General features: G+C 33.2%; 1 pseudogene; it reads right to left on the bottom strand.

Moving 5' to 3' along the window:
* Positions 1–359542: 359542 nt before the first annotated feature.
* LOC149530615 (GDSL esterase/lipase At2g04570 pseudogene) lies at positions 359543–360214 on the bottom strand (annotated as a pseudogene).
* Between the last annotated feature and the right edge of the window lie 216502 nt (positions 360215–576716).

A 576716-nucleotide genomic window follows, 5' to 3' on the forward strand; every position in this document is an offset into this window, starting at 1 on the left:
TGTAGCTACGATTCTTCAAGTAGATAGTTTTTTTTCTCATCCTATTAGATTTTATTCCAATCCTAAGTGCCAACAAATTTATTGATGTATTCGGCTGCTTATGATTTATAAAGTCTGATTTTCTACAACATCTAATGCTACTTGTGATTCTATATAATTCTTGTTATTTTCAAGGTATGAATAAAATACCAATCATATTCACTCACTTTATATGTTTATTTTCATCTGTGCAATAATGATTTATAGATTTTGGGTTGCTTTTAATTCTATACATTAATCTAAAACACTAGGATCCTAAGAATACTTTGTTGGAAATATTTAGGACTAACAAGGTTACTGAGAGGGGAGGGGTGAATCAGTAAACTTTAAAAAAATTTAAACCAATTCAGCATAATAACAAATTCACCATTCATTCATCTACATTACTGTACACATGAAAAGATTAACACACTGATTTGGTGACCCAGAAACCTTTCAATTTGAAAGTAAAACTGGGGTGGGGATGATACCCTCAAAACTTCAATACTGCAGTATAAAGTTGGCCGATTAAGGCTTACAATGATCACTTCTGGTGATCTGCCCTGTTGGGAGCAAGTAGGATTGCTAGATCCACCTTGTTAGAGGATTTACAAACATACAATGAAGTATGCACTCTGTTAGGAGATTTAAAAAAGACTTTTAAGTCTACCCTGTTAAAGGATTTACAAACTGATTCACCTGTTAAGATGAAGCAGTGGATCTGCTTGCAACTGGTTTGCTGATTAGATCTTATGTACTGATCACTCGATGTGATGGATATATCTTTGCTGCTCCTTGATAACCTTACTGAATAATCTGCTACTGATTCTCTTTCAATTTGCTCAATTACATTCTTACTTAACTATATTGCAAATGGCACAATACATTACATATATACCATTCCAATATTTACAACAACAAGGTCGGCTGATCACAAGTGGACAAAACATTACTGAGTCGGCCAGATAGTAGAAAACTCAGGTTCCTCAAACTCACTCGGTGACCTTCTGACACTCGGCATCCACTATATTACAGGACATCGTCATGCACTCGATAGAGGTAGGGACTCAGTTCATACTAATCACTCGAAGTAGCTTGGAACTTGGTAACCACTGGTGACTCGGTAAACATTGTGTCACTTGGTAGAAACTAACTCCTTCGATTCACTTGGTAAGCACCGAAACCTTCATTTACCTTCCTGACCCGGTAAACACTAGATCCTTCATTTACCTTCCTGACTCGATAAACACTAAATCCTTCGTTTACCTTCCTGACTCGATAAACACTAAATCCTTTGTTTACCTTCCTAACTCGATAAACACTACTAAACATACTTGGTAACCAACGAATGCTCGGTATGAACTGTAAACTGAGTGATGAACTCGGTAAGCATTCAGAATCGAATAAGTGTTGTAACTAATGACAAATGTATCATTATTCCAACAATCTCCCCCTTTGGCATTAGTGACAAAAACACTTATGAGCCAAAATTTATATACAAGATCTGACAAAACTGACTTGATTCTACTGTGCTGAATATACATGGGCTACCTTACATATAACTCCCCCATACATTATACACAAGGTTTTTACATGAGTTATATGTCTTTATTCATATTATCACCACTATCATTATTTCTTTATTACTTTATTACCTTCTCCCCTTTTGTGTCTGATTCTCCTCTATATATTACTTTCTCCCCCTTTTTGACAATAATGCCAAAGAATAAAGAATGTATTTACATGGAGACACCAAAATGTGTGATAAACTCATAATGTACCTGAAGAATTAGTTGCAGAGTTTTATTCCAATTTTATTGTAGGATTTTACATGTGGAGAGAGCTACTTGAACTTCTACAAAAAGTTCAATCACATGGTCTGCAACAGAGAAGTTATTGTCATGGATCAATGTTTTTGAATATGCAATGTGTTTCTGCATTGTGTTCATGATGGGAAGGATCATGTTCTGGATTTCCAACAGTGTAGAACTTATCCTTCCTTCCTCTTTGAGTAGCTCTGCTTGCTTCTTTGCCAAAAATTTGATCTGAGGTGATGAGATGAGCTTGAGCTGGGGTCAAGCTTCAGCGATTGGGCACTTATCTTCAGATCCTTATCTATCTTATTTAACTTTTCTCTTATTTCCTTTGCATACTCGGTAACATCACAAAGTTTTCCAAAAAGTGAGTTTATGTTATTAAAAGAATTTTTAGTGTTAGAAAAAATTGAGGTTAATTCATCCTGTTTTATTGCTAAGTGCTGAGCAATGTGCTCAAGCACCTTATTTTCAAATTTCCTTTCTGCTTTCTCCATTAACTTTTCTTGTCCTGAGATATCCTCATTAAATTTATTCACCGCTTCTTCTAGCTACAACAAAATTTGTTGAGATGAATCCACATCAACACTTATAGCCTCGGTTATTATGTTTTTAGCACTCTCAATTATGTTGAATTCTCAGTCCCTTTCATTCCTTAGCTGCATTTGCTGTGCCTTTTGCTCCAGAAGCTGACTAACCAATCTTAGTTCATTAATTGTAGCAGTTTCTAGATTTATCTTTGGAATGAAAATTTCTTCATCCAAATCTATATCACCATCTAATACTTTTCCTGTAAGCAGTAGTTTCAATGGTGTCTTTGGTTTATCTGCAGTACTTACCTCTTTTCCTTTTGAAGTAGATACAATGGTTGATGATGCAGGACTAGCAGTCAAGACTGGAATGGGACCAGCTAAAGGTAAACTAAGAGAAGTGTTGGCTGTATCAAAACTTGATATACTTCCCAAAAATGATGTACTACTCAAAAATGATGTACATACTAGTATATTTTCAATTGGAGAACTGACTGGAGCAAAAATTGGGGCCAATGTGGCTGAGGAAGACAAAATTGATAAGAAACTTGGAAGACTTACTGTACAAGCTGTAGGTGGAAGAGATATACTTGGTGAAGTAACTGCTGCAGTGGATGACTCGGTGGTTGATGATGTGCTTTGAAGCTCAGTAACTAAAGAAGTGACTGCCAGCTCGGTAGATGAACTGCTTGGCACTTGCATTGCAGAGGCCTGGAGCTGAGAAGAGACTGGAGGAAATTGAGCAATGGATGTCTCTGTTGTACTCACAATCTTTCTTGAAGATCCTATCTCCATAGTATATTTTATAGTCTTTGGTGGAGAGTGAGGAAGGGAGGCAATGAAAGCTACTGCAATTTTGACTACATCATCCTCTTCCTTAACATTTTCTTCCTCCTTTTCTTCTTCTTCCTTCTTTTTCATTACCTATTCAAGGTCTTCATCAGTTACTTCCATGGAAATGGTGTTGCCACCATCCATATCCTCTTCATCATCACCATTGTCATCATCATCCTTGATCTCTATGGGTTCCTCAGTTGTCTTATGTAGGTTATATGAATCACTTCAGACATCAGTTGCATTTTTAACAACTGGCTCAATGTTTTTTAGCAATATGAGACATGTATTAAATCTCATATTCATTCTGCCTTCATGATCCTTCAATGCCCTTTTGATTTTTGCATCTGTTAGGCTGGGGACCAGTTCTCTGGGAGAATTTCCAGGTTCCCAACTTCTCCATTATCAGATCTTCAATTTCTTTTTGCTCAACAGGAGTTTTGGTTTCATATTTCAATGCCTTGAAATTGTTGATTCCTGCACCAATCCTTAGTTGTTTCATCCTTTCTTCAAATGTTAGAGGAGGTTTGCTGAACACAACTTCTTTCTTGCCTCTCCTGGTTCTCCTTGTGAACACCACCTGAGGTTTGGTAATGATTACCCTACCCTTTTTCTTTGTTGGCTCTGCTTCCTTTTCTAGCTCCTATTCTTCTTCTTCCTTTTCTTCATCCTCACCGTTGCCCTCGATAAGCATAAGAGATCCAGTATCAGCTTTCAGCTTTTCTATCTTTCTCTTGCCTTTAGAGATTGCTTGAGGAAGCTTTATTTCAAGCTCTATTCTAACCTTTGCCTCTTCATAGGTTCCAAATGCAAGCAACTTGGAATCCACCGGTTCATTTACCAGTGCCTCAATGATATCTCTGGCATCATCAATATTTAGCTCATAGGGCAATGGTTTTACCCATGCCACTTAGGGTTTGACTCCTTGGATGTAGACTCTATCACAGTCAACCATGAAACAGACATCATCATTATAATCTTCAACAAGTTTCAGAGGTATCCTGAACTTGTTGTTCATCCTTTCCTTGAAATCTTCGAAATAATTATCCATTACCTTGTCAAAATTGATACCAATTTCTGCTATGAACTCATTTATTTGATACAAAATTGGAGTATCTTTCCTCCATACAACTGCACCTTTAGATGGAAAGAATTTCTGTACATAGAAAAATAAACAAACTAGCAAAGAACCAAATTTATAGGGGTTTGTCTTTGCAGTCCTTATGCTATCCATGTTTTTATTCAATTTTCTTAATAGCACATCAGCTAGGTCAAACTCCATGTTTTTCTTCACAATCTTATATGCCAAATCTATAGCCTCATAGGGTACACTATTCAGCCTGCTAGAACTATACAGTTTGTATGCAATAACACAAATACCAAATTTCAATTCTATATCTGAAACATTGTTAAGCTTTAAACCTCTTCCATCCCATATAGCTTGGGTTAATTTCTGAAATTCATCTCGATCTAGGATTTTGGTGGTTTTGGCTTTGGTCAACATTGGTAAACCCGTGATCTTGTGGATCATCTTCTTCATTATGAGGATGGGTTTCTCTAACCACAATTGTCCATTATGCACACGACTTAAGATATACCTTACCCATTTCACTTGGAAACTCCTTGGCAGATGCGGGATATGGGTTAAACCTTTGGTTTCCAAATGTTTAAACTCGGGTTTTAGGGTTCCATCTACACATAACTCAGCTAGGGTACTATCCATATCTAGTGTCCCTATTTCTTGCACATCACACTTGAAATGAGTATGAATATCATTGATAAGATATACCTTTGGAGGGATCTGTGATTGACCTCCATGCGGGTCGAGTGATTCAGCGATGGTAGGAACGATTTTGAAATTGGGCGCCTTCCATTCGACTCCCTTCACAAGCATTTTAGAACCTTTCTTCGCCTTGCTGTCACTGGTGCTTGTGGATACCATTACTACTCGGTGAGAGAACAATTTCGTAACACAAATTCTTCACTAGAAAATTGCTTCAAATCACTTGAACTCGCTTGGATGCACTTGAAAATATATTTTCTCTGTGAACTCTGAATTCACGATGAAAAATGAGATCAAATTCTGCCTTTTTGATCAAAATCTTGTCATTAATGCTCAGGTACAAAGGTAGATGAGAATTAGGGTTTTACAAATAGTCACTGACTTACTCGGTAAACCTTGCAACTTGGTGAACACACAAAACCTTTCTTATTTTCTCGACCAAGCTCGGTAAAGTCTGAAAACCAACCTTACTCGGTAGATGCAACACTGTGAATTATGACTTGTATCTGCAATACTAATTTATCATTTCCACTCCTTCTTTCTGGAATTGCTTAGGATATGGCTTGAAGATGTAGTCCCTTATCCTTCTTGATAAGTCTAATTAGGAATGGTGGAGTCACCCACTTCTAGAGTGACATTTCCAGCATTTGAATTTTCTTGCTCGGTAGACTTAGGAATCCACTATTGTTTCATTTTCTTTCGAATATTATCAGCTCTAGTTTTCTTTTCATCTTCAACCTTTCCTGTATTCATGAAATTCTTGGCTATATGACCAAGTTCAGTACAAGTATAACATCTTATGGTTGTATCTCTCTTCCTTAGGTGATGCCTTCTACAGTTTGTTCCCATGTGTCCATATTCTCCACAATAGTCACATATGCACCAAGTATTGTAATCCCAACCAAATATTGCTTTGACAATTTTTTCTGCTGGATTGAATGATTTTGATCTACATTCAGATGCCTTGTGTCCTTGTTTCTTGCATTTGTGACATTCGCCTTCAAACTTTGGTTTCTTCTTGCATTCATTGGCTTTGTGACCATGCTGATTGCAACTGAAACATTTGCCATTGAATTTACCTTTACCATTACTCCAACATTTGTTAGATGTACAGCCTATCCTGCCACAATGATTACAAGTGGGTCTTTGATTCCTTTGGGTACCTTGTTCAGAAGATTCACCTTCTTCCTTGTATCCAAGACCAGCTTTACCTTTTTGCTTATAAAAATTCTACTCATTTTGCTGATTCAATTGATTCACGTCTTCTTGAGATTTCATCATCCTTTCATTGACTTTTTTTTCAACATTTAGATCATTTTCCAAGCTTTCATTGATTTTCCTTTCAGATCTTAGGTCTCTTCTTAGACTTTCATTGATTTGTCTTTCAATATTCAATTCATTTCTCATTCTTTCACTTTGTGCTTTGAGAATCCTGATTTCTTCATTTGGATTGGATAATTGATCTGCAAGATCTTCATATTCAAGGGATTGATTTTGAGTTTCATTGTCTCTTCTTTCTATTTCTTCTTGCATCATGTTTCTTTGCTCCATAATTTCACAAAATCTTATTGATTGAGTTTCTTCTTCCAATCTTAGCATCGTTACTTCTTCTTGCAAAGATCCATTCTTTTGTAGAAGTTCTTTGATTGCCTTATCTGCCTCATTAGCTTCATTTGAACTACTTGATGGGATGAGATCTTCAATTTTTGTTTCAGTATACTGATGATCATTCATTTCTTTTGCAATACCTTTCCTTCTTTTTAGGGATAGAGAAAGATGCTCTTTTGCTTTTTTGAGTTGTACCATGGCCATTTCCAAATCTAGCTTCTCATTCTCAATAGTTTTGTCAAGTCTGAATATCTCCATTGTCCTTGATCTTTGCTCAAATTGTTTAAACTTTATCCTGAGAACCACAATGCTCTGATACCAATTGTTAGAAATATTTAGGACTAACAAGGTTAGTAAGAGGGGAGGGGTGAATCAATAAACTTTAAAAAAAATTAAACCAATTCAGCATAATAACAAATTCACCATTCATTCATCTACATTACTGTACGCATGAAAAGATTAACATACTGATTTGGTGACCTAGAAACCTTTCAATTTGAAAGTAAAACTGGGATGGGGATGATGCCCACGAAACTTCAATACTGCAGTATAAATTTGGCCGGTTAAGGCTTACAATGATCACTTCTGGTGATCTGCCCTGTTGGGAGCAAGTAGGATTGCTAGATCCACCTTGATAGAGGATTTACAAACATACAATGAAGTATGCACTCTGTTAGGAGATTTACAAAAGACTTTTAAGTCTACCCTGTTAAAGGATTTACAAACTAATTCACCTGTTAAGATGAAGCAATGGATCTGCTTGCAACTAGTTTGCTGATTAGATCTTATGTACTGATCACTTGATGTGATGGATATATCTCTGCTACTCCTTGATAACCTTGCTGAATACTTTGCTTTTGATTCTCTTTCAATTCGCTCAATTACATTCTTACTTAATTATATTGCAAATGGCACAATACATTACATATATACCATTCCAATATTTCCAACAGCAAGGTCGGGTGATCACAAGTGGACAAAACATTACTGAGTCGGCCAGATAGTAGAAAACTCAGGTTCCTCAAACTCACTCAGTGACCTTCTGACACTCGACATCCACTATATTACACGGCATCTGTGAAAAATCAAACTATTGTAGTCACTGATTATTAATCTCCTATCACAAATGATTATTAAACTACTGAAAATAAATTCCCAGCTAATATCGAAGAATAACGCAACTGCAACTTCACTTATAAAATACGAAAAGAAATGTGCAACACAATGAACACAATATTTTCGGACAAATTGTCCCTGGAAAAACCCCTAAGGGAAAACCAGTTCTACAGATGAGAAATTATATTAAACTTCAGCAAATCAAGAGATACAAAATTCCTTGCCTCTCACTAGCAGAACTCCGACAACCTCCTAATTTCTCCCGTTGATATTCCCCACTGCTATCCCCACTCTAACACTGCACCCTTGCTAACACTGCAAGACTGTTTGCTAATACTGCAAACTGCTTCACAAAAGCTTCTTCCTGTGCCCTTGCTAACACTGCAAGAATGTTTGCTAACACTACAAACTGCTTCACCAAAGCTTCTCACTGTGCCCTTGCTAACACTGCAAGATTGTTTGCTAACACTGCAAACTACTTCACAAAAGCTTCTTCTTCGAATGACCCAATGACCCCTTTCTATACTACTCCTGTTGGTAAACCAACGACCAAGATTAAATCTAATCAACGGATGAGATTAAGACAACTCGACAGCCAATAATAGAATTGGTTGCAAAGTGTCCAAAAGGAATCACTAAAATTAGTAAATAATAACCATTTACTAATTTTTGGCAAGTGGACAAACAGCTGTCCAAACCACCCATAAATACAACCACTATTCATAGATAAGGACGAACAACTGTCCAAGCTACCCATAAATAGTGCTGTTATTTCTGGGTTAGAAATAATAGCTGTCCAACTAACAATAATTAACACTCCCTCTTAGCGAGGAAGCTGTTCTGCATGACACCCATCTTATCTCTAAAGAAGATAAATTTGGCCTTTCCCAAAGCCTTTGTCAGAATGTTTGCTACCTGCTCATCTGTAGGTATGTATTGTAGTCGAACAACTTTCTTCAATCTGCACACGTGGGTCTCTTTGTTGTGTGCTACAAAGCCTTCTGGTTGTTCTATGTATACCTCCTCCTTCAACTCACCATTAAGGAATGCTTTCCTGACATCCATTTGATGGATCTGCCATCCCATCTATGTTGCAAGTGAGATTACAGCTCGTATAGAAGTATACCTGGCAATTGGAGAAAATGTCTCCTCATTGTCTATTCCCTCCTTCTGAGAGAACCCCTTTGCCACAAACCTAGCCTTGTATTTTTCGATGCTACCATCTGCACCGTGCTTTATCTTTTAGATCCAGCGTGATCCAACTACAACCCTATCTGTTGGTCTAGGTACTACCTTCCACACATCATTCTGCATTATTGAAGAATATTCCTCAACCATAGCATCTCGCCATACCTGATGTTCTGCAGCTTCCTGATAGCTAGAAGGCTTACTATCTACCAACTGACTAACTAATGCCACATAGTCATTGAACTTGGCTGGTTGTCTTCATTGTCTAGTACTCTTCCTAGGAGCTCCCACAAACTCTTGAGTATCCCTTTGTGTATCTGAAACCGCATGGTTCCTGCTGCCAACCTATAGAGGATGAAATGTCAACCTCTAATTCTTCCAGATGCATTTCCTATTGTACCTATTGCTCCATACTCTGTGAATCTTCACTAACTGAGTCTACACTCGTACTGGTAACTATACTTGAGCTTTGATGCCCTTGACTTGGTCTTGGAGCTTCTATTGGCTGCTCACTCTAATCATCTACTAGAAAATCGCTGGATCTCTTGAATGCCTTGTCCTCCATGAACTTGACATCCCGTCTGACAATAACTCGTTTAGTCCCCGGAATGAAAATCCTGTATGCCTTTGAGGTCTCACTATACCCAACAAAGTACCCCCTCTCTGTAGTCTGATCTAACTTTGTACGTGTATCTCTAGGAATATGACAATATGCCAAACTCCCGAATATCCTGAAGTGACTAACATCTGGCTTCTTCCCTATGAAAGCCCCCTCTGGTGTCATCTTCCCTAGCACCTTGTGTGGAACTCTATTCTGAATGTAGACTGTTGTATTACACGCCTCTGCCCATAAGTAATGGGGCATGTCCTGGTCATGTCGCATAGCTCTTGCTACCTCCGATATAGAATGGTTCGTCCTCTCAGCAACTCCATTCTGGTGTGGATTGTAAGGAACAATCCATTCTCTCTTGATTCCTTCTCTGGGAAATCACTGACATAGTGGCCAAACTCGTGACATCCAAAGCACTTGACCTTAGAAAGCTCCTTCTTCTTCTTTTCACTTTGTGAATTTGATCCTTTTCTAGATACCTTCTTTGCTTTCCCTTTACCTGCTAGGGCAACGTTCTCTTGTTCCACCTCATTTTTTTGACTCTTGTTGGCCCCATTGACAAGACGTAGTCTAAACTCCTCCTGAGTGAAATCAGTCCATAGTCAATCCCAACTCGGTAAAGTATCTCGTCCACTGACAACTTGAACAAAGACACTCCATTGTTTAGTAAACCCATTCAGGGCTATTCTCACTAGCTCATCATCACTAGGCCTATCTCCAATAGCTTCTAACTCATCCTTGACAAGTCTGGGCCTGGTGAGGTAACTTGTGACGTCTTCTCCCTGATTCATCCGGGTATTCTTTAGCTTCTCTCTGAGAATCAACTTCCTGTTAGTGGTAGCATTCTGGTACAGATTTAGAATGGCATCCCACATCTTCTTTGCTGTATCTAGCTCTGAGATATGTGGAACAATATGATCCTTGAAACCATCAAGGATAATCCTCCTCGCTTTGGCATCATCCTTCCTATATGCTGCAAGCTATGTTGCATCCATTGGTACAGGTACACCACTGGTAGCATAATCCTTGATACCATTCTCTTCCAACAATAAAGAAATTCTGGCCTTCCAGACACCAAAATTTGAGGCACCATCCAATCTATCCTGATCTCTCAAACCAGCTGAAGCCATCTCAAGGGTTTAAAGCAATAATAAATCTAAAGAGATCAAAATTTCTTTCCTAGGGAAAAACTCTTCTACCCTTAACAATGCTCTGATACCATGTGAAAAATCAAACTATTGCAGTCACTGATTATTAATCTCCTATCACAAATGATTATTAAACTACTGAAAATAAATTCTCAGCTAATATCGAAGAATAACACAACTGCAACTTCACTTATAAAATATGGAAAGAAATGCGCAACACAATGAACACAATATTTTCGGACAAATTGTCCCTGGAAAAACCCCTAAGGGAAAACCAGTTCTACAGATGAGAAATTATATTAAACTTCAGCAAATCAAGAGATACAAAATTCCTTGCCTCTCACTGGCAGAACTCCGACAACCTCCTAATTTCTCCCGCTGATATTCCCCACTGCTATCCCCACACTAACACTGCACCCTTGCTAACACTGCAAGACTGTTTGCTAATACTGCAAACTGCTTCACAAAAGCTTCTTCCTGTGCCCTTGCTAACACTGCAAACTGCTTCACCAAAGGTTCTCACTGTGCCCTTGCTAACACTGCAAACTGCTTCACAAAAGCTTCTTCTTCGAATGACCCAATGACTCCTTTCTATACTACTCCTGTTGGTAAACCAATGACTGAGATTAAATCTAATCAACAGCTGAGATTAAGACAGCTCGACAGCCAATAACAGAATTGGTTGCAAAGTGTCCAAAAGGAATCACTAAAATTAGTAAATAATAACCATTTACTAATTTTTGGCAAGTGGACAAACAGCTGTCCAAACCATCCATAAATACAACCGCTATTCATAGATAAGGACGAACAGTTGTCCAAGATACCCATAAATAGTGCTGCTATTTCTGGGTTAGAAATAATAGCTGTCCAACTAACAATAATTAACAACATCGTCATGCACTTGGTAGAGGTAGGGACTCCGTTCATACTAATCACTTTGAGTAGCTTGGAACTTGGTAACCACTGGTGACTCGATAAACATTGTGTAACTTGGTAGAAACTAACTCCTTTGATTCACTTGGTAAGCACTGAAACCTTCATTTACCTTCCAGACCCGGTAAACACTAGATCCTTCGTTTACCTTCCTGACTCGGTAAACACTAAATCCTTCGTTTACCTTCCTGACTTGGTAAACACTAAATCCTTCGTTTACCTTCCTGACTTGGTAAACACTAAATCCTTCGTTTACCTTCCTGACTCGGTAAACACTATTGAACATACTTGGTAACCAACGAATGCTCGGTATGAACTGTAAACTGAGTGATGAACTCGATAAGCATTCAGAATCAAATAATTTTTGTAACTAATGACAAATGTATCATTATTCCAACATATTTCACTATTTTGTCCTTGATAATACTTAGTGTAGAAGAATTCAAAGAGAGATTCTGACCACATGTATTAACATATGGCCAAAACTATCCAACAACAATCATGTGGGTTGGTATTTGTATATAGTTTCATATCTTTTGTTAAGAGCATTAACATCTCTTCAAATAAGGGATGAACTAATACAAGGTGAATTCCAGACAATTGTACGGAAATATGGTAGATTATTGTGTCCATTTTGTTTGTTTGTGTGAATGTTTTCGCATCGGCATGTCAGGTCAAACTCTGTGACTGGGATGAAACAAAGCACAAAGAGCATGATCGATCATGTTTTTGGTTTCTCTAACTTTGCTGTGTTTTTATCTGTGATAGGGTTTTGCAAAGGCTTCCCTTTAAAACATGTTTATATTTCAATAAAAACAAAGTTAAATTCAAATTTAGACAGTATTATGAAAATTCATATTAGATGTGAAGAAAACGATAAGAATCATCTAGGAATCTCTTAAGGCTTTGATATAAGAAACACCGATTTGTGCGTAATTCACTCCAATAAGATATGTTAAACCAAAATATAGATAATATTAAGGAAAAATCTTATACATAATTATATCATTGTTTTGGAGAGAATTAGTTGGCTAGGTCATAGACTGGCTTGAAAAGGGAATATAGAAAGGTGGTATACATTAGACTCTAATAAAGTGCTGGTCAACTACAACCTTAAATGTCCTTGAGATAAAGTTTATGCCTAATATTTTGTATTATGAAAATAAACTCCCAAAAAACTGGTAGGTTACGCGAGACTTACCATGTCTCCCGTGGCATGGACTCCATGCTTGTGAATGGACTCCACACTTGTGACATGTTTGAATGAGCAACTCTAAATATATTTTCTTAAAAAAATTGTGTCATCCCAATATGGAAACGATTAGGAAGTAGCCTATTGGGGTGTTCTTCAAATGTCTTAACATAGCTGAAAATATGATCCCATCTACCATAGTTCAATCCAATGGACTATTCCCTAAGTTCATAGCAGACCCTTTTAGCCCATATCACCATGAGAATTGTAACATCTTTCCTCATTAGGAAGAAAATAGTTCAGCATTAGATTGAGATAAATCAGGATTTGTATGAGAGTGGATGTTGTTAAAAATCCCAAGCACTATACTATATTATGCATTTTTTGCCAAATTTTAATGAGAAAAGGGAGAGCAACCCCCTGATGATGTGAACAAACATTTGATTACAAGAATTGAGTTTTTAGATTGGTACTAACCACTTTCAGATTAAATTACTGATTAGATCAACAGATCTCATTGGAAAGCTCTATCATTTTATTTTAGTGCTTACCAAGTCATTTGAGAATGTTTCAAAAAATATTGCACTTGACTTGAAAGTTAGAATTTTAGAAGCCATAAAATTATAGATTGAATATTTGACTAAAAGAAACTGGAGAATCACAAGACTGCACACTCTTACAAGATGTGCATGCTGGAAATGAAAGCCATGAATATAGGTTGCAATTGCCATGAAGTCTCCTTTGCACCACCAAGTTTTGTTAGAATAACTGGTAATATTGAAATTCTTATGAAGATCTTAGTCAACATTCAACTAAGAGCATGCATTTAATCCTAACCATTTGATCACTTCCATAAACTATAGATCTTTGTAGTGGATAGACGGGTGGATGGAGAAAATTGAAGGGAAATGAGATCACTCTAAAAAATTATTTGATATCAGTATGCACATCTTATATACAATAGTTCCTTGAATAGTTTCTAATAAACAAATACAAGTGCATACTAAAGTGGAAATAGATATAGTTGATTCCCACAATTAAAACCTTAAAGGAAAGTGATTGCAATTTACCATCTAAAATGAATTTCAGCAGCATTACAACATTATTATTCTACAATTATGAAACTAGAAGAATGAGATAGAATAGAGAACTCAGATATATGTGGGAAAACACTTATGTGGGAAAACACTTCCAGATAAAAACCCCACCCTCCAAACCAAAACTGATGTATTTATTCAGTATAAGTTACAATACATTTTCAGCCTTCACATGAAGATTTACATCTTGCTCCATTCTAGAAAAAATCCGGCAGCATAACCTTGTGCAAATAACTTCTCATCTCTCTTAATTTTTTACAACAATGCTTTGTACTTATAGAGAGGAGGGAAACAATTTCTGAAGCATCTACATTAACACATCTGAATAAATCACCAAAAAAAACAAAGGCTTTCTATTTTTCTACTCGAAATTTTTTTTGTGGAAGAATCCAGCTTCATTTAAAAACTTTCCAAGAAAGTACAAATAAAACAATAAATTGTAGTAAGGCTGAGTCACCTTATCCCAACAAAAATAGTTACAAAAATAGTTATTAGTCTGTTCCAATAAATGAAAAATGGTTATTAGTCTGTTCCTACACACTGTCAACAACTTTAATTAAATATTGGAAAAGTACCTCAATTTAATATTTCCATATAAAATATAGATGTTTAGCCTGTGCAAATAGGGAAAAAATAAACTATCATCTGAAAATCTGCCAGTCTCTGTATTGCAAAGGAAAATGTTAAAGATCGATCATCTTCTGTTAAAAAACAGTCAAGGAAAATGTAGCAGTAGAGAAATTATTGAATATTATTGAAGGATAAGTAAATGTTTAATCACCATTTAACTAATAACCCTTGGATAAAGTTCTCTACCATGGAACAAACAGGTGCTGAAAAATAATAATGATTCTCCACATTTGCACCGGATTCCTCTATTTTAGGTACATTGTTTTAAAAATTGCATTTGAATGCATCTTTCTTTCACATTGAAAGCAACTAAAAGTCACCTTCCAAATATTTTGGTTCATATTTCTACGTCTTCCATCCATTTAGGTCTCTTTTCTCTCATTATTTTCCTTTAGCCAACGTATGAATAATTCGCAACATTTAGTGAGTAGAATTGCTTTCATTGGCTGAATAAGGTTTTCTATAATATATCGTTCTCCACGTTAGAGAATAAATTTTCCTTAGGGCTCACCTAAGCTTCTTTATACCATTTAAAGAAAAAAAACCCATCTTCCTATAAGTAGGTTCATCCAAATCCTCACCCATCCTTAAGAAAAAATTAAATAAAGGAAATTATAAAAGTTAAGAAAAGCGGACATTGCACATTTATTCAAATTAGTAAGATTTCTCCATAAACCAAGTTTAAGAAAATTCACTTAATGAAGAAAATATAAAATCATAGTTAATATTTGCTTTGTTTCTTACATAGTTACATTTGTAAATTTAAAGATTATTTACTTAGTTTATTCTGAAATTTTTATTTTATATTTTAAATAATTTTAATAATTTTATAATTAGATAAAAAGTATAATTTTCATAAAATGCAACAGTTATGGAATCCGGAGTAGAGGAAAATGGAACCAGGATTTGCAGCCGATAAGCAGAGGGAAATGGGGTCAGGATTTGCAGCCACCAATCAGAGGGAAATGGAATCAGAATCAGGAAAATAGTCGATTAAAGAAAGGGCAAATATGGAACAAGGAAAATACGTTCCCGGACAATTTTAAGGGCTTCCAACAACATGCATTCCTGAATAAATTTGAAGATTGATGCTGAGATCTTCACTTCAAACTCCAACTCGACCGCTCCATTTCCACCGTTCTATGAATAATCTCTAGAATACTTTAGTTTAGGAGCAGTTTAAACAAGAAGCATGCTATACATATGGCATGCATTAGATGATATTTTTGGATGCATTTTAGTTTAGTCTTAGTTACTTCTTCTCCCATCCTTAATCATAGGCATGGAATAATGCTAAAACTACTGTCAGAACTCTTGATCTATATTTTGATCTATGTGTTAGGAATTAGTTTTAACAATTTTTATTTGAATAAATGTATTGGCTGAACAACAATTTGTAGGTGGAATAATATATCAGTTTTTTTCTCTGCAGTAAAACAGAGCCTTCCTTGTTTTGAATATTATCATTTTTTTTTTCTTTTGTGTTGCTGCTGTTGTTTGAATCCTACATTTGGTATCAGAGCTGAAGGTGTTTGGAAGACAGCAGCATGGCAAACAATTTGCAAATCCCAGAGTTTGATGGAGTTGATTACCAATATTGGTCAATCAAGATGAAGACTTTTTTGATTGGGAAAGATTTTTGGGAGATCGTTGAATCCGGATATGAAGAGCCTGCCGATTGGAATACTCTCCAACCTAATGACAGTAGATTGAAGAAAGAAGCTGAGAAGAAGAATGCAATGGCATTGTTTCACATTCAGATGGCTCTTGATAAGAGCTTGTTTCCTCGAATTGCTGATGCACAAATAGCAAAAGAGGCCTGGAAGACTCTAAAAGATGCTTACCATGGCAATGATAAGATCAAGGTTATGAAGCTACAAACCTTGAAAAGAGAATATGAGAACTTGAAGATGAAGGAGATAGAGAGTGTGGGAGATTTCTATGTGAGAGTGAAAGATGCGACTCATAAAATGGCCACTTTGGGTGAATCTATTGCTCAAGAGCAAATAATACAAAAGGTATTGAGATCTCTAACCCCAAGATGAAATATTGTAGTAATTGCCATAGAAGAAAGCAAAAATTTAGCTACCATGGAGTATGATGAATTGGTTGGATCTCTTATATCACATGAGGATAGAATAAGGGACACATCTATTAGTGTTAATGAGAAGGCTTTTGCTTTCCAATTGCAAATTTCAAAGAACGATGGTGCTAACAGTAGTAGTAACAACAACAAAGGCTCAGGAAGGGGCCAAAATCAGAATTTTTCAAGAGGATCTAGAGGAAGAGGAGGTGCTCAAGGAGGCAGAGGTAGAGGCAGATTTGATAAAAGGAACATCCAATGCTATCATTGCAATAAGTATGGACATTTTGAGAGAGAGTGTAGACTGAAATTAGGTAACAATAGTGCAAATTATGCCCAACAAGATGAGGATCCTTCCTCGGGTAATTTATTTTTTTGTTATGGGAAAGGTGAAAGTACTGTGAATGATGTTTGGTATTTGGATTCTGGATGCTCTAACCATATGTCTGGCAACAGAGAAATATTTTCAAAGCTTGATGATAGTTACAGATCCAATATTAGCCTTGGTAATAACAATATTGTGGATGTTGCAGCCAAAGGAGCCATGGATGTTCAGAAAAAGGAAGGTATGAAAAGTGCTCAAGATATTTATTATACTCCCAAGTTAAAGCATACTTTATTGAGTGTTGGGCAGCTATGTGAGAAGAATTATAGAGTGGTATTTGAGAACATGCACTGTACTATCTATGATAAGAATCAAAAAAATAAAGTGATTACAGTTGTTCCTATGACAAAGAATAGGATGTTTCCTTTGAAGTTTGGTCAAAATGATAATCAACTTATCAATATGGCTTATGAGGATAAAAGTTGGTTGTGGCATCTCAGGTATGGTCATTTAAATTTCAATAGTTTGAAGAATCTAACATCAAATGCATTAGTTCTTGGATTGCCTAAGGTTGAAGAGCATAAACAAATTTGTGAAGGGTGTGCAAAAGGGAAACATTCAAGGGAATCATTTCCAAAAGGCAATGCATGGCGGGCCCAATACCCACTTCAACTTATTCGTTCAGATATTTGTGGTCCAATGCAAACACAAAGTTTGGGTAAGTCGTCATATTTCATTACTTTTATTGATGATTACTCACGCATGTGTTGGGTATATTTTTTGAAGACTAAAGATGAAGCCTTTGATACATTCAAGAAGTTTAAAGCTCGTGTAGAGAATGAGAAAGGGAACACAATAAGATGTTTTAGAACAGATCGAGGAGGAGAATTTTGCTCAAACAATTTTCAGAATTTTTGTGAGATGAATGGCATCAAAAGACAACTCACAACTGCATACACACCCCAACAGAATGGAGTGGCTGAAAGGAAGAATCGTATAGTGGTAGAAATGGCAAGGAGCATGTTACAAACCAAGAGTTTGAACAATTCTTATTGGGCTGATTCAGTTGCTATAGCCGTATATATTCTCAATAGGAGTCCTACAAGTGCCCTCCACAAGATGACTCCATATGAAGCATGGTATGAGAAAAAGCCTAATGTAAATCATTTTAAAGTTTTTGGTTGTTTGGCTTATGTTCACATCCCTGATCAGAATAGGCAAAAGCTAGATGCTAAAAGTGAATCATGTATTTTTGTGGGCTATAGTGAAGAAAGCAAAGCTTATAGATTATTTAGTCCTATTACTAATAAGATTGTTGTTTCAAGAGATGTGATTTTTGATGAAGGGGGAGTTTATGGTCATAAAAAACAACATGTTGGAAAGCCAAAATCAGTTTTGGATGATGATGATATTGCTGATAATGATAATGAGCAGCCAGCTAATGGTTCTATTTCAAGATCACCAAGCCCACCAAGAAACCCCTCACCAATACCAAGAGCAAGTCCATCCTCTAGTCCTCCAAGGAAGGTAAGAAGATTGAGTGATATTCACGAGAGGTGTCAAAATCAAGCACATGAAGAAGATCCAATAGGTGAGACAGTAAATTTTACATTACTTGCTAAAGCTGATTTTGAGCCATCATGTTTTGAAGATGCATGTGCTAATGAGGTCTGGATGCAAGCAATGAATGAAGAGATGGATTCCATTGATAGGAATGAAACATGGGAGCTTGTAGATCTTCCACATAAGAAGAAGAAGATTGGCACAAAATGGGTCTATAAGACCAAGTATAATAGTGATGGGAGTGTTGAATGACATAACGCAAGATTGGTTGCTAAAGGTTTCACTCAAAGGTATGGCATTGATTATGAAGAAACTTTTGCACCAGTAGCAAGACAAGAAACTATTAGGATGCTAATCTCTCTTGCAGCTCAAAAGGAATGGAGTATTCATCACATGGATGTGAAAAGTGCTTTCTTGAATGGGTACTTAGAAGAAGAGGTATATGTGGGACAGCCACAAGGTTTTGAGATTCAAGGCAAAGAAGATTATGTCTACAAGTTGAAGAAGGCTTTGTATGGCCTCAAGCAAGCACCACGTGCATGGTATGCAAGAATTGATGGATATTTTCAGCAGAATGGCTTTCAAAGAAGTAAGAGTGAACCTACCCTTTACTACAAACAAGAAGGTAATGATATTCTCATTGTGAGTTTGTATGTTGATGATTTGTTATATATGGGTAGTAGTTCAAAGATGAAAGATGAATTTAAAGTTGCTATGATGAATGAGTTTGAGATGAAAGATTTAGGTCTCATGAAGTACTTTCTTGGCATCGAGTATTATCAAGGTAAAGATGAAATTTTTATTTGTCAAGAAAAGTATGCAAAAGATATGTTGAAAAAATTTGATATGGCTGATTGTAAACTTCTTTCCACTCCAATTGCTCATGGAGTTACATTATGTAGAGATGATGGTGCTAAAATTGTTGATGAGACATTATACACTAGCATTGTGGGGAGTTTGATGTTTTTAACTCACACAAGGCCTGATATTGCTTATTCAATTTCATTGGTTTCAAGGTATATGAAAAATCCATCAGAGGAACATATGAAGGCAACCAAGAGAATTTTGAGGTATGTGAAAAGCATGGTAGATTTTGGCATTCACTATTCTTCTAATAAGTTTGAGCTTGTTGGCTTTAGTGATTCAGATTGAGGAGGTTGTTTGGATGACCGAAAATCTACATCTGGTAATTATTTTTCTTTGGGTTTTGGTTTAATTACATGGAGTTCAAAGAAGCAAAGTATGGTTGCTCTCTCTTCTACAGAAGCAGAATATGTTGTGGTCACTTCAGCTGGCACACAAGCTTTATGGCTTAGAAAGCTTCTTGAAGAAATTGGAGAGATATAGGTTCAGCCTACTGTGATTTTTTGTGACAACATAAGTGCCATTAAATTGGCCAAGAATCCGGTTCATCACAGCAGGACCAAACACTTTGATCTTAAACAACATTTTATCAGAGATTTGGTACAAAATAAAGCAGTTGAGTTGAAGTACATCAGCACAAAGGAGCAAATTGCAGACATCTTCACAAAGGCAGTTACAAAAGATCAATTTTTGGTACTCAGAGATCAGATTGTGAGTCCTCTCAGCATCAAGGGGGAGTATGAAGATTGATGCTGAGATCTTCACTTCAAACTCCAGCTCCACCGCTCCATTTCCACCGTTCTATGAATAATCTCTAGAATACTTCAGTTTAGGAGCAGTTTAAACAAGAAGCATGATGTACATATGGCATGCATTAGATGATATTTTTGGATGCATTTTAGTTTAGTTTTAGTTACTTCTTCTCCCATCCTTAATCATAGGCATGGAATAATGCTAAAACTACTGTCAAAACTCTTGATCTATATTTTGATCTATGTGTTAGGAATTAGTTTAAACAATTTTTATTTGAATAAATGTATTGGTTGAATAGCAATTTGTAGGTAGAATAATATATCAGTTTTTTTCTCTGCAGTAAAACAGAGCCTTCCTTGTTTTGAATATTATCATTTTTTTTTCTTTTGTGTTGCTGCTGTTGTTTGAATCCTAGAAAATCTTCATCAAGGACATTGAATAAACAAGACTTTGCAGGAGATGATGCCCTTAAAATCTTCTCGGGTAAAGTTGTTGTTCAACCTACCAAACCCTTTTTTGTTAATCCCAGACTTCGCTTTCAATCTAAGATCACTAAGCACCCTCTATAATTTGGAAGTGATCTGTCATGAGATGAGGGCATTTTAACATTTGAAGTGGGTGAGACATCGAATACTGGTGCCCGCAAGGGATTCACCAAACACGTTTTGAATGTTCAACATGGCAGGAAAATAATTTCAAAAAAACTAGTAAGGGCTTTCCCTCAAAAAAGTCCAAAAGCAACGAACAGTGTAAGCAGCAGCATTTCGACATATGCTACACTACTCCTCCAGGTTCACCTATTCAGTTACAGGGGAAAAACCCGCCTTTACAGCTTTCGAAGGTTCAATCCATTCATGTCCCCAATCCACCACTTGTTGGAGCTCCCCTCAATCCAAAGATTGCGACTAGACAAAAGCTTGAATGGATAAAGGTACAGAAGCCTGTCCTCCCTTCGATTTATGAAGAAACACAGCATTAGGCACCTCATCCAAAGGATCTGAAAGTTTTCTTTGCGGAACATTTCATTGCCAAGCATATTCAGGAATACAAAATTCTGCCCTAATTGGTAAGTTTTCAAACCATGATTTGATTTGTAATGATATGATTGGTTGGGTTCGGTTTTTCTAGGTAGGTTTAAGGCAAATTTTCCTCATGGATTCGAATTCCAAGTTTTTTATTGCCATTTTTTATTCCAAAGAAGAAAGAGATAAAGTTCACAAGGAGAAAGGATGGTTTTGTCAAGGGCTTTGTAGTTTTAATTGGTCCCCTAATTTTAAGGCTTCTTTCCTATGTAGATAGCATTCCCTTCTCTACCACTAGTGTACAAAGACCAGGAGATAGTTTAGATTATTGCTAATCGAATAGGGATATTTCTCAAGCATGATTTGATCCCCTATGAGCGGCCCAATATTGAAGTGAGAGTTTTTTTATTGGTCTCCCAAAACAAAACCCTTCTCAAAGATATTCTGCTCAAAATTAATTGGGGCTCTTGGAGACAATTGATTAAAGTGCATGACATGATGATCATTAACAAATTACAACACAAATTAGGGCATTTTGTATATCAATGTGACTCTTATAGAGGGATCATCAGTAGATCTATGGATGCCTGCGATGATAGGTGTATTGATCCTTCTAAATGTTCTATTCAAAGAGGCTCTGGCTCAATGACGGTGGAGAATAATGTAGAGTATGGGAGAATGATCAATGCCCATGTCTCACACAAAGTCCTAGATGACCAGTAGAATAATAATCATATAGTGGAAGAGATTTCAGATTGATCTCCACTAGAGATAGAACAGGATAGTGTTAAGAGGTTCATTTACAAGTTATTTTCATCCATATCTCGATGGTTTATAGAAGTGATTTCAAAAATCAGTCAACACCAGTTATTACTCACCTACCCAGATATGATGGAAAACAAGGATCAACAATCACCCCTTACATAGTCCCATGAGCTAGCCATGTTCAACAATTGGGAAGACACGCTTAATGTCCTTCTGCATAAAGCCAAATATTCCAAACCATCTGGGGTAGACCTCAAATTTGTTGCATACCATCTCTCAGTATCAATGGCTAGGAGAACTTCTGATGAAATCACTATTCAGGAAGAGGAAGATGAGTGTGAAGATCCAAGGGAAGCATATATTCAAAATATGGACAATATTTTACAAAATATAGTTAGTGATAGGGACCTCTTGGATATACTATCACATTCCTTCATCATTGATTTGACTACATCTCCTCAATTGGTGGAGATTCCAGAGGCTGTGCATGATTTTGATTTGAAAAATATAGCTGATCCAATTCTCCATGACAATTTAGCATTTACGATTGAACCAATTATTCCCTCTACAATTGGTTGGCCTTAATCGATTATTCATAATATTTTCTTAACTCCAGTCTGATTGGATGAGAACACAAATGTGATGAGTTTAGAGAACCCAACTATACTAGTGAATATGAAGAAAGATTCACAAATTATCCCCAATCAAGAAGGACAAACATTTCATAATGATGACTACAATAATGAATTTCTCAAAGTCTAATGGTAGAATTATATATAATGAAAACACTCAAGAAAAGAGGAAGAAAGCCTAAGTCTTCTAAGACAAGAGAAGAAATTGAGGCAAGTTTACAATCCACTCTTGATAATGGTTTTACCCCACACAAAAGAAGCTTTAGGAGAATAATGTGGTCTCCTTGAGTTCAATGAAGATTCTTACCAAGAATGTTAGAGGCATCAATGCCTCTGACAAATGACATTGAGTCAAACAACAATTGGACTCCTTATCTGCGGATATTTTTCTTTTACAAGAAACAAATTTATTAGTTGATAAATATAATAAGATAGTAAGCACTTGGTCATCTTGGAAGTCATCTCATTCTCTGGGTACAGGAGCGTTAGGGGGCTCACAACACTTTGAAACCCAAAAACAATATCTAGTCACCTTATTAAACATGAAAATAATTGGCAACTACTACACTTCAAGCATTTTGATCTATCCTTTCAAATTATTAATATTTATGGTCCCTCTTCAACACAAAAAAAAAGAGTGTTATGGAAACATGTGTCTCAGATCATACAAGAACATGCTGAAGAGAACTTCATATTAGTAGGTGATATTAATGCCATTGTAAGTCTTGAGGAAAAGATTATTAATATTTATGGTCCCTCTTCAACACAAGAAAAAAGAGTGTTATGGGAACATGTGTCTCAGATCATACAAGAACATGCTGAGGAGAACTTCATATTAGTAGGTGGTATTAATGCCATTGTCAATCTTGAGGAAAAGAAAGGAGGAATATGTGCACCACCTAGAGCTATAGAAGATTTTCAAAATTTCATATCAGATAACCAATTGATTGACATTATTCCTATACAAGGTAAATTTACATGCACAAACTGTAGACAAATCAATTCTGGAAATTATTACAATTTTTGGCCTTTGCTGAAGTACTTCCCTTTTTAGATTCTATTAATTATCCAGTGGTACTTAATATATCTATCCCTTCTTCAATTACACGACACAAATCTGAATTTACTTTTCAGCATATGTGGTATAGACATCCACACTTCCTCCCACTATTGAAACAATGGTGGGTATCTACTCCTTATGTGAAGGGTAACAAAATGATTCAATTTTATGAAAAACTTCAATTCTTGAAATATCATATTATATTATGGAACAAACATGTGTTCAAAAATTTTATTTTTTTTCAAAAGGGACAAGTAGTTAAGAATTTAGAGGATGTCCACTCTCACATTGTCCTTAATGGATTGACTTTGGATCTATATGTTAAACAAAAAGTATTATAGGATGAATGGGTGGAGCTTTGTGGAAAAGAAGAAGAATATTGGAGGCATAGATCATGTTAATCATGGCTTCAGGAGGGAGACAAAAATACTAAGTTTTTCCACATGTCAGTCAAATAGAGGAGAGCATCAAACACAATTTTTCAAATTGGGAGTTCAGATTCAAATGATATTTTGTCTAATGAAACAAGTATTCAGAATGAGGGTGTTAAATTTTTCAAAAATTTACTAGCCCCAACTCCAAATGATTAGCCATCTCATCTTCTCACTGAGGAGATGCTCTCGACAATTCCTTCCTTGATTACCTCACAAGATAATGATTTTCTAATTAGACCTTTTACTCTAATTGAGATTAAGGAAATCTTGTTTTCTATGTCTTTAGATAAAGCTCCTAGTCTAGATGTTTTTATAGCTTATTTTTATTTATAGAAATGTTCGAACTTTGTTGCTTTTTATCTTCTCCTCACAATGGAGGAGTCGAGAAAGCGAAGCTTCATGCCTAAGAATTTCAATTGTACCAATATAGCCCCGATTCCTAAATCTTTATCTCTAAGGAATTTTGCATACTTCAAACCAATTTCCTTATGTAACACTACATATAAGATATTCACCAAGGCTATATATCTAAGATTACAAAAGATTCTCAAAAATATTATCTCTCCTCAACAAGGTATTTTTGTTCCTAGGATTGAGACCATGGAAGGAGCTCTTGTTGCACATGAAATGTTGCATTCTATTAACTCTCATCAGCTTCCATCATTTGTTCTCAAGTTGGATATGGTTAAAGCTTCCATCATTTGTTATCAAGTTGGATATGGTTAAAGTGTATGACAACGTCAATTGAAATTTCTTGTTTAAGGTTCTTCTAAAGTTTGGTTTCTCTCGTAAGTGGTGTAAATAGGTTAAGGCTCATATTTTTGAAGTAGTTTTTTTAGTCATGATTAATGGGTTCCTTTAGGTTCTTTTTTGTATTCCCAAGGTGTAAGATAGGGTGATTCACTATCTCCCTCATTTCTTATTATTATGGAAAAGGCTTTTAGTAGATTGGTTACCTCAAGACACATAAATAGAAGTTGGAAAGGAATTTAGTTGCCTAAATCTACTATATCCATCACACACTCTTTATTTGTGGATGATACCCTATTATTTGGTTTTGCTTCTCTTCAAGAAGCCAGATCAATTAAGCAAGTCCTTGACTTTTATACTGCCATTTCAAGTCAGTAAATTAGTACTCCAAAAATGAAAAGTTTACATCTTCTTCACCAATGCAATCCTTTCAGACAAGATTGTTAACATTTTGGGCTTCCAACAGAATTATTACCATCAACATATTTGGGAATCCCCTTTTTTTATGGGAGCTAACAAGGCTATATACTAGAAATCAATCATTGATAGAATTAAAAGTAGTGTATCAGCATGGAAAGTTAAGATTGCTTTCCCTCTTGGGTAGAATTTCACTCGTTAGATCTATCCTCTCTGCTATACCAGGCTATTTCATCTCTGTGTTGCATGCTCCCTCTTCAATGATTAAACAAATTAGACAAATAATTAATAAATTCTTGTGGTGTTGAAATATGTCTAGAAATAGAAAAATCTCATTAATTTCATTGCGGGATATGATGCATGACAAAAATTGTAGTGGAGTGGGTCTCCATAACTTGGCACTTAGAAACAAAGCTTATGGTGGAAAGCTGATTTGGAAAATGATCCACAAACCAAATAGTTTACGGTGTCAAATTATGAAATCAAAATATCTTGACTCCTTAGATCCTCTTTGAATCTTAACTACATCAAACTTACCTCGAGGCTCTGAAATAGGGAAGTTTATGACTGCATCTAGGCATGTGATACTTGACTATGTTTCTTGGGAATTTAATAATGGATGCTGAGCATTTTTTTGGGAGGATTCATGGAATGACCTACCTCCTCGAGCTACTAGAAAAATGCTTTCAGATTTCATTCAGATATTTAAAGACAGTTGGGGAGTCACAGATGTGGATTATGTGTCTCAAGTGGATCCTCTCTCTTACAAGGTCGATTGGAAAGATCCTTCCAATTTGCCTATACTAAATCATATTGCTCTTCTATTCAATTAGGCTCTTAGTAATAGGGATTTATTCTTCCTTGAACAAGAAGATAGGATTTTTTGGGCCCCTACTAATAATGGATGCTATTCAATCAAAGATGGATATTTGGCTCTTAGTAGTTTGGAGAATAATTTGATAAAGAAAAGGGCTTATTTTTTCTATTGGAATGATTATACATTTCCTAAAGTAGGCTGCTTATCCTAGCTAGCTCTTCAAAAAATGCCATTAACAAGTGACAGGTTAAAAAGATTCAATATTGCCCAATAACATAAATTCCTTCTATGTGGGCACCTTTTCGAAGATGTTGATCATGTTTTTCTTCAGTATGCTTTTTCTCAGGATTGTTGATTGTTTCTTCTTGGAAAACTTAGTTTTTCAATGCCACTTCCAAACCCCTTGTGGGATTTTTTTGAAGCCCGGATGGTGTTACATGTAAAATCTCTCCTAGCATCCATCTAGAAATGTTCCCCATCCTTGGTTGTTTTGGAATTGTGGTGTGAAAGGAACAAGCATATCTTCAGGCAGGAGCAATCTATAGTTAGTGATGTCACTAACATAATTAAAAAATCAATTTCTGAATTGGTTATAACTAATATTAGGAAGAGGTCTTCACAAATTGGATTCTCCAATTGGGATAATTAAATTCTCAAAAGCTGGAAGCTTATATCTATTCCAAATATTTTAAGCCTCAAAAATACATTGAAGAAAGATACATTGAATGTGAAATGGGAACCTCTAGACCAAGGTGTTATTAAGTTGAACTTCAATGGTGCATCTCATGGAAATCCAAAGATGTTTGGTATAGGTGTGTGTTTACGAAATCACTTGGGCATACCTCTAATTATAAAATCTTCACCTATTCCATGGGACACCAAAAATAATGTAGAGTTTTCAACTTTGCTCCTCAGCCTTGTCACAACATCATCTATGAAGATACCTCAGCTCCAAGTGGAAGGGGACACTCTTATTATTATTCAAGCTTATATTAGTACACAAATTCAATGCAAAAGTCTACCATACAACCTAAAACAGGCTTGGCACCTAATTGATTCTTTTGAAAATTGCCTCCTCACTCATACTTATCGTGAACGTAACCAATTGGCTAACTACCTTTCAAACTTAGGATGTGATGGAAAGAAACTATATAGTTGGGATCCAACTACATTGGTAGAGTTATATCCAAGTTTATTGGATATCATTAATAATGAAACAAGGTTGTAATGATTTATCATTTGGCACTCTCGATGTTGTCATTCAATACCTTGCAGAAAATGATTAATTGAGATGGATGTGCTAGCACTTTTGTAAATGATTACCCTTCATATTTTTATCTACCGATATCTTCATTTTTTATCTACCAATATCTTCATTTTTTATCTAACTATATTTGAGTTACCTTGTCATGTACGTGTGGCATGTGTCTCAGGGCAATGTGGCTTAATAACCTTGTGCATCTTGCTTTCTTGGGCTACGAATTTTTCTCAATGGTTTTTTAAGGATCGAAGTTCCAATTAAGCTTACATGCTCCAACTCTGCTCGCCATGTGATTAGATAAATTTGTGTCTACTTTCGAAAATCATTATTACTAAGAGCAATCATTCTATAAATTTTCTCAAAACTTTGTATGGAATCTCTTGCCATCTTTATATTGGGTGACGATTTTGTGTTTTCTCTGTTCTTTCCCAAATGAAGCATTGGACCTATTTTTAATTTTTAATAATATATATATAGTGGCTTTGTCCATTTTTTAAAAGAAAAATTAATAATAATTTTCATAAAAAGATGAATTTTATTCTTTTGTTTGAATTCTAAGAATCACTTAACTAATTAAAATTAATTATGTTATTAGTAGTTAGGTGATTATATTATTTGTAGTTAGGTAATTTTATAATTGTATTCATAATATAAAGTATAATTTTATAGTTAGGTAATTTTGAAATGACCATTTTATACAACAAAAATTATTGATTTTAACATATAATATAATCTAGATTCTTATGCATAATTTGAGCTACCATGGGCATTACAATGTCTAATAGGTGTAGTAATTAAACATTTTGAAGGATACTTGTCATGTTACATTGAAGAGCCACTCAAATTTATGCAGAACAACATTGAGAGATTCAAAAACATTGCTTTATTATTAATCCATATCATTTCCATAAACTTGACTGTATGACTGATATATTTTTCTTTCTCTATGCAATGTGCATTGTTGATTTCATTATACCTCTTTGTGACCTTATTTTAAAAAGTGTAAATTGAAAACTATTAGTAGGATTTTATGCTTGAGAGTACTAAAACCTATTTGGTCTAATAGTTCTTCACCTTTTGTGAGTTTTACTAAAACCCCCCTTTGACTACAACTCTACTACAACCCCTCCTTGAATGCAAATTTGAAGATCTTTTATAATTAGAACTATTAGCTATAAATTTGAATGTCATTGTTTGGATTTCTTTGATGAGTGTTTAACATCTTTGAGTAGTTAAGTGTACTGAATGAAGCTCAAATTGTGCAAGTATCTTTTTATAATAGATTGAGTTTCATCATTTATAGTAGATTGAGTTTCATATGAGAAATGATGAATGACCTCGGAAGTCATTCATTACAGCCTCACTAACATGTTTAAATACAAGCTCATGTTATCATTCTGTTATTGCAAAATAGGATTTTGAATATGATAGTTTTTGTTTAAATATTTTGGGATATATTCTTGGTATATGTATGTATGTATGTATGTATATATATATATATATATATATACATCTATATGTATATGTATATGTATATATATACATATACATACATATACATATACATATACACATATGCATATACATGCATATGTATATGTGTATATATATCTATATATATATACACATATAGATATACATGTATATGTATATGTGTATATATCTATATATATATATACACAAATACATATACATCTACATGTATATTTATATGTGTATATATATATAGATATATATACACATATACATATACATCTACATGTATATGTATATGTGTATATATATATAGATATATATACACATATACATATAAATATACATATATATAGTACTTTTAGTATCATTTTTGTGAAATGAAACGTGAAGCATTCAGAGTAATATTTCTTATCATCATTATCATGAAAATATTGAAATAGTTATCAATAAAAAAATATGTTTTAGAGTAATTTTGATTAATTATAAAACTCCTTTTTGAGATCACTGGAACCTTTCAAGTAAGAAACTACTTTCAAAAAACCTAACCATATTACAAAACTAGGAGTATTGTCACATAGTACTAGTATATCAACAAAAAAACTATCAACTTTTGATGGTAGTGTTGTACATCCATATTACAAATGTCCATGAAGGGGTGATCTAAGAATAAAAAACTGTACTTAAAATCTCATCTCTTTGAACTTAAAAAATATTTCTCAGTGTGTGCACTAATAATTTTTATACAAAAAATAGCTAAAAAATTTCCACTTATGTCCCATTAAAGTCACATTTTCAAAGTCACAAATTCGATGATTTGTACCAATCATGTGCTCTTCACGATGATGGAATATGCAAGTTAAGATTTGTACACTGATCCTTGATAGTACATGGTGCATTTAGGGAAGTATTGCATCATGATCATCTAAATATTCAGATGAGTGGACAACAAGACCTACTCCAAGTATAAATGTATAATTTAATGAAATGATATATTGCAATTGTAAAAGGTGCCAAAATAGGAAATTAAAGAAGTGATGCCTTGTTTCTATCCATAGATTGAAATATGGACTTTATATAGAATAGGTGCACTATAAGATCAACATATTGGTATTCTTTTAATAAGTAATTTGCATACTATTTAATGTATTATTATTGATCATGTTGTTTGATCTTTTGATGAAAACCCACTTCTAGTTCCGAATATTGTTGAAGAACCAATGAATGCCATTGGTGAGAACTAGTCTCAAGATGAAGAAACACACATTAATGGATGAAACCACTTCACAATTAAATGCATCTTGTGTCAATTAATTTATCCAAGACTTCTACACATGTTTTGAAGAAGGTGTTGATTCACCCCTAGCTTAGCTGGCTAGGATGCCTCTTTTTCCAAATGTAGATACTTCTCTATTGGAAGTACCCATTTTGTTGATCAATTTGAAAGTTACAAATGGATTGAAAAACATATGTATTACTAATATATTAATGTAGGCTTTGATATTATTATTAATTGATTCTCTAGATACCTTATTTATTTAAAGTCGTGCATATACTTATAAGAATGATTCGTTGCATCATATAGGTTTTTGGAAAATAAAATACTTCCAAAGGATAATAAGTTGCCTCATTCTTATAAAGAAGTATCTTAACTAATAAAATACATTGGAGTGGAGTAAAATATATATTATGCATGTCCAAATGAACATATATTGTAGTATGGAAAGAATGAAAACTTGCAACAATGCCCAGTGTGTTGCATGTGTAGATATCTTCAACATCAAGTATCCAAGAAGGTTCCTTACAAAGTACTACCATATTCCAATAAAGCCAAGGTTTGAGAAGGTGTTCAAATGTAAGGAGTTGGAAAAATTTATAGATTATCATACACATGGGAGGAACGAATATGGTGTCATGCATATGTGTGTAGATAGAAAATGTTGGAAAGATATTGAGGAAAAATGGAATGAGCCAAGGAATGCAAGAATTTCTCTAGCAGTGGATGGAATCAATCCTTTTCTAGATTTTAGAGAAACATACTCTATTTGGATATTTTTAATTATTAATAAAAATCTTCCCCCTTGGATGGAAATGAAAAAGGAGCATGCAATGTTAACTCTTTTCATGTTAGGTATTAGAACATATTAATGCAAAGCCTTTTTGGAAATTATATTAAAAAAATTAATTTTGTTAAACCTTAACAAACTTTTTGGTTAGTTAGGGAAATATCAATTAAAGGATATGGATGTATCTATGAAGCCCCTTATTGGTGAGCTTCATGAATTATGGGATGGTGTCAATATGTATGATGTATCAAGACCCATCAATGATTGAAACTTTTGCTTTCATGCTATACTTATCTACTTATCTGGAATATCCATGATGCCCCTGGGCTCTCTATTTTTTGTGGTAATATATGATAAATTGTATTTTTAAATTATTGGGTTTATTGTGTCACTTACTAACATTAGTTTCCATTCTTATTTTAGGGCTACAAACAAAGGGGAAACATGGTTCATCATGTGGCCAAAACTCTTATATAGGCAGTCCAAAGATCTCTATAAAATTGTGTATGATGAATATAGATAATTATTACCTCAAAATCATTTCTATTGAGTGAATGAGAAAAATAAATTCAATAGAACATAAACGTAAATGAGCAATCCAAGAAGGATGGACCCTGTTAGGTGGAAAGTGATGTGTGATAAAATGGAAGGGACATGATTTCTACTAGAAATGAAAAGACTCAATTTTTTACAAACTAGAATATTATGAGAACTTACCAATAGATAACCTATTTGATATTATACACATTGGAAAATATGTGGCATACTACTTGTGGAAATATCTAAATGGAAACGATTTTGAAGCACAAATAAAATTATGAAAGGACTTACAAGTTGCTAATATCATGCCAACCATGTGGTTGCGTGGAAAAAGCTCATATGTTCATGCTCCGTGGACTCTTACATCAAAGGAGAAGGAAAATATTATTGATATTATACACATTGGAAAATATATGGCATACTACTTATGGAAATATCTAAATGGAAATTATTTTGAAGCACAAATAAAATTATGAAAGGACTTACAAGTTGCTAATATCATGCCAACCATGTGGTTGCATGGAAAATGCTCATATGTTCATGCTCCATGGACTCTTACATCAAAGGAGAAGGAAAATATTATTGATACAATGAAAAGAGTAAAATTTCCATCTAGTTTTGGTGCGACATTGAAAAATGCATTCAAAGGAGATGGATCTAAGTGTCTAACCTAAAAACATATGATTGACACAATTGGATAAAGGTAACTTTTTCATACATTATGAATGTTACAAATATAATTATAATTTTTTTATATTTGAATTATAATATTAGTTCATACATATTTTAACATGGATATTCATCAATGGTAATGCAATATGTGTTGCTTGCAACAATACCAAGCATTTTTTTTTTTATCATAATGTCACATCAGCTATTTATAAATTATCCAAATATTTGAGGTAATCTAAATAATTCATCTATACTTTTTTGTGAATATTCTTAATTTAAGTGCATCATTTCTAATGCATATCTTTAATATTTTTCATTTCAAATATATCATAAATCTTTATTATAATACATGTTAATACATGTAGGTGGGTCTCATCTAAAGAGATATATCATCATGACTTGAAGTATTGCAAGAGGAATATTTAACTTTTGATGTGCAATCTTCAAATGTTCTTCCTTCCAAGATTCTTTAATTCTCAAGAGCACTACCCTCTCCACCTAGTATAAGAAATTAATTTTTGTGGTCCTATTTGCATTCAAACAATGTCACTCATGGAGAGATATATGAAGGTTTTGAAGCAATTTGTTCAGCACAAAGATCGACTTGAAGGGTCCATGGTTGAGTAGTATATGGTTTTCCAAGTAATGGTACATTTGAGTGAGTACTTACCTAAATTATACCTTGAAGCCCCACGGTTATGGAATTATAACCAACTTTAGTCATTTAAAGGAGAAAAATTAGAGGCTAACATATATAATAAGCATTGTCAAAATACTACACAAGGATTATCTACAAGCCATAAAAGAAAATGGCCATGTAGATGGTCATGTAATTGGTTAAAGACCAATATAGAACATGAGACAAAAAAATGGAAGAATAGAAGTAGACACCACAATAGTTGAATTTCATTAAAGGATCTATAAATGGGGAGGTGATAAATATATATTAACATGCTAGATGTGTTTAAAATTTGTTTTATCTTTTATATCATTCAATCTAAATAGTTATTATTAATATGGATTTATGTAAACTATTACAATGGAATGTGGAATTTTGGTCATCATTTTCACATAAGAAGAGTTGATGAAAAGAGACAAACATATGATTGTGGAGCTTCATCATCATTTGAGGTAGATTGTCATTCACATGCAAATGATAGGCAACCAATCACAAGCAAACTTCAATATTACAGAGTTTTGGAGTATATTACAGAGCTTGATTTTACATGTTTCAAGAAAGTTGTCATCCATGTTGAATGGTATAAGCTTATCAAAGTGGGTGAAGAAAAACCCATCTTATTGCACAAAAATGGATTCTACATTATCAACACATCTAGGTTGAAGCCACTTCTAAACCTTGTGTATTTTCAAATCAATCTAAACAAATATTTCTTATTCCAAATTTAGAACAGCCTAGATGGTCATTTTTTATTGAATATAATCCAAGAGGATGAAGATCATGATTTAGAGGATCATGATTTAATTGAAGATGCAAAATTATCCCATGAAGATATAGATCATCAAAATGTAGATGATGAAGTTTTTATTGTTCAAGATGGAGATAACCAAGATGAAGATCATGATGAGTTTACTGAAGTGTTTGAAGGAAATGAGCAAGTTCCACATCGACATTAAGTCCACGAGGATGATGAATTTATTGATTTTGATATACCTATATTTGAATGTGATCAAGACCATGAAAATGAAAGTAGTAATTTAATTGTTGACTTATGTCAAATTAATGGTGGCACAGATATGCCATTAGACAATGAAATTTCATGTGAGAATGGCATTGTCTAATTACCATGTTCACTTCAAGATGGTTGTGATTATTATTAGTAACACCTCTAATGTGGATAATATCATATTACTTATATTGTTTTTGACCTTATAAAAATAGTTATTTAACAATGTTGCTGAATTTATTTCATTGTGAACTTATTTTATGCCTTCATGTTGTTATGAATGTATTTGAAGTATTGTAGTAGTATATTATCTACTATTTTGGTTTTTTACATTATAAAGTGTGGTTCATATTTCTAGATAGATATTAGTGTCCAATAATCCTATACTTTTTGACTATCCTCATTTTTTACTGCCATTCCCATTTTAGAAAAAAATTCATTTTTATAATATACTAACTTTTTTGGAATAGTTTGAAATACTATAATCAGATTTGATTGGTAAGGAAAGTTTTTAGAATACATGCTGACCATTTTGACAGCACCCAATTATGAGTTTAAACCTTACCAAAAAATGAAATAATGATCAATTTTTTTATTAAAATCTTTCTTATATCAAATTAAGTATTTTTTTTGACAAACCTTTAGTGATTATCTCATAAAGTATGCACAAGGTTGGTTTGGGTGTTCAACTACTTTCCTCTAGAATTGAATTCCTTAGTGTACTAAATGCATAAATTTTATAACGAAATATATGATGTAAGGAGGGCCATCTTTCATCAAGATTTTTTTAATTGCATCCTTTTTTCCCAAGAATAGTTCATCTCATTTTTTTTAGCTTACAATAATTATTTTTCTTTTATGTCTCAACAATTCCATTTAATGAGTTTAATTTTTTTATAATCTGGTTATCTTGTCAAGAATTAAAAAATTGAGAATGTGTGATATGAAATATTTGAACTTAGAGAATAGGAAAATTCCATCTCTTAAAGGTTAGTGCTAACCTACATTTGGAAATAGCTTTTTATTAAGACAAATCATCTGAAATGTGCTTTGTTATAAAGTCCACTAAATATTTGATTCAACTTGAATTGAACTCTTAGGAATATGGTTTTCATCAATATATGGCTATAAGAATGGATACATTGCATGTCAAAACCTGTAACACAGTTTGACACATTGGACTACATCATTTATTAATTAGAAACATAACACTTTTATAATATTACTATCCACTTTGTATTGTTTGTTGTTTCTAATACAACTTACATTTTTTCTCTTATCAATATTACATTATTTTATGTTATTATGTGTTTCTTTAAGAATGTGTATGTGGATGCACCCAATTCTACCTTGGGAGATCCAATGATCATAAATGCTCTAGTTGAAATGCTAAGGAATGGGAAAGGACAAAACATTACTATGATGGTTCATGAGGTATGTTTGAAAAATGATCTTTAATCTATTTAATTTTCTTATGTTTTATATTATTTCATGTTAAGTCATATTTTTGAAATGCAGATTATCTCTAAAGTTGTTCAACCCCTTATTATTCCCATTAGTCCTTCTAATACTATGCAAACACTAAGATCTCATCTATATTTTGTGCACTTAATTAACTTATTTTATCTTTTATATTTTATTATTATTTATGTTTATTTTACTAGGACACTTTTAGAGTAGCTTCACCAAGCACACATCTTATTGGCATGTACGCTCTGATTGTGACATCTGATACATCTAATATCATACAAAAGAAAAAATTGAAATGTATGATTGTGTGTGTTCAATAATATTATTTACCTTATTATATCACTTTATGATTTATATTTTTTCTTTACAAGATGTATCAAGATTTTCCATTTCCTCTACATCTAGACTAGGTACACCTATAACAAGAGTGACATCAAGAACAATACCTCATACCACACCATATATATCAAACATAGATTATCCTAGTATCCTTGTTAAAATGGAAATTCATGCACCTATTAGGAGTACACCATGATTATCAAATAATCCATCAAGTGTAGGTTCAGTCAACATTTTCCCACCAACACCTTAACAAGTTTTCTTGAGGAATGATATGGAATCAAAATCAAGGATGTTAAGAATCCTACCTGAAACTATTGAAAATCTTGAACAGATGAAAGAAATACTTAAATAAATTGATCTATGTGAGAGGATATTGTTGGGGATCAGAAGGATTACATTAGTTGAGTAGGTAAAGTTATCTCAAGTATTATCTTATTTCACTTTTGAAGCTCATAATTTTGTTTAACATTCAGCATTTTATTTTTCACAATGTAAGAATTTTTATTTTTTGTTACATATCACCTTATTTTATTTTTGAGTCATGCATGTAATTTATAGACCTTATACTACACCACTTGGCAATCTTTAACTATAAACTTGTGTCCAATGATTGAAAGTCATTTCTCTTTTACTCTTTTGCTATCTTTTTTCCATCGTAGCTATTAGTACACAACAACTTACCTTGTTATTTTCTTTAAAAAAATTATTCATGGTTATTTCCAATACATTTACTTTTATTGTTCTAATATCTTTACTTGAATGATATTGAATTGGATTAGTATAACTTAATATTGGTGTCTTACCTTTACCTTGTCGGTGTTTTGTAGATTGTATTTCTTTGATAGAAAATTTTGTTCACAACCTATAACCCATCATATGTTGTCCACTATTGATGTTCAATATTTCTTCCTCATAAAATCTGCTCTTTCCATTGGACTTTTAATCCTCTTAATAGAATGTGCTATTTGAAATTATATTGGTTTCCTTCATTTTCATATGTTGTCTATTCCTTAAGAAATTGTTCTTCATTAATATAAATCTGCACTATTTATTGAGAAATTCCTTTATTCTCAATGCAATAAGGTATTATTTTAAATTGAATTATAGTTGGATATTATGGTTGAGTTTCTAACAATTTTACAATCTTCTTTCTAAAGATAGGAAAGAGATGAAGAACTGACTGATGTAACTATAGAGGCATCGACCTCAATACTTAAGGCATCAACAATATCTTCTCGAATGGAGATTTTTTGAAAGATGAAAATTGTATGAAGTTCTTTCACTTTATCTATCATTATGCAAAGTATTTATTTGGAAATAAAATTCAAGTAACTTGGATAAAACAAGCCAATAATTAAAAAAATTATATTTTTAAATATGTAATAGTTGCATTTCTAAATCCTACTTTTAATCAAGAATTTATGTTGGATATTGCAAGAAAATACATTCATTCCAATAGAGATAATTTGACGTCCAAATTGGCAAAAGATTTAAGATATCCACATCCAACTTGGATAACAAACCAAGGTACATGGTATAAACTTATCAATGATGATAAATTTAATAGGAGGGTACATGATAATCAGAACTATCAAGTCCATCTACAAGAAGAGAATCTAAAAGATGTCTTCAAGATACAATCAGGGTAACCCAAGCTAGGGTGTCCAATATAATAGCATTTGTGGTGGTAGGGGCAGGGGCCCTAGCTTGGTTGGCTAAATCTTCCCTGTTGTAGGGGGTTGGTCACGGGTTCTAGTCTCCCCCATCCCCGTGGTACCAGTGGGCATGTTGCGCCAGTGCTACCGGTCACGTTAAAAAGTTTACCTAGTGGACTACATTTTATAGGGGGGGTCGTGCTACACCTGATTCTTGCAGTCTAATAAAAAATAAAAAAAAGCATTTGTGGCGGCTTGGTATACATGACTATTATCATCTTTAGTATTTTCTATTTCATAATAAACTCATGATAAAATAATGATTTTATTATATCTTATAAATCAAGATAACTTATAAGTTTGGTTGGAATTTTATATGACATTCATGATTTTGAAATGGAGACTGCAAAGGAGAACCTAAAGTACACCTTACTACAATGTTCTCAAGTACTTCAACAATACTTGCTAGAACAAGGGGATAAATTAGTCACTAGTCATGAATTTGAGTTAAGTTCAATATAATATTATATCGTATACAATAATTTAATCAAAGGTATTATGTTATCTTAATAAATTAAGTTGTGTTATGTATAGGAAGCACAATAGTCAACATCATCCAATAGTGAGTATGAAGAGGAGCTAAAGGAACATGCTAAATTATTTGTTTCTCATAACGATTCAACTATGATTCTAGAACCACAATAGGAAACTCTCCTTCAATTTCAACAAGTGGGAAACAATAGTAATGAGGGTGTTCGATGTGATGAATAGTTCATGCCCTCAGTTACAATAGTTCTTCATAGAAAGAGGACACTAAGGAAGAGTATGGATAAATGAAAGTGATGAACTTGAAAACTAGGTATGTTGTTAGAGTTTAGTAGACTATATTATACTTCGAAAATTGTATGACTATTGAAATTGAATTTTTTTTAAAAAAAAAATTTTCTGTTACAATATTCATGTCTTGATGTTTTCCTTAGAACTCTATTGAAGTCTACTTTATAAGAACTCCACTTTACTATTTTACTTGTCTATTATTCATAAATGGATTGTTTATCCTTTCAAACAGATATGAAAATTAATATCTTTAGTATTCTTGTAGTTCTCTTCTCAAATTTCATTATTTTTTGAATGTGAAAAATAAATCATCTCATCTTTCTTTTAGGATACTGGAGAAACATGAAGAATTTGAAATTGTTATTGTTTAGTTGAAAAATATTTCTAGGAAAATGCATCTAAAAGAAGTCATGTTCTAGAAATGACATGCTAAAAAACACTATATTGCAGCATGTTGAAAATGAAGTATTTTCTTGTAGTTGTCTTTGCAAAAATATGTACCTTAGTAACATTTTTTTTTCAATCCACAAGAGATGATGATTTTTGGCACATACAATTGGTAGTGCAATCTTATGTAAAAGATACTCTTCACATTGAGAATAAAGCATTTATTACACAATTTTGAGTTTCAATGTTCTAATGTAAAATTTTAACAAATCATTTACTATTATGTTCATTATTACTATTATGTTCATTATTGAGGTTTTGCTAAGTTTATTTATGTATACTCTTTCATTTAAAATCCTAATTTTTTCAATTGGTTATTATGGAATAGAGATCATATTTCTTTTCTAATGTTCCTTCAATTATCCAAACATGTGACTATAAAATATTACCTGATTGGGCACACCAGTTATAGGACCTTTATATCATGAAAAATTAATTCATTATAGTTTTTGGGAAAATGGTTATAGAAGAAGTCAAGTGCATTTTTTATTTGGTTGTGCACAATTATTTACTCATATATTTTCACTCCAATAGAATCTTTATTTATAGAATAATGTATTTCAATGGACACTTTCCAAGGCATCTATAATGTCCCACATGTTGTAATGTTGATGTTTGATATTTTTAGTATTTAAATATGGATCGTATTATACAAAATATCAATGTTTTATTTAGGTTTTAAGATCAATGGGAATTCAAAGGGTCTAACTAAGTTACAAAGGATAGAAATGGGATTTATATTGGGCATGCTTGTCATAGTTAGAACTTGTTTATTTCATTTTTATAGATTGAAATTATCCAACAGTAAAGGTCATGATATAAGCTTCCTCAATGTTTTCTAGAAAATTCCCTTGTATGTAGGCCACAAATTTTATAAATAGAAAATCACTTGAGGCACTAGGAAGCTTTGAAATTTCTCTTTGAATTATCTCTATGTCACTTGGAAATCATGTCAATTTTATTTCTAGAAATTTTTATACCAGACATTACAAAGAGGGATAACAATCCTAGTTGGATACCTTCAAAGCTTAACAATGAGATTGTGCATCTTTTCTACTATCTATTAGTAGTGCTCACTTAATTGAAATTATTGCCTATTTTTTATGTGCTACATGAGGATACAAATGTGCTACATTTGAAAAATAGTGTGAACAAAAAGAAGAGAAAGAGATCAATTGATCTATTTATGAAACTTTAAAGTAGTATCAATTTGTGTTAGTTTAGAGTCAAATATTTGACATGCTAAAAGTTGAGCTCCAATTGATTTGCTAAGGAAACGAAGTAAATCTTTAAATTATAATAATTTTTTTTACGAGTTTGAAAAAATGTTGATGTGTTTTTTCATTTTAGAATGTGTGATAATAATTTTTTTGTTGTGCTATTTTAGTTTGAAATTTCTTTTTCTTGTGAGCAATAATATCTAGGAAAGATGTTTTCCACTCTACCTAATTGGATATTGTTGTAATATAATCAATATTAATGTTTTAACTAGAAAAACTATTTTTCCTCTAGCTTATCTTGTTTTCCTACTACTACAAAGAGGGTGGTTAAAGACAAAATTTGAGATCATTTAAAAAGAAAGTTGTGTTTTGTCTAAAACATGTCCTTGATAGAATATCTTAATATACTATCTAAAAAAATTATCTTGATATGACAAAATACTTCTCTTCTAAAATTTCTTCTCAAGATAATTTCTTAAGACAATATATTAAAGACGCTCGGTTAAAGACATACTTGAGACAATACACAACTTTCTATTTGTTTCAGTGGAAGATAGTTTATTAAAAGGTCATTTTAAAATTTGTCTTTAACACCCCATCTTTGTAGTAGTGATAGGACTTGTCAAGACTTCATTTGAGTCACTACTCATGAAACATGGGTCAATGAGTTTGAATAAAAAAATTACTTAGTCAAATCTTGATAGCAATATCAAAGTTTTAAAACACATTATTCATTTCCACCATCTTGATGTTTGGAATTTAAATATCTAATATGTAATCATATCAAGATATTGAAACTTCAATATTTTGAGCTTTGGGGATGGATTTATTTTCATAGTTTGATGAATCAGATCATATGTAGTTCTTTTGAGGGTTGCATTTAGGGGTAACCTTTCTATAAGGTTAATGCCTTAGCATTATTTTATAGTTCTTCCTTATTTCTCATTTTTTCATATTTCAGAGAGAGACATATTGATTGTAGCTCATGTGACTAGTAACAAATATTCCTTGATATGATACAGATAGTTATTGGTTCCTTCTCCATTGTTTTTTGGTTCTTCATTCTTGATTATGAGTTCATTGATGTAAGTATTGTGTGTATATATTATATGCCTTTACTTAATTAGTTTTCCTTTCAAATCAAGAGATGAATATGATATCTTAGGTTGCAGATTATGTTTTTGTTTACTACTTTGATTAAATAATATGTTAAAAATAGATTACTTTCCTCTTTATTAATCAAGATAACAAGAACTTTCATAGAGTGATGTTTTCAATGATTTTCCAATTGATTGGTGAACCTTAGTTTTTTTTTTTTCTGTATTTTGTGAAGATTCCATTACTTCAAGTCACATACATTTTGGTGCATCACCTTATGTATAGGTATCATATTTTGCATATCTTTCTATCTCTTTTCTCTACCAAAGATAGTTTTAAGTGATTCAATAAACAAGTTGGTGTTGGGTGATGCGACGCGCTCCCCCGCCTATAGGTGGTTAATTATGTGGTGTTCCATGTTCACTAACAGTCATGGCTTTTGGTGCAATGGCAAATGGGCTCTACAATTGGTATCAGAGCCTAGTTTTGGCTTGGTCATGGGTTAGGCAGGTGGTTAGTTATGTGGTGTTCCATGTTCACTAACAGTCATGGCTTTTGGTGCAATGGCAAATGGGCCCTACAGTTGGCCCATAAATTGGTGATGTACTTTCAAGATAGGCATACCCATAGGCATGGAATTCATTGCATTTTTTTATGGGATTGTGTTACCTCTATTAGTAGTTCAAGTCTAATCCCTCATGACAACATCCATTTCAGACCATTCATATATTGTGCCATCTTCTCCATATCTTCTTCAACACGTCAAGTACTAATTTATATCTTGTAAAACTCCTTTGTGTAGTCTTTTATAGGCATATCTTCTTGCTCTAGTTTTTTTAGTCCTTTAAATGTTGGCTTGGTAATCCTTGGGAAGGAAATTTGACATCAACTTATAGCTAACATCATATCCCATGACTAAATCTTGTCCTTAGTTTTCCTTCTTTTTTTATTTTGGAAAAAGTCCCATGACATATTGGTGTCGACCTTCAATATAGTGCATACAAATTTTATTTTCCTTTCCTTAGTTACACCCTTATATTAAAAATATTTATCCAAATTGTTCAAATCTAGTCAATCAATTCTTCTCCATTCAAACTTCGTGGATAAGTTGCAGCTTCTACCTTGGGTTTGGCATCCATATTCATGAGTGTTCTAAACACTCTTTCCTTGAATCCTTCTTGTTCTTCTTTTTCACATTCATTATCTTCTCTTTTGTTGTTGTTGTTGTTCTTCACTAGCACACTTAATAAGGGTTCCTTCTTTGTGTGATTTCTATATATTCCATCCTTGTCATCAAGTGTTATATATTATCTTAGAAACTCTATCCTTATAGTCCATTTTGTTTTTTAGTGTGGAGCCTGATTAGTCCCCAAGTGGGCGATTGTTAGATTGTGGTGACTGATCAGGAAAGTATTGTACATAAAATTTTTGGGCAGTAGCCAACATGGTAGGCGACATATTATGGCCGACATGTTATAACCATAAAGCGGTTTAATACTTGTATAAAAGGGCTTAGGGTTGGGTATTTTTCATAATGTTGTGATACGAAATTGTAATTAGGTTGTAATCACTGGATTCTAATAAGATCGGACTTGATTTTTGGTGGACGTAGCCCAGGGATTGGGTGAACCACGTTAAATCTTGGTGTCTTGTGTTCATTTCTTTGTGTTCTATTATTTCCTGTTATTGGTTATATTTGCATGTAGTTTTTATTTTTGTCTGTGGTTTATCCTAACAAGTGGTATCAGAGCAAGGTTCTCTTTCAGTTATCCTCTGTAGGAAAGTCTCATGGTTAAGTGGGAGTCTCACAGTTGAGTGGGAGCGATGGAAGATGAGGGTTGACAGGTTTAATGGGCAGAACTTCCAGTTATGGAAAATGCAAATGGAAGACTATCTATATCAGAAGGATTTATGGAAGCCGTTGGAAGGCAAAGCCAAGAATTAGGGAACTATGTCAGAGGCTGAATGGGATCTTTTGGATAGAAAGGCACTTGGAATCATTCAGTTATGCTTGGCACCATCGGTGGCATTTAATATTACAAAAGCAAAGACGACAGAAGATTTGATGAAAACCCTAGCGACACTATATGAAAAGCCCTCCGCTTCAAATAGGGTATTTCTCATGAAGCATTTATTTAATATCAAAATGGCAGAAGGTGGATCTATTGCAGATCATTTAAATGAGTTTAATACTATTACTAGTCAATTATCTTCTGTGGGTATCAATTTTGATGAAGAAATTAGGGCTCTCTTGATTTTGTGTTCTTTGCCTAAAAGCTGGAATGGCTTGGTAATGACAGTGAGTAATTCTGTTCCTGGATCTAGTACCCTAAAATATGATGATGTGATCGGTGTTGTTTTGAGTGAGGAAACTCGTAGGAAATCCTCAAGTGGATCTACATCAGGAAGTTCTTTGAATGCACAAAGCAAGGGCAGAATGACTGAAAGAGGAAGTAACTCTAGAAATCATGAGAAATTAAGAGGAAAGTCAAAGGGGAGGAGGTGTCAATCAAGAGGACCAAATGATTTCTGGTACTATGGGAAACTAGGGCACAAAAAGAAAGATTGTTGAAATCGAAAGAAAAATGAAGGAGATAAATCACATGGAGACAAGGAGGAAAATGTGGTAAGTAACAAATCCGAAGAGGATGCTTTGCTTCTGTCTTTAGAGAGTGTTGATGATTCATGGGTTTTAGATTCTGATGATTCATGAGTTTTAGATTCTGGTGCTTCATTTCATGCTACACCTCATAGAGGTTATTTCATTGATTATGTCCAAGGGGATTTTGGGCTTGTTTATTTGGGGGATAATGAACCTTGTCAGATTGTTGGAAAAGGAAAAATTAAGATTAAGTTGCAGAATGGGAATCATTCGCTACTACATGAGGTAAGACATGTTCCAAAACTAAGTAGAAATTTAATTTTAGTAGGGCAACTCGGTGATGAGGGTTGTGTAGTTACTTTTAATGATAAAAATTGGAAGGTTTCAAAAGGTTCCCTTGTAGTAGCAAAAGGTGTGAAAGTAGGCACCTTATATCTTTGTACAGGTCATATTGTTCCTTCTACTTTGATTGTTTCAGAGAAAAATGAATATTTAGGAACAATTACTGAAGTTGAGTAGGGAGAACAAATAGCTGCTGTAGATTCTGATACAGCGCTGTGGCACAATAGACTTGGGCACATGAGTGAGAAAGGTATGAAAGTACTTCATTCAAGGAAAGTTTTACCAGGTCTAAAATGTGTGAATATGGATTTTTGTGAAAGTTATGTGTATGAAAAACAAAAGAGAGTGAGTTTTGTAAAGACAGGGAACGAAAACAAAAAGGAGAAATTAGAGCTTGTGCATACAGATGTATGGGGACCAGCCCAAGTATCTTCCCTTGGTGGCTCTCATTATTATGTTACATTTATTGATGATGCAACTAGAAAAGTATGGGTTTATTTCCTTAGACAGAAATCTGATGTATTTCAAACTTTTAAGAAATGGAAATGCTTGGTTGAAAATGAGACTGGTAAGAAATTAAAATGTCTCAGATCTGATAATGGTGGTGAGTATTGCAGTCATGAATTTGAAGATTATTGCTCCACTAATGGTATTCATAGACAAAAAACTATTCCAAGGGCTCCATAGGAAAATGGAGTGGTTGAACGCATGAACAGGACTATAATGGAGCGTGCAAGGAGCATGAGGTTGCATGTTGGGTTGCCCTTACACATATGGGTGGAGGCTATCAATACTGCAATATATTTTATTTAATGGAGGTCCCTCTACTCCTTTGGGCTGTGGTATTCTAGAGGAAGCATGGACTGGTAAGAAGGTGAGTTATTCTTTTCTCAAGACCTTCGGTTGTGAAGCTTTTTCTCATATAGACTCTGAAAATAGAACCCAGCTAGAAGCTAAATCAAAGAAATGTGTCTTTTTTGGATATGGTATTAATGAATTTGGTTATACGCTTTGGGATTTTGAAAATATTAAAATTATTAGAAGTCGGGATGTCATATTCAATCAGAAAGTGTTGTACAAAGATCTGTTGCAACAACATGAGGAGAAAGAAGATGATTATGTAGTGCTGGATGATACTCCAAAAGTTGATGTTCCAGCCATTCCTCATGATGTGCAACAACTGCAACAACAAATACCACACACACCAGTGAATGTTAGATGGTCAACAAGGCAAATTAGACCTCCACAAAGGTTTTCTCCCTCTTTGTATTCTATTTTACTTACTGATGCTGGTGAACCTGAAAGTTATGATGAAGCTGTACAGGTGGATACTAAGATTCAGTGGGAGTCTGCAATGAAAGATGAAATGGACTCTTTACTGAAAAATAAGACATGGGATTTGTGCAAGTTGCCTGCAGGTAAAAATGCTTTACAGAATAAATGGGTTTACAGGTTGAAAGAAGAGGAAGGAGGTAAGAAAAGATTTAAGGCCGGGTTAGTTGTAAAAGGATTTGCACAGAAAAAGGGAATTGATTTTGATGAGATATTTTCTCCTGTTGTTAAAATGACTTCTATTCGTACTATTTTAAGTCTTGTGGCTACTAAAGATTTGCATTTAGAGTAGATGGATGTTAAAATAGCCTTTCTTCATGGTGATTTGGATGAAGAAATATATATGGCTCAGCCACAGGGTTTTGATGTCAAAGGTAAGGAGAACTTAGTGTGCAAATTGAAGAAAAGTTTATATGGCTGAAAGTAAGCACCTGGGCAATGGTATCTAAAATTTGACAGTTTTATGCATAAGCATGGATACAATAGGTGTCATTCAGATTACTATGTTTATTTTAAGAGGTTGGATGATGATAGCTACATTATTTTATGTTTATATGTTGATGATATGCTTGTAGCTAGGTCTAACATGGATCATATTAAGGGGTTGAAACACCAGTTAGCACATGCATTTGCTATGAAGGATTTGGGGGCAGCAAAACAAATCCTTGGTATGAAGATTTGTAGAGATAGGAAGAACATAACATTGACGCTATCTCAAGCTAATTATGTTGAGAAGGTGTTGCAACATTTCTCTATGGAGAATGCTAAAGCTGTCAGCACACCTTTACCTGGTCATTTGAAATTGACTAAGGAGATGTGTCCCAAGACACAGGAAGAGGAGGATAAGATGTCCAAGGTACCCTATGCTTCAGTTTTAGGAAGTTCGATGTATGCTATGGTATGCACTAGGCCAGATATTGCACATGCAGTGGGATTCGTTAGCAGGTATATGAGTCATCCAGGATTTGAGCATTGGAATGTTGTCAAGTGGATTCTCAAATATTTGAGAGGAAAATCCAATAAGTGTTTACACTTTGGGGGCTCTACTACTGATTTACAGGGCTATGTTGACTCATATTTGGCTGGGGATATTGATACCAGGCGGAGTACTACAGGTTATGTCATTATTGTTAGTGGGGCAGCCGTGAGCTAGGTTTCTAGGTTACAGAAGATTAATGCTCTCTCCACTACAGAGGCAGAGTATGTTGCTGCTATAGAGGCAGCCAAAGAGATGATATGGCTTTAGTTCTTCTTGGAAGAATTGGGACATCCTCAGAAGGATAATTATTTGTTCACAGATAGTGAGAGTGCCATTCATCTTGCTAAGAATTCAGCTCTGCATTCTAAGACCAAACACATACAGTTGTGGTACCATTTCATTCGGTTAGTTTTTGAGGATGGACAGTTAAAGCTGGAGAAGATACATACCAATGACAATCCAGCAGATATGTTGACAAAGGTTGTAACAAGGGAGAAGCTGAACTCCTCTTCAGCTTCGGTTGGTCTTTTAGACTGAATATGAATAAAAGAACAGTAGAGTCTAGGATGGTTTGATCCAGTGGGAGCCCCATGTGGTAGTGGTATTGCTACAGGATCAGTCTCCAAGTGGGAGATTGTTGTTTAGTGTGGAGCCTGATCAGTCCCCAAGTGGGAGATTGTTAGATTGTGGTAACTGATATCGCTGACATATGGCTGACATGTGATAACCCTAAAGAGGTTTAATACTTGTATAAAAGGGCTTAGGGTTGGGTATTTTTCATAATGTTGTGGTTCTTGTGGCGGTATTGAGCTGTAAGGGATTATGGATTGTAATCAGGTTGTAATCACTAGATTGTAATAAGATCGAACTTGTTGTTTGGTGGACGTAGCCCCGAGATTAGGTGAACCACATTAAATCTTGGTGCCTTGTGTTCATTTCTGTGTGTTCTATTATTTTCTGTTATTGGTTATATTTGCATGTAGTTTTTATTTCTATTTGTGGTTTATCCTAACACATTTCACCTATAACTTGGGATCCTTCTCTTCCAATTATTCTAGGAGACATCTTATCTACATGGTAATTTTTAGTGACTTCTAGGCTCTAATGCCCTTTGATAAAAATCTTTCAAACACTATGATATGATATTTATAAAAAAATCATAATATAGAGAAATAAAAAATGGAAAATAATAATACAAATTTTAAAATAGATTAATCATATTATATCATTAAATTTCTATAAGGTCTAGGAATTAAGAAATACATTTCATTTATTAGGGTTTCTGCAACAATCATATGCACTAATATTTATATGTACAGTGGTCATAGAATATTTTAGGAAGCACCAATTGAAAAGAATACCAAACAAAGAGGAACAAAAAGCCTCCACACAACACCACACTCAACCCAAAAAGACTAAAATGTACTAAAATGATAAATATTTTATTAGGAAAAATGGAAACCAAAATTTAGAGAGGAGTGGGGCCCTAAATCACAATGAGATCTTGAACTACAATAAAGAAATAATAGTCACTTTTGGAACCTCAAAATAAGGAAGATATGCTCAAAATTCACTTTTCTTGCATGAGAGTTTTATAGAAATGGGAAAAATAAGATAGAATGTGTACAATGATAACACAAAATTTATATAATACTTGAAATAAAGATGGCACACAAAGAAATTGTTTATTGTATACTAGTAGAGCATGAAACACTATGTGCATTCTGTTTGGATATTAATATTTTTGGTTCATGGAGAAAATATTAATTTTAGAGGTGGTATTATGGAATCCAGTATTTTTAAAAGATTGTTCTATGAATAATTTCATACATATTACTCAAAGTCAAGGGTACAAAATAGTATTATATTTTTAAAACTAAAATGACTTATTAAAATATTTTATGTTTAGGATAATAATCACAACAAAGTTAATAAATTTAAAAATGTTTTACCTATGCTATTTTTGTCCTAAAGATAATTTGATGTTAAATTCCTAACTTGCACAATGAAATTATGACAAATCAAGTAAACCCTAGATTGTGCTATAATTAAAACATTGACATTAATTGTGATGGTTTGGGTAATAGTAAAAAGATGTGTCACCTTTTAGGTTGACTTATTAGAATGACTAAATTTGAGTATTTTTATCTAAAAATCAATTTTATTAAAAAATATGATCTAGATAAATTTATTCTAGCTAATATATGGTCTCACATTTTTCCAATTGGAAATGACTATTAAATGCATGTTTTATTCTAGTTTGTATCCAATTACTAAAGAAACAAAATTATTTTAGAAAAGTGACATTTCAATAACTCTTACTATTTTTTGTGATACCTTTTTAATAACATATAAACACCATTTTATAGAGCTCAGAGTCAAGAATATTCTTGTATAGAGTTTATGATGTTTCAATTAATATAGTATATTGTAATTAAAAAATTCTACAAGCACATATTTTAACACTTGAAAAGATGTTAGTTTTGAGATAGAAAAATAAATTAAATCATATAAAAAAATCAAAAAATTATATGACATTCTATAGGAGAGAGTCCTCTTCTAGAATGTATAATTTTGCTCTTGGTTAGAATAGATTTATTTTGCCAATAGTGGCATGTTGTGATGGTTAAGTTGTTGCGTTGTTATCCTTGCCATCCAGTTTCAAATCTCATGGGGATGAGGTCCTCCGTTTGTGGCCTCACTGGTTCATAGCTCTAGGTCAAAGTGTTGGTGGTACCGGTGGGCGTGTCGCGCCAGCGCTACCGGTCACGTTAAAAAGTTTACTAGGCACATTTAATTAAAAAAAAAAAAAGAATAGATTTATTTTGAAAAATGTGGGGGGAGATGAAATCTATCGATTTGAAGTGAGTTGTATTGCAATTAGATTGAAACAAATTATTGAGGCAGATTGCTGAAACTAGATTGAAGGAGGGAGATTGTTAAAGAAGACTATGTGTTTCAATCATTGTTTTATCAGTAATGTCAAACCTGTTATTTTCTAGTAAGACAAATACTTATAAGATTCAAGTGCTATCACTTATTTGACTCATCAAGAGGATTTGATCAAACGATGTAACAACAACACCTAGAGGAAAGGTTGAATTATGATTATATAATAAATTACAAGAATCAATTAAGATAGTGATGACATGATATATTGATAATCTTCCTAAGGATAAAAGGCTAGTAACACTAAGAAAGTTTAGAAGAACATGTTACACAAAGTTTTTCTGCATAGCTTGACTGAGTGGATAGTAGGTGCCAAGCAAGGACAGATCAAGCCAAGAAAAAAAATATATGGAGCCAAGTAAAAGTTCATTCTAGTGTATCTTGAGCATAACAATAGATGTTGAGTAAAGTTTAGTTGATGCGAGCACCGATAAACTTTCATTTGTGCCAAGTGATTTCATAGTAGATGTCGAGAAATATAGTATGTACCAAGCATTAGAAGCTTGATAATGTCAAGCTACTACATGATTTAAAAGATCATAAAATTGATGGATTTGAGATGAGAAGTTGTTTTTCTTGGATTATGTGAACTAGGTGGAAGATAAGGTTGATGAGATGGTGGCACAGAATTGAAGGTAAACCATTTTTTAGGTGAATTCAAAGTGGATTCTAGGTGATGTTTCTAGAAGAGATATGAGATATGGGGTAGATAAATTGCATCCTACCTAATCTATCCAAACCCTAAATTGGATGATGGAGAATGAGCAGTAAAAAGATCTTAATTTTCTATTTGTAGAAATGGCTAGTCATGAAATGAGGTTGTCATGTGCAAGAACCTAAGAGAGACAAGGAGTTAAGGGTTTTGCTTCATCAAGTGACCTATGAGAAGAGTCTGCAATGGCATCTTAAGTAAGAAGGCTTAAGGAGATAAATGCTTAAAGAGTGAACAAGCTATCAGAGCTGCAAAGTATGAAGGCCAAGAAGAATTGAGGACTAAATAGTGATCTATAATTTACAAATGAAGTTGTAAGTTGTATGAAATCAAAGCCTTATGATTGATCTCTAACAATTGTATTGGTCTAGGGTAAATCCTTTGGACTAAGGTTGATGTAATAGTCATTTGTAAATACTTTAACCTAGTGACATTCCAAGTGAATTGTCTAAATTTTTCTAACAAGGCTCACTCCTAATTGGGTGATTGAAATCATTTAATAGAGTCACATTTAACAATGTTTATTGTAACCTTTAATAGGGTTGGCCTTTCATAGGGCATCACTTCAAAAGAGTGAAAAGAGTAGCATGTTACTGGTGGCTTTATCAAATTGGGTTTCCACATAAATTATTATGTCAAGTGTGTTGATGAATTTGTTATGTTTCATGGTTACATTTCTACAAGTTGATTTGATAGTAACCTACAAGTTTTAAGTGAATGCATAATTTGATGGATGCATGCATGAGTATAAATGTTTTGTGGGTTCACTAAGCTATGGAAGGTTTTGGTTATACATTTGTAGCTTAGATAACTAATTCACCCCCTCTTAGTTATTCTAAAGTATTCCAATAATGGTATAGGATCCATTTGCTTAAGAGGACTAGTTTGAAGGTACAAGTGGCACAAAGGTCAAGATGTCAACAAGAGAAGTACCCAATCTCAATAGAGATAACTTTGTTGCACGACAAAGTTTGATGAAGCTACACCTTGGATGACTTTGAGATCATGCAAAATCTAACATTTTTGTGGAGCTATTGAAGATATTAAGAAGAAGAAAGAAGACAACTAGGCAACACTGGAGATTGGCTCTACCCTAAGTTCTATTGAATTTGATGATATCAAAGGCCTTGACAGTGTAAAAAAATGTGGGATGCCTTAACCACTATCTGATGCAGTGCAAGGTAGGAAAATCCCCAAAAGGGATGTCCTAGCCCCCTACTAGAAAACCATGTAGTGAAAACACAATAACAAGAAGCAATAACACAAGATTTGATACCAAATTATAATTCTTGATTCATAAATATAATTGATTACATGCAATGTGCCGAGTTGTAAGGCCTTCTCGATTATGGCCAGATACAAAGCAAGTAATAGTTCTACAAGATCCCTCAAGATCCAAACCCAAACCCAATCTAGTCTAGACTACACTCTAGTAGAAACCTCAAAGGAAGATCTAATCTTGTGCTCGCAAGCCCACCAAGCAATCTACTTATTTTCCTAGCTGTAGCTTTTAGCCCTTCTCAAAATTCACTCTAACAAGCTCCTTTTCTCCACAGTGAATCCTTAATGCCTAAAAACTTCCCCAAAACCCCTACTTATACCAATATAAGCCACAAGTCAGCCCAGCTAATTACAAACTAAATTAAATCCCTTACATTTAATATAGGTCAAGCCACAAGTTGGCTACAACACTAATTAAATAACCCATACAAATTTAAATGCCATAAGTCAGCTCACAGACAACTCGACACCAATAGAAACCAAGACCAAGCCGAGTGTTAGTAGAACAAAGTTGAGCACCAAAAAATTCCAAGCATTGTCGAACTCTAGATCATGCCATGCTGCATAGACCATGCCAAGTTGCATAGACCTTGTCGAGCTCCCTAGACCATAACGAGCTCCATAGACCATGTTGAACTCCCTAGACCATGCTGAGCTCCTCAAACCATGCCGAGCTCCCAAGACCATGTCGAGCTCCTCAGACCATGCTGAGCTCCCAAGACCATGCCGAGCTCCATAGACCATGTCGAGCTCCCAAGACCATGCTGAGCTCCATAACCTTTAACCAAAATCCCTCTCAAACATGCAAGATTGCAAGCAAACCCAAGATGCTCCTACATTAGACACCCTAGGTTCGAAAAGATGTTCTAGCAACTAGAAGAACATTTTTTGGGATTCAACACATAAATCCCAAACTGGTTCTTCACATACATGTCCTCTAAGTCTTCAAGTTGTACACTCTTTCCCTTATTTTTCTTCTTCACATCCACCATAGGTGTTCCATAGGTTTGATTTCCATGCTGATCTCCAACTTTCTCCAAATTTTCCAACTTAACTCGACTGCGAATACTCAAGTTCCTCCTACCAAGCTCTTTATTCTACAAAGGAATTAGGGAAAACTTCCTACCACCTTTCTCAATTGTAAACACATTCCTAACACAATCATGAATAGCCCTACAATCATACTACCAAGGTCTACCAAGCAACACATGACAACTTTTCATATCCATAATATCACACAACACTTGATCCTTATACAGCCCAATCTGGAAATCAACAAGGCATTGCTCCCTCACTTCCAAAGCATGTTCACCTTGTAACCAGCCAATCCTTTAAGGATAAGGATGTCTCATTCTCTTCAAACCAAGTTTTTGAACCATCTCTTCAGCAACAAGGTTATTAGTACTACCACCATCCATAATCACTTTGCAGACTTTACCAATAGACTTGTAATGAATTTTGAACAAACTAGTCCTTTGACAAGAATCCAATGTCCTCTCACCAACCAATACTCGTCGAGCCAACAAACTCTCTCCTTGCTCAAGTTGACTCTCCTGGACTTCAACCTCATTCAAAATAGTAGATGTCCTACCAATTGGACATTCAAAGGATCTATGCCCCTCTTGACCACACTTGAAAAAATTACCTCTGAACCCACCTCCACCTATCCTTCTCCTTGGTTCCACAAGTTTTGGTTCACCTTCTTCTTTTGGTTTATATTGTGTTGAATTAACCTACTTCTCCTTCCCTCGAGAACTACCTTGATTCTTCCTCTTTACTTTTTCCTCAGTTCTCAAAGCATACTTATAAGAATCCTCAACTGAAGAAATATTTAGCATACCAACTTCATCCTAAATATTGAATCTCAAGCCATTAATATATCGTGCTACCTTCTCTTTTGAAAATTCTCAATGCCCAGACCAAATAGTCAACTTGTAGAATTCTTCTATATAATCTTTCATAGTCATATCCTTCTACTTTAGATTTTGCAACCTCTTAAATAGCTCAATTTCGTAATCAAAAGGAATGAACTTAGCCTTTAACTTAGTCACCATCAATTTCCATCTAGTGATCTTCATTTCACCTTCCTCTTCTTTGTCTCTTTTTAGTTCCTTCCACCAAAGAGCAACATGTCCCTTCAACTTTGTTTGTGCAAACCTCACTCTGAATGGATCCTCAATATCCTCAAGCTCAAAGTAGTCTTTCAATTCATCAATCCAATCAATCAAGTTTTTAGGATTCAAAGTACCTGAGAAATTAGAAACCTCCATCTTATGCTTCAACTTCAACTAAGATCCAGGTCTAGCAAATTGACCAGCCCTAGTTCCAATAGGTCTCTCCACATGATCAATTTTGTCCTCCCCACTAGATCTAGCAACTTCAAAGTCTTCTTCAACTTCCTCATAACTGCCTTTAGTACCCACATGCCTAGGTACACCACCTAAAACACTCACAATTTCAGCAATCATATCACTCTTCATTGATGCTATTTGAGCTCTAAACTCTACCCTAACCTCCTCTATTTTAGATCTAAAATCTTCTTTAATCTTCTCTAAGATCCTCTCTTCCATAACATCATCAATCCCCTTAGGATCTGATCTTTTTGGTGCCATCGTCCAAATTTAGAAAACCCTAAGAAAAAAAATCCACCAACCAAAAGATTAGTTAGCCACAAGATCAACCCTCTTCATACCTATCCTGGTGCAAACTGCCTCAGCTTCAGCGATCTATCTACACACTCAGGAACAACCTTCGCTCTGACACCACCTAACGTAGCGCAAGGTAGGAGAATCCCCAAAGGGGATGTCCTAGCCCCCTACTATAAAACCACCTAGCAAAAACACAATAACAAGAAACAATAACACAATATCTGATACTAAATTATAATTCTTGATTCATAAATATAACTTATTACATGCAATGTGCCAGGCTATAAGGCCTTCCTAGTTACGACTAGATACAAAGCAAGTAATAGTTTTGCAAGATCCCTCAAGACCCAAACCCAAAGCTAAGCTAGTCCAGATTACAATCTGGTAGAAACCTCAAAGGAAGATTTGAACTTGTGTTCACAAGCCCACCAAGCAATCTCCTTATTTTCCCAGCTGTACCTACTAGCGCTTCTCAAAATTCACTCTCCCAAGCTCCTTCTTTTCTCCACAATGGATCATTAATGCCTAAAGACTTCCCCACAACCCCTACTTATACCAATCTAAGGCACAAGTCATCCCAACTAACTACAAACTAAATTAAATCCCTTACATTTAATATAGGTTAAGCCACAAGTTGACTACAACACTAATTAAATAACCCATACAAAATTAAATGCCTTAAGTCGACTCATAGAAAACTTGACACCAATAGAAACCAAGACCAAGCCAAGTGTTAGTAGAACAAAGCTGAGCACCAAAAAATTCCAAGCATTACTGAGCTCTAGACCATGCCAAGCTGCATAGACCTTGCCGAGCTCCCTAGACCATGCTGAGCTCCATAGACAACGTTGAGCTCCCTAGACCATGTTGAGCTCCTTAGACCATGTTGAGCTCCCAAGACCATGTCGAGCTCCACAGACCATGCCGAGCTCCCAAGACCATGCCGAGCTCCATAACCTTTAATCAAAATCCCTCTCAAACATGCATGATTGCATGCGAACCCAAGATGCTCCCGCATCACTATCTATAGAGAAGATGCAAGTGTTCTAAGAGCCAAAGCTGAACATTTGAGAGGTAAGTTTGATGATATGAGAAGGGAAGAAGGTGAGCATATTGTTCAATATGTTGAATGGATAAAAGAAGTTGTTAATGCAATAAGAGGAGCTACTAGTAATATAGATGATGATACTATACTAAGAAATTTTTTTAAGGCATTATTGCCTATATATGGTATTAGAGTTTTTGCAATTCAAAAACTGAGATGTATTTGAAGGAATAAACTATTGCTTGAAGGTTTGGTAGGCAGACTCACTTCTTTCGAGGTATCTAACTATAATAATTACAAAAGTACAAAGTTTGAATCTTCTTTCAAAGCTAAAGTATCATTAAAGGAACTTGATGAGAAGAAGAAGAACAACAAAAAGAAGAAGTATGTGTCTATTGATAGTGATACAGATAACAAGGATGTCAAACAACATGAAGCACTACTAGCAAGAAGATTCCACAAAGGTAAAGGAAAATTCAAAGGTAAGTTACCCATCATTTGTTTCAATTTCCATGAGGTTGGTCATATTGTTGCTAGATATCCAGAGAAGAAGAACTAAAGCGGTAGTTACAAGTATAAGAGTAGAAGAGATGAAGATAGGAAGGATTACAAAGACAAAGGAAAGAAGTCATGCTACATTGCTAAAGAGGGAAAAAAGAAGAATTTGATTAACATGATGATGAGGTGGTGTATGCTAAAATTAAGGACAAATCTGATGAAGATGAGGCAAATGCACTTGTGACTTGTTTGAACAAGAATGAAAGATGGATCATTAATAGTGGATGTTCACATCACATGACTGGAGACAAAAGTAAGTTCATTAACCTTATTATTATTAGGGAAATAATGTAAGATTTGGTAATTATGCACCATGTTTGAAAAAAGGAAAAAGGTTCTATCAAACTTAGAGATAAGATTTTTTGTGAAAATGCTTACTATGTTGAAGTAATTAACTATAATTTGTTGAGTGTGTTGCGACTAAACAATCTAGGATGTAAGGTTGAATTTGAAAACAAGATTGTTGGGATATATGACACAGATGGGAAACTAATTGCAAAGGATGATCAAACTAGAAGTATTCTATTCTATATTGATATAGAAGATGTTGCTTGTCTTGTTATAAAATTTGATGATGTATGGCAATGGCACAAGAGGTTATCTCATGCTAACTTTGATAACTTGGATAGTATCAATAACATGAGGAAAGTTAGAGATTTTCCTAAGTTGAAGAAGCTTGATAATTTAATGTGCAAACAATGTTAGTTAGGTGAAATGACAAAGTCAAGTTTTAAGAGTGAAACTTATACCTCTAAAGGAATACCAGAGATTGTTCATTTTGACTTGTGTAGACCAATTAATGTGCAAAGCTATGAAAGAGATAAGTACTTTATGTTATTTGTTGATGAATATTTTTGGATAACGATAGCTATGTTTCTAAAATAGAAATCTGATGCTTTCCAAAAGTTTAAATGGTACTTAGCAAGAGTTGAGAAGGAAATAGGTAAAAGCCTGAAGTGTTTGAGATGTGACAGAGGGGGACAATTCACATCAAATGAGTTTGAGATGTTTTGTAATGATAGAGGAATCAAAACATAGACATCTTCCCCTAGAACAACTCCAGAAAATGAAATAGCTAAAATGACAAATACATCTATAATAGATTGTGCTAGAATACTCATGATGGAGAAGAATTTTTCTTTGAAATACTGGAGAGAAGCTTTAAGTAAAATTGTCTATACCTTGAACCGTGTGCAAATCAAGAAAGGTACTTAGTCAACACCTTTTGAACTATGGTATGGATACTATGAAAATATAAAATATGTAAAGGTATTTGGAAGTAAGTGTTACATTCTTAAGGATGTTAGGAATGGTAAACTTGATGCAAAAAGTGATAAAGGTATATTTCTAGGATACTCCACAAGAAATAAATCTTATAAGTGTTTAAATACTAACACTAACAAAATTATGGAAAGTGTAAATGTGAACTTTGACAAATATACAAAGATATATGAGGCTGAGCCTATGAAAGAACCAGAAGAATACAAATTATTTGTATACTTTTATGAAGGTATGCCTACTGATGAAGATGTTTCAAATCAAGCTATAAATCAATAGCAAGTTTCAGTCACTGCTGAGTCACACCCTATGAATGTCAAGCTGCAGTTAGGAACTGAGCTACATACAAATGCCGAGTTATAAAATGAAGTGGATGCACATTCCTATTCTAATATTAGTGTACATGAAAGAGATACTGAGCTACCTAATAGAGATGTACACAATGACTCTAAATTTAAAAGACAAAATGAAGAAATCGGAGCTAAACCAAGATTGTCTAGGTATGTCAAAAGGCATCATCCTATTGCCCAAATCATTGGATATAAAGATACTATACCAATGAAAAGAAATATATTTAGAAGTGAGACATGCTTTTTGAGTATGAAGGAACCCAAATTAGTGAGACATGCATTAGAAGATGATGATTGGAGTAAAGCCATGGAAGAAGAGATTGAACAAATTGAAAAAAACAAAACATTGAGTCTAGTTCCTAGACCTAAAGACAAAAATATGATTGGTACCAAGTGGGTATTTAGAAAGAAGCTAAATGAAATTGGTGAAGTCATAAGGAACAAAGGAAGACTAGTTTGCAAGGCATATGTGCAAGAAGAAGGAATTGATTATGGAGAGACATTTTCTCCTGTTGTTAGATTGGAAGGTGTAAGAAATTTACTTTCTTATTTTGCATACAAAGGTTTCAAAGTTTATCAAAGGAATGTTAATTCTCCATTTCTAAATGGTATATTAGAGGGAGAAATTTACATAGAATGGCCAAAAATATTTTCTGATGTTAACAATAAGTACATGGTATGTGGAGTACACAAGGCTCTATATGGTTTGAAACAAGCATGAAGAGCATGGTAGGAGAGACTTCATAATTATCTTGTGAAGATTGGATTTGAAAGGACTGATGATAAAAACAATATATACATGAAAATAGAGAAAGGAAAAGGTATTTTGTTATTTGAAATTTTTGTTGATGATATCATATTTGGAGGTCAAGATGCTTTATGTAAGGATTTTGCAAATCAGATAAAGAAAGAATTTGAGATGTTTATGTTTGGAGAGATCAAATTATTTATGGGTTTGCAAGTATATCAGATGAAATATGTTATATACATCACTCAGTCAATGTATGTCAATGAAATATTGAAATTTTTTGGATTGGAGGATTCCAAACTAGTAAGTACACCTATGGTAATAAGACACAAGTTGTCAAAGAATGATGATTCAGATGAGGTGAACCAAACATTTTAAAGGTTTGTGATTGGCAGATTGCAATATGTAGTACATAGTAGACCTGATATTGCATTATCATTAGGATAGTTGCAAGATTCTCTACTAATCCCAAGGAGAATCATTTGATGGCTGTAAAAAGAATAATGAGATATCTAAAACGAATAGAAGAGTTTGGTCTATACTATAAGAAGAATGAAAAAAATTAATTGAGAGCCTACAATGATGTTGATTCGGTTGGAAACATTGATGATAGAAAGAGCACCAATAGAGGAGCATTTTTCATAGGAAAGAGACTAGAGTTACATGGACTATCAAGAAATGAAATTGTCCTTCACAATCCACTGCTCAAGCTAAATATGTTGTTGTTGTTGTAAATTGTACAAACATTGTATGGATCAAACAACTACATAAAGGTATGAAGGAAGAGATCACATAACTAGTGATAATTTAGTGTGATAATATAAGTACTATCAATATATCAAAGAACCCTATGATACACACAAAAACTAAGCACATTGCAGTCAAGTATCTTTACTTGAGAGAGTTAGTTCAAGATAAAGAGGTAAAGATAGAATATGTCAACACAAAGGAACAAATTGCTAATATCTTCACAAAAGCATTTCCTAAGGATGCTCATGAGTATCTAAGAGGTAAACTAGGGGTGATACCCCCACCTAAGGCTATCTATGTAATAAGAGGAGTGCCTTACATCAAATAAGTTGATGTTCATATGTTACAAGCAAGGTGATAGAGGGAGAAATTGAAGAAAATGAAAAAAATAATATCTATCATATTAAATATGACAAATATTTGAGATTTTTGTCAAAGAGGGAGATAATCTGCTGATCAAGAAATTTCTACTAATCAAGAGAGAGATTATGTCAAGAGATTGTTGTCAAAGAGGAAGAGTTTACTAATCCTAAGTGGGAGATAACTGCTCAAGGAGATAGTTGTTGATTAGGAGAGAAGAATGAAAAATCCTAAAATTTACCTAGTAAGAGGGAGATATAGCAAGAGGGAGTTATAAGAAAGATTTTTTTAACCTATTCAAAAGATGGGCATTGCTAATAGAGGGAGAGATTTCCATAAAAGTTTTCTTTTTGGTATTGTCTCATAGTTTTAACCTAGTCAATTTGGTTGAACAAGATGTTTACCATTTGGTTGATTTGGTTGATCAATTTGGTTTTCCATCAATTTCAAAGAGGGAGATTAGATTGAAAGAGATTGTTAAGAGAGACTATTGAAACTAGATTGAAAGAGGGAGATTGTTGAAGAAGACTGTGTGTTTCAATCATTGTTTTGTCACTAATATCAAACCTGCTATTTACTAGTAAAACAATTGCTTATAAGATTCAAGTACTATCACTTATTTGATTAATGAAGAAGATTTGATCAAAATATGTAACAACAACACCTAGAGGAAATGTTAAGTTATGATTATGTAATGAAGTACAAGAATCAATTAAGATAGTGATGACATGATATATTGATAATTTACTTAAGGATACAAAGTTTGGTTACACTAAGAAAGTCTTGAAGAACAAGTTACACAAAGTTTTTCTGCCAAGCTTGATCGAGTGGATTGTAGGTGCTGAGCAAAAACAGAGCAACTTGAGTAGAAAATTAGTTGGAGCCAAGTAAAAGTTCATTCTAGTGTGTTTCAAGCATAACAATGGATGCTAAGTAAAGTTTAGTTGATGCCAAGCACTAGCAAACTTTAGCTTGTGTTAAGTGATTTCATAGTGGATGCCAAGAAATATAGTATGTGTCGAGCATTAGAAGCTTTATAATCTCGAGTTGCCACATTATTTAAAACATTGTAAAATCAATGGATCTAAGTCAACAAGTTTATTTTGTTGGATTATGTGAACCAGGTGAAAGATAAGGTTGATGAGATGGTGGCACAAAATTCAAGGTAATAATTTTTAGTCAAATTCAAAGTGGATTCTAGGAGAAGTTTCTCGAAGTGATATAAGATATAAGGTAGATACATTGTATCCGACATAATCCATCCAAACCCTAAATTGGAAGATCGAGAATGAGTGGTGACAAGATCTTAATTTCCTATTTATATGAATGGCTAGTCATGAAGGAAGGTTTTCATGTATAAGAACCTAAGGGAGACAAGGAGTCAAGGGTTTTGCTTCATCAAGTGACCTAAAAGAAGAATTTGCAATGGCATATTAAGCAAGAATGCTTATGAAGATGAATGCTTGAAGGGGGAAAAATCTATCATAGTTGTAAAGTATGAATGCCAAGTAGAATTAAGGACTAAATAGTGATTTGTAATCTACAAATGAAGTTGTAAGTTGGATCAAATAAAAGCCTTATTGTTACTTTCTAACAGTTGTATTAGTCTCACACCTTCTCCTCTTAAATTGCCCTTTTGCACAAGATTGTTGGCATTTTGTCCTTGATAAGCTTAATTTCCATATGCCATTACCTGATTCTCTATGGAATTTGTTCCAAGCATGGCCAATCTTATACTCTAAATTAATGTTTTCATGTCTTTGGAAGTGCATCCCTCTATCTATAGTATGGGCAATTTGGTGGGAAAGAAACAAGACAACTTTTAGATAGACATCATTTCTAATACTTAAATTTTTGGGAAGATTACATAGATCAATTATTGAGCTTGGTAATGCTTCTATAAGTAAATATAAGGGTAAACATATTTTTTCTCCTTGGTTTGGCTATATTATTTAGTAATGGAAGGGTTTACTTTTATATCATCTTCTTGCACCATTGTGTCCATCCAAGATTCCTCTTATCTAAGCACAAACCAAGTGGATTCCTCTAAGTGAGGGTTATTTCAAACTCAATTTTGACGGGACCTCTAGAGAAAATCTAGACAACTCTAGCTAGGGCATAATGATTAGATTTTTTAAAGGTCATGTGATTGCGGCAAAATCATCTTCTCTCCCTTAGTGTACTAATAACAAAGTTGAGCCCTTGGCCTTGATTTTTTGGTTTGGAACTTGAAAAATCACTTTCTATATCTAAGCTACATGTTGAAGGGGATTCATCAATTATTATTAATGTGTGTATTAAACATCATGTATTTAATTGGTCCAAACAATATATATTACATCAAGTATGGTATCTTCTCGATTCAATCTCTAAATGTTACATCATGCATACTTATAGAGAAGGCAATATTTTAGTTGATTGTCTAGCTAATTTGGGTATTGATAGGGTTTATATTAACTCTTTACTTTTCCCACTTAACCTCCTTGATCTCCCCAACTTGGTTGATATTAAGACAAAATAATATGTTTAGAATAAGGCTGAGTCCTCCTCAATTTTTATTTGATAGTAAACCGTGAAATCTCTATGATTTCACATATTTTTTTCTTTTATGGATCTCAGTAGTTCTTTTGAGATATTATATGTAGGTTAGGGTCTTCAATTCACTTGCATCAGATGACTTTCTAATATCATGGTCCTAATTGAAGTTTTGGATGTAGCTTATGGATGGGAATCTCCGTGACATTTTTCACCGGGCTCTGGGTCTTGTCTCTTGTACCAATCAATGAATTGTATTCATATGCATTTTGGGCTCTTTTTAATTACTATATTCCTAATATAAGAATCTCTAGGACAAGATTGATTAGTGTTGATAGATACTCTCTCTTGATGCAACATTTCTTCTTCTACATTTTTTTGTATCAAGCAATGACCGAAGTTTTTATTTTTTGGTTCTTTTCTCTAGGAGCTATTTTGAACTACTTATTATTAATATAAATATAATGTTTCGCAAAAACATATTTAAAAATGTATTAGTCTAGGGAAAATCCTTTAGATTACAGTTGACATAACTGTCATTTGTAAATCCTTTAATTAGGTGACATTCCAAATGAGTGGTTTGAAGTCCTCTAACAAGGCCCACTCCGAATATGGTGATTGAAATCCTTTAACATGGTCAAATTTAAAAGTGTGTAGCATAACCTTTAACATGATTGGCCTTTCATAGTGCTATTGGTATTCACAAGTGGGAAGAATACTCTTGAGAGGTGGGGTGAATTAGAAGTACCAATATTTTAAGCTATAAAACCTTTTAACTGCAATTAATATATGCATCTAACATCTCTAATTAACATGAAAATAAAGACATGCATGAGAATAGATAACACAAGATTTGATCACCTAGAAACCCTACAAAATGAGAAGGTAAAATTGAGGTGGGGATGACACCCACAACTTATCATTGCAACAATATGTAACTTGTCAAGATTAAAAAGTTTGACCATCATTAGTGTTTTTCCCTATGAAAGGCCTACCCTATTAAAGGCTCTAACACATTGTTAAATGTGACCTATCCAAAGGATTTACAAATATTCACTTGGAATGTCACCCTGTTAAATGATTTACAACATGCTTGTTAAACCAAACTATCATCATAGGATTTTCATTATCTTAATACAATGGCTAGAAATTATTGTAGAATGTGTTGACCTGACAACTCACAATCTTAAATTGCTGATTTCATATCCTTGTTCTATCCAATTTGATTTGATCCATCTTGATCTAATATGACTCTGTTCGAAGTGTTGATACTCTTTTCTGATAACTTGATTTTGCAAGGGTTTTCCTCTTCTTCTAAGTCTTTGCACCCCCTTAAACTTCACTAGCATTCTCTCCTTGCATTGTCATACCGTTCATACTTTCTCTCCCTCTAACTCTTTCTTGAATTATGAGGTTTTGACCTCTTTATAAAGATTTTGACACTTAGGGTTAGGTATGAATCGATGATTGAGATTCATCCATCATTCCCACTCAAATATTTCCATTTTTTTGATTGGTTGCATGCTGATTTCACAGGGAAATAAAATTTTTTGATCTTATATTTCAGATCCTTTGAGATTTGTCTTTAGTTGGCTCAAGAATGGTTTACATCTAACTTTGTGTTAGCAAAAACTCTTATGCTAAATTCATGCTACTCGACACTTACTGATTGCTAATGCTCAACACATAGAAATTCTATCTTGCTCATCATCTATGGGAATTCTATCTTGCTTGCCTCCTATAGTAACTCTATCTTTCTCAACACATATATTGGCTAGGCATCAAGTTTCAATCAACATTTGAAACTTGCTTGGGACCTAAATAACTTGGCAACTATTGAATTTTTGGCTCAGCACATATTGTAGCTCAATATCTATATTCTACTCAGCATCAACTTAGAAATTTCTTAAGTGTGTTGACACTCAATTGTTAAACCCAATCTAAGACCAAAAATCTCCCCCTTTGACATGAGTGTCAAAAAAACTTAACTAAACATTATGAATCTAATCTCTATGAGTAGAATATACATCTTGTCTTGTTCAACTTATGTACAAAACTTCAAAACAGCTCAAAATTTTGTGAAGATACCTCAAAATTTGCATCTCAGCCTAAGTTGATGTGCCTTTTGTGTATCCACAAATTCTCATGCTGATCATGCTTTGACTTATCATTATTCCTTATTTGTCCTATTCTAACTATTCTACTCTTGCTCCCCCTTCCACACTTTTTTTATTGTTGCAGTTATTGTATCCTTTTGGATTCTCAAGTATCTCCTTATCTCCCCTTAAATATTATCTTCTCAAAACTTAAAATTTTATTATCTCCTTGGACTTATTATATCTTCCCCCTTTAACTATCCTAATTTATTATCTCCCCTTTTTTGACACTTATGTCTAAGGGCTCTATGCATTAATTGAATACTTAGCCAAAAAGGATTTGTTTACCATCCCAATTGTCTAATGCAATTTTCAGTGCTTTAAGTTGGATGGTTGTCTCTATTGCAAGGTGAACTAGACCTTCTAGTGTAGAAAGATTGGGGTCTTTCTTTAAAATATTCTTAGCATAGGCTAGTTCCTTATACAAAACTTCTATGTGAGGAGTGATAGCAGATTGTACATGTATCAATTTGGCCTTTATGTTTGCCTCATCTGATGTTAGCATAGCTAGTTCCTTATGAGTGTGAAGCATAGTAGATAAATGCTTCTCACTCTGAGTTGGATTCTTGGGTAGCTAAGTGCTTAGTATTTTCAAGTTCCTCTCCAAGATCATTATCTTTTGGCTAGTCTCTTGTGTGAAAATTAATGGATCACACAGTTTGGAATACAATAAGAATATGTTCTCAAGTACTGCTTTTACCTTTTCAACCTTCTTTTCCAGCTCCACCTAAGATAGTGTTATCTCACTCGATATTCATCCATTTACTTTCATTTGGAACTTCTTTTGCGACCATTCTAGCAATTTTTCATTTGTCTATGTCTTCATTTTGTACCTGGTCAACTATACAGGCTAATTTCTCCATTATGGGCTTGGTTTCATTAGCTACTTGCAAGATAAATGCATCTTAAAAGATGTTTATAATTTCAATCAAAGCTTGCCTTTGTTTATACTCATTTTTGAGTATCTCTTTCTTTTTCTTCCTCTCATGTTCCTCTTGTACTTCATTTATCTGATCTATGTACACATTTCCATAGTCATATTTTGGAATGACTATGTCCTCATCTAGGGCAGGGTCTCCATAATGAAGTACTCCTGCAACTCTTGTAGAGCTCAAGCCTGGTGCCGAAACTTGAAGTGGTACTACTTCAGGGCTAGGCTATTGTGTTATTTTTATAGGGCTCCCTATTGTAGGCAAGCTTATCAATGTTTGTATTTCCTCTTGTTCTTTCTCCTCAGGGGTCTCTTTGTCTTCTATTGTGCCTTGATCAATTATTATGATATGAGATGGTGCACTTTGTCCTTGTCCAGTAAAAATAAAGGTATCCTTATGTCCTATTTGATCTTTTACTTGCTCCTTAGTAGTAGTTATTACTGTAACTATGGAGACAACCTTAGCTAGTATGTCTTGTGCAATTTGCTTTTGGGGTTGTTCACTTGTAGTTGTTTGAATATGTGAAGGTGCTTCTTTTGGATTCACCTTCTCCTTTGTCATGTTAGCTACAACTTTATGCAATTCTTTCACACTCACCAAGATTGGATTTGTACATAACTATGATTGTAGTGTGGTTTGGTGAAGGATCTTTTTAAGGACCTCTGTAGTTGGTGGGTTTATGTTTTGACCAATAGTATCAGGAACATCCTTTACAATTACTATTTCTACAAGTGTGGGAGTTACATGTGGAGGACTTGGTGGTGGAAATTGTGTGTCCTGCACACTTTGTTCTTATTGCTAATCCTCAGTAGTTGCCATATCAACCTTTTGTGTGTCCTCCACTATAACATCTTCCTTTTCTTTTTCTCCTTCTTCTTCCTTATCATTCTCATCCTCTTGTTCTCCATTTTTTCTCCCTTCAAAGGGATCTTCTTGTCTTTTATTTATAGTTGTGAACCCACATATTACTTTCCACATTAGAGTGGACTTCTTCACAACACTCTCAATTTTATTTTGAAATATACTAAAGGCTCTATACTTGGGTGTAAATTTTCTCCAACACTTCTTAGTAGCCTTGCTTATTTGGAATTTTTTGAGTTTAGGCATTGCAAGAACCAATTTCAACTGTCTTATTTCCTTTTTCATTTTCAGGCAATAATGCCATTTATTTTCTACAATGGAATATAAATCCTTAGGCATAGTATTATCTAGTTTAAGTGGAGTATTCTTGAACTTTTCCATCATGGTGTATATTGATTATTGTACCATGTTTTACTCCTTTCTACTCAATTTATTGAAATCAATACCTTTAAGCCCTAACAAGTTTGCATTGTCCCTAATCTTGTCACATGTGTTTTCCAAATAAGATTTAGTGGTGTGACTTACCACTATGAATTGTCCATTGTCATCAGATTCTATCCTCTCCTCATCTAATTCAAGAGGTGCCACATAATTTCTTCTCCACTTCTTCTTTGCTGGTCCTCCCTACTATGTGGCCTTCTTATTTTCCTATTCCTTAGCCACCTTTATTGTAGCTCTTGTGTCTTCCCTTGTGGTGGGTTTTGCTAGGCTAGGTTTCGCTCTTTTCTTTCCTTTAGGCTGAGTTGTAGGCTATTTTTTTGCATTTCTCTTCTTTGCCTCTACCTAAGGTTCTTCCTTGGTTTGTTGCTCCTTGGCACCTTCTACTTCTTCAACATCTTCACCCATGCCTTGGATCAATGCAAGTGGCTATTGGCCCTATTTCTCTTTAGCTTCACCTTCCTCTTCATCATCATCTTCTTCCTCCTCTACATCTCCTTCACCAAATCTTGCCTTGAGATTCTTCACCAGTTTGTCCTTTTTCTTCAAGGTTGAAGCAATCTTCAATTCCATATTTTCCTTGGATCTCCAAACATCATAAGTCCCGAAGGGTTTGGCACTTTTATCTACTTCCTTTGCAAGCAAAGCAGTGATTGTTGTAGATGCTTCATTAATATTTATCTCCTATCCAAGTGGCCTTATCCATCTTACCCTTGGTACTACTTCTTGAATTTATGTGAAATCAATATCTACTAAAAAATAAAATGTCATTTATGTGTTGCTCAACAAGAGAGATAGGTATCCTTAGTCTTTGTTTCATTGATTTTCTAAAATCTTCAAAGTACCTGGTCATTATGGTCTCAAAATTTGCCCCCATTTGTTCTATGTATTCATTCACCTTAACTACTATAGACCTATTTTCTTCTAGCTTACCTTTCCGAAAGAAGGGAATTCATTCTATACATAGAAAAATGTGCATATCAAAATTGCCCCAAATATATATTGAGCTCCCTTTGTTTTTCTTATAGCTCCCAAATTCTCCATAATCTATTGTAGTTGTAGTTCAGCTAGATCATAAGTATGATCTTTTTTGACAAGTTTGTAACCAACATCCACTATAATACAGGGAACACTATTGAGTCAGCTTGATTGGTAAAATTTGTGAGATATATATCTAACTATAAATTCAACAAGAGGATGTCTAATTATCCATCTTTTGTTCCATTTTATACCAGTATTCTTCTCTATAGCTCCTTTTAAGTCACTCCTTATGGTTTTAGGCCATTCTAGGGTTGAATAACTTGTTACCCTATGAATAATCCCATTTGATATTTTAACTAGCCCATATTCTAACTAAAAACATCCATCATGTATTGTACAGTGTATAATTCTAATCTATTTAGGTTTAAAAATAGTAGGAAAATCTAGGGCATGGGTTAAACCCATCTTCTCAATGATTTGAAACTCCTCCTTCAAAACTCTATTCTCACATAAGTTATTATATGCCTTCCTAATTTCCACGTCTCCAATAGCACCAATATTATAGTTATAACATCTCCTAACATCTTGAACCATTATAACCTTAGGAGGATATACGGATAAAACTTCAACATGGTCATTCTTATATAGAACTTCAGGTATAGGTCTAAAATCAAGTTGCTTAACTTCATTACTCACTAATTCAACTTCAAATGGCTCTTTACCTTGAGGTTTTCTAGATATGAGGGCCATTTCTTCAAACTAGGGTTCCAACATAAAGAAATTATGTAACTACATAGCTCGTTACAAGAATAAATACCTTGAAATAGCTAAAATGGTGCTAAATCTATGTTGAGATCTGCTCAAATGCTTCAATCTTCGCTTGGAAACCTTTTATATTCTCTTCTTTCTTTTTCTCTTTTCTCATGATGGTGAAAAATGATTGAAAACTCAACCATATACCCTTCATTACATAGCATTTAATACTTAGTGCTTGTATAGCTGTCTAGTTGGCTTCTTAAGTAGTTTTTCTTTACTCCGCTTCCACTAATTTCTAATTACTTGACATGCACTAGAGTTTCCCTTACTCAGCCTCAATACAAATTCCCCTTCACTTGGCATCCACTGGTACCTTGGCTACAACTAATCACTCGGCTTCTACTGACTTTGGCAAACAACTCGACATGTACTAGGTCTTTACTCAGCATCTAAGGACAACTTTTCTTACTCAGCAACACTTGTCAAAATTTTAACTTTGCATCTCTATTCATTTTGATCTATCCTTTTCAGTACTTACTTGTCTTGGAACTAATGTATGATATAACATTTAAATATTAGTCCCATATAGGTTCTTTTTTTTAGTTGGTTGAAGAGTGACCACTTGATATTTTAAGTGAAGTGATCCTCCATTGGATGTGCTACCTCCATCTTTCTTCTTCCATGTTTTATTCATTTCTCCTCTGATGTGTTCAACATCTACCTTTCCTTTTCCTTTGTTGAACTTTGAGTAGGGTGCTTTTGACCTTGTTGGGTAGTTCTTGCTGATGTGTCTAGTCTTCAAACAACTGAAGCATACAGTTTTGCTCAACCATCTGTTGTAGTTTCCACTAAAATGTGTTCTTACGTCATTTTTAGGGATGTGTCCATACTCTTTATAGTAGTGATAGCTTTTCCTAGTGTTGTAGTCTCAATTGTAGTGATGTCCATGATTATTTCACTATGTTGGTTGGTTAGGTGTCCACATAGGCCTTGAGCTACAATCAAAAGCTCTATGTTCATACTTCTTGAAATTGTAGTAGTGACCTTCAAATCTTGGTGTTTTAATGGTTCTAATCATGTATTCATGTGCCCGATGAAATTTCTTATTACACTTGTTATAGTGACCCATATTCTTAGGTTTGTCATGTTTATTAGCATTCTTGCTCCTGCACACATTAGAAGTATGTCATTTTTTATCACAAAAATTACAAGTGGGTTTATTGTTATTACCTTTTCCACTTCTTTCTTCTACAATCTTAGATGACTCTCCTTTTCTAGTGCTGGTGTATCCTAGTCCTAAAGTGTCACAGTTTGATCTTAGTGATTTTAGAACCTATTCAAAATACTTGATAGCTTCATTAGGTTTGTTGAAGCTTTTTGCAATCTTGTTTTCTCTTCTCAATTCATTTTGCAGTTGTTCATTTTGCATCTTTAGTGTGGAAATCTCAATGTCTTTAACATTCAACTCATGATGGGCATTCATCATCTGGCTTAGAGTATCTAGCTACATGTTGAAAATTCTTACAAGCTCAATTGACTTTTCCTCTAGTCTATTGGCAACGTTTCTCTTGTCATCTTTTATCATAGCCTTATCTTCAATGGCTCCTTTCTTCTATTCAATCACTTCACAAAGCATCATGGCTTGTGATTCTTGTTCAATCTTGAGAGTTCTAATTTCTTCTACTTGAGCTCTATTCTTCTCCATCAGGTCTAAAATTGCTACATCAAACTCCTTGAAATATCCATTAGAAAATAGTTTTGAGGTTTCAATCTCCTTGTACTATGTATCATTCTCAGCTATGTCAATCTCTCTTCTTCTCTTTAAGAATTTCCACAATTCTTCTCTAGCTTCTTTCAAAGAATGTAGAACAAGTGTGAAGAATACTTTTGGGGGGGGGGTGCGGGGGGGCGCGCAGGTGGTGAATTAGAAGTACAAATATTTTAAGCTATAAAACCTTTTAACTAAAATTAATACATGCATATAACATCTCTAATTAACATGAAAGAAATGGCATGCATGAGAATAGATAACACAAGATTTGATCACCCACAAACCTTCCAAAATGAGAAGGTAAAACTGGGGTGGAGATAAGAAACACAACTTATCACTATAGAAATATGTAACTTGTCAAGGTTACAAAATTTGACCATCATCAATGGTTTGCCTTGTGATAGGCCTACCCTGTTAAAGGCTCTAACACATGATTAAATGTGACCTATCTAAAGGATTTACAAACATTCACTCGAAATGTCACCTTGTTAAAGGATTTACAACATGGCTATTAAATGAACCTATCATCATAGTATTTTCATTCTCCTAATACAATGGCTATAAAGTATAGTAGAATGTGTTGACTTGAAAACTTACAATCTTCAATTCTTGAATTTAGATCCTTGTTCTATCCAATCTGATCTAATCATTCTTGATCTGATATGATTCTATTTGAAGTGTTGATACTCTATTTTGATAACTTGATTATACAATGTTGTTCCTCTTGTTCTAAGTCTTTACACTCCCTTAAACTTTACTAGCATTCTCTCCTTGCATTCCTATACCATTCATAGTTCTCTCTCTTTGACTCTCTTGAATTATGGGGTTTCAACCTCCTTATAAAGGTTTTGAGACTTAGGGTTAGGTATGAATCTAGGATTGAGATTCATCCATCTTTCCCACTCAAATCTTTCCATTTTTCTGATTGGTTGCATGTTGAATTTATGGGGAATTAAAAAGATTTGATCTTATCTATTAGATCCTTCAAGATTCATCTTGAGTTACCTCAAAAATGATTTACATCTGAGTTTGTGTGAGCAAAAACTCTTATGCTAATTTTTTTTTACTCAACACTTATTGATTGTTGGTGCTTGGCACATATAGAAATTATTTCTTGCTCGACATCTATAGGAATATAGTAACTCTATCTTACTCAGCACATATACTAGCTTGACATCAATTGTCACTCGGCACTTGAAACTTGCTTGGCACCTACATAACTTGGCACTTGTTGAATTTTTGGCTTGGCACATATTGTAGCTCAACATCTATATTATACTTGGCATCAACGTAGAAATTTCTTAAGTGTGTTGACACTCAATTGTGAAAACCAATTTGAGACCAAAAAGGGCATCACTTTAGAAGAGTGAAAGGAGTAACATGTTACTGGTGCTTTTTATCAAATTGGGTTTCCACATGAATCATTCTGTCAAGTGTGTTGATGAATCTATTGTGTTTCATGTTTACATTTCTACAAGTTGATTTTAGAGGGTAAAAGTACAAAGCTAAGTCACCTTTCATGTTGACTTATCAAAAAGACTAAATTTGAGTTTTTCAATCTAAAATTCCATTTTGTTCAAATATATAATCTGGATAAATTCATTTTAGCTAAGTTATATATGGTATCACACTCTCCAATTGGAAATGTCAATTAAATGCATGTTTTATACTAGTTTGTATCCAATTAGTAAAAAAAATGATTATTTCAAAAAATTGACGTTTCAATAAATCTTACTATTTTCTATGATATATTTTTAATAAATTATAAACACCATTTTATAGAGTTCAAAGTAAAGAATATTCTCATATAGATTTTATAGTATTTTAATTAGATATAATATGTTATAATTAAAAAACTCTACAAGCACATATTTTAACACTCAAAAAGATGTCAATTTTGAGAAATAAAAAATAATAAATAATATAAAAAAATTTAAAACTTATATGACTTTCTAGAGGAGAGAGTCCTCTTCTAGAATGTATAATTTTTATTCTAGTTAGAATATATTTTCTTTGAAAAATGTGGCGGGAGATGAAAACTATCGATTTTAGGTGAGTTGGACTTTGAATGATTATAAAAGTGAAAATATAAGTCTATAGAAAATTTTTATTTTTAAATTTTCTAGATATATATTCTCTCTATAAGATATTCTAAGATAAAAGGAAAATAAGTTTATTTTTCATATAGTTTGGTAGTATGAACTAGACCCTTGATTTTCAGCATTTTTTAGCAACTAAAAAATGTGGTATAAAAATTATGAAAATATATCAATAATTATTTGAAATAATTTAAAAATAAATTAATCCTAAACATGATCAATTACTACACATTTCATTAGTTTACTTTTTTTTCAAATTCTAAATAATCATATCAGTTTTATAACATTGAAGGTGAACAATTACAATTTTGTTAGCCTTTTCCTTTATAAAAGGTTGACATAGGTTTGTGCTTTGACCCTTTGAGAGTAACCTACAAGTTTTAAGTGATTTCATAATTTTATGGATGCATGCATGAGTATAAATATTTTAAGGGTTCACTAATCTATGAAAAGTTTTCTTTATACATCTGGACCTTGGATAACTAATTCACTCTCCCGATCAGTTATTCTAAAGTATTCCAACAAGTTGAAATTTGAATCATTATAAAAGTGAAAATGTAGGTCCAAAGCTAAGTTTTATTTTTGATTGTTCTAGATATATATGCTATCTATTACATAATCTAATATTAGAAGGAAATTTGTTTCTCTATAGTTTTGTGGTGGGAACTAAACCCCCAATTTTCAATGTTTGTCAATACCTAAAGAATTGTCTATAAGGTTTAGGAAAATATATCAATTCTTATTTCAAATAATTATTAAAAATTATAAACCTAAAATTCATCCATTTCTACACATTTCATGAGTTTACTTCATTTTCAAATTCAATAAACTAATACCAATTTTATGTCATTGAAGGTGAACAATTATACTTTTGTTAGCCTTCTCCTTTACAAAAAAGGTGACACATGTTTGTGCTTTCACCCATATAGTTGTTATTTGTCTAACAAGTGGTTAATTTTAAATTGTGGCCTTAATAGTTATATTAAAGAAATGATAAAAATATATTTACTAAAATAAATTTTGAATAAAATATATATTTTTATAACTATAATTCATATTTATTGTTAAATAATTTCATGCAACTGAACTACCTCTTAGAAAACTAGTTTCAATGTTCAACAATCGATTAATTTTGTTTCCATTGTAAGTATTTCTTCCATGATCACATAAATCAAATTAATGATAGTATTAAGAAATAAGTCATGTGTTGTTCTTTCAAAAAAAATCTAATTACTCTTTTTCTTTGAGTCCAATTATATTTCTTTCTAATAGTTTATTTTAAAATAAAAGATAGCAATATGGACACACTTGGAGTTAAATTAAATACACAAAAAAATAAATTCTTCAAGAGTTTAAAAAATATATAATATTTTTAAATTTAGAAATGAAAAGTTGTAAAAAAAATTTGATATGCCATTTTGAAATTCAGTTTCTTATCATATGTTATTGACTAGTATACTAAATTTTAAATTGATGATAACATCCAAGAAATGTAGACATACCTATTGTCTTTCTTCGTATTATTTTATGTTTTTCTATTACCAAATGTATCTTTTGACGTTCATTCTTGAAATATATCTTTTGGACTGAGTTTATACTTTATTTTAATGAATTATATTAATTGCCTCCATGCTGTGATGTTGGGTACAACCTAGAGCACACAAATCTATTGCACTACATACTTTTGTGTCTAAAATTCTCCTTATCATTTCTTCCTTTTAAAATATTTAGCATTGTCTTTTAAATATCATATGAAGTAAATTTTTCTCAAGTAATGAGATTTCTTTAATTTGATACACTGCTAAGGTATTGTCGCATAGTATTATTATATAATTAAGAGTGTCACATTTTGGTAAAATTTGAGAAATAAAATTGACATTTTTCACTAAATCAAAAATTTTGGACATGTTCTCCAACCTTATGTACCAAGGGGTCAGCCACCATTCTTTTGGCTACTATCTAATACATCAAAAAAATTGAAAACTTGTAATATTTCAACAATTATGAGCTTGAAGATGATGCAAACAAATAATTTTGTAATTTTTTAAAACAAATTTTTGATATATAGATAGATAGATAATTAAATAAATAGATAAATAGATAAAACCCACAATCTTAATAGAATTAGGAGTTTTTTCATGAAATATATAGATAATACCTAACATAATGACCTAAAAACTCAAAATAGACTTATTATGTCTACACATAGGTTTATTACATATGCCTAGAGTTGTGCCTACACATCACCTTAATGCATATCTACCTCAAAACTACAGATCAACCTATTAGATAAGAACTTAGAGACTAAAATTTGGAAGGATAATATTGATTGTCATAGACATTATGAGAAAAAGAGAGTTTATTCTTGCATAAATTATAAATGATAATCTAATTTTTTCACTAAGCATTTCAAAATATGAATGTTTTACCTTCAAGCCCTAAACTAGAATATGTTAGGTACTGGAAGTGGCATCCCCAATCATCTTCCATAGGATTAAATGAGTTCTATGAAGACATAATAAATGTTGCATTACCTGAAATATCAAAGGAATTTTGTAGCAACTTTGATATGGAAAACTGGCTTTCATACCAAAGAGGCTAAACATATATAGTTTGAGCCTTGATACTAGGGCAAAAACTATCTAGCCAATAAATTCATGCCTGAATGCATCATGCCATCCTATGTCATCATACCTATAATTGTACTTTTTCTTAATACTAAGCTTCATGTATGATGTTTTTTTGTAAGCTTTTTTTTTTGATGAATAGTCCTTTTCTATTAATAAAAATATACTAAGATTACAATTCACAAAAAAGGTTCGAGGGATACAAGATCACCCCATGAATGAGTTCACATAGTCATAGCCAGACTAAAAACACAACCTAAACCAGAAATAAAAACTATTTATCAAAGAAAAAAACATATATAAGGCAACCTCAGGTGGCCAAAGTAGTGCTAGCTGAGGGTGGTAGATCATCTCTATCTTGAAAACCCCATTCATCTTTGGGATTGAGGGGTGTGTTGGGAATAGTCCATCCATCAGCAACAATAGTAGCAAGAGGATCAATGGCTGCCTCTACATCTTGGACCACTTGCTGCAGAGGAGAAATCACCAAGTCCAAGAAAGGCTACTTCCTAGAAGGCACCCAATGAGCACTAGGAGGAGGAGTTGGGGACCAACTAGAGCTACCATGGGGTGGAGAAGCTAAGCAGTGCCTCCATCCACCATCACCACCACTAGGAGGGTAGTGGTGGGAAGCCTAGGAGCCTAGGGTGTGCAAGTGGAGGCCTGAGGAATGGTGCCATGGATGGCGGTCACGAGGTGTCAAGGTATCTTCTGAGGCATCAGGAGGAACTTTAGCAATTGTGTAGGGAGCATTTCCCTAGTGGTTCAGTACTTCTGGCAGGTGAGCTACCTCAAGGGAAACTTTTTTAGCTTCTACCTAAATCTACATAATTACATTATTAAAAATGCATGCCTCAGTGTACATGGCAATATTAATATCCAAAAAACTGTGTGAAAAGAACAACATTCCTATCTTTTCATAGTGTAAACAAAATTTCCTTCCTGAAACTATGCCAAATTTGGGCGAACTTTTGAGGGATTCTAGGGGAATCACCCATTAGGATCATGTACCAAGAAAAGGGTTTAGGCCTAAATGGCTTGAAAAACTCATGAATCCAATGCCAATAATTTTGGGCATGACTACAAAACTAGAAAATATGCAAGAAATACTCTAGTTGTCCACAAAAAGGGCATCTAGGATCTAGAACCCCAATGTGCTTGAATTGGGGCCCCAGAGGAAGACCTTGGAAGGAAAGGCACCAAGAAAAATGGGCAATCTTGGGTTGAGTTATAGCACTCCAAATAGTATCAAGGTATTTTCTCCATTGAGAAAGAGAAGATTGCAAATGCCATCTCTGGTTGAGCATGTCCACCATCAAAAGATGGGGTGAAAGCCATCTATATCCTAGACTTGCTTATAATTGGAAAATGGAGTAGCAGGATACTACTTCCAATCATGCCACCAAGGTTGAATAGACTAAATACCGACTTTATGAATTAAGTCAATAGGAATGGAAGAGAGCAATAGGTCAAAAGTTTGTTGATCTAAACAGATAAGGTGGTACTAGACTTGTATATCTTCCCAAGACTTGAAACTCAGTGAAACCCTTGAGAAGAGGTCCTTAGGAGTTATGATGCCTTGTTTGAAAAAATGCAGAGCAAGGGCACCTTGAGTCTTGGCAAGGAAGTACCTTGAATGGAAAATAAGGTAGACCACCAAATGTTCTATTGATTCAAGGACAAGCCATTGCAGAACTCATCTACATCCTAAAAGGGCCAAGGCTTAATAGCTTCCTAGGCTTTCCATATACTCTTGATGACAAATGAGCCCTGTATGATCATTGGCTCATGCATGATGAGAAGGGTGTGGAAACAAATCCCCTTCCAAGAAGGTCTATTGATAGGAAAGGAAAAAGATATGCAATGCCAAACCAAAATCTTCAAGGCTTCATCTCCAAAAATAGCATGAATAATCTATTTTGCACAAAGAGCAAGACCTTGTTTCTAAGTGGAAAGTAGGGCAAGACTACCAAATTATTTTGAGAGACAACAAAAATCCCAAGCCACTCTATGAAAGCCATGATGATTAGAACCAAAAGCCTATATAAAATCCCTGAGAAATCTATCCAGATTCTCATATGAAGCTTTGAAGGGAGCCCAACAAGAAGAATAATAAACATGAGTAGCCACAAGAACCTTTGAGAAAATCTAGAATTTTCTAGCAAGGGGAGCGGTTTTTTGATCTAATAATCAAGCTTCTTGCTAATCTTGGCTAGCACAACATTCCAAAGTTCCATAGGTGAATCCTAGAAAGCAAGAGGAATTCCAGGAAAGTGGAAAATCTCCCCATGCATAACCCATTTCCATTCAAACTGGCTAAGCCAAGGTGGAGCTAGAAAGAATGATTGGCACTAGCAAAGCATTTTATGCCATTGAATGTTATATTCAAAGGCTTGCCAAAAGGTTTCCAGGCAACTTAAAGAATTATTGATGTTTTCTTTGTCCTCTAAAAAGAGTGAGAGAGGAATCATCCACAAAGTGACCATTGACTAATTGGGAGGATGATTCAGGCAAGGACATGCCATGAACCAATCCAAAAGACACAAAATGAGCTAGCAAATAGCCAAAACCTTTAGTAGCAAGGACATAAAGTGCTAGAGCCAAAGGGGAACTTTGCTTGATTGAATTAAAAAGGCCAAAAGCCTTTGATTGTCAATTATTGATGGTAATACAAGCATTAGCATCACCAAAGAGCATCTCCACAGACTATAAGAAATTGGGGCCAAAACCTAAAGCCTAAAGCATAGCCAAGATGAAGGGCCATTCAATGTGATCATAGGCTTTAGAAAAATCTATCTTTAACAAGATAGCCTTTTATTTAGACTTGCAAACCCATTCCATGCCTTCGTAAACAACAATAATGTTGTCAAGAATAAATCTAGACTTGATAAAGCTAGTTTTCTTAGGCCACACAATTAAATGCAACATGTGCCTAATTTTGAGAGATAGTGCCTTTGCAATAATATTATAAGACACGTTCAGAATGGTAATGGGCTTGCAATTGCAAATGTCCTTTGGATCATCAACTTTAGGTAAGAATTTGATGTTTCCTTTATTTATAATGGCTCCTATGCTTTTAGAATGATAGGCTTCAAGAAAATTTTTGTGCAGATTAGGAACTATATGCTCCTAGAGGTGTTTGTAAAATTCATAGGGAAACCCATCACACCTAGGGGATTTGTCATTAGCCACAAAGTAGAAAACCTCTTTAAGGTCTTGGAGGGAAAGAAGTTTCTCATAGAAAGCACGTTGCTCAACTGGTAGATGGTTTAGAGTAACAGAGATACACTTTCTAAGAGCTTCCTCTTGAGCAACTGAATTTCCCTGTAAAGCGAACATGTTCTCATAATGATGAACAAATTCTTGCAGGATGTTAGGGAGGCTAGAAAGAATATCAGTTCCATTTTTTATCTTTTTAATCCCAACATTCGTATGACAGGCTCGAAGAGCCTAAAAGAACTTCATCGAGGCTTTATCGCCAACCTCCAACTAGTGGAGACAGGCTTTGATTTGGGCTCTTTGAGTGACATAGTTATCAGAAAAATTGTTTGTCATGGAGAGCTTGGCAAGCTGAATTTTCAAATCCACATCAAAGAAATTTAGGGTGAGAGCCTCAAAGGCTTTTTTGAGAGCAAAATTGTTGGCTTCATTTGACCATTTTCTAAATATTGCCAATTGATGCACATAGATGTGTAGAAACTGAGCAGTTCTAGTAACGACATCATTCAACCATTGAATCCATCCCTTTTGAGAATGTGGACATGGCTCTAAATTAAAGAGATTTAGGATATGTGAGATGGTGGAAGCTTGCATCATATTAGACGTGTTGAGGAAGAACTGAGACTTGGCCACTTTTGGGATAGCTGTTTGCCAAGAAATGACAAAATAAATGTGATAGTGGTTAGATAGCATCACATCTGGCATGGGAATGATAGATAAATCTTGATCCTCAGAAAAGGAGAAAGAAGATTGTGCAGTAATCATAGCACAATCAAGATGATTTAATATGCGGTTAGAGCTAGCTTGAAAGTTGGACCAAGTGTGCCAAACCCTATTATCCTGGTGCTAGTTGATATTGGGATAAAAAAGGCTCAATTTATTGCACATGTAGTACCAAGATTCCCTTTCCCCAACTATCCAGCAAAAGGGTAGAATGTCATCTTTTTTAGAGGCCACTTTAACCATATTGAAGTGACCACACATGACCCAAGTAGTTGGAGGCAAATTGTCAGCCAGCCAGGCCCACATCTGGGATCTTTCCACAACATCATTGCAAGCATAAACATTAATGACTCCAAAATAATGATTGTTCATGAAAAGAAAAAGTCAAATAATTATATGCCTAGGGTCAAAACTATGCAAAATAATAGCAAAATGAAGACGACATGACAAGAGAGTAACTACACCACCTTGGATAGCTTTGTGCTGAGAGGAAAACATAATGCCATACTACCATATGATGTGCCATGCAAAAGAGAGCATGAAACCAGAAATCTTAACTTCTTGTAGATAGAGAAAATCTAAATTACAACGTCTATGATGTGCATCTTAGACATAGTACTTTTTGGAGAGGTCAGTAATATCTCAAATATTCCATGAAAGGAAATTCATGAAAATTCTTCCATATCATCCTCATCCTCAAGAGAGGAGTAGATATTCCATAAGAAGGTAGAAACTTAGTTGAAGTTAGAAGGAAAACCCTCTGAACTTACAACCTCTCATTTCACCTCTGGTATCTCCACATGTCTAGGAGGACTGTGATAATGTCACATTGCTCATGGTGCTATGGAAGAATCAGCAAGACGAGTACAAACCACATCCAAGGCAGAAGCCCTGGTAGCCACCTTAATCCTCTGCATACTAGTAGGGTTTGAAACCTGTGAAACACCTAGAATAGGTGTTGTGGAAGTCACTTGCATCCCTACATAGGCTGGAATTGGTGCTCCTATGGGGATAGGAGGAACTATAGTGACTATTGCATAGGACTGTTTGGGGGGCAAGGGATTCAAGGTAATTTTTCCCTTACGCCCAATAGTAACCCATTCTTCATTTTTCCCTTCAGCTAGTTTTTGTAGGTGCTTCTTTAGGTGTGGAGTTAACCCTAGGTGTAGCCAAAGGGCAATCCTTGATCTTGTGTTCCATAGACTGGCACCTATAATAGGTGTTGGGAAGGTTCAAATAAAGCACCTTCTAAGAGAAGGTTTGAGCCCCAATTTGGATTTCCACAAAATCCTTAAGATCCTTGGAAAGATCAACCTCGATGCAAATGCATCTCTATGGGCATGCATTAAAATATTTCCTAGGCTCCTTTGTGACAAATTTGTCAATGGTTTTGGCAATGGACTTAATGAAAGGTCAACATGGCAAGGGTAAACCTGGGAACTCGACCCACAAAGGAACCCTAAGCTTTTTATCATTAGAGACCAAGGTCCATTGTTAAAGACCATGTCTGCTTGGGACAGGTTAGTGATGTGAAAAAAAAAAAAAACATTTGATAAATTTTTGTAAAATGCCAAGGTAGACTCCATGAGGAATCTAGCTCTTGTTAACCCATTCTCAAAGCACAGCTTCAAGAGGAGTCCTAACCACAAAATAACCTATCAAGGTATGTTGTTCTAACCAGTCACATGGAGCATCAAATTATTACAAAGGAAGGATAATAATAAGATTACCTTGTAAAAAACTTTCAAAAAAAAACTAGCAAGGGCATTTGTTCTTTGGTGGTGCCATGGCAATTCAAAGCAGCAGCATGAACACCAAAAAAAATTGGTTCAACGCTGGCCAGAGCCATTATATCCTAGCCTAAAATTTCCCATAGTAAATGTGTTGTGACAAATGGAGACTACAGAAGGAAAGCTCAGACGAAGAGTCATATGCAAGAAAGATGAAAGTTTGCATCAAGCAAGAAACTGTAGTAGAGTGAAAAACTCCCCGTTCTAGTACCAACCATAAGATATTTTTCACTCAATAGGATGTTAAAGTTTTATGATTTGTACTTAATTTTTCTATAATGTCTACAATTATGCCACCTTTTTAATTTTACAAATAGAATACATTTCTTATAAAATAATTTGTAAAGTGAACATTAGTAATGTAAATAATTTATTTAATAAGTATTTTTCATAAATTAAACTTTAGAATAGTTATAAAAGTAAAATAAAATTTGAATTTATATATTAATTTGGTTAACTATTAGTATCATTTTAAAATTAAATTTGATTAATTTATAGTCTAATAAGTGTTTTCAATATTTAATTTCTTAAATATTTAAAATCTATGTATAATTAATTAATTAAACATATTATTCATTGAATAATTTTGAAAAAAATAATAAATATTTATTGAAAGTTCAAAAAAATGTATTATTGAACTTTTTTTTTTAATATTGTAAAAAGTATAATATCTTATTCAATAGATATTAATTTTTTTAAATTAAAATAAAATTCAATTTATACATTCAGTTAGTGAATTTTGAAGTTATAAATTTAGATAATAAAAATAATTATGGTAACTATAACAAAGATGATAAATTAAGTAAAATAATAAATAGAAATATAAAATCTATTGTTAAAATAAACTAATAATTGAGGTAGCAGTGTTTTAAATAAAGAAGATATAGTGTAAATATATTTGACTGAGATTATATGTTGATATAAAATTTTAAAAATCTATTTTAAAAGTGACTTTAATATCTAATTTAATATTATTAATTTAAATATAATTGATATGTATGAATTTATAAGAATCAAACTTATTATTACTTGATCAATATATTTATTATAAAGGTACTAGATAGAAATAATTTAATTTAAATATAAAAATAAAAATTGATATTATTTATTAAAAATTAAAATAAATTATATATTATTTTTATAAAAAATAAACAAATATTTACACTAAAAAAATTTAGTTCATCATATTCACTTAAATTATTTTTAGAAGAAAAGTATTTCATTGATAAAGCTAAAAATTAACCAAATTGTAGATGTAGAGAACACAATTTTTAACACCATAAATTATTTACATTACTAATGGTCACTTTTAAAATTATTTTATAAGAAATTTAATCCATTTTTTAAGTTAAAAATTTGACACACTTGAACAAGTTATAATTTTTTTATCAAAAAAATCATTAAACTTTAAAATATTTTCTGGCAAAAAGCATCGTACATGAGAATAACATACACAAAGCTCGATAGTTGTAGTGAGTAAAATTATAGGTATGATGATATGAGATGGCATGAGGCATCTAAGGCATGAATTTAGTGGCCAAATAGTCGCTACTTGATGCTAAACTTCACTGCAACTAAGAAGGGCTATTATGTAGGATCTGTTTGTCTTTTAGGATCATTGCAAATGTACTAAGAAGTCTCATAGATTTGGTCTATGTTTTCCAAATGCAACAATCACCTATATTTATAGTGAGTATAAACCATGAATAGACATGTCTCTTCATGGGACATGCCTATTCATTAATTAGATAATTAATATAACAATATATTTAATCATATATAATATTAATTTATCTCATATAGTTATATCTCAATCATATTTCATATGATTATATTATTTTATAGGAAAAAATGTAACAAACATCAAGACTCCCACTTAGCTAGGAAAAATAAACACATGTATTATCTCAAAGTGATATCAAGTTAGCAAGATTAAGGATATCTTTAATTAGAAGATATCCATGATTTTGTTATCACATTCGATATCAAGAATATTGGTCTCCCAAAATATTAACATATGATATTCACCAAATACGGAATAATGCTTGATATCACATTTGATATCATAAGTATTGGTCTCCCAAAATATCACTAATATTCACCAATTAGTCAAAATAAAGGTTTGATATTACATATAATATCAAGAGTATTGGTCTCCCAAAATATCAATGATTTTCACCAAATACTCAAAATAAGGTTAGATATCACATATGATATAAAGAGTATTGGCCTCCCATAATATCATTGATATTCACCAAATAATTTTTGAGTAATGAACTTCAAAAATGTTGATATATAAGACATTCACAACATACTCAATTTGTTTGATCTCATAATACAAGTTATTGTAAGATTTTCACCTTACAACAATATTTGCAAATATAAGTCACATCATTTGGAAGTAATCACTTCCTCATGATCTACATAGGGAAGTAGGGCCATTAAAATCACATAGTCACAAGGTGTATTAATGAATCACAATCCTCTTTCCTGCTAATATTTATTGATTACTAGAGATTCCATCTCAACATGGTTTACTCCCTCTAAATCAATATCATCAAGGTCACCAATGGTTGGTTGAATCATTTCCTCTATCTACTCCTTTAGATAGATGTGTTAGACTCCCTCTGACCATCAATCTTTTGAGCTCTTTTACCTTCGAAGAAGTATAAGACCCCCTCTTAATATAAATCATCTAAGCTCCCCATCCAAATTTGTTAGACTCCATCTCAATCTCACTTTTCTCATAATAACATCCTTGGAGGAAAAGATCAAGGCACATAGATCTATATAAAAATTAAAATAGAGACTAAAATGAATAGATCATTTTAATACTCAAAGGAAAGAAAAATACTTATTTATATACCAACATTGTTAATTGTCCTAGCCATCACTAGTGTGTACCTAATTATACATATACTATTAAATTTATTTAATCCTTATACGTATGATATTATTTTGATCTCAATGAATATCAATCATTTCTTAGGAAAACATTATTTATATAACAATATTTTATGAATTCTCAAATAAACATAAAACATGATAAAGTGTATTCATATAACCATCCTTTTTTGATGTAATATTTAATATATATTTAATCATATAATTTACCACAACTTATATATTTCATTTGTAATATTCCTTTATAGTGTCAAACATGGTAAGAAACTTAATAAACTAAATAAACATTAATAATAAAACCAAACTTTGAATATTACTCTTTAAACATATCTTTAAAAATACCTAACTTTATTCCCAAACCCTCTATCTTCCTCTATAAGTAGTTGGGAAATGCCTTCGAAAGTAATAATGTGTTCACATGCTAGGTAAAAATGGATCTCCCTCAATTTTCTTGTTGACCCGATGTGAATTTTTGAGATGAATGGGTATGTTCCCCTTTGAATAGGAGCATAAGATATTGTGGTTGATAATATGATGTTATTATCCCTATTCACATAAATTTATTATCATTGTGGGACACAATCTTCATATTCTAGGTTGTTGTGCAAATGCCTCTCAGCTTATTGAAGCCAGTGAGTACAACCACTAATTAAGAAATTTGCATTTTCCATGCACATGAAGGGTATGGAACTCACATTCACATTGAAAAATTAGTACAATACAATTATGCTTAGACTTTTGTCAATTTTCATGTCAATATATGAGTGGGTTAACTAGTGGTTAAGAGTAGGCCTAAACTCTCTTAACTTGTACCTTGAGACCAATGCATAATAATAGCCCTAGGCTATTGGCTAAGAATGGCTAGGTCAACTCCTAGCCACTATTAGTCAATGTTGAAAATACAAAAGGAGTAGCTAAGAGGGAAGGGGTGAATCAGTTACCACAAAAATAAATCACAGATCCCTTGGATGTCACTATAAATCAAACTATGCAAAAAATGAACTTTGTTGAAACTTGAAAAAAAAAAAAATTGATGTAACTCAATAAACACTAAAATAGCTCTACAAATTCTTAACATGAAAATATTAAGATATTATTTGTGGTTAATATTACTTTAACTTAGTTTCAAACACATAAGAGAAATAACATGAACACAATTAACACCAAGATTTAATGTCAAAACCCAATTTTGGAAAAACCCCCAATTGCAACTAGTTCCTAATTTTCACTCTTCTAAAGTGAACCCTATTAGGAGCCAACCCCATTAAAGGTTACAAAATACACTATTAGGTGTGGCCCTGTTAGAGGATTTAATCACCCTATTAGGAATGGCCTTGTTAGAGGTCTTTAGACAATTCAAAAGAAATGAGACCTTATTAGAGGTTTTGCAAATAACTATTAAGCTAACCTTTTTAAGAGACTTGGATCACTACTACAATGGTTAGAGAGTAACAATGAGATGATCTAATTTCTAATGTAACTAAATTACTTGATTATAGATCTTAATTATAGTTTGCATACTTGATCCTTCTCGATCAAATGTATCTTTGCATCTAAACAAGGATATCCTATTTATCCTTTTAATTCACTTCCTCTTAAGCATCATCAAATCTTCAATTATATTCCACTTATGCTTCTACATGTAATCTTCAAATTTACTTTATATTTATACCTTACTTACTATCAATTTGAATTAAATACAACTTAGAATAATTAATATTCATCATCTTAGTTGGCTAGAACCAATAGATAATTCAATTGAACTCAATATGCCAAAAAAAGAAAATCCTTCTTTAGCCAATGTTGCTTAGTAGATACTAACTCAAAGTTATTTTCTTGTGTTAACCAAGTGGAATTGGTTAACACTACACATTCACAAAGTTCCTTTATTAACCAAGTGAGCTTAGTTAACCCTAGTTTCATCTAATGTTTCCTTCATTAATCGAGTGAGATCGGTTAACACTCAACTTGGGCGAAATTTCCTTAATCACTTGAGTGAATGAGGTAGACATTTTCTTCTAAACTACAAAAACTTTGGAATACTTGGCAGACACAGAAACTATCTTTAATACCCAAGTTAGCTTGACATACACTGACTAGCAATGATATGACATTTTGTGTAAAATAAAAGATAATACAAAATTAATCAATTGTTTCCAACAATCTCCCTCTTTGGCATTGATGGCAACACAACATGTCATTATAAAATGCAATTTTAGAGCAAGAATACAACAAGGAACATATCCTTAGTTTCATTCTAATTGTCATCCATGAGAACTCCCTCTATTAATGTGAACTTCTTTTGCCTTCAGTTTCTCCCACTATAAGAAAACTTCTACCTTTGTTATCTTCTTCTAAGAAAAAAATTTATCTTTGATGTTATACCAAGTTCATTTTCTCTTTTTTTGACATATCTTGTAGTGATACAATTTCTTTGAGATATGATAGCAAACTTCTCCCTCTTCGACATCTCATACCAAAAATAATATTTAGGATATATCAATGTACCTCATGTACTAATTCATTTGCAATATGCTCTTGTCAATACTACATCAACTAATTGATCGTCAACATACTCTAGTTGATGCATCACTAAAATTCATTTAGTGAGCTTTAGATAGGGGAATGACCCCTACCTTACTTCTAAGATAATGAAATACATCTTTAGGTAATGGCTTGGCAAATATGTATGTAATTTTTTGTTTAGTATTCACATGTTCCAATATTAATTCTTTATCTTCTACCAATTCTCTTTAAAAATGATATTTTAAAGCAATGCGTTTTGTTTTGTTATGCATTATTAGATTCTCTGATATATTAATTTCACTAGTGTTATCACAGTATATAACCATTGGATCCTTAATCTCTATCTTCATACCTGCCAATAGTTGTTTGAACCAAATAATATTAGAACAATTAACTACTATTGCCACATGTTTTTCCTTTGTTGTAGACTAAGAAATAAAATTTTGTTTCTTGCTTGTCCATGACACTAGTCTCTTATCAAGAAATAATACTCCACCATTGGTACTCTTACTATCGTCAATTCTTCCTACCCAATCAACATCTATGAATATTTGTAAATCCAAATTGCCTCCTATTTTGTACCATAAATCATAGTCTTCAATATCTTTAAGATATCTCATGATGCTTTTGATTTCCATCATGTGTTTTTCTTTGGGACTTGCTTAGAATCTTTCCAGCATACAAACTACTAATGCAATATCAGGATTTGTATGCACTACATATTGCAATTTTCCAATCATTGATCTGTATGTGGTTTGATCCACCTCTTTAGAATCATCATTTTTGGAAAACTTATGTCTAGTAGACATAGGAGTTCCAACTACTCTTGAGCCTTCCATTCCATATTTCTTTAGTATATCCTTGATATATTTAGGTTGAGTAATGTTGATACCATATTTCTTCTATTAGATTTTCAGTCCAACAAATAATTTTATCTCTCCAAATGTGGACATTTCAAATTATTTACTCATTTCTTCCAAAAATTTCTTGCACAAGTCATCATTTACTATAAATAAAGTTTCATCTAGGAATATCTCTACCAACACAATCTTCTTTTCTAGTACTTCTTTGATATACAGACTATAGTTATCATTTGTTCTTTCAAAACCAATTTGTATCAAGTAGTTATGAAGTCTTTCATACCAAACTCTAGGACCTTTCTTGAGACCATTTAATTCTTTTTGTAATTTTCAGACCATATATCTTTTGCTAGGATCTACAAAACCTTTAGGTTGTTTTATGTAGACTTACTCAACAATAATTCCATTCAAGAATGCATATTTTACATCCATTTGATAAACTTTAAATCCTTTGTGAACTAAATATGCTACTAATGTTTTAATAGCTTCTAATATTGCAATAGGAGCAAATTTTTTACCATAATAAATACATTCTTCTTGAGAATAATCTTTACATACTAACCTTGCTTTGTTTTTAACTACTACTCCATCTTCATTTAGCTTATTTCTAAATACCTACTTTGTGCCAATTACATTTTTATCCTTGGTTCTAGGAACAAAAGTCCAATTTTTATTTTTCTCTATCTGTTCTATTTCTTCATTCATTTCTTCAATCTAAATTTCATTACCCAAAGCGCTTTGACATTACTATGTTCCAATTTAGTAAGTAAACATGCACCTTTAAATTTTTTTCTTGTCATTATTTCATCTGACTTGTCTCCAATGTTCAGGTCAGGTGCATGATGCCTTCTGACATATCTTGCTAGCACATGTACTTTGGATGTGGAGTTTGTTCTCTAATTTCTTCATGATCTTCTATATTAAGTGCGGGTCCCAGTGTCTATGACTTAGGTCCATCAAACTCATTTTTCTCTAGTAACATCTCAGTAACATTTGACTATAACTCGGGTCCTTTAGATTTTGACTTAGGTTGCACTGATTGTAACTCAATAGCTTTTGAACATTTTGGAGACTTAGGACATGAGGCCTCCTATCTTCTAGATAGATTTGGTAGAGTATTAGGTTCATAGTAAACAAATCTTTTGTAATCCTTAGGCTCTTTATTGCTTTCTTCTTCACTATTTTTGGCAAACTCATCAATTCTTACATGTGAACTATCTTTAATTCTATAATTAGATAAATTGAAATATTTTTATGCTTTGCTTTTATAGGAGTGTCCTAGAAATATTCCTTCATCACCTTTGACATCAAATTTACCTTTCCTTGATTCTTTTATTATATAACATTTGTTGCCAAATACTTTCAAGTAACTTACATTAGGATTGTAGCCATACCATAGTTCATAAGCAGTTTGATTTGAGTCTTTATTTAACTGTACTCTATTCATGGTATCATTGCAATACTAATTGCTTTCTTCCAGTACTTGATTGCAATATTCTTTTATATAATTAGTGTTCTTCCACAATCCATGATGGATCTATTCTTTCTTTTATCTATACCAATTAACTAAGGTGTACTAGGGGCTAATACCTATCTCTTAATTCCTTTTTTAATGCAAAATTTATTGAACTCATTGGAATTAAATTCAGCACATCTATCTAATCTCAAACATTTCAACTTCTTTCCAATTTTTTTTTCTACTCTTTTCAAATACCACTGAAATTTTTAAAAGGCTTCAAATTTTTCTTTTAGATACATTATAGTCATCATTCTAGAATAATCATCAAAAAACTAAATGAAAAAATTATCTCCATTGTAACACTCTATTCCAATAGGTCCACATAACTATGTATGTACAAAAGCTCTAAGAATTCTTTAGAATGATAGTTCTTTCTTTTGAAACTAGTTTTTCCCATCTTGCCAATTTGACAATTTTTGCATAGACTCATATCAAGTTTAATTAAGCTAGGAATACCTCATATATTTTGTACTTTCTTATCTTGAATAGGTTATTAAAGTTCATATGACATAATATTTTGTGCCATAACCAACTTTCTTCTACTTGAGCAATAAAACATGAACTTTCATTGAGATCTAGATAGAATAGATGACATTTTATTTGTTTTCCAGATCCAACTAGATTTTTTTTTCTATCCATTAGTTTAGCCTTCCCATTCATAAATTCTATCTTGAATCCAATCTTATTCAATTGTGCCACACTTAGTAGATTATGATTTAGTCCTTCAGCCCAATAAGCATTATCACATATAATTTCATTGGTTAATGAGATACACTCTTTGCCCTTTATGCAACAAGGTTAATTGTTTCCAAATCTCACACTACCACTATCATAATGTTTCATGTGCTCAAACTTTGTTTTTTCTCTAGTCATATGATGTGAGCATACACTATCAATAATCCATGTATCATTTTTGCTAACATGAAAGATAAGTGTCATTTTATCTCTTTCATCATCAAATTCATCTTTTACAATAATATATACCACTTCATCTTCACTATTATGAAAATCTTTAGGCATAAAACAAGATTTTTTACTTTTGACCTTATAGTCCTTGTAGTTTTTGAATTCCTTCTTGCCTTTGTACTTATTGCTTTTCTTTTCATCATTGTCTTCTCTATTTGGGCACCTTGCAACAATGTGACCAACTTCTTCACAAGAAAAATAAATTAGAGGAAACTTACCTTTGTACTTTCCTCTACCTTTGGAATATTTCCTTGCAAGTAGAGCTTGAACAAGTTCAAGATCAGTATCTAAACTTTCTTCTTCGTCTTCATTTCCTAATTAATCATCTTACTCCTTTTCTTGAGTGAAAGCTTGGCTTCAAATGTAGATTGAATACCTTTGATACTAGAGACATAGTTATCATAGTTATCCAGCTCAAAAGCTATCAATCTTTAAACTAGAGCATCCAAAGTTATTTTTCTATTTGGATCACATCTCATCTCTTGAATAGAAGAAACTCTAATAGCACAGATAAGAAGAATGGTTCTGAGTACTTTTCTTACAACTATTTTGTCATAAATACCTCATCGAGATGCTTTGATTATGTTCACACTTGCTTCAATTCTCTCAACATATTTTGCAATATTTACATCTTCTCTCATCTCCATCTAATCAAATTTTCCTCTGAGACTTTTGACATGAGCTACTCTTATATTATAATATCCTCCACAAATGGCATTCAGTTTGATCCAAATATCATAAGTTTTAGTACAACATTTGTCCTCAACATAATTAAGAGTAGAAGTAATGTTAATCATTATGATGTTATGATTTTTCTTTTCAACAGTTTCATCAACTGATAATGTTCCATTAGGAGTCTTGTATTCTTCATCAAGATATTTACAATTTGAACCAGTACTAGTTTCCAAATGTAACCCCATAAGGCCTTTTCATGGTCCCAAATTGTCTTGGTTCAACTTATGAATTTCTCTTCCATAAGACATCCTAATCTTTAACTTTTCTCCTTAAAACCTTCTCTACAAGCACAAAAATATTTGATACCAATTGTTGGAAATATAACAGAAGTAACCAAGATGGGAGGGGTAAATTAGTTACCACAAAAATAAATCCTATATCTCTTAGATGTCACTATTAATCAAACTATGCAAAAAATTGAACTCTACTGAAACTCGACAAATAGACAAAATTTTTGTACAACTTGATAAAAACTAAAATAGCTCAAAAAATGCTTATCATGAAAATCCTAATATATTATCTATGGTTAATATGACTTTAACTTAGTTACAAGCACATACGAGAAATGGCATGAACATAGTTCACACCAATATTTAATGCGAAAACCCAATTTGGGAAAAATCACCAATTACAACTAGCTACCAATTTTTACTCTTCTAAAGTGTGCCTTGTTAGGAGCCAACCATGTTAAAGGTTAGAAAGCACACTATTAAGTGTGACCCTATTAGAGGATTTAATCACCCTATTAGGAGTGGCCTTGTTAGAGGTTTTTAGAGAATTCAATAGAAATGCTACCTTGTTAGAGGATTTGCAAATAGTTTTTAAGCTAACTTTGTTAAGAGATTTAGATCTCTACTACAATGGTTAGAGAGTAACAATGAGATGACCAAATTTTTGATGCAACTAAATTTCTTGATTATTGATCTCAATTTTGGCTTATATACTTTATCCTTGATCGAATGTATCTTTTCATCTGAACAAGGATATCTTGCTTATCCTTCTAATTCACTTCCTCTTATAATCATCAAATATTTAATTATATTCCACTTATTCTTCTACTTATAATCCTCAACTTGACCTTACATTTATATCTTATAGATTGTCAAGTCATCTTGAATAAAATGTAGAATAATTAATAGTCATCTTCTTAGTTGGCTAGAACTAATAGATAATTCAATTAAATTAAATATGCCAAAACAAGAAAATCCTTTGTTAGCTTACCCTTCTCAGTAGATAATAAATCAAAGAAATTTTCTTGTGTTAATCAAGTGAGCACAGTAAACACTACATATTCACAAAGTTCCTTTGTTAAAAAAGGGAGCTCGGTTAACATTGCTTCCATCCAACATATCCTTAATTAACCAAGTGAACTCGATTAACACTCAACTTCGACAAACTTTCCTTTGTCACCCATGTGAAATTAGTAGACACTATCTTTTAAACTAGGTGAACTTTGGAATGCTTAGCATACATAGAAAACTATCTTTGATGCTCGAGTGAGCTCAACATAAACTAACTAGAAATTTTATGACATTTTGTGTAACATCAAAGGCACCAAGAAATTAATCAATTGTTTCCAACAATCAATGATTCCAATGTGTTGATTAAGCTTCACTGTCAATATATGAAAATCCATTGTAATCTCTCCACAAATTTGTATGTTCAATCTAATACTAATGAGGCATAATATATTATTTACAAAAATCTCTAGTGTTGTGAACTTTCTCTGATGCCATGTTGGTTTCTAGGGATCATTGCAAATGTACTAAGCATTGCCATGAATTTAGTATGTATTTTCCAATTGCAACAATCATTTACATTTATATTGGGTATAAATCATGAATGGACATGTCCCTTTATGGAATGTGTCTATTCATTATATATATATATATATATATATATATATATCCACTCTCATTTCAACTTTATATCTAATATTTAAAAGATAAATATGAAAAAATAATAATATATTTTCATGGGCACAATCCTAGTCTCAAACTTTTCACTTAGCAAGACTTGATTTGGATGTGCTATTTTGTAAGACATTAAACATAGCCTATAAATCAAATGTCTTTTGACAATTAATAATAATTTAATTTCTGAAATTTTAATTTTCCTAGAATTAGCTGATAGGATTTCCTTATGAGGTTTCTTGCAATAGAAAGTTGTCTCACACTAGTAAACAACCCTCTCAAAATGGTTTTCAAATCATTGTTTTGGGTCAATGATCTATATGTCAAATTAGATCTACACTTAAAATATTCTATGCAAAATTGTATCTAATTATGAAATCATTGATCCACGTGCTATTTATTTATAATGTTAGATTGAGCTTGAATAAACTATGCTACAAAGCTAGGTAGCATTATTGTGTTATTTAAAAAACTTCATTACTTTACAATACATCATTCAAAAAGAGTTTGAGTATGAATGAAGTTAGAGCTATCCCAAAAGTTGGAGTAGGTGGGGGTTATTTAAGGATAGAAGCATATTGTAGGGAGATAGTTACCATATTCAAAAGAAAAATGAAAGGAACTCTTGTTTTCCTTCTTCTAAATTTCATACAATCGGGTGCCCTATCGATCAAGGAACTAGCTCACTATATCTTGATGACCTTGTTGCACTTCAAATTGAATTGTGACCATTTCATACTTGTTCTTGTATAGATCCATATTTGGATTTATTCTCATTAACTACTCTATGCTCTCTTACTACCTAATATTAATGCAAAGTGTAATGAAACATTGTCTATAGTGTACAACTTTTCTACTAGAGTGGGCTGAAATCAAAGAGGTGATATGTAAGATCTATCAAATTAAACAAGGATCAAAATTTATGAGGATCTACATATGCACTTGAAGATCCAAAAGTAATTTCTTCAATTTTCCTCAAATGAATATGATTACATGGTATGCCTAATAAATATGAGATAGCTTTTCAATTTTCTTGATATTAATGAACATGGCACTACAACCACAACTACATTTTCTTGAAACTTTAAGCTCTTTTCAGTATCTATCTCATCATTACAATTTTTGAAAGCACATTACTTTGGTACAATCTTGAAAATGGTTCACATGTTTTTCTATGACTTTACACTTGTGTTTTTAAATTTGAAGTGTCACTATATTAAGAAAAAATTTGCAAATAAATTTTTGAAGAACATCACTTGAAAGGAAGTGTGCATACAATGGTAGATCATTTTTCTCTTATTGCACCTATACATGCATGCATGTTGATAATTCAGCGGGCAAAAATAGTTGATGATAGTAAGTAAATGAAGAGGGACCGACATATTGTGAGTAGGAGGCCACTAGCTTAATAACCACTTGGAACAAAAAATTGGCAAAACATACTTTGCTAATAAATCCATTTCTTCAATTACTTTGTAACATATTTATTAGGTATTTTGTTATCTCATAATTAATTATTATTTATGTGAAATGTCCCTTTTCTGATTTTACATGATATTTCCAACCTTTAATCAGATCTTTAAGATCAAACAACTAATATCACAAAGATCCTCCAAATTTCTCAAGAAACCCCAAATCGGGTATGCCAGAAATTGTGCCAAAAGCTTCACAGCTTCACCAATTATTAATAATTCTGAAAGTGGAAATTTTTACAGAAATTTCAGAAGCATAACAGCCTACAAAATGACATTTCTAGATCCGTATAACCTTTACACAACAGTTCTCAAATGTAGGACAAAAACTATGCTCATCGGGCTCCCGAAATTAACACAAAAATGCCCGAAAACACCACACAACACTAATAAAATATCTCAGAAGTTTAATCACATCCCAATACATATATTCAGCTCTATTTTAACAGCTTAAAGTCTTAAATACAGAAGCAACCAAAATAGATATGAAATGCTCAACTGAAAACACCAAACTCATGCAAAAGACACACCCAAAAACCCACAAATCTACACTATTCAGCACAAAGGCAAACTCTGTATGAGCATGCACATGGAATGGCTTCAAAATCCCATCCTTATCCTTCTTGGAAACCAGAAAACTCCTATTCTTGGGTCTCCTTCTCCGCAGGTTTGGCAGCCTCTGAAGAATAACAAAGAAATGAGCAAAATCAAGTTCTGGAATGAGCCCAAAATGCCTCTGAAACCCCTTAAAAGAGGGCATAACTGTAACTCACGTCCAAGAGAGGTTAATGAAACATATTTTAATAATAATTTTCATTTATTAGTCCAACGGTTTCCAAAGATTAACCCCCTTTTTTTGAAACTTCACTTTCTTGGGCCTGCCTGCCTTAGCAAAGATTATTATTTTTTAATTATTTGAAAAGGGGACATGACAAGTCCTCCCCTCCAAAACATTGCTTGTCCTCAAGCAATGGCTGAACAATAAACCAATCAATCCACCTGGATCCCAAATGTAGTCATGAACTATACTACTACCAATTAACACAGGCTCCTACAATATCCTCTGCAATATGACCAAGATGAATCCATAATCAAACTGACAATTATAGCTCAACCAAACTCCAAAATCACCACTACCACAGTCAAAAACCCATGAGACACAAACTCTTAGAACATTAGAACCAAAGTAAAGTGGACAAATCAAATTGCCAACACCATAAATACCATCAACACATCCCACTGGCCTATACGGAATGTACAATCCAACTCTGCAACAATGGTGAATGCTCTCAAATGAAACTATACCAAGTATGGAGAATCCACACCCTATACAACTCCTGCAGTCAACACAACTCTGTAGATCATCAGCCACTATCTCATAACCATAACTCCCATGCACCCCTGATGGTGAAAAGCCATCACAAGATAAACAACAAGAAATGGAACCCAAACCAAATTTTCTTGCCATTAACTCCTCAACACAAGGATCATTTGCTAACTGATGTACATGCCCTGCAATATAATGTTGATTAAAAAAACCAACCTCAGTCAATAGCTCACCATGAACAAGTGATACAACCCACTATGACTGATCACTAGCTAAGTCAGGAGATGTCATCACCAAAGGAGTAGAATCAATAACAACACCTGCTAAGGCATCACTCCAAAACTCCTGCTCTAAGTCATGTATTATCAAGCTATCAATTGCAAGACCTATCGCCATGTCGTGCCCATCACAACTCTCATCCTGAGGCATCAAACTCATAGTGTAATGCCGATAGAATGCGCCAATCTCAGTCAGTGGCTCAGACTGTAATCCAGATGAAACTAACTGCAATTGATCATTAACCATGTTGGAACTGACTACTAACTCTGAAGATATCACCAAGGGAGTAGTATTACTAGTAGGAACCATGCCAACTGTCGACTCACCAACATCACACATGATCTTTGATACATCTCTAGTCTCTGTGCCATCAGTACTAGATGCCACCACCATGTCAGGCATACAACAATCTACTACAACATCCAACTCAACTGAACCTGAATCTAGTGGGAATGAACCTGATATGCCAATGTTAGTATCAAGGATGGATGCATCCCCATCTCCACTGTCTCTGACAATCTCGGCCATGGACGTCCTCGAATCACCAAACACAATAGCTTGTGACTGTATAGAATCAAGTAAATACTGTAGTCACTCTAATTCCATGGTCACCTTAGCCAAATGAAACTGTGACTCCTTGAAAGCCAACTGTGTACTCTCAAGAATCTTAGAAGTCACCTCAAGCTGCTCAATAAGCTCACTCACCTCATCTTTCTTGGCCAACAATGCATCATATGCTGTACTACCCCACTCCATAAGATAATCTCTGTCAGCTACCAACTGCATATAATTCTGTCTCAAAATCTGAATAGCCTCCCATAAAGAGTGGATCTCTGTCAAGGAAAGATAACTTCCTTCCTGCTCATCACTAGTAGGAGAACCCCATCCATAAACTGCTAACAACTGACAAGTAGCATCAAAATGTTGGCAAGTGATAGCAATGTCTCAGTCACTAACTCTCAACTGATTAGACACATGATGGCACTGGCTTGACTGTCTCCTACAAACCTCCTCTAATGGACTGTCTAAAGGAGTATAATCAAAGTCACTAGTCTCTAGAGTATTACAATCCATATCCTGTGAATCAAATCTAAAGCTCATATCAACATACGAAGTATCAAAAACATTAGCATTATTGTCCAACTCCTCTATACCCAAGGAAACTAAGTGTTCAAAATTGCCCACTGCATCCTCCTGGATGTCATCAATGCCAATATGATCCTGGGACTCATCTATACACACTGCCAAATATGAAATATCATCAACACATTCTAGCAAGTATGGTCGATCGGATATATGAACAAAGCCCAACATCTATGTATAAAAACTAATACCAACATTGGACAAGCTGCTAGCACAAGAAAAGACAACACCGTGCAATCTGCTAATCAAATCCATGATAGCACCCAAACAAACACTGCTACCAAAAAGTGTTAAAGATCTCCTGTCAACTGAATCCCAAATTCCAATATAACAATCTTGAGTCCATATCTGTAAACTAGAATCAGCTGGTAACTCAAGCAAAATCCTCACTTGAGTAATATGACCAATACCAACTAACTCCACATACCTATCATGATGAGATAATGAAGTCAAAATACTATCTTCACTCACCTTCAGCTGGTTGGACAAATCATGTGAAGTACTACCAGCCTCAACCTCATGTGATGAAGCATCTAACTGTGCCTGGTACTCTTTCTCAGCAAAGTCATGAATGCTCAATGTCTGCTCATCTCTACCAAGTATCTCACCATCCTGCACAACAACATCCTCATAATAATCATCTGAACCCACTACATTATAGTCACTGCCTGTTGTAACTATACCATCCTGAATACCTGTGGCATCACCCTTTGACGACCTGTAAACAATTGTCTCAATTTGAGCATCAAGTTGACCATTACTATCAATCTATGTAATATCCTTTCCCACCACCTCCTGTCGCAAAGTAGAATCTGAGACCTCTACCTGGCTATTAGCTAGTTTCTCAAACTCTTGATGCAATTTCTTGGGAATTGTGTCATCTGTCCTGTGAGAAAATCTGCCAAATAGAAATCCAGACAACTTATCCACCATAGCTGGGTCAGATAACATGTCATTCATTATACGGTGGTGCTCAACCAACTATTTAGACATGTCATGGCTTATTTTCATAAGTTTATCTCGAATGTCTAAATAACCATCCTTTCTACTATTTTGACTCTGGCTATCAATTGTCCAAGATCGTTCCCTCTGAGGCTCTGTACTATACCTGTCCATTCTGGATAAAGTAGAGTGTAACCCCAATAGGATATAACTTCTTCAAACACCAAGAACTAACATGCAAATGATTAGAATTAGCATGCAACCATAGATTTGGACATGCAACTGCTTAGAAGCAACATGCAACCACCAAATTATGACATGCAAGATCTGGGTAGTTGTCAAAATTGACATGCAAACTTCTACAACCACAAAATTCACCAAGAACTAACATGAAATTGATTAGAAGTAGCATGAAACCATATATTTGGACATGCAACTGATTAGAAGCAACATGCAACCACCAAATTATGACATGCAAGATCTGGGTAGTTGTCAAAACTGACATGCAAGATCTGGGTACTTGTCAAAACTGAAATGCAAACTTCTACAAACCCTCAGGCTGGCAAGATCATGGCTCTGATACCACTAAAATTTCCCTTTTCTGATTTTACATGATATTTCCAACCTTTAATCAGATCTTTAAGATCAAACAACTAATATCACAAAGATCCTCCAAATTTCTCAAGAAACCCCAAATCAGGTATGCCAGAAATTGTGCCAAAAGCTTCACAGCTTCACCAATTATTAATAAATCTGAAAGTGGACATTTTTACAGAAATTTCAGCAGCATAACAGCCTACAAAATGAAATTTCCAGATCCGTATAACCTTTACACAATAGTTCTCAAATGTAGGACAAAAACTATGCTCATCGGGCTCCCGAAATTAACACAAAAATATCCGAAAACACCACACAACACTAATACACTATCTCAGAAGTTTAATCACGTCCCAATAACTATATTCAGCTCTATTTTAACAACTTAAAGTCTTAAATACATCAGCAACCAAAACTGATATGAAATGCTCAACTGAAAACACCAAACTCATGCAAAAGACACACCCAAAAACCCACAAATCTACACTGTTCAGCACAAAGGCAAACTTTGTATGAGCATGCACATGGAATGGCTTCAAAATTCCATCCTTAGCCTTCTTGGAAACCTAAAAACTCCTATTCTTGGGTCTCCCTGGAAACCTGCAAACTCCCGTTCTTGGGTCTCCTTCTCCACAGGTTTGGCAGCCTCTGAAGAATAACAAAGAAATGAGCAAAATCAAGTTCTGGAATGAGCCCAAAATGCCTCTGAAACCCCTTAAAAGAGGGCATAATTGTAACTCACGTCCAAGAGAGGTTAATGAAACATATTTTAATAATAATTTTCATTTATTAGTCCAACGGTTTCCAAAGATTAACCCCCTTTTTCCGAAACTTCACTTTCTTGGGCCTACCTGCCTTAGCAAAGATTATTATTTTTTAATTATTTGAAAAGGGGACATGACATTATGGATTTCTTCTTTCTTCCATCATCTTCTTTCTTTCTCTATGTATTCATCACCTATTTACTCTATTTTTGTTCTTTAAGATGACTATAGCAAGAATAAGCTAAAGAATATATCACTACAATGTTTTTTTGGCAGGAGAATTGAGATTTTTTGTTTGAAGGAGGTACTTAAATTTTTTTTGTTTGAACAAGTTGGGGTTTTGCTTATGTGCTATCAAATCTATTTCTTATATATTCTTTTCCAATGCTTCTTTAAGTTTTTTGTTACAATAATGGTAGATGGAATTCTAAACCCAAAAAACATGCAGTCTAATCTATTGACAATTGTCTATATATTTTAGTCCTTGAAGGATACCAAGTATAGCTTGAAGCCCTATTTTTTTAATAGCTAAGTTTTTCCTTCCTCAAATTATTTCTCATGGTCTCTATTAAAACATACTTTTTATATTTTCTTAATGCACTTTAGAACCCATGTTCTTCCTATTATTCTACTTTATCTTGAGACTATTACAAAATCATTTATTTTCCTATCAGTGAGAGTCAGCATTTGACATCAAATATTTCATGCAACTATATAATCATAAAGATGAAAAGGTTTGGTAGTCCTCACCATTAAAAAATATCACAAAGCCATTCTCAATACTAGGCGATATTAAGTGAGACATTTAAAGATTTGTAGGAGGTTAATGTACTATTAGAGTGTACACCAATAGCTTGCAGAGTATTAGCTAAAGTGTAAACCACATCTTGCAAAGTGGGGTATTCCATTTTAGGAGTTTGCAGTGCCCCTTTGATCACCCTTTCATGAATTGTTTATTTTCACCACTGCTATAAAATACAAAATATTTAATAAAGAATCCATAAAACATAAATTAAGTATCTTGTTGTGAAGCCCTAAAAAGACTAGCTTCATAGGTTGTGTTTCTATAAGGCCCTGTATTTATGTAATCCATAAGAAGCTAGTAACAATATATTCCTCTCTATTTTGTAAAAACCATGGATGATTCACAATGGTCAAAATGGGTATTTAATTAAATTTTGTTGCTTAAGTGATTTAGTTTTGGAAGTAGAAATTTATTTACAATCTTTTACCTTAGTACAATTGATTTTTATGGTGTCAGTTACAAATTGCATAGAGAAAATTTAAAATAAAAATAAAAATCTTCCAATTTTAAAAATACAAAATACAATAATTTTTAGCAAATTTCCTAGTGTTTTCTACTATTAGCCATTGAAATCAAGAATAAGTCATTTTGATTTTTTTGTCAAGTTTCACTATAATTTTAAGAAAAAGTCAAAGGTGTAATTTGTCCAAAGAATGTTTATTAGTTTATTTAATGGATCTTTTAGAGATATGTATGGATGGATCTAAGTAGTGATGATGACTTTAATATGTATGTCTAGATTACACACACACACACACACACACACACACACACATGTATATAAATATATATATGTAAATATACATACATATAAATACATACATACATACATACATACATACATTTATATATATATGTGTGTGTGTGTATGTGTGTGTGTGTGTACACATATATATATATATATATATGTGTGTGTGTGTGTGTGTGTGTGTGTGTGTGTGTGTGTGTACACACACACACACACACACACACACACACATATATATATATATATAAATGTATGTATGTATGTATGTATGTATGTATGTGTATATGTGTATATGCATGGATGTGTGTGTGTGTGTGTGTGTGTGTGTGTGTGTGTGTGGGCGCGCATACACACACACACATATGTATGTATGTTTCTAGTCTATGTATTTTCACTCCAATTTAGGTTTTTTTCCCCTTGTGATGTTTTTCTTAATTTTTATACTTATAGCCTAATAGTTCCAATGTTTTGACTGACATCATTCATCAACTATTTTTCATTATATCGAGTTATGCCTCTTGGATGGAACTAATGTGTATTGGAATCTTGGGAAGATTTATAAGAAATAGCTATACCATGGAGAGGGTCAAACCCAATAAGATATAGAGATGCAACTACATCAGATGTATAAAAAGATGATCTCCACCTTGCTTGGACCATTGCAATCATAGTGGAAGAAATCTTTACTACACTTGGCATATTTGATAGTGTACATGTTAGCCATGAGTATAAGGAACCTAACTCAGTGACTGGCTGGTTTGCCAATGAGATAGTCAAGAATGAGATGACAAGGATATGGTCCACTAGAGAGAATATTCTTTTAGCCACAAAAGGTCAAATTGATCAAGTGAGGATCTAGGGAAGCACGAGTGAAATCACATTGAAATCACTAGTTAATTATGGAAATTAATGAAAAAATGTGTGTAGGTCAATGTAATTATGCAAAGTACAAGGTGAACAAGTGGATGATGCATTTGGTGTCTAATCATCATGCTTTATGGGTTATGTATTTTCATTTCCATTTTTTTAGAATTGAAAGAAAAGACTATCTTCAATAGAGTAAATAGAGGATCAGAAAAGGAGCAAGAAGAACTATGTTTATGCGATAGGCAACAACCTAGCTGAACAAATTGTTGGTAGAATAGAGTAGAAGGGAACTAATTAGAGAGGTATAAAAATGGAAATAGAGAACCAAAGTCTGGGAGAAACTCAGTAAGGGAGGCATTGCTAAGTACATTTCCAAGCTTCACAAGTATGACTCAACAGTTAGTAATCTCATGGTTAATTATTGGATCGATGGTAGGGTTAAGATTGATGGGGTTTCATATCATGTTGATGTGGGAGTCATCACCCATGTTACTAAAATCATTGTTGAGTGTTTGGAGTTCTATAGAGACAAAAAGTTTATGTGAATGCAGTAAAGGATTTTGCCAGGAACGTGAAAGAGAAGTAGCTGGTGAAAATATAGGCTTATTATGAGAGGACTCAATCAAGAAGCTCTAGAGGTATGTGCTATGGGATATCACTGAGTTTATTTCTCTAGATACAAGGATTGATTGGATTAGAACTCGCCACTTTGTGCTACATAACCACTTCCATTGTGGTGCTAAAGTCTCTTTTCTTTTTTACCTTTATTCTTCTATGAACAAGAATATTTTAGGGTGTAAGAAGAAGACTAGTACTAACCCTACCTTACATGAGGGTTTACTTCTTCTTCTTTTTGAATATTTTAAAGCTCATTCCAAGAGTAATCCCTTGCATCATGCTATGGCTACTCCTAAGGAGACAAGGAGTTCTAATTTCTCCTCAGACATAGAGGCAAAACTTGAGCTTAAGTTCAAAGGAGGAGGAAGCATATCAATGTTTGGGGAAGAAGAGCAAGGGGAGAGTCAAGGGAGCTCCCATTCATAGAAATGCTCCTTGTAGGAAAATCCCTAGGGGCCATATGCCCAAAATTTTTGGTCAAGTGGATGATGAATACAACAAGGAAGGAGACAACATGGACATGGATGAGAAGAACAATAGTGTGGATGCTAAGACTAGAGCAGAGTTGGCTGCTACCCGCAAAAAGTAGTAGAGGAAGATTAGGGTGGAGGATATGCCATTGGAGGGGCAAAATGATATGGGGCCAGAGCTATCTATTCTTCCTCCCCTCCCAAGCCCCCACTGGAGCAAGAAAATGAGAAAATGGAGGATAACACAAGTGTTGTGGTGGAAATCAAATATAGGCATATCACCTAAAGAAATTCAACACCAACACTTCTAAAATGGGGATTGTCAGAGAAGTTAAGAAACCCTAAATCCTTGAAGAAAAAGAGGGGAAAGTCTAACTAGATGAACTCATTAATCTGACACTAGTAGCCATCACCAATAATACAAGGGAGGTGGATATGAACTTGCTTAAAAATGAAAAAAATAACATGGTTGAAAACTTCCAATCTATAAAATATCTCTTTCATGAGCTACAGGAAGTTAAAGAAAGGTTGGGGTAGATGGAAAGCTAGGTGAAGAAGAATGGACAAAGGAACTGGACCAACCTAGGGGTCAAATTAAGATGGTTAAAGACATGATGAAAAATATGGAGAACTTCAACCTCAACATAGCTAATTAGATGCTCAGTATTCTTAAATCTCACAATGAAAACATTGTCAGTCTTAGTGACAAGCTAAAAGCTAGGGGGCTTATTTTCAACAAGGATGGAAAGGAAAATGATGAAGAAAAGATGGAAGAGGACACCATAATGGACACAACTCAAAGCCACACAGATTAGAGATATGAGAAGGACCAAGAACTCTTGGTGGAGGAGTTTCAGAGAATCAAGGATGTGATAGAGACCATCTAGGACCTTGAGAGGAGGGTGGGGGAGCAAGCAACAAATATATAAGTATCACCTTTGACTATTTCTGTCTCTGTAGGTTATTTCTTGTTGGTGTTTTTCCTATCCTTTGTTCTTGCCTTTTTGTTGTCCATTGTATAGTTGTTGGCCATTTTTTGTTAGCTTGCTGTCCTTTTTTATGTAAGAACTATTGGGTTTGAGGATCCAACAATACCTATTTCTCTTAATAAAAAACTATAAAGAAGTTGCATCAATTGTTTTACAATGCCCTTTTAGATATTATTCACAAGAATAATTATTGATCTTATTAATTAATTTGTATAAACCAAATTTTTATTGATAAATAATACATATTTAATTCAATAAATCAATAATCAATGGTTGGGTTTTCATTTTTACTAAAAAATATTTTATGTCATCATATTTTTTAATTGTAAGGAACTAAAAAATCCATTAACACATGTCAAAACAAGCTTCATTCACATTATTTACCAACAATACATGAGTTGACATAACATAATTCAAAGTTGTATTTGCACTGAAATAATGATTATACATCTACAGAATGCATAATACATAATAAATTTAAATTTATTCATTTTTAGCAGTGGTTGTCACTATAGATACCCTTTTAAGAAAAGGTGAATGAAAATGAATTGAAGGGAGAATCTCTTGTTAGAGAATAGGAAGATAATGAAGAGAAAAACTAAAAACAAATAATTCATAATTATTTTCATAAAATGGGTCACGTTGACACTGAATCTTTAGGTAATTGTACTTAACTAAGGTTGTTTTTAAACTTTCATTGTATCTAAGAAAGTTAATATGTGCAAGTGAAATGGGACAAAAATAGGTCATGTCAAACAACAAAAGAAAACATAATAAATTTGAAATATAAATAGTTCAAAAATCTTCACAGATTTCATACATTTGAAGTACAAAGAATTCAAAAATGATTCAATATTGATCTTGAATATTTTTCAAATATTCATAGGTAAATTTTATAGATTGAGATTTCCAATTAGATATAATATTATTTGAGGTTAATTATATGCCCTCTTCTTTAGTACTACACTTAAAATTATTCAATTTCTTTAGTTCATGCTATTTATTTTTCTTATCAATTACACTACTTTCTCTTCTATGAGTTTATACCTTCTAATCAAGAATAGGAGACTAAGAATATTTTTAGTTATAAATAGAAGATTTTCAATGCTCAATTTTTATCTTCTATAAATTTATACTTGTTAATCAAGAATAAGAGACTAAGAATGTTTATAATTGCAAATACAAGCATTTCAATGCTAGGTTTTTTGGACCTACAAACACTATAATACAACACTATTTGACTTTAAATCATGTGCCTAAGTTAAAAAAAAATTATATGATTTATTTTCCTATATAAAGTCTCATTTATTTTTCTCAATAAAAAATCATACATGCATCCCCTACACCTCTTTTGGGTTTAAGTGCTAGAAATTAATAATAGCTAAGGAACTAGGCAGGGTGTGTAATGATCAGACAGTAGGATGAGAGCCAATGGCCATGGATGTAAGGAGTGGATGATTCACATAAGGGGAAATGTTGTTCTTTGGTTGAGAGATATTTCTTAAGGAATTTTCTAAAGCATGAATGATTTCGACTATAGAGTTAGCCTTGTCCTAGTAGTTAATATGGGTGAACAAGAGTAACCCAACAATTCAAAGATGAATGCTTTATAGTGATTGATTTTGTTCACAAAGTGAAGTATCATGGTGGATAAATCCAATGAGGCATACAAAAACATTAAGTGAGAAAGGAGTTTAGGAGTGTACAACAGAGTGAAGAGGGTAGTGTAGGGTTAGTGGAGAGGTCAATAGTGTAGATTGACTTGGAGTCTACATCAAGGGATGGGGTTTGGGTCTTATCCATGTAAGTTGATCAAGTCCAAACTAATCTAGGGTTTCCTTGTCAAGTTCCAATGACATAGAGTGTTTGGGATGTGGAGTCTACATGAAGAACAACAACCAAGGAGGTGAGGTGCATGATGAGTGTGTCAGTATTCAAAGAGTGGATGCATATCTAGGGGTGGGAACTTGTATAGAGTGCTTGAGAAGTACTCTAGTAGTGATCAATGATATAGTGAGATTAATGTAGAATAGTCTAAGGTCCATTTGTTGAAATCAATACAGCTTCCTATTTGTAATAAAATATTATGCTCAGAACTGTGTTGAAACATTCTACTATGCAAAGATATACATATTGTATTTATGTTGACTAAGATGTATGTAGGTGTTGATCTAGGAACTTTTGAAATAGGCATAGTCTAAGATCATCCCAACTTGGGGAGATCATCAGTGTCTCATGGGGTAAAAACCTAATCCCATGATAGTTGGTATCAGAGCATGGTTCTTGATACTCAAAGCTTGACACAATCAGTACATAGTAAAGATGTCTGAAGAAACATCATTTGAAAAGTAGTCTCCTAAGACTATGTCAGAACAGAGTTACAGGGCCAATATCAACATGGGGTCTAGGAACACACTAAGAATAAATGATAGAGTTAATGACTTGAATATTTGAATGGAGTCAATAGGGGATATAAGCGCTACACACATGATAGTTGCATTAGAGGCAGATGCCAATGATTTAGTGGATGACCCTAGATAGATGATGATAGAGTTTTAGTCATTTCATGCAAGAGAATAATTCACTCTGTAATGTTCATGCTCTTTTGAGAGAATCTCATAAGAAGTTGAGAGATGATCATCTAGCATTGTCAACAGATTATCATACCTCAATGGGGGGAATATAATACCATGATTGCAGATTGTTAACTTATAATAGTAGAGTTTTAGAGATTGATCAAGGATGTTGATTTCCTAAAGGCTATCATCACTGAAGGAGGATGCATGAAGACTAGTCATAAACAGAAGCCACCAAATCCCTATTGATTACAAGATCATACTCTAATACTACTATAATGTCTCGACTAGGTAGGACAAGAATAACTATAAAAGAAATGTTAGATTTTATGCATTAAATAATTATATATCATTACTCTACCATCTATCCTTACCTAACCTTAAAGATCTATACCTATCAAGATCAATAACCCTCTTAAGGATTCTTAGATCCATAGTTACGTCTCTCTCTCTCTCTCTCTCTCTCTCTCTCTCTCTCTCTCTCTTTTCATATTAATTTCCTCTTCGATTTATCCTTTATGAACTCTTATCTTCTCCTCTCTCTTTTCTCCCTCTCTAAAACTATCTCTCTTACCTTTTATATCTTAATATCTCTTGACTCTTTATTAGATTTAGTTAATTTATATTATTCTATGTTATATTATCTATTTAGTTATTTATGTTTCTTATTATTTATTATTAAATTCTATTTAGAAACTTAATATACTTTCTACAATATTGTCTCTTCTATTTAAGTTTATATCTATATTTATTCATTGTAATTTAATTATTTTAAATATCATACTCATTATCCTTTCATTGAAAATATAGAGTAAATAATTATTATTTACTATTTTTAATACTTTAGTATTAGTGTCATGCCTTGATTTAACAAGGAAAATCACATCTAATTTTTTGTTGTTGGTTACATTAAGGTAATATGAATAGATCTTTACTTGTTATGAAAGTCCTATCCAACTGTGAGGAGTTTGGATAAACAATTCGTGTCCCCTCGAGGATGATATAGGGTTACAAATTTGATCAGTGAGTTGGAAAGGAAAAAGTTAGTTGGTGGAAAGAAATTTGTTTTTATTTGAATTCATGTACAACAAGTTTTCAGTGGAGGCCGATCGTGAACTAAATAACTAGGTATAACATGCTAGCTAGGCAATGTTATTATATTAGAATTCTCCTCCTATCCTCTTCAAGTTGGTTTTTAGTCAGTGTTAGGGTCATATAGCTCAAGTTAATTTGATATCTAATGCTTCCACAACATCATTGTATTGACAAAATCAATATATCATGATAAGTTATGACCATAGTATATATTAGAGTTCATTTCTTTTGATGCAGAGGCTTGGAGATATTGATTCCTAGAAATAGGATTGGAGGGTTTTTGGCAAATTTTCTTTGGTGAAGGTTCTCAATTAAACTCTTGTTTGGATAAAGATTCACAAAGTGCCTTCGGTAACAAAGTCAATTACTCTAGTCAATTCACATACCATTTAGTTATCCATTTTATACTATGTATTATATCTATATCACACAAGCCATGCCCCTAGGTAACTACCTCTAACCACCTTGTTATTAAATATCACTTATCAAGTGTTAAACAACATCTAGTTCAGATTATGAAAATAAGATTGTAAATCCATAACTACTCCTATAATAATAATTTGACTATTGACCACGTATTGATAAATGTACTTATTATTATTTTCTCTAAGACCTAATTATTGATTGTCAACATTTTTGGGTTGATTAATAATTAGATTATATGAAGGTTGACATGCTAAGTTTATACCTAGACTTGGGATCATACCATTATCAATTAAAAGGTTGTATAATTTAAGAAAACAAAATACTCCAAGCAAAAATTATGCATCTCCTTTTGAATTTACTACTTTTTTCCTTCTTTACTATTCTACTTGATAGCATGATGGTTAATTAAAAATAAAAAAAATAAAAAATACCATAAAATAACTTAAACCCTACATTTAAATTAAGCTCCTCCTAACCACCCACTAATTCTTGATCACATGATCATGATTCAATAACTTAAATATGATTTAATACCTTGAACATAATTTAATACTTAAATGTGATCTAATTCCAATTTTCTTTTAATGTATGGGTTAATAATTTTAACTAAAGCCTACTTTATAATATCCTACCTAATGCAACATGACTACAAAAGGAAGACACCTCAATACTAATCCCTTAAATGTCTTTCTATCCACAAAAATAGAAGTGGCCATTAAATGAAAATAGTTAATTACCATACCAATACAAAAAATAAAATAATAATTACCACAAAATTACATAATACCTAAATTTAATCAAATCTCTATATTATTACCTACTAACTACTTACCCCCATCCCACCCCCCATCCCTTAATGCAAGATTAAATATATAAATTATTAGTTTAACTTAAAATACCACTAACACCCTCCCTCTCTAACACCCATACAAAGATATTCCAATACAAAAAGGAAATAAGTGCCTATTTCCACTTGGATGGTTTCCCTAAAACTACCCACCATGCATCCCACTATCCTTCTAATCACATACAATCACCCCCTACCCCCTTCCCTAGGCAACATAACCCAACCAATGGTGCTTTCACCAATGTGAGGTGTCTCCCCATGCTTCCAAGGCACCATAGGAGGGAATGGTCTCACATGTGTTAGTGCAAACAAAGAAACAAATCTCCCTCCCAAGTGCCAAAAGGGCCGTACTAATTTGAAGCGCCTAATGCATATTTTGCTTACCACATCAGCCTAAGATTTATTCTCCTCCAGAAGTGCTTAGGTATTGCCTAGGGAGATGGGACCCACTCAAACTTTAATGGCACCTCTTTTTTTTCCTCATTAAAAACAAGAGCTCTTTCAGAGCTAGAGTCCCTACCTCTAGGGAAACAAATTGGATTTAATATTTAAAATTATGATTTTGAAAAGAGAAGTTATAAATTTTAGCAAATTTAATTTAGATTTTTAATTAATATTTTAAATTTTAGTTTTATAGAATAATGTGGCGACAAGCCATTGTCATATACAACTTAATGTAATGTATTTTAAAATCACGATATTTGAATTAATAGATTTTTAACCAAGAAATTTAAAAAATTTAGAATTTAATTACATAAGTTAAATTTAGAAATTAATTGTTTTTAATTTTTTTAATTAATATATACTAAAGTCTATAAAGTAATACAACTCTTAATAGCAATAATATATTTTAATAAAAAATTAAATTTAATAACTATTGATTTATATAAGACTAATTTTTAAAATAATTTAAAATATATTAACATTTTTAAAAACTATTTTGAAAACTCAAAATTGTGATATTAATATAGATAATACATTATTTTTGTTGTGGAAGATAAAAAAATGACTTTTTCAAAAATCTAATGAACTTGTGACAAATATGTAAAAGATAGAGTTGTAATTAATGAATTCATTAATGCATGTTAGAAAATATTGTATTTTTTCAAGTGGGAAAATAAAATAAACCCCACCAAAAATGCAACAAACCAATTACAAAAAGGTAATAAATCAAATATAAATTAATTTAAAAATATAAAGTTTGTTGAACTTTAGAACTTTGTATTTTTTTTGGCTTGCACAAATTAGCAGGGGGGTAACCAAAAACATTAGTGCCCTACCTATATATAGGTAGAGACTACAAAAGAAGGGTGAGCATTAAAGGGAAAGGTACTATGTCAGAATACGTACCATGATCAAGCACTTGGAAAAGTGGTTGTAAAGTGCTAGTGCTATGTGCCTCAGTGGGGCCAGTACTTAATAACAAATTTGAAAACAAGACTTTCCTTCCTCCTACGATACACGCACCTAGGTCTGAGGACTTGTAGAGCATTGAGTTTTCTTCCATTATTATATATATATATATATATAATATAATATAATTTATTATTAATATATACATTTAATATAATTATTATTTAATTTCTTATTATTTTTTATGTCATTTGTTACTAATTTAATAAGAAGATTTTTTGATGGGACATGGAGTTGACCCATTTTGAGTTGCCACAACTCATAATAACCTAAAGCTATAGAGGGGAGCTATGGAATATCTTTGTTTATTGTTTGGGGGTATACTAGATGATTATTTTAATGTTTTTAAATTGGGGAGTGGATTACTTTTCACTCTCCATACATTTTCTAGAGAACATTTGATGCTCTTACAATAAGTTCTCTTTTATGAGTCTCTAACTATGTCATTTATGGTTTGTTTCTTACTTCAACAATGATTTTTTTTTTTTAAAAGCTTGCAAGTCTATATTATTAAAACATTGATCTCAACTAAGCTCTATTAGATTAGGACAATAAATAAACTAATTGCTTATTTGAAAAAATCTACATTGTCAACCATGATATGAGTATAGCTTAGCCTTCACATTCCATAAATCAACTAGGCATATTTTATCACATAACTGACATTGATTTTTGATGGACGTTAACTACTATTGAATAGTTGCCAAAAATTATTCCATGAACATTTCCAATATTATCCACATTAGAGTTTCAACTTGCAACCTCAATACATCCAAGTGCATACCAATGAAAATTAATGGAACAATTACATATGATGCCTTTGATATTCTATCATTACTACCATGCAATCATATATCAAAACAACCTGAACAATATGGAGAATCATCCATCACAAGTGTAAGGCACAATGAAAAGTTTTCTCTTTCAAGCAACAATCTAAAAGATGATCATTCTACACCTTCTTACATTGCTCCCTTGAACTCGAATCTGCAAATGCATCACAACAAAACAAAAAAGACCATGGGTGCTCTCCACCCAACAATAAGCCTCCAAAGAGACCACCCTTGTGCTAAGGGAACAAGGCTCAATCAGGATTTACATACAACTTGAAAAAAAAACATATACATTACATCTCAAAGCTTGAACAATCCCATCCCAAGGATAAACCACAGGGAGAAGGTGTGCTTCAAAAATGGAGATTTTCCATATCAAACAATATCTGCAACAAACAATTTTCATGCCCTTTCGGGGCTATCAAAAATCAGAGAATTTCATGCCCTTTTGGGGCTTTCTCAAATCATCCTCCAAAGCCACTACCATTAGTTGTAACCTCCTTGGAACACATACTCCATAAATTTTCTCTCTGCACCATACTTCCCTTATCATCCATAGAAAGATATGAATGATTATGGCATACAATGGAGCCCATACTCCAAGGTTCTCAAATACATTTTCAAGCCCAACTAAGCCCTTCACCCTGGACTTCTCTTCCCTTCTTGAAGGGTGAGTGAAGCCCTCACACTCATTACAACACTCATGCACAAATCATAAACTCAAGAAAAAAACAAGAGAACAATTAAAACCCAAACTCCATGCTCATCACAAGACAATACCACATGACAAAGCTACAAGATGATATCACATATTTCTTCTTACAATAGGATTCTCCTTACCTACATAATCATGAATGCAATACCAAGATTCAATTTCCAAATGGAATCAAACTAACTACATGGTAAGAACACCATCAAACATTCACATGAATACTACATCACGATACAATGCCATGAAATCTACTCACAATATGAACTCACACCCCTACATGCTCATGAATGCAATACCATTATGCAAGTTTTGAAGGAAAATAATACATGGTCAAGAAGAAACCAACCTTGAATCCTATTTCAAATTGTAATGAATAGTTGTAGAAGAGTTCCCTCCCTAAGCTTACAAACTCTAAGAGTCTCTAAAGTTAGTGAGTGGGTAGACAACCCACTAATTTTATCCCAAGCCCTCTAAAAGGCCTTCAACTTCTCACTCAACTAAAAATGGCCCAAACAAGAAGCCTCCCTTTTCTTACATCCTTGCCCCTTTCTAAAATTGTATCTTGACCAAGTAAAAAAAAACATGTGAATTCTTCAATTTCGAAATTCTAAGAAAGTGACATGTTTGGAGGATTCCCAAGGTCATCTAGGCTTACTAAAGGTTAAATTTAGACCCCTAACCCATAATACTATCAAAAGAGAAATTATTTTTCACCAAAATAACCCCTGGACCACTTCTTGATCCTTAAAAGTTAATAGGAAGTTGGAATTCGAATTTTTCTTTGATGGAGACTTCTCTTAACACACTACCATAATATGTTAACTTGGGTATTGCATTGGGTTAGGTGACTTTTGCCCAAAACTCTAAATGACAAGTCATCAACACATGGACAACACAAGTGTTTAGTGACATATAAAGATAACACATTACATTTATAGTGGCATGTCTCTAATAACATATATAATTTAAACTATTACACAGCCATACAATTTACATTTATGAAACAAAACACATTACAATGGGGTTTGAAACTTTTACACTGCTTCAACCATGGTTATGTCATATTCATATGGCTTGAGCCTTGATTCCCATGTTCCAATTCCTGCACACTAAACTCAAGTACCAGTAGTCCAAGAATATCATGCAAGCAATAAGTATATATTTGCAATAAATCACTATCTCATTCAATATTAGGCTTGCATACTTCATCATTTTCAAATTAACTTTCCCTTTTCTAATTATTTTCATGTAAAATATTTGAAACATTAAAATATCAATCCCTACATATCAATATTGATCTTTTCTTAACATGATCTAAATAACATTCTGAACAACCTTATAATCTATTTCTATCATACTGATGAAATATTGAATCCATGACTATTAAGTCACTAGGAAGGTGAATTAGGTCCTATATCATATCACAATCTATCCTTTAACACTAGCTTCTATCCCACCATTATAATTTGACATTTTGAGCATTTATACAATTCAATTGAAACAATTGAAATAATTTAGAACATGAAATGAGATGATTAAATATATCAATTAATTCCTAACATACAAACATAAGTGTAGACCATCAAAATGTAGATATTGAAATGACATAACTCTATAGTCTAAAAAGTGTATCAAAACATTGAATGAGGAGTATCATAATACAAATATGTCCTCTATGCTAGGGTAGATTGGGTGAGGCCTCACAATTAGTTTTAATATTATATTATTATTATTATTGATTTAATACCATTTTATTATTAAATTATTATTAAAATTCTATCTTAAAATAAGGATATGGCATGAATTATGATTTAAACTGAAACAACTGAATTTGTGGTGTTGAAAACCATTGTTCAGTTGTATGATTGTCTTTGATGATACATAAAATATCAGGCCTTATCAAGTAAGTTAGTGTTTGTTGAGCTCACTCTAGCATTAAAGATAGTTTCTATTTTATGTCGAGCATTCTAGTAATAACCAAGTTTAGAGTTAGTATTTTTCAAGCTCACTTGGACATCGAAGGAAATCTAGTGTTAACTGACTTCACTTGATTACTTAGGAAAAGTTGGCATGGAACTAGTGTTTACTGAGCTCACTCATTTACTAAATAAAAGTTCAAAAAATCTAGTGTTAACCAAGTTCACTTAGTTACCAAAGGAAAGTTTTCTTTGGGTTAGTGTTGACTGAGTTGGGTCACCTAATGAAGGATTATTCTATAACATCATATTGAGTTAGATGGATTAATTTCTTACTTATAGCTGACTTAAGGGTTCATTATTGATTATTTATAAGTGTGTTTAAGACAACTTGAGAAGTGATTCATATAAGTATAAGGTCAAGTTGAGCATTTCAAGTATGAAGAATGACATTGAAGAAGTTGAATAAAGGAATTGAAGTGGAAGGATAGTAAAGTATCCGAGTTAACTAAGCTACAAAGAATATTCTGGTCAAGGAGGATCAAGTAATCAAGCCAAAATAGTAATGTGAATCACCAAAGTTAGTTGCATTATCAATTAGGTCAAGTCATTGTTGCTCTCTAATAATTTTAACAGTGAATCAAATCTCCTAAAGGAGTTATTCTAACAACTATTTACCAAATCCTCTAACAAGATGGTATTTTCAATTGAAGTGTCTAAATATGTCTAACAAGGCCACTCCTAACAGGGTGATCTAAATCCTTTAATAGGTTCATACCTAATAGTGTGTTTTGTAACACTTAATAGGGTTGGCTCCTAACAAGGCTCACTTTAGAAGAGTGAAAAATAATAACTAGTTGTAATTGGTTGTTTTCTCAAATTGGGTTTCCATGTTAAATCTTGGTGTCTCATGTGCTCATATTATTTTCTTTATGTTTTTTCAATGAAGTTAATTAAGGTTAACCAACCATAATATCTTAAGGTATGCATGTTTAGTATTAATGGAGTATTTATCAAGTGATAGTTATTCTTAGTGGAAACCAAGCTATCTTTGTGCTAACTAAGTTACAATAGTATATTCAATTTTAGTAGAGTTTTTTTTTCATTATATTGACATATTAAAGGACTTGGATTTGTTTTTTTGGTAATTGATTCACCCCTTCCCTCTTAGTTACTCATTTACATTTCCAACAGTTGGTATCTGTGCATTTGGTGCTTGTAGATAAGGTTTTAAGGACCTAAGCTAAAGATCAATATGTCTTATGGAAGTGAAATTCCTAAGTTGAACAAAGATAACTTCAAATCATAGTAGGAACTCATGAAGTTTCATTTGGAAACCATTGAATACATAGGCATAAAGTCCCTAAAGACCAAGTATGCTACACATATTGGACCTTTGACTATGGAACAAATTGCAGAAAAGAATAATCCCAACATAATGATGATTGACAATGCCTCTACTCTCAACTATGATAAATTTAATGAAGTCAAAGATTGTTCTATTTCTCATGAGATGTGGATCAAACTAAAAGATATCAATGGAGGAGATGACAATATGAGGAGGGCCAAAGTAAAAAGCCTAAGAGGTCAATTTGATCAAATGAAGATGAGAGAATGTAATGTCCCCACTATTAAGATTAGAATGGGATACATAAAAACTATAAAAGATTGATATGATCACAATCTTGATATAATTAAGTAGTTTATATCCTTAAGAAGTAGTTAACATTTACAAAAAATGTTCTCCACTGGAATAATCCAAATCATGTACAACATTCTTCTAGAATGCCCTCCACCAAGATACTTGAATCATTCTCCACCAAGTTTTACTTGGATCATTCAATGATATTTGTAATGAATTCCCTCAACCAAGTTTACATTTGGACCATTATATAAAATTCACAAGGAATTCCCTCCACCAAGTTTACACTTGGATCATTCTATGACATTCACAAGGAATGCCCTCCACCAAGTTTTATACTTGGATCATGTTTATGAAATTCATAAAGAATGCCCTCCACCAAGTTTAAACTTAGATCATAAGAATTATATCCCTTTTATTATTTCATAAATAATATATTTAATTATTTAATCCATAAACCTATTATAGTCTAAACATATATTACTTATTCATACTACCAAAAGGCCTATTTCTTATGTACCTATATATATTATCTTATTATAAAATATACCCACACATTACCTTAGGGTCTTGAGGATCTAAGGTTAGTAACCTTTCAATCTCCCCGTGGATTTCACTAATTGTAGTATCTTGCTATGCTAGATTGTACATTTTCAGATTCATACTTACTAGTGAGGTCCAGTGTATCCTTATATTTGTTGTCACCTATATTTGTGTGTTGTTGTTATGAACCCAAATTGGGGGTCCATGGTTTATCTACGACTTCCCTTTTGATATAAATTCTTTGCCATAATTTTCTCCAAATGGCTTTGATAATTTCTATCTGATCCCCTTTTACCATTGATATTCTCATATAAATATAGTCAACACTCCATAGGGTTGCGTCTTTTCATTAATATTATTAATATATTTAATAAGGTAGTTATATTATATTATTATAATAGTTATATATTAATAATATATATCTATATATAATATATTATTATATTATATATGATTATATGTTATATTTGAATCATAATTAAATATTACTTTAATATATAACAAGCATGTAATATCATATATTATTGTCATATAGATATGTACTAATTATCTAGGGCATATAAATATCTAATATATAATAATATTCATAGATGTATATTTTTAAGCTTAGTTATAACAAGTAATATAATAAGATATATTATATTAATAGTTATATTACAATTAATATATCAACTATATTTATATTATATTGTATTAATATAGTATTACTATATTAAAATAGATCATAATGATAATATCATTATTTTTGTATTAGATTATTATTTAATTTGTATTTTCATATTACCATTATAATATGATATAATATGATATTATTACATGATTATAATATAATATTATTTGTAAAATATTATTATTTTAATATTAATATTAATATATAATACTTATCTATTATTTAAGTTATATGTTAAAGTGGGGACATTACAGTTGTCCCACTTATCTATGTTTACACCTTTCGTTTCTTTGGTGGTTTGAATGACTCTATCACTTCCTCGATGTGGTGGACACTTGTAGTAAGGTTGCTCCTTGATATTTGGCACTAACATGATTTCCTCTTCTCCCCATTCCTCTATGATGTGTCCTATTTTCCTTGTCATTGTCACATTTTTGTCAAGTGACTATATTACCTTAATTTTCATAGGTGATATGTGTAATGGTTGCAAAGATAAATCACTTGTTATTTCGCTTCTACTCCATAGTCTCAAGTGCCTTTTTACCTTTTTTATATTTCATCCTTTTGTCGTTCGAAGTCTCATATGTATCCACAATATCTATCCATGTGGATGTACCTTCTTAATCTCTACCCTTTCTATCCTTTCCCCTATAGTCGTCCCCCCACTTATTAACATTATTTCTTTCTATTTATAATTTCATTTTTTGGTCAAGTGTTGTGACACTTCGAATTTTGACTTATATTTTTGTATTATAAGAATGTTATCATTTATAAATCAGCATAGCATATGTTACATATGACAATTATTTATTATTAAATATTACTATATTATGATAAGCATATGCATACTATTATAAGTATGATTATTTAAAATATAATACATTAATTTTTCCAATATTATCATTTACTAATATTTCCTTTTTATCTATATTAATTCAATATAATATTTATATTATGGTAATACAAATCACTGGCATTATAATGATGGGAAATGATGAAATTAATGCTCATGTTTATATTTAAACATAATATTGATGGGGACAAGCCAAATAACAGAATGGACACAACGGGAAAGGGAAAATTTTATTAACTATGAAAATATGCTAGTACACTTAGTGTAGAGAAAATAAACTCCAAAACATGCCCTATGGGCTTACAATAGCATAAATTTGGAGATAATTTCTTCTCCCAGTACCTTCTCTCAAACTCCACTCTGAACTGCCTTTTACAATGCCATAAATGTTCTTAAATAGACCCCAAAAGGTTAAGGATTAGGAATAGATTCTAGAAAGTACCGGATGGCATCCACCACAAAAATAGAAGGCTCCAAAAGTCGCATTAGAAGTCGGCGCAAAATTAGAAGAATCCAAAAATGGTAACCGAACTTCTGAGAGGTATAACTTTTGAACCGTAGCTCCAATTGATGAACCGTTTACATTTTTGAAAAGCTCTCAAAGCGCTCTATAGCCCTATGTACCAGCCTTTTTTGTCCCCCATTTTTTTTCCCTATACAATGTCATTTAATGCCCCCGACCTGACTTTGAAGCATTCTTAAGAGGTCTCCAAAAACTAAAAAATTGCAACAACTTTCAAACCGTGCAGCCTTTTGACCTGATTCTTTTTTTGGAATGTTCTAAATTATAATTTTAATTATCCCTCCAATTTACACCTTCAAACTCACCATAATTATGACTCAATCACATAGTCCTATTTTTCTAGCATTTACACATATCCCAAGGTACTTAAAAACTCTAACCCAGAACACTAATAGTGGAACTGTGAGAGTTGGAACCTTTATTTGACGCAAATGGGTATCCAAAAATGAAAACACATGAAACATAAACTAAGTCTAAGTACATTTTTTTGGGTGATACGGGATTGCCCTTATACCTCTGGATGCTCCTGCATCAAATATTGATATTTTCATTATTTATATGTCATTATAGAGTTATGATAGTCTGCCCCTAACAAATTTTCTTATCCTTAAGCAATAAAATTTCAATGTTAGATTCATTGATTTTTTCTTAAAGTGAACCTCTAATTTGAAAAGGATTATCCTTATATTCTTGAGTAACAATTGCCAATGTTGCATGAACTTGATCATCACAGCTTTTTTTTTGTTGAGCCTTCCTTAGTTATATGTTATTTCATTTATTTTCCCTCTTATACATTGATGATTATGCTCCCAAGGTTCTTTACATTTGAAACATAATACTTTCTTTAATAGATCATCTCTCTTTAGGCATATATGACCAAAGTTACATGATTCATGGCATAAGTGACATTTCCTTTCTTGGTCTTCCTTCCTTGTCCCTTTATGTTTCATAGATGTCTTAGGATTCTTGGACAACTTATCTATCTTATTAGATTTAATCTTCTTTTCTTTTCAAATGGTTTCTTCTAAGATTTGGGGTTCAAGGGGTTTTACATAAGCTTTAATGGTATCTTTAAGTCCTTCTATAAATAAATGAGTGAGTTGACTTTGAGATAGGTTTAGAACCATTATAGAAAGATCTTGATATTGATTTGAATATTCTTCTACTAATCTTGATTGGTTTAGGAGAGTTAGTTTTTGGAAGTACCATTCATGATTCCTTAGATCAAACCTACTCATCAATCTTTGAGTGAATTCACTATAGGAGGTAACTTTTTGGAGCCCTATTGAAACTTGGCCATAGTGCCACTATTTGTGGGTTGATCCTCTTAAATGAAGTATGGAAAACTTGACAACACCTTCTTTAGTCATAGGACTATAGGATAGATATGTATCTAACTTTTGGACACATGATTAATTATTTTTTTCTCCTGACCCATTAAAAGACACTAATTTTATCTTATTTACCTTCTTCTAAAGGTCTTCATCTACATAATGTTTCTTTCTATTTTCCATAAGTTGATGGAGTACTGCTCTGCTACCATTGACAAAAGTATGATCTACTACCACTAACAAAAGTATGCTCTGATACCACTGATGACAGGCCACACCACCCGTACCAACTCACAACAAAAAATGCAACAATATGGAGATAGAGAGATGACAAAAATGCTTCATAAAGCATCCATTAATACTTGAAATCCATTAGAAGAGATTACATTTGAAGAGCTTACAATGCAAGAACTTCTATTTCTCGAACTTCCTTACAAGAGATTACATACAAAGAGCTTCTACTTGAAGAGCTTCACTTGAAGAGCTTCTATTTCTCCAACTTGATTACAAATGATAATAAGCCTTGCTTAAATAGGCACTTCTAACCCAAGACATTACAAACATAACCAATGTGGGATAAAAGGTAAATACAACTACCTTTAAATAAAGATTAAATTCCCACCCCAAATACAACTAAGCACCCAACAATTATTAAATGCATGATTTAAGGAACTTTCCACAAACTTCTAAATTTCCATCTACACACCTCGATTAATGGAATAACAACTATTTTTATTATTTTTCTATTTATGCCACCCATGCACCTCAAAAATAGAAATTCCTCTTTTCTCTTTTTTTCCTATTTTATTTTTTTATTATTTTTCCTTCTATTTTGGTCACTTTCTCTCTCCTCCACAATTTTTTTTCTCTCTCTCTCTCTTTTTTTTTTTTAAATTTAATTTTCCCATGCAAGATGCTCCTGCATCAGATTCCCTTGGTGGATAGAAAAGTGCATCCCACACTTTCATGCCAAAAGAAAGATATACAACCATCTTCATCTTCACCACAAGCTTCCACCTCAATAGGGACAAGAAAACCAACATGCAAATCTTTCACATTTTTTTGCTGGTGCATGATGCTCCTGCATCCGACTCCCATGGTAGGAAAAATTTTGTGAATATGGATTCACAAAATGAAGTAGCCATTGTTGATAGATTTTTTCCTCTTCCTCCAACACATAGCTGGAACAAGTATCCGATGCTGAAATTTCTCCATTGCAATGAACTCTATCCAAGTATAAATCTCATCCTCATCCAATCTTGTTGAATTAATCACACCTTTAATAAATCTAGCAACACCATACCAATCTTCCTTTGCATACCATACATCACGAACAAGATCCTCATGCAAACCATCATTAATATCTTTTAAACTCATATCAAAGACAACATCCCATTATTCATAAGAATTTACCTATTTGACATCTTCATCTTCGCTTGCCTCTTTTATGTCATCAACAATGCATGTAACTACTCCACTTGCTTGATCTCCAACTAAGGCATTATACTCTTCCTCCATTATTTTAGTCTTCCAATCACCTTCATCTACTTTTGGCATACAAATCTGGTTATCTTCATGCTCTTCCTCTTCTCTTTCATCTTCTTCACCTTCTGGTTCGCAAATAATTTTCTCTTCATCTGCTTGCTGTTCCACTAGATCATCTTCCTTTTCCACATCCAAGGAATTATCAACATCTCTTTTCTGGTGACATGCTCTTCATTTCCGCAACTTAGCTTCTAATTTATTCACTTCCTTCTGCAAATCAACTAGCAATGATTGTTGATTTCTTGCTCTAAATTTGTCAAGTCGAGGGATCCTTAGAATCCATCCAATCACAAAAGTCATCTTCTTCTTTCTCTTCTCCATAATCAAGTCTTCAGAAGACAAATCTCGTCCAAAATAAGAACCTCGTGCAAACTACCTCACAGTCGGCGTTCTGTCTACACAATCAAGAACTTCTTCACAAACTTCACCCAACTCAAGGTCCTGGTGCAAACTTCCTCACGTTTGGTGATCTGTCCGCATGCTCAGGAACTCCTACTCTACTAATCTTCACCCACCCAAGGTCCTGGTACAAACTGCCTCACACTTCGGCAATCTGCTTGTACACTCAAGAACAACTTGCTCCAATACCACTGATGGAGTACTTCTCTGCTACCACTGCCAAAAGTATGCTCTACTACCACTAACAAAGGTATGCTCTGATACCACTGATGGAGTACTACTCTGATACATCATAAGTTTAGGTTCATAGTACTCTTTAAAGGGAATAAGTTGTCAAAGATTGGGACCCAAGATGGCATACATTTGTGCAATTTCTTTCAAGCTATTAGTGGTCATTCCATTATCCACAATAGGTTCATCTCTCAGAATAAACAAAGGGAATGTTTCTTGTAGGATAAAACTTTGTGACAAGGGTTGATTTTACTCATGAGTGGAATGATGGTCCCTTTGTGAGTTAAGTATCTCATTTTTGGTTATTATTATTGCTTAATTTTTGTATATCTTCTAGTAGTACCTTATTGGAGTTTCCAGTTCTTTTAAATCTCTCGTTAGTTTGTTCTATAAAATTCCTTAATTCTTGGGCTAGCTCCCTTGCCATCGTTCTTGAAGGTGTAACAATGTGTGGACAAACGCATTCCACAAGATGACATGATTATGCTCTGATACCACTATAATGTCTACACTATTAGGATTAGAATGGGATACATAAAAACTATAAAAGATTGATATGATCAAAATAAATCTAATTAAGTACCTTATATCCTTAAGAAGTAATTAACATTTACAACAAATGTTCCCACCAAAATAAACTAAACCATGTATGACATTCCCCTAGAATGCCCTCCACCAAGACACTTGAATCAATCTCCACAAAGTTTTACTTGGATCATTTTATGACATTCTTCTCCACCAAGTTTACACTTGGATCATTCTATGACATTCACAAGGAATGCCCTCCACCAAGTTTACACTTGGATCATTCTATGACATTTGCATAGAATGCCCTCCACAAGGTTTTATACTTGGATCATGTTTATGACATTCATAAAGAATGCCCTCCACCAAGTTTGCACTTGTATCATAAGAATTATATCCCTTTTATTATTTCATAGATTGTATATTGAATAATTTATTCCATAAACCTATTATAGTCCAAACATATATTACTTATGCATACTACCAAAAGATATCTTTCATATGTACCTATATATATTATCTTATTATAAACTATAACAACACATTACCTTAGGGTCACGTGGATCTAAGGTTATCAACCTTTCAATCTCCTTGTAGATTCCAATGATGCCCGATCACTTGTTGTAGTACCTTTTATGCTGGATTGTATGTTTTCAGATTCATACTTGCTAGTGGAATCTAGTGTATCATTGTACTTATTGTCACCCATATCTACATGTTGTCCCACTTATCTATGTTGTTTCTTTTCCTTTATTTTTTGGTTTGAATGACTCCATCACTTCCACGATGTGGTGGATACTTGTACTAAGTTTTCTCCTTGATATTTGGCACTGACATCATTCCCTTCTCTCCCCCTTCATCCGTGTTGCATCCTATTTTCCTTGTCACTATCTTGTGTATGTCAAGTGAATATATTTACCTCAATTTCCATAGGTGGTATGTGTAATGGCCAACATAGATTAATCACTTGTTATCTTGCTCCTATTCCACAACCTCATGTGCCTTTTTACCTTTGTAATATTCATGTCTTTTGTCCTTCCAAGTCTCCTCTATATCCATAGTGTCTATCCACATGGATGTACCTTCTTAATCTCTACCCTATCTGTCCTTTATGTTTTCAGTCATCCCCCACTTATTAATATTATTTCCTTCTATTTATAAGTTCCTTCTATGGTCAGGGGTCATGACCCAGTGACTCTCGACTTATATTATTGTATTATAAGAATTTTATTATTTATAAATAAGCATACAATATGTTACATATGAAAATAATTTATTGTTAAATATTACTATATTATGATAAGCATATACATCCTATCATAAATATAATTCTTTAAAATATAATAAATTCATTTATCAACTAGTATCATTTACTAATATTTCCTATTTTATACGTTGATTCAATATAATAATTATATTATGTTAATACAAATGACTTGCATTATAATGATGGAAAATGATTAAATGAATACATATTTTTATGTTTAAAAATAATATTGAGCTATTTCCATTAATTGTATGTCATTATGGGGTTATGACAAAAAATATGAAAACATTGCAAAATATAGTGAAATAATCAAAGCAAGTGTAAGTGCAATCATAACATCACGAGGAAAAATTGATGATGTGGTAGTGGTAAGCAAGGTACTCAAAACCCTTCCTCCTATTTATGCAATTAGAGTTTCAGCTATTCAAGAAATGAGACGTGATCCCAAAAATGATATAACTTTGGATGTACTAGTGGGAAGGTTGACAACCTTTGAGCTAAACAATTATGATAACTATTTTCCTAACTCTAGTAGCATTGAGTCTTCATTTCAAGCTAAGATATCACTCAAAAAGAAAGGTGGAAAATCTAAAATAAAATATTCAAATTGTAAAGATGAAGAAGATTCTAATGATGACCTTAAAACCATTGAAGGCCTACTTGCAAGAAGATTTCCTAAAGGCAAAGGAAAGTACAAAGGAAAAATTCTTCTAATCTACTTTTCTTGTGAAGAAGTTGGTCAAATTGTTGCAAGGTGTCCAAGCAAAGAGGGACAAGAAGAAAATAAGTACAACAAGTACAAAGGAAAGAAAGATTTCATAATCTACAAAGATAACAAGGATAAAGGTAAGAAATCTTATTACATGGCTAGAGTTTCTAACTGTAGTGATAATGATGAAATGATTTGAATTTCTATTAAAGATGAATTAGATGATGAAAATGATATGATGGTCCTCATTTCTCATATTAGCAAGAATGACACATGGATCATAGATAGTGGTTGTTCTCACCACATGACTGGTGATAAATCTAAATTTGAGCACTTGGTACACTATGATGGAGGAATTGTCAAATTTGGAAATGATGAACCATGTTATGTAAAAGGAAAATGAGGCATTGTATTGAACAATGAACTTAGATGTGGCAATGCTTATTGGGTTGAAGGACTAAAACATAATCTACATAGTGTGGCATAGTTGAACAATATTGAATTCAAGGTAAAATCCATGAATGGAAAGGCCAAGATATTGGATGGGAAAGGAAATATAGTCAAGACTGGCAATCAAACAAAAGGTAATCTATCCTATCTAGATCTAACTAAAAGTTCATGTTTCCTAGCTCAAGTAGAGAAAAGCTGGTTATTGCATAAGAGATTGGGTCATGTGAATTTTGACAACCTGGTCAACATAAGAAAGAAGAAAAGGGTGAGAGGCATTTCAAGACAAAAGAAACTTGACATGGGTATGTGCAAGATTTTTCAAATTGGTAAGATGAAAAGAAAAGTTTTGAAAGAAGGAATTATCATTCTAAAGAAGTTCTTGAGTTGATTCATACAAACCTTTGTGCACCTATTGGCATAGAAAGCCACTGTGGAGATAATTACTTTATTTTATTTGTTGATGATTATTCTAGGATGATGAAAGTGGTGTAATTGAAAGGTAAATTTGAAGCTTTTCAAAAAATAAAATGGCATCTAGCTAGAGTGGAGAAAGAAAAAAAAATTTTTAAGATCAAAGAGAGGAGGACAATTCATCTTTAATGAATTTAATGAATTCTACAATGAAACGAGAATCATAAGACAAGTATCTAAATCTCGTACACCTCAATAGAATGCCATTCTAGAGAGAAGGAATAGATCCATCATGGATTGTATAAGGATACTAATGATATAGAAATTTTTTACAATCAAATATTAGAAGGAAGCAATTAGTACTGCAGCTCATACCTTGAACAAATTTCGGTTAAAGAAAGATTCAGAACAAACACCTTATAAATTATGTTATGGATATAAACCTAATGTCTATTATTTCAAAGTATTTGGAAGAAAATATTATATCTTGAAAGAGACAAGGAAAGAAAAATTTCATGTGAAAATTGATGAAGGCATGTGTTAGGGATACTCCAACAAAAGAAAAGCATATAAATGTATGAATCTTACTACTCACAAGGTTATCGAAAGTGCACATGTAAAAATTGATAAGTTTATAGAAAAGTGTGAAAGAAAAACAAGGAACCTAAAAATTATAGAAACTTTGTTTGGTATGAACCTAATACTTAATCCAAAGTTCAAGTTTAAATGTAGTTAGGAATCAGTAGTCTTTACCACCCAAGTCTCCTAAATCTCATGTACAACCTAAGTCATAGTCAGAAGGACCCAAGTCTCTTTTAGAAGGACCTAAGTTTTAGATAGTGGAAACCAAGTCATAGTATGAAGGACCTAAGTCACAGATAGTGGGACATAAAAATGATTTAGAAGATCATTTTGAGCATGGTGAACTGAATCATTCAAGTCTAAAATCCAAGGAGAAGATACATGTAATTACAAGATATGCTAGAAGGTATCATGCACCTAAGTAAATGATTGAAGATTAGTCAAAAGGCACAATGACAAGGAAAAATCTAAAAGGTGCATGTTTTGTTACTGAATTTGAACCTAGAACTGTTAAAGATGCTTTAGACAATAAAAGTTGGATTGAGGCCATGAATGATGTTATTGAAAGAATTGAAGGAAACAAGACTTGGTCTCTTGTTTCAAGGATAAAAATTTAATTTGCACAAAATGGTTATTCAAAAATAAGTTGAATGAAAATGGAGAAGTACCAAGAAAAAAATCTCAAGGTTAGTATGAAAATGTTATGCTCAAGAAGAAGGTATTGACTATGGAAAAACTTTTTCTCCTCTTTCTAGACTAGAAGGTGTTAGAACACTACTTTTTTATGTTTCACATAAAGGATGCAAAGTATATCAGATGGATGAATAGTTATCTTTCTTGAATGGAATCCTAGAAGAAGAAGTCTACATTAAGTAGCCTAAAGGTTTCATAGATCTTAGCAAAATGAATATGGTTTACAGATTACACAAAGCTTTATATGGTCTAAAACAAGCCCCCAGAGCCTGGTATGAAAGATTACATAGTTATTTGGTAAAGATTGGTTTTCAAAGAACAAATGACAATAGCAACCTATACATCAAGGAAGGACTAGAGAAGAAGATATTGCTAGCAAAAATCTTTCTAGATAATATATTATTCACTGGACATGATAACTTGTCCAAATCTTTTTCTGGGGAAATGAGTAAGGAATTCCAACTATCAATGTTTGTAGAATTCAAATTTTTTGTTGGCATAAAAATTCAACAAAAGAAGGATGGCATATGCATCACTTAATCAAAGTACATCAAGGAGATATTAAAGAAGCTTGGAAACAATGATTCTAGACTAGTTGGAACACCTATGTCTATTGGATATAAGCTTTCCAAAAATGATGATTCCAAAGAGGTAGATTAGATTACATATAGATCAATGATTGGAAAACTTTAGTATGTAGTACACACAAGACTTGATATTGCACTAGCAGCTAGTATAGTGGTAAGATTTTTTGCTAATCCAAAGGGAAATCATATGATGACAATAAAAAGAATCATGATGTATCTTGAAGGTACTAAACAATATGGATTATGGTATAAGAAGGGAGACAATCTTGAATTTAAATCCTTCACTAATGTTGATTATTCATGAAGTATTGTGATAGGAAAAGCACTAGTTGTGGAGCATTCTTTGTTGAATAGAGGCTAGTATATTGGACAAGAAAGAAGAATAATTGTATCTCTTAGTCTACAACAAAAGAAAAATATGTTGCGGCAATAGTCAATTATTCCAACTATGTTTGGTTCAAACAATTTTTTTCTCAGGCATGACAAAAGAAACCAAGGATCTAGTAGTTGTCTTTTGTGATAACACCACTACAATCAACATATAAAAGAATCCTATGATGCATACCAAGACGAAGCACATTACAACAAAATAACATTTTCTAAGAGAATTAGTACAAGACAAAGAGGTGAGATTGGAATATGTGAATACAAAAGAATGAATTGTAGACGTAATCACCAAGCCATTACCTAAGGATTCCTTTTTGTATCTAAGAGATAAGCTAGGGGTTATTCCCCTATCTAAAGTTCACTAAACAAAGTTTAGTGATGCATCAACCAATTAATTCAAGATTAGTTAGGGTAGATGTAGTATTGAAAGAGAAAATTTTATATAAATCAGTACATGAGGTATATGGAATTCTATTGAATGTTGTCTTCAGCATGAGATGCCAAAGAGGGAGAGTTTATGTTGTCATATCATAGTCATATCAGAGATTTTTTTTGAATAATTGAGATGTCAAAGAGGGAGAGCTTGTTGACATATCAGAGAAACTATAGTCAAAGAAACCACAAAATCATTCTAGACGGACAGATTGATGTCAGAGGGAGCTCACACTAATAGAGCAAGTTCTCATGATTGATAATTAGAATCAAACTAAGGGTATTATCCTTAGTTTTATTTTTCTCTAAAATTTCATTATGTTACGATATGTTGTGTTGTCACCAATTCCAAAGAGGGAGATTTTTTCAAAAAATTATTCAATTGTATGATTATCTTTGATGTTACACAAAATGTCAAGCCTTATTGAGAAATTTAGTGTTTATCGAGCTCACTTAGGCATTGGAGATAGTTTTTAGTGTATGTTGAGTATTCGAGTTATAAGTAAGTTACATTTAGTAAATGTTGATCTCACTTGGGTATCAAAGGAAATCTAGTGTTAACTGACTTCAGTTGGTTTCCAAAGGAAAGTTGGCATAGAACTAGGGTTAATTGAGCTTACTCGGTTGCCAAAGAAAAAATTAAAAAATCCATGTAAATCGAGTTCCCTCAGTTACCAAGGGAAAGTATTTTCTAAGTTAGTATTGATGGAGTTGGGTCAGCTAAGAAGGATTTTTCTATAATAGCATATTGAGTCTAATAGATAAATTTGTTAGTTCTAATCGACATAAGAATTGATTATTGATTATTTATAAGTGTGTTCAAGCCAACTTGACAATGTAATTCATCTAAGTATAAGGTCAAGTTGAGGATTGAAAGTCTAAAGAATAAAACTAAAGAAGATGAATAAAGGAAGCAAATTGGAAGGATAATAGAGTATCAAAGTTAATCAAGATAATAAGAATATTCTAATCAAGGAGGATCAAGAAATCAAGCCAAAAAAGAGATCAGAATCAGAAAAGTTAGTTGCATCAACAATCATTTCAAGTCATTGTTACTCTCTAATAATTGTAGTAGTGAATCAAATCTCCTAATAGAGTTAGCCTAACAACTATTTGCCAAATCCTCTAACAAGGTGACATTTCTAGATTGAAGTATTTAAAGACCTCTAACAAGGTCACTCCTAATAGAGTGATGTAAATCCTTTAACAAGATCTCACCTAAAAATTTATTTTTCACCTTGAATAGGGTTAGCTCCTAATAAGGCTCACTGCAAAAGAGTGAAAAAAGTGACTAGTTGTAAGCAGTGGTCTACTTACCAAATTGGGTTTCCACATTAAATTTTGTTGTCTCATGTGTTCATGATACTTTCTTTATATTTCTACAACTAAGTTACCTAATGTTATTCACACTTAATATCTTAAGATCTATATGTTTAGTATTAATTGAGTGTTTACTGAGTGATAGGTATTCTTAGTGTAAATCAATTTGTCTTGTGCTAACCATGTTACAATAGTATATTTAGTTTTAGCAGAGTCTTGTTTTGTATTGTATTGACATCTTAAAGAACTTGGATTTGGTTGTGTGGTAACTGATTCACCCTTCCCCTCTTAGTTACTCTTTTTCATTTCCAACATATGGATATGTCATACTATTTTGATTATGCAAGTTCACTATTTAACAATTTCTTAGATATATGAAAAGGCTTATTGAAATGAAATCAAGAATGTATAAAGTTTAATTTGATTATGAAAATTACATTTATATATATGTAATTTTCTTCAACTACTAATACTTGAATTGAGTGTGCAAGGAATCAACCATGATCCAAATCAAAGAACCAAGAGCTAAACCTAGGTGCAAAAATTGAAACCAAGGTTGAATCTCTTAATGAGATTCAAATTGTTTTGTTATATTTTTTATTTGTGCATGCAAATTGAATGTATGTATTAGGCTAATTCATTTTGTAATTAGAGACATGCCAATTATAATGTGTAATGCAATTTTAGAGTTTCACTTGACACTTGTAATGTATGTGTGTAAATTATGACATATCAATGAGGATTTTTTAATGAGACACTTAGCCTAAAATTAAATTTAATTAGATTCCCAAGATAATCACATTTTTTTAGAGCTAACATGTAAAATCCCACCAAATATTAATTTGAATTCAAATAGTTAGTTTACTTTTGAGAGCTAAAAAGTTATCCTAAGAGAATAAATTAGTACAGATTAAGTGCTCATATGGTAGGGGTATGTGTTAGGAGCCTAATTTTCAACACTAGAAGGACTATGCAACTTTAGAGACCCTTCAAACAACAAATTTTCAAAAAGTTGAGAAAATGAAGAATTTTATGTACTTTACACTTACCCACATACTTTCCCAAAATTGTGTTTATGATAGGAGACAAAAATAATGGATAAGGACTAAGATTCAACTCAAAATGTATTTTTAATGCATGAATAGGAATTTGGAGGCCTTTTTAGAGGGCTTTGGACAACTTAGTTGGTGTTAAACCACTCCCTAGTTTTAGAGACATTAGATTTTGGAGATTCGAGAAAAAAGGAAAGGGATCTTCTTAACTATCAATTTCCATCATATTTTGAGTATGGTTGGTGGTTATTGCCAATGATGTTCCTCATTTTAGTTTTAGATTACCATCTTGAACATCTCTATTTATGTATTTCTTTTATTTTATGCATTCTTTTTATTTTTCTTGTTAGGGGATATGATTGGTGTTTTCTTTTCTTGTTTCTTTCATTTTCTTTGAGGGTTTTGTTCATGGATGTGAGGCAATTATAGACCCTTGGGAGAGAAGAAGTGGTCTTTGGTGAATGAGTTAGTTGTAGTCTCATTTGTATTGTACAGTCTCTTGAAAAGGGAAAACAAGAAAGGTTTATGGGCCCTTTCTTGCCAATGATTTGATGTCATTTGGGGGTGATAAGGGGGAATTTTATATGCAAGAAACATTATTATTACAATTCTTGTGAAGGGATGCAATTGTATACATTGGAATTGACATCTCCTTCTTGGTTGACCCACCTTCACCCTTGTTCATGGGTTCTTAGGTGAAATCCATTATGAATCCTTGGATTGGGTGTTCTTATGTTGTTCTTAGAATTTTGATTGTGACGCATTTGGCCTCAGTTCTCCATGATTGGCTGCTGGTCTCTTTTAGGTGTAGGTGACGAGGTGAGCTCTCCATATAGTTATGTTCAAAATTATTTGCAAGTCTGTCTTTTCTGATTTCTTGGGAATCTTTGAACCTTCTATCAGAGTCTTGTGAAGAAAATATTTGTATTTGGATCAAAGTTATTATTAGATATCCCCATTTCTTATCTTTTTTTTTTCCATGTACTATTATGAGTTGAATAATTAGATTTATACTCCATTTTTAAATCTCCTTGCATTGTATGCATCATTACTTGTTGGAATAAAAATGCATTTTATTGATATTATTGGTTAGAATTTCTTGTGTGGGTCTCTCTCTTGTGTTGTAGTAGAAATTAAGGAATGGTTAAATGATTATATTATGAAAGTTAATGATAGTGTATTAAAATTTAATATTTCATTTCTATTGAGATCTATGGTGCATGAGATTTACAATGTTTCATGTAATTTGGTTGTAAAGTAGGATATACTAGGATAAAGAAAATTGATATTAAAATTTAGTTTCAACATTGTATGGAAAGTTAGGTTATGATGAAATGACCCTAATAAGGAGATCACAACACTAAGCCTCATTAAAATTTTAATCTTTTTATTTCAATAATATGTTTTATTAAGTTATAAAATTTAATAGTATTCATAAATTGAAGAAGTGAATATCATGTGTGGAGTTATATTTCTATAGATATAACCATTACATTAAACTAACTAAGTATATTGGTGCAGTTATGTATTAATCATTAGAAAAAAATTATGTTAGTAGCATAAAACCAAACTCCATAGACCACTAAGAAAAAAGGAAACAAAAGTCACTAGAAAGAAGCTACGTATATAGCCAATATGCACATACATTTTCTCAGAGAAAAAATTTTCTCTCTAGAAAATGTATAAAACATAAATTAATTCTCCAAAAAGAGCATGTAACATAGAGTATTCCATAGGTATATTCCCTTTTCTTAAATCTAGATATCTAAATTATATGCAAACAATATTATTTGATATCTAACTCAATAAAATAAAGTACTCTTACAAATCATACTAGAATCAAAGTTGGAGAAAGAATTTGGGGCACCTCCTTTATGGTTGGTGTGTCTCAAATTATTTCCCCCAACCTTTCAAAAATTCTACGCAACTTCCAAATGCCTACATCTCCCAATTCGATCATTGATTTTGCATTAATTAGCTCTAAATTTTTTGGAAAAGTACCCAAGGCATGCCATTACACTTGGGTACTTGGAAAAAGGGATAAGGAGGGGGGGGGCTTTGAAATTTAGGAAAGGGTAGGATGGGATGGGTTAGGTGCTAGGGAATTTTTGGTGTGGTGCCTAATCATTCTTCATGTGGGAGATTACTAAGATTTGGAGCTTTATCAGACTCATAGGTTAATTTCCCCCCTTTACTAAATATTTTTTACCCTCATATTCTTTTTATGGGGGTTTGGGAATAGTGCCCATATTCTTTATATGGGTCTTGGATTAGGACCTTGGGAGCCAAAATAAATTTACTATCATAAAAGGCATAAGCTTTTATTTTTCTATTGGACGAACTATTCTAGCCCTAATTTTTTAAGTTGAAAATTTGTAAGGCCCCTTCCCTAGTATCCTATTTTAAATCTTAATAACATGAATATGAATTGAGCTAGGAAGAGTAAGGAGATGAGATATCATTTTTCTATCTCTTATGTATAGAATGTGAATTGTAGACTATTACCTTACACCTTATGATAGAATGAGGGTAAGAAGGTTTGGGATCTAAGTGTGTTATGATTGTCATTTTCCTTATCAATAATGAACCTGAGATCTTATTGAGATTGATATATATTTTAGTTATTGTTGTGCTAAGTATCCTATTTGAAATTACATAAGGTTGATAAGTTAGGACCCTATGGAATAAAGGATTGATATGTCATAACTTAGAAACTATGATGATGGGTTCATGGCATTTTATGATCTATCAAAATAATTGATTTAGGTGGTCATTATGGAAAGATGAATCAACACCCACTCTTTTGAGTACTGGTAATAACTATAGATGGAAATTGTTATTAGTTTGGAAAGGGCCTACTTGGTGGAATTTGGTGTGATGTAAATATATTAAGCCAATTGTTGTGCAAGTAGTATTGGGTTAATATGTTATGGTCGATGATAATTAAGATATTGATACAATATATTGACTAACAAGATATAATAGATTTATCTAATGACTAATTTTGAGCCTATGTAGACATGATTATGCAAGCATCCTAATTTCCTAACATAACCGATTTTAAAGACATATGCCTTATGATATGTTATCTCATAATGACATTGAGGTACTGTTAGAAATCTCACCATGTTTAATTCAATAAAAGATACTAGTTGGATGTTTACATTTAGTTAGATTTAACTTATGGTATGTACTACACCCTAATTCATATGCCGGATGATTTAATAACTATGTATTCAATATGTTATCACCATGATAGAAAATGGAATATGATATGATTCTAAATATGAGTTTGATCATGTTAGGAAAATATTAATGTTGATATGAAGATTTTGATATCTTCATTTATTGAATGCTTTTTTATGAAAATGATTAGAAAAAGAAATTTAATTATGAAAATTTGAATATGTTCATTTGTATTAAAATTGTCATGCACCTATATACATGTATTTTTATATGATTTTCATTGACCTACTAATGCTCGAGTTTAGTGTGTATGGAATTGAACCATGGAAATTAATTAGGGAAATAAGGTCCAAACTTATGTGAACACAATATAGCCAAAGAAAATCTTTGCAAGATTCAAAGCCTCATTGTGATGTGTTTATTTCATAAAAGTGAGTTTGCATGTGTGTAATAAATATATATTCATGAATTAATTAGGGACATTTCATGGTGATGCGTAATATGTTTTAATGTGTCACTTGACAGTTGTAATTGTCCATGTATCGGTCACATTTCACCTATGGTTTTGGTCATTAGGTCACTTAATCTTACTCTATTTTCTATTAAATGCTTAAGTACACCCACTTCTGAGAGAGTGTTAGAATGGGTCACCATCATATTGAATTTCGAATTCAAACTTGTCAAGGATTTTAGGGGGCATAAATGTGGTCCATAAGTTCAATTTTTTTGAAATTAAGTCACCCATATGGTAGTATAACATGCCAAGGGCCTAAATTTAACCATTTTAGTGCTTAGCTAACTCAAGGGACCCCTTAAATAATGCACTCTTGAACCAATTCGTAATTTTGGGTTTTCCTATGAGTGTAGCCTCACACCCCCACTTGGTTAAAGTTTTTTTTTTAGAAGGGACAACAATGTAAGAAATAGTGGGCTTCATGTTTTTATCAAATATAGGATAGTAGAGAGTATTTCTTGAGAGTTTGTGACAAACTAGTTAGGTGTTCACCCACTTTCTAAATTTAGAGGCAATTACAATTTTGGGAGGAAGGACTAAGGAGAAGGAGCTCTTCAACAAACATTCATTTTCCTTTAGCTTGGACCAAGGTTGGTATTACACTTTCTCTACAATGTCATTCATGTTCATTTTGTGTTAAAATTGTTGATATGTGCCATTATTTGTGATGGATTTCTCTTGTAGATTTTTCCTTTTTTGTGTGTGTATGAATTTTAATGGGTGTAAAGTCTTCACTCGCCCTTGGGAGGTAAGAGAAGCCTTGGGTGAAGTAGTTATTTGGGATCAACAATGAAATTGAGAACTTCTTCTCTTGGAGAGGATTTAGTTGTTCATGGAGTATGGACGAGTCATTGAAGCCATATGCCTTGTTTTGTGATATGGGAGGTATAAGCGTTGAGGAGGATGAGTTTGATAGCCTTAAAAAGGAATGATACAAGTGAAAATATGTATACTTGAATGGATATGGCATTCTCCTCTTTGGAGAGCTCACCTTCACCCATGTCTCATGGTTCTAATGGAGAATCAATTGTGTTAAGCCTTGGGAGGTATTTTACATATGTTGTAATGTTATGTTCTATGCATTGTTGGTGTTTATCTATAATTTGTTTGAGATTTCTTTCCCCTAGCTTGGTGGGTGGCTTCTTATAAGCCTCGGATGAGACGTGAGCCTCCATGGTTCTTGTGTATATGTTTTGTAGGTTTTGTGCTTTTGAATCCATGAAAGAAATGGGGGATTTTTCCTTGCATTGGTGAAGAAAAAGACGTGACAAGATTCAACATATTTGGAAGAAGCATTTTTCCTTCAAGCGATTATGTATTGAGATGTGATAAAAATACCTTCATTATTTTTTTTTCATGTATTTTAAAGGATGATATTCATTTAAATGTATATTATTGTGAATATATTCTTGTGAAAGTGACAATTTGTTTTTGGATAAACGATAAGTATTTGTATTGTAATATTAAATGTTACCCACTTAGCTTCATTAAAATGGAAGGATAGAATTAACATAGAAGATTTAATGTTATGCATTTAGTTGCATTAAAATGGAAGGATTGACTTATTAGAGTGAACATAAATGAAATGTAAATTAGATTCATTGCAATAGCCATTATTTTGATACATAGGGAATGATCTAGTTTAGTTCATAGTTGATCTTGTTCAAAAGTATTACAAGGGTTGGATTTATTGTTGCAAGTGATTAGTACATAAAAAAATTTAATTTTCAAAGTTTAATTATAAATGATTACAATGGGCCTTAATAGAGTTTTCAATTGATGAATTCACTAAATGTTAGTATTAACATTGAGCTCCATAACATAAGCAAATTCAATGATGCAACACTTTAAGTAAGGAAAATAGACTAAGTAGAAGTTATTGCACAAGCATACATGAGAAAAAAAAATTTAGAAGTCAACATTTTTCTCTCTTGATTTTGTATGGGGATGATAAAAATACCCACTATCTTATATAGTCCATTAAGATACATTCAAGAGGAATATTCATCAGAATGTTTGAAATAATAAATTAATAAAATACTAAAAGCTCTTAAAGATGAAACCTAAACGATCACTTGATTCTATATATATATATATGTGTGTGTCTGTGTGTGTGTGTGTGTGTGTGTGTGTCTATATATATATATGTATGTATATATGTATATATGTATATATGTTTATATGTATATATGTATATATGTTTATATGTATATGTATATGTATATATGTATATGTATCTGTATATGTATATGTATATGTATATGTATATGTATATGTATATGTATATGTATATGTATATGTATATGTATATGTATATGTATATGTATATGTGTATATGTATGTATGTATGTATGTATGTATGTAAAGACTCATGAAATTCACATACCTAAGGAAGTGACTTAACACATCATGTTAACAAATAAATAAAATCATATGCTAGCACCTACACCATAAAGAGGTGTAAGGGGTACACTAATAGATTTTTTTCTCTAAAATCAAAATAAGAGAGATGTAAAATTTAATGAAGGATATACAATTGATAGCATAAAATTTAGTTGTTATATTTAATTGAGTCATAGAAATACTAATACCCTCTTTGGAGATTAATAAATTGTACAACTTTAATATTTTACTTAATGTATGACATCCCAATTCAAGAGTTAGTTTGAATTGTACAATTTTAAAAAAATATTCTTTTGTATATAAATAAAAACATAATTTGAGTCCTATTCATGGTAGGCAAGAAAAAACTTGCAAGTAAAAGGAAAATGATGTTAATTGATAAGAGGAAGTTCATATGAGTAAATAGTGTAAAATTGAGAACTAACTTGTTAATTTTAAAAACATCAAAAAGGTCACTTGAGATACCTGAATTTGTATAGTTTTTTTTTTTTGTGAACATATTTTTGAATTCAAAAAATGTCAATCTATAGAAAAGAGTAATGGATTACTTAGGAAGTGAAAAAATAAAGTAATAAATGAAATAGGAATAGTATTATAATGTCAAACATTACCTTTTTTTATAGAAGTAGCTTCATAGATGTGGTTGGTATGCAACATTAAGTACATATGTGCTTCTTCTTTCTTTCTAATAATATTGTATGAGTTTTTTTTTTTGCTTATTATAAAAGTGTCCAAAATAGAAGGAAGGTTTTATAAGAAGTCCTTAGATGGATTTGACTCTATAGATTGTTGTGAAAGTAAGGCCCTATCTTTCAATTCTACCTATATAAATTGTAGCTTTATCTAGGGTAAGGCCTTGTGATTTGTATATAGTGATAGCCTAGTCTATGGTGAGAGTTAATTGTGTATGATTTCCTCAAGATATGGGTTGGATTGGAATGGTTCTTCAATTTATAGGATCCCAACATGGAACATTATAGCTACTTAACTCTACTTTAACATATGAAGGGAATTTATTGTAGTACCAAGTGCAATTTTGACATTTAGTTCCTTTAACATTTTTTTGTTGTGGTAGTACTTTTACATTTCTAGCAAACAAATGTGTTCCTTGGTCAAAATCAATCTATTCATTTGGTGTGAGATTTTTGTTTATGTGATTCATTAACGATTCTCAATCATGTAGAATTGGTTCTATGTTGTGCATGTTTTGTAGTTCTTGGTAGAACTATATTTGAACTAGATTATCACCTTCCTGTCTAATTATTGCTTATAATGTTACAAATGTATTAAAATTGTGCCAACAATTTTTTGCATTGTGTGTGATGCATAGATAGGTTGACATTTTTTAGAAGATAAGGCTGATTTTCTCATTACAAGAGTAGGAATAGTTTCAAAAACCTCTATTGTTCAAGAGTTCTAAAAGAGGGTAGACTAATAAACAATAGTTGAGTGCCACATAATTGAAGCATGTTCTATTGATAATTTAGATAGTATTGAAATGTGCAACAAATTGTTGATGAATTTCCTTCTCTATAATACTTGTCAACATGGATCTCCCTTAGATAAGTGTAATAGCCAAAATAGTTGACATGAAATGCATCAAGTTTATCAAAAATTTCTTCCTCTCAAATGATCTCAAAATCTTTAACATCACATGTATAGAAACTTCCCACCTTCAAATTTCCAAAAAGTTTACAACTCAAAGAAGCACAATTTGTAAGATTTTGGATTTCAGTTTGAGGATATCCCTTCAAATTAATAGATGCATTAGACCTAGTAGATAGTTTTGGACTAATAACATATGATGTACTACTTGAGATATTTATTACCTGGATAAGTTGTTGGGGATTAGCCATGACTAAAAACACCAAAATAAATGTTAAATCTAAAGAAGACAACTAGTCAAAATTTATATTCTTAAATGGTAGTTTTTATTTATTTATTTATGGAATTGTAAATGATTTTCACTACTATTTTTCAATGCAAGTGAACCTACATAGATTGAATTGATTGACAAACATTGCAATGAAAATAAGTGTACATGTAATTGCTTGCTTTCATTTGAAAAAGTGCGTGTTTATAAACAAAAATATTGGTATATATTTTTAGCTTAACTTACTAATCAACCCTATTGGCTCCTGATTTAAGAAATTTAAAAATAACCAAGAGACCAAACCAATACATCTAAGGCTAGAAAATTCCTATAATGGATGCACTTGACTACTAATCTTGGGCCAACTATAAGGTTAATTCCTTCTTCTTCTTTAGGCTCTGCAAGACATAGGTGCATGGACCTTAGATTCTTATATGATACCACTGTAAATGCATATAACTAAATCTCAATAATAGATGAAACCCCTTAATCTTCTATGTTTACGCAAGAATTCATTGGTGAAATAGAGAATCACAGAGCACATGAGCCTAATAAACAAAGGGAAGGGAAAATTTTCAACTTTTAAACATAAAGGGAAAGATTATTCAATTGATAATTTGGATCTCAACATAATGCGAGTATGCTACAACAGTAGTGAACATGCAACCTCTAAGCTAACCAATCCCTTATCCATTGGTCATCAAGTAAACCTTAACATATAGATGAACATCCTAATATACTAGTATATCCACACATCTTATCTATCTGCCTGACTTACAAATAGACATCAATCTTCATAAAAACTCTCATACTTATGGTAATACCCTCCTCGTGTAACCTACAACCCGATCAATGTAAACAAGAATTTACATGGATCTTTGTTCCACTAACAAATTTATCTAGACATAGAATCTTAAACAATTGCAAATTAGTTTATGGCCTTCATTCTTAAACACAAAAGATTGTAAATAACATAAGAAACAAATGAGAATTTTAATGAAACTAAAGAAAATGAAGCTCTTGTATTAATTTCATTGAAACCAACATCTGTATGTCAAAACTTAGAAAATACACAAAAAGATGACTATGTAATATCAAATGCTTCAAAGGAAATACAATACTATTGTTCATAACAAAGGAACACTGAGAATGGTATCATAGTAGTCATGAAATTATCCAACTCTAGACATATTTGGTCTCCCAATCCTAAGAAAGTCTCAAAAAATTGGAAGCCTTACAATAAGAAATGAAGAAGAATATATAGAAGAGAAGATATTTCAGGATCTAGAAACTGAAATTCACATGTGTGCCACTGAAAATGTCTTCAATCTAAAGTTGTTAAAATTGAACTTCTTCATCTGTGTGTAAGCAAGAACCATAAATGATGCAAGAAAATATCTGATACATATCATTTAAACAATCAACAAAATATTCTCTTGAAGAAAATATTGGATACACATCAAATTTGTGATGGAGCCTTGAAATTTGATTTTGTCATGTCACTTCTACCTCTATCATGAAATTTAAATGTACTATTGCCAAAAACATCATTTTGTAGCCAACAACATTTAAAACCATCAAATCACCCATATAATTGCTAATGAAGTAAAAAATGATGAAAACATGGCTATGTCTAATTGCAATTTCATTTGCAACAACAAATCTACATTTTTCAATGAGGAGACCCTAAAAAATACAAATTTACCTATAGCCACTTTCGGCAAACACCTATGCAAAAACTAATTATAGAAATGGAAAGTTCATTTCATCCCAATTTTGATGGTATGCTCACTACACATTTCTGATAAAAATCATTCCCTTGAGACCAATTCAAAATTCTAACTCCTAGACTATGAACAGCATAAGATTGAAATTTTTTTAAAATCTATATAGTTGAACTATATAAAACTTTAAAATAATTCAAATCATTCATCAAATCATGTGTTGAAAACTTCTCAAAATTTTGATTTTGATTTTATTTACTCTCTCCAATTTGTCGATGCTACTTGCCAAATTCCTATTTGCGATCACCATTTGAAATACTTTTAATTAATTAATCATCTTGTAGCATCTTATTTTTTTAATTTCCTCCTCCAATTATATGATCAACACATTAATATATTAATCCCTCTTCAACCTTCCCATGTAGCATCTTAAGCTTTAAATTTTCCTCCTTCAACCTTATAACAAGCAACCTTTCATAGCATCGAAGACCTTAATATTACCATTTTCCTAATCTAATGGCTATTGCAATATCAAAACTCAATATCATTACCTTATATGATATCATAGTAAGGGGACTTCATCATAGCATCTTAGCCCCTAGGAATCTAGTTCCTGATCTCCTGAAAGTCTAACATATGGAACTCCTTTGACATGTGCCTTCCTTCAAAATACATTGACTTCTATGCCAACTGGCCACACACATAGGTCCCTCCATATATGCAAGCTTGAGCTCAAAAATAGATTTCCTTTAAGACACATTAATATTGAACTCCCACATCTTTTAAACATTTGAAACTCGCTAGTTTGGATGCATGTGGGATAATGAAATACCATTGCTTTGTTTTAATATTGCAAGTGTCTCCTTCAACATTGGGGCAAAATAGATATCATGTTTTATGTTGCTTCTACTCTTGATGCACTTTCACCCTCTATGTGGAAAGAAGATCCAACATGAGTACTCTTCCTTGATGCTGCGACTTCCATACCAAAATGTGGGTAACCTACATTCTTCACGAACTGCCACTAAGGATCTTTGTTCTATTTTCTGTCATTCACTAGGAGTTCTATCTTGATGCACATTTGAGCATTGTTTAATACATGGGTGGCATCATTCACATCTTCCAAATTTTCCCTTTCTTATACATGGGGATCATTTCTTACATGCAACTTCCTCTTGCTATGGGCAAGACCTTTGCTAGCAATGGATGGTCCAACTTTCTTTTGTCACTATGGGCAATTCCTTGTAATATTGTACCCTACTTGTTCTATTCAAATTTTCCTTCAACTGTTATGAATGCTTCCCCTTGCAATGTAGCTCTTGTCATCTTTGCATGGGAACTTCCCATATTCTGCTTCTCAAGTCATGGGCACACTATTTTTCATGGAAATTACCTCTATCTCCATCAATTTTATTGCTGATTTTTGTCAAGACAATGATAGCCTACAGATTGATTATTGAAAAACATCAGGAGGTGAGCTTATGGTATATGGTAGTCTTGAAACACAAACTATCACTCTCTTTTATATGTTCTAGTGCAACACTAATCTTTGAAGGAGTCTCATCTTTGCAAATTCCAATTGTGTGCACAAACTTCATAGTAGACTTGTTGAATAAGTAATAGGATGATGTTATAAAAAGATTAAATGGTCTCATTATATGACTTACTAACACATTTTATTTGACATAATCTTTACTGCCAAAACTAGCATATACGCTCTACAAATGCAAAGATTTTGGAATGTGCCAACTAAGGTAGTGTGATAATTAATATCACTATAATACCCTTTTTAAAACATCTCTATTTCCTTCATTGCCATTAGTTTGGTGAAGTTAGTTAGACCGAAAAGTGGGTTTGACTAAATTATTTTTCATTTTTGAAGAGTTGATATTGTAAAGAGATCCATCGACCTTTTCAATTTGTCTAAATTCAAAATCAAGCACTAAATCATCACTAAAAACTCATTTACCTTGTCCTTTACAAACTATGATTTTTTGATAATAGGTCCTATTGCCTGGCTTTCAAAACTAACATAAACAACTAGTTGGGCCTTGAAACTTTGCATATCCTGTCTTTTTGACATATGCAAAATGCCTGCCAAAAATTGTCACATGACAACATCAAGATCAAAATATATCAACCCCCAAAGTTACTTACTTATAATCACCTAGAAATAAATGTCATAAAAGTGGAAAATTGCATTTGAATTGACTTTGAAAACTAGGGAAATACTTAATTTTCATGAAGAGAATACAATTCTATGAATTGGGCACATGACGAATCATGAGACGCATTTACCAAGCATGCAAACTGGGCTTCTAAATTTGCATAACATGAAACATCAGTGGAAAAGTAGTTTTTGTAAATGGAATGACCTTGGGAAAGGGTGCAGATGGATTCGTCAAGGTTTACAAACTAGCACACTTGAATTATTTTCAAAGTAGAATGTAGGAGTATAATCCATTTGATCTAGGTAATAAAAAATTCATAGTTATAACATTTCAAATAGGGCTACCAATCAATCTGCATTTTGAAACCAATAAAACTTATAAAATGCATTCAGAATTGCATTTGAAAATTGATCAAATGGATTTATCATGAGCTCAAATCTGGAGTGTGGCAAGTCTCTAACCCCTAGAGTATTATGTAAAAGGAATTTTATTATTTGGATTAACTAGTCAAAATTTATAACTAGATAGATAGTGCCTTCTAGAATTTTGCACAATTTGTGAATGCATGAAAAGTGTAAATCACCAAATTTGAGGGGCTCGAAACCTAATCAAATGGATTCAAAATGAGCTTAAAATAGGGACATAGGTTCTTTGATATGCATATTAAACATCCCCAAAGTGGTGGGTCATAAAAATTTTTTGGGTAAAAGATATTTGAAGGAAAATTGGGCCTTTGATGACACTGGCAGAATTGTGAAATATGACACTAGCTCAAAATGGGACTTTGTAGGATGAATCATGATGTTATTTTATCATTATAGAACACATGGATAGTCTAAATGTAAGGTGTTAGAAACATAAAATACCTCTTAGACCTTAATACAACATTCGGGTACACAAGCAAGAAAATGTGTTTATAGGGCTCAAAATGACTCAAAATTTAGAATGGACACTCAAAATAGGAATGCAATTTTGAGTGCCATCAGTGGCTCTATCTATTGATGCATTCCCCTTGTGGGCATTTAAAAAAATTAGATCTCTAGAGGAAGTAGACCACTCTGATCAAAAATTTCTCGAACAACTTACTCAGAATAAGAAAACTATTTTAACTATACAACATGGTTACCCCAGGCCACCGAAAGTTCTCCAAATTTCTTACCTGTATCAAAAATGTGATTCTCACTTATCTAACTTTCATAGTGCATACTAGGGACATCATTAATGCTCACTATGAAAATAGAGGTTAGCATGCTGAAATATAGTAGTATCAAACTAATAACTATCTTCAATAGATGAATTATGCATGTTATCAAATTTTGGATAAGGATTAGACACACCTCTAAAATGTGTATCTCTATGTATAGTCTATTGACATTCAAATGAGTATTCAAATTTGTAGTCACCCATATATTATCCTTATCAATGACTAAAACTAATCCAAGGCTCTTTAGTGATTCTTCACAATTAGCAAATGAATCAGTCACATTAAAACATTTATCATAAAAATCCTTGCAAGGTGCAGGTAGATTTTCAATAACCATTTCATCTAACACCTTGCCATCCTCATCACAACTAAAATGTTGATTACTTTTTACCTCATAAGAATCATCATAAAACTTATTATGATATGTTGGCTAATTTTCAAAGATAACTCCATCAAGCACCTCATATTAAAGCTCACAAAATGCAACATCATTAGAAAATTCACTATCACATATGGAAGAATAATGTTCTCATTTGTTACAGTATTATGATAGTGTCTCACCATTAAACTTATCCTCTACTAAATCTAAAACCTCCACATCCTCTTCAAACAATGGACTGATAACTCCATGCAAGGATCCTCTTTAAACATTTTGAAAAACAATGAGTGGATCATCATCAAAATCTTCATCATATAAATATAAGGTCCCTCCTCATATCTGATTATCAAATATGAATTCTCTATTAAAACCGTTATAGGAGATTTAAATGGATATGAAGTAATGTTTTATTTTGTGAATTCCCTAATGAAAATTGAGATCATTCGATACATCAATATTTTAATACTCAGTAATTCGAGAGCTACTACATTATCTCTATTGTTTAAACTTAAAAATTCACTAATGATGATATGAGCTATTTTCACCCAATGATGATGATGTTGATTATGCTACCTCAATGATTAGGTTATATGCATTAAGATAGTTCAGTATTCCTTAATTGGTGATGTTTAGGTATGTGCATGCCTAATGATGATTATTATATTATTTTACTCGACATTAATGAATAAAGTTATGTTATATTGATTATGTAATTATTGATGTCTAAATGTGTGTGTCAAATTTAGAAAGGGTTATTTAAATAAAAGATATATGTTCTGATTTATGCCACTATCCAAATAAGTTTTAAATATATGCATGTGATTTTCTTGAGATACTAATGTGTGAAATGAGCGTCTAGGATTTATTAGCACAGAGACCTAATAGATAATTAGAACTGGGCCCTATGTACCATTTGTGGAAACTAGGGTTGAGTCTAATAAAGGATGTAAACCAAATTGCTTGTATTTTATTTGTATCATGAATTGAATGCATGTATCATTCTATAAGCATTAAGTGTCAATGTTTTCTAATAGTGATGTTATAGTGTCACTTGACACTCGTGACTCATATATGCATTTTAGCTTCATAGTTAGGAATAACCAAGTAACCTAAAGATCTAAGTTGGACTAGGTTAGTTACCTTTTTGCTAATTAGTTAGTAATCGAGATTAATTACCCTAATTAAGGTTAGTGATTAATTTACATTTTTGAGGGTTGTTAGAAAGTTCAAAAATTCCAGGCTTTTTGATAGGTCCCTAATTATTCCTAGAGGCCAAAAATTATGAAAACTAAGTACCTAAGAAGTATGGATATGGGTTGGGGGCATTTTGCACCCCTCTAGCCCCTTTTATTGACTTTTACGGTCACCAAAATATCTCATTTTTTCTTTGTTACGAAAATTGAATGTTTCTCCATGAGTTGGATGCGTTAAAATCCACCTTGAGGTTAGCCTTATGAAAGGTTGAGTTAGAAGACTCTAGAACCCTTAGGCAAGTGGGGGAGTTATTGCATTTTGGAGGTGGTTGAGTTAATATCATATTTAGAAGCAAATTCGAGAGAGGAAGGTTGTTCACCCAACCTCTAGTTTTAGAGAGCAATTCAGGATTAAAGAAGGAGAAGGAAGGGAAGCTCATCTCAAATTGTTTAGTTGCCATAACCTTATTGTGAAGGTAGGAATCCCTCAGCTCATGTTGTTCATGTTGTGTTTAATGCTTAAGGCATTTTGTTTGCATATGTATGTTCATGTGTTTGTTAAATATGTTTGGGAGGAATTGAAATGATTTTTCTTAAATGTTTTTTCATATTGTTTTGCTTTGATTTTTGAAGGGATTGTATGGGTTGTATTGGCATTACTCACCCTTGGATAGGGAAAAAGTAGCCACGTATGGGAGGAGGTCTTTAGTTGGACTCCAATAGTGTAGAGTCTCTCCTCAAGATGAGGAGATGGAGAGAGTAGGGTGTTATGGGACCCTACTCGTTAGCACAAACCATGTTTTAAATTTTTGAATTTAGAAAATAGAAGAATAGAAGTTCTTTTGACTATTGCCTTGAAAGGGCACCTGTTATGGTGTTGTGGCCAACATCTCCTATTGAAAAAATCCACGTTCTCCCTAGTTTGGTTCAATGATGAACCTATTGTGCAAACTTGGATGGAAGTGAATGTTTGAAATTGTTTTCATGTTAAGATTGGTTGTCTCCCAATCATTTTTGTTTTCTCCATGATCATCTTGATGTGTTGTATACTTTGTAATGATTTCCTTGTTTTGGAGCCAAGAAGGAAATTTTGAAATATTTTTGAAATTCAAATATGTTGGGGGATTTCTCCTTAGGATAGTAATCCTATGTAAAAAAAATATTGTTAAACTTATTGTGTAAATGGCTACAATGCCAGGGTTTCTCCCTGGTTCTTTCCTAGTAGAGCCTTTGAATCGAGTGGTTTAATAATTAAAAAAAAGTAGTATTCTTCCATATGATTTTCTTCTTGTAATTTAGTTTTATGTATGTGTGTATTAAAGAATGGATAAAATGGTGTTTCACCTTCCTATTGCATTCTTATGTTTCAAAATCATATTCATTTGATTGAGGTTAATTAGATAACATGGTGATATATATTAAGTTATGCAATTTAAGTTAAAAATATGTTAAGAAAATTTTCATTTGATTGGTACATAAATTTTGTAATTATACTTGAGTATGAGCAAGTTAAGTAATTCTATTTGAATACTTATGTATTACATTTAATCATATTATCATTTTTTAAAAAAAAATTTGTTGGTGTGTTTTTGGCCTATATTTTGGGCATGATATTTTTGTATCAGAGCTTGGTTTTGTAACACTTGGGCAATAATTGGTCCATGTTAAGTATGGACATTTAAATATTACAATATGAAGAAGCAATTTTCCCCTTGCAAAAATAAAATAAGAAAATGTATTCTTTCTAAAATGTGACACTGATAATTAGACCTAAGTAAAACCTTGAACTAGTATTAATGATTGAAAATGGTTAGCCATAGTAGATAAATTAGTCTTAAGGACTTGAAAACAACTGATTGGATGCTTGATTTTTACTTTATTGTATTTTTTTAATTATAGTAAATGTAAAAGTAATCCCTTATAATTTGTATAAATGATGAAGGAATAGAACGATTGATCTTAAGTACATTTTGTGTGAATCTCCAATACGAGAAAAAGTGCAAATTAAATCAAGAATATAGTTCATGGGTAATATTATCATCTTGCTTAGTATTTCAACTATGCCGCATTGAGATAAAATAAATCCACCTCTAAAAGCTATCTCAAAAATAATAATATACATTTCTTTTCAAAAGAAAAAAAATATAGTTTCAAAAAAATAAATATTTTCAAAATAAGCATCTATAGGATCCTGGTTAATACATGGGAGCTTGTTACATTCAAAAAGGTAATAGGAAATATTCCCTAGATACCTTCACCTTTTAAATGTCCTTGTTTATTTAATTAATATTATAAATTTAATCTAAATATATTGGGAAAGAGGAGCAAAGTATTCATGATGGACATAAAATTCACGATGCCAAAGAGGGTAGTTAAACAAATTATGCGCAAAGTCATTGTTCCCACCACATCCTTCTACACTCCTTCCAACTTTTCACCTCCTACCATTAAGAACTATCATCATTATCCAACATGCCAGGATGGAGATTGGAGAAAAAGAATTTCAAAAGTGCATGTATTAAGTGCTTAAACAATTTGGCCACCTCCTATATTTCCTACTTTAACTTCTAATTGGTGGAGGAAGTTTGTTTGAGATGAAAAGATCTTATGTGATGCATGCATCCTTTTTCAAACAACCATGGGAGGGCGGCCTAGTTAATGTAGATCAATCTTATTGTTTATGAAGGACAAGACTGCCTTGAGTCACGTGTAGATTGGGCAGCAAGAGAAGACCGTTGGGAAGCACCTTGCTTGGTCGAATGGGGTTAGAAGGTGGGTGGCTAGGAATAGGCTGAAAGCCTTTATGAAATCATCTTCCCATATTTCATGTAACAAATGCCTTGTCAGGCATACCACATTGGAGAAGACTATTTTGGGACAGTGTGTATGCAAGTTGGGAAGTGCATTATCTCATTGGTAGGCATCCAAAGAAAGTGGGAGTGTAGATTTCACAAAATAACATTTATTATTTGCATTGCAATTCAAACTTACCTTTTTAAAAACTACCCAACACCTTCCTTTCTTGGAATCTCCATCATACCCTTCTCCTTTTTGGGTTACAATGTTTTGGCCAGCGCTCAAACTCCATGAGCAGCATGCCAAGCATTTTTTATAAATGTGATGGGACAGCCCACTTGTCCCTTTTTCCAAGTCTAGGATAGTAGGGGTTAGTGGGATTTTATTTAGTAAGTAAGAAAGGATTAGAGAGTTAGTGGGTTTGGGGGTTAGATTAGTATTGTAATAAAGATGTTAGAAGTTAGGATATATTATTTAAGTTTTAATGTTAGTATTAGAATTAGTTTTAATTAGTAAGTTGAAGTAAGTTGTTAAACTTTAGTGTTAGATGTTAGATGTTTAGTTGGTCTATAATTTTTATTAAGTAATTTAATTAGTATGTGTTTGTTATACATGCTAGCAAGTATAGAGTTAAAAATTTAGTTTATTATAATGTTATTTTAATTATTTATTTAAATTATATTAAATATTTTGATATGTTTGTTTTTATTTTAGAAATGTAGTTAAGGTGTTACTATCATTTTTTAGTTATTCAATTTATTCCATTGAATTATAAAGGGTAACTTTATCTAAAGAAGCAATTGTTATCTTAGAAATTATGTTAATGGATAATAATAATTATTAGTTTTAAAATAATAATTAGTATATATTTTGGCATAGGATGTCAAAGTCATTTTAGGGATTAGAGTTATTATGATGGTGTTGGTTATGTTAGATAATGTTCTTAGTAGTTAAGTGAAATTAGGATTGGAAATGAATCAGTTAGAAATTCTATGTTATTAGTCTTCTGTTGGGATTTAAATTTATGTGATGATTATAGTATTGGAATAGTTTACTTTTGGACTTTAAACCTAGAAGGTGGTTAGCAAATCGAGAAGTATTAAAATCTTGAGTTGGCTAGGTAATTTGATATGATGAGTCGGGTTATGATGGAAGATGGGTTAGAAGTTGTAAGAAGTTTAATGATAAATGTTTTAATATTTTAATTAGTTCTAAATGAGTTTTGATAATATCTAGAATTAATTATTAGTATAGTATTAAAAAGATAGCATCATAGTCAACATGTGAACTTGGAAACCCTAAAATGTAATTTGAATTGGAAATCGCACCTTTGCAATTGAACATAAATGTTAATCGATCGACTCATTCAACCGGAACCAAGTACTCCTATATCATTAGGACTTTAGAGGTTCAAACCCATACATCATGTGGAAGATATCAACTATGCATCTTAATGATATGTATTTTAAACTCACTCTTAATCCTTCATCTACTTCTCGTAACCATTGGAGTGTAGTATGTATATATATCGTGGATTATTATTATTTTTAAAAAGAGAGAGAACTCAATTGAAGTCTACAAGTAACCTTTGGAAACCTCAAAAAATAGAATTACTAATGCAAGAAGATATTGAACAAGTGAGTTAGCTAGGAACACTCAAAGAATAAAGAATCTTAGTTCTAGTGTTAGTGGTGGAACGCTAATCGGGGACTAAATCTATCTAAAAATATGGTGGTAAGAATGGAAATTAAATGGTGGAAAAATGAAAACTTTTGGGATAGGGTTATGTGAGTTTAATTGTGTCAGCGAGCTTATTAAAACATGAGTAATGCTAAATTTTCAATGGTCAAGTGAAAACTCTTAGACTCTAGTCCTAAAATTATTAGATCAATTATAACCCCATAGTATAGAGAAATTAAAGTCATGATGAGGTCAACAACCTAATACAAACTAAAGGTTTAGGTATCAAAATTAAGTAATAAGGGCACTATATGCCACAAGGCATGATAAGACCAATGATGACCTATATCGACAACAAGGAGATAGTTCTAAGAATGACTAAATAAACATTGACAAATGGTTTTATACCTAACTATTTGCAACCCTGCAACCTAAGGATGAATTTTGTAAGTCATTTATGACTAGGAGACATGGGATATGCAATTATAGATAAGAACAATAACATTTAGTACATTATCAGATGATAATTAGAACTTGTGTAAATGTTGGAATAATACGAGCAATGATGTATATATGTATACAAGATCATGACAAATTTGGTGAGAATGATAACGTAACTTCAGTCAAAATATTGTGATGAATTTTGATGTAAGAAAGATTATGGATAGGAGCCCTAATATATAATTTTGGTGAATTAATGATAAGAGATTTGATATTGTAACTGCAACTCAGAGTACAACTCTATTGACATTGATGTCCCCACACGTTTAGATTCTTCAAAAGGAAACCAATGTAACAACAAGAGGATTGAAGGGGACTTATATTAGTATCCTTGCATTTGCATTTTTTGAGCGAGTTCTGATCATGCCAAACCCCTTGGTATAGTAAACCCTAATTGTAGGGCGATGTTGATTAAGTGAGCTATGTAGTTAGTATGTGAGATCAATCATAGGTTGAGTGACATGGTTAGTAGACCACCATCTAAAATAAATTCATATCCCTACAATGTTATTTGAAGACCTAAGATTTGCCATTTCCTTCATATACACTGGTACGACCACATTATGTTAGTAATGTAAATTTTGTAGGTGATTAGCTTTATTTCCTTATTTGACTGATTCTAGATTATGGTATTTTAATGTTCCTTTCTTTTTACCAGCAATGTGATGTGGGATTATTAAGGCAACTGTATTATTGATGATGCTATTTTTCCTCTAATTCATGTCTTTATTTCTTGATTTGAAATTTTCTATTGTGGCTACTCTTTATTTCTTTTGTTTCAAACTTTTGCATCAGATGTTTAATCCTTGATGTTGAATTTGAATTTTGAGGTACTTTCTTTTGAATTTTTTTTTGTAGAGTGACATATGATGGGCCTACCAAAGGGATTCCTAACAATTAAGTGGATGTATAATAGTAGGGTATGGGGTTAAGTAGTGAGAGTATTCATGTCCCACCCTCTCCCAAGACTTCAAGAATAGCACTAGTGATTCCTATCGACTATTATGAGCAATGGATTACACCCCAATATAAAACTTGATAAGGTTACGAATAACCTAATGGACTTCTAGACATAAGAAAGGTGTAGGTGTAACAATGGACTGTTTAGTATCCAATCAAGAAATTAGTATGTCATGTAAACTATAAAGGAAAAATGTTTAACCTCAAATAAAGATCCCAATTGCATTATAAGAAACCTCATTCAAGGGAGTCTTGTACAACTATTACCTCGATGAGTGGGTATGTGGAATTTAGAATATCTATGATAATATTATTATTAGAGACTCTATAAGTATGGTATACTAAATTACAAAGTTGTTTATATGTGACCTATATGTTTTAAGGGGTATTTGACCCTGGAAAATGTAACCATGTCATAGCTATGGATTGAACTTCACTTTTAGTAAGAATAATTAGATATATATGATATTACCCCTGAGTATGTATATGAATTATTGATCATTATTTTTACAAGAGTAAATTTTGGTATAAGTCTAGACAAGGTCTAGCATAAGACAAATATTTTAGTTGTGCGAGTTGCAAGAGGAAGTCAACAGCTAGTGGGGGAGGATGTAAAGTCCCTCCTCATATGTAATTATCAAATATAAATTCTCTATTAAAACCATTATAGCCAATTTAAATGGATATGAAGTAATGTGTTATGCTATGAATGACCTAATGAAAATTGAGATTAGTTGATACATCCATGTTTTAATACTCAGTGAGTCAAGAGCTACTACATTTTCTCAACTATTTAAATAGCTTTAAAATTTCACTAATGATGATACGATGTGTTTTCACCCAATTATGATGATCTTGATTAGGGTACCATGATGATTAGGTTATATGGATTTAGATAGTTCAATATTTCTTAATTGGTGATATTTATGATGTTCAAGTATATGCATGCCTAATGATGATTATTCTAGTATTTTAATCTGAATTAATGAATAAAGTTATGTTATAGTAATTATGTAATTATTGATGACTAAATGTGTGTGCTAAAATTAGAAAGGGTTATTTAAATGAAATATTTAAGTTTTGACTTATGTGACTGCCAAATTTTTTTTAAATATATGCATGTGATTTTTTTGAGCTACTAATGTGTGAAATGAGTGTGTAGGATTTATTAGCTAAAAGATCTAATGGAGAATTAGAACTAGACCCTATGTACCATTTTGAGGAAACTAGAGTTGAGTCTAATAAAGGATGCAGACCCCATTGTTTGTATTTTATTTGTATCATGAATTGAATGAATGTATCATTCTGTAAGCATTAAGTGTCAATGTTTTGTAACAGTGATTATATAGTATTGCTTGACACTTGTGACTCATATATGCAATTTAGCTTGATATTTAGGGTTAACCAAGTAACCTAAAGATCTAAGTTGGAATAGGTTAGTTACCTTTTTGCTAATTAGTTAGTAATTGAGATTAATTACCCTAATCAAGATTAGTGATCAATTTGTATTTTTGAGGATTGTTAGAAAGTCCAAAATTTTCAAGCTTTTTGATAGGTCCCTCATTAGTCCTAGAGGCTAAAAATCATGAAAACTAAGTACCTAAGGGATATGGGTATGGGTTGGAGACATTTTCCACCCCTCTAGCCCCTTTTGTTGACTTTTATGGTCACCAAAATATCTCATTTTGCTTTGTTGCGAAAATTGAATGTTTCTCCATGAGTTGGATGTGTTAAACTCCACCTTGAGGTTAGCCTTATGAAGATTTGAGTTAGAAGACTCTAAAACCTTTAGGCAAGTGTGGGAGTTATTACATTATAGAGGTGATTGAGTTAATATCCTATTTAGAAGCAAATTTGATAGAGGAAGGGTGTTCACCCAACCTCTAGTTTTAGAGAGCAGTTTAGGATTGAAGGAGAACTAGGAGAAGGAAGGGAAGCTCATTTCAAATTGTTTAGTTGCCATAACCTTATTATGAAGGTAGGAATCCCTTATCTCATGTTCTTCATGTTGTGTTTCATGCTTAATTCATTTTGTTTGCATATGTATGTTTGTGTGTTTGTTGAATATGTTTTGGAGGGACTAAAATAAGATTTCTTAAATTTTTTTTTTTAGTGTTTTGCTTTGATTTTTGAAGGGATTATATGGGTTCTATTGGCATTACTTACCCTTGGATAGGGTAGAAGTGGCCATGTATGGGAGGAGGTTTTTACTTGGACTCTAATAGTGTAGAGTCTCTCCTCAAGATGGGGAGAGAGAGAGAGTAGGGTGTTATGGGCCCCTACTCATCAACACAAACCATGTTTTGAGTTTTGGAGTTTATGAAATGGAAGAACGTAAGTTTTTTTATTTTAGCCCCAAAAGAGCACCTGTTATGGTGTTGTGGCCGATGTTTCCTATTGGAAAAATTCACCTTCTCCCTAGTCTGGTTCAATGACAAACCTATTGTGCAAACTTAGATGGGAGTGAATGTTTGAAATTGTCATCATGTTAAGATTGATTATCTCCTGGTTAGTTTTTGTTCTCTCTATGATCATCTTGATGTGTTGCAAAATTCATAATGATTTCCCTATCGTGGAGCCAAGAAGGAAATTTTGAAATGTTTTTGAAATTCAAATATGTTGGAAGATTTTTCCTAGGGATAGTAATCTTGTGTAAAAATGTTATTTTTAAAACTTATTGTAGAAATGGCTACAATGTCAGGTTTTCTTCTTGGTTCTTTCGCAACGGAGCCTTTGAATCAGGTGGTTTAATAATCTTTTTTAAAAAGTAGTATTCTTCCATATGATTTTCTTGTTGTAATTCAGTTTTATTTATGTGTGTATCAAAAAATAGATAAAATGGTGGTTCACCTTACTGTGGCATGCTTATGTTTCAAAATCATATTCATTTGATTGAGGTTAATTACATAACATGGTGATATATATTAAGTTTTGCAATTTAAGTTTAAAATATGTTAAGAAAATTCACATTTGATTGGTACTTAAATTTCATAATTATACTTGAGAAAGAGGAAGTTAATTAATTCTATTCGAATACTTATGTATTACATTTAATCCTATTATCACTTAAAAATAAAATAAAAATTGTTGGTGTGTTTTTGCCCTTTATTTTAGGCATGACAAAAAAGCATTAGAATAAACCTTAAATTCACTACCCATTTCATCTTCATGGAGACTCTTAGGATATGAAGAAAAATTAGAACTAGATGAAGACTCACTTTCTAGTTCTTCTACTGTTCATATATTATCCATAATTACATTCTCTTCATCATCTTATTTAGGATAATCATCACAGATAAGCCACGATTCATTCCTAAACCCTTCCCTACATGCTACAACTTTATTGTCTAATGTAAAAAAACTTGAAAACTCTTCCTTGAGATCTTCATATTCAAATTCATTATCATCAATTGGATTCACCATTTCTTTATCTTCATACCTTGAGGAAAAATTAGTCTCAAATTCTTCATCAACTAACTAATTTGTATAATGCAAAAATTGAGATGCATTTTCACTTTCAAATTTAGAAAAAGAAATCATACCTTTACTTTCATATGAATATTCACTTCCATTATTGCTTTCTTTTTCTTCTATTGCATGTGACTCATATGAAGACATCTCAACATCACTACCTTCATCATTTTCATTTATGTGATCACTTTCACACACATTCTGATTTGAGATTTCAATTTAATTATACATTACAATAGGGGTGTTGATATTCTGATTTGGGATTAAAGTGTCAACACTATGTTCATCTTTTCTTTCATAACCATTATATAAAAATTCATTCATAGAAAAATGACCTCTAGTCAATCCATACTTCAAATTTTTTTCAATGTCCATAGTGTTCATAAAAGCCTGATATAATGTCTTGGGCTCTTTATCCCTTAGTAGATTATTCATTTTCTTGTCAAATGCATCAAGATAAACTATTAGTCTCATGTGATCATCTAGTTTACATTTTTTCAAGTATCTCATTCGAGGTTCTTGCAAATCTAATATGAAATTGAGGAAAAAAATTAAGCATTATCAATATCCTTAAAAATTTACCATATGAAGTAGATATGCTTATCCTTTCTCCAAATTACTCCATGAAGGCTAAATGCAACTTACTCCAAGATAAAATAGAACATGCTAGTAAAAAGGAAAACTATTCTCTACCATCACCTTCTAAATTTTGAACAAATAATTTCATGTGCACATCCTCATGAGCAATCTCATAGTCATCCATCAAAATGCTGAAAACTTGAACATGATGAATAGCTGAAATAGTATGGTTCCCACTAGCTTTAGGGGAAAAAATTCTAATATCATTAGCAATGACATTTGGGAAACCATAGATATCATTGAAATATAATGGCATGTATCTCTTGGTAGAAAAAGGTCTATTTTTTTGGTCAATGGACTGAATACTAGGTAAAAAGAAATTTGCCTTGTCTTGCAAACTTACAACTTGCCAAAATAACTTTCAGAATTTATAATTCACAATAGTTCTGAAAACTCATCTACCAACTTAATCTCTAACATATTCCAAGATGTAAATACATTTTCTAAAACAATCTTTCATAAAATATGTTGAGATGCATTAAGAACTTCTCCTACTTAGTGTAGAAATACCACTTGATGATGAAAACTTTCATATAACTTAGTTTCCTAAAAAGAAATCTCAAGGAAGAGGAAACTACCTTAAATGCGGTGCTTGCAAACCTCTTCAATGTAGTGCACAATAATAGACTCAAATCTCATCTTGGTTTAGTAACTTTTACATAGCATCACACATTTTCTTTAGAGCTATTGCCAAGGGCCTGAGATGACTTCCTCAAATCTACATTCCAACTATTGCAACCTTCACAATACCCTCAATTTCACAATTGCACTAGTGCATAGATATCACTTTGAGTCACCACTTACTAATTGAGAAAATATTTTCCCAACTTGAACAAAACAACAAGCTAGTCTAGGATTTATAGTAGGTATTTGAAAACTCACACAAAACCTTGGAATTTCACACCCTCAACAAAGTGAAAGAAAACTTATTCTTGACCCTAATATTCATAGTAGTAATTTTGAGTTCACTTATCTATCATTGATTTTCAAAGATACTACTATCAAGAATAAGGCACTACTGGAAGACACAAATCTAGCAAGGAGATGAAAAACAACTTACAATTCCTTACTCTTGTAATAATTTCATTGTGTTATCCCCAACAGAGTTTCCATTTTTTTGGCTCCTAATTTAATAGATTTAAAAATAACCAAGAGACTAGACCAATACATCTAAGGCTATAAAATTCCTATAATGGATACACTTGACTATTGACCTTGGGCCAACTATAAGGTTAATTCCTTCTTCTTCTTTAGGCTCTACAAGACCTAGGTGAGTGGACCTTAAATTATTTATAGGGTACCAACGTAAAGGCATATAACTAAATCTCAATAAGAGCTAAAACCCCATAATCTTCTATGTTCATGCAAGCATTCATGGGTGAAATAGATAATAATAGAGCACATGAACCTGATAAACCAAGAGAGGGAAACTTTTTCAACTTTTAAACATAAAGGGAAACATTATTCAATTGATAATTTGGATCTCAGCATAACCCAAGTATACAACATACGAGAACATGCAACCTCTAAGCTAACTAGTCCCTTATCTATTGGGCATCAACTTAACCTTAACATAGAGATGAACATCCTAATATACTCATATATGTAGACATCTAATCCATCTATGTGACTTTCAAATAGACATAAATCTTCATAAAAACACTCATACTTATGATAATATCATCTTGGTGTAACCTACAACCCTATCAATGTAAACAAGCATTTACATGGGTCTTTGTTCCATTATAAAATTTATCCAAACATACAACCTTAAAGGATTGAAAATGAGTTTAAGCTCATCATTCTTAAACAAAGAAGATTGCAAATAATAGAAGTAGGTGATGAGAATCAAAACAAAACTAAAGAAAATGAAGCCCTTTTATTAATTTCATTGAAAACAATACATCATCTATATGTTAAAACATAGAAAATACACAAAAATATGACTATGTAATATGAAATTCTTCAAAAGAAATACAATATTGATGTTCATAATAGAGGAATACTTAGAATGGCATCACAGTAGTCAGGAAATTCTCCAACTTTGGAACCTATCTAATCTCACTATCTTGAGAAAATCTCAAAAAAAAGAAAGCCTTACAATGACTAAAGAAGAAGAATATATAGGAAAGAAGATATTTTAGAATCTAGAAATATAAATTGACATGTGTCCCATTGAAAATGTCTTCAATCTTAAGTTGTTGAAATTGAACTTCTTCATCTACCTATAACCAAAAACCATAAATGGTGCAACAAAATATCTAATATATCTCATTTAAACAATTAGCAAAATATCTTCTTGAAGAAAATATCAAATACACATCAAATCTATGATGGAGCCTTGAAATCTAAAATTTCCATGTCACTTCTACCTTTGCCATGAAATTTAAATGTATTGTTGCCAAAAACATCATTTTGCAACCAACTACATTTAAAACCATCAGATCACCCATATAGTTGCTGATGAAGTCAAAAATCATGAAAACATGGCTATGTCTATTTGCAATTTCATCTACAACAAAAAAATTACATTTTTCATTAAGGAGCCGAGTATGTGCAGGATCATGGTGTACCAAACTATGGCCTTAAGTGGCAGTGAAAACCCAAAAAATAGGGTTATGTCAACTTGACACATAATTTTAAAGTGGTTCTAGACTTTATATCAAAAATTTGTAAGAAAATAATTTGTAGTAAATTGAATCTAGTTTCTAAACTATAAGGACTTATCTAGAGAAAAAATTATTTGATTGGTCAAAAGTTTGGATTTTAATGCAGTACTACAAAAATTTTAGGTCGAAAATAAAAAGTAGGTGTATGTCTGACCACCTTAATCATAATCAAATGATAATATTTTTAAATATAATTTTAGATATAAAAAGTAGACTCATGCCTGGATGTGACACATATTTTTAAAAAATTTTATTCCAAATAAATAATTAATTATGAATTTTCTACTATATTATTTTCAGAATTAAAAAACTCCTGTGATTGACCAACTTAACTAGTTCAAAAAAAATCAAAATCAAGTTTTTCTTTTCTTTTTCTTATACTAGTCGAAGCATAGAATGTGACACATCTTTTGGATTTCACAAATCTTATACGGTTTGAAAGTTATAGCTATTTTTCAACTAGTATGTCAATCAACACTTTGTAGCTAACTCCATTAGAAAATAAGTAATAATTACTTACTAAACTTATAATTTGACAAACCTTACATTTATGAAAAGCTAATAACATTCTTAAGAAACCCTTTTCATTACATCAAATTTTTGTTAAAAAAAAGTCATCAGCTACATGCTTGATGTAAAAAACACATAAGAACATACCAAGAACACATTTTCAAGATGTTTTAAAGATGACCATATAAGGTTGGTATCAAAAGATATAGTAGGAATTATAAAGGTATTAATTGTTTTCATTTAGTATCAGGATGGGTGCAAAAAAAGTTGGAATAGATTTTGAAATTCTTTAAGGCATTTTAGAACTACATATTTTTTAGATCGCCACTTTTTGGCACACGATGATCCTACATATACCCAGCCCCTAGAAATACAAATCTTCCTATAGCTACTTCCAATTAACACCTATGCAAAAACTAATGGTAGAAATGGAAAGTTCATTTCTTCACAATTATGATAGTATGCTACATTGCATATTTTTGGTTAAAAAACATGTCCCTGAGACCAATTCAAAATTCTAGCTCCCAGACTATGAACAACATAAGATTGAAATTTTTTAAAAATCTATATAGTTGAACTATATAAAAATTTAAAATAATTCAAATAATTCATCAAATCATGCATTGGAAACTTCTCAAAATTTTAATTTTGATTTTATTTACTCTCTCTCCAATCTGCCAATGCCACTTGGAAAATTCCTATTTTCCATCACCATTTGAAATACTTTTAATTAATTAATTAATTAATCATCTCATAGCATCTTATTTCTTTTTTCTTTTTTTTTCCTCCTCTGATTCTAGATGATCAACACATTAATATATTAATCCCTCTTCAACCTTCTTGTGTAGCATTTTAAGCTTTAAATTTTCCTCCTTCGACCATACAACAAGCAACCATTTGTAGTATTGAAGACCTTAATATTACTATTCTTGAACGCACAACACACAAAGAAATTTGAAATTCACCTAATTTTTGTAGCATCAAAATGTTGTGAAACATATTTCTCGATCTCAATGGTATTGTAATATCATAACTCAATATCATTACCTTATACGATATCATGGTAAGGGGTCTTCATCACAGCATCTCAGCCCCTAGGAATCTGGTTCCCGATCTTTGAAAAAACAGACAGATAGAACTCCTTTGACCTATGTCTTCCTTCAAAATACATTGACTTCTATGCCAATTAGCCACACACACCGACCCCTCCATATATGCAAGCTCAGCCTAAAAAGTGGGTGTCCTTTAAGACATGTTAACATTGACCTCCCATATTTTTTAAACATTTAAAACTCATTAGTTTGGATGCATGTGGGATAATGAAATACCCTTGCTCTAATTTAATATTGAAAGTGTATCCTTCAACATTGGGGCAAAATAGATGTTGTATCTTCTATTTCTTCTACTCTTGAAGCACTTGCCCCGTCTCTGTGGAAAGTAGATCCAACATGAGTACTCTTCCCTGATGCCATGGCTTCCATACCAAATGTGGGTAACCTATATTCCTGAGTAGCTGTTGTTGAAGCTCTTTGTTCTTTTTTTTGTCATTCACTTGGAGTTCTACCTTCATGCATGTTTGAGCATTTCTGAATACATGGGTGGCATCATTCACATCTTCCATGTTTTCACTTTCTTATATGCGGGGATCCTTTCTTCCATGTGGCTTCCTCTTGCTATGGGCAGGTTCTTTGCTAGCAGTGGATGCTCCAACTCTCTTTTATCACTATCGACAATTCCTTGTAATGTTATGCCCTACTTGTTTCATTTAGATTTTCCTTCAACTACTGTGAACGCTTCCCCCTACAATAGAGCTTTTGTCATCTTTGCACAGGTACTTCCCATGTTCTCCTTCTCAATCCGTGGGCACACTATTTTGCATGGAAATAACCCTTGTCTCCAAAATTTTATTGCTGATTTTTTTCAATACAAATATATCCTATAGATTCATTAATGACAAACATCAGGAGGCAAGCTTATGGTATATGGTAGTCTTGAAACAAAAACTATCACTCTCTTTTATATGTTCCAGTATAGCAATGATCTTTGAAGGAGTCTCAACTTTACAAATCCCAATCATGCACACAAACTTCATAGTAGAATTATTGAATAAGTACTGAGATGATGTTATAAAAGGATTAAATGTTCTCATTATATGACTTAGTGACACATTTTATTTGACATAATATTTACTACCAAAACTAGCCTATACCCTCTACAAAAGAAAAGATTTTGGAATGTGCCAACTAAGGTAGTGTGATAAGTAATATCACTATAATCCATTTAAAACATCTCTATTTCCTTAATTGTCATCAATCTAGTGAGGTTAGTTAGACCCCAAAGCGAATCTAGCTAATTTTTTTTTTTTTTTCAACAATTGGTATTGCAAAGTGATCCATTAATCTTTTCAAAATGTCTGAATTCAAAATCAAGTACTGAATCATCACTAAAAACTCATTTACCTTGTTCTTTGCAAACTATGATTTTCTGATAATAGGGCATGTTGCCTGGCTTTAAAAATTGACATAAACACCAAGCTAGGCCTCGAAACTCTAGATATCATGTCTCTTTGACATATCCAACATGCCTGCCAAACCTTGTCACATGATGACATCAGGGTCAATAGATATCAACTGTCAAAGTTGTTTGCTTATAATCACTTGCAAATAAAAATATTAGAAAATTGGAAATTGTATTTGGATTTTACTTTGAAAACTAGGCAAATGGGCACTTGAAGGATTGAAAACTAGGGAAATAGTTAATTGACATGAAGATAATACAATTCTGTGATTTGGACTCATGAAAAATCACAGGATGCATTGGGCGAGCATGCAATGTGGGCTTCTCAGATTTCCAGGATAGGACATCAATGGAAAAGTATTTCCTTCAAATGAAATGACCTTGGGGAAGTGTGCAGATGGATTTTTCATGGTTTATAAACTAGCAAACTTGAAGTATTTTTTTAGTAGAATGAAAGGGTATAATCCATTTGATCTAGGCAATCATAGATTCATAGTTACAACATCTCAGTCAATGCTACCAATCAATCTACACTTTATGACACTAGTAAAACTTATAAAATGCATTCAGAATCACTTTTAAAAAATAATCAAATAGATTCATTGTAAGCTCAAATCTAGAGTGTAGCAAGTCACTCATCCCTAGAATGTGATGCAAAAGGAATTTTCTTATTCAATTCAACTAGCCAAAAGTTATAACTAGTCAAACAAGGCCTTCTAGAATTATGCACAATTTGTGAATGCATGAAAATACTAAATCACCAACTTTGAGAGGCTTGAAACCTAATCAAATAGATTCAAAATGAGCTGAAAATGGGAACATAGTTTCTTTGATACGCATATTAAAAATCCCCAAAGTGGTGAGTCATAAAAATTTTGTGGACAAAAGATATTTGAAGGCAAATGTGGCCTTTGACTACTATTTGACACTCTGGCAGAATAGTGAAATATGACACTAGCTCAAAACAAGACTTTCTAGAATGGATCCAGATGTTAGTTTATCATTATAGAACACTTGGAAATGACTCAAAATTTGGAATGAACTCTTAAAATGGGAATGCAGTTCTGAGTTCCATCAAACACAACATTAAATAAACTTGCTAACTTTGAATCACTATCGTATCATGTAAAAATTAAGTGTCACATTTAATTCAATTATGAAAGATTGAAAAATTATTAATCACTTAAAATAGTTCCTTCTTAAATTGTCCATTTAAAAATAGTGCAACAATGTCTCCTCAAATTTAAATTACATGATTGGAGGGTAAAATTTTCTATGTTTTAAATCTTAAAATAAATATTATTATGTACATTTGAAGATATTAACTATTAAACTAAACATATAATCACTTGTATGATTTTTCTTCCACCTCCATCCATATAGGAGAGAAAATTAGAAAGGAATAATTTTTTTGATGAATAGATCTTTTCCTTAATTAAAATTTAAAGATACATATTCACAAACAAGGGGCTGTGGGATACAAGATCACGCTGTGAGTTCAAACTACCCAAGGTTGGAGATCAACTATTCATAAAAACAACATATAAAAGTAGAAATAAAAGCTTTAGGCTACAAGAGTAGTGCTAGCCAAAGGAAGATCTTTTTCATTAGAACCATAGAAGTCCTTGGGGTTATTTTTTGGATCAAGGGGAGCCCAATCATCAATAGAAACATCACTTTTATCAGTACCCTTGTGTTTATCTTCCTCAGCGTTGGGAGGAGAGATGGCTAAATCCAATTGGGGGGAAGCCTACTTGGGGTCACAGTGAGTAGACATCCAAATTTCATTAGCAGTAGCAAAGGGAGCCATTGGGGGCCAACTTGAACCCATCCTTTAAGGAGACAAGGTTGAGTGATGACAACCATGAAAGCCAACACTGGGAGAGCAATGATGAGGCTATGACCTTGGGGTCTGCAAGCAGTAAGAAGAATTGCTCTAGCCCTAGTAACAACCATGAGGAGGTGTACAATCACTAGATAAAGCATCTAGAAGTACTCCACCAACCGTACTAGGGGAATTTCCCTAATGATCAAGTAGATCCTACAAGTGAGCCACTTCCAACATGACTTTGCTAGTTTGCACTTGAATTTACATCATGACATTATTACATATACGTTCTTTAAGGTACATTACAACATAAATATCAAGAAGATGTGAGAGAATAAAATAACATTACAATCTTTCTAGATTGTAAACAATATCTTCATTCTTAAAGCATGCCAAATCTAGGCATATCAAAGTCTAGGAGCATCACTTAGAACCACCATATGCCAAGTGAAGGCCTCTAAATGAAAAGGCTTGAACAAATAAAAAATCTAGAGCTAGTAATTCTAAGCTCTTCTACAAAACCATAAAATATGCAGAAAGCTTTTAGTCTGGCCACAAAAAGGACATCTAGGACTAGGAAATCCTAGAAGCTAGAGCCAAGGACTAAAAGGCAAGCCTTGGAAAAGGAGACACTAGGCAAACTGAGAAATCTTTGGCTCTGTGATGGTATGCCAAACAGTGCTAAATCTAAGACTCCATGTCTTATGCGAAGAATAAAAATGCCAATGCTAGTTGAGGGTATCAACCATTGGAAGATGGGTTATCAACCACTAGTACCCCAACTTGAGCTTGTAACTAGTCATTGGAGTGGTAGGGTACCACTTCTAATATTTCCACCATGGGCAGGATGAGTGAATTCCAAGATTGTGTAACAAAGTGGGATGAAACATAGAAACTAGAAGATCAATTGTTTATCAATATTAATGGATAAGCCTAAATTGCACTTACAAATCCTCCCATGAATGAAGGCTCATTGTAAACCTAGAGAATAAATCTTTGTGTGTTTTAACACCCCTTTGAAATAAATGCAAAGCACTATAATAATGACTTTCTTATGTTATGTATTTTAGTTTCTAAAACTAACTATAGGTAATATAAAGTGGACTTTCTTTATATTTTTACTATAAAAAATTCATACTATCCAAAAAATAGTATGTTTAATTATTTCATAAGACAACTTAAAAAGTTTCAATTTTAAAATTATTTTTGTTTCTTCAAGAAACAATAAAATAAAAGAAATCATTTCCCTATTTTCTTGTGAAGCAAAATCATATTGCAATTTTTAGATTATTTTATTATGACTATTAAACTATTTTATAATATCAATTGTCTTTTAATTTAAGAAATAAAATAGAACACTATAAGCTCTATAACTATGCTTCACTTATTATATTATAATATTTTGTGTTGCATTCCTTTTTTATAATTAGTTAATGTCACTCACAAAGAAATAGTAGCTTTGGCAACACAAAAAACTTTTTATAAAAAATCGTAATTAATTAACAGTAGTCACAAAGAAATAGCAAGTGTGCTCACAATTGTGGGAAAGTAAAAAAATTGTTAATAGCATAATAGATTGTAAGAGATAAGTTAAATAAGAAAAGTTTTTAAAAATGTCAATTTGACTACACTAAATAAGGTGCTCACAATATTATCATTTAATAGAAGAAAGGATTTAATCTCAATGTTTCAATTACTCAGCAATTAGAAGATTCTCATTTTATTTTCTTTTACAAAGTACAAAGTGCATCAGATTCAATCATTTTGATGCGTACAATTATATTTGAAGCATTTATGTTTATTAATTCTATGTGTAAAAGGTTGGCCTGTGTAAAATAGATAACTTAAATTTCATAATCTTATCACAAGATAAGATTATAGATCTAGAAAATCTCTAGAAGGAGTAGTCTATTATCATATTTATATTCTAGGGTAGTAGAAAATACCATTCCATATGCTAGTAAAATATTTAGACAAGATCTGGAAAAAAAAACTTTATCAAACACAACAATCCTATGCCAATGGACTTAGAAATCACTACTTTTAATTACATCACTAGACTTTCTCAATCTTAGAAAAGCACAATAGAAGGTCAAGTCAAGGCTCCTGATAACATATCTTCTCACCCTTCTAAGCCCTTACACACTCCTCATCTTTGCAAATTACCTGTCTCTTTTTATTAAAAGAAAAAGAAGAAAATGTGAACCCAAAAGTTGCAAATGTCTGTAAGAAGTGAAATATGAAGTAAATGTTGGAAATGATTGAAAATATCATGAATGAAGAATAATGGAACTGGTAAATAATTCTTTCAATCATTACTTTGTCATTGATGTCAAACTTTCCGACTACATGAATGCCAATTGCTTTAGTGATCCAAATACTGTCACTTAGTTGATTGACAAGGAGGAGGAAATCAATAAGATATAACTAGAGCACCTAGAGAAAGGTTGAAGTTATGATGTTTTAATGAAGTATAAGGATTAGCTAAGCCATTGATGAAATAGTGTATTGATGACATACTCTAAGACATAGGGAATGGACACATTCAGATACACTCAAAATGCAAGGTTTAACTAAGTCATTTGTAAAGCATAACTAAGTCCATTTGTGAGTGTTGAGCATGCTAGTTAGTGATGAGAAAATTCTTAGTTGAAGCCGAGCAAGTTCAATTTTAGTGTGTGCCGAGCAATCATTCAGGTGCCAAGTAACACAGGATTGTTCAGGTGTCAAGTAACTCATGAAAAGGCTTCAGATGTTGGGTAAAGCAGAAACATAGTGGATGTTGAGCAATCCAGAATTAGATGGTGTCAAGCATCAGTAAATGTAGTAGAAGCTGAGAAACACATAAGGTGTCAAGCATTAGTAAACCAATGATGTCGAGTTGCTGCATTATTTGTTATGTCAAAAGATTCGCCAGATCAGCAACGATAAGTTTGTTACATTGAATTTTGTGAATTAATTGGATGATAAGGATGATGAGTAGATGTCACAGAATTTTATGTAAACCATGCAAACCAATTCAAGAAGAATATTGATGAAGTTTTTGGAAGAAATAATTTGGAGGAAAAACAATATCATTTTCTTACATCAGTTCAAATTGATGAGCAGGAAGACTTGAGCGGGAAATGAAGAATAGAACTTCTTTATCAGGAGTCACAGGTCAAAGATCAGAGAAAGTGCAAGAGAGAGAGGTGGTCATAAGTGTGGTCATGTAAAGAAGCCAAGAGAAGGCTAGTGTGAAGTGTCAAGAAGATAACACAGTGAGGAGTAAGCACAAAGCATCAAGACTCTGAGTTGATCAAGTGACCATGGAGTGCATTGGCATAATGAGTGGAAGAACTCAAGGAGATAGATCTTGAAGGGTGAACAAGCTATCAGCACTGCAAGGAACATAAGCCAATCAAAGAGAAGAATTGAAGAGTGATATTAAATCTACAAGGTTAGAGTTACAATTTTTATCAGGTCAAAACCTTTCTAATAGTTTCTTACCACTATATTAGACACTGAAACCCTACATTGCTAGGTTAGCGTAACAGCCAGCTAGATAAGCCTTAGGAAAATGATAGAAGATCCCTACGAGAAGGATAAGATATCCTCAAGAGAAGGATAGGATATCCTTAGAGAGGGATAAAATATTCTTTTGATAAGGTGGCTGTAAATCCCACGGACTTGGGTGGGCCTAACAGCTCTATGTAAATCCTTTAATAGGGTGACATTCTAAGTTGAATGTTCTTAAGTCCTCTAATAGGGCACACTCCTAATAGGGTGTAGAAATCCTTGAATAGGGTCACATCTGATAGTGTGTAAAGCCTTTAACAGGGCAAACCATCAGAAGTGGTTGAAAATCAATTGTGCAGTTATTTTTGTGGGTGTCATCCCCACCCTAGTTTTACCTTCTTATTCCTAAAGGGTTTCTGGGTCACCAAAATCCTTTTTGTTATGTGGTGATGCATGTTTACTTTTGATGATTGTTTAATGTTTAATTGCATGCATAATAATTTTAGTTATATGCCATTAAGGATTTGACAAAAAATTGTATTGGACATTATTGGACCTTGGATAACTGATTCACCCCCCCTCTCAATTATTCTAAAAGAATTCTAACAGTAAAAGTTTGAAATAAATAGTACTTGATTATGAATACAAGGCATATGAACCAAATAGTTCACTATTTAAAAACCTTGTATACAACCCAAATATATTTTTCTTAGTGAAAACCATTTTTTTCAAATCATGGTTGGCCCATCCATTCACAAGATATGAACATTACAGGTGCCTATAGTATTAAATTTGATAAATATAAAGCCCCGCCAATTATTCTAAATTCTTAGATCAGATAACAAAATCCAAATTGTGAGATACCAAATAATATCCACATTAAATTTGAACATAAATGCATGCATTAAAATATATTTCCCAAATCTCTTTGGAGATCCATTGCATTGTTTAGTTTGAATTTTATTAGCTGCAATAAATACTAGAATTCGAATCTCCCCCAAAAGGCCAAGGATGAAAAAAATCTAAATCTAAATTCATTAGTTGTTGTCAAGTTGATCATGACCCATCAATTAATGACATTAATTTCTAAGGAGTAAAAGTAGAGAAGAAATAACACGAGAGAGTAAAATTAGATTGTCTAATTGAAGACTAGAGATATAATCTGATTGAAGACTAGATAGATCTAATAATTCCAGATTTCTTGATTGAAGATTGGAGATATAATTTTATTGAATATTGGCGAAATTTAATAATTGTAGATTATCTGATTGAATAGACTTCACCTTAATTGTGGCAAGCAAACTATGAGTGAAGAATAATAAGATTAATCAAAAAACAACATGATTGGAGATATAATTTGATTGAATATTGGAGACATTTAATAATTATAGGTTATCTAATTGAAGACTAGACTTCACCTTAATTGTGGCAGGCAAACTATGATCAAAGAATAAGATGGTTGATTAAAAAAAAATGGTGTGTAGGTGTACCATCATGTGGCTAGGTTTTGGGTGCATGATTCACTTCATAACATATTGAATCCAAAATTAAATCAAATCATTAATTAGTAGATGAAAACTATTTCCCCATACAAAACCATTTATCAACAGTCATTTATAGGCATGAGTTGAATTGTAGTTGCAAGAAACCTCAATGGGAAAGTATGCTGGCTAATTAGATATATCTAGGCAACATCACCTTCAAAAGTGGTTACGTACCCTTTTAAAAAAAATATATATAGTAATTAAATAAGGTTGACCTTGTGAGAGGAGCCCCTTTGGGTTGGCGACCCTCTCTCCATACACTTCACACCTCCCTTGGGTGGTACAAAGAGGTACATAGGGAGAGTACAAGGGGACCAAAACCCCACCACACCTCCATGTCACCTTAGTCATCACATAGTAAGGGGACCCCCAATATTATTGACACTCTCTCACCAACTCAACAACTTACACCATCCATTCACATGCTTGTAGTCCCACACAAGGTGCCACCATAGATGTCTTGGTCTGTAGGTAGGAAATGGCATTTATTTGAAGAGAAGAAGAGCACATATGTGAGTAGGAGTGGGAATCTATTTGGAGGAAATGATAGGAATCACATAATTGGGGTTAGATAAGAGATAACACTTGAGAAATGGGAGATAGGATATGGGAAATTTTGGGTGTCATGTGAGATAGAGGTTAGCTTAGTTTAGTAATGAGTAAATAGGATTTAATTTTTTCTAGGAATCAACTAGTTAGTGGATGGTTAGTAAGAGGTGTGTAGAGAGTTCAGGTAAAATATTTGCATAGGTAGATAGGTTAGTTAATATTGCATGTTAGTAATTTAATTATTTAGTAGAAAATATTAGTAGATAGTGTTAGTAATAAAGTAATTGTTAAGTGATATTATATATATGCACTCCCTCATCTCCCACACCACCACCCTTTCTGACATCCTAGGTTATCCACCTCTCCACCTTATCTCACCCCCTCAACACCATATCTTTACAACTTCCACCATCCATGAGGCTATCAAAACTATGAGATGTACTAGAGTTGTCGATGAGTATGGATTCTAGGTGGAACTACTCAAGCTTAGTAGATTGACTCCTATCTCACCACACTCTATAATAGTGTGGTTTGTACTAGCTTTCTAGAGGCTTGGTTGAGGCATGTGGTCCACCCAATTCATAAAACAATGTTGATTTCTAATACCAACAATTATAGGACCATCATGATCGGGCATATCTTTGCTAAACTTTATGCCACAACACTAAATACTATTCTTTTAGGGAAATTGGATAGGATAAATTATAGGGCTAGAGGTCAAGCTAATTTTAGAGAATATTATCATACTATGGATCATATATTGACCTTATGGAAAATCATTAAGGAGGATCATCATTTCTCTATAAAAGTCTACTATTGTTTTTTGGACTTTTGTAAGGTGTTTAATTCCATACCTAGAGTTTCCCTTTTCCAAAGGCTTGAAGACATTGAAATATCAAAGATTCTTTTGATGGCCATTTTGAGACTCTATGATTAGGTCAAGGAAAGATTCAAGACTCCAATGGGGCTCTCTGAACCTAGTCAAATCACTATTGGGGTGAAGTAGAGGTTCCCCCTCTCCCCCATTCTTTTTGGCATCTACATTAAAGAGCTTGAGGGATTTATCAGAGACTCGTCCCTTCTAGATGATGGTTGTTACTTACATCATGTTTTAGTCTCCATCCTTCTTTTTGCAGATGATGTGATTCTTCTTGCCTCTTCACCCAAGAGTCTTTAGAGAACTCTTGATAGCTTAGCCTCCTTTTGTGACTTGAGAAAACTTTTGGTTAACTTATGGAAGACTTAGGTCATGGTCTTCAATTTCTTGAAAACCTCACATTTACATTTCTACTTCCAAGATATGGAGATTGAGGTTGCCTCCTCATACACTTACCTTAGGGTCAATTTCTCTAGTCCTAATTTTAGTTTGAGACTCTCCATTCAGTCAAGGATCAACGAAGGGATGGGTTGCCTTACCAAGATTAAGAGACAATGCTTCAGACATCATTTCTAGGACACCTCATCCAAGCTATCCCTCATGGACCCTTTGGTTAGACCTACTATTATATATGGTTTAGGAATTTAAGGACCATCATTGGTTTATTTGGATTGGGCCTCCATTGAGCATATTCAAACTCACTTCCTTTGATGGATTATTAGTTGTCATCACACCATCTCCCACAATATCATTCCAGCTAAGTTCAGAGCTCATCCCTTTATGTTTGCAAATATTTTCTACCCAATATTATTTCTTCACCATCTTCTCTACTTTGTAGACTCTAAAAATGGTTGGGACAGATACTCTTACCTTGTATACCACTCTTCAATTATGCTTTCCAGATCTAACAACTCTATGAGAACCTATTGTTGGTATGTCCGAGCCACATCCCTTTTGAGCTCCATCAGGATTGACATTGATCACCTATCCCTCTTTCGATTCTCATTAGATGCTCCTACTCATCTTCTCCCTTCTAAACAAGAGTTCAATGAGCAAGTCAAAATTGACATCTATAGACAGTACCTCATTACAACTTTGACTAACCCACCTAGGGGGTTAAGTCTAAGGATGGCTTTATATACTAAGCACTTTCTAGACATGCAAGATTCAATTATTGCTTAGCCTATATATTTATCTCAAAGTTGGTGCCATGATATTTAGTTTGCATTAGAATCTTTTAGGTTTGGTTTCCACTATATATAGGCCTAGATAGACCACCACATTGATATAGAGGATTGGATATTTACATGCTATGCAAATTGGCCATGACCAAGACTGATTTACACATAATTTTCCATTGCCCTATTTATTATGAGATCAAAGGGAGATTTTATTATTTATTCAAAGAGTACATCTCATTTACCTCCTTCTTTGGCTACATAGATTAGAGGTGTTTGGCACTATATATCTAGGAGGCAATGCAACTTTGTGATCACACCCTACAACTTTTATTACCATTGAAGCAAGTTGTAGAGCATCTCATTACATATTTCTTCTTGCCACTACCCTCTAGGTGTAGTGTGAGGTGACTCTCAGATACCTCTACCACTATTCACTCTAGATCCATATGACCCTGCAAGGTTTATCTTCATCAATATCAATCTACTAGCAGATCTCAAAGATTGCTACATGCTCTCCCTCACCAGGGTCTATATCCTTTAGTGCTAGACTTCTTCCAACCTAGGAAGAATAATTAGTCTGCATATTTTATATGATTTTCTTTTCTCTTTCTTTTTCTTTCCTAACCACTATTTGCTGGTCTACAGGTTCTTTTCTTCTTGTTCTATAATTTTTTAGTCCCATAGGCCCTTGTTGATCACATATTGCACATTAATTTTTTTATCTTATCTTATCTTATCTTATGTTTAGTAAGTAAATTAAGTATACAATATTATTAAGAGCGTAAAATTAAAAAGTAGTATAAAGTTGATTGTTGATTATTAATAATTAAGCATTAAATTAAATTGTTAGAGGTTAATGATAATAGTTATTAGTGAAAAGATAGAAGCCAATAAAATGGGTAGAATTTAATTAAATGATAAGATGTAATAGTTTAATTAAGTAGTAATTAGTAGTCTATAATTAAGGGTCAATAATCACATAGTAATATAGGTTTTTTTAAATATTATATTTACATGGTGGTAATAATGAATTTATGCACTTACAATTTAATATTAAAGATGGATGTAAACACTATACATGCCAATAATGTATGCATTGGATATCTAGAAATGTAAGAATTAATTCAAACATTTATTTTGAAATATGGAATTTGGAATAGAAAAGCAGTGAATTGAGGTTACTTTATAAATTTTGGAAACATATATCGTTAGGTTGTGGTGACTGATCAGGAAAGTACTGTACATACTTCATAATTAGTGGGGTTTAGGGCATCGCCTCAAAAAATAAATAAATTTGGTACTATTTGCCAATAATTTTGGTACTATTCACCATTCATAGATTCACCACTAAAGTTATGGCTAATTATGGTTGACATGTTATAACCTTAAAGTGGTTTAATACTTGTATAAAAGGGTTTAGGGTTGGGTATTTTTCATTATGTTGTGATGCGAAATTGGTTCTTGTGGCGGTATTGAGCTGTAAGGGATTACGGATTGTAATCAGGTTGTAATCACTAGATTGTAATAAGATCAGACTTTCTATTTGGTGGACATAGCCTAGGGATTGGGTGAACCACATTAAATCTTGTTGCCTTGTGTTTATTTTTGTGTGATCTATTATTTTCTGTTATTGGTTATATTTGCATGTAGTTTTTATTTCTATCTGTGGTTTATCCTAACAAATGGTATTAAAGCCTGGTTGTCTTTCAATTATCCTCTGCAAGAAAGTCTCATGGTTAAGTGGGAGTCTCACGGTTGAGCAAGAGCGATGGTAGATGAGGGTAAGCTAAGGGTTGACAAGTTTAATTGGTAGAACTTCTATTTATGGAAGATGCAAATGGAAGACTATCTATATTAGAAGGATTTATGGAAGCCATTGGAAGGAAAAACCAAGAATCAGGGAACTATATTAGAGGCTGAATGGGATCTTTTGGATAGAAAGGTACTCAGAAGCATTTGGTTATGCTTGGCACCATTGGTGGCATTTAATATTACAAAAGCAAAGATGACAGAAGATTTGATGAAAACCCTAGCGACACTATATGAAAAGCCCTCCACTTCAAACAAGGTATTTCTCATGAAGCGTTTATTTAATATGAAAATAGCAGAAGGTGGATCTATTGCAGATCATTTAAATGAGTTTAATACTATTACTAGTTAGTTATCTTCTGTGGGTATCAATTTTGATGAAGAAATTAGGGCTCTCTTGATTTTGTGTTCTTTGCCTGAAAGATGCAATGGCTTGGTAATGGAAGTGAGTAATTATGTTCCTGGATCTAGTACCCTAAAATATGATGATGTGATCGATGTTGTTTTGAGTGAGGAAACTCATAGGAAATCGTCATATGGATCTACATCAGGAAGTACTTTGAATGCACAAAGCAGGGGCAGAATGACTGAAAGAGGAAGTAACTCTCAAAATCATGGGAAATCAAGAGGAAAGTCAAAGGGGAGTAGGTCTTAATTAAGAGGACGAAATGATTGTTGGTACTGTGAGAAACCAGGGCACAAAAAGAAAGATTGCTAGAATCAAAAGAAAAATGAAGGAGACAAATCAAATGGAGACAAGGAGGAAAATATGGTAAGTAACAAATCCGAAGAGGATGCTTTGCTTCTATCTTTAGAGAGTGTTGATGATTCATGGATTTTAGATTCTGGTGCTTCATTTCATGCTACACCTCATAGAGGTTATTTCATTGATTATGTCCAAGGAGATTTTGGGCTTGTTTATTTGGGGGATAATGAACCCTGTCAGATTTTTGGAAAGGGAAAAATTATGATTAAGTTGCAAAATGGGAATCATTGGCTACTACATGAGGTAAGACATGTTCCAATACTGAGTAGAAATTTAATTTTAGTTGGGCCACTCGGTGATGAGGGTTGTGTAGTTACTTTTAATGATAAAAATTGGAAGGTTTAAAAAGGTTTCCTTGTATTAGCAAAAGGTGTAAAAGTAGGCACCTTATATCTTTTTATAGGTCATATTGTTCCTACTACTTTGATTGTTTCAGAGAAAAATGAATGTTCGGGAACAATTGTTGCAGTTGAGCAGGGAGAACAAATAACTATTATAGATTCTGATACAGCATTGTGGCACAACAGACTTGGGCACATGAGTGAGAAAGGTATTAAAGTACTTCATTCAAAGAAAGTTTTACTAGGTTTGAAATGTGTTAATATGGGTTTCTATGAAAGTTGTTTGTATGGAAAACAAAAGAGAGTGAGTTTTATAAAGACTGGGAAGGAAAACAAAAAGGAGAAATTAGAGCTTGTGCATACAGATGTATGGGGACCAACTCAGTTATCTTCCTTTGGTGGCTTTCATTATTATGTTAAATTTATTGATGATGCAACTAGAAAAGTATGGGTTTATTTCCTTAGACAGAAATATGATGTATTTCAAACTTTTAAGAAATGGAAATGCTTGGTTGAAAATGAAACTGGTAAGAAATTAAAATTTCTTAGATCTGATAATGGTGGTGAGTATTGTAGTCATGAATTTGAAGATTATTTCTCCACTAATGGTATTTGTAGACAACAAATTGTTCCAAGGACTCCACAAGAAAATTGAGTGGCTGAACACATGAACACGACTATAATGGAGTGCACAAGGAGCATGCGATTGCATGCTAGGTTGCCCTTACACATGTGGGTGGAGGCTATCAATACTACAATATATTTGATTAATAGAGGTCCCTCTACTCCTTTGGGTTGTGGTATTCCAAAGGAAGCATGGATTGGTAAGAAGGTGAGTTATTCTTTTCTCAAGGCCTTTGGTTGGGAAGCTTTTGCTCATATAGACTCTGAAAATAGAACCAAGCTAGAAGCTAAATCAAAGAAATGTGTCTTTGTTGGATATGGCATTAATGAATTTGGTTATAGGCTTTGGGATTTTGAAAATCTTAAAATTGTTAGAAGTCAGGATGTCATATTCAATGAGAAAGTGTTGTACAAAGATCTATCGTAGCAACATGAGAAGAAAGAAGATGATTATGTAGTGCTAGATGATACTCCAAAAGTTGATGTTCTAGCCATTCCTTATGATGTGCAACAACTACAACAACAAATACCACACACACTAGTGAATGTTAGATGATCAATGAGGCAAATTAGACCTCCACAAAGATTTTCTCCCTCTTCGTATTCTATTTTACTTACTAATGCTGGTGAACCTGAAAGTTATGATGAAACTGTGCAGGTGGATACTAAGATTCAGTGAAAGTCTGCAATGAAAGATGAAATGGACTCTTTGCTATAGAATAAGACATGGGATCTATGCAAGTTTCTTGCAGGTAAAAAGGCTTTACAGAATAAGTGGGTTTACAAGTTGAAAGAAGAGGAAGGAGGTAAGAAAAGATTTAAGGCTAGGTTAGTTGTAAAAGGATTTGCACAGAAAAAGGGAATTAATTTTGATGAGATATTTTCTCCTGTTGTTAAAATGACTTCTATCCATACTATTTTAAGTCTTGCGGCTATTGAAGATTTGCATTTAGAGCAGTTGGATGTTAAAATAGCCTTTCTTCATGGTGATTTGGATGAAGAAAAATATATGGCCTAGCCATGGGGATTTGAGGTCAAAGGTAAGGAGAACTTAGTGTACAAATTGAAGAAAAGTTTATATGGCTTGAAGTAAGCACCTCGGCAATGGTATCTAAAATTTGACAGGTTTATGCATGAGCATGGCTATAATAGGTGTCATTCAGATTATTGTGTTTATTTTAAGAGGTTAGGTGATTATAGCTACATTATTTTATGTCTATATGTTGATGATATGCTTGTAGTTGGGTCTAACGTGGATCATATTAAGGGGTTGAAATGCCAGTTAGCACATGCATTTGCTATGAAGGATTTTGGGGAAGCAAAACAAATCTTTGGTATGAAGATTTGTAGAGATAGGAAGAATAGAACATTGACACTATCTCAAGCTGATTATGTTGAGAAGGTGTTGCAATGTTTCTCTATGGAGAAGGCTAAAGCTATTAGCACACCTTTACCTGGTCATTTGAAATTGACTAAGGAGATGTATTCCAAGACACAGGAAGAGGAGGATAAGATGTCCAAGGTACCCTATGCTTCAGCTATAGGAAGCTTGATGTATGCTATGGTATGCACTAGGCCAAATATTGCACATGCAGTGGGAGTCATTAGCCAGTATATGAGTCATCCAGGATTTAAGCATTGGAATATTGTCAAGTGGATTCTTTGATATTTGAGAGGAACATCCAATAAGTGTTTACACTTTGGGGGATCTACTACTATAGGTTATGTCTTTACTGTTGGTGGGGCAGCTGTGAGCTAGGTTTCTAGGTTACAAAAGATTAATGCTTTATCCACTACAGAGGCAGAGTACATTGCTGCTACAAAAGTAGCTAAGGAGATGATATGGCTTCAGTTCTTCTTGGAAGAATTGGGACATCCTCAGAAGGATAATTATTTGTTCATAGATAGTCAGAGTGCTATTTATCTTGCTAATAATTCAGCTCTGCATTCTAAGACCAAACACATACAGTTGCAGTACCATTTCATTCATTTAGTTTTGGAGGATAGACATTTAAAACTAGAGAAGATACATACCAATGACAATTCAGCAGATATGTTGACAAAGGTTGTAACAAGGGAGAAGCTAAACTCCTCTTTAGCTTTAGTTGGTCTTTTAGACTAAACATGAATAAAAGAACAATAGAGTCCAAGGTGGTTTGATCCAATGGGAGCCCCATGTGGTAGTGGTATTGATACAGGATCAGTCTCCAAGTGGGAGATTCTTGTTTAGTGTGGAGCCTAATCAGTCCCCAAGTGGGAGATTGTTAGATTGTGGTGACTAATCAGGAAATTTGTAGTGCCTCTCCCATTTGACTTTTGTAAGTCATCCTGATGGATGCAACCTTGCTGATCTTTTGTTGTGATGGATTATGATTGTGATGTTTGGATTTATATTTTTGTATCAGTTGCTTTGTTTATGCTTTTGACTGATCTATGAGATTATGATGTAATTTTTGGTTCACTGAGATTTGTGCCAGTGGTTACTAGGATCAATGTGGTATCATGAGGTTGTTCTATCATTACCCTGAGATGTGTGCAAAGATTGCACTATGTACTTTTACTATGCTACACTGGACTAGGCTCCTATAGCAATGGTTAGTCATGTTTATGACTGTGTTCTCTTTATGTGTTTTAAGTACCTTATTTAATGTGTAAGTAATTAAATGGATTGTTCATGTGGGATTATTTTGGTTATGTGCTGCCAACATTTACCTTGTTATATTTCTGATTAGAGAGATATTTGTTACTCATGTTATGTTTACATTTGAGAGGACCTGAGGGTCAGATGTTACACTTTGATTCTAGTATCATAGATGTTATACTACTATGTTGTTCAATTAATCGTATTATATGATGATGCCATTTTGAGATGACAGTGTGTTTTATGATGTTATCAGGTTATCTAGTATTTGGACATACCTCTGATTTTGTTATGCGATGGATTTAATGCTATGGTTATCTACTTCATTCCTGTGTTGCTATGCCTTTTGTGAAAGTGAGTGATGTAAATAGATTATTTTAATATAATTAAATAAATGGTTAAATTAGGTGATTTAATACATTTATTGCTTTGGCTATGTTATTATATGCAATTGCATTTGATCATGTTTTTTAGTGTGCAGAATTTATATCCCTGGCAGTGGCACTTGGAGTTAGTGATACAGCCGTTCATACTTTACCAATGTCTTCCTTGTATGGTCGATGTATCCTTAATTAAATGTTTAATTTAAACCTTTCGTTGATTATTAAATCCAAACTCATTTGCATTATGTGATTAGACTAGTAAGCGTGTCTGTGCATTTAGAGGTTCGCATTGTCACGAAAGTTGTTAAGGAGATTTATGTGTTTTTGGGTTTTTGAGCTTTTTAATTATTTTATTTTATTTTTTGGCAGTTTTTCCATAGATGAATTCCTATTTATAGGAATAGCCTATTTTCGTTTGGGTCGATTCGGGGTTTAACTGGATTGGCTGGTTAAATGCCCTAATCGATTATTCACCTGAAAAGTGAATAAATATCCAAAAAGGAATTTAATTCCTCACTTCTCACTTTCAAATTGGAAAGTTGGAGAGTAAAACCCAAAATCCTCTTCATGAGGATTTATTGTTTTGTTCATTGTGGGAGCTACGGGCGTGGGATCGTCATGAGGTTGGGCTCGTTGGATCCAGCTCAGGGAAATCTTGGATTGCTGCGCTTTTCAACTACTTCTGCGGGATATTTATTTTATGGTTCAGATTCTCGTTTTGCCCTTTTGGCTATGATGTAGGGCTTTCTCATTTTATTGTTTCTGCTCCATTTCAGCTTCGGTTTTTGGTAGCCATTTGTTTGGAGGCTAAGAACTAGTGTTCCCCTCCATTTCTGTATGTTAGTTCTACCTGGTTAGGCGGGTATGAACACTTTTCTATTTTTTGGGATGAGGGTTTGGGATTTTACGCCGTTATGCTGGCCATTTTTGCATATGATGTCCGATTCCATTTATTTTTTGATTTTTGGGGTTTTTGAACCCAAAGGCCAAATGGGTTTTAATTTTGTAGTTTTCCAAATTTTTGGGGTTTTTACCTCGTTTTGTGTGTCGCCCTATTTTCTTGGGTTTTCTTGGCACAATGTGGGTCGTGGACTTGGATGATCTGTTTGGATATCAGTCAGACCACTATTGCACCTTTTGTTGCATTGGGATGCGTGTTGCACTCGTACTCTCGAATTTGTGTTCGGTTGAGTGATTTGTTACCTGTTATGGTTTTTGTTGGACCTTTGCCTTTTGTTCATGAATGCTAGGATTCATGTAGAATCCATACTCTCAGATTGAGGCCGATTGAGTGAGTTCATGAAGTTTGGTCTTCTTGCATCATTGGGATTCATGTAGAATTCATACTCTCGGATTGAGGCTGATTGAGTGATTTAATGATGTATGGTTTTATTGGCTTTGGGATTCCTGTAGAATCCATCCTTCCTATGTTGCTTTTAGTTGAGTTTTTTCTTCGCATTGTTTTCTCATTCCTGTCCTTGTGTTATGATCTTTGTGATGGTGGTGCGCCACACACGAGTACGTCCGCATACATGTAAGAACCCCAAATAGGCTCTACGCTGATCACTATTTGTTTCCCTGGGTGTAATGATTGTTTTTGGTTTGTTTTTGAATGTTTTAAGTTGTTTTTGGGTTTTTGAGTTGATGAAAAGAAAATACAAATATTGAAAACTAATCTTACCTAAAATTATAACTCAAATCTGGTTATAATGCTAATCAAATTCATTTATTCAGATGGCTCCTAATGTATGTACAATACTTATTGCTGGAAGAATACATTAAAAACATCATCATTAATAGTTGAAAAAAAACCTGATTTTTGTCTCCAATATGCAACCATGCTGCTGGTTGCTTCCTCCTTGGGCAGCGCCTATCAAAAATTGCAATATTAAATCTTTGATTTTTAATTCACTGTAGCGCTGTACTATTCACAGCACTGTAGCTGCTATTATAACCCCTTCCAACTTATAAATAGATTCATCCACTTTTCCCCTACTACAACACAATATTGACTCTAGAATGAAGTCAACTCACAGGTAAAATTCAAGTGATATTTCACACCCTCAAATTGCATCAACTCTGAAGATACTACGTTCTCCACAGTCTGAATTCTTCTTAAACTTGTAGAAACCCTTGTTGCCACAACTTCAAGAAATTTCACAAGGCAAATTTTTTAAGCAATTCTCATAACCTGCTCTTGAAGGAAGACAAGGTTTGTTTATAAGGACTCCTCAACTCCAGAATGAGTCTCCACGCTCAATGTGGGATAAAAGATATAATAATAACATAAAAAATATTATTACATTAAAACTTAGAAAACCCCTTTTAATTTTTCCATAAGCTTGGACCCACAATTAATTGAAACGATGGCCCCTTGTATGATATCATGACCCTCACTTAAGTTATATATTATAACTTAACAATATAGGCTCAAAACCAATAATGTTTATTTTAACTAAACAAACATTAATATCTCCATTAATACTCAACATTTTTGAATGTCGTTTGGATTGGGAGCTAACATGATAGAGCTGCATATGACCATACCCCTTTTCTAAAAATAGCAGGGGTCTATCTTTATAACTCCAAAACTACTAAAAGTGGCCTGACCAAGCCAAACTCAAAGGAAAACTCATCATAAACAAACTCTGGCAACCCAGAAGAGTACTTTGCTCTGGTCCTTGGAGGATCTCCACACCAAGGTGACCCTCTATCCAATCTTATTAGCCTACGAGGGTCTCTAATAGGCTAATCACTAGCTAAAGTGACATCTCTAGCTAGAAGGGGACATCACAGTCCGTCCTCCTTGAAATTGCTTGTCCTCAAGCAATCTTAACTTTGGATGTTGTAAAATCTCCTCGCTCTCCCAAGTAGCATCCTCTACCGGAAAATCCTTCCACTTCACCAAATATTCTCGGATGGTACGTTTCCTCAAGTTCCTCTCTCTAAGATCAATGATAGCTCCGGTATCAAAACAAGTTTTCCCTCATCATCCATGGGTGGTAGTACTGTAGAAGGCACAATATGATGCCCTAGCACCTTTTTGAGGCGTGACACATGAAAAACATTGTGCACCTTGCTCTCCGCCAGCAAGTCTAACTCATAAGCCACCTCTCCCACTTTTCTGATAATCCTAAATGGACCATAGTATTGTGGCTTGAGTTTCTCGGCACCATTCTTCTTGAGATTGGATTGACGCTAAGGCTGCAACATAAGATACACCATGTCTCCAACCTCAAAAGTCCACTCAGTCCTCTTCTGATCTGCATACTGCTTTTGCTGATTTTGTGCCTTAGTTAGATTATCCTTGAGAGTCTTAACAAGGTATTGACTCTCCTGTAACAAATCACCTGCACTGGGCACTCTACTGTCACTCAAAAGCAGATCCATAAAATTGGGTGCCTCATACCCATACAGGGCCATAAAGGATGACATCTAAATAGACATGTGATAAGTGGTATTGTAGCAATACTCACAAAGATAAATCCACTTTACTCATGCCCTCTGTTGCCCTACTATATAATTTCTGAGATATCCCTCCACCCATTTGTTTACTATCTTTGTTTGACCATCTGTTTGAGGGTGGTAGCTAGTACTCAGAGTGAGCTTTGTCGCACACAACCTGAATAGCTCTTGCCAAAAGTGACTCATAAACCTACTGTCTCTGTCACTTACAATGCTCCAATTTAAGCCATGTAATCTAAATATCTCTTTGAAGAACAACTTTGCCACCTGTGTAGCAGTGATCAGAAAGAAGTGTGCAAACTTCGTAAGGCGATCCACAACCACATATATGAAGTCTCTTCCTTGGGCTCTAGGCAGTCCTGTGATGAAGTCCATAGACAAACACTCCCACTTCCTATCAGGAATCGGAAGTGGCTAAAGTAAACCAGCTGGATAGGAGTGTTCTTTCTTATTCTGCTGGCAAGTGGGACACTCCCTAACATATTGAAGTACCTCTACTTTGAGCCCTTTCCATGTGAATCACTCTCTAATTTGTCAGTATGTCTTGTAGAAACCAGGATGTCCTGCCATAGGTGAATCATGAAAAGATTTCAAAACCATCCTCCTCACTACTGATCCTGGGACCAAAAATATTCGTCCTTTGTAAATGATGAGCTCATTCACAAGGGTGTATCTGTTGTCCTAAATAGTCCCATCTATGAATCTAGCTGCCCAAGTGTCCTTTGCATACTTTCCAAGGATCAAGTGTCTCCAATCGTCCGATATGTCTGTCAGTAAGCTCAAATGGGGCCTACGTGATAAGGCATCAGAAACTACATTCTGTGTCCCCTTAAAATATGTAATGTCAAAGTCATAGGACTGTAACTTGCTCACCCACTTTTGCTGCCTATCATTGAGATCTCACTGGCCCAAAAAGTGTCTTAGGCTATTATGGTCAATTTTGATACAAAATTTGCTACCTACCAAATATTGCCTGAATTTGGCCAAAGCATGCATAATGGCTAACATCTCCTTATCATATATGCTGAAGCTTCACTCTGGCCCTCTCAATTTCCTGCTCTCATAAGCAATAGGGTGCTTCTCCTGCATAAGCACCGCTCCAATGCCCTCTCCGGAAGCATCACAATGTAGCTCAAAAGGTTTGCTGAAATCTGGTAATGCTAACACTGGACAAGAAGTCATCAACCCCTTAAATTTCTCAAAACACTCCTGTGCTTCAAGAGTCCACAAAAAAGCTCCCTTTCTCATCAAATCTATCAAGGGTGCCACATGCCTAGAATATCCATCCACAAACCTTTTGTAGAAAGCACATAGTCCTAGAAAGCCCCTCAACTGTGTAAGGTTCACCGGTGAAGGCCGCTCCACAATGGCACAAATCTTTTCAGGATCCATGCACACGCCCTCTGCACTGATGATGTGACCCAAGTACAACAACTTTGTAATGCCCAAATCACACTTCAACTCCTTTGCATACAAGGATTCTCTGTCCAATACACCCAGTACCGTGTCCAGGTGAACCAAGTGCTCCTCCCAAGATCTACTATATACCAAGATATCATCGAAGAAGACAAGTACAAATCTCCTCAACTGAGGATGGAAAACCCTATTCATTGTTGCCTGAAAAGTAGTAGGTACGTTAGTTAGCCCAAATGGCATAACTACAAAGTCAAAATGGCCACAATGACATCTAAAGGCTATCTTCTCGATATCGTTCTCTCTAACTCTGATCTGGTGATAACCTGATCTCAAATCTATCTTTGAGAAGAAGCAAGTTCCATGAAGCTCATCTATCAACTCATTGATCCTGGGAATGGGGTATCTATTTTTAATCATCTTCCTATTAAGCACTCTGTAATCAATGCACATCCTCAATGTCCCATCCTTCTTCTTTACTAACACCACTGAAGAAGAAAGAGGAGACTTACTTGGTCTAATGTGGCCCATAGCAAGTAACTCCTTTATGGTTTTCTCAATTTCATCCTTCAACCTCTTTGGATGCCTGTAAGGTGTAATCATGATGGGCTTAGCCCCCTCCTCTAACTCAATGATGTGCTCAATACCTCTGTCTGGTGGTCTACCTGGTGGAATGTCACTGAACACCTTAGAGTGTTTAACTCTAAGCTCCTAAATATCAGGAGGATATTCAATCTTATGTTGTCCCTCCTGTGATGGCATCAACATGCACTCTGCTGCCCACTCTACCTAATCATGTCTAATCAATCTAGCCATTCTACGAAAAGAGACCATCCTGAGATCACTGTCCCTGATTGCCTTAAGAATATGTGTCTTCCCATTCACTTTAAACCTCATCTCCATCTCCTTAAGGTTAAGAGTGAACTCACCAATATTGTGCAACCAACTCATCCCAAGAACTATATATGTATCTCCCATAGATACAACATAAAAATCTGCCTTAAAGTCATAATTATTAACTTTCAATGGGAGTCCAGTGATCCTACGATCACATTTGAGGACATAGCCATCCACTACCCTCACTCTAATTCCCCCAAACTCCTCTGTTTGTATGCCACGCTTCTCCACCATCCTAGCTTTAATGAAATTATGAGTGGCACTTGTATCAACCAAGGTTATGACTCGCTGTCCAGCAAGTACTCCTCTCATCCAGAATGACCCTTCTTGCTTAATACTAGTGAGATGAGCTTCCCTAAGTTGCCCATCTCCTTCCCCATCCTTGGACTCCATTTTAGACAAGTTATCAGCCTTATCTTCCTCTTTTTCACCATCTATTTCCTCTATATCAGACTACTAATTTGAATTATCTGATTCTGATTCCTCATAGTATGCCCACATAACTCTGTTAGCTTTTCCCTTTGGCCTAAGAGGACAATCATGGTTTGCATCATAGGGTCCCTTACAGTAGAAACATAATTTTTTCTTCCTCAAATCATTTAATGTTTCCCTATCAAAAGGTGTTGGAGTTTTATCTTTAGAATCAATTTTAAAATCAGTCCTCTCTGGTTTTTTATAAAATGGTTTGTTATCCTTACTAGAAGATGCTCCTTTGGATTGAAATTTGTTTGTTGGGACTGCATGTTCCATACTTCTTGCCTTTCTCATCACTTCCTATAAAGAAATAGGATCAAATGCCTTTATCCAACCTCTCAATGGTTCAGATAGGCCCTTAATGAAAAGAACTATCAATCTATGCTCTGAAATGTTTGGCACCATGATTGCCAACCGCTGAAATTCACCAATGAAATACTCCAAGTTGCCTGTTTGTTTCAACTGTGCTAAGTCCCGGAAGTAAATCTCTAGATCTTTCTTGTCAAATATTTCAACCAACCTATCCATGAAGTCCTGGTATTCTATCACTTGGTTATGCTGAAGTGTTACCATACCATGGTACCACCAATCATGTGCTATTCCCTCCAAATGCAAGGTGGCATATTTGATAGCTTCAATCTCTGTCATTGGCCTCAGTGCCAAAAATGTGTCAAGATTATGAATCCAAGATTGAGCTGTCATCTTACCACTCCCATCAAATGTAGGCATAGTAAGCTTGCCTGTAGCCCTCTTCAGCTCACTATTTTGACCTCTAGGCCTCCTATCTTGTCTGACTGACCTGTAATGCTCTCTCCTTTGATTTACAAAGCATTCAAAGGTCATCCTCTCCCAAACCTATGGAGCTAATAATTCCCATTCATCATTTGTATCCATGAGTGCATCTGCGAATATGGGGTCTCCTGTCGCCTCCTCTATCGGAGCTTCTTTTGGCTCCTCCGGAACAAATGTAGGGTGTGTAGGCCTATCAACTATTCTGGAATGGGTTCGTTGTGGTCTCTGATTACCTATAGCACTCCTATTGTCTCCCTATTCTTGTGGCTCCCCATTTTGTCTAATAGGTGGGTTCATCCTTTCTACCATAGTAGTGAGTGCCTACAATGCCTGTGCCATCTGCTGCTGCCCTGTAACCATAGCACGGTAGAATTCTCTAGTATCCTGATCATCATTATTCCTCCTATTTCTAGGTGGACTACCATCACGCCTCTCTTCCATATTTCCTATTTCCTGTAACTGTTCTCTTTCAATTGGAGCTCTCCTACGAGTATGGTACCTGTGTGGTCCAATTTGCAGTAGCTGCATATGATCCCCAAACCCTCAGGATGGAAGGAATGAGCCTGTGATACCAATGTAAGAACCCCAAATAGGCTCTACGCTGATCACTGTTTGTTTCCCTGGGTGTAATGATTGTTTTTGGTTTGTTTTTGAATGTTTTAAGCTATTTTTGGGTTTTTGAGTTGATGAAAAGAAAATACAAATATTGAAAACTAATCTTACCTAAAATTATAACTCAAATCTGGTTATAATGCTAATCAAATTCATTTATTCGGATGGCTCCTAATGTATGTACAATACTTATTGCTGGAAGAATACATTAAAAAAATCATCATTAATAGTTGAAAAAAAAACCTAATTTCTGTCTCCAATATGCAACCACGCTGCTGGTTGCTTCATCCTTGGGCAGCACCTATCAAAAACCGCAATATTAAATCTTTGATTTTTAATTCACTGTAGCGCCGTACTGTTCACAACACTGTAGCTGCTATTATAACCCCTTCCAACCTGTAAACAGATTCATCCACTTTTCCCCTACTACAACACAATATTGACTCCAGAATGAAGTCAACTCATAGGCAAAATTCAAGTGATATTTCACACCCTCAAATTGCATCAACTCTGAAGATACTACATTCTCCACAGTCTGAATTCTTCTTAAACTTGTAGAAACCCTTGTTGCCACAACTTCATGAAATTTCACAAGGCAAAGTTTTTAAGCAATTCTCATAACCTGCTCTTGAAGGAAGACAAGGTTTGTTTATAAGGACTCCTCAACTCCAGAATGAGTCTCCACACTCAATGTGGGATAAAAGATATAATAATAACTTAAAAAATGTTATTACATTAAAACTTAGAAAACCCCTTTTAATTTTTCCATAAGCTTGGACCCACAATTAATTGAAACGATGGCCCCTTTTATGATATCATGACCCTCACTTAAGTTATATATTATAACTTAACAATATAGGCTCAAAACCAATAATGTTTATTTTAACTAAATAAACATTAATATCTCCATTATTACTCAACATTTTTGAATGTCATTTGGACTGGGAGCTAACATGATAGAACTGCATATGACCATACCCCTTTTCTAAAAATAGCAGGGGTCTATCTTTATAACTCCAAAACTGCTAAAAATAGCCTGACCAAGCCAAACTCAAAGGAAAACTTATCATAAACAAACTCTGGCAACCTAGAAGAGTACTCTGCTCTGGTCCTTGGAGGATATCAACACCAAGGTGACCCTCTATCCAATCTTATTAGCCTACGAGGGTCTCTGATAGGCTAATCACCAGCTAAAGTGATGTCTCTAGCTAGAAGGGGACATCACAGTACATTTTTTGGGTGACTTGCGAGGCCCGATCTTTCGTGGATTTGCCGGAAGTTATGATCATTGGAGTTGGGATGGGAGTATGCATGCCCATGGGCACTTGTCATAGGATGAGCATGGGGAGGGTAGGGTAGCATATGGAGGGGGCTTCTATCTTGCAGCCCGACGATCATGGTGTCATGGGTTGGTAGAGGAAGCTTTATATAAGTGATAACTAAATAAAATGTGTGACTGTTAATAAAACTTAAGATAATAAAATGGTACTTTTGAGTATTGGCCTTCCATTGAGGGAGTTGAGCTACACGGTGTATTGGCCTTCCGTTGAGGGAGTTGAGCTACACAGATCCGAGCTTGGGCTTGTGGATGCCAAGTGACTCTCCATGATGTCAACCCCTACTTAGTAGCCTTTTGAGTGTTTGACCAGGACCTTTACTCCTTGCATTGTCTTAGGTTCTTGGTTCAGCCATCATACTGTCTTGCGTGAGTGTTAGCCTTGGTTGTTGTTTTGTGTGTTTGTCATTGGTTCATTATCTCCATCAGCATGGTGGGTGTGGACCTATGGGTGCCACATGGTTGGAAGGCATAGTTACCTTCACCACTGCTAGGGATCGGTGTACAGAGATGATCTTTTGTCCTAGTGCGACTGTTGCTGGATGTTTTCACTTGGTACTTCGAGTTCTGGAGTATGCTTTCTTATGATTTATGCTTTCATTGGGATGCTTGTATATCATGTTTAGATGATTTTATTTTATTTTACACATGCCCTTATTATGATATTTAGCATATGATTAGATGCTATGAATTATTGTATTAGCATATATGTTGCTTATTGTTATTTAGCATGTGATAGATGATGTTATCTACTGTAGGATTATCTTATGCTTTACTACTAGCATGTTAGATTTTCTTATGCTTATATTGTTGCATGTTTTAGTAGTGACATCCCTATTATGAAAGTACCGACGATCTGGTCAGTGGCTTTGGATGTTACGCATGGGGGATGGCTAGGACCCATGATGATCTTATGATGCTATTGATGGTTGGGAGGAACCGCATACTTAGTTTGGTTGTTTTGTTCCTGAGATGCATTTCTGTACATTGCAATGTTGCTTTTGTTCTCTGCAATGCTTATTTTCAGTGTGTTCTTTGCTACTGTAGATTAGATGGTTTGGTGTTCTTCATTCTATGTTGTTCCTGCACTCGAGTGTTCATTCCTCAAGCCTTGGTGGATCTAGTACTCCCTAGTGTGGAGGTTCTTTGCTATTTTTTGGTCCTTTTTGCTTTTGGGAGTGTTTTCATGTTTCTATGGGTGACATTTGTTCAGCATTGTGCGACACTGATAAAGTATCGCACGCCCATAGAAAGAATGTCGTATGATACTGTAAAGTATCGCACACATTACTGGAGAAGTGTCGTACGACACTGGAAGAGTGTCGCATGTCTTTATGAGAAATGTTGCGCGATAGTTTTCCAGTATCGTACGCCTTCTTGAGAAGTGTCGCACTCAGTAAGGGAGAAGTGTCGCCCTCCCTTAGTAAAAAGTGTCGCACAGTTTTTGTGAAAAATCTACGCGTGCCATCAGCGGGCACTTTTCTTCGTAATCTAATCTTTTTGAGAGTGGTTTTGGATACCCTTTTGGGCTTTCTTCGAGATAGGTTTCAGACTTCTTAGAGATAAGTTATGGATTCTAGGAAATTTCAGGGCTTCAAAAATCCAGACTTAGCCAACTTTCAGGGCTTCAAGATTTCAGGCTTAGCCAAATTTTGGGATTCTGCATTTTACCCCAGCTTGGTGTTTTGTTGATGAGTGGTCATTTCTTGTGTCCTCATCTTGTTGTGGTGGTTGTTGGCTTTTGTTTGGGTGTGTCAGTTGGGTAGTGGCAATCGTTGTGATCCCTGTATGATGTTGTCATGTGCATTCATACTTGCAAAAAAAAATATCTTGGCTTGATTTGAATCCTTGTTTCCAAGGATCACCGGGCGGGGCATTACATTTGGTATTAGAGCCCATGATCAAACATTGGGATCTATGTGTTTATGTTGCCCATGTAGTTGTTGCTGCGTTGGTTGAGTGCGAGTGTCTTGGTGAAAACTCGTGATCTTGGTTGCTTTGGTATCTACTCATGATGGACTTGCTTGTCCAATAGATGCAACTAGAGCAGTGTGTGGAGAAGGAAGTGAGTCTTCCTAGCTTTGTAGGTGGGATCGATGTGCGTTGGTTGGTTGGGTGCTTGTGTGACCCTTTTTGGATGGAACAACTTATTAGTGTCCATGTGTTGGCTTGTGTGCCTCTTTTTTTTGTTTCTCCTTGTGGAGTAGGTGCATTGTTTCCCTATTTTCTCTTGATTGTAAGTTGATGAATGAATCTTATTTGTGATTCTTTATTTTGTTGTTATAATGATGAAATGGTTCCTATCATTTAAAATGAGTTTTTATTGTGAATCATTGCAAAGAGTTGGTTTGCATTATATCCTTGGGTTAATGACTTAAGTCCCCAACCTAATTGTTTCTTAAGCTTATGTAGAACTGTATTAATTTGATGAATATTTAAATGTTGCATTGCATGGAAATTATTGTTGTATGCATATGCATGAGGTTACTAATGGTATACTACTCGATGTGTGTGAGTGTGTTCTCTAACGATGCTAGGATGATGTATTCCTTAGCATTGTGTGGTGATTTATCCCTCTTGTGTGACTGTACTCAGTCATCACCTGTAATGTGATTTTTTTGATGCCTTATTTTATTTGGCTGGAGGTACTTTCCTCATGTTGTTGGGCTAGCATTGGTTTTTAGTATTTTCCTCTCTTGGAGTAGTCATCAATTTTATCTATCGCTCTCTTTGTGACAGTTGTCACATTTGAATTATTGTTGAAGTGAGCTCTTTTTGGTATTTACTGTTGGAATTGATAATTCTCCCACTTGGGCTTTTTGATTATGTTTCATGATGACTATTTTGGATGTGTTTTACTGATGCCCAGTTCTGTGTTGTGAATCTATCATGTTCACTTCGAACCTCTGGTAGTACGTACAAGGGATAATATCATGGAGAACATGCTAGTGTGTCTTTGTTAGATCTAAAGTTGTTACTGTAACTGAATGGTTTAAATGGTGATTAAACTTAATGTTATTTTTGAAAGAAATTGAAAGGTATGTACTTGTTCTATAGTGACTCTTGGACCCTTGCTTGAAAATCTTTCAGTTCATTATGCATTAGTTCTTATTTTATGCTTAATTAATCAAATTATGAAAGAAGAGTAATGATGGTTTCAATGTGTCATTTACCTTGCATTCCATGTCATATGTTGTTTTGGGCATGTGTGCTCTTGTGTGGATTTGGACATTTTGTCCGTCGCTTGTCTTGGTGACCAAGGCTATTGGTTTTGTCTTTGTTGTTTTGATTTGAGTGGTGGCTCAGATTGTAGATCTTGGTCTCTCTTAGCTTCTTCTTGTTTTAGTCCTTGTTGATATCTTTTCGACACTTTTCAAATAGATTCAATCCGAGTCCAGACGTGAAAGCTATGGCTTATGGAGCTGTTGTTTGATGTTTTGAGTACCTTTTTAAGTAGAGGCCAATTCAATCATGAAATATCATATTTATGGACATTGGAGAAGTTTAACTCTTCATGTTATTCATAATGGAAGAGTATCTTGTCTTCATAATCTACTAGGTACCTGTTGGAGTTCCTGCTTGGGTTTTTGTGTTTCCTATTGCACTGACCCACCCTTGTGAGGTGTAGTGTGGTTTGTGAGCATTCCTTGTTGTGGATGATGTTGTGACAAATCGTTTGAGATAGGTTTTAGACCTCTTAGAGATAAGTTATGGATTCTAGGAAATTTCAGAGCATCAGAAATCCAGACTTAGCCAATTTTCAGGGTAGGATTTCAGGCTTAGACAAATTTTGGGATTCTGCATTTTACCACAGCTTGGTGTTTTTTTGATGAGTGGTCATTTCTTGTGCCCTCATCTTGTTGTGGTGGTTTTTGGCTTTTTTTTGGGTGTGTCAATTGGGTAGTGGCATTCGGAGATTCGTTGGTTGCCGGGATTGTGTTGAAGTCTTCCGTTGCGATCGTTGTGATCCCTGTATGATGTTGTCATGTGCATTCATACTTGCTAAAAAAAATATCTTGGCTTGATTTGAATCCTTGTTTCCAAGGATCTCCGAGTAGGGCATTACAAAAGTACTGTACATGCTTCATAATTAGTGGGGTTCAGGGCATCACCCCCCAAAAAATAATTTTGGTACTATTCGCCAATTGTTTTGGTACTATTCGCCATTTGTAGATTCGCCACTAAAGTTATGGCTAATTATGGCCAACATGTTATAACCCTAAAGCGGTTTAATACTTGTATAAAAGGGTTTCGGTTTGGGTATTTTTCATTATGTTGTGATGTGAAATTGGTTCTTGTGGCGGTATCAAGCTATAAGGGATTACGGATTGTAATCAGGTTGTAATCACTGGAGTGTAATAAGATCAGACTTGTTGTTTGGTGGACGTAGCCCAGGGATTGGGTGAACCATGTTAAATCTTGGTGCCTTGTGTTTATTTCTGTATGATCTATTATTTTTTGTTATTGGTTATATTTGCATGTAGTTTTTATTTTTGTTCATGGTTTATCCTAACATATATATGTACCAGAACAAATATTATTATCTATCATCGATACATTTCCATGGTTAAGTTATTAAAATATAAAGACTTGATATCGCACATTTATGAACACAATGTTACTTCCAAATTAGGTTATGGAATTAAATGTGATATTTCTTATCAATGTGTGCACAACAAGGCCTTGAGACAAACCTATTGCTTTGGAAGAAATTATAATCTAGCCCATGTGTTATAACCTTAACTCTAGTAAATGTTATATGATCTCTCATTAAATTATCTATGTAGTTATACTAAAGTATCAAATGAGTGAATCATCTAATAATGTCACCAAACTATTTCATAACCTATTTGGAACATGCACATATCATTATGTGATTCCTTAAGTTTAGCTTTTGAAAAAAATGTATTTGTGTTTTTGCCCTATAATTTGGGGCATGATAAAAATTCTTGTATAAATGGCTTAGGGTTAGGGATTTCATAATTTATAATGAGAGTGTATCTTCTTGTGGTGTTATTGATCAATAATAGAATATATTTTATAATCATTGGATAATAATAGTATTGGACTTATATTTGTGGATGTAGCCTAAGGATTGGATGAACTACATTAATATTAGTGTCTCATGTTCTCTTTTGTGCAATTTATTATTTTTAATATTGTTTATATTTTCTTGGAATTTTCATATCTATCCATGGTTAATCCTAACAACTAGTATTAGAGAAAGGTGTCATCAATTTTTTACCTAACCCCTATAGGAAAGTCTCACAATTGAGTAGGAGAATTGTTGGATTAGTGTAAGATAAAGGTTTAGAGTTCTTTTGGGAAAAACTTTTAGTTATGCAAGAAGCAAATAGGGGACTACCTTTATAAAAAGTATTTATTGTAACCATTACAAGTAAAATCAAAGAAACTAACCACTATGATAGATGAGGACTAAGAAATTATGGATAGAAAGGCACTAAGAAATATTTGTTTGTCTAGCACAATCAATAGCTTTTTAGTATTAAAAGAGAAAAGATGGCAAAAATTTTGATGCAAACCCTAGAATAAATATATGAGAAGCCCTCTACTTTATATAAGTTATTTCTCAAGAAGTATTTATTTAATATGAAGATGGTAGGAGGTGGATCTATTAGTGGTCATTTGAATAAGTTTAATAAAATAATCAATCAATTATCATTTGTAAATGTTAATTTTGATGAAGAAAATAAGGTTATCTAAATTTTTTGTTCTTTGTCTAAAAGCTGGAATGGCTTGGTAATGGTTGTGAATAATTTTGATTTTAGAAATAATACCCTAAAATTTGATAATGTGATTAGCGTTATTCTCAGTGAGGAAAATGATAGAAAAATTGTGGAAAAACTCAAGTGGGTCTACATTAGGAAGTGCTTTAAAAATGCAAAGTAGAGGGATAATGACTAGAAGAGAAAGCAATTTAGAAAATAGTGGGAAATGAATAGGAAAATTAAAGGGAAAGAGGTCTCAATCTAGAGGTGGAAGAGATTGCTAGCACTATGAAAAACTAAGGCTTGAGAAGAAATTTTTTTAGACTCAAAAGAATAGTGAAGGAGAAAAACAAGAAGGGAACAAGGAGGAAAATATGGTAAGTAATAAGTCCAAAGATGATTCTTTGCTTTTTTTCTTTAAATAGTGTTGATGATTCATGCATTTTAAATTTAGGGGCTTCATTTCATGCTTCTCCCCATAAAGGTTATTTTCTTGATTATATCGAAGGGTATTTTGGGCTTATTTATTTGGGAGATAATGAATCCAATCATATTGTTGCAAAGAGAAAAATTAAGATTAAATTATAGAATATGAAATATTGGCTACTACAAGAGGTAAGACATGTTCCTAGGCTTAGTAGGAATTTAATTTCAGCTCAAAAACTAGGTGATGAGGTTTGTATATTTACTTTAATGATTAAGATTATAGGGATTCAAAAGGTTCCCTTGTAGTAGAAAAGGTGTGAAAGTAGGCACCTTATATCTTTGTACAAGTCATACTATTTGTTCTACTTTAATTGTTTTAGAAAAAAATGAATGTTCATAAATAGTTGTTGCATTCGAGTAGGGAGAATAAATAGTAGTGTAGATTCTAAAACAATACTAAGGCACAATAGACTTGGGCACATGAGTGAGAAAGGTATGAAATAATTTCATTCAAAGAAATATTTACTAGGTCTAAAATTTGTTCATATAGATTTGTATGAAAATTTTCACTATGGAAAATAAAAGAGAGTTAGTTTTGTGAAGATTGAGAAGGAAAAAATAAACATGAGAAATTAAAGCTTGTGCATACAAATGTACGAGGACCAAATTAGGTATCTTCCCTTGGTGGCTCTCATTACTATGTTACATTTATTGATGACACCTTAAGAAAAGTATGGGTTTATTTCCTTATCTATAAATATGATATATTTATAACATTTAAGAAATATAAATGCTTTTTTGAGAATGAGACTAGTAAAAAGTTAAAATTTCAAAAATTTGACAATGATGGTGAGTATTAAAAAATGAATCTAGATATTATAGTTCCACTAATGGTATTCAAAGATATAATATGATTCCAAGAACTCCATGAAAAAATGAAGTGGCTAAATGCATGAACATGACAATAATGGAACATGCTAGGAGCATGAGGTTGCATGCTTGGCTACCTTTAAATATATAAGTTGAGGCTATCAATACTACTCTATTTTTTATCAATAGAGGTCCATCTACTCCTTTGGGTTGTGTATCCTAAAGAGACCATAGATCAATAAGAAGGTGAGTTATTCTTTTCTCATAACCTTTGGTTGTGAAGCACTTGCACATATAGATTTTGAAAAATAGAACCAAGGTGGAAGCTGAATCAAAGAAATGTGTATTTTTTCAATATGGCATTGATGAATTTGGTTATGGGACTTAGTATTTGAAAAATATTAAAATTATAAGAAGTAGGGATGCAATATTTGATGAGAAAGTGATATACAAAGATTTTTTGTAGCAACATGGAAAGAAAGAAAATAATTTTTTAGTGTTGGATGATACTCCAAAAGATGATGTTCCAATAGTTATTCATGCTTTGCAACAACCACAATGATACATATCACACACCTTAATGAATGTTAGATAGTCAAAAAGCCTAAGTGTACTTCTAGAAATATTTTCTCCATCTTTGTTTTCTATTTTATTAACAAACATTGTTAAACTTTAATGTTATAATGATGCCAAGCATGTGGATACAAAGATTTTGTAGGAGTCTGTAATGAAAGAAGAAATGGAATCCTTTGTTAAAAAATAAACTTGGGATTTATGCAAGTTACCTATAGGTAAAACAAATTTATATAATAAATGGGTTTATAGGTTGAAAGAAGAGGATGGAGGTAAGAAAATATTTAAAGATAGGTCAGCCATAAAAGATAAGGAAAACATAGTGTGTAGATTGAAGAAAATTTTATATGGATTAAAATGAGCACCTTGGTAATGGTATCTTAATTTTGATAGTTTTATACATGAGCATGGTTATACCTAGTATTATTTTGACTAATTATGTTTACTTTTATAGGTCAAATGATGAAAATTACATTATTTTATTTTTATATGTTAATGATATGCTTGTAGTTGGGTCCAACATGAATCACATTAAGGGATTAAAATAATACTTAGCACATTCATTTGGTATGAAGCATTTGGGGGTAGAATAATATCATTGGTATCAAAAATTGTAGTGATAGGAAGAACAAAAAAATGATATTACCTTTGGTTGATTATATTGAGAAGATGTTACATCATTTCTTTATGGAGAATGCTAAATTTGTCAAAACAACTTTACCAAGTCATCTGACATTGACAAAGGATATCTGCCCAAAGACACCAGAAGAGGAGGGTAAGATGTCCAAGGTACCTTATGCTTCATCTATAGGAAGTTTAATGTATGCTATGGTATGTACTAGGCCAGATATTGTACATACAATGGGAGTTGTTAGTAGATATATGAGTCATCCATGTGGATTGAGCATTGGAATATAATCAAATGGATTATCATATATTTGAGAGAAATATAAAGGAAGTGTTTACATTTTGGGTAATTTACTATTGACTTACAGGGCTATGTTAACTTAGATTGGAAAAGGGATATTGACACTAAGAAGAGTACTATAGGTTACGTATTTATTATTGGTGGGACCAAAATAATTTTTGTTTATTGATTACAAAATAATGATGCTTTATCCGGTATAGAGGCAGAGTATGTTGTTTCCAGAGAGGTAACCATGAAGATGATATGGATTAAATTCTTTGGGGAAGAGTTGAGACATGCATAGATGCAACATTTTTTTTATTTATAGATGGCTAGAGTGCCATAGATCTTTCAAATAATTCCCCTAGGATTAACCATAAATCAAAATAACAATTACATGTAAATATAACCAATCTAAGAAAACATATAATTCCATAGAAGATAACACATGCCAAAAATATTTATCATAGTTACCCTATGCCTAGGCTACATTCACCAACAATAAGTCCAATAGTATTATTATCTAGTGATTACAATCGACAATCCCTTACAACTCAATACCATCTCAAGAAGCTACAATTTTCATATACATTATGAAATCCCCAATTCTAAGAACTTTGATAAAAAGTATTTTGTGGTTTACAAAATTAGGGTTAGGGTAAGTTTTCCAGTAAAACTAGTAATACATGAAACCTTTTACAATAGTAACTTTATTGTTGTCTTTGCATGAAATGCCCCCAAAAACCCCTGTGGGTGAATTTCCCCTCAACCCCACCTTGTACTATGACAAGGATGACACTTGGGGCATTTCTCTTTGAATAATTTGGGAGAAACTGGACTAAATAAAGTGGGAAAATTAACCTCTAAGTCTAATAAGGCTCCATATCACAATAGAAATAGGTTAGGATGGGATGTGTATGTAATTTCAAATAAAGATTTAATTTTTTTTGTTATTAAATTAGTATATTAGTATGGATTTTTTTTAATGTTATTTTTCTTTAGTAATTAAAGAAAATTGTTAAGTAATGTAATTAGTGAGTGTTTTGAGTAAGAAAAATTACTATGTCAGGAATATAGAACAAGTTTAGATTAATTAGTTTGTGAATATTTTAAATTATATTAATAAATAGATAATTTAGTTGTAGTATAATTAATTTGTTTTGTTAGAAAGTTAATGACTAGTTGGAGGACATATGTTATAGTTAAATTGTTTGGTTGGTATTAGTATATGATATTATTTTCATTAAATTTCCATACTTAAGAGGTTTTGTTATATGTATACATAGTTTTTTCATGACTCTTAGAAAGATCTAACTAATATAGTTTTATTACTTTTATTAAATACCTTTAAAATATGATATGTTCTCTTTAGTTAGCCATTATCATTTAGTAAAAAGGATATTAGTGTTCATTTTGAAAGCATGGGTTATAGGTAAGCTTATAGGTGCTCCTATACTCAATTTCACACAAAGCTTAAAATTTTGTCTATCTACTTGAACACACTATGTCATGGGCATGTTTCATTTTAATAAAATGGGAAATTATGAAGAATCAAGTTATTTCAATTTAATAATTATATTATACTATGGAAATTAAAACAAGTAAACCTTTTAACCCAATTATCATATTTTATGGTAGGGTAGAAGCAAGAGGTTGGGTCTCAATTCTGTTGATGTCCACAGATTGAGATCATGCTCTTTCAAAAATGGGAACCCATTTTAGGCTTGGGTGCTTGATCTTAAATTCAAAAATTGGGCACCCATTTTTAAAAAAAATCAGGTGCCTATTTTTATTTTCGAAAAATGGGTACTCATTTATATTTTCAAAAAATGGGTACACAGTTTTTAAAAAATAAAAAAATTGATTTTTAAAAAAAATGGGTATCTATTTTTCAAAAAATGGGTACTCATTTTTTAAAAATTCATTTTTTTGGGATTTTAAATTCATTTAAAATGTTGATTTAACTTTTTCAAAATGAGCACCCATTTTTTGAATTTCAGATAATGGGTGCCCATTTCTTACATCATTGTTAGCATGAATGTTGATGCTATGGGGGAGCATTGTAGAACATTTTTATGGTGTATTTATAACTATGTTTGTCACTGATGACAACATAGTAATAAGTTTGTAAAGGACTGATAGAGCAATAGACTATATTTTTGTATTGAGGACATTATATTACTTATCTGCTTATGCACAGTTACCACCATGCACTACAGTATGTATTTGTTACTTGGACAAGTGTGTAGAACTTGAAATGACAGTGTATGGAAGATATTGTTGATATAAAGAGAACTGCATGAAACCATAGTGTTAGGAAAACAATTCCTATTGTATGTTTGATACAACTCATTGCATTTGAAATGAAGGGTTGTGTAGTTAATTGGAGGTAGTATACTGACCGTTCATGATGTCGAAGACTACACATGTACGGAAGTTGCATGTGTGAAAGTTTTTGTATAACTATAAGCTAAAAACATTAACTAAATGTGTATTTCATTTAATTAATGTATGATAATAAAGTGTAAAGCTAACTCAAGAATTTATGATTGAGCATGGTATAAAGGAAAGATATTTTCTATGTTTTAGACATGAGGATAAGGAGAAGACTTGTGAATTACAAAGTAGTAGAGAAGAGTGATTTACTAATGTGTGTAAGTGACTTTAAGGGTTATTGTTACTAATCATAGAATTCTAGATCTGATTACATGATCTAAAGGTGAAGGAGTCTAACATACTAGATTGAGAAAGAATTAAAAACCTGTTACACATCTATTATTCTAAAAGGAATAGTATTGAGGTCAATTGGATAGTGGGTTTGTTGATTTGGTCCTAAAGTTGCTTGGACAGTGGGTTTAGCTGTCTTCCACAACTCCTAACAGGGTTGGAATCTCCTAATAGGGATTCAAAATCTCCTAATAGAGTTCATCCTCTAACAAGGAACACTTATATTGGTATATCATTTTCTGGGCAACATTCTCACTAGGGTTTTCCCTCTGATCAAGGGTTTCCCTAGTCAACATATTTGTTGTAACTAGGTGTGTGCATCTCTTTATGATTATTATTTACATTGGTTGGTTGATTAGGATTGTTTAAAGAGGATAATTGTTTTAATTTTCATTTAACTAATTCACCCACCTCTTAGTTATATTAGTGGACTATTGATTCTAACAATTAGTATCAGAGCTTTAGGTCCTTGAAGAAAATGTTTAACTTTGGGAGATCCATGGAAAATTTTGTCAGAAAGGAAAGTCTGAGATTTGATGGAAAAAATATGATAGGTGGAAGGATAAAATGAGGATTGATCTCTTGTGCATGGGTCTATGATATTGGCTTGTAACCAAGGCATCTAAAAATATTATAGAAGAAGACAATCTTGAATGTTGTATCAAGGAACAAAGAGAAGTATTCATTTGCAACATAAGGGCAAGAGAAACAATATTTTTTGCTCTACCCAAAAGTGAGTATAGCCAAGTAAAACTACACAAAACATCTCATGAAATTTGGAAAACCTTAGAAGCTAATTATGAGGGTGATACACATGAAAAAAGGGTTAGATTACAAAATCTATATTTTGCATTCCAAGATGCTAAGATGATGGAAGATGAATCTATGAGAACCTCTATTGGTAGAATATCTAAGATTATTGTAGGATTCACATCTCTTGGTGGAAATAAATTTGATGATGAAGTAATATGGAAGATCTTGAAAAGTCTGACACCACCTTTCAAGACAATAACATCGATGATTTGGGCAATGTTACCTTGTACCACTAATTTAACCAAAGAAAAATTGCTTGGTATATTGGAAGCTAAAGAATTTTATCTAAAATAATTTGGAGAATTAGCAAAAATTGTGACAACATTTAGTGCATTTAACATTAAACCTAGTCTACCAAGAAACACAAAAGCACAAGGAGACATTGCTAGCAGTAGCAAGTCTATTAAGGAAAAGATTTAGGAAGGAGTAGCCTTTCTTGTGAAAAGAGAAATAGATGGTAAGAATATCTTTAAATGTTGTCCATATGTAATGAATATGGTCATTATGCATCTAAGTCTCCCAAAAGAGAGAGAAATTATAAGGGAAGATACAATTCTAAAAGACCTAAAAATTGCTTATATGCTAATAAAGGAGAAGACAAAGAATCTAATCAATGCAAAAGTGAAGATGAATTAGGATTCATATCTATAAAGGAGGATGATATTGATCAAGAAATTAGAGATGAAAGTGCTCTAATCTCACAAATTGAAAGAAAAGATTAGATTATTGATAATGGTTGTTCACATCACATGACTAGTGATATGAGAAAATTTGTCAAATTTTGAAGCCATGATGGAGGAATTGTCAAAGTAGGGAACAATGTAGCCTACCACATTACATAAAGTAGATCTATCACATTAGATGGTAAAACAAATATTGATTATGTTTATTTTGTTGATGGACTGAAACATAACTTGTTAAGTGTTGGACAACTTATGGACAAAGGTTACCAATTGCAGTTTGGTAATGACATATACATTATCAAGAATAAGGAAGGAAAACTACTTGGTACTAGCACAAGAACCAAAGGTAATGTATTTTAGTTGAACTCCACTTAAATAATATGTTTGGTAGCTAAAGTTGATAGCAGTTGGTTATGACATAGAAGATTTTATCACATTAACTTTGATAACATTATGAAAGCCAGTAATACACTTGCTATTAGAGATTTACCTAAGATCACTAAGCCCACTAACATTATTTGTAAGGAATGTATCTTGGATAAGTAGAAGAAAGTTTCATTTCCTAGAAAGCAGTTTGGTACTAAAAAAAAGTTGGAATTGGTTCATACAAATTTGAGTGGCCTTAGAAGAACAATAGCATTCTATGGAGAAAGGTATTTTATGATTTTTGTTCATGATTTTAATAGAATGATATGGGTAGCTTTTCTTAAGGAAAAATTAGAAGCATTTGAGAAATTTAAGGTATTCAAAAACAAAGTAGAGAATGAATCTAGAGTTAAAATCAAAAGCTTAAGATCATATAGAGGAGGGGAATTCACTTTTAGAGAATTCAATATCTACTATGAAGAGCATGGTATCAAGAGACAACTATCCTCACCCCATACACTTGAGCAGAATTAGATTTTTGAAAGAAGAAACAAATAAATTGCTGAAATAGCAAGATCTATGTAATTTGAGAATGATGTACCAAAATCCTTTTGGAGAGAGGCAGCCACTACAATAGTATATACACTAAGTAGAGTACGGATTAGAAAAGGTATGAAGAGAACACCTTACAAGTTATTATTCAGTCACTCACCATCAATCAAATACTTCAAGATATTTGGAAGCAAATACTACATCAAAAGAGATGATGATATTGGTAAGTTTGATCCAAGGAGCGATGAAGGTATGTTTCTTAGCTACTCATTAAAAAGTAAATCTTATAGAAGTTTCAACTATAGAACAAAAACTATAGTAGAGTTCACAAATGTAAAAATAGATGAAAATTTTGGCATGAAGAAAAAGATGATGGATTATAACTCTAATGGAGATTATTATTCTTGGATGACCAATAGATGCAATGAACTATTTCTCAAGACCAACAATGACTTGCAGAATAATGTGCAAATTGAAGAAGAAAGAGAAGAACAAAACACCATACTTAAAATAAGAGTTGAAGTAGCAACTCCTACCCCAAATAATAAGAAATTACCCTATTAATTAGATAATAGGAAGTAAATAAAAGGAGTAATGACAAGAAGTAAAATCAATGAAGAACTGTGCCTAATATCTCAAGTAGAACCAAAAAGCATAGATGAAGCAATCGAGGATGATCATTGGATGAAAGAAATGAAAGAAGAACTTCAATAGATAATAAAAATGACACATGTGAATTGGTTTCTAGACCCAAGGACAAAAATGTGATTGGCACAAAATGGGTACTCAGAAATAAAATGAATGAACAAGGAGAAGTAATAAGAAAAAAAGAAAAATTGGTATGCAAAGTTTACTCTCAGCAAGAAGGAATTGGCTATGAGGAAACATATGCACCTATAGGAAGAATGGAAGTACTCAGAATGTTCTTGGCATATGTAGAAAATAAAAATTTCAAGGTATATTAGATTGATGTTAAATCAACATTCTTGAGTGGAGAACTTGAAGAAGAAGATTACATTGACCAACCAAAAGGTTTTTCTTTGATAGAAGAGAAGAATATGGTTTGCAGGTTAAAGAAATCCTTGTATGGATTAAAGCAAGCACCTAGAACTTGGTGTACAAGGTTGGATAAATACATAGAAAAGCTTGGATTTGCTAAAGGAACAATAGATAGTAACTTGTACTTGAAAGAAATAGAAGATGGTTTTCTGATAATTATTGTATTTGTTGATGATATCATTTTTGGAGGAATGATGCAGCTAGTAACAAATTCTTAGATGATATGAAGAATGAGTTTGAGATGAGGATGATAGGGAAATGATTTTTTCTTAGGATTGAAAATTTTTCAAAACAAAGAAGGAATATTTATTTCTTAGACAAAGTATTTAAAAGATTTGCTAAAAAGATTTGGTCAAGAAAACTATAAACCTATTGAAACTCCTATGATAACTAGTCACAAGTTATCAAGAAAGGATGAGACACCTACTACTAAAAAAAAGAAGTACAAATATATGATTAGAGGATTGTAGTATCTTACTCACAGTAGACCTGATATAATGAATGTAGTTGGAATTATGGAAATATTTTAGGCTGATCCTAAAGAACATCACTATGTAGTAGTAAAAAGGATATTCAAATATCTAAAAGGGACATCTAATTATGGTATTTGGTATGATAGAAGTAATGACTTTACTCTTTGTACTTATACTAATGCTAATTGGGCTAGAGATAGGGATGATAGAAAGAGCATTAGTGGAGGAGCATTCTTTCTTGGTGAAAGATTGGTTTATTGGCTCAACAAGAAGCAAGATTGCACCTCAGAAAGCACTATAGAGGCAGAATATGTTGCAATAGTGAACAAATTTAATCAAGTCATATGGATGAAGGATATTGGAATTACATTCAAAGAACCTGTTAGTATTTATTGTGATAATACAAGCACTCTTAACATGTCTAAGAATCTTGGTTTACATTATACGACTAAGAACATCTCTATAAAGTATCATGTGTTAAAAGAAAAAGTTGCCAAGAAAGAAATCAGACTAGAGTACATTAACACTATGGAAGAAATTGTAGACATTTTCACAAAGGCCTTACCAAATTGTAGATGTTTGAGTACCTAAGAGGTATGCTTGGGGTTACACCCCTACCTATTTCAGAATAAAAGATACAAAAATGCATTAGTTTAGGGTACATAACATCATTGTTAGACTGGATTGAATGCTAATGCTTCCTCAATGGGGGAATGCCTATAGTGAATAGAGTTAGCAAAGTACTCTTGGTAATTGGTAATTGGTATACAATAGTTTCTTTAGACACTTGAGTTGTTTATGGATTGATATGCAAAATTTCAAAGCAACAGAGTAGCTTGTGGTCATGCTAATTAGATGTTCAAGAGTCAATGTGGGAGAAGTATGGTATGAAAAAAATTTTACTATGGAGGACAAGTGTTACGATAAAGGATTTGCATGGAGCAAGATTTGATTGATGAAGAGACTTTTTGGTATTCTTGGAACTAGATGTTTTTCATTTATGTTGCCATCAATGCCAAAGGGGGAGATTGTTAGCATGAATGTTGATGCTATGAGGGAGCATTGTAAAACATTGTTATGGTGTATTTATAACTATGTTTTTCATTGATGACAACATAGTAATAAGTTTGTAAAATACTAATAGAATAATAGACTATGATTTCTGTATTGAGGACATTATAGTACTTATCTATTTATGCCTTATTACCAGCACATACTATAGTATGCATTTGTTACTTAGGCAAGTGCAAAAAACTTGAATCAACAGTGTACAAAAGATATTGTTAATATATAGAGAACCATATGAAATAGACCATTAGGAAAGCGGTTCCTATTGTATGATTAATACAGCTCATACCATTTGAAATGAAAGGTTGTGTAGTTTACTAGAGGTAGTATATTGACTCCTAATGGCATTCGAGAGTGTGCATGTATGGAAGCCACACGTGTGAATTTTTTTGTATAACTATAAGATGACATCATTATTAAAATTTTATTTCATTTAATTAACATATGATAATAAACTATGAAGCTAACTAAAGGATTTATGATTAAGCATGGTATAAAGGACAGATGTTTTTCATGTTTTATACATGAGGATAAGAAGACTTATGAATTACTAAGTTGCAAAGTAGAGTGAATGTAAGTGATGTTAAGGGTTATTATTACTAATCATAGAATTGTAGACTTGATTGCATGATTTGAAGGTGATGGAGTCTGACATACTGGACATAGAAAGAAGTAAAATCCTATTCTAAAGTCATCTATTATTTTGAAAGGAATAGTACTGAGGTCAATTGGATAGTGGGTTTAGCTACCTTCCACAACTCCTAACAAGGTTGGCACAACTCCTAACAAGGTTGGAATCTCCTAACAGGGATTCAAAGACTCCTAATAGGGACTCTTGTAATAAATTTTGTAATAGACTCCTAAGAGGGTCCATCCTCTAATAAGGAACATTCATATTAGTACATCATTTTGTGGGCATCATTCCCACTGGGGCTTTCCCTTTGATCAAGGGTTTCCCTAGTGAACATATCTAGTGTAATTGGGTGCATGCATCTCTTTACGGTTATTATTTACATTGTTTGGTTGATCAAGATTGTTTAAAAAGGATAATTGTTTTTATAGGGTCTTAGCTATTAATTTTTTTTACAAAACAAAAACCCATTAGAGTTCTCACTATCCTAATTTTAGACATATAAATTATATAGTGCTATGATTTTATTTACTATTTTTATATTAGTTTTTAATCAAAGGTGGTACCAAAATATAAATTAGTCAAGTTCACTAAAACTTTAATTTTATTTTTATTTTTCTTAAATTAATTTATGTCATCAATCTACATACAATTCTTTTGATTTTCTTTTATAGAATTTTTGAAAAAAGTGAAATTCCAATCAATTTATGGTGTCTATACACAAGAGGCTTTAAAATTGACCTTTATTGCTAATTAAAAATTATTAATAAAAACATTATTCAATAAAAAATTAAGAGAAAATATTACCATCAATCGTTGTTGTTCTAGGTAACTTCCTTTAAATTTTTTTATAAAAATTAACTTATTTGTGTCAAATTATGGTGTCCATACACAAGTGTGGTATGGTCCTAAAATATGCATTTTGAAAAAGAGGTTTTTAAAGATCCATACAAAAAGAAAAATCTATCATATGGGTATACAATAAAATTAGGTATTCAAAAATTAGATTTTGATCACTACAATTTTTATTTTAAATTTTTTTTAATATTAAATCTCTATATGCCTTAAATTTTGATAGCAATTGACAAGAAATTTCAAAAATAGGAAAAACACTTCCACTTTTTGCCCGAAAGTGAAACCCAACCTCTTGCACTTACTTAGTAGCAAGGGCATTTGTAGTTTATCAAACCTATTTTAAGAATGCCTTCATAACCCCTCATGCATATAGTAAAATGTTACATTTGAATTCGATGTTATGTTCAAGCCTAGAAAATGAAAACAAAACTCCTAAACATACTTTAGCCTCAACATCAATTTCTCACTTAGATCAAAAATCTCAATTTGAAACCTAATACTTTAAACACACTTTATCCTAATCATGCAATCTTGAGACTTGAAAACTTGTAATTATTCTCTTATAGTTAATCTAGTTGCATCTCATTCAGAGTTAGTGTATGTTTAACACAATTATACCCCCTAAAGACAATGTTGGTGTATTTTTGTCCTAACTTTTGGGCATGATACTTATTAAGTGTAAATTATAATTAAAGTTAAGGAAGTGTGAAAGGAAATGTGAAGCAAGAAGAAGAGAGGAAGAAATATCAAGCAGAGAAAGAGGTGGAAGAAGAAAAGTTTAAATTAGCTAGACAAGATATTAGAAGGAAGTAGGCTAAGCAAAGGAGCAATTTTAACTAGCATGGTGGTGCTAAATGTAAATAGATCACTTGAATGTTACTTTTCTCTACTATAGAAAAGAAATTATCTTAATTGTGTGGACCTAAAAAGTCTATAAATTCCTATAGGGAAACACTAATTAGTTATTTATGTAAGTTCTTTAGTGTAGACCACTCTTTAGAAATATCAAGGAGTGATATGGTATTGCTTATCATTACATCCAAACCTTTGGTCTTCACTATATTAATTGCTAATTATTAGTGTATTTTTTACAAGAATTTTCTTATTATTACATCCTATGACTAAGGATCTGGATACATGATATCTTTGATTCTTTCTCTAAGAGACTTTATTACCATTCTAATTAATTAAATTATGATTTCCCATATTTTTTCTTTGGTAAGAAACTCTTTAGTAATTATGGGTTAATTGAAATGGTTTATTTCTTTGTTGGTTTGGTGCCTTTTGATAGTACCTTTATTTGACCACTAAGTAGGGGGGAAGGTTGATGGGAGACTTTCATAGTACATTATCATTGAGTATATTTCAAATAGAGTTGAATATTTCAAATTTATTAGTAGATTTGAAAGGTTCTCTTTTATTGTACTTTATTTAGTCAAATATTTTAATTTATTTTTATAGATTCACCTTGGAGTTTTTTATACTTGATTGCAGAGAAATTATTTTCACCAAGTGCTTTTCATTTCTTTTATGTTTGTTTTCTTTCATTGATTCTTGCCTTACATCTCTAGAGTAATAGTTTCTAGGCAAGATTAGCCTCAATATTTTTTTTAATCTTTCTAGGACTTTTAAATATTTTTAGGATTTTATTTTGATACTTTCTTATTGTGATCCATCGATCCCCTTCAAATTAAGTCACATCTTCTTTTTCCATTTGGGATCTTTCTTGAGGTAGTGAGAAGATTTGATGATTTTTTTTCTAAATTGTTCTTGCCTATTTCTCATTACTCTTACTATATTTCTCTTTGCTGGGGAATTAAATCTATCATTATCAAGAAAAATATTATCAAGGTTTTTCATGGTCATTCTGTGCATGATCAATAAACAGATCTAGACTAATTGTAGTATTGAATGCTTAAATAAAATCAAATTAGTGGAAGACTTATTAAATTTGTACATAAAAGAAATTAAGCATCAAAAACTCGAAAAACTTGAGGTGAAATAAACAGAATTGAGAGAGAGAAGAAGATAGAAAGTGCAAACAATGTTTGATTTTGGAGTTCACCACAAACATGACTATGTCTTCGAGTTGGCTCCAATAGAGTACGACTCATCCTATTAATCTCTAGAATTCAATCACAATTATGCACCAAAACCATTTCTTCTAGCACTTTGATGGCATAACAATTCTCTGAAGTATGAAAATGGCTCCAATAATCTCCTAAAAAATTCTCCCTATTCCTTTGAAAAAAACTTCACCAAGAGTAATTTCTCTCCAAGTCTCCCTTGTTTTTCAAAATGAACCTAGCCCCCTCTTTTTATATATAAAATTTGACTAAATTAGGTGAAAACTAATTATTTTAATAATAGGCCTATTAACAATACATGCTTCATCATTAACCTCTTTGCCAATTAATAATTTTGACATTACATGAATTTGAGGTTAAAATAATTAACAGAATAACCATATATCCTTATTTTAAGGGTGGCTCGGTCAGTGGTCACATGATAAATATGTTTTAACCCATATAAACCTTAAGACGTGTGTATGGCACAGTGCCAATTAACTATATTATAGCTCGGCCAGTCCGAGGTTCAACTCCCACTAGCACACCTTTTCAAATGGCTTTGGCGACATTCACAATTTAAATAGAATATTTGATAGTTTTATAATGAATACTCTGTGTGGCCCAATGGCCATGCCTTATTTTGGTAAAAGGGTAGTTGGGGGTTCGACCCTCACCAGCCTAAGTCTTCAATTCACTTGCTGACATGTAAATGCCATAGGTCAAATCATATCATCATGATGTTGTCACCATTTTAAACTTTTGCCTCCAACTTCAAAAAAGCATAACTTTCGCATATGAAGTCCATTTTTGAAAAAAAAAAATGCCATTGGAAAGCTTGTGACGAGATCTTCATTTGAAAATCCATTGTTGACCACTTTTGAGATGGTCTAATTTTTCCCATTATCTAGCCCTCTTGTCTACCTATTGACCAGAACTTTGACCAAGTGTAACTTCTGCATCCAAACTCCATTTTTGTCCATTCAAGTTGTGTTGGAATCAAGACACCGAGATCTTTTTGATGGTGCAAATTCTAGAGAGAAATGAGACTTTTCAATTTTCATTGAAAATATCCATCAGATCAGCCCTCCCCACTAAAAACCTTTTGGAACTCCAAAAGTGAAATCTACTCTAACAATAAGTGAGGACTTGGCCTTCCCACTTGTCCTATATCATCTGTACATCTGAATACCTAGCTCACAAGCACAATGAAGACTGCAACAACATTGTTGATCATAAAAATTATTATATCACTTCCATAACCATCTACATGAACTGTCATAGCCACTAACCAACAAACATTGACTAGCATCAAGCTGAACAATAATGCAAAAATGAAGGAGCATAAGTCAACAACATATCAATCCTTTACAATAGGAACAATTTTACCCAAGGAACCAACAATGCTTTCAATCATCATTTCCTCATGTTATACTGTGGGTGCATCCTGCAACATCTGACCCTGATTAGCTACTCCAAGTTCAAGTGTAGAACCACCTATACTGACAAACATAAGAGTTAACTCTTTACTTGCATTAATTACCCTCTTTAACTACCCTATGCTTGCAAAAGAATGATTAGTCTTAATCGTATGAGAATGTACAATATACTAAATGCCATCTTTAAACAAGTGATAATGATTCTTCTCCCTATAGAAAATTGCTTTCCTATCATAAAGATAAGGGCTACCAAGCACCATCCCATAGTTATCTAGTGGAACCACATCAAATTGTACTTCATCCACAAACCTACTAGCGATTGTGAATCTTAAGGTGCATTGTCTTGTTACTTGCAACTTATGATTTTCACAAATCCAGCCTAGTGGATAAGGTTTCTTATGTAATGTAGTTTTCAATCCCAAGTTTCTTACAATATTTTATGAAATCAGGTTTGCTTGAGAATCACTATCTATGAGTGCATCAATTTTAGTGTTCTTAGCAATAAACCTTAAACGAAACAACTCATTCCTTTTCTTATCTTCAAAGAAATTATTAACTATAGAAGTAGAAGCACAAATAGCATCAAAAACACTAGAAATAGGAGCTTTACCTTTTACATCCATAATTGTTATCTTAGTCTCATCATTTGAATCTGAACCATGATCCATAACAACATTTGCAGCTTTCTCCTTTCCCTTTTGTTTTTGATCATGTTTTTGTGCCCACTTAGGCTTCAATTTGGGATGCAACTTCCAATAGTGTTCTTCAATATGACCCTTCCTATCACAATGAATGCAAGAAAGTTTCTCATCCTTCTTGATTGTAGCTGCCTTCTTTCCTTTCTCTATCTCTGCATTCTTAGAAGATTTTGTTACATCATTATGAAACTTATCAATAAAAGATCCTTTACCCCTTGACTCTAAGTGTGTAGCTTGAACAGACAATTCATCCAAATTACAAGGGTTCAATACCAAAATAGAATGTCTAAGGTAAGAATGAAGACCTCCTATGTACTTCAACAAAGTATCCTAAGTGTATAAAGGAACATTCAAAGCAATAGCCCTTTTCCTAAATTCATGGGTGTACTCTTGGTAAATTTGACCTTTCCCTTGCCTAAAAATTTTCCAATCCATCATTAACTATTGCATATTTCCTAGGGGATAAAACTACTTCTTAAGAGCATTAACAAACTCTGCCCAAGCTAAACTGACTCTACCATGTTGTGAAACGTTTTCCTTAGTCTTACTCTCCTACAAGGTTAAAGCTATACCTCCTAACTGAAGAGTAGCTAATTGGATCATATCAACATCATCTAATAGGTTTTGAACTCTATAGTAGACTTTTACTTGCTGAATCCAATCATCCAATTTTTTAGCATTAAGTTCACCACAATACTTAGGGAACTCAAGTTTTACATCGAATTTGATCTTAGGTTTATTAACTTTCTCATATTTCTAGGAGGGTCACTACCACCTCCTACTCCTTTGGCTTTGTCATCTTTTGTCAAGGATTTAGCTTCTTCTTTCTTCTTAGCCTTATTTGCCTTTCTCAATTGTGGTTCATGCCTCTCTTGGAGAAGAATGTCCACCAAAGCCTTCATCTTGAGGAATGCTCTTCAAAATTCCTGCTCACTGATCTCATCAAGAACATCCATTCTAGAAATATAAATATTCGAAAATGTTCTTTGCTTCTTGATCTCAGGATTAAATTCTTCAAGCTTGCCTTCACCCTTCTAAATCCTAGATCTTGTTAGAATTTAAGAAAACAACTACAATAATGGTCAACTAGGCTCTGATGCCACTTGATCTATAAATGGATCTAGACTAATTGTAGTATTGAATGCTTAAATAAAATCAAATTAGCAGAAGAATTATTACATTTATACATAAAATAAATTAAGCATCAAAAACTCAAAAAACTTGAGGTAAAATAAGCAGAATTGAAAGAGAGAAGAAGATAGAAAGTGCAAACAAAGTTTGATTTTGGAGTTCACCACAAACGTGACTATGTCTCCAAGTCAGCTCCAATAGAGTATGACTGATCCTATTAATCTCTAGAAATCAATTAAAATTATGCACCAAAACCATTTCTTCTAGCACTTTGACAGCATAACAATTCTCTAAAGTATGAAAATGGCTCCAATAATCTCCTAGAAAAATCTCCCTATTCCTTTGAAAAAAATTCACCAAGAGCAATTTCTCTCCAAGTCTCCCTTGTTTTTCAAAATGAACCAAGTACCCTCTTTTTATACATAAAATTTGACTAAATTAGGCCAAAACTAATTATTTTAATAATAGGCCTATTACCAATGTATGCTTCATCATTAACCTCTTTGCCATTTAATAATTTTTTCATTACATGAATTTAAGGTTAAAACAATTAACAAAATAACTATATATCCTTATTTTAAGGGTGGCTCGGTCGATGATCACATGATAAATATGTTTTAACCCATATAAAACTTAAGACGCATGTGTGGCACAGTGACAATTAACTATTTTATGGCCTGACTAGTCCGGGGTTTAACTCCCACCGGAAAACCTTTTCAAATGGCTTTGGTGGCATTCACAATTTAAATAGAATATTTGACATTTGTATAATGAATATTCTGCATGGCCCAACGAGCATGCCTTATTTTGGTAAACGGGTGGTTGGGGGTTCCACCCCCACTAGCCCAAGTCTTCAATCCACTTGCCGATGTGTAAATGCCATAGGTCAAATGATGATGTCATGATGGTGTCACCATTTTTAACTTTTGCCTCCAACTTCAAACAAGCATAACTTTCACATATGAAGTTCATTTTTGACAAAAAAAAGTTGTTGGAAAGCTTGTGACAAGATTTTCATTTTAAAATCCATTGTTGACCACTTTCGAGATGGTCTAATTTTACGTCTTATCTAGTCCTCTAGTCTACCTGTTGACCAAAACTTTGATCGAGCGTAACTTTTGCATCTAGACTCCATTTTTGTTTGTTCAAGTTGTGTTGGAATCAAGACACCAAGATCTTTCTAATGGTGCAAATTTTAAAGAGAAATGAGACACTTCAATTTTCATTGAAAATATCCACTAGATCATTGCACCACCTTCTCATACTTTCTTATGATAAATAAAAACATATAATTTGAAAAGGTTATCTCTCTATCATGATTTTTTCACTACTCAATTTACTAACTAATTTCCATGAACATTGAATATTTTGGATTGTATCCTCCTTAAGAAATGATGATGTTTAGTGTAAGGGGATTTTGAGTGGGTCAATAACGACCATTCCATGTATATCTTTCTCCCTTATTTTGGTTAATAGGTAAATTTTCTATGGAGGCTCAACAAGACCTCAAAGATATTTTAGAAATTTGTGCTAAAGTTTAATGACTTTTGTGGATGAACATTTCTTTAAATGAATTAGGGCACATCGGTTGGAATGAATTAAGGAGTAGAGCCTATCCTATTTGAATTATTTTTAGAAACATTATCTACATTTTTAATTCACACTATCATTCCTCATAATTTGGAAACCCTACCATTTTCTATTCACCTAGGTTTTTGTCTTTGTCTATTTCTATACTTTCTACAAAATTTGTGCTCACAATAGAAGGAATTTGCAATATTTGAAGTTCACATATATGATATTTATTCATCAATGTTTTTGTGTGTATTGTAGAATAGTTTAGTACTAACAATTTATATGTCATGTCCTCCTTATAAGAAAAAAGGTAGCTAGTAAATTTGAATGTGGCTAGGAGTTATAAGGTGCTTATTGAAAACTAATTTGTTCTTCCTTTCTATTTGGCCCATCACACACACACACACACACACACACACACACATATGTATGTATGTATGTATGTATGTATGTATGTATATATGTATTTATATATATGTATGTATGTATATATATATGTGTGTGTGTGTGTGTGTGTGTGTATATATATGTATATACATATATATGTATATATATACATTTATATATATGTATTATTGTATATATGTATATATATAGATATATATATATATATATGTATATATATGTATGTATATATGTATGTATATGTATGTATATATGTATGTATATGTATATATATCTATATATATATATATATATATGTATAAATATGTATATATATATGTACACACACACACACACACACACACACTTATATATATATACATACTGTGTCTGTGTGTTTTGTTAGAATACTTCAAGTTGAAGAAAACAAAATTGGTATACTGGAAGATTTTGAGGTATCAAGAAAATAATTTAACAGAGTGAAAATAAGTCATTACATTGTTTTAGGACTATTTTTCTTCATGCATTCCTTTCTTGTGCAACACACCTATGCATATTAGCACCTAGGAAATCACAATATTTGCAAATACTTGAAATATGAGCTAAGTATGACAATATTTTTAATTTAAATTAATATTTATTGCTACTATATTTAGATGGCATAAAAATTATTAATTTTGTCTTGTGCATTTGGGATAATTCTGTGGAACATTATGATTTTTATTGCATTTACTCCATATAATTTCCTTCTCATAAATATGGATATTCAAGTTTATAAATCTATCAAAGTGATATTTTTTGGAGATGTTCACATTTATGTTGGAAATCAAATAGGGAAAGTAAGATACTTGGTAGGGGTGAATCAAGATCTATAAAATTCTAACACTTAAAACCTAAACCATATTTGATAACTTCACCATACACCATCATTAAACATTGATCTTATAAAATATAAAGCACTCATTGCAGTGTAACATAATATCTAACATCTACTAACATCCATAACATATATAGGCAATTGATAAATATGTCACACTATATATGGTAACATAGAAATCCTCCAAGGTGAAGTTAATGTTCTAGTTAGGATGACACCCAAAAACTATTCACTACTACAATAGTAAAGTGTGCCTATTAAGATTATAATATTTGATCACTATAGATGATGTTACCCATGAGGGGTCTACCTTATTAAAGGAATACATGAAGATGTTTAGGTCTACCTTGATTAAAGGATTTTACATCACAACTAAGTGAGTACTACATTGGGAGATTTACAAAGTCATTTTAGGGTCACTTTGTTAAGAGATATAGCCTGAAACATTGGTTAAAATGTATCACTACTTGATCCTTCTATATGCACTTCAATAATGATAACATATATGCTCTATGTAATATGATATCACCTTTATGTGATTGATCTTCAATGACTCCTCACTATACTTCTCGATCACCTCTATCTTATACCTCTTATTCACCTCAAAAATTTACATCCAAAACTTCTTTTTTATAGCTAGACAATCAAACAGACATGAATTAGGTCTAAAACCATCCTTAAATATTTGTTTGGAGAAGCTTCAAGATTGTGATCTATGATCTAGATTTATCCCTTTTGTTGTCTAGTCCTTCTAATTTTTTAATTGGTGGATTTCCTTTCATATGTATTACCAATCTTCATCAACATGCATAATTAGCTCCTTGATCTATCAAAGACATTTATAGCTTGATATAGATAGTTAACATAAGATTCTATGCAATTACAAACTCATATACAAAAATTTTCTTACTTAGCACTAATACTCTTCTAATGGTTTGTGTATACTATTCTTCATGCTATCCCTTGGCCTTAACTCTTCTTTACTTATATTTAAAAATTTCTATGTCTCACTTGGCATTCATTATATCCTAAATCAGTAAGCACTAACTGATTTGTTTGATGACTCATATAATACTCGATACTAAATAGAGCTTGGCATGAATTTATTATGTACAATTTATCATGATACATTCTTGGCCTATATAGTAGCTTGGTTTTAGTGCTAATCAACTAACATTTCCTAGAAAATGACTAGGTATTTTTCACTAATAGACAATACAAAGATTTCCTTTAGGGCTAAAAATCTCCCCATTTGGCAGTAGTGGAAAAAGCACCTATAATGATCAACATTTAATTCTTGACAAGATCTAAAAATTTCAAAATGCCAAAACATGAAAATTCTCCCCCTTAGGATGTGATCCATACCTTAACTTGGTTTTACAACTATGTTCATGCTCTTCTTTTGTCTTTAAGTCCTATTGTGCTTGATCATACATTATTTCCTCCTTATTTTCTTCATAGTTTTTGTGGGGTATTAGTAGGGGTTGAACCATACTTATCCAAAAATGGTTTATGAATCTCCAAAATCATTTTCAATGTGTAATCTCAAGAGGTCCTTAAAGACTCTATTTCTTGAGTGTTAATTTCTAATTTTGTTACAAGATATACCATACTATCTTCTATAGAAAAATTAAAATCTCTCTTTATTAAAACTTTTACATTCTATAAATGAATTTTCATTTTCTATAAATGGGTTGTAAAGATAGCTTGAATTTATACAATATTCACTCTTATTATTTTATCTCTTTTCATCAATTAAAATTGTCTTGCTCGCAAAAATCTTATCTTGAGAAATTATACCAAACTAAAGCTTGCATACATGTTTAGTGTGTTTGTATTATACCACAAATCAACATCATTCTTGACCATTTGTTATCTTATTTATTTGTGAAGATAAAAGCATCACATAACTTCCTAAATAATATATGTACATTTTGAATTACTTTCTCTAAATTATCTATAAGTTTTGAAAGTTTTACCAATTTGATATTAGTCTCTGATGCATTATATTACATATATGAGATGAAAAGATTTAAATTAAAAATAAAATCAGAAATTATTTAAACAATTGCAAAGTTATCTATGTGTCAATCTTGAGATATTCTTTCACTTGCACTAACACAGAATTGGCATTCATCAATACCTCTCTTGCTAACTTTTGTGTAGGACCTTTCCCTTTCTCTTATAGCTCCCCCACTATAGTATTCTCTTACTCTTACTTTTCATGAGTCACATCTTTCTATTGATCCTCTATAAGATCATCCTCTATGGTGACTATTTAAGTTTTCGTTTCACTTTCTTAATCCATTGTCTAAATTGTATCATCTAGTTACTCAACAACATCATAGATGTCCTCATTTTAGCTATTTCTACTTCACTTTACCCATTATCTTCCTCATCCTTATTTTCTTTATCATCAACCACTAATACAATAATATTCTTCCAAGTCATCTTTCTCTCTTTAACTACTTCTTCTACTTTATTGTTCAGTAATAGGTATGCTCTTCTTTTAGGAAGAAATTTGTTTATATGGTTTCTCATTGCTAAGTAGATTTTTTCTTTGTCAATTCAAATATAATTTGAGTCAAAAAGGATTTTGTTATTTATCTTTTATTCACCAATTCACATTTCCATTTTACATTAATTTTATTGTATACCTCCCCTCGAATCATATTATCAAATTTTGTAGCTGTGTATTTAATGTTAATTGTTATAGCTAAAACTTATTCCTCTATAATACTTTTATTAGCATTGCTTAAGGTATCATACTTTATATAATAAAATCTAGATAGATTTGCACTATTTCTTATGTTCTCACAAACTTTATATGGGTCTTGTGGTTTGTCATGTCTTAACATTCTAAATTCAATGAAGAAATCGGACTCACTCCTCTCTACTTACTCTTCTTCATTATCCTTTTTAACTACAAGCCTTCTCCTTGACTTCTTCATTATCTTTCTTGGCTATACTTCCTCTGCACTTGCATTCTTCTTTGTAGAGATCTTAGTTTGAGCTATCACTATTATCTTGATGACTCCTTTCTTATGAGACATGTCAACGTGTTGAATACAATTGATTAATTTTGTATTGTTTTTGATGTTACAAAAATGTCATATCAATTGATATTCAGTGCATGCCAAGCTCACTTGGTCAATGAAGATAGTCTTCCTAGTCTATTGAGAATTCTTGAGTTTACTCTGTGCACAAGGCAATTTCTACCAAGCTCACTCGGGCATTGAAGGAAGTTAAGTAGAAAAGAGCGTTAACTCAGTTCACTTAGTTAACAAAGGAAAAGTTGAACAGACTCAGTGCTAACTAAGTTCACTTGGCTAATCCAAATGAATTTGTAAGTTCACAGTGTTAACCAAGCTTCTATTGTTTAACATTGGAAGTCACTTCAGAATCAGTTTCTATAGAGGTGGGTCAGCTACCAAAGAATTTTTTTATTTTTGCATGTAAAGCTTAATTATTTTACCTATTGATTCTACCTGACTGAGGTGATGATGGTTATTTTAATTTTTATTTAAGCTAACTTGATAATTTGAAAGGTATAATTAAAAGGTTCAAGTTGTGATTTCAATGCATAAGGGTAAGATGCAAGTTGAATAAGTTGAAAGAGATAAGAAGAGGAAGAAAACTTAAAGGATAAGAATATATCCTTGTAGAGCAAAAAAGAATTATTCGATTAGGAAGAATCAAGTACGAACCAGAACAAAGATTTATAATCTACAATTCAATTGTATCACAATCATGTCATTTCATTATTACTCTCTAACCATTGTAGTAGTGAGCTAAAACCTCTTAATCGAGTTGTTTAATAGCCATTTGTAAATCCTCTAACAAGGTGGCAATTCCATTGAATTGTTTCAAGATCTTTTGCAAGCCCACTCCTAATAGGGTGATTATATCCTTTAATAGGGTCACACCTAACAATGTGTTTTCTAACCTTTAGTAGGTTTGCCTCCTAATAGGGCTCACTTGAGAAGAGTGAAAGCTAGTAACTAGTTACATTGGTGGTTTCTCCCAAATTGGGTTTCCAGGTAAAATCCTAGTGTCTCATATGTTCATGTTATTTCTTTCATGCTTGCAAGTAATTACTAATAACATCTTAAGATTTACTAAAGTAATTCACTCTTTGTATTTACTGAGTTATACCATTTTTGGTGTGTTTATTGAGTATCAATAGTAATAAGTTGTATTAGTATGAATTTTATAAGATTGACATCCAAGGGATCTAAGATTTATTTTAGTCGTATATAATTCACCCCCCTCTTAGTTACTCATCTTATAATTCCAACAATTGGTATTAGAGCTTTTTGTACTTGCAGAGAAGGTATCAAGGACCTAAGCCAATGACTAAGATGTCTTACAAGAGAGAGATTCTAATGCTAAATAGAGATAACTTTGTACCATAGAAAGGACTTATAAGGATTCATCTGGCTACCATCAGAGACTCAGGATGTAAATATCTTGATGAAATATATAAAACTCCCACAAGAACATTATCAATTGATGATATTACTGAGAAGAAGAACCATCACCTCATGATGATTGACATTGCATCTGCTCTCAGTTATGCTAAATTTGATGAGGTCAAAGACTGTAAAACCACTTTTGATATGTGGAAAAAACTAAAAGAAATCTATGGAGATGATGACAATGTAAGAAGAGCCAAAGCAGAAAGCTTTAGATGACAATTTGATCAAATGAGGATGAGAGAAGATGAAAATGTTGCAAAATATGTGAAAAGAATCAAGGCTAGTGTTAGTGCAATCAGAGCATTGAGAGGAGAAATCAAAGAAGAAAATATTGTAAGTATATTTCTCAAAACACTACTTCCTATCTATGAAATCAGAGTATATGCTATTCAAGAAAAGAGATGTGATCCAAATAAGAAGTTAAGTACAAATGCCCTAGAAGGAAGATTGATAGCTTTTAAACTAGACAACTTTGACAACTATGATCCTACTTCCAAGAATATTAAATCTACATTTGAAGCTAAACTCCCACTCAAAGAAAAAGGAAAGAAAATAATAAATAATAAATCAAAAAGTGAGGAAGAAATTGAAGAAAGTTCTGATAGTGATCTTTAAATTGTTGAAGCTTTTCTTGCAAAGAAATATTCCAAGAGTAGAGGAAAATACAAAGGTAAAATTCCTCTAATCTATTTCTTTTGTGAAGAAATTGGTCATATTGTTGCTAGGTGTCCAAACAAAGAAGGCAAGGATGAAAAGAAAAAACACAAGTACAAAGGTAAGAAGGAATTCAAAGGTCACAAATCCTACAAAGAAAAAGGTAAGAAAAATTGTTTTATGACTAAAGATTCTGATAACGGTGAAGATGAAATAGTATATATTGTTGTAAAAGATGAATTTGATGAGGAAGGAGATAAGATGGCACTTGTCTCTCATGTTAGCAAAAATGACACATGGATCAAAAATAGTGGATGTTCTCACTATATGTCTGGAGACAAGACTAAGTTTGAACATTTTGAACACTATGATATAGGTAGTGTAAGGTTTGGAAACAATGAACCTTGTTTCATAAAGGGGAAAGGCTGAATCTCATTAACCAATGAACTTGTATGTGATAATGACTATTGGGTTAAAGGAATATAACATAATTTACTGAGTGTGACATAGCTGAAAAACATTGGATTCAAGGTAGAATTCATGAATGGCAAGGAAAGACTACTGGATAACCAACAAAATTTGATTGGATCAGGCAAGAAAATAATAGGTATCATATTTTATCTTGATCTTGGTAATTGTTCATGTTTCATTTCTCAAGTAGAAAAAAGTTGGCCATGGCATAAAAGACTGTGTCATGTGAACTTTGATAATATGGTCAAGATCAACAAACTCAAAAGACTAAGAGGTCTTCCTAGTTTGAAGAAACCTAATGTTGGATTATGCAAAAATTTCCAAATTGGTAAAATGGGAAAAACTATCAGTCAAAGGATGTCTTGGAAATTGTGCATACTAATTTATGTGGACCCATTGGAATAGAGAATTATAGTGGAGAAATGTTTTTCATTCCTTTTGTTTATGATTATTATAGAATGATGATTGTTATGTATCTCAAAGAAAAATCAAAAGCTTTTGAGAAATTTAAATGGTATCTTGCTAGAGTAGAAAATGAAACTAGAAAAAGTTTGAAATGCTTAAGATCAGATAGAGGTGGTGAATTCATCTCAAATGAATTCAACAATTTTGGCATTGAAAGAGGAATCAAAAGAAAAATATTGACCCCTAGTACTGTTGAGCAGAATGAAATTGTTCGAAGAAGAAACACATACATCATGGATTGTGCAAGGACACTAATGATTGAAAAGAATGTTTCTATCAAATACTAAAAGGAAGCTATCAAAACTACAATTCATACTTTGAACTAAGTTCAGTTGAAGAAGGACTCAAAGAAAACTCCCTACGAACTATGGTATGGCTGGAAACCCAATGTAAGTTACTTGAAAGTGTTTGGCAGTAAATATTATATCTTGAAAGAATTTAGAAAAGGAAAATTTGATGTAAAAGGTGACAAAGGTGTATTTATAGGATATTCCTATAGAATTAAAGCATACAAATGTCTAAATTTGTCTACTCACAAAATCATAGAAAGTGCCCATGTAAGAATTGATGATTCTACAAAATAGACTAAAGAGGAAACCAAAAAGGAACCAGAAGACTATAGAAGATTTGTCTACTATGAACCTGATACATTGCCAAACACATCTGACAAAAAAGAGACTTCATCTCTCAAGCTCTCCAAATCTTCATCAATTGTTGAGTTGTAGAAAGTTCAAACCAAGTCATAGGGACCCAAGTCACATTCAAAGGATACCAAGTTAGTGAATATCAAGTCTAAAGAACTCGAGCCACGAATAGAAGGTCCCAAGCCAGAAGTTGAAATTCAAAATGAAGACAATGAAGTTCATTCAAAAGTCAAAGAACTTGTATTGGCTAAATATTCCAAAAAGCATCATGCACTTGATCAGATTATTGGAGACAAGTCAGATGGAACAATGACAAGAAGCAAAATAAAAGTTACATGTTTACTTGCTAAATTTGAACCTAGAAGTGTTAAAGATGCACTAGAAAATGAAAGTTGGATTGAGGCTATTAATGAAGAAATAGAATAAATAGAAAAGAATAAAACTTGGACTCTTGTACCTAGACCTTAAGATAAAAAAGTAATTGGTACGAAATGGGTATTCAAAAATAAGTTGAATGAAGATGGAAAAGTGTCAAGAAACAAGGTAAGGTTTGTACTTGACAAGGTAAGGTTTGTATGTAAAGGCTACTCTCAAGAAGAAGGTATTGATTATGGTGAAACTTTTTCCTTTATTGCAAGATTACAAGGTGTTAGGACTTTACTAGCTTATGCCACTCACAAAGGATTCAAATTATATCAGATGGATGTTAAATCTACATTCTTGAATGGAATTTTTGATGAAAAAGTATTAATTGAATAACCAAAAGGTTTTTTTGATCCAAAAAAAAGGGACATGGTCTATAAATTACACAAAGCCCTATATGGTCTCAGACAAGCTCCTAGAGCATGGTATGAAAGACTACATAACTACTTGATGCAAATTGGTTTTCAAAGAACAAATGATAATAGTAGCCTATACATCAAGGAAGGAGTAGATAAGAAGATTGTGCTGGTAGAAATATATGTGGATGATATTTTATTCACAGGAAATGATGATTTATGTAAAGCATTTTCAAAACAAATGAATAAAGTATTTGAAATATCCATGTTTGGTGAAATAAAATTCTTTGTTGGATTACAGATACACTAGAATATAATTGATATTTATATCACTTAATCTAAGTACATCAAAGAGATACTCAAAAAATTTGGAATGGAAGATTCAAAACCAGTTGGAACCCCCATGTGTATTGGACTCAAGCTTACAAAAGATGATGACTCCAAAGAATTAGATCATACCTTATATAGATCAATGATTGGGAAATTATAGTATGTGGTACATACAAGGCCTAATATTGCCTTAGTAGTTGGGCTAGTGACAAGATTCTTAGTTAAACCTAGAGAAAAGCACATGATGGCAATAAAAAGAATCTTCAAATATCTAAAAGGTACTAGAGACTATGGCTTATGGTACAAAATTTGAGGCAACCTTGACCTAAAAGTATTTACTGATGCTGATTGGGCAAGAAATCTTGATGACAGAAAGAGCACTAGTGGTAGAGCATTCTTTCTTGGTAAAAGGTTGGTATCTTGGACAAGCAAGAAGAAAAATTGCACATCTCAATCCACAACAGAGGGAAAATATGTAGCAATAGTAGTGAATTATTCTAACATTGTTTCATTCAAACAATAATTGGAAGGAATGAAGCTTGAAATCAGAGAGCCAATATTGATGTATTGTGATAACACAAGCGCAATCAAAAAATCAAAGAATCCAGTGATGCATTTCAAAACAAATCACATTGCTATCAAATATTACTTTGTAAGAGAACTAGTACAAGATAAAGAAATCAGATTGGAATATGTGCATACAAAAGAACAAATTGTAGATATATTCATAAAGTCATTACCTAAAGATGCATATTTGTATCTAAGAGGTAAGCTATAGGTCATTCCCCTATCTAAAGTGAGTAGTAAATAAAATTTAGTGATGCATCAACAAGAACCAATTTGAAGATCAATTAATTGATGTAGTATTGACAACGACATATTGTAGATCATTCTATACTCAAGGTAGATTGGCACTATTTAGAATTGTCCTTGACAAGTGTTGTCAAAGAGGGAGAAGTTTACTATCATATCTTTCTAAAAAAATTCAAAGATAGAGAAGAGGGAGAATTGTTAAAGAGGGAGAATACTATAGGAAAAGTTTTCTTCATAAAATTAAGAGGGAGAAACTTTCTAAAAAGGGGAGTCTTGTTCTCAAAATTTTATTGTGCTATGCCATGTTGTGTTGCTATCAATGCCAAAGAGGGAGATTTTTGAATAAAACTGATTAATTTTGTGTTGTCTTTGATATTACACAATTGTCATATCAGTTGATAGTCAATGCATGCCGAACTCACTTGGTCAATAAAGGCAGTCTTCCTAGTCCATCGAGCATTCCTGAGTTTACTCTATGTAGAAAGTAGTTTCTATAGAGCTCACTCGTATGTCAAAGGAAGTTAAGTAGGCAAAAGTGTTAACCAAGCTCACTTGGTTAACAAAGAAAAAGTTGAATAGAGTCAATGCTAATTGATTTCAATTGGTTACTAAAGGAATTTTGTAAGTTCATAGTGTTAATTGACCTTCTGTTGGTTAACATAAGAAATTGCTTCAAAATTAGTTTCTATTGAGTTGGATTGGCTACCAAATCATTTTCTTATTTTGGCATGTAAAGCTTAATTATTTTACCTATTTATTCTAGCCAAATAAGGTGATGAATATTGGTTATTTTAATTTTTATTTGAGTTGACTCGACACTCTCAAAGGTATAAGTAAAAGGACAAGTTGCAATTTCAATCTATATGGGTAAGATGCAAGTTGAATAAGTTGAAAGAGATAATAAGAGGAAGAAAACTTAAATGATAAGAGGATATCCTTGTGGAGTAGAAGAACATTATTAGATTAGGAAGGATCAAGTACAAACCAAAATAGAGATCTATAACCAACAATTTAGTTGCATCACAATCAGGTCATTTCATTGTTGCTCTCTAACCATTGTATTAGTGAACTAAAATCTCTTATTAGAGTTGGTTTAACAAGCATTTGTAAATCCTCTAACAAGGTAGAAATTCCATTGAATTGTTTCAAGACCTTTTTTAGGGCCACTCCTAATAGGGTGATTAAATCCTTAAATAGAGGCACACCTAACAGTGTGTTTTGTAACCTTTAATAGGGTTGGCTCCTAATAGGTCTCACTTTAGAAGAGTGAAAAATAGTAACTAGTTACATGTGTGGTTTTTCCCAAATTGGGTTTCCACATTAAATCCTTGTGTCTCATGTGTTCATGTTATTTATTTCATGCTTGCAAGGAATTACTAATAACATTTTAAGATTTACTAAAGTAATTCACACTCTATATCTACTAAGTTATAGAAATTTCTTTGTGTTTACCTAGTATCAATAGTAATAAGTTTTATCAATATGAATTTTATAATATTGACATCCAAGGGATCTAGGATTTATTTTAATGGTAACTAGTTCACCCCCCCTTAGTTACTCCTCTTATATTTCCAACATAACTATAATGCTAGTTTCCTTCATGAATTTTTACCTTTGGTGGAGTGGGTGTCAATTCCATGACAATCTTGTTTAATATTTTATTCACCTTAAGCTTAGAAATTATATTTTTTAATCTCTATTAACCTATGGAATGATAGACTTTATTTCTCTACCATTTTCTTTTGCTACATTTTTTGCTTCTTCATTTTCTTCTTCCTCTTCATCACTACTTAAATCTTCACATTTTTTTTGTGTAATATATAATGGTAGATCACAAAATGAACCTCCCAAACTATTTATCATCTTCCTTATCTTTATTTCCATATTTGTAACTATGGTTTCCAACATAATTTTGATCTTTTTTCCTTCGTATGTGTTGAATGACTTCACATCCTTGCCTATATGTTTATCTAATGTTATTTTTGTTGAAGCTACAACATCATTAATATTTATCTCATACCATAATGGCCTCAACCATGAAATTCTTGGTATAATTTCATGAGTATAGGTCCAATATGATGCTTTCATAGTATTTTTCTACCAATGATTTATGTATTCTTGACCTATTTTTTTAATCTTTTGTTTGAATTATTCAATTTACTCATCCATGGCTTATTCAAAATAAAATCCAACTATTTAATAAACTCATTAGTTTTCTTTTTCATTGGATTTTTCCTACTCGAAGTTATATTACCAATGGTAGGGAATGAATATTTCACATAAAAGAATAAGAAGATCAATAGTGAGCCAAACTTATGTATTTTCTTTTCTTCTTTCCTTATGATTTTCAGGATCTCCTCCAATTGTTGAAGTTACAAGTATGAAAGATCATAAGAATGATCTTTCTTCACAATTTTTCATGCTACATTAGCTACAAAATAAGGTACACTCCCTACTTTATGTTATTGAAAATACCTTCAAGTTGTTACCCTAACTACAAAGTATAGCACAAGGTCTTTGATGGTGGAGATATATGTCTGTTGGTTGTTCCATTTAGTCAAAATATTTTCCTCGATCAACTCTCTTTCTAAGAAATGCATATATTTCACTTTATCAAGAACAGGATATCCCATGAAATGGTGAATGATTTGTTTAGTGATTATAATCGGTCCTTCTTCTAGCCAAAGTTTCATATCATAAATATGACTTTAAATGATCTTGATCTATTCTACTTTAAAAACCTTTGAGAATTTTAGGGCAAGAGTTAGCCCTTTCTAAGAAACATGTTTATGTTCCTCCTTCAATTTCCATCAACACAAAGATTCTCATATGTGTTCCACCATTCAAAGTCTCATATTTAACAAAAATTATACATATAACAACATATGACATCATAAATTAATATTACCCTAGGTGAGGTTAATGATAGGGATCTAGATGCACCTCCTTTTACAACTATCTTAGGGTAGTGTTTTAATTTACGAAGATTGTATGCTTCATTATGAATCAATTGATTATTACTAACCTTAGATGATTCCCCTTTCTCCATTATAGTAGAACATGTTGCAATTTTTATGCATTTAGGGTTTCATCACTTAACTCTAGTTTTCTTTGTAGTAATACAACCCCTAAATCACACTTGATTTCATATGGTATGCTATGAAGTTTATAATCAAATCACTACTCAATCGTTTGAAATCTCTCTAGTCCTTTGATGACTTGAAAACATAAATACATAGTGTGTAAAATGACTTATGAAATTTGATATCTATATACCAAAAATTTAATATTAGGGTCTCATCAATGCTATGTAGGAATAGTGGGTGAGATACAGTTGTCTTGGCCTATACACGATATCCTAATTATTGCATACTTCCTTATTCCATACAATTTAGCAGAACCTCATCCAGGGTAAACTTTAAGAAACCCCCTCTAGAGAGAGATATAAAATATTGGAAAATATTTCATTATTTTGAAAAACCAAATTATTTTTATCAACAAATCTCTCATTTTTTTATTTTAAATATTATTTATATTTGCAATTACTTTGGAATCATAACTTTTGAGTAGAAAATATTGGTAAATCTCAATAATATTAGGAAGTTTTCCAATTTTCATGGAATATTACAAATCAAATTTGAACATGTTTCATCTCATGGAAATTATGAGGATAATGACATTATACTTTAAATCAATAGTGAAAACTAAATATTGGTGATATATCCCTAAAGTAACTAAAATTTATAATAATTATAAGTTTATTAATTTTAATTTCTCTGATAATATTTAATATTTAAGTGAATCAAATCTAATCATGTATCAAATACTGTGGCAAATCTTTGAATTTAACATTTTTCATAAAATAAATTATTAATAAATTTTAGATATTTTACAACTAAATTTAATAAAAATGTGGTGATTTAGGTTGCATTAAGTCTTTAATATTAGCAAAATTACTAGCAATTTTTTTCCTAATATTAGCCACTAGAAAATAGCTTTACCTCATCTTAGTCACTATAGTACATCGATCTTTACTAGCATTTAAGGAATCTGACACTAGCACTCAATCATCATATGTTATTCAACATAGCTCAAAATACATTGTTAGATTCAAACTTTAGATTTGTTCTCATGCATCTGATATAATGTTGATTTGGACTTCTATGCAAAAAATCTTAGGACCTGATGTATAAGGTACCATTTAAAAAAAAAAACTCCATACATACCTTTTACTTTAGTTTAAGGTAGAGGAATTGCCTAATCAGTTGGATTGGGGGATCATAATTTCACTATTTGTATTATTTATTTTATATGATTTCCTCTTCCAATTGTAATTCATTTGAGTTCTTTCTTCTTCTATATTGACCTTTCACTTTTCATTTCTTTCTTCATTATTATGTATTGGTACTTAGTTCTTGTGCTCTCTTCTTAGGTGGTCAACCTTCTAATATTGAAAATATACTGGGTAAACATTTTTTTGGTTCTTGCCTCTAAAGTGTGTATTCACATAGTTTACTATAATATGTCCATTCATACCACATAGCTCATAAGTGAGCCAAGTGTTGTAATCGCATCCTACTATATTAGATTGTCTAGGTGAATTGCCTTGGTTCTTAGTTATCTAGTTAGATTTTGCATTAGATCTACATTCTTGTACCACATAACCATATTTGTTACATGTATCATAGTAACCTTCAAATCTAGATCCTTTACTCAACTTTGATCTTCACTCAAGTGATCGATGTCCATAGTTGTTGCAATTAAAGAAATTTTCATAGAACATATGTTTAGGATTTGACTTACCAATTTTTCTGTTGAAATTTTTTGTTGTATGGACTAGTTTTCCACAACAATAGCATGTAGGCAAATGTTTCTTTGATTTTACAGTAACGTTCTTTTGTTCTCCTTGCTCGGTATCTTATATGAACTTGACATAGCTTAGTCCAAAAGTATCATGAGGTCTATTTCAAGAATTTACCTTTTTGTTTAGTAATACAATAGACTATTTAGGCTTTTGCATCCTTTTGATGATTTATTTTTTATCTCTCAACTCTTTCTTCATTTTTTTATTCTTAGATTCCAGGCTTGCAATCTTTAGCTCTTTTCTTGCAATATCATGATTAGCACATAGTAACTTATGAACTATCAAACTAATCCTGACTCATTATTTTTACTTCATTAATCCTTTCATCAAATCTTATAGCCATCTATCTATTATCTCCCCCTTCTATCTCTTTATCTTCTTCAACATGTTCTCTCTCTTCCTCATCTTGTTTCCCTTTTTTCAATAGCTTCACATAGTCTTACTAGTTGTATCTCTTGTTCTCTTTTCAATGCTCCTAGTTGTTCATTTGAAATGTTGTTCTTCTCCAAAAGATCTTCTAATGCTAAATCAAAATCAATATAATTTCCTTCATTAAACATGTTTTTAGTGATTTATTCTTTGTATTTTGTATCATTTTTTTTGAATTTCTATGTCTTTCCTTCTCTTCAAGGATTTTCTCAATGTCTCCTTTGTTAGAAACAATAGTCTACCAAGATAACTGGGGGGGAGGGGGAGTGGATCAATTATCCAACAATTAAAACACTTATTTTCTTCAAACAAACTTAACCATTCAACCAAAGTAAATAGAAACCATACAAAGATGCACATAAATAATTACACTAGATATGTTGACTAGGGAAACCCTTGATCAGAGTGAAAACCTCAATGGGAATGCTACCCATAAGATGATGTACTAATATGAAAATTCCTTGTTAGATGATGGACCTTGTTAGGATTCTATTACACATTTAGTATAATGAGTCCCTATTAGGAGACTTTGAATCCCTATTAGAAGATTCCAATCCTATTAGGAGTTGTAGTATAATCTATGCAAGAACAAACCATTACCCAAACATGTAATTTACTATTAATTTCTTATTTTCTTATTCTTTCCTCTATCTTTTCAACTAGACAAATCACTATTAGACCTTGTAGACTAGGTCGTGAACCTTGAATCCAAATACCAAACCTTGGATCACTTAGCAAAACCTTAGCAATTAAGTTTCCTTCACTTCTACAGTACTCAACTTTACATTCCACACTCTCTGCTACTTTTTGAACATTTATAATTCACATATATCCATGCCATGATAAGGAAAATATCCTTCCTTTATACCAAGTTCATTAAAAAATTCCTTGATCTACTATTAGTCCTTTATTATAGGACAACATTAACAACACATTACACATAGTGATAACAAAAATCTTTCACCTTGAAACTTGAATAAATTTTTGTACATGCAATATTTTGATAAGAAAGCTTAGCCATGTCATCCTTAAGATTTCTTCTCCATGTCCTCAACCTTGATCCTCAAGATATCAACTTTGCTAAGAGATATAATAATTTTACTAGAACATGCCTCTATAAACTCTATCTTAGAATGGATATCACCAAAACTTATGTAATTTATTTTAGACTTATCCTTTATTCTTTCAACATTAACTACATATACAAGATAGTTAGATGTATCTCCCATAACCTTGGGTGGTTATCATGCTCAACTAGTAATCTATATCTACTTGATATTTCCATTGCTCTTCTGTTAGATACCACAAAAGACATCAAACATGCTATGTTGACATCAATGACAAACTTAGTCATGAATGTAGCATATCATCATCAAACCAATCATCCAACAATCTCTCCAATCTATTAGAATTCTTTAAAATAACTGAGAGGGGGGGGTGAATCAGTTAGTCAAGGTCCAAATGTCCTAATAATACTTTATCTACACTTTTAATAAATCCATACACTTTTCATCCATCCAAACTTAAATCAACCATATTAGTAAGTTATAGTAAATCAACATGCGGAGATAAAACATGCAAGATCAACACATGACACAATGATTTACGTGGAAACCCAATTTTGGAAAAACTACCAGTAACATGCTACTTGATTTTCACTCTTCTAAAGTGATGCCCTATTAAAAGCCTTCCCTGTTAAAGGCTTACAAGACACTGTTAAATGTGACCTTGTTAGAGGATTTCACCAAACTATTAGGAATGGGCCTAGTTAAAGGACTTTAAAAAATTCACTTGGAATATCACCATGTTAAAGGATTTATCTCATGGCTATCAAACCAACCTAAGTCCATAGGATTTAAACTAACTGTTATAATTGCTAGAAAGTAACAATAATGACCTTTTGATCTGATATAACTTACAACATACTTTGCAGATGTCAGATCACACTTTTAGTTCAATCCTTATGCTTGCTTTCAATCACTTCAGCTCTAATTTCTTGTCTTCTTATCAAGCTTCATCTCCTTGAGTCTTCTTACTCATCATGCTAATGCATCCTTATTTGGGGTCTTCTTATTGAAATAGAGTAACGATGCTCTCTTTCCTCCTTAGCACCTCCTTTAGCATTTTATGCTTTCATCCTTGATCGCCCCTCTCTCTCTCTCTTTTCTTCATGAACTTATGACTCCTTAAATAGAAATTTGATTTTGCCTTTGCCACTCAATTCTACTTCTCCAATTTTAGGGTTTCAAAATGGATTAGGTAAGATACAATATGTCTACCTCATATCTTGTTCTCATCTAGAAACTTCATCAGTTATATCCTTAAAAATGTTTTACATGGTGTTCTGTGCCACCAACTCATCATTCTTATCTTCCATTTAATTCACAAACTTCTAGATAACAACCATGTTGGATTAGATCTAGCGAATCTTCAATTTTCAAAATAATGTAGCAACTCGGCATTATTGTTTTTACTGGTGCTCGGCATCTCTATCTTACTTGATGCTATTGGTTTTACTAGTGCCCATCATCTCTATGTTACTCAGCACCTGTATCTGCTCGACACTTGTATTTTCTCGGCACTTGATATCACTCTGTACTTGAAGTTTACTCGGCACTTGATATCACTTGACACTTGAAGTTTACTTGGCACTTGATATCACTCGGCACCTAAAGTTTACTCGGCACTTGATATCACTCAGCACTTGAAGTTTACTCAGCTCCTTCTCTCTAATGAACTTTAATTAGGTTTTACATATGTCTTAGCTAAAACCTTACATCTTTGATGTGTTTTAGTGTGCGCATTCTCTATGTCTATTGTATGTCATCAAATACACTTTTTCATCAATGGCTTAGCTGATCCTTGTACTTCATTACAACATCATAACTTCAACCTTTCTCTAGGTGTACTAGTTACATCTTATTGATTGCCTCCTCCTTGTCAATCAACTAATTGATAGTATTTGGATCACTAAAGAAATTATCATTCCCACAAGTAGCAAGTTTGACATCAATGACAAAACAATGATTGAGAACATTCTTTACCGTTTTCATATATCATTCCAACAACTTTCCTCATGATCTTTTCAATCATTTCCAACAATCTCCCTCTTTGGAATTGATGGCAAACCAAACTGATCAATTGATCAACTTAGTTACGACCAAGATTGTATATGTTATCTGCTACTTTTCTTTGTTGGCTTCATCTTTACTAGCTGATCTCATATATCTCCCTCTTTCCTATATATTTCCCTCTTGCTCTGTATTGATTAGGTTTCATATTTCTCCCTCTTTGACATAAATGCCAAAGATGTAGCATCTTTATTATGCAAAATATGAGCTTTGGCTTCTTGTTGTTTTCTCCCTCTGTCACCATGCTTGTGACTGATTTGGAGTTTCTGCTCCTACTATTATCCTCTGCATCATTCTTCTGATATTTCAATGATTCATTGATGGTGATGTAGGCAGCTTCTTTGTTGCTTTAAACTGCTTGAGTTAGGGGTATTACCCCCAACTTGCCTCTAAGATATTCATAAGAATCCTTTGGCAATGGTTTGGTGAAGATATCTGCAGTTTGTTCCTTTGTGTGAATGTATTCCAACTTCACTTGTTTGTCTTCTACTAGTTCTCTAACATAATGATACTTGATTGCGATGTGCTTGGTTTTTGCATACATTACTGGATTTTTGGATATGTTTATAGCACTTGTGTTATCACAATACAATATCATAGGTTTTGTTACCTCTTCTTTCATTCCTTCCAATAGATGTGTAAGCCACACAATGTTTGTGCAATTGACTACTGTTGCCACATATTCTGACTCTGTAGTGGATTGAGATGTGCATGTTTGTTCCTTGCTAGTCTAGGTAACTAGCCTTTTGCCTAGAAATCATGCACCTCCACTTGTACTTTTTCTATCATCAATGTTGCCTCCCCAATCTGCATCTGTATATGCAATGAGCTCAAATTTTCCATTCCTTTTGTAGTATAGACCAAAGTTATCAGTTCCTTTAAGATATCTCATTATTCCTTTTACTGCTATGAGATGATTTTCTTTAGGATTAGTAGAGAATCTAGCCACTATTCCAACTGCTAATGCTATTTCTGGTCTACTATGTACAACATATTATAGTTTTTGAATCATGGATCTATACATTGTTTGATTAACTTCAGTTGATTCATCATTTTTGGATAGCTTATTTCTTGTTTCCATTGGTGTGCTGACCAGTTTGGACTCCTCTAATCCAAATTTTTTAAGAATCTCTTTGATGTACTTTGATTGTGTCACAAATATACCATGTTTGAGTTGATGTACTTGCAATCCAACAAAGAATTTGATTTCTCCAAACATAGAAATCTCAAATTCATGTTTCATTTTGTCAGAAAATCCTTTGCAAAGTACTTCCTTTCCACCAAACACTATGTCATTCACAAAGATTTCAGATACAATAATGTCGTTACCTTCTTTTACTTTGATGTACATGTTGCTATTATCATCAGTTCTTTCAAATCTTGTTTGTATTACATACTTGTGAAGTCTCTCATACCATGCTCTAGGTGCCTGTTTCAAACCATAGAGTGCTTTATGTAGCTTACAAACCATATCCTTATTGTTTTCATCAACAAATCCTTCTAGTTGTTCAATGTAAACTTCTTCTTCTAGTATGCCATTTAAAAAAGTAGATTTTACATCCATCTGATAGACTTTAAAATCTTTATATGTAGCATATGCAAGTAAAGTTCTTACTCCTTCCATTCTAGCAACAGGGGCAAATGTTTTCCCATAGTCTATTCCTTCTTCTTGAGCATAACCCTTGCATACTAGTCTATCTTTGTTTCTGGTAATCTTACCATTTTCATCTAGCTTGTTTCTGAATACCCACTTGGTGCCAATCACATTCTTGTCAACTGGTCTGGGAACCAAACTCCAAGTTTTGTTCTTCTTTATTTGATCAATCTCTTCTTCCATAGCTTTGTACCAGTCATCATCTTGTAATGCACCATATATTGTCTTAGGTTCAGATTTTTTGATTAGACATGATTCATGTCTTACTCTGTTCCTTGTCACTGGTCTTGCATCTTTGTCACCAATTATCTATTCAGTAGGGTGATGTCTTTCTACATATTTGGATAATCTTGGCTCTGTCCTTGTTTCCATGTTTGATCTTTCAGATTCAGGATCACTATGCACTTCGTTGTAAGGTTGTTCTTCATCATGTGTACTGTCTTCAGAATCAGTTTGTGCATTTTCTTCATTCTATAACTTGGCTTCTAAATGCAGCTCGACATTCACTGGTTGGGACTCGGCTGAGACTAAAATTTGTTGTTGATTTTCAATTTGATTGACATCATCCTCATTAGTCATTCTTTCATAAGAATACACAAAGGTTCTGTACTCATCCATTCTTTTTGGTTCTTTAGCTTGAACTTCTATATGTTCATCAAAGTTTACATTTTCACTTTCCACAATTTTATTAGTGTTAGTATTCAAACACTTGTATGCCTTACTTCTAGTGGAATAACCAAGGAATATGCCTTCATCACTTTTTGCATCAAATTTTCCATTTCTAGCATCTTTAAGGATAAAGCATTTGCAACCAAATACTTTGAAATGTTTTACATTGGGTGAGTGACCATACCATAATTCAAAAGGTGTTGTATTTGTACCTTTCTTGACTTGTACTCGGTTCAGTGTATGAATAGCTACACTTACAACTTCTCTCTAGTATTTAAGAGCAACAGTCTTTTCCATCATTAATGTTCTAGCATAGTCAATCATATATCTATTTCTTCTTTCAGCAATTCCATTCTATGGGGGAGTTCTAGGAGCTGACGTTTGTCTTTTGATTCCTTTATCATTACAAAATATCTCAAATTCATTTGATGTGAATTCACCACCTCTGTCTGATCTTAGGCATTTCAAGCTTTTTTCTAGTTTCCTTTTCAACTCTAGCCACATACCACTTAAACATTTGAAAAGCATCAGATTTTTGTTTTAAGAACATAACAATCATCATCTTGGAATAGTCATCAACAGACAACATTATGCATTTATCTCCTCTATGGCTTTGTACTTCCATTGTACCACATAAGTCAGTATGAACTAGTTCAAGTACTTCTTTGGATGTATAGTTTTTGCTTTTGAAACTTGACTTTATCATCTTTCCTAGCTGACAAAGTTTGCACATGATATTATCAGGCTTCTTCAATTTTGGTAAACCTCTGACTTTATTCATTTTACTGATCTTGACCAAATTGTCAAAGTTGACGTGACATAATCTTCTATGCCACAACCATTCATCATCAAATTTTGCAATAAAACAAGAAACATCAACCGTATCAAGGTAAAATAGATTACTCCTTGTTTGATCTCTTTTTCCTATTAGTTTACCATTGGTATCATAGATTTTTGCAGTTTTGTTTCCAAATTCTACTTTGCATCGTATATTGCCTAACTATGAGAAACTCATCAAATTGTAGTTTAATTCTTCAACATAATATGCATTATCACATGAAATTTGTTCTGTGAGCTTAATGGAACCTTTTCCTTTCATTTGACATGGAGCATCATTACCAAATCTAACATTATTTCCATCATACTGAGTAAAGTTGACAAACTTACTTTTGTCTCCTGTCATGTGATGTGAACATCCACTGTCTATGATCCACCTGTCATTCTTGTTCATACATGTTACCAGTACTATGGGCTCTTCTTCATCAAATTGATCCTTCATGGCTACATAAACAACTTCATCATCATTGTCATCAGAATTTTTTTCAACAATATAACACTTCTTACCTTTTTCTTTGTGATCTCTCTTGTCATCATCTCTTCTGAATTTGTTTTTGTTGCCTTCCTTGTAATCCTTTTTCTATGTACACCTGGCAGCAATATGACCTACTTCATTGTAATTGAAACAAATGATAGGCATCTTACCTTTGAATTTTCCTTTACCTCTATGAAATCTTCTAGCAAGCAATGCTTCCAATTGTTCTACATCTTCCTCATCAGTGGTACTATCACTGAATACATACTTCATTTTTCTTCCTTTCTTTGATTTCACCTGTTCAACATCTTTTAGTGATAACTTGGCCTTAAAGGTAGATTCAGCATTCTCTAGTCTATAGTTGTCAAAATTAGATAACTCAAATGCAGTGAGTCTACCTATTATACCTTCAAAACTTAATTTGTTTCCTGGTATACATCTTAGTTCTTGTATTTCTAATACTCTAATAGCATAGATAGGGAGCAAGTTTCTTAAGAACTTACTATTAACAATATCTTCATCCAGTTGACCACTTATGCATCTTATTGCACTTACCACTTCTTTTATTCTTGCACCATACTGAGCAACATTCTCATTTTCCTCCATTTTCATATCATCAAACTTTCCTCTAAGAATTTCTCTTTTTTGTCTTTGTACATTTTGATCTCCTCCATAGATGTCTGATAGGGCTTTCCACATTTTGAATGCAGTGTCATATCCTTTGATATCATCAAATTCAGCATAGTTGAGTGTAGAGGCAATCTCCAACATTATCCGATTGTGTTCCTACTTGTTTTTCATGTCTTCCACAATAAGAATACTAGTTGGATCTACATGTTCAATGATAATTGAATTTTGGGCATAATCTCCTATGGATCCCTGATGTAGGTTTATCAAACTTTTCCATGCAACAAAGTTGTCTTTGTTGAGCTTGGGAACTTCTCTCTTAGGCATTTTGATCTTTTCTGCTTATAGTTCCTTTTAATTTAATTAGTAGTCTCGCTCTGATACTGATTGTTAGAATTCTTTAGAATAACTGGGGGGGGTGTGAATTAGTTATTCAAGGTCCAAATGCCCTAATAATACTTTTTCTACACTTTTAATAAATCCATACACTTTTCATCCATCCAAACTTAAATCAACCATATTAGTAAGTTATAGCAAATCAACATGTCTAGATAAAACATGCAAGATCAACACATGACACAATGATTTACGTGGAAAGCCAATTTAGGAAAAACCACCAGTAACATGCTACTTGATTTTCACTCTTCTAAAGTGCTACCTTGTTAAAATTTTACAACACACTTTTAAATGTGACCTTGTTAGAGGATTTCCCCAAACTGTTAGGAATGGGCTTGGTTAAAGGACTTTAGAACATTCACTTGGAATGTCGACCTGTTAAAGGATTTATCTCATGGCTATCAAACCAACCTAAGTCCATAGGATTTAAACTAACTGTTACAATTGCTAGAAAGTAACGATAATGGCCTTTTGATCTAATATAACTTACAACATACTTTGCAAATTTTAGATCACACTTTCAATTCAATCCTTATGCTTGGCTTCAATCACTTCAGCTCTGATTTCTAGTCTTCTTATCAAGCTTCGTCTCCCTGAGCCTTCTTACTCATCATGCCAATTCATCCATATCTGGGGTCTTCTTATTGAAATAGAGTAACTATGCTCTCTTTCCTCCTTAGCACCTTCTTCAGCATTTTATGCTTTCATGCTTGATCGCCTCTCTCTCTCTCTCTATCTTCTTCATGAACTTATGACTCCTTAAATAGAAATCTGATTTTGCCTTTGCTGCTCAATTCTTCTTCTCCAATTTTAGGGTTTCAAAATGGATTATGTAAGATACAATGTATCTACGTTATATCTTATTCTCATCTAGAAACTTCGTTAGTTGTATCCTTAAAAAAATTTTACATGGTGTTCTGTGCCACCAGTTCATCATTCTTATCTTCCATTTAATTCACAAACTTCTAGATAACAAACTTGCTGGCATAGATCTGGCGAATCTTCAATTTTCAAAATAATGCAGCAACTTGACATTATTATTTTTACTAGTTCTCGGCATCTTTGTGTTACTCAGTGCTATTTGTTTTACTGGTGATCGGCATCTTTGTGTTACTTGGCACCTATATCTGCTCGACACTTGTATTTGCTCGGAACTTGAAGTTTACTCAGCACTTGATATGACTCAGCACCTGAAGTTTACTTGGCACTTGATATCACTTGGCACTTGAAGTTTACTCGACTCCTTCTCTCTAATGAACTTTAATTAGGTTTTAAATATGTCTTAGCTAAAACCTTACATCTTTGATGTGTTTTAGTGTTGCCCATTCTCTGTGTCTATTGTATATCATCAAATACACTTTTTCATCAATGGCTTAGTTGATCCTTGTACTTCATTACAACATCATAACTTCAACCTTTCTCTAGGTGTACTAGTTACATCTTATTGATTGCCTCTTCCTTGTTAATCAACTAATTTGATAGTATTTGGATCACTAAAGCAATTGTCATTCCTAGAAGTAGCAAGGTTGACATCAATGACAAAACAATGATTGAGAACATTCTTTACCATTTCCATATATCATTCCAACAACTTTCCTCATGATCTTTTCAATTATTTCCAACACAATCATCCAACAATATCCCCCTTTGGCATTGATGAAAACATAGATTGAAAACATCTAGTTCCAAGAATACCAACAAAAGATTGTACATCTTCAAATCCTTGTATTAATCATACTCCCTCATTGATATACCTCAATGTGCTCTATACCAAATTGTTATTCTAAATATTGTGCTTATGCCAAACATTTTCCTTAGCATACTACCAAACTTTTCTTCTTAGCATAATGTTGTATTGCAATCCTTCTCCCCATTTAGCATAGTGTTTGTCATGCCAAACTTCTCCCCCATTGACATCAATGTCAAAGGTTTTTGCAACTAATATCTATATAATCAATTGATACTTATTTAGCTTGAGTGTCAAAAGCCACTGTTTACAACAATATCAATCAAGAGTCCTAGATGATTGTGTCCATCATAAATTATCCCCCACATAAGAAGCATCAACATCTAGTCTAGTAAAAAATGGCGATCTGTTACCCTAGACTAATGAATTCCTACATCTTCTACTTTGATGTATGAAGGTGTATAACCCCAAGCATACCTCACAAATACTAAATAAACTCTTTGGGAAGAGGCTTAGTGAATATATTGGCAATCTTCTCTTTTGTGCTTACATACTATAATGTAATTTCTATTTCTACAACATTTTCTCTCAACATGTGATACTTAATAGAAATGTGCTTAGTCTTTGAATGCAACACTAGATTCATAGACATAGTTACTATGCTTGTGTTTTCACAATGTATAACAATAGGTTCACTAATATCTATCCTTATATCCTTCAACATCTATTTCATCCAAATAACTTGATTGTGATTATTTGTTACTACAACATACTCTTCTTCTGATGTACTTTGAAATGTACAATCCTACTTCTTACTTAAGAAAGAAACCAATCTTCCTCTGAGAATGAAGGCTCCTTCATTGGTGCTCTTTCTGTCATACATACTCTATTGGTGTTTTGTATTAGTATAAGTACTTAGAGTAAAATCATTGAATCTATCATACCATAATCCAAATTTTGAATTTCCTTTTAGATATCTAAATTTTCTTTTTACCACTACATAATGCTCACAAAGTCATTACACATGCTCACCATCTTTCAACTTATATCATCATGGCTTTTCTCTTCACTTCCTTCTAAAGGAGCGTACATACCTTGATCTTGGGAAAATGACTCAGCAACAACACAATAATCAGCAGAATGAGGTGATTGACATACAATGCACCATGGTACATCATCATTCATATATACAATATTCCTTTCCAAGGGATTTGGGGTACCCATATCCTTCACATTTTGTGTTTGGTTTGGGACTAGCGTAGCATCTTTCCACTAGGTGGTGGAAGGGTAATTTTGTGTTCTAGGTTGCCTATTGAAATTGCTATTATTCATAGGAGTTCTCTTAGTAATATTTGGCTTATTGAAGTTAGAGGGATTCATTTTCTTTAGTAATTCAAAAACCTAGCCTATAGTAGGTTCTTCTGGCTTCTTTCCTATAGGAGTTTTATCACCCTCCCTTTTGTTATTGTTCTTGGGGTTAATAAGCTTTGGATCATCCCTCCTACCCAGTTTGTTAGATGCCTTCCTATTATTCTCTATATTTACTACAATTTTATAGGCATCCCTTAAAGTCTTGGGATCCTTATCCCTGAATTGATAAGCCATTTTTCTATCAAAAGCATTGAAATATGTTGTGAGATAGACATCCTCATTTAACTTCATAATTTGAAATAGTCTATACATACCTTTTTGGAATCTTACATTGAAGTCGAATGTGGACTCATTGGGATTCTTCTTGATGTTGTTGAATTCTTTTAACATGAATCCTGCATTAGTGTTGTCTCCATATTTCTGCTTGAATAATCTCTCCAATTCACTCCACGAGGTGATATTATCATCAAGCAACCTCCTCAACAAATCCTTTGCATCCTCAGTTAGCGAATGCACAAAAAATTTCATTACCATATCTTCATGTTCAACTTCATGATCATTCAACATATCAATGAAAATTCTAAAATGTTCTTCACCAGCAATAGCATTATTCCTAGAAAACTTAAACATATTGTCTCTTAAATAAAACGATATGGGATGTGGACCACCAATAATACCAACAAATGATATTTGTCTACACTTTTCCAGATATACAAGTTTCTTCTAGAAACCAGGAACATTTGAGGTACTTGCTATGTTAGGTTGGTTTAGAGGAGCAACTTGGGATTGTTGAGGTTGGACAAAGGAGGCATGGGTGCTAATAATGGATGATGAGCTAGGAGTGGATTGGGATATTCCCCGAGTTTAGATTATTGGACCACTAGCTGGTGCAGGAGTTGCAGGTGGGATAGACAAATTGGGCCATGAAGCCAATGCAAAATTAGATTTTATGAATTGGATTCTTCTCCTAGTTTCTATGACTTGAGCTTCATTCTCAAACTTCTCAAGTTCTTTTGCAAGATCTTCCTTCTCCTTTCTAGTCTTTTCCAGGTCTAGATCTAATTTTGACATGGAGGGTTGTATGGGTTTTCTTGTTAGAGCTTGAGGTTCATTTATTTGGATTCCTTTAGCTTTACCTTTCCCTTTATCTAGAGCTTTTGCAGTGGGTTCTATGGAGTCCACTTATACAAGTTTATAGGCTTGGACTCAAGAAATAATTGGTTCTCACCTTTAATTCAAGAATTTTTCTTATTCATGAACTTTAGCTCTTAGATTATCTACATCTCCAAATATATCAGTATGGAGAGTTGTGGTATTTTCTTCTAACTTTTTATTCTATTCCTTCAGGGTAGCCATCCTTCTTAGTGAAGCATCCCTTTCTATTATGGCATCCAAGGTGGCTTGCTCCTTCTCTTTTTCAAGATGAATGTGTTTAGCTTCTTCCTCAATAATCCATTTCTTTAGAACTCCTATCTCAGAATGCACTTCTTTAGGTCTGCAGAAGTAGCCTTTGAATCAGTAGGATCATTTAGATCTATAAGATTGGGTTCCATGTATGGGGCTTCTTGGGGATTAAAAGGATCATCAAATGAACTCCTAAATCCTAGCCTATAGTACATATATGCTACAGGGTCTGGCCTTGATGAAGCAATTCCTACCATGGACACATCTTTTTCCTGAAAAACTCTCTCATCTAGTAATGGGGTACTAAAAATTCCTCCTAAGAGTCTAATAGTTTCATATTTAGAACTTAGTGAAGAAGACTCTCTTCCTAATACTAGTTGATACTAGGAATTGATGGATGCATTACCTTTGGGTTTCTAGGTGGGATTTGGATCTATCATTTTCTTATTTTGGTTCTTCCTACCACCTTGGGGTAAATCAATATACATTGGTAAATCAAGATTGGCTCTGATATAAGATCTTGTGTTCTTCGTCTTGTCAACCATATTCACCTTTTGTTAAAATAAGCACTAGCTTCAAAACCTTGACTAAGTTGCCACCCTATCCTTTGGAAAATACACAATGAGAATTATTCTTGACTCAAAGGAAACAACACAAAAATAAAAATAAAATATTTGACATAGATAGACCAATCATTGATGTCATAAGATTGCAACTCTTTCTTGTTAGATAAGACATTTGGATAGGGTGAATATGGTAGTGTGTAGTTGTGGTACTTGGGCTATTCTCTCTTTAAATTCTCTACGTTTGTCACGAAAATATTCCCTTATAACCACAGGAAAAATTTAGATAACCTGACACACACATACACAACAGAACCAAAGAAACTATAGTACTTTTACAAATGTGTTGGTTAAATCCCTAGTGGAGTCACCATTTTGTTGGTGTTTTAAAACTACTAAGCACTAAAATAATTAATACCAAGATGACAATACTCACACAATCTAAAGACTAGCCAATTCTTATTATCAATTGTATGTGCAAACCACTTGGACCCAACTTCAACAAAACTAGGGTGGGTATACCCAAGTATGATTCAAGACTGGGAAACACTATATGAGGATTCTTTTAGTTTCATTTTGATTCTCATCTCAAATCTTCAAATACAAGCACAGTTCTTGATAATTTGATAAACACATCCCATATAATAGATATGGCAAAAATTCTTCTATAGATCTTTAACAAGCTTCAGGCTAAGAGAAAATGGTAGGTGTCCTTTACAAAGGAATATTTACATACACCTATCACAAAATAACAAAAATGTGGTTAACAGAAGATATCCAAATCAAAACATTCTTTTAGGTGGGTCAGCTTCTATCCCATGTTTCAGTGTTCCTCAATTGGTTTTGATCTGATCCCTCTTCGTATGTAATTGCCAAATTAGCCAATGATGAAGTTTGCTCTAATGATGGCACATTAACCTCCACCTGTGGGTCTTCACCACCTTTATCCTGTATGATAAGAACAACATATACCTTTCACCTTTCTTTAGTTGCATTAGCATCCTGTGGTCCTGGGTCTGCAACTGAAAGTGACAGATTATTCTTGTCTTCTTCTTCCAGTTGGGCCTGAGTAGTGATGTTATCAATGATTTGGATTTCCTCACCTTTCACCTCATCACTATTATTTTCACCTTCATCAAATTGTTCACTAGGAGCCATTTCTACCATGCACTTGTGAAATAATGTGTCATCTAGCCAATTGAATTGCAAAATATCCCTCTATCTTTCTAGCACATATTTTGCTTATTTATTAATGGCAACGAATTCTTGGTTTAAAGAATCAAAAAATATTTGGGCCTTCACCATTTCTTCTATTATGGTAGCCCACCATGCATGCCCTATTTCTTTAATGACTTGATTCATTCTTAAATAAAATAAATCATCAAGTTCCTTTGCCCATTCATCTTTACTTTTCAAATTATTCTTCTTATCTAGGGCAAGAGGAAACAAACTAAATTTTTGGCTCTTGTACTTGTTCAAGCAGCCTATTATTATTTTTTGTAAATGAATCCTTTTATTATAAAAATCACAAAGATTAGAAACAATATCAAATGTTTCTTCAATTTGATCAAAAGAATCATCTATAACAGAGAAACACAAAAATATTATTTCTTTATCCCTTCTTACCCATTTATTTGCAATAGGCATTAGAGCCTCATCATTGGCTTTCAAATCCTTTCAGATACTGATCACGCTGGACAATTGATCATAAATGAGCAGCCATTCAACTTTGTCCCTCAAATATGTGAGAGCTTTTCTTAGTTTATCTTCATATTTGGATTCCAATTCTACATGTAAGGCCCATAGTTTACCTTTTCCTTCTTCAAAATCCTCAGCAGTGTAGTACTGTGTCTCTTGTGGTGTATCTGGTATTTCTATGAGGGGGTGGATTTGAAGGGTTCAACTAGGAGGTGAGGGTATGTTATTCTTGGTCTAGTGGATTTTCCCAATAGCTTATTCGCATGCTCAATTCTCTTTTTTGCCTCTTTATTGTAGGCATCCACCACTGTTTCATACTTTCTCTATAGCTTAGTCATTTCATTTTCTTCCCTTTCTATTGTAGCCAAGGAAAATTGAGAATAATCCACATTCATGTGGGCTACCTATACATGTGAGGTATCAGTAACTCACCTCACAATGATACTCCTTGTTAGTCATAAATCATTAGGCTATGATGGAGTAGCCCTAGATCCTCTTCTTAATGACCACATAACAAGAGCAGCTTGGTCATTACTTAATGCAGTTCCCAAGAACTCCTTTTTATCTAGATCCTGCAATCCCAAAATATTTGATGCAAAATTAAAAATCAAGGCATCAAAAATGTCCCAATTAGGCAATAAGAAAATATTTGCAGCCTTTACCATTTGTCTCCCCTCTTCAAGGATTATATTCTAGAACTCTTGTATCATTTGTTCCTTAATTTGATCCTGAATGGAGGCTTCATCCATTTCTTGATGTCCTGCTTTCATATTTTTACATCTTTCCTCAAAATTGTCCATATTTTCCCTCCAGGCAAACTGGTCGAAAGCCCTAGATTTTACAAAATTGTCATCAAACAAAAATTGATGACTGGCTTGTTCTAGAATATGGTCTAATTCCCTTCACCTGAAATCTGGTATAGTTAACTCAAAACATTTCACAAGAGGCTCATGGGGGTTGCCTTCATCATTATCTACTTGGGTAATAAAGACTCCCCCTTGTGATCCAATTTGTTTAATTTTCTCATTAGTGAGCTACTCCTCCCCAATTCCCATAGAGGTTTGGGAAGGTGAATAACTTTCATCATGTGATTCCTCTTCTCTTAAGAGAAGGTATATGTGGCCTTTCTTCAAAAATAGCACTAATAGATTCAACTATTCACAATGGGCCTTTGATCCTAAATGACAGTATATCCTGACCTCTTTTGCACAATTAATGGGCATGCCCCTATATTGGTAGTGAAACCCAATCTTCTCATCATTTCCCTGGCTTTATCTTGAAAAGAATCAATGAAATGTTGCTTATTCTCATTCATTACCTCCATTATTTTGGGGAATGTAGTCATAATATTATTCATTCTATCCGCAGTAGTCACAACATTACTAAGAGGGTTGTAATCTTTATCAAAACAATTGATAAAATCCAACACTTTTGAATAGACTCTCCATTTTTCTTTCCTTATTTCTTGCTCCTACAGAGAGTACTCATTCCTTATTACATATTTAGGGAAATAAAATTCATGTTGAAATGGATGAAGCTTGATTCAATTCCTAAGAGTAGAATTAAAGAAATCTTTTGCATCACAAAAATGAGAGTGAGATACTGCCATTTTATACTGATCCAAAAATTTGTAGAGGAAGACCCATCCTTCCTTGGTTATTGAAAACTGGTGAGCTACTGTGGAAGTGGGAAAAATATATCCTACAAAGGCTTCTTCCACTCCTCCCAACATCCACAAAAATTCACACACTCCTACATTTAAGAGAACTTGGTAAGGTAGTACATGGTGTGTCCCTTTGTGTCCATAAACTCTAATGATAGTTGAAATTGAATATGGGATGATATCTCCCCAATTATGTGAAACTTTGAGACTATGGTGTTTTTCCATAGGCCTAACAAGGTGCATTGGTGCCTTAGGAATTTTGAGATTGTCACTCAATATGAGGCATCTTAGTTTGGAGGCAAAGTGCCTCTCAAATCTAACAAAACTAGCATTTTCTGCCTCTCCAGTCATATTTGCACCCCATAATTGAACTAGCAGTACTTCCCCCTCTTGATCTTTGTTTAGAACTATTTATTCACCAAAGTATGAAGATCCCTTAAATAGAAACATGTGCATCAATAGGGAATATTGGTCCCAAACCTTTTCAACCTTACCCTTTGCAATTTGCACCAATCCACTGTGAATCTCATCAGCCATATAAGAAGCAAAATCAAAAATTATTTCCACACGGAATGAGGAGATTTGAGTGATCATATACATAAAACTCACAGGGATAAAGTCTTCTTCACCCTCTCCAAAAACTATGTAGAGGGTCCTATATATCTCTATTGCCCTAGCATTGAAGCATGATTTCTTAAAAGGTTCTTTAAAGGATTATGTTATTGCTGGTAGGGTTCCAATTCTGCCAATGTGGGCCTTCAGTGCACCTTGTCTAACTACATCCTTCTTTGACATATATTCTTTTTCTAATTTTTTCAAATTAATGGGCACACAATACCTAGTGAGAGGTCCCAAATGAAAATTTTCCCTAATCACTTCTAGACTAATGGTGATTAAAACTTCACCATCTACTCTTCTCACTACCCTAGTGGCTTGATCATAACTCTTGACCATAGTCTCAAGGAGGTCATAATCCACAAACACACTAGGAATAACTAGCTTTCCCAGGTCAAAATTCCATATATTGGCATGTGGAGCATACAATTTCCTTTCTGCAAACCATTTCTTGAACAAATTCATACCACTTTGTGGGGTTTGAGCATCCTGGAACCAATTAACCTTGTCATAGAATCCATCAACTATCCTCAACCTAGGGTTTAATGAGGTCAACCTTTTAACTTGCACTGTCTCTACAGTAGACTTAGGCAGCAACTCAAGAAAGTCATCATGTACATTTCTATCCAAGTAATTTACTTGACCTAAAAATCCCTTCTTTGGAGGCATCTTTGATTATGCTTCATAGAACTAAACCACCTATAGAGATTACAATAGATTTACTTACTTGAATTCTGTCCTCATTTTCCTCTGTATTCTTGCAGATTTTTATTTTTTCTACCAACAAACTGCTTCACAAGCTTGCCAAACTCTAGCAAGATTTTTTTTGTAATTGCTTCTGCTCAAGAACAGCTCGAAATCTTTGTTTGCGTAAGGTGAAACTGATGAAATCTTCTGTATTATACTCTATTTCTTCCTCACATGTGAAGCTTTCATGTCTAATTAATACACAGAGTGGCACCATATTCTACATTTAAATCTGTAGTGTCAATCTTTAAAAATCCTATGATCATGGGATATGGAGAAAGAAAACTAGGCATTGCACTTGACAAGTTAGTCAATTGATCCAATAAAAATTACCCATGTACATAGCTCTTTCCTTGATGGCACTTCTATTTGGGCCCACTGGTGATTGAGGACACATGTCAGTAGGTCACTACTTTTCTATACATAAAGAATGAGCACCTTTCCATAGTGAGTTAGCAACACCCATCGATCTGATCTTTGATCTTGCAGATGATATGTTATTGTACTACTTAGAAAGATAGTGGTGGACCCTCATTCGCTACCTCGCTATACGTATCCCCCTAGCAACTCTTCATGGTGAGACAATAATGACCGTTGATATGAGATTAAATTAAAGGTGGAGAAATTGCACAAAGTTTCCTAAAAGGTGGTGGACCCCATACTCGCTATGTCACATTGACTAAACATCATGCAACTTTTTATAGCAAGATGGAAAAGATCATTGATTGAAACTTGATATGACTATTAGGATCTCTTTAATGCTTTACTGGTCTAAGGCACTGCTGACGTAGGAAAATCTACACTGTTGGGAATCAACACAACTTTACTTTGAGCTTGGCCAGCCTTCCACGTTCCCCGGATCCCACCAGCTATTGAATTTCATGGTGCCTCGCTACTTCACTAACGGTGAGATGTCAAATTTTTTTGATAGTGAGATAGTGAGCTCTGGTACCTTTAATAAATCTTGGCACTATGAAATACAAGGACCCATCAAATCGTTATTGCTCCTACCAACTACTTTTGACAACAACAGTTATTACTAGTCATGCCACCTAGACAAATCATGGTTACTGATAAATTTTGAGGCCACCGTGTCTTTAATTTCACGGTGCCTCGCTACTTCACTAGTAGCAAGATGACCAAGTTTTTTGATAGCGAAGTAGTGAGGTATTGGAAAAATTCTCATTTTGGCACTGACTTCTGACTACTTTCACTGGGTCCCTTTTCTAATACTGACAGTACTTGCAAGGTGTACATGACTAAATGATTAGGTAGAAAACAATTCTCCGACTGCCATGTCTTCATTTTGCGGTCCCTCCTTATAACTTTCTAGTGCTTGACACCTCACTATACATAAAGAGTAGCCATGTTTTCATAGCGAGGAAATGACAATGGTGGATCTAATTAGATTAGATTTTTGGGGAATTTGAGAGAAAAAGTAGCTCGGGGAACAGAAGATATAAAGGGAACAGAATATTCACCTAATTTGAAAATTCAAACATTTTGAACCCGAAGAATTATGAATGGAATGAAACGTAGGGTTTGCACAAAAAAAATTCAGCAGCTAACAAAAGGATGACTTAGCTAGAAACCCTACTCACCACTTATGGACACAATTTGAAATTTCTATTCTTGGACAAAGGACTTCTATCATGCAAAAATTCAGACCAACAGTGGCTCTGTCTAGGGACATTGAATTCTCTGGATTCAAGTGAGGGTTCATAATTACTAAGAGAAGCAAACCACATACAGACTCCCAACAAATCAACCACTTACTAAGAGAGCAACACACAGGAAAAAAATGCATAGGAAACTATACATAGAAAAAAGGATTTACAAATATGTACAAGAAAACCCTAAACTACTATTCATGGAGAAAATAAGTATTTTTTTAAGAAAAATACCTCTTCAAGAACTATCCATGAACTAGTAGTTCAAGAATATTATTTGATAGATCTTTGAGTAAATAAGAATCCTCACCCCAAGTAGTTTCAATAAAATAAGGGCCTAACCGGATAGGATCAAATTTTCAATGTTTTCCTTTATCCTCAATTCTTGCATTCCACATTAAGACTAGATCTCCATGCTCAAACTTTCTACTTACTATTCTTCTATCACAGAGTGTCTTAACTTGCAGTTGCAACTTTTGGTTCTTTAGAGATGCTTCTTTTCTTGTTTCTGTCAGTCCTACTAGTTCATCCAACCTTTCTTGCATATCATCAACAATATCCTCATCATACATTTGAATGTAATTCTAAAAACCCACCAGGTTGTTCTAAGGCATTCATGCTTGGATTCCATACACCATATCAAATGGAGCTATACTAATGGCTTTCTTTACAGTTACCCTGTCAGCCCAAATTGCTACTGTAACTTGGAATCCCATGCTTTCTTTTTATCATCCAAGGTCCTATTAATAACCTTTAATAGGCTCTTATTTGTGGATTTAGCTTATCCATTTCCTTGTGGATGATAAGGAGAAGATGATGACCTTGTTATTCCATATTTATCACAAAATTTAATGAATTCCTTAGACCTGAAGAACATTGCATTGTCTATTACAATTTTCTGAGGGCAACCAAATCTAGAGATAATATGATTCAGTAGGAAATTATTGACAACTTTACTTGTTCCATTTCTTGTGGGAATAGCCTCTACCCACTTTGTCAAGTAGTCAGTAGCCACTAGAATCCAAGAATAGCCAATGTTGGACTTGAGGGAAATCTCTCCTATGAAATCCATACCCCATTGTTGAAAGCGTGCTTGAACCTCTACTGGCTTCAATGGAGTATTACCTGAGAACTTTAGTTTTCTAGAAAACCTCTTACAAGGGTCGCATTTCCTAATCATAATTTGGGCATCCTTGAAAAGGGAGGGCCACCAAAATCCAACCCTCATCACTTTATGTGCAGTGGTCTTGGCCATATAGTGTCCTCCACACACTCCAACATTTAGTTCATTTAAGACTTCTCTTGCCTTTCCTTGATCAACACACTTCAACAATACCCCTTCAAAGTTTCTCCACCATAAAATGCCTTGGACAATTATATATCTGATGGCTTGTAATTTAGTACTCCTCCTTTCATTTTTTAAGAAAATAGGGAGGAGCTTCCATGTGTTGCAGGTAATGTATAACATTGGTGTACCAATCACAATGATCCATGTCACATAAGTCAGGTCTAAGGTCATCAACTACCACATTTATCTGATTGGCATCTAAATTAGATTTAGCCATGAGTTTAGCCAAACTTTAACCTCTTACCAACTTAGGTATCTGCATTTCAATAGTAAAATCTTGGATCCTGTTGATCCATCTACACCTTCTTCCTAATACTTCCTATTGAGAAAATATATCTTTCACTACAGCACTAGGTACAAAGGCAATGATAGTAGCACCTACTAGGTAGCATCTAAAAGCTTTTACAGCCTTCACTAAAGCATATGCCTATTTTTCATTTATCTCATATTTCAATTCAATAGGCTACAATGACTTACTAAAAAAGGCAATGGGTTGGTCATATCCTTCTTCATTTTTTTGCAACAAGACTGCAGCTACAATGTGAAAGGATGCAAAAGAAAAAATATGCATAGGCTTTGAATAATCTAGAGTTCTCAATACTCAACCATTTTTAATTGCAGTGTTAATATCTTGGAAAGCTTGTGAAGGCCCACCATTCCAATCTATAGTAGCTCCCTTATTAAGCATCTTTGAGATAGGTCTACTAATTTCAGAAAAATTTGTAACAAACCTTCTAAGAAAATTAACTTGGCCAAAGAAGGATTGAATTCCTTTTACATTCTTTGGCTTGGGGACTTTATCAATAGTTGCTACTCTCTCAGGATCTATTTTTGCCCCATCCTTGGGCACTATATGTCCTAGTAATTTGCCTTCTATGACCTCGAATGTGCATTTCTTTGGGTTCAAGGATACTCTATATTCCAGAGCTTTGATAATGATTTTTTCCAAATGCCTAGAGTGATCCTCAGCCTTCTTAGAATATGTTGTAAGATCATCCTAGTATACAACCATAAATTTGTCAATATAATCATGAAATGCCACATCCATGGCTCTTTGGAAAGTAGCTCCTCCATTAATTAGGCCAAATGGCATCTTTACATATATATATGTTCCCCATGAGGTTGTGAAGGCTATCTTGAGTTGTTCACTTTCCTTTACTCGAACTTGATTGTATCCAAAGAAACCATCGATCATTGACATTAGCTCAGAACTAGTCACTTGCTGCAACATGGCTTCCATATTTGGTAATCCATAATTGTCCTTCAAGGATGCAATGTTCAAGTTCCTGAAATCTATGCACAATCTTATATCTCCATTTTTCTTTCTGATAGGTACCAAATTTGAAACCCATGTGGAATTTCTAATTGGTTTGATTATCCCCCAATCCCTTAGTTTCATCAACTCTTGCATTTTGGGAGCTAGGGTAGGGTTTACTGGTCTTTGTTTCTATCTGAAAGGTTTTATGTTATCTTTTAATGGTATGACATGTTGGAACAAATTTTCCTATAAGCCTTAAGGTCATCATATGACCACGCAAAAACATGTCTATACTTCCTAAGCAAGTCAATCAATATTTTTCAAATTTTAGCATTAGATTTTGGCCAATATAAACCTTTTTGGGAGCTTCATCAATACCCAAGTTTATCTCTTCTAATTCTTGAGGCTTAGGGTCCTCAACTCCTATTTTTACTCTATCCTAGTTATCAAAAATATTTTCTAAGACCACTAACCCCTTAGCCACCTTATTGGTTTTCAATTGCATAATCTCCTTGCCAAAAATGGTTTCCTTACCATCTATGGTTTCAATTAATTCACTACAATCCATTTCCTAACCATGGTACTTGCCTTCATTTAACAAAAAATTTATAATGTCTTTGTCATCTTCAAAGACTTGCCAATTTTCAACATTATTAGGTATGGAATGTCTATTTTGTATCTCAATTTGAGATATTCCTGCAAATGATATCTCCTTAGGCTTGATTGCTATATTTTCTAACAAATTAGCCATCTTATTTTGAGTCCTATCTCTCCATGAGATACCAAATGTATTAGAATATTCTATCTAATCCCAAATTGCATTTCTATACTACTTTAATCTCCTTTTCTTGGATGCATAAGTTTCTTTTATCAGGGAGATAACTAATTTAGAATCCCCTATGACATGTAACTTCTTAATCCCATGATGTGTGACAACTTTCAATCCTAGCAACAATGCCTCATATTCTACAAAATTATTTTTGTAAGAAAACTTCAAAGTGAATAAATATCTGAAAGTATTTTTCTTAGGGGAAACAAAAACTACCCTTGCCCCTGAACCTTCTTTTGAACTTGCCCCATCAAAAAACATTGTCCATAACACTGGTGAGTTAGTGCAACACTCAACTTCATGTTCAATGATAGCAGGTAAATTTTCAACTTCTTGAATAATCAATTTAGCTTTGAAAGAATTGACACCAGTGTCCAAGAAATAAGTGGAGTCTCTGTTAATTTCTTTCCCTAAAATGTGACTGACCCTAGGCTCTTTGTTTACCTTGACTGCTTTATCCCCTATGTGTAAAGTAGCATAAGTAAAATCACATTGCAGGCTTCCCCCATGGCAGCACTCCATTTTTTGGAGAGTAAAATTCCATAGTGTAGAGGTATATCTACTAGAAGGACAGACATGGTTAACTCTACTTCAAGATATACAGCTAATTTGAATGGTAAAGCATTTATAGTTCCTATACTAGGACTTCCCTAGCATCCATTCCTCTGCATCTACCCTGCTTGGTGTCCACTTTTAACCCTAAGGTTTCGATTACTTTGAAAGGCATTATGGTGTTAGAAGCCTCTGGGTCTATCATAAAATTTTTTAGGGTCTTCCCTTTTATGATCAGACTAAGGAAAAAAGGGTCAATATCTTCTATAAATTCCATTGAGGAATCATCTAAAAACATTTGGGGAATCTGGGATATGATACCACTTTCCTCTACTACTAATGGGGTTTGTTGGGCAACGGTTTGTTCTACAACAATATTATTATTTCCTATCCCTCCTAACCATTATAAAGCCTTGCTCTTATGTTCTTCAATTCTAAGAAGTTCAGACAAAGGTACTTTATAGTTATTTGGGACAACATAGATATCATATCAACAAGTTCAACAATAGTGGATTTTACAAGAGTACCTAGAGTTGAAGTCTTTTGAATAGCAGGGACCACTATTTACTTGATAGTATCAGGTTCTAATTTCTTTGGTTGCACAACTAGTTTTGTTGTTTCATTTATTTGAAATTGAACCTTCTTTTTTGGTTCCCACTTCTTTCCCTTGTTGTCATTGATCTTAGGCACACCCACATTGACTTTCTTATTTTGATCATTCATCTTATGGGTAACATCTTTAATGAATACATTGGATGGCTTTCCCGCATCATTATTTATTGTTCTCTTTCTCAAATTGTAGCTACTATGGACCTAAGAAATCATTTCTGCTATAATTCTATCAATCTCTTATTTGGAGGGCATTCTTAAGCTTGTGTGACCTACATCAGAAGATGTAACACATACCTTATCTATATCAGAACCTTCATCATCTAAAAGCAATTGCTAATGATGTAAACGAGAAGTGATTCTCTAACTGGTAATATCATTTTCAGGTTCCCCAGAATTAGAATCTACAAAGTCATCACACATGCTCACCATATTGCAACTTATATCATCATGGCTTTTCTCTTCACTTCCTTCTTTAGGCTGCACGCCTTGATCTTGGGCAAATGACTGAGCAATGACACAATAATTAGCAAAATGAGGTGATTGACATACAATGCACCATGGTACATCATCATTCATATTTATAGTATTCTTTTGCAAGGGATCTGGGGTACCCTTATCCTTCACGTTTTGTGTCTGGTTGGGGACTAGCTTACCATCTTTCCACTGGGTGGTGTAAGGGTAATTTTGCATTCTAGGTTGCCTATTGAAATTGCTATTATTCACAAGAGTTCTCTTAGTAACATTTGTCTTATTGAAATTAGTGGAATTCATTTTCTTTAGTAATTCCAAAACTTGGCCTATAGTAGGTTCTTCTAGCTTCTTTCCTATAGGAGTTTTATCACCCTCCCTTTTGTTATTGTTCTTGGGATTAAAAAGATTTGGATCATCCCTCCTACCCAGTTTGATAGATGCCTTCCTATTATTCTCTATATTTACTACAATTTTATAGGCATCCCTTAAATTCTTGGGATCCTTATCCCTCAATTGATAAGCCATTTTGCTATTAAAAGCATTGAAATATGTTGTGAGACAGACATCCTAATTTAACCTCATATATTGAAATAGTCTGTACATACCTTTATGGAATCTTAAATTGAAGTCGAATGTGGACTCATTGGGATTCTTCTTGATGTTATTGAACTCATTTAACATGAATCCTACATTAGTGTTGGCTCCATATTGCTTCTTGAATAATTTCTCCAAGTCACTCCACGAGGTGATACTATCATCAGGCAGCCTCCTAAACCAATCCATTGCATGCTCAATTAGTGAATGCACACACAATTTCATTACAATATATTCATTTTCAACTTCATAATCATTCAACAGATCAATGAAAATTCTCAAATGTTCTTCACCAATAACAACATTATTCCTAGAAAACTTAACCACTTTGTCTCTTAAATCAAATAAAATGGGATGTGGAGCACCAGGAATACCAGCAAATGATATTTGTCTATACATTTCCAGATATATAGGATTCTTCTAGAAACTAGGAACATTTGAGGTACTTTCTATGTTAGCTTGGTTTAGAAGAGAAACTTGGGATTGTTGAGGTTGGACAAAGCGGGGCTGGGTGCTAATAGTGGACGATGAGGCAAGAGCAGATTGGGATATTCCCTGAGTTGAGATTATTGGACCACTAGCTAGTGCAACAGTTGTAGGTAGGATAGACAAATTGGGCCATGAAGCCAATGTAGAATTAGATTTTATGAATTGGATTTTTCTCCTAGTTTCTATGGCTTGAGCTTCATTCTCAACCTTCTCAAGTTCTTTTGCAAGATCTTCCTTCTCCTTTCTAGCCTTTTCCAAGTCTAGATCTAATTTTGACATGGAGGGTTGTATGGGTTTTCTACGTAGAGTTTGAGGTTCATTTATTTGGATTCCTATACCTTTTCCTTTCCCTTTATCTAGAGCTTTTGCAGTGGGTTCTATGGAGTCCACTTGAATAGTTTTATAGGCTTGGACTTGGGAAATAATTGGTTCTTGCCTTTGATTCAAGCATTTTTCTTGTTCTTGAACTTTAGCTCTCAGATTGTCTACATCTCCAAATACATCAGTATGGAGAGTTGTGGTGTTTTCCTCTAACTTTTTATTCTCCTCCTTCAAGGCACCCATCCTTCTCAGTAGAGCATCCCTTTCTATTATGGCATCCAAGGTGGCTTGCTCCTTCTCTTTTCCAAGACGAATGCATTTAGCTTCTTACTTAGCAATCCATTTCTTTAGAACTCCTATTTTAGAATGCACTTATTTAGGATTTGTAGAAGAAGCCTTTGAATCAACAGGATCGTCTAGATCTATAATATCGAGCTCCATGTATGGGGCTACTCAAGGATTAAAAGGATCATCAAATGAACTCCTAAATCCTAGCCTATAGTTCATATCTACTATGAGATCTGGTCTTGATGAAGCAATTCCTATCATGGACACATCTTTGTCCTGAAAAAATCTCTCATCTTGTAATGGAGTACTGAAAATGCCTCCTAAGAGTCTAGTAGCTTCGGATTCAAAATGGAGTAAAGAAGACTTTTTTCCTAATACTAGTTGATATTGGGAATCGACGGATGCATTACCTCTAGGTTTCCAAGTGGGATTTGGATCTATCTTTTTCTTATTTTGGTTCTTCCTACCACCTTGGAGTAAATTAGTATACATTGGTACATTAAGATTGGCTCTCATATAACCTCTTGTGTTCTTTCTCTTATCAGCCATATTCACCTTTTGTTAAAATAAGCACTAGCTTCAAAATCTTGATTGAGTCACCACCCTATTCTTTGGAAAATACACAATGACAATTATTCCTGACTTGAAGGAAACAACAAAAAAATAGAAATAAAAATATCTGACACAGATAGACCAATCACTAATGTTGTAGGACTGCAACTCTTGCTTGTTAGATAAGACACTTGGATAGGTCGAATACATCAGTGTGTAGATGTGGTACTTGGGCTATTCTCTCTTTAAAATCTCAAGGTTGGTCACTAAAATATTCCCTTTTAACTACTAGAAAAACTTAGATAACTTGACACACACGTACAATATAGAACCAAAGAAACTGTAGTACTTTTACAGATGTGTTGGACAACTACCTAATGGAGTTGCCACTTTATTGGTATTTTTAAACTACTAAGCAACATAATGCTTAATATTGTGATGACAATACTCACACAATCTAAAGACTAGCCAATTCTTATTATCAATTGTATGTGCAAACCACTTTGACCCAACTTCAACAAAACCAAGGGTAGTTTTCTACTCTTTAGGCTCTGCAAAACCAAGGTGGGTATACCTAGGGATGATTCAAGACTAGGAAACACTATATGAGGATTATTTTAGTTTCATTTTGATTCTAATCTCAATTCCTCAAATACAAGCACAATTCTTGATAATTTGATATCCACATCCCATATAATAGATATTTCCAAAATTCCTCTATAGATCTACAAGTGTTCTCAGCAATAGTGGCTAACTAAAGCTAAAACATTCAATAACAACAAGTACTAGCCAACTTTGAAGATCTACAAGAAATAAAAGTAAAATTGATTTAATTCTACATTTTTTACTACCATTTGTGACACCATTCTCTTTTAGCGAGATCAAATTTGATCAATGCATAATCCATTGGGGTTTAGAGTCTACATCAAATTCTTACATCTAATTTTTTTTCCTTTCAACAAATTTTATCAATAATTCTTATCAGAATTCATCATTCTATATCCTTTCCACCACTACAGCAATCTTATCACATTCATCAAAGCTTTTACTTAATCCATTGAATTAAAAACAATGATAAATAGATATACAAACTAACTAGATTGCATTCAATTGCACAAGCCTTTTCTTATACAATATCAAGATAACCAAGTAATCAAAAGGAGACAAGATTTAGAAAGAACAGATATAGGGACGGTTCATAATTTGTATTCATTTTCCTTGAAAATTATATACGATTTACAATAGACTCATAATGACCTTAAGAAGAAACACAGATCATTCTATATTCATGTATTCTCAAGATCTAATAGAGAAAATACACAAGCAATTTTATCAAAAAAATGGACCAAAAATAGACTAAGCATCACTTAGAAAAATAGAATTTGGACCCTTTCTCTAGCCCTAGAATCTCATTTATATAGTGTGAGATGCAACAAGCTTTAGGCTAAGAGAAAATGACAGGTGTCCTTTACAAGGAATATTTACATACACATATCACAAAATAACAAAAATGTGGGTGACAAAAGATATCCAAATCAAAATATTCTTTTAGGTGGGTCAGCTTCTGTCACATGTTCTAGTGTTGCTTAGTTGGCTATTGATCTAATCCCTCTTCATATGCAACTGCCATATTAGCCAACGATGAAGTTTGTTCTGACAATGGTACATTAACCTCCACCTGTGGGTCTTCACTGCCTTTATCCTATATGGTAGGAACAACATCTACCTTTTCCCTTTCTTTAGTTGCATCAGCATCCTATGGTCCTAGGTCTGCAACTGAAAGTAACAGATTATTCTGGTCTTCTTCTTTTAGTTGGGCCTAAGTATTGATGTTATCAATGATTTGGATTTCCTCACCTTGCACCTCATCATTGTCATTTTCACCTTCATCAAATTGTTGATCGAGAGCCATTCCTGCCATCTAGTTGTCAAATAATGTGTCATCTAGCCAATTGAATTGCAAAATATCCCTCTGTCTTTCCAGCACATATTGAGCTTCATTATTAGCGGCAAAAAATTCTTGTTTTAAAGAATCAAAGAATATTTGAGCCTTCACCATTTCTTCTATTCTGGTAGCCCACCATGAATGCCCTATTTCATTAATGACTTGATTCATTCTTAAACAGTATAAATCATCAAGTTCCTTTGCCCATTCATCTTTTCTTTTCAAATTATTCTTTTTATCTAGGGCATGAGGAAACAAACTGAATTTCTAGCTCTTGTACTTGTTCAAGTAGCCTACTATTATTTTTGGTAAATGAATCATTTTATTATCAAAATTAGCAAGATCAGAAACAATATCAAATGTTTTTGTCAATTTGATCAAAAGAATCATCGATAACAAAGAAACAAAAAAATGTTATTTCTTTCTCCCTTGTTACGCATTTACTCAGAATAGGAATTAGAGCCTCATCATTGGATTTCAAATCCTCCCAAATACTAATCACCCTGGTCAAATGATCATAAATTAGTGGCCATTCAACTTTGTCCCCCAAATATGTGAGAGCTTTTCTTAGTTTATCTTCATATTTGGATTCCAATTCTACATGTAAGGCCCAAAGTTTACCATTTTCTTCTTCAAAATCCTCAGCAGTGTAGTACTATGGACTTTGGGGTGTATCTGGTGTTTCTATGAGGGGGGTGGATTTGAAGGGTTCAACTGGGGGGGTGAGGGTATGTTATTCTTGGTCTAGTGGATTTTCCCAATAGCTTGTTCTCATGCTCAATTCTCCTTTTCACCTTTGTATTGTAGGAATCCACCACTATTTCATACTTGCTCTCCAGCTTAGTCATTTCCTTTTCTTCCCTTTCTACAATAGCCAAGGCAAATTGAGAATAATCCACATTCAGGCAAGCTACCTGTACATGTGAGGTATCAACAACTCTCCTCACAATGATACTCACTTTTAGTCCATAATCATCAAGCTGTAATGTAGTAGCCCTAGATCCTCTTCTTAATGACCACATAACAAGAGTAGCTTAGTCATTATTGAATGTAGTTCCCAAGAACTAATTTTTATCTAGATCTTCCAATCCCAAATTATTTGATACAAAATTAAAAATCAAGGCATCAACAATGTCCCAATTGGGCAATAATAAAATATTTGTAGCCTTTGCCATCTATCTCCCCTCTTCAGGGGTTATATTCGAGAACTCTTGTATCATTTGTTCCTTTATTTGATCCTAAATGGAGGCTTCATCCATTTCTGGATGTCCTGCTTTCATATTTTTACATCTTTCCTCAAAATTGTGCATGTTTTCCCTCCAAGCAAACTGATGGAAAGCCCTAGATTTTACAAAATTTTCATCAGACAAAAATTGATGACTGGCTTGTTCTAGAATAGGCTCTAATTCCCTTCCCTTGAAATCTACTATAGTTAACTCAAAACTTGGCACAGGAGGCTCCTGGGAGTTCCCTTCATGAATCTTTGCCTAGGTAACAAAGAGTCCCCCTTCTGATCCAATTTGTTCAATTTTCTCATTAGTAAGTTGCTTCTCCCCAATTCTCATAGGGGTTTGGGAAGGTGAATAACTTTCATCATGTGATTCCTCTTCCCTTATTATCCTTCTTCTCTTAGGAGAATCTAATAGCACTAGTAGATTCAACTATCTATTTTCCTTTATTCATAATGGGCCTTTGATCTTGAATGACAGTATATCCTAACCTCTTTTGCACAATTAATGGGCCTGACCCTATATTTTGAGTGAAACCCAATCTTCTCATCATTTCCCTGGCTTTATCTTGAAAAGAATCAATGAAATTTTTCTTCTTCTCATTCATTACCTCCATTATTTCAGGGAATGTACTCATAAGCTTATTCATTCTATCTACAGTAGTCACAACATTACTAAGAGGGTTGTAATCTTTATTAAAACAATTAATAAAATCCAAAACTTTTGAATAGACTCTCCATTTTTCTTTCCTTGTTTCTTGCTCCTGCAGAGAGTACTCATTCCTTATTACATCTTTAGGGAAATAAAATTCATGCTGAACTGGATGAAGCTTGATTCTATGCCTAAGAGCAAAGTTAAAGAAATCTTCTGCATCACAAAAATGAGACTAAGATACTGCCATTTTATACTAATCCAAAAATTTGTAGAGGAAGACCCATCCTTCCTTGGTTATTACAAACTGGTGAGCTATTGTGCAAGTGGGAAAAATTGATCCTATAAAAGCTTCTTCCACTCCTCCCAACCACCACAAAAATTTAGTGACTCCTACCTTTAAGGGTACTTGGTAAGGTAGTGCATAGGGTGTCCCTTTGAATCCATAAACTCTAATGATAGTTGAAACTGAATATGGGATTATATCTCCCAAATTATGTTAAACTTTCAGACTATGGGGTTTGTACATATGCCTACCAAGGTGCATTAGTTCCTTAGGAATAATGGGATTGTCACTCAATATGAGGCATCTTATTTTGGAGGCAAAGTGCTTGTCAAATCTAACAAAACTAGCATTTTCTACCTCTTCAGTCATATCTGCACTCCATAATTGAATTAGCAGTGCTTCCCCTTCTTGTTCTTTATTCAAAACCATTTCTTTACCAAAGTATGTAGCCCCCTTAAATAGAAACATGTGCATCAATAGGGAATATTGGCCCCAAACCTTTTCAACCTTACCCTTTGCAATCCCCACCAATCCATTGTGAATCTCATCAACCCGATAAGAAGCAAAATCAAAAATTATTTCCACACCGAATGAGGATATTTGAGTGATCATATACATAAAACTCACAGGGATAAAGTCTTCTTCACTCTCTACAAAAACTCTGCACAGGGTCCCATATATATATATCTACTGCCCTGGCATTGAAGCATGATTTCTTAAAAGGTTTTTTAGAGGATGATGTTATTACTGGTAGGGTTCCAATTCTACCAATGTGGGCCTTCAGTGCACCTTGTCTAACTACATCCTTCTTTGACGTATATTCTTTTTCTAATTCTATCAAATCAATAGGCACATGATACATAGTAAGAGGTCCCAAACGGAAAACTTCCCTAATCCCTTATGGACTGATGGTGATTAAAACTTCACCATCTACTCTTCTCACTACCCTAGTGGCTTGATCATAACTCTTAACCATGGTCTCAAGGAGGTCATAATCCATAAACACGCTGGGAATAACTAGCTTTCCCAGGTCAAAATTGCATATATTGGTATTTGGGGCATACAATTTCCTTTCTCCTAACCATTTCTTGAACAAATTCAAACTAGTTTGTGAGGTTTGAGCATCCTGGACACAATTACCCTTGTCATACAATCCATTAGCTATCCTCAACCTAGGGTTTGATGAGGTCAACCTTTTAACTTGCACTATCTCTACAGTAGACTCAGGCAGCAACTCAAGCAAGTCATCATTTACATTTCTATCCAAGTAATTTACTTGACCTGAAAATCCCTTCTTTTGAGGCATCTTTGATTATGCTTTATAGAACTGAAACACCTATAGAGATTACAATAGATATACTTACTTGAATTCCATCCTCATTTTCCTTTTTATTCCTACAAATTTTATTTTTTTCCATGAACAAACAACTTCACAAGCTTGCCAAACTCTAGCAAGATTTTCTTCCATAATTGCTTCTACTCATAAATACCTCAAAATCTTTGTTCGCGTAAGGTGAAACTGATGAAATCTTCTGTATTATAATTTATTTTTTCCTTACATGCGAAGCTTTCATGCCTAATTATTACATAGAGTGGCACCATATTCTGCATTGCTCTTGACAAGTTGGTCAATTGATCCAATGAAAATTACCCATGTACATAGCTCTTTTCTTGATGGCACTTCTATTTGGACCCACTAGTGACTAAGGACATGTGTCAATAGGTCGCTACTTCGCTATACATAAAGAACAAGCACCTTGCCATAGCGAGGTAGTGATATCCATGTATTTGATCTTTGATCTTGCAGATGATATGTTATTGTACTGCTTAGAAAGATAGTGGTGGGCCCTCATTCACTACCTCACTATACGTATCCCCCTAGCAACTCTTCATGGTGAGACAATGAAAACCATTGATTTGAGATTAAATCAAAGGTGGAGAAACTGTATGAAGTTTCCTAAAAGGTGGTGGGCCCCATACTTTCCATGTCGCATAAACTAAACATCATGCAACTTTTATAGTGAGATGACAAGGATCATTGATTGAAACTTGATTTGATGATTGGGATCTCTTTAATGCTTTATGGGTCCAAGGCACTATTGATGTAGGAAAATCTTCACTGCTAGCAATCAACACAACTTTGCTTTGAGCTTGGCTAGCCTTTCACAATGCCTCGGGTCCCACTGGCTATTGAATTTCATGGTGCCTCACTACTACCCTAACGGCGAGATGTCAAATTTTTTTGATAGTGAGGTAGTGAGCTGTGACAACTTTAATAAATCTTGGCACCATGAAATACAAGGACCCATCAAATCATTTTTGCTCCTACCAACTACTTTTGACAATAGCAGTTATTACTGGTCATGCCACCTAGACAAATCATGGTTACTGATAAATTTTGAGGCCACTGTATCTTTAATTTCATGGTGCCTTGCTACTTCGCTAACGGTCAGATGACTAAGTTTTTCGATAGCGAGGTAGCGAGGTATTTGAAAAATCCTCATTCTAACACTGACTGCTAATTTCTTTCACTAGGTACCTTTTTTGGTACTGATAGTACTTGCAAGGTGTATGTGATTGAATGATCAGCAAGAAAACAATTCTCTGACTATTGTGTCTTCATTTTGCAGTCCCGCCTTATAAATTTTTGGCACTCACTACCTCACTATACATAAAGAGTGCCCATGTTTTCATAGCAAGGATACAATAATTGTGGATCTAATTAGATTAGACGGTTGGGGAATTTGAGAGGAAAAGTAGCTTAGAGCATGAAAGATATAAAGGGAACAGAATATTTGCTCGATTTGAAAATTCAAACATTTCACGCCCAAAGAATTATGAATGGAATGAAACGTAGGGTTTTCACAAAAAAAATTTAGAGGCTAACAAAAGGATTACTTAGCTCTAGAAACCCTACTCACCACTTATGGACACAATCTAAAATTTATATTCCTGGACAAAGGACTTCTATCATGCGAAAATTCATACCAACAAGTTATATATTGCAATCCTTGAATCATAGATAACTACTTCTTTTGCTCAATAGTAGGTGTCTCATCCTTTGTAGATAACTTGTGTCTAGTTACCATAGGTGATCCAATAGGTTTACATGTTTCCAAACCAAACCTTTTTGGTAAATCCTTTAAGTACTTAGTCAAAGAAATAAAGATTCCTTCTTTATTCTGTACCATTTGCAATCCTAGAAAATATTTTATTTCTCCTATCATACTCATTTCAAATTATTTCTTGATCTCTTTTGAATTTTTTTTTCTTTCTTTATTATTACCTCTAAATATAATATCATCAACAAATATTTCCAAAATTATCAAACCATTATTAGTTTCTTTCTAAAACAAACTACTATCTACAATAACTTTTGTACATCTAAGCTTTTTCAAATGCTTGTCTAACATTGGATACCAGGATTTGGGTTCTTTCTTCAATTCATACAGTGCTTTCCTCAATTTTCATACAATATCCATGTCATTTGTCAAAGGATATCCTGCAAGCTACTCAATGTATACCTCTTCTTCAAGTTCTCAATTTAGAAATGTTGGTTTGACATCCATCTAATATACTTTGAATTTATTCTATGTTGCATAGGTTAAAAATAGTCTTAATACTTCTATTCTAGCCATTGAAGCATAAGTCTCCTCATAGTCTATTCCTTCTTATTTTGAGTAACCCTTACATACCAATCTTGCTTTGTTTCTTACAACTTCTCCTTGTTCATTCATCTTTTTCCTAAATACCCATTTGGTTCCTATCACATTCTTGTCTGTTAGTCTGGGGACCAATTCCCATGTTCCATTATTTTCTATCTAATCAAATTCCTCTTTCATAACTTGTTCCCAACAGTCATATTTACATGCTTCATCTGCATTCTTTGGTTCAACTTGAGTTACCAAACATAGTTCTTCATTCATGTTGCTTCTTTTCATCACACCTTTGTCTTTCCTTCTAATGATCAGTTTAGATGGATGATTCTTTATCACGTTCTTTCAAAAATTAGGAGTTTCTATTTCAACTCATGGTTCTACTAAAGGTTCTAAGCTTTGTCCCTTACTTGGCTCTCCTTCATTCTAAAAATCATTATTAATCTCAAGAAATGTCTTGTCAGTCCTTGGCTTAGTAACATCATCATCATCTGAATTGTAATCAACTATTTTCTCTTGTATTCTAAACTTATTGATTCTTACATTTTCACTTTCAATGATAGTCTTAGTTCTCTAATTATAACATCTATACACCTCAATTTTCAATGAATAACCAAGAAACATACCTTCATCACTTCTAGCATCAAACTTACCAATATCATCATCTCTCTTTATGTAACACTTACTTTGAAATATTCTAAAATACTTAACTATAGCTGAGTGACCATACCACAATTCATAAGGTGTCTTGTTTGTGTCCTTCCTAACATGTACTCTATTCATAGTGTAGACTACTATATTCATAGCTTCTTTCTAAAATGTCTTGGATACATCATTTTCTACTAACATGGCTCTTACAAATTTTGTAATAGACTTGTTCCTTCTCTCTGAAACATGATTCTATTCAAGGGTTCTTGGAGCTAATTGCTATCTTTTAATTCCATTTTCTTCACAAAACACATTAAACTCATTTGAAGTAAATTATTCTCCTCTATCTGATCTTAAATATCTAATCTTCATACTAGATTCATTCTCAACTCTATTATTGAATATCTTGAACTTGTGAAATGCCTTGAGTTTCTCTTTAAGGAATATAACCCGCATCATTCTAGAAAAAATATTAGCTAGAATCATAAAATACCTTTCACCATAGAATCCTCTGGTCTTTGTAGGACCATTGATATCTATGTGTACAATCTCCAACTTCATTTTAATGGTAAAAATTTTGCTGGGAAAAGAAGTTCTGTTATGTTTTGTCAAAACACACTCCTTGCAAATTATGTTAGTAGGCTTTACAATCTTCAACAGATCTCTAACAACAAACATTCTACTTGTCCTTACAATACTATCAAAGTTCATATGATAGAATATATTATGCCAAAACCAACTATCATCTACCTTTGCAACCAAGCATGTCATTTTAGTAGGATTCAACTTAAATACATTACCTCTTGATTTAGTTCCTTTTACTTCACATGCTGTATTGTTTCCAACTTTGACAATTCCTTTGTTCTAACTTTTGAAGTCAAAAAAAATTTTCATGTCACCAGTCATATGATGTGAACAACCAATATTTATTCTCCAATTATATTTATTCCAAACTTATGATACCAAAGCTACCTTTTCTAGAATTTCTTCTTTAATTTTCACAAATCCAATTTTTTCATCACTAGCACTCAATGCTTGTTCATCAAAATCATAATCTTCATTTGCATACAAAAAATCTCTATCTTTTCTAGGCTTATTATTTCCCTTATTATTTTTCTCTCTTTTAGGAAACTTGGATGCATAATGACCATATTCACCATAATTCCAACATCTAAAAAAATTCTTACCTCCTTTTTCTCTTCTTATTAGAAGGGCTACTACTTCATCAATCTTTCTATCTTCTTTGGATCTTTTTCTACTAGCAAAATCTCCTCTAGAACTTGTGCTCCTTGATGAGTTAGGTCAAGTACTTAAGTTGTTTTGGTTCTTTAGACTATCTAAGTTCGTTCTCAATTGCTTCTAGTCTTCCAATCAATGTTTCCTTTGTGAAATCTTTGGTGCATGATATCAACAACTATATCATCTAAAATACTAACTTAAATGTGGTGTTAGGGTCTTCAATATCTTCCATATAATGTTACCATCATCCTTGGTTCCTCCTTGAGCTATAATACCCATAGTAATTTTTTATATCCTACCTATATATGTTCTTACAAATTCATCTTCCATCTTCTTGTCATCTTGAAATGCATAAATCCAATTTTGTAGCCTCAACTTCATAGAGTGTTCATCACCTTCAAAACTATTTTCCAAATCTTTTCAAATCAAATGTGAAGTTGCAAGTGATTTTACCTGATTGTACACAATTTTAGGAAGTGTAATCAATAGTGCTTCTCTAGCTCTAATCTCGCACATGAAAAGATCTGTTTCCTTTTCTTCAATGATTGTCTTCACTATTTTTGTCAAAATCCAACATCCCAGACCCATACACTACAAATACATCTTCATCTTTTTGTTCTAGTTGCCATTGTTAGTTCCATCAAACTTGTGACTATCTTTCCTAAACATGTTCACCATGGATCTCCCAAATCTATTATACTTTTTCTTCAAGGACTTGAAGCTTTGATACAAAGTGTTAGGAACAATAGTCCACAAAGATAAATGAGAGGGTGGGGGGTGAATTAGTTATCCAACAATTAAAAAACTTATCTTCTTCAGACAAACTTAACCATTCAACCAAATTAAATAGCAACCATACAAAGATGCACATAAATAATTGCACCAAATATGTTGACTAGGGAAACCCTTGATTAGAGGGAAAACCCCAATGGGAATGATGCCCAAAAGATAATGTACTAATATGAAAATTCCTTATTAGAGGATCAACCAAGTTATGAGTCTATTACAACATTTAGTACAATGAGTCCCTATTAGTAGATTCCAATCCTCTTAGGAGTTGTATTATAATGTATGCAAGAAGAGCCCATTGCCCAAACATGCAATTTCAACTACAAGAACAATGCACTACTCAAACAAGTAATTTACTATTATTTTCTTATTTCCTTGTTGTTTCCTCTACCTTATCAACTAAACAAATCACTGTTAGACCTTGTCGACTAGGTCATGAACCTTGAATCCATATACTAAACCTTTGATCACTTAGCAAAACCTCGGCAATGAATTTTCCTTCACTTCCACACTAGTCTACTCAACTTTGCATTTCATACTCTATGCTACTTTCTAAATATTTATAGTTCACATATATTCATGCCATGATAAAGGAAAGTATCCTTCCTTTATACCAAGTTCATTAAACAATTCCTTGAGTCAACCATTAGTCATTTATTATAGGACCACACTAAGAACATGTTACATTTAGTGATAACACAAATCTTACACCTTGTAACTTGAATAAATTTAAGAAAACCACCATGCCACTAGTTACAATATTTTTTAATCTTCTAAATTGAACCCTATTAGGAGGCAACCCCATTAAAGGTTACAATACATGCTATTATGTATGACCTTGCTAGAGGATATAGATCATCCTGTTAGGAGTTGAATGGTTTGAGGTCTTCAAATAATTCAATCTTGAAATGTCACCTCATCCTAGAGGATTTACAATATGAATGTTAAGTCAACTCTATCAAGAGATGTATTTACCACTACAATGGTTAGAAGGTAACAACAATTTGACCTAATTTATGAAGCTAATATCATTGCAAATTGAAATCTTTGTTCTAGATTGAACTCTAGATCCTTATTGATTAGAATAATTTTTTAAGCTTATCTTCAACACTTTCTTTCTCTTCCTCCACTCACATATCCATCTTATGCCACTTGTGCATTCTATTCATCACATCCTAAACTTTCTTATATATCAACAGCTTTGTCAAGTTGACTTGAATACCCTTCCAAATAATTAATGAACATCCAAATAGTCAAGCTAAATAAATTAAATATTAGATAAATGATTTTTTTTTTGTCAATTAGTGAATACTGAGATTGAATGCTTGATTAATACTGCCAACCCTTTGATGGTTAACCACTTAGTCATTGTTGCAAGTAGTATATCCTTCATTAACCAACTACTCAGTTAATACTAAAATATCTTCATTACTTGATTGCTTGGTCAATACTAAGATATGTAAGGATAATACTACTAGTTCTTCATTATTTGATTAATATTTACATTTTTGTAACATCAATGAAAACATAAAATTATAGAATTATTTCCAATAAAATCCCTCTCTAGAATTGATGGAAACACAAACATATCATCATAAACTTATAAAATTGTGAGCAGTTTAATAATATCCTTAGTTTCTTTCTTATTCTCATCTATAACAACTCCCTCTCAGATTCTTCTTGCATTTGTCTCAACCACTCCCACTAAATTCTCCCTCTTACATCTATCATTAATTTTCTATGGACTTTTGTCATTTTTTCCCTCTTTATTGTAGATTCCATCAACTAAATACAACACTCTCACTCTTTCATTTTGACTTTTACTCTCCCTTGTGGAAACTATTAGACTTTCCCTCTTTCACATCACATACTAAAGCATATAAACTTTGAAGTTTCTATGTACATTTTGTGTCAATTCATATGCAATATGCTCTACATTTCACATTGAAGTGTGACAATTTGCATCAACTTGTTAGATCTTGATTAGAATTTTCTTGATGTCTCACTACTTGTACTTAAGTGAGCATTAACCTCTTAGAAACATAAATGCATCCTTAGGTAAATATTTAGTAAATATATCTGCTATTTTCTCCTTGGTGTTCACATATTCTATTCTCACCTCTATGTCTTGAACCAAATCCCTTAAGAAATGACACTTGATTGTAATGTGTTTTGTGTTTTTGTGCATCACAAGATGTTTGGATATATTGATTGCACTTGTTTTATCACAATAGATAACCACTAGTTCCTTGATATCATCCTTCATTCTTGACATTAATTGCTTGATCCATATTATGATAGAACAACTAACTATCATAGCAACATACTCTGTGCCCATTGTAGATTGAGAAATACAATTTTTTTCTTGCTTGTCCAAGACACTAATCTTTTTCCAAGAAATAATGCTCTTCCAATAGTTCTTTTTCTATCATCAATTATTCTTGTCTAATCTGCATTAATAAAGGATCTCAACTCAAGATTTCCTTCTTTCTTAAACAAAAAACCATACTCTTAAGTTCCTTTTAGGGACCTCATAATCCTCTTAGGTTCCATGATGTGAATTTCTTTAAGATTAACAAAAACTCTTGCAACTATGCCAAGTGTCAATGCAATATCAGATCTTGTGTGTACCACATACTGAAATATCCCAATCATTGATCTATAAGTAGTCTAATTTACCTTATTTGAATCATCATTCTTAGAAATTTTATGTCCAATAGTCATAGGTATTCCAACTTGTTTGAAATATTTGATTTCAAATAATTTCAATATTTCCCTGAGGTACTTTGACAAAGTGGTCAAAATATCATCCTTCATTTGATGAACTTGAAAACTAACAAAGTATTTTATCTCTCCAAACATAGGAATTTAAAATTCTTTCCTCATTTCTTTAGTAATTGATTTGCATAACATCTCATGTCCTCAAAATATGATATCATGTAAAAAAAAATTTCTGGAAGCAATATCTTGGCTTGTGGTCCCTCCTTAATACACAAATTACTATTATTATTTTCCTTTTCAAAACTAATTATTATGAGATATCCATGTATCCTTTCATAACATATTGTAGGAAACTTCTTTATTCCATATAAAGATTTATGAGTTGGACAAAAATCTTCAATTGTATATTATCATTGATGTTACACAAATGTTAGTGTTAACCAAGCAATGAAGAGTTTTCAATATTGACCTTGCATATGTCAATATTGACCAAGAAGCTAAGCGAAGAAGACTTTTCCAATATTAACCCAATAGTTGGATAATGAAGGGTATCCTTTTGTAGTATTAACTAAATGGTCAGGCATCAAAGGAATTTTAGTATTAACCACATTTTCAATCCTAGTATTGACTGAGTGAAAAAAAATATAGTTCTCTAATAATTAATTATTTAAGACCCACTATTTGGATGTTTATCAATTATTTTAAATGGTATTGAAGTTGAATCTTCCTAGATTATGATATATAAGAAAGTTCAATTTGTGAGTATAGACTGAACAAGTAGAATATGAAACATAAACATGGATATGTGAGCAAAGGTAGAGCAAGAAAGTGTGAAAGACAAGCTAAAAAGAATATTTTGATGAGTAAGGATCCAAAGGTCAAGCTATAATATAGATCAAAATTTGCAGAGGAAGCCACTTCATAAATTAGTTCAAATTGTTATTACCTTCTAGCCATTGTAGTGGTAAAGAAGTCTCTTAATAGAGTTGACTTAAAATTCATTTTGTAAATCCTCTAACAAGGTGACATTTCAAGATTGAATTATTTTTTGACCTCTACCCAGGCCACTCCTAGTAGTGTGATCCAAATCCTCTAACAAGGTCATAATTAATAGTATGTATTATAACCTTTAACAAGCTTGGCTCCTAATAGGGCTCACTTTAGAAGAGTGAAAATTATTGACTAGTTGCAAGGTGCTTTTTCCCAAATTGGGTTTCCACATTATATTTTGGTATCATTTGTGTGCATGTTATGCTTTATATTTCTATAGCTAAGTTACTAATAGATTAAAGTAGATCAATAATCATAGGATTGATTTGTTAACCAAGTGATAGTAATATTCTAGTGTTAACTGAGTTGGATAGTATTGCATTATCAGTCAAAAGTTTGTAGACATCTAAGGGACAAGGAATTATTTTTGTGTAACTAATTGATCCCTCCCCTCTTAGAGACACTCTTCATTTTACAGAATTGGTCATAGACCATTTGGTGTTTGCGGAAAGGGTTTCAAGGACCTAAGCTAAAAATCAAGATACCTTATAGAAGGGATATTCCTAAATTCAACAAAGACTTTTTTTTAGCATGGCAATAATCAATGCAGTTGCACCTATCAGCCATCAATGATATTGGTTTGTTCTACTTTGAGAAAAAATATGTGTCACCACCTAAGCCTATGACTATGGAAAAAATGAAAGAGGCAAAGTATTACAATATGATGTTGATTTATATAGCTTCCTCTCTAAACTATTCTAAATTTGATGAGGTTAAATATTGTCCCACTACATTTGAAATGTGGGAAAAGCTACAAAAAGTCTATGGAGGTGATAAAAATGTAAAAATATCCAAGATAAAAAGCTTGAGAGGCAACTTTGGTCAAATAAAAATAAAGAAAGTGAGAACATTGCCCAATACAATGAAAGAATCAAATATAGTGGGAGTGCAATTAGATCTATAGGAGGAGATAAAACTAATGAGACCATGGTGAGAAAGGAACTAAGAACTCTTCTTCTAATTTGTGCAATTAGAGTTTCAAAAATTCAAGAGATAAGATGGAATCATAATAATAATATAACCTATGATGCCCTTGTGAGAAGATTGACTACTTTTGAGTTGGATAACCCTGATAAGTATGCTCCTACCTCTAGCAACTTTGAATATGCATTCAAATCCAAACTGACTCTTGGTAGAAAAGGAGGAAACTCAAAAGGAGAATATGGTGATAGTGAATAAAAAGATTAATCAAATGAATACCTTGAAGTCATTGAAGCCCTACTGGCAAAATAGTAGCAAAAGGGAAAGGAAAATTTAGAGGAAAAGTTCAATAGATTTGTTTCTCATGTAAAGAGGTTGGTCATATTACTACAATATGTCTAAACAAAGAAGATAAAGATGTGGAAGGAAATAATAGGTTCAAAGGTAAGAATGATTTCAAAATCTAAAAGGACTACAAAGACAAAGGTAAGAAATCTTGTTACATTGCTAAAGATTTTGATAGTGTTGATGATGAAGAAGAAGAAGTTTATGTTGTTGTTAAAGATGAATTTGATGATGGGGAAAATAAAAGAGATAGCATTTATCTCTCATATTATCAAAAATGATACATGGATCATAGATAGTGGATTCTCTCATCACATGACTGGTGATGAAATGATGTTTGAATATTTAGAACTCTACGATGGTGGAAGTCTTAAATATTATGAGACAATGAACCATGTTATGTAAATGAAAAAAGGAATCATATCAATAACTAAAGGAATCTAATTTGAAAATGACTTCTTTATTGAAGTATTAAGATGTAATCTACTCAGTGTAGCACAACTAAATAACATAGGATACAAGCTTTATTTCATGACTGGAAAACCTATAAATTAATGGATGGAAAAGAAAACCTAGTTGGAAGTTTTAATTTGACAAAAGGTAACCTATTTTTTTTGGCTTAGATAGAAGAAAGTTTGCTATGGCATAGAAGGATGTGTCATGTTAACTTTGGTAAACTAGTTATGATAATAAAAAAGAACAAAAGGGTAAGAGGCATACCTTGTGTGAAGAAACTTGAGATGGACATGTGCAAACAATGTCAAATTTGGAAAATGAGTAAAATAAGTTTCAAAAATATGTCCTACAATTCTGAATAAGTTTTTTAACTAGTTCATACATATCTTTGTGGGGCAATAAGTGTATAAAGTTACTATGGAGATATATATTTGTATCTATTTAATGATGAGTATTCTACAATGATGACTATAATATTTTTGAAAGATAGAACTAATTCTTTTCAAAACTTCAAATGGTATTTGACTAGATTATTGAAAGAAAAAGGGAAATAATTTAAATGCATGAGATTAGATAGAGGAGGTAAATTCATCTCAAATGAATTCAATGAGTTTTACACTAAAAGGGTAATCAAAAGACAGATATCAACACCTAGAAATCTAGAGAAAAATGGAATAAGAGAAAGAAGAAACATATCCATCATGGAAAAGTACAAGAATAGTAATGACTAGGAAGAATATAGCACCAAAAAATCTAGAGTGAAGCAATCAATGTAGCAATTCATACATTAAACCAAGTTTGATTAAAGAAAGGTACAAACAAAACACCTTAGGAATCATGGTAGTGGTACAAGCCTAATATTTGTTATCTCAGATTACTTGGAATAAAATATTATATCTTGAAAGATGTAAGGAAAGGAAAGTTTGATGCAAAAAGGGATTAAGGTATATTCCTAGGGTACTCCAATAAAAGTAAGACATACAAATGTTTGAATATTTTTACTCACAAAGTCATTAATAGTGCACATCTAAATATTGATGAGTTTGTGGAAAGAAAATTAAAAATAGAGGAGAAAGGATCTTCAAGACTACATAAATTTTGGTAACTATGAGGAGGAACTTGAGACTCTACCTCAATTTTAGTAGAAATTTAAACCTAGTAAGTCACTAGCATTTCAACCCAAGTCATAGTCAAAGAAACCTAAGACATAGATAGTTCAACCTAAGTTGTAGTCACAAGAAGTGAAACATATCTCATAGTTTTTATAACCCAAGTTACAGGTAGTGCAACTCAAGTTACAACTACATTAGCCAAAATAGCCCCTATAAAAGGATGAAGATCTTAGAGAACCAAGTGGACCAAAATTAGAATCAAGAAAGAAAGATCCAAGACATGCAAAATATTTTAGGAGACATTATGCACCTATAAAAATAATTTAAGGAGAGACAAAAGACACACTAACAAGGAACAAACTAAAAGGTACAAATTTTCTTAATGAATTTGAACCTAGATTTGTAAGAGATGCTTTAGAAAATGAAATTTGGATAGAGGAAATGAATGGAGGAATTGAGAAAATAAAAAAGAATGAAACTTGGTCTCATGTACCTAGACCTAAGGATAAGAATGTGATTGGTACAAAATGGATTTTTATAAATAAGTTGAATAAGAAAGGAGAAGTAACAAGGATCAAGGCAAGGCTTGTATGAAAATGTTATGCTCAAGAATGTATTGATTACTTATTGCAAGATTTGAAGGAGTCAAAATACTTCTAGCATACTATACACAAAAGGGATTCAAAGTATATTAGATGGATGTAAAGTCAGCTTTCTTAAATAGAATCTTGGAAGAAGAATTCTACATTGAAGAGCCTGAAAAGAAAAAGAAACAAGATATGTAAAATTCAAAAACATTTATATGGATTAAAGTAAGATCTTGCATCACAGTATGAAATACTACATGGATATCTCATAAGAATTGGTTTTGAAAAGAGAAATGGTGATAGCAATTTTTATATTAAGAAGGACCACATGAAAATATATTGCTTTCATAAATATTTGTAGGTAATATCATATTTGGAGGACATGAGATGTTATGCGAGTCATTTTCTAAAGAAATGAGGAAAGAATTTAAAATATCTCTATTTGGAGAGATTAAATTCTTTGTTGGTCTTCAAGTTCATCAAATGAAGGATGGAATTTTCATCACTCAATCAAAATATATCAAGAAAATTTTGAAAGTATATGGAATGGAAGATTCTAAACTAGTAAGAACACCTATGTCTATTCAACATCAAATCTCAAATAATTATGATTCAAAGGAGGTAAACTAAATGACATACGATACAATGATTTGGAAACTTCAATATGTGGTACAGAATAAAGATGATATTGCTCTGACAGTTGGCATAGTTGCAAGGTTTACTACTAATCCTAAAGGAAATCACATGGTGGTAGTTGAAAGGATTCTAAAGTATCACAAAGGAACTAAAGTGTATGGTTTATGGTATAAGAAAGGAGGAAATCTTGAATTAACAACCTTTAATGATGTAGATTGGATAGGAAGTATTGATTTCAAAAAAAATACTAGTGGAGGAGAATTCATTCTTGGAAAGAGACTAGCACCTTGGACAAGCGAGAAATAGAATTGTATCTCTCAATCAACAATAGAGGCAGAACATGATGTTATAGTACTAAATTATTTTAACATAATATAAAATCAAGAAATTAATGTTAGGAATGATGGAAGAAAGAAAGGAACAAGTGGTTATCTATTGCGAGAATACTAGTGCAATTAATATATCCCAAAATCCTGTGATGTATGCAAAGACAAGGCACATTGCAGTCAAATATCATTTCTTAAGAGAATTAGTTCAAGATGAAGAGGTGAGATTGGAATATGTGAACACCAAGGAGAAAAAATTAGTTATATTTACTAAAGCTTTACCTAAGAATGCATTTATGTAACTAAGAGGTAAACTAGGGTTGTTCCCCTATCTAATGCTCACTAAAGAAAAATATAGTGAGCAATCAACTAAATTCAATTGAAGATACATCAACCTGATGTAGGTTGTCATGGTTCAGGTGTGAAATATAGAGCATGTTGCATATTAAATAATAAAAAAGGTAAATATTAACTTTAAAGTTTGAAATCATTTTCATTTGATTTCAAAGAGGGATGGTTTAGTAGTGTCAAAAAGTGAGAGTAACAAGGGAGAACTAAAAGGAATATTTAGGGAGAGTTCAATGTCAAAGTGAAAGATGGAGAGTTTTGTATCTTAGATGAAAAATAGTTAGATGATGGAATCTATAACAAAGAGGAAAAATTCAATTTGGAAAAAACTAAGACAAATTAAAGCAAAATCTTAGATTAGGGAGTTGGTATGAATAAGAATCAAAATAAAACTAATGATATTATCTAATTTCTTAAAATTTTATAATTTTATGTTTGAATGTTGTGTTGTCATCAATGCCAAAGAGGGAGTTTGTTGGAGATAGGTTTACAATTTTTAATTTTCATTGATGTTACACTTCCTTTAGTAATAATTGAGCAATGAAGATTTTCTAGTATTAACCTTTCATATCTTACTATTGACCAACTAGTAAGGTGAAATTTTTTTTTCTTGTAACCAAGCATTTGGTTCATGAAATATATCTTTCTTGTAGTAATAGTAAAGTGGTTAGTTTGATTGATGGAATTATAAATAGGATAACAAGATACTATGAGGTGGGATGAAATAGAATCTTAAGCACTTTTACTTTTCAACAATTCATTCACACATTCACCAATTTATCTTGTGCATGTAAAAATTCTAGTAATGAAATTTCTATAACATGTAAATCTGATCTATCACATGCATGAAAATAAATACATAACACAATACGTATTACCTAGAAACCCTCCAAGGGAAGGTAAAACTAGGGTGGGAATGACATCCACAAATATTCACTACTATAGTAATAAATTTAATGTGGTAGGGTTACAATGTTTGATCATAATATATGATCTACCCTATGAGGGGACTATCCTATTAAAAGCATTTGAGACTACTAGGTCTAACCTTGTTAGAGCGTTAGGAGATTAATAGATATCTATTAAGACCACTCTATTAAGAGATTTTCCCTAATTCAAGTTGATTAGAACTAATTTAGTACCAAACTCTTGATATGCTTTGTAAGGTGGTTTAAAGTCTTCTCCTAGCTAACTGATCCTCTCTTTTGATCTAATAATAATTTTCATCCCCTTCACTTCTCCAACTAGGTCACTTTCTTTGCTAAGAGATAATATAATACTTCCAATAATTTCTAATCTAATCTCAGTCTTTCACTTACCATTTGTATATTTTTTCTTGTTCATATAAATTCTCTTCTTCTCATCCACATTGATCTAGATTAGGATCTTCTCTATTTAAATATTTTCACAAAGAGTTTTCTAGATACTTCCATAATTAGCTTCTTCATCTAAATCATTGATCACTTTTGAAATTTGATTGAAAAGATCATTATTAAAGAAAGGAGATTGTTGATAATGAATGTTTTCAATCATTGTTTTGTCACTGATACCAAACTTGCTATTTGCTAGAATGAGAATTTCTTATAAGATCCAAGTATTATCACTTAGTTGATTGATGGAGAGGATTTAATCAATAAGATGTAACAAAAGCTCCTAAGGGAAAGGTTGAGTAATGATTTTTTAGTGAAGTACAAGGATTAGTTAAGACAATGGTAAAATGATGTATTAATAATACATTTTGAAGATACAAAGGTTGACTACACTTAGAAACTCTAGAAGGATAAGTTATAACAAAACTATCTACAAAGCTTGACTAAATTCATTAGTGGGTGCCGAGCAAATGAAAAATCTAGTGTGTGCCGAGTGAAATATAAGGTGTCGAGCAAGTTTAGGTCCTAAGCTAGATAAAATGTAATAGGTACTGAGTATTAGTAAAAATTTGTTGATGCCAACTGAATCCATAGTAGGTGCTTAGTAACATGGTATGTGATGAGCATCCAAAAGTCAATAGTTTCAAGTTGTTACATTATTTGGAAAGTCAAAGATTCACCAAATTTGAGCTGATAAGTTTCTTACCTTGAATTTTGTGAACTAGATGGACGATAAGGATGTTGAGCTGGTGGAGCAAAATTCAAGGTTAAGTATTTTTATTTGAATATAGCTGGATTCCACCTAATGTTTCTAGAAGAAACAAGATAAGGGGAAGATACATCATATCTTACCTAATCCATTCAAACCCAAAATAAGAGTGGGAAAAGTATTCCACACTCCTACTTAAGGAGTTATAGGTCAAGAAGCCAAGAGAGATTGGAGAGAGTGTGTGGTGTCAAGGAGAAGGCATTCAAAGCAAAGAATGAAGTACAAAGACTCTACTTCAATATGTGACCACAAAGGTGATTGCATTGGCACAATGAGCATGGAGACTCAAGGAGACAAAGTTTGAAAAGAAGACAAGCTGTTAGAGTTGTAGAGACTGAAAGCTAGACAAATTTGTGAACTGAATTGAGATCTAAAATCTACAAGTTATGTTGTGAGTTATATAAGATCAAAAGCCCTCATTATTACTCTCTAGCAATTGTATCAGTTAGGGAAAAATCCCATGGACTTAGGTTGGTCTAACTACCATTGAGAAATCCTTTAATAAGGTGACATTTTGAGTGAATGTTCTAAAGTCATTTCACCAGGTCCACTTCTAATAGAGTGGTTGGAATCCCTTAACCAAGTCACATTTAACAGTGTGTTTGGCAACCTTTAATAGGGAAAGCTTTTTATAGGGCATCACTTTAGAAGAGTGAGAAACAAGATAGCATGTTACTGGTGGTTTTTCCCAAATTGGATTTCCACATAAATCATTGTGTCATGTCTTGATTTTTCATGTCTTATTCTTGCATGTTTATTTATCAGTAACTTACTAAGAAGAATGTTTAGCTTGGATGCATGGTTAGTTTAAATGGGCTCACTATACTTAGTAAAAAAAGGGGTTTTATTAGGACATTTGGACCTTGAATAACTGATTCATTCCCCCTCTTAGTTATTCTAAAGAATTTCTAAAAATTGGTATTAGAGCCATCTAGTAATTTGGTTTAAAGGTACTAGAAGCAGAAAGATCAAGATGTCTAAGAGAGAAGTTCCCAAGCTCAATAGAGATAACTTCACTGCATGGAAAATTTTAATGAAGTTGCACCTTGGATCAATAGGTGATCATGCACAAACCTCAATCACAGTGGTACATATTGATCCAATTGCTATCTCTACTGCAAAGATATGGAGAAAAATAAGGAGCACAATCAGGCAATGCTCGAGATTTCCTTTGTCCTCAACTATGCTAAATTTGATGACATCAAGGGATGTAACTTTGGATTCAAGATGTGGGAAACCTTGAAAAATATTTATGGAGGAGATAAGAATGTCTAAAGATAAAAAGTAGAAAGGCTCAGAGGAAATTTTGATAACATGAGAATGGAGGAAGGTGAGAACATTACTCTATATGCCTCTAGAATAAAGGCAGTGGTAAGTACAATAAGAAGTGTGATTGGTCTTTTAGATGATGAAACTATTTTTATCAAAGTTTTAGGAACCTTTCTTCCCATCTATGCTATTAGAGTATCAGCCATCCAAGAGTTGAGATGCATACTAGTAAAAAAACTAACCCTTGAAGGTATAGTGGGAAGACTTACTGGATTTGAGTTATCCAACTTTGAAAACTACAGACCTGAGAATCTTGAGTCTACTTTCAAGGCCAAGTTATTGTTGAAATAAACTAAAGAGTTGAAACCAAAGAAGAAGAAAAGAAAGATGAAATATGCATCCAATGAAAACAACACAAATGAACAAGATGTGGAACAATTGGAAGCATTGCTGGCTATAAGATTTTACAAAGGCAAAGGTAAATTCAAAGGTAATTTGCCTATCAATTTTTTTAATTGCATGAAGTAGGAAATATTTATGCAAGGTCTACGTAGAAGAAGAACTACAGAGAAGGAAAAAAGTACGAGAAAATAAGAGAAGATGATAGCAGAAATTACAAAGACAAAGGAAAAAAGTGCTACATTGTTGAAGAAGAGAATTTTGATGAAAATGATGATGAGGTAGTCTATGTAGCCATGAATGATAAGTCAGTCAAAGATGAAGCAATAGCACTGGTAACCTATGTAAACAAGAATGACAATTGGATCAAAGACAATGGATGTTCAAATCACATGACAGGAGACAAAAGTAAGTGTGTTACCTTAACTCGATATGATTGAAATAGTGTTAGATTTGGAAATGATGCTCCATGTCTAATCAAAGTAAAAGGTTCCATTAAGCTTAGACAGAAAATTTCATGTGATAATGTATATTATGCTAAAGGATTGAACTACAATCAGCTAAGTGTGCCGTAATTAGGTAATGTAGGATGCAAAATAGAATTTGGAAACAAAGCTGCCAAAATCTATGACACTGATGGAAATCTTATAATAAAAGGAGACCAAACTAGGAGTAATCTATTTTACTTAGCTATGGAGGATGCTACCTATCTTATTGTAAAATTTGATGATGTGTGGCTATGGCATAAAATGCTATGTCATGTCAAATTTGATAATCTGATTAGCATCAACAAAATGAAGAAAGTCAGAGGTTTTCCTAAACTAAAGAAGCCTAATAATACAATGTGCAAATAGTGTTAGCTAGGAAAGATGACCAAGTCAAGTTTCAAAAGAAAAACCTATACTTCCAAAGAAGTACTATTGTTAGTCCATACTAATCTATGTGGCCCAATAAAAGTGCAAAGCTACAAAGGAGACATATATATAATTTTGTTTGTTGATGACTACTCTAGAATGATGACTGTCATGTTCTTAAAACAAAAATCTAATACATGGGTATGTGCAGGATCATGGTGACCCAAACTATACTCTTAAGTGGCAATAAAAAACTAGAAAATTAGGGTTATGTCAACTTGATGTGCAATTTTTTACTTGTTATTAACTTTATATCAAAAAGTTGAGACAAAATAATCTCTAGCAAATTGAATCTAGTTTCTAAACTACTAGGACTTATCTCAAAAGGAATAAAAATTGATTGGCCAAACTTTTGAATTTTAATGCAATGTTACAAAAATTTTAGAACAAAAATAACAAGTAGGTGTATATCTAACCACCTTAATCAAAATCAAATGAAAATATTTTTTAATAATATTCTAAATATAAGTAGTAGACTCATGCTTGGATGTGACACATATTTTTGGGTATTTTTATTCTTGATAAATAATTAATAATTAATTTTTGATTTTAGAATTTTTGGAATTAAAAAACTCTCATGTCTAACCACCTTAACTAATTCAAAACTCTGCAAAATTCATTTTTTTATTTTTTTCCTTATAGTAGAAGAACATAGAATGTGATGCATCTTTTGGATTTAAAAAATGTTGTACCATTTGAAAGGTATAGTTGATTTTCAAGTAGTGTGTCAATCAACACTTTATACATAAATCCATTAGAGAACAAGTAATAATTACTTACTAAACTCATAATTTTAAAAACCTTACATTTATGGGAAGATAAGAACATTCTTAAGAAACCCTTTTCATTTCATCAAATTTTGGTGAAAACAAAGTCAGTAGTTACATGTTTGAAGTAAAAATCACATAAAAAAGGGCCAAAAGCATATTTTTTGAATGTTTTTAAAGTTGGCCATATAGGTTTGGTATCAAAAGATATAGTAGACCTTATAAAGATATTAATTGTTTTCATTTAGTATTAGGATGGGTGGGAAAAAAGTTGGAATAGATTTTGAAATGGTTTGAGATATTTCATAACTATAGATTTTTTAGCTCACCATGTTTTGTGATGACGGGCCAACACCACCCGTACCAACTAACAACAAAAAATGCAACAATATGGAGATAGAGAGAGATGAAAAAAATGCTTCATAAAGCATCCATTAATACTTGAAATCTATTACAAGAGATTACATACAAAGAGCTTATACTTGAAGAGCTTGTCTTGAAGAGCTTACAATTCAAGAACTTCTATTTCTCGAACTTCCATTAGAAGAGCTTCCATTTCTCGAACTTCCATTAGAAGAGCTTCCATTTCTCGAACTTGATTACAAATGATAATAAGCCTTGTTTAAATAGGCACTTCTAACCCAAGACATTACAAACACAAGCAATGTGGGATAAAAGGTAAATACAACTACCTTTAAATAAATATTAAATTCCCACCCAAATACAACTAAGCACCCAACAAATATTAAATGCATGATTTAAGGAACTTGCCACCTACACACCTCGATTAATTGAATGACAACTATTTTTATTATTTTCTATTTATGCCACCCATGCACCTTGAAAATAGAGATTCCTCTTTTCTCCACTTTTCCTATTTTCTATTTTTAATTATTTTCCTTCTATTTTCGTCACTTTCTCTCTCCTCCACAAATTTTTTTTTCTTTTTTTTTTTCTCGTTTTTTTTTTTTTTTTTTTTCTAATAATTTAATTTTCCCATGCAAGATGCTCCTGCATCAGACTCCCTTGGTAGATAGAAAAGTGTGTCCCACACTTTGATATCAAAAGAAAGATATAGAACCATCTTCACCTCCACCACAAGCTTCCACCTCAATAGGGACAAGAAAACCAACAGGAAAATCTTCCACATTTTTTTTTTCGCTAATGCATGATGCTCCTGCATCCGACTCCCATGGTAGGAAAAATTTTGTGAATATGGATTCACAAAATGAAGTAGCCATTGTTGACATAATTTTTTTTCCTCTTCCTCCAACACATAGCTGGAACAAGTATCCGATGCTGAAATTTCTCCTTTGCAATGAGCTCTATCCAAGCATAAATCTCATCCTCATTCAATCTTGTTGAATTAATCACACCTGTAATAAATCCAACAACACCATACCAATATTCCTTTGCATACCATACATCATGAACAAGATCCTCATGCAAACCATCATTAATATCTTTTAAACTCATATCAAAGACAACATCCCATGATTCACAAGAATTTACCTGTTTGACATCTTCATCTTTGCTTGCCTCTTTTATGTCATCAACAATGCACGTAACTACTCCACTTGCTTGATCTCCAACGAAGGCACTATATTCTTCCTCCATTGTTGCAATCTTCAAATCATCTTGCTCTATTTCAGGTTCATAAATCTTGCCATCTTCATGCTCTTCCTCTTGTCTTTCATCTTCTTCAACTTTAGGTTCGCAAATGATTTCCTCTTCATCCACTTGCTCTTCCACTGGATCTCTGATGCAGGAGCATCTTACATGGGAAAATTAAATTATTAGAAAAAAAAAAGAGAGGAAAAAAAAAAAATTTAAAAAGAGAAAAAAAAAATTTAAAAAAAAAAAAAAATTTGTGGAGGAGAGAGAAAGTGACGAAAATGGAAGGAAAATAATTTAAAATAGAAAATAGGAAAAGTGGAGAAAAGATGAATCTCTATTTTCAAGGTGCATGGGTGGCATAAATAGAAAATAATAAAAATAGTTGTCATTCCATTAATCGAGGTGTGTAGGTGGCAAGTTCCTTAAATCATGCATTTAATATTTTTTGGGTGCTTAGTTGTATTTGGGTGGGAATTTAATATTTATTTAAAGGTAGTTGTATTTACCTTTTATCCCGCATTGCTTGTGTTTGTAATGTCTTGGGTTAGAAGTGCCTATTTAAGAAAGGCCTATTATCATTTGTAATCAAGTTGGAGAAATGGAAGCTCTTCTAATGGAAGTTCGAGAAATAGAAGTTCTTGAATTGTAAGCTCTTCAAATGTAATCTCTTCTAATAGATTTCAAGTATTAATGGATGTTTTATGAAGCATTTTTTCATCTCTCTTGTCTCCATATTATTGCATTTTTGGTTGTGAGTTGGTACGGGTGGTGTGGCCCGTCTTTAGTGGTATCAGAGCAGGAGTTCTTGAGTGTGCGGACAGATCGCCGAACATGAGGCAGTTTGCACCAGGACCTTAAGTGGGTGAAGTTTGTCAAGAAGTTCTTGATTGTGTAGACAGATCACCGACTGTGAGGCAGTTTGCACGAGGTTCTTGTGTTGCATGAGATTTGTCTTCTAAAGACTTGATTATGGAGAAGAGAAAGAAGAAGATGACTTTTGTGATTGGATGGATTCTGAGGATTCCTCGACTTGAGAAATTTAGAGCAAGAAATCAACAATCATTGCTAGTTGATTTGCAGAAGCAAGTGAATGAATTAGAAGCTGAGTTGCAGAAACAAAGAGCATGTCACTAGAAAAGGGATATTGATAATTCCATGGATGTGGAAAAGAAAGATGATCCAGTGGAAGAGCAAGAGGATGAAGAGGAAATTATTTGAGAACCTAAAGTTGAAGAAGATGAATGAGAAGAGAAAGAGCATGAAGAGGACAAGATTTATGAACCTAAACTAGATCAAGATGATTCGAAGATTGCAATGGAGGAAAAGTATAGTGCCTTAGTTGGAGAAATAGTTACATGCATTGTTGATGACATGAAAGAGGCAAGCAAAGATGAATATGTCAAAGAGGTAAATTCTTATGAATTATATGATGCTGAATTTGATATGAGTTTACAAGATATTGATGATGGTTTGCATGAGGATCTTGTTAGTCATGTGTGGTATGTAAAGGAAGATTGGTATGGTATTGTTGGGTTTATTACAGGTGTGGTTAATTCAACAAGATTGGATGAGGATGAGAGTTATACTTGGATAGAGTTCACTGCGAAGGAGTATTTTCAGCAGCAAACAGTTGTTCCGACTAGGTGTTGGAAAAGAAGAAAGAAGGAAATATTTCAGCATCGGATACTTGTTCCAGCTATGTGTTGGAGGAAAAGGAAAAAAAATCTATCAACAGTGGCTACTTCATTTTGTGAATCCATATTCACAAAATTTTTCCTACCATGGGAGTCGGATGCAGGAGCATCATGCATCAGCCAAAAAAAATGTGGAAGATTTGCATGTTGGTTTTCTTGTCCTGTTGAGGTGGAAGCTTGTGGTGAACATGAAGATGGTTGTATATCTTTCTTTTGGCGTTAAAGTGTGGGACACACTTTTCTATCTACCAAGGGAGTCTGATGCAGGAGCATCTTACATGGGAAAATTAAATTATTAGAAAAAAAAAAGAGAGGAAAAAAAAAAAATTTAAAAAGAGAAAAAAAAAATTTAAAAAAAAAAAAAAATTTGTGGAGGAGAGAGAAAGTGACGAAAATGGAAGGAAAATAATTTAAAATAGAAAATAGGAAAAGTGGAGAAAAGATGAATCTCTATTTTCAAGGTGCATGGGTGGCATAAATAGAAAATAATAAAAATAGTTGTCATTCCATTAATCGAGGTGTGTAGGTGGCAAGTTCCTTAAATCATGCATTTAATATTTTTTGGGTGCTTAGTTGTATTTGGGTGGGAATTTAATATTTATTTAAAGGTAGTTGTATTTACCTTTTATCCCGCATTGCTTGTGTTTGTAATGTCTTGGGTTAGAAGTGCCTATTTAAGAAAGGCCTATTATCATTTGTAATCAAGTTGGAGAAATGGAAGCTCTTCTAATGGAAGTTCGAGAAATAGAAGTTCTTGAATTGTAAGCTCTTCAAATGTAATCTCTTCTAATAGATTTCAAGTATTAATGGATGTTTTATGAAGCATTTTGTCATCTCTCTTGTCTCCATATTATTGCATTTTTGGTTGTGAGTTGGTACGGGTGGTGTGGCCCGTCATTAGAAGTCGAGGAATCCTCACCATGATCCTTCACATACCCACATTTCAAATGTTTAACTGATATTTGGAAAGGGTAGAGAAAGAAATAAGAAAGAGTCTGAAGTGCCTAAGATCTGATAGAGGAGGAGTGTTCACATCAAAAGAATTTGCGACATTTTGCAATGATAAAGGAATTAAGAGACAAACATAAACACCTAGAATTCCCCTATAGAATGGAATTGCAACGAGGAGGAATAGATCAATGATGGACTATGCTAGAACATTAATGATGGAGAAGAATATTGCTCTAAAGTACTAGAGAGAAGTTGTAAGTACAACTATCTACACCTTGAATTGAGTACAAATCAATGAAGGTACACATGTAACACCTTTTGAATTATGGTAAGGTCACTCACCCAATGTAAAACATTTTAAAGTGTTTTGTTGTAAGTGCTATATTCTTAAATATTCTAGAAATGGAAAATTTGATGCAAAGGGTGATGAGGGTATATTCCTTGGATACTCCACTAGAAGTAAAGCATACAAGTGTTTGAATACTAACACTAACAAAATTGTGGAGAGTTCAAATGTAATGTTTGATGAGCATACAAAAGTTCAAGTTGATGAATCCATGAAGAAACTAGAAGAGTACAAATCCTTTGTATAGTTCTATGAAGGAATGCCTACTAAAGAAGAAGCTGTCAATCAAGTAGGGAATCAACAACAAGTTTCAGTATTTGCCAAGTCACAACCAATGAATGCTAAGTTGCATTTAAAAGCCAAGTTGTAAAATTAAGAAAATGCACATTTTGACTCTGAAATTAGTACACATGAAAGAGATGCTAAGCTATCTGAAAGAGATAGCCATAGTGACTCTGAAGCTAAAAGACCAAACATGGAAGCAATGATAGAACCAAGGCTATTAAAGTATGTGAGAAGAAATCACCCTCCTACAAAAATCATTGGTGAGAAGGAGGCCAGACCAATGACAAGGAATGGGCTAAGAAATGAATCCTATCTACTGAGCAAGATTGAACCCAAATAGTGAGAGATGCACTACAAGATGATGATTGGTTCAAAGCTATGGAAGAAGAGATTGAACATATAGAGAAGAACAAAACCTAGACTTTAGTTCCAACACCAACTAATAAGAATGTGATTGGTACCAAGTGCATATTTAGGAACAAGATAGAGAATGGTGAAATCATAAGAAATAAGGCTGGACTAGTCTATAAATGTTATGCTCAAGAAGAAGGATTAGACTATGGGGAAACATTTATCCTTGTTGCAAGGATGGAAGGAGTAAGAACTCTACTTGCATATGCTACTTACAAAGGTTTTAAATTCTACCAAATGGATGTAAAGTCTACCTTTCTAAATGGTATACTAGAAGAGGAAGTCTACATAGAATAAATAGAGGGATTTGTTGATAAAAACAACAAGGCTATGGTTTGCAAACTGCATAAAGCACTCTATGGTTTGAAACAACTGCCTAGAGCTTAGCATGAGAGACTTCACAAATATCTTGTGAAGATAAGATTTGAGAGAACAAATGACAACATCAACCTGTATATCAAGAAAAAATAGGTAAATATATTCTAATATCTAAAATCTTTGTTGATGATATAATATTTGGAGGAAAAGACACACTATGCAAAGATTTTGCTAATTAGATGAAACATGAGTTTGAGATGTCAATGCTTGGGAAAATCAGATTCTTTGTTGGATTACAAGTACATCAACTGAATCACAACATATTTGTGACTCAATAAAAATACATCAAAGAGATTCTCAAAACATTTGGCTTAGAGGATTCAAAACTAGTTTGTACACTAATGGTAATAGGACACAAGTTATCCAAGAATAATGAATCTGCTAAAGTAAATCAGACAATGTATAGATCAATGATTGGAAAGTTATAGTATGTTGTACATAATAGACCATACATTGTGTTATCTATTGGAATAGTGGAAATATTTTTTGCAAATCCAAGATAAAATAATCTTATAATAGTAAAAAGAATAATGAGGTACCTAGAAGGAACAAATGACTTTGGTTTATACTACAAGAGGAGTGAAAAGTTTGAATTGAATGACTATAGTGATGTAGATTGGGGAGGTAATATAAATGAAAAAAAAAGTACTAGTCCAGGAGCACTCTTCTTAGGTAGAAGATTAGTCACTTGGACTAGTAAAAAAAAATTTGTACCTCACAGTCCACAGCTAAAGCTAAGTATGTTGCTACTCCCATTAACTATACAAATATTGTATGGATCAAGCACCTATTGAAAGGTATCAAGGAAGAGATAACTAAACCTATGGTACTTTATTGTGACAATACAAGTGCCTTCAACATATCAAAGAATCCTATGATGCATGCCAAAACAAAACACATTGCAATTAAGTATCACTATGTAAGACAACTAGTGGAAGACAAACAATTGAAGATGGAATATGTCAACTCAAAGGAACAAATTGGTGACATATTCAAAAAACTATTACCTAAAGATGCATTTGAGTATCTTAGAGGTAAGTTAGCGGTGATAACCCTACCCAAGGCTATTTGAGTAATAGCAAGATTGCCTTGCATCAAATGAGTTGATTGCTGAAATGATATAAATTGATGCAGAGGATACTCACTTTAGGTTTTCCCAAAGTAATTAAAGTACTAAAATTTCAAACAAGATAGAAGTAAGGTGATAGAGGGAGAAATTTGTGTTCCTACAAATGCTACACTTGCATGATAAGATGCTGAAATGATAAGTCTTTTGCATTGTTGTCAAAGAAGGAGAAATAGAAAAAACAAATCAAATCTATAGGATCAAATGTGTAAAGGGAGAAATACTAGAAAGGAAGGAGAAAGGAAATATCAGCTAAGAGAAAGAAACTAGCACAAACAGAAATCAAGTAGGATGACAAGATCAAAGAAGGAGTAGAACAAAAAGGAGAAGATAGTGTATGAGTAAAAGAGATATCCCTAATACTTTAAAAGAGGGAGTTACTTAAAGAATTCAGAGGGAGTCATAAGAAATTCAAAGTTCTTGATAGAATGAATAATTTTGAATACAAATTTTTATTTTTGGCATTTGACTTACTATTTTAACCTAGTTAGCATTTTGATAACTTGGTTGATCAATTTGGTTTGTTGTCAATGCCAAAGAGAGAGATTGTTGAAATGTAATTGAAAAGATCATTACTGAAGAAGGGAGATTGTTGATAAATAATTTTTTCAAACATTGTTTTGTCACTGATGTCAAACCTACTATTTGCTACAATGACAATTGCTTATAAGATCCAAGTACTATCACTTAGTTGATTGATGAAGAGAATTTAATCAATTAGATGGAACAAAAGCACCTAAGGGAAAGGTTGAGTTATTATTTTTTAATGAAGTACAAGGATCAGTTAAGACAATGGTAAAATGATGTATTGATAATACATTTTGAAGATATAGAGGTTGGCTACACTTAGAAACTCTAGAAGAATTAGTTATAACAAAACTATCGACAAAGCTTGATTAAATTCATTAGTGGGTGTTGAGAAAGTTTGTTCATGTTGAGCCAATAAAATGCAAGTAAGTTTCGAGAAAATGCAAAATATAGTGTGTGCTATGTGAAATAAAAGGTGTTGAGCAAGTTCAGGTCCTGAGCTAGATAAAATGTAATAGGTGTCAAGCATTAGTAAAACTTAGTTGATCATGAGTGAATGCATAGTAGGTGTTGAGTAACATAGTATATATCGAGCATCAGAAAATCAATAGTGTTGAGCTACTGCATTATTTGAAAAGTCAAAGATTTGCTAGATTTGAGCTGATAAGTTTGTTACCTTGAATTTTTTGAACTAGATAGAAGATAAGGATGCTGAGTTGGTGGTGTATAATTCTAGGTTAACTATTTTTAGGCAAATATAGTTGGATTCCACATGACCTTTCTAAAAGAAAAAATATAAGGGGAAGATACATCATATCTTACCCAATCCATTCAAACCTAAAAGAAGAGTAGGCAGATTAGAGTGGGAAAAGTATTCCAAACTCCTACATAAGGAATTACAGGTCAAGAAGCCAAGAGAGATTGGAGAGAGTGTGTGGTGTCAAGGAGAAGGCATTGAGAGGGAAGAATAGAGTATAGAGACTCTTCTTTGATAGGTGACCATAGAGGTGATTGCATTGGCACAATGAGCATGGAGACTCAAGGAGCCAAAGCTCAAAAGGAGGACAAGTTGTTAGAGCTGCAAAGACTAAAAGCTAGGAAAATTTGTGAACTAAATTGAGCTTTGAAATCTACAAGTTATGTTGTGAGTTATATTAGATCAAAAGCCCTTATTTTTACTCCCTAGCAATTATATCAGTTAGGGAAAAATCCTATGGACTTAGATTGGTCTAACCACTACTAAGAAATCCTTTAATAGGGTAACATGCCAAGTGAATGTTCTAAAGTCCTTTAACCAAACCCACTTCTAATAGGGTGGTTGAAATCCCTTAACTAGGTCACATTTAATAGTGTATTTTGTAACCTTTAACAAGGAAGGCCTTTCTTAGGGCATCACCTTAGAAGAGTGAGAAATAGGGTAGAATGATATTGGTGGTGTTTCCCAAATTGGATTTCCATGTAAATCACTATGTCATGTGTTGATTTTTCATGTCTTATTCTTGCATGTTGATTTATCAGTAACTTGCTAAGAAGAATGTTTAGCCTAGATGCATGGTTAGTTTAAATGGGCTCACTATAATTAGTTTAAAAGGGGGGGGGGGGGGGGTTTATTAGGATATTTGGACCTTCAATAACTAATTCACCACCCTTTGAGTTATTCTAAAGCATTTCTAATAAATCACAAAATATAGGGATCTATGATCCATGTCATTAACACATAAAACTCTCTATAACAACCTCCAGAAACATTAAATGTTCCTTCCATGTCAGCTTGAAAATTATTTACCTTAAATTTTGTATCATTCCTAACTTTAATTTATACTCTACATTTCTTAGAACTTACTATTTTCTAATACTTAGCATTGTTGTTACTCGATATGTATTTAGCTCTTTAAATACTCTATAACTAGACACTTGTGTGCTTGAAATTGCTCGATAGGTGTTGAGCTCAGCTTGTAAAGAAAATACTCAATGACCACACACTTATTCAAATCCTATAGATCTTAGTACATACATACTTATGTACATGACTTGACCTATATAAAGTAGCTTAGTCCTAGTGATGACCATTTGATTTTTCCTTGTAAATGACTAAGTGTTTGACACTAATAGAAAACAATAATTAGAGATACCAACAGTATCTGACTTTGAGCTTAGTGGAAAAACACTTTTTCATGTTTAAATCATTACAAGTATAATATAATATTGAGCTCTCCCCCCAAGTCTTATAACCTATGCCAAAAATGAATAATGAATAAATAAAGTGTTTGCCTATTTTTTAATGTTGTTTAAATCCTATGAACCTATTGTGAAAAATCCATTTTTAAATTTGCAAATGGGTTTTGTATATTTTTTCTTCAAAATTTCCGTATAAAAACCCTAGTTTCACATCTGTATGCATGGTTTCATGTTTTAAACCCTCCTTTTTAAAAATAATTTTTGTAAGTGTTCTATGCTTTTTAAAACAATTTTGAAACTTTAAGGCATGATCATGTGAACAAGGTTTATTACTCTATCACTACCTTGTTAACCCTTTTGACATTTTATGTTGTGATGGCATAACTTGGTAAATTTTTTAGTGTTTACAAGGTCTCTATGGTTCATTAAAAATGGTGAGCTCAGATAGTAAAGTTGCGACGTTGTTAATAAATGAGTTTTTACAGCTTAACAAAGTTAACTATGAAGTGAAATTTTAAAGATATGTGAGGCCTCATCCTGACCTGTCATAGCATAGATATTTTTTAACTTGCATTTTGATATTTGGGATTTGCATATTTTGATGTCAATTTGAAACTTATATGGATACTAGCTTGTTTTATTTATTGATTTGGACATTTACAATAGTGTTTTGTATCAGATGATTGAACAAATATGGATGCAACTTCACACATGGTAAGGTAGAAATTATATTCTGATGTGATGCAAAATGTTAATTTGATTATGATGATAATGATGAAATGTGATGTGTAGATTTTGATATTTTAACATTTTGAATATTTTATTTGAAATGATTAAGAAAAGAAATTTAATTGAATTATGCTAATATGGGTTACATAACATTTGAATTTATATACATTTATGATATGTATTTTATATGACCTCCTTGGACTATTGATGCTCGAGTTTAGTGTGTAGGAAGCAAAACCATGAAAATTTTAGGGGAAACAAGGTCCAAACTCTTGTGAACATGGTTTAAGCAAGGAAAATCTTTGCAAGGTTGAAAAGCCTCATTGTGATGTATTTTATTTTTTAAATGTAATATTTCTTGTGTGTGAAATTTTAATCTCAAAGATGCATTAGGGACATGTCATGATAGTGTGTAATGTGATTCTATGTGTTGCTTGACACTTGTAGATTTTTTGTGTTAATGACATGTCACCTAGGGTTTTAATCATGATAGCATTTTACCCTAAAACTAATTAAAATGGTAATGAATAAGTAAACCCACTTGATAAGGGATAGGATGGGTCATTATCAAAAATTAAATTCGAATTTATACTTGACTAGGGTTTTAAAGGGTCATTAGGTGGTCCCAAAGTGCCTTTTGTTTGAAAAAATGCTACACATATGATAGTATATCATGTTAGGGGCCTAATTTTGACCCTATTAATGTCTAGGAAGCTTAGAGGGCCCCTTTACCCATGCATTCTTCCACCAATTCGAAAATGGAGTTTTCATATGAGCTCTTCCCCATGTTTCCTTTATGTGAAATATAGAAAACTTAGAGGGAGAAAATTTTGTAAGAGGAAGTGGCTTAGTGTTTTTGCCAAAGTAGTTAGTGAGAAAGCCTTTTTAGAGAGTCTTGGACAAACTAGTGGGTATGCACCAACTCTCTAAGTTTAGAGATAGTTAGGGTTTTGGAGAGAGACTAAGGGAGCTCTTCATCAACTATCATTTCCTTTAGCTTGGATCAAGGTTGCTTCTCAAACCATGACAATTTTTCTTTTAGCATTGTGTGATGAATTTGCAAGCATGGAGTGTTGTTGTGGGATCATGTATTGTTATTGTAAATTTTGTATTGTGTTGTGATGGTGTGGTTGTGCATTGTGCTTCATGAAATTTCTTGTTTTTTTTCCTTCATCCTTTTATTTTTGGATTTGAATTTCAAATTGTTAATGGGTGTGAAGGCTTCACTCAATCTTGGGAGGGAATAGAAGCCTTGGGTGAAGGGGTTAGTTGGGCGCAACATTATAGTTCATAAAATCTACCTCATGATGAGGAGTTGTTATTTCTTTCATGGAGTATGGGCTCCATTGAATCCATGTGGAATTTGTTCTTTTGGAGGTATAAGTTTATGTGTAAGAAGGAGGAGATTTTATAATAGCCTTGAGTGGAAAAAATGGAATTGCAGTTTGATTTTTTTTGGATATGGCATTCTCCTCTTTGAAGAGCCCACCTTCACCCAATGTAATTATGATTCAAATGGTAAATCAATGTGCAAGCCATGGAAGGGATTGTTATGTGTTGTGATGTGTTTTTTCATGGATTAGCAAATGTTGTGTGTGTATCCTATTTGGGCTTTGTTTCCCCTACTTAGTGGGTGGCTTCATATAAGGCTAGGATTGTTGGTGAGACTCAATGGTTCCTAGTTTTGTGTGGTTTTGTTTGTAGGTTTTGAGTAAATAGATCCTATGAAAAGATTAGTGCTGCACACTTGGCAATGTTGAGGAATCAAGTATGGTGGAGAGATGGAATCTTTCCTATGTCATCTCATAATGTGTTGTGAGGATAAGTTTCCATTGTTATTTCATTATAATGTGAAAGGGATTTATTCATTATTGTGTATGTTTTGATGGAAATTAACAAGCACAGTAATATTCATCATCCTAGAATTCATGTTGCAACTAGGAGATTGATTTATTGTACACATGTAGATTTATATATTCAATCCACATTTAAGCATTGTAAAAAATTTCATGTGAGAAAGTTAATGTTAATATTTTATTCCCCAATGTATGATAAGTGAGATTGGTGCAAGGTTCCTTGTTATGTAATTGGTGAAATATGAATAAAAAGTTCGTATATTGTATTCATACATACATATGCAAGGAAGGAATTCATTTGTTTTTATGAGTAATTGTCTTCATATGTGATTCCAATCATCCTTGAACTCATTTTTTCTATGAGTAGTTGTTTTTCATATGTGAAAATAATCATCTTTTAGAACATTTAAAATAGACCTTGTACATTGAAGTATTAAACTTTTGAGTTATCTTCTACTATTAAATCTCTAAGATTATATAGGAAAAATGATAACATCAAATTTATCATGAACAAATCATCTTAACTTCATTGTTGAAGAGGACGAAAATAACTCCTTATATGACATAGTTTAAAAATTCATAAGAAAAGGATTATTGTAGGTGCACTTTTATTCTCTGGAATTCATATGAGGATGGAAAAATAAGTGGATAGCTATTACAAACTAATATTTCATTCAGAGAGAATATACCCAGGATCATCTTTATAAGATACAATTAAAATAACAACTTTAGGACAAAAGGAAATATAATACTATACCAAATCAACTCAAGTACCTACCTAGATATCTAAGACATGGCTAAATCACATCAAAACTATGATAATTTTTTTTAAAAACATACCTTTAAGACTTGGTGGGAGTATCAAGTGTCATCTCCATATAACATAATACAAAACAAAATATATAAAACTTAAACACTAATAAATTAAAAGACCTATGCGCCATTTCCTATTGGTATGGAAATGTTAATACTTTAAACAAGAGAGGGGGACAGATGTCCCCACATCTCCTAGGTGCCTCACCCTATTTCAGACCATTTGGGTGCATGTGATGAAGGTGAATTTGTATTTACATAAGTCAGCAAACAATTACCTTAGGCACCTCTACCTTAAGGACATGTAAATGTGCCTATCCTTGGTAAGGTTGGCTTCGGCTTGGTGTTTGCACCCATGGTGGGGATAGGGGTAGGTATTAGGGGATAAAGGAGTGGTAGGAAAGCATGGTAACTAGGATATAAGCACCTATTTAAGGTATAGGTTGCTCTATTATTTATGGCATAATTGGTAATGTCTAGGTTGTATTATTATGCAAAGTCATGTGTTAGTAAGAGTGTTAGGGAAGTATGTTAGAAGGTGTGTTTAGTGGGTTGGCATAGGATGGTAGGAAATAATTTAAGTTAAAATACAAGATGGTAGTAAAGTTAGTAAAGGAATTTTGGTGCAGATATATAGTAATGGTTAGGGTGGTAGCTGAAAAAAAAAGAGAGATATTAAAGTTGAATGAAGGAAAATATAGTTAAGATGTAGGTTGTTAAATTAGGAGTAAAACATTATGTGATGAATATAGTTTAGGGATTAGTCTTCTGGGGGCTAGAAAAATAATTTAATTAGTGGGTAAGTAAAGGTTATGAGTTATATGCAAACTATGTAGTAGAATTACTAAATTAAATATTAATTAATGAATAAATAAATAAATAGAAAATTTACTCTTAAATAAGCCTTTTAATGAATTTTTGTTTTATATATTTATACTCACATATTATGGATTTATTAGTATATAGAATAGAAATGTATGATTAGGATTGCTTATGAGGATACTTCATCTAGTATATTTAATTTAAATTTTAAGTAATAAAAAGAGATTATTATACACACACACACACACATATATATATCTCTCTCTCTGTGTGTGTGTGTGTGTAAGGTCATCGGTCTAAATAACGATCTGTTTCAAAGAATAAGGATGTGACTAAGACATAAATTAAGAAACTGTAAGAATCTATTTGGATGGGAGTTAAATACTCAAATTAAAATAAAATAAAATAAAATTTACATTGACTATAATGAATTAAGGTAAGATGATTGAATAGAATTATTCAGGGCAAATATATATACTTCTTCACATTCATAAAACTATTGAATCATTGCAACTACATTGATGTAGAATTGGTAATTTACATTCACATACATAATGTCTGATTTCAAGGATGAGATGTGGGAGATAAATGATAACATCATTTAGCTCTTAGGTTATAACTTAGATTCTTAATTGATGTTTGAAAAACCAATTGGTCTCCCTTGAAAACTTGAAGTCTAGTATTTCAAATGAAACTAATCTTCTTGCATCAACTAAATTCTCCAACTCAATGATCTAATAAGTAACATCCTAATACTCTTAGGAAAATATGAGTTTTATATTCCAAACACCCCATAGTTCAATATAATATTCATAACAAAGTATAGGCCTATACATAGTATCCTATAGTTCACCTTTCAAAAAAAAATTGTTGGTTCTATTTTGCCTTATAAATTATGGGCATGACATTCTAGTATTAGAGCAACTGGTTATAGTAGTAGAGCCTTACCCATTATGCTTAACTCATTAAAACTGCAAGTTGTGTGTAGTATTCCTATCATTACTCGAAATAGTCATTGGAGAGCTAGAGTACTTGGCGGTCTACAAGTGGCATCTAGAGGGGTAGAACATGGAATTGGTGGACCTCCACTCGAGCAACCTCAAAATCTTAATCAGCTCTTTATGGCCATTCAAAACCTTGTCAAAGTAGTGTAGGAAAGGATACCACCTATAATTCCACAGTTTGAACAACAAGGAATAGGGGAGCATAGAGCTAATAATAGGGAAAGAAGTAGGAGCCCTCAACCTAGAGATCTAAAAGGACAAGGTGACCATAAAGAGGCCTTGGTTCATTAGATTAAACTGCCACCAGTTATAAAGCCACCAACACTAGCAAGAACACCCAAAGACATCAAGAATAAGATTATGGAATTGATCTAACTCAAAATACCTCTTTTAACTAGAACAATAGATGGTGCACATGTACAGGCATACTTATAAATCTTAGAGAGGTTCTTTGATTTGTAGCCATATGGGAGCAATCTAAAGGCATGGCTTACTATACATTTATTGAGGGATAATGCTTCCAATTGGTGCAAAGAGGAGGAGACCATAGGTGGATTGATTAGACACTCTTACTTGGGAGGAGTTTTTTGCTAGATTCAACGATAGGTATCTTTCAAAGCATTTTAGACAGAGTCAAGTTGAGGAGTTCCATGACCTCCAATAGAGGGGCCTTATTGTAGCACAACATGAGAGCATATTTCTAGAGCTCCTTCCTTATGTTAAGTACATGAAAGAAAAGAAGCTATAGATCTTTTTATTCACCAAGGGTCTTAATTTGTCTCCTTAGAATTTAGTACGCCTAGCTTTTTTGAGCACCTTTAGGGAGGAAATTGAAAGAGCATTGGTTGCAAAAGATCTTTGTAGTAAACAAGAATACCAAGATCAATCTCACAACTAGAATTTCTCCTAACATTCAAGAAAATAGAAAACATCATGGAAGAGTAATCAAGGTCATTCAAAAAGGTCCTCTAAGGCCCCATAGTTATAGAAAAATTCTCAACCAAATAATAGGTATAAGGCAGCAAAGAGGTATCAGGGTTTAGCAGCCAAGATGTGGCAATCATAGGGGCCTTGATGAGATCAGAGGTCACAAGCTCCATATGCACAACTAGCTAGGACTAAGGAGTCCTCCCATGGTGGTTATAGTAGATCTAATAGGATGGGAGGTTAGCAGCAATCTAGATCATAGGGCATTCAGATTTAGACTTGTGGACCATGTTATGGTTGCGATGGTATGGGTCATATAGCTAGAGAGTTCCCATAGGGATCAACAACTAGTAATCAGTGAGGAGTCACTTCAAAGCCTATAATAGGAGACATGGGTAGATCCCACAGAGTCTTTGTAGTGGTTGACAACTATGAAGCTGAGCATCAAGCCATGTTTATTGAGGCCACAAGTATAATTAGGGGTATTATTTAATTTTAGAGCCACCAATTCTTTTGTATCTCCTTTTGTAGTGGAGCATTGCAGGATAGTGGTAGCTAGACATGATGATAATTGGGAAGTTGAATTGGCCTCTGTGGGAAAGGTGATAGTTAATTCTTTTATACATGATTATCAAATCCAAATTGGAGACATGAGCACAACCTTAGATGTATAGGTAACCCCATAGGATCGTATGATGTAGTCCTTAGTATGGATTGGCTATGTGTACATATAGCTAAGATGCACTACAGATAGAAAAAGGTTGAGTGTTCTAATGGTCATGGTACTCCTATGGTAATTTTAGGGATGAAAAGGTTAGTGTCTCTTCATATGATCTTCACCATAAAGCTTAAGTAGTGTCTCTGAAAGGGATGTTAGTTGTTTGTAGTGTCTATTAGTAATAGGGAGGAAGAAGATGAGAGGGAACCTTATCTAAATGACTATCCAATACTACAAGAATTTAAGGATGCATTTCCCTCAAAGCTTCTAGACATGCCACCACCTGGGGAAGTTGACTTCCACATAGATCTAGTGCTAAAAGCTAAGCCCATTTCTAGATCTCCATATAGGATGGCTACACATTAACTTAATGAGCTTAAGATTTAGTTGGAGGAACTCTTGGAAAAAGGACATATCCATCCTAGTGTATTACCTTTGGGTGGCTTGCTGATCTTTGTGAAGAAGAAGGATGGATCACTTAGATTGTGTATTGATTATTGACAATTGAATAAGGTAACTATCAAGATTTGATACCTGCTTCCTAGGATTGATGACCTATTTGACCAACTAAAGGGTGCCCAAGTATTATCCAAGATAGACATGAAGTGATAGTCATAATAATGCATTCTATACAAGGTATGACCATTATGAGTTCACTGTGGTACCATTTGGTCTTACAAATGCCCTAGCGGTACTTATGAGCCTTATGAAAGAGGTGTTCCATACATTTTTGGATAGGTTTATAGTAGTGTTCCTATATGATATATTGATATATTATCATAATGAAGAGGAACAAAAAGAGCACTTGAGATAGGTATTACAATGGTTAAGGGAAAATCAACTATATGATAGTTTTTCAAAGTGTGCCTTCTTTAGAGAGGAAGTACATTATTTAGGTCATGTGATATCAAGTGATGGAGTTGTAGTGGACCCATAAAAAATCCAGACCATCATTGATTGGCCAGCACCAATAAATGTTATAGAAGTTAAAAGTTTCATGGGATTAGCAAGGTACTATAGGCAGTTTATGGCAGGATTTTCGAGAGTAGCTCATCCTATCATGTCCCTTCAAAGGAAAGGGAATAAGTTTGAATGGATAGACAAGTCTGAGAGGGCCTTCCAAGATCTGAAGAGGGCACTCAGTAGTGCACCAATCCCAGTAGTACCTAATCCTTTCTCTAATTTTGTAGTATGCATGGATGCCTCACTAGATGGTATAAGAGGTGTTCTCATGCAAAATGGTCGAGTTATAGAATATGAGTCTAGGAAACTTAAGTCTCATGAGCTCAAGTATCCTACTCATGATTTAATGCTTGCAAAAATGGTTCATGCTTTCATAAGATGGTGCCACTTTCTTCTAGGTCATCAATTTGAGCTTCATTTGTATCACAAAAATTTGTAGTATATTTTCACACAACCAAATCTAAATGCCTAACTGAGAAGATGGATGGAGTTCTTATGTGACTATGATTTCAATGTGAATTACATTAAGGGAATGGATAATGTAGTCTCTAATGCCCTAAGCATGAGGCATCATGAGATATCTTCTATGATTACTAAGATAGACTTGAGAGAGCACATAGTACACCACCTTTCTAAAGATGTATTTCATTTAGAATTTTGTAACTTGGCCCACTCTCAAAGATGCCTAGAGGGAAGATTTTTTGATTTCTCATTGGGTCCAAATGGATTACTACATCACAAAGGACTCCTTTACATTACTTCGATAGGAAATTTATGCGAGTTCATCATTTTGGAAGCTCATTGAGCACCCTATGCAGTACATCTAGGTGTTAAGAAGCTTCATGCTAATTTAAGATAGTTATATTATTGACTAGGAATGAGAATACAGATTGCCAACATCATAGCTAAATACCTAGAGTGTCAGAGAGTTAAAGTAGAGCACAAAAATCTAGGTGGACTCTTGCATCCATACAAGATACTTGAGTGGAAATGGTATACCATCTCCATGGATTTCATTTTTGGTCTTCTATTGTCTTCTCCTCATCATGTTGCCATCACTAGTACATTTGGACCCAAATTTTGACCAAGTTTTGTCGCTATTTTTCTCATCAAAATTTTGACCAAATTGCAAGTTGGTCAAAATTTTGACAAATACATTCATCAAAATTTTGACCAACTTGTAATTTGGTTGAAATTTTGACACGAAAAATAGTGACAAACCTTGGTAAAAAATTAGGTCCAAATTTACTAGTGCATTATGGTGAAGGTTGATACTTTGACCAAGATTGCCTACTTTTCACCTATTCACACTACCTTCACAACAACCACAGTGGCACAAGTGTTCTTTTGATACATTGTAGACTCCATGGCATTTCTCATAAGATAATCTTAGATATAGATTCTTTATTTACATCATCCTTTTTGAGGGAATTGCAGACATCATTAGGTACCAAGCTCAACTTTAGAACAACCTATCATCCTCAAACATATGAGAAAATAGGGAGAGTTAACTAGATCCTAGAGGATATGTTATGAATGTATGTGATGGACCACCAATCCTAGTGGGATGAACACCTTCATTGTATAGAAATTGCCTATAAAAATGGGCATCAAACTTCCATAGGCATGTCACCCTATCAGGCCTTGTATGGTAGGCCCTACAGAACACCCCTAAGTTGGGATAAGATTGAAGACATGATATCTATAGGGCCACAATTAGTCAAGGATATGGAGCAGTAGGTGGTTTTGATTAGACAATACCTTAGAGAAGCCTAAGATAGATAGAAGAAATATGCAGATGCGAAGAGGGTGGATAAAGAATACATGGTTGGTCAGAGAGTATTCTTGAGAGTGTGACTACATAAGAGCCCAATCTATTTTGGAAAAGGCTCTAACTTAGCACCTCACTTTGTGGGTCCTTTCAAGATCTTCGAGTAGATAGGACTAGTTGCTTATCATTTAGCCCTGCCATGTATGTAATGAATGCACATGAAAACATCATATAGGGATCACAATGATTGCCACAGAAGACTTCACCACCATCCCTCTAACCAGCAAATCTCCAAATGCCACTACCAAACTAACACACACAAAAAAAGCCAACAAAAACAATGCACATGATGAGGGCACAAGAAAAAACCACTCATCAACAAAACACCAAGCTGGAGTAAAATGCAGAAACTTGAAATTTGGCTAAGCCAGAAATCCTGAAGCCCTAAAAATTGGCTAAGTGTGGATTTCTAAAGCCCTGAAATTTCCTAGAATCCATAACTTATCTACGAGAGGTCTCAAACCTATCTCAAAAGATTTGTCACATATATTAAAATATATCTTAAATATAAGAAATTAAATATACGTCAAAGTGTCACACAATGCTAAAAAAATGTCGCCCATAGAAAACAAAGAAACTTCCAGAACTCAGAAAGGGGAAAAATAGACCAAAGAACCTCCACACCAGGGAGTATCAAAACCACATAGGCTCAAGGAATGAACACTCAAGTGCAAGAATAACACAGAAAGAAGAACATCTACCCATCTAAACTATAGCAAAAAAGAACACACTGAAATAAACATCGCAGTGAACTGAACAAACAAACCAAGTACGTTGATCCTCCCAACCATCAATAGCATCACAAGACCATAATGGATTCTAGCCATCCCCCATGCGTAACATCCCAAGCCAATGACCAGATCATTGATACTATTGTAATAGGGACTTCACTACTAAAAACATGCACAATATCAGCATAAGGAAATCTAACATGCTAGTGATAATGCATAAAATAATCCTATAGTAGGTAACATCACCTATCACATGCTACACAACAGTAAGCAACATATATAATACTAAAACAATTAACATCATCTAATCATATGCTAAATATCATAATATGGGAATGCATCAAATAAAATAACATCATCTAAACATGATATACAAGCATTCCAATGAAAGCATAAATCACAAGAAAGCATACTCAAGAACCCAAAGTACCAAGTGAAGCCATCCAGCAATGGTCGCACTAGGAAAAAAGATCATCTCTGTACACCAATCCCTAGAAGTGGTGAAGGTAGCTATGCCTCCCAACCATGTGTCACCCATATTCCCACACTCGCCATGATGATGGAAATAATGATCCAACCATAAACACACATAAAACACAACATCCATGGCTAACACTCACGCCAGACAGTATGATGGTTGCAACCAAGAACCTAAGACAATGAAAGGAGTACAGGTCCTGGTTAGACACTCAATAGGCTACTATGTAGGGACTAGCATCATGGAGAGTCACTTGGCATCAAAAAGCTCAAGCTTGGATCATGCATTTCAACTCCTCAACGGAGGGCCCTGCACACATTTTATTATCTTAAGTTTTATTACCAGTCACACATTTTCTTTAATTATCACTTATTTAAAACTTCCTATCCTTCGCCAACCCTATGGGACTAAGGTCACCAGGTTATGAGATAGAAGCCCCCTCCATATGCTAACCTACCCTACCCGTGCTCATCCTACAACAAGTGCCCGTGGGCATGCATACTCCCATCCCAACCCCAATGATCATAACTTTTGAAAAATCCACAAAAGATCAAGCCTCGCAAGTCACCCAAAAAATGTACGCACACGTCCTCATGTGTGGTGCACCACCATCATGAAGATCATAACACAAGGACAAGAATGAGAACAAAATACAAAACAAACACCCAACTGAAAGCAACCCAAGAGGACGGATTCTACATGAATCCCAAAGCCAATAAAACCATACATCATGAAATAACTCAACCAACCTCAATCCAAGAGTATGGATTCTACACAAATCCCTATGATGAACAAGACCAAACATCATGAACTCACTCAACCGGCCTCAATCCGAGAGTATGGATTCTACACGAATCCTAGCGTTCATGAAACAAAAGCAAAGCTCCAAAAGAAACCATAACAGGTAACAAATCACTCAATCAAACACAAAGTTGAGAGTATGGATGCAACATGCATCCCAATGCAACATAAAAGTGCAAAAGTGGTCTGACTGATATCCAAATTGATCATCAAAGTCCACGACCTACATTCTGCCAAGAAAACTTGAGAAAATAAGGAGGCATGCAAAATGACGTAAAAATCCCAAATTTAAGAAAAACTCCAAAATTAAAACCCATTCGATCTTTGGGTTCAAAAATTCTAAAAAATCAAAAAATAGATGGAATCGAACACCGTATGCAAAAACGGCCAGCATAACGGCGTAAAATCCCAAACCCTCATCCCAAAAAATAGCGAAATGTTCATACCCGCCCAACCAAGTAGAACTACTATACAAAAATGAAGAGGAACACTAGTTCTCAGCCTCCAAACAAACAGCTACCAAAAACAAAAGTAGAAACAAAGCAAAAACAATAAAATAGGAAAGCCCTACCTCACAACCAAAAGGGAAAAATTGGAATCTAAACCATCAAATAAATATCCCACAGACGTAGCTAAAAATTGCGACAATCCAAGGTTTTCCTAAGCCAGATCCAACGAACCCAACCTCACAACTATCCCATGCCCATAGCTCCCACAACGAACAAAACAGTAAATTCTCATGAAGAGGATTTTGGGTTTTACTCTCCAAGTTTCGAATTTGAAAGTGAGAAGTGAGGAATTAAATTCCTCTTTGGATACTTATTCACTTTTCGAGTGAATATTCGATTACAACAAATAACCAGCCAACCTAGTTAAACCTCGAATCGACCCAAATAAAAACAGTCTATTCTTGTAACTAGGAATTTATCTATGGAAAAACTGCCAAAAAATAAAATAAATCAATTAAAAAGCTTAAAAACCCAAAAACACATAAATCTCCTTAATAACTTTTGTGATAATGTGAATGTCTAAATGCATAGATAGGCTTACTGGTCTAATCACATAATGCAAATGAGTTCGGATTTAATAATCACTGAAAGGTTTAATTTAAACACTTAATTAAGGATACGTCGACCATACAAGGATGACATTGGTAAAATATGAAAGGATGACTCACTAACTCCATGTGCCATTGCCAGGGATATAAATCATGCACACTAAACAACATGATCAAGTGCAATTGCATATAATAACATAGGTGAAGTAATAATGCATTAAATCACCTAATTTAACCATTTATTTAATTATATTAAAATAATCTATTTACATCACTCACATTCGCATAAAGCATAGTAATGCAGGAATGAAGTAAATAACCATAGCATTAAATCCATCACATAACATAATCAGAGGTATGTCCAAATACTAGATAACCAAATATCATCATACAAACACATTATCATCTCAAAATGGCATCATCATGCAATATGATTGACTAAACAGCACAGTAGTCTAATATCTATGATATTGGAATCAAGGTGAAACATTTGACCCTCAGGTCCTCTCAGATATAAAGCATCACATAAGAACATATATCTGTCCGATCAAAATATAACAAGGTAAATGTCTACAACACACAACCAAATAATCCAACATGAACAACCCATTTAATTACTTACGCACTTAATAATGATTGATTACTCTGCCTTAAAAAGGCACTTAAAACACATAAGCAAACACAATCATAAACATGACTAACCATTGCTTCAGGAACCTAGTCCAGTGTAGCATGGTAATAAAACATAGTGCAATCTCTGTACACATCTCAGGGTAATCATGAAACAACCTCATGATACCACATCGATCCTAGTAACCACTGACACAAACCTCAGTGAACCAAAAATCACATTATAATCTCGAAGATCAATCAAAAGCATAATCAAAGCAACTGATAAAGAAACAGAAATCCAAACACCTCAATGGTGTAGACCACTCAAGGCCACAATCAATATTCCCATCACAAAAAAATATCAACAAGGTTGTATCCATCAAGATGACTTATAAAAGTCAAATGGGAGAGGCACTACATCATGCCCCCCAAAGACTAGGCTTACTCCTAGAAGCCTGCAATTCAAAAATAGAAACCAAAACACACAAAAACCAAAATGAAAAGCGTGCAATAGGGATGACTCAAGAAACTCTCCACAAGTCAAGCCAAATCACTCCCACATTCTCAACCCATCATGTTAACCCCCAAATAGGTTAACCACGAGACAATGGGTGTCACACAGATACAAGGTCCTCCAACAAGGAACCTTCTATGGGCTAGGAAGAACCCATCTAGTCATAGAGTCAACAATACAAGGTAAGGAAAAACCCTCTCTACCTCGTCAATAGGTTCCCAACTACAAGACCACAAACAAGGTCAAAACAAGACACACTTCCAACAAGAGGTGGAATCTCGGGGAAAAACCATCCCAAAATTCCCAAGAATATTATCGTGTCACACATGATCATTCTGGAATCCATGTAAACTCACCCTTAGAACAAAGAGAATGGAAGTTTACCAACAAAAGGACACACTCCAAAAGACTACTCACCACCAAGTGTAGGATCATGACACCTCACCAAGGCACAAAATCTCAACTACCACTGGAAACTAGGGTAACATAACCCAACCAGACAAGATATCACCTTACACAAGGTTGCACAGACTTTCGTCAGTGGACACAATCATGAAATGTCTGCATACCATCTCACGAGATGGTAACATGTGTCTGATGATACCATGTCCCTCTAGCACCATGCTAGGAAAACTAAACCCAATCTACTGCTAAACTCAATCTCTAGCCTGAAGTCAACAGTTAAAGAGAAAACTTGACTGAGACAATCTACATGAAGATATAAGCTTAGGGAGAAGGATACTACAAAGTATTAGGATAGAGAGGGAGTCTCTCTCTCAACCTCTACACTAACCAGTTCGTGATGTGTTAGAAAACTCACAATTTCACCAACCATCAATAAACTCACCTGAAAACACTAACTGAGCTAGTGGCATAACCACACTAGCCTCTCACAAGAGAGAAAAGGATACAGAGGTGCACCCAAGACAACGTTCAAGAAGGAGAATCTAGACTCATCAAAGAACTGAGTCACTCCCAAAAGACAAGGCAACATCATCCTCAAACAAGGAATGATCAAAAATTACACTACACCTTGCAAGAGTGGTTTAGTGCAATAGGAAACACAGAAACCCAAGCACGAACTCCAAAAAGTACCTAGTAGATTATGAAGACAAGATAGCTCTTCCATTATGAATAACATGAAGAGTTAAACTTCTCCAATGGCCATAAATATGATATTTCATGATTGAATTGGCCTCTACTCAAAAAGATACTTGGAACATCAATCAGAAACTCCAGAAGCCATAGCTTTCATGTCCGAACTTGGATTGAATTAATTAGAAAAGTGTCAAAAAGATATCGACAAGGACAACAACAGCAAGAAGCTAAGAGAGACTTAAGACCTACGATTGAGTCACCACTCAAAACAAAACCACAAAGGCAAAAAAAACAGTCTTGGCCACCAAGAAAAGCGACATACAAAACATCCAAAACCACTCAAGAACACACATGCCCAAACAACATATGACATGGAATGGAAGGTAAATCACACATTAAAACCATCATTACTCTCCTTTCATAAATTCATTAATGAAACATAACATAAGCACTAATGCATAATGAAACTGAAGGATTTCAAGCAAGGGTTCAAGAGTCACTATAAAACAAGTACATACCTTTCAATTTCTTTAAGAATACACTACGTTTACTCATCTTTTAAACCATTCAATTACAATAGCAACATTAAATCTAACAAAGACACACTAGAATGTTCTCCATGATATTATCCCTTGAATGTACTACCAGAGGTTCGAGATGAACATGATAGAGTCACAACACACAAATGGGCAACAATAAAACACATCCAGAATAGTCATCATGAAAAAAATCAAAGAGCCCAAATGGGGGAATTATCAATTGCAACAGTAAATACCAAAAAGAGCTCACTTCAACAATAAGTCAAATGTTACAATTGTCACAAAGAGAGAGATAGATAAAATTTGATGACTACTCCAAGAGAGGAAAAATACTGAAAACTAATGCTAGCCCAACAACATGAGGAAAGTAGCTCTAGCCAAATAAAATAAGGCATCAAACAAATCACATTATAGGTGATGACTGAGGACAATCACACAAGATGGATAAATCACCACACAATGGTAAGGAATACATCATCCTAGCATTGTTAGAGAACACACTCACACACATCAAGTAGTATACCATTAGTAACCTCAGGCATATGCAGACAACAATAATTTCCATGTAATGCAATATTTAGATATCCATCAAATTAATACAATTTTACATAAGCTTAAGAAGCAATCAGATTGGGGACTTAAGTCATTAACCCAAGGATATAATGGGTATGTGCAAGATCATGGTGTACCAAACTATGGCCTTAAGTGGTAGTGAAAAACCAGCAAATCAGGGTTATGTCAAATTGACACATAATTTTAAAGTGGTTCTGGACTTTATATCAAAAGGTTGTAAGAAAATAATCTGTAAGGAATTGAATCTAGTTTCTAAACTACAAGGCCTTATCTAGAGAAAAAAATATTTGATTGGTTAAAAGTTTGGATTTTAATGTAGTACTACAAAAATTTCAGGGCAAAAATAAAAAGTAGGTGTATGTCTGACCACTTTAATCATAATCAAATGATAATATTTTTAAATATAATTTTAGATATAAAAAGTAGACTCATGCCTGGATGTGATGCATATTTTTGGCAATTTTTATTCCAAATAAATAATTAATTATGAATTTTCTACTATACTATGTTTAGAATTAAAAAACTCCCATGTCTGACCACCTTAACTAGTTCAAAAAAAATCAAAATTAAGATTTTTATTTTTTCTTATACTAGTCAAAGCATAGAATGTGACACATCTTTTGGATTTCACAAATCTTATACGATTTGAAAGTTATAGCTATTTTTCAACCAGTATGTCAATCAGCACTTTGTAGCTAACTCCATTAGAAAATAAGTAATAATTACTTATTGAACTCGTAATTTGACAAAACTTACATTTATGAAAAGCTAAGAACATTCTTAAGAAACCCTTTTCATTACATCAAATTTTGGTTTAAAAAAAGTTGTCAGCTACATGCTTAAAGTAAAAAACACATAAGAACATGCCAAAAACACATTTTCGGGATGTTTCAAAGATGACCATATAAGGTTGGTATTGAAAGATATAGTAGGAATTATAAAGGTATTAATTGTTTTCATTTAGTATCAGGATGGGTGGGAAAAAAGTGGGAATAGATTTTGAAATTCTTTGAGGCATTTCAGAACTACATATTTTTTAGATCGCCACTTTTTGGCACACCATGATCCTGCACATACCCTAAGGCAAACCTACTCTTTGCAATGATTCACAATAAACACTCATTTTCAATGAAAGGAACCATTTTATCACCCTAAAGATAAATCATAGAATCACAAATAAGATTCATTCATCAACTTACAATCAGGAGAAAAATAGGAAAACAATGCACCTTACTCTACAAGGAGAAACAAAAAGCAGCACTCAAAGCCAACACATGGACACCAATTAGTGGTTCCATCCAAAATGGTTCACACAAGCAAGCAACCAAACAAGACACATCGATCTCGCCTACAAATCCAGGAAGACTCACTTCCTTCTCCACACACTGCTCTAGTTGCATCTACTAGATAAGAAAGTCCATCATGAGTAGATACCAAAGCAACAAAGATCACGAGTTCTCACCAAGAAACTTGCACTCAACCACCACAGCAACAACTACAAGGGCACATAAACAGAGAGATCCCAATGTTTGAACATGGGCTCTGATACCAGATGTAATGCCTAGCATAGAGATCCTTGGAAACAAGGATGAAATACAATCCAAAATTTTTTTTTTTACAAGTATGAATGCACATGACAACATCATATAGGGATCACAATGATCACAATGGAAGACTTCACCACCATCCAGGAAACCAACAAATCTCCAAATGCCACTACTAAACTGACACACACAAACAAAGCTAACAATGACAATGCACATGATTAGGGCACCAGAAACAACCGCTCATCAACAAAACACCAAGCTAGGGTAAAATTCAAAAACCTAAAATTTGGCTACACCTGAAATCTTGAAGCCCTAAAAATTGGCTAAGTTTGGATTTTTGAAGCCATAAAATTTCCAAGAATCCATAACTTATCTTCGAGAGGTTTGAAACCTATCTCAAAAGATTCGTCGCATATATTAGAATATATCTTAAGTATAAGAAATTAAATATATGTCAAAGTGTCACACCATGCTGAACAAATGTCGCCCATAAAAAACAAAGACACTTCCAAAACTTAGAAAGGGGAAAAATAGACCAAAGCACCTCCACACCAGGGAGTACCGAAACCACATAAGCTCGAGGAATGAACACTCGAGTGCAAGAATAACATAGAAAGAAGAACATCTATCCATCTAAACTATAGCAGTAAAGAACACACTGAAATAAACATCGCAGTGAAATGAAAAAATAAACTAAGTACATGGATCCTCCCAACCGTCAATAGCATCATAAGACCATCGTGGATCCTAGCCATCCCCTGCATGTAACATCCCAAGCCACAAACCAGATCATTGATACTATTGTAATAGGGACGTCACTACTAAAAAAATACACAATATCAGCATAAGGAAATCTAACATGCTAGTGATAACACATAAGATAATCCTATAGTAGGTAACATCACCTATCACATGCTACACAGTAGTAAGCAATAGATATACTATTAAAACAATTAACATCATCTAATCATATGCTAAACATCATAATATGGGAATGCATCAAATAAACTAACATCATCTAAACATGATATACAAGCATCCCAATGAAAGCATAAATCACAAGAAAGCATACTCTAAAACTCGAAGTACCAAGTGAAGCCATCGAACAACGGTTGTACTAGGATAAAAGATCATCTCTGTACATCGATCCCTAGTAGTGGTGAAGGTAGCTATGCCTCCCAACCATGTGGCACCCATATGTCCACACCCGCCATGCTGATGGAGATAATGATCCAACCACAAACACACATAAAACACAACATCCATGGCTAACACTCATGCCAGATAGTATGATGGTTGCAACCAAGAACCTAAGACAATGCAAGGAGTACAAGTCCTGGTCAGACACTCAATAAGCTACTATGTAGGGACTAGCATCATGGAGAGTCACTTGGCATCAAAAATCCCAAGCTTGGATCATGCATTTCAACTCCTCAACAGAGGGCCCTGCACACACATTTTATTATCTTAAGTTTTATTACCAGTCACACATTTTCTTTAATTATCTCTTATTTAAAACTTCCTGTCCTCTGCCAACCCTATGGGACTAAGGTCACCAGGTTGCGAGATAGAAGCCCCCTCCATATGCTACCCTACTCTACCCACGCTCATCCTACAAAAGGTGCCCGTGGGGATGCATACTCCCATCCCAACCGCAATGATCATAACTTCCAGCAAATCCACGGAAGATCAGGCCTCGCAAGTCACCCAACAAATGCACACACACATACTCATGTGTGGTGCACCACCATCACAAAGATCATAACATAAGGACAGGAATGAGAACACAATGCAAAATAAACACCTAACCGAAAGCAACCCTAGAGGATGAATTCTACACGAATCGCAAAGCCAATAAAACCATACATCATGAAATCACTCAATCGGCCTTAATCTAAGAGTATGGATTTTACATGAATCCCAATGATGCAACAAGACCAAACATCATGAAATCACTCAACCGACCTCATTTCGAGAGTATGGATTCTACACGAATCCTAGCGTTCACCAAATAGAAGAAAAGGTCCAAAAGAAACCATAACAGGTAACAAATCACTCAACCAAACATAAAGTTGAAAGTACAAATGCAACATGCATCCCAATGCAACATAAAAGTGCAAAAGTGGTCTGACTGATATCCAAACGGATCATCAAAGTCTATGACCCACATTGTGCCAGGCAAACTCTAGAAAATAGGGTGGCACACAAACGAGATAAAAACCCCAAATTTTAGAAAAATTCCAAAGTTAAAACCCATATGACCTTTGGGTTCAAAAATCCGAAAAATCCAAAAATAAATGGAATCAAACACTGTGTGCAAAAACAGCCAGCATAATGGCGTAAAATCCCAAACCCTCATCCGAAAAAATAGAGAAATGTTCATACTTGCCCAACCAAGTAGAACTAGCGTACAAAAATAGAGGGGAACACTAGTTCTCAGCCTCCAAACAAATGGCTACCAAAAACAGAAGCAGAAATGGAGCAAAAACAATAAAACAGGAAAGCCCTACCTCACAACCAAAAGGGTAAAATGGGAATCTAAACCATAAAATAAATATCTCGCAGAAGTAGCTGAAAATTGCAGAAATCCAAGGTTTTCCTGAGCCAGATCCAATGAACCCAACCTCGCAACGATCCCACGCCCATAGCTCCCACAATGAACAAAATAGTAAATCCTCATGAAGAGGATTTTGGGTTTTGCTCTCCAACTTTCCAATTTGAAAGTGAGAAGTGAGGAATTAAATTCCTCTTTGGATATGTATTCACTTTTTGAGTGAATAATCGATTAGGGCAAATAACCAGCCAACCTAGTTAAACCTCGAATCGACCCAAACAAAAATAGGCTATTCCTATAACTAGGAAGTCATCTATGGCAGAACTGCTAGAAAATAAAATAAATCAATTAAAAAGCTCGAAAACCCAAAAACACATAAATCTCCTTAATAACTTTTGCGATAATGCATACCTCTAAATGCATAGACACGCTTACTGGTCTAAGGACATAATGCAAATGAGGTCAGATTTAATATTCATTGAAAGGTTTAATTTAAACACTTAATTAAGGATACGTCGACCATACCAGGATGACATTGGTAAAATATGAAAGGATGAATCACTAACTCCATGTGCCATTGCCAGGGATATAAATACTGCATACTAAACAACACAATCAAGTGAAATTGCATATAATAACATAGCTGAAGCAATAATGCATTAAATCACCTAATTTAACCATTTATTTAATTATATTAAAATAATCTATTTACATCACTCATGTTCGCATAGAGCATAGCAATGCAAGAATGAAGTAAACAACCATAGCATTAAATCCATCACATAACATAACCAGAGGTATGTCCAAATACCAAATAACTAGATATCATCATACAAACACATTGGCATCTCAAAATGGCATCATCATGCAATATGATTAACTAAATAGCATGGAAGTCTAATATCTATGACACTAGAATCAAGGTGAAACATTTGACCCTCAGGTCCTCTCAAATATAAAGCATCACATAAGAACAAATATCTCTCTGATCAAAATATAACAAGGTAAATGTTCACAACACACAACCAAATAATCCAACATGAACAATCCATTTAATTACTTACACATTTAATAATGATTGATTACTCTGCATTAAAAAGGCACTTAAAACATATAAGAAAACACAGTCACAAACATGACTAACCACTACTACAGGAACCTAGTCTAGTGTAGCATGGTAATAGAACATAGTGCAATCTCTACACACATATCAGGATAATCATGGAACAACCTCATGATACTGCATCGATCCTAGTAACCACTAGCAAAAACCTTAGTGAACCAAAAATTACATCATAATCTCAAAGATCAATCAAAAGCATAATCAAAGAAACTAATAAAGAAACATAAATCCAAACACCTCAACAGTGTAGACCACTTAGCGTCACAATCAAGATTCCCATCACAAAAAAAGATCAACAAGGTTGCATCCATCAGGATGACTTACAGAAGTCAAATGGGAGAGGCACTACAATGTAGCTTGTCATGCATCCATGATGTATTTTATGTATCTGTATTAAGAAAGTATATTCATAAAGAGTCTCAAATCATAGATTGGGATGCCTTATACGTGGAGTCTGATGGATAGATATCATTGGAGCCCATTCACATTTTGGCTCGATGGACCCTCACACTTTGAGGTAGCTACCCATTCATTAGGCGGTCCAAAAGTGTCTTTTGTGTGAATATAAGCTACCCATATGATAGTATAAAATGTTAGAGACCTAATTTTAACACTGTTGATGACTAGGTAGCCTAGAGGACCCCTTTACCCATGCATTCTTCCACCAATTCGAAAATGGAGTTGTCACATGAGCTCTTCCCCATGTTTCCACTAAGTAAAATATAGAAAACTTAGGGGGAGACAAGTTTGTAAGAGGAAGTCACTTGGTTTTTTTGCTAAAATAGTTAGTGGGAAAGCCTTTTTAGAGAGTCTTGGAAAAACTAGTGGGGTCTTCACCCACTCTCTAAGTTTAGAGATAGTTAGGGTTTTGGAGGGAGGCTAAGGGAGCTCTTCATCAACTATCATTTCCTTTAGCTTGGACCAAGTTCTTTTAGTAGTGCATGAAAAATTTTCAAGCATGAAGTGTTGTTATGGAATCATTTGTTTTTATTTTAAATCTTGTATTGTGTTGTGATGGTGCAATTGTGCATCATGCTTCATAAAATTTCTTGGTTTTTTTTCTTGATCTTCATGTTCTTCGATTTGAATTTCAAATTATTAATGGGTGTGAATACTTCACTCACCCTTGGGAGGGAAGAGAAGCCTTGGGTGAAGGGGTTAGTTTGGCTCAACATTGTAGTTGAGAAAATCTACATCATGACAGGGAGTTGTTCTTTCTTTCATGGAGTATGGGCTCCATTGAAGCCATGTGCCTTTTTTTGTTTTGGAGGTATAAGTATATGTGTAAGAAGGAGGATATTTTATGGTAGCTCCTACAGTGGAATAAATGAAATTGTAGTTTGAATTTTTTTTGGATTTGGCATTCTCCTCTTTGAAAAGCCCACCATCACCCAATGTAATTATTGTTCCAATGGTGAATCAATGTGCAATCCATAAAAGGGATTGTTATGTGTTGTGATGTGCTTTTTCATGCATTAGAAAATGTTGTGTGTGTATATCTCATTTAGGCTTTGTTTCCCCTATTGAGTGGGTGGCTTCATAGAAGCCCGAGATGAGATGTCAACCTCCATGGTTCCTAGTTTTGTGTTTTTTTTTGCAGGTTTTGAGAAAATAGATCCTATGAAAAGATTATTGTTTCATCCTTGGAAATGACTACCCACTAACCACACCTTCTAACATACTTCCATAACACTCATACTAACACATGAATTTTCTTAATAATACAACCCAAACATTATAAATTATCCCATAAATAAAATAGCAACCCCTACACACCTGTGTCACCCTTTTGTAAAGGAAAAGGCTAACAAAAGTGTACATGTTCACCATCAATGAAAAAAATTTGGCATTACTATTTTGAATTTGAAAATGAAGTAAACTAATGAAATGTGTAGAAATGGATAAAGTTTAGGATTATAATTTTTAATAATCATTTGGAATAAGAATAGATATATTTTCTTAATTTTTTAGCTACTGAAAAACACTAAAAATTAGGGATCTAGTTCCCACCACAAAACTATATGGAAATAAACTTATTTCCCTTTGATCTCAAACTATGTTATAGATAACATATATAGCTAGAACAATAAAAAATAAAAATTATCTTTAGACCTATATTTTCTCGTTTATAATGATTACAACTTCAACTCACTTGAAATTGATAGATTTCATCTCCCACCACATTTTTCAAAACAAATATATTCTAACAAGAAGAAAAATTATACATTATAGAATAGGACTCTCTCCTCTAGAATGTCATTTGACTTTTAATTTTTTTTATTTGATTTAATATTTTTTTTCTTTCTCAAAATTAACATCACTTCGAGTGTTTAAATACACGCTTGTAAATTTTTAATTATAATATACTATATCTAATTAAAACACTATCAAATCTATACGACAATATCCTTGACTCTAAGCTCTATAAAATTGTGTTTATATGTTATTAAAATAATATCATAAAAAATAGAAAGAGTTATTGAAATGCAACTTTTCTAAAATAATTTTACCTTTTTAGTAATCAAATACAAACTAGTATAAAACATGCATTTAATAGGCATTTCCAATTGGAAAAGTGTGAGACCATATATAACATATCTAGAATGAATTTATCTAGATCATAAGTTTGAAAAATAATAATTTTTAGATATAAATACTCAAATTTAGTCATTCTGATAAGTTAGCCTGAAGGGTGACATAACTTTGTACTTTTACACAGGAAATAATTTAAGTTAATATGCAAGATGGTAGTAAAGTTAGTAAAGGAATTTAGGTGTAGATATGTAGTAAGTGTTAAGGTGCTAGGTAATTAAAAAAATATATATTAAATTGGAATGAACAAAAATATAGTTAAGATGTAGGTTGTTAAATTAGGAATTAAACATTATGTCATAACTATAATATAGGGATTAGTCTTGTGGGCGGTGGAAAAATAATTTAATTAGTGGGTAAGTAAAGGTTATGAATTATATGAAAACTTTGTAGTAGAATTACTAAATTAAATATTAATTGATGAATTTAAAAAATATATATATAATTTATTCTTCAGTAATACCTTTAATGAAATTTCCTTTTATATATTTATACTCACATATTATGGATTTCGTAGGATTAGCATTTCTTATGAAGATACTTCATCCTAAATAAATAATAAATAAATTAAGAAAATGTAAGAATCTATTTGGATAGGAGTTACTTACACAAATTAAAGTAAAATATAATGAAATTTACATAGAATATAATGAATTAAGGTAAGATGATTGAATCAAATTATACAGGGAAAAAATATATACTTTCTTCACATTCACAAAACTATTGAATCATTGCAACTACATTGATACAGAATTGTTACTTCACATTCATATATGTAATGTCCAATTCCAAGGATATGATGTTGAAGAAAAATTATAACATCATTTAGATCTTAGGTTATAATTTTGATTCTCAATTTATATTTGAAAAACCAATTGGTCTCCCTTGAAAACTTGAAGTCTAGGGTTTCAAATGAAGCTAATCCTCCCACATCAACTATAAATTAATTATCTCCCACTCAATGATTGAATTATTAACATCCTAATATTCTCAAGAAAATATGAGATGTTATATTCCAAACACCCCATAGTTTGATAGAGTATTCATAACAAAGAATAGCCCTATACACAGTATCCTATAGTTCATCTTTCAAAAAAAAAAATTGTTGGTTGTGCTTTTCCTTGTAAATTATGGGCTTCACTAAAAATGACCATGTGTAAAATGGAATTCACTCTTAGTCACTACCATCATGGCAGCTTTGAAGATAAGACATGTGGAAGTACTTGAAGATAGCACAGTCATGTTATGACATAGTGAATCAAGCAATGATGGTGAAACTAAGGTTAGGGAATTTGTTCATGGCTTCACGACTTAAGGTTTAAAGAGTTGGCATGATTAAGTGACCTGGTGATTAGCTTTGATCTCTCAGTCACATGGCTAAGGATGTAGTTTAATAAGATAGCCATGATGAGGTGAAACAATCAATGTTGCCTTAAGAAATGCTTCATCACTTAATTGTGAAGTTTAAGTTATAGTGAGAAAAATAAGCTACAATCTAGTGAAATGGATCATCTCATATAAAGTTTTTTTGATGACATGGTTGCATGGTTAAACCTATAAGGTGAAATAGAAGGTGTGAACTAGAAAAAAGGGTAAGAGCTTATGAGGGTTTGGTTGTTGTTCAATTGCATGATTAAAATAGTAAAGAGGAATAGAAGTAGTGACTACACAATCTCTAAGAGTTGATATATATTGTATGGTCACAAGATTAAAAGGTTAATTTTAAAATCAAATTGTGAAGCAACAATCAAGAAATGATATTAGTGCTCACTTGGTTGCATGGCCAAAAGCATAATGCTAAAAGGAACTAACAAAGTAGCGACATGGTATTTTAATAGAAGTATTGAATCTTTTGCAAGGATAAAAGATGAAGCATGAAGATAGACAATGAAGTGGTGATAAAGGGTTTCACATAGTCACAAGAAAAAATAAGGGTTAGAAAGTAAGTCTTAGGAAGCTATGAATAGTTCATAGTGCTAAGTAATCGCATGATCACAACATAAGACTTAAAGGATAAAATGTTTGTTGTAATTGTATTATTGCTAAAATAATAAGTATTGCCTAAAAATGCATAAAAAGGGATTTGAATGCTAGCAATACAAGTGCCATAAATCCTGAGTGTGATGCCTTTCTAAAAATTTTAAAAAATCATGCACATTGTCTTAAAGATGACATTAATGAAAATTCCTCAGCTGTTATTAAAGGGTGATGTAACAAAATTACATTTACAAAATTCATAGAGTTTAGAGCCAAGAAGAAATTGAGAACAAAATTGTCCAAAGAGATTGAATTGCAAAGAAGTGATTGAAGATTCCAAATTTGAAAAAAAATGGCACAAGAAGAGGGCAAGTTGATTGCATAGGTGAATATAGAAGAATTTCCTCAAGACATTGAGCAGCAAAAAATAAAGATATCTAGTTTTTATGATAAAGAATGGGTCTACTTTCTACCTAGTTCTTCAATTGATCAATTGTTAATTTAAATATTTTCATAGATTCATACAATTTCTACAAATATGCAATAGTGCCAAAAAATAATGGTAATGAATTGTTTTGATATTTATATAAGAATAGGTTGAGTGGTCCACCTATCTCAAATCCATGGAATAGAAACTTGGAAAAGTTAACTATTAATCACATCAGTTTTACATAGTCTATTATGTATAGCAACAATTTCTAGAAGAGATTGTGTTAGAGTTTTGGTGTCAACATTTTGAATCACACTCTGGGATACATCATTAGGACAAAAGAGAGCTAAAGAATGAGTAAGAATAGAATGTAGACCATGGTGGGGTGATGGGGGTTGAAAAGAAGGGAAGAACCAAGGGCTCAAAGATCAAGATCAAGGAGGGAGGACAAGACAAAAAGGATAAGGAAAATAGATCTAAAGGACAACTCAATTTTAATAACTAGAGAACTAATTAAAGAAAAGACAAAGATCACCCACACAGACACAGACACACATATATGTATGTGTGTGTGTGTGTGTATATACATATATATATATATATATATATATATATGTAAATATATATATACATACATATATACATATAATACATATATATATACATATATATATATATATATGTATATATATATATATATATGTATATATATATATATGTATATATATATATATATGTATGTATATATATATATATATGTATGTATATATATATATATATGTATGTATATATATATATATATATATATATATATATATATATATATACATCTATATGTATATGTATATGTAGATATATGTATATGTATATATGTATGTATATATGTATATATATGTATGTCTATATATATATGTGTGTGTGTGTGTGTGTGTCTGTGTGTATAACAAGAGAAAGAAATAGAGTTACAAATAGGTAAGAGAAAAAATACCACATGTCAAACAACTTCCAAAGCTCTAAAAATATTAAATACCCACCTAAATATAAAAAGAAAATAAATAACTAAGAATTTGAAAAAAAAAAAAATGAGAACAATTAACGAAATGTGATCAAAAGCCCTTTAAAATTTTAATAATAATATGCTATATATATAACCATAACCCCAATGTATAACCTCATAAATTATCAACCAATGAAATATATATATATATATATATATATACATATATACACAAATATATATACACACACACATATATATATATGTATATATATGTATGAATATGTATATATATATATATATGTATATATATGTATGTATATATATGAATATGTGTATATATATATGTTTATATATATATGAATATGAATATGTATATATATATGTATACATATATATATATATATATATATATATATATATATATATATATATATATATATATATATATATATATATATGTAATGTATATAGGAAATTTATCTAAGAAATGAATAACTAAATTACTAAATTATATATGTGAAAGAAATTCAATACCTATATATGTATATAAAAAGAGGAAGAAAATAAAAATACAATATAGGTTCAAGGAACACAAGAAACCTCAATCACTAAATACACTAAAGAACTCAAAGGAGCAATGTTAGTTGAACTAAAATGAGGGGTAAGTGAGGAAACACAAGGGATAGGGAGACAAACAAGAGTAAGGAAGCCAAAGGACAAACATGAGTAAAGGGGGAGCTCCACACAAGCAAGAAAGGAGGATGGGTTAGGTGGGGGTTTAAGGGTGGGAGGGATGATTTCTCATGAAAGATAAAAGGGGTTGCTAGGAAAGACTAAGGGTCCACCCTTCATTACAATTGAGGTTCAAAGAGTGGTTGCTAATAGCTATGGCTTCTTTAATTTTGCACTTGAAAAGATTCTCTTCTTTGAATAATATTTGAGCATTCTCTAGGCACACGTCGTGCTTGGTACTAGAGGAATGCTCTACTAGGACTGGCTTGAGAATTCTATCATGTTTTATATTAGCACCATACTCTTTGAATATGGTTTTAAAATATCTACCGGTTTCTCCAATATATGAAGCACTGTATGAGCATTCAATCTTGTAGACTCTAGATTCTTGAAGAGCATCCTTGGAGTCTTTAAGCTAAGGAATGCAACATTTTAATGTAGAGATCAGTTTGAAAGCACATCTCAAGCCTTTCTTAGCAAGAATCTTGGAAATATTATTTTGAAATGCCATTAACAAATGTAAGGATGGAACAGAGGGAGGACGAGGGTTTGGGAGGATTTGTTTTGGTATAAAAGAAGAGCTTCATTTTCTTGAGGGATTTTTAGAATTTATTGTTTGAGTATCCATTCAATATAAAGACCTTTCATAAATGCTATAACTCTTGGTCAAAGTTATCATCATCACATATGTGAAAGACCTTCAAAGCTAGAGTCCTAAGTTAACTATGCAAAAGGTCATTGTTGATGTAGATTTAGTCAAAGCTTTGATGAAGGCATACAATCCTACAACTCATGGATTTCAAAGAAAGGATATTGAGTGTTAAACTAGATAAGGATACATTCATAGAGGTTTTCAATGTTGGAGAACCTATGATAAAGATCATCGAACAAGAAAAAATGGATGAAACTTTCAAAAACTAGAAGAGTTTCTTCACTCATAGAGTTATCTGAGGACATATTCCTAAGTTCACAAAGGAGAGGGTGAGCTCCCTAAAAATTTAGGAGACCTTGTGCCCTTAGAATTTTTCAGTAGATATTTCTAGTACAAAATTTTTGGATTGGAGAAGGTGATAGTGTTGGATGGCATGATGAATGTTGTGAGTCATATATATGTATATATCATGGTTGTAGACATACATGATTTGCATCATAATGTGGGGCATTATTTTTTTAACTCATATAATAAATGTTATGTATAATGAGATCACAACTGCTTAGAAGGGAGAAATGGGGAATTTCAAATTCCACCATTATTCATTGTTGATGCATACCATCCTCTATAAGAATATATGGTAAATTTAAATCTTGATTTTATTGAAGGAATGGAGGAGATGGGAGAAACATTTCTAGTACAATTGTGGACTAGGGTATGTAAAATTATCTATCCTTATGAAAATTCTTTAGCTTTATATAATGGTTTTGTTCATCCAATTTTTAATATGTTAGTTGATATAATTGAGAGGGTCCCTAATGAGGATAGTAGGTTAGGACATGATTGGGGGAGTGTCTTTCTCTTTGATAATTTTTCCATCATAAGGATTTAGGGATGCCCCCAACCTCCTCATGTTTTGCCTAAGAAAATTCCTAAGACAATGGGGATCATTCAATTCTTTTGGTAACTAATAAAGGTGAAGTATGGATACTTGAGACCTACAACAAAAAAATGATCCTTTGTATGGAAAAAATTCAAACTAGAAGATTTTTTTGTAGGCAAGGATGCTACAGAGGAGTTAGATGAAGTTTTGAGAGAAATCGCATTGCCTTCAACTCCTGCTAGAACCTATGACCCCAATGATATGGTTAGGCATGCACAAAATAAGATGAGAAAGTTCAACTTGCCCAATAACAAGCCATATTGGGAAGAGGATGTGATCATGAATTTCCTAGAGATAGAGGTATGTAGAAATAGGAAACTATAGTGGAAAGAATTCATGAGAATTGAATAGGATATGAAAAGAATAGATCCCTCCTTCAAGGTATTCTATTATGAGGAGAGGTATCTAGATAGATTCAATAAATGCTTCAATAACAATGAAGAGATAATGTCTCAGGTGCCATAGAGATTAGAGATAAAAGAACACTCAAATCTCCTAAGTAGGATGATATCATTGAGGTTGATAATGAAGAACATAAACTAAAAAGTTCTTCTTGGGCCTAAGGTAGCAAAAAAATGAAAAAATGATTGAGCTCCAAAACAAAGCTAGGGAGAAATCGATACATATTATTCCGAGGGGGGCCAAATATTTTGCTGACATCATACACAATTTCTTAAAAAGGAAAATCAATCAAAATTAATGAATCCCTAATAAACTTGAGCTTGAGGCAAGAATGATAGATGAAAGAATCATCCAAGCTCAAGAGTTTAAGAAAGATGATGACTTCATCAATTTTGAGCTATTTAAAACTTTTCTATTTGAGATTAAATAGAATGAAGTCACTCTACAATTTTTGCCAGGAGATTTACATGAAAAGGTTAGAGAATAGGTGCAAAATTTGTAGGAATATGATTCAAACAATGAAACCCTCACTCTAGATGAAGGTAGGGAGATTGTCAAGATAAGTGTAATTTTTTTCTTCACTCGATGGGAGCTAAGTTCATCTTTCATGTTGGATCAGATTAGGAGACAAAGTAGGTCTATCTCATTTGAGGAGACTAACATTGCTAGAGAATTGCAGGGCTCTAGGTTTAATATTGATATCAAAAAAATGACAACTTGTAGTATGGCCCTTGAATCTAACAAACCAACATTGAAGGTAGTGTGAGATTCTCCCCAAGGAAATATGATATTGTGGAATGTTGCTACTAAATCAGGTGACCAAATACAGAATATGATGAATATAGTATAACCCATGGGGAAGAGCACGATGGATCTGCTAGAAGAACAACAATTTTAGAGCTACAACATATAATAAATAAATATGAAGAATGAATTAAAAATACATATCTCCTAGAATAGAGGATGGATGCCTTGAAAAATGAAGTAGAGATATTCAAGAGTGTAACCAGACCAATTACAAATGTAAAGGATGTAGAGACCCAAACAGATGTTGATACATCAAATATGGGTATGGATTGACAAATGGAGGTGAAAGAGATGGAAGTAAGAAAATAAGTAGAAGTCATGAAAATGGAGAGTACCCTCTCTCACAAAATAAATATCCTTAAAAAAGCTTCACAAAATCTCCATAGTAGCTATACTACCTTCTAGGAAGTAGAATACTAGTGTACAAAGGCATTATTCATTCTTTCTCCATTGGTCACTAAGTGGGGCCCATACATTCCATTTTTGACGAGTTAGTCCCAATTTTTACTTATAAAAATAAATTACCTAAGGAGACCATCATTTCCATGAGAAAAATGATAAACAAGGTTAGGGAGTTGAATGCATTCATTTTTGGAAAGACACAATTAAAAAGTAATAAAATGAAGATCATTTCCAATGGGACTCTTTGTTTCATCCATAAAATCATTGATGATTACAATAAGCTAAGGGAATGGAAAGAATGGTGTCGTTCTTTTGACAATATCTTAAAGCATGATAATATTTATTGGACATGGTAAGGGAGAAACATATATTATAATAGTTTTTGACATTATTGATATTTTGTATAAGCTTGAAATGGATATCAATAAAATAATTTTAAAGGTGTGGGATTTAACATATTCTAAATGGAATAAGTACCTAAATGAGCTAAATATAGTTAGAGAAGCCACCTAGCTAGACAAGGAATTTGATATTACCATCTAGGAGGTTATAGTAGACATAAAGGAAATTCCATCTGGAGATAGCCACTGATCATGCTAGGAAAACTCATAGTAACATGAGGAGGGAGGAAAACTATCTAAAAGAGATATCTTTTTAGTTCACCTACTTTGAGTATGCTCTCATTGAAAACAATGAAGTTGATCTTGAACATCTAGAATGGTAGTTGTTCAAATTTTGGCTATCTCCATTATTCTCTTATGTAACTATTTTGTCTTTTATGAAAACATATTTTTGTATCTATTGTTTGGACATTTGTCCTTTGATTTGAAGCTTGCTGTAATCCTTATTCTATATAATGATTTCCAAGATTTGGAGTGATGGTTAAAGATTCATTTTTTTGAACTAAGTCTTGTTCATTCTTGAGTTGGTCCATATGTATATTGTATAACTCTTTTCCAAAATACAGAGTGAAAATAGTTAATATTTTCTAGTCTATTTATGTTTTCTTTTGATAGGAATTGGCATTGAATTGTATACATTTCAAAGAAATCAATACAAAGATGTAGGAAGTTGGTTGATCAGTCAAGATCTTGTCACTTCTTTTGTTATGATTTGATTCTCTCAGATTTAATGAAAAAGTTCAATAAGTATCAATTGAAATTAATTTTGAAATATATTTCAATTTACATTTTTCTTGTAATTTAAATGGGTTATGTAAATACTTAATGTAATTTGGAAAAAATTCTCAGTTTTCATTGAAGATTTTGATAAGAATGAGATGTAGAAATTAATATTGATATTCTTCTCACAAAGTGTTAAGATAGATCTAATAAGTAAATATCAAATTCCTATGAGATAATAGCCTAATAACCACTTAAAATTAGTTTTATTAATCCACTTTTTGAAGTTGTCTAATCTACTTGCATGTAAGAAACATAAAGAAGTTTAGTAAAAACACCATAACACAATAATTGATAACCCAGAAACCCTCCAAGTAGAAGGTAAAACTAGGGTGGGGATGACACCCTCAATGCTTCGCTACTGCACTAATAAAGTTGGCCTATTAAGGCTTACAAATGATCACTTATGGTAATCTTAATCAATTAAGAGTAATAACTGTTAGGTCCACCTTGTAAAAGGATTTATGCAATACAATTAAGTATGTACTCTATAAGAATTTTTTACAAAGGAGTGCTAGGTCCACCCTACTAAAGGATTTGGGATTGATGCACCTATTAGGATGAATTAGAGGATTGATCTCTAAAATATAACTTGGATTGCTAATGAAGATATTATGAACTAAAATGATCATTTGACTATGATAGATGAGTCTCTTCTTTTCTTTGTGCTAATTTTAGCCTTATACACATTTTGCTCTTCCATATTTGCTTATATTCAATGGTACAATGATATTACTGTTGGATATAACTAATTAATTGTGTATTGTCATTGATGTTACACAAATGTCATATCATTATTAGTTAGTGCATACCAAGCTGACTTATAAGTGAAGATAGTTTTTCATGTCTACCAAGCATTCCTATTCTGAAGACACTGTCTACAGAGTTCACTCGAGCATCCAAGGAAAGTTTGTAGAAGATGAGTGTTAAATAAGCTCACTTAGTTCATAAAGGAAATGTTGGATGAAATTAGTGATAACCGAGTTCACTTGGTTACCAAAGGAGTCTACAAGTTTGCAGTGTTATCCGAGCTTCACTTGGTCAACACAAGAAAATTATTTTTGAGTTAGTACCTACTAAGGTGGGTTGATTAATGAAATTTTTTCTTATTTTGGCATATTAAGAGTAGTTGATTTGTCTACTAGTTCTATCCAAATGAGATGATGAATTTTAATGATTCTAAGTTTTATTCTAGCTAACTTGACGAAAGGAAAGATAAAAGTATAAGGTCAAGTTGTGGGATAATGTGTGAAAAAGAAGAAGTGATGAAGATTTAAAAATTTCTCTAAGGAATCAAATCTAATGATAATAAGGATGTGTTTGAGGAGCTGATAGGATACACTCAATTAAGAAGGATCAAGTACAAACCAAAACAAAGATTTGTAATCAACAAGATAGTTGCATCTAAATTATGCCATCTCATTGTTACTCTCTAACCATAGTAGTCATGATCTAAATCTCCTAAAAGAGTTGGCTTAGTAGCTATTTGTGAATCCTCTAACAAGGTGGCAATTCTATTGAATTGTCTAAAGGCTTCTAACAAGGCCACTCCTAACAGGGTGATTAAATCCTTTAATAGGGTCACACCTAATAGTTGTTTTGTAACCTTTAATAGGGTTGGCTCCTAATAGGGCTCACTACAGAAGAGTGAAAATAGTAACTAGTTACAATTGGTGGGTTTTTTTCTAAATTGGATTTTCACGTTAAATTTTGGTGTCAAATGTGTTCATGCTATTTCCTTTATGTTTTCAATTAATTAAAGTAATGATAATCACTAATAACATCTTAATATTTTCAAAGCTAATTCAATACCAAGTACATTCAATATCTATGAAGTTACAATAGTGTGTATGCCAAGCATCAAAATGCCAGTTATCAGAGTTTGTTTTGTACTGACATCTAAGGGATATGGAATTAATTTTTAGTATTAACTAATTCATCCCTTCCCTCTCTATTACCCCTTTATATTTTCAAAAATTGGTATCAGAGTTATTTTGGTGCTTATAGGAAAGGTTTCAAGGACCTGAGTTGAAGATCAAGATGTCTTACAAAAGAGAGATTCCAAAGCTAAACAGAGTCAATTTTGCTACATGGCAAGGACTTATGAGGTTACATCTAGCTACTATCAATAATTCATATTGAAAATATCTTGATACTAAATACAAAACTCCCACTAGAACATTATCAGTTAAAGATATTGTTGAAAAGAAGAATCATAACATCATGATGATTGATATTGCATCTACTCTCAGTTATGTTGAATTTGATGAGGTAAAAGACTATAAAACTACTCATGAAATGTGGACCAAACTAAAAGATATATATGAGGGAGATAAAAATCTAAGAAGAGCCAAAGTAGAAAGTCTTACTGGACAATTTGACCAAATGAGAATGAGAGAATATTAGAACATTGAAAAATATGTGGAAAGAATCAAGGCCAATGTAAGTGCAATCAAAGTAGCAGAAGGAGACATTTAGGAGACAACTATTGTAAGCAAGGTACTCTGATCTCTTCTTCCTATATATACAAGTAGAGTGTATGCTATTCAAGAAATGAGATGTGATCCAAATAACAAATTTAACCTTAGATGCTCTAGTTGCAAGACTAAAAGCTTTTGAACTAGACAACTATGATAACTATGTTCATGTTTCCAAGAATATTGAGTCTACATTTGAAGCCAAACTCTCACTTAAGGAAAAGTGAAAGAAATCATAAGCCAAACAATTAGGAAGTGAGGAAGAAACTGAAGAAAGTTCTAACAGTGATCTTGAAATTGTTGAAGCCCTACTTGCAAAGAAATATTCCAAAGACAGAGGATAGTACAAAGGAAAAATTCCTCTAATCTACTTTTCTTGTAAAGAAATTAGTCATATTACTGCTAGGTGTCCAAACAAAGAAAGAAAGGATGAGAAGAAAATCCACAAGCACAAAGGCAAGAAGGAATTCAAAAGCCACAAGAACTTCAAGGACAAGGGTAAGAAAACTTGTGTTATGGTGAAATATTCTGATAATAGTGAAGATGAAATGTATGTATATTGTTATAAAAGATGAGTCTAATGATGAGGGAGATAAGATGGCACATATTCTCATGTTAGAAAAAATGATACATGGATTATTGATAGTGGATGCTCACACCATATGACTGGAGATAATAAAAAGTTTGAACATTATGATGGAAGAAGTGCAATATTGTGTAACAATGAACCTTTTTACATAATAGGAAAAGGTCATACCTCATTAACCAATAAATTTATATGTTACAATGCTTATTGGATTGCATGACTAAAGCATAATCTACTAAGTGTGGCACAATTGAACAACATTTGATTCAAGGTAGAATTTGTGAATGGCAAGGCAAAACTACTAGAAGATAAGGAAAATCTAGTTGGATCTGGCAAGAAAACAAAAGGTAATCTATTTTATCTTGATCTTGGTAAATATTCATATTTTATTGCTCAAGCAGAAGAAAGTTGGTTATGGCACAATCATGTAAACTTAGATAACCTAGTTAAGATAAGAAAACATAGAGGAGTAAGAGGTATTCCTAGATTGAAGAAACCTGATGTGGGTTTATGTAAGAATTTCCATATTGGTAAGATCAAAAAGACTAGTTTTAAGAGAAAAAACTACCATTCAAAAGAAATCTTAGAAATTATACATACTGACTTATGTGGACCCATTTGAATAGAGAGTTATAGTGGAGAAAAGTTTTTCATCCTTTCTGGTGATGATTATTCTAGAATGATGACTATGATATATCTATAAGAAAAATTAGAACCTTTTGAAAAATTCAAATGGTATCTGGAAAGAGTAGGAAAAGAATCTAGAAAGATATTGAAATGGTTAAGATTAGACAAAGGTGGTGAATTGATCTCCATTGAATTCAATAATTTCTCCATTGAAAGAGGAATCAAAAGACAAGTATTAGCCCTCGGTACACCTTAGCAGAATGGTATAGCTAAAAGAAGAAATAGATCCATCATGGATTGTGCAAGAAAAATGATGATAAAAAATAATGTTACAATCAAATAGTAGAAGGAACCTATCAACATTGTAGTTCATACCTTGAATAGAGTTAAGTTGAAGATATACTCAAACAAAACTCCCTATGAACTATGGTATGGTTACAAACATAATGTGAGTTATTTGAAAATATTTGGTAGCAAATGTTATATCCTGAAATAGTCTAGAAAAGGAAAATTTGATATCAAAAGTGATGAAGGCATATTTCTAGGATACTTGTACAAAAGAAAATCATACAAATGTTTGAATTTTTCTACTCATAAAATCATAGAGATTGCACATGTCAGAATTGATGGGTTTGCAAAAAAGTGTGAAGAAGAAAGAAAGAAAGGCCTAAAGGATTATAGAATATTTTTTTACTATGAACCTGATATCCTACCAAATCTATCTAAAAGAAAGGAGGCTTCATATCCTAAGTTCCTAAAAACTCCAATAGTTATTGAGATGCAAATAGTACAACCTAAGTTACACTCTGAAGGACCTGAGTCATAGTCAGAAGCTATCAAGCTAGTACAACTTGAGTCTAAAGGACCCAAGTCATAGGTAGAGGGACCCGAGCTTGATACTAAAGTTCATGATGAAAATAGTGGAATTCATACCGAATTTGAAGAATCTATTTTAACAAAATACATTAGAAGGTATCATGCACTTGATTAGATCCTTGGAGATAAATTTGATGTAACAATGACAAGAAGCAAATTGAAAGGTACATTTTTACTTACTAAATTTAAACCAAGAAATATTAATGATGCATTAGATAGTGAAACTTAGGTTAAAGCAATGAAAGAAGAGATAAAAAAGATAGAGAAGAATAAAACTTGGACTCTTATTCCTAGACCTAAAGATAAAAATGTAATTGGCACAAAGTGGGTGTTCAAAAACAAGCTGAATGAAGATGGAAAAGTATCTAGAAACAAAGCAAGGTTTGTACGTAAAGGCTATTCTCAAGAAGAAGGTATTGATTATGGAAAAACTTTTGCCCTTGCTGGAAGATTAGAAGGTGTTAAAACCTTACTTGCATATGTAACTCACAGAGGATGTAAGATGTATCAAATGGATGTTAAATCTACTTTCTTGAATGGAATTCTTGATGATGAAGTCTATATTGAGAAAAGAGAAGGTTTTTTAGATCCTAACAAAATAGGCATGGTCTGCAAATTACACAAAGCATTCATCATATGGTCTCAAGAAAGCTCCTAATGCTTGGTATGAAAGATTACATAACTATTTGATACAGATTGGCTTTCAAAAAACAAATGATAATAGTAGTATGCATATCAAAGAAGGACTAGACAAGAAGATTGTGTTGGCTGAAATATTTGTTGATGACATATTTCGTAAGAAAGGATGACTTGTGCAAAGTATTTTTAGAAGAAATGAGCAAGGAATTTGAGATGTCTATGTTTGGGGAAGTAAAATTCTTTGTTGGATTATAGATTAAATATAAGAAGGATGGTATCTATATCATGCAATTAAAATACATCAAAGAGATACTAAGAAATTTTGAATGGAAGATTCAAGACTAGTTGGGACACCTATGTTTATTGGACATAAGCTTTTGAAGAATGATGATACTAAAGAAGTAGATCAGACCATATACAAATCAATAATTGGAAAATTATAGTATGTAGTACTTACAAGGCTTGACATTGCATTAGTAGTTAGTATGGTGGCAAGATTTTCAGCAAATCCTAGAGAAAATCACATGATGGCAATCAAGAGAATCATGAGATAGCTGAAAGGTATTGAAGACTATAGCTTATGGTACAAACTCAAAGGCAATCTAGACTTGAAGGTGTTTACTAATGTTGATTAGGTAGGAAATCTTGATGACAGAAAAAGAACTAGTGGTGGAGCATTCTTTCTTGGTAAAAGACTAGTGTCTTGGACAAGTACGAAACAAAATTGTATCTCTCAATCCACAACAAAGGTAGAATATGTGGCAGCAATAGTTAATTTTTCTAAGATTGTTTGGTTCAAATAACTATTGGAAGGAATGAAAATAGAGATCAAGGATCCTTTAGTCATATATTGTGATAACACCAATGCAATCAATATATCAAAGAACCTAGTAATGCATACCAAAACAAAGAACATTTCTATAAAATATCACTTCTTAAGAGAATTGGTGTAGGAAAAAGACATCAAATTGGAATATGTAACTAAAAACGAATAGATTATAGACATATTCACCAAGCCATTACCTCAGGATGCATTTTTGTATCTAAGAGGTAAGCTAGGGTTCATTCCTGTATTTGAAGCTCACTAAATAAAGTTTATTGATGCATCAACTAGAGGAAGTTGAAGATAATTTAGTTGATGCTGTATTGACAAGGGCGTATTAAAGATGAATTAATAATTAAGGTACATTGCTACTATCAAAATTTTTGTCTTTGGCATGTGTTTTCAAAGAGGGAGAAGTTTTGTGGAGAGATATCAAAGAAGGAGAATGTACTTAGTAGAAGATTGTTGTAGATAGAAGTTTTCTGACAAAGGGAGAAACTAAATAGTTTACACTGATAAAGGAGTTCACTAAATGAAACTAATGATATGTTCTCTATTTTATTCTTGTTACAAAATTTCATTGTATTATAACTTTTTGTGTTGCCATCAATGCCAAAGAGGGAGATTGTTGGATACAATTGATTAATTGTGTGTTGTCTTTGATGTTACACAAATGTCATATCATTATCAGCTAATGCATACCGAGCTAGAATAGAGATCTATAATCAGCAAGTCAGTTGCATCCAAATTAAGTCATCTCATTGTTACACTCTAACCATTGTAGTAGTGATCTAAATCTCTTAACAGAGTTGTCTTAACAACTTTTTGCAAATCCTCTAACCAGGTGACAGTTCTATTGAATTGTCTAAAGACTTCTAACAAGGTCACTCCTAACAAGATGGTTAAATCATTTAATAGGGTAACACCTAATAGTGTGTTTTGTAACATTTAATAGGATTGGCTCCTAATAGGGCTCACTTTAGAAGAATGAAAATAGTAACTAGTTACAATTGGTGGTTTTTCCAAAATTGGGTTTCCACATTAAATCTTGGTGTCAAATGTGTTCATGCTATTTCCTTTATGCTTGCTATTAAATTAAAGTAATGATAATCATTGATAAAATATTAATATTTGCAAAGATAATTCATTATCAAGTACATTCAGTATCTACTGACTTACAACATTAAGTATGTGTATGTCAAGTATCATCATTTAAATAATTAGAGTTGTATTGACATCTAAGGGATCTAGAATTAATTTTTAGTAGTAACTAATTCAACCCTCCCTTCTAAGATACTCCTTTATATTTCTAACAATTATAATAAATATATCTTGTTTGGATAGAAAAATGACTCATACTTATATCCATCCAAATAATTACTTCGTGAGCTGACTTCATCATAATCATTTCCAAAAACAATTACCAAGTTAGCTCAGTATTGTAACTCAAGTCCAATGGCTTACTTAGGTGATGTTGAAGACACTTTCCCAATACTATCTATTGGAATATTCAAATATGGAAAGAATACTTATGAGAGGGGGTGGGTGAATTAGAAGTATCACACTTTAACCAATAAAAACTTTTAACTAAAAGTAAATTGCATGCATGTTAACATATCAAATAAACATGAAACTAATACATGCATCAACAAAACATGACACTTGAATTTGGTAGCCTGGAAACCCTCTAGAACTAAAAAGGTAAAACTGGGGTGGGGATGATGCCCACAAAATTACTGCAGCAATATTGTTCAACCACTTCTGATGGTCTGCCTTGTTAAAGGCCTACCTTGTTAGAGGTTTCACACTGTGTCAATAGTGACCTGGTTAAAGGATTTACAAACACTTTACATGAAGTGTTACCCTATTAAAGCATTTAATCACCTTTTGATAAGGATCTACAAATAGCTATTAAGCCAACCTATCTACATAGGGTTTCCTTTCTAGTACAATGGTAAGAGAGTATTAGGTATTATAAACCTGATAGTTTGCAATCCTTGATTGTTGAATGTAGGCACTTGTTCTGGCTCTCTCTCTGATTTCGATCCTCTGAGATCTAATTTTTATTCATCTCCTTTGCTTTTTTGTGATCAACTAAATATCAAATTCCTACTCTTACCCTCTATGTCTCCTTTCACTAAATTCCACTATGTTTTTCCCTTTTTAAGACTATTCTCCTTCTCTCATTCATCCTTTTTGTATAGTGAGACTTTTTTCTTCCTTAAAAAGACTTCGAAGAGTTAGGGTTTGGTATGGATCTATGATCTACATTGAATCTCAATTTCCTACTCAATACTTGCCTTTTTCTGATTGGTTGCATGCCTTTCCAATTTTCCAATTGGTTGCGTGCAGATTGCATACGAAATGTAAAAAGATTCATTGTTATCTCTAGATCTTTCGAGGTTTACGTTGTGTTGGCTACCAAAATGGTTTACATCATAGTTTGTGCAATTACAAACTCTTATGCTGATATTCTGAGTTACTCAGCTCATGAAGCATTATTGATGCTCAGAACATGTTGTTTCCTAGATAGCTCAGCACCTAAACAAAACTGTATCACTTGACACTTGATATTACTCGGCACTTGATATCACTCGACACTTTATATCACTCGACACTTGATATTACTCAACACTTGATATCACTCGACACTTGATATCATTAGGCACTTGATTAAACTAGATTGCTTGACACATAACTATGACTCGGCTCCTACTCTTTTCTTTTCATGTATAGTGAAAAATAGTGAAGTGTATTTGACACTCAGCTATCAAAATTATTCTTTAAACTAAAAATCTCCCCCTTTGACATGAGTGGCAAAAAAACTTAACTAAGATCCTGTGAGCTTGACATTATTTCATACATCCTCTTATTTGCTTAAATTTTTTAAGAACAAATAGCAATATACCTTATGACTCCCTGTCAGTTGATTATGCTTTGTACACTCAGTGACTTCTATCCTATTTCTACATTTTGACCAATATGTTTTATCAAAAATTTTCAAAATTCTCCCCCTTTCATCATACTTATCATTTCATTCTGTATCTCCTATTTTATTCTGTATCTCCTCCATATTTAATCTTTACTTAACTCCCCCATACTTAATCTCCCCCTTTTTGACACTTATGTCAAGGGTTCAATAGGAAATGCCATACTTGGCAAAAAATGTACTGTTTACTTCAAGGAGTACTTTCAGAGCTGCATCCCAATTTGCTAGTGCAATGTCCAATGACTTATATTGGATGGAAATCTCTGTTGGTAGGTGTAAAAGTCCATTAGATGTAGAAAAATTGGGGTCTTTCTTGAGGACTATTTCTGCATTCATCTACTCCTTATGAAGTACTTCCAAATGAGGAGTGATTGAGGATTGAATTTGCATCAATTTGGCTTTGGTGGTTGCTTCCTCTGCTATTAAGATAGCTAACTCTCTTTGTGTGTGAAGCGATTGGGCAAAATGCTTCTCACTCTGAGCTGGATTTGTGGGGAGTTGCATGCTAGAAATCTTCACATTTTTCTCCAAGCTCAGTATTCTCTTGCTAGTGTCCTGTGTGAATGTAGAAAAATCACACAACATGTTGTACAGGGAAAATATGTTTCCAAGTACAGTTTTGACTGTTTCAATTTTCTAAGCCAGCTCCACTTGTGATAGTGCTATATCATTAGATATTTTCTTATTTACGTTGCCTTAAAACTTTCTTTCTGACCATTCCAATAATTTGGCATCTGTATCCTGGTCTTCACTAGTCACCTGGTCAACTATATAAGATAGTTTCTTTATGATAGGCCTTGACTCATCTAGAGACTTTAAGCTGAAAGCTTCTACAAATATGTCTTCGTTTCATTCATGGTATGCTTGTGCTTGTGTTCTCTTCTTAGTGCTTATTGTCTCCTTCTTTTATCCAATGCACTATGAATTTCATTGATCTCCTCTTCAATGAGAGTGTTGGATTCATAATGTGTAATATTTATTTCTTCATCAAGGTTAGGAACTCCATAGTGAAGTTTCTTGACTACCCTTGATGAGCTCAAGCCTGGTGTCCTGATTTGTATTGGTAACCTATCAGTGCTCGGCTGCTAAAGAGTCTATGTTGGAGTACCAAATTTGGGTAATGCAACCAATGTTTGTATTGCAGAGTCCTCCTTCTTACTTGTCTCATCTTTTTCTTCAACTTGTTTATCCTTCTGGTGATCAATAGGTGGGGTTGAACTTACTAGTCGTTCATATGTTTCTTTGACTTCCCATGTTGTTGTACTTGGCATTTGAAGTGTATCAATGACTACACTTGGTAGAGGTGGTGGAGGAAGGAATAGAATACTAGTAGATTGTATGGTCGAAGGTGGTTCTTGTGTTTTCACCTTGACTACCTTTGTTTTAGCTACTGGATTCTCTAATTCATCAACACTGACCAATATAGGACTTGAACACAATTTTTCTACTAGTGTTGATTGGTCAAGGATTTTTGCTAAATCCTCTATAGTTAATGGATTGATGTTTGGACTAGACGTGTCTGTAACATCCTTGATTTTAACAATCTCAATAGGTGTGATGATGGTATGAGGAGGACTAGGATGTAATAGTTGTGTGTCTTGCACACTTTGATCTTGTTACTTAGCTCTATCTTTCTCTTCCTCTTTCTCCTTTGTATGTGCCTCTTCATCTTCCTTTTGTTCTTCAACATTCTTCTCCACTTGTTCCTTTTCTTTTTCTTCTTCAACCTTCTTCTTTTTCCTGGCACTTGCCTCTACCTTATATTCTTCATTGTAGATATCTTCTGCTTTCTTGTAAGCTATCTTCCACAATCTTGTGGACTTTCTAACTACATCCTCAATTTTGTTCTACAAAATGCTAAAAGCTCTATGTTTGGGAGTGAATCTATTATTATGCCTCTTAACTGCATTTTTTATTTGATCCTTAGTCAAATCAGGCAAAAATCTAGCTAATTTTGATTCCCTTATCTCCCTTTCCATTTGCAAACAAAAATGCCATTTATCCTCTACAATTTTGTACAATTCATTAGGCATTGATTCATCTAACTCTAGAGGTGCGTGCTTATAATTAGCCATCATAGCATACACTAATTCCTCTAATTTATTTTGTTCCTCCTTGGTGAGCTTAGAAAAATTTAAGTTCTTTAAACCTCTCAAATCATCATTCTTAATCTTTGAGCATAATTTATCAATGGCAGTCAGAGGTTTGTGACTTACCACTTGAAATTGGTTGTTGTCCTCTGACTTAGTCTTCTCTTCATCTATTTGAGGCTGGGCAACAAATTTTATTTTCTTCTTTGGCCTAGTAGCAGTCTTCTTTGAAGCTTTCTTTTTCTATTTTGCCTCCTCTTGGGATTTTTGTGCTGTAGCCCTTGTAGTAGGTTTCTTTAGTACAGGAGCAGCCACTTTCTTTGCCTTGAGTTGAGGAGTAGGAGGAGTTGTGGCCTTTCTATTTGTGACCTTGGTTTTAACTTGTGCTTCCTCGGCTTCTTCTTCCTCAGCACTTTCCTCTTTATCTTCTCCTAATCCTTGAGTCAGACCTTGAGGTTCATCTCCCTCATCTTCAATGCCTTCTTCTTCCTCTTCTGCTATTCCTTCTCCTTCAACACCAATTTTCCTCTTGATTTTCCTTACCAATTTTTCTTTCTTCTTTACTGCTGAGGCAATTTTCAAATCTGTTACCACCCTTGATTTTACATAATAAGTTCCAAAGGCTTTTACATTCTTGTCAACTTCCTCTACAAGGAGAGCTATGATTGCTGCAGAGGCTTGATCAATATCGAGTTCATAACCTAGTGGCTTAAGCCATCTCACTCTAGGTATGACTGCTTGTATATAAGTATAACCAATATCTACAAGAAAATAAATGTCTTTTTCATATTTCTTAGTCAATGAGACTGGAATCCTCATTCTTTGTTTCATGGACTGTTTGAAGTCCTCAAAGTAGGTAGTCATTTGGGTATCAAAATTATCACCCATCTGTTCAATATATCCATTGATCTATTCAACAATTGTTTTATTTGGATTCCATTTCACCTTACCTACAGAAGGGAATTCTTTCATCAGATAGAAAAACATGCACACCAAAACTAATCCAAATTTGTAGTGAGCTCCCTTGCTCTTCCTTATAGCTCCCAGATTCTCATTAATCTGTTGAAACATGAGCTCTACTAGATCATAGGTATGATCCTTTTTAACCAATTTGTATGCAACATCAACTGCTATACAAGGCACACTGTTTAACCTGCTTGACTCATATAATTTGTGTGAAATGATTCTCACAGCAAAATCTAGTAGGGGTTCTATGATTGTATCAATAGTCATTCCCCTATTGTTCCATTTAGCACCAGTGTTTCTCTTTATTACTTCCTTTTTGTCACTACACATGGTCTTTGGCCGATCTAGGGTTGGAATCCAATAACCCTATGAACAGTTTTCTTGGTAAATTTCACTGGCCCTATTTCTAACCAAAAGGTTCCATCATGTATTCTGCTCAAAACTATGCATACCCATTCAGCTTTGAAAACAATTGGAAACTCTAGGGTTTTTATCAATCCCTTTCTCTCGATTATTGAGAACTCATCTTTTAGTATTTTTATCTCACATAGCTTTTCATATGCATTATAAATTTCTAGATCTCCTATGGCTCCAATTTTGTAGTTATAACATCTACAAACATCTTGGACCATGAAAACTTTATCAAAAATAACGGATAATGCACTTGTGGGATCATTCTTGTATGCAACTTCTAGAATGGACTTGAACTCTGGTTGCTTTACTTCATTACTAAATAACTGTATTTCATGACTCTCTTTTCTCTTAGTGGTTCTAGACCTAGATGCCATTATTTTCCAAACTAGGGTTTATAGTTTAAACAGGTTTATAAAAATTGCATAGCTCAGCACACAAGTAAAATACCTCAAATCAATGAAACTCATGTTGGATCACTATGGAAATCCTTGCAAATGACTTTTAAGCTGCCCTTGATCTTTTGCACTCTTTTCATCTTTGCTTCGCATTTGAATGGTGAGAAATGATAAAAAATTGACCTATGTACCCTTCAAAACAGAGAAATTAATGCTTAGTATGTTGACAACTGTCTACTCAACACCTGAAGGATTTCAACATGACTCGGCACCCATTGTGTTTTACTTTGCTCGAATCCATTAATATTTCATAGCTCAGCATCAACTATCAACTCGATTGCTATTAGCAACTCGACACCTGAAGGCAACTTCGATAGATTTTGCAAGACTCTCAATTTTGACTTAGCATCTTTGCTTATGCTGATTTCTTCTTTATAGTTCTTCTATGTCTTGGAACTGATGTATGATATAACTTAGTATATCAGTCCCACACACCCATTTTTGCTTAATTACATGAATTGTGATCACTTGACCCATTAGGTGAAGTGATCTCTGCACTTGATGTGCTGCACTCATCTTTCTTCTTCCATGTCTTATTCATCTCACTCTTGATGTGTTCAACATCTATCTTTGCCTTTCCATTGTTGAACTCAAAACTTGGTGCCTTTGAGCTTGTTGGGCAATTCGTGCTGATATGACCAATTTTCAAGCAACTGAAACATGTGGATTGACTCAACCATCTTTTATAGTTTCCCCTGAAATGTGTTCTTATGCAATTCTGGGGTATATGTCCATATTCCTGACAATAGTCACAACTGTACCTGGTGTTATAATCTCAATGACTTTCATTTCCTTTTGTTTTTACTGGCTGATTTGATGTCCACATAGGCTTTGATCTACATTCAAATGCCCTATGTCCATACTTCTTGCAATTATGACAATGTCCACCAAATATTTGTATCCTTGTGACATTCGATTTGCAATCTTGTGTCATATGTCCTTGCATTTTGCACTTGTGATAGTAACTCTTTCTTTTATGTGTGTTTGGCTGATTGATTCTCCTACTCCTACAAACATTAGTAGTATGCCCCTTATTATTACAGTAATGACAAGTGGGTTTTGAATCCTTACCTTTTTCACTTCTTTGTTCAGCACTCTTTGATGATTCTCCAACTTCAATGCTATTGAATCAAAGTTCTGATGCATCATGGATTGATCTTGGGGATTTTAGCAATTGCTCAAAATACTTGATGGCTTCATTGGGTTTGTTGAAGCTCTCTGAAATTTCCTTTTCTCTTCTCAAGTCATTTTGCAATTGTTCATTCTGCATCTTTAGTGTAGAAATCTCAATGTCTTTCACATTTAGTTCAGGATGAAGGTTCATCATTTGGGCAAGTGTATCCATCTGTATGTTTGAGATCCTTATTAATTCAATACTCTTTTTTTCCAGTTTGTTTGCAAGATTTCTTTTGTCATCTTCCATCATGACATTGTCTTCAACTGCTCTTTTCTTTTGTTCAGTGATTTCACATAACATTATGGCCTGTGATTCATGTTCCATCTTGAGAGATCTTATCTCGTTTGCTTGATCTTTGTTTTTCTCCATCAGTTCTACTATTGCTGCATCAAATTCTTTAGTGTCTCCATTGGCAAATATATTTGTGGTATCAATCTCCTTGTAGTTTATCTCATTTTCAGCTATGACTAAATTCTTTCTTTTTTTCAAGGATTTTCTTGGTTCATCCCTTGCTTCCTCTACTTTGTGTAGAGCCAATTGCACATCAATCACTTGATTGTCAATAATCTTCCCAAGTTTGAAGACTTCCATCTTTAGATCTTTTTCATCAAGTTGTTAGACATCTTCTTGTGAGAACCAAATTCTCTGATACCAATTGTTGAAATATTCAAATATGGAAAGAATACTTATGAGAGGGGGGGTGGGGTGAATGATAAGTATCACACTTTAACCAATAAAAACTTTTAACTGAAAGTAAATTGCATGCATGTTAACATATCGAATAAACATGAAACTAATACATGCATCAACAACACATAACACTAGAATTTGGTAACCCATAAACCCTCCAGAAATAAGAAGGTAAAACTAGGGTGGGGATGATACCCACAAAATTACTACAGCAATATTGTTCAACCACTTCTAATGGTCTGCCCTGTTAAAGGCCTGCCTTGTTAGAGGCTTTACACTATGTCAATAGTGACCTAGTTAAAGCATTTACAAACACTTTACATGAAGTGTTACCTTGTTAAAGGATTTAATCACCTTTTGATAAGGATCTACAAATAGTTGTTAAGCCAACCTATCTACATAGGGTTTCCTTTCTAATACAATGGTAAGAGAGCATTAGGTATTATAAACCTGATAGTTTGCAATCCTTGATTGTTGAATGTAGGCACTTGTTCTGGCTCTCTCTCTAATTTTGATCCTCTGAGATCTGATTTTTGTTCGTCTCCTTTGCTTTGATTTGATCAACTGAATATTGAATTCTTGCTCTTACTCTCTATGTCTCCTTTCACTGAATTCCACTATGTTTTTCCCTTTTTAAGACTGTTCTCCTTCTCTCATTCATCCTTTTTGCACAGTGATATTTTTGTCTTCCTTAAAAAGACTTCAAAGACTTAGAGTTTGGTATGGATCTACAATTGACATTGAATCTCAATTTCCTGCTCAATACTTGCCTTTTTCTGATTTGTTGCATGCCTTTCCAATTTTCCAATTGGCTGCATGCATATTGCATAGGAAATGTAATAAGATTCATTCTTATCTCTAGATCTTCCAAGATTTACCTTGTGTCGGCTACAAAAATGGTTCACATCATAGTTTTTGTAATTACAGACTCTTATGTTGATATTCTAAGTTACTTGGCTCATGAAGCATTACTAATGATTGGCACATGTTGTTTCCTAGATAGCTTGACACCTAAACAAAACTGTATCACTCGACACCTGATATTACTCGGCACTTGATATCACTCGACACTTGATATCACTCAGCACTTGATATTACTCAGCACTTGATATCACTCGACACTTGATATCACTCGGTACTTGATGAAACTGGATTGCTCAGCACATAACTGTGACTCGACTCTACTATTTGCTTGTCATGTATAGAGAAAAATGGTTAAGTATATTTGACACTCAGCTGTCAAAATTATTGTTTAAACCAACACTATCACCTAGGATAAAAATTAAAGGAGTAATTGAGAGGGGAGGAGTGAATCAACTACCACAAAAATAAATCCAAGATCCCTTAAGATATCAACAAAACTTTAATATAAATCCTTTCTAAAACTCAATTAACACTAAATATATTATTGTCACTTAGTTAACATAGAATATATGGATCTTAAGTTATTAGATGTGATTAACCTTAATTCATTTAGTTGTAGAAACCTATAAGAAACAACATGAACAGATGAGATACCAAGATTTAACGTGGAAGTCCTATTTGGGAAAAACACCAATTGCAACTAGTTATTATTTTTCACTCTTCTAAAGTAAGCCCTATTAGGAGTTGACCCTATTAAAATTTAAAAAACATACTATTAAATGTGATCCCATTAGTGGATATAGTTCATCATATTAGGAGTGGCCTTCTTAGAGGTCTTCAAACACTTCAATCGAGAAATGCCACCTTGTTAAAGGATTTGCCAAATAGTTGTTAAGATAACTCTGTTAGGACATTTCATTCACTGCTAAAATTATTAGAGAGTAACAATGACTTGACCTAATTGTTTATGAAACTATATTTTGTTGATTCATATCTCATTTCTAGCTTGATTACTTGGTCCTTCTTGATCAGAATTGTCTTTACAGCTTGGTCAATGTCCTCTTGTAGATATCCTTCCAATTTTCTTCCTTAAATCATCTTCTTTAATTGCATACTTCAATCCTCAACTTATACTTTTATTTATATGATTTACTTTATCAAGTTAGATTTAATATAATTTTAATCAAAAAGTTATCATCCCTTAAGTTAACTTGTATTAACTAATATTCTATCAAACTTAATATGGTAACAATCAGCTAATACAGATTGAATAGTTGGTCAACACAACAAAAGCCTTTGTTAACTGACCCAACTTGGTTGATACTGACTATCCTTTGGTACTGAGTAAATTTGGTCAATGCATGTGTTGGAATTACAAGTAGGAAAGGAGTAAACTTTTGAGAGTGGGGGTGAATCAAGAGTTTAAACTTGGATCCATAAAATTTCACCTTTCATACATCACATGCGTAATAAACTAAAATAACATATAAATCATATGCATCAATCATGAAAAGATGTAATCAAACACACACACTCCACACTAGATATGATTATCTAGAAACCCTCCAAATGAGAAGGTAAAAATGGGGTGGGGATGACACCCATAAATCTTAACTACTTCAATGGTAAAGTGTATCTAATTAAAGTTACAATGGTTTGACCATGAATCATGATCTGCCCAATGAAAGGCCTACCTTGTTAAAGGCTTATAAAGACTATTAAGTCCCACCTTGTTGGAGGATTTCAAAACCCTATTAGAAGTGTGCTAGAGGACTTCAACTTAGAATTAAGTAGCCACCCTATTAAAGGATTTCATACAACCTGTAAAGACTACTCTGTTAAGAGATTTAACTAAAATCACCTGTCAAAATGTCTTAGCATAGATCTACTTGATAACAGATCACCTCTATGAAATATTTGATTAATCCTTCACCATCTAGTGTATCAATGTTTTATCCTCTATCCTCTATTCTTCACTTAACTAATTCTACAATTCACTCTTACTACTAATCATCTTGAATGCTTTATACAATATCTTGTTCGCTCCTTCACTTTGATCATTCACCCCTTTGCAATGCTCTCAATAATCATTAAAAATGTAGAGCTTCATCCTCCTTAAAATGGCTAAGGTAGATTAGGGTTAGGTATGAATCTATGGCTAAGATTCATCCATTTTTCCACTCAAACTTTCCCATTATTTGATTGGTTACATGTAATTACATAGGGAATCTGCATATAGATTCATCCTTATCTCTAACAGATCAAAATCTATCCTTAGGTCAGCTAAAAAATGGTTTACATAGTTGTTTGTGCCATAATAAAAAAGTATGTCCAATCTATGTTACTCGGTATATGAAGTCTCTAATGCTTGGCATACACTATTCTAACAAGGCACCTGAAGTTCTTGGCATCTACTATTTACTCGACACTTGAATCACTCAACATGGTCTATCTGCTTAGAACTTGAGTGGCTTGGCACATGAGTGACTCGAAACTCATTGCAACTCAGCATGGTCTAATATTTACATGTTATATTTGGCATGCATTACTAGTTCAACATGAACTAAGTAAATGACTTAAGTGTGTTGAGACTTAATTGTCCAAGCTAATCTGAGATAAACAATTTCCCCCTTTGACATGAGTTTCAAAAACACTTGAATATACATAATCAATCTAATCTTCTCGACTATAACATATCTATGACTCAGCTTATACATAGAACATCAAAAGTTAAATTTATAACTCCCCCTAAGTTAATATGTTTGTTTTGTATCTAAAATTTGTTCTCCATTCTGAATAGATTTGTATCTATTGACTGATACTCTTTGACTTCAATGCACTTATATTTTTTCATGCTCTATTTTGTTCTATTTCTATTTGTGCATTGGATTTATCAAAAATGTATAACTCACCCTTTCTTTATTCTTCCTCATACGATATTCTCATCCTTTTTGTTGTCTCCCCCTTTTTATCTATCTCCCCATAGCATATTCTCCCCCTTTTTAAAACTTATGTCTAATGGGCTATACAAAGATGGTGTGTTTGTCCAAAAATTATTTGTGGACCTACATTATGATTTTTAGAGCTGCATCCCAATTGTCACATGCAACATCTAGTGACTTGAGTTGGATGGCAAGCTCAACAACAAGGTGTACTAGGCCATCTAGAGTAGAAAGATAGGGGTCTTTTTTCAATAGAGTTTCTAAATATCCTAATTCCTTCTGTAGTATTTCCATGTGAGAAGTCAGAGATTCCTATATATTTGTGAATTTGGCTCTTATGTTAGCCTCTTTTACTATTAACATAGCTAACTGACTTTATGTTTGAAGAAATGTATTAAAATGTTTCTCACTCTAAGCTAGGTTTTGAGGTACACTTGTACCTGATATATTGAGATTTCTCTCTAGGCTCAGAATATTATGTCTCATCTCTTGGGTGAAGAGTGTAGGGTCACACAATTTGCCATACAATGAGAATATGTTCTCAAGTACCTTCATCACATCCTCAACCTTTTTTGCTAATGGAACTTGAGTCAGTGCTATGTCACTAGATGTCCTCTCATTGGCCTTACTTTGGAATTTCTTTTTTGACCACTCCAAAAGTTTTACACTAGTATCCAAGTCTTTATTGTTTATCTTTTCCACTATGTTTGACAATTTTTCTAATAGTGGTTTTTTTCTTCAGGATTAGACAAGTTGAATGCATTTAAAAATATGTCTTTAATTTCTTGCAGTGCTTTCTTTTTCCTATATTCTTTCCTAAGCATTTCTTGTTGCTTCTTCTCTAAAGATTTTTGTAAAATGCTTATTAGATCTATTTTTATTGTATCATAGTAAAATTTTGGAATAAATATGTCTTTATCTAAAGTGATATCACCATAGTGAGTTTCCTTATCAACTTTTGAATAGCTTGAGCTTAAAACTAAGATATGCAATGGTATAGCTTATGTGCTCAACTTCTAAAGAATTTTTGCAGGAGAAGTGTCAAATGTTGGTAATGTTATCAATGCCTGAATGGCTTCTTTCTCCTTTATCTTAGGTGTTTTCTTATCTAATATAATGAGATGAATAGAACTTTATCATTGTGCTTTAGGTACAAATGAAACTATCTATCCTCCTTCTTGTTGTCCATCTATATCCTTTTCTTCTTGTCTTCATCTTAGGAGTAACAAATTTCACAAGTGTATCAACCCTATAGGGTGTATCTACTATAGTTTGAATCAAAGGTTACACTTGATTAACTAAAGGAATGGTAGAAGGTGGTTCTTGTGGATTCACCTTGTCCCTTGTGATGTCAGTTACTTCCTTTTGGAGCTCACCTACTATCACCAAGACTAGATTACCACATAACTTGGCATGTAGTGTACATTTGTCCAATATTTTCTTCAATTCATTTGTAGTTAGTGGACTAATGTTCTAAGTTGATACTTTAGGAACATCCTTGAATATAATAGTTTTTATTGACTTGACCGTGTCATGTGGGGTCTGACACTTGACACTTGTGTGTCCTAAACACTCTATTCATCTTGTTGTTTTTTAGCTATAGCTATGCCATCATCTTGCTTTTGTGTTTCTTCCCCAACTATATTATCTTTATTTTCATCATCTTCTTTGTCATCTTCATCTTTATCATCACTTTTACCCTCAAAAGGGTTAGCGTCTCCTTGCTTTACAGTGGTCAACCCATATATTAATTTCCATATTTCGGTAGACCTTTTGACCAAATCTTTAATGTTGTTTTGAAGTATGTTGAAGGCTCTACACTTGAGTGTAAACCTATCTCCATGTTTCTTAGTAGCCTTAGCAATATGCCATTTTGTTAGTTCTGGCATTACTTAGGCCAATGTAGTTTCCCTTATTTTTTTTCCAAATTCGAACAATAATGCCATATTTGCTCAAGTAAATCATATAATTTCTTAGGTACTAAGTTAGCAAATTCTAATGGCATGGTCTTAAATTTATAAATCATTGCATATAGGGCATCTTCTACTAACTTTTGTTCTGCTTTCTCAAGTTTTCCTAAATCAATATGTTTAAATCTAGAAAAAATCTACATTATTTCTGACATTTTCATATACATTTTCAATATCAGAAAGTGGTTTGTGACTTACCACTTTGATTTGACTCAAATCATTTGATTCAATCTTTTCTTCATTTCAGTCAAGCAATACAACATACTTTGTTCTCTATTTCTTTTGCACTTGGCTTCCTTGTTTTGTAGCCTTAATCTTCCCTTGTCCTTTTGTGTGATTGCATGTATGTTGGCTCTAGTGGTACGTGTTGTTCAGTTGGCTAGGCTTGGCTTTGCAATTTCATTTTCCTTAGTCATAGGTTGTGCCTTATCCTTTCTCTTCTTTTGCTCAACATGTGTTGGTGCTTCTTTGGCTTCTTCTTCCTTGGCATCTTCTATTTCTTTTTCTTCCTTGTCCTCTCCCATGCTTTTGGTTAATGCAAGATGTCCTTGTCATTGTTCTTGATCTTCTTCTTCATTGTCTTTATCTTCATCCTCTTCTTCCTCGCTTACAACTTCACCAAATTTGGCCTTTAGCTTCTTTACCAGTTTATCTTTCTTTTTAAGTGTGGAGGCAGTTTTTAACTCCATTTCAATCTTTGATTTCATCACATCATAATTTCCAAAGATGTAGTCTTGTCCACTTCCTCTACTAGAATTGTAGTTATTGTTGTTGATGCTTCATCAACATTGATCTCATATCCAAGTTGCCTTAACCATCTCACCCTTGGTGTAGTAGCTTGTATAGAGGTATAATCAACACCAACAACAAAGAATGTATCCTTGTAGTATTACTCAACTAGTGAAATAGGTATCCTCATCCTTTGTTTCATTGACTTCTTAAAGTCTTAAAAGTAGCTTGTCATTAATGTCTCAAAATTTTCTCCCATCTATTCAATATACTCATTTATCTCAATAGCAACTGACTTATTGGTCTTCCATCCAACTATACCAAAAGAGGGGAATGTATCTTGTACATAGAAGAATATGCAAACAAGTATTTCACCAAACTTGCATTCTGAACTTTTGGTTTTCCTTATAGCTCCAAGGTTATCTAGTAGTTGTTGTAGCTGGAGTTCTGCCAAATCATATGTATGATCTTTCTTCACAATCTTGTACCCAACATCTACTACAATACATGATACACTATTCAATCTACTAGATTGATAGAATTTGTGTGAGATTATCGTAACAAATTTTTTTATCAGAGGATCAATTATAGTGTATATTGTCATTCCTCTTTTATTCCATTTTTCTCCTATATTCTTCTCTATTACCTCTTTGGAGTCACTCTAAAAAGTTTTGGGCTGATATAGGGTTGGAAATCTAGTGACCATATGAATTATTTTCTTTGATATCTTAATCGGTCCACCTTCTAGCCACAAGGTTTGATCGTGTATTCTACTCAACACAATCTTAATCCATTCAATTTTGAATATAGTGGGAAAATCTAGGATACACATCAAATTCTTCCTTTCAACAATTTTGAATTCTTCTTTTAGAGCACCATTTTCATATATTCTATCATAGGCTTCTCTAATTTCCATGTCTCCTATTCCTCCTATTTTTTAATTGTAACATTTCCTAACATCTTGTACCATAATAAATTTTGACGGGATCATGGATAGTGTGCTAGAGGGATCTTGTTTGTATGCTATGTCTAAAATTACCTTGAATATTGGTTGTTTTACTTCGTTACTAACTAGTTGAATGTTGAACCCCTCTTTCCCTTCTACATTTCTTTAGCTAGATGCCATTCTATAAAACTAGGATTTGTGCAAACAAAAACTGCATAGGTTGGCTTGTGATAAATACCTTGAAAATCTTGTAGAGCTAGTATGAAATTTTCATTGAAATCATTGCTAATGTTGTGAATAGGATTTTGAGTTGTCATCTACTTTTTTTTCTCTTGCTCAAATTAAAAATGATGAAAAATGAGTGAAAATGGCCATATACCCTTCAAAACCCTTGCATTTAAAGCTTGGTGTTTGTATAGATGTAAACTCAGCATTAACTTGATTTCAAAATCATTTAGAATCCACTGATATTACCATCACTAGGTAGCTACTATGACTTCAGCATCAATTAGATAGTTTGGTAGCTCAACATTAACTAGCATTCCACTTGACATACATAGAGAACATTTCATGCTCGGCAACAACATGAAAGTCTTAAATATTTAACTTGAACTTTCAACATCTTGCATCTTTATTCATGCTAATGTATTCCTTTTAGTACTATTTCCTTTGGAACTAATGTGTGATATTACATTCGAGTGTCAATCCCACACACCTCTAATTTTCCTAGTTTGATGTGGTGTGATCACCTAACCCATTGGGTGAAGTGACCCCTTCTCCATTTGATGTACTCCAACCATATTTCTTCTTTCAGGTCTTGTTCATATAATTCCTAATGTATTCAACATCTACCTTGCCTTTTCTTTTATCAAATTCACAACTTGGTGCCTTTGTCCTAGTTGGGCAATGCTTACTAATGTGGCCAATCTTTAAATAACTAAAACATGTGGTTTGACTAAACCATCTTTTTTAGTTACCATTGAAGTGAGTCCTAATGTAGTTCTCAAGGATATGTCCATATTCTTGACAATAATGTCAGTTATATCTTGTGTTGTAATCCCAACTATAAATGTTTCCATTGTTTCTTACCTTTGCTGACTTATCTGATGTCCACGTGGATTTAGATTTGCACTCAAAAATTCTATGTCCATACTTCTAACAATTGTAGTAGTATCCTTCAAATCTTAGTGCATGCATGGTTCTTTTTTTGCACTCATGTGCCTGATGACCTTGTTTGTCACACTTATGACAATGAGTCATGTTCTTAGGCTTGATATTCTAATTTGTATTGTTTCTCCTACACGCATTAGTAGTATGTCCTTTCTTTCCACAACTATGACAAGTAGGTTTGGAATTCTTACCTCTGTTATTCCTTTCTTTAGCAACTTTAGATGATTCTCCTTCTTCAGTGCTTCTGTAGCCCAATCTCGATACATCACTATTGGATCTTGGGGATTTCAATAATTGTTCAATGCACATAATGGCTTCATTTTTCTTGTTGAAACTTTTAGCAATTTTTTTTTCTTCTCTTTTCAAGTCATCCTGCATTTGTTCAGTCTGAAATTTCAATGTACTTATTTCAATGTCTTTGACATTCAATTCATGATGAGCATTCATCATTCTGCATAAGGTATCTAGTTACATGTTTGAGGTCTTAGTTAGCTCTGTTGACTTCTCTCCTAATCTATTGTTCATGATTCTTTTGTTCTCTTCAATCATGGCCTTATCTTCCATGGCTTTGTTCTTCTATTATGTTACCTCACATAGCATCATGTCTTAAGATTCTTTTTCTAGCTTGAGATTTTGATTTCTTCAACTTGTGCTCTACTCTTTTCCATTAGATCTACAAGTGTTGTATCAAATTCACTAGAGTTGCCATCTCCAAATATCTTGGTGGTGTCTATATCTTTGTATTGTGTGTCATTTTTTGCTATAGCAATCTCTTTCCTTCTCTTTACAAAACTCTTCAAACCATCTCTAGCTTCATTTAGTTGATGTAGTGTAAGATGTATTTCAATCTCTTGATTCTCAATAGTCTTTCCCAACTTTAGACTTCCATTTCAAGATCTCTCCTCTAAGTTGCAAACCTTCTCCTTGTGAGTGCTTAGCTATGATACCAATTGTTGGAATTGGGAAAGAAGTAAACTTCTAGGGGACATAAATCAAGAGTTTAAACTTGGACCCATAAACTTTCACCTTTAATACATCACATTCATAATAATTTGAAATAACATATAAAGCATATGCATCAATCATGTAGACATGTAATCAAACATACACACTTAACACCAACTTTGATTACCTAGAAACCCTCCAAATGAGAGGGTAAAAGTAGGGTGGGGATGACACCCACAAACCTTCACTACTATAATAATAAAGTGTATCCAATTAAGGTTACAATGGTTTGTCCATGAATCATGATCTACCCTATGAAAGGCCTACCCTATTAAAGGCTTACAAAGACTATTAAGTCTCACCTTGATAGATGATTTAAACACCTTGTTAGAAGTGTGTCTTGTTAGAGGACTTCAATGTACAATTAAGTAAAATCCCTATTAAAGGATTTCATACAACCTATTAGGACTACTCTATTAAGATATCTAACAAAAATCTCCTGTCAAAATTTCTCAGCATAGATCTTGTGGTTGGCACTTGCTTGCCTAATAATAGATCACCTCTATCCAATCTCTGATTAATCATTCGTGATATGATGTATCAACTTTGTATCCTCCACCCTCTATTCTTAACTTAAACTAATTCTACAATTCACTCTTATTGCTAAGTCACATTGAATACTCTTCAAACTATCTTGTTTGCTCATCCAATTCATTCATTCACCCCTTTGCAATGCTCTAAATCATTGTTAAAAATATAGGGCTTCATGCTCCTTATCAAGATTGAGGTGGCTTAGGGTTAGGTATGAATCTATGGTCGAGATTCATCCATTTTGGAACTTAAACCTTCCCATTCTTTAAGTGGTTGCATGTAATTACATAGGGAATGTGCATATAGATTTGTCCTTATTTGTAAAAGATCAAAATCTATCCTTAGGTCAACTAAAAAATGGTTTACATAGTTTTTTGTGCCATAACAAACAAATATCTCCAATTTGTGCTACTTAGCATATGTAGTCTCTAATGCTCGACATACACTATTCTAACTCAACACCTAAACTGCTCAGCATCTACTATTTACTCAACACTTGAATCATTTGGCATGGTTTATTGGCTTGGCACTTGAGTGATTTGGCACTCACTACAACTCGACATGGTCTAATATTTACATGTTGTACTCACTGTGCATTACTAGTTTGGCATGAACTAAGTAAATGACTTAAATGTGTTGACACTTAATTGTCATAACTAGTTTGAGATCAATAGTATGATTCATTCTAACTTATCTTTAGTAACCATGGTCAACACAAGATCTTGCTTCGATGCTCGAGTGACCTCAGTCAATACTACCTATGAACTTGGTTATAAATGGAGTGCTCGACATACACAAAAAAACTTTCTTCAATACTTGAGTGATCTTTCCTATCACTAAATACTTGGCAGAGGTTGAAATTTTTTTGTAACATCAAAGACAACATACAATTGAATAATTGTTTTCAACAATCTCCCTCTTTTCCATTAATGGAAACATAACATGTCATAGTACAATGATTTTTTTAGAGAAAAATAGGAGTAATTATCATCCATAAGAACTCCCTCTATTAGTGAGAACTCCCATTGACATCAATCTCTCCCTCTAGAATGATTTTCTCTAACTTTTCTTATTGCAATTTTTGATATGACATAAAACTCTCCCAAATATGATTCTTAAAATTTCTTTGATATGAGAAAAAGCTCTCCCTCTTTGATATCTCATGTCAAAGACAACTTTCAATAGATATGCCATGTACCTGATGTACTAATTCGTATGCAATCTTCTCTAACAATACTGAATCAACTTGACTAATCTTCAAATTCTTAACTATTGATGCAAAACTAACCTTTGTTTAATGAGCTTCATATAGGGAGTGACCCCTAACTTACCTCTTAGATAGAAAAATGCATCCTTAGGTAATATATTGGTGAATGTGTCTGCAATTTTTTCTTTCATATTCAAATATTCTAATCTTACCTCTTTTCCTCGCACTAATTCTCTTAGAAAATGATATTTTATTGCAATGTTATTTGTCTTGGTATGCATCATTATATTATTGAAAATTTTTAATTGTACTAGTGTTATAATATAAGATAACTACTAGATCCTTGATTTCTTCCCTCATTCTGAACAACAATTGTTTGAACCAAATGATGTTGGAACAATTGATTGTTGTTGCAAAATATTTTTCTTCTATTGTAGACTAAGAGATACAATTCTACTTCTTGCTTTTCCATGACACACTAAAATATTTCCAAGAATGAATTGTCGACCACTAGTGCTTTTTTTGTCACTAATACTTCTTGCTCAATCAACAACATTGAAGGATTTTAATTCAATGTTACCTCCCTTCTTATACCATAAGTCATAATCTTCAGTAAGTTTTAGATACCTCATAATTCTTTTTTTTTCCATCATATGATTTTACTTTTCATTGGCATAAAATCTTGCCACAATCTTAACTGATAGTGTAATATCAAGTCTTGTGTGCACTACATACTAAAGTTTTCCAATCATTGATCTATATCTAGTCAGAACTACCTCTTTGCATTTAACATTTTTTGAAAGCTTATGTCCAGGGGACATAGGCGTTCCAACTCATATAGAATCCTCCATTCCAAATTTCTTCAATATCTCCTCAATTTACTTTGATTTAGTAATTTAAATGCCATCCCTCTTCTACTAAATTTTTAGACCAACAAAGAATTCATTCTCTCAAAACATTGACATTTGAAATTCTTTACTCATTTTCTCAAAAAATGATTTCCATAAGTCATCATATCTAGTGAATAATATATCATCTATAAAAAAGTTTGCTAGCAGTATCTTCTTTCTGTGTCCTTCCTTGATGTATAGACTATTATTATCATTTGTTCTTTGAAAATATTTTTTACCAAATAACTATGCAATCTTTCATACTAGGATCTAGGGGACTTTTTGTGACCATATAAAGCTTTGTGTAATCTACAAACCATATTCCTTTTGTTACGATCTATGAAACCTTTAAGTTTCTTAATGTAGACTTCTTCTTCTATGATTCCATTCAAGAAAAATAACTTTACATCCATCTAATATACTTAGAATCATTTATGTGCATCATAAGCAAGCAAAGTTCTAACACCTTCTAGTCTTGGAATAGGAGAAAATGTTTATCCGTTATAAATACCTTCTTCTTGAGGCTAACCTTTTCATATTAGCCTTTCCTTGTTCCTTGATACTTCTCCATTTTCATTCAACTTATTTTTGAATACCCATTTTATGCGAATTGCATTTTTCTCCATGTGCCTATGAATAAGAGTCCATGTTTTGTTCCTTTCAAGTTTTTTAATCTCTTCGTTCATTTCTAAATCCAACTTTCATTGTCTAATGTATCCTTAATATTTCTTGGTTCAAACTTAGTAAGAAAACATGTACCTTTTAGTTTGTTCCTCATCATTATGTCTGTTCACTAATCTCCAATGATTTTCTTAGGTGCATGATGCCTTTTGACATATCTATCAAGTATATGTTCCTTCTTTCTAGATTTTGTACTTGATTGACTTGATTCACCATGCTCAAAATGATCTTCTGAATCATGCTTGCATCCCATTGTCCATGACCCAGGTTCTTCTGACTGTGACTCAGGTTCCAATGTCTAAACTCAATTTCTTTTGATTGAGACTTGGGTCCCTCATATTATGACTTGGGTTGCATTAGATGCAACTCAAGTTGAACTAGAGATTTAGGGGACTTAGGTGGTGAAGACTACTAATTTCCAATTTTATTTTGTTGAATTATAGGTAAAGTATCAAGTTCATAGTAAACAAAGTTTTTTTAATTTTGAGGTTCTTTGTTTCTTTTTTCTTTACTCTTTTCTACAAACTCGTCAATTTTTACATGTGCACTTTCTATAACCTTGTGAGTAGTAAGATTCAGAAATTTATATGCTTTTATTTTGTTGGAGTATCCTAGGAATATGCCTTCATCACTTATCACATCAAATTTTCCTTTTCTTTTTGCTTTTAAAATATAAAATTCATTTACAAATACTTTGAAATAATAGACATTAGGTTTATACCCATCCCCATAATTCATAAGCTATTTGATTTGAATCTTTCTTCAACTGAACTTGGTTCAAGGTATGAATTATTATACTGGTTGCTTCCTTCCAATATTTTATTATAATGTATTTTTCTCTATCATTAGTGTTATTGCACAATCCATAATGGATCTATTTCTTCTTTCTACTATGTCATTTTGCTTAGATGTACCAAGTGTAAATACTTGTCTTTTGAATCCTCTTTCATTGTAGAATTCTTTGAATTTATTTAATATTATTTCTCCTCCTCTATCTGACCTTAAAAATTTTAGTTTCTTTCTCATTTCCGTCTCCTCTCTAGCCAGATACCACATGAATTTTTTAGAGGCATCAAATTAATCTTTCAAGTACATTACTGTCATCATCCTAGAATGATTATCAACAAATAAAATGAAGTACTTATCTCCAAAGTAGCTTGCTATGACATTAGGTCTACAAATATCTATATGAACCATCTCCAAAACTTCATCAAAATGATAATTCTTGCTTTGGAAACTTGTCTTTCTTATCGTCCCAATTTAATAGTTTTTGCACATGCCCAAAGCAAGTCTCTTTAGATTTGGAATGCCTCTTACTCTTTCATTATTTCTTATCTTGATTAGGTTATCATGTGATGCCTCTTACTCTTTTCTTATTTATTATGTTGATTAGGTTATCAAAATTCACATGACACAATCTTTTATGTCATAACCAACTTTCCTTTACTTGAGCAACGAAACATGAACTTTCAATTAGATCTAGATAGAATAGATTAAATATTGATTGATTTCTAGTCCCAACTAGGATTTCTTTCCCATCTAGTATGTATTGTCACATATGAGTTCATGTTGGAAATGTAAGAGGAGTAACTAAGAGGGAAGAGGTGAATCCGTTACTACAAAAATAAATCATAGATCCTTTAGATATTAGTTTAAAACTTAATTCTACTGATGCTTGGAAAATAGAGAAATGTTGTAACTTGGTAAACATAGAGAATGCTCGATAATTACTTAACATGCAAATATTAAGAGGTTATCTATAATTATCATTACTTTAACTTAGTTGCAAAAATTTAAAATAAATAGCATGAACACATTTGACACCAAGATTTAATGTGGAAACCCGATTTGGGGTAAACCACTAATTGTAACTAGTTACTATTTTCACTGTTTTGAAGTGAGCCCTATTTGGAGCCAACCCTATTAAAGGTTACAAAACACAGTGTTAGGTGTGATCTTGTTAGAGGATTGAATCACCCTATTAGGAGTGGCCTTGTTAGAGGTCTTTAGACAATTCAATAGAACTACCACCTTGTTAGAGGATTTATAATTAGCTATTAAGCTAATTCTGTTAAGAGATTTAGATCATTACTACAATGTTTAGAGATTAACAATTAGATTACTTGATTTCTGATGTAATTGAATTGCTGATTATAGATCTCTATTCTGGCTTGTACTTGATCCTTCCTAATTGAATATATCTTTCCTACTCCACAAGGATATTCTTCTTATCCTTTTGATTCACTTCCTCTTACCATCATCAAATCTTCAGTGTATTCACATACCACTTCTCACATTCTAACCCACAACTTGTCCTTATACTTATATATTTCATGTTGTTCAGCCAACTAGAATAAAACTTAGAATAATTAGTATTCATCTTTTTAGTCATCTAGAACCAATAGATAAATCAATAAAACTTAATATTCAAAAACAAGAAAATCCTTTAATAGCCAACTCTTCTTGGTAGATACTAACTTAGAAATGACTTTCATGTGTTAACCAAGTGAACTCAGTCAACACTGCATACTAGAAAAGATCCTTTGGTAATTGAGTGAGCTCAATTAACACTAGTTCCATCAAATATTTCCTTCATTAATTGAGTGAGCTTAGTTAACACTCATCATCCACAAACTTTCCTTTGGTGCCTAAGTGAACTCAGTAGACACTACCTTCTGAACTAGGCAAACTTTGGTTTTCCTGGTAGCCACAAAAAACTATCTTCAATGCTTGAGTGAGCTTGACATACACTAACCAGTAATGATATGACATTTGTGTAACATCAAAGACAATTCACAATTAATCAATTGTATCCAATAGTTCATTACTCAATGCAATGCAACATTAACATTTTACATAATAGGGTTCATCATTTCCAAATCTAACACTGCCACCATCATAGTCTATTAAGTGCTCAAATTTCATTTTATCACTAGTCGTGTTGGGAGAACAACCACTATCTATGATGCATGTGTCATTCTTTCTAATATGAGAAATGAGAGTGATTTATTATTTTCATCATCTGATTTAGCTTTAATAGAAATGTAAACCATTTCATCTTCATCACTACTATCAAAATCTTTACCATGAAACAAGTTTTCTTACCTTTATCTTTTTTATCTTTGTAGCTTTTGAAATATTTCATGCCTTTGTAATTTTTTAATACTTTTCTTCTTTTCCTTCTTTTTTTGGACATCTTGTGGCAATGTAATCAACTTCCTCACAATAAAAATAGATTAGGGGTATTTTACCTTTATACTTTCCTATGCCTTTCGGGATTTTTCTTGCAAGTAGAACTTCAATGGTTTCAAGTCCGTCATCAAAATCATCTTTATCCTTTCTTTTTGATTGATAGTTTATCTTGAAATGCAAACTTAATTTTCACAAGGTCAGGAACATAGTTATCAAAGTTGTCTAACTCAGAGGCTATAAACCTTCTGACTAATGCATCCAAAGTTATATCATTTTTGGGATGACATTTTATTTCTTGAATTTCTACAACTCTAATTACATAAATAGGAATAAGAGTTCTGAGTACCTTGTTAACCACTATCACATCATCTATTTTCACTCTCGAGGCTTTGATTGCACTTACACTTGCTTTGATTCTTTCACTATATTATGTAATGTTTTCACCTTATCTCGTCTTCATTTGATCAAATTGTCCTCTTAGAAAATTAGCCTTAGCTCTCCTCACATTTTCATCTCATCCATAGATATCTTTTAGCTTGATCCACATTTCATGAGAAATAGGATAATCTTTGACTTCATCAAATTCAACATAATTGAGAGTAGATGAAATGTCAATCATCATTATATTGTGATTCTTCTTTTCCACAATTTGATCTACCGAAAAGGGTCCATTAGGTGCCACATACTTATTCTCAAGGTATTTTAAGCATGTTTCTCCAATGGTTGCCAAATAAAACTTCATGGGTTCTTGCCATGCTTGGAAGTTATCTCTGTTCAACTTAGAAATTTCCCTTCTATAAGACATTTTGATCTTTAGCACAGGTCCTTGAAACCTTATCTACAAGCACTATAATATCTAATACCAATTGTTGGAAATGCAAAGGAGTAACTGAGAGAGAAGGGTTTAAACAATTACAAAAAAAAAAAAAATACAAGATCCCTTAAGATGTCAACTAAACTTTAAAATAAATCCATGTTGAAATTTAGTTAACGCTAATTATATTTTTATCACTCAATTAACAATGAGTACATTAATATCACTCAGTTAACATTGAATATATTACTACCACTTGGTTAGCACTAAATATATGGATCTTAAATTATTAGATATGATTAATCTTAATTAAGTTAATTCCAGAAACATAAAGGAAATAACATGAACATATGAGACACCAAGATTTAATGTGGAAACCCAATTTGGGAAAACCACCAATTGCAACTAGTTATTGTTTTTCACTATTCTAAGGTGAGCTCTATTAGGAGCCAAACTTTTTAAAGGTTACAAAACACATCATTAAGTGTGACCCTATTAGAGGATTAAATTCCCCCTGATAGGAGTGGGCTTGTTAGAGGTCTTCAAATACTTCAATCTAGAAAAACCAAGTCATTAGAGGATTTTCCAAATAGTTGTTAAGCTAACTATGTTAGAAGATTTGATTCACTACTACAATTATTAGAGAGTAACAATAACTTGACTTGATTGTTGATGCAACTATATTTTTCTGATTCAGATCTCAATTTTGGCTTAATTACTTGATCCTCCTTGATTAGATTGTTCTTTGCATCTTGGTCAATGCCCTCTTGTAGATATCCTTCCAAATCACTTCCTTAAATCATCTTCTTCAATTCCATATTACAATACTTAGCTTGGTCTTATATTAATATGATTTACCTTGTCAATTTGGATTGAATACACTTTTAATCAAACACTTAGCATCCATTAAGTCATCTTGTATTAACTAACAAGTCTATCAAACTCAATATGTTGACCATTGACTAATACAAAATTGAGTATTTGGTCAACATAGGAAAACCCTTCATTAAGCAACCTAACTTGGTCAATACTGACTTTGTGATGAATATTCTTTGGTAACTGAGTGAGCTTAGCCAACATATGATTAATGCTAACTTTCCTTTTATAACTGAGTAAACTCAGTCAACACGCGATCTTCCTTCGATGCCCAAGTGAGCTCATTCAATACTATCTCTAAAGTTGGTTATAACTAGAATGGTTAGCATCCACACAAAATTATATTCAATGCCCTAGTGAGTTCATCTATTGTTGACTACTCGATAAAGCTTGACATTTTGTGTAACATCAAAACATACAATTTGATAATTGTTTTCAACAAATCCCTCATATTATATCCATCCAAATAATTCCTTCATAGGTTGGCTAGAACATAATCATTTCAAGCAATAATTACCAAGTCAACTCAGTATTGTAACTTAGGTCTAATGGCTTACTTGGGTGATGTTAAAGTCACTCAAGAAACATTATCACTTGGATAACTCTAGCACTCTATTGATACTAGATGCTCTATTCATACTTATCACTTGGTAGACACTTCTTACTTGGTCCTCACGGGGGCTTGGTAGACATTGTCAAATTGGATAACAATATAGCTAGGTGGGAACTATCAACTTGTTTGGTACTGCAAATCAGCTGACCCCTCTTACTTCATGCAAGGTTAACATTATTTTCTTGGTTCCTTTATGATCTTTTCTAACACTATAGGCTAGTAAATTGGTTACTACTACCTTTCCATTATGACTAAGTTTTTTGACACTAATTGACAATATATTTTGCCATGAGTGTTGGAATATTCAAATATGGAAAGAGTACTTATGAGAGGGGGGGCGGGGGTGAATCATAAGTATCATGCTTTGGCCAATAAAACTTTTATCTGAAAATAAACTACATGCATGTAAATACATCAAATAAACATGTAACAAAACACATGCATCAATAACATTTAACACTAGAATTTGGTAACCTAGAAACCCTCCAAGAATAAGAAGGTAAAATTGGGGTGGGGATGATACCCACAAAAATTACTACAGCAATATTGTTCAACCACTTCTGATGGTCTACCCTATTAAAGGCTTGCCCTGTTAAAGGATTTACACTATGTCAATAGTGACCTAGTTAGAGGCTTTCAAACACTTAACATGAAGTGTTACCCTATTAAAGGATTTCATCACCTAGTTAAAGGATTTATCAAAATAGCTATTAAGCTAACCTATCACCATAGGATTTTCATTCTAATATAATTGCTAGAGCGTATTAGATACAATAAACCTGACTGATTACAATCCTTGATTGTTGATTGCAGGCACTTGTTCTGCTTTCTCTGATTAGGATCCTTTTGTGCTCTGATAATCCTCACTTCTGAAAATGGAATTCCTTGCGAACCCTTTTATATCTTCTCATACCTCTCATCTCTCACATTTTACAATGAAGTTTCATCTTCCTTATAAAGACATATGAAGATTTAGGGTTAGGTATGGATCTATGATCCATATTCAATCTTCATGTTTCGCTCAGTACTTATCTTTTGCTGATTGGTTGCATGCCTTTAGCATTTTTCTTATTGGCTGCATGCAAATTGCATAGGAAAAATAAAAGATTTGATCTCATCATTAAATCCTTTGAGATTTTCCTTATGTCGGTTGTAAAAACTATTTGTATCATAGTTTGTACAATTACAAACTCTTATGTTGATATGCTGAGTTACTCGGCTCCTGAAGTATTGTTGACGCTCGGCACATGCTGTTTCCTAGATAGCTCGACATCTTAACAAAATTGTATTAATTAGCACCTTATGTTACTTGGCACTTGTTAACACTCAGTATCTGATCTTCACTCAGTATCTAATCTTCACTTAGTATCTGATCTTCACTCGGTAGCTGATCTTCGCTCGGCATCTGATCTTCACTCGGCATCTGATCTTCACTCGGTATCTGATCTTCACTCAGCATCTGATCTTAACTCGGTATCTGATCTTCACTCAGCATCTGATCTTCACTCGGCACATGAAGATCACTCGGCATGCATGATGTACTCAGCATCTAATGTGGAATATGATTAAGTGTGTTGGCACTCAGGTGTCAAAAACATTATGATGTTAACAATCTCCCCCTTTGACATGAGTGACAAAAACACTTAACTGACCTTATAAGTACATTTACTTAATCTGATTGGTATGTACATATTGAGAACTTTGATCAAAATTTGTGACTTACAATCTTACAATATATACCTCATAAATTTTGTAACTCCCCCTGAGTTGATTGTGCCTTATCTGTATATCAATGCTCCTCCTTTGTATTTGTTTGTATCTATTCTCTTCCGTTAATTTATCGTATCTATTCTCTTCCATTAATTTATCTCATATCTGTATCTCTCCTTATTAATCTATTTCTCCCTCCTTTTGATCTATATCTCCCCCTTTTTGACATTTATGTCAACGGATGTTTAAGGGTTAAGACCATATTTAGCCAAAAATGTGCTATTTACCTCCATAATCATTCTGAGAGCTGCATCCCAATTGTTCAAAGCAATTTTTAGTGACTTATGCTAGATAACAGTCTCGGCAGAAAGATGAATAAGTCCATCTAATGTAGAAATATTTGGATCTTTCTTGAGTACATTTTCAGCATATACTTGCTCCTTATGGAGTATCTCTACATGTGGGGTAATGGAGGACTGGAGCTGTATTACTTTGGCCTTAATATTAGCCTCATCTGCTGTTAAGACAACTAGTTATTTGTGAGTGTGAAGTGATTGAGAAAAATTCTTCTCACTTTGAGCTAGATCACTTGGTAACTGCATGCTTGAAATGTTTAAATTTCTTTCCAAGCTTAGTATCTTTTGGCTTGTTTCTTGTGTGAAGTATGAAAAATCACACAACTTTTTATACAGTGAGAATATATTCTCAAGTACCTTCTTCACCTTATCAATAAGCTTTTCCAATTCTACTTGTGAAAGTGCGATTTGTCTTGATATTTTCTCATTCACTTTCTCTTGAGATTTTCTTTGTGACCATTCCATAAGTTTTGCATTGGTTTCTAGGTCTTCATTTGTCACCTGGTCAATAATATCTGTTAGTTGCTCTGTGATATGCTTTGACTCATCTGGTGATTGAAAACTGAAGGCATCCATAAAGATGTCCTTGATCTCATAAAGTGTTTGCTTATTTTTATACTCTTTCCTAAGTATTTCCTGTATTTTCCTTCTATTTAGTGCATCCTGCACCTCATTGATTTGATCAATGGTTATTGATTTTGAGTCATAGATTTGTATGACTATCTCTTCATCTAATTCAGGGTCTCCATAGTGAAGTACCCTTGCAACTCTGGTAGTGCTGGATGATGGTACTAAAATCTGCAATGGCTGGTGTGAAGGAGTTCCTGAGGTAGGCAAATTTATTAATGTTTGAATTGCCTCCTATTCTTTAGGGGTTTTTACTATTTCCTCCTCCTTTTGTTTACCATGATCAATTATTATTATCTGTGGAAGTGCACCTTGTGTTTGTGCTATAGGATCAGATGTAATAGTCTGTCCTATTTGTTCTATACCTTTTTCTATAGCTGCACTTTACTTTTGTCTTGCAGCATCAATTATACTTGTTGATATTTCAAATTGACTACTAGTAGTTGTGATAGAAGGTGGTTCTTGTGTATTCACCTTATCTTTAACTGTACTTTCTACTAGTTTTTGTAACTCATCTATACTGACCAATACTGGATCTATACATAATATTGCTTGTTGTGTTGATTGGTCAAGAATTCTTTTCAGATCTTCTGCAGTTAATGGATTGATATTCTGACCAGAAGTATCAAGAACATCAGTAATTGTTATAGTATCTGCAGGTGGGATGGATGCTTGTGGAGGGCTAGGGGGTGGCAATTGTGTGTCTTGCACACTCTGATCTGGTTGCTCTTCTAGCTTAGCTATTGCCATTGTATCATGTTTTTGTGTCTCTTTCTCCTCTTCATCTTTCTTCTCTTCTTCTCTTTTCTTTTCTTCTTCTCTCTTCTCTTCTTCTTCTTCTTCTTCTTTTATTTTTCTTCTTTCTTCTATTGGTATAGCTGCTTCTTCCTTGTATTCTTCCTCAAGAAAATCCTCAATCCTTTTGTACAAGTTTTTCCACGATTTCATTGTTCTTTGAACAATTTCTTCTATTCTGTTTTGAAGTATAAAGAATGCCCTGTGTTTGGGTGTAAACCTGTTATTATGCCTTTTGACTACTTTTTTGACTTTTTCTCTGGTCAAATCCAACAATACATTGGCTAGGGTTGATTCCCTCATCTCCTTCTCCATTTTTAAGCAAAAATGCCATCTGTCTTCTATAATTTTTGACAACTCCTTTGGCAATTGACCATCTAGTTCAAGTGGAGTGTACTTGAACTATGCCATCATTCCATACACTATTTCTTCTATCTCATTTTGTTCTTCTTTTGTAAATTTACTAAAATCAACTTTATTTAAATTATTCAAGTCACCACTTGCAATCTTTTTACATAGGGTATCAACTGATGAATTGCTTACCTCTTTTGTTTGCTCTTCTTCATCAGTGTCAGGTTGAGCCACATACCTTCTTCTATTCCTCGGCTCTTCCTATGATTCCTTGACTTCTTTCCTCTTGGTAACTTCCTCTTTAGCCTTTTTAGTAGAGGCTCTTGTTGATGCTCGTGTTGTTGGCTTTTGAAATGATGGAGTGGCAACTTTCTTTGATCTGGGCTTGGCTGAAGGTCATTCTGTTGCCTTTCTCTTCTTTGGCTCGGCTTCAGTTGGTGCTTCCTTGGCTTCTTCTTCCTCTACACCTTACTCCTTGTCTTCTCCAAGACCTTGAGTTAGTTCAATTGGCCCTTGTTCCTGCTCATCTTCATCCTCACTGTTATCTTCTTCTTCTTCTGCCTCAGCCTCAATTTCTTTACCAAACTTCTTCTTGATCTTCTCGATTAATTTATCTTTCTTCTTCAATGTAGAAGCAATGTTTAGTTCCATGTTTATTTTTGATCTTACCACATCATAAGTGCCAAAATGTGGTGCATTTTTATCTGCTTCCTCTACCAATAATGCAGTTATTGTTGTTGATGCCTCATCAATATTGATTTCGTATCCAAATGGCCTTAGCCATCTTACCCTTGGTATTACTACTTGAATGTAAGTAAAATCAATGTCAACTAAGAAACATATGTCATTAGTATGCTTTTCCACTAATGAGGCTAGTATCCTTGACCTTTGCTTCATGGATTTCTTGAAATCCTCAAAATAGCTTGTCATCAAAGTATCAAAATTTTCTCCCATTTGCTCTATATATTCACTAATTTGTGCAATGATGGTTCTATCCTTCCTCCATGCTACTTTACCAAAAGAAGGAAATTCATTATGGACATAAAAGAATATGCAAACTAGGATTGCTCCAAATTTGCATTGTGTGCCCTTTGTTTTTCTTATGGCAGCTAGGTTTTCATTGATCTGTTGCAATTGTAGTTCTGCAAGATCATAAGTATGATCCTTTTTCACCAATTTGTAACCTACATCTACTGCAATGCATGGTACACTATTGAGTCTACTAGATTGATAGAATTTGTGAGCAATGACTCTAACAACAAATTCTACTAGTGGATCCTTTATGGCATGAATTGTCATTCCTCTTTTGTTCTGTTGTGCACCAGTATTCCTTTCAATGACCTCCTTTGATTCACTTCTTAGGGTCTTGTATCGATCTAGGGTTGGGTACCCTATTACTCTATGTATAATTTCCTTTATCAATTTGATGGGCATATCTTCTAACCACAAGTTTCCACCATAGATTCTACTCAATACAAGTCTAATCCATTCAATTTTGAATACGGTGGGAAAACTTAAAACTCGGGTCAAACCCTTTACATTGAGTTCATGATGAAGGTTCATCATTTGGGCAAGTGTATCCATCTGCATGTTTGAGATCCTTGTCAGTTCAGTACATTTTTCTTCAACTCTGTTTGCAAGATTTATTTTATCATTTTCCAACATCACTTTATCTTCAACTTCTCTTTTCTTGTGTTCAGTAATTTCACATATCATTATGGCCTATGATTCATGTTCCATCTTGAGAGATCTTATCTCCTCTACTTGAATTTTGTTTTTCTCCATCAGTTCTGCTATTGCTGCATCAAACTCTTTGGTGTCTCCACTAGAAAATATGTTGGTGGTATCAATCTCCTTGTAGTGTATATCATTTTTAGCTATGGCTAGATCCTTCCTCTTTTTTAATGAGTTTTTCAACTTGTTTCTGAATTCCTCCAAGCTATGCAAAGCAAGTTGCACATCTATCACCTGATTTTCAATGATCTTTCCAAGTTTGAAAGCTTCCATCTTTAGATCTTTTCCTCCGAGCTTTTAGGCTATTTTTTCAAGAGAACCTAAATTAAGCTCTGATACCAATTGTTGGAATATTCAAATATGGAAAGAGTACTTATGAGAGGGGGGGGGGGGTTGAATCATAAGTATCACATTTTGGCCAATAAAACTTTTAACTGAAAGTAAACTACATGCATGTAAATACATCAAATAAACATGTAAAAAAACACATGCATCAATCACATTTAACACTAGAATTTGGTAACCTAGAAACCGTCCAGGAATAAGAAGGTAAAACCAGGGTGGGGATGATACCCACAAAAATTACTGCAGCAATATTGTTCAACCACTTCTGATGGTCTGCCTTGTTAAAGGCTTTACACTATGTCAATAATGACTTGGTTAGAGGCTTTCAAACACTTAACATGAAGTGTTACCCTATTAAAGGATTTCATCACCTAGTTAAAGGATTTATCAAAATAGTTGTTAAGCTAACCTATCAAAATAGCTGTTACGCTAACCTATCACCATAGGATTTTCATTCTAATACAATTGCTAGAGAGTATTAGATACAATAAACTTGACTGATTACAATCCTTGATTGCTGATTGTAGGCACTTGTTCTGCTTTCTCTGATCTGGATCCTTTTGTGATATGATAATCCTCACTTCTGAAATTAGAATTCCTTGCGAACCCTTGTATATCTTCTCATACCTCTCATCTCTCACATTTTACAATGAACTTTCATTTTCCTTATAAAGACATATGAAGATTTAGGGTTAGGTATGGATCTATGATCCATATTCAATCTTCATTTTCTACTCAATACTTATCTTTTGCTGATTGGTTGCATGCCTTTAGCATTTTTCTTATTGGCTGCATGCAAATTGCATACAAAAAATAAAAGATTCGATCTCATCATTAAATCCTTCGAGATTTTCCTTATGTCGGCTATAAAAACTGTTTGCATCATAGTTTGTGCAATTACAAACTCTTATGTTGATATATGCTGAGTTACTCGGCTCCTGAAGTATTGCTGATGCTTGGCACATGCTGTTTCCTGGATAGCTCGACATCTTAACAAAATTGTATTACTCGGCACCTTATGTTACTTGGCACTTGTTAACACTCGACACTTGTTAACACTTAGTATCTGATCTTCACTTGGTATCTAATCTTCACTCGGTATATCTGATCTTCACTCGGCATCTGATCTTCACTCGGTATCTAATCTTCACTCAGTATTCGATCTTCACTCAGCATCTGATCTTCACTCGGTATCTGATCTTCACTCGACATCTGATTTTCACTCAGCACATGAAGATCACTCGGCATGCATGATGTACTCGGCATTCAATGTGGAATATGATTAAGTGTGTTGGCACTCAAGTGTCAAAAACATTATGATGTTAACAATGAAATTAAAAATCTCTCTCTTTTGCATTAGTGAAAAAAACACTTATCATGTACAAGATCTGAAATCAAAAATTATTCAATCAAACTCCCCCTTTGAGTATGCTTTGTTTTGTAGCTCAGCTAGCACTAAAACCTCTATTCTTTTTTTTATAAATTTTTTTTTTTTTGTTTTTCTACATTTTACATGTCTACCTTGTTGTACATATTTTCTCCTTCCTATACATATCTCCCTTTATATGTATATAAATATGAATATTTCCTATGCATTTCCCCTTTATGTAATTTCCTCATTTTTATTACAAATGCAAAAAATGTACAAGGTTATGGTAAAATGAGAAAGAAAAGCATGGTGTACATTGAAAATAATAGACAAAGTCTTATCTTAGTTATCTAGAAGCACCTTCAAAATGTGTAGATCAATTTGAAGTGGTACTGATAACTCAAACATGTGATCTACAATCAACAAATTTGTATGTTTGACTAGTGTCTTTGCATGATCTATTCTCTTTTCAATAATATCATGTGGGGAAGTATCATACTTTGTATATCAACTAATATTGCCCTTATTTTAGCTTCTTCTCTTAGTAGTTCCTCTTGAAGATCTATTAATATCTAGTTATTACAAAATGATTTGAACTAGAACTTGGATTTAGTGCTAACTGAATTACACTATCCTTCAAGTCCATGTCAATCTTAGCTAGTTTATCTTTTATTTCCTCATTAAAGTTAGTGGAATCACTTATTTACAACATTTTCTAATGTATAAATTAAAATAAATAGTTCTATTTTATCAATTTCTATTTTTTGTGCTACACTTTCTAGCACTTTATTCTCAAACTTCCTTTCAACTTTCTCAAGGAGTTTGTCCTACCTATTAGTGCCCTCATTAAACTTATCAACAATATGAATCAATTGAGCAAAGATAGGGCTTTTTCATTCACCTCTATGGATAGAGCATCCATAAATATTTCTTTGATATCTTCCAAAACTCTACTTCTACATGTTTCAGCCCTTAGCATTCACTAATTTTCTCTTTTCTTCAATAGTTCTCCCAAAATATCCATTTCCTTAGTAGATAGATTGGATTAGTCTTAGTTTGGGATTACAATCTCTTCATCTAGATCTATGTCATCAACTATCTTCTCTTTATCTTTTCTCTTGACAATTGAAGAAGGAATGGTCTATTTTCCTTTGCCAACTATGTCCTTCTATTGATGGTTAGTTGAGACTACAGGATACTATTGCTCAGTTGCCTCTAAAAGACAGCTCAGTGAAGGTGTAATAGTATCTAATTTACTTCTCAATTGAACTAGGTTTAACTCAATGAATTATTGTTTAGGTGTTACCTTAGGTGGAGTTGTAGGAAGTGATGTTATTACCTCTATAGAAATCTTCTCAGCACTAGACTCTTGAATTGTCTAAACCTCTGGTAATCTCTCTCTTCCTTGACATAAAAAATATTTTTCCCTCATTTTTTTTGTGAATTGCACAACATCTTCTAGCTTATTTGACAGATCTTGAAACTTTTTTAATCTAGGAGTTTATTTGTTTTCATATTTGGACATTGCCACCATGATTTCTTTGTCAAAGAGATTAGGCATGAGACTCCTTAGAGTATTCTTTCTAATACCATTCTCTTTTTTCTAATACATTGACCTAATGATGGGAAACAACCTTTAGTAGAGCTTCAGGAGCTTTCCTTTTAAGTTCAAAGGGGTCATATTTCCATCTTGCCATCTTTTTAACTAATGCTTACTCAATCTATTTTAGCTCCTATTTTCATACTTGAAGTATTTAAATCCCACCATACCCATTCCTTCCTTTATATTTTTTAGTTTTATCTGAAAGGTAGGGGTTTCTCTATGATATCCCCATTTTGATATATAATAATAAATAAGTATTATATATTATTAAAAAGATTAAATAATGTAGATAAATTGAAATATATATATATATATATATATATATATATATATATATATATATATAATCATAAAACTATAGGTGTATGTAATAAATATATATACTTCTATATTTATTAGATATTAAAATACTATATTATTGAATATAAATAATTAATATACATACACAGAAATCAACTATTGACAAATATATCTTAATTACTTATTAATAACATTATTAATTACAAGGAATATGATTTATACAATTTATAATCATATTTAATATAATAATATTATCTTATTAATATATTTAATGAAAGGACATGTCACTTGGAGATACACACACAAATATAGGATATAGAAGGCATTGGAAAGGATATCAAGAAAGAAAATAAAATTTTATATATACACACACACATGCACAATTAAGATTAAAAATATGATGGTCTGAAATGTGTCATTACAAATGGTATCAGAGCATCGATCTTGCCATCCTATGAAATGACACATAAATTTGAAGAAAACTGATATTTAAATTTTTTTTGAAGCAATATCTTATTTGGTTAGACTGAATTATAAAATCGTCAATATCTTTCCATCCTAAAACAATTCAGCAATGCATAAAAAGGTTGGAAGCTAAAAATATTATTCATAGCACCCTTGAATTATCCCAATTTTCCTAATTAGTGGATTCATCTACATTTAAATTCATGCCAACATCATTCTCAATACCAGCAAGCCATCACTCCTATATTGAAGACTTAAGAAATACAGTTGATGTGGAAAGACTGAGCTACGCCTTCAATCCTGAACTCATGGCCATTTTCTTTTATTCGCAATGCATGGAAGGGAAAATGAACAAAGTTGAATGAATAAAAAAATAAGAAATAACTTCACGTAGTGTCCATATAATTAGAAAAAGAAACATTCCAATGAATGGCAGGAAAATTGAGTATAAAGATGCACACAATCATAATCTACAAATAAAAAATCGAGTACTCTAGATTGTGAAAACGCTCTTGCAACTACATATGAAATGACTTTAACTAAGCTCTATAGTGAGGTTATCTAAGCCAGATCCAGCTGAAGCAAAGCTGACGCCTGTGAGAATATCTTGGGTGGTGATTCGAGAGTCCAAAAATGGTGGCATTGTCTCTTTTAGCCCCAACCCTTGAGCTTCACATCAAGATGCTTGTGAAAACACGGAAAAAAAAAAAGTGAAATGAAGAAACCAAGTGAGTCCCATGCATACAGATGAAATCTGCTGAGAGTTTTCCATTAGAGAAGCGGCCTGTGGGCTTGCCACGCATGAAATCTTGGCTGTACGGAGGATTGTTGCCTCTCACAGAGGTGGGTATGAAGTCATTGTTGCCTAGATCAAAGAGGGAGTCACCGAATGTAAAGAGAGCGGGAACTTTGGCCTGAACATTATTTTCTCCTTCAATAGGTATGGCTGCAGATATCATGAATAGAAAACAGAATGTGGGAAAAATATATATGTGGACTTTTGAAGTCCACAGTAAGATATTATAAGTATTACAAGGACGTTGGGCAAGAAACTCTTGCTATTATCGCTGGATGAGAATCAAATAAAAAAGAGCAGATAAGAACCCGTCTACTCAGCATAGGATACAACCAATCCAATAGCAATAAACGGTGAATGACTGTAGTAGCGAATGAATATAAAAGTCACAAAGTTAAGCATTGACGCCATCGATATAGAAGCACGTAAAAAACATCTACGCCGGCAAGTGAGATGAGTGTCTCATATGGACGTTGGACAAGATAATCAGGGTGTGTATGAAGCATATTGATCCACAGATAAGCAACGGTGAGAGGCTATATGTCAGATTTCAAGCAGTGCCAACAAAGCGATATGCGATGGAGGAATATTATAAAGAGGATATGATAAAAAAAAAAAAGAATGGAGTAAATTAATGATTCTCCAGAAGGGGACATTATCTATTTAAGGATCATCAGAGGTTAGATTACAGAATAAAGAAGAATGAACTTCAGACATTGAGTTTTTCTAAGAAGGGAGTATCGAACGTCAAAGAGGGAAGGATATAGTAATTTACATTGGAGAGTAAATAAGGTAATGATAAATGGAGATAATGAAATATATGTTGGGTATTGATCGATGAAGAAAATATAATAATAATACGGGGTGATAGAAAACCTCGAACTGCCATATATATGAAGGGCATAAGATAATATTAAAGAAGTGTGAGTAAGGAGTTGTGTCCAAGCCACGTTACCCAATTACTAACAGGGAGGAATAAAATGAGAGTAATCGGGGACGCAAGTGAATGTAGTCCAGAGAAATAAGTAAGTAGCTGGGTGGAGACTGATTAAGAGGTTCCCTAACCAGACGGGGATAAAGTGTACACTCATACTCTAGTGTAAGGTGAACCCACTCTCATCACCCTAGGATTAAGGGAAGAGTTTAATTATGCAAGTCACATGCCAAAGATAATAACAATGACAAAGATCGATGACAATGTTGACAAAGGTATGAATATGCTGAATAGAAGGAGAGAAGGTAAGTGGTGTTACTAATGAAATTCTATCATTACCATATTTGATGTGATTAATTTTTATTTGAAATAGAAATATTTTACTATCAATAAGAGCAATATTTTTCTATTAGTAAGAGTAATATACTTTCTAATTACACTGAATATTGAATATTCATGTTTAGAGTATATGTAATCTAGGGAATATGGTAATTCTTAAGCTACATTATTAAGAATGTGATAACTATTCAATTTGTGGACTCAAAATCTATCTTATTACAAATGGAAAAGGGACATTACAAATGTTTTTTATTTATTTCATGTAATAATAAATGTAAATAAATAAGACCTTTAATAATATTAAAATAAAAGGTATTATTATAAATTTAATATTAGTAAGATGATGGATAGGGAGTGTGCATAGGGGTATGAGTAAATCGGTCACGTTGGGGCACGAGAATCCCAATATGGACTAAGGTCTGAGGGAGCCCTAAGCTGAGCATGTGCAAACTCAGAGCCGTAGTAAATCTTCCTTCCATGTCAAAATTAAACATGTTCCTAGTGGATAGGGAATGTGCACAGGGGAAGGAGTAAATCGGTCATGTTGGGGCAAAAATAATCCCAATATGGATTAAAAGATCTCAAGGAGCCCCAAGCTGAGCATGTTCAAACTCAAAGCTGCAATAAATCTTCCATCCACACCAAAAATTAAGAATGTTCATAGTCGGTAGGGAGTGTGCATAGGGGGAGGAGTGAATTGGTCACATTGTGGCACAAAAATCCCAATATGGATTAAAAATCTAAGGGAGCCCCAATTTGAGCCTGTCCAAACTTAGAGCCACAGTAAATCTACCATCCACTATGGAATGATACACCCTATTATAGTACTAGCTATAGAAAATATGCATTTCCAATCTAACTTTTGATTTTGAGATAGGGGAAAGGAGCTCGGCACTCATGATCAAGGTGGTAAAATATTTCTTTACTTTTTCTTATTTCAATTTGTAAGCAAGGTTTTAACATGTATACTATGTGTCTACATTATGTCTTCATGCATCAATGTGTTTGCTTCATGTCTTCATCATGTCTTCCTACATTCATGTGTCTACATCATGTTTACATCGTGTCTTCATGCATTAATGTGTTTACTCGGTGTCTTTATACATATGTTCTTGTAAATGATATTATATACTAACATATTTACTTTGCAAGTATCTAACACATATGTTGAAAAGAGAATGAATCCAGACTATGAATTAATGAAGATCAAATCAATTTCTTGAGGACAAGAAAATTCAAGAGGGGAGGACTATAAAATCCCCATTTTGATATATAATAATAAATAAGTATTATATATTATTAAAAAGATTAAATAATGTAGATAAATTGAAAAATATAAATTATATGTGTGTGTGTGTGTGTGTGTGTGTGTGTGTGTGTGTGTGTGTGTGTGTGTGTGTGTGTGTGTGTGTGTGTGTACGCACCATAAATATTATCATATAACTATAGGTGTATGTAATAAATATATATACTTCTATATAAATTAGATATTAAAATACTATATTATTGAATATAAATAATTAATATAAACACACATAAATCAACTATTCACAAATATATCTTAATTACTTATTAATAGCATTATTAATTACAAGGAATATAATTCATAATCATATTTACTATAATAATATTATATTAATAATATATTTAATAGAAGGAGATGTCACTTGAAGATACACACACACACACACACACACACAGAGGATATAGAAGGCATTGGAAAGGATATCAAGAAAGATAAATAAATAAAATATATGCACAATTAGGGTTAAAAATCTGATGGCTTGAAATGGGTCATTACATTCCCTCTTCAAAAAAATAATTGGGATGCTATCTTCATCTTCATCTACATCATCCTCATCCTCGTATTGTAGCCTTAGTTTCTTCATTGTTTACTAAGCTTTGAGGCAGAAAACATAGTTGTAGACCTTGTTGATTTGTTGGGTGGAGTTTAGATGGGGTATTTACCTTATTCTTGGGAGGATCCCCTACCTCTTCTTCTTCATCAATTTCCTCTTCATCTTCTTCTTTATCTTCCTCTTCTATATCATCACCCTTTCCTTTAGTGAGCATAAGCGGTGAATCTAATTTTGTAAGTTTCTTCCAAATGATTTCGAGCCTCTTCTTTCCCCTCTTCAAAATTTGAGGGATTTGAAACTCAAGTGATATTCTTTTCTTGGCTTCTTCATATTCCCAAAATAAGTAGCTTTGGGGTCCAAAAGTTCATTGATGAGAGCCTCAATAATGTCTATTATTTCATCAATACTTACCTCATATTCCAGAGGTTTTACCCATGGAATCCTAGGTTTGACTACATGTATATGAACTCTATCACAGTCAACTAGAAATCATATTTCCTACTCATAATGAACTACAACTTGTTTAGGGATCCTAACCTTAATTTAATCCTCTCCTTGAAGTTATCAAAGTACGCATCCATGATGCCTTCAAAGTTCTCACCGATCTCACTTATGAATTCATTAATCTAATACAATACCAGGTTGTGTTTCTTCCAAAGAAAGTTTTCTTTTGAAGGAAATAATTTCTATACATAAAAGAACAAATAGACTAAGAGTGAACCACACATAAAATGAGTTATTCTTGGAGGCCTGAATGCTCTCCATGTTCTTGCTTTGTTGGATGATTTGAAGTTCCACTAAGTTAAAGAATAAGTTATTCTTGATAACCTTGTATGCTACGTCTATAGCCTCACATTCACACTATCTTGATGACTTGAACTATCTATTTTGTGTACAATTACATGGATGCCAAAATTTATTTCTATGTGACATGCACTTTTTAATTTCATGCCTCTTCAATCCCATTAAGTTAGGGTTAGCTTTTCCAATTCTGGTAGACCTAGGGATTTGGTAGTTTGTGACTTCTCTAACATTAGATACCCCATTATCCTATGAATCATCTTCTTTGTGATGTGATAGGTGTACTCCAACTAGAGTGACATGTCATGGAGTCAGCTTAGTGAAAGCTTGATCCAATTTATTTGAAATTTTCTTGGCATGTGGATGATGTGGGTCAAACCCTTCACCTCTAGATGCTTGTATTCTAGCTATGGTACATCATTATTGTACAATGCACCATATGTGTAATCCAACTGAAGATTCTCTAGTTCTTGTATAGAAAAATAATAGAATGACCTAGTAGAAATAGATAATAATAAGGAGGGTGAATCAATATTCTTCAAACTTTTGCCCAAAAGTTAATATTGTTAATTACTTTACAACTCCCATATGAAAGTAAACCAACAATGTTGAACAAAAAATATAACCATGCACATTAATAACTCATAACACCATTATTTATTAACTAGAGAAACCGTGGCCAATGGAAACCCGGTGGGGATGCTATACACTAGATGATTCACTAAACAATAGGATTGTGTTAAGGATATTGACCCTATTAGGAGTCTATGAAGTACATATAGTTTCTTAAGTCCTCGTTAGGAGACTAGATCTTATTATAAGCATCAATAATGTTAGGATTTTCTTCAACCCTATTAGGATTTGGTAGAACAAATACAATGTATGCAAGAAGAGCCTAGTGCCCTAACATGTAATAATACAATTTAGTTCTTCACAAGAATATATATACAGACAATACTTTATGTTATTGTACTTCACACTTTCTTTGATCATACATCAAACCTTGCATCACATAAGGCTAAAAAATACTTCAATTTCTTTGTATAATAGTTTGCATCACATAACACTTTCTCATCTATCATAGATATCACACTTTATTTTGTGCAAAATAAGATCTTTACTTATACCTTGTATAATTACAAAACTCTACGTAGTTTTCCTTCATCTGTTTAAACACTTAACATAATATAAAATAGCTTATGGAACAATATCCACATAGTCATCTCATCATAACTTAGTAATTATTTCATAAAAAAAAAAATTTCCTAAGGTTGTACAATCTAATACACTACTATGCTCTATTCTACACTATTAAATGCCCCCAATGGTATTTTAATCATAACTCATGTCATATTATCCATACACATCTATGCACTAGAGAACATCACCATGATAATGTCATGAATCTTTCCTCAACTACACATGATATAACTCTCAATCTAACATCTATTCTATATGTTACTATAAAAAATCTAACACTTAGAAATTTTCTAACTCCCAATACATAAATGAAATGCTAAATGTATGTTTCCATAAATGAAAACCATCAAGACATCTATCTAACCATATTTGCAATAGTCTCCCCCTTTGGCATTGCTGGCAACATTTGGAAAAATTAGCTAAGTCCCAAAATGATGTCACACATAACAAAACAAATAAATGTAACTACGCACAATTGCCTTCAAAACATAACAATATTATTCATGTTTTGATGGGTCATTACATTCCTTATCACTCCTTTACATTAATACATAATTACATATGTGTACTCCCCCTTACATATATAATACATGCAACTATAAAAATTTCCTTCTACATAAGACTCCCCCTTTGACATTAATGGAAAAGTTGTCAAAAATTGTATATAGAAAACTTTGTTACCTTTTGATTATCAGGTGGTCATTCTAGAAATACAATCTACAAAATCATGCTTTAACTTGCCAAAGTCCTTCTCGCAATTTCCTTTAACTATATATGATTTATTGATGAGTGTGCAAAGTGCATAAGATGCCACTTAAACTACGCTCAAGTTAGTATAGGAAAACTTTTCATAGGATGCCTTAGTTGCAAGACTCTCGTCCAACTGCCTTGGATGATAAGTACTCTCTAAGACTAGAGAATCTCTTTAATACCTTTTCCTTGTCAAAATCAATGCCTCTAATAGCATTATGGATCTTTTCTATCTCAATTACAAAATCTTCAATTTTGGCCTCTATTTGTTGCAATCTTGTAGTGAGTACATCAAGATCACTCATTTGGCCTTTGATCTTGTTATCAAAATCTAATAGATAATTATCTGAAATTGTGCATTGTACATACAACTTATTGCCTTTATCTATGATTCTCCTAAAATATTTGATGAAAATATCTAAGGTTATCAAACCATTTAGGACATTGGTGCATGCTGTATGAAAGAATGATGCATTACACTTTGTCTGTGTTTTCCTTAAAGGTAATTCTGCTAGAGTTGTGAATTGCCCATCAAATCTCTTCAACAACTTTTTGGCCTTTACCTACAAGTATGGATTCACTATAGTTGTGTAACTATCTTCTACATTCTATCCAACATTTCAATTAGAGTCTTCTCCAAAGACTTGATAGATTTGTTCTTCTCAAATAACTTTCTTAAAGTGCTCATCGGTCCTTTCTGATCTTCATCATCTAATGGAATTGATACTTTTTTTGATGCTCTAGTTGTTGTTACTACTAAAATTAGCATAGGAATATGTATATCTACCTTTCTCTTCTCTTCCTTGGCTTTCTTCTTATCTTCAACTCCTTTTCTTGCATCTTCTTCATCTTTCTTCTTCTTCTCATCTTCCTTTTTTTGTTCTTCCTCTTCTCTCTACATAATCTCTTCTCGTACCTTTTTATTTTCCTCTTCTAATTTTCTTTTCCTTTCTACTTCTTCCTCTTCCCTGAAGGGTGTATGTGTTTGCACATAGATTGTGTTGTTTAGCTTTGGTTGTGCACTCACGTTTGGCACTGTAGTCATATACTTTACAATTGCCTCCTCTATTTCTTTCCTTACATCCCCATAATTTCCTCCTATCAGAAGAATTGCTCTTCTTTTGTTCCTTAGCAAGGGCTCAATAGTCTTCAAAATTATGTCTGAGTCCTCCTTTGAGTCAAAATCACATAGTTTATTTACTGATATGATCCTCATACTTAGATCCTCTTCTAATAGTCTCTTCTTCCTTTCAATTAACCTATCATATAGGTCTTTAGGTATTTTATTCTACATATTCTTAAACTTCTTGTTCCTCAAAATCACATTTCTTCTAATAGCACTCTCAACACTCTTCTATCCAAATCGTTATACATATTGCAATACTTATTTAACTATACAAAATTATCATCATTAATTTTATCTTCATGGTTAGATTCTCTACCTCGAGTTCCCAAGCTCTTTTTCTGGCTATTGTTTTGGTTTCCTGTACATCTTGTTCAATCAGTTTATCTTTAACTTCATGCTCAGTACTCTTTGAACTTCTTACTTGCATTGACTTTCTCCTTTTTTCTAGTTTGTTGGTGGTCTACTTGACCCTTTCTTGGCTAATGGTATAGGTTCTTATGTTACCTTCACCTATTCTTAGACTTTCTCTGTGCAACAAGTGCTTCCTCCTCTATTTGCCTCCTAGGTTGTTCATCCCTTTTTCTAACTACTTGCACTTGCGCAACTAATTCATAAGGCATAATAGGGACCTGCACACAAGGTTGTGCTACTATCACTCCTTTTGAAGGTCCTAAAATAGAAAAGGGAGTTACTACAATTACTTTAGTCTATTCACTAGCTTTCATCTCCAATGTAATTCCTTTAAACTCGTCAAATTCTTTCTTACTCATGTCAGATTCCTTAAGGATGGAATCTATCTCTTTCTCTACCTTTTTTCTTTCCTTGTTGTAGTGTTTTGAATGAACTATTCTTGTCTTTTCTTCATAAGTACCCCATATAGGTCATTATGTGTCCTTTTTTGACTAGAGTATGATCTGAGCATACCCTTATATGACCTCTGTGCTCATCTCATATCCTATAGGCTCTATAAATTTGAATCTTGGTATCACTACTTCCATGTAAGTGTTATTTGTTTCCACCATGAAACATAATTCTTCTTTATACTTCTCTACCATTAAGGGAGGTATTCTATACCTCATTTTCATTTCTGACTGGAAACTCCTCATCATCCTATCAATGTGATGATCTGTAACATTTTTTGTCTTACATTTGTAGCATTGAGTCACCATGTTTTGAGTTTTGGAATTTGGGAAGTGAAAGATCGAGAGTCCTTGTGATATTAGCCTCTAAAGGGCATCTATGAAAGAACAAAAGTTCTTGAGATTTTAGCCTCGAAAGGGCATATGTTATGCTATTGTGTTTGACGTCTCCTGTTGGAAAAATCTACCTTCTTGCTAGTCACATTCAATGTCAAACTTGTTGTGCAAATTGGGATGGGAGTGAATGCTTGATTTTGTCTTCATGTTATGATTGGTTAGACCTCCCAGTTAGTTTTCATTCTCTCCATGATTAGCATGAAGTATTGCAAAATTCGTAACGGATCCCTTATTAAGGGTCAAGAAGGAAATTCAAAATATGATTGGATTTCAATTATGTTGGGAGTTTTCCCTTGGGATAATACCCTATGTAAAAATGTTACTTTTAAACTTATTGTTTAAGTGGCAACGATGTCAAGTTTTCTTACTGGTTCTTTCCCAATGAAGCCTTTGAATCAGGTGGTTTAATAGAAAAAAGAGATTGAATAATATTTGTGCATTGTAGTCTTATAGTATTTTAGTTTATGCATGTGTATATTAAAAAAAAAAAGATAAAATGGTGACATGCAATTTATGCAATTTTGAGTTCAATGATATTAAGGAAAAATTGATATGGTTGGGACTTCGTTTCATTTTTCGTGATTTTTAGGAGACAAAATAAATCATATATTGTTGTTAAAATGAATCATTCAACCCCTTGGTTTAACTAGGTATTTAGTAAATCCAATTAGAAAAGAAAAATACACCTCCCTTGTAAAAAAAGAAATAATAATAATAATTTGCATTTAAAAAAAGGGGTTTATAGTTGGACAAATTTATGCAGTTGATAAAAAAAATACCCCCAAGAAGCAAAATTAGGCACTAGATTTTGTATGGGGAAAAAAATAATTCACCCTCTTGGAATAGAGAATATGCTCAGGAAGATTCTCTATTAAAAGAATCATATTCATTATATAAATATCCTTTAAACTATTAATTAATTCAAATTAAAGAAAATTAAGTTAAAAATATATATTAAAGTAAATATATTACCTCTACCAAATAAACTCCATGTTATTAATAACCCCACTCGTTTCTTCCTAGGCATAGCAATGAGATTGAAAGCCATCATTATTGTGGATGGCATCACCCCTACAACCCCATAAAATTTGGCAGGCTCAAAAAGACTCACGTGACTTGACAAGTAAGGTGAAAGATTGAAATTTTTTTTTAAAAGGAAATATCTTTGTTTGAAGTTGAGATTTACCTTGTTTATTCCCTCCATGTGTTTTTTTCTTGGCTTAGACTTTGTTTGTTTTAGGTTTGAAATCTAAAACATTTTGCCCACTTTAGTCTTGGTCAGCACATGGGAAAAAGAGAAAGAGCCTTGGCGTGAGAGTAGAGGGTAGTAGGGAAGGGTAGTTAGAATTTAGTATAGTATTATTATTTTTGAATAGAGTTCTTTTTAAAATTTAGTTAAGTTTTATGTTAGTAATTTAATTTATAAGTGTCTTTTTAGTATTAGTTAAATAGTATTTTTTTTAATGTTAATAATGATTTTTTTTTTAAAAATAAAGTTTTTAAATTTAGTAATTTTATTAATTTAGTAGTATAATTAGCTGTAATTTTATATTTTAGTTTTAATTAAGTGAAGTCAATATTACCTTAAGTGTTAAGATTAAATTAGATGTTAGGAAGTTTAGATAGTATAATTAGTTTTAATTTTAAAGTAATTATTTTATGTTTGTTTAGTTGAGTGTTATATTTTAAATTAGTTTAGTTAAAGCTTTAAATTTAATGCATAAATTAGTGTTAGTGTAGGATATTCATTAGTTTTAATTTAAATATTTTAATTTGAAATTAGTATTTAGTTTTTTTTTATTCATTTGAATTTGAAAAAAAAGTAATAGTTATATAAAGTGATGTTTGGATGTTAGCCTCAAATAAAGTTAAATTGTTCGGATGTTGGATGTTATTTAGTTAGTTAGTTTTTTTGTTCAATGTTTTCAAATAATTAGATATATATTATTTAAATGGTTATTCGAATCAATTAATTATATTGTTAATTAATATTTTTCTTAAATAATATTTTAATGAATAATGTTAATAGGTTTTAAATAAATTGTAAATTATGGTTGTTGGTGAGTCTAGTATACCATTATTTTGTGAGTATAATATTTTAAAGGTAAATAAAAGAAATAATGTGTTAGATATTTTAATTAATTGAAATTGGATTGTTTAATTTAATCAATTGATTTAATGATGAAAGTTAATTTAACAATTTCTTCATGTATGATGATTATAAACTTAAGATGGAATGCAAAGGTATTGTTAGGAGAACAATGAACCTATACTATAACTTGTGAAAATGTACATATCAAATATAGTGAATTAATTATCTTTAAAATAAAAAAGTTGTGTGTGTTTTTGCCTTATATTTTGGGCATAACACAAACACTAAAATACTAAATTCAAACTTCACAAAATACTTTAAAAATGTGATTAAGGGCTTCCACAACTTTTTGCTTCATAATCTTCACTTGACACTTTAATTCATTGTCAAATTGTATTTTAGTTTTCTCAAGACACTTGACATGAACAAATGGTACATACCATCTTGCTTGCGATCCTTAAATTATTTCAAATTGTACTGTGAATCAAATGTGTGTCTACCATAGATTTAAACACTGTCTTTGTTTACCAGTAAGCTTGATTTCTCAATTCCTTCTTGTTGTGATCTTATCAAGGCTTGCACACTTGACCATAGCCATCTCTCTATGTCCTTAACCTCTTCTTAAAGGCACAACTTCCAACTCTTTCTCTTACATCATTTCTAGCCAACTAATGTATTGAGTCTGCTAAAACCACTTAATTTAGGTAGGATGAGTCAGGAACAATTTGGGCCTTCAATTTCCCTTTAGATGCATCAAAGAACTATTCTTCAAAAACTATACAAAAGCTTTCTAGATCTTTAGCTATCAAAAATACTTCTTTGAATTCATTAACATGTTCCTTAATTTCTTCCTTCAAACTATTGTCACTGCCATTATCAAGATTCACTTAAAATTCTTTTACTCAATGCACTTTGCTAATTTGTCTAATCTACTTGCATGCAAGAAACATAAATAAGTAAAGTAACAACACCATAACACAGTATTTGGTAACCTAGAAACCCTCCAAGTAGAAAGTAAACATGGGGTGGGGATGAAACCCACAATGCTTCACTACCACAGCAATAAAGTTGACATGTTAAGGCTTACAAATGATCACTTCTAGTCAACTTACTTGATTATGAGTAATAAGGAATTTTAGGTCCACCTTCGAAAAGGATTTATACAATACAATTAAGTATGTACTCTATAAGGAGTTTCTACAAAGGACTATTAGGTCCACTCTATTAAAAGATTTGGGCCTGATGCACCTATTAGGATGAATCAAAGGATTGATCTATGAAATGAATATCTGATTGTTGATGAAGAACCTTTGAAGTAAACTGATCACCTAATGTGATCGATGAGTCTCTTCTTTTCCTAGCGTTAGTTGTAGCCTTTTAGATATTATTCTCTTCTATATTTGCTTCTATTAAATGGTACAATGATATTGCAACAAATATATCCTTTTTTGATAAAAAAATGCCTTATACTTATATCCATCCAAATAATTTCTTCATAGGTCAGCTACAACATAATCATTTCCAACATAATTACCAAGTTGGCTTAGTACTATAACTTGGGTCCAATGGCTTACTTGACTGATGCTAAAGATACTTGGGTGACACTAACACCTTATCTAACTCTAGAACTTAGTTGATACTAGATTCTTAGTTCATACTGATCATTTAGAAAACACTTCTAACTTGGCTCACAATACTCTTCTAGCTTGAGTCTTATCTTGGAATACTCTTCTAACTTAGTCCTCACTAGAGCTTGGTAGATACTGTTCGTGTTTTAAAATGCACTAAAACTACTAAGCGACAAAATGCTTAATACCAGAATGACAGTACATACACAATCTAAAGACTAGCAAATTCTTATTAACAATTGCATATGCAAAGTATTTGGACCCAACTTCAACAAAACCACAGATAGTTTCCTACTATTTTGGCTCTGCAAAACCAGGGTGGGTGTACCCAGGGATGATTCAAAACTGGAACAACTGTATGAGGATTATTCTTAGTTTCATTCTGATTCTCATTTCAAAATCCTCATACATATACATAATTCTTACTAACTTAGTAAACACATCCCATAAAACAGATATGGCCAAGAATTCTTCTATAGATCTGCAAATGTTCTTAACAATAGTGGCTAACTAAAGCTAAAACATTCCATGCAGACAAGTGCTGGCCAACTTTGAAGATCTACAGGAAATAAAAGTAAAGTTTGATTTAATGCTGCATTTTGATAACCATTTATGATATATTTCTCCTTTATCTATATCAATTTGATCAGTGCCTAATCCATCGGGGTTCAGAGTCTATAGCAAGTTCTTAGATCTATTTTGTTGCCTTACAACAAATTCTATCAGCAATTCTTATCAGAATTCATCATTCAAAACCCTTTCCACTACTAAAGAAACCTTATCACATTCATCAAAGCTTTTATTTAATCCATTGAATTAATAGCAGTGATAAATAGATATACAACCTATCTAGATTACATTCAATTGCACAAGTCTTTACTTATACAATATCAAGACAACCAAGTAATTGAAAGGAGACAAGATTCAGAAAGAACTGATATGGGGACAGTTCACAATTTTTTATTCATCTTCTTTGAAAATGGTATATCATTTACAATAGACTCAGAATGACCTTCAGAAAGAAACAAAGCTCATTCTATATTCATTTATTCTCAGATAATTGATAGAGAAAATACATCATAAACTTGCTTTCAAAATTTGGACAAAAAATAGACTAAGCTTATTACTTAGAGAAATAGAATTCAGACCATTCTTTCGCCTTGGGATCTAACTTAAACAGTGTGAGATGCAACAAGCTTCAGGCTAAAGACAAATGACAGGTGTCCTTTAAAAGACACTTACATATACTTGTAACAAGATGACAAAAATGTGAGTAATGGCAAAAGTTTTACATCAAACATTCCTTTTGTGGGCCCTCTTATTACATGCTTCTGTGTGCTAAGTTGGTTGCTATTCTGATCCTTCCTCGTATGCAGCAGCCAAATTATCCAATGATGAAGTTTGTTCCTATGATGGCACATCAACATCCACCTATGGGCTTTCACCATCTTTATCCTATATGGGGAAAATAACTTCTACCTTTTCCCTTTCTTTAGTTGTATCAGCCTCCTGTGGTCCCGAGTCTGTAACTGAAGGTAACAGATTATCCTTGTCTTCTTCTTCTGGTTGGGTCTGAGTAGTGACAGGGTCAGTGATTTGGATCTCCTCACCTTGCATTTCATAACTATCATCTTCATCTTCATCAAACTGCTCAACGGGAGCCATATCTGCCATCCATTTGTCAAATAATGTATCATCTGGCCAATTGAACTGTAAAATATCCCTCTGTCTTTTTAGCACATATTCAGCATCCATGTTAATGGTAACAAATTCTTATTTTAAAGAATCAAAGAATATTTGGGCCTTCACCATTTCTTCTATTGTGGCGGCCCACCATGCATGCCCTGATTCATTAATAACTTGATTCATTCTTAAATAGAATAAATCATCAAGTTCCTTTTCCCATTCATCTTTTCTTTTCAAATTATTCTCTTTATCTGAGGCATGAGGAAACAAATTGAATTTTTGGCTTTTGTACTTTTCAAAGTAGCCTATTACTAATTTTTGTAAATGGACCCTTTTATTATTAAAATTAGTGAGATTAGAAACAATATCAAATGTCTTTTCAATCTGATCAAAACAATTATCTATGACAGAAAAACACAAAAGTGTTATTTCTTTCTCCGTTGCCACCCATTTATTCAAAATAGGCATTAGAGCCTCATCATTAGATTTCAAATCCTCCGAGATACTGATCACACTAGCCAACTGATCATAAATCAGCCTCCATTCAATCTTGTCACTCAAATATGTGAGAGCTTTTCTCAATTTATCTTCATATCTGAATTCCAATTCTACATGTAAAGCCCACATTTTTCCTTTTTCTTCTTCAAAGTCCTTAGCAGTGTAGTATTGTGGCCTTTGGGTTGTATATGGTATTTCTATGAGAGGGGTGTATTTAAAAGGTTCAACTGGGGGGCGAGGGTATGTTATTTTTGGCCTAGTGGTTTTTCCCAATAGCTTGTTCTCAAGCTCAATTCTCTTTTTTACTTCTTTATTGTAGGCATCCACCACTGTTTCATACTTACGTTGCAGATCAGTCATTTCCTTTTCTTCTTTTTTTGCAGTGGCCAAGGAAAATTTAGAATAGTCCACATTCATGTGGGCTACCTGTACATTTGAAGTATAAGCAACCCTCCTCACAATGATACTCCCTGTTAGTCCTAAATCATTAGGTTGTGATGGAGTAGTCCTAGATCCTCTTCTGAATGACCACATAACAAGAGCAGCTTGGTCATTACTAGATGTTGTTCCCAAGAATTCCTCTTTATCTGGATCATGTAATCCTAAATTATTTGACACAGGATTAAAAATTAAGGCATCATCAATATCCCAATTTGGCAATAATAAAATATTTGCATCTTTCACCATCTGTCTACCCTCTTCAAGGGTTATATTCTGAAACTCTTGTATCATTTTTTCCTTTATTTGATTCTGAATAGAGGCCTCATCCATTTCTCGATGCTCTATTTTCATATTCCTACATCTTTTCTCAAAAATGTGCATGTTTGCCCTCCACACAAATTGATGGAAAGCCCTAGATTTTACAAAACTGTTATCAGATAAAAATTGCTGACTGGCTTGTTCTAAAATAGGGTCTAATTCCCTTCCCCTAAAATCTGCTATAGTTAATTCAAAACTCGGCACAGGAGGCTCTTGGGGGTTCCCTTCATCAATTTCTACCTGAGTAACAAAAACTCCTCCTTGTGATCCCAATTGTTCAATTTGCTCATTGGTGAGCTACTCCTCCTCAATTCTCATAGGAGTTTGGGAAGGTGAGTAACCTTCATCACATGATTCCTCTTCCCGAATTATTTTTCTTCTTTTGGGAGAGGGTTCAGGGGGTCTTTCTTCAAAAATAGTACTAGTAGATTCAACTATCTACTTTCCTTTGTTTACTGTGGGGATCTGATCTTGAATGACAATATATCCTATCCTCTTTTGAACAACCGGTTGACCTGCCCCTATGTTAGGGGTGAAACCCAATTTCCTCATTACTTCCCTGGCTTTATTTGGAAAAGAGTCAATAAAATGTTGTTTCTTCTCATTCATTAGCTCCATTATTTTGGGGAATGTACTCATGAGCTTATTTATTCTATTTGCATTAGTTGCAACATTACTAAGAGGACTTTAATCCTTGTCAAAACAATTAATAAAATCCAAAACTTTTGAATAGACTCTCCATTTCTCTTTCTTTGTTTCTTGCTCCTGGAGAGAAAATTCTTTCCTTATTACATCTTCAGGGAAATAGAAATCATCTTGAATTGGACGAAGCTTGATCCTAAGTCTAAGAGCAGAATTAAAGAAATCTTCTGCATCACAAAAATGAGAGTGAGATATTGCCATTTATATTGATCCAAAAATTTGTAGAGGAAGATCCACCCTTCCTTAGTTATTACAAACTGGTGAGCTACAGTGCAAGTAGGAAAAAATGATCCTATTCCCCTTTTGTGGAAAAAGGTCTCCTCCACTCCTCCCAACTGCCATAAAAATTCAACTACTCCTACTTTTAAAGGCACCTGATAGGGTAGTACATGGGGTGTCCCTTTGAATCCATAAACTCTCATGACAGTTGAGATCGGATATGGGATGATATCCCCCCAATTATGTGAAACTTTTAGACTATGGGATCTGTCCATAGGCCTAACAAAGTGCATTAGTGCCTTAGGAATTCTGGGATTGTCACTCAATATGAGGCACCTTAGTTTAGAAGCAAAGTGCCTATCAAATCTAACAAAACTAACATTCTCTGCTTCCCCAGTCATGTCTGCACTCCATAATTGAATGGGTAGCACTTCCCCCTCTTGTTCCCTATTTAAAACCATTTCTTTACCAAAATATGTAACCCCTTTAAATAGAAACATATGCATCAATAGGGAGTACTGACCCTAAACCTTCTCCACCTTGCCCTTTGCAATCCCCACCAATCCATTGTGAATCTCATTAGCCAGGTAAGATGCAAAATCAAAAATTATTTCTACACCAAAAGAGGAGATTTGGGTGATCATATACATGAAGCTCATAGGAATAAAATCTTCTTCACCCTCTCCGAAGACTCTGCACAGGGTCCTATATATCTCTACTGCCCTAGCATCAAAACATGATTTCTTGAAAGGTTCTTTAGAAGATGATGTTATTGCTGGTAGGTTTTCAATTTTTCTTGTGTGGGCCTTCAGTGCACCTTGTCTAACCACATCCCTTTTTGACATATATTCTTTTTCTAATTCTATCAAATCAATGGGCACATGATACCTAGTGAGAGGTCCCAAACTAAAAACTTCCCTAATCTCTTCTGGACTGATGGTAATTAAAACTTCACTGTCTACTCTTCTCACTATGCTAGTGGCTTGATCATAACTTCTCACCACAGCCTCAAGAAGGTCATAATTCATAAACACACTAGGAACAACTAGCTTTCCTAGATCAAAATTCCATATATTGGCATGTGGGGCATACAATTTCCTTTCTACAAACCATTTCTTGAACAAACTCAAACCAGTTTGTGAAGTTTGAGCATCCTGGACCCAATTACCCTTATCATACAATCCATCAACTATCCTTAGCCTAGGGTTCAATGAGGTTAACCTTTTAACTTGCATTGTCTCTACAGTAGACTCTGGGAGCAACTCAAGTAAGTCATCATGCACATTTCTATCCAAATAGTTTATTTGACCTGAAAATCCCATCTTCGGAGGCATCTTAGATTATTTTTTACAGAACCAAAAAGCCTACAGAGATTATGGTAGTACTACTTACTTGAATTCTATCTTTTTTTTTTTCTGTATTCTTGCAAACTTTCCACAAATAGACAATTTCACAAATTCTGCTAGACTTCAGCACGCTTTCCTTCAGTAATTACTTCTGCACAGGAATGGCTCAAAATCTTTGCTCACGTAAGATGAAACTGATGAAATCTTTCGATATTATACTTTGTTTTTCTCACGAATGATGCTTTCATGTCTAATTAATACAGCGGGTGGCACCACATTCTGTGTTTAAAGCTGCACCGTCGATCTTCAAAAATCCTACGATCATGTGATACAGAGAAAACAACTAGGTGTTTCACTTGACATGTTGGTCAATTTATCCAATGAAAATTCACCACGTACATAACTCTTTCTTTGATGGCGCTTAATTTGGACCCATTGGCAACTGAGGACATGTGTTAGCAGGTTGCTACTTTGTTATGCATAAAGAATGAGCACCTTGCCATAGTGAAGCAATGACAACCATTGATCTAATCTAAATTTGACAAATGATATGTTACTAGGCTTGCTCAAAAAGATGGCGGTGGGCCCTCATTCGCTATGTTGCTATACATATCTCCCTACCAACTCTCCATCGCGAGAAGACGACGACCGTTGATCAGAGACCTAATCAAAGGCGAGGAAACTGTAGACAATTTTTTGACTTATGCTCGCTACATCGCATAGGTTAAATAAGATGCAATGTTTCAACGCGAGATAGCGAGGACTATTGATTCTGTTCTAATATGATGGTCAAGATCTCTTGCACATTTGATTAGAAGGGCATTGATGAAGTATGGAATTCTACCCAGTTAATGCCCTTTAAGATCTTACTTTAGTCCTAGTCATCATTCCATGTTACTAAAGGTCCCACCGGATCTTGATTTCATGGGGTCTCGCTACTTTGCTAACGGCAAGATGTCAAATTTTTTTGGTAGCGAGGTAGCGAGCTCCGAAAACTTTAATAAATATTGGCACCATGAAATGCAAGGGTCCATCAGATTACTATTGCTACCAGTAAATGCTTCTAACAAAGGTAGTTAATACTCATCATGCCACCTAGATTAGTCATGGTACTGATGAATTTCAATGTTACTGACTCTTGAATTTCATAGGCCCTCGCTACTTCGCTAACGTTGAGATATCAAATTTTTTTGATACCGAGGTAGCGAAACATTGGAAAAATCATCATTCTGGTGCTGACTTCAAATTGCTTCTGCTGGGTTCCCTTTCCTATTTTGACGGTAATTGCAATGTGTACTTGACTAACAAATCATCCAGAAAACAAAGGTCCAACCACCATATCTTCATTTTGCGGTCCCGTTTTATAAACTTTTCAGCACTCGCTACCTTGCCATATATAAAAAGTGCCCATGTTTGGATAGCAAGGTAACGACAACGGTAGATCTACTTAGATCGAACGGTTGGGGAATATGAGAGGAAAGGTATCTCAGGGGCACAGAAGATGAAAGACAACAGAATATTTGCCCTATTTGAAAAATCAAATATTTCACACTTGACAATTTACAAATAGAAAGAAATGTAGGTTTTTTACAAAAGTTTTTTTTTAAAAAGCTAGCAAACAGGTGAATTATCTAGAAACCCTACTATCCACTAGAATGAAAATCTGACTTTCCTACAATTGGACAAAAGACTTCTATCAAACAAAAAGTCAGACCAATAGTGGCTCTATCTGGGGATGATAGACTACTTGAGTCTATGCAAGATTTCAAAATCTATGGGAGAGCAGACCACATACCTCGTAAAAAAGAAAACTTCTTCAGAGAGCAACACATAGAAACAAGGAACAAGACTGCACAGGGATATTTACAAATACTTACAGAATATAAAAAATGTACAAAACAATAGGAAGCCCTAAAACTACTATTCATTGAAGAAAATAAGTATTTTTCAAGAAAAATACCTCTTCAAGAACTGTCCATGAATTGGCAATTCAAGAATATTATCAAATACATCTTTGAGTATATAAGAATCTTCACCCCAAGTATTTTCAATTAGATATGGGCCTAACCAAATAGGATCAAATTTTCCATGTTTTCCTTTATCCTCAATTCTGGCATTCCACATTAAGACTAAATCTCCATCTTCAAACTTTCTGCTTACAGTTCTTTTATCATAGAGTGTCTTGACTTGCAATTACAACTTTTGGTTCTTTAGAGATGCTTCTCTTCTGGTTTCTGTCAGTCCTACCAACTCATCCATTCTTTCTTGCATTTCATCTGTAGTATCTTCATCATACACCTGGATGTAATTGTAGAGTCCCATCAAGTTGTTCTGAGGCATTCTGGCTTGCATCCCATACACTAAATCAAATGGAGCTACACCAATTGCTTTCTTTATAGTTACTCTTTTAGCCCATATTGCCAACTATAACTTGGAATCCCATGCCTTTTTATTATCATCCAAGATTCTCTTAATGACCTTCAATAGGCTCTTATTTGTGGACTCAGCTTGTCCATTCCATTGTGGATGATATGGAGTAGATGATGACCTTGTTATTCCATATTTATCACAAAATTTAATGAATTCCTCAGACCTGAAGCACATAGCATTATCTATTACAATTTTTTGTGGATAGCCAAATCTAGAAATAATATTATTCAGTAGGAAATTATTGACAACTTTTCTTGTTGCATTTCTTGTGGGGATAGCCTCTAACCATTTTGTAAAGTAGTCAGTAGCAACTAGAATCCAAGAATAGCCAGTGCTAGACTTGGGGAAAATCTCCCTTATGAAATCCAGACCCCATTGTTGAAAAGGTTCTTGAATCTCCACTAGCTTCAATGGGGTATTTCCTGAGAACTTTAGCTTTCCAGCAAACCTCTGACAAGGATCACATTTCCTAAACATACATTGGGCATCCTTGAAAAGGGAATGCCACCAAAATCCAGCCCTCATTATCTTATGTGCAGTAGTTTTGGCCATATAGTGTCCCCCACACACTCCAGGATGCATTTCTTTTAAAACCTCTTTTGCCTTTTCCTTATCAACACATTTCAATAATAATCCTTCAAAATTTCTCCACCATAAGTTGCTTTGGAAAATTACATACCTGATGGTTCGCAATTTAGTATTCCTCTTTTCATTTTCAAGCAAATGGGGAGGAGCTTCCATGTGTTGCACGTAATATATGACATTAGTGTACCAATCACACTGGTCCATGTCACACAAGTCAGCTCTGAGATCATCATTTACCAGATTTATCTAGTTAGCCTCTAGATTAGCTTCAGCCATGAGTTTGGCCAAACCTTGACCCCTTACTAACTTTTTTATCTGTATATCAATGTTGAATTCTTGGATTCTATTGATCTATCTACATCTCCTGCCGGATACTTCTTGTATAGGAAATATATCCTTGACTGCAGCACTAGGTACAAAAGCGATAACAGCAACACCTACTAGGTAACATCTAAAAGCTTTTACAACCTTTACTAAAGCATACACTTGCTTTTCATTCATTTCATACTTAAGTTCAGCAGGTTGTAGCGACTTACTAAAAAAGGAAATAGGCTGCTCATATCCTTCTTGATTTTTCTGCAATAAGACTACAGCCACAATATGGAAGGATGCAAAAGAAAAAATATGCATGGGTTTTGAATAATCTGGGGTTCTCAATACTGGAGCATTTTTTATTGCAATTTTAATATCCTAGAATTCTTGTGAAGGCTCACCATTCCAATCTATAATGGATCCCTTTTTGAGCATCTTTGAGATAGGTCTACTGATCTCAGCAAAATTTGTAACAAATCTCCTAAGGAAATTAACTTGGCCAAAGAAAGATTGAATTCCTTTTACATTTTTTGGCTTGGGGAATTTTTCAATAGCCGCTACTCTCTTAGGATCTATTTTCACCCCATCTTTAGACACTATATGTCCTAGTAGTTTGCTTTCTGTGACCCCGAATGTGCATTTCTTTGGGTTTAGAGATACTCCATATTCTAGAGCTTTGATAAAGATTTTTTCCAAATGTTTGCACTGATCTTCTGCCTTATTAGAATATGTTGTAAGATCATCCTGGTACACCACCATAAATTTATTAATATAATCATGAAATGATACATCCCTAGCTCTTTGGATGGTAGCTCCTGCATTAATAAGGCCAAAAGGCATCCTCACATATACATATGTTCCCCATGGGGTTGTGAAGGTTGTCTTGAACTGTTCACTTTCCTTTACTAGAACTTGATTATATCCTGAAAAACCATCCATCATTGACATTAATTTAGAGTCAGTCACTTGCTGCAACATGGCTTCCATATTAGGTAAGCCATTATTGTCTTTCAGAGATGCAATGTTTAAGTTTCTAAAATCCACACATAGCCTAATATCTCCATTCTTCTTCCTGACAAGAACCAAGTTTGAAACCTAGGTGGAATGCCTGATTGGTTTGATTATCCCACCATCTCTTAGTTTTGTCAGTTCTTCTTGCATTTTTGGGGCAAGGGTAGGGTTGATTAGTCTCTGTTTTTGCCTGAAAGGTCTTACATCTTCCTTCAATGGTATGACATGCTAGAACAGATCCTCCCTATAAGCCTTAAGGTCATCATATGACCAAGAAAAAATATGTCTCTATTTTCTAAGTAGGTCAATCAATGTTTTCCTGATTTTAACTGGTAGATTTTGGCCAATATAAACCCTTTTAGGAACTTCATCAGTACCCAAGTTTATTTCTTCTAACTCCTGAGTTTTGGGGTCGTTAACTCCTGATTTTACTCTGTCTTGGTTATCAAAAATATTTTCCAAGACCAGTAACCCCTTTGGCATCTTATTTGTTTTCAATTGCATTATCTCTTGACCAAAAATGGTTTCCTTCCCATTTATGGTTTCAATCAGTCCACTGCAATCCATTTCCTGATCGTGGTACTTGTCTTCATTTAACAAAAAATTTGTAATATCTTTGTCATCTTCAAAGACCTGCCAATTTTCAATGTTATCAGGTATGGAAGGTCTATTTTGCACCTCAATCTGAGAGATTCTTGCAAATGATATCTCTTTTGGCTTGATTGCTACATTTTCTAATAGATCAGCCATCTTATTTTGAGTCCTATCTCTCCATGAGATCCCAAATGCATCAAAAAATTCTATCTGATCTCAGACTACATTTCTATATTGTTTCAATCTCTTATTCTTGGATGAGTAGGTTGCTTTGATCTGAGAGATAATTAGTTTAGAATCCCCTCTGACACATAATTTCTTAATTCTATGATGTATGGAAACTTTGAGCCCTAGCAGCAATGCTTCATATTCTGCAATATTATTAGTATAGGAAAACTTCAAACTGAATGAATACCTAAAGTGTTATTTTCAGGGGACACAAAAACTACACCTACCCCTGCACCCTCTTTAGAACTAGCCCCATTAAAGAACATTGTCCATAATTTTGGTGAATTCATGCAACATTCAACTTCATGTTCAATGATAGCAGGTAAGTTTTCAAATTCCTGAATAATTAATTCAGCCCTGAAAGCATTAATCCCAGTATCTAGGAAACAAGTGGTATCTTTGTCAATTTCTTCTCCTAAAATGTGGTTAACCCTTGGCTCCCTATTTACCTTGAGAGCTTTCTCCCCTATATAAAAAGTGGCATAAGTGAGATCACATTGCAAGCTTCCCCCCATGGCAACACTCCATTTGCTGGAGAGTAACATTCCATAGTGTGGAGGTATATCTACCACAAGGACAGACATGGTTAATTCCACTTCAGGATATGCAGCCAATTTGAATGGTAATTCATTTATGGTACCTATGACTGGGACTTCCCTAGCATCCATTCCTCTGCATCTTCCCTGCTTGGTATCCACCTTCAAACCTAAGGCTTCCATTACTTTGAAAGGCATTATAGTGTTGGAAGCTCCTGAGTCTATCATGCAATTTTTTAAGGTCTTCCCTTTTATGATTAGACTGAGGAAAAAAGGATCAATATCTTCTATAAATGCCACTGAGGAATCATCTAAAAATATTTGAGGAATTTGGGATATGATACCACTATCCTCTATTACTAATGGGGTTTGTTGGGACACAGTTTGATCTACAACAATATTATTGTTTGCTATTCCACCCAACCATGACAAAGCCTTATTCTTATGCTCTTCAATTCTAAAAAGTTTAGACAAGGGTGCTTTTACAGTGATTTGAGACAACATAGATATCATATCAATAGGTTCAACAACAATGGGTTTTACAAGAGTACCTGGAGTTGGAATCTTTTGAGCAATAGGCACCACTATTTTCTTGATAGTATCAGGTTCTAATTTCTTTGGTTGCACAACTGGTTTTGTTGCTCCACTTATCTGAAATTGAACCTTCTTCTTTGGTTCCCATTTCTTACCCTTATTTTCCTTGATCTTAGGCACATCTACATTGACTTTCTTGTTTTGATAATTCATCTTATGAGTGATATTTTTGATGAATGCACTGGATGGCTTTCCTGCATCATTATTTACTGTTCTATTTCTCAAATTGTAATTACTATGGACTTGTGAAATCATTTCTGCTATAATTCTGTCAATCTCCTCTTTGGAGGGCATTCTTAAGCTTGTGAGACCTACATCAGAAAATGTACTGCATACCTTATTTGTATCATACCCTTCATCATCTGAAAGCACTTACTGATGATGTAGATGGTAAGCAATTCTCTATCTAGTAATATCATTTTCAGGCTCTTCTGAATCAGAATCTATCAAGTCATCACACATGCTTACTATATTACAACTTATATCATCATGGCTTTTCTCTTCAGTTTCTTCTTCAGGTTGCACTCCTTGACCTTGGGAAAATGACTGAGAAACAACACAATAGTCAGCAGAATGAGGTGATTGACATATAATGCACCATGGTGCATCATCATTCATATTTACAGTGTTCCTTTGCAGGGGATCTGGAGTACCCTTATCCTTTACATTGTGGGTCTGGTTGGGAATTGGCTTACCATCTTTCCACTGAGTGGTGTAAGGGTAATTTTGCATTCTAGGTTGCCTATTGAAATTGTTGTTATTCATAGGGGGTCTTTTAGCAACATTTGGCTTATTAAAATTAGTGGGACTCATCTTCTTGAGAAATTCCAAAACCTAGCCTATAGTAGGTTCTTTGGGCTTCTTTCCTATAGGAGTGTTGTCACCCTCCCTTTTATTATTGTTCTTAGGATTAAAAAGCTTCGGATCATCCCTCCTACCCAGTTTATCAAATGCCTTCCTATTATTCTCTATATTTACTACAATTTTATAGGCATCCCTTAAAGTCTTAGGATCCTTATCCCTCAATTGATAAGCCATTTTGCTATCAAAGGCATTGAAATATGTTGTGAGATAGACATCTTCATTTAACCTCATAACTTGAAATAGTCTATACATACCTTTCTGGAATCTTACATTGAAATCAAATGTAGACTCATTTGGATTATTCTTGATGTTGTTGAACTCATTCAACATGAATCATGCATTAGTGTTGTCTCCATATTGCTCCTTGAACAATTTCTCCAAATCACTCCATGAGGTAATACTGTCATTAGGCAACCTCCTAAACCAATCCCTTGCATCCTCTATTAGTGAATGCACAAAAAATTTCATTACCATATCTTCATGTTCAACTTCATAATCATTCAACATATCAATGAAAATTCTCAAATGTTCTTCACTAGTAACAACATTATTCCCAAAAATCTTAACCACTTTATCTCTTAAATCAAATGATATGGGATGTGGAGCACCAGGAATACCAGCAAATGATATTTGTCTATACTTTTCCAGATATATAGGTTTCTTCTGGAAACCAGGAACATTTGAGGTGCTAGCTATATTAGCTTGACTTAGAGGAACCACTTGGGATTGTTGAGGTGGGACAAATGGGACTTGGGTGACAATATTAGAAGATGAGGTAGGAGTAGATTGGGGTGTTCCCTGAGTTGAGATTATTGGACCACTAACTGGTGCAGGAATTGTAGGTGGGATAGACAAATTGGGCCATGAAGCCAATGCAGAATTAGATTTTATGAATTGGATTTTTCTCCTAGCTTCTGTAGCTTGAGCTTCATTCTCAACCTTCTCAAGTTCTTTTGCAAGATCTTCCCTCTCTTTTCGAGCCTTCTCATGATCTAGATCTAGTTTTGACATGGAGGGTTGTATAAGTTTTCTTGGTATAGCTTGAGGCTCATTTATTTGGATTCTTATAGCCTTGCCTTTCCCTTTATCTGGAGCTTTTACAGTGGGCTCTACAGGATCCACTTGAACAGGTTTATAGGCTTGGATTTGAGCGATAACTAGTTGTTGCCTTTGATTTAGGCATTTTTCTTATTCTTGAACTTTAGTTCTCAGATTATCAACATCTCCAAAAACATCCTTATGGAGAGTTGTGGTATTCTCTTCTAACTTTTTATTTTTCTCTTTCAAAGTAGCCATCCTTCTTAGCAAAGCATCCCTTTCTATTATGGCATCCAAGGTGGCTTGCTCCTTCTCTTTTTCAAGATGAATGCATTCAGCTTCTTCCTCAATAGTCCATTTCTTCAAAAATCCTATCTTAGAGCATACTTCTTTAGGATCTGCAGAAGTAGCTTCTGAATTAGTAAGGTCGTCTAGATCTATAAGGTTTGGTTCCACGTATAGGGCTGCTCTGGGATTAAAAGGATTATCAAATGAATTCCTAAATCCTAGCCTATAATTCATGTCTGCTACAGGATCTGGCCTCGATGAAGCAACTCCTACAGTGGACACATCCTTATCCTAGAAAACTCTCTCATCAGGTAATGGGGTACTGAAAATGCCTCCTAAGAGTCTTGTAGTTTTAGATTCAAAACTAAGTGAAGAAGACTCTCTCCCTAATACTGGTTGATACTAGGAATTAATGGATGGATTGCCTCTAGGTTTCCAAATGTGGCTTGGATCTGTCTTCTTCTTATTTTGATTCTTTCTACCACCTTGGGGTATATCAGTATACATTGATACATCAGGATTGGCTCTCATGTAAGCTCTTGTGTTCTTTCTCTTGTCAGCCATATTCACCTTCTGTTACAACAAGCACTAGCTTCAAAAACTAGCTTCAAAACCTTGACTGAGTCACCACCCTGTTTCAGGAAAATATGTAATGACACTTTTGCTGACTGAAGGAAAACAATACACAAGTAGAAACAAAATTATCTGGCACAGACAGACCAATTACTGATGTCGTAAGACTACAACTCTTGCTTGTTAGATAAGACACTTGGATAGGCTGGATACATCAGTGTGTAGCAATGGTACTTGGGCTTTATCTTCTTTAAAATTCTCAAGATTTGTCACTAAAAGATTCCCTTATAACCACAGGAAAAACTTAGATAACATGAGACACACGTACACATCGGGACCAAAAAAACTGCAATACTTTCTCAAAAATTTGTTGAACAACTCCCTAGCAGAGTCACAATTTTGTTGGTGTTTTAAAATGCACTAAAACTACTAATCGACAAAATGCTTAATACCAGAATGATAGTACATACACAATCTAAAGACTAGCCAATTCTTATTATCAATTGCATATGCAAAGTATTTGGACCCAACTTCAACAAAACCACAAACGATTTTCTACTCTTTTGGCTCTACAAAACCAGGGTGGGTATACCTAGGGATGATTCAAAACTAGAACAACTGTATGGGGATTATTCTTCGTTTCATTCTAATTCTCATTTCAAAATCCTCATACATATACATAATTCTTACTAACTTGTTAAACACATCCCATAAAATAGATATGGCCAATAATTCTTCTATAGATCTACAAATGTTCTTAACAATAGTGGCTAACTGAAGCTGAAACATTCCATGCAGACAAGTGCTGGCCAACTTTGAAGATCTACAGGAAATAAAAGTAAAGTTTGATTTAATGCTGCATTTTGATAACCATTTATGATATATTTCTCCTTCAACTGTATCAACTTGATCAGTGCCTAATCCATTGGGGTTCGGGGTCTATAGCAAGTTCTTAGATCTATTTTGTTGCCTTACAACAAATTATATCAGCAATTCTTATCAAAATTCATCATTCAAAACCCTTTCCACTACTAAAGAAACCTTATCACATTCATCAAAGCTTTTATTTAATCCATTGGATTAACATCAGTGATAAATAGATATACAACCTATCTAGACTGCATTCAATTGCACAAGTCTTTACTTATATAATATCAAGACAACCAAGTAATTGAAAGGAGACAAGATTCAAAAAGAACTGATATGGGAACAGTTCACAATTTTTTATTCATCTTCTTTGGAAATGGTATATCATTTACAATAGACTTAGAATGACCTTCAGAAAGAAACAGAGATAATTCTATATTCATGTATTCTCAGATAATTGACAGAGAAAATACATCATAAACTTTCTTTCAAAATTTGGACCAAAAATAGACTAAGCTAATTACTTGGGTAAAAGCACAGATCTGTGTCACCGTTTTTGATATCAAAACCTGTTTTGCTCAAATTTCATTTCTCGATCAAAACTCAATTTTATTCAAAAACTAAAAATACCCTTTTATAGATCTTAGATTCAATATCATCATTATATAAATTTTTGAGTGTTTTGATGAGTTATAATATGTTAGAATTTCAAAATATTATAAGTCGATATTTTAACATTTTAGAAGATGCTCACTTAAAAAAGGGGAAAAAATAGTAAATCATACCAAAAAAACAAAAAAAATATATTTATCTCTAGAGGAGAGAGTCCTCTTCATGAATATGTATTTTATTCTCAAGAAGGTGTAGATTTGATTGGGAAGTTTTGACGGGAGGAAAAAACTATTGGCTTTTGAGAAGGTCGAGCTTGAGTACTTATAACAAAGAAAATATAGATCAAAATTAATTATTTCTTTTTTTGTGCACTAGATATACATGTCATCTATAAGATATTTTCAAATCAAAATAAAAAAAGACGATTTGCATTTTATTTTTTGACGGGAACTACACCCTATATTTTTTATAGTTAAAAAAGGGACTTCAAAATAAAAGAAATGAATGAATTCTTAGTCAAAAAAATTTAAAAAAATGATAGGAATAAATTTTATCCAATTCTACACATTTCACCAGTTTACATCATTTTCAAATTCTAAACACAAATAACATTTTTTTGTCATTAATGTTCAACTGTCGCATTCTGATATCACATTTCTTCATAAAAGGTGACACAAGTTTGTGCTTTTACCTACTTAGAGAAATAGAATTCAGACCATTCTTTAGCCTTGGGATCTCACTTAAATAGTGTGAGATGCAACAAGCTTCAAGCTAAAGATAAATGACAAGTGTCCTTTAAAAGACACTTACATATACTTGTAACAAGATGACAAAAATGCGAGTAACAACAAAAGTTTTACATCAAACATTCCTTTTGTGGGCCCTCTTGTTACATGCTCCTGTGTGCTAAGTTGGTTGCTATTCTGATCCTTCCTCATATGCAGCAACCAAATTATCCAATGATGAAGTTTTTTTTGATGATGGCACATCAACATCCACCTATGGGCTTTCGCCATCTTTATCTTGTATGGGGAAAATACCTTCTACCTTTTCCCTTTCTTTAGTTGTATCAACATCCTGTGGTCTCGAGTCTATAACTGAAGGTAACAGATTATCCTTATCTTCTTCTTCTGGTTGGGTCTAAGTAGTGATAGGTTCATTGATTTGGATCTCCTCACCTTGCATTTCATCACTATCATTTTCATCTTCATCAAACTGCTCAACGGGAGCCATATCTGCCATCCATTTGTCAAATAATGTATCTTCTGGCCAATTGAACTATAAAATGTCCCTCTGTCTTTTTAGCACATATTCAGCATCCTTATTAATGGTAACAAATTCTTGTTTTAAAGAATCAAAGAATATTTGGGCCTTCACCATTTCTTCTGTTGTGGTGGCCCACCATGCATGCCCTGATTCATTAATAACTTGATTCATTCTTAAACAGAATAAATCATCAAGTTCCTTTGCCCATTCATCTTTGCTTTTCAAATTATTCTCTTTATCTAAGGCATGAGGAAACAAATTGAATTTTTGGCTTTTGTACTTTTCAAAGTAGCCTATTACTACTTTTTGTAAATGGACCCTTTTATTATTAAAATCAATGAGATTAGAAACAATATCAAATGTCTTTTCAATCTGGTCAAAAGAATTATCTATGACAGAGAAACACAAAAGTGTTATTTCTTTCTCCCTTGTCACCCATTTATTCAAAATAGGCATTAGAGCCTCATCATTAGATTTCAAATCCTCCTAGATACTGATCACCCTGGCCAACTGATCATAAATTAGCAGCCATTCAATCTTGTCCCCAAAATATGTGAGAGCTTTTCTCAATTTATCTTCATATCTGGATTCCAATTCTACATGTAAAGCCCACAGTTCGCCATTTTCTTCTTCAAATTCCTCAGCAGTGTAGTATTGTGGCCTTTGTAGTGTATCTGGTATTTCTATGAGAGGGGTGGATTTAAAAGGTTCAACTGGGGGGGGGGGGGGGGGGGTGAGGATATATTATTTTTGGCCTAGTGGTTTTTCCCAATAGCTTGTTCTCAAGCTCAATTCTCTTTTTTACTTCTTTATTATAGGCATCCACCACTGTTTCATACTTACTTTGCAGATTAGTCATTACCTTTTCTTCTTTTTCTATAGTGGCGAAGGCAAATTTAGAATAGTCCATATTCATGTGGGCTGCCTATACATGTGAAGTATTAGCGACCCTCCTCACAATGATACTCCCTGTTAGTCCTGAATCATCAGGTTGTAATGGAGTAGTCCTGGATCCTCTTCTTAATGACCACATAATAAGAGAAACTTGGTCATTACTGAATGTTGTTCCCAAAAATTCCTCTTTATCTAGATCATGTAATCCTAAATTATTTGACACGGAATTAAAAATTGAGGCATCAACAATATCCCAATTTGGCAATAATAAAATATTTGCATCTTTCACCATCTTTCTACCCTCTTCAGGGCTTATATTTTGGAACTCTTGTATCATTTGTTCCATTATTCGATTCTAAATAGAGGCTTCATCCATTTCTAGATGCTCTGTTTTCATATTCCTACATCTTTTCTCAAAAATGTGCATGTTTGCCCTCCATGCAAATTGATGGAAAGCCCTGGATTTTACAAAACTGTTATCAGATAAAAATTTCTGACTGGCTTGTTCTAAAATAGGGTCTAATTCCCTTCCCCTAAAATCTGCTATAGTTAATTCAAAACTCGGTACAGGAGGCTCTTGGGGGTTCCCTTCATCAATTTTCGCCTGAGTAACCAAAACTCCTCCTTGTGATCCCAATTGTTCAATTTGCTCATTGGCGAGCTGCTCCTCCTCAATTCTCATAGGAGTTTGGGAAGGTGAGTAACCTTCATCACATGATTCCTCTTCCCTAATTATTTTTCTTCTTTTGGGAGAGGGTTCAGGGGGTCTTTCTTCAAAAATAGTACTAGTAGATTCAACTATCTGCTTTCCTTTGTTTACTATGGGCATCTGATCCTGAATGATAGTATATCTTGTCCTCCTTTGCACAACCGGTTCACCTGCCCCTATGTTAGGGGTGAAACCCAATTTCCTCATTACTTCCCTGGCTTTATCTAGAAAAGAATCAATAAAATGTTGTTTCTTCTCATTCATTACCTCCATTATTTCAGGGAATGTACTCATGAGCTTATTTATTCTATCTGCATTAGTTGCAGCATTACTAAGAAGACTATAATGATTGTCAAAATAATTAATAAACTACAAAACTTTTGAATAGACTTTCCATTTCTCTTTCTCTGTTTCTTGCTCCTGGAGAGAAAATTCATTCCTTATTACATCTTCAGGGAAATAGAAATCATGCTGAATTGGACGAAGCTTGATCCTAAGTCTAAGAGCAGAATTAAAGAAATCTTCTGCATCACATAAACGAGAGTGAGATACTACCATCTTATACTGATCCAAAAATTTGTAGAGGAAGATCCACCCTTCCTTAGTTACTACAAATTGGTGAGCTACAGTGCAAGTAGGAAAAAATGATCCTGTTCCCCTTTTTGCACTCCTCCACTCCTCCCAACTGCCATAAAAATTTAGCTACTCCTACTTTTAAAGGCACTTGATAGGGTAGTACATAGGCTGTCCCTTTGAATCCATAAACTCTAATGATAGTTGAGACTGGATATGGGATGATATCCCCCCAATTATGTGAAACTTTAAGACTATGGGGTCTGTCCATAGGCCTAACAAGGTGCATTAGTGCCTTAGGAATTCTAGGATTGTCACTCAATATGAGGCACCTTAGTTTAGAAGTAAAGTGCCTATCAAATCTAACAAAACTAGCATTCTCTGCTTCCCCAGTCATGTCTACACTCCATAATTGAACTGGTAGTGCTTCCCCCTCTTGTTCCCTATTTAAAACTATTTCTTTACCGAAATATGTAGCCCCTTTAAATAGAAACATATACATCAATATGGAGTACTGGCCCCAAACCTTCTCCACCTTGCCCTTTGCAATCCCCACCAATCCATTGTGAATCTCATTAGCCAGGTAAGATGCAAAATCAAAAATTATTTATACACTAAAAGAGGATATTTGGGTGATCATATACATGAAGCCCACAAGAATAAAATCTTCTTCACCCTCTCCGAAGACTCAGCACAGGGTCCTGTATATCTCTACTGCCCTGGCATTAAAACATGATTTCTTGAAAGGTTCTTTAGAAGATGATGTTATTGCTGGTAGGTTTTTAATTTTGCCTATGTGGGCCTTTAGTGCACCTTGTCTAACTATATCCCTTTTTGACATATATTCTTTTTCTAACTCTATCAAATCAATGGGCACATGATACCTAGTGAGAGGTCCAAAACTGAAAACTTCCCTAATCTCTTCTGGACTGATGGTAATTAAAACTTCACCATCTACTCTTCTCACTACCCTAGTGGCTTGATCATAACTTTTCACCATGGCCTCAAGAAGGTCATAATCCATAAACACACTGGGAACAACTAGCTTTCCCAGATTAAAATTTCGTATATTAGCATGTGGGGCATATAATTTCCTTTCTGCAAACCATTTCTTGAACAAACTCAAAGTAGTTTGAGAAGTTTTAGCATCCTGGACCCAATTACCCTTATCATACAATCCATCAACTATCCTTAGCCTAGGGTTCAATGAGGTTAACCTTTTGACTTGCACTATCTCTACAGTAGAATCTGGGAGCAACTCAAGTAAGTCATCATGCACATTTCTATCCAAATAGTTTATTTGACCTAAAAATCCCTTCTTCAGAGGCATCTTGGATTATTTTTTACAGAACTGAAAAGCCTATAGAGATTATGGTAGTACTAATTGCTTGAATTCTATCTTTGTTTTTCTCTATATTCTTGGAAACTTTCCATGAACAGATAATTTCACAAATTCTGGCAGACTTCAACACACTTTCCTTCAGTAATCACTTCTGCACAAGAATGGCTCAGAATCTTTGCTTGCATAAGATGAAATTGATGAAATCTTTCATTATTATACTCTATTTTTCTCATGAACGATGCTTTCATGTGTAATTAATATAGAGAGTGGCACCACATTTTGTGTTTAAAGCTACGCTATTGATCTTCAAAAATCCTACGATCATGTGATATAGAGAAAACAACTAGGCATTGCACTTGACATGTTGGTCAATTTATCCAATGAAAATCCACCACGTACATAACTCTTTCTTTGATGGTGCTTAGTCTGGACCCACTAGCAACTGAGGACACATGTTAGCAGGTCTCTACTTCGTTATGCATAAAGAACCAGCACCTTGCCATGACGAAGCAGTGACAACCATTGATCTGATCTAAATTTGGCAGATGATATGTTACTGGGCTTGCTTAGAAAGATGATGGTGAGAAGACGATGGCCGTTGATCAGAGACCTAATCAAAGGTGGGGAAATTGCACACAGTTTTTTGACTTATACTAGCTATCACATAGCTTAAATAACATGCAACTTTTCAATGCGAGATAGTGAGGATTGTTGATTCTATTCTAATTTGACGCCCAGGATCTCTTTCACATTTGATCAAAAGGGCATTGATGAAGTATGGAATTCTACCTAGTTGGCACCCTTTAAGATCTTACTTTAGTCCTAGTCATCATTCCACGTTACTAAAGGTCCCACCGGCTCTTGATTTCACAGGGTCTTGCTACTTCACTAACGGCGAGATGTCAAATTTTTCTGATAGTGAGGTAGCAAGCTCCGACAACTTTAATAAATTTTGGCACCATTAAATGCAAGGGTCCATCAGATTACTATTGCTGCCATTAACTGCTTCTGAAAAAGGCAGTTATTACTCATCATGCCACCTGGATTATTCATGGTACTGATGAATTTCAATGTTACTAACTCTTCAATTTCATAGACTCTCGCTACTTCGCTAACGATGAGATATCAAATTTTTTCAATAGCGAGGTAGTGAAACATCAAAAAAATCATCATTCTGGTGCCGACTTCAAACTATTTCTGCTGGGTCCCCTTTCCTTTTTTGACGATAATTGCAATGTGTACTTGACTAACAAATCAGCTAGAAAACAAAGCTCCCACCCCTGTATCTTCATTTTGCAGTCCCGTTTTATAAACTTTTCAGAACTCACTACCTTGCCATATATAAAAAGTGCCCATGTTTGTATAGAGAGGTAACGACAATAGTGGATCTACTTAGATCGGACGGTTGGGAAATATGAGAGGAAAGGTATCTTGGGTGCACGGAAGATAAAAGACAACAGAATATTCACCCTATTTGAAAATTCGAATATTTCGCGCTTGACAATTTACGAATAGAAAGAAACGTAGGGTTTTCACATAAGTTTTTTTTTTTTAAAGCTAGCAAACGGGTGAATTATCTAGAAACCCTACTATCCACTAGAATGAAAATCTGACTTTCCTACAATTGGACAAAAGACTTCTATCAAACAAAAGGTCAGACCAACAGACACTATCAACTCGATTGACACTATAACCTAATGGGAACTACGAATTATTGATATATGGTGATTGATCAGGAGTTTATTATAAACTTTTTCATAAGTCTTGTGCTGACTAATAAGAATACCCTATTTTATTGGTAATTTTTGGCTAACATATTGTAATTAATTATAATCGTAAAGTACCTAAAATATTGTATAAACTGGCTTAGGTTATGGATTTTCATAGGAGTGTGATGAACAAATTTCTTCTTGTAGTGGTATTGAGTTGTAAGGTATTACAGATTATAATTAGGTTGTAATTACTACATCCTAATAATATTTGATTTACTAGTTGGTAGGATATAGCTTAGGCATTGGGCGAATCACATTAAATCTTGGTGTCTTTTGTTCTCTTCTATGTAATTTATTATATTTCTAATATTTTTTATATTTGCATGTAACTATTATTTCTATATGTGGTTTATTCTAACATCAACTTAGTTGAGATTGCTTACTTCATGCAAGGTTAAGATTGTTTGCTTAGTTGCTTTATGAACTCAGTTAACACTATAGACGAGTAACTCAGTTACTATTGTATTTCTATTATGACTAAGTGTTTTGACACTAATTGATGATATATCTTTCCATGAGATTAACAAAGGAACTATTCATCCTTTGAAGTTGATCTAGTTTGGAATGTCTATATGGTAAAAATCCTAATAAGTCAATCTTTTAAGTTTTATTGTTGAAGATTTGAAATGTGAGACTATACTTGATTCATGGATATTTGTAGTTTGATAGATTATCCATTTATTATCACTCTTATAGTCCTAGAATTAGAAGAAATAAGTCCAAATTATCATCTACAAGGGAATTCATGTTGAGATTTTGAATTTTAAGGAGATAAAGAGAAATTTCCTAGGTATACTTGCTAGAATTTTGTAGAGTTCAAAGTAGAGAAGACATCATAAAGTCTTGTTAGTTGCTCCTTTCAATTTAATTTCTAGAAGACCCATTATGGTTTGTAGACAACTCTTATCAAATCAGAAGCCAAAAAAATGCAAAATGAATATTCATCCACATACTCTACTTTATGACAACAAATTCATTTCCCCTTTTAAAAAATTCATTTCCCCCTTGTCTTTTAGCACTTACGTTACTACTACTAGGCTTGAATGAGTGGAAATAAACATTGTTTATCAATGAATGTCTAATGAACTTGGGCATTCATTAAAAATGCATGATCACATGTGGTTGTTGCTACGTCCAAAATGTGATTCTACAACAATGATCTTGTAGCTAAGTCAATTAAGCTATCAGCCACTAAAAGATCGTTACCTTCTTTGATAAGATCTCGGTCTAATTGTGTCCCCCTTCACATTACCTCTAATTGAGGTATCAACATCACTTGGAAAGAGATTAATTTAGATTTTTATTTTTTGTCAGTTGTCTGAACATTGACCAATGTGCCTTTAGCATTCAATAACTTCTTGTAGTGATCCATACTAGATATCTTTGACAGTGAAATAATATATCTAGATTTTTTCATCTTAGCTTTAATCTACTATATTTGTGCCTGAATATCATTTGTGAATCTTGGCACTTCTAAAAAATCATGTACAAATGTTTTATTATCTATAATATATGTTTTGTCATAACCTTTACACACTCTTGTAATTTCACTTCATGCTTGGCAATGGTTGTGGAAAGTTTATCCACAATCTTACTCTTGAATCTTCTTGCTAACCAATCCATTAATTTCTCATTGGATTCAATATTACCAACATTTATTTGTTCAACAATATTTATAGGATGGGTAATAATTGGGACTTCCCCCATCAATGTTCTAATTATCAAAAGTATCAACAAAAAAATTCACATCATAAAGTACCTTATTTTGTTTGAGCTCTCTTCTTAGCTCTTCTTGCCTTTTCTTTTTCACAAAGTATTCTCCAAGGTCATATTTGTCAAATCTAACTATGGCATCTCAATTACTTCATCTAGACTCACTTCAATATCTAGTGAGATGACTTTCATTACTTGTCTTTTACTCGTTGAAGAAGTGATCTTGCTATTATATTTGGTAAGAAGTTTCACCACTCGGTCATGCTGGTGCATTGGTAGTACAACAATGGTTGCACTTAGTTTAGCTCTACTTATTTCTTTATTTTCCTCAATGTGAGATGTTGAAAAAGTTGGACTATCTATACTTGTATCTTTTACCTTAGTTTCTACCTTTGTACCTATAAACCTTGATTTCTCAACCTCTAGCATGTATGGGGTGTATAGATATACTAGTGAAATGCTACCTTGTGGACTTAGTACAACTAAACTTTCTCCTTTATTGTGATCATCTTTGATGGTCATAGTCTTAGTTCCTTTCTCTATATCTGCTCCCTTGGTTCATAACCCAAAAATTCTTTTCAATATCACTTTATCATTTTGTAATACAACTTCTATTTTATTTTGTAAAATAAATAACATTTTATACTTAGGAACAAATTTGTTCATGTACATTGCCAAAAATGTTTCATGTTTATCTTGAGACAAATAGAGCATAACTCTGACTAAAGTATCAATCCTTGTCATTTTTCCCTCTTCTTTTTCCTAATTTCATCTTCTTTATAGTTTATCATATAAATCCTTTGGTATTTTCTTCTCGATTTCACTAGGAGATAGCTTATGATTGGCAATCATATGTAACATAGCCTACTCAAATTTGGTTCTATCACTATAATCTAGTGTATCATATTTTACAAATCTAAAGCTAGATAATCCTAAATATCTTCTTAAATCTACACATAACTCTTCAATGCCTTTTTTTTCTCATTATGTTATTCTTTGACCAATCTCCTTCTCTTTGGTTTAGATATACTGGGCTTAGTAGACTCTACTACGCTTTATTTTGCAATCTTCTCGGCACTAGTAGCTACACTACTTATTCACTTATTTGGTGGTGGAGGAGAGAGGGGTGTTACTACCGGCCTCTTTATAGTTCTTTTAGACTTCTTACGAGGTGTAGTGATAACAATTAGGGCTTTATTCTTTTCTCATTCTTCTTCGTCTTCCTCATCACCACTATTTTTTTCTTAATCCTCTCCAAGACCTTGTGTAATCTATAATGGTTCCTTTCCCTTGCCTAAGGTGTCTATTTTTTCTTCTAGGTCTTAAATCATTATTTTCCTTTTCTTCTCCTTAGAAGCTATCTTGATATTCACTATTATTCTGCCCTTCACTACCTTATATCTTCCAAAAGACTTAGCCTTACTGTTTATTTCGTCTTTCAATAGTTTCACAATGTTTTCACTCACTAAATCATTATCAATTTCATAATAAAAAATTTATAGCCAAGCCTTCCTCAACTTTACTACTTGTATAAATGTATTATCTATATCTACAAGAAAACATATGTCATTGTGATACCTTGTAATCAATTCCTCGGATATTCTCATCCTCATCTTCATTCTTTTCTTGAATTCCTTAAAAAAAGTATCCATGACATTCTTAAAAATTTCTCCTAATTGAGTAACTTATTCACTAATCTATCTTGTCATTGGTTTGACTTGTTCCTAAAAAATACCACCAATACTAGGAAAATATTTTTGGATGTAAAAGAAAATAAATATAACAAGGGATCCAAAGTTGCACATTGAGTTCTTCTCTTTTGTAATATATGATAGATTCTCTACTAATTACAATCTTTGAAGCTTGATAGGATCATACTCCCAATCATTCATCACTATCTTGCATTCTTGATCCATTGTCATACATGACACATTTTTCAATGTACTTGACTAGTAAAATTTGTGAGCTAACTCTCACAAAAAAATTGATTAGTGGATCATAAATGTTTTTAATAGACATACCTTTTCCATTTTACTCGACACCTATGTTTTCTTTAATTTCCTCTTGACTTAGGCATTGCATGGTTTTACTCTTATCTAAGGCTGGATAGATTGTAACTTTGTGAATCTTTTTTTTTTTTAAATCTCGATGGGTCCATTATGTAACCAAAACTTCATATCATGGATTCTCCTCAAAATAATTTTGATCCTTTCAATCTCAAAATTCTTTAGAAATTCTAGCACACAAGTTTTGTTTCAACAACTTTAAGCTCGTCCTTCAAGATTCCTTCACTACATAGCTTCTCATATGGTTCCCTTATCTCATAATCTCCCACTTCTCCAATTTTACACATATAGCATCTCCTTACATCATGGATTATAATAACTTTTGGTAGTATCAAGGATAGAACACCCATTGAATCTCCTTTCATTACAATTTTGAGAATAGCATGAAACTTTGGTAGAGGAAAAGTGTCACTCTTCACCAATTAAATTTTACTAACCTCTTGACTCAATCTAGTGGTAGATAAAGCTACCATATCCTCTATTAGGGTTTGAATTCTTTTATTTTATTCTTTGAATTACTCAACATAGTTCAGATCTTCACTTGTTCAAGCTTCTTGTCCAAATTTCACTTGAAATATGTTGTTAGTCACTTAAATAGCTTTGTGATCTTGAAATATGTGTGGAAGGTGTGATATGATATCTTCATAATTTGATATATTCCTTCTTTTGATTGATTTATGTTCTCCATTAATGATGTGGCCTTAGGTAGGTGGAAGCCAACTATCTCAATCAACTCTTGTGCCTTTGAACAAGGTCATTTCTTTACAACTCGGTCTCTTCCATATTAATCGGTCTCTACCATTTCACTTAGTTTCTATACCAGTTTTCTTTTGAAGTGTCTGGTCCATGTTGCAATGCTTAGTCAACTTAGATAATATTACTGATGTTTAACAACCTTCCATAAATTTGTTCCTCTTCATCTTCATATATTCAAATATGAACTTTGGCACATTTCATGTAAAAAATGGATGTCTGAAATATCAATTGAATATACAACTCATTACATACCTTTCTTTCTTGTTTTGAGATGAAATGATGACCTTTTGTTAGAAATAGATAATACTAAGAGGGAGGGTTAATTAATATTCTACAAATTTTTTCCCATAATTGAATATTGTTAATTATTTTATAACTTGCATATGAAAGTAAATTAATAATGTTGAATAGTAAATATAACCATACTCATAGAGAACTCATACCACCATTATTTATTAACTAGGGAAACCCTAGCCAATGAAAATCCCTAGTAGGGATGATACCCATAAGATGATTCACTAAATAATAGGATCCTGTTAGAATATTGACCCTAGTAGGAGTATGTAAAGTACATATAGTGTCTTGATTCCTTGTTAGAGGACTAGGCTTTGTTAAAATCCTCAAACCTATTAGGAATTGGTAGATCAAAATCAAATTATGCCAGAAGAGTCCATTGCCCTAATATGCAATTATACAATTTAATTCTTCAAAAAAATAGATATACATACTTTTGGCGCTCAAAATTGCCTTCCCGATTTTGAGCATCATTGAAAAAATCAAGCCCTTAACCGCTTTTAAAATGCATATGTGCTTGGTTGTACCTGACTGTCCATTTGAAACCCTAAGGTGTTTAATGCTTCTAACAACTTTCATTCAGCATGCCTAAGTGTTTTGTGAAGATCAATTTTCATCTCGAGTCATTTGGCGAAGTTCCGTTTCAAGCATTTGTCAAAATTGCAATTTTCACCGAAGTGTCAAACAATGACAGGAGGCTTTGTTTGTAAATGAATATCTCACACCCATAAATTTTTTGTGATACACCACTTTGGGAGTGTCTAGTGTCCATACATAAGAACCTATGTTTCATATTTTGAGTCATTTTGAGTCCGTTTGAATAGGTTTTGAATCCCTCAAAGTTGGTCAGTTACTGTTTTCATGATTTTGCACTTTGCACCTAATTCTATGAATCCCTGTTTGACGTGAAATAACTTTTGACCAGTTGACCCAAATGAGAAAATTCCTTTTGCATTGTATTGAAGATGTCAGAGACTTTTTATGTTCCAATTTTCAGCTTATCACGAATCCGTTTGGTCAGTTTTCAAGCATGATTCCAAATGTGATTTATAAGTTTTAACTGGTGTCAGTAATTGCAAATCGATTGTAACCCTTGTTTGAGACATCATATCTCCTAGTCTATGAAAGGTGTGATTGAATGGTTGGTTTTCATGTGTTCTATACTGAAAATAATTTAAGTATGCCAGTTTGCAAGTTATGACGAATCCATTTGCACACTTTTTTCAGGTCGATTCCATTCGCAAAAAATGCTTTCTATCAGCATGCCCAGTTTACAAAATTCTGAGTAGCCCACTTTGAACGTCCAACATTTGCGTCCACTGATTTTTCATGAGCCTAAATCATAGATCCATAATGCCCTCATGACAAAGAATGAATGTCCCAGTTTTCATCCTTCCAAGTGTTAGTTTGCCTACTTTTCGGAGCCAAATCGAAATCCAGTTGAGTGCTTTCTGATATGTTTGTTTGGAGGTAAATTTGAGAAGGAAACTTTGGTGGTCAATATCTTTTGACTCCAAATTCTTCATGAGATGTGATTCGACGGAGTGCAAGAATGTGGTACGAAGATTCAATGTGCCAGTTTTCAGAGCTTGATCAGAAGTTTGGGTCGGTCTTCAAAAGCAGTCAACAGACCTCCTGGCACAAAATTCAAAGTTTGCATAAAAGTGACAAATTGAGTTTTAAAACTATCATTCTATGATCAAAATTGATTTAAATCAGTCTGAGAAGAACCTTGAAGGTGCCTTGATGATGTAAAGATGGGGAACTAAGTGAAAAGAGCATCGAAATGAAGGAGAACAAAAAATAAGAGAAATCAAGGAAATATATTATTAGTATTTCATTCACATTTTGATAAAAACTTCAAGTCAAGGCAGCATGAGGAGGCACTCATGTGAATTTTAAAAGCTGTAGTCTTTGAATAGAACCTAGTGAATGAAGGTAGCAGGCAAGTGTATCTTCCACATCCAATGAGAACCAAGGCATGGAGCAGGGCATATGGAATAAAGGAAGTCTTGAGAAATGGGAGAAGGTTGGGGCATCGTGGGTGGAGCTATCACTGGGAACCATACATCAACAAATTACAACAAAAAAAATACATTGTATGCTTTTTATCTCAACAGTATTATAACATGTCGGAGAATTTGAAATGCTTTGCATACTTAGTTGGGAGTTAAAGGAAAAGGTACCATGCTTGATAAAATAATATGCCTAAATACAGAAGACCATTATGAAGCATGTGTTGAAGTGAATCACAATATGGACTCTAGACTTCCCTCTGATATGAAGTTGATTCAAATCCCCCTGGAATAGGGAAGACTTCAATGTTGATATCGTTTGTCTCCACTTTAGTTGAGACGATGGAACATGCCAAGTCAACGCCATCCAACGTAGCAAAAAACTCTGCAGTCAAAGGGAGCCAAAGCAAATGAAAGAGCAGGAAAACAATATGGATAAGGCGACTGGAAGAAGCCGACCATGACAAGATATCTCATATTGAGGGCTTGCTATTTAGCAGAGCAATGAAGCCGATTCAATCAAAAGGAGGTTGGCAATTGAAGATGTTGCCTATGATTAGCTCAGAGTGATTAGAGTGAAGCCCGCGGGTAAAGAAAGGTCAGTGCCCACAATTTAAAGGGAAAGAACCACAGATTAGAAGGAAGTCCCTGTATAAAGTTTTTACACCATGCCTTTTAACAGTTTGCTTCATGGGAAGTCCTCATCAAGCGATGCAACAAAGGAACTCAGGCTAGCACGCAAGGAAGTGAATAAAAAAAATAGAGAAGCCAGTAAAAATGTATTCCATGGAGCAGGGAACATTTTGAAGAAAAAGAAAATGCCAGTTAAGAGCTACAGACAAGAATGATCTAAGAAGCCATGCCATAAATGTATAGCATCCATGGCAAAGAAAGATCATGTCCACCGCAAGTCTGAGGAAAAAAATGAAAACAGAGGCAATATCCATAGTAGTCATCACATGGAGCTCTCACCAGGCTACAGCACAGAGCTTTCAACACTAAAAAAAGGGGGAAGCTAGTGCTATCAAAGGAGCAACAGGCGTAGCAATTAAAAAGAAGCCCACACATGTTTAAGGGCAGAGGCATCATGGCAGTAGTCTAAAAGATAGGAAGGTCCCTGCATACGAAGAAAGCCTCCATGTTTCAGCGCAGGGAAGGCATCCATTTTAAAAGCATTGTTAAAAACCAATATCCCACATTCGCCATGGGAAAGGAGTCTTAAGTCTTTAAATAATATCTTGTGTGCTATGTACAATGAATTGAGAAAGAGGCTTTTGGAAGCCATGATGCATGCGGGTCCCAGACAGCTATGTGGTAATGTCAGCAGGGTCCAAATAGTAAAATTTTAATCGAAAGTGTAGTCAAAAAATGATGACGTCTACATCCTAGGAAATCAGAAAACCCAAGAATCTGGCTAGTCGCTACCTTGCTAGCCGAAAAATCTTGGCAACTCTGGCTAGCGAAGTAGTGAGGCTGCCAGAAAAAACATAAAATTTGGCGAAAGAAGGTTGAATTTGAGCTTAGAGATCTTGCCACATGGATAATCTGACAGTTGTCACTAACTCGCCAAACGAAAGTTGCATGAAAGTTATCATAGTGAGATAGCGAAGACAGATGCAGTAATGACATGTGGCATCCATTGTATAGGGCCGGACAAATCAGACGATGCCACGTGGTAGTTAGTGAACCCTGAGTTGAGCACGGATCTGAAGGCAAAGGAAAAAATAAAGAATTTAAAATGTCATTTTTTTTCATTTTTCAAAGAAAGAAGGCACGTCAGATGTTTTAAAAAACCAAAAACAGAGGTGATTTTAAAATGAGGATTTAGTGGGTTTTCGATAAGCTAAACATAGACTCCAATATACCACCAAAATCGAGAAAAGACAAACTATCCAATTCTAGAGTTAGTTTTTGCACAGGTAGTAGCTAGTTCAAGCTACAAGAGGTTTTCTTCCAAGTTCCCAGATTGCAACCATTTTTAGATCAGGAAGTTCAGTTGTGATTTTGGCAAGTTAATAGATTGAATATGCATAAAAGATAAGGAGAATTTAGTTGGGGGCATCTCTGAGTCAGTTAAGGCAAGTTGTATCAGCATTTAGATGCAAATCAGATATTTAACAAAAGAGGTTTTTCATCATATGAACAGAGATCTTTTAGAAATCAGTTATGTGATGATAAAAACCAAACCAAATCAGATGGATAAAGAAATGAAAGAGGTTTTTCAGTTACATGAGATGGATTTACAAGTCGATAGATGGCAGTTGCATGTGAGATCCAGGAATTCATCTCCTTACTATATTATTCTTTCTTTCTCCCATTTTTGGGGTTCCAATTTTTTGCACTGAGAAACCATTCTTCAGCATTTCTTCTTGTATTGAACAACATTTTGAGTTTTATGCAAATAGTTCATGTCTGTTAGGTGATTTATGAAGTATTCTATACATCTATCATGTATTTGATTTCAAAGGAAGGAAATGAAGAGCGGTAATGGTTTTAAATTCAGCTTGAATCTTGTCTCCTGTTTGTGGATCTGTAATCTTTTCTAGTTTATGATCAAAGACCATAGATTAGGTTGCATCTCATTTAGTGATGTATGTGATTGAAATACCTTGCTTATGGAACCAAGAGCCATGTAACTGCTTGGTGTTTATCACAGGGTTTACTGATTTCATGATGGGATACTCTGAGTATGAGATTCATTTTGATGCAGATGTCAATTCACAAGGAGAAAGATAGATCAGGGATCTTAATGTAGAGATATGTCTAAGGTTTCTAGGAGATGTATGGTTATGATTCATTTAATTGCCCAACAAATAAGGCACTGGTCAGAGATAGGATCATTAAGTTCTGTTGCTCATACTTGGGTCTTGCTGATATTAACATATTAAATCAATCTTCCCTTTTATGTTGAAAGGTATTCAAATTATAACCCACACTTCATTTTCCAGTTTCATGAGTCATGTCCTTAGCTATTTCATGCTTGTGATCTTCTAGTTAAGCATAGAAGAATTAGGGGTTTTATCTGCTTTTATAGATCCTGAATATGGTTATTGCATTGGTCACATAGTCAGATCTAAAGAGGTTCACCCAGCTAGGTTTTGCAAAGCCTAAAGAAGAAGAAGGATCATGCCTTATAGTTGGCCTGGTTTCTGAATGGGCATGGTGAAAATGGGAGTTAGCTGCCCCTAGATATGTTTTGTTCTCATCAGGGTAATTGAAAATAGGTAACATTTTCAAACACCAACAAAATGGCGACTCTACTGGGGAGTCATGAAGAAATTCATTAGTAAAAGGACAAAGATCTCTGGTGTAATATAGTTCAGTCCAAAAAATTGCATACTCAATTTTGTATGCAAGGTTTCATGTTTCCCAGTCAAGAACGTGTTCTTTCACTTTGTTAAGGGTGTGATGTTCCAAGGTTGTGTGTGAGTTTTCAAATACCTGTTATAAATTTTGGACTAGCTTGTTGTCTTATGGAAGCTAGGAAAATTTTTTCTCATTTAATAAGTGGTGACTCTAAAGTATATCTCTGCACCAGTGTAAATTTTTGAAGTGAAGGGTATTGTGAAAGTTGCAACAGTTGGAATGCAGATTTGAAGAAGTTATCTCAGACCCTTGGCAGTGGTTGAAAGAAAATGGTGATGTTGTGCAAGGGCTACTAAATCAAGCATGATTTGATTCTATTGTTCTTTACAGCATTGAAGAAGTTTGCAAGCATCACGGTTAAGCTATTTCCCTCTTTCTTGAATTTCTTTTTCAAGAAAGTAAATTATATGAAAGTTTTCTCCATCAAGTGATTTTAAGCACTATGTAGGAGAAATGTTTTATGCATCTCAGCATATTCTATGAAGGATTGTTTCAGAAAGTGTATTTACATCTTGGAATATGTTTGGAGATTTGAGTTGGTAGATAAAGTTTTCAGATCTACTACAAGTTTTAAATCTAGAAAGATATTTGGTGAAGTTGTTAGTTTGCAAGAGATAGCAAATTTTTGTTCACCTAGTATGTAGTCCATTGACCAAAATCGTAGATCATTTTCTACCAAGAGACACATGCCATTATGTTTTGATGGTATCTATGGTTTCCCTAATGTCATCCTTGATGATATTAGAAAGAATTTGTCTAAATTCAGTGGAAACCACAATGTTTCAACTAGTCAGCATGTTCAAGTTTTCAGTGACTTGATGGGTGACTATGAGATTCCTCATGAAGATGTACACATGAAATTATTTGTTCAGACTCTAGAGGGTGATGCTAGAGATTGGTTTTCATTTTTACCAGCATGTTCTTTTTCATCTTGGAGTGAGTTGCATCCAGTTTTCATGGAGCAATTTGGAGAGAGGGTGAGCTTATCTGATTCATTTGATAAATTTGTAAGGATTCATATTGAGGAAGATGATCTTGTTCCTCAATTTAATATCAGATTTGTAAGAACCCTGAATGAGATCCCAAAGAAATGTAGACCAGAGGATAAAGTGTGCCTAATAGTTTACATTGGTGCATTTAATAAGAAAATGAGTTACTGGTTGAGGAATAAGGAACCTCGAACATTATATCAGGCCTTTATGACTGCCATGGACATTGAGAATAATTTGAAGTATGGAATTACTAGGATTCATTTCTCTAGGGTTTCTTGCTTGCATAATGAAGATAAAAATCAAGAGCAATATTATGTTGAGTGTTCCAATACAGTTCAGAATGTCAACACCTAGGTTTTAATCAGATTGAGAATTTAACTCAAAATGTGTGTATGAGAAAGGTCAGTCCAGTTGCAAATAGAAACACACATGTTCATGATGCTACAATAGTGAATAATATGTCAGACTTTGATAGGTTTCATCGACATGTTGATTTTATAGATCAAACATTGGTTACAATAGAAAGTTCTTCTCACGACATTTATGTGTATGATGATATTACTAATGTTTCCAATTTTGAAGTTGGTAAACCTAGATCTCAGTCTTGTGTAAGCGAGAAGGCTGAAAGTTATCTCTTGGATCATGAGTTTGATGTTGTTGATCTAACATGCCATGGAGAGTTAACACAAAGTGAAGAGCATGAATCACAATCATCTTAGCCACAATCAGAAGAACATAATGTACATGTTGATAATGTTTCAACAGTAAATGGTAAGATGTATTCTTTTAATCAGTTAGATAGGTAAGAATTGAATTCTCTTATTGAGAGGTTGCATTATGTTAATAATGAATTAGAAATATATGAATCTCAATGTGGATATGAAGAAGTTGTAAGTCATCTTCCAAATGATGACAATGAAGTTGTTTATCCGATGTAAGATGAAGAAGCATCATATGAAGGAGATGATGAGAGTGGTTGCTCGAATCATAGTAAGGAAAAAGATACTGTATGTTTGCCTTCATACGAATTTGATTTTGATTGGGAGGAAGAAAGCAATGATGGCAATGAACATTCATCTAAAGCTGAAGGTATGAATTCTTCCTCTGACTCTAAAACGGAAGGTGCAACTCAATTTTTTCATCATACAAATCAGTTAGCCAATGAAGATTTTAATAGTGATCTGTCCCCAAGGTATGAAGATAAAAGAATGTTGAGTCTAGTTTAGTTTAATAATTCTGAAGACTTCAGTAGAAGGTTGTCAAATGCTTTTACATCTGACAATAAAAATCCAACATGTAGTGAGGTGTTTAGGAATGAATCACAGTTAGTTTGTAATGGTTATCCTAAACAAGTTGATAAAGAGGATGTAAATATATACACTATATGTTTGGTACAAGAAGTAGAAAAGGAGTCTTCATACAGTTTAGACTTTTCTTCATACACTAAAAGTTTCCATGAGGATAGGGTGGGTAATGAATTTCAAGTCTATAATAATGTTTTATATGATGATGCTTGTGAGGATGAGCATCCCATGTTTTGTCCTAATGTTCAGAAAGGATCACTACATGGATTTATCAACCCATACTCTGTCATATTGTTGTAGTAAATCAGAATATTGTTCTTCTATTTCTGATATTGAATCTTCTAATGATGCTATATTTGGTAAGTGTGAAGATGAAGTGTGCGATGGAGTTGTCTTTGAAGAGAAACCGACACTTCATGGTAAGTTCTACGATCATTCAAATGAGGTAAAAATCAATCAGCACTTCGATTATGAAGATATATCAGGTGGTTGTGAAGTGATGTCAGATTTTGATGATGGTGTCATGTGTGAATATAAATCTGACTACTCTTTTGACATTCAGCCAGAGATACTTGAAGAAATGCAAAGTCAAGGTGAGTTAATAATGCATGATATATATAACTTCTTCTATGAAGTTGAGAATGAGCTCTTTGCATTTTTGTTAGAAAGCATGCATGAATCAAGCAGTAGGGATGAGTTTCAGTTTGATGTTGGTATTCACGAGCATGCTGATGTTCTCTTTCATAGTGAGCAAGAGGTTAAATTTGTGCCTAGTTTTTATATGCACTATGAAAGTGAAGGTATTAATCTCATTTTACCAAGTCATTCATTGCACGATGCTGATCTAATTGGTGAAATGGGTAGAAGAAATTTTAGTTTACCTCTTGAAGGTTTAGATGAGAACCATGTTTATGACAGAGGTAAACAATTTTGTTGAAGTTCGGTGGCTCGGGGTCATCGTTTGTAAATAGTAGAAGTAGTTGTTTCCTTTCTTTCAATAAGCTGTTCGAGAAGAGTTTTGAAGTTTTTGGGAATGGTCTACTTCCTCCAGAGATCTAAATCCTTGCCATGCCTGCAAGGGACATGCATCCCCAGACAGAGCCACTGTTGGCCCTCAAAATTGCCTTCCCGATTTTGAGCACCATTGTAAAAATCAAGCCCTTAAATGCTTTTAAAATGCATATGTGCTTGGTTGTACCTAGCTATCCATTTGAAACCCCTAACGTGTTTAATGCTTCTAACACCTTTCATTTAGCATGCCTAAGTGTTTTGTGAAGATCAATTGTCATCCCGAATCATTTGGCCAAGTTCCATTTTAAGCATTTGTCAAAATTGTAATGTTCACCGAAGTGTTAAACAACGACAGGAGGCTTTGTTTGTAAATGAATATCTCACACCCAGAAATATTTTGTGATTCACCACTTTGGGAGTGTCTAGTGTCCATACCTAAGAACCTATGTTTAAGATTTTGAGTCTGTTTGAATAGGTTTTGAATCCCTAAAAGTTGGCCAGTTACTATTTTCATGCTTTTGCACTTTGCACCTAATTCTGGGAAGCCCTGTTTGATGTGCAATAACTTTTGACCAGTTGACCCAAATGAGAAAATTCCTTTGTGTTGTATTGTAGATGTCAGAGACTTGTAATGTTCCAAGTTTCAGCTTATGACGAATCCATTTTCTTAGTTTTCAAGCGTGATTCCAAACGCAATTTATAAGTTTTAACTGGTGTCAATAATTGCAGATCGATTGTAACCCCTGTTTGGGATGTCATATCTCCTGATCTGTGATAGGTGTGATCAAATGGTTGGTTTTCCTGTGTTCTATACTGAAAATACTTTAAGTGTGCCAGTTTGCAAGTTATGACGAATCCATTTGCACACTTTTTTCAGGTCAATTCCATTCACAAAAAAATGCTTTCTGTCAGCATACCCAGTTTACAAAATTTTGTGTAGCCCACTTTGAACGTCCGCCATTTGCGTCCTATGATTCATCATGAGCCTAAATCATAGATCCATAATGTCCTCATGACAAAGAATGAATTTCCTAGTTTTCATCCTTCTAAGTGTCAGTTTTCCTAGTTTTCGGAGCCAAATCGAAATCCAGTTGAGTGCTTTCTGATATGTTTGTTTGCAGGTAAATTTGAGAAGGCGAGTTTGGTGGTCAATGTCTTTTGAATCCAAATTCATCATGAGATGTGATTTGACAGAGTGCAAGAATGTGGTAGAAAGATTCAATGTGCCAGTTTTTAGAGCTTGATCAGAAGTTTGGGTCAGTCTTCAAAAGAAGTCAACAGACCTCCTAGCACCAAATTCACAATTTGCAGAAAAGTGACAAATTGAGTTTTTAAACGATCATTCTATGATCAAAATTGATTTAAATCAGTCTGAGAAGAATCTTGAAGGTGCCTTGATGATGTAAAGATGGGGAACTAAGTGAGAAGAGCATCAAAATGAAGGAGAAAAAAAAAAAAGAGAAATCAAGGAAATATATTATTAGAATTTCATTCACCTTTCAATAAAAACTTCAAGTCAAGGTGGCATGAGTAGGCACTCATGTGAATATTAAAAGCTGTATTCTTTGAATAGAACCTAGTGAATGAAGGTAGCAGGCAAGTGTATCTTCCACATCCAATGAGAACCAAGGCATGGAGCAGGGCATCTGGAATAAAGGAAGTCTTGAGAAATGGGAGAAGGTTGGGGCACCATGGGCGGAGCTATCACTGGGAACCATACATCAACAAACTACAACAAAAATACTACATTATATGCTTTTTAGCTCAATAGTATTATAACATGTCGGAGAATTTGAAATGCTTTGCATACTTAGTTGGGAGTTAAAGGAAAAGGTACCATGCTTTATAAAACAATATGCCTAAATATAGAAGACCATTATGAAGCATGTGTAGAAGTGAATCACAATATGGACTCTAGACTTCCCTCTGATATGAAGTTGATTCAGATCCCCCTGGAATAGGGAATACTTCAATGTTGATATCGTTTATCTCCATTTTAGTTGAGGCGATGGAACATGCCAAGTCAACGCCTTCCAACGTAGCAAAAAACTCCACAGTCAAAGGGAGCCAAAGTAAATGAAAGATCAGGCAAACAGTATGGATAAGGCGACTGGAAGAAGCTGACCATGGAAAGATATCTCATATTAAGGGCTTGCTATTTGAAAGAGATTTCCACATTTAGAGGCAGAGAAATGAAGCCGATTCAATCAAAAGGAGGTCGACAATTGAAGATGTTGCCCATGATTAGCTCAGAGTGATTAGCACTGAAGCTCGCAGGTAAAGAAAGGTCAGCACCCACAATTTAAAGGGAAAGAACTACAGATTAGAAGAAAGTCCCTGTATAAAGTTTTTACACCATGCCTTTTAACAGTTTGATTCATGGGCAGTCCTCATCAAGTGATGCAATAAAGGAACTCAGGCTAGCACACAAGGAAGTAAATAAAAAAAATAGAGAAGCCAGTAAAAATGTATTCCAAGGAGCAGGCAATATTTTGAAGAAAAAGAAAATGCCAGTTAAGAGCTACAGACAAGAATGATCTAAGCAGCCATGCCATAAATGTATAGCATCCATGGTAAAGAAAGATCACGTCCACCGCAGGTCTGAGGAAAAAAATGAAAACACAGGCAATATCCATAGTAGTCATCACATGGAGCTCTCACTAGGCTACGGCATAAAGCTTTCCACGCTTAAAAAAGGGGGAAGCCAACACTATAAAAGGAGCAACAGGCGCAACAATTAAAAAGAAGCCCACACATGTTTAAGGGCAGAGGCATCATGGCAATAGTCTAAAAGATAGGAAGGTCCCTGCATACGAAGAAAGCCTCCATGTTTTAGCATAGGGAAGGCATCCATTTTAAAAGCATTGTTAAAAAATGATATCCCACATTCGCCATGGGAAAGGAGTCTTAAGTCTTTAAATAATATCTTGTGTGCTATGTACAATGAATTGAGAAAGAAGCTTTTGGAAGCCATGATGCACGCGGATCCTAGACAGCTATATGGTGACTTCAGTAGGGTCCAAATAGTAAAATCTTAACCAAAAGTGCAGTCAAAAAATGATGACATCAACGTCCTATGCAATCGAAAAACCCAAGAATCCAGCTAGTCGCTACCTCGCTCGCCGAAAAATCTTGGCAACTCCGGCAAGCGAAGTAGCAAGGTTGCCGAAAAAACATAAAATTTGGCAAACAAAGGTTGAATTTGAGCTTAGAGATCATGCCACATGGATAATCTGAGGGTCGTTGCTAACTCGCCAAATGAAAGTTGCACAAAAGTTATCGTAGTGAGATAGCGAGGACGAATGCAGTAATGACATGTGGCATCCATTGTATAGGGTCGGACAAATCAAATTATGCCACGTGGTAGTCAGTCAACCCTAAGTTGACCACAGATCTAAAGGCAAAGGAAAAAATAAAGAATTTAAAATGTCATTTTTTGTCATTTTTCAAAGAAAGGAGGCACGTCAGATGTTTTAAAAAACCAAAAAGAGAGGCAATTTTAAAACGAAGATTTAATGGGTTCCCAATAAGCTAAAGATGGACTCCAATATACTGCTAGAATTAGGAAAAGATGAACTATCCAATTCTGGAGTCAATTTTTGCACAGGTAGTAGCTGGTTTAAGCTACAGGAGGTTTTCTTTCAGGTTCCCAGATTGCAACCGTTTTCAGATCAGGAAGTTTAGTTGTTATTTTGGCAAGTTAATAGCTTGAATATGCGTAAAAGATCATGAGAATTTAGTTGGGGGAATCTCTGAGTCAGTTAAAGCAAGTTGTATCAACATTTAGATGCAAATTAGATATTTAACAGAAAAGGGTTTTCATCATATGAACAGAGATCTTTTAGAAATCAGTTATGTGATGATAAAAACCAAATCAAATCAGATGGATAAAGAAATGAAAGAGGGTTTTCAGTTACATGAGATGGATTTACAAGTCGATAGATGGTAGTTGCATGTGAGATCCAGGAATTCATCTCCTTGCTATATTATTCTTTCTTTCTCCCATTTGAGGGGTTCCATTTTTTTGCACTGAGAGACCATTCTTCAGCATTTCTTCTTGAATTGAATAGCATTTTGAGTTTTATGCAAATAGTTCATGTCTGTTAGGTGATTTATGAAGTACTTTGTACATCTGTCATGTATTTGATTTCAAAGAAAGCAAATGAAGAGCGGTAATGGTTTCAAATTCAACCTGAATTTTGTCTCTTGTTTGTGGATCTATAATCTTTTCTAGTTTATGATCAAAGACCATAGATTAGGTTGCATCTCATTTAGTGATGTATGTGATTGAAATACCTTGCTTATGGAACCAAGAGCCATGTAACTGCTTCGTGTTTATCATAGGGTTTACTAATTTCCTGATGGGATATTCTGAGTCTGAGATTCATTTTGATGCAGATGTCAATTCACAAGGTGAAAGATAGATCAAGGATCTTAATCTAGAGATACGTCTAAGGTTTCTAGGAGATGTATGGTTATGATTCATTTAATTGCCCAAAAGATAAGGCGCTGGTCAGAGATAGGATCATTAAGTTCTGTTGCTCATACTTGGGTCTTGCTGATATCAACATATTAAATCAATCTTCCCTTTTATGTTGAAAGGTATTCAAAGTATAACCTGCACTTAGTTTTCCAGTTTCATGATTCATGTCCTTAGCTATTTCATGTTTGTGATCTCCTTGTTAAGCATAGAAGAATTAGGGGTTTCATCTGCTTTTATAGATCCTGAATATGGTTATTACACTGGTCACATAGTCAGATCTAAAGAGGTTCACCCGCCTAGGTTTTGTAGAGCCTGAAGAAGAAGAAGGGTCATGCCTTATAGTTGGCCTGGTGTTTGAATGGGCATGTTGAAAATGGGAGTTAGCTGCCCCTAGATATCTTTTGTTCTCATCAGGGTAATTGGAAACGGGTAACATTTTCAAACACCAACTCATACAATACTTTTTGTCTATTGTATTTTGCACTTGCTTTGACCATACATCAAATTTAGTTTGTACATGATCACATTGACTTCACATTAATCACAAATATCACATAGATCATAGATATTTCTCCCTCTCATCATTGTAAGATAAGATCTTTACTTATACCTCGCACAATCATAATTCACTACATAGTGAGCCTTCATGCTTTTACACATTTGGCATAATATAAAATAAATTATGGAATAACATCTACATAGTAGGCTCATCATGAGTTAGTATTTATTTTGTCACTGAAATAATTCCTAAAGCGATACAATCTAATTCTCTGCTATACTTTGTTCTGCACTATTTAGTGCCTATATTGGTATTTCAATTATATCTTGTGATGCACTTTTGGTACAGACCTACACACTAGTATACATCATTATAGAATTAACCTCAACTATGCATAAGCTGACTCTCAACAAGTCATTTGTACACATCACATCTTCTTTCTATGTTACTATAAACTATCTAACATAGATAATTTTTCCATCTCTAAATGCATAAATGAAATGTTGAATATATGTTTCCATAAATGACAACTCTCAAAACATCTATCGGACCATATTGCCAACAATCTCCCCCTTTTCCATTGATGGCAACATTTGGGAAAATTGGCTAAGTCAAAAAATAATGTCAAAGATAACAAAAACAAGTAAAACTAACTACACAAAATTGCCTTCAAAACATAACAATTTTATTCATGTTTTGATGGATCCTTATATTGCATTACATTGATACATAAGTACATAAGTGTACTCCCCCTTACATATACAATACATAATTTCCTTATAACATACATACAACTTTCCTTTACATAATACTCATCCTTTGACATCAATGGAAAAGGTGTCAAAATTTATATCCAAAACTATGTAGCCTATTGTTGATCAAAATGTCATTTTGGAAAAAAAATCTACATAAACAAGTTTTAGCCTATCCACTTCTTTCTTCTAGTTTTCCTTCACTAAATCAAAAATACTAATTAGTGCACATAGTGTATAGGATGCTACTTAAACTATGCTCAAGTTACTATATGAAAACTTATCATAGGATGTTTTTGCTACAAGACATTCCTCCAGCTACCTCTGCAATGTGCTTATCTTTGGTCAAAACATATCTCTAAGACTAGATAATCTCTTTTCTACCTTCTCGTTGTAAGATTCCAAACCTAAAATTACAGCATGGATCTTCACCACTTCTATTCCAAAATATTCAATGTTGGTCTCTAAGAGCTATAATTTCATAGTGAGTGTTTTAAGATCACTCTACTTACCCTTTATTTGACTCTCAAAGTCAGTTAGTTAATTGTATGACAACACACACTTTCCATTCAACTTCCTCCCTTCATCAATCTATTTCCTCAATTCTTTGATGCTTTCATCAAGTACATTCAAGTCATTTCTCACATTGGTGCACACTATATCAAATAATGTTGCATCATGTTTTATATGTGCTTGTGATGAAGATGCTTATACTAAATTTTTGAAATGTTCATCAAAGATTTTTACCCACCCTTTTGCCTTTACTAGTAAGTATAGATTATCTACAATTTTGTTGTCTATCTTCTACATTTTGTCTAGAACTTTAATATGATTAATTTCCACAAACTTACAGATTTACTCTACTCAAACAATTTTCTTAGTGAGCTCATTATTCCCTTATGATTATCATCATCATTTGATGGCACTAATACTATTGAAGCTGCTAAGATTAGAGTTACTATTGGAATAGGTTTAAATACTTTTAGTTCTATGATATTTCTCTTCCTCATCTTCCTTCTTCTCTTCTTTCAATTTTTTAGCTTCTTTCATTGCATCATCTTTAGCTTTCTTCTTCATTTCCTCATCTTCTTTCTTTGTCTTTATTTCCTCTTCCTTCTTTCTATTTTCTTCTTCTAGCTTTTTCTTCTTCTCCTCTTTCTTTTTCTTTTCTTTCTCTAACCTCTTTACCTCTTCGATCCTCTCTATTTCTTTATTCTTCTCTACTTATTTCTTATTTCTCTTAGCTTGTTTCTTCTTCTCTTCTTCTTCATCATCATTTGACCTAGTGTAAGCTATAATATTGCTGATATTACCAACAATATTGTCTCCATGAACTATAAAAGGCTTCTCCTTTACATCTATTGTTATGTGTGTACTATCCACTTGCATGGATTTAGTACCCATAACAATGTGTAGTGGTGAGGACTCTTATTGTGACTCTAATTCTTCTTCTTCATCATTGGATAGTGTCTTTTCTTCCACATACATTGGGCTCTTAGGTTTGGACCACACACTTACCTTGAGCACTAAGGTCATAAAGTTTACAATTGCCTACTCCATTTCTTTCCTAACATCCTCATAGTTTCCTCCCATTAGAAGAATCACTCTTCTTTTTAACCTTAGCAAGGGATCAATTCACTTCAAAAAAAATTATGAGGCATCCTTTGAGTCAACCTCACATAGTTTATTTATCCTTATTATCCTCTAATATAGATCTTCTTCCAATACTCTCTTCTTTATATATATTAGCCTATTATAGGTCTTTAGGTATCTTATTCTGAATATTATCAAACTTCTTATATCTCATAATCATGCTATTAAAATTCCATTTTTGAATTGCCTTCTATCCATATAACTATACAATCTATAATACTTATTTAGTTGAACAAAATTATCATCATTTATTATCTATACATTAAAGTTATCTACCTTAGGTTCCCATGCTTTCTTTTCAGTTGATGTTCTGCCTTCCTGTGTACCTTGTTCAACTGGTCTATCTTCAACTTCTACTTCTAATTCTTTAGAATCACTTATTTGCATTATTTTTCTTCTCTTTCCTAGTCCACTTGTGGTCTTTCTTGACCCTTTTCTTGGATGATGGTTTTGGATATATGAGGTAGACTAGGTTACTAAGAGGGGAGGGGTGAATTAAGAACCAACAAGATTTTAACTCACTTCACCAATTAATCCTTCATATATTATTTTGATCTAATTTCATGTGTGAAAAAATCAAAGCAGTAAAAATTTCATAACACTTTGACACGGGATATGGTAACCCAAAAACCTTCCACTTAGGAAATAAAACTATGGTGGGGATGATACCTACAAGATTTAGTACTATAGTATAATGCTAACCTCTTAAGGCTTACAATTGACCACTTCTCATGATCTTTCCTGTTAGGAACAATAAGGACTATAAGGCCAACCTTATTAAAATATTTACAAATATATAATGAAGTATACACTCTATTAGGAGATTTAGAAAATTACTATTAACTCTACCTAGTTAATGTATTTCATTGACGCATATTAGGATGAATTAGTGGTGAATCTCTGATATGCAACTTTGATTTGTTGAATGAGATTCCTTGTATTGGAATGATCACATGGTTGTGATAAAAAAATAATTTTAATTACACTCTTGGATATGATACAATGAGTTACATATATATCAATCCAAATAACTACTTACTAGAGTTGGCTACAATACCAATTTCATCATAATTCACAAAGTTAGTCCAACTATTGTAACTTAGGTCCAATAGGCAAACTTAGTGATGTCATGATACATAGAAAACATTATCAACATTCAAAAAAATCTAGCATTTGGTTGAATTTGAATCTTGGTCCATACTAATCACTTTTGAGTAACTTGAACTCGGTCATCATTGTGTAACTTAGTGAATGCTGAGGAACTCAATAGCTATTAAATCACTCAGTTGACACTGCATCACTCAGACAATGCTAGATTCACCTTGTTAATACTACGAGCTTCATAGATACTCTAGAAATTTGTTAACACTACAGAGCTTGGTTAAAACTAGAGTCTTCATCACTTCCACTAGATAGCTCGATAGACACTAGTATGCTTGAGCTATACTACAAACTATCTCAACTACTTGATAAACACTATGTAGCTTAGTATGAATTGTAAACTCACTTTTTATCTTTGTAGTAGTTGAAACACTTAGTTAATACTACTACATGAATGATAAGCTTGGTAGCACCTATAGAGCTCAATAGAAATATAACTAACTAAATAAATGTTGAGTTACTAATAGACAAATTGACATTGTTGTCAACAATATCTCCCTTTGGCATTAGTGACAAAACACTTATCAAACCAAAAATTTGAATAAGTTAAAAACTTCCTTTATCAACATTCTATGTCTTTAACTCAATTTTGACTTCCTATTATTGTAGCTCTATAAATTACTTTATTTTTTTGATTTTTCAAAATTGCTTTTGTAAAACATGGTTTCTACTTATTTGTACATGTATATTCATGTTACTATACTACTCTCCCATACATATATTTGTCTTATATACATATATCTAGACTATAATATTTTTCTCCCCCTTTAACAATAATATTTTATACATATTTTCTTCTCTCATATCTTCTCACCTAAGCATATTTACTTCTTCCCCTTTTTGACATAAATGCAAAAGGTCTATAATATCTACAAGTTAATATCAAAATGTGACAACAAATGAAAATGTAGAGATTAGTACCATAGTGTTTTCCCAATTTTCCTGCAATACCTTACTTGCATGCAAGGCTATCAGTACTTCTGTTGGTAGCTCCATCATGTAGTCAAATATGGATAAATTCTTGTCATGGATGAGAGTCTTTAAATCTAGAATGTGCTTTTTCAGTGCATCCACTTTTGGAAGAATCATACACTAAATTTCTTCAAGTCTGGCCCTAATTTTGGCTTCTTCCCTCAATAATTCTACTAGGAGAATTGTCAAATATCTGACCTTTGTGAAGTCTATAGAACTACACCTCAGATCAAGTGATACTTGGTGTCCACTTGCCCTCATATCCTCATCTATCTTTTATAATTTATATTTAATCCCCTTTGTGAAGATAGATGTGTCACTCAATTTGACAAATAAAGAAATAACATTATTGACAAATGTTTCTAGTCTAGAAAGAATTATAGATAGTTCTACTTGGTCTATAAATATCTTTAGTTTTACATGCTCCAACACTTTATTTTCAAATTTCCTTTAGCTCTCTACAATATTTTTTCTTGTCCATTCAATTCTTCATTGTACTTGTGCACAATATCAGCTAATTGCTCTAGAATAGGTTGTTTACTATCAACCTTAATATTCAAAGCATCAAAACATATGCTCTTTATGTCCTTAAGGACTTGATTTTCCATCTTCCTCTCTTCTCTAAGATTCTATTGGTTAGCATTTTTCTTGAAAATTTCTCCTAGGGTATCCATTTGATCAAGAGTGAGGATAGAGATACCCTAATTTGGAACAAATTTCCTCATCCAGATCAATGTCTTCCTTCTTACCCTTTTAATTTGAAATTATTGATGAAATAATTTCTTTTCTTTTATTGATAAATTTAGTTCTCAGTAGGGACTATGTCTCAACTATCAATACACTAGATGTTGATACACTTTCAAAACAATAGTAGATACATATGGAGTAACAATGAATGTAGTGATAGATGGAATACTTGTTGTACCTATGTTTGTTTGATAAAAACTAATGTTGGAGGGACTAGTTGCTCAATGGATGAAGTGTTGGGCACTTCAATCAATGAAACACTCGATGATGTAGTTTCAGAGATTGGTTGTGTGCATGGTAATCTATTGATAACCACAACCAACTCAATAGAAGCCTTCTCTAAGCCTGATTGAGAATAAGGAAAGGAATTCATAATATGTGTTGCAATCTTCTCTGCATTAGATTCTTAAATACTATGTATTTTTGGAAGGGTTCCTCCAGTGGCTTCTTATTCTTGCTCATCATCATCAAGATTAACATCATCTATCTCATAATCCTTTATTTCTGCTTCTTCTTCTACATCCTTATCTTCACCATCTATGTCATTACCATGCACAAAAAAGTCATTGGGTTTGTATAATCCATAGATGTTTTTCCATGTGGTAGTAGTGGAATGCACCATAGACTCAATGTTTACAAGAAGTATCAAATGTGTATTGAATTTTAGAGTGATCTCTTTCTCATTGTGCCTCAAATATTCCTTCACCTCTTTCTCATTAAGACTTGGCATAAGTTGTCTCAAGGTTTCTACATAGATGTCCTTCATAGTCTTCATTGCACTATCCCATCTAGGTTTAACTACTTTCAAAAGTTCATTAGTAATTGTCTATGAAAGCTTATAAGGTGAGTGTTGCCACTTACCTAATTTTTCTATAAGGGTATCCTCAATCTACTTTTTCTCTTCTTCATTTCTAATCCCATAGTTAAGAGACTTAAAACATGCCATACCTTCTCCTTCTTCCATATTCTTTAATCTTTCCTAGAGGGTAGGTCTAGATTTCTTAAAGATAATATGTTCAGCTCCATGTTCAACCAACTTCAACTTCTTATTGGACTTTGATGTTCTTTTGGTAAACATTGTAGGGGAGGACTTAGAAAGTTTGGTTATTATAACCTTTCCCTTCTTGGGAGGGTCCAATTCCTTAAATTTAGTCTTCATCTACTTCATCCTCTTGATCTACATCTTCTACATTATCTCCTTTACCCTTAGTAATCATGAGAGGAGAACTTGATGACTTGGTATTCTTGACTATTTTCTGTATCCTCTTCCTCCCTTTGTTTACTAGTTGAGGTAGCTTGATCTCAACCTCAATTCTAGCCTTAGCCTTATCATATGTTCTAAAATAAGTTTCCTTAGAATCCATAGGCTCATTTAGTAGATCCTCAATGATATCTTTAGTGTCAGCTATGTTAACTTCATATTCTAGAGGCTTAACCCAAACCACTCTAGGTTTGACTGCCTGAATGTAAACCTTGTCATAGTCAACCATAAAATAGATTACTCATAATCTTCTACAAGCTTCTTGGGAATCCTAAATCTTGTCTACATTTTCTACTTAAATGTCTCAAAATAGTTGTCCATAATGCTATCAAAGGTTTCTCCCATCTACACTATGAATTCATTATTTTGGTATAGCACTAGAGTATCTTTCTTCCATACCATAGGTCCTTTAAAAGGGAAAAAAATTTGAACATAGAGGAATAAAAATTTGAAGAGAGAACTGAACTTACATAGATTATTTTTTAACACTCAGATGCTCATCATGTTCTTATTGAGTTGATTTAGCGATAGCTCAACAAGGTCGAAGGATAGATTGTTCTTCACAATCTTGTATGCTAGGTCAACCATTTCACATGACATGATATCCAACCAGCTTGAGCTATAGATCTTGTGAGAAATTACATGGATGAAAAAATTAAATCCCATTTTAGTCACACCACTTAGCTTCATGCCTCTTTCTTCCCACTCGACAAGAGTTCACTTTCTTAGTTCAACCTAACCTTGGGTGTTAGTGGTCTTTTCTTTATTCAACCTAGGCAATCCAATGATATAATCTATCATCTTCTTGGTTATAAAAATAGGATGATCTAATCATAACTATCCATTTTGAATATGGCTTAGGATAAATCTTATCCATTTCACTCAAAAATCCTTTGGCATATGCAGAATATGCGTTAAACCCTTTGTCTTTAAATGTTTTCTCTTTAGCTTGAGAATGCCATCTACACATAGTTCATTCAATGCTTCATTGATCTCTAGGGTTACAAGCTCTAGACTAGAACAATGATAGAATGAACAAATTTCATGGATAAGAAGTACCTTTAGTGGAGTTTGTGATTGCACTCCAGTCGGGTCTAGTGTCTCCAAAATTTCTAGACTCGGTTTGAATGTGGGAATCTCATAATCCACTCCATGAACCAAAATCTAAGAACCTTTCTTGACATTTTTTCTTGAAGATGCCATCACTTAGTAGGGTTTTGAATAAGGGAGAATCTTCAACAACAACTACTTAAATTGTTTGGAGGCTCAGAATTTTCTCCTTACTCTATACTATGAAAATTCATGGTGAAAGAATACAATTCATTTCTTCCTTTTAAAAAATTTCTTCTTTTCAATTACCATTAATGCTTTATACACATACTTTCTTGGTGAGAAGTCATCCTCCACTCAATTTTCTCTTTAGTTCTTGGAAGATATCTTCAACTTGAGAAGGTCTCCTAACTACATAGGAACTACCAATTCAACAAAATTACCACCATTTGGTCTAAACTCAGTACTTGATAGAGTCACAAACTCGGTGTCTACATCTTGAAAAGATATGCAACCCGATCTTCTTTGGTAAGGTCTTGAGTTTCTATCATCAATTGTAATCCTTGTGCTTTTTGAATGCTAATATGAATCTTTTTTCTTGCTATCTAGAATTGATGTTAGATTACTTTGCATGAATCATAGTTCTAGTGATCTCCATATGGAAATAAGTTGAAATGGTTGGGCCACTCAACTTGCTGATTTGGGTGTCAACAATTTCATTACTTTGGCATACATTATCTAGAGATTTTCTTACCCATTTATACCTCATTTTTTTTTAGATGTTGTCATCTTTTGTATTCTTTTCATCTTCAATTCTTCTTGTGTTTATGTAGTTCTTCGGAAGATGTCCAAGTTCTATACAAATAAATCTTCCCTTTGTAGTATCTCTTTTCCTCATGTGATGTTTTACATAGTTTTCTCTGATATGACCAAACTCACCATAGTAGTGACATCTACACCATTTTTTTAATCCCATCCAAATATTTCTTTCACAATTTTCTCTATTGGGTTCCACTTTTTAGTCTTGCACCCTAAAGATTCATGTCCTTGCTTGTTCCAATTGTGACACTTTCCTTCAAACTTAGGTTTCTCTATGCACTTACTTGCTCTATGTCCATGCTTTTTGTAGCTATAACACTCTCCATTAAATTTTTCTTTACCATTGCTCCAACATTTATTTGATGTATGACCTATCTTACCACAATGATTAAAAGTAGGTCTTTTGTTCTTATGAGATCCTTGTTGAGATGATTCACCTTCTTTTGTATTTCCTAATCTAGTTTCCTTTGTGTCTATCCTACTTTTTCTCATTCAATTGATTCATACTTTCTTGAGATTTCATCATTCATTCATAGGTTCTCTTTTGAATACTGAGATCATTCTATAGTCTCTCATTCTCTGTCCTTAGATTCATAAGCTCTTGATTTTATTCATTGAGTTAGTCAATGAGGTCTACTTGCTAAAGGGATGGTTGTTGAATTTCATTTTCCTTTTCTTCTATCACTTCTTTGGCATTATATTTTTCTTCCATGACTTCACATAATCTAATTCATTGAATTTCTTTCTCTTTTCAATTTTCTAACTTTGTCTTGAAGATTGGAATTCTTTTCTAATAGGTCTTTGATTGTTGCATCATCTTCATCTAAATCTATTTTTAGACATAAGTCTTCAATTCTTTCTTCAATGTAGAGATTGTCATCCATTTGTGCTACAAGATCTTTTCTTCTTTCAATGATTGAGAGTTTCTACTTTCCCTTCTTGAGTTGTCCAATGACCAATTCTAGATCCAACTTTTCATTCTCAATAGCCTTATCTAGCCTATATACCTTCATTTCCTTTGATCTTATCTAAGGTTGTTAAATTTCTTCTATAACAATCAGATGCTTTGATACCAATTGTTCAAAATATAAGGTAGCATAGGTTACTGAGAGGGGAGGGGTGAATCAAGAACCAATAAAAATTTAACTCACTTCACCAATTAATCCTTCATATATTATTTTGATCTAATTGCATGCAAGAAAGAATGGAAGGAATAAAACATTCATAAAACTTTGACACAAGATATGGTGACCCAGAAACCTTCCAATTAGAAAGTAATACTGTGGTGGGGATGATACCCATAAGATTTAGTATTGCAGTATAATGTTAACCTTTTAAGGCTTATAATTGATCACTTTTGATTATCTTCCCTATTAGGAGCAATAAGGAGTGTAAGGTTCATCTTGTTAAAGGATTTACAAACAAATAATAAAGTATGCACTCTATTAGGAGATTTAGTAAAAGAATGTTAATTCTACCCTGTTAAAGGATTTGACTAATGCACATGCTAGGATGAATTAGTTGTTTATCTCTAATCTACAACTATATTTTTTTGAATGAGATTTCTTGTATTACAATGATCACCTAGTTGTAATAGATAAATCTATGTTGTCGCTTATACATGCTTGTAGCCTTCTTCAATTTTCACTTGTATACTTCATATTCCTTCTTAATTAAAATCTTGGATATGATACAATGAGTTACATATATATTAATCCAAATAACTACTTATTGGAATTGGCTACAATACCAATTTCATCATAATTCACAAAGTCGGTCCAACTGCTATAACTCAAGTTCAAAAGACAAACTTGATGATGTTTTGATACTCAACAAAGACTATCAATGCTCAAAAAAATTTGGCACTCAGTTTAATTTGAAGCTCGGTCCATACTGATCACTTTTGATTACATTGAATTCATTCAATACTGTGTGACTCAATGAACACTAAGAAAATTAGTAGTGGTTGAATCACTTAGTTAACACTACATGAATCAGAAACACTAGATTTACTTTGCTAACACTATGAGCTTGGTAGACATTGTAGAACTTGGTTAACACTATAGATCTTGGTTAGCACTAAAGTCTTCATCACTTCCACTAGATAGATCAATAGATACTACAATGCTTGGGTCATACTACAAATTGTCTCAATTACTTAGTAAACATTGTGTAGTTCTGTATAAATTGTAAATTGATTGTTTAGCTTGGTAGTAGCTAAAATACTTGGTTAACACAATTAGATGAATGATAAGCTTAGTAGAAATTATAGATCTTGGTAGTAATGTAACCAAATGACTAAGTGTTGAGTTACTAATAGACAAATTGACCTTAATGTCAACAGATGGTGTAGGTTCTTGCCTCACCTTTATTCATCTCTTTTATTTCCTCTACATAGCAAGTTCTCTCACCTCTTTTTGCCTCATTTGTTGATCACATCTTGTCCTCAGAAGTTGCACTTGCACAACTACTGCATATAGTGCAATATGGTCTGCACACGTGGCAATACTTTTGTCACACCTTCTAAAGGTCTTATAACAATAATAGGAGTTATTGCTATCACTTCAGACTACCCACTATCTTTCATTTCAAGTGTTATCCCTTTCACCTCATTGAATTCCTCTTGAGTCATTCTTGATTAATTAAGGATGGAATCATAGCCTTTTCCACTTTCTTCTTGTTTTCTTTTCTATAAATTTTGGAATGAACTATTCTCATTTTCTCTTCAAAGGTTCCCCATCTTAGGCACATTGTGTCTTTTTCTGATTGGATTATGATTTTCACATACCCTCCTATGAGCTCTGTGCTTGTCATATCCCAATTTGTTACTTTTAGGAACTTCTTTGTAGCATAGAAAGATATTTGAGTTAGTAAGGACTCAAATTTAAAGATTGTAATGTTTGTCCTTTTCAACTTTGCAAATGGTATCCAACAATTGCAGTACAATAATCTCACATAGATTAAATTTTCTTCTCTAAATTTCCACCACATAGGTTGCATGTAAAAATCCAACTAGTATAGAGTTAAGAGGCATGGGTAAACTTGTACCCTAATATCTTACAAAAAAAATTTATTCCTTTGTCTTTGATGGAGTCTACCTTCATGTTTCTTCCATTAAATCTTGTATGCATGTTTGTCTAAACCATCTTTCTTGGATTCTTCTCATTTTTGGGATTACATCCCTCATTTTTCAAACCTGTGACCTTGTGAATTAGGTCATTATCAATTATTATTTGTACATCACCTAACTAGAATATATCATCATGTACCCTACTTAGAATGATTTGATTCCATTCTTTGTTGTCAAACTCTATCTAAAATATATACTTTACTATATTCAAGCCATCTAGGTGCACATAATTAGACTTCAAGGATATGTCATTATAAGACATAGTTCCCAAATCCTTATGTATATCTTCATCACCAATGCTCTCAATCGTACAATGTATATAGATTTTGACATCTTTGACATGAAGTACATTCTTTGAAATTTGCAAAAGTGCACTAAACAGGTCATCCATAAGTGAAATAAATGGATGTTTCTTGAATACATACCATGACCTTTGACCCACATCATAAATGGTCCGACTAGCCATTGAAATTCAACTATATTCATTAAAAAAATTGTTCTATCTCTATAAAATATGTTAAAATTGTGATTTAAGGTTTTTGCAACTTCCCACTTCAAGAACTTTTTTTCACATTTTACTTCACTATCAAATTGCTCTTTAATTTTCTCAAGAAACTTCACATGAAAAATGGTACACACAATCTGTTTATGATCCTTAAATAATTTCAAATTGCATTGCACATTAAATGTGTATCTACCACAAATTCAAATATTGTCTCTATTCACTAGTAAACTTATTTTCGGAATTCTCACTTACTATGATCATATCTAGACTTGTTCACTTGACCATAGTTTCCTCTCTATGTCAACTACCTCCTATTAATTGTGAAACTTTCAACTCACTCTCTAACATCATTTTTGACCAATTGATGCACTACCTCTTTCTAAATTGCTTTATTTAGGTAGGATGAGTGACAAATAATCTATGACTTCAATATCCCATCAGGTGCATCAAAATATTATTCTTCAAAAACTTTATAAGACCTTTAAATGGCTCCTTAGCTATCACAAATGCTTCTTTGAATTCATCAACACATTCTTTGATTTCTTCCTTCTGACTATTATCACTACCATTATCATTCCTTCTATCATTTTTGTTGTTGTTCATTCTATAGTTGGGATCCCTATTGAAGTTTCTTTTGTCCATTTCGCAATATCTTGTTGTGGGTCTAAAGTTATTACATAATTGAGATATAGGTGCATTTCTTGTCTAATTTTTCCATTCTGACTTTTGGGTGCTCTACAGTTCCTTGTAATGTTCCTAGGATTGTTACACTTGTAACACACAAATTGGTTCTTTTCTCCATTAGATTGCTCTCCATTATTGGATCTGCTATTTGATCTCCCTCTTTTATTTCCTACAAGTTTAGTGTTCCTAAAAGTTCTACTATTTGCATTATTACCATCAAACTTAGGTTTCTTACACTCTACATCTTTATGTCCATAACCATGATAATTATTAGAACATATAGTCCAATTGTTAGAAATAGATAATACTAAGATGGGTGTGAATTAGTAATCTAAAAACTTTCGCCCATAGCTAAATATTATTAATTACTTTATAACCTGCATAGGAATGTAAACCAACAATGTTGAATGGTAAATATACACATACACATAAAGAACTCATAACACCATTGTTTGTTAACTAGGGAGACCTTGGCCAAGGGAAAACCTTGGTTGGGATGATACCCACAAGATTATTCACTAAATAATATGATCATGTTAAGGATATTGACCTTGTTATGAGTCTATGAAGTACATATAGTGTCTAGAGTCCTTGTTAGAGGACTAGGCCTTGTTCGAAGCCTCAACCCTATTAGGAGTTGCTTCAACCCTATTAGGGGTTGGTAGATCAAATACAAAATATACAAGAAGACCCCACTACCCTAACATGTAATTATACAATTCAATTCTTCATAAGAATAGATATACATATAATACTTTCTATCTACTATATTTCACACTTGATTTGATCATACATTAGATGGAGTTCACATATCATCACATTAATCACAAATATCACATAGATCATACATATGGTTTCCTCTCATCTTTGCAAGATAAGATCTTTACTTATACCTCACACAATCATAATTCACTAAATAGTCAACCTTCATGATTTCATACACTTGACATAATATAAAATAGCCAATAGAATAATGTCCACATAGTCAGCTCATCATGACTTGGTAATTATTGTGTGGCCAAAATAATTCCTAAAAATACACAATCTAATAGTCTCCTATACTATGTTCTACACTATTCAATATATGTATTAGTATTTCAATCATATCATGTATCAAACTATTTATACACACATGAGCATTGGTATACATCATCATGACACTATCATATTAATGTACGATGCTCCCCTTAATACCATGAACTCATAACAAAAATAAAGAAACAACAACAAATGCAAGAACAAAATATGGACTTATTATTTGCACTACAAATGCATAATTACAAAATTCATAAGTACAATATGCTAACCCATATGGGTTCCTTTAGTACAATAATTTGCAAAATAGGTTGTGAACTATCACCCAAAGTTGTCGTAGACAAAATTTGGGCCTTTCTTAAATAGGTAGGTTTATGCCACCCAGTAAGGTTATAGATGCTCAAACTTAATACCTAGTGCAAACAGACCCTAACAAAACATATAGAGTTGGCCAAATATATCTTTGACAATTAGTTTAGAAAATTTAGGTAGCCCAACTTCAAAAGGCCATAACTCATGAACTGTTGCTCTGATTGGCTATTATAACCACTTTTTAGAAACACTAGCTTTTGATCTATAGGCTTGGAACTGTGCTAGTGCCCTCTCTTCAAGTTTTTAGACCTAATCGGAGCACTCTAAGGCCTCCAACAGTGAGTTTGAAGATTTTTCTACAAAATTTTCCACCAAAAATCTGCAATAACTTCTATGATACTTAAGTTGGAGCAATGATACTTTTTATGATAGGCTTATATCTCTAAAATGAACCTCCATATAGAAAATGAGAACATATCAATCTCATATGAAAAAATTACTAAAAATAGCAAGTTCCCATAAATAGTGACCACCATGTCTACTTGATGTAATAGGCTTGCTGATATTGAAACTTCCTATAGCTTGGCTACTAAATGTAACCAGAGACACCTCAAATCAAATTCACAAGGCCCCAAAACTGCCCATTCCCACATCTCCACACTTAGGAAAATCACTTTAAGAATTCCCCTTGAACATTTTGGGATATTCATCTCATCAAATATACTCCCTAACATCCTTCTAGACCCTTTCCATATACTTTCCCATCCACTAAAACCATTAAACAAAACTCTTGAAACAAATTGTCAAGAATATACCTTCTTGCTGTCCTCTGGATAGACCTATACTCAGGGAGGTATAACTCTTGAACCTGACCAAATATCCTCAATCGTTTCAGTGAGGATGGGCATAACTAGGTTTTAAAAAACATATTAAAATCTTAGGAAGATCCAACACTATATTAGGGAGATATGGCCCCCGCACTGAGGACTTATATTTTGAGACAATGCCATTTTCTGTTATCCATTTGGAACATAACTGCCACCTTTGCTTTTGTTCAAAATTAATAACCATCCCTTCCTTTTCTCTTCACTATTACTCGTTTAGGTGACTGGTCAATTCATTAAACTAAAATAGTAACCAAAAACTGTATGTATTGACAGTTTGCATAACTCATAAACATGCAATGACGAACTCACAGAAACAACTATAGGATTGTTTTGCGTAAAACATTCAATATAAAAGAGAGACATGATAGAACTTAAAAAAATTCTATTAACTTTAAAGATATGCAACACAAATGCATATAACATGCATGGCTCTCTGGCTGAAGGCCAGAGAGCCAACCCTTTCTTTCTATTCTTTTGTTCTCTCTAAGCTATATGTTGTAGCTGCTCAACTATCGACCTTTTCATTGCTTAAAGATGTCTTATTAAAGACTATCTTGGACAGTTACAACCGTCCACTTTCCATGCCTCTTTGGTTGCATTCTTGTCTCTAAAGAGATTCTAGGGAGCTATGAATTTTAATGTCTCCTCATAACCATTCCATGAATACATCGTGTTGTCTAATAGTAACCAAACACAATTGGTTACAAATGTCATTTAATTACATTTGGAATTTTAGCACATCCCCTTATTTTCATGGCACATGCCCATATGGAATTTACATATTGCATTCTAAAACTTACATAGCCTTGTGGTATTGAACATTAATCATCAAATTAATTCAATTTTGGGGTGATCCTACACCACTACTATTCCTTATTAAAATAGAAAATATTGAAAATAAAATATGTTTGGGTAATGCAAGATTGCCCCTACACCCGAGATGCTCCTACATCACATATAACTTTCCTTAACTTCACATAAGATAACTCTCAATGAGTCATCTATAAACATAACAACTTCTATATGTGCTGCTACAAACTATCTAACACTTAGACAATTTTCTATCTCTAAATGCATAAATGAAATGTTGAATATATGTTGCCATGTATGAAAACTCTCAAAACATCTATTTGACCATATTTCTAAACCTTTTGCATTCAATTGGGTGACTTCAACTCCATTTTCTCCACCCTTTCCATCTTCTTCTTTCTTTTTCCATTTTTGATTCATTTCCTTCTTTATTTGTTCAATGTCTACTTTACCATTACCTTTTTCTTTTGTTTGATTTTTTGAATGTACTTGAGTCTTGCAATTCTTATTTATATTAGAGTAATAAATTATTTACTTATTAATTTAATCATATTAATTTAATTATTAAGTCATTTATTAACTCTATTTCACTTAAGCTAAACTTTAGGCATATAATAATTAATTCTTTTTAGTAATTATTATAATGCAACCCAAGTTTTACCTTTTTAGGATTTTCATCTCCTTTATAAGGATGATCTCTCATTTTAATTTACTAAATTGATTCACTTTTGAATATAGAAATCTTTCTTTTTGCTCATCAAAATTGTCTCAACTATGGATTTGGGAATTCTAGCCTCCATAGCTTTTGCTTTTCTCCTTTTGCGACAAGTGTTTGCATGTAGGTGATTCTTGGGAGTTGTAGAGTATATCTTTCATCAACTTCAACATGACATCAGAGCTCCAAATCTTGATGCCCTTTTTCTTTTCTTGAGAGATTTGGCATTTGTTTTTAGATTTGTGACTTGCAGAGGATTTTGTATTGGATTTGAGGAGGACCTATTTTTTGGAGTAGTTTGAGCCCAAATAGACATCATCATTGAGCTTAGAGTGGTCAACAATCCCCATTTCACCATAAAATATCTCTAGTTTGGACATTATTACAATATGAGGAAATTTATTTTTGCATCCAGGCCATATTGGTCTGAGCAGACAAATCAAGGCGATGAGTTTGATTTTTTTTTTTTTCAAAAAAATTAAGCGCAATTTTATTGTGTTACTATTTCTTGATAGACTTGGCTACACTCTTCCCAATATTGGTACCACAATGTTGAGGTTTATGGACAAGCCTTTCTTACATCTTTGGTGGAGGCATTGTATTTGAATTGGTTTGGAGTCGCGCCGATGGTTTTTGATGCCCATGTTTTGCCCCAACAGTTCCTTTGGGAAATCAAATACATTTATTTTCAAGCATTGGGCATGTCTTTCCAAATTTGGGAGGACCCACACTCTTAATAGGCCCTTCTTGAGCTCTTGGCCCACCAAACTATGCATTATCCTCTAGTTTACCACTGGATTTGAAGTTCTTTATTTTACACATGATCTCTCCCTCCTATCACACTTATCAAATGCAATCATTCCTTGCTCTTTTCCCACATTTTTTTCTCTTACAAAATTATTGGTTTTGTGGCACTTGATTTATGGTGTTTATTAGCACATGCATGGCTTTGGGTATTGATTATATTTTTCATGCTTCTCCTTGATTTTCCTTTCTTAGTGATGGTGCTACTTTTTGGAAGATGTGCTTCCCCTCAATCTATGATTTTGTAAAGAAGGTTATTTTATATGCTTATATAGATTTCATTTCCTTCAATGCATGTATTTTCTATTTGAATGGAAAATTTCCATCGATCTTCTCTCTACAAGTTTTTGGCATTGCTTCCATGTGCTTGGCCACTTCAAGACCTATAAAACTCATGTCCTTCCCATGGTCAATGCTAATTTTGGTGCCTGCATCCTCTTTTTGGTGAATTTGGCTCTCCTTGAGTCTATGTAGGTAGGTGCATGGTGTTAGGGACCACATCAAATTAGCTAACTAAAAATCATGCCTTCCTTGTGTTTGATCTGGATTTTCTCATTGGTGGTGTTTGATCGAAGATATGCAACCCTTCAAACTAGTTGAAAATGTTTGGAGCTTACTGGGAATCTTCAAGTAGTTTCATGGGATCTTTTTACATGTGAGTGATACCTAACTACTTTAAGGCATCATTTTCAAACACATGCATGGATGGTGATGTTTTGGTTTTTGCAGGCTTCTCCACCAATCTCAATAGCACAGTTTGAAGCTAACAGTAGTTTTGCAAATTTTATTGGATTTGACCATCATTTTGAAGAATTATTTTTGGGGTTTTTTTTTGTATTCTATACCCATGATCATGACCCCTACATGCTCCAATTTTTTAGTGTCTGTTGGTGCCACCCTTTGTCTTTATATCATTTTCATGTAGGAGACTTATTTGTAGTGGGACCACTACGTTTTTTGACATGTTGTTGGCTTAATTTTTGACCTAGGCATGTTTTGGCCCATGTTTATCAACAGTTTAGTCTTTTTTTCTAGTGACATGACTTTTTATGGTGAATTCTTGAAACATGCTTTTGTGGCTACCAGAATATTCTTGCTCTGGGATCCTTTTCCAGTGAAAATAATTTTTTGATGAACTATTTTTTTCAATCAGCTAGGTCACTTTTGTGGCATTTCTTTTGCCTTGATGATTATTTGATCGTCAATTTTTTTTACATCAAGAATGTCTAATGTATGGATCTGGCAATTCTAGCATCCATAGCTTTTTTGCTTCTCTCTTCTGAGATAGGTGTTTGCATACAAGTGATTCTTGGGATCTATGGGGTTGATCTTTTTTACTTATTACTTAAGTCATATTGAAATAATTATTAAGTCGCTTATTAACTCTATTTCACTTAAGCTAAACTTTAGGCATATAATAATTAATAATTTTATTAATTATTATAATGAAACCTAGGTTTTACCTTTTTAGAGTTTCAATCTCCTTTATAAAGAGGGTCTCTCATTGATATTTACTAAATTAATTCACTTTTGAAGATATCACTCTTTCTTTATAGTGGACTCATGTATTCATGAGACTTTAGAGTAGAGTGCAAATAAAATGATAACAAACTAATCTAGACCCAAGAAATCATTGGCAAATAGAGACTCTGTAGACATCCCATGCTTCCCTAACTACAACTGCTAAGATTTCTCTCAAACCAACATCTCAGTGATAGTTCTAGAATGGAAGAATGCTATGAATGCAAATTTACAAATATCTATGCAAGATCTATGTGAGAATGTAGATTATATGAGTATAATAACCGTAAAATATTATGATATGAGCATGAATTGGGCTAACCATGTGGTAAATGATACTAAATAACATCAAAATAATGCTAAAATACTATTAAAAAAATGGCATGAATTTTCTATAATAACAATGCTAAAAGATGATAACTCTAAATGTGCCTATAGTGTAGATATACCTAAAGCTTGGATCCCTTTGCTCTTGAATTTCCCTCCTATTTATAGGATTTCAGAAGGGGTGGGGTAAAGATCAAGAATTCACTTTTGATTGGAGGATAATGATAAAACAATAAATATCTTATAAGGCACCAAGATTAAGATTCCAACAGACTTAGTTTGTGAGGATAAACAAGGATTTTCCAATTATTTTAAATGTAAAAAGGAGGAATTTCACTTGTGTGAGGATAAAATGGATTTATTGATTTAATAAATATTCCATTTATTTTCAACTTTTGTCTTTTTCTTTTTTCTTTTTTCTTTTTATTTCATTATTATTTTTTTTTTTGAATTGTTTTTCCCCTTTTTAAAGTTGATTTAGGTTCGTTTATGTTTGATAGATGATTTGATTGATTAATGACTTGATGTAATGATTGATTTGAAATTCTGTCATTTTTCTCTGATTTTATCCTTTATTTTTTGTTGTTTGATCAAAATTATGTTTTTTTAGGTCTTTGCCTATTTTCTTGTGTGTACAAATGCCCCTCTTTGAGCTAATATGTGAAGCATATTAGTTCAAATAATGTATGATTTTCTATCTTTCGGTCAATTTTTTATAACCCAGTGTTTGATCAACGATATTTTTTTGAGTCGAGGTTGATATGATGCCTAATTGCTGATAATTTGTCATCTGATCATTAGTTGTTTGATGTCTGATTTTGATGTTTGATTCAATGTTGATGTTTTAAAATTCTTCATTTGGGATGACTTGGTTAAATGCCCCAGTTTGATTTAACATTAAAATTTTGGTTGGGGGAACACATTTTTGATATTTGAAAATTTTTGATGCACTGATATACTACCCCTTAGAAATGAAATAGGAAAAGTGAATGTCAAAAAGAGGAATATTTCAATTTTATATCTAACAATGTGGATGACGGATAGATGAGGATGATCAAGTTGATTCAAAATAATACCCATTTCAAGAAAACAAGTGAGAAGGTTTTAATGTGGGTAAATAGAGCCAAAAAATGTCATATAAATACCCCTATGGAGGGTTAAATAAGTTAAAAGATCTTTTTCCCTTATCATGTTCACTTTTTCTTTTGACTTTAGGTGATTTGGAGCTCTGAGCTAATTAGGATGGTGGTCCCTTTACAAAAGTATAGATTCAAGAGGGGTCATAGGGTGAATCATTGAGATCCTTTGTTTTAAAGATTTTGAAATTTTTGTGTAGATTTCTATCATGAATGTGGAATTTTAGATATTTTAGCACATTTATTATTTCTTTTAATGGATTCAAAATCTTTTAATGCATTTTCCCAATAGGATAGCACATTTGCATAGCTAAATAACACATATGAAACCCTAGGTTTGTAATGAATTAGTGCAGTCACAAAAATAATAGTGCATATGTGATTATATATAGCACATATGAATGTTTGGACACATAGGATGTATCCTGTAGCACATATGAACTATAAAATAACATAATTTCTTTTTAGGATTTATTAGGTCATGTGGAAAGGTCATGTTAGAGCACATATGATAGATGTTTTAGTCTATATAACTCTAATAGTGCTTTTACATTTTTAAATATCACATATCAATCCTTTGGTAGTGCTTCCATATGGAATAGTGTATTCACTTATTATAAGGCTGCTATATGCTTTTTATAGTGCAGTTGATCAATGTACAAGTGCCTATGGGTTAGGGAATAGTGTAAATGATTCCTACAATGCATTTATATGTGGAAATGGTGTTAATGATGATTTGAATAGCATAAATAGATTGTGGAGGATATATTGAGTGCAAAAGGCTAGGGTATGGGTTTTTTGATCAAACAATTTGTCGTAACCAGAAAACAATAGGAACAAGGTAGTCACAAAGTGATGTCTTAGGATCAATCTAACAAATGTAGATAGATAGTAAACAATGCCCCTCTTAGTATACAAAGTACGAAAAAAAAACATGTCTGTCTCAAGATATAGAGTAGAACAAGTAATAAGTCCAAGATAAAACCATTAGTTGAGCAGCTACATGTTGACATTTGATTTATGTATGATGATCACTTGTGAGAAAAACTTACATCATTGGTTGACTATTTGGTGAAATAGGTGGTTCGCCAAACAATCGGTGTGTGATAATCATGCCCAAGGCCTTACTTATGAATAATATATTCAATCTAAGAATTATTTTCCTCACCATGAGGTGCAATTAATTTGTCAACCTAGGGATGTATACTTGAAATGGTTGGCATAGTATGTGCACTAGGTTTCTTAAAGAGTCATTATGCTTATGCTATAGGAAAGCAAAATGCAGAGAAGAAACCTACAATATTGCTATAGGAAACTAAAACACTTAACTCTTCACTAAAATGAATATTGGAAACACAATTAAATTCTAACTTATATTCCAACTCAGACTATTCACTATAACTATTCTCAAAGGTGCTACAGGAACACTCACAGAGTATGATGTTGTAGGAAGAAACTTACAACTTCTACTTGAAATCCTAAAAATGCTGAAGTAAATCTATAGTACTCTAGTCCAATGCACCTCCGAAGTGGGCCCCCTTGGTTGGCTTCTATTAATCTACTAACACAGAATGTAAATCAAGAATTATTTTTGTATATTTCAAGATTCCTTACATAAGAACAATATGGAAAACTATAAAAATAATTCACTATGACAGTCAATAGTTTCTTTTCCTAGACTTTCTTTTCCAAAAACTTTCAAAACTATCTATTCAAACCCTATAAATAGAGGATCAACACTTATTCTAAGAATTGACTACCAATCCACCAGAGAAAAAGAAGGAAATATAATAGTTTTTGGTACAAACAATAAAATCTAGATAACCAATTTGACATAGTAGTAAATAAAGAGGGAATATATAAAATTTTCATCCCTGCATACCTGGAATAATAGCTCCTCCTTTGTAGCAGTCGTGTCTCCTAATATTGTTATGGTTCTTCCACCTTGACTAGACTTTAATGTTCCTCCTTGAATGTTGTCGACCATCTTCAACTTCTTCCCTATTAGGTTAGTTATGATGCAAAAATATTTGCAAAAAAGCATAATCAAATTAAATCCAAATATTAGAACACATATTCTTATGGTTATATGAAATACTACATTATATGTATAATATTGGAAAAATATAACACACTATCTACCAATAGGTTAATGGTTCTATCTGGACTTAACAAGTTAACTAAATATAATTTCACAAATGTCTTGGTAGTGTTAAAATAGAGTATTTACAATTATCATAAAATAGAGGCAATAATTAGCCTCATCATCTATTCCTTGTTAATTTTAATGCTTGTCCTCAAGCATTGCATCTTCTAGTCATTGATTAGAAATATCCAATTTTTGTCCTCCCTCTCTTGCTCCTTTTGAAGGCATAGTAGTATCCTTGTGTTTGCTTCCAAACTTTCCTTCTATGGTCCTCCTAAAACTTTTCAACTTATTTAGAATTGATATCATATAGGGGCCACATGAGCATTGGTGGTTTCTTTGTTAGCAGATAGCACAATTCTGGTCTAGTCTGCCTTCCCAATTATATGTATTTTGGAGCTTAGTGAAGGGTTTCCTCTAGGTTGATAGGACTGTGTGGCTCTAATCTTTTTGGTCCTTTAGGTAGTCTTCCCCATTTTTTGTTAATACCAACCATGGCTCTCTAAAAGTTAAAGTAAGGTAGGTTGTCATATTTCACATATGCCTTTATTTTAGCCTAAAAGATTCTTTTTTTTTTAATCTCTCAGTGCTTATCTCCATGGATTAGTCTAAAGCAATCCCTAAGGCTTTCTTTTGGTTTATCACTCTCAGCTCTTAATGACACGGGTTCTATTTTTTCCTCATCTTTGTAATTTTTCAATTGTCTATCATAATTAGTTTCATTATGCATCTAAGACATTAGGGCCCTTAGATGTATATCCCCTATGTAAGGTAAAGGATTCCATTGAGTTTCTACAGAGATAATGAAATTGTGCACATACAATTTATAGAGTAAATTTTGCTACTAAGATGGAAGAGTTTTGTATAAACCATAGAATTCTTGAGCTAACTTGAATTCTTCATTTATGTCTTTAAGGGTTAACATAAGTTGGAATAAAAAGAATTATTCCTTTTAAAAAAAACATAGATCCTAGGTGGTGGTCTGCAAGTAATTATTTCATTAGCCAATTTGAGGACATAATCCATATTTTGTTTCTATTTTTCCAATTGGTCTCTCAATTCTCAAATTTCTTCACCCTAATATGCTATGACCTTCTTCATCTCCTTTTTCTCCTCTTTCCATAAGGTTGTTGTCAATATGTGTTTATTATACAATTGGAAACTAAGCATTTGCAAGGTAATTGGGCCACTTCCTTCCTCATAGGTTTTTTTCTTCCTCTATTGCCTCCATGATTTTTCTAAGATATATGTAAACCATGTTCGCTTTTAGGGAACTAGGCCACTTTTTGAACAAGTTGACTGATGCATTATTGGTGCTTTTTCATCTTTATGACCTGGAGTATCTTGTTTGCCTACTAGGGAATTATTTTGGCTTTCATTCATCTCAAACCTACATTTCTCATCAAGGTTTTGAGGAATATCTAGAACTTTACATTGATTGGGGAAATCATCTATGATAGATTGTACTAGGGATTCTTTATTAGATGGTTTGGGTGAAGTAGGTTGGGTCTCTACTAACACTTTTGAAGTTCGTGCTTTCATTCTAGGGCTTCTTCACACAATGGTCTCCTTAAGCACCATGACCTTCCTCCTACTACCTCTTTTTGGTTTCTCTGCTACAAGAGTGATAGCTATAGGACTTGAATCTGGTTTCTTTTTCTTTGAGACTATAGGGTTTTATTTTTCTACTGCTGGAGCCAAGGTTTCTTCTTGTAATTTCTATTTCCTCTTTTCTCAGGAAAAGGTAGGTACTTTTCTTTTTTGAGTGTGTAAATGTGCATTTTCTTCCACATATCTAGTTTCAATATCTTGGGTGCTTTGCTCAGTAGCTGCATCACTGGGACTACATTTTCTTCTCTGTGTTTTTTATTAGGGGTACCTAAAGGTTGCAGGGTTTTACACTAGATAAATTATACCCATTACATGGGAGAGGCATCCCTAAGAGATCTCTCTATGAGGAGTTTGAATAGGGTATGATGAGTAATAGAGTTTTCCTTCCCTTTCTGGGTTTCCTTGGCACTAATGCATAACATATTATACAAGAAATTAGGAAGGTTCATTGAAGAATTATGCCTTACATAACTGAGCAACTTAAAATGATGTGCCTACAAATATGAAATCTTCCATCACAAGTAAAATACTTGATAATATGGATAACTAACTCATGGTATGGTGGTGGAAGAGATAGTTTTTTGCAACCTTTCTTGGTTATGTCTAATGGAGGGTCATTTGATATGAAAAACTAGGCCCCAGCTGACCTTGCATCATATGCATTATGGTAGTGTTGTCTCACTACTGGTAAGTCAATTACTTTTGCTATACACTCTTTTGTAGCAACAACTGTCAATCCCATATTGTTGCTTCAACTTCCTCAAATGTATGTATAAATTTAGTGGTCACTTCATCATCAAATTCTAATAGTTTTATAAAATACCCTAACTAGCCACATGCATTAAATCTTCTCACTGCCTCTACATCTCATAGTAAAATACTATGCTCCACTAGTTCTTGTTGCTACAATTGTCCTCCCATTTGTGCTTGCAAATTTCAATCTCTACTCTGTTTGCACTATTACCTTCTTCCCTTCTATAAATTCAGGCTTCCTTTTGTTTTTGAAAATCATAGACCCTTTCACATTTCACATTCTTTTCTGATAATTTTCATCATGAACAATACATCATGAGAAATAATAATGCAATTTTTAATGGAAATAAATCATAGATATGTGAAATCATCCCAAAATTGAATTTGGGTCATATTATACCCAATTTGGGTCACTTCATAGACTGATAAAGAGAAATTATTTGGGAATAAGGGTACAGAACATGACATTTGCATAGTATCACAATTGGGTTTTTGATTTTGAGGATCTTTAATAAATAAATAGAAATTTCATTGGAAATTAATAACCTTCCCTACCCCCCGCTAAATATGGACAAGTTTCCTCACTTGTCATAATTGGCACAAAGTATGAAACTGACATAACACTGCAATAATACATTTAATGTAGTACTAGATATAACAATTAAAATATATGTACTATAAATGAATAAAATTTTGAAAAGATTATACCTACTAATTGATCATTGCATGTGCCAAAAGGTGGCAAGAGTTGAAGGTAAGCGATGATAACAGATATTAGCAGACTCATCACATTATTGAAAGCATTATAAAATGATGACATGGAAGATGGGTGCATGGTAGAGAAAGAAATGAAGTGAATTGAAAAAGAAGAAATTAGAAAGTGAATGAAGAATTTGAACTTTATTTGGGCATAAAGTTTTTATTATGGGCATGCTCAAAGTAGTTATTATTGAAGAGCTACAAGTAGGAGGTTGGTACCTTCTACTATAGGAAGTGTTTTAGCTAGACAACTGTGTAGTTGAAACTACTGCAGGAACTCCTCTTTGTTTTGTGGTTTATGATAGAGGTGCAAACTATGGCTATTTACAAGAAATTTAAAGTGGACAAGATAAATGGTTGTTAGCTAGACTTCTCCATTGTCAAATACACACTAAGTTTCATAAGGCCCTAACCATCAAGTTTGCAACTTCTCTGGGTTGTACTTGAAATGAGAATGGTATAGGAGGCCCAATCTCCCACCTAGAATTGTTTATTATTGATATGTGCATCATGCCACTTCTTTTTTTGGTATTGAATGATCACCATTGTCTCTAATACTATCTTTCACATTTCATCCATTGACTTCAAGTGAAGTCTCTCTTGTTGTGTTGTAGGAATATTGATGTTCAATTCCAAAGTAATGCAAAGGGTTTTATGTTCAAAATCAATAGGAAATATTGCTTCTTTTCCATACAAAAGTTCAAATGGAATAAATTCAATGGTTTTCTTCCATGTAGTTCAATATGCCCATACAACTTCACTTAATCTACTATTGCAATCCATTCTATGTATGTGTACTGTCTTAGTCAGAATTGCTTCAATTTCCCTATTAGTGACCTTGGCTTGCCCATTTTCCCGAGGGCGATGAGGAATAGATTTTTAGTGCCTTATGTTTTATTCTTCCATAACTTTAGTGATCAAGTTTTATGTGAACTGAGCTCCTAATCTATGACAAGTTCTCTTGGAACTCCATAGTGTGTGAATATTTCTTCTTATAAAAATTTAGCTACTTTCTAATATCTTGTATGTTTCATTGCCCTAACTTCCACCCATTTAGTTAAATAATCCATGCATACTAAGATGTAGGATTTACCATTTTATGGTGGGTCAATTGGACCTATAATTTCCATACCTCACTTATCAAGGATTTTACAGTAATTTGTGGATTGAGTGGCATTTCATTTGACTTGGTTGGTTGGCCCATCCTTTGGCATGTATTATGCTTGGTGGTATAATTTGTTGCATCCTTATGTAATGTTGGCCAATAATATCCAATAGTAAGCATATTTAGTGTTGTTCTCTTTCCTACAAAATGACCTCCACATGGTTCATCATGACAAACATCTAGTATGTCATATATCTCATCTTCTCTAACACATCTCCTCGTGACCTGATCTGGTCTAGTATAGAAGAGATTGTCATCTATCCATGAACAATGAAAACTTTTCTCTGTTAACTTCCTTTTTTCCTTGTGAGACAAGTGTGGCAACATTCTATTTGCACCTATATAGTTTTCTATGACCACATTCCATTGTGTATGAGTTGTTATGTGGAATAAATGCTCATCTAGTAAGGTATCTTCAATTGGAATTAGATCTTCATCAATAATGTGCAGTCAAGACAAGTAATTAGTAACTATGTTGGACTTTCCTAGCTTATCAATAATGGTAATATCAAACTCCTATAACAACAAAAGCCATCTTGCCAATCTACCCATTATAGCAAATTTTTTCATTAAGTACTTTATAGCTAAGTGGTTACTATGAACAAAAATAGGATATCCAGTTACATAATGTCTGAATTTGTTCAAATATAGCTAAAAGTTCTTTTTTAGTTACTCTATAATTTATTTTAGGACCATGAAGGCTTTACTAATATAGTAGCTAGCATTTTCAAGAGTAACAGGGTTTTTTTATAATATAGCACCTAAAACATAGTCAAATGCATTAGTATGGATATGAAATAGAATTAGTCAATTAGATCCCTTTAAAATTGGTACCATAGTGAGGATTTTCTTAAGCTGGAAGAAGGCTTCATGACATGTAGGTTTCCAATTGAATTTGGCTTCTTTAGTCAACAATGTATACAAGGGACTAGCTATTTTACTAAAATCATTAATGAAATGCCTATAATAGCCAACATTACCTAAAAAAGATCTTACATCCTTTTGTTTTATAGGTATGGGTAATGTTATAATTACTTGTATCTTAATTGGATCTACTTGTATTCCTACAACTGATATAAAATGACCAAGTACCACTCCTTCCTACATAAGCATGAAATATTTATCACTATTGAGGGATCAATTATGTTCTTTGCATCAGATAAGAACCTTTTCAAAATTCATTAAGGTGTCCTCAAAGGTGACTCCAAATGCTATGAAATCATCCATGTATATTTCCATGTAGTCATGTGATATATCAGCAAAAATGTTGATCACAACTCTTTGAAATTTCACAGGGGTATTACATAGGACAAATGGAAAGACAAAATATGAAAAATTACCCCATGGGCATGTAAATGTGGTTTTATCTTGGTCTTTAGGGGCTATACTTATCTAATTATAACCATTGTACCCATCTAGGAAAAGAAAAGTATTTCTTACCAGCTAGAGTGTCTAGAACTTGATCAATAAAGGGTAAAATAAAGTGATCCCTTTTGGTTACCTTATTCAATTATCTATAATCTACAAAAATTGATCATTTACCTCCCTTTTTAGGCTTTATAACCAAAGGTGAGACCCATTTACTATCAAAAATAGGGTAACTAAAAACAACATCGAGAAACTTTTGTAGTTTAGTTATAACTATTTCTCTGAGTGTTGGAGTAGTCCTCATTTGGGATTGATGGAGTGGCAGGCACCCTTCATTGATATATAATCTATGAATGCACAATATAGGACTTAACCCTATCATATCCACATAATCCTATGGAAAATCCTTTTCATGTTTTTGAAGAAGCTCTTGTAATGGTTTCATTTGTTTGGGAGGAAATTTGTGATTAACATGGAGATTATGACCTTTTGACAAATCAGTAGTAGTTGTGAGATCAACCATAGTAGCTTTAGATATTGGACTTGTATCTAGTTCACATCGTAAAAGCTGATGGATAACATTTGGTTCCTTAGGCACAAAATAATTCTCATTAAATTCCTCATATGTAGTTAATTCCAACACAAAACTATTAGATACATCTTTTTCTACCACACATATATTATTAAGAATACTTTGAATTACTGAATCTTCTTTTTGCAACTTCAGAAAAGACTGTCTATGTAACACCATGAGCTATACTATAGAGTTTTTCTTCTTCATCCATTAAATTTAGCCATATGTATGCACTTAAATCTAGTTCTAGTTATGCTAGAGGATACATATCAAATTTCTTTGTTGTTTGTCCATTTGATATGGTCATACTCTTAGACCTACAACTTATATTTGCATTAGCTATAGCTAATCATGGTCATCCTAATATGATAGGATAACAAGATAAATTGACTTTTGGGGAAAGAATCATGGAACTATAGAGTCTAAGGTTACTACTATGTCTTCTATCATCCCATCAGGAGTGATAGTAGAACTATCTGTAATCTGCAGAATTGTTGGGGTATTTCTTAACCCTTCTATATTCATATCTTTCATAGTATCCTTAGTCATAATATTTATAGTAGCACCAAGATCAATCGAAGTATTTTTAATAGACTGAACATTTGTAATCACATACACAACTAGACTTTCTAGATCAAAATATTTAGGAATAATCAATTTTTCTAACATAATGGTAGCCAATTATCCTACAACATGGATTGTAGTGGGTCCTTTTTATTTCTCCTAGGCTTTTTTGACAAGCTTCCCTAATGGCTGTTCCATAAATAGGGACATCTTTGATAGCTTGGAATAAAGGAATTTGGACATTTATGTTCTTTAGTTGATCAATGATGTTAGAGGATTGTTCCTCTATTTGTGTAGGTTTACATTGTATGAACTTCTCTAGAAAAGGAGGTTCAACTGCTATTTGAATTTGAGCTAAGCTAGTTACATTGGTTTGGTCAACCACTTGTGCCTAAGAAGTTATAGACTCAAACGCTATAGGAGCATCAAGTATTTCAGTTATGAGAGGTAGTTTAGGCATTGGTAGGGTTGTACTAGATCTCAAATATATATTTGCAACATTTAGAGCATAAGTAGGCTATTGATCAGCATTAGTAGAATAAATAGATTATTGTGGTTTTTGGTTATTTGGATTTGGCTAAGATTGTGCAAGCAACTAAGTCTATTTTTGAGGTCCAGAGCTTGTAGGTGGTGGCATTAGTGTAGGTTGTTTGATTGGAGGTGGTAATTGTGGATTACTAGCATTTTGGTTAGGCCATTGCTAAGGTCCTCTCCATTAGTTTGTAGATTGCAAATTGGCTTGGGGTGGTTGCCATTGGTTTGGTTTATTTTACCATTGATTATTTTGCTAGTTAGACCACTAGTTGTTTTTTTGGTTTAGCCAAAAATTTTGGAAATTGTGAGGCCATTGAGGTTGTTGTGAATTATTTTTCCAATAATTATTCCAATTAGGTTGACTATATTATGGAGGACCCTAGGTACTATGGATTTTCCATTGATTACCTTATAGATTTGAATTTACTAAATGATCTTGAGACATACCTTGTTGTGAGGCCCATGGGCAGTGTTGAGCAACAAAGAATACTTGTTCATCCTTTCCTTCTATCTTGATGTACTCAGTTGGAATATGTTGGTTCTTGACACTAGTGACCAATTTGCATTAAAACTCTTTCTTCTTCTTTGGATAGTGTGGAGAATAATTAGCTAATTGTTCATTATCCTCTACATGCTTCTTCTTTGTAGAAATTATGTCAAGATGTTTAGCAACATCATTTATGATGTCTTTCTTAAAATCTAAGAGTACATTAGATATTTCAAGCTTTGAAATACCCTAGCTGAGTCCTTTAGTGGTTGTGGTCTAGTGTCCTTTTCCTTTATTCATAGTTGACCTTGAGTAGTTAAGATAGATTTTCTTGAGGTCATCCCAAGAAGATTAATATACATCATCATGAGCCATCAAGTCTAGTACTTCTAGACAATTATCATTCACCCCTCTCAAGAAGACTAGTTTTTATGAATCCTCTGTCAGTACATGTTGGCGATTCTTCTATAGTGTATACAAGAAATGTGAAACATAGTCCTCCAATGTTTCATCCTCCTTTTGTGATATTCTAAAGATATCATCTCCTCTTAAGTTATTTGACTTGTAATACACTTTGTAATTGTCTAGAAGTAGAGTTTTCCTTTCATCCCAAGTACCTACTATATTGGCTTCTAAACCCATGAACCATCTTAAAGTTGATTCTTTTAGTGTTGCTAGAAATAACTTGAGCTTATGGGCATAAGTGTTATAGTCAAATCTATGACTGAGTATGTCAAACTCAAATAGGAAAGTATCAAGATCTTCAGTTGTAAAGCCAAAGAAATTTGGAAAAGTAGTCATAGGTATATTTTTGAGATTAACAATTGTTACAAGACTTGGGAGAGGAAATAGAAAAGTAGGTTGTGCCATTACTAGAGGTATTTGATTATGAGGTTTCTGCTAGAAAAGAACATTGGGTATTGGATTATTAACAACAGGTAGATTTGGAGAAAAACTACCACGAAAACTGGCCAAAATTTAGCAAAAAGTTGAAGACCACTTATGTCCAAGGGTTGTGCTCTAGAGGAAGATTCTGTAGGAAAAATAAGGCTTGCATCTTCAAAAGGCAACACAACTTCTTCTTCAATTTTTTGATTCAAATTAATAGACTCCCGTAGAAGAAATCTACCATATTGATCTCATTGTATTCATCTTCAATGCATGCAATTGAATTCTTCACACTTGTGAAGAAACTTTTTGAACAGGAAATAAAACTTAACTAGAAAAACTCTGACCCATTAAAGATGTTCCTACCTTGACACCATCCTCAGAAACAACACCAAAAATGGTCCATCTCACCATAGGTGTGTGATAATCATGCCCAAGGCCTTGCTTAAGAATAATATATTCAATCTAAGGCTTATTCTTCCCACCATGAGGTGCATTTAATTTGTCCACCTAGGGATGCATACTTGAAGTGGTCGATACAGTATGTGCACTAGGTTTCTTAAAGACTCATTATGCTTATGTTGCAAGAAAGTAAAATGCAAAGAAGGAACCTACACTAGTGCTGTAGGAAACTAACACACTTAACTCTTCACTAAAATGAATACTAGAAATGCAACTAAATGCTAACTCATATTATACTCAGACCATTCACTATAATTGTTCTCATAGATACTGCAAGAACACTCACAAAGTATGATTTTGTAGGAAGAAATTTACAACTTCTACTTGAAATCCTAAAAATGCTGAAGTAAATCTACACTACTCTAGTCTAATCCACCTCCCAAGTGGGTCCCCTTGGTTAGCTTCTACTAATCTACTAACACAGAATGTAAATCAAGAATTATTTCATTATATTTCTAGATTCCTTACATAAGAAGTATATGGAAAACTGTATAAATAATTCATTGTTAGAGTCAATGATTTCTTTTCCTAGAGTTTCTTTTTTGAAAACTTCCAAAACTATTTATCTAATCCCTATAAATAGAGGCTTGACACTTATTCTACAATAGGAAACTAACTACAAATCTGCTAGAGAAAAAGGAGGAAATGTAACAATTTGCAGTACAAACAATAGAGTCTAGATAACCAATTTGACATAGTAGTAAATGCAGAGGGAATATATCAACTTTTTATCCCTACATTTCTACAATAATAGCTCCTCCATTGTAGCAGCTATGTCTCTTGATACCATTATGGTTCTTCCACCTTGACTAGACTTTAATGTTCCTCCTTGAATGCTATAAACCATATTCACCTTCTTCCCTATCAAGTTAGTTATGACAAATAAATATTTACAAACAAGCATAATCAAATTAAATCCAAATATTAGAACACACATTCTAATGGTTATATGAAATACTATATTATATGTATAATATTGGCAAAATATGACATACTATCTACCCATAGGCTGATTATTCTATTAGGATTTAATAAGTTCAACTAAACATACGTTGACAAACATCTTGGTAGTGTTAAAATAGAGTATTTAGAATTATCATAAAATAGAAGTAATAATTAGCCTCATCAATAGGTACATGGGCATAAGATCATGGTTCAAAGATTATACTCATGGCCATTGGAATTGATTGGTAAATTTTCTATGTTAGATCGAAAGGTGATTAACATGTGTGGATTCACCTATTTATTTTAGATGCCTTAGTTTTGAGTGAATAAAGGGCTATTGACAGTTGTCACTAAGTGATGGCACTCAGACTACAAAACCTTCCACATGCCCATTGGAGAGATGACTGTGACTCATGAGGATGTATATCAGATATTGTGGACCCTAATAGTGGGAGATCTTGTGTACTATGATTAGACTATTGATGGTACTGCATTGAGGGATGTATTTGGTGATGACAACATCAATGATGATAGTGTATCCTAGTTTAAGATACTATAGTATGATCTATTTCCTATTTTGTTTGCCAGATTGATAGGTAGATTTTTGTTTCTAGATGGGCAAGGATGGGGATGTCCACTAGGATGGGGCCAAATTATCTAGGACATGATTGATCAACCATAGAGGTTTTCATGTGGCAGCTGCATATTGGTCCATTTATATCATGATTTGCATAAGGTTGTGTATTTTGGTGCCTCATCATTATCAATAGGTTTAGTTTTATTACAAAATAGACATGGGAGCACCTTCCTATTACTCATCTAATATGTTTGCATGTCAACAACCACAAGAGATGCCATATATATATATATATATATATATATATATATGTATGTATGTATGTATGTATGTATGTATGTATGTATATGTATGTATGTATGTATATATATGTATATGTATATATGTATGTATGTATATGTGTATATATATACATTTATGTATCTATATATATATGTAGATATATATATACATATATATGTATATATGTATGTATGTATACATACATACATACATACATACATACATACATACATACATACATACATATATATATATATATATATATAGACACACACACACACACACACACACTTATTCAGGTGTGATCATGCAGCCCCATCTAGGCAAGACAAAGTATTAGTGGCAGATGTTGGATGATATGGATGAGGTAGTATGGAGGCCATATAAGTTGTACTAAGGTGTGGGATGAAGATGATGAGAAGATAGTTTACTCTTTTTGTCTGATATTTTTACTTGGTTGGATTCATTTAGTGATCAAGATATTTTTCTTTAGGATTGTAGTGAGACAATTTGGTTGGTGGCAAGGTATACCACAAGGATCAACACATTATGCACAAGTTTAGTAAAAGAAGCCAATGTGGGGGGCAAATATTTGAGTATAAGGCCTATTGGGAGGCATTTTTTTAGATGATAGAGATATTGTAGGTATGGGCATTGAGGGATGGGGATGCATACGTGGGGATAGAGGGAAATTATGCATGATTATTCTATGAGCATCAACTTTTCAGATATACAGATCTGGTAGAGTTGATACATTGGATTGAGGATTTTTTGAGTGGAGGGGATGATAGGGATGATGAGGGTGGATGAGGGAGAGGTAGGGGTCAATCTAGAACTAGAGTTAAGGCTAGGGGTGGGGTGAGGATACAAGGGAGATATGGAGGGAAAGGTTGAGTAGGATTGCTACCATAGTTGAGGGTCATCACATAGGGACAAGTGTAGAGAATAGTAGAGAGGGAAAGAGGGATTCATGGATAAGGTGGGGGGAGGATGAGCGGAGGTATAGGTAGTACTGAAAGATCTAGCTAGTGAGTAGATGATATGAGTCAGAGAAGAATAGAGGAGGTCAGTGACAAGTTACTCAATGATGTGTAGTTTACTCAGAGATAGAGGTAATGGATACCAATTTTAACTCTAGGTGCATAAGGATTATTTCCATAAGGGAAGTAGTAGGTACCACAATAGGGGCATCTACCACTAGAGAGGCTAGTTAGGTCATCACATATAGAAACTCGAATGATTTCCATGGAGGTGTCATGCCCAAACTATGAGGGAAAATACACACACAAATTTATTTATTTTAAATGATAATAAGGTTCTCAAAGGTTAAAGAGCTTGATTCGCGAGAATGCATCTACTCTATTCATCTTAAGTTCATGCTCGAGGGAAGAATTACATTGATAAAGTTAAATCCTCATCATTAAAATGGTATCAACATTGATTCTTTATTATATTAATATAACCACAATGTATTAAGATTATTCTAATATTGATCGATGGAATATAAGAACAACTATTGCATGGCCTAGACACCAAGGAACTAATTACTACGTTATCATGAAATAAGTTGTCTAACTACATACAACTCAATTCTAAAACTAAGTATAATTAAGTTGATGATCTATTGAGAAATGATGATAACGAAAATAAAATATATAGCATCAAATTGAGTTAACTAGAATCTAAAACTAAATCCGCTATGACAATTTATAATTGCAACATCAACATTAGCTTTCCTTACCAAAGAGCACTAGAGTTACACTAATTAGACCTTTACTGACCACTTAATTTTAAATCTAAACTTATTGGAAATAAAACATTTCTAGAGGTAATAACAATATAATTAATTTAACTACGATTAGATAAGAAATAAGACAAGCTTTCATGACCTATCAATCTAACATTTTAATTTAAAAATTATCTCCAATGTACTTATGATAATCTAATTTATATTAATCTATCATTACAATTAAAATTTGAGACTAAGGTTAATTCAAAAAGATTTATAAGTCAAAGTAAACTTCTTCTCCCTTTAAAAAAAACAAAAAAAACTATTATAAATTTAGTACTACTCTTAATCTGAAATATTAACAAATCTTAAAACTAACCAACACAGAACTATACTAACCTAAACTTCATACTATATATTACTATCAAACTACACCACAATATAACTCTAATAAATAAGCAAAATTAGAATAGCATTATCTATCGATATATGCTATATAAATATTAATGCTAACAAATCTACTACATTACTAACTATCAAAATAAATGAATTGCACTCTAAAACATACTATACTAAAAGAATTAATTATACTACTATTAATATATATATATATATATATATATATAACAAAACTAATTAAAATTTGAAACTAATATCAACTTTAATAGGAACTAACTTCAACATGCTAATACTAAAGCTAAATGATAAAAACTTAAACTGACTTAAATCAAAATTAAAAGAAAATAAACAAACTATAATTAATATAACTAACATCACTAAAACTAAAAACTAACCTAAACATCTAATACTACTAACTAATACTAACTCACAATCCTATTTCAAAACTAACTTACTACCTTAATAAGGTAACCTACACTAACTTCCCACTGACCCCTACCCACCAACCTAGCTCTATCACCATCATGCTTGGGCGAATCCCCAAGCATTGCGCACTGCCCCAAGCCTATAGGCACAGACCTATCCCCCTTGTCCCTTGTGTGAGTGGTGTTCAGGCATAGGATCTCGTGTATGGGAAGGAAGTTAAAGAAAAAAAAATAGAATGGAGAGTAAGGTTTTAAATGGAGTTCATAATCCCTCCCACCTGCCCACTCCTTACCAACGACTCAATCTCCAAGGCTCTGACCATACAAATTTGGAAGCGCTGCCCAAGGAAGTGTGCGGCACTGAAAACGTGTTCTCTTTCTTCTTCTTTAGCTTGTGCACCATCCAAGGGGTAACCTTCCCTGCCATGCATGCGTTGACCAAGGCATGATTTTCCTACCTTGCAATGCATGATGCAAGTATGGCCACTCAATTACTTCTTCTTGATACTAAAGCTCTCCATGCTGATAGGGTGGGATGAGGACTTTTGAAACCCATCAATCATCCTTGGTTGATGTGCCCTTCAATGGAGAGATATGAAATTCGCTTGGGTTCTCCTCCAATCACATTGAAGTGCAACCAGCTCTACATTAAGCAGTGTCAGCATTAGTTAATGTGCCTAGGGTCATCTATGACTACGCCCACTTGAGTAAAAAGAATTGCTTGAAGGTAAGTGGTGTTTGGATAGGATGAGATTTCCTATTCAATGTTTAGATTCATATTATTAGTATTATTATATGAAAAGGTGCCAAGATATTAAAATTAAGATCTAGGTGAAAGAATATTCTGTCTCACCAAAAGCTAACTTATTCCTCCCATACAAATTCCAGCATCCTGTAGGTGGGTGTTTGAGAAATTTTCTTGTTTTCTCTCTCTTTGAGTATAAATTTTTTTTTGAATTTTTTTTATTTCCTAAGGGTGGGATTTAGAATTTTTCTTCATAGGTGTTAATAACAATGAAGTATATAACAATTTAGTGTCAAATTGGTTTTGCTATCTACATAATTTAAAAAGGAAGGTGGTAATATTGTTTTTCCTCAATTGGATTATTTACTTTATCCTAATGCATATAATTATTGAAATGAAAACTTCAACATAAAAAAATTTCTTTTCTTCTTTAACATCATTGAAACTTGAGAATCCATAATTCAAGACATTATCTATTATTCCATTTTCTCACCTACATAAGAAAATTTTTGAAATCACATGAGAACAATGCAAGGAGATTTCCATAATCTTTTCTTTTCTCTATTATTCATCCTGGTTCAAGGCTCCATCGGGAAAGAACTAGTAAGAAAACCCGATGTCTTTGCCACCAATACATCAAAAATTCAATTACATTTTACATATTTTTTTTCAAATCAATTGAAATCTCTTAAAAATCTTTCACCGGTGCTTTCTCCCAATAGTTTAAAACTTCAAGGAACACAATGAGAACAAGAGCTGAACTCGGGTAAATCATCACAACATCAAGAACAATTTCAAGCATACACCCTAACCCAATTTTACACGATAGATCCAAACATAGGACCTGACTAGGGGGGAGGTGGATTTTCTCAATGGGAGATGTCAATCACAATACCATACCATAACCCTTTCGGGGCTAAAACTTCAAGAATTTCCATTCTTTCACAAGGCCCTTTTGAGGCTACTATCACAAGGATGTTCATTCCTTTCCATATTTAAGATTTCACAATATCAACAAGGTATATGATGACCAGTAGGGGCCCATACACCCTACCCTTTTTCCCTCCTCTCACCATGAAAGGAGACTCTTCACCATTGAGGTCCAACTAAGGCCCTACCCCTGTACATGGCCACTTCTTCCCTATCCAAGGGTGAGTGATGCAAAACAATTCCCCATGAAATTCTCTCAAAACACAAAACATCAAGACAAGCATAAGAATGCATCAAGAAACAAACAAGAATGCCTCCAACCCATCCCAACACACAAGCAAGCACAACACAAAGAACAACACATCAACTTATACATGATTCAAGCATAGACAAGATGAAGATCAATACAAAGGAGTGAAGAATCCATACCTTTACCAAAGAGTTATGGTAAATGATCAAATTGAGAAGAGCTCTTTCCTTCCTTGCTTCAATCTTCCAAGACTCCTCTCTAAAATGTAGAGATTGGGTAACAACCCCCACTATACCAAGAAAGGCCTCTAAATAAGCCTCAAACTCAACCACCCAAAAAGATCAATAACTTCACCCACCCACCTACCAATCTAGAAGCTCCTAACTCAACCCACACTATGGTTAAACACTAAAAGGAGGTGAGGTGATGCCACTCATGTTAGCCATAGTCAATTTTCGCACAAAAGCAAAAAGAGACTTTGTGAGTGACCTCAAATGTCAATAAAAGGGGCTTGGGGGTTGGAAAAGACCCCCAACCCATACCCATACCCCTTGGGTATAAATATAGCATGATTTAAAGCCTTAGGAATAGGTTTAGAACCAAACAAAGCTAGGAATTAAAAAAAAGGATCATCTAACAACTCTAACATGCAGATTAAGCACTAATCTAGATTAGGGATGACTAAACTCGATTAAGAACCAAATTAGCAAACTGACACTAACTTAAACCAACTAAGGTCTAAAGGGTACTCACCTAACCCTAATCAGCATGCTAAAGAGCATAAACAATTCACGAGTGTCAAGTGACACCATAAGAACACAGTTACGAACATTAACATTTATTGATCACATAAGGATACATAAACACATCTTAATTTAGTTATGAACAAGGTTTCCAAAATTAGCACATAGGGATCAGTTCTGTTCCTTCGTCAATTTTCTCGGCTAAAATATCTGCACACTCATTACACACATCAGCAGTCCCGAAAATTACATGTACATATGCATATACACATCAGAAATTCAAATAAATTAAAACATCCATCTATAACAAAATCAGGGTTCCTCTCATCCTATTCAATTCTTAACCATTTAAAATATCTTAAACCAAAACTGTTAATCCTACCTTTTACTTAATTCATCAACACACATAAAACATTAAATGCCGAACATCAGATATCTGAAAATAACATCACACAACATGAATAATATAATATGTTCTAAGCATTAGATAATGTCCTGGCATCTCAAGTCGTGAGTACCAAAATGATAAAGTAATAACTAAGACTATGAAGGGTCGGGGCGAGGCCTCATAGGAGGCATGGATAAGCAAGTTGATGAGTATTGTATAGGTTTTTATTTTTGCAATGACACTAAGGTCACCACTACCACCACTGGAACTGAGGATAGATGGGGCTATGACCAATCAGATGACCATAGCTATACCTACCACATCAAAAAATGGTGGAACCAAGTAGGCTCCTCAAGATGAGAGGAGTGCCCCTAGTGATTACAGACCTACAGAGTAGACACAGATAGATGATGCAAATGGTGAGACACAAGGTTGATCTTTGTATCATTTTATATCACACTTTTATTGACATATCATGTGTATCATTGATGAGCACCTATTGATGTCTATGTGCATGTACTTTGTGTTAATCTCATATTGGTTTTGACATATGAGTGATAATTTACTTAAGTCATTTACTTAGTTCGTGTTGAACATGTAATACATGTTGAGAATAATTTGTCAGATAGTATATGCCAATTGACATATATTTAGTATGTGTCAAGTAACTAGTAAGTGTTGAGTCACCCAAGTTCTAAGTAGATGGTATGTGTTGAGCTATTCATATGTCGAGTGATTAGTGGATGCCGAGTGATTTAGATGTTGAGTTACAAAATTGAAGTTGTAGTTGATGTCGAGAATCAAGGACTTCAAGTGCCAAATTAGAAAGTTTTGACATAGTTGTTTGTAATGGCACAAACTACTATGTAAACCATTTTTGGGCTGACTTAAGGATTGTTTTATGGTCTTAAATGATAAGGAAAAATCTTAATTGTGAATCCCTATGCATTTCATGCATCCAATCAGAAAAAAGAAGGATTAAGTGGCAGTATGGGTGAATCACTACTATTGATTCATACCTAACCCTAAGTCACCTAGGTTTTCTTAAGGAGGATTAACCCTAAACTTTTTATGAATTCTTAAGGATAATTGACTACACCTATCATGCGAAAATAGAACATTCATGGTGAATATGGTGTTATGGATTGAGTTACATTGTAGAATTAGTTACAAGAGAATAGATAAAAGGAATCAAAAGATTGTAGAGATATATTTGATCAGAAAGGATCAAGTACACATTAGGATGTAGGTGATCTAAGATCAAGAAATGCATTGCTAACTAAAGGATCATTGCTAAGAAATTCTAACAAGTGAATCGGCTAAATCTCTTAAGAAAGTAGTCTTGATAGGCTCTCATAAATCCTTTAACAGGGTGCTTACTTCATTGTAAGTTAAAGTCCTTTTACTGGGTACACTTCAAATAGGGTGTTGAAATCCTTTAATAGGGTAAGATCAAACAATCTTGTAAGCCTTTAAATAGGGAAAACTTTTCACAAGGTAGATCATGTTTAATGATCAAAACATTGTAACCTTCATTGGATATAGTTTATTACCATAGTAGTGAAGATTTGTGAGTTTCATCCTTACCCCATCTTTACCTTCTCCTTGGAGGGTTTTTGGGTAACCAAATATCTTGTGGCATACATGTTTGAATATTTTACTTTCATGTTATTGATTCATATGCTTTGTTTGGTATTTTAGTTTAATGCATAGATTGTGAGATGGATGTGTGGTGAATAGTTTTTGAGGTTGAAATTTTTAATTTTTGATTTACCACCTACCCCCCTCTTAGCGTTTACTTCCCTATTTTATTTCCAACAATTTTTATGAAGGCCTTGTTCTCTTGAAAGTAAAGCTTTGTAGCTTTGAGGAAAGATCTTGGAGATGGAAGTCTACAAGTTGGGAAAGACTATTGAGAACCAAAAGATTGAAATATAACCTTCCCTACATTATTTGAATGAAGTAAGAAATGAGTTAAAGCAATCACTGAAGTAAAAGAAGGAAATTTCTATTGGAGAGAATGGCACACAATACCAAGAAATTGACGCTACTGAATTGTTTGTAGATGGACATGCTAATGAATTTGATGCATTGATTGTAGATTTGATGGAAAAGAATGGAACCCTAACTGAAGAGGTCAAAAATCTCAAGAGAGAACAATAAGTATAATCAATATTACTATGTGAGGTGGTCGAGTAGAGAAAGTTGAAGAAGAAAAAGTCATGATTGAAGATGACAAAAGGATTTTGATCAACAAAATGGAAGATAAAATGCTAGAGGTAAATAAGATTTTGGAAATGCAATTGGAAAATTTGATTCAAATGATGACTGCAAATCATGCATTAAATGCAAGGGATATTGAGATCTCAACACTAAAGTTGCAAAATGAACAACTAAGAAATGATTTGAAAAGATAAAATGAGTTAGCTGAAATTTTCAACAAACCTAGTGAAGTCATCAAGTACTTTGAACAATTGATGAGATCCCCTAGATCCAATAGTGATACTTCTAGATTGGATTACACTAATACCAAAGAAGGAGAATTATCCAAAAGTGGTGAAGAAAGAAGTAACAAAGGTAAGAACTCCAAACCTACTTGTCATAATTGTGGTAAGATAGGTCATATTGCTAATATTTGTAGGAGCAAGACTATAAATTAGTATCCTAAGCAGAAGTTCATGGGTCATTGCCACCAATGCAACAATTAAGGACATTAGGAACATGAATGTACAACCAAGACCACAAGCACACAAATGTTTGAAAGATACTTCTATAATTGTCAGAAGTATGGACATAGAGCATATCAGTGCACATTACAGCCTAAATAGTCATGAAGCAAGTAGACAAAGTTAAAGCATAATGGAAACTCTTATAATTGGGATTATAATACTAGGTATAGTTGTCACTATTGTCAAGAATATGGACATGTTGCTGAAAATTGCATAAGAACATATTTTAGAAGTGACTACAAAAGATGGTTGAGTCAAACAACATGTTTTAACTATTTGAAGACTAGTCACATAAGTAGAAATTGTCCAACAAGGTCAAAGGCACCAAGCAATGAGTTCAAAAAATTCAAAGGAAAGGCATATGTTGAGAATGTTAGAGATGAGATGAATGAAACATGGAATAGGAAAGATTATTTTAGCACATCAAGTTCAAATGGGATCAGTTCATCCAATAGGTCAAGTGATCACACCACATCTAATTAAGCAATCAAGAGGTATGTGTGGACTGATATTTAAAAGACAAACTATACATTAGTTCCAAGGATTTAGTTCTAAAAGGGTTACATATGCATGAAGAAAGATGCAAGGTGTTGATTATAACCTCGAAGAAATATTTAAGTTTTGTTAGTTTTCATGTTACTATCGAGCATGAAAAGTTTCACTATGGTTGTTTAGTCAAATTATATTATTGACCAAGATTGAAGTGCTTTTCAAGTGTAAAAGGAAACTTTATTGAAGCTTAGTGAGTCAAAATATATATTGAAGTCGAGCTTATAGCTATTTAATAACTAAGCATTAAATACAAGCTTTTAAGGTCTATATGATCAATTTCTATTCATTTCACAACATTCAAATTTGAAAGAGAGCATGAAGAGAGAAGGGTGAATTGAAAATATCATTCCAAACATTTTCTAGTAGTATTCAACAGTCACTTGATAGCATCACAAAAAATTTACATAGGTATTTATTGTGTACCAAGCTATGTAATTTGAATTTTTGTGTGAGGCCTCACCTGATTTACCATAGCATAGATAACATATTTGCATTATGATACTTCTAATTCTATGTTTTGATACACTTTTGAGACTATAGGGTTATATCATTTTAATATCTGCATTTTGATTATGTGCACTTATGTTTGCACATTAGGACCTAATTGATATATTTATTGATTTCATTTCATGTTCTAAACTATTTCATTATCTTTAATAGAAACTCAAATGTAGAAAATTCTTGAAATGTCAAATTGTAATGTTCAAGTGGAAATTAGTGTTAATGGATAGATTGAGATATCTAAATGGACCAAACTCACATGTCTAGTAACTATTAGAATTCTTTTAGAATAACTGAGAGTGGGGGTGAATCAGTTATGCAAGGTCTAAATGCCCTAATAACACTTTTTCACTAATTATAGTGATTCCATTAAACTATTCATCCATACAAGCTTAAAAAAACCATCTTAGCAAGTTACAACAAATCAACATGCAGGAATAAAACATGCAAGATCAACACATGATGCAGTGATTTACATGGAAACCCAATTTGGGAAAAACCACCAGTAACATGCTACTTAGTTCTCACTCTTTTGAAGTGATGCCCTATTAAAGGCCTACCCTATTAAAAGCTTACAACACATTGTTAAATGTGACCTTGTTAGAGGATTTCACCATATTGTTAGGAATGGTCCTAGTCAAAGGACTTTGGAACATTCACTTGGAATGTCACCCTATTAAAAGATTTACAACATGGCTATTAAACCAACCTAAGTCCATAGGATTTATACTAACTGTTACAATTGCTAGAGAGTAACAATAATGGCTTTTGATCTGAGACAACTCTCAACATATTTTTCAAATTTCAAATCACACTTCAATTCAATCCTTTTCTTGGCTTCAATCAATGCGGCTCTGATAGCTTGTTTTCATCTCAAGCTTTTTCTCCTTGAGTCTTCTTGCTCATCATACCAATGCAATCATCTCTATGGTCATCTATCAAAATAAAGTTTATGTGCTCTCTTCCTCCTTAGCACCTGCTTCAACACTTTATGCTTTCATACTTGACCCACACACTTTGCTTTGTGTCCTTATGACTCTTTAAATAGAAATCTAGAATATGTTTCTCGCTCAATTCTCCCTCTCTAACTTTAGGGTTTCAATAGATTAGGGAGGATACTATGTATCTGTCCCATATCTCATCTTCATCTAGAAACTTTGTCTAGAATTTAGTTGTGTTCACCAAAAATGTTTTACATAGTGTTCTGTGCCACTAGCTCATCATTCTTATCTTCTATCTGGTTCACAAAATTCTAGATAACTACCATGTTGACTCAGATCTGGCAAATCTTCAACTTTTCAAAATAATGCAACAACTCAACAATATTGGTTTACAGATGCTCAGCTCCTTTTGTGTTACTCAGCTGCTACATCATGCTTGGTACCTGATCTTCACTTGACACTTGATCTTCATTCAAAACTTGATCTTTACTTGGCACTTGATCTTTACTCGTCACTTGATCTTCACTCGGCACTTGATCTTTACTCGGCGCTTGATCTTCACTCAGCATTTGATCTTTACTCAGCTTCAACTGAGAATCTATTCAGAACTAACTAGCTTGCTTGGCACTCTCTAATGAACTTAATTAAGCTTTACAAATGACTTAGCTAAACCTTACATCTTTGATGTGTTTTAGTGTGTCCATTCTCTATGTCTTAGAGTATGTCATCAATACACTATTTCATCAATGGCTTAGCTGATCCTTGTACTTCATTACAACATCATAACTTCAACCTTTCTCTAAGTGCTCTAGTTACATCTTATTGATTGCCTCCTCCTTGTCAATCAACCAATTGATAGTACTTGGATCACTAAAGAAATTGTCATTCTTGCAAGTAGCAAGTTTGACATCAATGAAAAAACAATTATTGAAAACATTCTTTACCACTTCTATTATTCTTCATTCATGATCTTTTCAATCATTTCCAATAGTAACTTAATAGTCATGGATTAAATATTGCATCACTATGATAGAAAATAGATTATGAGGTCATTCAGAATGTTAAATTGATCATGTTAAGTAAGAATCAATGTTGATGTGTAGGGATTGATAAATAATGTTTTGAATGTCTTATTCAAAAATTAATAGAAAAGGGAAAGTTAATTGGAAATCATAAAATATGCAAGCCTAATGTTGAATGTGAAAGTGATTTATTTTAGTTATTTATATATTACTTATATGATCTTCCTAGATTATTGATGCTCGAGTTTAGTGTGAAAGATTTTAACCGTGGGGTTTAATACGGAACAAAGGCTCAAGCACATGTAAACATGACATAGCCAAGGTTGAATTGGTGGAAAAGATTCAAACCTTGTTGTAACGTTCTTTGTTTCATAAACATCAATTGTATGGGTGTGTAATAGTTTAATTCATATATAATTAGAAATATGTCACTATAAATGTATTGCATTATTTTTGTGTCTCTTGACACTTGTGTTGTCCATGTGTTGGTGACTTGTCATTTAAGGTTTTCGGAAAAAGTCACCTAACCTAAAACTAACCCAATGCAATACCCAAGTTAATCCTCATGGTAGAGTGTTAAGAGAAGTCTCCATCAAGGAAAATTCGAATTCCAACTACCTATTAACTTTTAATGATCAAAAAGTGGTCCTAGGGGGTTATTTTGGTGAGAAATAAGTGCTCTCATGATAGTAATATGGGTTGGGGGTCTAAATTCAACCTTTAGTAGGCCTAGATGACCTTGAGAACCCTCCAAACATGTAACTATCTTATAATTTTGAAATTGAAGAGTTCACACATTTCTTCCACTTGGTCAAGATTACAATTTTAGAAAGGGGCCATAATGTAAGAAAAGAGAGGCTTCTTGTTTGGGCCATTTTTAGCTGAGTGAGAAGTTGGACGATTTTTAGAGGGATTGGGGAAAAATTATTGAGTTGTCTATCGACTCTCTTACTTTAGAAACTCTTAGGGTTTGGAAGCCTGGGAGGGAGCTCTTCTACAGCCAATCATTACCATTTTGCAAAAGGATTCAAGGTTGGTTTTTTCTTTCCCATGTAGTATTTTTCTTGAAAACTTGCATAATGGCATTGCATTCATGAGCATGAAGGATTGTTAGTTCATAATGTAAGTAGATTTCATCATATTTTATTGTGATGTAGTACTCACATAAATGTTTGAATGGTGTTCCATGCTGTGGAAAGATTGTGAGATTGTTGGGTTGAGATGAAATTTGTTATTACATTTGATTTTCTCTATATCTCCATTTTGTTATGTATGTTTTTTATGGGTGTAAGGACTTCACTCACCATTTGGGAAGGGAAAAGAAGTCCAAGGTGAATGGTTTAGTTGGGCTTGAAAATATATTTGATAACCTTGGTATATGGGATCCATTATATGCCATAATCATTCATATCTTGCTAGGGGTGATAAGGGAAGTATGGTGTAGAAAGGATTTTTATGGAGTATGGGCTCCAAGGAAGCTACAACTGATGGTAGTGTGTTTGGAGGATGAATGTGAAGGGCCCAAAAGAGCATGGAATTTTTTGATTTGTGAAAGCCCCCTAAAGGGCATAAAATTTGTTATTATAGATATTGTTTGATATGGAAAGTCTCCATTTGAAAAGCACACCTTCACCCTATCTTCATGGTTCCATTGGTGAACCATTGTGAAATATCCTTGGGATAGAATTATTTAAATGTTGAAATGTGATGTATATGCATTGTGAGATTGGAGTGAAAAAACTATTTTAGCCTGGTTCCCTAAGCTTAGGGGTGGTCTCTTTAGAGGCTTATGGTTGGGTGGAGAGTACCTACAGTTCTTGCTGTCATTTTTCTTTATGAATTTGTAGGTTTTGTGATAAATGAGCCATTGGGAAAAGATTGGAATGCTTAGTGCATTGGTGTGGCATCTTGTACATATGTGATGAATCTACATGAAAAATCTCTACCTATGTTATGTATCATAGCTATGAGGATAGAATATTCCTCTTATGAACATTATTGTGAAGTGAAACTTTTTGAGAGGATGATGAACTTACAAGATGAATGTAGGAAGTTGCATTGTTTGTATCATGATCATTTGGAATCATGAATCCATATTATTCAAAAGATTGTTCGACATAGGGAATCTCATAAAGTATTAGTTCAATAAGAAATTTCCCATCATATTGACAATGTTGAAACACATGAGTCTCATGGTAGAGGTTAAGGGATCATAAAGAAACTCTATGTAATTTTATTATTGTTTCATTGATATGCCTTGCATACTATAAGATTGGAAGTTTGATTAGCATTGTAGTTTTGAATTATGCCTATTGTGTCTATGAAATATTGTGAGAAACATTATACTCATCCAAGTTGATCTTGTAAATTTTGTTATAATGTCGTTAACAATTTATATTCATAGTCTCATTTTAGTCTTGAAGGAATAAGCTAGTTCATTCTATAATTGATCATGTTCAAAAGTATTACAAGATTCAAATTTATTGTTTGCAAGTGAGTAGAAGGTTAAGATTCCTAAAGTTAAATTTCAATAGAACTATAGACTTCAATGGAACCTTCTATGTGATACATTAATAAGAGTATTAGCATTGACATTTTTTTTTACAACACTTAAGTAGGAAGAAATCAGCTAGCTAGAAGCCATTACCCAAGCTTACATGAACAAACACATATGGAAGTATGTATTTTCTCTCTGGACTTTGTATGGAGAAATGAAAATTTATTTGTTTCCTATTATAGTCCATTACAAGTATTCACAAGGAATATCTCTCACACAAAAGTCAATAAAAATAATATTATTGAATAATAACCTAAATGATTGAGACACATAAAGGTAAGGGTATAGGTTCAAGAAAACATAAAAAGAGTTCATGCCTTTCACTTGTCTATGATTGTGATTAAATCAACTCCACCCAATAAATTATAGAAGAAGAGAGATTTTTTTTTTTAAAAATTGATAGGAACTTTCTTTACCAACCACATCTCAAGGAAAGGTGACCATGTATTAGGAGGGGATTATTTAGTATAAACAAGGAGAAAGTTTGTTTTAGTTTGAAAGGAAACAACATACATATGTACCAAGCTCATGTTATGTCATTAGTGCTTTTCCCAAGAAAGGGGTTGACAATGACATAGAAGGGACCACTTTTAGTCAGTGGTCCCACCCACAACCTTCATTCTCATCTCTTGACACTTTCCCCAAACTAGTGCACTTTGTCCAATGTAGTGGCCACCTTGAATACTCTTCCCTATGTAGATAGCTCCCCTCAAACCTGAGCCAAATTCTCCCATGTGCCACATGAAAATTAATGGGAGAAGCACTTTCCTTTATTGCATGACCTTAGAAGGTGTATTAAAAGTGGGAAGCTTGGTTCAAAGGAAAGAGTTGCCAAGTATTTGGAGATAATACACCTTTATAGGGCATAGGGCATAAGGATGGGCACCCAACGGAGATTGCTTGGAAGGAGGCACCTCCTCTCACATGTGACACATGAAGTTTTGAGGAAGCTATGTGTAAGGGAGAAGGGTGTAATAAAAAGGTAGGGTTAGGAGTTAGAGGTAGATTTTTAGGGCTTAGATTAATACATAGAAAATAACAAGTAGTAAATAATGATTAGGTAGTCAAGGTTTAGAGTGTATTATTTAATAAGTATGAGTGTGTTAATAGTTAAAAGGTTAGGCTAGATAGTAATTATGATTATAAGTTAGTTTAGTTAGTGTTAGTAAAAGGTTATGTGCATTTTAGTAGTCAGTTGTTAAGAAGAGAATGTTCTTAGTGATTAGATAAGGGATGTAATGAAGGATTAGTAGTTTTTGATAGGATGCTTGTTAGATATAAATGGGGTATTAGAAATATTGAATATTTGTAGATGTAAGTTAGTGATTTAGGAAAGTAAGGTAGTTAGGATTGGATGGTAAATAATGTTATTAGATAATAAAGAAAATGACTTTAAGTAGATTATTATAAAAATTGATATTGCTTGGTTGTATAAGAATTTGATACATCATAATTATATTGACTTTAAACATAAGTTATAAAAAATTGATTTAAAAAAATGGTATAGGATATATTTTATATTATTTGAATTTTGAGAGATGATTTATAGTATTATGATTTGGTTGGTGGAGAGTGGTTAGATTCAATAGTTTTAGGAAATTAGGATTTGAGAATGAATTAGTGTGAAGATTGTTAGAAAAGGAGTAGTAGTTTGTGTTGATAAATGGTTAATAATATTTGGAAAATTAAATTGTAAGTTAGTGGTATAATGGTATTTACATATCAAGTAATAACATGATTATTTAAGATTAAATAGTAGTGGTTTGTATTGTATGAATTTATTAGTTATTTGTAAGAAATATTGGCATTTAGGAGTTAGGATATAGTGTTATCATATTATATAAGAATATGGGTTAGAACATTATCTTGATGAAAATAAAATAGAATATATATTTTAATGACATATGTTATTAAGGATTAATATGAGATTTTCCTAGATTGTTAGTAATGAGTAAATTGTGGTTCGAGAAATAAATAGTAATGACTAGAATAATTAGACTTATTTATTATATATCATTAGTTATAATCATATTTTAACACATCTATATGTGTCATATGAAATAATGTTAACTATGATCATAAAGTACATATATTAGGTTATTTGTAGTATGACAGTTGATATTTTCGCTTAAGGTAGTTGGAAAGAGACTAATGAATAGTTAGTAAGCTTTTTATCTCATAATGAAACCAATAAGAAATATCAAGTGGAATTAAGTAGTAAGTAAAGCTAGTAGCTAGTTGGTTAGTAGTATGATGTCATATAATTAGTAAAATGATAGTTTTATAGATTAGATAGTAAGTGAACTAATCTAATGATTAATGTGGGACAAGAGGAAGGTATGCAAAATAATTAGTAGAATTCATTAGATGTTTAGTTTATTTTATCCTCTAATAATGAGTTGAATTGTATTAGTTGACATTATACTTGAGAGCTCAAATTTTATACACATATATGATATTATATTGAGAGATTTAGTATGATCAATACTTGAAGTTATATATTGAACTAGTAGTGGCGTTAGAAGGTAGTTGTTAGTGGGAAGGTTGAAGGTTAGTAGTAAGAGTAGGTGTGATCATTATATAGTGGTCAATTAGTAGGGAGTAAAAAACATTTTATGATCCTTAGGTAATAATGTTATTTTGTTCTAGCATATCAGCGATATTGGTGTAATCTCAATAAAATAAAATCATATATATATTGTGTGGATATGGTTTAACAAGTAGTATTAATAGTCTACATATATTAGTAGATACGCATCTAATGGAATTGATACCAAAAAAATAAAATTGGTTGTGGTTTTGACTTGTAAATTTTGGGCATGAGATTTTGCAAACCCTAGTTTACATAATGGCATCTAGTTCTTAGCTCCTAAGGTTAAAGAGGGTAAAGAAGTTTTGAATGTGCAATTGATAAGAAATGAGATCAGACAACCAAACTTTAGAGCCATTCATGATTTTTTTATAAGAAAGATTCATCTCATGTGTTATTGATCATACCACTTTGAGTTTTGATGATTCAAGATGTAAGATGTTGCTAGACATGCAAGGTGGGTAGCATAAGTTACATGGAAATAAAGGAAAACCTATGGGAAATTATGAGAAAATGGAGCATTGAAGGAAGAATTTAAAACCATACAGAGAAAAGGGTTAACTTGTGCCCTAGATTTTCCAAATGTGATCAAGAGTGAATGGATAAAGATAGTTCTAAGTAGAATTCATGATAATTTTATATGGTTGGATAATGGATTGGTGAAAATAAAAAAGAATATTGTACATAGATTAATAGTTATCAGATACTTGACCGACCTAAAACCATGAGGAGTAAATGTAAAGAGGTCATTGAGAAGAATACAAGGGTAGTGTGGAACAAAGGAGGCATAACAATTGACACAATCTCAAATCCCCTATTTGCTTTTGTAGTGATGATTATAGCATATAAATTCTATCAATCTACTAGGCTCAATAGTGTGCCATGTATTTTTATTGACATGGGCTATAAAATAGTTAAGAAGGATCATACTTATGACCTTGTTGAGTTCTAGATGCAACAATTGTCAAAAAAATTGGGAGCAATAAGGAAGACCAAAAGTGCACAATGTAAATTTGGTTAAATTCTTGTACGTATATTATTTTATGTACATAATACATTTCCTACTTTTGGAAAAGTTGCATTGAAAAATAAAATAAGTCTAATATAGTGCAAATAGATGAGTTTATTGAGCAATTTGGAAATAATTTTGAGTCAGTTATGACCAACTACTTTGAGGATTTCAAACAATCAATGAAGAAAATACTGAGGGTAACAATTTCACTATTTGAGAAATATTTCAATGATGTTTGCTTTCTAGTTGACATTTATTGTACATATGTTCAAGCTTTTGTTCCAAGGGTAAGGTGGGTAAGGCCACTAGGCTATGAGATCAATGTTGATGAAGCCTTTGCAGCAATAACAACACTACTTGTAGAAGATGTAGATGCTAAGTCTATTTCCTTTGGGAACTATGACATGGCTAAATCTAAGATGATAATGGATTTGAAGACTACCTCAATCATAAGACAGAAAGAAAAGATTGTCAAGAATCTTAAAAAAAAATTTGGTGAAGGAGAAAATGATGATGAAGAAGAAGAAGAGGAAGAAGATGAAGAAAAAGAGGGTGTACCCATTTAACCACCACTAGCCTTAACTCAAGGTCATGGAGAAGATCAAGTAGAAGAAGTAGAAATTGAAGAAGCTTCCAAGGGGGAAGAGGCTAGTGAAGCACCTAAGAAAAAGAAGAGGAAAGCTAAGACCCCAACAGTTAGGAAACCAAGGATGGTTGAAAAACATAAGCCTATAGTTCCCTCTACAAAATAAATCACAAGGGCTACTCATAAAAAGGCTCAAGAGACAAGAAAGCCAATTAAGAAGAGGGTTAGATCACCTAGCAAAGAAGAGGGTCATAAGAAGAGATGAAAGAGAAAGTACATAGCTCTAGCTGAATTTGATGAATAGAGGACAATAACCTAATGACAACAACCAATTTAAAGTGGTAAATCACCATCCTTCTTTGGATTTGGACAATTATGTGAGAGCATAAAGAATAATTTTGATTTATCTAGTCTCACACATATTGAGTTTGATAAAGTTGGAAAATTTGAGATGAACCAAGTAGAGGAGTCAGTATATTCCATGATTGAAACATTCAAATAAAGTCTAATTGAGATTGCCAACTCTCTACCAAAGGAATTATCTGATAGAGTTGAGAAAAAGTGGCAGTATAGTCTCACTATAGAAAGACAAATTAGAGAGATTACACTTGCACAAGTGATGCCAAATTTAGATAGAGAAACAATGGTCAAGGAAATAAAGAGGAATGCAGGAAAATTTGAACCAAAATATAGAGCATTTAGCATATTACAAAACAATTTGTTGAGGATGTTATACGAAAGACCACTATGATTTGAAAATAATTATATGGTTTGACACCACCCAAGGCAATAATTCATGCACCTATTAAGGTAGGTGAGGACGAAGATGAAAAACAATAGGTAACTAAGGTGATCACAATTGACACTAAAATAGTTACACAAGAGGAAGGCACTAAAACACATGAAGATACATAGGCACCAGCTAAGGATGAGAGATAGACATAATAGAGTGTACAAGGTACACTAATGCTAAGTGCTTGTCTACAAAATGAGATGAATATAGAAAGTGATACTATAAAGATTAAGGATGTTTCTAATATTTTCACTCAAAATATCAATCCCCTTATAGATGAGGACTCAAAGAAGATACTAGTAGAGTCCACTACCTAGGCTAAACTTTGTGAAAATCTTGTACTACCGATTGTTGATATGAATGAGAAGGAAAATAAGGTACTTGTAGTGGAGGAAGTACATTAAAAATTGATTTCTATAGCCCCTCTTCAACTCACCTTGATACAACCTACATTACCCCTTTTGGTATATCAAAGGAAGGAGATTGCTACTTCTAGCATTGGTACATTGGCACAAAACACTCCAATCTAAGTGTAAAGGAAAATGAAAATGACAAGGATGAGATAGTCAGAGAGCATAAAGATGAAACAAAAAAGAATGAATGAACACAAGTTCCAATAGGTCAAGTATATACTCCTACACCTACAACACAATATCAAGGTGCAACTAAGAATGTAAAGAAAGCCAAGGATATGTCTAAAGAGATAGGTTTGACTACCAAACTTGAGGAGCAACTAGAAATACAAACACTAGTGGCTTTTCCAACATTTTCTACTCCTCCAAGTCAAGCTCTTGATAGGCCAAGTATAGAAGCTATACCAATACAATCATCAAGGCCAGTCCAAGTACATAAAAGGTAGATAAGGTTATATTATTCGTTGATGTGAACTTGGATGAAGTTATTGATCTTTCCAAGTTTGATTTTGTAACCATAACTATTGAATAGATGAGCATACTCTAGGATTCTCTTGCAAAGAAGAAGAACCAATAACTACTCATATAGGAGCATAGGCAGAACCAAGCTTTGATAGATATCAAAGACATTTTTCTTGATGCATTTAGCCTAACAACACCAGAAGCAACAAAGCCAATCATAAAAAAACCAACCATCTTAATGGAGAAGATAAATGCTACATACCTAGATTCAAATGTGAAAATACTTGAATGGCCTAAAAGAAAGTTTCAAAACAAGGTTTATGAAAATATATCAAGTGCTATTGTACTATTAAAGGTTGAGTTAGCAACCAAAATTGATAGTGAGAAGGAGGTATTAAAGAATTTTATCTTTGTACACTAAATTATGTAATTTGAAACTTTTTACATAGGAAATTAGGAGTCATATACTGAGTTTGGAGAGTCATATATAGTCATATGGTATAACTCTACCAAAATCTTTAGCCTAGAGTGAGAAACATTTCAAGAATCTATTGAACTCCCAGAGTCAATTACCTATTGTAAATATAGATGAAGCAAACATCAAGGCTAAATTGATCAACATCTATTCTATTGTGACTCCACACATGGAGATATTGCACAAGGAACTAGCCTTTTCTAAAACACTCATGAAGAAAGATTGGCATCTTTCTACTCATGATAGCTTACTCCACCTTGCTATCAAGTTGACCATCTAGATCAAATCACTGGAGGTTTCTTGTGATAATTGGGATGCTTCTTTGAAAATTATGCTTGAGGTCCAAAAAATATTTTTGGACAAACATAATATAAGTGCATAACCTTTTGACATCATTGTCAAAAAGTGGGAGAGATAATTTTTTTGGGGAGCTACCATTTTTGAGAAATGTTCGATTATGATAGAAACAAAATACATAGATCAGATAATAGAAATCTACTCACTAGGAGGAATAATTTTGATTAAGATAAAAAACACCACAATCAACTTAGGAGGAGATAATGAATTTTGTGGTATGATTGTCATAAGTTTTTTGCAAAAAATTGAAGTTTTGAAATTTTGTACATAAGTGGATATTATCTAAGTTGTGCTTGAAATGCTAAAGGTTATTCATACATGACCAATTATTTTTTATGCTCATATCAAAGCTAGAGATTGTTAATATAAAATTGGTTTTGACATATGAGTCACAATATACTTCAGTCATTTACTTAGTTTATGTCAAACAAGTAATATATGTCAAGCTTAAGTTGTCAAATAGTATGTGTTGGGTGAAAAATATTTAGTATGTGCCAAGTCACCCAAGTGTCAAATAGATGGTATGTGCTGAACTATTGAAATTTTGAGTGATCAATGGATGTTGATTCATCTAGAGGATGAGTTACAACATTGAAGTTGTAGCTGATGTCAAGCATCAAGGACTTCAAGTGCCAAGTTACATAGTTTTGACATAGTTGTTTGTAATGACACAAACTACTACGCAAACCATTTTTGGGCCAACTTAAGGCTTGTTTTATGATATTAGATGATAAGGATGAATCTAAATTTTGAATCCCTATGCATTACATTCATCCAATTAGAAAAAGGGAAGGATTAGGTGGCAATATGGATGAATCACTACCATTGATTCATACCTAACACTAAGTCACCTAGGTCCTCTTAAGGAGAAAAAATCTTTTTATAAATTCTGAAGGAGAATTGAAGAGATTTTGCATGGACAAATAGAGAATTCATTTTGACTATGGTGTTATGATATGATATACACTGCAGAATTATTTAGAGGAGAATAGAGGAAAGGAATTAAAGAAGATAGAAAAGATATATTTGATTAGAAAGGATCCATTATACATTAGGATAGAGGTGATCTAACACCAAGAAATAGAGTGTTAATTGAAGGATCATTTTTGAGACATTCTAATAGGTGAATTAGTTAAATCTCTTAATAGATTAGTCTTGATAGGCTGCTGTAAATCCTTTAATATGGTGCTTACTTCTTTGTAAGTTAAAGTCCTTTTACCAGGCACACTTCTAATAGGGTGTTGAAATCCTTCAATAGGGTAAGATCTAACAATCTTGTAAGCCTTTAACAGGGTAGACCTTTCATAGGGTAGATCATATTTCATGGTCAAAACATTGTAACCCTCATTGGATACACTTTATTACTATAGTAGTGAAGATTTGTGGGTGTCATCCCCACCCTCATTTTACCTTCTCCTTGGAGGGTTTCTAGGTAACCAAATATTTTATGTATATATATATATATATATATATATATATATATATATATATATATATATATATATATATATATATATATATATATATATATATATATATATATATATATATATATATATATATATATATATATATATATATATATATATATATATATATATATAGATTGTGAGATGGATGTGTGGTGAAAATTTTTTGAGGTTGAAATTTTTAAGTGTTGATTCACACCTCGCCCCCCTCGCACCCCACCCTTCCTTCAAAGTTTACTTTCCTATTGCATTTCAAACATGTTGTGACCTTTTTATGTGCATGTTGATATATGTTGGGAGTTGTTGATATGCATATTGATGACCTTTTGATGTGGATGATTAAATCTTTTTGATTTATGAGATATTCAAGATTTTTGATGTTCAAACTTGTGCACTTATTATATAATGGACTTAATGAATGGATGCATGTATGTGATGTGATTTTATTTATATGATAGTTATATATGTTGATGCATTATCGATGATTAATGTAGTATATAGAATAGAATGATATGTTGATAGTGAATGAAGTAGTTAAATGAAATGTATGAGCAAAATGTGCGAATGAGATGTGTGAATGAAATGTGATGAACAAAAATGTAATGTAATGGTATGAATATAGTGAAATATGTGTAAATGAAATGTGGTATGTAATGAAATGAAATTGGATGTAATGTAATGTGGTGTAATGAATTATGATAAATAAAATGTGATATAATGAAATGAAAATGTGCTAAAGGAAATGTAATGTGACAAAATGAAATGAAATGCAAGAATGAACTGTATAAATGGAATGCATTAACATGAAAGGATGTGTATAAATGCAAAATGATGGATGAATGAAAAATGGAAAATGAAATGATGAGTGAAATGTGATGGTAGGATATGTTTGAATGGAATGGAATGTGATAAAATAATAGGTAATTTGATTATATGAAATGGGAAATGAAATGAAAAATGAGTAAATAAAACATGATAAAATGTGGTAAAAGACAATGAAATGATATGATAAATGAAGTGAGAAAGAATGATAAATGTAATGACAAAAAATGATAAATAAAATGACGTGATAGGTGAAATATGATTAAGGGAAATGAAATATGAAAAAATTTGATATGAGTGATAATGATGAATTAAATGAAAAAAAATGATAAATGAAGTGATACAAAAAGTTACATGTGGGGAAATGTAACGAAATGTGTAAAGGAGATGTGAAAATGAGATGATAATAATGAGATAAAAATAGAAGTGGGAAGATGATACAAATGAAAGTGAAACATGGAAGGAAATGATTGTGCTAGAGATGAAAAGATGTGAAGTAATGGGACTCAAAATTTGAGATTTGAAAGTCACAAATGAAACTTGAGATCCAAGTAAGAATACGTGAAATAGAAAATGCATAAAATATGATTAATGGTTTAATGAATAATGACCAAAATTGTTTGAGATTTTAAGGTCACACAATATAATAGGTGGAATAAATTAGATGTGAGAATGAAGTATTATGCAAGGTGGTAGTGTTGTGATGAGACAAATTACATAGTAGTTGAGTGTTAATCGTGCATGAGTATGTTGTTTTGTGTCTTTTTATTTGATAGCTTCTCTCGAATTGTGTAGCCATTTTGTTGAATGTTGTTTGTTAAGCTTGTCTAAATTTTTTTCTACCCATTTTTTTCCAAGGAAACCAAGATGAAAATGAAATATAAATGAATGAAATTAACTGTCACTTTTTGTAAAGGGATGCAAATTAACTATCATCATAGAGAATTTAGTAAAAAGTTACTTAGTACAATCACCACTAGCTCAACTATGGTGATATGAATATTGTATTGTGCTAATAAGTACCACCAAACATAAGAAATGTACATGAAATATATGAAAACTATTAAGAACAAAAGTTATAACCATAGTAAATGAAAATAGTCACATGTTAGATAAAAAACTCACCTAAGATATCATAAAAAATTGGTCGAGGTACACATGGCCTTCCAGGCATGAGGAGGAACTTAAAAGTGGACACTAGTAATGTAGGAAATAACAGGCTCACTAGAATAGAACAATGAAAAACCAAAGGAAAATAAAATATCATGACTTCATCTTCATACCTCTAATAAAGTACATCATCAAGGTACTAGAAGCTCATAACAACACAAAAAACCATTATTCGTATAGCAGTCATGCTGACAATTGTGTGCAATAGTGTCAAGTTTTTTCAACTCTTTCTAGAAGTAACTATTGTAGAAGTCTAGCAACAAAGCAAGGGATATGTTAGCATTGATTTAGCAAGGAGATTTGGTGATCATGGTAGAAAATATGTTTCAATAAAATTTACAGTGTAGGTAGGGTAGAGCCAAGTGGTAAATGTATCTCATACTAGTTTAGTGAGATAGAAAGAGAGGATGCATGGAAAGGCTAGAAAGATGTGGGTCACACTGAGTGAGAGCTATAAATAGATGGATAATATGAAGACAAAATGAAGCACCATGAAGGGAATAGTGTAACCATTGATTTTATTAAGAAGTCTAAGGACGTGTGGAAGTGAAAGCATGTCAGGCTCACTAGATCAATCACAATAGAATGGTGATGTTAGCCACATAGGATGGGTGTGATGTAGGAGCATCCTAAGTTGCACTACTATCCTACATGTTTTGAGTTTTATCTTATAGTTGAAACTAGGTTATGACAAAACTGTGTTTTTTGGTTTTTGGGTGCTTGTTGCAGATCATGTAACTAATTTTTCATAACGAATTAAGGGCTGAAAACTTCAGGGATACAAGAGGGCCTAGATTAATATCTATGTTATATAAAAAAAGCTATAAATCCTTATAGTTTGTGAGATATGGAAATTCTCCCATAACATTGATTTCTAGCAGTTTTGTGCAATAGTTTTTTCTGTCTAACTTTCAAAATGGATGCACACATTTCCTTAATGAATTAGACCTTGTGCACTTAAGGGGCTATAGAGGGCCTAGATATCTACTCAAAATTTGAAGTGTGAATTATAACTCAATGGAATCAAGGAGATATCATGATTTTTCTCTGACATCAATTAAACGATAGTTAATTATTGATGTAGGTTAACTTGTGTATTTAATTTTGGTTTATTTTCATTTAATATTTGTTGAGAGCTGACTTCTGGATTCTCCATGTCCTAGAATGGTGTATAAGCTATTTTGGCTAGTATAAATAAATTGTTTAGGTTTATAATTAGGCATATTAGGAAGTTGGAGAAAGGATTGCAGAGCAGAATTGGAAACTACAAATTTGCTATTGGATCTTTGAATGTGAATGTATTTTTATTTGGCTATAACCTAGAAGGCCTTACAAATAGGAATGTATGAAGATATTTTGATGAATTATTGAAATTATTTCACTATTTTTCCCCCTTTGGTTTTTGTTCTTTGTGTTTTCTTTCATTGTGTTAACTCTTGCAGGGTGGTTCAAAGAGTTGGGTGTGCCATTGGCCCTAGTTTTCCTTGTCCTTCCTTGCATCAGGAGGTATTAAAGCTTGAGGTTCATCCTTGTGGGGATTGGATCATGTACAATGCTAATTTATATTTGGTTGTAGGGTGGTAGATCTATGGATTTGATGTATAACTTGCAGAGGGTTACGATCTTGTAGGAACCAAATTTGTAAATATGGTTCATGGTAGAAGAAATGTTGATGATGCTATATTGGATTAGTTGAGAAAAATTGTAGCTAGATTAGATGCTATTGAGATATACCAAAGGAGAGGAGCACATCATCATGATGTGAGTGTTGACAAAGCCACAATACCAAACCATAATCTAGAACTTGAGGAAGATCAAGATGAGGAAAGATGGTTGTGAGTGTTGTCTAAGGAAAATTCAAAGCCTATTGTAGAAAGTTGTTTCTTATGATGGAAAATTGGATACCAATGTTGTATTATATTGGATCTTAGATATGGATAAGTTCTTTGAGTATGAAAAAACTCTTGAAAATAGAAAGGTGAAGATTATAGTCATGAGGTTGAAAGGTAATGCTTCACTATGGTGGTAGCATTTGCAAACTGATAGACAAAGAGAGGAAAGGAGAAGATTAGAATTTAGCCAGAGATGGTGAACAAGGTAAAGAACAAATTCCTTCCTGTTGATTACCAAGTTAGCTTGTTGAGAAAGATGTAAAATTTGAAACAAAAGGACATGACTATGAGAGAGTATACTGAGGAATTCTATAGATTGGACATCATATTTGGCCATGTGGATGATGATGTTGAGAGAATTGAAAGGTACATAAATGGATTGAGATATAGAATTCAAGATGAAATAAGTTTTGTAAAATTGGAAAGTGTGGAAGAAGACTATCAATATTCCTTGAAAGCTAAGGAGATCTTAATAAAGAAGAATGAGAAAAAAATGTAGAGGTGGTAGATTCCAGAGAGGTAGAGGCGAATCTTATGGTGAAGGTGGTAGATCTAACAATTTTGTACAGGATAAAGGCAAATCTAAATGGAAGAATGATGACAAAGGAAAGACCAAATAGAAAATTTATAATTCTTACTAAGGAGGTACAAATTCTTACTAAGGAAGAGGCAATTCTTATTCTAGAGGTGGATTCCATGGTAATTGTTTCAAATGTGGTAAAGAAGGACATAGATATTTTGAATGTAGATCCTCTGAAAGTGGGAAAGATAACAAAAATGTTGTGATTCAAGGAGACAATGAGGGGTCACCAAGTAGATGTAAGGCTAGAGAAAATATGATGGCGAGAAGAACCTTATCTAATAAGGGAAGTGATGAGGAACCTATTTTAAGGAGAAGTCTTTTGAAGACTAGATGTAAGATGAATGGCAAATGTTGCAAGGTGATCATTGATAGTGGAAGTTCCACAAATTTGGCATTAGAAGAGCTGGTTACAAAGTTGAATATATAGAGGCTAAAACATCCCAATCCTTATCATGTTTTATGGATCAAAGATGAGCATAAGATATTGGTAAGTGAGCAATGCCTTGTGAAGTTCAAAATTGGACATTACATTGATGAAGTTTTGTGTGACATTATGCCCATGGATTGTTGTCATATTTTTTTGGGTAGACCTTGGCAATATGATAAATATGTTGTGTATGATGGAAGATTGAATCAATATACTCTTTGGGAAAAAGGGAAGAAAAAAACATTTCTACCTTTGATTGAGAGTCTAGATGAGGTTAGTTGTATTGCAATAAAAGTTTGCATGGTTAATGGAAAGAAATTTGAAAAGGAAGTAAAGAAGAATCAAGTTTGTTTTGCTATAGTTCCTAGAGGATTGAGTGTTGGTAGTAATAACCAAGTAGCAAAAGTTGGTAATGACAAAATGACATCAGAAATTATAGAATTGCTAAATGAATATACGGATATTGTCTCTGATGATATTCCAAATGGTTTACCTCTAGTAATAAGCATAAGTCATTGTATGGATCTAATACCTAGAGCTAGTTTGCCAAACAAAGCACCATATAGATTGATACCTACAGAGAATGAATAACTTAATAGGCAAGTGCATGAGTTTTTGCAAAAGGGATTAATTAGAGAAAGTTTGAGTCCATGTGTTATACCTATTGCATTAGAACCTAAAAAGAATGGAGAATGGAGAATGTGTACTAATTCTAGAGCTATTAATAAGGTCATAGTCAAATATAGGTTTCCAATGCCAAGGATGTATAACACAATGAATTGTTTGAGTGAAGTAAATTATTTTACCAAGATTGATTTGAAGAGTGGCTATCATCATATCAAAATCAGAGAAGGTGATGAATGGAAGACAACTTTCAAGAAAAAAGATGGTTTGTATAAATTGTTAGTTATGCCTTTTGTTTTGACTAATGCACCAAGTACTTTCATGAGGTTAGTGAATGAAGTTTTGAAAAGATTTTGAATAAGTTTGTGATTGTTTATTTGGATGATATTTGATATTTAGTAAGATTAAGAAGGAACATCTTGAGCATATTAGACAAGTATTGCAGAGGTTGAACAAGGAGAAGTTGTTGATTAATCTAAAAAAGTGCTCTTTTATGCAAGAGGAGATTGTGCATTTGAGAATTTTTATTTCAGCTGATGGATTGAAGATGGATCTTGAGAAGGTTAAAGCAATTATGGAATGGCCTACACCTAAGAATGTGGGTGAGGTTAGATCATTTCATAGTTTGGCTAGTTTTTACAGAAAGTTTATAAAGAATTTCAGTTATGTTTGTAATGTTATGATTGAAACAATGAGGGGAGATAACAAGGAATTCAAGTGGAAACATGGAGCTGATAAGAGTTTTGAGACTTTGAAAGAAAAGGTTGCTAAATTACCTATATTTTCTTTACCTAATTTCAACATAGTATTTCAAGTTGAATGTGGTGCAAATGGTAATGCAATAGGAGTTATATTAAGTCAAGAAGGTAAACCTGTTGCTTTCTTTAGTGAGAAGTTGAATGATGCTAAAAGAAAGTATTCTATGTATGATCAAGAGTTTTATGTTATTGTTCAAGCATTGAAGAAGTGAAGACATTATTTGATTCCTAAGGAGTTTGTGTTGTATACCAATCATAAAGCTTTACAATACTTGGGAAGCCAACATAAATTGAATTAGAGACATATGAAGTGGGTTGAGTACTTGCAGAATTTTACATTTTTTATCAAGCATAAGAGTGGAGTTACTAATAGAGTTACTGATGCATTAACTAGAAGATGTTCTTTGTTGACTAAAATGAAGGTTGAAGTTCTGGTTTTGATGAAATGAAAGAGTTGTATGATGTTGATCCTAATTTTTTCTAAGGCATGGAGAGAGTGTAGGGCACCAAATCTAACCAATCACATAAGTAAGTATGATGAGTATTTCATTCAAGAAGGTATGTTGTTCAAAGGTATTTAGTTGTGTATTCCTAGACGTTCTATGAGGTTGAATCCGATTAAGGAAATGCATAGTGGTGGATTAGTTGGACATTTTGGAATTGATAAGACATTGATTTTTTTGAAAGAGAAGTATTATTGGTGTAGATGTATAAGGATGTCTAGAAATTTGTATAGAGTTGTGGAGTTTGTCAAGTTGCATAAGAAGTGAGTCAAAATACTAGTTTGTATACACCTATTACTATTCTTGAGAAACCTTGGAGTGACATCAGTATGGATTTTGTCCTTGGGTTACCTAAGATAGTGAAGGGGTATGATTCCATATTTGTTGTTGTGTGTAGATTTTATAAGATGGCTCATCTCATACCATGTTAGAAGACATAAAATGTTGAGCATGTTGCTAAAATTTTCTTTAAAGAGATTGTGAGATTGCATGGATTGCTAAGAAGCATTATTTCTGATAGAGACAATAAAATTTGTTGGTTATTTATGGAAGAGTTTGTGGAAAAAGATGGGTACTGAATTGAAGTTTAATTATACATTCCATTCACAAATAGATGGATACATAGAGGTTGTGAATAGAAGGTTGGGTAGTTTGCTAAGATGTTTAGTTGGGAATAAGCAAAGTAATTGGGAAATGGTATTGACACAAGCCTAATTTGCATACAATAATCCTATGAATGGGAGTACAGGAAGATGCCTTTTGAGATTATTACTAGAATGAATCCTAGAGGAGGATTAGATTCAAGAGATATTGCTAGTGAAGAAAAGAAAAGTATTGCAGGAAAAGAATTTGTTGATTATATAGAGTTTTTACATAAGGAAGTGAAGTTGAGGTTAGAATAGAGTAATCGGAAGTACAAGGAGAAAGTTGATAAGTCTAGAAGACAAAATGATTTTCAAGTTGGTGATGAAGTGATGGTTCATCTAAAGAAAGGAAGATTTTTAGTTGGAATATATAGTAAGATAAACATGAAAAAATTTGGACCTTGTAAGAACTTGAAGAAATTTGAAAGTGGAAATACATATGAAGTTGAGTTACCTAATGTCATGGATATATCTCCTATATTCAATGTTTTTGATTTGTATAAGTATCATGAGTGAGATGATGAATTTTATGTATTAGAGGACTATCCTAAGAAATAGTCTGAAGAAGTTGAATAGATATTGGAATAGAGAATTGGTAAGAGCACAAGAGGAAAAGATTATTATGAATATGTGGTGAAGTGGAAGAACAAACCTATGGAAGATGCTTCATGGATTTCTCAATCTGAGTTGGATTCAGCTCAAGTTGTGACATCTAAATGATTTAGGATAATCATTTTTTCCAACCCTAGTTGTCTAATGTAGGAGAATCCTAGGTTGCACTGCTATCTTCTATGTTTTGAGTTTTATCTTACTGCTGAAATTGGGTTCTGCTGAAACTACATTTTCTAGTTTCTGGGTGCCTATTGCAGATCATGTAACTAATTTTACATAATGAATTAAAGGCTACACACTACAAGGATTCAAGATGGCCAAGATTACTATCTATTTTCCATAGCAAATTTCCTAACTCCTTATAGTTTGTGAGATATGGTAATTCTCCTAGAACATCAATTTCTGGCAATTCTATGCAACAATTTTCTTCTGTTGACTTTCAGAATGGATACACACTTTTCCTTAATGAATCAAACTTTGCATACTTAAGGGGTTGTAGAGGGACTAGATATCTACTCATAGTTCAAAGTGTGATTCTAACTCAATTAGACCAAGGAGATATCATGACTTTTCTCAGACATCAATTTTAGGATAGTTAATTGCTAATGTAGGCTGACTTGTGTATTTAATTTTGGTTTATTTTCATTTAATATTTGCTGAGAGCTAACTTTTCAAATTTTCATGTTCTAGAATGATTTTTAAGCCATTATGTCTAGTATAAATAGAGTGTTTAAGCTTAGAACTAGGTAGATTAGGAAGTTGGAGAAAGGATTGCAAAGCAAAATTGGAAACTACAAATTTGTTGTAGGATCTTTGAATGTGAATGTATTTGTATTTGGTTGTAACCAAAAAGGCCTTATAGTTGGGCATGTATGAAGATATTTTGATGAATTAATAAAATAATTTCACTATTCTTCCTCCTTTGGTTGTTGTTCTTTGTGTTTGCTTCTATTGTGTTAACTCTTGTAGGGTGGTTCAGAGAGCTAGGTGTGCCATTGGCCCTAGTTTTGCCTATCCTTCCTTGTGTTAGGGTGAGGCAAGGATAGAGGGAAAATGTAGTCAACAGACCTTTAGGGAGCTAGTGTATTAGTTCAAACTTCAAGCATTAGTATATGAGTAAGGTGAATCAATTCATGTGGGAATGGTGCAAGTGCAACCAGAGGGTTCAAGAAGCAAGGTGGAAAAGACAACATTGTCAATGTTAATGATGTTGTTAGGGAGTGCAATGCAAAAGCTATTTTAGGTGGTATTGGATGAGGAACCGATGATGTAAGTACAAAAAATTCTACCTGGGATGATGAAGAGTGTGTCAGAAGAATTGACAAAGGCAAGGGAGATGGACTCATTCGAGAAGACTATGGGAAAAATTTAGAGAGTGGCAAAAGATGTTAGCATGGGGGAGGTTATGAGTACATTAGGTTAGTTAATTAGCCTTAGGATTTTAGGGAAAAATTCAACAAAAGAGGTGGGTGGATTGAGCGTGGTGGAACCACTGCCAAAGATGGATGGAGGAACATAGGTGACAAGTGAGGTAGAGGACATACAAATTATGTTGGTTTTAGAGAGACTCTCAACAAATACTAAATAGCAACAAGCTGTATTTTTTTGGGATTAATGGAGAAATATCACAAGGATAGAGCATATATAGAAGTGAAATAGCTCTAGGTAGTTGTGAATTTTGAGCAAGATCAGGTGTGGTCATTGGAAACATAACTATGACTGGAATAGTTGTGAGTAGAGGGAAATAATGTAGGTCTATGGGTAGAGGGATCATGAGCATAAATATTGTAGGAGTCATGGCACAAGTGGGTTTGGGAAGTGTACATAATAAACTAGTATTATTGTAAGCATAGTCTGAGTCATTTAGGGAGCCAATTGTGAAATCAAACACCCTATCATTGTAGTTGCAAGAGTGGTTAGCATTGAGTGGGTCAAAAGTGAGGCAAATATAGTAGTGATTGAGTGAAGAAAAAGTGGATGTGAAGCATTGGAGAATGATGACTAATCAAATGCAACAAGAGTAGGATGTGGGCCAACAAGTTATCAATGTACTAGGAATAAACAAGTTGGTGGACAATGTATTTATGGATATCCAATAGACGACAAAAGTGCACCATGAAGCTACTTATTATATGGGGCTTTATCATCAATCACTCCTTGAGGAGAAGTGATGATAGACTCATTTTATAGATAGGGAATTCACACAATTACTAAATGCTCAATTTCACAATGGGAGATTTCTAATTCCCATGAATGTGGTGTGAGTGCAAGGAGGATTGATGCCAAGGGCCCCATACTTTTGAGCTAGGTCTATAGAAATTCTCTTGATTGAACACCCTCTCCTGCTAACTCCTTAAGGGAGGTCAAAATAAATGATCTTCCAAATGGTATTTGAATGTAATAGCGTGTTTCCAATGTAATAGAAAATTAAAGTGTGCTTTTGTGGCAATCAAAGGGTTGATTGGTCACATCTTAATGATCCATGATGTTGAAAATGTTAGATAACAGTGTCATTTCCATTTTTTTGCTATTTCCTGGATATGTTTCCAATGTTTTCTTCATTTTGAAGAATATGTTGATGTTTTTGAAATTTTTTCCTGGATATGTTTCCAATGTTTTCTTCATTTTGAAGAATATGTTGATGTTTTTGAAATTTTGATACATATTTGACTATTTTTTGATGTGTTCGTAGATATTTGAATATTTTTGGAATTTTTGCCTATATATGGAAGGTTGGAAATTTCCATGAAAATGGGAGGAATAAAGTATGTAGAGGAAGATTGACCATCACTTAAGTGGGGTAACTAAATGTAGTTTTAGGCTCTTAATGAAAGATGCGTACAAACTTGTGTAACATTTGGAGAACCATGGTTCTCATGGTAGAAAAAGTGAGAAGTGTTAAACAATGAATTGTAAGGAAAAATTTTGTATATATTGATAGCCTTTATAGATAAGCTTCAAACCAAAGTTGGGATGTTTCTCTAGGTGTGTGTTGACATGGATACTTATGAGGCTTGTGAAAAGGGATTTGGGCCTACGGGAGGCTTTGATGGCCAAAAAAGGGGCAAGAGGGGCCTTGAAAAAAGTTCTTGGGGGTTTTAGAAGGAAGATTGGGCCTTCAAAATGGTGCATGGGATCCAAAAAGACATTGGAGGGGCCTAAAGAGGCAAACAAGGCCTTCAAAAAGGCATTTGGGCATAAAAAGGTGCTTGAGGGGCCTAAAGAGTCAAAATAGGGCTTTGAAAAAGTGTTTGGGCCTAAAAATGCAATTCAAGGAATAAAAAGGTACTTGAGGGGCCTGAAAAGGTGAGGAGATCATTTTGATCTCTCAAACATACACTTACTTATTTTATGCGCCATTATTAGGTATGTAGTACATTTGGACCCAATTTTTGACCAATGTTCGTCCCAATTTTTCTCATCAAAATTTTAACCAAATTGCATGTCGGTCAAAATTTTGACAAATACATTTGTCAAAATTTTGACCTACCTACAATTTATTCATCAAAATTTCAACCAACTTGCAATTTGTTTAAATTTTGATGATAAAAATAGAGACGAACCTTGGTCGAAATTTGACCAAAATTGGTCAAAATTTAGGTCCAAATTTCCCCAGTGATGATGAAAGGGTCCAATGAATATCTAAGCCTTTCAAGTTGCATTGACATATTTATTGAAGGGATTTAGATCAATTGTGGCATCTAGAACATAATAAGATTGGGAATCTATAGAGAATGGATGTTCTTGACATGAGGGAAGAAAAGGGATACCAATAGGACTACATTAGCTATTTGTGATGTGCCAAGTTTTCCAAAGCCTAGGAACATATTTCAAGACATAACTATGCTACTTCTTAATGAATTGAGACATTGTTTTATTATTTTACTAGAGGTAATAGGGCCATAAAAAATACCATAAAATATTTCAATATTTTTCAATATAGTGGGCCTCACCATGGATTTCATATAAAATTGGTCGAGTTATGCAAACCTATCCTGAAGGAGTAGCAATTATAGATGGACACCAAGTTGATACAAAACCAATGAATCATCAGTTTAAAAAATACAAAAATAATTTATGCAACACTAAATAGCCTATTTAGGTTGATTTGGGTGATGTTAGGCTTGAATTTTGTGCCATTTTTGATATTTTTGGCAATTTTTGGCAATTTTTGAGAATTTTAAAGAATTTTTGGTTTTTTTGAAAATTTTTGGAAAATTTTGAATATTTTTGACAATTTTTTATTTTTTTGAATGTTTTGACATTTTTTGATGATTTTTGAATGATTATGACAATTTTTGATAAGTTTTGAATGTTTTTGACAATTTTTAATCATTTTAAAACTTTTTTGACAATTTTTGAACTAGTGGTAGTAAAATGAGGATGTGAGTGAGATTTTTTGGAATAAGGAGATAACCAGGGCCTTGTTGGAGCACATAAAGAGTTAAGGAGACCAAAAGAAGGCCAAAATAGTAGAAGGTAGGCTCGAAGAATTATATTTGAGCTAAATGGATGTTATGAAGGTTGAAATGGATAGTGGGAACTATTGGCCATGGAAGATATTTGAGATGTGCATTGATTTTCTGGCAATTCATGTCTATGATATCTTAGAACATAATTGGACTCCATGTTTCCGCTAAGTTTTCTATCTTCCTTTTTTCCTATTTTGATGGTTGTCTCCACTACTATGAAATGTGTCTGATGTCAAGAAACCACTAAAATGTAATCCAAAATTTTTTCTCAATTAGATATGTGTTAAATTAACTCAACTATGCTAGGTATGGTGGCAATATGAAGTGAAAAGACCACAAACAAGAAAAAATTGTGTGAGAGAGATTTGCATGTGCCATGCCTTGGTGTCTATTAGTATTGAAGTACTTGTCTTGTTTTGGGAATCCCAAAGGTGCTATCTCTCGCTCCTTTTAAGCCAAAGGTGGTATTACTCATTCCTTTTATGGCAGTTATTTTGTTTTTAATGCTTTCTATTGTTTTTTATTTTTTTGGTATTTTCAGTGATGAGGTGTTTCCTCAAATCTTTAGACATAAAATCTTTTGAGACAAAAGTTGTTGATGGGTTGTCATAGATCTTCTCCATCACAATTTGAAAGTCTATAGGTGTCAGTCCCAAAGGATTCTATGGTAATGTTAGAACTGATCTAATTGGCCTCCCATTTTCCTTTCTTCTCTCTAGTTACCTAATTGTCATGAAAAAAATTCACGGCAAAAACACAACTAATTTTTTTTTTAATTATTATTATTATCATCAATATTTAGAATTGAAGTATCTCCTTATTGGCTGAGAAATATTGCAATTCCCGTATCATTGGTACCTTAAATTTGTCTTGATTTATAGGATCCTTGTCTATTACAATATCGTTGCCATCTATATTTTTTGTATGTGGACCTAACACAAGTGGTATGATATGTAATACAATCTATGTTTACATAGCCCTAATAACATCTTAGTTTGTAGGTACATAGATATACTATGCTATCTAATACCCATTATATTCTAATTATATTAACCATACAATATTGAAGGTTGTAATTATAAAATATCATATGATATGCAACTAATTTCATCTAACTATTACTATTAACTCAAAGACACCATACTCACACGACCCACTAACTACTAAACACAAATTACTAACATATTTTAAATTATAAATTTATCATATACTATCCACTTACTATGTGAGCATGTATAACATCTACCTTTCATCAATTAGAGAATCAACTAGATGGCTTTGTTAATCACAATATTATCAACTCTCCATTAAATAGTCTTATAGAGTGATGTGCTCATAGTGGAGAGATTTAAATACCTTTACAAATGATAAGATACATATCATATAGATTTTAATTTATTAAATAAATTCCATTAACTAACAATGTTATTCCCCAAATCTAATTCTATATTTATCTTGGCTAAGAACACTCAAATATCTCTTAAGCTATTACTTATTCTATTCCCACTCAAAATACTATTTCTCAACAATTTTCTCTCTCTCTTATTCTATGCACTAACTTCTATTATTAATAAACCCCTTTTTTGTCTATTTTTAATAATATTCCTACAACTACACTACATTATCTAAATCCTTATTTACCCTTTTAACATTCCTAAATTTACCAACTAATATAATTACTCCCCAAATTACTAACCTATTCCACTTTATCAACTAACTAGTTTAATGACCTATCTAACCTAACCTAGCCCCCAACCTTATTTCCCACCACCTTGAACTTTCCAAAGGATTATCCTCAAAGACACATGTTAGAGGGTGGAGAAGGCTGACCTATGTCCCTGGGCAGCCCTTGGACGAGCCTAGGAAGATGGGAGAGGAGGTTTAAAAAAAAAGACTCTTGTCTTATTTAGATGCCACACCCCCCCCCCTCCCCTTCCCAAATCAATCTACATTTAGGCTTTTCACATCTACCGAAATCTACACTTGGAAGGGGCACATGATCCTATGTTAGGCATGCTTTTTAACACATGATTTGACATATAGATGTATGGTTAAAATGGTAAGTGGGTTAGAAGGACAACAATTTTAGTATTGAGTGTGTTGAGATATTCTCCTTATTTTTTGGGTTGTTTTGTTTAAATGAATATTTTTATCCATAAGATTGTGACATTCAAGTCGCGTGAAATCTCTTAAGTTCTTCCAAGCCCCCTTTCATGTTAGGATATTTACTTGCTATATTGTTTTTTACCTTTTCTTTGATTAAGATTCCAAGGCATATACTTTGATTACTTTATTACTCTATATTAGGAAGGATCCTTTTTTTCACTCCTCCATAAAAATTCCAGAGAATACAAAATACACTTCTACATTTATTTGTTCAAGTAAACTTGAGTAATGACTCTTGCCTATTTTATTTTTCCTTATCAATGTATCAAATAGAAGGTTCCATTGAAGTCCATAGTTTTATTGAAGTTTAATTTAAGAATAATAACCCTCTATTCACTTCCAAACAATCAATCTGAGTCTTATGATACTTTTGAACATGACAATTTTAGGACTCAACTAGTCTATTCCTTCAAGATTATTGTAAGACTATGATTAGAAATTATTAATTACATTATATCTGCATTTATAGGATCAACTTGGATGAATGCAATACTTCCCACAATATTTCATAAAGCCAATGGACATAATTCAAATCTACTCTTAATCTCTTTAGGTAAGCATTTATTACATTATATTTCCTTATAGGAAAGATTTCTTTCCAAATTTCTCTGTACCTACAATGCTAATCCAACTTTCAATCTTAAAGCATGCAAGACTTATTAATGAGACCACAAGAGAATTACATAAGGTTCTTTGAAAATCCCCTTACCCCTACCATACAACAATGCATCTCAAAATAAAAAAAGGAATAAGATGGAGACTTTTTCATTTCAAATGCATTATACAAAGGACATAGGTAAAGGGTTCAACTCTTACAATGTAAAATGTAATAACATGGTGAATGATTGATTCATTCAACTAAATGATGCATCAACACAACACTTAATTCTTGAACAATGTCAAGGGGATAATCCTAAATTCTTCATAGATTTCATCCTCACAAAACTACAGTAAAGAAATAAAATAATCCAAGAACCATGGAAGCTCACCTCCCATCCTAGGCTTCTAAGAAGTCACCCACCAAGCAAGGGAAACAAGATTCAAAGGGGTTACACTCAAACATTTCACAATATATGTAAAACTCAACATCACAATACATTTACAATCCCTCCAAGGTTTACCACAATGATTCACCATTAGAATCATGAAACAATGGGTGAAGGTGGGCTCTCCAAAGAGGATAATTCCATATCCATATACACATATCCATTTTCAACTTCATAATGCCTCTTCAAGGCTATCAAAATATACTTATACCTCCCATAATAAACAAGGCATATGGCTTCAATGGAGCCCATACTCCATGAATAAAAGTATCCTCTCTAAGAGGAAAATTTTCTCAACTTCAATGTTTAGCCCAATTAACCCCTTCACCCAAGGCATCTCTTCCCTCCCTAGAGTGAGTGAAGCCTTCACACCCATAAACATCTCCTATACAAATTCAAGAGAAACTGCATGAGAATTTCATCACAACATTTACACTTAGCAAAAAATACAACACCACGTATATTACATAATTCCATTCACAATATGAACAATTATTCTACACAATGAACAAGTGTAATGAGGATCATGAAATGGGCACCGACCTTTGTCCAAGCTAACAGCAATGAAATTTTGGGAAGAGCTCCCTTCTCCTTAGCCATTCCTCCTTACAAACCCTAGTTGTCTCTAAACTTAGAGAGTGGTTAAACATCCCACTAGTTTGTCCAAGTCTCCCTAAAAGACTCTCCTAATAGCTATTTTGGAAAAAACATCAAGCAACTCCTCTTACAACCTTGTTCCCCCTTCATGTTGCTATTTTTGATGAAAGATGTAGGAAAAGTCAAAAAGACAAAGTATCATGTTTCTAGCTTAGATTCTATGGATGTGTTGATATTTAAATTTTATGGATATGTTGATATTTCCTCTAAGTTTTTGGGTAAGGTTAAATCATCTCATCCATGGGTGCCATACCAAGTTTTCACCTCTGGATGTGTCATTTCTATTTATTTCATTTTTTCTCAAGATTAGCTACAACTTGGTGCTAGTCATTAATTCTTTGATATGCTTGGCTTGTTCTAGTATGAATGAGATGATTGATATCAGACCCATCTGTGTGCATTTATCTTGTTCTTTGTGGATGAGATGGTTCAACCATGTTAAGGTAGATGAAAACATCATGGTCTGTGTCAAAATTGGTAATATGGTGAGGGTCGACTGTATCTAAGCTAATGAGCTCAAGATGGACTAAGGAGAGTGGTTCATAATATGGATAGGACTCCATAGGGCATAAAGAAAAGACCTCATTTGATGGATCATATGAAGTATCTATTAGTTCTATAATGTGTGCTTCCTCTAAAGTGTTAAGAAAAGTAGAGCTTGTGAGTGCCTCATAGTACTTATCTTCGACTTCTGCTAGAAAGAAGTCAAGAAATAAAGTTTGAAACTAAAACTCATCAATAGGCTCATCATTCTTCTATGATGTGATTTGTTGTGTCTATTTTGTATCAGCCTCTAAGTTTTTCTAATGTTTATTGTCTCTTGGTGAAGTAAAGGTCAGACAAGAGGTTGATCCTTGTGCAGCGAAGCTATTGGATGTAGGAATGTGAAGAAAATCAAATTATTTATCATGAATGGACTCTTCAAGTAATGATTTGAATTCCCACTTGGTGGAATCATCATTTTCTTTGTTATTAGAGGTGTCCATGAATGGTTCCCTTGTATGATGTAAATTTGGGATGGATAAATTTACATTCTTATTATTAACTACTATTTGGTTGTTGACATATTTTTCCTTGGGTACCCATACCAAGGTGGAAGAGGAGGAATCATTGTGTTTAGAATGGGACCTAGAAGTAGTCTTGGCACTGTCTTGTTTATTGTACCCTATTGTATTTTTTGATCTGTTAGAACTGAACTCTACTTCTAGGGGTTCAATGATGCCTCTCTTTTTCCCTAATGAGACATCACCCATATATCCCATGTTCTTCATTAAATCAAAACCTTTTCCATATAGGTGAGGGGAGATGCCAATATTTTGTAGTTTCTTTTATGGAATCTAAAGGTACACCACTTTCTTTGACAAAATTTGCATGATAAGGCCTAGTGGTGAATGATAGTTTTTCATGAGATCTTAGAGAGAGTGGGGGATCAAATAATGAGATTGACTACTCACCTACCCCTTTGCATTATAGTTTGCACTTCCTATCAAACTCTTTCATTAGCCTATCGATTTCCTCATAATGTGACTATTTAGAACTTTTTTATGATGATGGTGAAGAAATGCAAGAACTTGAACAACCAACTTTCTTTTTACCCTTAGTTGATGTAGATAAGTGGTTGTTATCTTAGCTAGTGGAAAACAACGTATCTCTTATTGTGGACTAGTTGATGTCATCTATCAGGGTGTCAATTTCTTCCTTATTATGAGGAAAAAGGGAGTTACAATATTGGGCAAGGTTTTGATCCCTAGGTATGGTCATATATTGACCCATGTAAGGAAATTTTAAACATTTATGGTAGGTGGATAAGACAGCCTGCATGTCATAGATCCTTGATCTAACTAACAAGATATTATAGGTAAATTTCAATTCAAGGACTTGACAAATGATTTCCTTTACAATAGAGCATACCCTTATCGGTAGAATAACCATACCCTTGGAGGATATCTCATCATCATCAATTGCCTTAATAGTGATTTTCCTTTTGGGGTCTACAACATCCTCCATATACCCTAAGGCCTTTACCAAATTTAAAGTATAAATGTTTAAGCCCACTCTCCATCAACCAAGGCTCTTTTCACTCTATTTTTGTTAACAGATACTTTAATGTGCAACATAGAGTATTGGGGATGACTGGCTGACATGTCATCTTGGGCTGAAAAGAATACACAATGAGGGGTAACAAGGTTACTTACCATGTTTTGAAGTCTTCTAACATCTAGGTTATTTGGCACTAAGGCTTTGCTAAGTATCTCTTTATGCTTAGGGTAAATTTGCAACAACTCAAAAATAGAGATATGGGTGGTGATCTTCAGTAACTAGTTGGCTAGCTATATTTGGGTAAGGTGAAACCCATAGTTTCATGATCATAACCTATCATGGGCCCTAGTACAATCACTTTAGAGGCTTGACCAATTTGGAGATCATGTTGATGGTATTATTGTAATGATGAGCATAATTAACCTTATTATGGGAAAGTGTGTTCTAGTTTGTTCTAAAGGATTCACCCTTCTCATGGCTCATGAAAGGGTTTTTGAAGGTCATGTGGTCTTCATTGTCACAAAAGTTATTCACCCTAATTGTTCCATTATTGACCAATTTTTGTATATCCATTTTAAGGGTGTGATAATTGTTGGTTAAGTTCCCCATGTTTCAATTGTAGGCACAAAAGTGCTTGTCACTCCACCACTATGGTTTAACTTGTGGTTCATAGGGCTTGGCCTCAAGGAGTACAATGAGTTTATCAGCTAAGAGTGTTTACAATGCACTCTCATAAGACACCCCGATAAGTGTATATTCCTTAGGTATATTAGGAGATTGGTATCCTCTTAGGGGAGGAGCTTGATTATATGCCACTTATTCATTGGACATTGAAGGAGTAGCTAGGTTTCATTAGTAAAATGGATGAACATCATCTTGTCTTAGTGGGTTTTGTCTAGTATTCACATTTTTGTTATTGACAATAGGATATTGTTGGTTTTGATGGGGTTGAGCTTGTGTTTTAACATGATTAGCTTCAACCACCCCCTCATTGACTATATTTCTATTGTTATTTATCCACCACAAATTTTATTTATTTGCAGATTGATTAGATGCATTGTGATTATGTGAGGAGTTGTTTAAGAAACCCTTACCATCTTTTGATAGATTGATGATATAATGTTTTATCAAGGTCTCTTCTACTTTGATTGCATTTTCCAATATAGTTTTAAAGTCCTTAGGACCTTGAAGTTGTAAAAATTAATTCATTAGTTTGGAGAGGCTATTAATGAATATGTCCATTTTTTAGTTTATCTGGAATGCCCCAATGATATTTGGCAAAGGTATGTCTCCATCTTTGTAGGAACATTTTCAAGAATTCTCCTGGTAGTTTTTTGGTGTTACATAGGTCAATAATGGTGGCCTCCCTTTCAATGTCAGTAGTATGTGATAAACACAATAGCTAGTTGTTCAAACAATTTTATGTTGGAGGGGAGTTTTGAGAACCACTATATGGCTTTTCCTTCAAGGCTTCTAGGAAACAACCACATTAGGTAACTTGTGTCATGGAAAATTTTCATACTTAGAGTATAGAATTTTCTAAGGTGGTCCTGAGGATCTAATGTGCCAAAATACTTATCATATTTTGGTAGTTGTACATTTTATGGGAAACGTGTGAAGGGCATACTTTTGACAAAAGGAAGGGGAAACAACTTCTCAAGGCTGAATGTTGATGGCTAGAATTTACCCCTCTTCATCCCTTCTATTTCTATTTGTAAGTCTTATAGTTTTATTGTAATAACATCTAATGGTGATTCTTCCTCATCTTGTTTAAGAGTTGTAATGATGCTTATTTTATGTGTGTTTGTGGTTGGATCATTATCTCCATCAACACAATAGGAGTCAACCTATAGGTTCCACATGGTTGGGAGGCATAACTACTTATACCACTACTAACAACTAGTGTACAGAGACAATCTTTTGTCCTAGTGCATCCATTACTCAATGTTTTCACGTGATACTTTCTGTTCTAGAGCATGCTTTCTTGTAATTTATGCTTTCATTGGAATGCTTGGGTATCATGTTTAGATAATGCCAATTTATTTGATGCATTCCTATATTATGATGTTTAGCATATGATAGATGATGAGTTTTGATTTCTAGAATTATCTTATGCTTTACCTCTAGCATGTTATATTTCCTTATTCTTATGCTATAGAACATTTTAGTAATAATGTCCTCATAAGATAACACAAACAATCTGGTTAGTATTTTGGAATGTTATGCATAGGGGATAGCTAGGACCTACAATGGTCTTATGATGCTATTATGGTTGGGAGGAACTGCATTCTTAGTTCAGTCGTTTGGTTATTGCAATGTTAAATCTATAAATTTTGATGTTGCCTTTGTACATTCTTTTACTACTATGGTTTATATGGATAGATGCTTCTCTTTCTTTTTTTGTGGCATCTTGTTGTTTATTCACTCAAGTGTTCTTTCCTCAATCTATGTGGATCCAACACTCCCTAATGTGGAGGAGATTTATTTCCTTGGCCTTTTACTCTTATTTTTTATGGCTTGTCAATGTGTATCCTCATGCAAAATCTTACTATCTCATGTGAGAATACAGGATCTCACATGTGTGTTGGGATTTCTCACATGGTCTTTAACATTTTCTTGCATGAATTCCCACACTAGTTTAGTTCACTTCCTCACGTTGTTTGGTGCACTTCCTTGCATGGAGGGAAATTTCTCCCATGGATTATTGAACATCCTCATGGGAGAATCTGTTAGTCTATTAACCCCATACGAGAAACAAGGGACATTTAGGCTTGGTCAAGGAAAGTTTGAAAGTTGGTTTTGGACACCTTGTTGGTTTTCCCACCTTTCAATTTCAAAATAGTCTTTCTAAGGGGTTTAAATTGTATAGTTTAAGTAGAAGTTGACATATATTAAGATATGTCAACTTATACTTAAGATATATTTTAATATATGTAATGAGTCTTTTTGTTAGATTGTGATGACTGATCAGGAAAGTACTGTACATACATATTATGGCCAACATTTTATAACTCTAAAGTGGTTTAATACTTGTATAAAAGGGCTTAGGGTTGGGTATTTTTCATTATGTTATGATGTGAAATTGGTTCTTGTGGTGGTATTGAGCTGTAAGGGATTACAGATTGTAATCAAGTTGTAATCACTAGATTGTAATAAGATCAAACTTGTTGTTTGGTGGACGTAGCCCAGGGATTGGGTGAACCACGTTAAATCTTGGTGCTTTGTGTTCATTTTTGTGTGATCTATTATTTTTTTAGTTATTGGTTATATTTGCATGTAGTTTTTATTTCTATCCATGGTTTATACTAACAAGTGGTATCAGAGTGAGGTTGTCTTTCAGTTATCCTCTGCAGGAAATTCTCACGGTTAAGTGGGAGTCTCACAGTTAAGTGGGAGTGATGGCAGATGAGGGTAAGTTGAGGGTTGACAGGTTTAATGGAAAAAACTTCTAGTTATGGAAGATGCAAATGGAAGACTATCTATATCAGAAGGATTTATGGAAGCCGTTGGAAGGCAAAGCCAAGAATCAGGAAACTATGTCAGAGGCTGAATGGGATCTTTTGGATAGAAAGGCACTCTGAAGCATTCAGTTATGCTTGGCACCATCAGTGGCATTTAATATTACAAAAGCAAAGATGATAGAAGATTTGATGAAAACCCTAGCGACACTATATGAAAAGCCCTCCGCTTCAAACAAGGTATTTCTCATGAAGCATTTATTTAATATGAAAATGGCAGAAGGTGGATCTGTTGCAGACCATTTAAATGAGTTTAATACTATTACTAGTCAGTTATCTTCTATGGGTATCAATTTTGATGAATAAATTAGGGTTCTCTTGATTTTGTGTTCTTTGCCTGAAAGCTGGAATGGATTGGTAATGGCGGTGAGTAATTCTGTTCTTGGATCTAGTACCCTAAAATATGATGATGTGATCGGTTTTATTTTAAGTGAGGAAACTCGTAGAAAATCCTCAGGTGGATCTACATCAGGAAGTGCTTTAAATGCACAAAGAAGGGGCAGAATGACTGAAAGAGGAAGTAACTCTGGAAATTGTGGGAAATCAAGAGGAAAGTCAAAGGGGAGGAGGTCTCAATCAAGAGGACCAAATGATTGCTAGTACTGTGGGAAACTAGGGCACAAAAAGAAAGATTGTTGGAATTGAAAGAAAAATGAAGGATATAAATCAGACAGAGACAAGGAGGCAAATATGGTAAGTAACAAATCCAAAGAGGATGCTTTGCTTCTATCTTTAGAGAGTGTTAATGATTCATGGGTTTTAGATTCTGGTGCTTCATTTCATGCTACACCTCATAGAGGTTATTTCATTGATTATGTCCAAGGGGATTTTGGGCTTGTTTATTTGGGGGATAATGAACCCTGTCAAATTGTTCGAAAGGGAAAAATTAAGATTAAGTTGCAAAATGGGAATCATTGGCTACTACATGAGGTAAGACGCGTTCCAAAACTAAGTAGGAATTTAATTTCAGCAGGGCAACTCGGTGATGAGGGTTGTGTAGTTACTTTTAATGATAAAAATTGGAAGGTTTCAAAAGGTTCCCTTGTAGTAGCAAAAGGTGTGAAAGTAGGCACCTTATGTCTTTGTACAGGTCGTATTGTTCCTTCTACTATAATTGTTTTAGAGAAGAAATGAATGTTCAGGAACAATTGCTATAGTTGAGCAGGGAGAACAAATAGCTGTTGTAGATTCTGATATAGCGTTGTGGCAGAATAGACTTGGTCACATGAGTGAGAAAGGTATGGAAGTACTTCATTCAAAGAAAGTTTTACCAAGTCTGAAATGTGTGAATATGGATTTCTGTAAAAGTTGTGTGTATGGAAAACAAAAGAGAGTGAGTTTTGTAAAGACTGGGAAGGAAAATAAAAAGGAGAAATTAGAGCTTGTGTATACAGATGTATGGGGACTAGCTCAGGTATCTTCCCTTGGTGGCTCTCATTATTATGTTACATTTATTGATGACACAACTAGAAAAGTATGGGTTTATTTCCTTAGACAGAAATCTGATGTATTTCAAACTTTTAAGAAATGGAAATGCTTGGTTGAAAATGAGACTGGTAAGAAATTAAAATGTCTCAGATCTGATAATGGTGGTGAATATTGTAGTCATGAATTTGAAGATTATTGCTCCACTAATGGTATTTTTAGATAGAAAACTGTTCCAAGGACTCCATAGGAAAATGGAGTGGCTGAACACATGAACAAGACTATAATGGAGCGCGCAAGGAGCATGAGGTTGCATGTTGGGTTTCCCTTACACATGTGGGCAGAGGCTGTCAATACTATAGTATATTTGATTAATAGAGGTCCCTCTACTCCTTTGGGCTGTGGTATTCTAGAGGAAGCATGGACTGGTAAGAAAGTGAGTTATTCTTTTCTCAAGACCTTTAGTTGTGAAGCTTTTTCTCATATAGACTCTAGAAATAGAACCAAGCTAGAAGCTAAATCAAAGAAATGTGTCTTTGTTGGATATGGCATTAATGAATTTGGTTATAGGCTTTGGGATTTTGAAAATCTTAAAATTGTTAGAAGTCAAGATGTCATATTCAATGAGAAAGTATTGTACAAAGATCTGTTGCAGCAACATGAGAAGAAAGAAGATGATTATGTAGTGCTGGATGATACTCCAAAAGCTGATGTTCTAGCCATTCCTCATGATGTGCAACAAATGCAACAACAAATACCACACACACTAGTGAATGTTAGATAGTCAACAAGGTGAATTAGACCTCCACAAAGGTTTTCTCCCTCTTTGTATTCTATTTTACTTACTAATGCTGGTGAACCTGAAAGTTATGACGAAGTTGTGCAGGTGGATACTAAGATTCAGTGGGAGTCTGCAATGAAAGATGAAATGGACTCTTTGCTAAAAAATAAGACATGGGATTTGTGCAAGTTTCCTGCAGGTAAAAAGGCTTTACAGAATAAGTGGGTTTACAGGTTGAAAGAAGAGGAAGGAGGTAAGAAAAGATTTAAGGCTAGGTTAGTTGTAAAAGGATTTGCACAGAAAAAGGGAATTGATTTTGATGAGATATTTTCTCCTCTTGTTAAAATGACTTCTATTCGTACTATTTTAAGTCTTGTGGCTACTGAAGATTTGCATTTAGAGCAGATGGATGTTAAAACAACCTTTCTTCATGGTCATTTAGATGAAGAAATATATATGGCTCAGCCATAGGGTTTTGAGGTCAAAGGTAAGGAGAACTTAGTGTGCAAATTGAAGAAAAGTTTATATGGATTGAAGCAAGCACCTCTGCAATGGTATCTAAAATTTGACAGTTTTATGCATGAGCATGGATATAACAGGTTTCATTTAGATTACTGTGTTTATTTTAAGAGGTTGGATAATGATAGCTACATTATTTTATGTTTATATGTTGATGATATGCTTGTAGCTGGGTCTAACATGGATCATATTAAGGGGCTAAAATACCAGTTAGCACATGCATTTGCTATGAAGGATTTGGGGGTAGAAAAAAAAATTCTTGGTATGAAGATTTGCAGAGATAGGAAGAATAGAACATTGAAGCTATCTCAAGCTGATTATGTTGAGAAGGTGTTGCAACGTTTCTCTATGGAGAATGCTAAAGCTGTCAGCACACCTTTACCCAGTCATTTGAAATTGACTAAGGAAATGTGTCCCAAGATACAGGAAGAGGAGGATAAGATGTCCAAGGTAGCCTATGCTTCAGCTGTAGGAAGCTTGATGTATGCTATGGTATGCACTAGGCCAGATATTGCACATGCAGTGGGAGTCGTTAGTAGGTATATGAGTCATCTAGGATTTGAGAAATGGAATGCTGTCAAGTGGATTCTCAAATATTTGAGAGGAACATCCAATAAGTGTTTACACTTTGGGGGCTCTACTACTAATTTATAGGGCTATGTTGACTCAAATTTGGCTGGGGATATTGATACCAGGCAAAGTACTACAGGTTATGTCTTTACTGTTGGTGGGGCAGCCGTCAGCTGGGTTTCTAGGTTACAGAAGATTAATGCTCTATCCACTACAGAGGCAGAGTATGTTGCTACTACAGAGGCAGCCAAGGAGATGATATGGCTTCAATTCTTCTTGGAAGAATTGGGACATCCTCAGAAGGATAATTATTTGTTCACAGATAGTCAGAGTGTCATTCATCTTGCTAAGAATTTAGCTCTGCATTCTAAGACCAAACACATATAGTTGTGGTACCATTTCATTTGATCAGTTTTGGAGGATGGACAATTAAAGTTGGAGAAGATACATACCAATGACAATCTAGCAAATATGTTGACAAAGGTTGTAACAAGGGAGATGATGAACTCCTCTTCAGCTTTGGTTGGTCTTTTAGACTAAACATGAATAAAAGAACAATAGAGTCTAGGGTGGTTTGATCCACTGGGAGCCCCATGTAGTAGTGGTATTGCTAGAGGATCAGTCTCCAAGTGGGAGATTGTTGTTTAGTGTGGAGCTTGATCAGTCCCCAAGTGGAAGATTGTTAGATTGTGGTGACTAATCAGGAAAGTACTGTACATACTTCATAAAGCAACATGGTAGCCGAAATATTATGGCCGACAAGTTATAACCCTAAAGTGGTTTAATACTTGTATAAAAGGGCTTAGGGTTGGGTATTTTTCATTATGTTGTGATGTGAAATTGGTTCTTGTGGTGGTATTGAGCTGTAAGGGATTACAGATTGTAATCAAGTTGTAATCACTGGATTGTAATAAGATCGGGCTTGTTCTTTGGTGGACGTAGCCCAAGGATTGGGTGAACCACATTAAATCTTGGTGCCTTGTGTTCATTTCTGTGTGATCTATTATTTTTTCAGTTATTGGTTATATTTGCATGTAGTTTTTATTTCTGTCCATGGTTTATCCTAACACTTTTGCGATAGGTTTTAGACATCTTCAAGATAAGATAAAGATTCTAGAAAATTTTAGGGCTTTAGAAATTGATACTAAGCCAAATTTTAGGAGTCTACATTTATCTTCTAGCATGATGTTTATTTATTGAGTGGTTGTATCTTCTAGTCCTCATCCTATGTGTGGTTATTTTTTGTCTCTATTTGTGTGTGACTAGATGGTAGTGTAGTTTGGAGATCTATTGGTTGCTAGGTTTATTGTTGTAGCCTTCCATTATGATTTTTGTGATCCTTGTATGATGTTGTATTGTGCATTTATACCTATAGAAAAAAAATATCTTGGGTTGTATTGAATCCTTGTTCCAAGGATCTTTGGGTAAGGCATTACAATGTCATAGTCAGATGGTAGTTTTACACCTTGTTGTGCTAATGCTAGTAGGCAACATTCTTTGTGTCTTTCAAGTATTTTGTCCATGATATCAAAAAGCTTAGAATTTTGCTGAAAATATTCAATTTTAGTTTCCATGCTCTTTTTATCCCATGTGTTCGATGAACCCATTTTGGAAAAGGGCACCGAATTTTGGTTGAAAAAGGGTGATTCATGGGTAGTTATATTTGGAAAATAGTTTGTAGGTGTAATATGCTAACTGAGGTTAGGAGATCATGTGCATTTGATGGTTCTTTTGGCTATTCTAGCACTCACCCATATAGGTGATCATTTATGTTTTAAGGTTACACTAGTTTTTGGTAGTAGCATGAGATGTAGGTAGGATTCCTTTAGTTCATTTGCATTTTTGACAATATGAGGGTTTCTTTTAGACCATTGTTGGTTAAGCAAAAAACTATGTTTGGAGAGGACATTTGACAATGTTGATAATGGTAAAATTCAATCTCATGAAGTTAGGTAGGGAAAAAAGGTATGTTTCTAGTTCATTTCTGATTTGATATGTGAGGCTGAAACAACAATAACTATTGGATAAGGGTCTCTGTTGGAGCTAGAACATTGCTTGTTTGAAAAATGGTGATGGTCAATTTTAGAATCTCTTCATTTGGTAGAATGTCAACAAGGGAAAAGGGTATCAAAATCTTAAGTTCATTTGTGAATAGTACACATGCAGGTAGTCTCTATTTTAGGATTTTCCTCCAATGTGCTACAAAAAAATTGGATGTGCTATTTAAATGATTGTATTTTCTATTTCATAGTTCACAAGGCGTAGTTCTATAGGACACGTGCTATTTCATTATTCAAATGTATTATTGTTTTAGTTCTATGCATTTTTTTCGAGTGTAAATGCATCACAAAGAAGTCAAATGTATTGCTTTATGAATTAGATGTGTTTTTTTAGGTTATTCAACAATTTTAAAGCTTTTTTTCATATTAGTTTATCATTACATCTTCTTGAAAGGGTTGTGGTTTGAAAAATTGAAATCATTATGTATTATAGTAGACACATCCACACACAATTGCATTAGAAATAACAAAGAATTAAACTTCCACACACCTAGAAATGAAAGAAATGGCATCCTAACAAGGATTTTTAAGGTTGTTAAATATTCGTTTTTAGTGTTTACCAAACAATGTTTGAATTTACCTCTCTATGATAGAGATATTCCCACCAATGCTAAGGAGGTTATGACACAATCTCTAGTGAGAATACTAGAGGAAGGCCATATTTTGAATATGGTTGGCTTGCATTCAATTAAGAATGCAAGATTATAAGGCATTCCCTCTCACTAGCCCTACTAAGGAAAATATTTGGAGGTAGGCCTTCTATGGCAAACTAACTTATCTAGTAAACAGTAGGAAAAGTAGAAATCAAAAGCAAGTTTGGGAGTCTGATCACTCTAAAAGAGTAAGAGCATATCCCTACTACTTTGATCTCCCAAACATGATAGACAAGATATGTTCAATTCTAAGCATAGATGCAAAGGGGCTCCTAATTAAGCTAAGTGTTTATTCATTTCCTGTTTGACTATTGCTAACCCTCATAGAAGGTTTGGCATTCTAATCAACTCTTGTGAGTTGAGAGCATAGGGCTACTTCTGATTAGGTCAGTGAGATCAAACTTTCTTCTTAAACTAGATTATGCATTTGGAAATGTCATGATCTAATTGATGAGGGTCTGGGTCTACTTACTTGGTTCAAAGCTAGCAAAGGCTAGGCACCTTTTTGAGAGTCTTCAATACTGTCTCATGATTCTAGTAGCCTAAGAGCTTACGTTAGCTTAGAATATATCTATAAATAATTGATAGTCAGATATGAATGTAAATATGTGATGATTAACAACCTGAATTAGATATATGATAGAAAAAACATGTGCATCATAGAAACATGTAAATGCACTATAAGAATAATCAAATGTGCTTTTTAGTAATGAAAACGCATTGTAACAAGAAGAAAATGCTATATAATATAGAGAAAATGCACTGCAAAAAGCTTCAAAAGGAGTATAGAATGCTTCAAATGTGTTAAAAATCTGGTCAAAAGTGTTAAAATTGAGCTTAAAAGAACTGAAACATCAATAAAATGAAAAATTTAGTCTTTATGAGATTGGGAACATCTTTGAAAGTTTGTTGATCTCATTATGAAGCTTCCCAAATGATGTAGAACCTACACTAGGTTATATCTACACCAAAAATTAGAGAAAAACATAGACTTAAAGAAAAAACAAAGATTAGCAAGAAAACTTGAAGAATAGAGAGGCCTTAAGACGAAGCTCCACACTGGGCGCTAATTTGTACATAGTGGATTCACGTATTCATGAGATGTTAACGTAGATTGCAAATAGAATGACAACAAACTAATATAGACCCAAGAAATCATTGTCAAATAGAGACTCTATTAATATCCCATGTTTCCCTCACTACAACCATTAAGATTACTCTTAGACCAACATCTTAGTGACAATTCTAGAGTGGGAGAATGCTACAAATGTAGATCTACAAATGTGTATGTAAGATCTATTTGAGAATTCATATTATATGAGTATAATAACCCTATAATGCTATGATATGAGCATAAAATGGGCTAAACATGTGCTAAATGATACTAAATAACATGAAAAGAATACTAAAATTCTAAAAAAATGGCATGAATTTTCTATAATAACAATGCTAAAAGATGACAATTCTAAATGTACTTATAGTGCAAATGTCTAAAACTTGGGTCCCTTTGCTCTTGAATTTCCCTCCTATTTATAGGATTTTAGAAGGGGTCAAGGTAAAGATTAGGATTTCACTTTTGACAAGAGGGTAATGGAAAAACTGTAAATATCTCATAAGGCACCAAGAGGAAGAGTCTAAGAGACTTAATTTGTGAGGCTAAAAGAGAATTTTCCAATTATTTTAAATGTAAAAAGGAGGACTTTCACTTTTGTGAGGATAAATGGATTTATTGATTTAATAAATGTTTCATTTATTTTCAATACCTTTTTCTTTTTCCTTTTTTATTTTATTTTATGATTTTGTGAATTGCTTTTCCCCTTTTTAAAGTTGATTTGGGTCCTTTTTATTTGATAGATGATTTGATTGATAAATGACCTAATGTAATGATTGATTTAAAAGTCCATCATTTTTCTGTGATTTTATTCTTAATTTTTTGTCATTTAATCAAAATTGTGTTGTTTTATGTCTTTGCTAATTTTTGGGTGTCTACATTATGAATCTAGGAATTCCATCCTACATATCTTTTGCTCCTCTCATTCTTTGATAGGTTTTTCCATGAAGATAATTCTTGGGAGCTATGGGTTTAATCTTTCATCAACTTCAATAGTTTATATGTCCAAACATATGACATTTGGAACATGCGTTATTGGGTACATAACTCTTCCTCTGATTTGTCCAATAAGGTTTTTTCTGTGATTTGCATTCACGTGCTCTATGCCCATGCTTTTAGAAATTATAGAAATATCCTTCAAATCTAGGTGTAGTAAATGAATTTCTTGTTCTCAACCTACACTCATGTATTTGATGTCCTTGTTTTTGGTAGTAAAAATAGTAACTAGTAAACTTAGTTTCAAGATTTTACATACAATGTTTTCTTTAACAAATTTTTACAGTGTGACCATTTTTTCCACAATGATAGCATGTTGTTTTGGCCTTTGACTTAGAATTCTTCATTCCTCTATTCCTAGATGATTCTTCTTTCTTAGTGTATGAATGTCCTGAGCCATTGGTTTTGCTAGATGACTTCATAAGTTCTTAAATGTATTTCATTGCTTCTTTTGGTTTGTTGAATCTCTCCATACATTGTTTCTTATTTTTTCATTCATTCTTTAGTATTTCCTTCTATGATTTGAGATTTTCTATTTCCACATCCCTATGATTCAATCCCTAATTTGCAAGCATTCACTGGAAAAATTGGAGCAAACTTTTGACCAATTTTGGTCTAAATTTTGACCTAGGTTCATCATTATTTTTCTTATCAAAATTTATACTAAATTGTAGATTGGTCAAAATTTTGGTAGATACATTCGTTGAAATGTTTTTTTTTCAACCATAATAAAAATATTTTGATGAATGCATTCATCAAATTCTCAACCAACTTGCAATTTGGTCAAAATTTTGACCAAAATTGGTTGAAAATTGGGTCCAAATTTACTAGTGATTTGTTCATTCATCATGTCTAGTTGAGTGCTTGAGAGATTATGCACATCTAATATCCTTTCTTCAATTCTTCTAGCCATTACCTTCTTTTCTTTTTCAGTCATAGGCTTGTCTTCTTAGACTTCCTTCTTTTTCTTAACTACTTCATAGAATTTTGCTGATTGGCTATCATGTCCTCTTTTCAATCCTCTTATTTCTTCATTCAAGAGTTTATTCTTTCCAAGTAGATCAATAGATTCTTTGTCATTTGTATTGATTGATTCAAATAGTCCTTTAGTCTTGGTTTCCTCATAGGAAAATTGTTAATCTTAGATAGCCAAATGCTTTCTTCTTTTAAAAGATTTCTTCATATCTTTTCTTGCTTTCTAAAATTTGTGTAGTATGAGTTGGATGTCAATCACCTAATTGTCATTGATCTTGTCTAATTTAAAAGCTTCTATCTCCAAGATCTCATCTCCAAGAAATTAATTTTATTTCAAAGGGCCAACACTCTAATACAAATTGTTGATTGAAGGAATTATAAATAGGATAACAAGATGCTGACAACTGAGGGGGGGTGCGTATCAAAATATTAAGCACTTTTATTTTTCAATTATTCATTCACATGTTCACGAGCTTATCTTATGCATGTAAAACTTGTAATAATGAGCTTATTGTAACATGTAAATATGATTTATCACATGCATAAAAATATATGCATAACACAATATTTTTTACCTAGTAACCCTCCAAGGTGAAGGTAAAATTGGGGTGGGGATAACACCGACAAATCTTCACCGCTCCACTAATAAAGTTAATCTATTAAAGTTACAATGTTTGATCATAATAAATGAGATCTACCCTATGAGGGGTCTTACCTATTAAAAGCATTTTAGACTACTAGGTCTCACCTTGTTAGAGGGTTTAACACTTAAACTAAAGTAAGGAATCTGTTAGGACATTTACAAAGATCTATTAAGACCCCTCTGTTAAGATATTTACCCTAATTCAAGTTAATCAGAACTAATTCAATACCTGACTCTAGGTGTGTTTTGTAAGCTAATTTTGATTCTCCTCCTTGTTAACTAATTCTCTTTTATAATCCAATAAATCTCACCTACTCTGCTAAGAGATAACATCACACTTCCTTTAACTTCTAATATGAGTTTGATCTTTCAGTTAACCATTCACATATTTCTCCTTGTTCACATAAACTCTCTTCTCTTCTCATCCATACCAATCTAGGTAAAGATCTCTACTTGAAGAGTTTTTTAAAGAGTTTTCTTGATGCTTCCATAATTATACTCTTCATTTGAATCATTCATCACAAAACATAGGGTTCTGTGATCCATGTCATTAATGCATAAAACTCTCTATAAAAACCTCTACAAACATTAAATGTTCCTTCCATGTTGGCTTGAAAATGATTTACCTCAAAATTTGTATCATTCCTAACTTTCATTTATAATCTACAATTGCTCAGCTATCACTAGTTTATGACACTTAGCATTCATTTTTCTTGGTCTATAGATATTGTGCTCAACACATACTATATAACTTGGCACTTTTATGCTTGAAACTGCTATATAGGTGTTGAGCTCAACTTGTATAGAAAATACTTGGTGACCACAAACTTAATCAACTCTTGGAAATCTTGGTACATGCATACTTATGTACATGACTCACCCTATATTAAGTAGCTCAGTTGGATTGATGGCTATTTGACTCTGCCTAGTAAATGACCAAGTGTTTGACACTAACAAAAAATAATAGGCAGAGATACCAATAGTTGAGCACTGAAAAAATTTCAGTATTAATTGAACATTCAATCCTAGTATTGATGGAATCACAAAAGAATGCATTTTTTTAAATAATTAATTATTTTAGGTAGACTATGTATAAATTATTCAGAAGGGTATTTAAGCCTTGTCCTAGCTTATGATATATAAGAAAGGTCAAGTTTTGAGGGTAGAAAGAGAAAACACAATGTAAAAAATAAAAAGGAATATGTAAGAAAAGTCAAAGTAGTAAAGTGTGGAAGACAAGCTACAAAGAATATTTTGATAAGTAATGATCTAGATGTCAAGCTAGAATAGAAATTAGAATCTACAAAGGAAGTTTCTTCATAAATTAGGTTAAATTGTTGTTACCTTCTAAACATTATAACAATAAAGAAATATCTTAACGAAGTTGACTTAATTGTCATTTTGTAAATCCTTCAACAAGGTGATATTTTAGAATTGAAGTGTTTAAAGACCTCTAACTAGGACCCTCCTAATAGGGTGATCTAAATCCTCTAACAAGGCCATAGTTTACAATATGTATTGTAACCTTTAATAGGGTTGTTTCCTAATAGGGCTCAATTTAGAAGAGTGAAAATTGTTGTGACTAGTTGCCATGTGGTTTTTTCCAAATTGGATTTTCATGTTAAATATTGGTGTCATCTATGTTCATGTTATGATTTGTGTTAATGAAAATAAGCTACTAAAAAATTAAAATAGGTTAATAATCACAAGATTGATTTCTTAACCAAGTGATAGTATTATTCTAGTGTTAATTTAGTTGGACAATATTACATTATTAGTGAAAATTTTGTATTGTTGTTTTTGTGTAATTGATTCAATCCTCTCCACTTCGTTACTCTGTTCATTTCCAACATTATGAAGTTTACACACCATGTCTCTTTTGCTTACATGAATGAAACCTTCAGTCTATTTAATGTAGACTTCTTACAATACTCCATTCAAGAAAGTTGGTTTAACATCCATCTAAGATAATTTGAATCCTTTTTGTGTTGCATATGCTAGAAGTATTCTAACACCTTCAAGTCTTGCAATAGGGGAAAATGATGCCCCTTATTCAATACCTTCTTCTTGAGTATATCCTTTTCATACAAGCCTTGCCTTGTTCCTTGTTACTTCTCCTTTCTCATTCAATTTATTTATGAATATCCATTGTGTACTAATCACATTCTTAGCCTTAAGCATAACTACATGAGACTAGGTTTTATTCTTTTCTATTTTTTCAATTTCTTCATTCATTGCCTCTAGCCTACCTTCATTTTCTAATGCATCTTTTAAAATTCTAGGTTCAAATTTACTAAGAAAACATATAGCTTTTAATTTTTTCCTTGTCAGTATGCATTCTATTTCTCCTCTAATTATTTGTTCAAGTGCATGATATCTTCTAACATATTTTGCAAGCCTTGCATCTTTCTTTCTTGACTTCTCACTTGATTCACTTGGCTCTTCATGATCTTCTATTTTACTCAAGTTCTTCTACATGATCTAGGTTAACTCAAGCTCCTATAACTGTGACTCAAGTTTCACTTCCTTTGACTTGTGCTGCACTATATATGGTTGTGACTTGGGTTAAACTATCTATGACTTGGCTTTGACTGCATGTGGCTGCAACTTGGATTGAACTATTTGTGACTTGCTAGGTTCAATTTTGTGTTGCTTAGTTTCAAATATTTGTGGTAAATTCACATATTCCTCCTCATAATAAAAAAAACTTTTTGTAGTCTTCAGGCTCCTTGCTACTCTATTCTTCACTTCTTTATGGAAACTCATCAATATGCACATGTGCACTTTCTATGACTTTGTGAGTAAAATATTCAAACATTTGTATCCCTTACTTTTATTGAAGCAAACTAGGAATATACATTCATCACTCTTCACATCAAGTTTTCCTTTCATTAAATCTTTCAAGATATAGCATTTTCTTCCAAATACTCTAAGATAAAAATATTAGGCTTTTACCCATACCATAATTCATAAGGTGTTTTGCTTGTACATTTCTTTAGTTGAACTCAGTTAAGTGTATGTAATTCTATGTTAACTGGTTCTCTCTAGTATTTTGGTGCAACATTCTTCTTAGTCACTAGTGTTCTTGCACTCTTCATGATGGATTTATTTCTTCTTTCTAGAAATTCCATTTTTCTCTCCAGTTGTAGGTGTTGATACCTATCTTTTGATTCCTCTTTTGTTTTAGAACTTATTGAATTCATTTGAGATGAATTCTCCTCCTCTATTTGATCTCAAGAATTTCAAATTATTCCCTATTTCTTTCTCAACTCTCACTAAATATCATTTAAACTTTTGAAATGCACCAAATTTATCTTTTAAAAATATTGCACTCATCATTCTAGAATAATCATCAAGAAATAAAATGAATTATATGTATGCATAGTAGCTTTCTATACCTATTGGCCCACAAAGATCTATATGAGCTAGTTCCAAAAATTCTTTAGAATTTAGGACTTACTTATGAAACACTTTTTACTCATCTTTCTTATTTGACATTGTTTGCACATTCCCATCTTAGGTTTCTTCACATAAGGTATGCCTCTTACTCTTTTTTCTTTCTCATGGTAACCAATTATCAAAATTAATATGAAAGATTCTCTTATTCCATAGCCAACTTTCTTCAATTTGAGCTACCGAACATGTACTTACAATGAGATCTAGGTAAAACAAAATACTTTTTTTCTAATTTCTAGTTCCAACCAAGTTTCTTTTTCCATCTAATAGTTTATCTTTAACATTTATGAATGTTACCTTGTATCCTATATTGTTCATTTGATATATAGTGAGTAGATTATGTCTTAATCCTTTAACCTAGTAGGCATTTTCACATTTGATACCTTCATTTATTGTTATGTTTACTTTTCCTTTAACATAACAACATTTATTGTTTCCAAAACTAATATTTCCACTATCATAGTGTTCTAATTGTTCAAACTTAGTTTTGCCACTAGTCATGTGATGGGAGAAACCACTATCTATGATCCATGTATCATTCTTGCTAACATGAGAGGTAAGTGCCATATTTTCATTTTCCTCATTATTAGATTTATCCTTAACAACAATGTAAACTACTTCTTCTTTATCATCACTATAATAATCTTTAGAAATGTAACAAGATTTATTACCTTTATCTTTGTAGTCCTTGTAGCTCTTTAAGTCTTTCATGCCTTTGAACATGTTATTTTTGTTCCCATCTTTACCTTCTTTCTTTGGACATCTTGCAGAAATATGACCAACCTCATCACATGAGAAGGAAATCAAGGGATTTTTTCCCTCTAAATTTACCTTTCCCTTTTGATACTATCTTTGTAAGTAGGAATTCAATGACTTCAAGATCTTCATTTGAATCGTCTCCTTCATCACTATCAACATATTTTCCTTTTAACTTTCCACCTTTTCTACCAAGGGTCAGCTTGTCTTTGGATATGGATTCAAAGTTTTTAGAAGTAGGTGCATTATTTTCTAAGTTATCCAAATCAAAATAATTTAATCTTTCCACAAGTGCACCCAAAGTCATTTTATTTTTAGGATTGCATCTTATCTCTTGAATTTTTGAAACTCTAATTGCATAAATAGGAAGAAGAGTTCTTAGTAACTTATAGACCATTATCTCATCATTTATGTCTCCTGTTGTAGCTTTGATTGCACTTATACTCTCTTTGATTCTTTCACTATATTGAACAATGTTCTCACCCTCTTTAATTTTCATTTGATAAAAATTTCCTCTTAAATTTCTTTCCTTGACTCTTTCCACATTTTTATCACCTCCATAGGCTCTCTAAAGTTTTTCTCACATTTTAAATGCAATCTAGGACAATATTAAACCTCATCAAATTTAGAATAGTTGAGAGAGGAAGCTATATTAGTCATCATTATATTGTGATCCTTTTCCTCTTTCATCATCCCCATAGTCATAGCAGCATTAATATTCCTACAAGTGCACCCAAGGTTATTTTATTTTTAGGATTGCATCTCATCTCTTAAATTTTTGAAAATCTAATTGCATAAATAGAAAGAAGAGTTCTTATTGACTTATAGACCATTGTCTCATCATTTATGTCTCCTCTTATAGCTTTGATTACACTTATACTCTCTTTGATTCTTTCACTATATTGGACAATGTTCTCACCCTCTTTAATTTTCATTTGATAAAACTTTCCTCTTAAAATTTTTTCCTTGACTCTTTGCACTTTTTTATCACCTCCATAGACTTTCTTAAGTTTTTCCAACATTTCAAACGTAGTAGGACAATATTTAAACTTGTAAAATTTAGAATAGTTGAGAGAGAAAGCTATATCAATCATCATTATATTGTGATCCTTTTCCTCTTTGATCATCCCCATAGTCATAGGCTTAGGTGGTGGCACATAATTGTTTTCCAAGTAGAACAAACCAATATCACTAATGCTTGATATGCGCAGCTTCATCAACTCTTGCCATGTTGTAAAGTTGTCTCTATTAAGGTTAGGAATCTCCCTTCTCTATGACATCCTGATCTTTATCTTAGGTCCTTGAAATCTTTCCTACAAGCACCAAATGCTCTAATACCAATTGTTGGAAATGTAGAGTGTAACTAAGAGTGGATGAGTGAATCATTTACCACAAAAAACAATTCTTATCCCTAGACATCAATTCAAACTTTCACTAATCATGCAATGTTGTTTAACTCGATTAACACTAGGATATTACTATCACTTGGTTAATAAATAAGTCTTATGATTATTAATCTATTTGATCCTTTAGTAACTTAGTTGTAGAAATGTAAAGAATAAGTAAATAATATGAGCACAAATGACACCAAGATTTAATGTGGAAACCCAATTAAGGAAAAATACCATGCAACTAATTACAATATTTTTGACTATTGTGAAGTGATCCCCAATAGGATCCAACCCTCTTAAAGATTACAATACATAATTTTAAGTATGACCTTGCTAGAGGATTTAAATCACCTTGTTAGGAGTGGTCTAGTTAGAGGTCTTTAAACACTTCAATCCTAAAATGTCACCTTATTAAAGAATTGATAATATGATTGTTAATTTAAATCTAGTAAACAATTTATTTATTGCTTCAATGGTTAGAAGGTAGTGATAATTTAACCCAATTTATGTAGCAACTAACTTTGCAGATTTAGATCTCTATTCAAACTTGACATATGGAGCCTTACTAATTAAAATAATTTTTGAAACTTATGTTGAACACTTTCATGCTCTACCTTTTCTCACATATCCATCTTATTCCACTTGTGAATAATATTCCTCACAACTAGACCTTACTTATTTTTCAATGGCCTTGTCAAGTTGGCTTAAATACCTTTTCAAATTATTAATAAACATCTAAATAGTTGGCCTCAATCAATTAAATATTAGACAAATGCATTGTATTATCACCTGATCAATAGTGAGATTGAATGCTTTGTTAATACTGTGAGCCTTTAATGCTGCACAACTATATCAATATTACAAGTATGATATCCTTCATTAACCAAATTCTTAATAAATACAAAAATTTCTTCATTACATGACTACTCAATCAATAATGAGATATACAAGGTTAATATTTCCAGTCCTTCATTACTCGGTTAATACTAACATTTGTGTAACATCAATGGCAACATACAATTGAAGAATTATTTCCTACATTAACATGTTTAAGTACAAGCTAAACATCAAGATTCTCATTTTCAATATCTTTCCTAGCTTGAAGTCTTCCATTTTCCAAGGTCTTTAACTCCCAAGTTGTAAGACATCCACCAAGAGTACACTACTTTGATACCAATTTTTGGAAATCAAATAGGGAAAGAAAGATGCTTAGAGGATTGGTGAATTAGGATCTATAAAACTTTTAACACTTCAAATATAAACCATATTTGATAATATCACCATAAACTCTGATTAAATATTAACCTCATGACAAATAAAACATTCACTACAATCTAAGATCATATCTAACATCTAATAACATGTATAATGCATATAAGAAATTGATAAACACATGACACTAGATATAATAATGTAGAAACCATCGAAGGTGAAGGTAAACCTGTGGTAAGGATGACACCCACAAAATCTTTAGTACTGCAATAGTAAAAGTGTTAGTTAAGGCTACAATGTTTGATCACTTATGTTGATCTAAATAGTGAGAGGTATGCCCTGTTGAAGGCTTACAAGACTATTAGGTCTACCTTGATCATAGGATTTTATATCACAACTATGTGTTGGAAGGATTTAATGGGAAACAAGATAATAAGAGGGGGAGTGAATCATGGTCTTAAAATTTAATTTATTAAATTTTTTTATAGATTCTACACCTAATTCATCTCATATCTCAATTGTAATGTGAAATTATAGTGTTGAAAAGTAAATTAAACCATCACATCCTTAAAAAGAATCAACATGTAACACAAATGATTTGGTAACCTACAAACATATTAGTCTCCATAAGATCAAAAAGATCATAAATTTCCCTAGGGTCCAACCATCTTAGAGGTATATTTCAACATCTTCATAATCCCTCTTAAGAAATCCTTAATAATTAGCAACTAGCTAAAACAAGGCTTTTATACCACTTGACACAATGCAAGGTGTTTGTTCTAAAGACGGATGGTTGGATTTTTACAAACCTTTCCTACTTGATGCTGAAAAATCATCACAATTATGGTTTAGGAATAAAAATGAATAAAAACTATTAAATATCCACACTTAAGGCTCCACAAAACCTATTTAGTTGTACCTATATCAAAGCTCCTTAAAAAATAATTAAAGATTAATAATGCAAATTTTATAATTGATACTCTTAAGATGGAATATAATTCTTAAGGAGAAATCAAAATGTGTAAATGTTTTGACTATGAATAAATTATTGAGAATAAAGTAATGTAATACTTGTGGATAGAACTCCATTGATCTACAATTGTACATATCGACTTATAATGAGTATACAAAAACTAATCAATACATTTTCTTATCATCAAACCTCAAAACATAGAAAGCACCTCATAAACCATTGGATAGAGATTAAATAAATCCAATGCTTAGTCTAAATTCATTTAGCTCTAATCAATGGAGACTAATTAGATAGATAGCATAACTCGGTATAAAAACATGTAATAAATAAATAGAATTAATGCATTACTTTCATCCATCAAAATAATAGTATAATCTAAAGGAACAATGAAGAACATGAGTAATTAAGAAACCATATGCCGTCATAGATATAGAGGTATCTTAATTATATTAAGTTCACTCATAAGGAAATATAGTAAAGTGGTTGCATTACATATTCAACCAAGTAATTGCAGAAAATGAAAAAAATACTTCATACTATTTCTTCTTTTAAGAAATATCATATCATATCATATGTCTTCAAATTGTCTCTTCTTAGATAGGGGTCATGGTATCTTTTCTCACATAAATGAAAAGGCACAATAGAGCATTAGACTCATTTATAAGCATAACTAACTACTAACTAAAAGCATAGCTACATATGTTGAACAATTTATTAATTGTGTATTTTCTTTGATGTTACACAAAATTTCATATCATTATCAGTCAGTGTATGCCGAGCTCACTCAAGAATTGAAGATAGTTTTCTATGTCTACCAACCATTCTTGAGTTTGCCTAGATGAGAAGACAGTTTCAACTGAGTTCAATTAGGCATCAAAGGAATGTTTTTAGAAGATGTGTGTTAACTGAGCTCAATTGGTCAATGAAGGAAATGTTGGATGGAACTAGTGTTAGCTGAGCTCACTCGGTTACCAAAGGAACTTCGAGAGTATGTAGTCTTAACTGAGTTCACTTGGTTAACACAGAAAAAATCAATTTAGAAGATTGAAAATTAGTAACTAGTTGAAATTGGTGATTTTTCCCAAATTGGATTTCCACATTAAATCTTGGTGTCAAATATGTTTATTCTATTTTCTTTTATGTGTTCGCAACTAAGTTAAAGTAATGGTAATCATAGATAACATCTTCATTTATTCATGTTAAGTATTTATTAAGCATATTCAGTATTTATCGAGTTACAAAACTTTATGTGTGTTTGTTGAGCATTAGTAGTGTTCAATTTTTAGATTTTACTTTTGTACTAACATCTAAGGGATCTAGGATTTATTTTGTAGTAACTAATTCACCCCTCCCCTATCAATTACTCCTCTTATATTTCCAAGAGTTGGTATCAGAGCTATTTGGTTCTTGCAAAGAAGGTTTCAAGGACCTAAGCTAAAGATTAGGATGTCTTATAGAAAAGAGATTCCCAAGTTGAATAGAAACAATTTTGTAGCATGGAAAGGACTTACGAAGTTACATCTAGGAATTATCATTATTTAAGTTGTAAATATGTTGATGTCAACTACAAGACTCCCACTAGAACATTATTAGTTGAAGATATTGCTAAAATGAAAAATCATAACATCATGATGATTGATACTGCATCTGCTCTTAGTTATACTTAATTTGATGAAGTGAAAGACTAAAAAATAACCCATGAAATGTGGACCGAACTGAAAGATATTTATGGAGGACATGAAAATGTAAGAAGCAGTAAAGCAAAATGTCTCAGAGGATAATTTGATAAGATGAAAATTAGAGAAGATGAAAACATTACAAAATATGTGGAAAAAATTAAAGAAAGTGTGAGTACAATCAAAGCATCTAGAGAAGACATAGATGGAAAAATAGTTGTAAGCAAGGTACTCAGAACCCTTCTTCCTATTTATGCAATTAGAGTGTCTACTATTCAAGAGATGAGATATGATCCCAATTGAAAATAAATTTGGATGTTGTAGTTATAAAATTGACAACTTTTGAGTTGGATAACTATGATAACTATGTTCCTAGCTCCAAAGGTATCGAGTCTACATTTGAAGGAAAACTCTTAAAGAGTAAGAAATCAAAGGCCAATCATTTAGAAAGTGAAAAAGAAGAAGAAGAAAGTTCAAACAATAATCTTGAAGTTTTTGAAGCCCTACTTGCAAGGAAGTATTCCAATGGTAGAGGTTCCTTTGATCTATTTTTCTTATGAAGAAGTTGGTCACATTGTTGCTAAGTGCCCAAACAAAGAAAAATAAGAAACTTTTCAAGAATTCAAGTGGTATCCAGCAAGAGTAGAAAAAGAAACTAGAAAGAAGTTAAAATGTCTAAGATCAAACAGAGGTGATGAATTCATCTCCGATGAATTCAATGACTTTTGCATTGAAAAGGGAATTAAAAGACAATTATTAGCACCTGGTACACCTCAATAGAATGGCATAGCTAAAAGAAGGAATAGATCCAACATGGATTGTGCAACAAAATTGATGATAGAAAAGAATGTTGGAATCAAAAATTGGAAGGAAGCAATCAGCACCGCAATACATACCTTGAATAGAGTACATCTAAAGAAAGATTCAAATCAAACTCCTTATGAACTATGGTATGACTAGAAACCTAATGTAATTTACTTGAAAGTATTTGGCAGAAAATGTTATATCTTGAAAGAATCTAGGAAAGCCAAATTTGTTATTAAAGGTGATGAAGGCATATTCTAGGATACTCATGTAGAAGTAAAGCATACAAGTTTTTGAATTTATCTAATCATAAAATCATAGAAAGTACACATTTGACAATTTATGAGTTCGTAGAAAAGAGTGAAGAAGAAAGTAGCAAAGAACCTGAGGATTATATAAGATTTGTTTACTATGAACCTGATACCCTACTAAATCTATTTGGAAGAAAGGAGGCTTCACTTCCCAAGTCGCCTACCGAGTTGTAGATAGTACAACTCAAGTCATAGTCTACAGGACCCAAGTCATAGTTAGAGGCTACTAAGCTAGAGAAAACCATGTTTGAAGGACCTGTGTCATAGATAGTGAGACTCAAGCTTGATATTAAAGTTCATGATGATATCAATAAAAAAATTTACAAATCTAAAGAACTAGTTTAAGAAAAATTTGTCAGAAGGCATCATGCACCTAATTAGATCATTGGAGAAAAATTAGATGGAACAATGACAAGAAGCAAATTGAAAGGTACATATTTACTTGTTGAATTTGAACCTAGAAATGTTAAAGATGCATTGGATAATTAAAGTTGGATTGAAGAAATGAATGTATAAATAGAATAGATAGAGAAGAACAAAACTTGAACTCTTGTTCCTAGACCCAAGGATAAAAATGTAATTGGTAGAGAGTGGGTATTCAAAAATAAGATAAGTGAAGATGAAGAAGTTTCAAGAAACAAAGAAAGATTAGTATGTAAAGCCTATTCTCAAGAATAAGGTATTGATTATGGTAAATATTTTTCTCCTATTGCAAGATTAGAAGGTGTTAGAACTATACTAACATATGCAACACATAAAGGATTTAAAGTGTATCACATGTATGCTAATTCTACATTCTTGAATGGAATTCTTAATGAGGAAATCTACATTGAACAACTAGAAGGTTTTGTAGATCCTAGCAAAAAGGAAATGGTTTACAAATTACACAAGGCATTATATGGACTGAAGAAAACTCCCAGAGCTTGCTGTGAAAGACTATATAACTACTTGATAAAGATTGGTTTTCAAAGAACCAATAATAAAAGTAGTCTATATATTAAAGAAGGACCAAAAAAGAAGATTGTACTAGTAGAAATTTTTGTTGATGATACTTTGTTCATACGAAATGATGAATTGTGCAAGGCATTTTTAGAAAAAATGAGCAAAGAACTTGAGATATCTATGTTTGGTTAGATAAATTTTTTTGTTGGATTGCAGATTGAATAGAAGAAAGATGGTGTTAGTGTAGTTTTTTGTTTTTCCTGTTTTGCTAGGTTTTTCCTACACTTTTAATAATCTCACTTAGGTTAATAAATCATGTCTTATTAGGTGAATGGTTGTGAGGTGTCACCTTCCTACATGTGAGCATCCATTAGCTATCTTGGGAAGATACTTTGCTATCTTTAGTCTGATAGGTGGTTTCTCCTCATTGGTTGGTGTTACCACCTCCTCCCTCTTCCTAGCCTATATAAGCATGCTATCTGGCTTGTATTTGTATCTCTTATTTTTGCATCCTCTTAATGCTATTTTGCTTCCAGCATTTACATTACTCTCTTGGAGACTAACTCTATGATGCTATTTTGATTTTGTATCATTTGCATTCATAGTTTAGATATTTATTCTTTGCACTAGTTGTCTAAGTTATTAATCTTATCAGATTCTAACATGGTATCAGAGCTTTTCTATGTGCAAGAATAGATTTTAGTTTCCTTATTTGAGAGATTCGAGGGGGGGGGGGCTAATAAACTTTATTGTAGTTTTTTGAAAAATGAAGTATGTTCTTCTCTTGCATCTTTGGATGATCCTGAGAATCAAATTTTTTTTGACAAAAATGATTTTTTTCTAGGGTTTAAATCTTAAATCTGACAACCAACTTGCATATTTGGAGGTTTCAATAAGTATTGCAAGTTTCAGCATGCCAATGATGGACTTAGGAAGCTGATCTAGCATTTGCATGTCATATTTTTGTTGTTGGGGTCATTTATTGATTTTTGGAGTCATTTTTTACTGTTAAAGGTGTTTGATTTACACTATAGCAGCATCTTATGTACATCAAAAAGAAAAATTCTTTCTGGGTTTTGTTCGCAGCCTCGAAAAACCATCTGGGTATCTTTTATATTTTGCATGCAAGCTATATATTTTATAGAATTGAGCATGCAAAGCTACAACCATACCCCTCTCTGTTGGCAGTCACAGATTTGAACGCAATTTTCAAATGTCTCACTCTTGCTCATACGGACTCCAATTTTGATGATTCTTGTTATGAACTTCACTATTTTTTTGTGTTCTATCCACTAGTGGAGTTATTTTTTGATTTTCATGCATGAATTCTTTAGAAATTGCAGATTCTCAGCCGTGACTATGCACAGTTCTTGTTTTGGAAATTTTGGAGGATCATAACTTTCTCATACGAACTCGTATCGAGGCGATTCTTTTTTAGAAAGTGCATGATTTTTCGAGTAGATCGTAGTCGTGCTATTTTTTTTTTTTATTATTGTGCCCAAGTTTCACTTCTAGCATATGCTCTTCATGAGGGTTTGTAATGCATTGAAATCAAGACCACTAAGTATTTCTTTCTAGTGGTAGTTGTAAATGCACTAAAATAAAGTGCCAAATCATATTTCTTTGCCCGGGGGGGGGGGGGTTCTTTGATTGAGTAAAAAGTGGGGGACATTATTGTGGCTGAGTTCTCTTTCTTTTAGCATTTCTTCTCTACATTTCTTCATCATGGATCAAAAAAAATGCCCATCCTAACTCCATACAATTACTTTGAGTGGAAATCACGCATGACAATTCACTTAAAGAAAGTTGGATTAAATAGGATAACTATGGGACTTGAAAATGAACCTACTAAAGATGAAGACAAGCCTAAGTGGTTTAACAAATGTGATCAGGCATATGGAACATTGTGTTTGTCTATTTCTCCTGACTTTCTATTTCACATTGAGTCTTTGGATACACCAAATGAAGTATGGACAAAGCTAGAGACACTATTTGGCACACAAGATTCAATGAGGGGTCATATGTTGGAAAATGAATTAATTAGTTTAAGTCCAGGAAATTTCAACACAATCCAAGATTTCTTCACCAAATTAAAATAACTAAGGTTTCAATTAAAACAATGTGGAATTGAAAAGAAAGATGAACAACTGATTCTTAGTATTCTCTCTAAGCTAAGTTCAGAATATTCTGTGTTTGTCTCTACCTTCTATGCTACTAAGGGTGCACTTGGTACTCAATTCACCATGCCATTTTTAGATGATTTTGCTGTCTATCTCACTCGAGAACAGGATAAGCTAATCCAGATGGGCATTCTTAAGTCCCCTAAGTCACATGCCTTGGCTGCCAACCAAGGCACAAAAGAACAACAAGGACAAAGTAGTAACAAAAATAGTAAGGACAAGAAACAAAAGAATAGCGAGAAAAAGAAGGATCTGATGCTGGTTTCTTCAAAAGCAACTATTGATACACCATCTTCCAAGGGTGATAAGCCTAAGAAAGAAAAGGTCAAATGTGCCTATTGTAAGAGACCTAGTCATGATGAACATAAATGTTTGCAAAAACAACTTGATCACTTAACATACATTCTTGAGAAGAATAATATTAGTGTTCTTGAGTCTATCAAATAAAGTTCTAATGAAGGGTCTAACAAAGAAAAAGAAAATAGCAAGGGAAAAGGAAAGGGCAAGGCCCTTTTTGCAGTTGCTTCCTCACCATCCACTTGGGTTCTTAATTCGGGTGCTTCACACCACATGGCTTCATCTAAGGAAGAACTTGCATCCTTGGAGCCGTGTACTATGCCTTCTGTTTTGATGGGTGATAACACTCTTATTGAGGTGTGTGGGAGAGGGTTTGTTGATGTGGGGGATGGCACATTTCATGATGTTCCTTATGTACCCTCATTGTCAACTAATCTCCTATCGGTACACCAGATCACTCACACAAATTTAGGCAAGTGGGTTGAGTTCACTCCTGATTTAGTGGAGATACGTGAGTTGAACAATGATTCTATAGTTGCAGTTGGGAGAGCAGATCATCAGTCACGACTCTATATGTTTTCTCACTTTGTTCTTAATCCTCCTTTGACTGCTTCACTCACTCACTCTAATGATGTGAGTAGATTATGGCATGAGCGGTTTGGCCATCTTAACTTCCACTACTTGCATCAGCTTAACCAGCAGAGCATGGTCATATGGTTGCCTTCTAATTTGACATTGGAGTCACTTGGAATACATGATAGATCTTCTAATGGGTTAGATTCACTTAAGCAGTATTCTACCTCCACTTCTGATGTAGAGTGATTCAGAGGACTCACCTCCTTCCTCTCCTAGTCATCATTCACAGGTTGATGATTCTCCTCTAGATTCTCCATCTTTTGGTCCACTTTGGGCTAGAAAAACCTTGCAGTTTGCAGGTGATTGGGTTGGGGATCCATTAGACACCAAGCAGACTCATTCACAATTCCAGGATGCTCTACATATCTTCATTTCTATTGCCTCAAATGCACATTCCTTTCATGAGGCTTCTGGTATTTCTGAGTGGGATACAGCTATGCAGGAAGAGTATAGTTCCTTGATGAGGAACCACACTTGGGATCTTGTCCCTTTTCCTAAGGGAAGAAAACTTGTTCGATGTAAGTGGATCTACCGGAAAAAATTTGAAACCTTTGCTGGAGGTGCGGGATGCTACATCTTTTGGGGGGGCCTCTTCCTCTCACTTGGAGTCCTAATTTTCTTTAGGGAGTCTCTTTTCTCTCTCTTTTGGGGGAATTTTATGTACATGGGTACCTCATCAGGCTTGACTTGCCGGGACCCATTTCTACATCCACCTAAGCTTCTCTTATGGGGGGGTGTTAGTGTAGTTTGTTTTTTTTCCTATTTTGCTAGGTTTTTCCTACACTTTTAATAATCTTGCTTAGGTTAATAAAGCATGTCTTATTAGGTGAATGGTTGTGAGGTGTCACCTTCCTACATGTGAGCATCCATTAGCTATCTTGGGAAGATACTTTGTTATCTTTAATCTGATAGGTGGTTGCTCCTCATTGGTTGGTGTTACCACCTCCTCCCTCTTCCTATCCTATATAAGCATGCTATCTGGATTGTATTTGTATCTCTTGTTTTTGCATCCTCTTAATGCTATTTTGCTTCTAGCATTTGCATTACTCTCTTGGAGACTAACTCTATGATGCTATTTTGGTTTTGTATCATTTGCATTCATAGTTTAGATATTTATTCTTTGCACTAGTTTTTTGGCACTAGTGCATTTGAGGTCATTTTGTGACCAAAAATTGCGACCAAGTTTTTTAAATGGGTTGCTTGGTCGCGTTATAAAGAAAATTTTTGTTTTTTTTTAATAACTAGCCCGTGTTGGTCGCAATTGTGACCAATTATTTTGGTCGGAATTGCGACACACAGGGAAGCATAAAACAAAAAAAAAAGGGCAAAACATTTCATTTGGCTTTTGCGTGAGGTTCATTTGGCTTTGGCACAAGCGAGGGTCTCCATCAACATTGGTGTGAGGGTCATCAACATTGGTGTGAGGGTCTCCATCAACATTGGCGTGAGGGCACGTCTTGGTGCGAGGGCACGTCTGATCTAGTGCATTTGATTGTAGAAATTTTGAGGGCACGTCTAAAATTTTGAGGAGTTCCATGTGATTCCATTAGACTAATTTATGAAAACCATTGCAATGTGCCTTTAAAATAATGTATTGGGTGCATTTCATTTCTATTTCCATTTGAAATTGCTTTCAAACAGTCTACTGCATTATGCTTTGACATCAGTTGATGGGTTTATGATAGTTTGCATTCATATTAATTGGTTATTGTATAAAATTAAACTTGGCTCAATGTTTTGATTTGTATAGGCATAACATTACACTTATTCTCATTTGTGAAGGAACTCCAACCGATCACAGTACCATTTTTATCACTAACCATTTATATTAGATAGTGATAAAAATGGTCAGTGGGTCATTCAGAACAGCGGCTTTTCAAAGAAACAACTTTTATCTCTGAATTTCTGATATTTTACTTGAATTAGATGGTTTCATAGGCATTTATAGGAAGCCAAACAACATTACATAAATCTTTGAAGAGATTTCTTCTCATAGTATTGGGGAACAAATGAGTTGGGTGGTAGGCCACAACACTCATAGTTGAATGCCATTTACACCGCACATCTTTTTCCAAATCTTTTATTCAACAAGACCACATCACACACCATTATAAAAGTGGACCTTCGTGAAACTTATTCAATATCTCACTTATATAGCCCATGCAAGACATCATTTAACATCACAGTCAAAATGGTCATCATGTGGTCAATCTTTCAACTTATTACCGTATACTACGGGTATGTCTATTGAGGGAATGATTGGAAAATTGCACAGAAAAATGTAAAAAATTGTATAAAACATGGGTGAATACATAAATCTTAAAATGGTGAAACTAAGGGTAGAGATTTTAGGGAGTCAAAGAGATGTTTAGTGACATGATTAGCTTCTGACATAGATTAGATTACATAATTAAGGATAAGGATTGTAGTCTGTAACTCTTTTTTGGGGCATCCTTTTTATGATATGCAATGTATCATCTCATAAGATTCTTCACTCATACTATGCGACTTTCCATGAACTGCCTATTTGGATTATGTTCATGATCTTAACTATTAGGGGAAACTCTGCACACTCTGTCTTCTCTCGACTGTGTAGGGTTCTAGAATTTTGAACACTTTTGATCTCCTTACGGCTTGAAGAGCCTTATCTTTATTAGGTCTTCTTCCTTTGAAATGGATGTCATCTAAATTGACACTGAGTTTCTTATCAAATGCAATTGGCTACTTTGCATAATTCACACTAATAGAAATAGCAACACCAACTACTTGTTACTCTGCAAGGAAAAAGTGAGCATCTTTTGCACCCCTTTCACAACTTTCATGCAATCTTTTGTGTCTGTTACAAAGTGCACTCCACATTTAATGATTCGTCTTGATAGAAGTCCTCTCCTTGGAAAATAACAAGCTTTTTCATTCTTGAATAGGGCTTGACTACTATTCTATTTATCCCAAGAATGCCATGTAAAACTCTCTGCCATATACTAACATATTTAGGCTATATTGTGTTTTTTAATGGACACTTTTAATGGATTTCTACCAAGTCACTACTTTAAGAATATGCTCTCTTTCATCAAGATTACTTTCTAGGATAGTTACTAAACTTTTTATGTCAATACTGCAGTTAGAAATATGCTTTCTTGTTCAGCAACACAAAATCTGCCTTGTCTTCATAATTTTTATTATAGTAATATTTACTTTAATATATTTTTATTAATATTTACCACAATGTCAATTAATATTTACTTTAATATATTTTTATTATAGTAATATATTATAAGAAAAAATTAAATCTTTACAAAAAAAAATTAATACCAAAATATTTCTTATGAAAAAGATATAGGCTAGTGTAAATGTAAAAAAAATTAACTAAATTTTTCAGATGTTAAAACTAGCACATATGTGAATTTAAAAGATTTATTTATATAATCTATTAATATTTTCTTTAAAATTTATCTCGACTCCAAGGAAAAAGCTAAGGAGTGAGAAGACATAAATTTGAGTGGTAAATGGATCCACCTAGGCTTCTATTGGAAGCCAAAGTGGATGCCTGTATTGCTGTTCTTTTTACTAAAATAGATTCAAAATTCATAAGCTTGTATTAGATAAAAGGGAAAACTTTATACAAATTGTCAAAAACCTGTGATTGTCAAATACAAGGCCTTTGATCATTTCTTCCATAAACATTCAATAGAAAAATCTCTTATCCATAAGTTTTGGCTTCCTCACACTTACAGACACCTCGATTCTGATTTATATATCTCAATTAAGAATCATGAAAATTAATTATAGTTCATAATTTTTTTCTACTTTCTGAGATCTATATAATTCTAATGATGGGTGTGATTTCAAAAATTGACAAAAGCAATTTGAGACGATCAAATTAAATTGTAAATTTTTCATCTTGGAAATCTTAGATTTGAATCTATTGAAACTTAATACATAATAACAGAAACATTTATAACAAAATCTACCTAAGCTTTGAAGACAAGTGGTTCATAGTAAACTGACAAATCCTCAAAATTGAGTATAGAAAGACTTTTAGGTCACTCTACAAATAGAATCTCTTCCACAATCTCAATCCTCTCCTCTCTTTCCACTTCCACACTTTTACTTGAACTCACATTGAATGCATACCTCACCTAACCTCTTGATTGCCTTCTCTTCCTTTCACACTGAGATACTTGTGTTGGTAATAATGGCAATGCAGCAAATGCTACACACTTCAATTTCACTGCATTTACCAAAGAGATTGGTTGTTCCTCCCTACTTTATTATACTCAATTCAATATCTCTTTCATTTTGACATTTATATAGCAAATTAAATGGGCCATACTGAAATAAATGAAAGCTAAATGGTTTCAGAATTCAACTTCATTTCGTGCAGATATACATTGAATCTTATCTTATATGTGGGTCCATTTTAAGACACATGTCTATACATTGGCAAAGATTTGGAATGCCTTGGCACATTCCTCTGAATTATTGTGCAATGGATAAGATGGACTAAGCTATTGAAAGAGATTGATGGTAAATTTTGTGGACTCTGATTTGCATGAAACAACTGCGTATTACAACTGGCTTCTACAATGGAGGACAAATTGTTTTCGACTCTTGTAAAACAACTGGCTTCTATCATGGAAAGTGGGGAAGCTAAATTTTAGGGGCTTCAAATGAAGCCAAATCTTTGAATGAAGGTCTCAAGGGGCTTCACTTGAAGCCTCCATGCCGATATTGGTGTGGGGGCTTTGAATGAATATTAGGACTTCATTTGAATCTGACATGCAGACCTCGTTCATACTCCTAATAACCATTCAGAAAAGATTTTAAATCCAACATTTTTTCTTTTTTGTCCCATGGTTTCATGTATGAGTTGGTGGACTAGGGCGCTAAGAGGGAAGTCAGTAACATCATACCTTGCATCAGCATCTCCGTCTATGGTGTAGGAGCACCTAACTCTTATGAAGTACAACTCAGCAACTGTTTGACAAGCTTTAATAGTTGACATGTAATGGGTGATTGGTGTCAGGCTACTGCGTATGCTTTAATCCCGGTCTTGAATGCAAAAGAAACTATGAATTCACTAAATAGGGTCAAACTTATTTTTGTTGATTTAATAGATTTGATTTGAGAATGATGGTCTAATGATTTGAGAGAAAGAGTTGAGAGACAAATGGAGAGAGAGATAATACAAGTGATAGAAATACTCCTAGATAATATTCTTGAGGACAATGTGTATTATAGTCCTTACCATGTTTTCCTTTGATCTACCAAAATGATGGTGGCATCCTGCAAATGGCATGGCTCTTTCTACCACTTGTATTATCTCTCTCTCCATCTATCTGTCCATTCTTTCTCTCAGATCATCTAACCAACATTCCCAAATCAAATCTTGACCCTATTTAGTGGATTCACAACATAAACTTCAAATGCTTCTCCTATCAAATATGTAGATTTCACAATAGCTAAGAAACATAATTGTAGGCATCATGGTCACATTTTTTTGGAAACGTAATTGGGTTGTGTACCCAAGCAATGCAAAGCAACTTCCACACCTTCAATTCCAAGTCAAATTCATCTATAAGAATGATCGCTTGCCAATAGTTGCTGAATACATCTGTAGCTCATGAATACAAGGTCCTCCAACAAATGTATTCAACAACTATTGGCAAGAGATCATTCCTAGCTCATGAATACAAGGTCCTCCAACAAATCTATTTAACAGATATTGGCAAGCGATCATTCCTAGCTGCTTTTTTTTTATAAGGTTTGTCTCAATCCCAATAGGTTGTAGTTTCATTTTCTAGATGCACTTCGTCGCTTGGGTATACAACTCAATTACATTGATTCCAAAAAAGTGTGACCATGATGCTTACAATTATATTTCTTAGTTGTTGTGTCCTAAGATCCCTTACGACCCTTTACGACCATTTACAATCCCTAAGAATAAATCTTAGAGCTCTTAAAATGTCGTAAAGGGTCATAAGAGACTCCTAGGAGGGGCCATGATGAGCTTCCACCTTCACGTGGTTGGCCTTGTTAAGTATAGAATGCTATATTTTTCACAAAACAAAGAGAAGATCAATAATTTAAGGTCTTAGTCCATAGACAAACTAAATTAGACTTATTATCGAAAACACATAAAAAACATGCACATAAACATGGTAGGCACTAAATATAGATAGTTGGAAGAGAATTAAAAAAAAGATTAAGGATTATGTTATTTTAAGAAATATTTAAATAACAATTATAAATTGAGTTAAATCAATAAGTATTCGTTTCTACCTTTTCCAATATAAATTTAAATATTGAATGGCCTCTCCTTTATATCTTAATCCTTCAATACTCATAACTCTTTAAGGAATTCATTTTGATCATTCACTAAACTTAATTAAATTATAATTATATTACATGTTATTTTAATTTCTTATATTTTTACTTTTTATTTTTATTATTGAATGTCATGTCAAAAAGGGGACATTATAGAGAGATGCATTACAATATAGCAAAATAACAAGAATATTACTGAAACAAACTGATACAACATTCAGATTATAAAATCAGACTACTGCAACAACACAAATTAACCTAACAGAAAGCATAGAATACCATTCCCACAATGACCAAACATTTACCCACTGAACTACACCTCTTCTAAATAATGTAAGATGCTGATAACAAGTTGATACTGCCATCACACATGTCAAATTAGATTGATACACACTAAAAGCCACCCTAATCAATTGTAGCTAACATCTAGATGCACACTTATAATTGATGTCAATCAGAATACTGAAGGTCTAGAATAGGGCATAGTGGCTGCTGATACAGTAGATACAAACTCGTAGAAAGCTCACCAGATTCACCAAAGTCTACATAACTAAGACTTAGCATCAAAGGTTCTCCCTAGGCACCTCGAAACCACCAAATATTAGCCCTAAAATAGGAGCCCTTCATCTTCAAGCTCTCACATACTTGCTCCACTTGGTACAGCACCCCATAAAGGTCATCTATTCACTTTCAACTTGGATAGCCTACAATATGGTCTTTGTATACAATTCATTTTTTGTTGTTTCATTATATGGTTTGAACAAGTGTGGAAAAAAATTAGATTTTTATTATGAATTTTCTATTCACCAATCTATGTTAAACTAATTAGCAAGGTCACTTTCCTAATACTTTATGAACTGGATGCTATTCACAAGGTCAGTTTCCTAACACTCACTATAGTACTTGCTAGTCAATTGAGATAGACACGGTTCATTAGTTTGTTTGTATTCTCTTTGGATTTTGTTAAAGAAGATAGCTGAATGCTATATGATGAACTAAAAGTTCTGTGGTGTCAACAGGCTTGTGCATTTCTTGAGCCAAATTACCAGCCCTAGTGACATTTGTTGTTGTTCAAAAGCGACACCATACTAGACTATTTGCAAACAACCAGGCAGATAGGCATTCTATAGATAGACTTGGGAACATCTTGCCAAGTCTTCAGTACATAATAAATAAAATGAATTTCATAAAAAAAAAATTTGATAGTTGATTTGTTTAAATATTGCCCATCAAAAATTACTTAGTACATCTCATCTTTTTTCTGCACAGGAGCTTGCAGTTCTGAAGAATCTGATAGCAAAGAATTTGAAGAAGATATTGTAGCAAAGGTATATTTGGTGTTCTTTTTTAAGTGAAAATGTGATTGGAAATTTTGTATATTGTCATATTTCACTTGTAGAAAGGTCAAATTGTAAATAGAGGTGAGCTTGTATGGATTTAATTTTCTTCTTCATTATTTATAATGCTCTCGATTCCTCCTTTGTAGCTATAAAATACTTGTTTATTTTCACCTTTCCAGATACCCTTTACCAGGTTCTTCAAGATTCCAAAATATCTTGGGCTGACCCCACTCCAGCATGTCCTAACTCCTACTTGGTTCAAAGACCATACTCCTTTTTATATGTGTCTTCCTCTTACTACTCCATCTACAGGTTGCAAACAAATCATCCTTCTTCCACCAACAAGTCATTCCATTCAAGAAAGACCATGTCTGACGATATCAGTGTACAAAAAAATAGGGAGACAATTGCTAGACTATGGTCTAACTTAAAAAGAAAAGGTGATGGAAAATGTTATTGTCCTTGCAAAATGTGTAAGGGCTTAAAGACTCAAAGATATCTAATCACAATAGTTGAGCAACATTGTAGGCAACATGGTCACATTAAAGGGGGAAATGAGTATCGCCCATTGGTATGTATTTTAATAGTTTATAAATTACATGAGACATGATTTGACGATGACATCATGGTCATGGTTAATATAAGGTAATCATTTTCATATAGGTCAACATCCCTAAGTTTCATGTTATGGACCATGACAATTCAGAGAATGTGGATTTCCAAACGAGGGAACATGGAGGTGTGAATATTGAAGTAGAAGGTAATGATACCATGGAAGAAGATCAGGATGATGAAGATCATGATGATCAAAATGATCACGACGATCAAGATGATAATGATGATGATGATGATGTAGAGTTTGATGTACCTTTACTTGAGAAGGCAAAGAAGCCCCTATATGATGACTCCAAAACAACTCTTCTTGCCGCTGTATTGCTATTGGTGAACTTGAAGGTAATGAATGGTTTATCCAATGTCGCAATGACACGTATGTTAAGGTATGCCATCTTCTTTCATTATTTTACTCGTAGTTCCCTTACAATTAACATTGGGTTCATGTAGCAATTAATATTCTTTAAATTAAGAAATTATATTTTTAGTCGTAGGTTGATAGGTGAGTGTTTGTTACCACCATCAAACATTCTACCTCGCTCGTACCGAGAATTATTTGCCATCATGAAAGATATTGGAATGGGGTATCAAACAATAAATGCATGTCCAAACAATCATATTATATATTATAAACAGAATGAATTTGCAACACAATGCCCTACTTGTCATATCAGTAGATATGAATCAGATCGATTAACAAAAAAGGTGCCTTGCAAGGTTCTTCAGCATATTCCCATTATTCCATGTCTGCAATGATTATTCAAGTGCCATAGCTTGGCACAATTTATGGATTACCATGCACGCAATAGAAGTCAAGATGACATTATGAGAATGCCTACAGATGGTTCAACATTTAAGGAAATACAAGAAAAATGGCCACACTTTAAAGAAGAACCTTGTAATCTCAAGCTTTCATTGGCAACAGACGGTGTCAATCCTTATGGAGAGATGAGATCTACTTACTCAGTGTGGCCTGTTTTTGTTATCAACAATAACATACCTCCTTGGTTGTCCATAAAGAGAGAGCACATAATGTTGACATTGATTGTTCTAGGTATTTTTTGATTTAGTGGTCATATAAATTAATTTATTATTACTAATCCATCAAATGGTCAAAATAATTATGTAATGTTTTTGCTCATTCAACTAGGTAAGTACCAAGTCAAAGATATCAACCTATATATTGAACCCCTTATCGACAAGTTGGTGGTGTTATGGAATGGGGTTACTATGTATGACATTTGTAGACCAATAGGACAAAGACAATTTCAATTTCATGCAATGCTTGTATGGACAATACACGATGCCCCTGGGCTAACACATTTTTTTGGTATGTTCTCTTCTTGACACCTCTTTTTGGTATGTCAAAATTAACACATTTAATCAAATTATACATGATCTTGTAGGCCTTCAGACAAAGGGTAAATTTGCATGTCTAGTTTGTGGTCCAAAGACGAAATCTTGTCATTCAAAAAGTTTAAGAAAGCAGGTGTTTGATAAGAATAGACACTTTCTGCATAGAAATCATAAGTACCAAATTATTGAAAAACATCTCTTCAATGGTCTAGAAGAGACTACATCAAAGCCACAGAGAATGACACCTCGCCTATGGAAGTTGGCATACAATAAAATAAATTGTCGAGGTAATGTCATTCCATTTGATGCTTTTTGTTTCAAATTTATATTTTGATATTGTGTTTTGTTTACTAATGATGTGATTGATGGTTGTGAAGGTCGTCAAGACATCAATGTCCAACTTCCAAAAGGACTAAAAATTTATCCTACACAATTTACTAGGTTGCCCTACTATGAGAAACTCCCAATTGTGCATTTGTTTGATCCTATGCATATTGGAAAGAATGTAGTAGAGACATTATGGAAAATCTTGGATGGATGGCATGACAAAGATCAAATTGTCAAAACTTGAAGTGACATTGAAGAATCTAACCATGCAATGAAAAATGGTATTTGACCAAATAACAATGGAGATCGGATTGATACAAGTACCCTTAGTTGGTTATTGTCAGAGCAGCAGAGCAATGCTATAAAAGAAGTCATGAAAAAAATATGATTTCCCAGAGGATTTGCTGCGAACATAAACAATGTCATATCAAATAAAAGTGAATTTGGGCCAGGGTTGAAAACACATGATTGGCATACATTTATTAAGGTAATTCATGTTATTTTGTATTCACTATATATTTATATACTGCATGTAGTTTCAATTGCATTCTTTTATAAAATATTGACAAGATCATTTTATAAATATTGCAATACGTTCTACCTCTATCTCTCCCACACCACTTTGCCAACAATGTCAAATAGGTTATATATGATCTTGAAAAATACATGAGGTGGTTGTCATCTAAAGAAATCAATAAAGAAGATATAAAATATTGGAAGAGAAAAATTCCTCTTCTAATGTGTGATATGCAAAAGTGTCTACCTCCAAGTTTTTTCAATGCACAAGAACACTACCTCATACATCAAGTTGAGGAGATTGAATTGTGTGGACCTGTACCAACCAGGTCAATGTGGATGGTTGAGAGGCACTTGAAATTTTTGAAAGGCTTGGTTTTCCAGAGAGCACATCCCGAGGGTTCCATGGTGGAGGGATATATAGTATACCAGACCATGGTGTACATTATTGAATAACTTTCTAAGTTTGCAGCAAACATCCATGTAGATCGTATTTGGGATCCCAACTCAATTAACAAATTCAAAAGGGAGTACTTGATGGGAAAAGGTAGATCGAGGAAAGTGAGAGGTAAATCTAAGATTTTATTGTAGTTAATTAATTCTGATAAATCTTCAATATAAGTTATTTTTAATTGGCATATTTATTTGAAACAAGTGGTCGAGAGTGGGATGCAATACATTTGTATATTGTGAACAATCTTGATTGGATGACAAAATGGATTGAACGATGTCAAAAAAATGGTTGCTCATTAACATGGGAAGGTGTTGGTTCATTGGTTACAGAAGCTCATCGTAATGGAAATTCCAATGTTATGTTGATGGTAGTTGATCTAGTAAATGGTTTAAGAGGTGGAGAGGTACGTAGAAATTTATTAATGATCATAACTCGACGTATGTTTTGTATCAACTCACGATGCAAATAATTTACACAGACTTCAAAAATTGCAGGTCAAGCACCACAAAGCTATGTACTATCATGGCCACAAATTCCGCATAAAAAGGTTGGATTACACAAAGAAAACTTGTGATTCTGGGATAACTGCAGTTTTTGAGGTCACCAATATATCATCTAGAAGCGACATACATCCTCAAAAATCTCAAAATCAATACTATGGCATCTTGGATGATATAATTGAGTGTGAATTTAACACCTTCAAAGTAGTTCTATTTTTCGTCAAATGGTATAGGTTACGACTAAATCAAAATGATCCAGATAGAATGGTTATTCAACATGATAATGGATTTACAATGATCAATACAAGGTCGTTTGAGCCAGTTGGAGATGAGCCCTATGTTCTTCCAATCCAATGTGAGCAAGTGTTTTACTCAAAGGTTCCAAATAAATAGGGTTGGTCATTTGTTGTTAGACATGATCCAAGAGGAAGGCCGATAAAGTATAATGTTATGGAAGAAGAAGATATTGAAGATGATGAAGAAGCAGATGATGAAGATCAAGATGATGGTGATGACGATGATGGTGATGGTGATGGTGATGATGATGATGATGATGGCGATGATGATGATGATGGCGATGATGATGATGATGGCGATGGTGATGATGGCGATGATGATGGTGATGATGGCGATGATGATGGTGATGATGGCAATGATGATGGCGATGATGATGGCGATGATGATGGTGATGATGGCGATGATGATGATGATGATGATGATGAAGAAGAAGAAGAAGATAATCAACGACTACAAACATCGTCACCCCTTCTATTGATGATCTTGCATTCCATATATAAGGTAAATTTGTTCATGTTTATGATGTTGCATATTGTTCATGTTGTCTTCTAAGTTATTTGTAGCATACACATATCATGTAATTTTTAATGAACTTAAGATAAATTATTAACATATGCAAGAAATTTGATTATATATTTATTGTGTTCATTTCTAATGATTACAACATATGTTATTTATAGTTACCATGTTTATGTTGTGTCTGATTATGACCCTTTTTGCAAATAGTCAATTGACTACAGGTACATCGTCACCCCTTCTGTTGACATGTTTGCGATGTTGCCTATTGTTCATGTTGTCTTCTAAGTTATTTGTAGCAAATGTGTATCATGTAATTTTTAACTAACTTAAGGTAAATGATTAACATATTCAGGAAATTTGATTACATATTTATTGTGTTCATTTCTAATGATTACAACATAGGTTATTTATAATTACCAATGTTTATATTGTGTCTAATTGTCACCCTTTTTGCAAACAGTCAATTGACTACAGGAGATTTGACCCAATTGGGCATGGATTGTGCACAGTGACATGGATCAGTAGGTATAAGTCAATAAATAGACATAATTTTCTTATATTCTTCTTGTTTATCATTGAGCAAGTATGTTATAAATAGACATTATATAATCATATAATGTATATATAGACAAAGAAGGTCCGTATAGAAATATAATTGTATAATCACTTTCAACTTACTACATTTTATATATGTCACTTTCACTTTCCATTTGATGGATTGCAGGACCCACCAAATAGGTACTTGTCAGATCTATCTACATCGAATGAGGGAAATGAGGAAATGGTAGATGAAAGCTCTACATGTAGTACGGCTAAAAGAGGGAGATCAACTAGAGGTCAAAAGAATAGAAAAAATTTTGATAAACGCACGCAATTTTTCCTTGCTAATGGGGGGTCATGTTCTTATGATGATGAGACCAAAGGCGACATCAAGGTGCCCTTTCGGTACTCACACATTGAGAAAGAATGGATACCCAATTAGCTACCTCCAATTAACACAAATTTTTGTGTTAATGAGAGGATATATCGCATTGCTCCATCCTCATTACATGGTTTGGGCCTATTTTCCATGGATGGGATAAAGGTATGTTACAACAAAGTTGTTGAATTGTTCAAGTATGTCGGTCCATGTTACAATTACAATGATTGGATGCAGATTGTTCAATATAAAAAAAGTATGCGTAGGTATGGGGTATCAGCTAATTATATACAACGGAAAGAAAATGATCAAAGTAAAAGATTTTCTATGTACATTGATGGGAGACCAAAAGCAATAGGTAATATTGCAGGTTTTATAAATAGTACGTGACTTGCTTCAACTAGTAAGAAACCCAATTGCATATTTGAGGCGCATGAGGGGAATGAAGTTTTTGTTTGTGCAATAAAATCAATAAGTGTAGGGGAAGAACTGCTAATTGATTACCATTTAAATCGCATAGATACAAACAATGTTACTATTATGAGGGCTGTAAGTACTATTTACCATTTTGTTAATAAGTTTTTTTTTGTTGTCTATTGCTTTCAGTTAGCTGAATTTTTTATGTTTAATCTTTGTGACAGGATGATATGGATCTGACAGATGATAGAGGTCAGCAGGATGCTACTCTCACCCCTTCTTCAGCGAGGGTAAACCTTTTTGAAATTGTACAAATTAGATAGTTGAAAATGTTATATTATTACGTTATTTTATTTATGGTTTTTGAGTTTTTATGATAGTTTTACTGATATTCCTCTCACAATTTGATGTTCAGGATAAGGGTAAAGCAGTAGCAGTGACCATCGAGCCACTAGCTATGCATTCTGATGAGGCCGATATTGCTGATAGTCCCAATTTTATAAAAATGTTGAAAACAAAATTTGGCAAATTAATTTAGAAGCAATGAAAATGTTTGATGAGGAAAATATGGAACCTGAGGAGATGAGGAAGAGGCTATCAGAATTGAAAGCGCAAGCTCAGCGTTATGAAGTAAGCTCCAATGAATATTTAGTTGTAACAAAAGTTCAATAAAGATTTATATTTTATAATCTTTTATGTTGTAAAGTAAAATATGTAATATGTGCAAAAATACTTTATTGATGCAATTTTTTTAAAGAGTTGTAATAAACTTTAACTACTAAATTCTTGTTATACAAGAATTTTTGGGAATTGATCCAGAATGTGGTGGAGGACAATGCGGTGAGGGCGGTAGTAGCAGAGTTCTGGCTGCCACTGGTAAAATAATCTTTTAGTTGACAAGTTAGAAGGAATTTTTTATTTCGAACATTCAAAACTTCTTAACTCTTACTTTTATTATTACAGAATGTCTTTACTAACAATGTATTGTTTAAGTCATTTAGTGCAGGAGACTCCTACGAGGTTGATGGATGCCTGTACGAGATTGCCGACTGCAATGTCGGCAACAAGGGGACATCCAACTAGTAAATCCTTGTTTTTCTATATTTGGTTTTGTGTTAATTATGAGCTGATAATATGTACTTTAATCTTGGGATGCATCACATAGTGTATTTTTTTTTTTTGTGGTAGGAGATGCACCGTCTGGTACGCCACCAAATGTGGATCATAGTACATCTATTGGTGATAATTCACCATCATTTCCTGGAGCTACCCGTGTTTCTAGCACAGGATCTATGGAGACATCGTTGTTGATTGACGATAATGAATTAATGCCTTTGAAATTTCCTAAGCTTCCAGGTACTTTAAATAATTATTTTTTATATTGTAATAAGGATTTTCTTGCAAGATGTAAGCATGATAGGAAGTGGTAAATGCAAGGGCTTTTGATGTGGAGTGATGCCTCATGGCATTTAGTGTGTCGTATTGTGCAAGTTGTTTAATTATTTTGGAATTCCTTTTTATTAGGGGTTTGGTAGGATCATCTAAATTATCAATGACCTTTTGTCTATACCAGTAATTCTCTAGTTTAGGAATTTGGTACATTGCAATTTCATGCTTTGAGTAGAAGATACTAACTAATTTTTCTACAGAGAACCAAAAGTGGGAGTCTTCTTTCATATGATTCATTTTAATGGTTTTTACTATTAATTATCCCATGACATTTTTTGCAGGAAATGATACATTTTATAGGAGGCTTTATGACCTCATGCTGCGAAGATTCGGGCCCACCATACGTACTAGGTTGTTGTACATCATAACTGAACTAATTTTTTCCCACTATTTTTTTTCATATCATTAATTGGTGCAACATTTTTCCTTTCATTCAAGTCTTTTCTTATACTAGCTATATCTAACAATTTTGTGTTTTTTCTTAAAAGGTGGAACTACCAATCTCAAAAATTAAAAGATGGGCTCATCAAGGATATAGAGCATGAGTTTGGTAGTAATATTTTTGATCGTAAGAAATTGTTACAAAAAGCTGCCAGACATCTCAAGGTTGTGAGGGACACATATAGAAAGAGCCTCATCCACAACCCGGAGTACGAGTGTTCTCCCTTTGTTTCAGTGAGGGACTAGAATGAGTTCATTTTGGATGCAAAGGAGAAAGGGCAACGTCCGCCAGAAGAAAGTGCACCAACAAATCCAAAAAGGTATGCAATAGTATTAACTACTAGTACATTAATAAGAAAATTTAGGGTTCAACTTCAGTATCAACAATTTCAACTAGCTCAATTTAATCTATCTATTGATGAAAGGTATGTAAGTCATATGCTGACACAATTGCTTATAAATATCAATCTCAATCTGGGCATAAATCCTACATAAGATATATTGACAAAATGAAGCCCTTTATTCATATTTAGTGACAAATTTTAGAGCCTATGTCTCCTATGGGTTCTTTTCTCAAATTTTATCTTCACTGAACTCAAACTCTAATTCAACTAAGAAATTTCTACTCAAAGTTGTGACAATCGAATCTTGTGATATGATGTACCATGTTAGATTTTGAGTCATAAAAATAGGCAACGCCTTGACCACTATACTTGTTGACTTTCCCTTTCTTTTACAATAATTGCTCGCTATCTTGAGTTTCCTATCCCCTGTTTTCTTTCGGGTCATGTGTGCATCAAATCTGCTCTTAATCTGCATGTAAATCCTAATGAAATCCATCATTGAAGATATCAAATCCCATATTCTATAGTATTCTGTTAACTATGATAACAATATATAATGTTGTCATTAGTGATTGTTATTTTATACTATCATCAATTCCATTTTGTGCTTTGTTGCATATCAAAAAAGAAGTGCATATACACTATACATCAGATTTAAGTGTGAAGCATCACAAAATCTAATCTCTATCTTCAGATAACAATGTAGTCTGAGAATCCTAAAGAATTTAAAGCTGAGCATTTCCACCACATCTAAAATCCATTCTTCTTTTTTAGTATTTTTTGTTGCTGTTGAAGCTTTGATCACATGGATTATGTGTCTATACCCAACCAATAGATTATCCTTTTTAGGGAATCCCTGCTTTTTCTCCTGTGGAAACTGTAAAGATGGAAACTCATTAAGAGATTTTTCCTGATATCACCCTACTTCCAATCTTTCTCTTCCTTTCCTTAGCTCTTTGCAAGCTCACAAAAGGCATATCAGCTTTGGTAACATGTTAATTATTTGTGTGTAGACTAATTCAAACACATATATCAGTGAAGTAAATAGACTATATAAGATATATTGACAAAGGTGAAGCTTCTAATATGTTCTCTCTATGACCAAAGGCACTCACCCTTATAAAACCTTCACCTGCAGGTCCAAACCCACTTCCTAGAGTTCTAACTATATGTGCTTTCTCAAGGATCTCAGTAAAAATATCCCATGAATTTTGACCAGGAAATCGAACCCATACATATGGCCTATTTTTTCCTCCAAAGAAATCAAACCCAAGTTTAGTAAATGTTTCCACAATGATTCTAGTATTCTCTTTATATCATCTAACATATTTCAAACTTTTCATAGGTTGCAGGACACATCAAAGGCAACAAAGGCAAGGCTGAAAAAGGTTGGGTAGCACAAACTTGGCTCTGGGGGATATTCGAAAATCAAAGCACGCGTTGTAAGTAGCAATAAATGAATTGCAAAGAAAAATTATTTATAAAATGAAAATAATTTTTTTAATTAATAAAAAAATGCAGAGCGTTGATTTTAATTAGGAGGCCATAGAAGAACACACAAAAATTGCCTTCAAGCAAGGCTATGCAGTGGTGTCTGAACGCCTATGGCAAGCTTCCATTGCCCCAATCGAACAGTCTCTTGCATCATGTGCACATGTAAATATGCCAAAAAATATATTATAAATTGAATACTTGAGCAACAATTTATTTGATAATAATGTGCATGACATTGCAATACAGCCTGTTAATCCTGACATAGATCATACCCAGCATCATGAAGCCCCTGATGTGCATCGTACCATCGATGGAGGTGCTCATTTGTTATTTAAAACTAATTATGTAATTATTAATACAATTTAACATCTTTAATTGAACTTGGTATAACCTTTTTGTGTTGAGGATATAGAATCATGTCGTGTTGAACGAGTACCAGAGGATGTTTAGACTGATCAATAGGTAGATCATGTGGCACATTCAGGTAAATAAAATCAATGTTTTGTTCTTTTAAATTAATTTTTTGATTTATAGTTCTTTTCCTTAAATAAAAACTCGTAATTCACTAATATAAAATGGTGGGAATTTAACCTCATGAAGTACTTGTTATTGCAGCGGACCCCCCTTTGGTGCAGCGACCTCATGGTGTTCCTGAACAGATGAGGAGGAGACATGTGTTAGAACCTGTAGAGGAGGGGGATCCTAACGAGGACATTGATATTCCTCTTAGAAATTTTATGAAAAAAAGAAATAGTAAGAAAGCAAAAAAGAGATGATTATTCATGAATGACTTACTCTTGAATGTTGCGTGTTAATGAATTATTCGTGAATGTTGTGTGTTTATGAATTTTATGTGTTAATGTGTTAATGAATGTTATCATGTGATTATAATGATTGAATGTTCTATTTCAAAAATGGATGAATTGAATGTTATTAAATGTTAATGGGGAATTTAGAGTGATGTTGGGGGGGGGGGGGCAAATGAGCTTCCACCTTCACGTGGTTGGCCCTGTTAAGTAGAGAATATTTAACTATTCTCGAAATCAAGTGAAGCTCGAACTTTAAAGATAAGCTTATAGTTGATAGTGACAACCAATTAGCAAGTCGAAATGAAGTTGTTCATTACAGGTACCTTTTTAGTGTTTAAAGCACGATATCATGTTTTAATATTGTATAGTTTTTTTCTCTTAAGTTAAAGTATTCTTTTACTATAACAACATAATTTATGAACATTTTAGTAATTATTCTAACATCGCTTTATGACAAATCTTGTTTCTCAGATGTTGAGCATGGCTGCAGTTGCGCAATTGGCATTTCAGAGTATTGGTGTGGTTTATGGGGACATAGGAACATCACCACTTTATGTGTATGTGAGTACCTTTCCTGATGGCATCAAACATCCTGATGACGTTCTTGGGGCTTTTTCTTTGATCATATATTCTCTCACTCTTTTTCCCCTCATCAAATACGTCTTCATTGTATTGTGGGCCAATGATAATGGAGATGGTAAGATTATAAGAGCTCTAGTTTCACTTTGTTTTTAGGTCAAATTTTGATCTTTTGGATGTGAAAACATGTGTTCTAAGTTTAAAGGGATGGTTTCTTTTGCAGCTGGAATGTTTTCTCTTTATTCTTTGATTTGCCACCATGCAAATGTCAGCATGATACCCAATCACCAAGAAGAAGATAGGAAACTCTCCTCATATACACTTGAAGTTGCAGGTAGACAACCCAATAGAGTCATTAGGATAAAGGAAGCTCTTGAACAAAGTAACTTTGCCAAGAGATGTTTGTTAATACTAGCCCTTGTGGGGACTTGTATGGTTATAGGAGATGGCATCCTCACCCCTTGCATCTTTGGTACATATTATTGTTTTTACAATATGTAATGCTTTTTGTTGTTATTTTTCAATATATTGTATGCTTGTTATATCAATTTTTCAATAGTGTGATCTATTATCATATGTTAGAAATCAAACGATCTCGAAGTCTACTTAGTTCACAATAAATCCCTTAGATTGTACAAAATTTGTTAACTTTTCCCTTTCATTTGTTCAAGTAGTTTCACTAACACTTAATTGTTGATATATTTTAGTTCTTTCAATAGTGGAGGGAATCAAAAGGGTGGACAAGTCGCTCAACCAAGGTGACTTTTTGGTATTTGCTCACATTATAATATTTGAGATGGGTAGGAAGGTTATGGTGAGCTGAAAACATGAACACAAAATTAGATTGATAAACTAATGAAATTTCATTCTTTTTCCTATTCCTCAATTTCATGCTTAGGTTTTATAACCCTAATTGATCTTCCTTAAAACATCATTCCATTTCTTTTATGAATTCTGAAGTCAGGAATCTCTGAAATTGTAATGACTTTGCACAGTATCCCAACAAATCTCAAATTCACATTCTTTTTTTTTCTATCTTAAAGTCTTTCCTGTAGGAAATTGTGATCTTGTGTTGAATACACATGTTAACTTGCGAATTTATCTGACTTTCTCTTTGGACCCGCTTTTGGTGTAATCTTAGAACCCATATTGTTGTACTTGAATTTGGAAGGCACGCTAGAGATGGCATAGCTGTGAAATGCCTGTGTTTGGAAAGCTGTTTGGTTTTTATCTTGATTGATGAATAGTTTGCTGTCATTATGTGGATAATGGCTTCAGTTACAGGCATCTTATCTTTCCAAAAGTTGTCATACCTAATGACCTGAGAACATCCTAAAATTTTGACGTGTTATATCTGATTTGGAGGAGGAAGAAGTACAAACAATTCAAAAGGTTGTCTAGAATGAGAGAGTAGTGTGCTTCCATAGTTTTCATCTATCTTATTTTTGTATATTGGAATGACTTGAATATTTTTAAATGCAAGAAAAACTACGCCAAAAAGAATGTAAAAACAAGGATGAATTTTGAAGATTGGTAGAGGATCATAAAGCAACTGGCCTGCTTATAGCAAAGACACACTTCATTTGAAGCAGGCTATTTGCTTTATGATCCTCTAGTTCTTTGATAAAGCAAAGAACTGGAGGATCATAAAGCAATGAGCCCGCTTCAAATACATCTGGTTCACCACCCAAGGATTTGTTTGAAGATGTTGCAGAAGGGATGAAAAAGCAGGTAAGAAAGTTGCATATATTTTAATGATTTGATTGCAGGATTTAATTGCACTTTCACAATCAGGCTTGCAATCATTATTACTCAAGGCAATGTATGTTTGATTCCTTTCATGTAACTATTTTTTGAATATGTATCTTTGGCAGTACCAGGAGGACAAATCAAACATAAAAGATGCTATGGAGTCAGGAAAGGTGTGCTTTTGTGCTTTAAGATTTTCCATTGGATGTAAAATATATTGTAATCTTTTTGATGTAATGATTACAGCTCGCAGTAACATCAGCATGGACTCTTGACAACTTCAAAGCCTCCATTGCGGAACTATATGATTTGGCTACTGCATCTGAAACAAACCTTAAGGTTTGTTCTAGTTACATTTCTAGATTTTTTGTCTCAGCTACAGAAGACTTCACAATAAAAGTATTTGGTATTTTCCTTTGAATAATGTTGTCACATATTGTTATGTTCCGAGTAACTACTATTTATACAAACAAGGATCTGATCCTTATGTTCCATATGACTCTAGTTCCTAACTGATTTGATCATTGCATCAGCTATATTATGTTTTGACTCATTTGCACTGGTAAGTAGTTTCTGGAAGTGAATTGCTATCACAAATGCATTAGTCTATTCTCATTGGTGGATAATGGATTTTTATTAGGTTAAACTGAAACAATTGCAAATGTTGAAAGTAATGCAAGTTGTTTTGGGATATATGATTTTGTTAGGTCTTATTGACATCCTGTGTATTGCTTGCAGCTTGTGTTTGAAGAAGTGATTGAACAAGTAAAGGAAAAGGAAGAGAAAGAAGCAAAAAGGAGGGAAAGGCTGGTAGATGATTTCATGGCTTTTCTTTATTCTCTGAAGATTTACATTATTCATTTTGGAAAAAATCCTTCTAATGTAGTCTCTTTTTCCTCTACTACTTTTACACCTGGAGTAAAATTTCACAGAGTTTTGTACATTAAAAATCCTCATTATGAATGAATTTCTATTCTTATCATAAACGAATTTCTATCTATGTAATGATAAATTAGTTATATATTGTTTTTCCATTTCAGGAAATTGTTGCTTCCTCAGAATGGGAGGATTGCATACCTTTTCTCAAAGATGCGGAAGCATACAGGTAAAAGAGCCACTATCAGGAATTAATCTTATTGTGAGTAATTAAAGGTAGTTATCATGTACCTTACACTAGTAGTAGCTATAAATATATTGGATATGAATATTCAGGGCAATTAGTGATGAAAGCTTCTCTCGGGAGATATTTGATAAGTACATTGCAAATCTTCACGAAAAGGTTAAGGAAAACAAGCGCAAATGAGATGAAGAAGAGGTACATGACCTGATTATCATTTCCACTTTCATATCTAATTTTTTCAAGATCTAATTGTTGTTTAAATACCTTTTGAAAGCATATTTGGGTGAGTGTTGTACTGAGAATGCAAATTAGACCTCCTTATGAAGATAATTGTATTACTAACAAGTTATTTTAACTACTTTTACAAACTAGCTATTAGAAGTTAAATTGTTGCAAACTAGCCTTTATCAAGATTTGATATGACCTAGATGAGATGAGTTAGGGTTAGTAGACTAACCAACATGAAAGGTCATTCCATGTTGAACTAGAAAAAAATAATTTTAAAATTTAATATGAGAGGCACCCACCAAATAAGATTTGGATGTTGTCTACAAGCACAACTCTTAACTATGAAATTGTTATAATATAGTGTGTTAAGATTTGGATGCCTTAATTCAATTTCCTCTTGGTAGAGTTTCAAACATTAGCTCAATGCAATCCTTTTGGTTTAAAATTTGACAAAAAAAAGTTTCTTAAAATTCTTATAAATGAAAAAAAGTTTGTAAAAAAAGCCCTCATATTTCCATACAGTGAAATTTCTTTTTAATTACAAATTAGATTAATTAAAACTATGAACTTCACTATACTATGGCCATTTCTGCCACTTAGGATAGCCCATACATTGCGACCAGTCTTTTTCTTATATTTGCAGCTTAAGTAGTTCACCACCAACAATTTTTCTCTTTAGTTTTGCTACTGTTAAGTTAATCCATACAACTAATTTCTTTTTATCTTACCTTCTCTTCAAGGCTCTCATACATGAGGAAAATGGGGCAAAATTAGTGCCTTGGCTGTATTGATGTTTTCACATATTATTCACCAGACCTGATTAGAACTAACCTATGAGAACTTTCTGCCGCAGTAACTTTAGTAAGCACATTATTTGTGGAGTAGATACAAGGTTCTGTCTCCAGCATTGAATGCCTCATAGATGGAGAATAAGTCTAGTGCCAAGGTTTGTACATTCCATAGAGATTTTTGCTGTCTTGATCACATGGCACCATCATTTTTTTGTTTGAGGTATAATACAAAATGGAGACGTACAAAATGTAAGGTTGCTTAATCAAATTATATTAAGTTCCTCATTTGTAGGAATAATTTAAACAATTAATACTACAATCTATTGCATTATTATTGATCAGTTTCGGAGGATGATGAAAGATTTTTAGAATAAGCAATCTATGGTTTAGAATATTTTATTGTGCCATCATAAAAAAATCAACTCTTCAATGGGCAAGTGAACTGCAACAATTGTCATCCTGACTATAATGATTACAAATATATGTATACATTATGGTTAACTTCAACAAAAGTCATTCTATTGGCACAAGATTCATATGCATCGGCCATTTGTGAAGCAAATATTAGCCCAAAATAGTTGGAACATAGTCATCAATGTTAAAGGCAAAAGAAATAAAAAAGTTGTCAACAACACTCTTGACATTCTCTATGTATATCCTAAACAAATGTGCTATCATCAAATGCACTTAATGATGATGTCAGCCATTCCAATATGCATGCAACTTTAATGTTAAATGAAGATAATTCTAATGTAACAATCAATCATTCTAGCGATTCTTTTGGCCACAACTTCTTCCAGGATAAATTCTCTTCCTCTGTAATTAACTTCTAAATGCCTCCATAAAATCCTTCAACCTCACCTCCTGCTTCATGATGATGTTTCCTATTGATTGGAGCATGTCTCCATCGAGAACCAGAGGTATATTGATCAAGAGATATTGAATCTTATTAATATAACAACTAACTTGATAGCATTAATATACATTATGGATGAAGAGATATTGAATCTTATTATGGACCTTATCCTTGGTGGCTATGAAACAAAATCTAACTTGATAGCATTAATTTTGAAGTTTTGAACTAAATGCCCTAAGACATTGGAGCATTATTAAAGAAAACATCAAGGGATAATATTTGAATTGTGGATATTTGTAAATTATGTTGCTTTTAGATAGTTATAGTTATAGTTATATATGCGCTCTTATGATGATGTGATTGGGACTGTAAGTTTTTTTGTCACGTTTATCTATTTGAAAAATGGATGAAATTATTGGCTTTCATTCCTGATAAATAATTATTTCCTAATTTTATTCTTCCCTGTAGGAACCAAAATTTAGATGCGTTATGCAAATTATTGCAAAGCCTTTGCTCTCATAGGAGCCTTCTAAACTCCACAAAATTTGAGTTGTAAAGCATAATTGCTTGGTGGAAACAAGATATCGTGCACATCTCTTCCTCCTTCCCATTGTTTTGTATAAAATAAATTATTTGACGAATGAAACAATGGTGTGGAGGAAGAAATGTGCATGATACCTTGACTCTCATGCATCAAGAAATTACGCTTTATAATCAAGTTTTGTGTAGTTTTGAACGCTCCTATGAGAGCAAAGCTTTCAAAAAAAATGGGACAACGCATCTCAATTGCGACACATTTTGGTCTCAATTGCGACCAATATTCGTCGCAATTGAGACACCAAATTTGCAACCTTTTAGGTCATGACTATAGCACTGGTGTCAAAAGCTAAGCATCTTTGGTCAAAACTTTGACAAAAAATTGGGCAAGTTTACGTCGAAATTGAGAAAATAACAGTTTACGTTGACTAGAGTACTCGACGAAATTTGTGTCGATAAATCCACGTTTATGTAGTCAAAATTCCAACGTGAAATGAATGTGGCATAAAACTGACCAAATTTGTGCGATGATGACTTTGGTCACTTTAGCAACGTACTCTTGTCGAAATTGAGACCTTTTTGCGTTGCAAATTAAGCCTAAATTTACTAGTGTGGGTTATTAATCTTATCAGATTCTAATAGATGGTATCTACATTACTCAATCTAAATACATCAAGGAGATACTAAAAAAAATTGGAATGGAATATTCAAGACCATTTAAAACTCCTATATCTACTGGACATAAACTTTCTAACAATGATGATTTGAAGGAGGTAGATTGAACCACATATAGATCAATGATTTGAAAATTGCAATATGTAGTGCATACAAGGCCTAATATTGAATTAGTCATTGGTATGGTGGCAATATTCTTAGCAAATTAAAAAAAAATCACATGAAGACAAAAAAGAGAATCATGAGATATCTGAAAGGTACTAAAAACTATAATTTATGGTACAAAATAGGAGGAGATTTGGACTTAAAAGTATTTACGAATGTTGATTGGGAATGAGTTATTGATGATAGAAAAAGTACTAGTGGTGGAGAGTTCTTTCTTGGTAAAAGACTAGTGTCTTAGACAAGCAATAAACATTATTGTATCTCTCAGTGCACAACAGAGGAGAAATATGTGGCAGCAACATTTGATTTTTCTAATATAGTTTGGTTCAAACAATTTGTGGTAGGTATGAAGATATAGATCAAGGATCCAATAGTCATTTATTGTGATAACACCAGTTCAATCAATATATCAAAAAATCTAATGACGAATACCAAAACATAGAACATTTCTATAATATATAATTTCTTGAGAGAATTGGTACATGATAAAGTTAGATTGGAATATGTAAACACAAAAGAACAAATTGAAAACATATTCACCAAGCCATTAGCTAAGGATGCATTTTTGTATCTAAGGGGTAAGCTAGGGGTCATTCCCCTTTTTGAAGCTCACTAAATAAATTTTAGTGATGCGTCAACTAGAGCAGATTGAAGATCAATTAGTTGGTGCAATATTGACTAGGGCATATTGAAAATGAGTTAGTACTTGAGGTACATTGATATTCACTAAGCATTATCTTTGGCATGAGATGTCAAAGAGGGAGAAGTATACTATCATATCTCATAGAATTTTTTTTTTGGAAAAAGGGAGAAGTTTTTTGTCATATAAATTTTATAAAGATATTTTGAAGAGGAAGAGAGTAGATGTCGAAGAGGAAGATTGAACTTGGTCTGATATGAAAGGCAGAGTTTTCTATTAGAAGAAGTTGTTGCTAAAAAAAGTTTATTGAGTAAGGAAGAAACTAAAGGAAAAAAGAGTTCACACTGATAGAGGGAGTTCTCATGGATGAGAATCAAAATTAAACTAAGGATATGTTCCTTAGTTTATTCTTGCTCCATAGATTTCATTGTATTATGATATGTTGTTTTGTCATCTTTGCCAAAGAGGGAGATTATTGAACAATTGATAAATTATGTATCGTCTTTCATGCTACACACAAAATGTCATGTATCATTATCAGTCAATGTATGCCAAGCTCACTTAGGCATCAAACACAATTTTCTATCTTTACCAAGCATTCTAGAGTTTGCCTAGTTCAGAAGATAGTTTTCACCAAGTTCACTCGGGTGCCAAAGGAAAGTTTGCAGAAGATGAGTGTTAACTGAGCTCACTTAGTTAATGAAGGAAATGTTGGATGCAACCAATGTTAACCATGCTCACTTAATTATTATAGGAACTTCATGAGTATGCATTGTTAACAAAGTTGACTTGGTTAACATAGAAAAATTATTTCTAAGTTAGTATTTATTAAGCAAGGTCAGCTAACAAAGGGTTTTCTAATTTTGGCATATTGAGTTCAATTGATTTTTTTGTTGGTTCTATCTTACTAAGGAGATGAATATTAATTATTCCAAGTTATATTCTATCTAATTTAACAATATAAAAGATATGAGGTCAAGTTGAGGATTAGAAGGAAGTGAATTTGTGGAAGATTTGATGATGCTAAGAGGAAGTGAATCAAAAGGATAAGTAGAATATCCTTGTGGAGCTGAAAAGATATATTCGATTAGGAAGGATCAAATATATAAGCTAGAATTGAGATCTATAATCATCAATTCAGTTGCATTCAAATCAGGTCATGTCATTGTTACTCCCTAATCATTGTAGCAATGATCTAAATCTTTTAGCAAAGTTGGCTTAATAGCTACTTGTAAATCCTCTAACAAGGTGGCATTTTTATTGAAGTGTCTGAAGAAATTTAACAAGGCCACTCCTAATAGGGTGATTAAATCCTCTAAGAGGGTAACACCTAATAGTGTGTTTTGTAACCTTTAATAGGGTTGGCTTCTAATATGGCTCACTTCAAAAGAGTGAAAAGTAGTAACTAGTTGCAATTGGTGGTTTTTCCCAAATTGGGTTTCCATGTTAAATATTGGTGTCAAATGTGTTTATGCTATTTACTTTTATGTGTTTTTAACTAAGTTAAAGTAATGTTAATCACATATAACATCTTAAGTTTTTCATGTTAAGTATTTTTCAAGCATATTCATTATTTACCAAGTTACAATATTTAGTTTTTAGAGTTTACTTTTCTACCGACATCTAAGGGATCTAGGATTTATTGTGTAGTAACTGATTCACCCCTCTGCTCATATTTCCAACAACATAATACTTGAAAATAGAAAAAATTATTTAAGCCTCCTCCATTTATTCAACAACCACTACCTTTTTAGAAGCCTCTTTGGAACCTTCTGGTAGACCTTGATCCACATGGAAATTTGTGAGTGAATGGGCTACATGAATTTATTGATTTTTTGAATGAAGGCTTATAGATCAACCCATCTCTTTCCTCAAATAATTTTGATATATGTCATAAATTTTGTGAATTTGGCCTCCACAAGACTAGTTTTATTTAATATTCTATGGAATGAGTCCATTTGAAAAGAAATGCTACCTAATCTTTGTTCTTAATTCCTAGGAAAACATTGAAAATCCATGTCTACACTCTTCCAATTGTTTGATTTTTCCTTCTTCATTCTTGATGATAGGAAAATAGGGATGATCAACATCATCAATTACCTTTAAATTTTCTTCCAAATTTTGATATTCTTGATTTATACAACCCAAATTCTTTATAACAATGTTCATGAAATACTTGTCTAAATTTCTATAGGATCACCTTGATTCTGTTTTGTAACTTCAAAGAGTTTATTCGACTAATACCTTGATGGAACCACTTCTTTTCTATTTCTAAAAGTATGTATTTTCCTATTAGCATGAATGCTAATGGTATTCCTTTAGGGGATTATCCTAAGAATTGGTGAGTATGCAACATGATTGACATTTTGCATTCATAGCTATGTTTATCATTGATGACAACATAGTATGGTTTCCATAAACATTGGTAGAGTAGCAGAAAAATCTCATGGTCATATGGATAGAGCTTTGATGTTTTGGTGAAGTAAAATTAGGGACATATTCTACACTATGTCCTAATGATGAGGTTAAGTGAACGCAAAGTGAATTGAAGTCATCCATAAGATATATAAGATTTATAGAGAGATGTGGAAAGACATAGTACTTAAAAATTAGTTTATGATGAATTTATGGTATCTCCTACAAGAGGTAGAATTAGGTTATGTGAGGCTAGATAGTAATAGAGGAAATCTGATGATGATGTTAGCAAGTACAAAAAGTCTAGAGTTACACATGTGAGAAGTTATAAATGTATTGAGCTGATAGTGCTATGTGGTTGTGAAATATATAATTATCTTAATGTGGTCCTATTATAATTAATTGGGAAAGCCTCAAGGCTGACTCAAGGAATGTTTTGAGGACTTGGTATAAAGAAAATCATTTTTCTTGATTGTAAACATGTATAAATTGTCAAGAAGTTTGAGAAAGAGAAGAATATTTGATAAATATAGGTAAGTGATCCAAGGGATTATTGGATGCAAAATTGGTGATTTGGTGTCAAGAATGAAGAAGCAGAGTAGTTTAGTTTAAAGGACAAAGAAAAAGGAAGTACAAGTATAGTTCAAATCTATTATTCTATAAAGAATAATATAGAGATCATTTGGATATTTGGTTCATTGTTCTTTCCGTTGAAACTATTTGGATAGTTGGCTCATCTACCTTCTACAACTCCTAAAAGGGTTGTCACAACCACTAATAGGGTTAGAATCTCCTAATAAGGATTCAAAGTCTCCTAATAAGGACTAATATATACTAAATGTATTTCATTGAATCCTAATAGGTTCCATCCTCTAACAAATAATATTTATATTATTAAATCATTTTGTGGGTACCATCCCCATAGGGGTTTCCCTCTAATCAAGGGTTTCTGCAGTTAACATATCTAGTGTCATTTTGTATGAGTATCTTGTTATGGTTCCTAGTTATATTGCTCATATGGTTAAGGATTAATAAAATTGATAATTTTAATAATGATTTTATAAATTATTTAACCCTCCCCACTCTTAGTTATATTGGTGTACTATATATTCTAGAAATTGGTATCAGAACCTGAGGTCCTTGAAGAGAAAGCTTAACAATTTTGGGATATCAATGATGAGTCACTTTAGAAAGGGTAGTCCTAAATTTGATGAGGTTAACTATGATAGATGGAAAGAAAAGATGAAGAATCCTCTTCTATTTATGGGTCTATGATATTTACTTTTGACAAAGGATAACAAAACAATTGTGGGAGAAGGAAAACTTAAGGAATGTAGTGAAGTAGAGAGAGATCTATTTATGTGCAATATCTGAGTGAGATAAGCCTTGTTGGGAGGTCTTCCTGAAAATGAATATAGTCGATATATTTAGGTAACATCATTAGAAACATCTCATAATATTTGGAAAGCTTTAGAATTTACTTTTTAAGGAGATAAATGTACAAAAGGAGTGAGATTATAGAACTAGATATTCATGTTTCAAGATGCAATAATGTTATAAGATGAATTTGTGAGAAGATATGTTGGTAGGATATCTTAGATTATTGATAGAATAAAATCATATGGTGGATCCAAAGAAGAAGATGAGAATGTATGGAATAGTTTTAAAATATTGACACCACCATTCAAGAATGTAGCATGGGTGATTGAGCCACTAGTACCCTATACCAAGAAGTTTACCTAGGAAAATTTGCTCTGAAGATTGGATGTAATAGGGGAAAGTTTGAGACAATAAAGAGAATTAACTAGAGTGGAGACATATTTTATTTCCTTAAGTTTTTTTCCATTCCTATCTAGAAGTACAAGCACCCATGGGGATTTTTCTAGGAGTAGTAGAACCATATTTGAAAAAGATAGAAAGATTGAAGAAGGTATAGCCTTGTTTGTAAGAAGAGAACCAGGTAGTAAGAGAGTCTTTAAATGTTGGACTTGTAATGAATTTGGTCATTATACATCTAAGTTTCCTAAAAGAGAGAAAAAGTATAAGAAAATATTTAAGCCTAGAGGACCTAAAGATTGTTTGTATGCAAATGAAGATAATGAATTCGAGGAAAGAGTTAAGAGTGAAAGTGATGATGAGCTAGATAAAGAAATTAGAAAAAAGAAGCGCTAGTTTCCCAAATTGAAAATAAATATGTTTGGATAATAGAAACTAGATGTTTTTATCATATTACTAGTGATATGAACAAGTTTTTTAAATTTAGAAATCATGATGGAGGTATTGTGAAAGTTGGTAACAATGTGACCTATCATATTATAGGGATAGGATCTATTAGTATTGATGGAAAGACTAATACTGATGATGTTTACTTTGTTGATGGTTTAAAGCATAAATTTTTGAGTGTTCGATAGTTGGTGGATAAAGGTTATCACTTTCAATTCATAGAGAATAATTTTATTATCAAAGACAAGGATGGAAAGCTGATTGGAACATGTTCAAGACCTAGAGGTATTGTGTTTCAATTGAATCCTATTAAGATAACATGTTTGGTTGTGAATGTGGATAAAAATTGGTTATGGAATAAAATTTTTTTGTCACATAAATTTTCATAATATTGTAAAGGATAGTAGTACATTTGTATTCAAAGATTTATCTAAGATCATGAAGCCTACTAATTTTTTTTTTACAAAGAATGTATCATGGCTAAGAAGAAGAAGGTATCATTTCCCACCAAGAAGTTTGCTACCACAAAGAAGCTAGAGATTGCTCAAGATATTAAGAATTGAGTTGAGAACGACTTTGGTGTTAAGATTAAAATTTTCAAATTAGATAGAGGTGGAGAGTTTAATTCTAGACATTTCAACATGTTTTGTGAAGAAAATGGGATTCAAAGATAGTTATCATCATCCAAGACCCCTAAGAAGAATGAGATATAAGAAAGAAGAAATGGATTAGTATCAGAGGCAATAAGAGAAATAATGTTTGAGAATGATGTATCCAAGAAATTTTGGAGAGAGGTTGTGAATACAACAATATACACCTTGAACAAAGTCCTAGTTAGAAAATGTACGAACAAGACTCCTTATGAATAGTGGTTTGGTCATAAACCCTCAATAAGGTATTTCAAAAATTTTAGAAGAAAGTGTTACACAAAGAGAGATCACGATGCTGGTAATTTTTATCAAAGAAGTGATAAATGTATGTTCCTTGGTTATTCATTAAAAAAAATTATTATAGATGTTTCAATCATAGAACTAAGACAATTATTGATTGTGCAAATGTAAAAGCTGATGAAACATTTGGGCATAAAGAAAGGATCATGGACTATAACTCTAATGAAGAAGAGGACAATCCAAGAATTGTTAGAGAGAATCTAGAAGTTTTCTTTAAGACTAATAATGACTTGTAGAATGATGTGTAAATTATTGAGAAAAGAGGAGAATATAGATTTGCACCAAGAGAAGAGATAAGAGTTGAGATAGTAACTCCTACACCTATCAATAACCTAACAAAGAATCACCCTATTAAATAGATAATTGGAATTAAATATAAAGGAGTAATGACAAGAAATAGAGTGAATGAGGAGTTATGTCTAATTTCTCAATTTGAACCTAAGACTGTAGATGAGGCATGGAAGGATGATCAATGAATTCAAGCAATGAAGGAAGAAATAGATTATATTGTGAAGAATGACACATGGGAATTGGCTCCAAGGCCTAAAGAGAAGAATATTATAGGAACTACATGGGTTTTTAGAAACAAGGTGAATGAACAAGATGAAGTTGTGAAAAAAAAAGCTGGACTAGTATGCAAAGGCTATTCACAACAAGAAGGAATAGATTATGTGGAAACATATGCCCTTGTAGCCAAAATGGAATTAGTGAGATTTTTTTTGGCTTATGCAAAAAATAAGAAGTTCAAAGTGTCTCACATGGATATCAAATCAGCCTTTTTAAATGGATAACTTGATGAAGAGGTATACATTCAATAGCCTAAAGAATCTCCTTTGAAGGAAGAAAAGAATATGGTATACTGATTGAAGAAATCTCTATATGGTCTAAAGCAAGCACCTAGAACCTAGTATGCAAGATTGGACAAGTACTTGGAAAAGCCTAGATTTGCTAAAGGTATGAAAAATAGTAACTTGTATTTGAAACAATTTGAGAATCATTTTTTGATAATATTGATATTTTTTGATGACATCATATTTGGAGGAAATCATGAAGCAAGTGATAAGTTTTCTAAAGAAATGAAGAATACATTTGAAATAAGTATGATAGGAGAGATGAAGTTCTTTCTAGGTTTGTAGATTGTGCAAGCAATGATGAAATTTTCATATCACAAGCTAAGTATTTCACATACTTGTTGAATATATTCAACTTAGAAAGTTGTAACCCTTTTAGTACACCAAGAATAACTATTCACAGGTTATCTAGCAAACATGAGACACCTAGTGAAGAGACAAAATAAAGATCAATAATTAGAGGTTTGCAATATCTAACATGCACTAGACCTGATATAGAAAATGTAGTTGAGATTATTGCTAGATTTCGAGCTAATCATAAGGAGTATCATTATGCATCACTAAAGAGGATATTTAGATATTTTAAGGAAATATTTGATTATAATGGGATATGGTATGATAGATCAAGTGATTTCATTCTATGTTCTTATATTGATATGGATTGGGCAAATAGTATGGATGATATTTTAAGCACTAGTGGTGGAGCATTTTTCTTAGGAGGAAGATTGGTTTCTTGGCTAAGCAAGAAATAATATTATATTTCACAAAGCACACCTGAAGCAGAATATGTAGTAGTAGCAAACAATTATAATCAATTCATGTGGATGAAATGAATGCTAAAGGATATTGGGATAGAATTTTTAGAAATTGTTATCATATATTATGATAACACAAGTACATTAAGTGTCTAAGAATCTAGTATTACATTCTATGACTAATCATATATCTATTAAGTGTCATATCTTGAGAGAGAAGGTTGCAAAGAAAGAGATAAAATTATAATATGTTAGTATTAAAGAACAAATTTCATATATATTTATGAAGCCCTTTCCTAAAGACACATTTCATTACTAGAGATGTATGCTTGGTGTTATGCCTCTACCTACTTTAGAATAGACAATATAGAGATTGCATCAAGACAATGTTATAGAGCACTATTGTTTGACTAGACAAAATATTGATGCTTCCTATATGGAGGAGTGTTTGAAATGAGATGATGCATTCAAGACTCCTCATAATAGGTCTTGAATAGTGTCTTTGGACACTTGAGCTAGTTGAAGACTTGGAGTAGATACTTGACATAATGATTCATTTATCATTGATTTCAATGGGGGAGATGTGTACATGTGAAAAACATCTCCATATATACCAATGAGGGAGATGTGTAAAAGAATTCCTAATGGGAGAGATGACCATATCTTTATTAGGGAGATTTAGGAACATTCATGTGAAAAAGAAGAATGAATACATAAGGGAGATACATAGCATGAAGAGTTATTAATGCCAAAGGGGAAGATAAGTACATATTGATAAATGAGGGAGAGATTGAGATCTCTTATGGAAATAAGTAGAAAAATTGAATGGGTGAGAAGATAAAAGTTGTTTAGTGTGTGAACAATTGATGCCAATCCTAAAAGCTACATAATGGAGCACTTTATCAGAGGATTTCAGATTTGATTGATGAAGAAGATTTAAAAATATGAGAACAACAACAATAGTAGAGCATTGTTTTGGTAATCTTGGAAGTTAGATATTTTTCATCTATGTTACCATTAATGCCAAAGGGGGAGACTATTAGCAAGAATGTTGATGGTATTCCTTTTGAGGAGTATCTTAAGCATTGGTGAGCATCTAGCATGATTCACATGTTGCATTCATGACTATGTTCTGCATTGATGACAACATTGTATGGTTTTTGTAAACACTAGTAGAGTAGAAAAAAAAAATCATGGTTATATGAATAGAGGTTTGATGTTTAGGTGAAGCATGGTTAAGGACATATTCTACACTATGTCCTAATAATAGGATTAAGTGCATGTAAAGTAAGCCAAAGTCATGTATAAGATATGTGAGATTTATAGAGAATAGTACATACAAAGAGTATCTACAAAGAAGTTTTTGATGAATGGATTGTATCTCCTAATAGAGATAGAATTAAGTTATGCAAGGTTAGAGAATAATTGAGGATAGTTTGATGATGATATCAGTGAGATCACAAAGTTTGGAGTCACATGTGTGAGAAGTTGTAAAGACATTGAGTTGATAGTGCCATATGGTTCCAAAATATTTAATTATCTTAATGTGGTCCTATTATAATTAAGTGGGAAATCCTCAAGGATGGATCAAGGAATTGTGGAGGGCTTGGTATAAATTAATATGTATTTTCCTTGACTACAAACATGTATGAAGTATGAAGAAGTTTCAGCAAGAGAATAATGTTTAGTAAATGAGAGTAATAGATCCAAGGGACTATTGGATACAAAATTGGTGATCTAGTGCTGAGATCTCAAGAAGTAGAGTAGTCTAGCTTACTGGATAGAGGAAGAGGAAGTACAAGTATAATTTAACTCTATTATTTTGCAAGGAATAGTACAGAGATCATTTGGATAATGGGTTCCTTGATCTTTTGCTTGAATTTTTTTGGATAGTGGGTCCATCAACCTTCTACAACTCCTAAAAAGGTTGGCACAATGCCTAACAAGGTTGGAATCTCCTATCAAAGATTCAAAGTGTCCTAATTTAGGGATTGATATATAGTGAATGGATTTCATTGACTCCTACTAAGGTACATCCTCTAACAAGGAATATTTATACTAATACATCATTTTGTGGGTACCATCCCCACCAAGGTTTTCCCTCTAATCATGAATTTCCCTAGCTAATATATATCTATCATTGTGTATGAGTATCTTGTGATGGTTACTGATTATATTTCTCATATAGTTAAGGATTAATAGGTGGATAATTGTAATAATAGTTGGATAACTGATTTAGTGCACCCCCTCCCCCACCCCCCGCCCCCACCCTACCCCTCTTAGTTATATTGGTGGACTAAATATTCTAATATTTCCCTTAGCAAACAAAGCCAACATATTAGATATGCTATGAAACCCTTTGAACACATCATCATGTTGAGGAACTATAAGATTTACCTTGTAGAAAAGAATATTTTCTAATTCCTTAAAAGGGAAGTCTTTATGATCAACCTTATAGATTGCATCTTTGTCCTAGCTTTCTTTAACATAAATTTCTAGAAATTTATGAACCACAATAGTCTGAGTATTTCTAGTAGATTTTAAGTAATGTAGTTGTTTTTCCAACCTCATAGTTTTCACATGCATTTTATTTATCATAGCATTAATGTTCATTTCTCTCTCTTTATATTGGCCCTTTATCTGGCTTTCCTTACTATCAACTTCTACAACTTTTTGAACAATAATAGTCTAAGTATTTCTAGAAGATTTTAAGTCATGTAGTTCTTTTCAAACCTCCTAGTTTTCACATGCATTTTATTTATCATAGAATTCATGTCTATTTATCTCTGTTACAATTATATGATGGTTTATTTCATATTTTTAGTTTGAGCTTGATTAAGTATAGACTAATGTATTAGCTATGATGTAACAAGCACATGGGTTGTATTATCTATAGTTTACACTAGGACCATCCCTTCTTCTCCTTATATATGTCAATCATTTTAGGTTTATTTCCTTTGAATATAACCAAGGAGACAAGGGTTTATGTTTTAGGGTCATACCCTATCCCTTCTCCTTTGTCCAAGGATTCAAATTTTGACACAAATGTTAAATCTTCTTTCTTCCTCAATTAATCTAGTAAAAAAACTCATTTAATCTTAAACTAGGAAAGATTATGATGTTACTTTGTTTTACCATTTTGTTGGTGTAAATTAGTATTTACTATTTATACTTACTTAAGTTTACTTTGGTTAATGCATTATTTTATTATTTCATTTTGTGAGACACTTAAGAGTTTGTGCACATTTTTGAGTTGTCATGTTGACAACATTGGAATATGCAACTCCATTTTAGCACATGGTTTCTACAACACTAATTTGCATGTCACACCCTCGTAGGCTTATCCCCTCATTACTGCACTTACTTTTGTGCTTAATGGAGGATAACCCATATCTAGTGTACATGTGCCTAGTTGTATGACTTATCATGATGCTGATTACAAGGCATTCTAGATTTATCTCAAAGGCCTTTATATACAGGCACTCCTAGTGTACTTTCACATGGCATATTGAACGAATATATCATCATTCTGATCATACTCTCTCATTTTGGTCTATAGTTTTGCTTGTGTTTTAGTTCTTAGTTCCCAGGTGAATTTTTCCCTTAGGCAAGTTCTTACATGGTATCAAAGCTCTTGGAGATTTTCTCATCACATATCCATTTGAGAAAATTGTTTCTTTAGCACCTCAGCTCAAATCTAGAGTACTACAAAAATTGGGAGTGTCTAGAGCTAGATCTAACCTTGCCATTACATCCAGAATGTTGATTCAGTGAAAATTGACTATAAACTCAGCTACCTTGGCCCAATGTCAATCATGAGGCAAACATTTTTTATGAATTGGACCTCGAAGGCCTCAATTTTCAGATCAGATATGCTTTTTTTTTTTGCAAATTTAATTGATTTATTCAGATTTGCATTTTATTTCTTTGTATTTCCATCATATTTTCATTAGAATTCACAAAAAACTTTTGTGAAGGGCACCTAACAAAAAAAAATTATTCCATAGGGGACATTTGGTGGGCACACCTTACAAATCTAGCAAGTAAACCATCAGCTATATTCCCCACTACTAGTGGACTCTACAACATCCCAACTCAGTGGCATACAACCTAACCGCTACTAGGTGGGGTTACCTATTGCCTAGGTAGTTCTTTATTTAAATTGAATTGGGACTCTTTGTGTGCTCAATGTGGCATAAACCCACTTAAATTTTGGCATCCATAGTCATCCCTATGTCAATGCATGATTTTCAATGATCGGACCTCGATTTTCCACCATACAAAGTTTGATGGTGACTACTGTTGTGTTTCTAGCTGTGGTATAACTCTCTGGCACGTGGTGACATTTTTTTGGTGACTATAAATCCTCACATAGTAATTATAATATTCTCTAGCATCTTTGTTTTTTTCTTTACTGTGGCATAAAATTTTGATGGCACTGATTCTTTGGCATGGATATTCTCGCATCTACAAACATATTTTGATAGTTGGAGAAGTCTTCCCAGACCGCATCCAACATTTTTTGGCAATTTTTTCTCATCTACTAAAGAATTTATGGCATACAGTAGAATATACTCCTACAACATGATGTACATGTGGCTTTGCCCCATTTTCCCATGTGGACCTGTGTACTAGCACACATGAATTTTTTTGCAAACTCAGTTGAAGCCCACCAATAGTCAACTACGTTGTGGAAAGACACTTGGATTAACACATTAGCATCCTACAAGTACCATGACATGTCATTAGACATGTGGAAAAATCTATACAATATACATGTCAAAGTTTATACGCCTAGTCATCTGACATGTTAGCAGGAGGCTCATTTTTTGCTGATGTTAGCCAGTCATAAGGTTAAATTTGATGGCAATTTGACTATCAAACCTAGTCATTTTATAACTACTATGATAGTCATTTAACCATCAGATTTAATCAAGTAGTTTTTCTTCCTGACCCATCTCCAGATTGCTTTTTAATTTGGTAGCCTAACTTTGTGAGCCCATAACTTGGACATCCAAACTTTGATTTAGGTGTAATTATTTTTGAAATTGGGTAGAATTTCCTAAATTTTATAGTGGTGGTGTTTTTTTCTAGTTTTGGTGCAAGTATTTTGCAAAAATTGCATTTTTTGGTGATTGTACCTACATAATCCTACATTTTGCAACTTTAAATGCTCCATACATGCTCATCTAGTCACCTATTTAGGTTCATTTTTTTTTGAAAGTGCATTTTTTTTTCTACTTTCTAGATCTGAAGTCAACTTATAGGGTTGTGTAGACAAATTTCTAACTTTTAGAATTAGGACTTTTTCTGCATTATAAAGCTTTGATTCTTTTTTAGAATTGTTGTATATCTAAGATATAGTCCTTAGTGATAGATTTAGGCCTCAAAATATAGTTTTACAATCAAAATTAGAAATTCCACTTTGTTCATTTTGACAAGTGACCCATTGTACACGCACTACTTATAAAGTGCCAAAAGCATCTTTTTCGGGGGGGTCTTTTGATTGAGTGAAAAGGGGGGGGGGGGTGTATTGTGCTCTTGTGTCTCTCTTTTGTGCTCCTTTTCATTTCTATATCATGGGTTTTAAATTTCCACCTCTAACTTCATGTAATTATTCTACATGGAAAGATATTTCATGGAATAGATTAATGGAAAAAGGATATAGTCTTTATGTTGATGGTACAATTACCAAACCTACTAATGCTAAAGAACTCATTGAATGGCAAAGACAAGACCAACAAGCTTTAGGAGCTATTAGGAGTTATGTTCATATAGATCTCTCCTTTCACATTTCTAGTTGTAAATAATCCAAAGAAGCTTGGGATAAACTTGTAGCATTGTATGGTAAGGTGTATGAAGAAAAGGGATTTCAGATTGAGGATGATCTATTTCTCCTGGATCTAAAGAACTTTGACACAATTCAGGATTACATCAACAAAGCCAATGAGTATAGGACACTTCTTAAAGATTGTAGAAATCCTACAAAGGATTACAAGTTGATTCATCACATCCTAAAGAGGTTTCCTTTAGAGTATGATTCCTTTATTTTGAGTTTCAATACTCATAGGTTGACCATGGGATCTGCTTACCAAAAACCTTCACTTGATGCATTCACAAAAATGTTGATTGTTGAACAATCTCACTTGATGGATTTAGGACTTCTCAAGTCATCAAAGACCAAAGCCTTGGTGGCTAGTGATGAGAACCAATCAAGTCAAGGAGGGAAAGGCAACAATAAGAAGAAGTAGTGGAAGTAGAAAACATAATCTAAGACACAAAAATCCTCCTCTCAATAAGGAAATTCTTCTTCCAACAAGAAGGGAAGTAATGAAAAGAATGACAAACTATTTTATGCATACTGCAGAAAGCCAAATCATGATGAGCATCATTGGAAGACTAAAAGAATCGATGAGTTGGAAAACCTACTTAGGAAGAAAAACATTCAAGTGCTAGGCACTTCCAAAGATTCTACTCCAACCTCTTCAAAGGGTAAAGGGCAAGCTCTTATGGAAAAAATGAGTTCTTCTTCAGAATGGATACTTAACTCAGGTGCCTCTTACCATATGGGTTCTTGAAAGGAAGACTTTTCTTCATTGAAGTAGTCAAAGGTACCGCACATCTTCATGGGAGATGATACTAAAATGGAAGTTGAAGGGAAAGGACATGTAGAAATGGAAAATGGGGAATTTAGAGATGTTCTCTACATTCCAAACCTAAGCTCCAATCTCCTCTTAGTTTATCAAATCAGTCACCTTGGAGATGGTCAAAAATTTGAGTTCCTTCTAGATTCAGTGATGGTGCATAGTCTTAGAGATGATTCATTGGTTGTAGTTGGGAAAGTCAATGATGACAAGAGGCTGTCACCTTGACTTCTACTCTTTTCAGCAACTTTGCTCAAAACTTATGGTCAAAGGTCTACCTAACATCAAATTTTCTAAGGGAGAGTGTTCATCATGTTTAGTGGATATGAATCTCAAGGAGAAGTATGATAAAGGGAAGTCTTCTGGAGCTCTAGTTGTTCTTTAGCTAGTTCACATGGTTTTAGCAGGACCCTTTGCAGTGACTTCAGTTAGCCAAGGCCTCTACATCCTCACATTTGTTGATGACTTTTCAAGATTCACTTGGGTCTACTTCATCACAAGAGTGAAGTAATTCATAAGCTTCAAGCCTTCAAGACTCATGTTCAACACAAATCTAGGAAACCCATCAAGGTATTAAGGGTGGACAATGAGAACAAATATGTAGACAAATGACTTAAGCACTGTTGCAAAATTAAGGGGATTGATCTTTAGGACCCACCAACATTCAATCTACATAAGATAGATGTTGCAATGATACGGATTAGGAGTCTCAAAATTTGCATGATAAAAGCCAAGTCTCTCGATCCTAGATTAGAAGTCAAAGCAATTAGTAGTGCTACTCACATACTTAATAGGTCTCCTCATAATGCCTTAGATAGGAAGACTCTTTTTGAGGCATGGTGTGGCAAAAAACTAGTTGTGAGTCACTTCAAAGTCTTCAGTTGTCCATCATGGGCAAACCTATCTTCTAGGGATTTCAAGGCACCAATACCTAGGCCTTGTACCTTCATTGGTTATGAAGACAATGCTAAGGCATATAGACTAATGGATCCAAAGAGACATGAGAATTTTGTGGAGAAGGATGTTCACTTTGAGGAAATTTCACCTAGCTTATCCTCTACTCCTATCCAAACATCATACACAGTGGAAACTAATAGTGACACAAGCAATAATGCCTCAAAAAATTTAGACACGCAAGGTTCTATCAAAAATTGTGGTGAGAGGTCACATCATCAGTCCAATACACATGCTTACATTGCCACAATGAAAGGTCCAACATAGCATGGTATGCGTCATCTTCTAGCTCTAGCTTCAATTGACTTGGGAGGTGGACTTGAGGACTTACATCTTCTCATTGATGACGATGATCCTTCTATAGTTGTTTCGAGGGCTCACTCTGACCCCCATGTCCATTCTCTACATGATTAATCTTTATAGGTTGGCATGATTGTGGATCCTTATGTATAGTAGTTTTCAAAGGTCTCTTTCTTAGTTGAGGAGATAGATGGTTCATTGGAATAGGTTCAACAGACATCCTTGCCAGATTTGCATTCATTTTTTTTAGCACATATGGAAGGGGTGAACATTAGCATCAACATAAGGATACTTGAGTAGGTTTTAGGGCCATCATACATCTTCAGGATTGTAACTTTGGCATTGTTTCTTCGTGAGGGGAGGAATGGCATTCTACATTCTTGGACTAGCTTCTTCCTTAGAGTGGCTTTCATTATTAGGCATTCTTCATTTGGGTAGGTTGACTACCTTGTCTCTCTTCCTCTTCTTTATTATTGGGGGGACTTATTCCTCTAATGAGGCCAAGTTCTTCTCTTTTTCACTTATGTATATACTAGATGTATGTCATAATGGGGGGGTCCTTATTACTCAATCCATCCATGCATCCCTATTTATCTCTCTTTTTGGGGGAGGGTTTTTCCCATGAGGTTTTCCCTCTTTCTTCGCTTTATGAGAGATTGCATTTTCATTATGTAAATGGGTACCTAACATGGCCTAGTAGCTAGAACCCATTCTGCACCTTCATCCTAGTTTTCGTAAGCTTACAAGCATTCCCCTAAGTTGTACTTAAGGGAGGGTGTTGGTGTAAATTAGTATTTACTATTTACACTTACTTAAGTTTACTTAGGTCAATACATTATTTTATTATTTTTCATTATTTTTTTATTTTATTTTGTGAGACACTTTGGAGTTTGCGTACCTTTTTGAGTTGTAATGTTGACAACACTAGAGTACACAACTCTATTTTAGCACATGGTGTCTACAACACTAATTTGCATGTCACACCCTTGTAGGCTTATCCTCTCATCACCACACTTACTTCCATGCTTAATGGAGTATAACCCATATTTGGTGTACATGTGCCTAGTTGTATGACTTATCATGATGCTAATTAGGAGGCATTCTAGATATATCTCAAAGGCCTTTATATACAGGCACTCCTAGTGTACTTTCGCATGGCATATTGAATGAATATATTGTAAATCTAATCATACTCTCTTTCTGATCTACAATTGTGCTTGTGTTTAACTTCTTAGTTCTTGGGTGAATTTATCCCTTAGGAAAATTCTTACACATTTCTCTAACCTCCTCCATAGTACATGAAATGACATCAAAATTTTAGTGATATACACTTTCTAAATAATTAAGGCATGTCAAGACTCATCAAAACCTTCAAGTCCTTCCCTCTTTCTATCCTCAAAGTCCCTCATTTTATATTTAATACAAAATTCCTTAAATCCTTTTGTTTGAGTGAAATTATGTTGTTTAATGAATTTTAGAGAAATTGCTTCCCTTTGATCTTTAGTGTTAATTAGATCATCATTATCTGAGCATAGTTTCCATGTTATTTCTCTAAAAACTTTGGGGATGACTCTAATGCCTCAACATTCTTATCCTACTCAATTTCTCTGAGAATATTTACATTATTTTTTATCCTTCATCATGTAAATCATTGTAGGCCACCAAAGGGATAATAGTCCCTTCTTCATGAGATATAGTAACAAGAAAACTAGAAATTCAACTTTCCAAACTCAACTTTCTTCTTTTGGTTTGAAGGGGTATAGGAGAGAACTTTATTCTATTTTTATTTCTCAATATATTCTTGTTATAAATTATCAAAATATTTAATAAAATTCTCAATTCAAAGGATTTCAATATCTTGTTCAAGATGAAGACATGGTAGACCTTTACTTAACTCTTGATTATTTATCTTATTGAAAGCATTCCATTTCTTTAACCTTTGGTCTCCTTCTTGTAGCTCATCACAATTTCTGATAATTTCATCTTCAATGTTCAACTGATGAGTATACTTGACTTTTATGCTTTTAATGTATCTCTTGGGATCATATTCTCTATTTTTATCACCAATCAACCATAATTTATTCATCATGACTTCTTGAATATATTAGATCTTACTATATCCAACTTTATCTCAATCAAACTTTCTATAGTGAGGCATCATGAACTACATGCCTTCATGGTAGAATAATGTCTTTCTCAACCAATAATAACCACCATATAAATTCAAGAAGCCTAACCTTTCAAGGATGAACAATAAATGTTTATGAGGTGGCTATCTACACCCATATGACCTTATCAATAAATATTTTGGCTTTAGAATCCAATCACCTAGTTTTATTCATAAACTTTATCATCCTAATGTTCTTTGGGCCTTAAAAATTCATTAATTGACTATGGAAACCTCATGAAAGTTCACCTAATTACCCTTAATATTCATTGCACAAAAACATCCTTACAAACTATGAAACCACTATTTCTTTCCTATGTTCTTAGATTGGTTTTGAAAAGGAGGTGATAAAATGATTAGTCATTATCTATCAGTATTATAGTGCACATCAAGTGATCAGAGCAAGCTAATTAATTAGTGCAAGACAAGTGATCAAAGCATGCTGAGAATTAGTTGCTAGATAATACATGTTGAGCAATATACCTAGTATGTGCCTAGTCATTCATAAGCTAAGAAAACTATATATGCTGAGTGATTTAGGGGCCGAGTAAAAAATGTATGTCATGCCATTTAGAAGCTAAGTTACAACATTGAGAATGTAGTGATCTTCGAGCATCAGATCCTTTAGAAAACAAGTGAACAATTTTGGACATAGGTGTTTGTAATTGCACAAACTTCTATGTAAACCATATTTGAGCTCACTTAAAGATTGTTTTACAAATCTATAACATATGTATGGAGGTATATTTCAAATCCCTATGTAGTAGACGTGACCAATGAAATTAAGGGATTTTAAAGTAGTAATATGGATCAACATCAATCATTGATTCTTACCTAAACCTAGCCCACCCATATTTACTTAAGGAGGAAAACCCTAAAGTGTGTTTGAATGTGAAAGGAGTAGAAGGAGATGAATGCTAAGTGTAGAGAGATCATTCATGATGGCTATGGAGGTTGTGACAGTGATCTAAATTGTAGAATTAGTTAGTGAGAATGGAGGGAAGAAGAGAGAGGGTAGAGGAGATATATTTGATTAGAAGGATCAAGGATTCATTAGGAAAGAGAATATCTTACATCTAGCAATAGAGTGCTAACTGAAGGATTATGGTGTTGAATCATTTAAATAGGTGATATAGAGAAAATCTCCTAATAGAGTAGTCTTAATAGAATTGTGTAAATATTTTAACTGAGCACTTGTTGTATTGTAAGTTTAGGTCATATAGCAAGGCACACTTTTAGTAGGATGTTGAAATCATTTAATGGGGTGATACCTAATAGTCTTTGTAAGTCTTTAATAGGGAATGGCCCTCATAGGGTACATCATAGTTTTTGGTCAAAATTATTGTAACCTTAATTGGCTACACTTACAGTTGTAGTAGTGAAGATTTGTGGGTATCATCCCACCCCAAGTTTACCTTCTCATGAGAGGGGTTTTGGGTAACAAATTTATTCTGTCATGTGTTATTTATTTCATGCTATGGATGAAAATGTGTAGATAGCTATTTTAGTTTACATGCTAAATTATGAGAAGCATGTGTGGTGAATGTTTTATGGTTAAATTTTTAAAGTGTTGATTCACTCCCCCCCCTCTCAGAGTTTGCTTTCCTATTTTTATTTCCAACAATTGGTGTTAGAGATTGATTGTCTAAAAAGGAAATCTTGACAAATTTGGAGGAAATATCTTGAAGATGGAATTCTACAAGTTTGGAATGGTTATTAAGAACTAGAAGATTGAAGTATAGTTTGCCCTACATCAACTCAAAGAGGCAAGAGATAAACTACAACTTTTATTGAAGATAAGAAAGGAATTAGCTATTGAGTTAAATGACAATCATTACCAAGAGGAAAGCACTAATTAATTTTTTGAGAATGGAAACTCAAGCAAGTTTGATGTAGCAATTATAGATCTAATGGAAAAGAACAATGCCCTAAATGAAGAGGTCATAAATCTTAAGATAGAACAATAAGTCCAGTCGATATTACTATGTGAGGTGACCAAACAAAAAAAGAAAGCTAAGGAAGAAAAAATCATGTTTGAAGATGAAAAAAGAACACTAACCAACATATTGGAAGAGAAGGATTAGATGTGCAAAATATTGCTAACATGCAGCTAGATACAATGAATCAATTGATGATTGAAACCAATATATTGAATGGAAACGATATTAAGATCACAAACTTAAAGTTACAAAATGATCAATTGAGGAATGAATTGAGACAAGAAAAGGGATTTGTTGAAAGTTTCAAAAAACCTAGTGATGCCATCAAACATGAGAAACCAATGAGATCTCTAAGACCTAAAAATGATACAATTGGATTGGAGTGCACTAGTACTAAGGATGGAGAGTAATATAAAAATTTGTGAACAAAGAAACAACAAAGGTAAGAACTACAAACTCATATGTCATAATTGTGGAAAGCTAGGTCATACAAAAAATCTTTGCAAGAGCAACAATTCAAATCAACATCCTAACTAGAAATTCAAGGGTTAATGTGATAAGTGCAACAAGAAAGGACATTTGGCACATGAATGTAGGACCAAGACCATGAGCACTCCAAGATTTGAATGATACTACCATATTTTTTAGAAGTATGGACAAAAAGATTATGAATGTAGATCTAATGCCAAGTGGACATAAAACAAGCAGATAGAGGTACAAGAAAATGGAAAATTCTATGATTGGGATTACAATACAAGCTATAGTTGTCATTATTGTCAATAATATGGAGATGTTCTTGAGAATTGCATTAAAACACATTTCAAAGGCAACTTCAATAGATGGTTGAGTGTGACTACATGCTTCAGTTGTCTCAAGACTAGTCATGTTAGTGGAAACTGTCCAAGGGTAAAAGCACAAACCTATGTCACCTTTTATAAAGGAGAAGTGATATCATAATTTAAAGTCTTCAACTTTAATGACATAAAAGTGGCATTTCTACTTAGAATTTGAAGATGATGTAAACTAATGAAGTGTGTAAAATTAGATGAAGTTTATGTCTATAATCTTTTTAAAAAATATTGAGTCAATATTTTATCTATTTTTAAAATTTTAAAGTCTATTTTTTAATTTTTTTAAAATGATGAAAATATAGAGTTTTTTTCTTGTCAAACAAATATATGCAAATATTCATATTTTTTTCTAATTTTTGAATATGTTAGAGCCAACATGTATACCTTGTGCACCAAAAAAGAAAAATTGAAATTCGGCTAATATTTTTCAAGTTATAACTGGTAAGAGTCAAAGTTATTAGAAATTGACAATTTTTTTCTCCCGTCAAACTTTTTCTATCAAATCTACATATGTTTTAGAAAAAATTACATATTCTTAAAGAAGACTCTCTTCTATAGTACAACATTAAGAAATAATAATTTTTGAACATGGTTTACTATTTTTTTCTTATTTTTGAATATAATCTTAAAATACCTATTTATAATATTTTCAAATTATGACATACTATCCATAATCAAAATAACAAAAAAATTATGTGATCATAATCTTGAATCTGAGACCTACAAAACTATATTTTTAGTTTTTTAAAAAACTTCAATTTAGTAGGTCAAATTGGCCTTCAGAGTGAGAAGTTTGTAGAAGTTCTTATTTTTTCTTGTGTAGCTACCACCTAGGATGCCACATAGGTAGCTCTGGCCGAAACCATTTTGGACAAAAGGGTTTCGGCTAGAACTCTTGTTGGACCAACTCACCACAAGTGGTTAGTTTGATAGTTTCAAGTATAAAATAAGTTAGTTTCAAGTTATTTCATGTAACAAACAAGATTTGTGTTTTCTTTATTTTAATAAATATAGAAAACAACGAAAAGTAGAAGAGCATTTTTGGAAGACTGATTTTTGAAGTTATTTTCAGCAATTATTTCATAGAAATCCTCAAAATAAAAAAGGATCATATATTTTTAACATATTTTTTCCTGTCTACTTATTTTTATTTTTATGCATTCTAAATTGAAGCATTAGCTCATATTTAGTATTCAATATCTAAAATATTTTTTCTATAGATAAAAGTATTCAATGGGTAGTAAAAGGAAAAGATCAAGAAAATATGATAGGAAAAGAGATGACAAAATGAAAGGTCATACTAAACATAACCAAAACCAACCTACTAAAATTCCTGAACAGGATGAGATTCATGAAGCGAATGAAAGTAATGAAGAGGAAGAAATTGGCAGTTCTACTAATAGAAACAAATTAGAAGGCATAACAAATTTGATGGATTTGGATGAGAAACTACTTTTTAACCAAATTCCATCTAAATATTTGATAAATGATAATACTATTAGAAAGCATTGTCAGAACATGTGGGATGAATATTTCAAAGATAAAAGTATATTTGGATAGGCACAATTATTTGTCAAGTTATTTAGGAGAAAAGATATGAGACCTATTTTAGAGTTGTTGGGTGTTGATAATAGGAAAAACCATGCACATAATATTAATAAAACAATAGTTGAAAACTTGCAAAATGCTTATAACAAAATTGACAACACAACTTGAGGAGGTGATTTGAGTAATGCACGTAGAGAATTGATTACTACTATATCTAGTAGAAAATTAACACATAGAAAATAGGTATGTCCAATTTATAATGTAATAAATATATCTGGAAGAACTATCTAGAGATACATCAATAGGAGAAATAAGCTAGATGATAACATTGAGAATAACTGGGTGAATATTTGTAGAGTTCCTCAAAAAGACAGAATTTCTAAATATGTGAAAAGACAAGTTATTGAATTTTGGACCACACATTCTTGTGTTTTTTCCAATAGGCATGATACTATAAAAATTAAAGATCAAGAGAAAAGGACCAAAATTGAACATCCAAAACATTTCATAGATATAACTCAAAGTGAATTATTTCTAACATTCAAGAAATAATTTTCAAATGTCAAAATGTGTCAGAGAATGTTTGAGATTTTGCATCCTTCCTTTGTACACATAAATAAGATGTGTGAAACTTGTTGTTGTCAAAATCATGTTGAATTTGGTCTACACTTGCAATCATATAAAAAAATTTTGGCAGTACTTGATCCTAATTTGGTCATCCCTAGTAGTACAACACAATTTTTGAAGTCCATATTATGTGATAAATTAGAAGATTCAGATGAGTTCAAAGTGCAATGCATCAAAAATTAGTGTGAAGATTGTGGAGATTTACACAAATTTTCTAAAATACAAATTAAGAATATTAATGAATCCACACCAGTCTCATGGATGAGATATGAATATGAGACATACCAAAATAAGAAAAGAGATGAATCCAGAAAAATTGTATTGAAGGAGAGGGAATTGCATTATGATGAGTTTATGACCAAGTTTTGTTCATTGATATTTCCACATATCCAACATTTTCATGGTGCACGATGGAAAGATAATAGTTTCATGATTCCAAAAATTGTTTTCCACCTAGTTGTATACTTTCAGTTGTAGATTTTTCTGAGAATTATACAATTGCACCTCAAATAGAGCTTCAAGAGCAATATTATCATTCTGAACAAGTTGTAATATTTGTGCAAGTGACCTATACACATGCACAAATTGAGGTGGATCAAATAGAAAGGTTGGATGAAAATGAATACATCATCATCAAAGAGTTTCATTTCTATATTAGTGATGATAGAGTTCATGATAGGAGTTATGTGGTTCATTATTTTGCAATGTTCTCTGAAGATCTCAAAATTTATGGAATAAATGTTTTAGAGCACTAGATTTGGTTTGATGGATGTGCAAGTTAGTATACATGAACTTACACATTTATTTAACTTTATTTTAAATTATATTTATTTGTACATGCCTATTTCAGTTTGATACATGTACATAAATAATTGTAGATACTTATCATGTTTCATGTTCATAGGACAATTCAAATCTACAAAAGCATTTAATTGGTTAGCAATGCAACATGCTAGAACCAATGTTAGGTTTTTATGGAATTTCTTTGAAAGTGGACACAGAAAAGGGGAGCATGATAAAGTAGGAGCATGTATAAAGTGTGCTTTTTGACAACATGAACTTGCAGGTAAATATATGCATTTAATGTGCATGTTTAATACTAGTAGCATATATATTTTCAAATTTTTTATATATGCATATTGTATGTATATATAGAGAATAGTATAGAGAGTGCAAATCAAATTGTTGAATGGTGCAAAGTTCATTTTGCTACTCAAGATACTAAATACAATAAGCGTTAGTTTTGGGAAGTGAAAGGTGAGTTCTAAGTTATATTTATTTTTTAATGTATTTTCAAATTGTTCAGTTTTATATTATATATAAATACTTTGAAATATGACAATTATTTTTAATGTATTTGTAACAAATATCGATCTATCTAATCCTTACAATTGTCAAATGATCCCTGGTATTAGAAGTTTGCATCAAGTGATGACTATAGGAAATCATTAAACTCCAGTAATTAAAGTAAGAGAGAAAACATATTTTTGTGATGATTGCATTAAGGACAATCTAGTGAGTGCATGTGAAAATATTGTGAATGGATATGTTTCACATTGGGATTTGAAAGAGATAGTTAGAAAGCCTCCTTTTGAAGATGTTGACATTGACATTGACATTCATGATCCTGTATATTCAACTAATTCTGAGCACATTTCTAATTTAGTTATGATAGGCTTGTGTGCATATATTATAGTACATATGTATAAATTAATATACATGTATATTCATTTTAAAATTAATTTATATTTATCTATATTTTTATATACATGCAGGAGGTATTTTTGTAGTTCAAGCCTTACAGGATAATGCGGAATGTGGACTATTATCTTTTAAGATGCACAAAAGAAAAACACAAGTTGCTAGAAGGAACTATAGATGTTGATCAATAGTCATATCCAATTGGATCAGTTGTTATTGCAGGAAATTATTATCAACAAACAAGGGTAACTGACAGTGGTATTGAATTTATTGAATAAAAGCTTGGAGGAAACGTTTTACATTATAGTAACCATGTTATAGCAACCAAGTTACAATTTGAAGCAATAAAAAGAAGAGAAATTTGTGGAAATCAAAAGTGGAAAATGTCTATTGAAGAACATGAAAAACTTCTAGCGATAATAAAAACTAGAGAGGATCCTAACAATACATTTTTTGTGGAGCTCTAGTTTACCTATGTACTTATTGTGGAGCTTTAGTTCAGCTATGTCTATATAGCTCTTATACTTTCATGTTTAATTTTGATAGAATATTTGTTTTATAAATTTGTATACATTCGATCATTTATCTTGGATATGTGAAATTAGACATGGATATCTCATTTAAGACAACCTAGATTAGGATCTCCCCTTAAGACAACCTGTTAGGACCTCCCCTTAAGACCACCTATTAAGACATCCCCTTAGCACCACCTTTGAGGACCTCTCCTTAAGGCAACCCCTTAAGTATTTTTATGTATTTATATACATTTTTTATGTTTTCTTACATAAGATTGTTAATGTTGTTATGTATTTATGTTATATTCTATGTTATGCTCTTTATATGTTACACGTGTACATGTATATGTTGCCCTTAAGACATGTCATTAAATATAGTTAATTATACTTATATTAAGGTATTAAAAATAATAACATATACATATTTACATAAATATTGAAAACATATATGTCTACATTTAACACATGAACATAGTTACATACATCTATGGAATAAAATATACATGAATATATTGAATTTATGTATTAAATTTATTGAAATATATATTGAATTTATATATAAAATTTATTTATTTATATATATATATATATATAACACATATACATAAACATGAATAACACATACCTAAACATAAAACATTAAGACATTAAAAGATCAATTTAATAACATGTGTGTACATAAGACATTAAATTCTAATACTCTTGAGTTATATTCTTAAATACGTATTAAATTTATTGATTAAATATTGAAAACATATGTATACATTCAACATGAACATAATATGTACATCTATGTAAAATAACACATCTATGAAGTAATGTATACATACATGGGTAAAATGTCTCCAAAATATGACATCAAATATCTCTAAAATACCACATGAATGCATCGAATGTATCTGAAATAACATACATATATCCATATAAAAGTCTCTACAAAATAACACATGTATCTGAGATAACATACATCTCTAGATATAAAAGTATTTGAAATGACATGTTTGTGTGTGTGTGTGTGTGTGTATATATATAAAATCTCCTGGCAACATCAAAAAAATAGAAATGTATGTGTAAACTAACATCAATCACATCTCCCTCCTAATCCTTGACCCCAAAAGTCTCTATGATCTAGATCTATGCCCTCACATCAAATGAAAGAAATTTGTAAAATTATATAAAATTATACATATTCATGTGTATACATGCATGTATTAAATATCATAAGTGTAGAATATATATATATCAATCAAATATATAATAAAAAATACACAACATACCTCTGACTCATTTTATGGAGGATCTTTTGGGCTTGAAATATCTCCAAAATGCAACAGACTATCACTAAGATCCTATAGAACACACATGTACATGTACACAAGTTAAATTGAATCACTCAAGAATATGTATGTGTAAATTTTATAGTAACAAATAAACATAAACATATATAAATTTACAATATTTACCAAAGCATCATATAATACGCTACCAATCTGACTAATATTTGAGTCATGTAGTGATAGAGTGATCTCTGAGTCATAGAATCTAGGTGCTCTAAGGTTAGGTTGTGCATGAGTGGGAACAGGGGCTACAGGATCTCAAGTAGGTGTGGGGACTATTGTGGGAATAGGAGTTGTGGGGATAGGAGTTGTATGGCCCTTTGTAGGAGTAGTGTTGTAGAATGTGCAAGGATATCCTCCTATCCCTATGAGGGCTATGGTCCTATTGTGCATGATAAAATATGGCTAATCTGTCCATCAATGTCACAAAGAAGAATCCCTGTGACCATCGACAATGCTTGATATGCTCCAAGAATATTAGATACTAAATAAGATGTCATACAATGCAATGCATCCATATCTAATATGGTCAAAACCTCTAGTAGCAATGGTAGATCTACCATCTCATATAGATCATTAGCTCCTATGCTAGAGGATGCACCTGTCAAAATGAGACCATGAGATCATAACATGTATCTACCACATGTATTTGAAGATATCTCCTATAACTATGTGAAAACTATGGCAATGCTAGAATATATCCGAGTCCTGACTATATCATTAGGAACATTCAAACCTACAGTAGTAATCTGTGGACCTCTCAGTATGACCAAAAGGTTTGGACCCACCATTGCCCATTTATTAAGGGGCGCAGGGATGTTCGTAGGTCTAAATCTCTCTCACAATTAGCCTCAACCCTATCCAACATGACCTGGAAAATCTATATAGTTGACATCCTAATGTAAATGAAATTTTACAAACAATTGTTTGCAGAAATAAAGGGGAAACTCATCCTTTTGTGGCCACCTGTGATGCACGGCTAACCACTGAGGATACATAAATGGAGCGACAACAAGATATCTACACTTTGTCACTAAATAACCTCTAACCCTAGGCCTATCTATATAAAAGGGAATCATGGTCTTCATGATAGTGGTGGAGACCTAACCATCAATCTATGAATAATTCACAATGCTAGTGATGTTGTGAGAAAGGGAAGAGTAAAATGTTTGAATACTAATATCATCAAATCGGTTGTACCCAGAGATCATCTCAATCATCTGGCACAACTCATCTCTAATAGAAACAACCTTCTCCCTGTTGGGGAGAGTGGTAGAAGCTAACAATGTAGAATCAAGATACTCTAGAGCATGAGATAATCTAGCAATAGTATCTATAAATAGATGTTGTCTCTCCTTAGTAGATGATGTCCATCTACATGCTATGCTAAACTTAGCACTTGGACCCCCTCCATGAACACTAGCCTCCCTTGAGGATGTAGGTGCTCCACTAGTACCAGATGCCATAATGATATATATGTAAGGATCTAGATATCTATAAATGCAGAGTTAAGATATACATACATAAGTACATGCAAAACTGAAACTTAAATTTAATTTTAAACATGTATGTATATAAATATGGACAAAGTTGAATGTAACTAAAAGTATGCACATGTTATTTAGTACATCTAGCTCATGTATGCAAATAAGAAATATGCATGTATGTTATTTAGTACATCTAGGTTTACTATGTTATTGTGTTCTAAAATGTAAGTAATAGGTTTGTAAAATGTAATGTTATTTAAAGGACATATTGGTTTACTATGTTAATATTTTATAAACTGTAACTAATAGATTTGTTAGACTAATGTTTACTATGTTAATGTTTAGTAAAATGTAACCAATAGGTTTCTTGTTAATTTGTACTATGTTAATGTTTTCTAAAATGTAACTAATAGGTTTGTTGAACATTAATGTTTACTATGTTAATGTTTTGTAAAACGTAACTAATGGTTTATTATCAACTACTAAAAAAAACATTTAAAATATAATTAATTTAATTAATAAGATATTTAAAGATAATTCATTTAATTAATATTATCATGTAATAACTAAAAAACATTTTTAAAAAATAAAAAATAAAAAATTCACCTATCTGTTATGGCCGAAACACTCTAACTACACCATTGACTCCTATAGTGAAATCAACAGTGAAAATGACTGCCCAAGAGAGATTTTTGGCTATTTATAAAATCATTGTAGTAATGGCTAAAACCCTTTCAGTTGGAAGTGTTTCAGTCAGAACGATGGGTGCCATATTGATGTGGGAAAGTGCCACATATGTCTAACCACAACTGTTCAGGCTAAAACTATTTTGACTGAAATAGTTCTGGCCAAAACCCCTACGGATATCACAAAGGGTGACATAGATTTGTGCTTCCACCCAAAACTAGGTCACTAGCATCAAGTAATGGATATAATAAGGGAAAAGAAAAAGGTTAATGTTGAGAAGGTCAAAGTGTAGATGAACAAGACATGGAAGAAGAAGGAAGATTGTAGCACATCAAGCTCAGATGAGGTCACTTCATCCAATGGATTAGGTGATCATCTCACCCCCAACTAGGAAATCAAGTGGTATGTATAGGATTGGTATTTCAAATGTTATATTATGCATCACTTCCAAGAATCTAAGATCTAAAAAGATTATATATTCATGAATTAAGATGCAATGTATTTGTTAGGACTTGGAAGAAATATATAGTTTTTGTTATTTTGCATGTTGTTTCTAAGCATGGAAGGTTTCACAATTTTTGTTGAGTGATGGAATTTGATTAGTATTGGTTGAGCTCTCTATGTTAGGTAAGCATATTGGAGATCATGTATAAGATGATTGAGTATAAAATCCTATGATAAACAAGCTTACAAATATGTAAGCACTAAACATTTACTGCCAAATATGAAGAGTTATATAATCAATGTTTGACTCATTTGCATTCATCAGCAATTAAAGAGAACATGAAGAAAAATTGGAAAAGGATATTATAGCATTTATAAACTATTTTTGACTACTACTTGATGAAATTCATCAGATTGAAAGGTATTTAAATATTGCCAAGTTATGCTATTTGAATTTTCACAAATCCTATGTAGTCAATATGGTAGCCATCTCTTTTGCAAATGCTAGAAAAGAGGGAAATGGGTTTTTTTATTTTCATTTGATAAGTAATGATGTAAGACAACCATACTTTTGATAAATCCCTAAAATAGGTTATAAGGGAGACCCATCTAGTGCATTATTGATGATACCAAAAAAAGTTCTCATGATTCAAGATGTTATGTATTTCTATGTGGGAAAGATAGGAGAAGTAAGTCACATGGAGATAAGAGATTCCCATAGAAAAAGTGTGATGATGGATTCTTGATAGAAGAATATAAAATTGTTAAACATAAAGGGTTGAGCCATGCCCTAGATTTTTCTCAAGTGTTTAAGAGTGAATGGATATAGATTGTTTTGAGCCACAAATATGATAACTATATCTGGTTAAAAGGTGGACTAGTTAAGCTCACAAATAGGATCATTAGTTGAGTATTAGGGTACCCTACCCTTGATCAACCTAAGAGCATGTGTAGTGATGCAAAGGAGGTGACTGATAAGAATATAGGTGCAGCATGGAACAAGAAAGGGATGTCTGTTGACACAATCTTAGATCCCTTAATTAACTTTGTAGTGAGAGTGATTTCTCACAAGTTCTTTTAGTCTAGCTAATTCAACAATGTATCATATATGGCTATTGATTTGGGTTACAAGATAGTACATTATGAAAATTTCATAAAACTTGGAGGCCATCCAGAAAGAAAAAAGTACATCATGAAAATTTCATTCTTTACTTGTTTACATATTATTTTATGTGAAAAAAGCCTTCCCCACCTTTGGGATAGTTACTTGGAAGACCAATAAGCCAATTATACAAAAAAAAATTAGAATTCATAGAGCAGCTAGGTGATAATTTTGATTTTGTAATGACAAGTTACCTTGAGGATTTTAAGAAATCCATGAAGTAGAGGTTAAGGATCCTTGTATCACTTGTAGAGAAACATCATGATGATGTTTTATTCCTAGTGGATGCAGAGTACACATATGTGCAAGCAACTATACCTAGGGTTGGATGGTTGAAACCCTTGTCATGTGAGATAAATGTCAATGAGGCCTCTGCATCTATTACAACTCTATTAGTAGAAGATATTGATAAGAATGCCAAATCATTTTGTCACTATGAGGAATCCAAATCAAGAATAACAAATGATTTGAAATTAACTATTATTCTTAGGAAGAAGAAAAAATTAATGAAAAAGTTGAAGGAAATATTTGGTGAAGGGAATGAGAAAGAAGAAGAAGATGAAGAGGAAGAGGAAGAACAAGGCCAAGCCCCATTTGCATTAACTCAAAGTAAAGGAGAGGATCATGAAGAAGTTGCAAAAGGTATCAAGGGAGAAGAAGTTGAGGAAGTAGCAAAGGACACAAAGGCTAAGAAGGGAAAGGAAAAAGAAAAAACAATAGAGAAACCCAAAAATCCTCTAAAGAAACCATAGCAGAAGCCTGTAGTACCTACTGCTAGGTATAGCACAAGGGAAATCACTATATAAGGAAAATAAGTTGATAAGCCTAAAGGAAAAAGGACATCTAACATAGTAGAGCCAAGTGATCTCATTAAGAAAACATACAAGATATTGAAGAAGTCAATGCCTCAACCTAAGTTAGATGAGGTTAAATAGAGTCAGATGACATGAGTAAATTTAAAGTGGTAAGCCACAATCCCTACTCTAATTTAGATAATTTGTGTGATAATATCAAGTCAAATACATATTTATCTAGTTTCACACATATTGAATTTGATAACCTAGGGAAAGTTGAAAAAAATATACTAGAGAAGTTTCCAACTCACTACCCAATAGTCTATATGACCAACTTGAGAAGAAATGGAAATACAACTTGCAAACTAATAGAAAAATTAGGGAATTAACTCTACTACAAGTTATGCCAGAATTAGATAAAAGGACTATTGCTAAAGCTATGGAAAAGAATAAGACTACACTTTCACCCAAATATAGAGCTTTCTATATTTTGAATAAGAGTATTGAGGATGTGGTTAAAAAAAAGCACAACAATTTGGAAATCAATATATGGGTCATCCACTCTAGCAACCAAAGAGAAAGGTGAACAAGAGGTAGCAAAGACTGCAAAAGAGGCTCTAGTCAAGTATGGTAATGTGAAATATAATAAGGAGACAACAATAGAAGAGGCCATAGTTGAGGAACAACAACAAGATACATAGGGTGTTCAAGATGAACAAGCGTCAAGTGCTAATCCTCTACATCTAGAAAAAATGAGTCAATAGGACTTAGCAAAAATAAAGGATGTTCCTGATAATTCATCTTTAAATGTCAATCCCTTGACTAAAGAAGATTTGAGAAAGATATTACAGGATTCCACCATGGTAGCATAGTTATGTACTAGTCCTATATTGGTGAGAATGGATGAGATTGAGAAGGAAAAACTTGCATCTATAAGGGAGAAACCATAAGAAACATCAAATGTGGCCCCTCAATTTGCTGTGGTGAATGCAATAGATTCATAGGATAAATAAGAAGATCAAAGTGTTAACCAAGGAAAGTAGCATGCCACACACCAGATACCATTTGTTATTCCTACTATTGTATTTGAATTAAAAGAGGCACAAGCACAACATGTCTCACCATCATTTCCAAGTCTCAATATCTCTAGTTTACAAGATTTGGTGACAATTGAGAAAGTGGAACTAAAGTAAGATTAGGTTAGGAAGGAAGTCATGTATCTACACCACAAATGCAAAATGGAGTACAACATGTAGAGATTAAAGATGACAAGACTAAAGAGTTGAACATGACTACTATACCAGAGGAAATTTTTTTTGTACAAACTCTAGTTGTCATACTGTAAGGTCCCATCCAAGTAAGGACTAGAAGGATTGTTAATTTGTCTAAAATATAACTTGATTAGAAGTAAATATTAATTTTTGTCATTAGAAAACATTATATGGCTTATGCAATAACCTGATTAGGGAGAATCCTTATGTGACTTGCTATGAGTAGTATTATTTAAATAAGATTGACTTATCATTTGTAACCATCTGAATATTAGGTGCGAAAGTGTATGTGATACTTTGTATAGTAGAATTCTACTTATTTAATTAAGGTGCACAGTTAGACTCAACTTATGATCAACTGTGGATTTTATTCATACAATTGACAATGATTACAAATAAAAATGGTTGGACCTATTTACATAAGATATGATAGTTTAGATAGTTTATGAGACCGGTAGCATTAGAACTAATTCACTCTATGATGGATTGTCTAATTTATGTTAACATCTTGATTTGCTAATGTGAGTTAACTTATGGATAAACACCTTATATTGTTCATCTTATCTCATCATGATAATTACATAGTTTTACTAATTGAAATTATGGCCAATTGAATTGAATAGATATTTTGTTGTGGTGAATACATTCTACATAAGGTGACTATGAAAATGGAAATCAAGTTTGGGTTATGTGATTATTGTTTTGAAGTAAATTATGTATCATTTAATTCTAAATAAAGAAGTATGAAAATGAATAGAATATAGATAACACAATGAATACTAGTGATACGTGTTCTCTTATTCCAAGAGATGTTAGGATTTGAATCCTATAATTAGTGAGAGTAAGTACTTATGCTTGATGAATTTGATTAATGCATGTGTAAGGTGTTTTGATACATATGCTATGAATTATTAATGTGGTTATTATTCTTGAAATTTTTTTAATTAGAGCAGTTAAAGTAGAAAGAATGATACTTATTTGTAAATGAATTTCACAAGAAAATGAGTATGAAGAAATGATGTTGGAATATGATATTGATATAATGGGTTGATCTATTGTTAATTTAGGGATATGTATTAATGTTTATAGTCTTATATTTGTATGTTTGAGTTACTGATGTTAAATTTGAATTTGTGTAGCGAATGATTATGAAGGCCTAATTGGATGATTATGAAGACCTTCAATAAAACTATTCCAACTCTTGTACACCAATCAAAGTGGACCTCAATGCAAAATTTTTGTAAAATCGGATGTGAACTAATGTTGGACTTTAGAGGGGTTAAAATGGATCCTGGAGTGCATTCTAAGTTAAAATAACCTAACCCACTTATACTACCTAAGGTTGGGGGTTAGTTGAGGGTGAAATCATGGTTAAAAGTTACATTATGACACCTCAAAATGGTCCCACTTCAAATGTGACGAAAATGAATAGTCAGAAATAATGGCTTATGACACATTGATAAGAGAGCCATGTGTCTTCATTAAAAAGGGAGGAAGACTTTGGAGGATGGACCATTCACCATTGTTGGAGATGAAAAGGGGAAGTTATATGCAGAATAGGAGAATAGAGAATGAGAGAGATGATGGTAGAACTAGTATGAGGAGAAGAAGATCAAGAGGGAACTTGAGAGAGAGATGAGCCTTTCTATCCAATATCTTTTGTAGTATTTCTCCTTGAGTTGGATTCAAGTAAGTCTAAAATGTGTAGCAAGTGTAGTTTAAAATATTGTTCTTGTATTAGGAACTCACTCATATGGTAACATCTATGATCCATAGATGCAGTGAGTTCTTGCTCGGGGGTATGGCTAGGGCACACGAGGCCTCATGATGCCATTAATTGGTAGGGTGGAAAATGATAATTGCTTGAGTATTTTTAGTTTTATTTATTGCATTTTGCAAATAAATGTAAATGAAACTTATAAAAGCTTAGTCTTGTTATTTGATTCAAGATTGTGTATATGACTCTATGTAAGGAGAAGTTTGTGATCTTACATTTGTGATGTATGAAAGGTTTCCTATTTGAATACAAGAAAGAAAGAAAAATAATTTTCTGTTTTAGTAAGATTTATATTTGAAGACTTCAAAATGGAAATCTAAATCCAAATGCTCTTTGGAGTTTAAATAAATTAGTTAATCAAAGTTTCATTTCCCTATAGAGAAGATCTGAAATTTGTTGTAGAAAATAGTAATCTAAATCTTGCCTTCCTTTAAAATAATCTATGTTTTTCTTTGTGTAAGTAATTGTGGGCATGAAATTTGGTATCAAAGCTAGGCTTCAAATAATAGGACCTAGGCTCATTATGCATTTATTATATTCTAATAATAGAGTTGTATGCTTGCAAATTTAAGTGCACTCAATAAAATGGGAGAAATGGTAATGTTGACAGCTGATCTTATATATATATATCACTTCCTTTGGATTTCAAGTTCAAACAAGATCCAAATAGAAAATCCCATCACACCATTAACTCAACCACAAAACAATTCCATGATGAAATAAAATGTAGTTGTTGAGAAGAGAAAATGCATTATGCAATTTTATGAAAAATATTGTTGTAGGCATACTTTTTCCCTCTCTAGAAAATGTATGGGGAGTAAAAATAATCCACTCCCTATTACTTAGCAATTAAATATTAAAGAGAATATGCTGTGAATCAAACCCATAAAATATTAATATAAGAATGTTCATAGGAAAGCTATATTGCAACAAACAAATAACTAATTTATAGTTATTGCACATAAGGTCCCATAAGAGTCAAGTCACTATCACACAAATCCAAGGAAAAATATTGATATATGCAACCCAAACAAAGCAATGTCAAATTAGAGAGCATTAGACTTACTCACTTACACTTAACACCAAACTAGTGTTATCCTATGAAGTCCCCCATACTTTAATAATAAAAAATTAATAAAAAAACCACTAAAGAGGAAACTATAGGTTAGATTAGATTTCCCCACATATGTGGGTGGCCTTAAAGTGTAAACTATTTAGCCACCAAATCAGGTGCATATGCCTTTCCTCCAAACCTCAAGCACTTGAGATGTGATAGGAGCCCCACCTTGAAATAAGTGATTTCACCTTGGACATGGTGTTATATGGTTTGACCAATGTTTGAATTAAAAAATATGTTTTAATCCCCACCTAGTGTACCACATGGAGTAAAACATGTGATATGGCAATAATGAGGACTTCTTTTTTTCTTTTTTCTTTTTTTTCTTTTTTCTGAAATGACATAACGCTCACTTCCTTACCTTGGCTCCTATTAAGTTTGAAGCTGGCAAGATATTAAGAATAAAAATTCTTACATCCCATCACATGCCTAGGGACAAGCCTTGCATCTTGGAAGGTGGGAAGGAGTAGTTAGTCAATTGGTGGGCAAGGCAATGTCAGATATATTATGACGTTTTGGGATCAACAATACTTAGGACTTCCCACAATGTACTTACTATAGCCAAGGAATTTTGAGTATATAGCTACTAAAATTCTTTAAAATTTCCTTTGCCAAAAAATTTGAAAAATGGATTTGATTTCTATATATGCATCCTTGGTCTCCACAAGAATCATGAATACATATGTTTCTCTCTCTCTCCCTTTCTTTGGTTATACACAACCAGTACTACAGTAAAATCACTTTGATGTGTTTAGTTTCACATTAATTTCCTTAATGTTGTACATAGTAAATAAGTTCACATGAATGGTAATTATGATTTAAATTATATAAGGAACTTCCAACACATAAAGCTTTGACAATCCAGAATCTCACTTAAGAATGCATGTCATGGGTTTAAAAGGTTGCCATTTAGCACTGTCTGGTACTAAAATCATAGGTAGTATCCCTGTTATAAATTGTCCCATATTATTTTATGCCTGTCATTTGTTTAATGTATTTAATTTAATAGTTCTTCGCTATAGTGACAATCACCACCTTCCAGAAGCCTCATGTGAAATTAGGCATTCCACATAGAAGGGGATTTAAGATGATTTTTTTGGTTCTCTTATAGCTTAATCTATCTTCAATGTTCATAGAAGGAGAAAAAAAATTGGTATGAAGGAAAGGGGTTGTCCCAGAGTATTTGAAGGAAATTAATACCTTGAAAATATTAAGATTGAGGTGAGCAGCAGAATCTGGGTGTGGGAAGGGAAACTGTCTACTATGATAGAGAGTGCCATTGTTGAGAAGACATGGAGAGAAGGTCTCGACTACTATCAACATGGCTTCACTCATTTGCTTAAACCTTAAACCCTATCTGTTATTCAAAACCTTGCAAATCCACTATGAGCTTTTATGACCATTGGTAAAAGCAATCATTGTCTTCTCCTATGTGGAGAGTATGGGCACATGACCCTATTTCTTGGGATTCACTTTATTTGATAACTAAATTGAGTTGTGGGTATGTATAGACAGGGGTTAAAGTGAAGTACAAATAGAAAGGGGACTAGTAAGATGTGTAACCACATGTTGCAAGTGATGTATTAAGGACGAAAGTAAGGGAATGATGGGTAGGTAAGGATGGTAGGTAATTTAGGATTATTTCATTTTATATGTATATATATAGTTTTGTTCTAATAAAAAGTTGAATATAGAGTAAGTAGAAATTTTTTTAAAAATAATAATAATAAAAGAATTTTTTTTGATAAAGCCATCATTAACTAAGAGGCAGAACTGAGGGAATTTACAATAAAATGAAACAGTAAGAGCAATGCTCTATATTTGTCCTTGCAAACCCCAAATTCAAATATATATATATATATATATATATATAATACTAACTTTAGAAAAAAAAAATTGTATAAAAATAAATAAATATGGGCATAAGTAATGCCATAGAAATTTCAAGAGAATGCATGCATTAGAAGACATGACTCTCTATTTGAAACTTTGAGCTCTAGATGGGTGCATATATTTTATGCATATACACACAAGATGGGTGTGTATATATGCATGAAGCATATGCACACCATTAATCACTCATTATAACTCCATTTGCAACTTGCAACCTATAACATGCATGCAAAGAAAAAGAAAAGAAAACTAGGTGAGAGCAAAAAAGAACAAAAATGGAAAGAAGAAAATAAGAATGAATAAGTTAACTTCTATTTAACATTGTAGAAAACCTTCTTTAGGGTTATTATAATAAAAGATGTTATTTTATTGATTCATCATTTTAGTTTCTAAAAGTGATTTTTAGTTTGTAAAAGTAAATTAAATTTATGAATTTAATTTCAAATGAAAATGTTCTTTTGTAGCTTCTAAATTTTTTTAATAGAATTAAAAGAA

The sequence above is a fragment of the Cupressus sempervirens genome, chromosome 11, assembly GCF_028749045.1.
Source record: "Cupressus sempervirens isolate cs-2001-9-10 chromosome 11, ASM2874904v1, whole genome shotgun sequence".
NCBI classification, from domain to species: Eukaryota; Viridiplantae; Streptophyta; class Pinopsida; order Cupressales; family Cupressaceae; genus Cupressus; species Cupressus sempervirens.